Raw genomic sequence first — 536,920 nt, 5'->3', positions numbered from 1 at the left:
TCACTAGGTGAGTGCTGGTTCCTTCTCAATCAGGTCATGTCTCCACAGCACAGCTGGGTCTGGCATTGCTTGTCAGCAGAGGTTCCCTCAGTCTTCCCAGGCTCAGATGCCCAACTCCTCCAACTGTTGTGGGGGTAAAAGTTCCTGTGGCTGGGACTGAGGCTGCTTCCCAACCCAGCTAACCCCAGTGTTTGCTACTTGTTTTAGCAAACCCTAGCCTAGAGGTGTTTATGTCCTAGGATTTTTCTTCAGATCTCCTATTGTCCCAGGAGGATCCCTGTTCTGCCCCTACTCTTGTTTATTTTTGCCACTCTATGTTTATTCTGACTTGCTATTTTATCACTTTTCTGGGGGAAAATCTTGACACCTCAGAATTTTCTGACCTATTCCACCATCTTCCCAGAATCTTCTCTATTTTTAAATTTTCAGTGTGAACATTTATACCCTGGGAATCAGCAAATATTATAAATCAGGGATTGATTTATTTCTTTGTTGATTGTTTTAACTTAAGAATGTGATGGAGAAAATGTTAATAGTTGAAATTTAACTTAATAGTGTTTAGAGAATGGTACATTTCCAGTCACTTGTTAAACATTTACCAGTTCACCCCTGCATCCAGGCCCCCTTCAAATGTGACTTTCTACATGAAACCTTTCCCAGTCTTCCTTTTTCTCCTCTGAACTTTTATAACTCCTTTTTGTATTTTTTATATTATAGTGATTTATGACTTCTCCAATTAGATACTTAATAAATATTTGGTGAATAGAATTTTATTTCCTCCTCTAGACACCCATAGTTGAAAGCCTGGAGGAGAATCAATGCTGGAAAATTGACTTAATCTAAATGAAGATACCTCAGACCATAGATTTGACCCATTTTTTCATGTATTTACTTGCAGAGAATTGGTCTCTAGCTCAACTAACTCCCAGTTCAACAATATCCAGGATACAATATTTGTGGAATGGCTAAACCTAGACCAATTCAGAAGAAAGAGGACTTGAAAAGCCTATTCCCAGGTGTGCCTGAAAAAACTACTCTCCCCTCCTCCTCCATCTCCGGAACTCCATCATCATTGTCGTCATCATCATCATCATCATCATCATCATCATCATCATCATCATCATCATCATCTCTGAGTCTTTTCTCCCTCCACAACTTTCCTCAGCCCTCCCTAATTTATTATATTATTTCTCCTTCCACAGTCTCCTCCTATCTTGAATCTCCCCTGCCACCACTTCACTCAAACTGAGTCTCTCTACCCTTTTCCAACCATGTTTAACCCATACTGCATCATTCATTAGTAAAATAAATTGTCTCCATATTTCCTCTAGGTAGAGTTCTACACCTACCATTTAAAAAGATGAAAATAGCAGGATGAAGGTAGTGGCATAGATGAAATAGTAGTAAAAGTACCAAGTGTTCTAAAACTTATCGATACACTTTTTTGTATCTCATTAATGTGGGATCTGAAAGATTATACATCTAGAGCTAGAATGGACCTCAGGGATCAATTAAACCAATCCCCTCTTTTTACAGCTAAGGAAAATGAGACCCTAGAGGTTGTGATTTAGAGGTAATAGGCATCATTTTTGAAAATTCTTGTCCATGTTCTCCCATAAATCTTTCAGAGGATCTACCTCTTGATTTTATATGTCAAGTTCTCTTCATATTTATGGATACTTTGAGTCTATATGCAGCCCACTGAGCATAATAACTCAGCAAAAACTGAGGTTTATTCCTCACTTTGATCATATGACTTCTCCCTTACTTTCCAATCATATATTTCTCTAATGACATCTGTTATGCTTTTTCTCTGCATATATTTATCAGACTACTCATGCCATAATTGGCAACCCACAATTAGGACACTACAAAGTTGAATCCTAGAGATTAATGGCATCAAGCCAAAAAATTTTAATGAACTTGTCAGCCCTGAAAATAAATGACCAAAGAACCACAAAGGTAATACACCAACTGTTAACTCTGAAAAATAAAATTCCAAAGATTTAACAGCTTTATTTATTCCATTGGATGAGGGAAATTAGACACATGTGCTGGGGTCTCCTCTGTGAGAAGACCCAAGGCAATGAGGCTAAGCTTTGGTATCTAGCTGTGGCTAGATAAAGAATCAAACAGTGAGGTGTAGCAACAGTGATAAGGCATAACAGCAACAGTGAGACAAGACTGCCTAGTGACAAAAAAATCTATTCATAACAGGGCTTCATGACTGGGTGTACCATGACGGGTACTTGCTCAAGCTCAGGGACCATCAGTTCTATGATTTAGCTGCAGCAGAGTTCATTGAGAGCGTGAGCACTAAGGATTGTTGTTATGCCAAGCTCAGGGCACAGCTTGCTTGCTGGGCCTCAGCTCTGGAAAATAGTAAAAAGAGAGGAATAAAAAGAAGAATGGCCCTAGAATGAGGGTCCTGACAAATTCAAAGATATTGTGGAACTTCTGGCAATAATGTAACCAATGGGACCACTGCTCTACAAGGTTAGTTTAAGTTTACTAGTGTGAGATTCCCATCTATGAAGAGTTCTAAGGGAAGGCAGAAAGCCATGTGGGCATGGCATATTTGTTCAACTGTTAGCAATTAATTAAACCATTAGGCAATAAAAATTCATTAGAATATTCTTCTGATGCTGGAGATCATGATGGGCATGATGGCACAAAACCTGGTCTCTGGTGTGTTTGTGGTAGGAGGAATGACTGAGTTTGAAAGAGAGAGAGGAGAGTACCTATGTAGGAGAAAGTGCTGCCAGGTGTGGATCCTCAGAGACAATTCTGGGTTTAAAATGTATAATGGCAGAAGAAAATCCGAATGTGTACCTTAGAGCCAATCCTGTGTTCATCTGGTAAAGAGACATGCTCCTTTGATCCTAGTAATCAATCTCATGAATTGATTTAAGCATTTGGGAGCTATGATGACCAAGCCTTAGCAGGTAGAAATATCTAGTTGGCACAATTTTGAATCCTCAGTAGTCTTGCCATAGAAAAGAAAATATTCATAGAGAATTTAAAAGGCCCAGAGTCTAGATCTGAATATTATGACATGATAGAAAGGATATTGGTTGTGGAGTCATTTAAAAACTTTCTTCTGCTGCTTGTTACCTTCGTGACCTTGGAAAAGTCATATAGCCTCCTTGGACTTCAATTTCATTGGAGGGAATTGGACTAGATGCTTTCCATCATGCCCTAAGTCAATAAATCTGTCATCCTCTCCTTAGCATGGGATTGACTGATTTACTCAATCATGTCACCTCATCCCCACTTAAAGAAAATTATGATTCTTTGGTAACTTAACCAATCAGTTAATCATGGGCTATATTGTATAAGAGAGTATTTGCTGAAAAACCTTAGAACTCATATAATATTGCACAGGAATCATCTTAGGATAGTCTGAAAAAAGTTGGTCACATTCTAGAGGTCTACACATTATCAAAATAGTTAGACCTGAGACATCTGAAATGTTGGAATAAATATGGTTTTACAGTAAAACTGCTGAGGAGGAATGGAAAGGGAGATTGTGGTCTGACCTAATAGCTCTCTTTATCTTTCTCGTATTCCCCAATTTTGTCTTGGTGAGAACCTTGCAAACTTTGAAGGGAGCAGGGAATGTTGGATTACTAACTATATCCTAAGAGCAGTTGCCCAAGAGTGTCTGCTGTAAGAGCTAAGGATAGACTAGGGAGAAGCGAGGCTGTTCTTCCTGCTATTTTACCATCTTGGCTTCTCCAAAAAGCATCATATTTCAAGAAAAAAAGAAATGGATAGGAATTTTAAAAATGAATATAGGAGTATACACAGGATGGGAGAACTAGAATCCTGGAAACTAAGAAGTGTCTACATTAATACTCTAGTCAAAAGATAATAAGACCAGAATGGTGGCTACAGAAGAGGAAAGAACTGGTTGGAGACATTGAGAAGGAAGAATTTTCCTTCTCCTTCCCATTCCTCCAAGCTTGTTTCTAGGTGCCTCCACCTCCACCTCCATCTCCACTACTTAAGGTTTCTCCTCTGTAGGAATGACAGTATAGAACAGCATAGAGACCTGTGGATTTTGGGGTCAGACCTAGATTCTAGAGTCGATTTTGCCACAGACTAGCTGTGTGACCCCAGGGAAATCACTTACTTTCAGATGTGTTCCATATCTATAAAATAGATATCATAGATTTGGAGCTGGAGGGGAGAAAATTGGGACTAAGAGAGATTGAGATGATATCCATTAGGGTCACATGATGAGTACGTTTCTGAAGACAGATTTAAACCCATGTTTTCTTGACTTTAGGCAGCTAGTTGGCACAGTGGATAGAGCACTGGGCCTGAAGTCAGAAAGACTCATCTTCCTGAGTTCAAACCTGACCTCAGACACTTAGCAACTGTGACCCTAGGCAAGTCACTTAACCCTATTTGCCTCCGTTCCTCATGTGTAAAATAAACTGGGAAGGAAATGGCAAACCACTACAGTATTTCTGCCAAGAAAACCCCAAATGAGAGTTGGACGTGACTGAAAAATGACAACAACAACTTCTTGACTTTAGGTCCTGTGCCCTATACACCACACTGTGCTGCCTCTCAGGATGATACCTGACCTACTGATTCACTGTGAGTTCATTTTTGTGTACACTCCCTCTCAAAGAAGTTTAACTCCTGGGTATCTCAGTTGAGAGTCTCTGGAAGTTTTGTTACAAGTGAAAAGTGACTCATCTGGTGATGAGCTTTTCTTTATTTGTCTAGAGTAGTCATCAGACAATAGAAGTATACAATCCATCACTGGACCTGTATTTGAAGTCTTTCCAGCATGGTAAGACCTGCCAGAGTTTATTTTCAAGTACCATGGACTGTAATTTGAGAAACCAGGGTCATTTTCACACCAAAATGAAATATTGACCTAATATTTTAATACAGATAATGTACATCTATATTTTTCCTTATTACTTCACCTCATGTTTCACTTCCTGGGCCTAGCTTCCACTTTAATTAAATACCTAATGTTATTCTACTTGCCACCCTTCTTTCTCCCCCTCACTAATTGCAATTATTTCTCAGTAATACCAATTGTTGTCAGCTGCTTTCCTCATATTGTTGCCAATCACAAAGCACCAGGAAGCCTAATGAACCAAGTGCCTCTCCTTCCCCTAAGGGTCAAGCATACCCATGAGAGCAATCCCCCAACTCCCCCTCTGTAGTGAAAATAAGTTATATTATGTTAATAAACTATTAAGAATACCCTTGTCAGCTTAGGATAACCAACTCCATTTTGTTTTAAGCTTCTATTTTGTGATTGAGTTGTTTTGAGTAAGTTATTTTCCTAAAAGTTTTTTTTTTTCCAAAAAGGTGGTATGATCTAGATAGACAACATGCGAGTGCTCATAACTCACAAGTGTATGTGACCCTCTATGTGAATAAGCATATGGTGGACAGACTGCCAACAAAAACATTACAAAAAACTTTATCAGTTGTTTACATAATGAATTACTAATAAAATTATGTGGTAAAATAATAATTATAGATAACATTTGTCTAGTGTTCACTATGTGTCGGGTACTATGCTAAATGCTACTGTTACCACCATTTTACAGTTGAAGAAACTGAGGCAAAGAGGGAGTAAGTGATTTGCCCAGAGTAAGTATCTAAGTCTGAATTTGAACTCAGGTCTTCATAACATGAGGCCTGCTATTCTAAGTACTGCACTACCTTCTTTGCCCTGGTAATCAAATTAGGAACTTCCATACCTTAGAAAAAACCCACCAGAAGCCCTAGCCATTAGCTTGTTTCGGATTTGTTACTGGGACAGGCTTTTGTGTTCTTATGCTCTCCTCACCCCTTTCAAAGAGCCCCTATTCTCTTGAGGGCAATCTTGATTGACAGAGACTTGCCAGAAAACCACCATAGAAGGAGACACACAGCTTTCAGCTGGGCAGAGTAGGAACCTTGTTGTGAGAACTAGGTATAAATTGCTTACTGGGGCATTTAGGAAGGTCTTGGTAAGGTGATGATTTGTTCTTAGAAGGGCTGATATTTGCATTTTTACATATATACATAAAGTTTGGTTACAATGAGAAGTGTAAGTCTATATGTAATGGTAAATTGGCTATAAGCCTGCACCTTGCATTACACCTTCCATTAAGGTGTCACTGTCCTTGGGCCCCTACTATAACCAGCTACTACCATCCCTTACTACTTCAAACTGTGGCTATTTGCTATTCCCCAAAGAATGGTCTTCCCCATAAAGTACCACCCCTCCTTCATTCCGCCTTCACCACAAAGACCAGTTCTTGTGAAAGAAGAATCAGAACAAAAGGGAAAAACCACAAGAAAGAAAGAAAAAGGAGAGAAAGTAGTATGCTTCAATCCGCATTCAGACTCCATATTTCTTTCTCTGGATGTGGACAGCATTTTCTATCATGAGTCTTTTGGAGTTGTCTTAGGTCATTGTATTGATGAGAAGAGCAAAGTCTATCAAAGTTGGTCATTGCACCATGTTGGTATTACTGTGTACAATGTTCTCCAGGTTCTGCAAAAATGTTTCAACATATTTTCTTCTTCCTGTCAATTTAGGTGTACTATAACCTGGTAGCACTGACTCTGCTAAATTGTCCTCAGTATTTTTACCTTTTCTGTCTAAATTTAGCCACTTAACTATAACTGAAAAATATTTTTGTCTTAAAATATAAATAAATATTAAGTATTTCTCAAAGAAATGCTAACTTTAGTTTATAAAATTACATTTGCTTGTGTATAATGTAAAAATTGATGTTCATACTTACATATACAGTAGTGATGGTAGAGGAATATTATTAAATAACTTTTCTCTTTAATTACTGTAATTAAACACATGTTTCTGTAAAAGAAGGAGATAACAACAATTTTTGAAATCAAACATTCTAACACAATACAATCTAAAGATATATTCATTTGATAGTTACTTGCTGAGGAAGAAAGTATTTCACGTCTTTATTTTCCATAATTAAACTATTATGTTTTGTAAGAGCAGAAAACTTTGTATGTATAGTAAAAGCGCTGCGATTACAACATACAGCAGTCTTGAATCTGGGCTGAGATGTTGCTGGCAGCATTTATTGGAGTTATATGGTGTCATGGCATGCTCAGTGCGGTGTGCATGTTGTGTATTCAGAACCAAGGTTGCAGTGAATTTGCATGATGCAACACAGGCAAGTGCTACCAGAAACACCACAGATTCATTACATATTTGATTTTTGATTTTTGATTGTTGTGCATTCAGAAACTTTTTACTGTTGCCAAATTTTTTGTGATCCTCCACCTTCAGTTAGATGCCCTCATATGGGACCCATTGTTTAAGTGGCTTTGGACTGTGTTTGACCATGCCTGCCTTGTAATAAAGGGGAGTTAAGTCAACCAAGTTTTCAGCCAATGTAGAAAACTTATTTAAAACATCCCAAATTCCCCAATCAAGCCCTTAGTCTCCTTCCATGGCAGTTTTCTTGCTCCTGAAATACAAGAGAATTGCCTAGGCAGACCCAATCTAAACATTTGAATCTCAAGGCAGCTCTGGGCCCAGGTTAATCTGAAATTCCTCTAGAGTTTAATTGCTGCTTCTCTGGGACAAGGAAAAGGCCTGGATGCAGAAAGATGAACTAGCAATGTTTCCCAATTCAAATAATTCTGCAGTCCCATAAATTACCTAAAGTCCCTACTTTTGAATCAAACTGGCTCATCCGAATGGGTCAACGAACAGGGTTGGAGACAGCAAGGAGGTAGAGGTGGGAAGAGCAGACAACAAGAGTCAGATTTTCAAGTCTTACAGATATATGACAGGGTCTTGGGAATTATATTTTCTCCCAAACTAACTTTCTGTTACCCCTGGGTAGCAGAATAATACATAATAGTACATATAGTACACAGTACATATAGCCTCCACCTCCTAAAACATCAGATTTGTCTTTTAACAATCTGCTCAGCTCCTATATCAAAGTAAAACTTTTGTTTAATTAGGAAAAATATGATAATATCAAGCTGCAACAGGTACAATTTAGCATAAACTGAAGCCAAAGCAGTCCTCTCCCATGGTCACTGTGGACGCATTAGATGAAGTGGGAGAGAGGAGGGAAAGAAATAGGTAGTTCAGCTGCATTATCATAATGTCTCCCTCCTCTCACTTTCATACTAACCACAAATAACAATTTCCCTACCCTCCAGGGAGGAGAATAATCTCTTTGCTCCCTCCACTCTTCTTTAGGAGCAAAGGAAAGGAAGTGCCATGCTTTCATAAACCTTTAATCTCCCATGTCAATGGGAGAGAAAAATATTACAGCCTTTCATGACAGGATGGTAGCATAGAAACTGGGGTAAACTGCACGAAATTTCAATAATTCTCCTAAGCATAGCTAGCTAATAATAATAGCTAATATTTATATAGCACTCTAAGATTTTAAAGTACTTCATAAATATCTTTCTGATCTCCCAACAACCTGGTGAGCTAGATATAATTATTATCTACACTTTATAGACAGGAAACTGAGGCTGAGAGGAGTTAAATGACTTATACACAATCAGACACAGCTAGTATTTGAGGTCACATTTGAACTCTGCTCTTTCTGACTCCAAAGCTAGCATTCTATATCTACTACTATACAATATACAGAAGCTACATAGCTGTACAAGACATTAGAACCAGCTCTCTCTGATTCTTCCTCCATCATTCCACAAACTACACTTCTCCCTGGCATGCTTCCAGTTCACATCTTCTTACTACAAAAGAATATAGTTTCACATTACTAATAAAATGTGGAAGAAACAGAAAGAGACCCTACATGTTCTCTATCTGATACTGGGGAAGCATGATCAGCATGGGACTTGTAGCTCCATGAGTGAGTTAATTTCTCTCCCAATTCCTTTTTCTTCTCAACTCCCCAACTTCACCGGGATACTATATCATAACCTCTTTTTATCACCTCCTCTGTCCTCTCCCTGGCTAACAAATTCAAGTCGTATTGGTCCTGCAGGTAAAGCAGAAATATCTCCTGAATGTCAGTTTTTATATATATTAGCATATAATATTTAAAGGTTACTATCACAACTATATCATATAATACATTACAAACACCTAATACATACTATCCACATTAGAATTGCATAGAGCAAGCATGAGTATATAAAGAAAAATATTATAAAACAATATTACATGTAGAAAAACTGCTTAAAAATATAGCAAAACTGTTATAGTGCATACTGTAGACCACAGAGCTCTTGTAATACATAAAATATAACATTACATGGTAGAATTGTGCATAGTTACTAAATATTGAAGTCATATGCTATACATATACATAGCATCACACATCAGGGTTGTATGCATTAACCAAATACCTAAGTCATATGTAAGAATATAGTATGTATGTAATGCAGATTATGGGGTCCATTTTCCTAATTCCCATTAACATTGGCAGGTTAATTCCCCATATGACTACTGCTACTGCCTCCCTCAGGATTCTATGAGTAACCCTAAGTGGCTGACACATGTCTTTCTAATACTGTATTGCTCATAAACCCTCAGCAGTGTGAGGTTATTAGTTATCTATTGATATCAATTAGATAGCCAGACATAACTTTTTTTTTCATTTGCTACTTTATTTTTGTTCTAACAGGAGACTTTAATCTGAAGGAGGATCGAATTTGCTAGAAAGATCCTAGTTTCCTGTATATTCCTATACTGTGGCTCTGTGACTTGTGAGGGGATTAGAAAAAGCTTTATATAAAGCATTGTCCATGAGCTGAACCTTGAAGGAAGATGGGAATGTTCAAAGGTTGAAAAGAGGGAGACATTCTGGGCATGAGGAGTAGCAATTCAGGAAAAACTCAGAAGTGGAGATGGAATGTCAAATTTGGGGAACAAACATAGAATGGATAAAGCAATGACCTTCACTTGCAATCAGCTACCCACTGGCACTGACTTGGATTCTCACCCCCAGGTTTCACCCTCCCTAAGAGGGGCTTAAAATTTCCAAAGATTCTTCATTCTCTTCTTCAGTTCTTTCTCTTGTGGTCCTTCAGTTTCTGCTTTTTGTTGTTGGTGGTATATGGTCATTTTCAATCATATCCAACTCTTCATGACCCCATTTGAGGTTTTCTTGAAAAAAATACTGGTGTGGTTGGCCATTTCCTTCTTTAGCTCATTTTATAGGTGAGAAAATTGAAGCAAACAGGATTCATAAATAGCTTTTAGAAAAGGGTATTTAGAATTAGACATGCAACTAAAAAAGCTAGAAAAAGAAAAAATTAAAAATCCCCAATCAAATACCAAATTAGAAATTCTGAAAATCAAAGGAGAGATTAGTAAAATTGAAATTAAAGAAACTATTGAACTAATATATAAACTAAGAGCTGGCTTTATGAAAAAAAAATAAATTAGATAAACCTTTGGTTAATTTGATTTTAAAAAAAAGAAAGAAGACAACCAAATTACCAGTGTCAAAAATGGTGATTTCACCACCAATGAAGAGGAAATTAAAACAATAATTAGGAGATATTTTGCCCAACTGTGCGCCAATAAATCTGGCGATCTAAGTGAAATGGATGAATATTTACAAAAGTATAAATTGCCCAGATTAACAGAAGAGGACATAAATAACCCCATTTCAGAAAAAGAAATTAAACAAGTCATCAATGAATTCCCTAAGAAATAATCTCAAAGGCCAGATGGATTTACAAGTGAATTCCACCAAACATTTAAAAAACAATTAATTTCAATATTATATAAACTATTTGGAAAAATAAGTGAAAAAGGAGTCCTACCCAATTCTTTGTATGATATAAATATAGTCCTGATACCTAAAACAGGAAGAAACAAAACAGAGAAATAAAATTGTAGACTAATTTTTCTAATGAATATAGATGCAAAAATTTTCAATAAAATATTAGCAAAGAGATTAGTTCAACTTATCATGAGGATAATACACTATGACCAAGAAGGACTGATACCAGGAATGCAAGGTTGGTTCAATATTAGGAAAACTGTCAGCATAATTAACCATATCAATAACAAAATTAACAAATCATATGATTATCTCAAGACACGCAGGGAAAACTTTTGACGAACTACAGCACCCATTCCTATTAAAAACACTAGAGAGCATATACATAAAAGGAGTTTCCTCAAAATGATAAGTAGCATCCACCTAAAACTATCAACAAGTATTATATGTAATGGGGGTAAGCTAAAATCATTTCCAATAAGATCAGCTGTGAAACAAGAATATTCATTATCACCATTATTATTAAATGTTGTACTAGAAATGTTAGCTTTAGCAATAAGAGAAGAAAAAGAAATGGAAGAAATTAGAACAGGCAATGAAGAAACAAAGTTATCACTCTTTGCAGATGATATCATGGTATACTTGGAGAATCCTAGAGAATCAACTAAAAAATTATATAAAATAATTAGCAACTTTAGCAAAGTTACAGGATATAAAATAAACCAGCATAAATCATCAGCATTTCTACATATTGCTAACAAAGCCCAGCAGCAAGAGATACAAAGAGAAATTCCATTTAAAGTAACTGTAGACAATATAAAATATTTGGGACTCTACCTGCTGAGACAAATCCAGGAACTATTTGAACACAATTACAAAACACTTTTCTTACAAATAAAGTCAGATCTAAAAAATTGGAAAAATATCTGTTGCTAATGGATAGGCCAAACTTATATAATAACAATGACAATTCTAAGTTAATTTACTTATTCAGGGCCATGCCAATCAAACTATCAAAAATTATTTTATAGAGCTAGAAATAATAGTAACAAAATTCATCCAAAAGAACCAAAGTTCCAGAATATCAAAGGAATTAATGAAAAGAAATGCAAGGGAAGGTGGCCTAGCCATTCCAGATCTTAAATTGTATTATAAAGCAGCAATCATCAAAACTACTTGATACTGGCTAAGAAATAGACTGGTGGATCAGTGGAATAGGTTAAGTAGATAAGACACAGTACTCCATGACTATAGTAATCTACTGTTTGAGAAACTCAAAGATTCCAACTTCTGGGATAAAAACTTGCAATTTAACAAACTGCTGGGAAAACTGGAAAACAGTATTGCAAAAACTAGGCATAGACCAACACCTTGCATCATATACCAAGATAAGGTCAAAATGGGTACATGATTTAGACATAAAGGGTGATACAATAAGCAAATTAGAAGAGCAAGGAATGGTTTATTTGTGAGACCCACGGAGAAGGGAAAGATTTGTGACCAAACAAGAGATAGAGAACATGATGAAATGCAAAATGGATCATTTTGATTACATCAAATTTAAAAGTTTTTGCACAAACAAAGCCAATGCAACCAAGATTAGAAGGGAAACAGAAAGCTAGGAAACAATCTTTATAGCAAGTGTCTCTGTTAAAGGTCTCATTTCTAAAACATATGGGGAACTGAGTCAAATTTATAAGAATACAAGTCATTCCCCAATTAATAAATGGTCTAAGGATATGAACAGGTAGTTTTCAGATGAAGAAATTAAAGCTATTCATGGTCATATGAAAAATGGTCTAAATCACTATTGATTAGAGAAATGCAAATTAAAACAACTCTGAGGTAACACCTCACACCTGTCAGATTGGTTAATATGATAAAACAGAAAAATAATAAATGTTGGAGAAGATATGGGAAAATTGAAACAGTAATGCTTTATTGGTGGCATTGTGAACTGATCCAACCATTCTGAAGAGCAATTTGGAACTATACCCAAAGGGCTATAAAAAATGTGCATACCGTTTGATCTGGCAATACCACTATTAGATCCATATCTCAAAAAGATCATAAAACAGGGAAAAGGACCCACAGGTACAAAAATATTTATAGCAGCTCTTTTTATGGTGGCCAAGAACTGGAAACCAAGGTAATGCCCATCAATCAGAGAATGACTGAACAAGTTATGAGATATATATATGTAGATAGATAGATAGATAGATAGATAGATAGATAGATAGATAGATAGATAGATAGATAATGCAATACTATTGTTCTGTAAGAAATCATAAGCAGATCTCATAAAAATCTAGGAAGACTTACACAAAGTGGTGCTGAGTGAAGTGAACAGAACCCAGAGAACATTGTGCACAGTAATAGCAATGTTGTGCAATGACCAGCTTTGATAGACTTACCTATTCTCAGCAATACGATAATCTAAAACAATTTTAAAAAAACTGATGATGGAGAATGCTAACCACATTCAGAGAAAGAATTGTGGAGTCTGAATGCAGATGAAGTATACTATTTTTGCTCTTTTTTCTTTTTCTTATGGTTTTCCCCTTTTGTGCTGCTTCTTTCATAACATGACTAATGTGGAAATGTTTAATTTGATTGTATATGTATAGCCTATATCAGACTGCATGCTGTCTTGGGGGTGGGAAGGAGAGAGCAGTGGAAAAAAAAATTAGAACTCCAAATCTTTTAAAAGTGAATGTTGACTGTTCCCCATGGCTGCATTAGGCTCAGGCATCTGAGCATGAGCAGCCAATATTGTTCCACAGAGGTACCAGGCAGAGTGCTGATTTTGATATAAGGAATGATGCAGGATTGATAAAAGCATATAACAAAGCTGTTGCATCATTTAAGAATGCTTTTAAGAGTGGTGAAATTTCTGACACTTCAATCAAACAAAAAAGTGATGGACCAAAAAGAAAAAATATTAAGAACAGAAACAAGAAAAAGAGTAATCCAGTCTCACTGAAAACAGTGGAAAGTTAGTGAGGCTTGTTGTGCAGTTTGGTCTGAAGATGGCAACATATATCCAGCTACTATTGCATCAACTGATCTGAAGAGAGGGACATGTGCGGTAGTTTATGCTGGCTGTGGAAATAAAGAATGGAATTTGTCAGATCTTCTTCCAAACAGTGAAGGAGTTTGTGATGAGGAACCTATTCATGAAAATGAAAGTCAAAGTCAGTATTCAATAAATGAAAGTGAAAAATCCTCCACATCACCTGGAAGCAAACAGAATCATATCAAATCCAAAGCTGTTTACTGGAATTCTTATTTCCCTCCTCCACCACCACTTCCTCTCCTGGTGCCAGGACTGGGCAAGCTTGGACTGAAATTCAGTGGTCCACCACCTTTCCTCACAGGCTGGTCCCCACCATTTCCTTCAGGACCACAATTGATTCCCCCACCACCTTCCATGTCTCCCAATTCTCCTGAAGATCACTTGGAAAGGATGTTAATAGCCTGGTACATGAGTGTCTCTCATCATTTCTATCTGGAGCCTTCTGACTAATTTTCTCCTTCATGAGCTTAGGTAACTCTAACGAAGGGGATCAAGGACAGGAGTGCCTTCTGCCAGGGAGACGACTTACCTAGACTGAATTCTATTTATACCCTAAAGAGAAATCAGGTTTCCTAGTTGGATGGAGTCTTGCCCAGATGGCTTGAGTAGAGCTGGAATGCTTCTGACATTCTTTAGGAGGACAGAGGCTTCTTTCTTAGTCAGTCTTTTTACAGAGAAGGAAATATTGCAAATTATTATTAGTAATCAAATAGTAGAGCATGAAAATTAATTTATTTCATTTCCTCTTTGATTCACTGAGATAAAGTCTCCTTAATGAATCACTAACTGGCATGAAAAATACTTCATCAGGGGTTTTTAACATGACAGAAATCATGTGAAGGAAAGAGGGAAACAGGTTATCGATGCATTGATAGGAGCCATTGAGAGCAATTCCCTTTGGCAAGCATACCTTTCAAAGAACAACAGCACAGGGGAAAGAAATGAAAGGAAAGGGTAGACACTCTTTTTCTCAATAACCTACTCCCACTGTGCTGAGCTAAGTACTGTAAGATTCTAGATGAATGATTTTTGGCCCAGGCAGAAAAGTTCTAAGGAGTTAGGGAGCGTCTCCTTATGGAGAGAGTTAATGAAATAATTCTCAATTTGCATAATTCAGGGGAAAATTTAAGGTACTAGTACTAAGGTACTAGTCATAGATCACAATAACCAACACTTAGATTGTGCTGGATATATAATATGGACAGGCCAGAGGCTAAACAAGAGTTTAGATGTGAATAAGAGCTTGCTACAACCCATCATGAAGAGTGAATGTATACAGCTGCCAGATGCTTATCTCACTTTTCTTGTAGAAGACTAAAAAGTCAAAACTAAAAAGATACTTAGAGCTGTGTAATACAGTGGGTAGGGATTGAATCTTTTCCTTTTGTAATTTCTAGTTCTCAATAAAAATTAAATCTCAAACCTAATTGCTTCAAACTGTTAGTTTCTTGTATTTCTGAAGAGTTTTTTTTAAAAAAAATATTTACTAGATACTATTTTCATATTGCTAACAAATTGGTAAGCTGAGGTAATTTAAAACCATACAACTAACACATTTTCTGATCCATACATTTTCGCAACACATTGTCTTAATGCAAATAGTAAAATAAAGTTATAATTGTCCCATTTAAATGACACCAGAATTAATTCAATTCCATCTAGATCTAAATTCCTAAATAGTCATCATCACAGGGGGATTTCCTGGGGGTGGGGTAGGGAGGGAGAAACATATTCTGAATTAGATTTAGGACATATTTTGACCAAATAAAAACTGGGTTTTATAACTACTAATAGCACCATATAAAATCTCAAAAATGTCAGAGCTTTAAGCTTGAGAATTCATTATCATCACTTAACTCATTCTAAAAGTTGCATGCTAACACTACCAGTTCTCTATAAATTTTCCCTATTTACCTTTGAACTAATCAAAAGAGTCTGATCAAATTCTTGCCCACACTTTATTACTTGGAACCCTCATGTTCCCATCCCTCACTTTGGCTTGGGAACCTCCAGAAGCACATCATAAAGAATAACTACATAAAATTTAGCATATATATATATATATATATATATATATATATATATATATATATATATATATATATATATATACACACACATACCAGTAACAGATGTCAAGGCTAAATAGTTAGTTGTTTGGGCTAAAATCCTAAACCTAACAGCTTAATCTTACACTTATATCTTAATCTCAGATGTTCCTATACCAAAGTATTACTTAATAGATCTGGTATTATGCTTACAAAACTTTCGATTATAGGAATTTCCCATTAAGAGAGTAGAGACATAACTAAAGCAAGGGAACAACATTTCCCTAACTTCATGTCAATTCCAGGCAGAAGCTGTGTGTATTGTCAACCGGAAGTTAAAGGCTTAAAGGCTGCCAGGTGTCAGTGGGGGAAATTGAATCAGGAAAATCCTACCACTCAGGAGGAAAAGTTGTTCTCCTAACCTTCCCATGAGATATTGCCCTTTGCAGTTCATATCTGCACCAGGTTTCTGGCATCATGGATCAGTGACTCAGATAGCCTTTTTTGGTATCCACACTTGAAGTTAGACTTAGAACAATAGTCAGTTAATAGTCCCATAAAATCTGAAAATAGGAAGCTCCAATAATCGTCTTTGAATATGACTCTCACTTCACATCTTTAAAGTGAGTTTTAAATAGCCCGCATGCCTTTCTATACTTGTTCCAGTTCCTGACTAAATAATAACATAAAATCTAATTTACCATTAACATCACAAGTTATTGCCCTAATAGATTTGCATGTTTCCCAAGCTTCTCCATCCTCCTCTAACCATGCTCCAGATGAGCATTCAAACACTAACTTCAACTTATGTTTAGGTCATGGAATGAATTCAAATTAAAACAAAAACATTTAATTTTTCCATCAATGCAAAAGTATTCTACAGGTTACCCACCTCTAAGAAACTTTTACTAAATTTATTTCCCCAAATTAAAGACGCCTCTGATTTAGTTTCAGTAATTAATTCAGTCAATTGTATTACTACTCAATTGCTCTTACATAATTCTGAAACATATAAGGACCTTATTCCATACAGATACACCTTTATTACAGTTAACTTTAAATCCCAGCCTTAGTCTATGGGATAATGATTCAGCATTGTGTTTGTATCTTTGTTTCCTTTCCTGTATCTAATTATTCCAATATTATTCAGAAAGAATGTTCTTACTACAAGGGTTTTAGCTTTCACATGGCTATGCAAGAGTAATAATTTACCCAAGTAGGGTATAGAATAACTACCCATTCAGATTGACTGCTTTCCTTGATTATAGAAACTTGACATAAAAAGGAAAAGCAAGGACTTGAATAGATAAAGCATCACAGTTTTGCAAACATGCAGTATTGGTTCCACCTCATAGCCAGAATCAGAAATAGTCATATGGGAAGCATTCCTTTTCAAAGGAACACAATGGGGAAACTGAGCCAGAAGGATCCCAAACCAGACTGAAGCCAGGATTGTCCTTTTGGTTTTTTTTCATGAGGCAAACCTCTACCTGTAACAGTCACATTCTTCTCTGATTAGCAGAATTTGTTATTGTCCCAGAAGCAAATTTCACTAACCAAAAGTTTTACCAGGACTTACATCTCCAATTTAAACTTATCCTCATGCAAAAGTCAATCACTAGAGATCATTTCTACATATTTGAAAATTCTCTCCGAAACAAGTTCTTTGTTTAGGAACGCCATGACTCAAACAAGCTCCTTGAAGCTACTGGGGGCTGTACTTTCTTTGACTAACCCTGAAGACTGCTCTGAGTGGGCAGAATTTCTTCCTTTCCATACAACACACACAGTAATCAATGACTAGCTTTAGGTTTTAGCATTAAAACAGTAACCCCAAATAACTTAGTTAACTATCTTACAACCTGACACACATGCTGGGAGGTGGGCTATATTAAAATGAGGTCTTGAGTACTGACCCAGGTCACCTGACCCTGACCAAAGAGACATCAATTTCCATATTACTTTAACAATAGGAAGGAAACTTCATTTCCCCAGACCTGTCTGGGTAACACTGTGACTTAAGATTAGATCCTAAGAAGTCCTTCTGTAATAATGACTGGACTTTGAAAGGAAAGGGGGATGGAGAATGAGGAGACTGAGAGGACTAGCTCTTTATCTTAAAATACTACCAAGCTTAACCCCAAACTGGCATCATAAAATTCCTTGTCTCTCTTATCTTGTCCTTAATCTTTCAAACCCCATAAAACCTCTAGATAAGCATAATTCACAGTAGGTTTGAATATAAATTTTAGTATCAAGTTACTACAACAACTTCGCTTACACATAGAAATTTGGTAGGCCTTCTAAAAATCATACAAAAGATTTTACAAAACATTTCTTCTTAAGAAAAATATTTCTTTCTTAAAACACTTTACAAAATTCTCTTGAACCTAACTGACAAAAATTACAAGAAAAATTTAAAACAAGGCCTTTGCATAATTACCAAATTTCCTTTCAGAAACTTACTTTTGTAAATGCTTGATTTGTGGCCAAAACAATTTAAACTAAAACTTCTTTTTAAAAAAAGACAAAATTTGGAAGTTTATGAATTCTTAAATTACAATATTTCAAACTAGAATGCCCTAACCGCTTCTTAACCCATCAATCATATTTTTAAACAATGCCTAATATAACTACATTTAGATAAGAGAAATTGCTAAACTAATTGCTTTTTCAACAATATAGCTTACTATATATTTAAAACCTGAAACAACTCATTGTCAATTTAGGTGAATGTATTTCCAAATCACCTTGCACAGAGAATCATTCATCTCATCACCAACATGTGAACACTATACCACTGTATCCACATTTTCATGATAGCCAAAATTTCAAAATGGAAAATCTGCTACAATATTATTATTATTTATTTATAACAGTTGCAAGCTATCAAATTTTTATCACATCCTTTTACAAAAACAATCCATATGCAACAAAATTCAAGTTAAAATTGCTTTAATACCATTTCAATCTCACAGTAGTCTCTCACTTTACAATCTAAGGGAACTTTAGAAATACAGTACAATTTAGAAATACAGTCATATTACATATTAATCAACTTTCCAGAAATTATTGATCTTATTACTTTTGGCATATAAAACTCATTTCAAAGTTATCAGGTATGGAACAATTACCTTAAATTGGAGAGATAATAATAATATTGTGTCTAACATATGCCAGTTCTTGTGTCAAGCACTTTACATTCTTAAATGCCAAATAACAATATGTAAACACTTTAATTACATAAATATATTACATGCTATATAATGTATATATAAAGTCCAATTTTAATAACCTTACTTCTATTTCTTTAAAAAATTTAAAAGTTTGAAATTATGTTAGCTTAAAATGTGCTAAATTAATATTCTAACTGTTCTATTGGGCCCAGGCAAAATAGATCTAAAGAATTGGAACCAAAGCACCTCTAGAGCTTAATAATTAACTGAATAATAATAATTACACATCACAATATATTTACCACAGTCAGTACTCATTTTTAAATTCAGTAGAACTCTCCATAGTTTTGTCTATTAATTTTCCAATCAGGTTACCAATTTTCACTTTCAGGCCCTGAACAACATCCCCAGATTTTCTGAAGATGGGGGAAGGAGTGGTCAAGTGCACATGGGTCCCTATTGTCCACACCCATCTAAACCATTATTTTTTCTTTTCTACCTTGCATACGTTCACTCAAAACTTTCTTTCTTTCTTTCCTAATCTTTACTCGGACTACCTCCATTTTCTTTTACATTAGTTAAATGTCTAACAATTTACATACCAAGAGAGACACATTTCTCCTCTCACACCCTCTACAAAAAAGTCTTTTTTACCCCAATTGGTAAATGGTCAAAGGATATGAACAGGCAATTTTCAGAGGAAGAAATTAAAGATATCTATAGTTATATGAAAAAATGCTCTAAATCACTTTTGATTAGAGAGATGCAAATCAAAACAACTCTGAGGTACTACATCATACCTATCAGATTGGCAAACAAGACAGAACAGGAAGATGATAAATGTTGGAGAGATTGTGGGAGAGTTGGAACACTAATACATCATTGGTGGAGCTGTGAGCTGATCCAAACATTCTGGAGAGCAATTTGGAACTATACCCAAAGGGCTACAAAAATATGCATACCCTTTGACCTAGCAATATCAGTTCTAGGACTGTATCTCCAAGAGATCATAAAAATGGGAAAGGGACCCACATGTACAAAAATATTTATAGCAGTACTCTTTGTGGTGGCCAAAAACTGGAAATCAAGGGAATGCCCATCAATTGGGGAATGGCTGAATAAATTATGGTATATGAATGTAATGGAATACTATTGCACTATAAGAAATGATGAACAGGAAGACTTCAGAGAGCCCTGGAAAGACGTATATGATCTGATGTTGAGCGAAAGGAGCAGAACCAGGAGAACTTTGTGTACAGCAACAACCACAATGTGTGAGTTTTTTCTGGTAGACTTGGAACTTCGTAACAATGCAAGGACTTAAAAAAATTCCCCATGGTCTTCTAAGGCAAAATGCCATCCATATCCAGAGAAAGATCTATGGAATTCAATCACAGAATGTAGCAGATCATTTTTTTGTGTGTATATTGCATTTTGTTTGTTAGATGATTTCTCCCATTCATTTTAATTCTTCTACATAGCATGACTACAGTGAAAATGTATTTAATAGGAATGTATGTGTAGAACCTATATAAAACTATATGCCATCTCAGAGAGGGAGGGGGGAGAGAGGAAAAAATAATAATCTAAGTTATATGGTAGTGATTGTAGAACACTGAAAATAAATAAAATTAGTTTTTAAAAAAGTCTTTTTTAAATTCTGAAGTGATAATTTTTGACAATTTTTTAATTTTTAGTTTTCAACATTCATTTCCACAAGATTTTGAGTTCCAAATATTCTCCTCATCTCTCCCCTCCCCCCACCCCAAAACGCCATGCATTCCAATTACCTCTTCCCCCAATCTGCTCTCCCTTCTATCATACCCCTCTCTTCCCTTATCCCCATCTTCTCTCTATTCTTGTAAGACAAGATAAATTTCTATACCCCATTACCTGTATTTCTTATTTCCCGGTTGCATGCAAAAACAATTCTCAACATTCATTCCTAAAACTTTGAATTCCAACTTCTCTCCCTTCCTCCCTCTCCACCCATCCCCACTGAGAAAGCAAGCAATTCAATATAGGCTATACATGTGTAGTTATGCAAAAGACTTCCATAAAAGTCATGTTGTGAAAGATTAACTATATTTTCCTCCATCCTATCCTGCCCCCATTTATTCTATTCTCTCTTTTGACCTTGTCCCTCCTCAAAAGTGTTTACTTCTAATTCCTCCCACCTCTCATTTGCCCTCCCTTCTATCATCCCCTGCACAGCCCACCTGTCCCCTTCTCCCTTACTTTCCTGTAGTGTAATTTAGATTTTCGTACTCAATTGAGTGTGCATGTTATTCCCTCCTTAAGCCAAATGTGATGAGAGTAAACTTCACTTTTCCCCTCAAATCTCCCCCCTTTTCCCCTTCATTGAAAAAACTTTTCCTTGCCTCTTTTATGAGAGATAATTTGCCCCATTCCATTTTTCCCTTTCCCCTCCCAATATATTCCTCTCTCACGCCTTAATTTTATTTTTTTTTAGATATCAGTCCTTCCCATTCAACTCACACTGTGTCCTCTGTCTATATGGATGTAATCCCTCCAACTATCCAAATACTGAGAAAAGTTTCAAGAGTTACAAATATTGCCTTTCCATGTAGGAATGTAAACAGTTCAAGTTTAGTAAGTCCCTTATGATTTCTCTCTCCTGTTTACCTTTTCATGCTTCTCTTGATTCTTGTGTTTGAAAGTCAAATTTTCTATTCAGCTCTGGTCTTTTCAAGGTCAAGAATGCTTGAAAGTCCTCTGTGTCATTGAATAACCATTTTTTCCTCTCAAGTATTATACTCAGTTTTGTTGGATAGGTGATTCTTGGTTTTAATCCTAGTTCCTCTGACTTCTGGAATATCATCTTCCAAGCCCTTTAGATCCCTTAATGTAGAAGGTGTTGGATCTTGTGTTGTCCTAATTGTATTTTCACAATATTTGAATTGTTTCTTTCTCACTGCTTGCAATATTTTCTCCTTGACCTGGGAATTCTGTGATTTGGCTACAATATTCTTAGGAGTTTTTCTTTTTGGATCTCTTTCAGGAGGTGATTGGTGGATTCTTTCAATATTTATTTTACCCTCTGGTTCTAGAATATCAGGGCAGTTTTTCTTGATAATTTTATGAAAGATGATGTGTAAGCTCTTTTTTTGATCATGGCTTTCAGGTAGTCCCATAATTTTTAAATTATCTCTACTGGATCTATTTTCCAGGTCAGTAGTTTTTCCAATGAAATATTCCACATTGTCTTCCATTTTTTTCAATCTTTTGGTTTTGTTTTGTAATTTCTTGGTTTCTCATAAAGTCATTAGCTTCCATCTGCTCCATTTTAATTTTGAAAGAACTATTTTCTTCAGTGAGCTTTTGAACCTCCTTTTCCATTTGGCCCATTCTGCTTTTGAAAGCATTCTTCTCCTCATTGGCTTTTTGGACCTCTTTTGCCATTTGGGTTAATCTATTTTTAAAGATGTTATTTTCTTCAGCATTTTTTAGGTCTCCTTTAACAAGCTATTAACTTTTTTTATTATTATTATTTTCTTGCATCACTCTCATTTATCTTCTCAATTATTCCTCCACCTCTCTTCCCTGATTTTCAAAATCCTTTTTGAGAGCTTCCATGGCCTGAGACCATTGTATATTTTTTGGAGGTTTTGGATGCAGAAGCCTTGACTGTTATGTCTTCCTCTGATAGTATGCTTTGTTCTTCCTCTTTCAAAAGGAAAAGAAAATACCTGTTCACCAAAAAAAGTAACCTTCTTTAGTCTTATTTTTTTCCCTTTTTTGGGTATTTTCCCAGCCAGTTCCTTGACTTTTGAGCCCTTTGTCAAGTGGAAGGTATACTCTAGGGACCTGTAAGTTCTCAGTTCCTCCGAGGTGGCACAATCAAGGGAGAAGAGTTTTCTCCTCTCATGGCCTGTGCTCTGGTTTGGGAACAACCACAATTTTTCTGCCCAGGATCTGTGAGTGGAATTCCCTCTCCAGAGCTTCCACCAGCTCCACCATGTCAGTGTTCCTCCTCACCCCAGAACTGCCACTCAGAACTAAGACCCAAATCAGCTATTCGATTCTCCCAATGTCTTTAGGCCAAGGGCTCCAAAAATGGATGCTGCTGCCACCCTGGGCCCTGGGCTAGGGCTGGACTCTGCTCCCTTCTCACCTAAGTGAAAGAGCTTTCTCACTGAACTTTGAAGCTCTCTTTGGCATTTGTGGATTGAGAAATCTGGGAACCGCAGCTGCTGACTGTGATTCTGCACCCTGAAGCCTGTTCAAGTCCTGTCCATGCCACACAGCCAAGGCTGGGCTGTGTGCCACTCTGAGCCCAGTGTAATAGACCTCTCTTGTCAGCCTTCCAGGCTGTCTTGGGCTGGAAATCTCTTTCAGTCTGTTGTTTTGTGGCTTCTGCTGCTCTAGAATTTGTTTAGAGTCCATTTTTACAGGTATTTTGTGGGCTATAGAGGTAGAGCTAGAGCAGATCTGTCCTTCTACTCCACCATCTTGGCTCCAACCCTCCCCCCCGATAATTTTTTAAAGATGGAAAAACCTCTTATTTTTTTCAATTTTAGACACATTATCTGATATCAGATACATTGACTTAATTTGTACATAAATTACAGACTTTGGCTTTGAGATCTAATTAAATCTGAATTCAATACTCTCAGTCTTTCACTCTAGACTGCTTGCTTGAGATTTTTTTGCTTGCCAATTTTGCACCAACTTCTAGCAGAGTTTAATAAATTCTAAACTATCTTAACCATTAAATTAAAAGGGACACATTTCACTTTTCACATTTCTAAATACAACCAGAATGAATTCAATTACTTTTTGGTTGTGTCCCATTACACAAAACTTTTCCTTTAGGTGAGGCAAGAAATGGCTAAATGCTATTCAGTCTGCCTTTCCCTGATCTGAGGGGAAAAGATTCCTTCCTTTCTTTTTCTTTTTTCTCTTTTCATTCAAAACTTGGCCAGAGTTAGAATGAGAGGGAGAAAGAAAGATTTTTTTCTTAAAAATCTCTCACCACAAAACATTTCACAAACACCCACAGACAAGATATTTGATAAAGCATTATAGAGTGCACACCAATTTAGAAACCAATTTAGAATTCAAATTCAGACCAGTCAAAAATTCAGTTGTAATTTACTCTGACTTCTAGTCAATTTCAAAATGATCCTTCCCAGAATCTAGATTCACTTCTCCCCTCTTCCCATTCTTCTCTTCTCTCTTCCTTGAAAGGCCCTTCCTCTTAGGACAGGTCTCTCAGAAGCAGATGAGGGAGGAGTAATGAAAGAGTTTTAGCTAGTATTCATCCTTATGGGCTTTTTTGGAAGAATACTTGAAGGAATTCATCCTACCAGTACCATTTTTTTTCTTAGAGCTCCCATTTCCTATTCTAGGCCATCCTTACTTCTGAACCCAGAATTTGAGATGTGACAAAGCAGTGTTCAGATCCTGCATTTTCCTGCGGTTGCTCAGGTTACCTGACTTACTCTGCTTTTGGCTGTTCTGGCTTGATCTCTTATTATTTTACCTGAGTTCCTGCATTCACAATGATTTCAAACAGTTCTGGGGAAGTTAGAAGTCTGAAGAGGGGAAACTTACCTGCAGATGTTCAGGTTGTTGGAAACCAATGCAGTGTGCCTCCTGTTCTCTATAGTGAGTTTCCCTTCTTCTGATACTGGAAATCCCGGATGAGCCCCCAAGTTGTGAGAAACATGTTCACTTTAAACAAAGAACAATACTTGTTGTGAAATTAGGAAAGCTTTTATTGATTTTTGTGTTCATTCCCCCTGAATGAATGGGCAGTTCCTAATGGGATGCTGCATTTGTTCAGACCCATGCAAGCCTTTTTATGTTGTTCCCAATTCGAATTTCCCACCTTGTTCTCCATTGGCTAGATACAGCCTCCTGAACTTCTTGCTTCATGTTTTCTTCCCTGATAGGTTCCCCTTCAAACAGCTCATTAAGCATGCATACAAGCTTCTGACTTTTTTACCTGATCAGAAGCCTGGTTCTGCTCTGATTAGAACCAGTCAGCTCTATCACTCAAAGTGGGGAGGAGTTTTAATCCTGAGGAAATATAATTCCTTCTTTTGTTTCCCACAAGTATGCAACGCAATTTATTTGATGTGCTCATTAGCATATCTCATGGACAAATGGGTCTGGTATCACATATAGTTTAGCATTTTTGTCTAGCCTGTTATAAAAATTATTAGAATTCTCATCCTCTTCTTACATTGTCTCCTGAAACTTATTTCAGTTTGTTGAACTTGCTGCACAAATATTTATACCTTCAAGAAAAAATTATCTGGCCTACTATAATCTGCTGTAATTATCAGGTTTATTGGGGTCCCATTATAGGTCATATAAAGGCCAACTGGGAAGACCTCTAAGATCAGGGACTCTCTCTTCTACTGGTGCTAATCTATTAGCTGCCTCTATGACCACTTGTCTTTCATTCAGGGAGAGCAGTCACCATTAAATTGGTTACAGCTTTCTAAGTAGAATTGTAACCTTTAAATATAGCATTAAAATGATCTATTACTGCTCCTGGATCATCCTCAAACCTAGGACATTGCTTCTCCAGGTGGAGAGAAGAAAAGAGAAAGAGAAAGATTTTCATAATCTAATGAAAATTACATTATCTTGACTAGACAAAAGGGAAATGCTTTTAGATGATCTAATTGCTTTTTTGTTTTCTATTTTCCCTGGCTTGTTTAAGGGAATCCATTTAGCAATAATGTTTTTGCTCTTCATAGTTCCCCTTATGTGTAAAAATTCTTAAGCTGCTTCATGGTTTAAGTCTTTCAGTTTAATTTCTAACTAGGTCTTTTGAGTGATAACAAGCCCCATGTCCTGTGAGGATTTGATATTCATTGTTATGCAGCTTGAGATTGGTAGACAGACCCCTAATATATCAAACCCTGAGTTGGCCAGAAATTGTAATTTATTTCCCTAGTCTACTTCCAGAAATCTCTATCAATTAGAACACATTCCACTGATTACCCTACTGTGAGAGTAGCCAATTACTAAAAGCTGCAGCACATTGAAAACAGTCAAAACAAACATAAAACATATTATCCTTACCAGGAGATCTAACTGTTAGAAATAGAAAGAGAATCAATACAGTCAGAGTCCCCAACAGAAAGTTCCTGCTTATGGACAAAGCTCCCCACTTGGGCCAACAAAGATATGGGGAGTTTTCTGATAAAAATCTAGGGTACAGAAGTTTGGTCCCTTTGTTGGTCACCAAGCCATAGTGAATAAAAACCCAAGAGACAGAGTTTCTGGGCATTAATAATCAATTTATTAATTAAGCTAGACAAAAATCCATAAATAGTACTTTCTCTCAGTAAACAAAGATGCCAAGGGAGAGGTTGATACACCTTAAATCAGGGATGTTCCTTCTGATAGGAAATTCCCCTGACAAGTGAAACTTGACTGTAATTGATGAATATTTAATAAGGAGGTGGGCTGCAAAATCTTTAGCTTCTATTGTTGAGAACATGGCTTGATCATGAGACTTAGAAACCTCCAGCAATCTGGGCAGGGGGAAATCATTTTAATCTAGACCCTTCTGGCTAGTTTTCCCCTTCATGAAGTTAGGGTCACCCTAAACTCTAATGAAGGAGCTCCTTCCCCCAGGGAGAGGACTCACCTAGACTGGATTCTATTTATACCCTAAAGAGAAATCAGGATTCCTGGTTGGGTGGGATCCTGCCCAGATACCTTGAGCAGAGCTGGAATGTTTCTGACATTCTTTAGGAGGAGAGAGAGACTTCTCATATATGTCTTTATGTGTGTGTTCATCCTTCATTGCCAAAGAAGACCATGCCATTAGAGAAATAATGACATAACTTGCACTTGACTTTGTTTTGAGTGAGGGAGGGCTGTGCAGGTCACCAGCCTCACTTCTCCTCCAGAGCCATCTGAATCCAGTAACCAGATATTCATCAAGATGATTGGAGTTGATCCAGGATGAGGCAATTGGGGTTGTGACTTGCCCAAGGTCACACAGCTAGGGTGTCAAGTGTCTCAGGTGAGAATTGAACTCAGGTCCTCCTGACTCCTGCACTGGTGCTCTATCCACTGTACTACCACAGCAACAATGGTGCATAAGTGAAGCATTAATCAAGCTCATCAATTCCCTTTCAGAATTCTCATCTCTCCAGTCTTCAAATAGTATTACGTGGTTTAGGATTGATTTCCATTTTTTTCTCTTCATGTTTCTAGTTCTTTTGAATCATATAATCATGAATGAAAGGCTTAGTAGTCATGGTGTAGCTTTTTACAAATTTCAAATAGCAGTCACCAAATCCTAGAAAGGTGGCCATCTTTTTCATATTATCATTCCCTGCTGAGTTACTATATTGTGAAACTGAAAATTGATACCCTACTTTAATCTCATATTAATTATTTATTGAAGAGAGGATTCTGGGAAGATGGCAGAGTAGGTCAGAAAATTCTAAGCTCCCGGATTTCCTCCACAAACAATGCAAAACAGAACCTCAGGGTGAATGTAGATCAACAAAAATAAACAAGAGTTGTGGCAGAACAGAGGTTCTCCTGGAACAACTGGAGAAGATCCAAAGAAAGATTCTAGGAGGGGGGTTCAGCCTGAGTGAAGTACAAATGCCTCCAGGTTATCTCAGCTGAAATAACAAACAATAAGCCCTTGGGGGAACTGAGTTGGGAGGTAGCCTCAGTCTCAGCCACAGGAATTCTCACCTCACAGATAGTGTAGGGGGTCAGACACTTGAGCAGTGGAAGATTGAAGGAATCTCTGCTGCCAGGGATGCCAGGTTCAGTTGTGCTGCTGAGATACAATCCCAAGTGAGAAGGAATCATCACAAGACTGGTGAGTACGGAAGCAATAGGGTGGGAATACTGCTGGCTATGGGCACTTACAGGAAAGCTGAGTTCTTGGTTTTGGTTTCAGGCCAGAAGGGAGAATTGAAGGAGATATCCACTGGAGGGTCCTCAAGGAGCAAGAGCATTTCCAGTACAGTGTGCCTGGTGGCCCTAGCTGTGGCTTGGAGCAGAAAAGGAGTACAGAGGCCAAGGACAAAACTCAAAAAACAATATCCCCCTCCTAGCTTTCCAGTTTTCTTGCACTTTGCTCACTGACACATAGTCTTTAATACAGTAACACTGGCCTCTTGTTCTATGAACAAGATTCTCCATCTCTCAGCTCAAAGCATTTTCTCTAGCTATTCTCTATTCCCAGAATATGTCCATCCTCTGCTCTAAATAGTAACCTCCCTGGCTTCCTTTAAATTCCAATTAAAATCTTAACTTCTACAGAAAACCTTCTCCAGCCCCTCTTAATTTCCTCTTTGACCTGGGAGCTCTGGAATTTGGCTAAGAGTTTTCATTTGGGGATCTTTTTCAGGAGGTAATTGTAGATTCTTTCCTTTTCTATTTTATCCTCTGGTTCTAGTATATCAGGGGAGTTTTCCTTGATAATTTCTTGAAATATGATGAAATAGGCTTTTTATTTTAAATCATGATTTTCAAGTTGTCCAATAACTCTTAAGTTATCTCTCCTGGGTTGATTTTCTAGGTGAATTGTTTTTCCAACATTTTTTTCTATTTTTCATTCTTTTGACTTTATTTTATTGTTCCTTAAAGTCTTAAGCTTCTTTTACCTTCCCTAATAATGAAAAAAGTTCTTTTAATAAATAAAATTCTTAGGAGTTATATGTATCACCTTCCCATATAAAAATATAAACAGTTTAATTTGTGTCCCTTATGATTTCTTATTCATGTTTACCTTCATTAGCTTCAATTTGCCCAAATCTACTTTTTAAGAAATTATTTTCTTCAATAAGATTATATACATCTTCTTTTTCCATTTGGTCAATTCTGCTTTTTAAGTTCTTTTTTGTTCCTTTTTTACCATTAGATCAATTTTTTTAAGGTATTAATTTTCAAAGTATTTTTGATGCATCTCCTACCAAGCTGTTGATTTTCTTTCCATAATTTTCTTGCATGACTCTCATTTCTTTTCCCAATTTTTGTTATATTACTGTTATCTCCTTCTTTAACTTTCCAGGAATTCTTGCTGGTTATGGGTCCAATTAGAATTTTTCTTTGAGACTTTTTTGGTAGCCATTTTCACATTGTTGTCATCTTCTGAGTATATGGTTTGATCTTTCCTGCCACCAGAGTAGCTTTTAAGGGTCAAATTCTTTTTCTGTTGTTTGCTCATATTTCCAACCTATTTCTTGACTTCAAATTTTATGTTAGTTGGGCTCTGTTCACCTGTGGATGGGAAGGCACTATCCTAAGCTTTAGGTTTTTTCATGCAGCTTTTTTCCAAGCTAGTTTTAGGGGTCTGCAAGTTTTTGGTGCTTCCAAGGTTGTGTGATCCTGGGAGAGGAATGATCCACTGCTCTCCTGGTCTGCACTCTGTCCTTTACTCAAGAAGGGTCCTGGACTCCTGCAGCCACAAATGTTCCTCTTTGCTTTGGAACTGTGACTAGGGTCCCTCACCACCAGGGCTCCTCTCCAACCCAGAACTGTGATCCAGATTGCCTAAGGCAATAGAACTGCCGATCAATGCCAACTGTACCTAGTACCAGCACAGGGTCCCCTGCAATCTCTTTCTGGCCAGTTGTCTACTGCACATACCTTCCCCCACACCCTGTCTCCAGGATGAGACCACTTGAAGCTGCTGCTGCTGTGGCTGTCATTGCTGCAGCTGCAAGTGTGGGTTGAAGACAGACCACCAGCCCAATGTCACAGACTTCTCCTGCTGCCCTCCCAGGTTTTCTCAGGTCAGGAAAATGTCTCATCCCAACCTTTTGTTGGCTCTGTTGCTCTAAAATTTTATTTCAAAACTTATATTCAAGTTGTTTGGAGTAAAATGTTAGGAGAGTGCAGCTCAATGGCTTCCCCTAATCCTCCAGAGGTAGAGGTAGTTGTTCTACCCTCCCCTTTTTTCTTTTCTTCACATTCTATGTACATCAGTGATACTCTTATCATTCTTTCTTTTACTTGTGTTATCACTATCACTAATCTTCTTCTCCCTCTACCTATCCCCCGAATAAAGGAGTCTTCCGTGTAATAAATAATCATAGTCATTGAGAAGAAATCCATACACTGACCATGTCTAAAAATTCATGTTTCATTCTGTATCAGAAGTCTACCACTTCTCTTTCAAGAGATAGAAAACAAACTTCACCACTGGTCCTTGGAGTCATGTTGGTCATTGCAAAGACCAAAGTCTTTCAAAGTTAAGTGTCTCTACAATGTTGTTGTTATATAGATTGCTCTTCTCATACAGTTCTTTCCATGTTTATCTGGATCTCCTCCTTTTGTCATTTCTTACAGTACAGAAACTTTGCATTCATATACAATATTGAGTTTAGCCCTTCCCCAACTGATGATCCCTTAGTTCCACTTAGTTTCTATTTCTTTTGGTATTTAAGTTGTATTATTGGGCACATTTGTCAGCACATTAGATAGAGTGCTGACTCTGGAGTCCAAAAGACCTGAGTTCAAATACAGCCTCAGATACTTTCTAGCTGTGTGACCCTGGTCAAGTCACTTAACCCTGTTTGCCTCAGTTCCTCATCTGTAAAATGAACTGGAGAAGGAAATGGAAGAATAAGCCAGTATCTTTGCCAAGAAAATCCTGAATAGGATCATGAAGAGTCAGACATGAATGAAAGTGATATTATGCCAATCCTTGTTTTTTAAGAGTTTATTTAGTTTTATATTTACCTTTTGTTTTTAAAAATAAACTAGTTTCTCTAAGAAAAAGTGGTCAACCATCACATTGCCAACCTGTTGTAATTTGTACCCTTGTGCAAATGGTGGCAAAGGGAAAGGAAATAGGTGAAAAAGTATACAAGAGTACAGAGAAATTTTTTCATTGCTAAATACTCAGAGTTTAACAAATGAGACTTTATTGGCATATTTTTATAGTTTTCCCAAAGCAGTAGACAATATGGATCTTGATTAGTCCAAGACAAACAAGCTTAGTAATTTTGTTTGAGTGACAGATTGATTGGTATTTGTTGTTCTTCGACCATTCAGAAATGTTTGATTATGGTCTATGGATCATAGTATGCCAAATCCTTTTGTCCTCTACTATCTCTTGAAGTTTGTCCAAGTTCATGTTCATTGTTTCCTTGACATGATCTCTTCATCTCATTCTCTGCCGTCCCCTTTTCCTTTTGCCTCCAGCCTTTTCCAACATCAGGGTCTTTTTCAATGAGACCTGTTTTTTCATTATGTGGTCAAAGTATTTAAGCTTCAGCTTCAATATTGGACATTTCAGTCAATAGTTTGAAGTACTGTCTTTAAGTATTGACTAAATTGATTTCCTTGCCATCCAAGGGACTCTCAAAATTCTTCTCTGGCACCACAATTCAAAAACATAGGTTCTGTGGTATTCAGCTTCCATAATGGTCCAACTATCATAGCCATACATTTCTACCAACAATTTCAGATATGCAAATGATTACCACTCTGATGGTAGAAAGGGAAGAGGAATTAAGAAATTACCTCTTGATGAGGGTTAAAGAGGAGAATGGAAAAACTACCTTTAAATTTAACATTAAAAACTAAGATCTTGACAACTGGTCACATCACTTCTTGGCAAATTAAGGGAGAAGAAATGTAAGCAGTGTGCTCAAAACTTCAGCCACGAAATTAAATGATATTTGTTTCTTGCAAGGAAAGCTATAGCAAATCTGGACAGCATACTAAAAAGCAGAGTCATCACCTTGCTGACAAAGGTACATATAATCAAAGCTATGATTTTTCCAGTAGCAATGTAGTGACTGAATCAGCAGCTGCTTCTAGAAGTCTCAGTCCACAGAGAGTAAGAGGGCCAATAAACTGGTCAGAAGGAGATTACAGGGAACTTTTTGCTAGCACTGAGGCAGGGACTTTACCCATACTCAAATCCAGATTACATTCCTGGATGGCAATCCCAAGGCAAGAAGGAACACTAGCATAGCAGAGCTTGTGACCACAGTGGAGGGGGGAATCTCATAGTTCCAGAGCAGAAGAGAGTGCTAGGATCAAAGCACAGGAGAGTAATAGACACCTTTCCTGAGATCATATCACTTTGGAAGAACTGAAAATTCATAGGTCCCTAGAAGTATCTCTGAAAACAGCTGCACAAAATCTCTAAAGCTTCCACCCTGGAAGAAGAGCCCTACTTTAATGAACAGTTAAAAGTCAAGTAACAGACTGAGGAAATGATCAAACAATGGGGAAAAAACTCTGACTATAGAAAGTTAGAAGGAAGATCAAAATACACATTCAGAAGAATACAACAAATTCTAAGCTCCTACATCGAAAACCTCCAAGAAAAATGTGAATTGGTTTCAGGCCATGAAAGAGCTCAAAAAGAATTTTTAAAATTAAGTAAGAGAGGCAGAGGAAAAAATGGGTGGGGAAATGAGAGTGATGCAGGAAAATCATGAAAAACAAGTCAACAGCTTGGTAGAGGAGACACAAAAAATACTAAAGAAAATAGCCCTAAAAAAACACACTAGGCCAAATGGTAAAAGAGTTCCAAAAAAGTCAACGAAGAGAAGAATGCCTTTAGAAGCAGAATTTGCCAAATGGAGAAAGGGGTCCAAAAGATGACTGAAGAAAATAATTCCTTAAAAATTAGAATGGAGATTTGGAACTTATGGAAGCGATTGTTGAAAACTGAAAACAAATAAATTAATAAAAAAGTAAAAGTAAAGGAAAAAGTAAAAGAAAAAAATTAGATTGGAGCAAATGGAAGCTAGTGACTTTATGAGAAATTGAGAAATAATAAAACAATACTAAAATAATGAAAATTAGAAAACAAGGTGAACCATCTCATTGGAAAAAACAATTGACCTGGAAAATAGATCCAGGAGAGATAATTTTAAAAATATTGGACTTCCTAAAAGCCATGATCAAAAAAAGAGCCTAGGCACCATCTTTCAAGAAATTATCAAAGAAAAGTGCCCTGAGATTCTAGAACTTTAGAGAGTAAAGTAGAAATTGAAAGAATCCACTGATCATCTCCTGAAAGAGATCCCAAAATATTATAGGCTCCAAGGAATATTATATCCAAATTCCAGAGTTCCTAAGTCAAGGGGAAAAATATTGCAAGCAATCAGAAAGAAACAATTCATGGGAACCACAGTCAGGATAATACAAGATTAAGCACCTTCTACATTAAAAGACTGGAGGGCTTGGAATATGATATTCCAAAGGGCAAAGGAGCTAGGATTACAACCAAGAATACCCAGCAAGAATACCCAGAGTATAATTCCTTAGGGGGAAAAATTGACATTCAGTGATACAGAGGACTGTATCGCCAAGGCAATATTCACAGCACTAATGGTGACTATGAATATGCCAGCATAGTTCTGAATCACAAAGTATAATAGACTCTCCAGAGACAGAAGAAAAACATTTATTCAGACACCAGAAAGCCAAATGTATCATAGTAACCAAAAAGTGAATACACATTAGCACTGCAAGGGAAAAAGCCATTCCCAAGCCTCCCTCCACCTCCAATAGTGGGTGCCTCCCACAAACACTCACAAGACTAGCTGTGTCTGCCTGTGTCCTCTCTCTTCCTTCCCTAACCACTCTCACCAACTTCCTCTCGGTTCTGCTCTACCCTTTCTGTTCCACTCATTCAGCAAGTTTCTTCCACCACATGTGACTTACAATTCTATGTGATTTAAGCAGGTCACATGCACCTATTAATAAATGGGAAAGATCTTCCCTTTCAAATTACCATTCCATTCAGTCCCAAGATCTTTCATATTCATTACATAGGTCAGTGGGTCAACTGATATCAACAGAACTGTAACAGTGATAACAGAAAATAAACCTATAAAACAATACCTTAGGCAACTGATATCAACAGAACTTTACAACGATATAAAAGGGATCACACAAAATAAGCACCTAAAGCAATATCTTAGGGTGGGTCTTGTGCACAAGCACCCCATCATTCTCCCCTAGAACAAATGGGGCCTAAAATTTTGGGGTAAAGGGCAAAGGTCTCTTCTTCTATAGCTACTTTCTGCTGAAATTGGACATAGAGCTGTTCCTGCCCCAAGAGCTCGCACTCAAGAAATCAGTTCTTTAGATGGCATCCAGGGCTTGGTTGATGCCAGGTTCAAGAGTGACATATCACAGTTGTGGACTGGAGGTGACATCCAGTTTAAGTGATCAGACATATGCAGGTGGAGAGTACTAAGCCTGCAGGAAACAAATCTAGCAAACAAGTTTAACAGACAAAAAGCCAAAAAGAAATAAGGAAACAATAACCAGAAGCAGGGTAGATATAGGGTCTGGAGTCCATGAACCCACTATCATGTCTTCATTCATGGTAGAATGTATGAGTTAAGGGTACAATATGGTAATCATCTTCTCCTAAATAAACAATAGGTATGGTATTATCTTTCCCACGTGCTATAGTTTCTGCAGCCTTTGGAACATCGTCTGGCTTCCATTTTACTCATACTTTATCTCCCAATTTTATTCTGTCAGTAGAGCCCAATGCTAGTTATTTTGGAAGGAAGGTTAGCTTTCACAAGAGGAACTGTTTCACAGGGAATAATAATCACTTGAACTATTCTATCATTTTTACAAAACAGTATGGGTTATTTTCCTAAATTTTGGAATGTCACAGTAATTTCTCCTTGATAATTAGAATCTATCACTCCAGCCAATACATGTATTCCTTAAACTGCTAATCCTGATTTATCTGTCCAAAATAATTTTTATGTATTCTCATACATATTTCAGTAGAGATTTTTCTTATTTCTTTTCTCTCCAACAAAAAGTCCTCTAAACAATGTAAATTACATCCTGCCGAACCAAGTGCCCCTGGATACGGTGCTAGGACATCTGGTCTCACAGTCCAATACTCAATATTTGGGATTTTGTGTGCTTGTTGTTTTCTAATTTTCAGATTTGTGGTCATCTTTCTGGCTAGAGGTGTACTTCCTCCCAATGGTCTATTATTCAAATTACATAAAGCAGTGAACAAATTATCTTTCCAATGTTGATAAGAATGATTAGAACTTAACTCCCATAACTGTTCTTTCAATAATCCATTCATTCTTTCTATTAACCTAGACACTTGCAGATAATATGGAAAATAATACATCCATTCTCTATTGTTTAATATACAATATTTCTTCATTTCATTACCTTTAAAATATGACCCATTGTCACTTTGAATCTGCATTGGGGTTCCATAATATAGACTTATGATATCTAAAATTTTACAAGTGTTTTTCTGGGTTGCATTCTTATAAGGACAAGACACTAGTACCCCTGAATAGGTGTCAACAGAAGTATATAAATTTGAATCCTTTATCTTGAAGTAGGGGTCCAATATTTGCTAAATTTAGTCTGGTGCTTTTTCCCTTGCAATCTCCCTAGTTACTGCCCAAGAAACAGTTCATTCCTTTTCCAAATGACAAATGTAACATTCCTTTACTATTTGTTTTAACAATGAATGAAAGATACTAATACCTTGGTCTTGTGCCCACTGGTGTGTGGCCTGGACCCCTAAGTTACTGGCCATTTTATGAACCCATTTTGCTAGTACCTGATCATCAGTTGGTGTCAAAATAGGGACAATATGTTGAGTAGCAGTCTTTGCTAATTAATCATCATGTGCATCGTACTCACGTTCTGGTGTGGGGAGGGGCACATAAGCATATACATGAAAAACTGACAAATTACTAACCAAAGATATGTCCCATATGTCTTTCAATAATTCTTTGCACCAGACTTATTTGCTATGAAGTTCCCAACTTAGATTTTTCCACATGGGCATCCATGTAGCTAACCTATTAGCTACCGCCCATGAATCAGTGAACATATGACACTGTCTTCCTTGTTCTGTTTTGATACCTTCCTATACTGCCATAAGTACAAGTATATATCAACATATTGACTACTTCCACCTATCCCAGATAGGTCCACCTAGTACATGGGTTATAGGTCACTGCTTTCCAATGTCTTTTGTGGCAAAAATATTTTGCTATCCCATGCATGTATCTTTTGTTCTTCATTTAATCCATCATATCTCTCATTCCATTTTACCAAGGATTGTACCCACTGTTGCTTTTGCTCAGGGGGTATATCATTTCCCTCAGTATCTATGTTTGTTATAGATTCATGTAAAGTAGAAACTCCACTTTTGCCTGTTTTAGATCTATTTTGAAAATACCATTCTATTTAATTATGCTAGACTCTTAAGCATGTCCAACTCTGTGAGAAGCTGGGGTACTCATTATCCAGGTCATAATCAGGATTCCATACCTTAATATAACCTCATGGCCCAAATTCCATTGTTCAGTCTCTAACAAATCCCAATATACAGCTAACAACTGCTTTTCAAAAGGGGTATATTGAGCTCCAGATGAAGAGAGTTTCCTAGACCAAAATCCTAACGGTACATTTTGGCTTTGTTGTTTTTGCCATCAGCTCCAGTTTGAATATTCATCCTGTAGAGTCACTTGTAATTCCACTGGGCCACTCTGAGTAGTCCATAAATCTAGGGTCAATTGTATAGTAGCCTTTGCTTCTCTAAAAGCCTTATTCTGCTCAAGTCCCCAATCACGCTCACATTTTTTTCTGGTAACTTTATATAAGGATTTCAAATTTTGTCCTAGTTGTATTATGTGATGTAACCAATGTCCACATAATCCTATAAACTTTTGGGCCTTTTTCTTATTGGTGGGGATAGGGAATTTCTGAATCTTTTGTTGGGCTTGCAGAAGAATCTCTCACAGTGCCATATTCCATTGAATACCCCAAAATTTTAAGATTTGGACTGGCTGTTGAATCTTTGCAGAGTTAATTTCTCACCCTTTGCTTTTCATATGCTCCATTAAAAGCATCAAACTCTTCTCCACTTCTTTTACATTTTTCCCTGTATCATACTATCATCTATATACTAAGTAAGCTTTACACTAAGTAGCTCTAATTCATCCAAATGTTCAGCCATAATCCTATAACAAATAGTGGAGCTATGCAGATATCCTTGTGGTAAAAGTGTAAAAGTATATTGTCGCCCTGCCATGTGAAAACAAATTGGTCCCATTGTTTCAAATCTATTGGGAATGTAAATAAAGAATTGGCTAAATCAACAACTGCATACCAAGTCCCATCATATTTCTGGATCCTTTCTATTAAGGTAACAGTGTCTGGAAAAGCAGAATACAAGGGAGGAGTCACCTTATTCAATTGTCTATAAGCCACTCTCATCCTCCATGTCCCATCTGACTTTCATACTGGCCAGAGAAGATTATTCCATCAAGTAGTTAGTTGTAGGGAATAACACTCCTGCCTCAACATATTCCTTTATAGTATTAGCAATTTCATCTTGCCCACATGGCACATGATACTGTTTTAAAGTAATTACTTCAGAAGGTTCAGGTAAAGCGATTGGGTCCATTTTTATTTCATCCACTAAAACTGTATCAATTCCTATCTTCCTTACCTCAAATTGGTATCTCCCCTCAGGTAAATTTAGAGTCATACATCCATTCTAATGATGTATTCAGGCATGGGTACAATTACCATGGTATATTCTTTCTTATGTAATTGTCCAGTTTTCATCATTAGTTCAACTTGTCTAGCTGATATCTCAACCCCTCCCAATCCTGTGATGGTAATAGGAGTTCCATGTTTGAATTTCCACATATAAGGGAGACCTCTGCCCCAGTATCTATTAATACCCTAGTTACAGTATGTGATCCTTTTTCCAATATATGGTCAAATTAATATGAGATCTGTAATTCCATCTGTGTATTTCTTTAATCTGAGCTGGGGCTCAGTCAATTTCCTATTCTCCCTGAAGGTGTGACAAACTTGAATACAAGAGTTCAGGAGGATCTGTAGGGGCAGTTCTTACTTCTCTATTCCATCTAATATCAGGCTTCTTTTTTCGGTATATTCATTTAGTTCATTAGTTGGTATGCCATCTATGCTTCCAAAATCTACCCCTTCTCTCAATCCACTGACTCTTGAGGAAATTTATCTTTTTCCTAGTTCCCTAAGTCACTTAATTGTGAAATCTTGTTCAGCACCTCCAAAAGAAGGCATCCTATTTCCTCAGTTAGTAGAATCAGAACTAGTGGCTTGCAAGCAGGAGTCATCTTTACTATCATATTCCTATGAAAAACTCCCAAGGATGTGTTATGGTATGCATCTGTGTTTCTGATTATTATGGCAATCTTCATTACCTCCTCCTTTAACTGCCAGACAGTCCCTAAGGGAATACCAGGGTCTATCTCCACTACACCATGTAAAGTCATTAGGATACTGCTTGCTGCATCCTTCTGCAGCCAAAACTAACATAGTCGTATTTTTACCTCCTTGCATATTGTAATCTCTAAAAGTTTGCTGTACAAAAGGATTCTGACTAATGCCTAGGAATTTCAAGTGATCCACACCATCAAAAGATACTTCTTCAGTCCCTTCATCACTGATTCTCACCATCCAAGATATTAATGATTCTCCCATACTTTGGGTGAACCAACTCAAAATATCTGTGACCTCCTATTGAGCAAAATCCTCAGTTATCTCCCTAAACACTGTGTTGCCCCCCTGGTTCTCCTGTTTTTGTCTCAGTGTTTGGCATGCTTCTGCCTGAGAAGCCTCTCCTAACATTGTTTCATTTTATTGCTCTGACTATTATATTTTTCTTCACCTACACTCTCCTGGCAGTAGCCACTGTGGTAAGTAGGCTGGGTCTGTACAAAGGTTGTATGTACACTTCTTTTACCAGTTTTTCTCTTACTTTTCTGAGCTAAATGAACAGTTATTTTTTCTGCCACCTAAGACCTTCTAGCTTGCTCTTTTATTTGATTTTATTTATTATTATTATTATTATTTTAATTTATTTGTTTTCAGTTTTTTACAATCATTTCCATAAGTCTTATATTTTCTCCTCCTTCCTCCTCCCTCCCTCCCCAAGATGGTATGCAGTCTTACATGGGTTCTACTTATGCATTCTTCTTAAATACATTTTCACATTAGTCATGTTGTATGGAAGAATTAAAATGAATGGGAGAAACCATGAGAAAAACCCAAACAAAACAAAACATAACACAACAGAAAATATTGTGCTTCATTCTGCTTTCCAATTCAATAATTCTTTCTTTGAATGTGGATGGCATTTTGCCCCAAGAGTTCTTTGAGAATGTATTAGATCCTTGCAATGCTGTGAAGGGCTAAGTCTACCAGAAAAATTCCTCACCCACTATGGTTTTTGTTGTGTACAAAGGTCTCCCAGTTCTGCTCCTTTCACTCAGCATCAGTTCATAAAAGTCCTTGCAGTCCTTTCTGAAGTCTTCCTGTCCATCATTTCTTATAGCACAATAGTATTCAGTTACATTCATATACCACAACTTGTTCAGCCATTCCCCAATTGATGGGCATCCTCTTGATTTCCAGTTTTTGGCCACCACAAAAAGAGCGACTATAAATATTTTTGTATACGTGGGACCCTTTCACATTTTTATGATCTCTTTGGGATACAGTCCCAGAAGTGATATTGCTGGATCAAAGGGTAGGCACATTTTTACTGTAGCCCTTTGGCTACAAACTGTTTTCCATAATGGCTGAATCAACTCACAGCTCCACCAGCAATGAATGTGTTCCAACTCTCCCACATCTTCTCCAACATTTATCATCTTCCTGTTTTGTCATGTTAGCCAATCTGATAGGTGTGGTGTACTTCAGAGTTGTTTTGATTTGCATCTCTCTACTCAATAGTGATTTAGAGCATTTTTTCATATGACTATAGATCAACTTTCTCTTTTAAAGGAAATCTCAAACACTGAGAATTTCCATGCAAACTAGCTAACTCTTTCTTCATCTGAATTTCTTCCTTCAGCAACTTGACTCTGCTTTTATACATAATACAGCAACTTGTTAACAAAATCCAGCCTCTCCTACACACCCCTGCCAGTTCTTTCCCTGGTTTTATTGATATTCCTTACAAACACCTTTCCAAATCCCTAGGTTCCCGCTCCTGTAACCTTGGTTCCCAGTTTTCACAGGGCCAGTGCTTTTAGCTCATTCTCTTGCTAAGGAAGAATAATGTAAATCCTCCATCCTGAGATATCTGTTTCTTCCTCTAAAGCCTTTCTGTCTCTAAAGAGAGATTTTCTATCCTGCAATCCTGTTTGTGATGCCAGATGTATCTCCAAGGCAATATTCACAGTACCTACAGTGACTATGAATATGCTGGCATAGTTCTCAATTGTAAAGTATAGCAGACTCTCCACATAGAAGGCAGAAAAAAACATGTATTCAGGCACCAGAAAGTCAAATCCCAACACCAGAAAGAAAAATATGTCATAATAAACAAGAAGTCAATATACATTAACACTGCAGGGGACAAAACCATTCCCAAGCCTTCCCCCTGCCACCCTGGGGCCTTCCCACAAACAAACACTCACAAGACTAGCTGTGGTTGCCTGTGTCCTTTCTCCTCCACCCCAATGGCTGTCACCAAATTCCTCCCAGTTCTACTCCACCCTTCCTTTTCCACCCATTCAGCAAGCTCCTCCCACCACATGTGACTTAGGCTTCTATGTTATTTAAGCAGGTCACATGGGTGTATTAATGAATGGGAAAGACCCTCCCATTTAAATTACCATTACAAGAACTTTCAAGCATCCTTGATGAAAAAAACAGAGTTGAATAGAAAATTTGACTTTCAAATACAAGACACAAGAGAAGCATAAAAAGGTAAACATAAAAGGAGAATCATAAAGGACTTAATAAGATTCAACTGTTTACATTTCTACATAGGAAGATATTTGTAACTCATAAGACTTTTCTCATTATTAGGGTAGTTAGAAGGAGTATATATAGAGGGTACACCTGTGAGTTGAATATGAAAGGATGATATCTAAAAAATGAAATTAATGGTTGGGAGAGGAATGTACATGGAGAAAAAGAAAGGGAGAGATAGAATGGGGGAAATTATCTGACATAAAAGAGGCAAGCAAAAGTTTTTACAATGGAGGGGAAGAATAAGGAGATGAGGGGAAGTGAGTGAACCTTATTCTCATTAGAACTGGCTCAAGAACCCCCAAGCCTTCCAGAACAGTAAAAGAAAGTAAGGAGGGTTGCCTTGGTGTTATCTGTTGTCATCTTGGACCTTATTCAAAGGAAAAGTTCATCTCTGAACACCATTAATAGGAGTTGGTATCTGATATAGTTGAAAAACCCACATTGGTAGAAGACCCTCAATGGATCCATCAGAGTTCTCAAAGCACATGACACCAGAGCCCATAAAATACCTGTAGAGAGGGACTCTCAACAAATTTTGGAGCAACAGAAGTGGAGAACAACAGAGTGGAGGAGAGTTCTGGCCCAGGGTGACCTGAAAGGCCCACAGGAAATGTCTGTTGTCTGTTGCACCAGACGTGGAGTGGAGTCCAGCCTTGGCCTCATGGAGCAGCTCCTGAACAGCCCTTGGGGGCAGAATCTCTAGTTGCAGAATCCCCAGTCCCAGCAGCAGCGGGTTCTCAGATCCCTCAAACCACAGGCGCCAAAGGTCAGTAATGGGGGTTTCTTCAGCTGGCCAGGAAGGCAGAAGGGCCTTCTTATAGCGCCAGCCTTAGGCAGTGGCCACAGAGGCCACGTTGGGCAGGTGGCAGCAGTTCTTACAGCAGCCCCTACAGCAGCCCAAGACCATTGTTGGATCGTAAAAACCCCTGGGGGCACTGAGGAACTGATTCTTGCCTCGGCCCTGTGTAGAGGCCCTGAGGGAGTTGGTCTTTGTCTCCTACTGAATGGTGGCCCTGCCCCCACAGCTTGACTCAATCCCACCCCCCCAATGCTAGCCTGGTGGAACTGGAGGCTGGGTGGCTGTGGAGAGGAAACTGCTAAGATTCTAGGAACAAAAATCTCTCTCTGCACCTAGACCAGTACACACTTGATTGTGCCACCATGGAGGAACTAAGATTTTACAGATTCCCAGAGTATACCCTACTTTTGACAAAGGACCCAAAAGTCAAGTAACTGGTTGGGAAAATGTCCAAAAAAGGGGAAAAAATAAGACCATAGAAGGTTACTTTCTTGGTGAACAGATATTTCCTCCCATCCTTTCTGATGAGGAAGAACAATGCTTACCATCAGGGAAAGACATAAAAGTCAAGGCTTCTGTATCCCAAACATCCAAAATAAATATTCAATGGGCTCAGGCCATGGAAGAACTCAAAAAGGATTTTGAAAAACAAGTTAGAGAGGTGGAGGAAAAACTGGGAAGAGAAATGAGAGAGATGCAAGTAAAGCATGAAAAGCAGGTCCACACCCTGCTAACGGAGACCCAAAAAAATGCTGAAGAAAATAACACCTTGAAAAATAGGCTAACCCAACTGGCAAAAGAGGTTCAAAAAACCAATGAGGAAAAGAATGCTTTAAAAAGCAGAATTAGCCAAATGGAAAAGGAGGTTTAAAAGCTCACTGAAGAAAATAGTTCTTTCAAAATTAGAATGGAACAGATGGAGGCCAATGACTTTATGAGAAACCAAGAAATCACAAAACAAAACCAAAAGAATGAAAAAATGGAAGATAATGTGAAATATCTCATTGGAAAAACAACTGACCTGGAAAACAGATCCAGGAGAGACAATTTAAAAATTATGGGCCTACCTGAAAGCCATGATCAAAAAAAGAGCCCAGACATCATCTTTCATGAAATTATCAAGAAAAACTGCCCTGAGATTCTAGAACCAGGGGGCAAAATAAATATTGAAAGAATCCACCAATCATCCCCTGAAAGAGATCCAAAAAGAGAAACTCCTAGGAACATTGTGGCCAAATTCCAGAGTTCCCAGGTCAAGGAGAAAATATTGCAAGCAGCTAGAAAGAAACAATTCAAGTATTGTGGAAATAGAATCAGGATAATACAAGATCTAGCAGCTTCTACGTTACGGGATCGAAGGGTGTGGAATATGATATTCCAGAAGTCAAAGGAACCAGGACTAAAACCAAGAGTCACCTACCCAGCAAAACTGAGTATAATATTTCAGGGGAAAAAATGGTCTTTCAATGAAATAGAGGATTTTCAAGCATTCTTCATGAAAAGACCAGAGGTGAAAAGAAAATTTGACCTTCAAACACAAGAATCAAGAGAAGCATGAAAAGGTAAACAGCAAAGAGAAATCATAAGGGACTTACTAAAGTTGAACTATTTACATTCCTACATGGAAAGACAATATTTGTAACTCTTGAAACTTTTTTCAGTATCTGGGTAGTTGGTGGGATTACACACACACACACACACACACACACACACACACAGAGCACAGGGTAAATTGAATAGGATGAGATCATATCTTAAAAAAATAAAATTAAGGGATGAGAGAGAAATATATTGGGAGGAGAAAGGGAGAAATGGAATGGGGCAAATTATCTCTCATAAAAGAGGCAAGTAAAAGACTTTTCAGTGGAGGGAAAAAGAGGGGAGGTGAGAGAAAAAACATGAAGCTTGCTCTCATCACATTCAAGTAAAGGAAAGAATAAAATGCATACTCATTTTGGTATAAAAACCTATCTTACAATACAGGAAAGTGGGGGAGAAGGGGATAAGCAGGGTGGGGGGGATGATGGAAGGGAGGGCAGTGGGAGGAGGGAGCAATTTGAAGTCAACACTCTTGGGGAGGGACAGGATCAAAAGAGAGAATAGAAGCAATAGGGGGCAGGATAGGAGTGATCAGAGTATTATTGAATGAGATGATATGGTCAGACTTATGCTTTAGTAGGATCAGTTTGAGAGCTAGGTAAGGATGATGAATCAGAGTGGAGATACATTGAGGGAGGGAGACCAAACAGCAGGCTCTTGCAATCGTCCAAACATGAAGTCCAGAATGATAGCAGTGTCAGAGGAAAGAAGAGGGCATCTTCAAGAGATGCTAAGAAGCTAGAAAGGACAGGAGTTAACAACTCATTGAATTTAGGAGGTGAAAGTGAAGAGTTCAGGATGACACCTAGATTGTGACTTGGAATAGTTGTACCTTCACCAGTAATAGCAAAATTAGGAAGATGGGAGGGTTTGGAGAGAAAGATAATACTTTCAATTTTGGACATGATGAACTTACACTATCTATGGGATAACTAGTCTGAAATGTCTAATAGAAAGTTGGAAATACAAGACTGGAGAGCTGAAGAGCATTTAGGACTGACAGTCTTCTGCATAGGGATTGTAATTGAAAACATGGGAGCTGAAGAATTTTCCAATTGAAATTGCATGTGCCAGTAGCATTACAACATTGACAGGCATCTGACTTAGGTAAAACGGACAGGTTAATGGAGAGCCTTAGAGGAATGACTTATGGATTTGTAGGAGAGTTGAGGTTTTCTAAGGCAGATGTACCATGGCAAATTAGTTTGCAAACACCTGAGAAACATTTTGAGGGGGTGGTGAAACACCAGGCCAAACATATGCTGCATGTCTTGAATCTACATTTCAGTTTAGAGGATAAAAACCATCTGCTTTTGTAGTTCTTGTGAACTTCATCTTACAGAAATTATCAATAGGTACAATAAGACCTAAAGATGAACATGAGCAAATCAAATAGAGGGCATGGTAACTTGATGCACAAATAATAAGAATGTTTGGCACTTAAGAACAATAACAGAATCCACAACATTTTAAGTATAACATTGATAAGGAATTCTACTGGGAAGATCCACCTATAAATAGGTTAGGGACAGCCATTACTGTAAGGATTACGGAGAAAAAACCCACAAAAGCTACGCTAGAGCCAAAAACAGAAGTCTTTAGGAAATCAATGAAAAAATATACTCCATTTAGAAAAGTAATGGAAAAGGGAATGAAGACCATTACAATTTGATGCACAAATAATACAATTAAGAGATAACAAGAAAGGCAGAATTACTTTCTGTTAGGACTGCAAAGAAGATAGCCACATCAGTCAGTCATTTAATGAATGTTCATTAAATGCCTCTATATACCAGGCACTGTGCTAAGTTGATGATACAAAAGGAGACAAAAGATAGTCCCTGACCTCTAGGAATCACAATCTAATGGGAGAGACATCAAGCAAAGAAATATATCCAAGCAAGCTACATAGAAGACATATATGGAATAATTAAAAGGGGGAAAGCACTAGAATTAAGAGGATTAAAAGATGAGATTTTAGTTGGAATTTGAAGGAAGCCAGGAAAGCCACAAGACAAAATGAGGTAGGAAAGCCTTCTCAGCATTTGGGCCAGCCAGCAAAAATTTGTTTAGCTTGTGGAACAGCAAGGAGGTTGATGTTACTAGGTGCTGAAGAGCTTTGAATGCCCTTTTGTATTTGATCCTGGAAATGATAGGGAACTATTGGAGTCTATTGAGTAGGGAGGTGACATGGTCAGGCCTGTGTTTTAGGAAAATCACTTGGTGGGAAGAGACTTGTGGCAGAGAGACCAAGGAGCACATTATTGCAATAGTCCAGGTAAGAAGTGTTGAGAACCTATCATAGTGTGGTGAGGAGGAAAGAAGAGTTGCATATTCAAGAAATATTGTAGAGGTGGCCTGGGGGAGATGGTGTTGCTCTCTGTAATAATACAGAAGGGGAGGAGAGATGATTTAGAGGGAGAGCTATTAAGTTCTGTTTTGGTTATGTTGAATTTGAGATATCTAGTGGATATTCAGTTTGAAATGTCTGAAAGGCATTTGGAAATTCAAGACTAAAGATCAGCATAGAACTTAGAGTTGGATAAGTACATGAGAGAATCATTATGATAGAGAGAATAACTAAATCCATGGGAGCTGATGAGATTATCAAGTTAAGTAATATAGGTGAAAAAGAGAAGAGAACCCAGAACAGAGGCCTAGAACCACTCCCAGTGAAGGAGGCAGAGAATGAGCTGTCATACAGGTACTGAGAACCAGGATAGAGTGGTATACCAAAAACCTAGAGAGAAGAGAGCAATTAACAATGTCAGTGACTGCAGAGGGATCAACAAGAATGTTGACTGAGATAAGGCTGTTAGATTTGTCAATGAGGATCACTGCTAAGTTTGGAGAGAATAGTTTCGGTGGAATGTTGAGATCACAAGCTAGATTGTAGGGGGTTAAGAAGAGAGTGATAGGAGGGGAAGGACAGAAGAGATATATGGCACTAGTTAGCAGCGATGGAAGGATCAAATGAGGTTTTTTCAGGATGGGCATATTTGTATGCAGTAAGAAATTAGTCAGTAGACAGGGACAGATTGAAGGCAAGTGAGTGAAGTAGGAATGACAAAGCATGCAATCTGATGGAGGAGATGGGATGGAATGGGATCACTTGTGCAGGTAGAGGGGTTTGCATTGGCAAGAAGGGATATCTCTTTGAGACAAGGATGAAGTAAGAAATAGTAGCAGAAAGCATCTGAGTAATAGATGAGTGAGAGGGGAGAAGGGGGAGTTCATGGTGAATGGCTTTAATTTTTTCGCAAAATATGAAGCAAAGATCTTAGCTGAGAGGGTGAGGCGAGGGGAATCATGGGAGGTTTGAGAAAGTCTGAAAAAGTTTAGGGCAGCCACAATGGAGAGTGGGATAGTGAGTTGATAAGATGTAGAAGTTTGCCTAGAAGAAGTGAGGGCACAGTTGAGGTTAAAAAAAAAAGTGGAGCTTTAACAAAAATGAATATTTACTTCCAAAGATAATCACAAATTTACTTACAAACACACTCCTCCCAACATGTGCAAAGCATAATTCCCCTTCTCTTCTGTACCACCTCAGACCTTTAGCTTGGTTCCCATAGAGCACAATCCCAGTTCCAAATCCACAGTGACCTCAGGCTCAAGTACCAGGCCCCCTGGCTTCTTAGCATTTTATGCTGAGATTCCTGACTACTATACTAACCCATCTTCAATTCTAGTTCCATGATAGCCATGGCTTTACCTCTCAGTCTCTGACTGGGCACTTGAAAATGAGGACAAACGACAGGAAGCAGAAACAAATAGCTCAAGGCTCATTTCTTGGAGCTGGGGTAAAAGAAGAACAAGGAAGGGCAAGCTCCCCTCCCACTCTCACTGGTTTAGTTCTTGGTATTTTGGATGCAACAGCACAGTCAAAAAGAGGATGGAAAGGGCCCAAACAGCTAAGGTACACTGCTTTTTTTTTTCTTTTGAGGCAGTCAAGGATTAAGTCACTTACCCAAGGTCACACAGCTAGTAAGGGTCAGAGGCCTGATTTGAACTCAGGTCTCCTGACCCCAGGGCCGGTGCTGTATCCACTGTACCACCTACCTGTCCTCAGGTACTCTACTTTTAAAAATATATACTACTAGTTCCACATTAGGCAAACTGAGCATTCTCAAAGTCAGTTTACACATTTCTCCTTTGAAATTTGCAGTCCCTGGTAAATAGGAAGAGGTGTGTTGTCGTTTTTTCATAGCACGAGTTCTGAATTCAGAATGGTTCTCCATGGTTTCTGAGGAGGCATAAGCAATGTCCTTTCGCTTGCTTTCCCAGTGCTATATAGCAAAGTCTCAAAATATTATGACATCATACACAATCCTACACATACAGATGAAAACAAGTTCTTTAAATGCAAACTTTCAAAGATTCACAGAACAGGGAACATCTCAGTTTCCCAAATAAATCAACAAAAAAGAACCATTTTACCAAATATCTCTGCTTGCTTAGCATAATTAGCTTGATGGGGTCTTTCTCAACCCAAGGACAAAAGAAAAATCAAAGACAAAGAAAACTGGCATCTTGAATAGAAACTTGGTCTTCCTGAACTTTCTGAACCATATGTTACTCTTCCCCACAGGCATCTAGGACCAAGGGTCAACTGGGTGTTTCCTCTTTCTCAAATATAAAACTCTCCTGGGTAGAACTCTTCTAATGATTCCCTTCACACACAAGGCCATCCAACTAGAGTGTGCACAAAAAGTGTCCCTTTCTACTCAGGGCATATTCAAATTCTCGAGGGGTCCCTCTAAGCATAAGTGATATATACCCACAGAGGTTTAGGCTATTGAGGCTCTTACCTCAAAGGGCACCTGAAATTCCCCCATGAATACTTGAGACTACCAGGGCAAACCAAATGGAATTGCAAACTCATCCTTCGGAACAAGAAGACAAATAGGCTGTTAGAGAAATAGCAAAGAACAGCTACTTGTGGGTTTTAGGCACAGGCATCTCACCCTAATAAGTTGAATGGCATTTTGCTTTTCAAAAAGGCAAGCAGGATAGATCTGTTTAAATGCAAAAGAACAATATGAGCATTTCTGCTAAACAATAGTAATCTAGTGATTCTATATTTCTCACAAACTTAATACCAGTACTTATATGGGACTCAATAATATATTAGTATAGCAATTCTTAGTACAGAATTCAATAATACAAAAATATTAGTACTTAAATAGTCAAGCAATCAACAAATGGAAAGTTCACAAAATTTTCCTAATGAAACTGAATTATGAGAAACACACAACAGAAAAAAATCAACTAAAGCAAACAAACACATTTCTCTAGAATCTTTCAGTTTAAGATATTTCAAAAATCTAAAGTCCCAGCCATAGAGTCTCTCTCTAGGGATCCTCACAAAAAGCAAAATGCCCAGTTTTATCACAGAAAAGGTCTCACATGTAATATAGTGGAACTTTTACAAAAGAAATATATTTACTTTCGAAGGTATCATTACAAATATTCAAACATACTTCCAGCAACATGTAGTAGGCATAATCCCCCTTCACCCCTGTACCACCTTAGGCCCTGGGGAAGTGAAAGGGATTGGTTTCAAAGTTTAGTTTGGTTCCCATAGCACAATTCTAGTTCTAAACCAAAAATCCACCTCAGGATCAAGTCCCAGGTATTTCATCTTCTCGTGGTTTCTGTGTTGGTCTAGCCAACAATACTACCCCACCTGAAATCCTAGCTCCAAAGTTACCATGACTTGAACTCCTGTCTTGGGAATCATCTCAAACACCTGAATCTGAGGAAAAAGAGCAGAATACAGAAACAAACATCCTGGGTCCATTTCTTGGAGCAATAGAACGTCCCTTTCCCTTCTCATCTGGTCAGTTCATCTTGTCCACTCTGGGCACAGCAGCTAGGCACATAGCCAAAAACATTGTAGAAAGACCATGACCAGCTTGGTCTCATTACTTTTAAAGACACAGAGAACCATTCAAGGAGGCTACCCTTTCTTCATATGCTAGGAAATGTGGAGAGCTCCATTTGAGACAAACAGCATGCTGAAAGCTGGGTTGCACATAAATTTGTAAATCTGCAGTGGATGCAGTCAATAATTGCATGACTTCCTCTGCCTTTCTTCAGTAGCACAATGTGTAGGACCAAAGGGAAAGGAAGGTAGAAGTGATGTAACACTGAGGCTTAATAGCACGCAATCAAGGATATGATAAAGGGGCTAATGGCTCAAGAAAAGAGGATAATGTAGAGTTGAATTGGTTCACAGAGGGTCAAGATGGGGAAAAGGGACAGTAGTTAGTGAAGAGGTGGCCTGGGAGAGAACCGAGGAACCAAGAGACTGGAGATTATGGTCCAGATAAAAAGTGGAATTTGATATGAGAAGGCAGAGGTAGAAGTGGAAAGCAAATAGATTACGATCAGATAAGGGAATTTTGGTATTCATCAACAAAGAGGCGGTGTATTTGTGTGTGATAGCAAGATTATGAGTATGACCATACCCATGTGTGGCTGAGACGGGATAGAGGAGTAAATCATGGGAACTGAATAGGTGGAGGAACAAAACAGTTAGGGTGTTTGAGGCAGAGTTAATATATATATTAACATCATCTGCTATTAGGGCAGGAATTGGAAAGAAAAATTGTGAGAAAAATTTCTTTCTTGAGGAAGAAAGCACAGTGATCTAGAGGTCTGCAGAAAACAGCTACCAGGATTTTGATTGAGTGGTAGATATGGATTACATGAACCTCAAAGAAGGAAAGGTTACTGAGTGACAGAGGTATGGGGTTAACTTGAAAGTGGCAATAGGAAGCAAGAAGTATTCCAACTCCCCTTCCTCAACTAATGAGTGAAGAAATTAATGAAGGCATAGCCAGTACTTACTTGCTGCAAAGATTTTCCCCCAGTTTCTTACCTTTCATCTAATTTTAACTCTTAGTTTTGTTTGGGCAAAAAGTTTTTAATTTTATATAATCAAAATTTTGCATTTTACCTTCTATGAACTTATCTTTTATTTGACCACAAACACTTCCCCTATTCATATATCTGAAAAGTAATTTCTTCTATGTTCTATTAATTTGCTTATGATATCACCCTTTATGTCTAAATAATGTACTCATATTGAGCTTTATCTTGATAAATGGTGTGAGATATTGATCTATACCTTGTGTTTGTCCTTCATTTTCGAAGAGGATCATGACATCAGAGAAATGATGACATGACTTGCACTTGACTTTGTTTTGAGTGAGGGAGGGCTGTGCAAGGTCACCAGCCTCACTTTCTCCTCCTGAGCCATCTGGATCCAGTGACCAGATATTCATCAGGATGACTGGAGATGGCCCAGGATGCAATGGGAGACCTTAGCCTTTAAGGTTAATGCCTTCTTAGGTCTTATAATTGTTAACTAACTAACTAACTAACTATATCACTATATATAAATATATAATTGTTAACTAACATATGTGCATATGTGTGTGTGTGTGTGTATGTATGAAATGCATACTGTGTGCAAGAAGGCTTTGTGCCCAGTACTGTCCTTAAGGCTCTGACATGTCATGGGGAGGGTAAAGAATCAATATTCTATCATCTCCAGAAGATTTCTTCTTTCTTTCTCTTTTCCAGTGACCACTAACATTGCCATATGAGGTAAATTTGACCAAATATCCAGGTAAGCCAATAATAATTGTAATTATTATAATATAATTAGTAATCTTTCTTCCTCTTGTTAGTAACTGTAATGACTGTCTACTAAAGCAGATAAAGAGAACAGAACAGGTTACTGAGGCAGAGTCTTAACTGGTATTAAAGAGAGAAATCATTGAGAATGAAGTTGTGTCGAGGTAAAGATGGGAGAGTTTGGTGGGAGACAGTGCAAAGAAGGAAGGATTTGAGTGCACTGTGACCAATGTTGATTGGATTTCTCAAAACAAAGGCTCAGAAAAAAGTAATTATTTAGGCTCTAAATGCTGAGTAACTGCAGTAATAGAGCAGACAGGAGGAAATTCACTTCCAACCTTTGAAAGAGAAGTGGTGGGCTCCAGGTATGACATGGTAGCTGCCATGCTGACTGGTTGCAGTTAATATCTTTTCTTTGTAACTATCAAGGGTTGAGGGTTCATCCTTGGGGTAGAGATGGAGACAAAAATAATTTCAGTGTAAAAACAAAAAAGTACCAATTCATCTTTTAAAAAGAAGGTCATTATCGATCTGTATTTCTATAGTTCTTGGGAGAAATAATATATAAATGCTAATTATTATTATTAATTCAACTCAAGTGAATTCAACTGATCTATACCTAGCTTCTGCCAGACTACTTTCCAGTTTTCCCTATAGCTTTTGTTGAAATAGAGAGTTCTTGCTCCAGTAGTTGTGATCTTTGGGTGTATCAAAGCCTATCATTGTGCTAATTTGCTTCTATATATTGTATACTTCATGTTAATTATGTTGTCCAATCATACAGTCATGTCCTACTTTACATGTTCTTCCCCACATGTTAGGTCCTTCTGTCCTCCAGTATCTCCCAAAGTTTGTCTAAGCTCATGTTTGCTGGTTCCATGACACTATCTATCCATTTCATCCTCTGTTGTTTCCTTTTTATTTTGCCTTCAGAGTCCTTTCCAGTGAGTCCTGTCTTCTCATGTAGCCAAAGTATTTAATCTTCAGTTTCACTATTTGTCCTTCCAATGAGTAGTCAGAGTTAATTTCTTTAAGTATTGATTGATCTTCTTGCTGTCCAAGAAATTCTCAAAAGTCTTCTCCAGCATACTAGTTGAAAGCATTGATTCAGCAGTGATTAACTTTCCTTGTAGTCCAACTCTCATAGCCATTCCTTGCAACTGGAAAAACCATAGCTTTGACTGTGGAGATCCTTGTCAGTAAGTTGATGCCTCTGCTTTTTAGTGTGAAATGGCCTATTTGTGAGCAATTAATATTTCTCTAATTATTTAGATCTGTCTTTGTGTGGTTCATAATTGTGTTCATCTAGCTCCTGTGTGTATCTTGGCAGGTAGACTATCAAGTATTTTATACTGTCTGTGGTTATTTCCAATGGAATTTCTCCTTTTATCTCCTCCTGCTAGATTTTATTGATAATATGCAGAAAAGTTAATGATTTATGTGAGTTCATTTTATATTCTGCAATTTTACTAAAGTCATTAATTGTTTCAATTAGCTTTCACTAACTTTCTGGTGTTCTCTAAACTATCTTAATGTCTGCAAAAGTGATATTTTTGTTTCCTCTTGACCTCTGTTTATTCTTTAAATTTTTTAAAATAGTATTTAATTTTCCTCCAATTTATGTCGACAGTTTTTAGCATTAATTTTTACAAGATTTAGAGTTTCAAATTTTTCTCTCTCCCTCCCCTCCTTTATTCCTAAAATGGTAGGCCATTGGATATAGGCTATATATTGCAATTACATAAAACATATTTCCATATTAGTCATAGCTGTGAAAGAAGAAACAGATCAAAGTAAAAAATACACAAAAAATAAAGTAACTGAAAAAATATGCTTTGATCTGCATTCAGAGTCCATCAGTTTTTTCTCTGCATATGGATAGCATTTTCCATCATGCGTCCTTTACAAAGAACAGTTACAACTGTCTGAGATCATTGTCTTACTGAGAAGAACTAAATCATTCATAGTTGATCATCACACAGCATTGTTGATACTATGTACAATGTTTTCCTGGTTCTGATAATTTCACTTTGTATCAGTTCATACAAGACATTCAATGTTTTTCTGACATCTTCCTGCTTATTCTTATTGTACAATAGTATTCTATTACATTCACATACAACAACTTGTTCAGTCATTCCCCAGTTGATGGGTATCCCCTCAATTTCCAATATTTTGTCACTACAAAAAAGGGCTACTATACATATTTTTACACATGTAGGACCTTTTCACTTTTTTATGATATCTTTGGAATGTACATCTGGCAGTGGTATTGCTAGATCAAAGGGTATGCAGTTTTCTATCCCTTTGGTCATAGTTCCAAATTGCTATCCAGAATAGTTGGATCCATTCACAACTCCACCAACACAGTGCATTAGTGTTGCAATTTTCCCACATCCTCTCCAACATTTATCATTTTCCTTTCTTGTCACATTAATCAATCTGATGGGTGTGAGGTGGTACCTCAGAGTTGTTTTAATTTGCATTTCTCTATTCAGAAATCATTTAGAGTATTTCATATGCCTATAGATAGCTTTAATTTCATCTGAAAACTGCATGTTCATAACCTTTAACCATTTATCTGTTGAAGAATGGCTTATATTCTTATAAATTTGACTTAGCTATCTATATATTTGAGAAATAAGGCCTTTATCAGAGACACTTGCTGTAAAGATTGTTTCCCAGCTTTTTGCTTTCCTTTTAATCTTGGTTGCATTGATTTTGTTTGTGCAAAAGCTTTTTAATTTAATATAATCAAAATTATCTGTTTTACATTTTGTAATGCTGTCTTTCGTTTGGTCATGAATTCTTCCCTTCTCCAGAGATCTGAAAGATAGACTATTCTTTGCTGTTCTAATTTGCTTATGGTATCACCCATTAATTTTGAACTTAACTTGTTGTATGGTGTGAGATGTTGAGCTATACCTAGTTTATGTCCCATTGTTTTCCAGTTTATCCAGCAGTTTTTGTTAGATAATGAGTTCTTATCCCAGAAGCTGAGGTTTTGGGGTTTATTAAACACTAGGTTACTATGGTCATTTGCTACTGTGTCTTGCATACCTAATCCACTTCTCTACCAATCTATTTCTTATCCAGTACTAGATAATTTTGATGATTACTGCTTTATAATATAGTTTGACATCTACTATTTCTAAGTTGCCTTCTTTTGTGGGTTTTTTTTATTAATTCCCCTGATATTCTTGACCTTTTGTTCTTCCAGATGCATTTTGTTACTTTATTCTAGATCTATCAAGTAAATTTTTTGGTACTTTGATTGATATGGCACTGCATAAATAAATTAACTTAGACAGAATTGTCATTTTTATTATATTGGGTTGACCTACCCATGAGCAATTGATATTTTTTCCAGTTGTTCAGATCTGACTTTATTTGTATTAAAAGTGTTTTGTAATTGTGTTTATATAGTTCCTGGCTTTGTCTTGACAGGTAGACTCCCAAATATTCTATATTGTTTACCATTATTTTAAATGGAACTTCTCTTTCTATCCCTTGTTGCTGGGCTTTACTGATCATATAAAGAGATACTGATGATTTATGTGACTTTACCTTATATCCTGCAATTTTTCTCAAGTTGTTAAATATTTCAAGTAGTTTTTTAGTTGATTCTCTAGGGTTCTCTAAGTATACCTTTGCAAGTATATCATTTGCAAAGAGTGATATTTTTGTTTCCTCATTGCCTATTTGAATTCCTTCCATTTCTTTTTCTTTTATTATTGCTATAACTAACATTTCTAGTACTATATTGAGTATTAGGGTTGGTAATGGGTGTATTTGCTTCACCCCTGGTGCTAATGGGAAAGCTTTTAGCTTATTCTCATTATAGATAATGCTTGCTAATGGTTTTAGATAGACACCACTTACCATTTTAAGGATAACTCCTTTTATTTCTATACTCACTAGTGTTTTTAATAGGAATGGGTGCTGTATTTTGGCCAAAACTTTTTCAGCATTTATTGAGATAATAATATGATTTCTGTTGGTTTTGCAGTTGATATGGTCAATTATGTTGTTAGTTTTCCTAATATTGAACCAAGTCTGAATTTCTGGTATAAATCCCACCTGATCATAGTGTATGATCCTCATGATGTATTGCTGTAATCTCCTTGCTAGTATTTTATTTAAAATTTTTGCATCAATATTCATTAGAGAAATTGGTCAATAGTTTTCTTTCTCTGTTGTAGCTCTTCCTGGTTTAGGTTTCAACACCATATTTGTGTTATAAGAGGAATTTGGTAGGACTTCTTCTTTGTCTCTTTTTTCCAATATATAGTGTTGGAATTAATTGTTCTTTAAATGTTTGGTAGAATTCACTTGCAAACTTATCTGACTGGGGATTTTTTCTTAGGGAGTTCATTGATGTCTTGTTCAATTCCTTTTTTCTAGGATGGGATTATTTAGGCATTCTATTTCCTCATCAGTTAATCTGGGTAATTAATATTTTTGTAAATATTCATCAATTTCACTCAAATTGTCATATTTATTGGCATATAATAAAGCAAAATATTTTCTAATAATTGCTTTAATTTCCTCTTCATTTGTGGTTTTTTGACCTTTTCATTTTTGATACTGAATATTTGGTTTTCTTCTTTTTTAAAATCAAATTAACCAATGATTTATCTATCCTATAGGTTTTGTTTTATCATAAAACAAGCTCCTAATTTTTTAAATTAGCTCAATGGGTTTTTTTTTAAAACATTCAATTTTACTGATCTCACCTTTGGTTTTCAGGATTTCCTGTTTGGTGCTCAATTGGGGATTTTTAGTTTGTTCATTTTCTAGTTTTTTTATTTGCATGTTCACTTTATTGATCTGCTCTTTCTCTGTTTTGTTGATGTAAGAATTTTGAGATATAAATTTTTCCTTAAATACTGCTTTGGTTGCATCCTATACATTTTGGTATGTTGTATCATTGTTGTCATTCTCTTTAATAAAATTATTCATTGTTTCTATGATTTGTTCTTTGACCCATTTTTCTTTAGGATTAGATTATTTAGTTTCCAATTGGTTTTTTAAATTATTTATTTTTAGTTTTCAACATTCACTTCCATAAGATTTTGAGTTCCACATTTTCTCCCCCACCTCAAGATGGTGTGCAGTCTGATATAGGCTCTACATATACATTCATATTAAACATATTTTCACACAAGTCATATTGTAAAGTAGAATTAGAACCAATAGGAGGAACCAAGAGAAAGAAGAAAGAAAACAAACAAAAAAAAGAGAGAAAATAGTATGCTTCCATCTGTATTCAGATTTCATAGTTCTTTTTCTGGATGTGAATAGCATTTTCCATCATAAGTTTTTTGGAGTTGTCTTAGATCTTTGCATTGCTGAGAAGAGCTAAGTCTATGAAAATTAGTTATCACAAAAAGTGGCTGTTACTGTGTGCAATGTTTTCTTGGTTCTGCTCACTTTACTCAGCATCAATTTATTCAAATTTTTCCAGGTTTTTCTGAAATCTCTTACTCATCATTTCTTACAGCACAATAGTATTCCATTACACTCATATATGCCAACTTGTTCAGCCATTCCCCAACTGATGGGTGTCCCCTCGTTTTCCAATTCTTGACTATTACAAAAAGAGCTGCTATAAATATTTTTGTACATGTGGGTCCTTTTCTCATTTGTATTATCTCTTGGGAATACAGACCCGGTAGTGGTATTACTGGATCAAAGGGCATGCATAGTTTTCTAGTCCTTTGGTCATAGTTCCAAATTGCTCTTCAGAATGGTTAGATTAGTTCATAACTTCACCAACAATTTTCCCACATTTTGTGCAACATTTGTCATTTTCCTGTTCTGTCATGTTAGTCAATCTGATAGGTATAATGTGTTACCTCAAAGTTGTTTTGATTTGCATTTCTCTTGTAAATAGTAATTTAGAGGCTTTTTTCATATGACTATAGACAGCTTTGATTTCTTCATCTGAACACTGCCTGTTCATATCCTTTGATCATTTATCAACTGGGGAATCCAATTGGTTTTTAATCTTTCTTTCCACTGTCCTTTGTTAAATGTAATTTTTATTGCAAAATGATCTGAAAAGAATACATGTAATATTTATGCCCTTTTACATTTGATTTTGAAGTTTTTATGCCCTAACATATGGTCTGTTTTTGTGTAGGTGCCATGTGCTGCTGAGAAAAAGGTAAATTCCTGTATTCCCATTCAGTTTCATTCAGTTTCTCCAAACGTCTGTCATATCTAACTTTTCTAATATTCTATTCAACTCTATTCAACTTAGTTTCTTTCTTGTTTATTTTTTGGTTGGATTTATTAAGTTCTGAGAAGGGACAGCTGAGGTCCCCTGTTAGTATAGTTTTGCTGTCTATTTCTTCCTGTAACTCACTTAATTTCTGCTTTCAGGATTTGGGGGCAGCTAGGTGGTGCCAGGAGGATCTGAGTTCCAATCTGGCCTCAGAAATTTGACACTCACTAGCTGTGTGACCTTGGGCATGTCACTTACCCCTGATTGCCTTGCCTTCCCCCTCTCCCAGAAAAGAATTTGAATGCTATACCAATTGATGTATACATGTTTAGTATTGATATTACTTCATTATCTATGGTACCTTTTAGCAAGATGTAGTTTTCCTTCCTTATCTCTTTTAATTAGGTCTATCTTTACTTTTGCTTTGTCTGAGATCAGAATCACCACACTTGCCTTTTTTTTCTTTACTTTGGCTGAAGCACGCTAGATTCTGCTTCAGCCCCTTACCTTTACCTTGTGTGTATCTCTTTGCTTGAAGTGTCTTTTTTTTTAAACAAGATATTGTAGGATTCTGTTTTTTTATTCCCTCTGCTGTTAGCTTCCATTTTGTGGGAGTTCATCCCATTCCTATTCATGGTTGTGATTACTGTGAATTTCCCTCCATCTTATTTTTCCTCCTGTTTGTACTCTTTCATCTCACCCTTTCCCTTCTCACCAGTGTTTTGTTTCTGTTTATGCCTCTCCCAATCTGCCCCCACTTCTGTTGGTCCCCAACTCTCCCCCTTTTACTTGATTTCCTCCCAACTTCCCTTTCCCTGTTGGGTAAAATAGATTTCTATATTCAACTGATTATGTATATTATTCCCTCTTTGAGTCACTTCTGATGGGAGTAAGGTTTAAGTAATCCCTATCACCCATTCTCCCATCTTCCCTTCCACTGTAATAAGTCTTTCATGCCTCTTCAAGTGAATCAATTTACCATTCTACCTCTCCCTTCCTTCTGCACCCAGTATATTCTTCTTTCCCATCCCTTAGTTTTTTTTGTCATTCCCTCAAATTCACCTCATACCCATGCCCTCTATATATATTCCTTCTAGTTTTACTATTAGTGGTAGAGTTTTTTTTTTTTAACTTGTTGATTATATTATTTAAAATGCTTCAATCTGTATTCAGAACTGTATTCAATTCTTTCTCTGGGGATGGATAGAATTTTCCTCATAAGTCCTTCAGAGTTGTCTTGGATTATTGTAATGCTGAGAATAGCTAAGTCATTCACAGCGGATCATCTTACAATGTTGCTGTTACTTTGTACTTTGCATATTTCACTTAACATCAGTCCATGCAACTCTTTCCTGGTTTTTCTGAGAGCATCCTGCTCATCATTTATTACAGCACAATAGTATTCCATCATAATCATATACCACAATTTGTTCAGCCATTCCCCAATTGATGGGTAGTGACAGAATTCTTATGAATTACAAGTATCAGCTTCCAAGGTAGGGATATATAAACAGTTTAGTTCTATTGAATCCCTTATGTTTTCTTTTCCCTTTTCTAGGTTTCTCTTGGGTCTTGATATTGTAGATCACATTTTTTTGGTTCAATTTTGGTCTTCTCCTTATAAAAGTTTGAAATTCTATTTCATTGAATGACCATTTTTTCCCTTGAAATATTATTATGTTTAATTTTGCCTGTTAGGTGATTCTTGGTTGTAGTCCTGCTCCTTTGCCTGTCTTTCAGTTTTTCTTGTCTTATTGCTATAGCTAGTATTTTCAGTACAATGTCAAATAATAACAATAATGGAATTGTTGCTTCACCTCTAATCTTATTGGAAAGGCTTCTAGCTTATCTCATGAGAGGGTACATTATAAACTATTGTTATACAACTTCAACCAGGTCCTCACATTAGCAAGGAAATCCTTTTATTCCTCCCTAAATGATTCCTTCACTTTCTACACATGCTTTGTCAAGTTCTCTTATTCTCCTTAAGCTTCCCATATGTTTCCCTCCTCCTTCTTTCTTAGCTGAAGACTTTACCTCTTACTTTTCTAAGAAAATCGAGGCCTTTCAGCATTAAAACCTTCTCTTTTTCTAAAAAAACCCAAAACCTTGGTATCATCTCTTTTCCTTTTTCTCTAATCTTCAACAATAAAGTGGTCTTTCTCCTTGTTAAGGCCAATTCTTTCTATAAGACGCATCCCCTTTCATTTTCTCTAGAAGATTTTTCAGTTTCAACAGTCCTCTTTCTCTCTTTTAATCTTAAGAAACTCCCCTATCTGTTCATTTCCTATTGTTTTCAAACGTACCCAAGTCTCTTCCATCTTTAGAAACCTTCACTAGACCCTTCTATCTCCTCAAACTAATACTCTTTATCTCTCCTTCCTTTCTCACACTCTTACACTCTTTTCCTCCACTTTCTCATTTCTCAAATTGATTAATTTTTCAACTCTTTATTATTTGGCTTTTGATATAATCATTACACTGAAATTCTCTTTCCAAAGTTACCAGTGAATGCAATAATGTTCTTTTTTCAATCCATATCCCTTTTGACCTATCTACTGCATTGGATACATATTTTATAGAAAAAATTGAAGCCATTCATCATGAACTATTTCTCTCCTTTCTTTCATCTTCTATACATGCCTTCTGTCACTATATCTTCCTTCATCTGTCTTAAAAAAAGGTGTCCCTCTAATCCCATTCCATCCTGTCTTCTCCAAAAGACTGCCAGTTCTCTCATCCCTACTCTTTCATTTATCTTCAGTGTTTCCTTGTCAGTTGGTTCCTTCCCTACTGATTACAAATGTGCTCATGTCTCCATCATCTTCAAAAAGACCTCACTTGATCCTTCTATCCCTACTAGATATCATCCTGTATTTTCCTACCCTTTGTGTCTAAACTCATTGAGAAAATCATCTGCAATGGGTGCCTTCACTTTTCTCCTCTTACCTTTCTCTTAATCCCCTACAATCTGGCTTCCAATCTCATATTCACCAGAGATCTCCTCATTGCTAAATCTACTGATCTTTTCTAAATATATATTCTTTACCTCTCTGAAACCTTTGACACTATCAATCACCCTCTTTTCCTTGATTTATCTTCTCTCTAGTTTTTTGGGACACAATTTTCTCCTGGTTCTTCTCCTCCTACCTTTCTGACTGCTCCTTCTCAGCCTTCTTTGCTGAAACTCTTATCTAAATCATACCCTCTAATTGTAGGTTTCCCATAGCGAAACATCCTGGATCCTCTTTTCTCTCTTTATACTACTTCGCTTGGTGGTCTCATCAGCTCATGTGGATTTAGTTATCATCTCTATGTTGATGATTCTCTCATCAGATAGGTATCCAACTCTGACCTCTAGAATATTTGAATATTCAAATGCCTTTCAAACATCTCAAACTGAATGTCAAGCAGACATCTTAAATGCATCATATCCAAAACAGAACTCATAGCTTTCCCTCTAAACTCTTCCCTTATCCCAATACCTCTTCTCTATTATTGTTCCCTAATACTGCCCTATGACTACCATCCTCCCAGTGACTTAGGCTTGCAGCAATCTAGAAGCTATCCTCCACTCCTTACTGTCTCTCACAATCTATAACCAATCTGTTGCCAAGACCTGTCCATTGTACCTTTTATCCTCTTATCTTCTCTGAGATTGCCACCACCCAGGTACAGGCCCTCATGACCCCACATTTGGACTTTTCCAATAAACTGCTGATGGGTCTGCCTGGCAAAAGGCATTCCCATTTAGGCCCTTTCTACATTCAGAGGAAAAAGTGATTTTTCTAAAGTAAAGGTCCAACCATATCACCCTTCCCCACCACCCCCCATTCAAAAAACTCCAGTGCTTCCCTATCACCTCCAGGATCAAATATGAAATTATTTGGTGTTCAAAGTCCTTCACAACCTACCCCCTTTTTTCCCACCTTCCCAGTCTTCTTATACTTTAGACTTATACTTTACACTTACTCTTCAATTTGTGATATTGGCTTTTTTGCTTTTCCATGAACAAGACACTCCAAACAAGATACTCTATTTCTCAGCTCTAGGCATTTTCTTTAGCTGTTCTCCATGCCTGGAAATTCTCTACCTCCTCATCTCTGCCTCTGACTTTCCTAGCTTCCTTCAAGTCTCATTAAAATTCCATCTTCTACGGGAAGCCTTTCCCAATTCCTCTTAACTCTAGTGCCTTCCATTTGTTACTTATTTCCTACCTGTATATATCTTGTTTGTATACATTTGCTTGTTGTCTCTCACATTAACTTGTGAGCTCTCGGAGGGCTGTGTCTATCTTTTGGTCTTTCTTTGTATTTGCAGTGCTTACTGCAGTGCTTGACATTGGAGCTTCATAAATTCTTATCCACTAACGAGAGGTCTTTGAGAGGATCATCACCTACCAGGGGCATTTCAGAGGGGATTTCTGTTTCTGTCCCAGAGAGAATCGTACATCTAAAAAGGTCCTTTTCACCTCTAAGATCATGAGTCATAAGCTATGAATTACAAAGATATTTTCCTTCTTAAACAAATGTTCCTCCTGAATCATTCTTAGAGGAAAGGGAGAGTGGGTGGTCACTAACCTAAGCTTAAGGTGAAACCTAAACCTCCTTACTCTTTGGAATGAATTAGGCTGGCTAAAGGGATTCTATTTTTTCCTTTCTTTCTCTGACATATTAGTTGCTAATATGACAATGAATCCTGCTTTGTGCATTGGGAATGTGTTCCTCTCTTAAAGCCTTGATTAGATTCTCTCTTGGTACAGTATTATATCTGGTCTTATTCATGCTTCATTAAGCTGAGCTCTGCGAGGTCAGGGCCCTTTTTGTTTTTTTTCCATCTTTGTCTACCTCAGCCCCAGCACAGGGCCTTGCACCCAGCACACAGAATTTTGTCCAATGAATGAATGAATTTTGAGAGGCCATGCACACTTGGCCTGGTTCGGTCTATCCTTTCCTTTCTGCCTGGAAAGTAGAGCTCTCCTGCCTGCAGGAGAGACCCCAGCCACAGACTTGGCACAGGCGGGGGCACACAGGAGGCCCCAGCCTTTGGCCAGGTAGGTGGAGTTGTGGTTGCTTTCTTTGTGCCTGCCTGTTTAGGGGGGAAAAGGAAGGAGAGAAAAGAGAAGGCAGAGAGCGAGAGAGCGAGAGACCCAGAGAGACACACAGAGAGAGGTGGAGGAGAGAAGAGAAGAGAGGAAGGTAGGGGAAGGGAGGGGAGAGAGGCGGTAGAGAGAAGAGAGGCCAGGGAGGCCGGGAAGAGGGTAGGGGAGACGAGGAGGGAGGGGCAGGAAGAAGACTGAGGAGGGAGGAAGGGGACAGTTTGTGGGGAGTGGACAAGCAGAAGGGTGAGGAGCTGCCGGGAGCCGACCAGCCCACTCCCATGGGTCTCTAGGGCCTCCCCCTCCCCATTGGCCTCGGGCGGCGGCGGTGGCGGCGGCAGCGCCGGGTGGACCAAGCGCGGCCCCTTTAAAGCGTCCGCCCCCGCCCCCACCCCAGCCGATCGATCCTCCATTTTCCAGCACATTTCCCCCACCTGGAGGAGCCGCCGCGCCACCCTGCGAACCCCGAGCGTCGGGCCCGGGCCAGGCCAGGCCAGGCCAGGCCTCTGAGCCCCCCGTGTGCCGCGCTGCGCCCCCAAAGCCGGAGCCCGAGCCGGAGCCCGACATGGCCGCCAACATGTACAGGGTCGGAGGTGAGCCCCCCTCCTCGTTGCCCCTGCCGCCCCGCGGCCTCCCGCCCAGCTTCGGGCAGAGCCCGAATCGGCTCCCGACCCAGCGCGTCCTCTAGCCAGGCCAGCCCCGACCTGCCCTGGGCCTCCCCCGCGTTCCACTCGTCCCAGCCCCAGGTTTTGCTGCTCCCCGCTCCTCCCCTCCCCCCGGCCGCTCGCCCGGCCTGGATTCCATTCGCCTCCTTTCCCGTGTGGCCCCGCCGGGCCTTCACGGCCAGCGCCCAGATCCTCCTCCCCTCCGCCCTGGGCCCCAGCCATCGCTGCCCCATCCCGCCTCCTGTGCCGGGTCTGAACCTCATCCCCCATTCCAGGCCGTCCGGCTCCCATCTTAGCCACCTCTCCCTCCATCCGGAGGGCCTCTGTCCTTCCCGGGCCCCTCCATCTCCCCACCCCCCGGGGGGCGAACATTCGGACTGGCTGTTGAGAATGTTGGGCCTGGGGGAGGGAGAGTCAGTGAGTGACTCCGGGTGGTTAGAGTGAAGCTGTGGATGCCCCCTGGTCATCTGTATCTTGTTTTCGGAATGAGCTCGTCTTTCTTACAGTTTTATGAATATTATTGGGGGGGCGGGGAGCCAGAATGGGGGATATTTGATACCTGCCAAAGTTCGGAGCTAAAGGTGGGGCTAGAATTGTTGGCATATGAAAGGTAAGAAAGTGGCAGGCATGGGCTGGAGGGGGGGTGGGGAGTGGAGGTGGTGGGGGAGTGGTGCTTCTGGGTTTGTGTGTGTGTTTTGTTTTTGTTTTTAGAAATATGTGTATAGGGTGCTTTGTGATGATCTGAGTTTCACTTTGTGATGAAAGGGAGGTGTAGGGCGACCTAGGTAGCAAAAAGAATGGGATCTACTATGGGGACAGCACTACTACAGCTCTTCTTTTGGATTTTGGCCTTTGGGGAACCTTTTGGTAGGAGCAAAATGCATCGAGGGAATGGATTCTTTAGTTTTAGTGATGGGGGCAGTTGGTGTTGGAATTTTTTTGGAGGGAAAGGTGTCCTTTTTTTCAGGAATAGGTTCTATTAGAATCATTTTCTTGCAGTGAAGCTGGGAAGGGTGGTAAGGTCTATCTGGGAAGGTGTATTGAGGAACAGAGGGAGTTCTTACGTTTTTGTCTTGTTTGTGGTAGAGAGGGTGCATGACAGGATTGCCCATTAGGTTAATGGGGAACTTTAGGATTGCTTATTGCCCATTTGAGAATATTTCAACTACTCCTGAAACATTTAGCTGATATTTAGACTACCTTGGAAGCTTGGAGATTTTCCTTAAAAGTGATTTCTAAGTATACTTAGAATTTCTAAGTATACTTAGTATACTGAGCTACTTCCTAAATGAGGGTCCAACGGCACATCTTGTTGAGTTTAGATGGAGTGGATAGTGCTTGGTGGCTTTAGCTTGGGGAGGGGTAGTTTGCTGAGGAGGGATGGGGGTGATGATGTGGTAACCTTGAAAGAGCATACTTTGTGAAAGTTAAGGAATCCTCTGGCTTAGATTTCCAGTCACTGCCAAGAGTAGTGAGTTAGGGTCACCTTTAAAGACGGTGTTTAAATTGTCACCTATGATATATTTTTACTGGTCCCAAATTTTTGATGATGTACTTTTGGAGAATGATTATGCTAATATATATCTTCTCTCTCATTCAGCACTCTGCTATGTACATAGGCCTTTTCCCTACTTGTCTTCTGTAGTCTTCCTTTGGCAATAATTTTTATGAGTTGCTTCCCCTTTGATTTGCCTTTAAAAGCTCAGGTGTTGGGTCAGAATTACTGGAAATACTTTGGAGTGACAATACTATGATGCAAATAGACACTGGTGCCTTGTTTAGTGACATTAGTAGGAGCAGGACATAGCAGATCCTAAGGTCTCTTGAATGTTGGGGTGGGGAAAGTACTCATACTCCTCCAGTGCCAGTTTCCTGACTTACTTCATGCTTCCTGGGGTTTCCAAAGGAAGCCCAAAGGAGCATGGTTTAGAGGTGCTAGCCATAGAGATCCTGGTTGGGCTTCAAAGGTTGCCTGCCCTTTTAACTCTTCCATCTGCCTACATTTTGGGGAAAGGTGGAGGGTGTCTATAGCAAGGTGTACTAGCAAGTTTGTTCTTATTTTGCCCAGCTCTGTTTCTTCACCAAGTTTTGACTTGGGTAGAAATTTGAACTTCAAACTCAGAAAAGCTTTCTAAAACACTTGACATTTACACTTTGTTTCTTTTCTCCTCTTCCTCTACTCTTAATAATCAGCCTTCCAGCCTCCTCATTCAAGTTAAACAGCCGTATCTGTGACTTCTTAATTGTCCAATTTTTGATGTTTTTTCTCAGTCTTAATTCTTCTCAACCCGCCTGTTGACACTGCTTATCACCCTTTCCCCCTGGGTATTCTGTCTTTAAGCTTTTTGTGACACTCCAGTCTCTTGGTTCCCCTCTGCTTGTCTGACTGCTCTGCTCATCACATCATATCTCATAACTGGATGTTCCTAAAGGTGCTTTCTTAGGATCTCTTTTTATCTACTTCTATAGCTTCTGTTGCTAACCTCATCAGCTCTTGAGGATTTAACTATCATTTTTATGCATTTGATTCCCATTTCTATACATCCAACCCAAGTCTCTCCCCTGAGCTTCAGTCTCATATGTCACCAGTTGCCTTTTGGAAATTCAAACTGGATGGCCTGGAGACATCTTAAATTCAACATGTCTAAAACTAAACTTAGTATCTTTTTCCTAATCCTTCCCCCTCTTCTATACTTGATAGGTCTAAGGCACCACCATACTTTCAGTCTCTTAGGTTCATAATATAGGTATTATTCTTGACTCTTCACTCTTTCTCATCCCATAAGTTAGTTATCATTTCTACTTTATATTTCTTTTTTCAAATTTCCTTTTAGTTTTCATAGACTCTACATATACTTTCATATTGAACTTATTTTCACATTAATTATGTTGTGAAGAAGAATTAGAACCAATGGGAGAAACCACGAGAAAGAAGAAAAAAGAGAGCAAATAATATGTTTCAATCTGCATTCAGACTCCATTGTTCTTTTTGTGGATGTGGACAGCATTTTCCATCATGAGTCCTTTGGAGTTGTCTTGGATCCTTGCATTGCTAAGAAGAGATAAGTCTCTCAAAGTCAGTCATCATACATTGTGGCTGTTACTGTGTACAATGTTCTCCTGGTTCTGCTCACTTCACACAGCCTCAGTTTGTTCAAGTCTTTACAGGTTTTTCTGAAATCTGCCTGCTCACCATTTCTTATAGCACAATAGCATTCCATTACATTCATATATGCCAACTTGTTCAGCCATTCCTCAACTGATAGGTATCCCCTCAATTTCCAATTCTTGACCACTCCAAAAATATTTTTGTATGTGTGGGTCCTTTTTCTCATTTGTATTGCACATTTTTATAGTCATTTGGGTATTGTTCCAAATTGCTCTCCACAATGGTTGGATCAGTTCACAACTCCACCAGCAATGCATTGGTGTTCCAATTTTCCTACATCGTCTGCAACATTTATCATTTTCCTGTTTTATCATGTTAACCAATCTGATAGGTGTGATGTGTTACCTCAGAGTTGTTTTGCTTTGCATTTCTCTAATCCATAGTGATAGAAAATTTTTTCATATGATCATATAGCTTTGATTTCGTCTGAAAACTGCCTGTTCATATCCTTTGATCATTTATCAATTGTGGACTGACTTGTATTCTTATAAATTTGACTCAGTTCTCTATATAGTTTAGGAATGAGGCCTTTATCAGAGATACTGGTTGTAAAAATTCTTCCCTAGTTTTTTGATTCCCTCCTAATTTTGGTTGCATTGGCTTTGTTTGTGCAAAAACTTTTCAATTTAATGTAATCAGAATTATCCCTTTTGCATTTCATTGTGTTCTGTATCTCTTGTTTGGTCACAAATTCTTCCATTCTCCATAAATCTGATAGGTTTAGGTAAACTATTCCTTGCTTTCCCAGATTCCTTATCATATCAGCCTTTATATCTAAATTGTGTACCCGTTTTGACCTTATTTTGGTATATGGTGTAAGATATTATTTTATGCCTAGTTTCTGCCATACTATTTTTCAGTTTTCCCAGCAGTTTTTGTTAAATAGTGAGTTCTAATCCCAGCAACTGGAGTTCTTTGGGTCTACCTTATATTTCTTATGACTGACTCTTTTCTCTTTACTAACACAGTTACCACTTTGGCTTAGAAGCTCATAACCTCTTGCCTAGGTTTTTGGGACAACTTCCTGATTGTTCTCAGTACATTGTCTCTCACCCCTCTAGTCTATCCTATGACACTGCCCCCACAGTAATTTTCCTTAAGCACAGATCTGATCATGTAATGCTTATAATAAGTCACCCTTATAGATTCCTCATGTCTCTAGAATGAAATCTAAACTCCTGCTTAGTTTTTAAAGTCTATACAATGTGGCTTCAACCTATTGTTTTTCAGCTTCATTGGGCATTATTCTGTATAATCACTCAAACTGACCTTCTACACAGGACATTCCATCTTGTATCTCCATGCCTTTGTTTTGAGCCATATTCCTGGAATGCGCTTTCTTCTCACTTCAATTCTTTTGGGACTTCTTGTCCTCTAAGATGAGGCTCAAATATCATCTTTTTCATGAAGCTTTTCTTGGTTCCTCTTTCCCCAGTTGCTGGTGCCTTCCCTCACAAAGCATGTTGAATTTAATTATTGGACATTTACTTTATGTTACATGTACCTAATATTTTGTGTGTATGCATACATATATATTTTTCCATTATGATGTAAGTGCCTACAAGTCTTAGAAGGGTTCTTTGAAAATGTCCCTTTAATAATTTCTTATAATGCATAGTATTCTGTTAAATTCATATATCATAATTTGTTCAGTTATTTCCCAATTGATTAATTGATTCCCTTAATTTCCTTTTTTATTTTTTTGGCTACTACAAAAAGAGATGCTATAAATATTTTTGTGCATGTGAGTGCTCCCTGATCTTTTTGAAGTATAGGACTGCTAAAGGCATTCTATTGGGTTTTAGGGTACTTATGCACACTTGTGGGGAGTCATTCAAAATTACTTTCCAGAAGGACTGGATCAAGGTACAACTCTACAACAGGGCATGAATTTCCCTATTTCCCTGAAACCTCCTCCACTGTCAGTTATCCCAGTCTGTTTTGAAAGCCTTAACAACTCTGATCAATCAGATGACTAGCCATGGTTCCATACAACTGCTGATGAAGAGTGTTACTCACCTTCTAAGATAGAGAGGTGATGGACTCAGTAAACATGAGAAACACGTTTTTGGATATGGCCAATGTTAGAATTTGTTTTGCTTGACTCTATATTTTTGTTAATAAGGATTTTGTTTTTGTGTTTTCTTTTGTAGGGAGATAGAAAATAAATGCTTATGTAATTTTAAAAAATTAGAAAAAAAAGAATGCAAACTCTTGCAAGTAGCCTAGTATAGTGCCTGGTATATATGGAGCACTTATATTTAGGGATGAGTGTTCACATCTATTCTCAGAATTTTCTTGTGGGTACAGCATTTAGGCTAAGCAGCTGTCTGGTTACAAGGCTAATAGGTGTGTAAGTGAAACCAGAGATTGCCTCTTAGCTTCAGTAACCATTGCTACTGAGCATAGTAATAGAACTTTGTCTTTGGCAAGGGTGAAAGTGACCTGAGCATGATTCTTGGTACTTTGGAGCTACTCTGACCAGTGAGTCTAAAGTAGCATTGACAGCTTTCAAGTGGCAGGATGTTAGAACTTTGAAGTACTTCTCAGGGGGATGCAGAGACTCACTTGAGCTTTCCCCCAAACCCCTCCAAATGTCTGTAAAAAATTACTCTAAACAAATTCTAGAGCAGCAAAACCCACAAAATGACAGAGGGAAAGAAATTTCCAGCCTAAGACAACTTGGAAGGTCAACAGGAAAGGTCTGTTGCACCAGGCTGAGAGAGGAGCACAGTCCAGGGCAAAACATGCCAGCACAGACAGGGCCCCAGCAAACCTGGAGCAGGCGACAGGGGACTGAATCACTGGCAGCTGTGGCAGTTTCCAGCCTTCTCAACCTATAAATGCCAAAGACAACTTAGAAGGTCTGGGTGAGAGAGGAGCATGGTCAGGCCCTAACCCCAGGGTGGCGGTGGTGGCAGCAGCAGCAGCGGTGGAGGTGGCAGCTGCTAGCAGCTGCTGCTTCAATAGCTCTCAGCCCACAGACAGTGGGAGGATCGACTGGCATTGCAGGGATCTCTTTGCTGGTGCTGAAGCAGGATTCTCTTGCTTTGCCCATGCTTCGAACTGGGTTGCAGTACTGGGGGGCAGTCCTGTAGTGAGAAGGAGTGCTGGTGGGGCGAAGCTTGCGGCCACAGTAGAGAGGGAATCCTCACAGTTCCAAGGCAGAAAAGAGTGCTTGTGGTCACTCACAGACCAGAGCACAGGCCAGGAGAGGAGTAAATACCTCTCTTTTGATCATACTGCTTTGGAAGAACTGAAAATTTACAGGTCCCTAGAAGTATCTCTGAAAACAGCTGCATAAAACCCCTGAAGCTTGGAACACTACACACTTGATGCTGCTCCACACTAAGCAGACCCCTACCTTAACAAAAAGTCAAATAGTCAAGTAATTGACTGGGAAAATGACCAAACAGCAGGGAAAAAAAATCAGACTACAGACTCTTACTTTGGTGACAAAGAAGATCAAAACATACAACCAGAAGAAGACAACAAAGTCAAAGCTCTCGTATCCAAAGCCTCCAAGAAAAATATGAATTTTGGTCTCAAGCCATGGAAGAGCTCAAAAAGGATTTTGAAAATCAAGTAGGAGAAGTAGAGGAAAAGTTGGGAAGAGAAATGAGAGTGATGCAAGAAAATCATGAAAAACAAGTCAACTGCTTGCTAAAGGAGACCCCAAAAATGCTGAAGAAAATAGCATCTTAAAAAATAGACTAGTGGACCAAAAAGCCAAATGGGAAGAAGAATGCCTTAAAAAGCAGAACAGGCCAAGTGGAAAAGGAGGTCCAAAAGCTCACTGAAGGAAGTAATCCCTTAAAACTTAGAATGGAATAAATAAAAGCTAATGACCTTCAGAGAAATCAAGAATCATAAAACAAAGCCAAAAGAATGAAGAAATAGAAGACAATGTGAAATCTCATTGAAAAACAACTGATCTGGAAAACAGATTCAGGAGAGATAATTTTAAAATTATTGGACTGCCTGAAAGCCATGATCAAAAAAAGAGCCTGAACATCATTTTTTCAAGAAATTAGCAAGGAATACTGCCCTGATGTTCTGGAATCAGAGGATAAAATGGAAATTGAGGGAGTCCACTGGTCACTTCCTGAAAGATATCCCAAAAGGAAAACTCCTAGGAATATTGTAACCAAATTCCAGAGCTGCCAGGTGAAGGGGAAAATGTTGCAAGTAGTCAGAAAGAAACAATTCAGGTTTTGTGGAAGCACAATCAGGATAACACAAGATTTAGCAACTTCTACATTAAGGGATCTGAGGACTTGGAATATGATATTCCAGAGGTCAAAGGAGCTAGGATTAAAATCAAGAATCACCTACCCAGCAAAACTGAGTATGATCCTTAAGGGGAAAAGTTGGGCATTCAATGAAATAGAGGACTTTCAAGCATTCTTGATGAAAAGACTAGAACTGAATAGAAAATTTGACTTTCAAATACAAGGCTCAAGAGAAGCATGGAAAGGTAAACAGGAAATCATAAGGGACTTATTAAAGTTGAAGTATTTACATTCCTACAAAGTGTTTACATTTCCTACATGGAAAGATGCTATTTGTAACTCATGAGATCTTTCTCGGTATTAGGGTAGTTGGAGGGGAATATGTATGTAGACAGAGGGCACAGGGTGAGTTGAATATGAAGGGATGATATCTAAAAAAATAAAATTAAGAAGTGAGAAAAAGGGAATGTACTGGGAGAAGGAGAAAGGGAGAAGTAGACTGGGGTAAATTATCCCACTTAAAAGAGGCAAGAAAAAGCTTTTACAGTAGAGGGGAAGAAGGGGAAGGTAAGAGGGAATAAGTCAACCTTACCCTCATCTGATACAGCTTAAGGAGGGAATTACATATACACTCAATTGGGTATGGAAATCTGTCTTACCCTACAGGAAAGTAGGGTGGAAGGGGAAAAGAGAGGGGAGGGGTGACAGAAGGGAAGGCAAATGGGAGGAGGGGATAATCGGAAGCACACTCTTTTGAGGAGGGACAGGATCAAAGGAGAGAATAGAGTAAATGGGGGGGCAGGATAGGATAGAGGAAAACATAGTTAAGTCTTTTACAACGTTACTTTTATGGAAGTATTTTGCATCTCTGTACATGTATAACCTATGTTGAATTGCTTGCCTTCTCAATCAGCATGCATGGGGAGGAAGAGAAAAAGGGAAGGGGGTATATGGAACTCAAAGTTTAAAAAAAGAATATTAAAAATTGTTTTTACATGCAACTGGGAAATAAGATATACAAGCAATGGGGTTTAGAGATCTATCTTCCCCTACAGGAAAATAGAAGGGAAGGGGATAAGAGAAGGGAGTTCGGGAGGGGGTTATAGAAGGGAGGGCAGATTGGGGGAAGGGGTGGTCAAAATGCATGACACCTTGGGTGGAAGGGAGGGATGGGGATAAAATTTGGAATTCAAAATCTTGTGGAAGTGAATGTTGAAAACTAAAAATCAATAAATTTTTTAAAAAAAGAATACTTTTGAGTTTGGATTTCTTCCAGAAAGCTTTCTTCATCTGTGTGTGTACCCCTTTTGCCATCTTCAGGCTGAAATCATATTTTCAGTGCTGAGGAAAGCCAGGAAACACTTAATTTTTTAAAAGTTAAATTAAATTTTATCTTCAGTTTCAAATTTTCTCCCTTTGCCCTCCTGTCCTCCACCCACTGAGAAGGCAAGAAAAATAAATCCCATTGCAAATATGTATAATGATTCAAAACAAATTTCTGTATTAGGCATGTCCAAAGGAAAAAAGAGAGGAACATATGATTCAGTCTCCACTGAGTCCATCAGTTCTCTATCTGGAGTGCATAGTGTGGGAATTTTGGCTGATCATTGTGTTGCTCAGAATTACTATGGTCTTTTAAAATTTCTTATCTATACAATATTGCTGTTATTGTATTAATTGTTTTTCCGGTGCTGCTCACTTCATTTTGTATCATTTCTTAGAAGATTGCCCAAGTTATTCCTAAAACCATTCTCCTCTTCAGGGGTAACCTTCTGGTGTCAGATTGCCCCATCTAGCATCAGTTATTACTGGTGACATGAAGCATCTAGCTTTTTGAGGAAGTCATAGCTTCTGCTCACCTAAAAAATAAAGGAGACTTTTTAGGGCGGTGATGTCAAGCTGAAATAGTAACATGGACAACTAAATCATGTGTAGTGATTATGGGGGGAAGCATATTGACTGAGAAAACCATGTATTAACATTGTATTATTTGTATTTTTATTAATTTTTACTTCTCAATTACACTGTAATCTAGTTTGGTCAGCTTAGAAGTGTTACAGGCTACATGTTTGACACCTTTCATTTAGGGCTTTCTTTGTACAGTTAGGATGAGATGTTGTTTGACATTTTCTGCATCCTTAAACATTGTTTCTTCAAGCTGTCTACGTCTTACATGTACCTTTTAGCAAGAACAGTATCCCTCCTACTTTTACTGAGAAAATGGCCACTGTTGTAAATTTCCTTTTCTCAACTTATTCCTCAACTGTAAACCTCAGTACGTTAACCTCCATTCTCTTTTCATTTGCTCTTTTCTTCCTTCTCTCTTCATTTGCTAGCTGGCCTTTATTATTTATTATAGGTGAAATCTGCCTCCTACTTGTGCTCTTTTGTCTGATCCCATCCCCTTTTATTTCTTTCCTGTTTTCTAATATTTCTCACTTTTTTTTTTAATCTACTAGCTTCATTCTTTGCTGCCTTCAAAAATGCTTAGATCTGATCCAACCATTTTGGAGAACAATTTGGAACTATGCCCAAAGGACTATAAAAGTGTGCATACCGTTTGACCCAGCAATACCCTTCTAGGTCTGTCTCCCCAAGAGTTCATACAAATGAGAAAAAGACCCACACGTACAAAAATATTTATAGGAGCTCTTTTTGTGGTGGCAAAGAATTGAAATTGAAGGGATGCCCATCAGTTGGGGAATGCTGAGCAAGTTGTGGTATATGAATGTAATGGAATACTATTGTGCCAGAAGAAATGATGAGCAGGTGGACTTCAGAAAAATCTGGAAGGACTTAGATGAACTGATGCTAAGTGAGGAGAGCAGAACCAGGAGAATGTTGTGCACAGTTATAGCCACATTGTTCGATGACTGACTTTGATAGACTTAGCTCCCATCTCAGCAGTGCAAGATTTTGACAGTTGCAAAAGGCTCATGATGGAAAATGCTAATCACATCCAGCTAAAGAATTACAGTCTGAATGCAGATCAAAGCATACTATTTGCTTTCTCTTTTGTTTCTTCTTTCTCGTGGTTCATTCCATTGGTTATAATTCTTATTTATATGACAAATGTGAAAATATGTTTAATATGAATGCATATGTAGAGCCCATATCAAATTGTCTGCTCTCTTGGGGAGGTGGAGGGGATGGACGGGGGAGGAAATTTGAAATTCAAAAGTTTGTGGAACTGTGTATTGTAAGCTAAAAATAAATAAATTAAAAGAAAATGCTTAGATCTTTATCTTAAAATCATCATTTTACTCAGCTATCAAATTATCATTCTAATCATTTCATAGTCAAACTCCTAGGTAAAGCAGTACACACTTGTTTTTCAATTTCTTACACTAACCTTCTGACCCCAGTACACACTTGAAACTGCTCTAAGGTTTTTAATGATCTCAAATCAAGTATCCATTTCTGAGTCCTTATCCTCTCTGATCTTTTGGTGCTGTTTACTGTCATTCCTGGATATTCTCTTCATCCTTGCTTTTTGTGATATGATTCTCTTCTGTTTCTCACCTGCCTGACCATTTTTTCTCTGTGTCCTTTGCTTTATCATAAATACATCTGCTACTCTGTGTGTATGTATCTATCTATGTCTGCCTTGTTCTAGTTTTACACTTTCTCCCTCTATGATTTCCTTTTTCAGCTCTCATTGGTCCAATTGCTTTTATGCAGATTAGGCATCTAGCGCTTATTTCTTTTCAACTCCACTACTGTATTGCCAAACTGCCTGCTGGACATGTCTATTTGAATTTCCTTTAGGTATATCAAACTCAGCATACCTAAAACAGAACTTAGTAGGTAATAGTTCCCCCCCTTTCCAAACCCTTGACCTCCATGCCCCTCCAAAAAAAATTGCTTGTTCACCTCATCTCTGCCTTCTGACTTTTTTGGCTTCCTTTAAGTCTTAGTTAAAGTCCCATCTTCTTCAAGAAGCCTTTCCCAGTCTTCCTCCTTGATGCCTTCCCTCTGAGGCTTTTTTATTTTGTATGTAGTTGTTTGCATGTTGTCTGTTTTATTAGATTGTAAGCTCTTTGAGAGCAAGAAAGTTTGTTTTTTGCCTTTCTTTGATTCCTTAGCCCTTAGCACAGTGTCTGACACTTAGTAGGCATTTAATAAATTTTAGTTGACTCTCTGAGAATTCTCAGCCTGAGTCATTCTTGACTCTTCTTCATTACTTTCATGTCTAGTTAATTGCCAAATCCCAATAATGAGATCTGGAAGGTCCCCTGCAGTGTGTTGATCCAATCCCTTATGGATGATTTATAGGAGCAGTGGACAAGAGGCTCATAGGATAAGGTACAGAAGAATTGCAATATGAATAGAGAAAGTGCCATATCATTGAGATAACACATAGATTCTATCTGCTGGAGAGAGCATTAAATTTGGAGTTAGGGGACTTGCATTCCATTGCTGTCCTTTCTACTACCTGTGTAACCCTGGGTAAGTTATTTCACTTCCTCTGAGTCTCAGTTTCCTCATCTGTAAAATAGGAATGCTAATGGCACCTACCTCATAAGTTATTATGGGGATTAGATGAGATTAATGTACTTTGCAAACTAAAGCCATATATAAATGTTACATGTTTGCTTTACTCTTAAATTTTATTGTTTATTTGTTTTAGAATTCTTTTTAAATTTTGAGTCCAAAATTCTTTCCTCCCACCATCTTCTTTTCCCACTGAGAAGGCAGTGTTAGTTACACATGTGAAATCATGTATAATCCATATCAGCCAGATTTTAAAAACAAAGCAAAATAAAGAAAGAAAATTATACTTCATTTTGCCCTCAGAGTTCATTAGTTCTCTCTGTGGAGGTAGAGCTATTCATCTTCCCCATAGCTATTCAGCTTCCCCGTAGGAATAGTGTTCCTAAGTTTTGGGCCAACAGTGTTTAAAACTCTTCAGAAGCTCCATATTTTCTTTAGGATAAAATACAGACTTGTGAAGGCAAAGTGATGATACACTCTGAAAAATACCTCCTTTAAGTACTGTGCTTCACTGTCATTGTATACTTTTCACTCTTCCCCTTTTTACATTATCAAGTCCTTCCCCTCATTTTACAAATAAAGAATTGGACCCAAAGAATTGAAATCAAGTTGTCTAATTCGTGCAGACAATTGTTGGGAGAACTCATGTGTGAAACCAGGTATTCTGACCAAAAGTCCATTGTTCTTTTTTTCTGTATCATATTACTTTCTTATAGTTGTTTAAAATGCATATTCATACAAGTAAATATATGAATCTCATCTTAATTTGCACTGTCCTGAAGAGATTATGAATCATTTGAGATTGGGGATAGTAGTGGTGTAATTGAGATATAATTGAAATATCTTGTCAGCAGTTGCTAATATAGCCCTTAGGATCAGGGGGTAGGCATTGAAGGAAAAGGAAATGTGATGAAGTTGGAGCTGGGGCGTGGCAGTTTCAGCATAAACTGCTCCATCCTCAGATTTTGTTTATTAACTTTTTTGTGGCAGGTAACTGAAACTGCTCTACTCAAGATTATCTGTGATCTCTAATATGTAAATACAGTGAAAATCTGTTCTCATCAAATTTCTGCATCATTAGCCAGTGTTGATCACACTCTTTTCCCTGAAATTTCGTGATTAACTTCTTTTGTTGAATTATGACCCTTGTCCCACTCTCAGCAGTGTGTGTCCTGGAAGCTAATTGCCTTAATTAGCCTGGTGCTTTGTTGTTTATCTTGTATTCTGGGTCTTGTCTATTAGAAAAAAGTTTTCTTGTCTCTTAGACAAGAGTATTCTTGTCTATTAGAAAAAGGTTTCTTTTATAAAAGCTAATTTTACTGTGAGTTTAAGTTATAAGGCTATTCCCTGTTCTTTGGCAGCACTGTCAAGAAATTTATGGTGATGGTGAGAAAATTGTGAGTTTTACGGGACATGATCTTCTTAGTTCTCATCCTTTCCAGGTTGTCTGGCAGCATCCACAGAGTTCTGTGCCCCAGTACTCCACCTACTACTATGTTCTGTGCTATTTTCCCTCATAACTAATATCTGTCCAGAAAGTAAAAGGAAACCTACTCTTTTCTCTCCTCCCCCAAATTATTGCTGAGACTTAGTCAACAAAATTAAATAATTTAGCAATTTCTCTTTAAGTGCCGATGTGTGTCTTTTTATCATTTGAGATACAAAGATAGATGTAACAGTATTTACCTTTAAGAAGCTTATAATATGATTGAATCAGTGGTTGGGATTGGATGACTTGGATTTAAATTAGTTAGTTTTTTGGTGTTGAAAATAAGCAGACTTGCTTTCAAATTGCCCAGGTGTCTAAATTAAAAAAAATTTTTTCTTGGTATTTTTTATTTTAATTTGACCAGAATTTTTCTTAGCATCTGTCCTTCTTCCTCCCAGAGAATCATCCCATATAATAATATTTTTTTAAATAAATAAGAGGAAGAAGAAGAAGAGAAGAAGATAACTTTAACCCTTTTCCCCTTCAAAACTGAGCAATGCATTGGAAAAGTCTTAAAATCTTTGCAATGTACCATACTTGTAGGGAAGTCCTCTCATACTTCTTCTTTGCAGCTATGTCTGTTCTTTGCAGTTTTGCAGCATTCACTTTTTATGTTTTGTGACTTTTCTTTCCACGTACCTTGTAATCATTGTGTATATGGTTTTCTTGACTGTTTATTTCATTCTGTATCAGTTCTCATGTAAATCTTTCCATGTTTCTTTGTATTACTGTGATAGTCTATTATATTCATATAGTGCAATTTATTTATTCCACAGTTGATAAGTACCTCCTTGTTTCCTATTCTTTGTAAATATTTTAGTGTATGTGGGGACTTTTTTCTTACCTGTGACCTTCTTGGGATAAAAGCCTAGTCCTGGAATCTCTGGCTGAAAGGCTGTGGACATTATTTTCTTGATTCCAAGTTACTTTCCAAAATGATTGTGCAGATTTAGAACTCCACTAACAATGCATTAGTATTCCTGTGTTACTATAACACTCCAATATTGACAATTTCCATTTTTTTGGTTATATCTGTCAGTTTACAGTATGCAAAGCAAAAACCTGAGTGTTGTTTTAATATGCATTTTTCTTATTCTTATTGTTTTGGAGCATTCTTTCACATGGTTTTTAATAGTTTATGGTTCTTTTGAAAATTGTTACTATCCTACTTATCTTGGAGAATGGCTTTTGAAAAAAATGATATCTTTACCCCTTTATCTGCTTCCTTTCTTATCCTTGATGCATTAATTTTGTGTGGAAGTTCTTCCATTATATGTACTGAAAGTTATCTCTTTTTTTTGCCTCTCTCTGCTTATTCCCTAGGATTTTCTGAGTAAATCCTCATGTCATCAGTAAATGGAAATAATTTTATCTCCTCTCAACCTGTATTTACACCTTTTTTTTTTTTTGTCTTATTGCTTTGCTAATATTTCCAGAACTATATCATATATAGTGGGGGTAATGGAGCCAGTGTGGTTGAGTAATATATAAAGAACTAATAACTGTGAGCTCACCCTACCCCTAAACTCCTTCAAAAAGATCTACAAAACATATCAGACCAGATGGGGAGATCCAGAAAAAAATCACAGTGAGCCACTTTTTCTAGCCCACAGTGACATAAGGAAACTCTGAAGTCAGTAGATAGAAGCGACAGGTCCTTAGCACATAAGGTGCCTACATGGAGTACTGCAGTGCAAGGGAAAAGTTGTGCTTTAGGACAAGAAGAGGTCCCAGACCTACTTGGAATGCCATGTGGAGGATGTGGGAAAATGGACCAACTGGTAGCTTTAGTTCTCCCTATCCATTTCCAGGTATCTAGGACAGGTTAAGAAGGGGACTTGCTCCTCGAGATGGGATTCCTGGGTAGGGTGGCCTTGGACTTTGTTCTAAGAAGGCAGCAAGTTCAAAAACAAGTAGCAATAGTATATATAATTCAGATCCCAAGAGCAGAGCAGACAAGTAGTTCCAGCTTTTAGCCTAGTCTGAAGTCTACAGAGGAGTAACTGGGGAAGGGATCCCAGACCAAAAGGGGAGTCTACAGTTCTTTAACTCTGAACCTGCAGAGTTTTCTAGTTGACTGATAGGGGTTGAGTCCATCATCATTCTAGTGTTTTTCGGACCCAAACCCAGATCAAAAACTTGCGGAGATGAGGCCAGTTTGGGAACTCTGAAAGCGTGGATGTTGCCAGCATGCCCCTGAGATACTGAAGTAACAAAACATTCAATACTCCAACAACACAACAAGCCCAGACCTCCTCTCAAGAAGTGTGTAGAGCCCAGCCCTAATAGCAAGTTTAAAGTAAAAAAGTAGGCAGGAAGAAAGCTGCAATGAGCAAGCAAAATAATCCCCATAAAATAAACAGTTATTATGGTGGCAGAGATGCTCAGGACACAAACCCCAAAGAAGAGCATAGCTCTTAAACATCAATAAGCGAAGTCACAGAGAAAAACATAGCCTGAACACAAATTCAGATACAATTTCTGGAAGAGATGAAGCAAGAGTTAAAAAAGTTTTTATAAATGAATGAGAGTGCTGGAGGAAAACATTGGAAAAGAAATGAGAGCTGTGGAAGAAAGAATCAGGAAGGGAATTAAGAACTTGGCACAAGAGGTATAAAACCTCCTGTTTTATATTCCCTGAAAGTGAAAATAGACCAAATAGAAGCTAGTGATTGTATGAGACAAGAAATATAAAAATGAAAAGACAGAAAATAGAAGAAATATAAACTAAATATAGAACTGATCTGGAAAAAAACTGGTCAAGGAGAAAAATTAAAAATTATTGGGCTATTGTCCAAAGTGAAAAAAAGAGAGGCTAAACCTCATATTATAGAAATTTTAAAGAAAGCTGTCCAGATCTCTTAGAACTAGAGGGCAAAGTAGATGTAGAATTTACTGGTCCTTACGTGAAAGAAACTGCCAGATGATAACTTTTAGGAATATGACAGCCAAAATCTAGAGCTTGCAGGTCAAAGAAAAAAAATATTGCTAGCAGTCAGAAAGAAAGAATTCAAATACAAAGGCGCGACAGTCAGAATCATGTAGTTTAATAGCCACCATTATAAAGGAAGAGCAGTTAGGTGGCATAGAATACAGGATCTTAAGTCAGGAAGACTCAATTTTGTGAGCTCAAATCTGGCCTTAGACCCTGAGCAAGTCATTTAACCCTGTTTGCCTCCATTTCCTCATATGTAAAATAAGCTGGAGAAGGAAATGGCAAACCACTCCAGTATCTCTGCCAAGAAATCCCCAAATGGAGTTACAGAGAGTGGGACTTGACTGAAACATAGCTTAACAACAACTGTAAAGGAGCAGAGAATTTGAAATATGATATTCCTCAAGGCAAAAGATACAGATTTACAGCCAAGAAATAACTTAATTAGCAAAGCAGAGTATAATGCTACAGGGGAAAAATAGGCCTTTTAATGAAATGAAAAACTTCCAAGCATTCCTGATGAAAAAATCAGAACTTTGTAGAAACTTGATGTTCAAACACAGGAGATGAGAGAAACAATAAGGTAAAGGTAAATGAACTAAAAGGTCTATGTAGGACTAAACATAGATAAACTGTTTACATTTACATATGGGGAGATGATACATGTGACCCACCCTGAACACTATTATTATCAGGGATCATAGAGAGAATCTAATTAGACATGGCATGGGAATGTTAGGTAAAAAATATTTAGGCTGTAGCCATGTGCTGAGTTCCAGAGATACAAAGAACAGCTTAAAAGAACATTCTCTTGTATTTAGAAGCTCACAAATCAATGGGGTACACAAATATAAACAAGTATGTGTAAACAAATTATAAACAAGATGAATAGGAGATAATCTACAGAGGACTAGAATTAAGTACTAGAATTAAAAAAAAAATCGGGAAAGACTTCCTGTAGAAGGTGATATTTAAGCTGGAATTTGAAGTAAGGCAAGGAAACCAGAAGGTAGAGATGAGGCGGGAGGGAGAGCATTACAGGTGTAGTGCATAACTAGTGAAAATGCTCAGAGCTGGAAAATGCTATCTTGTTGTTGTGTTGTGTTTGTCCTTCATTGCCGAAGAAGATCATGTCATCAAAAAAAAAAAAAATGGTATCTTGTACAAGGAACAACAAGGAGGCTGCTGGCACTGAATTGAAGAGTATGTGGCAGAATTTTAAGAAGATTGGGAATGATGGGGGGGGGGCCTAGGTTATGAAGTATTTTAGCCAAAAATTATTTTATATTCGATCCAGGAGGAGACAGGAAGCTACTGTAGTTTATTGAATAGTAGGATGACATCATTGGGCCTGCACTGTGGGAAAATTACTTTGGCAACTGAGTTGAAGAAGGACTGCAATGGGGAGAGACTTGTGGCAGGCCATACCAACTAGCAATTTATTTGCAGTAGTTATAGGCATGAGGAAATGAGAGCTTGTATCAAGGTGATGGCAATATCAGAAGTGAGAAAGAATACATTTGAGAGATATTACAAAAGTGAAATAAACTGGCCTTAGCAATAGATTAGATATAGGAGGTGAGAGACTGAGGAGTTTAGTATGGCACCTATGTTGGAAGCCTGATGCACTGGGAGGGTGTTGGTGCCCTCAACAGTAGTAGGGAAATGTGGAAAGAGAAAAGATTTAGGGGGAAAAATGAGTGTCATTTTGAACCTGTTGAATTTAAATGGACATCCAGTTTAAGATGTCCAAAAGACTTTCACAAATTGGGGTTCAGCAGAAAGGTTTTAGGGTGGATAGGTAGATATGAAGATCATTAGCTTGGTGATGATAAATCCGTGGATGCTGATGAGATCACCAAGTTAAATGGTACAGAGGGAGAACAGGGCCCAGGATAGCCCTACAGTCCTTTGGGACTTGGTTAGAGTGTGTGACCTGGACTGGGATCCAAAAAAGGAAACTTGAGAAGCAGATAAATAGGAGAAAAACCAAGAATCCCAAAAACCCAGAGAGAAGAGTATCAAGAAGAAGAGGGTGATTGACAGTGACAGTTGCAGAGATCAAGAGGAATGAGGACTGAGAAAAAAAGCATTTGATTTGGCACTTAGGAGATCATTTGTAATTTTGAGGAGGTCAGTTTCCCTTGAATAATGAGGTGAGAGGGGAGGAATTGAATGCATGACTTTCTGAAGGAACTTAGCGACAAAAGGAAGGAGAGATACTGGATAATAGCAGGAATGAAAGGAGGACAGGGTAGACATTGGCATAATTGCAGGCAGCAGGGAAACAGTAGATAGAAAGATTTTGAAATTAGTTGAGAGAATGAGGATAAAAGGGAGCAATCTGCAGGAGAAAATAGAATGGAATTGTATCACTTGTGCAGGTTGGCCTTGGAAAGTCCTACTTCATCATGTGAGACAAAGGGCTAAAGGAGGAGATAATGGTGAAAGGTATCTAGGTGAAGGGGAGAAGAGGGAGTTCTTGGCTAATGACCTTAATTTTTTTAAATAAAATGAGAAACCTGAGAGGGTGGGGATAGGGGAAACCATGGTAGGTTTCAGGAGTAATGAAAATGCTTCAAAGAGCTGTTGTGAGTGGGAAAGTGAATATGTAAAAAAGATTGTATAACAGCAGGGAAGGCCTAGTTAATATAACCGTGTATGGATATGTGTTATGTAACACAAAATTTGTAGTGGGTCAGGACAGTTGTGTGATTTTTCTCTATCTTCTTTTAGCAGCATGTGTTTATTTATGATTGATAGCAGTAGATGGTGGGAGTGATCTAATGCTGAGGTTTGCCTGGGCACAATTGGCAGTATGATAAATGGGCAAGAGACTTGAGAGAAGGGCACAGTATAGAGTTGAATTGGTTCACCAAGGGGTCAAAATAGATAAAGGAAAAGAATATGGCCTAGTACAGGTTTGGTGGCCTGGCAGAGAACTGAGGGATCAAGGGATTAGACATCACATTGTACATTGAGAGTAGGATTTGGTATTGGAAGGAAGGGGGAGAGGTGACAATTCAAGTTTGTGATAAGATATGAAAATTTCAGAATTGATGAACATGGAGGTGGTGCATTTATGGATGATGACAAGACCAAAGTTATTACTACTTTTCTGTAAGGCTCAGATAGGGTGGAGGAAAATGGCAGTGGAAAATGAATAATTTGATGAATTGGGAAGTTAGGATGTTTGAGAGAGTATTAATATTTATGTTAAGTGTCCTAGTAGGAAGTTAGGAGTTGAGAGAAAAAAATTGTGAGACAGGTACTGAATTCATTGATGAAGGAAGTGGAATATTCCTGGAGGACTGTAGACAATATTTACCAGGATTTTGATTGAATGGTGGAAGTGGATTACGTGAACTTCAGAGGAGGAGAGGTTACAGAGTTGTGGTAGTGGGAAAGTTTGGAAGTAGAAATGGGGAGCAGGGAGTGTTCCAACTCCTCCTTTTCCACCTGTAAGTCAGAGGAATGAGTGAATGCAGCCAATGAGGCTGTGCTGTCAAGAGGGATTCAGGTCTCAGTAAGAGTCAAGATGGAAGGAGTGGGAAAGGAAGTTTTAAGATGAAAACCAGTGTGTTTACTATGTTTCCCCATTCCAGAAGACAGAGAAAGGTGTAGGTAGCTTTTGGTTGGGGGAAGTATTGTGAATTATTAAGTGAAAAATTTAAAGAGAATTTCAGAGTCTCCATTTAGAGTGTCAAGGGATTAAACATCTCAATGTAGAGGAAGAGCAGGGTTTGATACTGGAATGCTCCTTGATTCTCTCTTCTCTCCTTATGATCTTTTGCTGCGGAGTCCTTTCGACCTTTTCCAGATTTTAGAAAAACCTGGAGAAACTTGTATTAGCTGTTGTAAAAAAGTGAACAGAACAAGCAGAGCAGTTCACTGACAAAACATACAGTGACAAAAACCTGGTAAAGACAGCTTTCAAAGACTTTGGAACTCTGATCAATTTAATGGCCTACCACAATTTCTCAGGACTATTGATAACATGCTGTCTGCCTCCCTGTAGAGAGATGGAGACTTTTTTTTTGCCTAAGATTAGTGCAGAAATGTAATTTTACTTGCTATTATACATGTTTGAAACAGAAGTTTTTCTCTTCTTTTGTTCCTCAGTAGGTGAGTGGGTTAAGGTGAGAGGATAAAGAGCAGATTTTTGCTGATTGAAAAAATACACAATTTTTAAAAATACATTTACTACCCATGATATATGATCTTCTTTTATGATTTTTTAATAGTATGAGACTTAATATAATGGTCATGTATCCATGTAGAATGTATTATGTGGAACACTGTGTAAGACAGATGTGTCAAATATACATCCCATGTGGCCTACTGCATTCCTGAGTGTGGCCTGAACCAGGTTAAAAAAATCAGATTAAAATTAAATTAAAATAATTGGGAAACATTCAACAAAATGAAATACAATAAAAAAGATAATATTACATTTTAAAATTAAGTCACTATTCCTCCCTCCCCTTGCTCCCTATTCTTCCCACTTAGGTATTAGTGGCCCATTTCTTTTCAAGTTTGATATAGTTGGTGTAAGCTTCATTTCTGTCAAATTGTTTTTCACTTTTCCCAGCAGTTATTATTAAGTAGACTTCTTTCCTAAGAAATCTTTCTGATTTATTAAACCCTGGGTTTTTGTTTCATTACTACTTCTTCTCCATTGTCTAGTCTGTTCCATTGATCTCTTGTCTAATTTTTTTTTTGGAGGGATGAAGGCAATGCAGTTGGGGTGAAGTGACTTGCCCAAGGTCACATAGCTAATAAGTGTCAAGTGTCTGAGGCTGTATTTGAACCTAGGTCCTCCTGACTCCAGGGCTGGTGCTCTATTCACTGCGCCACCTATCTGTACCCTGCTTATCTAATTTTTAACCACTAATAACTGTATTAGATCGTTGATGTTATATTGAAAGGATACTACCCATTCAGCATTGTAAGTTGTTTGCTCTTTTATCTGAGTTGTACTTGAACAGAGATTTCTGCATAGCCACTCTATTTCTCTGCAGGTGCAGTTATTCTTGGAATCATTGGATTTCAAGGCCAGATGCCATGATGTCTGGCTAAACGCATTTGTTTAGTAGTCATCATCTTCCTGGCAGTTGTGGCAAGACACTATTATGCTTTGTTATGCTTTGTTTATGGATATACAATTCATGCTATGTTTGTGGAATATCCTTCAAGGGCAGATAGGGCCAGTTACAGGATCAGCTAAGTTTTGCAGTGGATTGAATGCTGGGCCTGGAATCAGGAAGGCTTATCTTCCTGAATTCAAATCTGACCTCAGACACCCATGGCAAATCACTTAACCCTGTTTGCCTCAGTTTCCTCCTCTGTAAAATGAGCTTGAAAAGGAAATGGCAAACCATTCCAATATCTTTGCCAAGAAAACCCCACATGGGGTCATGAAGAAGTTGTACATGACTGGAAAACTGCTGAACAAAAACATAGGATCATAGGTTTAGAGCAGGAAGGCACCTTAGAAACCATCTGGTTTAATCTTCTTATTTTATATTGTGAACTATTGATATTGGGTGCTGGGAAATAAAGTGGGAGAAAGATCAGGGTTGGATTTCCTCATTGGACAAATTGAGCATTTGAATTTAAAAACGTAAACTTGGACCTACTGGCTACGCACAAAAGCAGAATATATGGGATAATTGTTGAGTATTACAAACACATTTAGTTTATCTACCCTTTACAGGGGAAAACATGAATGAAATAAATGCAACGAAGAGGTTGAACAAAGGGCTGTGAGAAGTTTAAGGAGAGTGAGACCATTTTGAGTTGCTTGTGGTGATCATTGTACATCATTCCATGTGAAATCCAGCCAAATTTGGCCTTCTCTTTGTTCATCACACACTTCATCTCATGTCTCCATGTTTTGGTACTTGGCTGTCCCCATATCGGGAATGCACTTCTCCCTTATATTGACATTATAGAATCTCTTCAGCTCTGATACCACCTTCAACATGTAGCCTTTCCTGGTGCCCTCCTGCTCAAACTTACATTTAACTACTTTGTATTTATTATTTTTATTCTGGAGATACTTATGTATGTAGTTGTTTTCTCTCCTGTTAGAATAGAAATTATTTGTGGATAGAGATTGTATTTTATGCCCAATGTCTAACACAGTGCTGTTCACATAGTAGGCACTAAATAAAAATACTTGTTAATCATTTATGATATTCTTAGAGGAGACACTTTATTGGAGAAAGTCAAGCCTTAAAGGAAGGGAGAGATTTCAACAGACTAGTGGTCATGAGAGAGGAAGGTCATTCAAGACACTGGACTCAATCAGGAGATAGGAGAATGAAGTTGTAGTGTCATGGAAGCCAAGGTAGAAGATAAATTAACGGAGGTGGTGTTCTCTCAGGGGTGCCTACAGTCATTGAATATGAAGATTCAACCAAGACCATTGGAATTGGTAGTTAGAAAGTCATTGGTGAATTTTAGAGAGAATATTTTCAGAAGAATGGGAGGATGGAAATCAGATTTTAAGGAGTTGAATGATTGAGTGGATTGGGCATTGAGGGAGAGAAATTAAGGGTGTGAGTGTAACCTTAAATTCTAAACTTAGTAACCATTAGCAAAACTAAATATTCCAACAAAGTAAAAATGATTATAAATGTAATAAAAAAGTAAAGATTATTTAATTTTGTTTTTACACTATGCCTTCAACATAGTTAATAAATGTTAAATTGAATGTGAATTTTAATCTAAACAAAATAACTATCTTCTTTCCTTTTGTTTTTACTTCACCTTTATTTCTGAATGTATTCCTTCTCGCTCTCCCCTACCCATCAAATTATCTACTATCTACTGTAATGAAGAATTTTTTTTAAAAAAGGAGAAAAACTAGTTCAGCAAAATTGGTCTGTAAACCAGATTGTTGTGTTTATCCTTCGTTCTGGAAGAGGACCATGGCATCAAGGATAATCTGTCAGGCAAAGTTACAGTGACAACTGACTGATTTCCTGGTTTGAGTCAATCTCTTCTTCATTTCTTCTTTCATTGATTTTTTAAAAAATGTACCTGGTATTATGATACATACAAGTGAAGACATCAAGGTCACAACCAATGGTTGGATCACCCAATTGATGTACCAACTGAAGTTACTATCAGTAATAGTAGTAAGTTCTGACAATTTCTTTATTTTGCATGTTATCTGGTTGAAGCTCTTTAGTAACATGTCTTTGACAATTCTTGGGCTTCTGAGAAATTTTTAGTGGTACCACTTGTAGCTTGCTCCCTTAGAACTTCTCTGCTAAGAGGATCTTCCAGTATTTTGGTTGAGTTTGTAGTGCAAGATTATCCAGGTCCTCTTGCTATGGTTGTGCTTCTAGCTATCTTCCTGGGTGTAATATTTTATGTTCTTTTCAGACTACTTTGTGATATCAGCACCTGGAGAAATCTCCTCAGGGGCTACAGCAGCATTTTTAAAGGGAACTTTAGGAGTGGAAGTTAGCATAGCAGTTTGTGGAATTATGACCAAGGACATTCTTTCTCTAAATTCCCAGGTTGACCTCTCCTTTTTAGTAGAAGATACTGGGCCTTGTATAATCATGACTGGAATTCCTTGGTACTTGTACTATTTCCTTCTAGATGCTTGCAGTATTTTTTTCTTTGCTGTGGGAGCTTTGTATTTTTAAACTGTCCAGTAACTTTAGAGTATCTTATTTTGTCCCCAAAATGAAGCTAAACTTAAAGGTTGCTAGTATTAGGTCTACCTAAGGGTAGTGAAAGTGTTAATTGGGATGAGATGGGATAGTCTGGTGGATCATGTCATAGTTGAGTTGGGGGAGGAGAACTACAAAAATGATGGGTCAGGTGATCAGAAACCTTGGCACCACACGTTGATATCCATTCATTAGCAAGAACTCTTCTGTTCTGATGTGAGGAGTCTTCCATAAGGGACGAGCTCAAGCAGAGCCATTTGTTCACTAGGTTCTAGAAAAGCTGTCTTAGAGGGTAAAGCAAGTGCCAAGTCCAGCGTTCCTTGATTTGACCATCCTCTAGCACAATAAGACTGAAAATAAACTGCTCCATCATATCACATAGCTAATGACTGAAATCTCAGCTTCTAGGGTCAGTACAGTGAAAGCTGAGGAGTAGCTAATGGAACTGATAGTTGTCCAAGTAGAGAATCAAGGGATCTCTGTGATGGGGTATGGATTCACCGGCCACATTCTGGAACCCACCTATAGTCTGTGACCCAGAGGTTCCACTATATCCCTCTGATATTAGAGTCATGAAAGAGAAATATGAGAGAGGAAGTAAGGAAGAGACTTGGCAAATCCGCTAGGTAGGTTAAAAAAAAGCTCCAGGAATTTTACTGCTCTCCAGAAATGAGTGGTTCCTTCCCCTGAGGGATCAGGAGGTGGGCAAGCATTCTCTTCCAGGAAGTATAGATAGTTGCAGTAGAAGTTCAAACAAATCTGATGAGCAACTGGATCATTTGTTCTTAAGGGGTTGGTTAAATGGAGCCAATTCTGAGACACTCTCTGAAGCTGATTTTCAGAGACTAGGGGAACTTTCTGAGGAATTACTTTTTCAGAGTCATCCAGATTTATTAGCGCTTCCTGAAGAGGGACTGACCTTTTTCCATTTTTAGGTGACTCAGATAGGGTAATTTACACCTGTCTGCATAAAGATGAATTTTCATTGCAACCAGCTACCCATCAGGATCTACAGGGGAGGAGGTGAATGCCTAAAAGAAATAGGTTCGATAGATTTGATCTATGTGCCTGCTCTCCTCCCCCAATCTTATGACAGCCTGCTTTGGGGGTAGTTAGATTCTATCTTTTGGGTAGATCCCTAGCAGAATGTCTTCAATTTCAGTTATGATTTCTCCCCTGACACATAAATATGCAGGTCTGGGCTGATCTTGTAGTGAAATTTGAATAGAAGGTTGGAACAGTTATGGCCTGGGTAGCTACTACTTGTCAGTGCCAATCAGTGTCCTGGAGATATGGGGAAGAGTCACAGAGTTCACTTTCTTGTTAGTTGTGTAAAGGGCAAACATCTTTTTCCTGAGGGAGTTTTGAGTGTGGCTACTGAAACATGCGGGGCTAGATTGGATAGAGTGGTGGGGCTGGGAGTCAGGAGGACTGTTCTTCCTGAGTTCAAATTAAGCCTCAGACGCTTACTAGCTGTGTGACCCTGGGCAAATTGCTTAACATTTTTGTCTCAGTTTCCTCATCTATAAAATGAGCTGGAGAAGGAAATTGCAAACCACTCCATTATATTTGCCAAGAAAATCCCACATGTTGTTATGCAGAATTGGACATGTCTGAAAAACTAATGATGAACAGCAAGCTGAAATGTGATTCTTATTTAAAAAAAAAACAGTTGATAGCCAGCTGGGAAAGAGGGGGTGCTCTGTAGTAAAACTGTATAGGAAAATTCATCATCAGGGCACTAGATAGCCCTTAAACCCACCAAGTCTGAGGTATACTTTAAAGTCCCTGTCCCATTTGGATCTTTCAAAGGCTGCTACTGTGGGAAGATCATGGAGGGAAGGGGTAGGTATTATGGGTCCTTGGGAGTCAGTAGTCATCTATTTAACACTAAGCAATATTGGGTCCTAGAAAGATATTTTACCATGCTGTCCATGAGGAAGGTAGATAGCACCCAGGTCCTTAGACTGCAAGGGGCTGGTCAAATTGTCAGGTTCCTCGCTACAGCTCTCTCTGACCTTCTTGTTAGTGTGATTGACCAGGTTGTTCTGGCTTAGGGTGCATTGCATGAAGTTATTGATTTCACCAATTTTTTTTTATCCTCTTCTGTTGTGGCTGAGACTGATTGGGGTCCTTTGCTTTCACTGTCCATACCTAAGGCTACCTGAATTCTCCTCCCATGTTGTGGGGGGCAAAGACTTGAAATGACTTCCCTTCCAAAAGGCATTGATATATACCACTACATTGAGGACATAATATTGACTGTGCTACCACAGTGAAAGAAGGTGATTCATATGAGTGACAGGGATGGGAAATCAACCCTATGAAAATTCAGGATTTAGCCTATTAAGGAAGTCCAGAGATTTACTGGACACCTCAGGTTTTGGAGAACATACATTCCCCACCTTGATATCTTGATGACTTTGATTAACTGAATCACCCTACATATTCCCTTCTTTCAACTGGGGCCCAGAATGGGCTATAACCTGGAAAATTTAAAGAAGGCCATCCAGTAGTCTTTCTCCTTGTGCCCTTATGACCTATAAAGCTAATGTTTCTGGATGTCTCCCTTCATAAAGATCAGGCTGAGTAGAGCCTTTGGCAGACACCAGGAGGTGAACAGAAGGAATGACAGGCTTCAAGTTTTTTGAAGTGGCCACTCACTGTATCACTTTTGAAAAGCACTTTCACCTTGTACTTGGGCTTTGGTTACTGAATAAAAAAGAGTACTTTAAGAATTATACTTCTCAGAGTTCCTTCCAGTGTGTCTTTCACAATAAGTGGCAGCTCTATATACCAGAGACTGAAATTTCTAGTCCAGACCCTGGAACTCTCCCTTCTCCATTAAGGCCCAATGGACCCCCACCTCTATGGACCTGACTCTTACGGAACACTATTTTGTCTGATTGACCAGTGACTCCATCTGCGGTGATGAAAGGAAGTATTAGTAACTGAACTTCTTCAGCAGTCAATAATCCAGTTACTAGATATACCCTAGGAAGTAGCAGTTTTGACAAGTCTCTCCACTGGTCTGATCTCTGGGCTGTTGACATATGAGAAAAAAATGAGGCAGAAAATTTTTCTTAGACAGTGATTTCTAGATAGTGACCATGGTCTTGGCCAAGTGGTCTGGGGCCTGGAGAGTAAAAAACTACATAATTGAAGGTTTTCCCCTTAAGGGAGACTAATGAAGAAATTCCTTCATTAGGGGCTGGGCCCCCCCACTTCATAGAGTTTGTGATTCATGTCAGCACTACTGGTGGAGAAGGGAGAAGGAAAGGAACAAGCATTTATCAAGTTCCTACTATGTTCCAGCCAGTTTGCTAAACATTGTACATGCATTATCTTAGTTGAGCCTCACAATAATTATATGAGATAGGTGCTTTTATGTTCCTCATTTTACAAGTGAGGAATCTGAGGCAGGCAGAGGTTATTAAGTGATTTGCCCAGGATCACATAGCTAGTAAGTCTGAATCTGGATTTGAATTTGGATCTTCCCAATTCTAGGCCTAGTGCGCTATCCTCAGTGTTTAGCTGCCTTATCATATGTTACATAGCCAAGTTGGAGCAGAAGTTGGGGAGTGGCTCCATTACCAGTGTGTGGACAAGCAGCTGTTCTACCCAGCTGGGCTCTATATGCCAGTCTGTATGCATCTGCTTAATCTAAGCAACCTTCAGTCTTTCCCTAACTGGCAAAATGGTGGCTTCACCTCTGAGGGCAAAAGGTTTACCTCTGCTCAATCCATAGCTGCATCATCATACTCCTGACTGCCCACATCAGCTGCCAGAACTTCTTGAAACCATGTCTGTGATAAAACAGAGGAAAAAAAAACTCTTTAGTCCAGTGCTTTTTGGGATTCAGCCTCCTGGAAAAGTTACTGGACAAGAATGGATGTAGTTTTGACACTCCCTCGTTCTTCCTTATTGTTATTCTTTTCCTAATGCCATCACTAGGGTCTCAAGGATCTTGCCCCCACCAGGCTCTGTGTACGGGGAAGAAGTTGCTCAATTCCTCCTCAGTAGGTAGGCTTCTTTTCATCTGAGATGTTTCAGACAACACCTTCTAGAATGGGCTCAGGGGTAACCAGTGGGTGATATTATTGGCAGCTGTCTTGCTTTCTGATAGCATAGGTAGTTGAAACTGTTGTTTTTTAACTGTGATGGATGTATTTATTTGGAAGAAATGGGATCCCCTAGCTAATTTGGTAATTTTGAGTCGATGGAAGGGAGTAAGAGTCCTTATTTAGCCCTTAAGGGGAAAGGGGATAGACCCTCCATAGTGTCCTCTAAAGGGGCAAAGATTTAATATCATTCTTCCGATGTGGCTTTCAGGAAGGGGAAGAACTTTTTGGTGGTGAGGCTGAGGGTACTGAGTTGAAAGAACTTTGACCTTAAATTAGATCCCAGGACAGGTTGTATTCAATACCCTTCTGCATAATGAATAGTTTGTGATTGGGCTAGAAGTATCATTATCCATGCTGTGGCTTTAACTGATATTCCTACAGCTTTCTCCTCATTGTCACTACTGTGTTTTGTCTCTGATATTCCTGGTGCTTTTCTAGATAATCAGCTCATCTGACATCACCTTGGATTAGTAGACCCATTGTGAACTGCAAAGGTTTAGTTCCCCCTCTCACATGGACTAGATTTTTGAGATCCAAGGTCCTTCTGAAAGGGGAGAGAAAAAGTGTAAGATTTCTGATTTTTGTCTTCCTCCACATTTTTTTCATGGTGACTTTTTGGGGGTTGGGAGCTAGACTTTGTTCCTCTTTTTTTTCTATTTATTCAAGAAGGATTGAGCAGAAAAAGCTCTGAAAGCATTTAAATGGAGCATTTCTTTTATTTTTGTAGTGAATTCTCCTTTTTCATTCTAGATGTTGTTAATTTGGTGTACTTCTTTTAAAAAATTAAATGACCTAGTGGATTTTTTTATTTGACTGGATTTTTAAAAAATATCTGCCCATTTTATTTATTCAGCGTTTTTTTTCTTCAATTTTGTTTATCTCTTGATTCCCCATTCCCCCAAATTTCTATTTTGGTGTTAAATTGGGTTTTTGTTTTCTATCTATATGTTCTAGTTATATGCCCATTCATTGACTTTTTAAAAAATTCATGATTAAATATGTTTACAGATATATATGTGTGTATATGTATATGTGTGTATATTATATATATATAATATATATACACATTATATATATGTATATATATATTATATATATATATAATATATATACACATTATATATATGTATATATATTTACCTATCTAAGCACTGCTTTGGCTACATTCCAGAAATTCCGGTGTTTTTGAAATTTTCTGTTGTTTCTATGCTTGATGTAATTGTGGAGAGTAAAAATGATGCTAAGGTATAGTTTTCTCCAGGGCAAGATCATATAATTTTAATTCATATCAAATATTTCATTTTAATAATAGTGATGTTTAGACTCATAGTAAAATGGGTCATACTTGCAGGTCAGCTGTAAGCCAGGGACTTATTTTTTTAATTTTAGCTCTTTTTAAGCCACTGGCTCCTTTTTTCACTGACTATTATGTATTTTATTGCATTGTACTAAGTAAAAGATATATTTAAAAATCAACCTTCCTTCATTTGGGTATGAAATGTTTATGCTAACAAACAAGGTCAGTTTTTTAAAGGTGTCTTGCATAGCTGAGAAAAAATGTATAATCCTTTTGTTCTGAATTTTTGCTTTACTCAAGTCAGTTCCCTGGTTGTTTTGGGTTGATATTGAAAAAAAGGAGACATTTGTACGTCATTCAACAGTTAAGAAAAGGAGATGTACTTAGTTATGAGAAGGATATTCCACAAGGATAGGCATTGAGAACCCCTTGAGTAGATTTAGCTGATTAAATATTCATTATGGTCTGCCAGCCAAACATCAGAGTACCCTTCCAACTCCTCTTGGCTGCTTTGTACTCAGGTGATAAGGAAGTGAAGACAACAGTCTGAACCCTTACTTGTACCCCAGCTAAGGAAGTCTCTAGAAATATGTTTTAAGGAAAAACTAGTTTAACCTACATGGGGAAAAGGTTTTAGGATATTGCTTCTAGCACACTCCATCAGTTCATTGTTAAGATCCTTAAGGTCTTCTGATGCAGGGCTTCTTAAACTTTTCCCACTTGCGACCCCTTTTCACCCAGGAAAGTTTTACGTGACTCTGGGTATAATAGATATCTAAAATAGGTGTACAAATTAAACATTTACTGATAATAAATTATAAATTTATTTTAAAACAATTCTTTGATATATGTATAATTTTACCATTTATTGAAGACAAAAGCAAATTTTGCATGCTAATGAGATAGACGTGCTTGTTTATTTTTACATGAAGAGTTAAATCTTTGTGGAATATTTGAAACTGCAGGATAGGAAGTATTTTCAACATTTTTTCAGAGTTGATCAATATTTTGATTTTATAATTGTCAATGCTGAGAATGCCACTTCACTTAACTACATAGTACAAAAGGGCAGAAGTATGTTTAGGGCCTTTTCAGATATTATTGGAAATTCTGACCTAATCCCAAGGCAAAATTCATTTAATGATTTTGTATGTACAGTCAAAACACTGCAAGTCATAACATACAGCAGTCTCAAATCTGAGCTGTGCAGTGTTCATTGGTGTTGCATGGCATGACAACATGTGCAGTGCAAAGTGCTTATGTTGTATGTTCAGAACCAAGGCTTCAGTGAAATTATGCAATGCTACATGGGCAAGTGCTGCTAGAAACTTCTTGGATTCATTACACATTTGATTTTTAATTAATTTTTGGTTGTGGTAGGTTCAGAAACCTTTTACTATTGCTAAATTTTTCACGACCCCCATATTCAGTTATGTATGACCCACAGTTTAAGAAGCACTGTCCTACTGAATCTTCCTCTGCTTAAAAGACATTAGGGTTATTTATTTCTGGCCAACGTTCATGTTTGATATCCCAGAAGTCTGATACAGGTCTACGGGGGGAAGAGGAAAAATTAAAACAAGCATGAAAAACAAAGCATTGTAACAGTTCCCTGAAAAAGTGATTGGGAGAATCCCAAGAAGGACTGAATCCTGGGTCTAAATGATCAGACTTGTGGTGGATGATGCCAAATATTTATTGCTACATTGGGTCTAAAAGTTAATTTGGTACTTGGAGCTGCTCCAAGAACATCTGGGTTAGAGCAAAGATGTCACTTATTTACGTAACAGATCAGGGAGATTTGTCCCATGTTATTGCTTACTGTTCTCTGGTCCATCAACCAGGATCACCCCATTATGGTTTAGATTTGGCTTTGCTTCAAAGTAATCCCTCTTTGATGCTCACTTCCCTTTTATTAAATACCTGTTTCCTGACTGAGTTGAATGTATATCTACACCTAATTCTATGTGTGTGCTCTGCTCTACTTTAAGTGGTTGTTTCCTTACTCCTTCTTTCTTCTTTGTATATTCTATAGAGGCACCCCGATAAGTTTCCCTATTCCTCATTTCCCTTTCCTCCCAAATGTATTCCTTTTCCCTTCCCTTCCTTGTTTGAAGATCATTTAAAAAAAAAAAAGCCCACTCCTAGGCCCTCTCTTTTGTTTAGCTTCATCAGTGACCCCGATAATATTAAGGTTCTGGGGAGGGTGGGATACTTGTATCCTCTTCCCGTATTAGAATGTAAACACTTCATCCTTGTTTAGTCCCTTCTGATTACTTGTTCGTATTTATGTTTTTATTTTTCTCTTATCTCCAGTGTATGTATTTCAAAGTTTCTGCTCAGCTCTGGTTTCTTCATCAGGAATGCTGGGAGTCTTCTATTTCATTAAAGGTCCATTTTTTCCCCTGTAGGATTATGCTACACTTTGCTAGGTAAGTTATTCTTGGTTGCAAACGTATATATCTTTTGTCTTTCAAAATATTGTATTCCAAGTTCTCCACTACTCTTTACTGGTAGCTACTAAATCATATGTGATCCTGACTGTGACTTGGTACTGGAGTTCTGTTGGCTGCTTGTAATATTTTTTCTTTGACCCAGAAACTTTGAAATTTGGCTATTTGAGCTTTAATATTTAGTTGTGAATTTTTGCTGAATTTTCCTTGATTTCTTGAAAAATAATATCCAAGCTCTTTTTTTGGGTCATAATTTTCAGGTAGTTTGGTGATTTCTTTAGCTATCTGTCACTGAAGTTTTCCAGATTGCTTGTTTTTCATATGCGGTAACCTCTTACTTTCTCCATTTTTTTCCCAGCATTTTCTCTTTGTTTTTCCATGTCTTGTCTCATATAGTTATTTATTTCTGTTTGATCTTTTCTAATTGTCAGGGAGTCTCTTTTTTGGTTAGTATTTTTAATCTCTTTGTATTAAGCTATTTTCTTATTTTTCTCTTGAAGGTTTCATTTCTTTTCCATTTCTTTAATGTAAGACTCCCATTTAATTTAAACTCTTTAAAAATCTTTTGATTTATATTTTCTAGAAATTTGAGTTGAACTTATGTTCAAGTATGGTTTTCTTAGAAGCTTTATTTATAAATTTTTGGGAATCATCTTCTGGGTTTGTTTTTTGAACTTCCCTGTTACCACAATAGTACTTTATGGTGACAGGTTTTTTTTGTTTGTTTTATTTATTCCTGGATTGGGGCCAGTGTGTTAGGACCAGACTTTATGAATTCTGGAGGGAATACCTGGTCCTTTTTTTGTACCTGATTTGTGTTTTCTGAGGTTCTTTTGCTACTTTATTCTTGTGCTGATTGAGTGCTGTGTTGCAGTACTGGCCAGAGATCTACAGTACAAGATTTCAGGGATCCCCAAATGGTCTGCTCTAGGTTTAAGTTTGATCTTTTCAGGATGGTGGTGAGGTGCTTTTTCAGTTTTGTTGTCTTCATACTTTCCTTCAAAGGATATTTCCATATAAAAAACCGTTGTGACTTTTATTTCCTGTCACATTGGTTAGTGTAAGTGAAACCTCATGGTCCGCTCAGGCCAGGGTACCTCCAAACATTCAGTGCATTCATAGTGGTCTGATCTTGGGTGGAGTTTGATTGCTACCATCCTAGAAGTTTTTCACTCCTTTTTCGTTCTGTGTGACACAGACTCCAGTAGATTGCTGCTACTGTTTAGCTACCTGAAAGACTGCATTTCTAGAGTGTTAAAACTGAAAACCCAGACTGAGGAAAGAATCCTCAGACTTTATTTTTTTAATCCTGATTTTTCAGTAAGTCTCCAGTCTATTTTCCTTTTCCCTTTTTTTGGATACTCTTATGTCTTCCTTCTTTCTTTCCTCCCTCCCTTCCTTCCTCCCTTTCTCTGTCCCTCCCGCCATTCCTTCCTTCCCTCTCCCTCCTTTTCTGTTTCTCTTCCTTCTTTTCATTCTTCCTCTCTCCCTTCCTCCTTCCCAATCTTCTCTTTTTTTTCCCCTCTCTTTGACTTTCTCTCTTTCTGTCTTTTTGATATATATTTAAAAAAATGTTTCTTGATGTTTCATGGAATCATTGAATTCTGTTTTAATTTTTAGGGAGCCTATTTCTTGGGTAAATTTTAGTATTTTCTCTTCCAGCTACTTATTTTCCTTTCAGTTCTTTCCTCAAAAACTATTTAATTTTTTAAAAAAATTCTCTTTCCTTCTTCCTGGTATTATGTCCTTATGGAAAATTCCCCAAACCCCCAGCAATTCTATTTGCAGGTGTTGAGGAGTTAGAGTTTCCATATTTTTGATACTTAATGAGGTTTTCTTTAATTTACTCATCTTTTCAGTGCTAGTTCCTGAAATGGTGGCTTTTTTCACAATGTCAGGAGCAGCCTTTCTTCTCTCTTTTTGGGTGGAGTAGTTTCCTCTGGTTGGTCTTTGTGTTGCTTGGGTTATTGCCTTAACCTACACGAGGTGGGATGTGGGGAATAGAGGGGGTGATGCTCCCCCATCTTTGAAGTTCGGAACACTGGATATTTAGGGCCCATTCTAGCATCTCATGACAAAGTATTTGAGATTTCAGAGCCCTTGGATCCTGCTTGTCCATGTCTGAATGGTTTGTGTTTGATTGATCCTTCTTCACTGCTGTACTCATGGTCTTTCATGGTTCCTTCCACGGGATTTTCTCACCATTCTAGAGTTTTGTCAGGGGAACCCATTGCTCTTGTTTCCTCAGGATACAGAGCCTTGAAGGCCTTCTTTCCTGTGGTCTTTTGACTGACTTTTTTGTGCTAGAATGGATTATGTCATTTATTGTAGTTTCTCATCGGATTCCTTGATCAGTATTTGTTACATTTGAATTGTGGGTTGTGGATTTTGGTGAAATAGTTGTGTGGGAATTGGACAGCCTACTTCTGTTTTTACTTTGTCAAAATAGATTTTTTGTTGGGGTTTTTTTGTTTGTTTTGTATCACCTAGAAAGCCTTATAATAGATTTTAAGAAATGTTACACTTAAAAAAGATCAGGCTTTTTATTTCCTCATGTAATTTTTTCTTAAGCTATATGAATTTAGTGAGACTGGTTTTAATAGTGGGTATGGACTCTGTATTTTTTCATTTTTTAAAATTAACTTTATTTTTTTTTTGTTATGAACTTAACAAACATGAACCTTTCCATATATATGTAGAATAGAAAAAAAAAAACATTGCAGATGAAATAGTGCATTTCTAACAGTTTTTTAAAGTGCAAATTAAATTATAATGATCATGCTCATACTCCCAGGCTTTCTTGTGTTCCATTATGAACCTCTTTCTAATGAACTTTTTGATAAAAAAATCCCCAGGTATTTTTATCCACCAGGTTTTCTCTGGCTTTGGGAAAAAAAGTACACATTCAAATAAGACAGATTTGTACATTGGATGAGGGAGGAGGCTTTATGATTGGTTATTACATTGCTGAGAGTTCTTTTTAAAAATGCATGTGTTGTACTATAACAAATTTTTGTATATAATTGGAAAAAATAAAATGTTTTTTAAAAATAAAAAATTATATTTTATTTAACATTCATTTAAAAATATTTTTGAGTTCCTAATTTTTTTCCTCCTTCTAGTTCCCTCCCTTACCTATTGATTGAGAAGGCAAGCAGCATGATATCAGTTATAAATGTGAAGTCATACAAAACAATTCTATATTAGCTATGTTGCAAAAAAAAAAAAAAGCAAGAAAAAATAAGTGAAAAAAATAAACTTCAAACTTCACTCAGACTTCATCAGTTCTTTTACTGGATATAGATAGCATTTTTCTTTGTGAGTCATTTGGAATTGTCTTGGATCACTGTATTGATTAGAGTAGCTAAGTCTTACACAATTGATCATTGTCACAGTATTTCGATTGTCCAGAGTTCTTAAGGCTTTCATAGATTTCCTTTACAGTATTATAGTCATAGAAATTATCCTCCTGATTCTGTATACTGTAGTTCTTGCAAGTCTTCCTCAGTTTCTCTGTATCTATTCCTTCTATCATTTCATTTTCATGGCGAAATAATATTCCATTATATTTCATATACCATAATTTCATTATTCATTCCCCAGTTGATGGTACTATTTTGTTAATTCTTTGCTACCAATAAAAGTGGTATTATAAATATTTTTCTGTGTGTGTGAGTCCCTTCCCTCTGTCCTATATCTTTATGGGGCATATGTCTGCTGGTGGTATTACTGTGTCCAAGGGTTTGTACATGTTAGACACCTCTTGGATTTAGTTCAAAATTGATTTCCAGAGTGGCTGGACTAATTCATAGCTCTACCCACAATGTATTATCATGGTTATCCCCCTTTTGCCCTTCTAACTCTATTTCCATAGGATAATAGATGTAGAGCACCAGGGAGGGTCCTGCAAGAGATCATCTAGTATAACCTTATCATGAGGAAACTGAGACCCCAGAGAGTTAAGTGCTTTGCCCAGGCTATAATATAGCTAAAAGGTATCTGGGGTGGGGTTTGAACCCAGATCTTCTTGCCTCCAAATGTAGCACTCTATCCACTATACCACATTGCATATAAAAGCAGTGAGGCCTAGTGTGAGGCATGAAACCACAACACTTAAGATTGAGTCTCATGCTTTAAAGAGTGAACCTTATTTTTTTTGTCATCTTTGCTAATTTGAATGTAACATGGACCCTCACAGTTGCTTTACTTTGCATTTCTCATATTACTGATTTGGAAACAAAAATTTTAAATAGCTGTTGATAGCTTGCCATTTTTTTCTTTTGAGAATTGCCTGTTCATACGCTTTTTAAAAAATTGTTCTGAACTTGATAAAACAGAACACAAAATAGAATTATATGTAAAATTGTGGATCTCGTTTCCATACTTCTTGCATTTAAAAAAACATATAATAAAATATAGCTAATTTCAAAACTGTCCTGCCTTTTGAAATTCTTTTGTGTATGTTTAAAGCATGTTTCAGTGGTCTTTCTCTTCCCTCCCTTTGTGTTTTTGGTTGTTTTTTGCAATATTATTTCCTCATTCCCCCCTTCCAGTTGAAACCAGGAAAAAAAACCTTATAGCAAATGTGTATAATCAAGTAAAACAAATCCATGCTGGCTATATCCAAAAATGTGTCATCTTCTGCACCTTGAATCCATCACTTCTCTGTCAGGAATTATGTGGTCATATGCTGTCATAGGTCCTTTGGAGATATAACTGATGGTTGTGATTTATCCTCTGCATGTTGTTTTTTTTGCAGAGGATTTGTAGCGAACATTTTTTTCCTTTCTGATTGACCAGCTACTATTACAGTGTATTATATTGTTGATTCTGTCTTGCCAGTTAAGTACAGTTCAGCTCCTCCTCCTGTAAAAATAGCTTGATCATGCAACTCAGCCCTCTCCAGAAATCTGAACAAAGGAATCTGTCTCTGTCCACACCATTCTGCGTAGTTTTCACCTTCATGAGCCTAGTTAACCTAAACCCTAATTCAGGGGTGTAGTGATATGGTCTTATTTCCTAAGGGCAGTAAAATAGAAGCAAGCTCTCCTAGTTGGTTGAGGTCCTGCCTAAGATTGAGGGACCTGTTCCTGGAGCAGTCTATCAGAAATGTCCTTTGAGACTGAAGGCTGGTCCCTGAATGAGGAAATAAAGGGAAAAAACCTTAATCCCAATTTAAAAATTGGTTATTAGTATAACAGAAAAATAATTTCTCTTGGTATCATACTAGGATTGCTAGTGCTGAGCACATTTCTCATTATCCTCTTCTTTGTTATACTAGAAGACCGAAGCAAAGAGGTAGAAATGTATGATAGCAAGACGATAATAGTTGCTCATTCTATATATGATTCTAGCTTGATAACAACCATTTGAACCTCTCTTCATGATCCATCTTTCAAGGTTGGAATTTTTTTTTGCTTAGGGCTTACCCTTCCTGACTTTATTCTTCACTTTATTCTCTTCGCCATTTATTCTCCCCCTCCTTCCAGAATTTCTCCTGTTTCTCTGTTCTTTTTCCATTAAGATTAATTTTCCTCCTGTAGGATTACATTCTTATTGGCTTGGTAAGTTATTCTGGGTTATAAGAATATATTTTAATGAAATTTTTAATTTTCTAATTAACCGAAGTCACTTTTCTACTTCTGCCCTACTTTATTGGGAAGAAAAGAAAAATTCTGCATAACAAATATGCATAATCAAACAGAACATATTCCTCACTTACTGTCTTCAAAAATGCTTATTCTTAATGTTGAATCTATCACCTCTTTGTCAAGAGGTGAAATAATAGCATGCTTTAATCTTTAGTACTCTATAATCATGAATGGATATGGTGTTGATCAGAATATTAGAACGTTTTTTGCCTGGTGGTGGGGGTGGGGTGGAATGTTTGCTTTACTTGTTTAATTAATTATTTTTAGTTTTCAGCATTCACCTGCGAAAGTCTTTTGAGTTCCAGATTTTATCCCCATCCCTCCCTTCCACCCAAGGTGTCATGCATTTTGATTACCCCTTCCCCCAATCTGCCCTCCCTTCTATAACCCCCTCCCGAACTCCCTTCTCTTATCCCCTTCCCTTCTATTTTCCTGTAGGGGAAGATAGATCTCTAAACCCCATTGCTTGTATATCTTATTTCCCAGTTGCATGTAAAAACAATTTTTAATATTCTTTTTTTAAACTTTGAGTTCCATATACCCCCTTCCCTTTTTCTCTTCCTCCCCATGCATGCTGATTGAGAAGGCAAGCAATTCAACATAGGTTATACATGTACAGAGATGCAAAATACTTCCATAAAAGTAACGTTGTAAAAGACTTAACTATGTTTTCCTCCATCCTATCCTGCCCCCCCATTTACTCTATTCTCTCCTTTGATCCTGTCCCTCCTCAAAAGAGTGTGCTTCCGATTATCCCCTCCTCCCATTTGCCTTCCCTTCTGTCACCCCTCCCCTCTCTTTTCCCCTTCCACCCTACTTTCCTGTAGGGTAAGACAGATTTCCATACCCAATTGAGTGTATATGTAATTCCCTCCTTAAGCTGTATCAGATGAGGGTAAGGTTGACTTATTCCCTCTTACCTTCCCCTTCTTCCCCTCTACTGTAAAAGCTTTTTCTTGCCTCTTTTAAGTGGGATAATTTACCCCAGTCTACTTCTCCCTTTCTCCTTCTCCCAGTACATTCCCTTTTTCTCACTTCTTAATTTTATTTTTTTAGATATCATCCCTTCATATTCAACTCACCCTGTGCCCTCTGTCTACATACATATTCCCCTCCAACTACCCTAATACCGAGAAAGATCTCATGAGTTACAAATAGCATCTTTCCATGTAGGAAATGTAAACACTTTGTAGGAATGTAAATACTTCAACTTTAATAAGTCCCTTATGATTTCCTGTTTACCTTTCCATGCTTCTCTTGAGCCTTGTATTTGAAAGTCAAATTTTCTATTCAGTTCTAGTCTTTTCATCAAGAATGCTTGAAAGTCCTCTATTTCATTGAATGCCCAACTTTTCCCCTTAAGGATCATACTCAGTTTTGCTGGGTAGGTGATTCTTGATTTTAATCCTAGCTCCTTTGACCTCTGGAATATCATATTCCAAGTCCTCAGATCCCTTAATGTAGAAGTTGCTAAATCTTGTGTTATCCTGATTGTGCTTCCACAAAACCTGAATTGTTTCTTTCTGACTACTTGCAACATTTTCCCCTTCACCTGGCAGCTCTGGAATTTGGTTACAATATTCCTAGGAGTTTTCCTTTTGGGATATCTTTCAGGAAGTGACCAGTGGACTCCCTCAATTTCCATTTTATCCTCTGATTCCAGAACATCAGGGCAGTATTCCTTGCTAATTTCTTGAAAAAATGATGTTCAGGCTCTTTTTTTGATCATGGCTTTCAGGCAGTCCAATAATTTTAAAATTATCTCTCCTGAATCTGTTTTCCAGATCAGTTGTTTTTCAATGAGATTTCACATTGTCTTCTATTTCTTCATTCTTTTGGCTTTGTTTTATGATTCTTGATTTCTCTGAAGGTCATTAGCTTTTATTTATTCCATTCTAAGTTTTAAGGGATTACTTCCTTCAGTGAGCTTTTGGACCTCCTTTTCCACTTGGCCTGTTCTGCTTTTTAAGGCATTCTTCTTCCCATTTGGCTTTTTGGTCCACTAGTCTATTTTTTAAGATGCTATTTTCTTCAGCATTTTTGGGGTCTCCTTTAGCAAGCAGTTGACTTGTTTTTCATGATTTTCTTGCATCACTCTCATTTCTCTTCCCAACTTTTCCTCTACTTCTCCTACTTGATTTTCAAAATCCTTTTTGAGCTCTTCCATGGCTTGAGACCAAAATTCATATTTTTCTTGGAGGCTTTGGATACGAGAGCTTTGACTTTGTTGTCTTCTTCTGGTTGTATGTTTTGATCTTCTTTGTCACCAAAGTAAGAGTCTGTAGTCTGATTTTTTTTCCCTGCTGTTTGGTCATTTTCCCAGTCAATTACTTGACTATTTGACTTTTTGTTAAGGTAGGGGTCTGCTTAGTGTGGAGCAGCATCAAGTGTGTAGTGTTCCAAGCTTCAGGGGTTTTATGCAGCTGTTTTCAGAGATACTTCTAGGGACCTGTAAATTTTCAGTTCTTCCAAAGCAGTATGATCAAAAGAGAGGTATTTACTCCTCTCCTGGCCTGTGCTCTGGTCTGTGAGTGACCACAAGCACTCTTTTCTGCCTTGGAACTGTGAGGATTCCCTCTCTACTGTGGCCGCAAGCTTCGCCCCACCAGCACTCCTTCTCACTACAGGACTGCCCCCCAGTACTGCAACCCAGTTCGAAGCATGGGCAAAGCAAGAGAATCCTGCTTCAGCACCAGCAAAGAGATCCCTGCAATGCCAGTCGATCCTCCCACTGTCTGTGGGCTGAGAGCTATTGAAGCAGCAGCTGCTAGCAGCTGCCACCTCCACCGCTGCTGCTGCTGCCACCACCGCCACCCTGGGGTTAGGGCCTGACCATGCTCCTCTCTCACCCAGACCTTCTAAGTTGTCTTTGGCATTTATAGGTTGAGAAGGCTGGAAACTGCCACAGCTGCCAGTGATTCAGTCCCCTGTTGCCTGCTCCAGGTTTGCTGGGGCCCTGTCTGTGCTGGCATGTTTTGCCCTGGACTGTGCTCCTCTCTCAGCCTGGTGCAACAGACCTTTCCTGTTGACCTTCCAAGTTGTCTTAGGCTGGAAATTTCTTTCCCTCTGTCATTTTGTGGGTTTTGCTGCTCTAGAATTTGTTTAGAGTAATTTTTTACAGACATTTGGAGGGGTTTGGGGGAAAGCTCAAGTGAGTCTCTGCTTTTACTCTACCGTCTTGGCTCTGCATCCCCTTTCATCATTTCTTAGCATACAGTAGCATTCCATGACCAAAGAAATGATAGAAGACCACAGAAGATAAAACAATTAACATGATAATAAAAATTTTTGCACCAGCCAGTCCAATAAAACTAAAAATAAAAGGGAAATAAATGGGCAAACATGTTTTGCTGTTTGGAATACTGTATTCCAAACTGTTTTTGTTTTTGTTGTTGTTGTTGTTTTTTTTTTTTTTTTTTAGTAATAGCTGCTAATTATCATATATGGACTATGACTCCCTTGTACTTGAACTCTTCCTTTTTGCAGTTTTATTTTTATTGATTTGGAAGCTGTAGATTTTTGTTTTGGTGATCCTGGCAGTTTTCATTTTGGAATTTCTTTCAGAAAGTTCTCAATGTAGCCTTCTTATTTTCACCTTGTTCTCTTGGTTGTAACATATCTGGGAAGTGTTCTTCAATGATTTATTAAAATGTGATATCCAGACTTCTTTTGGGTTGTGATTTTCAATGATTTTTCAGTTTTTCTTAGATATTTCCCCCCATGACTCGTTTTCTAGGTCATTTATTTTTTAATGTGAGGTATATTTTCTTGTATTTTTTCTATAGTTTCACATTTTTAGATGGCTCATGATATTAATTAACTTATGATTGGCTCATTTCAATTTTCATAAAGTCTGTTACTTCATTAAAGTTCTGGCTTTCCTATACTAATGTGTTGTTGCTCCTTCCAGATTTTGTCTATTGCTGTTCTGTTTCGTCTCCAAATCTCTACAGCTATTATTGTATTTAAAATATTATTTCAAAACTCTTGCTTTATATTTTCCAGAGTATCTTATGTTATTTCTTTGAAATTTTGCTTATCAGTGTTGTAGTTTTACTCTTTTGGATTTGCATTTTAGTCAGCCCTGGCTCTATAACTCTTTACCATCAGCCTCTTTTGTTTATTTGTTTAACCATTATTTCTTACTTGAACTTACAGAAAATTTCATTTAGATAACTGTATCCCAGTGTAATTGGTTTATTTTCTATTGGTGTTTTATGTGTTTAAAAACTTTCTAAGAAGGTTTCATGAGTTTTGTCAGACTTCCTAATAAGGAGGCTATGGTACAAAAAAGATTCATGACTTCCCTGCTCTGTAAATTTCGAATGACAGCTGTGTGTTCACTCCTTTTCTTGCTCCCTGTTAGCTATAGAATCTCAGAATCTGTGATTATGTTTCTTTCCTTGGTACGTATATCTATAGTGTCCAGCCTGAGTCTGCTGGATATGGGACCTGGCTTTGGGATCAAAGGAGTACAGTTCTTGGCTTCCTCTTCCTGTTCCTTTCAAGATATATATACTCAGACCTTGTCCATGTTGCGTCTTAAACATTGCTCTTTGCCCCGTTACATAATCAACTGGTTTCCAGGTTTTCTACTGATACAAGTTACCATATTTTCTTTGTGCTGGATCCACAATTGTTCCTTTCCCTGATTCATAGCCATCAGCCCCAGCACAATACTCTTGCTGCAGCGGTTTTCTGCAGACCTTTCTTGCTGGACCGTATATATCCCTGATTACTATAGACCTCTGGCTGTCCCTTTTTGATTACCTGTGCTTGAAAAATGATCCACTCTTGTTTTCTTTGATGATTTTGTGGTGATTACAACTCTATATGGTACTCTTCCTCAGACTCTGTTTGGAGTAGCTGTAGGATAGCTAGAATGTACTGCTTCCTTTTTTGATCTTTTTTCCCAACTGTCTACTTTCTAAGGAGCAACAGCCTTGCATAAACAGAGAGGTTTTACCTGAACAGTGTATGAAAGAAAGCCAAATATAAAACTATCGCTTAGTCATTTCTTTTTTTTCACTTCCTTACTGATGGTGGTATCATGATGGGAAAGGGAAAAAGCGTGCCAAGGATCATTTTGTCCACAAGCATTTATTAAATGCTTACGTCGGGTCCTAGTACATAGATCTGACTTTCCTATGACATATCTTGGCTTTGACTTTTGGCAAGTCACTTAAGCTCCCAGCACAGTAGACATCTTGTTAAGCCTACTAGTTGTCAGGAAGGGGCCAGCTTTGTTATATTGATAGTTTGCTAACTTGCGAGTTCCCTATATTACTGATATCTCAGATTTTTACCCCCTATCTGTTTACTTGTAACTGTGATGAGCACTGGGGATGCAACGTAAAGTAAAACCAGTTTTTGCCCTTGAGCAGCTTGCATTCTAGTGAATGAAACAACATGCAATAAACTCATATATATAATATACAGAGTAACTGGAAACTAATATGGGGGGGAAGACTGTAGCTACTTGGGGAGATTGGGAGAAAGATTGAGATAATGTTTGAGCTGAGTCTTGTGAAGCAAGCCTTTCTCTATTAAATGGCTCACGTTTGTATGTCTTGTTGTACTGATTGCATTAAGTCTCCTAGATGAGATCCTTAATTACTCAGAGGTTCAGACTAACTATCCACATAAGAAAATCTAAGTTGATGAAGACTGCCCGTTTTCCAGACTGTGCTATGCAGTTGGACAAATAATCCATAGAGGTATTCAGTGAATATTTATGTATGGCACAGATGCTATGGATAGACAGAGAACTTGGCTCAGAAAAGGAGGAGGAAACTGGGCTTTATTGCATTGTAAGGGAATTATTTGACCTTAAGCTTGTCTCTGAAATAAAGGCTCTTTTTAACAAATATATTGTAGTAGATGGCTGCAAATAATGCAGTTCTGAAGTGTCTAAAGCAGGCTTGTACAACCTGTGTCCCAGCATGCCAAAGGATTTTGGATGGCTTGGGAAAAACATAGGCTGCAGATTGTGTAGGGCTCCTCTAAAGATTTAAAATTGTGGGTTATTCAAAAGAAAATGGAAAAGTAGGTGTAAAATATGACTGACCTGCAGTGTATTAGTAACAAATTGTATAGAAAAAATGATGTAAAGGATCCTATCAGAGAGAAAGAACTTAATAAAATATGTGGCTCAGTTTTTAGCAGTTTAACAAGACTGAATGACGATTGATGCTTCATGATACTTCATGGTGAGCTAAAAAAAAGGCCTCAAGATATTCATGGAAGCACCTCTGGATTATCTATAGGAAAATATGGACAAGAGCAATATCAAATTGAGGTGTAGACAAATGTGATCTGCTTGTTTGTATTTTGTGTTCATAGTGATATCCAGATCCATAAAAGTAAAGGTTTCTTATTGAATCGTTAAAAACAATTCAGTTGATTTCTTCATTAAAATAGCAATAAACAAAGTAAATACACAACAGTCATCAGCATTTCTCTTTATTTTCAGTAAAAACCATGAGTAAAGAAGAGAACAATTCATTTGAAACTTTAAAATGTATTAATTAGCTATGTGTTATCCAAGGTAGCTATTTTCCTGTTAATTTACATGTCAACGTGTAGAGGAAACAGTAAGGAAATGGAAGAATATTCAGTGTTCGTAGCTTCATGGCTTGGCACATCAACTTAATCAGAATGAGGATGATCCTTAAAATATGTTACAGATTTAGGAACATAACCAGGTAAATGAAAATAATTTATTAAAGTAGATTTTTACAATAGAAATCAAGAACATCAAACAAATGATGAAAAAATTTAGCAGAGGCTTCATGTTGTTTAGATTCCAAATTATATATCAAATTAGTGATTTATTAAAACTCTGAGGTACTGGCTAAATAATTAGAAAACGAGTTTAGTGGAACAAATTAGATAAGCAAGACCTACTAGAAATTACTACTAATTAGTTTGTGATAAAAGCCTAGAAAAGTGTTAGTCTTTATTTGACAACTTCATATATTTTAGTTGTATTCCTAGTAATCAGTCAACTTATAAGCATTTATCAAATGCCAGTTATTATACTAAGTATGAGAGATATTCAGACAAAAGTGAAGCAGTACCTATTTGTATGGATAGCATTCTAGTAACTAGCAAGTTTTGAGTTGTTCATTGATCCCTTGTCCAACTCTCTTTTGTTTTATAGGTGAACTTAAATCATTAACGTTCAAAGTAGTAATTGTTTTTTCCGTTTCTTAGTAGTTTTACCTTTAAAAAAAAAGCAGAACTGAGGCTTTAAAAAAAATTAACTGAATGTCTTTGTTCTTCTCATCACATTAGCTAGATTCTGATCTTTTTTTCTCTCATCTCAAAGAATTTGATACTTTTTTGCTTCAAGAGAAACTATTCCAGTCTATGTCAACACCCACACACACCCAGCATGATACCATTCAGATCCTTGAATTCTCCTGTTTCTAATAGAATTTTTCTTTCTTTTCATTTCCTTTCCTAGATTGTGGCTAAAGACAGTCTCTTCTTCTCAAGGAACTCACAATATGATGAGGGATATAGCATGCAAACAGCTTTATACAGATATCTACAAGATAGAAATTAAAGATAATTAACAGAGGGAAAGGACTAGAATTATGGGGGACCAGAAAACTATCATTTTGGAAAATGGGATTTTAGCTGGATCTTGAAAGATGCCAGGGAGGCCAGGAAACAGATGAGGAGAGCATTCCAGGTGGGGGAGCATAGCTGGTGAAATGCCTGGATTCTATAGATGGAGGGTCTTTCATGAGGAACAACTAACTGTGGAATACTAGAATATTTTCAAGCTGATGGAGTAGTGTAGTATTATCCTTTACAGTAAGAGGAAAGTGAGAAAAAGGGGAGTTTTAGAGTAATGAGTTGTGTTTTTCACAAGTTGAGTTTGAGATTTCTATAGAACTTCTAGTTTAAGATGTCTAAAAAGTAGTTGATGATTTGAAACTATGACTCAAGGAAGAGGTTACGACTGAATAATTAGTTGAGAATCATCTTAGTAGGGATAATTGAACTCCTGGGAACTGATGAGATCACCAAGCAAGACTGTATAGAGATGAAAAGAGGGCCTAAGTCAGAGCCTGGGACAACATTCAAGGTGAGTGGCAGATGACTGCAATGGATAGAAAACCAGATAGATAGTTTTTTTCATAAAGATTCATGAAAGTGGCAGATGACTGCAATGGGTAGGAAACCAGAAAAAAAGAGATTAGAAACAGTAATTTGACAGGTTTTGGGGAGAACCAAGAAGTAGTAGTGACAGGGAAACCTGAAGAGGAGAGAATATTTAGGAGGGGAAGAAATTTACCTGTGTCATATGCTGTAGAAAGGGCAAGGAGAATCAGGATTCAGAAAAGGCCATTAGATTTGACAATGAGATCATTATTAATTTGGGGAGAAAGCAGTTTCTCTTAAAGAGTGAGATCAGAAGCCAGACTGCAGAGGCTTTAGAAGACAGTGGAGGAGGAAAGTGGAGGTACTGATTGTAGGTGGCCTTTATAAGTTGTTCATCCATGAAAGGGAAGAGAAATCTAAGATAATAGCTAGTAAATATGTTAGATCTTTAATATAAATCTGAATTTTGCAAAAAGAAATTCATGATCTGAGCCACAGTCAGCTCCAGGTCTTGTTTTGACCGACTGTCAGTTTCTCCACCTTTGGCTGCAAAGTATGTAATCAATCTGATTTCTGTATTGACTTTCTGGTGATGTCTGTGTGTAGAGTTGCCTTTTGCGCTGTTGAAAAAGAGTGTTTGCTATGACCAACAAGTTCGTTGACAGGGCCAAGAAATGGCAGTTAGAACCGAACGTGGAATTGGTTTAAGACTGGACAAGGAGTATGACAAAGCTGTATATTGTTCCCTTATTTATTTAACTTATATGCCAAGGACATCATGCAAAATGCCAGACTGGATGAGTCAAAGCCAGGATTAAATTTGCTGAGAGAAGTATCAATAATCTTACATATAGCAGATGATACCACCCTGATGGCAGAAAGTCAAGGGGAATTAAAGAGTCTCTTGATGTGGGTGAAGTAGGAGAATGTAAAAGCTGACTTGAAATTTAACATAAAAAAAAAAACCAACTAAGGTCTTGGCAACTGTTCACATCACTTCCTGGCAAATAGAGGGAGAAGAAATGGAAGCTGTGTCAGATTTTATGTAGATGATTGCAGATAGTGACTTGTCCATTGGAAGAAAAACTATGGCAAATCTGGGCAGCATATTAAAAAGCAGAGACATCAACTCACTGACAAAAGTACATATAGTCAAAGCTGTGGTTTTTCCAGTAGCAGTGTATGACTGTGAAAATTGGACTATAAGAAAAACTGAATCCCACACAATCAATGCTTTTTGAATTGTGGTGCTAGAGAAGACTTTTGAGAGTTCTATGGACAGCAAGTAGATTAAATCAGTCAGTGGTTTTTTTTTTGTTTGTTTTTTGTTTTTTCCTGTTATTCTTTTTAAAAAATGTTTATTTATTTTTAGTTTTCAACATTCATTTCCACACAATTTTGAGTTCCAGATTTTCTCCCTATCTCTCCCCTCCCCCCACCCCAAAACACTGTGCATTCTGGTTATCCCTTCCCCCAATTTGCCCTCCTCTCTATCACACTCCTCATTTCCTTTAAACCATCTTCTCTTTTCCTGTAGAACAAGGTAGATTTCTGTACCCTAGTACCTGTATTTCTTATTTCCCAGTTGTATGCAAAAGCAATTTTCAACATTTGTTCCTACAACTTTTGAGTTCCAACTTCTCTCCCTTCCTCCCTCTGCCACCCATCCCCACTGAGAAGGCAAGCAATTCAATATAGGCTATATATGTGTAGTTTTGCAAACATCTTCCATGAGTCATGTTGTGTAAGAATAACTGTATTTCCCTCCATCCTGTCCTGCCCTGCATTTATTCTGTTCTCTCTTTTGACCTTGTCCCTTCCCAAAAATGTTTACTTCTAATTGCTCCCTCCTTCCCTTTGCCCTCCCTTCCATCATTCCCCCCCACAACCCACTTATCCCCTCCTCCTCTACTTTCCTGAAGTATAAGATAGATTTTCATGCCAAATTGAGTGTGCATGTTATTCCTTCCTTAAGCCACATGTGATGAGAGTAAGCTTCACTTTTTCCCTCTCACTTCCCTCCTTTTCTCTTCCATTGAAAAAACTTTCTTGCCTCTTTTATGAGAAATAATTTGTGCCGTTCCATTTCTCCCTTTCTCCTCCCAATATATTCCTTTCTCACCCCTTAATTTTATTTTTTTAGATATCATCCCTTTCTGTTCAACTCAGCGTGTGTGTGTGTGTGTGTGTGTGTGTGTGTGTGTGTGTGTGTGTGTGTCTGTGGTCCTTCTAGCTACCCAAATACTGAGGAAAGTTTCGAGAGTTACAAATATTATCTTTCTATTTAGGAATGTAAACAGTTCAACTTTAGTAAGTCCCTTATGATTTCTCTGTCCTGTTTACCTTTTCATACTTCTCTTGATTCTTGTGTTTGAAAGTCAGATTTTCTATTCAGCTTTGGTCTTTTCATCAAGAGTGCTTGAAAGTCCTCTATTTTGTTGAATGACCATTTTTTTTTCCCCTGAAGTATTATACTCAGTTTTGCTGGATAGGTCATTCTTGGTTTTAATTCTAGTTCCTTTGACTTCTGGAATATCATATTCCAAGCTCTTTGATCCTTTCGTGTAGAAGTTGCTAAATCCTGTGTTGCCAGGCCTAGAGGCCTGTATTGGGCTACCCGAGTCTTTCTTACCTGTCCCAGGTCTTCGGCTGGCCACGCTGGATGCACATATGAGAGAAAGGACGTTCCAGAGTCGAGCACATATGAGAGAAAGGACGTTCCAGAGTCGAACAAGGGTTGAGCTTTATTTCAGGGTCTGGGTTACAAGTGCAGGGGGGTCTTCCTTAGGAGGAAGAGGGGGAGATTTCCTAAGGAGGCTAAGCTTAAGGGATTGGAAGTAGAAGTACAAGCGGAGAGAGAGGGGGAGGGGAGAGAGAAGAGAAGAGAAACGGAGCCTACTGTCCTCTTTGGCTCCTCATGTGCTAAGAGAGCTTTCAGGCTTCCTCAATCCTACTTAACCTTCAGCCACACAGTTTGCATCTCAGTACCGTGCTGTTAGGTAACTAGGTGTGCTCCAATCCGGGACGACCTCGAGGGCAGGGAGACTCCACCCATCAGGTATCTCCGGGGGAGAGGCGGAAATACCCGAGCTAGCCGAGCTAGCTCAGTCTGACCTTCTCGAACCCCTGCTGTTCATGGAGGGCCTCGTAAGACTCTAAGATTTAGAAGTCCCACTTTTACCCACCCGAGACCGTCCACACGGAATTGAGCTTCCAATCCCAACACTGTGTTATCCTGATTGTATTTCCACAATACTTGAATTGTTTCTTTCTGACTGCTTGCATTTTTTTCTCCTTGACCTGGGAATTCTGGGATTTGGCTAAAATATTCCTAGAAGTTTTCCTTTTGGGATCTCTTTCAGGAGGTGATTGGTGGATTCTTTCCATTTCTATTTTACCCTCTGGTTCTAGAATATCAGGGCAGTTTTCCTTGATAATTTTATGAAAGATAATGTCTGAGTTCTTTTTTAAATCATGGCTTTCGGGGAATCCCATAATTTTTAAATTGTCTCTCCTGGATCTATTTTCTAGGTCAGTTGTTTTTCCATTGAGATATTTCACATTATCTTCTATTTTTTCATGCTTTTGGTTTTGTTTTGTAATTTCTTGGTTTCTCATAAAGTCATTAGCTTCCATCTGCTCCATTCTAATTTTTAAAGAACTATTTTCTTCAGTGAACTTTTGAACCTCTTTTTCCATTTGGCTAATTCTGCTTTTTAAAGCATTCTTCTCCTCATTGGCTTTTTGAACCTCTTTTGCCAATTGAGTTAGCCTATTTTTAAAGGTGTAATTTTCTTCAGCATTTTTTTGGGTCTCCTTTAGTAAGCTGTTGATTTCACTTTTCATGATTTTCTTGCACCACTCTCATTTCTCTTCCCAGTTTTTCCTCTATCTATCCAACTTGATTTTCAAAATCCTTTTTGAGCTCTTCCATGGCCTGAGACCATTGCATTGAGTTTTGGATGCAGAAGCCTTGACTTTTATGTCTTCCTCTGATGGTAAGCATTGTTCTTCCTCATCTGAAAGGATGGAAGAAAATACCTGTTCACCAAGAAAGTAACCTTCTATAGTCTTATTTTTTTTTTCCCTTTTTTGGGCATTTTCCCAGCAAGTTACTTGACTTTTGAGTCTTTTGTCAAGAGGGGGTTATACTCTGGGGACCTGTAAGTTCTCAGTTCCTCCAAGGTGGCCCTAATCAAGGGAGAGGAGTTTCCCTCCTCTCCTGACCTGCTGTCTCGTCTGGGAGCTACCAAAAGTTTTCTGCCCAGGATCTGCAAGTAGAATTCCCTTTCCAGAGCCTCCACCAGCTCCACCATGTCAGCCAGACTCTTCCTCACCCCAGGACTGCCACTCAGGGCTGAGACCCAGATCAGCAGGATCTTGAGCCTGAGGGCTCCAAAAATGGATGCTGTTGCTGCTGCTGCTGCTGTTGCCTGGTGCTGCCACTAGGAAAGGGCCCTGCTCCCTTACTACCTAGGCGAAAAAGCTTTCTCACTGACCTTTGAAGCTGTCTTTGGCATTTATAGGTTGAGGGATCTGAGGATCGCATCTGCTGGGGCAGATTCCATCCCTGAGGCCTGTTCTGGTCCTGTTCCTGTTGGTGCCTGCTCAGCCAAGGCTGGGCTGGGCTTCATGGGCTGCGCTTTGCTCTGGGCCCTGTGTGACAGACCTTTCTTCTTGGCCTTCCAGGCTACCTTGGGCTGAAAATCTCTTTCACTCTGTTGTTTTGTGGCTTCTGCTGCTCTAGAATTTGTTTGGAGTCATTTTTAACAGGTATTTTATGGGCTGTGGGGGAAGAGCTAGAGTAGGTACATCTTTCTACTCTCCTATCTTGGTTCCACCCCCAAATCAGTCAATGTTTAAGAAATTAATTCAGACTACAAATTCTGAAGCTTAAATACTTTGGCCACATAATGTGAAGATGGGATTCATTGGGAAGGACTTGAAGTTGGGTAAAGATCTTGATGCTGGGAAAGCTTGAAGGCAAAAGAAAAATAGGATGGCAGATGATGATACGGTATTATGAAATTGATGAACATGATCTTGGACAGACTTTGAGAGATGGTGTAGGATAGAAGAGGCTGGGAGCATAAAGACTTGGACATGACTTAGTGAACAGCAATGACAGCATGGTTAGATCAGGTGAAGGTTTTTTACAGATAGATTTGCTTGTAGGCAGCTGGGAGGTAGCCAGAAGGTAGAGAAGCAGGTAGAGATTGAAGATTCATTAAAGTGGGGTTGTTAGAGAGGGCAATGTGTTAAAAAAGACATACCGGAATGGAATAAGTGGGGCATATAGAGAGGTTTCCCTTGGCCCAATGAGGTGTGAGATGGGTAAAAGAGATAGTGGGAGAAGATAAATGTTCTGAGGAATGAAGAAAAGAGTGGGAAGCTCAAGGTAAATTGCCTCATTTTGTCAGGGAAGAAATATGTTAGTCTCCAGCAGAGAGGGAGAAGGGGGAGGGGTGAGGAAGGATGAAAAATAATATAATCACAGAAAGTATAAAGTGCTTGTATGTCTACTTGACAAGATACTCATAAGAATTGTATACAGAAGTCAACAAGTCAATTAACATTAAGTGCCTTCAGTATGCCAGGTATTGTGTTAAGTGCTGAAGGAAAAGAGGAGAGAGTAGCTAGTGCCTGAGAGAGAACTGAGGGGTTGGTTGAGTGATTGAAGTACATGATGTGGATAAAAAGCAAATTCTGATCAGGGACACCAGATGAAGAGAGCCAGATCTGAAACTATCTTACAAAGAGGTAATGATTAAAGTAGAAACAAATGCAACCTGTTAACATGGTATTTGATAAGTCAAAAGGCAACAGTTACTGAAAAAGTATTTGGTAAAGTATTTGACAAAAATGCTAGGAAAAATGTACAACATTCTGACAAATTATGTTTAAATTAACAACTCATAGTCTATGACCTCTGGATGAATGTATGATAGATAAAACTAACAATCACACTGTAAATCAGAGGAGCAAACAACAAGAAACCTTTCACTGTTACTTATTGGTGAAGACTTTATCACTTAAGGGATAGAGAGAATCACTAGGTAAAATGAATAGTTTTGATTGTTTAAAATTAAAAAGCTTCTCAAATTAATATAGCTGAAATTAAAAAGGAAATATTTAACTGAGAAAAATCTTGCATTTCTTATTTCTCATCATTATTACAAAGAAGTCATTCAAATATGTTACAAGTTGTTTGTTGTTCTATCATTTCAGTCATGTCTGACTCTTGAGTGACCCCATTTTAGGTCTTCTTGGTAGATATATTGGAGTGGTGAGCCATTTCCTTCTCTGGCTCATTTTACAGATGAGGAACTAAGGCAAACAGGTTTAAGTGACTTGCCCAGTGTCTCACAACGAGTAAATATCTGAGGCTGGATTTCAACTCATGAAGATGAGTCTTCCTGATATCAGGCCCAGGACTTTATCTACTGCACCACCATGAGTATACCCCAAATAGATAAATGGTCAATAGATTTGTACAGATGGTTTTCAGTAGAAGAAATCTAAGCAGACATGAAGAAATGGAAGTGGACCTGTGCTTTCTTTCATGTAGGAAACCTCTTGGGTAAGGAAATTTCCTCTACTAAATTCAAGGCAGCATTTTCTCTGAAATTTATAGGTGCCTTGAGTCCTGAGAAGGTAAGTGACTTGTCTAGAGTCCTTCAGTATTTATCATATGTGAGACTTGAACCAAAACCTTGTTGGTTATTTATCCCTTTAGTACCAGTCACCTTCTCAATTAGCTGGCACTGTGGATAGAGTACTGGGCCTCAGTATTCACCTTCCTGAATTCAAATCTGGTCTCCCACACTTAGCTATATGATCCTGGGCAAATTAGTTTAACCCTGTTTGCTTCAGTTTCTTCACCTGTAAAATGAGCTGGAGAAGAAAGTGGCAAACCAATATCTTTGCTAAGAAAACAGACAGTCAGACATGACTGAAAAGACTAAACAGCAAGAACAAATTAAAACATTCCAAGATTCTACTTCACACCGAACTGATTGACAAAAATGATAACTATACATGGTACTGTTGGACATCAGGAATAGTAATGCACTGTTGACTCAAAAATTCTTTAGGATTTATTTAGTTTCCATCTAAATTTGAATTCTTCAAATGCTTTATTGATTATAATTTGCTTTGTGTTGTGGTCAATAATGGATGTATTTTTGTTTTTCTGCATTTTTCTGTTTAAAAAAAATTACCTTTTTTCATCACTGACATTTCTCACTTCTCCCCCCCTCCAAAAAAAAAGTCTTTATTGTAATGATTAAAAAAAAAATTGAAGAGGAAAAAATTATGAAAAATTAAGCTACTTATATAAAAAATAAGTCTGCTATTAAATGCACTGTTACACATATATTTCCCCCTGTCTTATCAAAAAAGCTGAGGGAGTTCTCTCTTCACATTTCTTCTTTTTTTAAATACAGTTTTATTTTCATGTATGCATTCTTTTCCTCCCTTCCTTACTCTCCATTGAGAAAGTAAGAAAAACAAAACCCCTGTTGCAAACATATAATCAAACAAAGTAAATTCCTATGTTGACCATGTCCAAAAATAAAGGGAAGAAAAAAGAATATACCTCTGTCTCTACTTTCAGTCTGTCAGCTTTCTATCTGGAGATAGGTAACATTTTATCATGAGTTCTCTGGAATTGTGGTTGATTATGGCATAGATCATAGTTCCTTGTTCTTTCAAATTATTTACCTTTATTTTTAGTGTATAAATTTTTCTTCTGGTTGTTCATACTTCACTTTGCATCATTTCATATAGGTCTTTCCATGTTTTTCTGAAACCATCCCTTCCAAAATTTTTTACAGTATGGGTGTATTCCATCACATGCACATATGTAACTTAGCTGTTCCCTCTAATTCTTTGCCATTAGGAAAAAAGAACGATAAATATTATTTGTATAAACAATCCCTTTCCCTCTTTCTTTGATTTCTTTATGGCATAAAAATAGTTCATATAGTGTAATAACTTTTTTGAACATAGTTCCAAATTGTTTTCCAGAAAGAAAAAACCCTTTCACAGCTCCAGCAGTAGCGCATTAATGTATCTGTTTTACTACAGCTTCTCCAACATTTGTTATTTCCTTTTCTATCAACTTAGTTCTCTCGTTTGTGCAGTAGAGTGCTTGACCTGGAGTCTGGAAGATCTGAGTTCACATTTCCTAGTTGTGTGATGCTGGGCAAATCACTTAACCTCTGTTTACCTCAGTTTCCTCATCTGTAAAATAAGGATAATAATAGCAAGTAAAGTGCTTAGCATAGAACCTGGCACATAATAAATGTTAGCTATTATTATTGCTGGCCAGTATAATGGCTTTGAGGTGATACTTCAGAATGTAATTTGCATTTCTCTAATTATGAGTGATTTAAAGCATTTTTTCATATGACTGTTGATAGCTTAGATTTCTTTCTCTGAAAAGTCCCTATTCATACCTTTCATGTGAAATTGCTCCTATTCTTATGTTTGAATTAGTTCCTTATATATCTTAGAAAAGGGACCTTTGTCCGAGAAACTTGCTGCAAAGATTTTTTCCTATTTGCTTCTCTTTTGATTTTAGACACATTGATTTTGCTTATACTTTTTAATTTTACATAATCAAAATTGCCCACTTTACTACCTATGATCTTCTCTATTATTTGGTCATGAACTCTTCTCTCCATAGACTTGATAGTTAATTTCTTCCACGCTCTTCTAATTTGTTTAAGATATTATATCATCCTTTACGTCTAAGATAGGTACTCATTTGAAGCTTATATTCTTTACATTATGAGATGTTGGTCTATATCTAGTTTTGATGGGATGCTTGGGTGCATGTGTTTGGACCCCAATTCTAAAATGACATTTCTCTTTAGCCTCAAAACACTATCCTAGGCAGTTTCTCCCAGCCTAAGGACAGCCTGCCCCAGCAACGACCATTATCTACCTTCCTGATATAGTAGCCAGCTGCACCTAAAGAACTTATTAGTCTGAACCAGCTGTATACTGGCTGAATGGGCCATGTACTGGGTCATAACAACATTTACTACTTACTGACCAGTCATATGTATCCTAGACTTAGACCTATGTATACTCACTTACATTTATCTTGTCTAACAAGATATTGATGAGAGCAGCCTGATATTCCTGAGTCAGTCCTGACTGTTAGTTGACTTAGTGTTGTTTCAGGCCCTAAAACCTATGGTAGCTCCTCCATGTAGCTCTTCCTTGGGCTATTTCCCAATGAACTCTGGGTAAAATACTTGCACAGTAGATACTAAAAATGAATGTTTCTTTAAGAAGTAGCCACTCTTCTAATCCTGCCCTGAATTACCTAATTAGTTTATTTGGCACATGTTTTACTATAGAAAATATTATGTAAACTTTATTTGTATCCCATTCAAATTGCAAGTTCCCTAAGAACTCGTGCCTGCTGAAAAGTGTAATAAATCTTTATCTTGTCCTCAAGAATGCTTGTGTCCTTGAATTCATTCCAGGAGACCTGTCCTCTGTAGTCCAGTCTTGGGAGAATGTCTCTCACCGCACCCTCCCCTCCCCCCAGCCCTCCTCAGTTTCTTACAGATAGTTTTCCAGTTTTCACAGCGGCTTTTTTTCTGCTTAAGTAATGATTTTTGCCCCAGTTTTAGAATATATAGATTTATCAAAAACTAGGCAGCTGTGCTTATTTGCTTGTATATGTTGTGTGTACCTAATTTGTTTTCCTGATCAACTATTGTATTAACTAGTACCAAATTGCTTTAATGATCATAGCTTTGTAATACAGTTTTAGATCAAGTACTGTTAGATCCCTTTACTGCCCATTTTTTTCATTAATTCTTTGAGATTCTTACTCCTTTAGATTTTTATTATTTTTTTCTAGTTTTATAATGCAATCTGTTGGTAGTTTGATTGTTATGGCACTTAATTAGAAAATTAATTCAAGTATTGTCATTTTTATTGTATTGCCTCATACTATTCAGGAGCAATGAATAATTTGCCACTTATGTAGACATGTTTTTATTTGTGTAAAATATGTACTGTAATTGTATTCATAAAGTTCTGGTATGTGCTTTGGCAGGTAGACTCCCAAGTATTTTATACTGTCTCTAGTTTACTTTAAATGGAATTTCTTTTCATGTGTGATTTTCTTAGTAACATAGAGAAATGCTAATGATTTGCTGAAGTTATTTCAGTTATTTTTTTCTTCACTATTTTTTGTTGTCTTCTTTATCCAGTTGTTGACTTGCTTTTCGTGATTTTCTCGTGTCACTCTCATTTCTCTTCCCAGTTTTCTTTCTGCCTCACTTATTTGATTTTCAAAATCTTTTTTAAGCTCCTCATGACCTGAGACCAATTCATATTTTTCTTGGAGGTTTTGGATGTAGGAGGTTTCAATGTGTTGTCCTCTTCTTAGTGTGTGTTTTCATGTTTCTTGTTACTATAGTAATTTTCTATAGTCAGAGTGTTTTTTGCTCTTTTTTGTTCTTTGCTCATTTTCCCAGCCTATTGCTTGACTTTTAACTGTTTGTGAAAGTAGGACTCTGTTTCCCGGGTGGAGGGTGCACTGTTCCAAACTTCAGGGGTCTTATGCAGTTGTTTTCAGAGATACTTTTAGGTACCTGTAAGTTTTCAGTTCTTCCAAGGTGGTATGATCTAAGGAGATTTGTTTATTACTCTTCTGGTCTATGAGTGACCACAGGCCCCCTTTTCTGTTCTGAAACTATGACGAGGGTCTCACCTCCACTCTGGTCAAAACTCTGCTATGCTAGTGCTCTTTCTGGCCCTGGGACTGCCACCCAGGACTGTGACCCAGATCTGAATATGGGCGAAGCAGCAAGAGTCCTGCCTCAGTACTAGCAAAAAGATCCCTGTAATCTCCTTCTGACCAGTTGTTTGCCCCCATTACCATCTGTGGACTGAGAGCTCCAAAAGCAACTGCTGTGGCTGCTGATTCAGTTGCTTCCAAGACCTGCTCCTGGTTTGCTGTGGTGGGGGCTGTGCTGGTGCAACCAGCGCTGAACTGCACTCCTCTCTCAGCCTGGTGCAACAGGTCTTTCCTGCCAACGTTCCAAGTTGCTTTGTGCTTAAAATTTGTTTCATTCTGTCTTTTTGTGTGTTCTGCTGCTCTAGAATTTGTTTAAAGCCATTTTTAAAGGTATTTGGAGGGGTTTGGGGGAGAGCTCAGGCAAGTTCTTGCCTTTACTCTACCATCATGGCTTTGATCTCCCCTCCATTAATTTTTTAAATTGACTCTCTAGAGTTCTCTAAATAAACATAATATATGAAAAAAAGAATGATTTGTTTCCTATTTGTGTTTATTCCCTCCACTTCTTTCTGTTGTCTTAATGCTGTAGCTAGCTATAGCTAGCATTTCCAGTGATCTATTGAATAGTAATGTCAATATTCCATATCTTTGCTTTATCCCTGATCTTATTGGAAAGTTCTAGTTTATTCCTGTTACAAATAGTAGTACCTATTGATTTTAGATATATACTCCTTATTGAAGGAAACTCCCTTTTTCTTTGTGCTTTCTAGTGTTTTTAACATAAAAGAATATTATCAAAAGCAATTTCTGCATCTCTTGATATAATTATGTGATTTTTGTGGATTTTCTTTGGTTATTTAATATGCCAGTTATGTTTGTGGTTTTCTTAATATTCAGTCAGCTACACATTTCCTAGTATAAATCCACACTGGTCATAGTGTATACTCTTTTTGATACATTGTTGTAGTCTCCTTGCTAATATTATTAAAAATTTTTGCATAAATCTTTGTTAGGGATATTAGTCTATAGTTTTCTCTGTTTTTATTGTCTCCAGTTTAGGTATCAAGAGTATATTTGCATCGTAGAAGGACTTAATATTTCTTATTTGAACCCAGTTTTAATTTAGCACCAGTTTTGATAGAATGAATAAGGCGTTTGTTAGATGCCTACTGTGTATAAAGTACTGCTCTAAGCTTTAGGGATGTGAATAGAAAAGTAAAACAGCATCTCCTCTCATGGAGCTCTCATTCTAATGCAGGAGATGACACATGGAAGGTTTTAGCTGTAAGTAAGATGGAAAGGTCCCGTGATTCTTTTGGTGCAATGACAAAGCAGATGGTAATGGCACTTTTTTAACATCATTTCCACTTGTAAAATCATACGAATCTGTGATTTTTAAGCCATTTGACACTGCCAATAACTTTGGTGACAAGAACTTTTTTGACTGGATCTTCAGTAGATAAGTCTATAGTAACTGCAGAAGCAATTGCCAAGTTGTACCTCTTCCTAGGATGATAGCTATAGCAATTAGTTTGGGAACATTGGCATTCCAAAGAGTCTTTGATTCAGGGTGCTGGTTTTTCTTCACCAGGATTGGAGGGGAGATTGTAGTTAAAAGTGATGATTTGACTTGTTTGCACATGCTGCTGTTTCAGTTTCATGGTGTGTTGTGGTGGCACCATCTCAAAGAATTCAGTCAGACCACTGCTAATCCAAGTAGAAGCATTTATTGAGATTGACACCTCTCATGAAGCAGGCTAAGTAATGATGAACCTGTGACTTCAGAGAAAGCAAGATAGATTTTTATAGGGTAGAGATGCAATTACATAACAAATTATAAATGTTAAAAAGGCAGGAGGGGTTTGTTAAGGGATTAGGTAGTAGGGGAGGGGTCCCAGTCACAGTGGAACTGTGCATGGGACTGCTCACGATGCATACAGAAACACCCATTGAGGGGGGGTGTGTACGTATGATAATGATATTATAATAAGACTATGTCATAAGTTCACTCTGGGTCAGTTCTTTATTATTACTGTGCAGGTGCTTCTATTGTTTTGGGATCCACATTCTACTTGGGCATCCTGGTGGTGCTGCTTTCTGATTGGCTAAGTATTGCAGTCTTGTCTGAGACTCAGTGGATGTGGTTGTGGTTGAGTGCATGGACGCACCTGCTGTTTCTGTGGGAAATATGAGTTCATGGATACTCTTGTTGTTCTAGTGAGAATGAGGCATATATGAAGAAGTGAGGATATTGAGTGTTTGGGGTTGGGGTGAGTGGCTAGTGGGTGGCAGTGGGCAGTAGACCTGTGTTCAGTGGGGCCTATCTTTATTAGGATTCCATCACATGTAAATATTAGTAACAATACTTTTGCAAGTAGAAGCTTTCCACCCTTGAGTTCAATAGTTATACAAATAAATTTGCGTATGAGAGGCTAGCTTTACTATAGTTATAATAATCATTACATTATATCATTTTGAAACACTTAAGGACCTTATTTCATATAGGTATACATATCTAGTAATAGGCAGATGACTAGACTAAATACTCATTTACTAAACTTTTTAAGATATAGAAAAAAATATAATTTTTATTATAGCAGCTCAGATGTATCCCAGCCTTAGTCTATGGGATAATGATTAACATTGTCTCTTTACCTTCTTTTCCCCTTGTCTAATTGTCCCCATATCATTCAGAAAGAATGTTGTATTCCAGAGATTTAATCTTTCACATGACTACGTAGGGAGGCAGATGACAAACCCGAGTACTAATTTACCCACTTGTTTGGGATATGGAATGACTACACATTCTGATTTAGAACAGCAAGATTTACTGATTTTTCTTATCCCTTGCCAAGATGTCTTTTGGGGGATTCCATGCTTTATTTTTAAGAGCCCCGTATACGGTAGCTGGCTCTTGTGGCCTCCAATCACCCCCTATAGCCCTACATTAGAGGTAACCGTGGCCATCTTCCTAAGGGAGGGAAGTAGGGAGTGTCTACCCTGCCTACCCTTAGAGCTGCTGTGGGAATCAATTTTAGGTTTTAAAATTATAACAATAATCCCAAGTAATTTAGTTAACAATCTTACAGTTTTCATAAGTGAGAGCCATATTTTTTTAGCTGTAAGACAGAGTTAGCAGAGTTTAATACAATAATGTCACTGGTTTAAAACATTTTTTCCTCTATTTTAGTGTCAACAAAATTGAGATTAAAAATTGCTTTGTCTAACATCATTTCACTCAAATTTTACAATATGAGAGTTTTGCAGTACAATTTGAAGTACGATAATACTGTAGACATCTTCAGATGATGTTAATTGCATTTCCCAATCATCACAAAAAATTATTGATAGAAGGTTGGGCTTAACCAGTGGATGCAGGGGCTGGATGGCTTCTGACCTTGTACTGTCCTAGCCCATCTCCTTTTCTCCTCTCCCCACAGTTTCAAAGCTTGGGTATGGGGGTGGTTGAGTAAGAGATTTGGGAAGGAGGGAGAAAGAGGACACTGCTCCTTGTGTGGGAGGGACTAAGGGCCAGGGAGTGCTGGGAGGTTGTAGAGTCTAGTACCTGAATTAAAGGTCCAGGGATCAGTTGAGAGGGGGATTTGGTGGATAAGGTGGAGGGTCTCTGAGGAAACTGCGAGCTTCCTGGTAGGGACACTCAATTTCAGGGAACTTGGAGCTCCAGGTTCCAGTGCTGTGGGAGCAAGGACACAGGGGTTTGAGAAGAGAGGTTCATCTGCTTGCCTAGAGGCGTGAGCTTCAGGGTGCCCAGGGACCCAGTGCCAGTGGGACCCCCCACTGTAACTGCTGTGCCCCTCCTTCATTTTGCCAGGTGGGGGAGGGTAACTCAAATTTCCTTCCATTTTTTTGTACTCACTTTCCTTAATCTGATCTGGGATGAGAGGAGTTAACAGAATCTGCTAAAAAATTTTAGTTGCTCTTAACTTTTCACTGTAACCTTAGCTGGGTCAGAGCCAAGGTGACTGGGTAAAGGATCTTAACACTTCTTACTTTTCACTGTAGCCCTAGCCTGGTCAGAGCTGGTACCACAGGGAGGAGAATCTTAAGGGTGTTTTTCTTTTTGTTTGTTTTTTGGAACTTTTACTCAAATAAACTTCACTTCTGTGTCTACTCCCACTGGGAATGTGGAATCTTTGAACCTGTCAGTCAAGGTGAGTGAGACTCTGGAAAAGATCCACTGTTACCTAGTCCCCTCTTCCCTTATACTGGAGAGCTCAAAGCTTTGTCTCTGAAGTGTCTCTTTTTCAGATCCATGCATTTTCCAAATATTTCTTAGTGCCAAAGAGTATAATAAATTCTGACTTACCTTAAACACTCTGGGGTTATGATTTTAATGCTAACAGAAATGTACCCACATTATCACACTTATGAGCATATTTAATTTAATTGAAGTCTGGACTCCACAATAAAGAACCCATAGTTTATTAACTTACCCATTGCTCTCTGTGATTTTTAAAAAATGAATAGGAATCTCATAATTTATTCAAGTTTCCAGTTTTAACACACATACTGATGTAAAAGTTATTTTAAAATTAACTATTATTTAACTTTAGTTTGTAAGGCTCCCTAAGTTCTAGTGAGTTATTTCAATCAGATTCAGTTAATTTTGATTGCATCCTGACTCACACAAACCCTTTCTCTTTCTGTGACCTAGAAAAAGGTTAAGTCCTAGTTCTGTTCCAGAGTGTAGCCTTGAAACCTGCCACTTTGTAAAAGTGACCTTTTTTCTCTTTGATAGATGTGAGGGAAGAAGTTTCCCCCTTCCTCTTTTTTTTTTTTTTTCCCTCTTGTCTCTCCATCTCTACCTCCAGAACTTGGCCAGAGTCCCAGGAAGGAGAGTTGTTGTTGTTTTGTTTTGTTTTTTGCCAACAAACTTCTTTTAAGAGGCCATCAATCTTTCCAGCCCAAGTACAGTTTTTTTCTTTTCTGACTGCCTATATTTTATTTTATTTAAAAATTATTTTTAGTTTTCAACATATAGTTTCACAAGTTTTTGAATTTTAAATTTTCTCTGTCTCCCTTCCCTCCCCAAGATGGTGTGCAGTCTGACATAGGCTCTACATATACATTCATATTAAACATATTTTCACGTTAGTTATGTTGTAAAAAAAAGAATTAGAACCAGTGGGATGAAGCATGAGAAAGAAGAAACAAAACAAAAAAGAGAGCAAATAATAGCATGCTTTCATCTTCATTCAGACTGTAGTTGTGTCTAGATGTGGATAGCACTTTCAGTTATGAGCTTTTTGGAATTATCTTTGAACCTTGTATTGCTGAGAAAAGATCTAAATCTATCAAAGTTAGTCATCACACAATGTGGCTGTAACTTGTACAATGTTTTCCTGGTTCTGCTCACCTCACTCAGTATTAATTCATATAAGTTTTTTCAAGTTTTTCTGAAGTCTGTGGTTTGCTGCATTTTAAATCTTACAAGGTGGGAGAGTCAGATTTTTATACAGATACTGAGCAGAAAAGTACAAACAGAAAGCACAGATAACAATAACTTTTTGGTCCTCTAGATTATACTGAGACCAGGCTCTGTTATAGTCCCTCGGGATGGGAGTTGGGACTGAATGCCGGTAACCCTGAGGAAATCCCCACTACAGTCACATTCATCTCTTCAGTGACATTTCTTGTAACACTGTTCTATCATATTAATATACCATAGTTTGCTTAGTTATTCTCACTTGATAGGCATGTACTTTATTTTCTATTCTTTGCTACCACAAAAAATATTGCTAGAAATGTTTTCATGCTTTATGGAACCTTTCTTTTTGTCATTTATCTTCTCAGGGACCTAAAATGAATTATTGTACCTATTCCACTATAAACCTTCCATCATTTAATATTCTAATTTTTGTCATCTTTGTTAATTTGCTTCTTTCTCATCCATATTGCTGTTCCTTTCTATTTTATAAATTACTTCATCCTATTCATGTTCACAGCTAAGATTGTTTATTGTGTATTCCCTTCATTATATCCCCTTAAGCTTTTAATTTCCCTTTTCTAAGGAAGGTAGCAGAATAAGTTTATTATCAGTATTCAGTTTCTCATCTTGTCTTTGACTGACTAGTTCTTTAACTTTATTTTCAAGAACTCTACTCTTTATATATATTGATGAGTATTTAAATATTTCACAAAAAAAAATCATTAAAATATTACAATTACGGTATATGATATTCCTGTGGTTCTATTCACTTTACTTGGCCTCAGTCCACCTAACTTTCCAAGTTTATCTGAAACCATCCTGCTCATCATTTCTTATAGCACAATAACGTTCCATCACAATCATATGCCATAACTTGTTTAGTAATTGCCCAATTGATGGACATCCCTTCAGTTTCCAGTTCTTTGCCACCACAAAAAGTTGCTTCTTAATAACATTAATATTTTTAAAAATCCCCTGTATTTGTCTTTTTTGTTCCCTCACTGATCTTTTTTACACACTATTATTCTGAGGGGCATTTGTTTTTTCCCTCTTTTAGAATGTAAGCATATCATCATCATTTATCTCTTCAATGTCACCTCCTCCTGTGGTGGTGGTGGTGTATCTGTGTGGAATGCACTGGCAAGTTTTTGCCACTGCGTGTGAGTACTGTAGACTTCCTCTGTAAAGTCTTTAGTCAGAGTGCTTCTGGCACTAAGGTCAGGAGTTTTCCTTTCAGTCCTGACTACCAGAAAGTAGTGTCATGCCAGCCCCCCTCTCTGGATGCCAGAAAGCTTCTGTTTGTTAGTGGTACACATGCTCTTCTTTTTCTTTTTGTAATGATAATAATAATGATTTCTTGGTCATTATTTAATCTGGTGTCCTTTTTAGGTATTTTCTGGATAGGTAGAAGCAGTGGGCTCCTTTATTGCCTTTCATTTAGCTAAGTCTCTCTGCCCTCTGTCTTAATTCTCTTGTTTCCTTTTGAGCATTATCTCTATGCCAACTTTCTGCTTATGCTCAAACATGTCTATATTCATCTCTCTGTTGTTTCAGAGAGCAAGGTTTATGTGCAAGATACTTCCATAATTTAGAATCTTTCATGGATCATGATTATTAGATATAGTAAACATACATATGCATATGTATGCATATATATATACATATGTTTACTGTAGCTAATAATCATCCTCATATATTATCTAGTGTATGCCTTTTTCCTCTTCCCTTTATTTTTGCAAAACAAACAAAAGTTGTTATGCTTGTATGTATTTCTGTTCCCTCTATAACCTTTGAAGACAGTTGAGTTCTAAAGGGTCATTTGTCTTTTAACACCTATTAAGTATAAGCATGTCATTGTTTTTTCCCCTATAGTTGTTCTTATGTATTTATTTTCCTAGGTTTCATTTAACTACTGTATTTGTATTTCAAAATTTCTGTCAGGGTCTGGTCTTTTTATCCAGTATCCTTGAAAGTTCCTATTTTATTGTTGTGTCTCATTTTACAGATGAGGAAGCTGAGGCAAATAGGGTTAAGTAACATGCCCAAAGACACACAGCTAGTAAGTGTCTGAAGGCTGGATTTGAATTCAAGGCTTCCAGACTCTAGGCCCGGCACTTGGCACTCTATCCACTGTGCCACTTAGCTACCCCTGAACATTTCCTACTCTGGTGAAAAGTCCATTTTTGGTATGATTATATTCAGTTGTGAAGGCCAAATCTTCTTGACTGTAAGCCTTTATATTTTGCTTTCGAGTTATGGTATTTTTTTCTTTGACTTAAAAGATTTGGATTTTTTCTTATGACATTCCTAGGAGTCTATTTTCATTTTGTCCTCTGATTCTAATAGATCTGGGCAGTCTTCATTTATATTTTTGAAAATTTGTCGTCTAAGTTTTCAGGAAGTCCAGTGATTCATAAATTTTCTCTCTATTAGTTCTCCAGATCACTTTTTGTTATTAGACACCTTATATTTTCTTATAAAAATTTTCAGTTTTTTGATTTAGTTATACTATTTCTTGTTTCATGGAATCATTCATTCTTTTCCACTCAGTATTTCAAGGAGTCTATTTAATGGGTAAGGTTTTCACTTATTCTTTTACTATCTTCTTTCACACTTCATTTCAATTCTGATTTAATTTTTTTATCTCTTGCATCATTTCTTCGCAGTATTCTCCTAGTCCTTCTGGACAAACCCTTTTTTCCCTGTGCATATTTTTGCTTCTGTTTTCTTCATTTTGTGTAGTATATTCTTTCATTTTTGCTTTGGTCATTTTGTATAAATCCATGTAAGTATAGCCATATTTATATGATAACTTTAATGCAAAGTCTGTCAAAATATTATTTTCAAAAGGGTAATCAGCATCATAACAAATAGGAAATGCAAGTTAAAATAATTCTCTCTAGTGTACTTGCACATGCATCAAATGACTAAAGATGGGAAAAAAACCAAAGTAGCCTTGAAAAGATCATTATATTAATTCATGGCAGGTGGAGTGCTGAATTGGTTCAGCTGTCCTCAAAAATTACTTGGAATTTTATGTTAGATAGGTTATTCAGTTTTTCATACCCTTTGAACCAAAGATTTGGCTACCGTGTTTCCAGCCCAAGAATTTGAGTGTTAGGTACAGTGTATGTACCAAAATAATTGTTTAGTAGTTTTTTTGTTGTGTCACACTCCTTGTGACCCCATTTGAGGTTTTGTTGGCAAAAATATTGACATGTCATTTCCTTCTCCAGCTCATTTTACAGATGAGAAAACTAAGACAAACAGGGTTAAGTAACTTGCTTAGGGTCACAGAGCTAGTAAATATCTGAGGCCAGATTTGAACTCATGAAGATAAATCTTCCTGACTCCAGGCCCACATTCTAATACATTGTACCACTTGGCAGCCCTACTCTATTTCATAATGACAAAAGATTGTATTCAATGATAGGAGAATGGCAAAAAGAATTGTATTATATGGTTGGATTATTAATTTGTCACTAGAAATAATGAATATGAACAGTACAGAGATATAGAAGAATGTAGAAAAATATAGGAAGATTTAAGAAGTAGAGTTCAGGGCTCGCAATCAGGGAGACATATTCAAACACCGTTTTGACACTTAGCATCTGTGTTATGGGTGAACAAATCCATTTCTCATCACTTTGGCCTTCAGTTTCTTATACTATAAAATGAGAGGGATGAACTAATACTCATTGAGGTTTCTAGGGTCTATATCAATGAAGCATTCCCTCCTTTAAATGAGAATAATATTCAATCTGCATCTATTCTTAAAGGCATAAATAAAAGAAAGAGAATAAGTAATAAATAAGAAAAAAGACTAAGTAATGACCATTGTAGGCCTGCACAGCCTGCAGCCCACCAAAGGATTTTGGGTACCCCCCCCCCCCAAAATGTACAGGAAAACCACCTTTGTGTGGAGAGGAAATCTTTGGCCTGCTGCACGCCTATTGTGTGGCAAGATAAAGGAGAACAAAAGGAATTTAGGAGCTAAAGATTTAAGGGAAATTTAAAAAAATTAATGGCAGAAGAGCTTGATGAATTATATCCCTGTAATCTCTAAATTAGAGTTGTCATCCTTGTCTCTAAACTCCTTAGTGAGAACCAGATTAAAATGTAATTGGGAAATATTTAATGAAATAAAAATACATCATAAATAATGTTAACTTGTGGTTTGGTAAGCCCTCATAGGTTCTTTCTATTTGAGTTTGATACCACTGCTCTCAGTGATTATCTTTTGTGGAAGGGAGAAGGGACAGAGAGGATGAAGGGGGTGGGGGTGGGGGGAAAAATAAAGAATAGTGAGAAGTTAGAGACCTACTCTCGCAAAATCCATATGTGATATGAGAGAAGAGACAGCCACTGATAATATAAGAAGATTGCACTACTGTGAGTAAGGCCCAGGGTAAACCAAATCCAAAGTAGTAAGGCCAATTCCTTTTAATATTAGATAATTGCTGAAGCATTTCAATTCCTTCATTAAACCTGTAGGAGATTTACGAATTAGCCAGTGAGATGGATCAGGAATAGAATGACAGACTTTCCCTGGATCAGGAGAATAGCAGATTGAATCATATCCTATACATTTTCTACACAGTGATTCTGAACCTGTTTAGGCCATTATCCGAACCCCATCACACATTCCCATCTTCCTTATCCTCCTACCCCAGAGTTCTAATCAAACACTTACCCACACCTTCTACACCTTCTGGAATGCCTCTTTCATAGGCAACACATTTCCCTTCCTCCTAAATCTTTTCCTCTCCATCTTCTAGTTATCACTGGAACCTCACTCCTCTGCTGACACATCCTTCCTTTTCACCCTTTCCTGTACTGGCTGTACTTTCACTTACTCCACTCATCTTACTTTCTGAGGCAGGGGAGTTGGAATATTCCTTTGCTCCCCATTGCCAGTTCCAGTTTCCCTCGCTCCATTACTACCTCCCTCACTCATTAACCCCCACTTCCCTTTGAGGTTTATCTGTACCACCCTTACCAAAGTCCTGGTTACTGTTGTCCACTGACCTCTAGGTTACTCCCCCTCCTTCCTCAATAAATTTGGTAGGTGGCTTACAATTTTTTTTCCTTCCAACTCATGCTCTTATACTAAGGAGCTCTAACATACATATTGCCTCTCCCTCAAATACCTTAACCATTCAATTCTTCATTTATTTGCCTCCTGTGACCTGTTTCTCCACCCCACTGCAGATGCACATAAAGATGGTCATAGCCTTGATTGCACCATCACCCACAAATGTACTACTTACATGTACAAGAATACTGACATCTCCATATTTGACCCTGATCTATTGGCTTTTCACCCCTCTCTCTCTGCCATCTCTTACCTTTTCCACACCATGACCTCAATTCCTGGGCCGTCAAGTCTGCACTAGTTACTCTCTTCTCTTTTTCCCATCTTGAGCCCATGGTGACAAAGTTCAACTTTATATTGTCTTCTTCTCTTTAGTCCCTAGCCCCCTTCATATTGCTACTTGTTCCCTGCCAAGCGTCAGCCTTCGATCACTGCTACCATCCTTTGTTCCTACACGTATGCTGCTAAATGAAGATGGAGAAGATCATGCAATTGTTCTGACTGGGTCCTTTATAGATTTATGTTATACAATCTCAGCTGTGCCCTCACTGCTGCTAAGCAATCCTCTAATACCCATCTTAACCAATTTACTATCCTATTCTCCACAGTGGTTCATCCAAACCTTTTAATCCCTCTTCACACATCTCATGGCTCCCTCTTCTCCCACCATCTAAGCTGAAGACCTTGCCTCATGTTACAGAAAAATTGAGGCCATTCATCATTATTTCCTTCTCTCATCATCCTCAACTCATATTACTCAGATGCCTTCTGCCACTTTCTCTTCCTTCACCCTTTTCTTACATGAAGAGATGGCCTTATTCCATCTCTTTCAAGTGATTCTGTTCCATTCTGACTGCTCCAGTAGATTTCCCTCTCTGTCATCCCCATTCTGTCACTTATTTTCAGTCTCCCCCTGCCTATTGGTTCCTTCTTTACAGCCTGCAAATTTATTCACATCTCCCTCATCCATCAAAAACCCTCACTTGATCCTTCATTCCTGCTATTGTTGTGTATTTCTTCTGCCCATTGTGGTTAAATTACTTGAGAAAACTATCTATAGTAAGTGTATACAATCTTTCTTTGTAACTCTCTTCTTAACCACCACAATTTCTCTCTCCAGTGTTACCAATGATCTCTTAATTACAAAATCCAGTGGCCTTTTTTCAATCCTTTTTTCCTCAACCTTTCTGTAACCTTTGACATTGTTGAACACACTCTTGATACTTCTTCTCTAGGGCTTTAGGATATTACTCTCTCCTGGTTCTCCTCTCACCTGTCATTCCTTCTCAGTTTCCATTGATGGATCCTCGAGGTCATACCTAGTAATGGGGGGTGTCCCATAATACTCTGGCCTAGGTCCTCTTCTCCCTCTATACTACTTCACTTGGTGATCATATCAATTCCCATTGTTTAAATTACAATCTTTATGCTAATGAGTCTTTAGTCTTATTTCAATCCTGTTCTTACTTCAATGACATTCAATCTCACATCTCTTAACTACCTTTCAGATATCTCAAACTGGATGTATAGTGGACATCTTAAGTTCAACATGTTTAAAACTGAATTCCTTAGTTTTCCCTCAGACTCTCCCCACATCCTATCTTCTCTGTTCCTTGAAAGGCAGCACTATCTTAGGCTCATAATCTAGAAGTCATGTGTCTCACAGCTGCCTCCTCTCAATATACTCTGTTGCCAAGATTCTCAGTTTCACCTTTGTAGCATATCTTGAATACTTTGTCTTCTCTCCTCTGACACTGTCACCACACTAGGGTAGTCCTCTATCACTTGACCACCGGGATTATTTCAGAAGTCTATTGGTCAGTCTGCTTACCTTAAATCTCTCACTACTCCAATCCATCCTCCAAAGTGATTTAGCTAAAGTGCAGGTCTGACCATGTCTCTCACATTCCTCTCTTTCTCCACTCCAACTCAGTAAACATTGGTAACTCTCATTTGTCTCCCAGATTAAATAGAAAATTTATAACCTAGCTTCTTAACCTAGCTCCTTCTTACATTTCCTGCTCGCTGCCACATAATTCTTCAGTCCAGTGACACTGGCCTTCTTGATGCTCATAGAACAAGCATTCTATGTCTTGGCTTTCTTTGGCTGTTCCCTATGCCAGGAATGCTCTTTCTCCTCATGTCTGCTTACTGGCATCCTGCCTTCCTTTAAGTCCTAACTAAAATACCTCTACCCCATTTAATTTTAGTACCTTCCCTCTCTAAATTATCTTATTTATCCTGTGTATAGTTTGTACATTTTTGTTTGCTTTTTTTTCCACCATTAATTTATGATTAATGTGATTAATTTGGCTGTCTTTTACCTCTTTTTGTATTCCCTGTGTTTAGTACAATGCTTGATCTATTTTGTGGAGTGCTCAGGACTCCAAAATACTGACACGCCGGATCTTGCCTGAATGAATTTGACTCAAGCCTTCTTCCAGCCAGAGAAAGACAAACTTTATTAAAGATCCACCTTATTGGCCAGATTCCTAAGAAACTGTATCAAATCTTATCATATTCTTAGGGAATCTGAGTACCTTCATGGAAATGGGATGGGTCTTATATACAGAAAAATTATGGGAAGGATCTAGGTTTGGCCAAGTAGTCTGGGATGATTAGAGGAGGAGTTTAGGGAGGGTCTTGATGGGAGTGGCCAGTAGCTAGAAGTCAGACACCAGGAACCAAGAAAATGGGATTTTGATGGAATTGTGAGAAATGAACCCAACCAACAAGCCACTAACTGTGCTCACCTTAAACAAAGAACAATCCTTGTGTGAAATCAGGAAAGCTTGTATTAATTTCTACGTTCATTCCCCATGAATGAACAGGTAGCTCCCAAGTAAGGCTACAGGAAGACTTCTGTTCAGACCAGTGCTGTATACTATTCCAAATTTTGTACTTCCCACCACACCATCCAATGACCACATGACTTCATGTTCTCCTCTCTGATAGGCTTTCCCTCAAACAGCTTGGCAAGCCTGCGCACAAGTTTCTGACCTTTTACCTGACTGTGCTAGGTCACAACTCTGATCATTTAAAGCTGGAAGTTTTAACTTGTGTAAACAGAACTCCTTCCTTGTTTCCCACAGGATCAAGGGTGGGAAGTAGTCGGAGGCAACAGACAGTGGAGGGCTAGGCTAGTTTAAAGGTAATAGATTTAGGCCAGATCAAGTGGGAAGATTTTAGGAGAGTTCAAGGTGGGATTTTCCATGACCTATGGACAAATGGGACTCAAATTCTTTTAGGGTCAAGGTTTTGACTTGGGCCTGTACTGTCATTTTAGGTGCTTAATAAATGTTTATTGATTGACTAGCCAGACACCTTGAAATCCAGATCAGAAATATTATAGAACTAGATGGCATTACCAGCTTTACTGAGTACAAATAGTACATTCACCTAGAGGGCATTGGAGTTGATGATAAACTTGCCAGAATCATACATCTCTATGCATAGGGGATGTCTCCCAATAATTTGAGCTGTTATTGACTATACCACAAGGATAAATAATTGGTAAAACAAGAAGAGACTTATCCAGAATATTCCTCCATTCTAAGCAAAGTACTGGAAAATTTTCATTCTCCTGTTTACATTTCTTACTCTGGGCTCTTCTCTCTTCTTTGATGCTGCTCTTCCCTTATGTGGTAGATCTTGGTATCCATTTTGGAGATGATACAGATGTTTCAATTGGAATCCTTGGTTTCTCTCACAAGATCATGGAGAAATGTTTTGACACAGTCAGTAGCCTCTCTTTCTGTATCACTTATGCTACTGAAACTTTACCACTATTGGGAGATGGGAAGAGAAAATATCTCATTATGAAAAGCCAAGAAACACACAGCTTGGTTGTTTCTGGGTTATTGAACCCAAGTCATTTCCTGCAGAAAAGAAAAGCAACTTTTTTTTGGCCTTCTACTCTTCATTCCCTCACAATTCTTCTACCCCATGGCCTCCCTCTACATTCTCTTGCCCCATTTTCCTGGGATTGCCTAGAGGCAAAGTCCTTCTGCACCCAACTCTGTGCTACTTTCATTATTTTTTTAAAATTTATTTAGTTTTCAGTTCCCAATTCTCTCCCTTTCCCCCCTCCCCTACCCACTGAGAAGGCAAGAAAAACAAAACTCATTGCAAATATATGTAGTCATACGAGACATTCTTGGATTATGCTTGTTGAAAAAAAAATTTCAATCTGCACTCTGTTTCCAAATCAGTTTTCTGTCTGGAGGTGGATATAGCATGTTTCATTTATGAAAATTATGAATGGTCATTATGTTGTTGATTAGAGTTACTAAATCTTTCAAAGTTGATTATCTTTTCAATGTTGTTATTATATAAATTATTCTGATTCTGTTCACTTTGTATCAGTTTATGAAAGTCTCTGAAATCCTCTTCAATCATTTCTTATAGCATGGTAGTATTCCATGATGTTCATATTCATTCCCTAATTTGCCATCATGAAAAAGGTGCTATAAATGTTTTCATATGTATGTGTCCTTTTTCTTTCATCTCATTAGGTTATAGTATATAGTAATGGTACTGCTAAGTGAAAAGGTATACACAATTTAACAACTTTCTGGACAGTTCATATTGTGTTACACAATGGTTGGGCAAGTTTGCAGCTCTGTGAACAGCTTATTACTGTATCTGTTTAACTATAACCCCTCCAACATTTGTCATTTTCCTTTTTTGTCTTCTTAACCTATCTCATGGTTGTGAGTTAGTCCCTCAGAATTAGTTTTATTTGTAGTTGTCTGTTATTGAATTACTTCATATTTTCGTGTGATTCTTGATAGCTTGGATTTCTTTGTCTGAATACAGTATTCATATCCTTTTACCATTTTGAAATTAGGCAGTGGTTCTTCAATAAGAATTATTTAGTTTTATTTTTTAGAATTTGGCAAATGTGTAAATCTGTTTGTAGGTAGCAGGGAAAGAGCTAGCTACTGGGGTGGGGAACCTCTAGCCTTGAGGTCAGTGTGGCTCTCTAGGTCTTCAAGTGTGACCCTTTGAATCCAAACTTCACAGAACAAATCTCTTTAATAAAAGGATTTGTTCTGTACAATTTGGACTTAATCTGAAGACCACACATGTGGCCTTGAGGCTGCAGATTGCCCACCCTTGAGATCAGGAGAGGTCAGAGACAAAAGAATAGAGATGATAATAGAGACACTTTGCTGGAGAAGTTGAGAGGAATGTCTTAGAAAGTGCAGAAAACTTTGCCATTTCAATTAGATGGGTCAGCTCTTTATAATAGAGTAACAGCAGATAAAGGAGAAAGTAATGTTATGAGATGAGGAGGGATGGAAGGGAGAGCTCTGAATGAACACAGCTTTTCAGATGATGTATAAGGTAAGGTTCTTGGCCAAGAGGGTGTGGTTAAAAGGTGCCTGTTGAAGCTTGAGCAAGCAGGGAAAAGTTTGGAAAACCTATTATTGAGAATGGGATAGCAAATTAATTAGTGAGGAATAGAATACTTGCTTAGCTGCAAGAGCCCTTTCATTTGGGCCCTCTCAAATGAGATTTTTGTTCAGCCCTTTGTAACCCTGTGAACCATATTGTTCATGGGGTTTTCTTGGCAAAGATTTTGATTTCCTTTTTCAGTGGATTGAGGCAAACAGTGACTTGCCTAGATGAAAGCCAGTAAGTGTCTTAGACCAGAATTGAACCTGGGTCTTCCTGAGTCCAAGGCCCAGAGCTCTATCCATTGAGCCACTTAGCTACCTCCTCCAAATGAGATTTTTGTTGTTGTTCAGTCATTTTAGTCATGTCAGGCTCTTCATGACCCTATTTTAGGGTTTTCTTGACAAAGATATAGGAGTAGTTTGCCATTTCCTTCTCTAGCTCATTTTACTGATGAGGTAATTGAGGCAAACAGGGTTAAGTGACTTGTCCAGGGTCACACAGCTAGTAATTGTCTGAGGCAGGATTCAAACTTAAATTCTTCTGATTCTGGGTCCAGTGTTCTATCTCTGGGCCACCTTACTGCCTTCCAAATGAGATTCGATAACATTAATTTGTATTAGAGTCAGTGAGTTTTGTAATCACTCCAACTTGGTTCAGCAACATACAAATAGAAACAATGAAGAAAGATGGTATTTAGAGCTTGAGGACGAGTAATTGAGGATAAGTAATTGGAATCTAGTAAAGTTAGCTGAGTTGATTCACAAAGGGTTGGTAGGCAGGGGAGCCATTGCAGTGTTGATGGCCTAGCAAAGAACTACAGAGAGGAGGGAATGGAGGTCCTGATGAAAATAGTTAGGTTGCAGGGGTGGGGAATGTTTGACTTCAAGGCCACGTGTGGCTTTCTAGGTCCTTGGGTACATCCTTTTGACTGAGCCCAAGTTTTATGGAGCAAATCCTTTTGGTATGGGTATTTGCTCTGTGAAGTTTGAATTCAGTCAGAGGGCCACTTGAGGACCTAGAGGGCAGCATTGACCTCGAGGCTGTAGGTTACCTTACCCCTGCTTAGGGGAAAGATGAAATTTATAAGCAGTAATGATCAGGTAAAAGAATTTTGGAATTTATGAACACAGCATTTGAATGCTTTTGGTTGAATGAAGGTCAAGGTTGTAACTGTTTAGCTGTGGTGTTTAAAAAGGTTTGAGAGACATCATTTCTGGTGAGTTAATCATTTTAGTAATAATACCAACATTTTAATAAAAGGATGATCAATTGTCCATCTCTCTCTTAGACCAAAGACTCCTCATGGCAGTGGGCTCACAGTTTATATGCCATTGGAAGAGCAGATTTTCAGGAGGGTGTCAGTCAGCTCTGATTGATTAACAGTTAGTGAGGAAATATTACCATGAGAAGCTGGGCTATATTACAGTGAGGGTTTGGGAGTATATGAATTGGATCACCTAAATCTTGGTCAAAGAGACTTACCAGTTTCCATATCACCTGACAAAGAGATCTGTCTAAGTAAAACACAATGAGTGGGAATGCAACTATTAGCCTAAACTTAGAATTTCTTTTATTGTCTTTGATAAGATCTCAGCTATCCTGCCTGGGTAAGTCTTTTAGAAAGATTTCCCACATTGGTTGTTTTCTGGATGACGAAATAAAAAAAAGAGAAAAACCTTGGTTTCAGTACAATAATTAGTTATTAATATGAGAGAAATGATTATAGCTTAGGTATAATCAAGAGTAGGTCATGGGAGTTGAATAGATTAAGAAACTGGGAAGTTAGGGTATTACTTATATGCACCAAAGGGAGAGTCTGGAAGTGCCAGTGAGTAACAAGGAGTATTTTGATTCCCTCTCTGACAGAGGGGGTGGGGCAGGGAAGGGGAATAACAGGAGAAGGGTTTGGGAAGGGATGGGGAGATGAGAAGATATAGCAAATGGTGGAATTTGTAGCCAATATATATTTTTGGAGGAAACTAGATCTCTGTGACTACAAGTAGGAGGATGTAACACAAGAAGAAATTTCCTAGACGAAGAAAAGGTTGTTAGTTCTTGAACAAAGGTTACAATACAAAATTTTAGTTGGGTTAGAATAAGATGTCAGAGAGGTAGGTCTGAGGAAAATTAGCATGAATGGGGAAAAAAGGAGATGATGGAATGGGAGTAGCTGACTTCTAGTAGTGGGAGTTGTTAACCATAGGGATAGCAATTGATAGTAGAATGCCAGTATAGCATCTTAGCATCATTGTCTGTGGGACATTGTGGCAGTGGGGGAAATCATTCATGTGGCGGTGAGGTTGTGGGCAAGGAAGGGGTGATATCTGTTGGGCTTGCCTCCTTCGGAATGGGAGTAGGATAGTTGTTATTGACAAATCCATTTGGAAATGATCATATCATGAAATTATCATAGAGGTATACCTGGTAGTAAGTTTGCCCCCTCCTATGAAGAGGGAATATTGGGAATAAGTTAAGATAGTTCCATTCAGATAGGAAGTACTAGGCTGTTTATAGTCCTGCCTTATTTTGATTTCTTTCCCAATTTTGGTTCTCTCTGTATATATGGAATTTAGAGCAAAAGAAGCCGCAAGGAAAGAACAACACAGCCATACCTGATCATTATATTTATCACATTGTTCACCTCCATTTAGGTAAATCAGGACTAAGAACTATGTTTATCACCACTGTACCATACCTCTCAGCTTCAAATTGTTTTTCTTGCCCATGCTTCTCTGCTTCCATGCTATCCTACTATCCAGCATGGGCTTTGTTGTCACATGCTTTAGCCATATTTCTACTATTTGGTGCCTCTAAATAGTGCCATGGAAATACTGGAACCATATGCTTCTAATTATTTCATCTTATCTTTGGGACCATGAGTTTCCCCAGGAAGCTTCCCCATATGTAACAGCTGTGTTCCTATTGGCCTCCCATCTGACTTCCCAGTGTTATCATACCTTGTTCTCTTTTCCTGAAGTATTAGCTCCAGGAAAGAAATTACTGATTTAAACCAAGACTCCTACAATTCACTTATAGGATACTGGGTAAGATAGTAACTATTAGACTCAAGAGTTGGAGTGGGAGGAGATCATCCATAACTTGGGGAGACTTGAAATTTCATGAGGTCCTGAATTCTGATCTTTGATTTGGAATAGCTAAATTAAGCAAAAGCTATATTTCATTTGGTTTGAGGAAAACCTTAACATAGCTGAGGGAAGAAGAAGAGGGAGGTTTTACTGAGTGCATGGGATTCATTTGTATTTGACATTTTCTTTTGTGAACATTTTCAGATTATGTCTACTTTGAAAATTCTTCAAGTAACCCATACTTGATAAGAAGAATAGAGGAACTCAATAAGGTAATGTGATGCTAATTTATTTTGTGCCGGGATTTTAGACTTAATATGATTATTAATAGTAATTGATATTTACATAGTGCTTTAAGGTGTGTAAAATATTTAACATATATTAACTTATTTGAGCATTATGTGGTATCCTCATTTTACAAATAAGGAAATTAACTCCCGGAGGTTGAATCTCAAACCCTGGTCTGCTTGACTCTTAAGTCTAGTGTTCTGTCTACTGTGCCATGCTGCTTGTAAGTTACTTCTGAGATTCTAGAATATAGACAAATTGATGACACCAGTATATCATGACTTAGGTTGACACTCCCCATAAACCCATTTCACCAAAACTTGCATCAGCTTTACTTATAATAATTCTTAATCTGTAGTTTTTGTTTATTTAAAACAAATCCATAATCCATCTACTTTGCCTTTTTTCAGTACATCTTGTCACTTGACCTTACTGAGAACCATTTATTATCCCTTCATTTACTTACATTTCATTTTCTTTGTATAGTGCTTTTCCACCAATCCTCCCTAGTCTGACTATCATTCTCCCTTGTAGGGAATGTCCTATTACTTATTTTGTAGTCCCATATGCTTTGAGCAACTTTGTTCTTATTTGATCTTTGTATTGTTCCAAACATAGGTTTTCTTATTTCTTTCAACATTTTTTGTTAGTTTTTTGTTCTTTCTGAGTTTTAACACTCTTGACTCAGTCCCTTGACGTACAAGTGTAATCTCCCATGATATCTGATGGTAACAGAGTACTGTTATTTAAAAGAAAAATATGGCATCTGTCCAGCACCTCTTTATAGCTTCCTGTCTTGGCTAGAATGTTTTTTATTATCATCTTTACTTATATCTGTGAAACCCCAACCTTCTCTAGTTTCTCCTGCCCTACAGATGCTACTCATTGTATGTATCATCTTTGCACTGTATTTTTAGTTTAGACATTTTATAGGTATGCTTATAGATATGTGTCTTATTTGTTCAATGAAATTGCAAATCTTTGAAGATCTGAACTACCTGAGATATCTTCTAGGTACCAGCCTCAAAATCAAGCATTCTTTAAATACTAAGGGTTAGTTAATTGATAGCTTTGTAATTGTTTATTTGATTATTTAAGCAAATCCTCTTCTTTCTTCCTTACGCCCCAATGCTGATGATTCTGATGTTAATATATATGTCAATATGTTTTCAGCACCTATTGCATCTTTAACACTGAGGATAAAAAAATGTTTACAGTCATTTAGCATCATAGATAATTGGAAATATAAGACTCACATACAAGAAATAATGGAAAGAACAGTGGTCAAAGAATGAAGATTTGGGTTCCATTCTCAGATTGGATGCTTAATCATTGTAATCTTGAGCAAGTAAAGCACTTTGCCCATCTGTAAATTGAGGTCTATAAGATGAGGGGTGTTGGGATTATGTTGACTATGACTAGAATTTCTGTGAAAAAAATTCTGTGTAAACTTGAAAGCTTATTTAAATGTAAATTTTTAAATATTTATTGTTATTCTTGCTCTATTTCTATTCTAAATACTGAGGCCATATGAGACCATAAGGTAGCTAGATGGCTCAGTGGATAGAGTGCTGGGCCTGGAGTCAGAAAGATCTGATTTCAGATCCATCTTCAGATACTTCCTAGCTGTGTGATCCTAGGCAAGTCACTTCACCTCTGTTTGCCTTAATCCACTGGAGAAGGAAATTGCAAACCACTCCAGTATCTTTACCAAGAAAAAACCTTGGATAGTATGGTCCATGGAGTCACAAAGAGTGAGACATGATGGAATGACAACAACAACGAGGCCATGTCATAGATTTTATGTCATAATGCTTAAGTTCCAATAATAGTTCAGATCAGATTACAAAGTAGTTTATATGCAGTTTCATAGGGAGATTGAAGTTGACTGGAATGTTGAGGGGTGGGCAAGATCTGAAAGGAAGGAAGAGAGATAAGGAGAGGGTCTTATAGGAAGGGATAATAGAAATAGGTTTTGAGCTAAATTAGAAAATTCCTGTTCAGGAGAGATAAGATTAGAGAATTCAGGGGAGTTAGTAGAGGCCCTTCAAAGCCAGCCATAAGAGTTAAATTTGATATGAGTAATAACAAATTAGCAAAAGAGTAATACTCTCCACTAGATTGGCCCTACTTCTGTCTAGGCATAGCTGGTTCATATAGCCTTCAGAGAGGGGAACAACCCTCGTGGAGAATGAGTCTGCCATCCTTGCCACCAGTGCTTGTCCCTGTATGTATGCCTCTGATGAGGTGGGTGTAGGGATGCTAAACAAGAGCCCTGGCAGTAGCACCACCCCCTAGATCTCTGGTCCTGCTTTCATCTGAGGTCTCACAGCTGTCCTCCAGGGAAACAATATGTGAGACTGGGCAGCTGCCTCTCCAGGTGCCTAGCAAGTACAGTTACTGAATACCCAGAAAATAAAGTTCTCAACACCAAAATAGTGCCAAGTCTTTGGCACTATCATGATTCATCTGTAGAAATGAATGTGGTTTTTGTCAGTAGTAATGACAATTTTTAAAAAATTTATTTTAAACATAAATACAAAACAAGAAAAGAAAAAAACTGCTATGTATACACAGCAGAACATGGGAGGATTCAACATAAAACACTAAATTGCTATTTCAAGAAAACCTATGTAATAGACACTACACATAGTTTTCAAAGCTGTCCAGCTTTTCTTTGCTTCTTTGTATGTTTTCTTTTGTTCTTTGCTGTGCACTTTTTACTTTAGTTTTCCCTCTCCCTTCCCCCATCCTCCCCATAATCTTAAGGAAGGCCACAATTAAGCTCTGATCTATCCATCATCTATCTGTCTGTCTGTCCATTTGTCTATGTGTATCTGTCATATGCACATACACATATACATACATATATAAACATACACTTATGTAAGACCATACTATGCTTATTTTCGCTTATCATCTATTTCTCTAAAGAAACTTCCTTCAGAAGTCCAAGTCTTCCCATGTTTTTCTAAATCAACCAGCTTATCATTTACTACAACACAGCAACACTTCAACCCAATCACATCCTGCCTGAGAGATTATCTATGAATATTTTTCCTCCAGTTTTCTGCATTCCTTCTATTTTTGGCTGCATATGTTTTATTTTTACAAGAAAATTTTAATTTAAAATAATTAAAATTATCCATTTTATATGTCTACAATGCTCTCACCTTATAAAGGTCTGGTACTGGTGAGTATGTTTCCTTTACATCTTTTTTCCCTGGTGTCTTTGAAGTTCCTGACCTTTTGTTCTTCCGTATGAACTTCGTTATTTTTTTTCTAACTCAGATAAATTTTTAGTGATTTAATTTGATGGCATTGAATAAATAAGTTAAATTGTAATTTTTTCGTTATATTGGCTTTACCTACCCATGAACAATAAATATTACTTCAGTTATTTAAATCTAACTTTATTTGTATAAAAAGTATTTTATGTTTATGTTCATATAGTTCCTGTGTCTGTTTTGGCTGATATACTCTCAGGTATTTTATACTGTCTAGTTATTATAAATGGTCTAAAACAATATTGAATAATATTGCTGATACATAGTATAGTTTCTTTTCTCTTGATTAAATCTACTTTAGCTTTAACTTTGTCTGAGATCATGATACTTTTTTTACATAATGTATTTCTACTCCTGCCCTTTATTTTATCTTTGTTGAATTCAAATTTTTAATCTGCTGTCAGTTTCCATTTTCTGGGTAAATTCATCCCACTTTCACATTCTAAGCAATAATTTTTTGTGTTTTTCTTCTTCCTATTTTTCTTCACTCCCCTTCTTACCCTATTTTTATCCCTTCTCTGCTTTACTTCTATACACTCCCTTGTCCTCCTATTTCTTAATCTATCCGTCGCTCCAAGAGCCCCTCCCCTATTTTCTCCCCACTCTATTCCCTTGCCTTCTTATTTCTTTTATACCCTTTTAGATATGTATGTTGTTCTCTCTTTAACCCATTCATTCCTGATGAGAGTAAGGTTCCAGCACTACCTGCCCTTCCTCCTACTAGCTTCTTCTGTATCCATTCTTCTTTTCATGCTTCATTTGTATGTTTCTCTTTTTAGAATCACTCCATTACATTCATCTCAGCCCACCCCTTTTTTCAGAGTACCCAAATAATTATGAGTCATGAGTGTTGATAATATTTTCACATGTAAGAAGTAAACAATTTGACTTCATTGTGTCCCTTATAATTGGCTTTTAATGTTTATCATACATTTCTCCTATATGTTATATGTTGGATTTTCCCTTAAGTTCTGCTGTTTCTGTAACAAATACCTGTAAGTCTTTCAGTTCATTAAGTGTCCATTTTTTTTTAAAGTTCAGGATTATACTTAACTTTAAATTTTACCTTAAGTTACCCGTTGTCATAACCCCAGTTCTTTTGCTCTACAAAATATGGTATTCCAAGACCTAAGGTCCTTCAGTGTAGTAGTGAATAGGTCTTATGTAATTCTTATTGTAACTGTGATATTTAAATTTTTTTTCTTGTTGCTTCCAATATTTTCTGTTTAACCTGGGAGCTTTGAAACTTGGCTATGATACTGCTGTAAGTTTTCTTCCTGGGATCTCTTTCAGGTAGTGTTTGGTAGATTTTTCCTATTGCTATTTTGCCTTGTTCTAGAACTTCAGGGCAATTTTCCTTGATAATTTCTTGTAATATTGTATCAAAATTTTTTATTGTAATTTTCAGGTATGGGCCGACTATTCTTACATTATTTTTCTTCAGTTTGTTCTCCAGATTAGTTGTTTGTGTGATGAAATGTTTCACACTCTCCTCTACTTCTCTATTCTTTTGATTTTGGTTTGTTATTTCTTGGTGGCTTAGAATGTCATTAGGTTGCTTTTGCCCAATTCTAGTTTCCAAGGAATTATTTTCTTAAGTTTTTAATTCTCTATTTTGAATTGGTTGACTTTCTTTTCGTACTTTTCTTGGATTGCTCTTATTTTTCTCTAAGTTTTCCTTCATCTTTCTTATTTGATTTTTAAAGAGCTTTTTAAGTTCCTTCAAGAACTCTTTTTAGGCTTGGGATCATTTGACATTTTTCCTTGAAAAAGAAGTGGCTTTTTTTTTTTGGCTCTGTTTTCTTCCTCTGAATATAAACCCAGATCTTCTCCATCCCCATAGTAGATCTGTGGTTGAGTTTTCTCCTGTGCTTACTCATTGTTATTTATTTATTTTTATTTGTTTTTAGCAGCTATTAGTGTAATCAAATTCTAGTCCCAAGGTATGGGGAATGATGCCCCAAGTCACAGGTCCTTCTTACTGTTATTTTTCTGAGGTCTGCCCTAGGGCTTACCCTTTTGCTCTCCTCTCCACTCCTAAACCCATGGCTAGAGCCTCCAGGTACACTGCCCTGCAAATGATCTTGCTCCCTGTGGTCCTTCTGGTGGCTACAAATTACAGTCTCTTAGCTAATTGATATTTCCTGAATCTTTTTGATTCAGTTTTAACCCTTAATGCCATTGTTAGAGCTATTATGTTGCAGTTCACCCATTATAAGGGCTGTTACAAGGCTCTTTGTCCTCCAGTTTAGAATACCAAGGGAGTGATTGGCCTAGCCTGAGACTCTCTTCTCTTGTGTAGGTAGATAATATTATTCTAGATCAGATCAGTTCAGTGACTTAGGTTCAGGATTTGAATGCAGTGAAAGGATTTCGAAGATTAAAAGGAATGTTAATTCAATTGAAGAACTACTCTGCAGTCCTCTTTTTCTCTCCTTTTCCCCCTGGCAGTTAGCAACACTAAGTCAGAATGGTGTCTGTCCTGAATAATGAGAATTAAAGTAAAACCTGGATATTTTATGCTTGGGGAGGTAGGGGTGGGGAAGGAAACCAAAACAGTAAATTCATACCTCATCTTGAAGAAGACCTCTCTGTCCCCTAAAAGGGAAGCCGGACCTATCTTGATAACAACAGGTACAGTTCCAGTTTGTTATCGCCTTTACTAAAAGATGGCACCCCAAATTGAATACAGCGTTCCACTTGTTTTCTATTTGAGGCTCATTAATGTAGCAGCACATTTACAGTGTGCTTTGAAGTTTGTAAAAGCATTATATATGTTATTTCATTTGATCCTGACAACAGGGAGGAAGGTGCTGTTTTTATCCCTATTTTATAGAGCAGAAAGAGATTGAAAGTTCAGCTTACTTGCTAGTAAGTGTTGAACACTGGATTTGAGCTTGGGGGTTTCCTAACATCAAGTCCAACACTTGTGTCTACTATGCCACTTTAGAACTGAGTATACTCCTGTATAGGATCATTGCTATACCTGGGGTTTCTATCAGGGTGAAAGAGTATTCTGTTGATACCAATCAATTACACTGCCTGCTATTGTACCAGGTACTGTGCCAAATACTTTATAGGTTAAAAAAAAATAAAATTTTGGGCACACTTGGTTACTCAACACACTGTTTCTAATAGCATTTGCTTGGGAAAATGCCTTCCAACTTCCTAGGACCTGACTCTCAACCTGTTCTTTAGATCCACATGTAATCAAGATGAAATCACTAGAATCCTTCATTTATAGCCTGTTTAAAACCTCAAGACACTGACTTTGGTGTTTTGTTTTTTTTTAACTAACTTTGGCCCTTCCCAGGAGTTAACTTTTTGGTCAGTGTAGTATGAAATTGTTAATTTTTAAGTTCAGAATTTTCTGTGAACACTTGACTTAATTGCAGAAGGGCGGTCTCTGCTGTGGAGAAGCTTATAGTTATGTTCCTTTATGTTTTCCCGTAATAAAAATAAGCTATTTTTGTGTATCCCAGAAGCCCAAGTTTTTTGACATTGAGAAGTCACAGCCTTATTTTAAAGGAGGGAGCTTTCTTTCCTTTTCTAAACATAACTTCTGTTGTTTTTTTTCATGCTAGGAGTTCTGTTTCCCCTGCTAAGCCCTTGAACCCAACAATATTTGAAGTTCTGGGTTCTGTATGATGGTAGACCAAACTGTCTGAAACTCTGCTAGGGCAAAGATTTCCATTGTTCTTTGATGTCTCTGTGTAATTCCAAAAGGGAGAGAATCAGGTTCAATGGATAGAAAAATCAACAGAAGAAATAAGGATCTTCAGGATAATAGTAACAGTACTTTAATTAGAACATTTCTTGAAAATAAAGGACTAGGAAGATATACTCAGAACTGTTCTACCCAGTTTTCCAGACCCATTGATGACCCTCAGGACAGTTTAGGTGGGAAACTTTGTTACCCACTTTCCAGGTATTCTTTAGTGATGTCAATTGCATTTTTGTTCCTCTTTGTTCATTGTCCTGGTTGTCATTAAATAAAAGTTGTCTTTTCTTAGGCTCTTGCCCTTTCTTTGTATTTTAGTGTTATTAGTGGAAATCTGTAGTTAGAGTCATTCTCAATTAATAAGATTTTTGCTATTGTACTCAGTGAACTTTGTTTTCTCCATTGCCCCACAGTGTTTCTCAGGCCACTTCTCATCTATAGTTGCCTCCCGATAAGTGTTGGATTACCTTTTCTCTGAAGTGTGAATTTTCAGATCGTGTTTCCTTTTTTCCCTAGCCCATTTTCTAGCATTTTTGTTTCCTTTCATATTTCTTTCCCTAATCCTTCTCTGTCACCATACATTTTACCACTGTTGGTACTAACTTCAGACAAGATGTTTAGCACCAAAGCTTCTTTCAGCATGTCTTTCTCCCCTGACAGTTAGCGGTCCTAACTTTTGTGAAGAATATTTTTGTTTTTAAACAGTGACTAAACTTAAGAGAAATCACTTAATACTTTTTTGTCATGGAGAATAATTTTTGAGATTGAAAAATCCAAATGTTTTCCAACATACTAGGAAACACCATTAACACTCTTTAGTGTAGAGAGCCGCAGTGGACTCCTTTCAAGTTAACAATATAAGCCTTTTTTTAAAAGGGATTTGAACTCTTTATTAACAATTGAGACTCACTGCTTTTGTCAGATTTCTTCTTGTGAAAGAGTTGAATTAAAATAAGGAAAAGCTGAATTTTTTTTCCTTCATTTCTCATAGTTGTATACTGAAGTCAGTATGGTTCTATGCCATAGGTGTCAGTCTTGCCTGGACTCCATGCTACCACCAAAATTCCCAAGTACATCTGAGATTAAAATACAGTTGGGAAATGATAAAAATACAGTAAATAAAATACAGTACAATATAGATAATGTTAATTTGTGGTTTTCTAAGTCAGTTTTTGGCTCCCAGAGATCTGTTTTTATCTGAATTTGACGCCACAGAATTATTTTATGCAGTTATGATAGGAAAGACCACACAGAGTAGGCAACCATCTGTCTTTGGTCTCCCTTAAGGAGAAAGCTTGTATCATTGGGCACATTGTATATACTTTGGACTTCTAGTGGGAACAAAGGCTTGGACTGTGACAGTTATCTCAGGATTGTCTCAGGCCAATATAGCACAACTTCATGGAGAAAGTTAATCACTTAGTTGACATTTTCTGTTTTATGCTTCTCAAACCCACATGTGCCTTCACCATTACAGACAGCCAATGGGAATGTGGAAGCCAAGGTGGTGTGTTTCTACAGAAGGAGAGACATCTCAAGCACCCTGATTGCCCTGGCGGACAAACATGCAAGTGAGTGCTCCTTTGGGACTTGCACCTCCTTTTGGGTCTCTGGGACTGGGTGAGGTTAGGTAAGGGGAGGGAGCAATCACTTGTCTCATACTCTTCTCATTGGGGCTGGGAATACAGCAGGACCTGGGAGGGTGCTTGTCACTGGCTAATTGAGAGCCTAAGTACAGGCCACAGATACTGGTGTGGTGCCGGTCAATGTAATGTCTAGTAATTTTATCAGATTGGTGTTCAGAATGCATTCAGACTTTGACTCTACCCTGACTACTCCTTGATAAAGAGGAACTGTATTCTAAAAGCTAATAAAATGATACCTCTTTTTTTGAGCATTGATTATTGAGGCATTCCATTGGCACATGATGGCAAAGACCATTTTTAGCCTTCGTTTGTTTTCTTGCTTTGAAATATTATACCACTGAAACATGTCTGAGACCTGCTGAATGAATGCAGTAATGGAAAACCAACTTAAAAAAATTATCTGCCTTTCTTGAAACCCTTTAGTCATATCTTCAGTTATAGACTGTTCAGTCCTAATTTTGGTGAAAAGGTCCAGAAATTCTTTCTTTTCTTCCTTCCTTGTCCTTTGCAAAAGGTTTCCATATGTCTTTGAGTGGGAAAATTAACTCATTTGCTATACTGCTCTGCCCTTTTACATTGCATGTTTCGAGTCAGATTTTCTTCCCCTTTAACCTAAGTGCTTACTTTCATGAGCTTTATGTAATGATAGATAGAAATGTTAGAATTTATGAAAAAATTTACAAATGTTTAATAAAGTATCATTAAAGCATTTGTTTAAATCTGATATAAGTCTTTAGGAAAATTGATTTAATTTTCTTTCCTGTTTGATTGGTTGTTGTCCTTCATACTGGAAGAGGACCAAAATGACATCAGTATGTTGGGGTCATATGTGTCTGATCAGACCAGTATGAGCTCAGAAGGCTCTAGATAGGTAGGATATAAATAGTCCATATGAACCTTTGGGATGGATGGAATTTTAATATAAGTCAATGTAATAAACTTCTGTTAACATTATATTCTTCACAACTCAGCAGTATCCCTTGGTCTCATTACTAAATAGTAGAGAAACACTACACATTTTATTTCATTGAGTCTCTGTTTTCAGGTCAGTTTGTAGGTAATACCACTACACTAAGTAATGATTGATTTGTCTTAAGCTAACTTGAGGATGTATTTATGATAGAGTTATTGAGAGCTAAATGGTCTTCAGTGTGTTTTCCTTTTAGTAGGAAGAAGAGCAGAAGCTGCAATAGCTGATAATGAAATAATGCTCTAAGGTTTCAAATAAATCATTTAACTTGAGCCTCACAACAGCCCTGTGAGATATTATCCAAATTTGTAGCTGAGAAAACTAAAAAAGCTCAGTAAGTAAGAAAATAGCCATTATCAATAAAAACAAGAAACATCTGTATAATCTTACTGGAAAATGAACTTCTGTTATGATTATTTTGCAGTTTTAGATGATGTGATGGTATGTATATAAACTTTTCATACCTCATCAACATAGCATAAACTGAATTTAAATAAAGTTTTTTCTAGGACAATGTTAAAAAAAGTAAAATGCCAACGCAGTCTTCATTTTCTAGGCACAAAGTCATAAATTTCTCTAAAAGTTTCACTTTCAAATGGAAAGGAAATCTTCCTTCTGTAATTATCGAAGAATCTATTGCTTTCAGAAAATTGGTGCTACTTATTTTGGCCTCTGAATCTGGTAGTTGTGTTATTTCCTCATACTCATACAACACTTTATGGTTTTTTTGTTTGTTTGGTTTTTTTTTTTTGTACTAAATCTTGTCAATTTCTTGAATGGTCCTGAAATGCACTTTAAAGATTGCCATAAGTCTGTCTCTTACCTCTTTCCACATCTAAACCCTGATCCTTGTGTCCAGGAAATCCAGATTCTAACCTGAGAATGGGTTGTGTCCACAAATTGATTTATCTTGTAAGTAATTGATTAGACATTCAGTCAACAAACATTTATTAAATTCTTCCATTCTCCCTCCTTACTCCCATATACCCCTTCACTCCTTTCCGGTTGCCAGCCTTGGCCCTTAAGGAGCTCACATTCTAATCAGGGAGAGAGCATATATGCATACGTGTGTGTGTGTGTGTGTGTGTGTGCGTGCGTGCGTGTGTGCGATACAGACATATATACATGCATTCACCCATACAGATACACACAACTAATACAAGATAGTTTGGGGATGGAGCCCACTAATCCCTGGCAGAATCAGGAAAAGCTTCATGTAGATGGTAGCAGTTGAATAGAATCTTGAAGTAAGCCAGAGAGTCCAAGAAGTAGGAGTAAGGAGTGAGTACGGGGAAAATTAGGACAAAGACACTGAGAAAAGAAGGCATTATGTGTGTGGAATAGCAGATAGGCCTGTATGGCTGAAGTACAGATTTTGTGAAGGGTATAATGTCAGTTGGTGTGAGTGAAATTTAAAGTAAACTAAGGTAAGTTTCTTATAGCAAGATAACATTTTATTGATAGGGAATTAACCTGACAATAAGATGGGTCAGTGGCTCCCTTAGTTACTAGCCAAAGATCAAGAACTGGAGATGTAACTCGATTTTATAAGTATAGAACAAAGAACAGCCCAGAATAGGTGAGATCATACTACTAGTTATAACATTGGCAGCATTGGTTAAATTAATGAAAGTGAGCATACACAGTATGTGAAATCAGGGCAACATCTCTGTCTCTAAGGAATTTTTTTGTGAATTCATAAGTCTAAACTACGTTACTAGGCCAGTGATAGTGAACTTGTAGTAGCGGGCTCAAAGGTGCCTGGGTATGATTTAAGACTACTTTTAACTGGCGAGGAAGATACTAAAGATGGAACAAGGTCAGCTAATCTGCTTCTCAAGGTTAACACAGAATGCCATAGGCATGCAGGAGTATGCAAACTTCTCTTGGCAGGAGTGATTTGCAGGTGTTGCTGAGATAAGCATTCTCATAGAATTTTATGGGAGAATTGTACTTCTAAACTCCAGCTCAGAGTTTCTCTTTCATTAACAGTGATTGTGGGAAAGCTTAAAACTTTGGCATCTAACTCTCAGAAAAATTGAACTTTTGAACTCATGAGCTTCTTCACTTAGAGACAAAAAAGAAGCTTGGGTTTTTATATCAAACACAAAATAGAGTTACAGAATTGAGTATAAAATGCAAAATTGGTATTTGAATTTCTCATAGTATTTATTTAACACATAATAGTGGATTCAATGAAAGATAAAAACATGATTGCTACCCTCAAGGAGTTCATCTTATAATGGTTAAGGAGACTGGGAAGGTAGGAAAGAGTCTTGTGAAAGACTTCAGCTTTTAAGCAGAGTTCATATTTGATCTTAGAAGAAATAGAGAGCTTCTGAAATTTGAATAGTGGTGTAAGATTTGTTCTTCAGGAGAATCACATTGGCTGCTGTATGGTTCATGGATTATGATGGAAAGAAGCTTAAGGTAAGGAGATTAAATTAGGATCATATTAACAGTGGTTCAGGTGAGAAGTGATAAGATCCTGATCTAGCCCTGTAAATAGAATGAAAGGGATATTATGGAGATAAATAAAAGATATATGTAAGGAATATTATTAAGTAATAGATATTATGGAGATAGAAATGACAAAATGTGACAGGTGATGAGTTATATGGAGTGAACGATGAATTAAAATACCTGGGTGACTGGAAAGATGGTGATATCCTTGACAGTAACAGGGCAGTTCAGAAAAGGATTGGGTTTTTGGGGAAAGAAATTTCTATTTTGGACATGTTTCATTTGAGATCTAATTTAGAGCTGAAAAGGACCTTTGAGACCATCTGATCCAGTGGGCAGTTTTTGATGTAGAAACTAGAGCTGTGGAAAGAGATTAGGGCTAAATATATAGATCTTGAAGTTGCTTGCATAAAGATGACAGTTGAACCATAGGGAAACTGATTATATCACTAAATGAAAATTGAGAAAAAAAGAAAGGGCTCAGGAAAGTCTTGGTAAATATTCATAGTCAGGGGGCATGCAAGGATGATAAAAAATTAGCACTGGAGCCTGAGAAGGAACATTTAAGCAGATAGGAGAACCATGAAAGTGTACTAATGTGAGGAAAATCCAGAGACAAGAGGGGTTTCAGTGGTGTCATGCTATAGAGAGGTCAGGGAGGATGAGAATTGAGAAGAAGCCAATTGAAATATTAAGAATGTGTTTCCATGTAGGAATAATAATATACGTTGTTATGCCCCCTGGGTTAATCCACAAGAACCCAGTTTATCCACAATATAATATTCCTTAAGGGCAAATATTTGAATTTTTTTATCTTGGTATCCCTAGACTGGCTCAGTGTGGCTCACACATAATTACTGAATAAATTTTGTGGAATTGAATTGAATAAGATGGCTGAAATAATGGTGCAGTTTGAAAAATACATTATTCCAATGTTAGTAATTAAAATATAGAAAACTATGTGTTATGTAATTTGAAAAGCAGTTTTATTTCTCCTAAATACTGATGTTGGATGGAAGTCACATTTTAAAAATTCTGTTGCCATCTTTTGTTTTTTATCTCAGTCGTTTCTGATATACCCCATCCTGCTATCCTGAGCTTTGAGCCTTCCCTTATAAGAAAGGAAGAAAAATATCGCTAAGAAAAACCAACTAGACACATTGACTCATTTTTGCATTTTATGCAACAATTCATACCCCATAGACCCTCACCTCCAACAAAATAAATGGAGATATCTTTTCTCATTTCTTCTGAGTCCAGATTGGTAGTTATAGCAAAACCATTTTTAAAAAAAAGTTTTAGATATTTTTTGATGCCTTTTGTCCTTTCATCATGGTTATTACCTGTCCATCCATATTGGAACCTTTCCTTTTGACAAAGGAAAATAATTAAGCAAAAATAGCCAGTGTAGACTGTTTCTTACAATGAGAAAATGTTCTGGTCTAGTATACCTCATCTCTTTTTTTATTAGAAAGTACATATATTTCATCATCTTTTCTCTTGTGTGTCATTATTAGTTATGAGTATTTTTGGTGCTTGTAGCATTCAGTGGCTCGGATTCTTTTATCTTCTTTCACTCCACAGCTTTTTCTTTTCCTTAATTCGTGTCAATATCATTGATTGCCTTTATACTTTTCAGTTAGGGTTAGGGTTGTTTGTGGTGTCAGAAATAAAGATGAAAAGAAAGAGAAAGAAAGATAATTTTCCAAAGACAACTAGTTAACATTTGGAAGTAGGAGGCAATGTTAAAAAAATGTACACCACATATGTGGTGGGCTCCTCTGAGAAACAGAACAACCTAATGATCACTGAACCAGAATAAAGGAAGGCAAGGAAAGAATGATGTATGTCCATTTTTTCCAGAGTCACCAAAAATGAACTAGTTATTGGGGTGGGGACACTGCGGGCCTCGAGGCCACACACTGGAGGACCTAAACGGCCATATGTCATGCAGTCAGACAGTTCCCTATGCTTCACCACCGGGTGGCACAGTCTCCCCTCTCCCCCACTCTCAACTCCCCTCAGTAAGCTCATTGTTATTCCAGGCATGCAATTTAAATTCTCTTTTTGACTTTTAAAATCTGTCATAACCTGACCCCATTCCCTGCTTTTTCAGTCTTTTTGCACTTCACTCCTCTTCTTCTTATTCTTGCTGTTCCTTGAATAATCTCCTAATTTGGGGAATTTTCACTGGGTGTTCATCATGCCTGATGCTCACCTTCCACATCTTTGCCTTCTGACTTCCTTTACATCTCAGCTGAAGTTCCACCTTTTGCTCTCGTCTTCCTTAATTTTGACCTTTTCTTTGAGATTATGCTCAGTTTATCCTGTATATTTATTGTTTGTACATAGTTGTTTCTATGTTGTCTCTCCCACTGGACTGTGAACTTCTTAAGTTCAGTTACTAGGTTTTTTCCCCTTTTTTCTTTTTTTTCTTTTGCCTTTGTAGCACTTAGCACCTGATACCTAGTGACTCAGTGTGTTGTAGATGAAATTGTCTGTTTTACATTTCATAAGTTCCTATCTTCTATTCCATGTTTAGTTAAGAATTTTCCTCTAGGCCTAGTTGCAAATGGTTTATCTCTTTTTTTTTTTAATGTGAGCGCTTATATTTAGATCACGTCTGTTTAGAGCTTGTTGTGGTTTATGGTAAAAGAAGTTGGTCTAAACCCTGCCTCTACTAAATTGCTTTCCAATTTATTGAGCACTTCTTATCAAAAGGGAGATTTTCCTCTATTAATTTATGTTCTTGAGCTTATCAAACAGTAGGCAAGGTTTTTGATTGCTTTTGTTTCTAGCCTATCTAGTTTATCTGTTTATTTTTTCTTTTTTTCAATCAATAGCAAGTAATTTTGATGACTATTGCTATACAATATAGGTTGAGGTCTGAGGCTGTGCCCCTTTTTAATTTTTACTTTCATATTCTAGACCTTTTATTTTTCTTAGTGGACTTTTAAATTAATTTTTTTTTAGTTCTAAAAAGGTATACCTCTGTGTAATTTAGCATGGCACTAAACCTGTAAGTTAATTTAGGAAATGTTGTTATTTTTATGATATTGACATGACCCAATTGTGAAAGTTAATATCTTTGCAATTATTTATAGTCCCATGTGTTTCTACAGAATGCTTCCTAGTTTTCTATTTTGAGATATTTTATTTGTTATGTAATGATAGTGAATGGAGTTTCCCTTAGTATCATTTCTTCTCAGATTTTAAAAAATATTGTATAGAAATGTTGGCATTTTCCTGGATTGAGTTATTTTATCCTTCTCCCTTCATTATGTTACTAATATTTCAGTTTTTCTGATTCTCATCCATTTTCTAAGTACACCAACATAGTATAGTATCTGTAGACAGATAAATTTGTCTCCTATTTTGTTGATGGTTTATATGTTTAACTTTGTCCTCTAGCTCTACTCACATTTCTATACCTAAGTCAAATCATATTTAATACCATTTGTACTAGGAAAGCTTCTTGTCTTATTCCTTTGTAGACAATGCTAGCTCTTGGCTTTATTTGTTTATTTATTTTGGTTTCATTTTTATTTTTTTCCCCAGATTGATTTATTTGTTTGTTTTCAGTTTTCAGCAATCACTTCCTTAAGTTTTAAATTTTCTCTCCCTTCCTTCCCCCTCCCTCCCCAAGAGAGCATTCAGTCTTATATGGGCTCTACACATACATTCTTATTAAACACATTTTCACATTAGTCACGTTACATAGAAGAATTAAAACGAATGAGAGAAAGCATGAGTAAAACTAAGCAAACCAGACATAACAAAAGAGAAAACACTCTGCTTCATTCTGTGTTCCAACTCCATAGTTCTTTCTCTGAACGTGGATGGCATTTTGCATCATGAGTCCTTTGGGAATGTTTTAGGTCCTTTCATTGCTGTGAAGAACTTAAGTCTATCAAAAACAGTCTTGGCATACTGTGTCTGTTACTGTGTATAATGTTCTCCTGGTTCTGCTCACTTCACTCAATAACAGTTCATATAAATCTGTCCAGGTATTTCTGCAGTCTGCCTGTTCATCATTTGTTATAGTATAATAGTATTCCATTACATTCATATACAACAACTTGCCCCACCATTCACCAATTGATGTGCATTCCCTCAATTTCCAGTTCTTGACCACCACAAAAAGAGCTGCTATAAATATTTTTGTACATATGGGTCCCTTTCCCATTTTTTATGATTTCTTTGAGATACAGCCCTAGAAGTGATATTGCTGGGTCAAAGGGTATGCACATTTTTATAGTCCTTTGGGCATAGTTCCAAATTACTCTCCAGAATGGGTGGTTCTTGGTTTTAAAAGATAACTTCCATTTTTGTACTTTTTAGGATTTTTAACATAAATGAAGCCTGTATTATGTCAAAAGCTTTTTCGGTATCCGTTGAAATAATCCCTTTTGGGAATTAGCTGTCTGGCTTATGTGATTAATTATTGTAATTATTTCTCTAATGTTATACCATTTTATCATGAGTTGAGTTAATACAGCTTGGTCATAGTGAATATTTTCTGGATATATTGCTATAGTTTCTTGTTACGGATTTTATCTTAAAAATTAGCATCATTGTTCATTATTGAGATTATCCACATAGTTCTTTTTCTCTTTTGTCACTCCCAGATTTGAGTAATATCACAACATTTATCTCACGTTGGTAGAGTACTTTCTGTTACTCTTTTTAAGAATAATTTTTGGAGTATAGGTATTAAATGTTGTAACTGTTTGATAGAATTTACTTGTAAATCCATTTTATTTTCCTAGTGGAAAACCATTGTGAGGAATTAGATGTGAGTACTTAAACCAGGGTTTGAATCTGTATTAGTGAATGAAACAGGGAAAGGAGGACTATTTGGGGATTGGCTATTAAGTAGCTTTTGTTTTGTGGAAACAGAAGAAAGATATCTACTATGCAGACAGCTTTTGGAGTAGAAAATAGCTAATTTGGGACCAAGAAATATATGGGAAGCCTGAAAGAATCTACTTTATTCTATAAAATGAAGGTATTCTTTCTCTATCCATTTTTAAAGGTTCTGATTTGTTGCAAGGTGTTAATAACTGTGAAATACTTGAATTTCAACCTTAACTGCTGATCTAACAGTTTATGAATATTGGGAAATGAACGATTTAAAAACTGAGAAAAAATGGTATATATGTGGGCCATGAGCATAGACTGTAAATTTATAAGGGATAGCACAGATTGGAAAGGAAATATTTATTGAGGGTGTGGGTGTGTATGATTTATATGTTCATTGTTCTGTTTTATTACTTATTTAGGTATCCATTTTACTTTGGATTGGACTGAGGAACCGTGGTTCTGAACTGAATATGGTTCTTAGGTTAATTTCATCTAGCTAATGAGAAAATAACAGGGAAGGTTATCTGAATGGCCAAACTGGAGCCTGCTCTGTGATGATTGGTCAGATCAGAGAGTAATGACCACAAAGTGAGACCTAGGGATAGAACTGGTGGGTTGGGGCAGGTTTCAAGTAATAGGCACTACAAAGAATGTTTACTTAAGTAGACATTTGACATTAGTGCGATCTGATAGCAGTGGTCTAGTTGTGCAAACTGGTGTTTAGGAACAAGATTATAGTCTTTAGGCAGGATGGTGGAAGTGAGAGTAAAAGTCCTGTTCCAGAGGATTGGAGATACCATGCAGGGGACCAACAGAGTTAGTGGAACTGAAGTCAGTTAGTTGAATTGAAATATAAGGTTGGGCCTTGGCTACAGAGATCTAGCAACAGACCTTGTTCTAGATGAATATGAGTGGGATTTGCAGGCAACAAGGCTGTGAGTCCAAGCTAAGCTACTAAGAATGTTATAGATACAGAACCTTATATCAGTACTGTCATCAGTTTCTGTTTGACTTGGGGAATCTAAGTAAGGAGGTGGATATATCTTAAGGGGATATGCATAGGCCATAAACCAAGCCCTAGCTAAGTTGTGAAAGCATAGTCTGGCCTTAGTGATAATACCTTATAAAAACCACAAATGTAACAATAAAAAATTCTGTTGCTTGTTATTCTCTCACAAGATTTTTAAAAACTACTCAAATAAGATGGTCAGGCAAGTGGGGTAAAAGTGCTTGATTTGGAGTCAGAGGACTTTGTTTCAATTTATGCTACCTGTGTGTCTTTGGTCAACTCGCCTAACTTCTCTGAGGGTTGGTCACTCTTCTGTAAAATGAAGGAGCTGGGAAGAATGCTATCTAAGATTTCTTTCAACTCTCTTATTAGTCTACCAGCATTTATTCTGTATCTGCTGTGTGCTAAGTACTGTGCTAGGTTGTTGTTGTGTTCATCCTTTGTTGCCAAAGAAGACCATGCCATCAGAGAAATGATGATATGAATTGCTCTTGACTGTTTTGAGTGAGGGAGGGCTGTGCAAGGTCACCAGCCTCACTTCTTCTCCAGAGCCATCAGAATCCAGTGACCTGATATTCATCAGGATGACTGGAGGTGACCCAGAATGCACTGGGAGACCTTAGCCCCTTTAGGTCAAGGCCCATTCAGGTACCCACTTAGGGTGAGGTGGCGCCCATTCATTGAATAGGCCTGTTTAAGAAGTAGCCAGGGCATGGCCCCTTTAATGAGGCAAAGAAAAGAAAGACATCAGGCTGGGAGGGAAACAGCAACAGTTAGATATGTGACCTGAATGTTAACAATCATACCACAAAAAAATTAGAAGAAAAACAGATCATATACCTCTTACAGATATTAATGGCTGATGTATTGCTAGTTTAAACTAGAACTATTACAAAAATAAAAGAGATAACTTTCAGTACATATAATGGAAGAACTTCCACACAAAATTAATGCATCAAGGATAAGAAAGGAAGCAGATAATGGGGTAAAAATATCTTTTTTTTCAAAAGCCATTCTTCAAGATAAGTAGGATAGTAACAATTTTCAAAAGAACCATAAACTATTAAAAACCATGTGAAAGAATGCTCCAAAACAATAAGAATAGGAAAAATGCATATTAAAACAGCGCTCAGGTTTTAACACTCCAATATTGACAGTTTCCATTTTTTTGGTTATATTTGTCAGTTTGCAGGACTGTGCTAGGTACTGGAGATATAAATACACAAAATAAATCCTAATGGCAAAGAGCTTCCATTCTAGCAGGAGAAACAAGAAATACCTATATATAAATATATTCAGAATAACTCCAAAGAAAATACAAATAAAAAAGTAGTTAGATACAAGGTGGTTTCACACGGGAAAGACTAACAGTTGAGGGGAGGGATCAGGAAAGGCTTCATATAGAAGGTAATGCTTGTGTTGCATGTTGGAGGAGAGGGAATCTATGAGATGAGAGGATGGAGTGCATTTCCGTGAGGAGGGACAGCCAGTTGAAAGGCATGCAGACAAGAGATAATGAAATTTTATGTGAGAGGAAGACTGAGAAAGCCCCTTTGCTTGAATCTCATAGTTCAGGAGGGATGTGTGTGTTTATATGTTTTTTGTTATTACTGTCGATCCCACCCTGTTAGCCCCACTTCTCTGTGTTTGTGAAGCTCACAACAGAAAAAAAAATGGTTCTCTTCTTATTTTATAGAATATTTTACTCTTACCAAGTAAGTCTCTTACTGGAGTGTAATAGCAATGGCAGGAAAGGGTCAAAAATGCTGTAGGTTCTTCCACAAGATAATGTTACCATTAGCAGGTCTGAGCAACATTGGTAGATGACCAGATTCAGATATTAATGCTGTACTCTTGGTATTAATACTGAAAACTCTGGAAGATTGGGACTGTCCCTAAAGATAAGAAAAGAAAATATACTATCCCTTGTTTTTGAAAGAATCAAAAATAAGTTGATACAGTTATATGGAAAGGAAGAATTCTAAGCCTGATTCTAGGAAGATAGCCTTTCCTTTTTCTCCTACAGTGACTGTCCACCAGAGATAAGAGGAAAAGGCTTCAGAGTTTTCTTGTAGGACAGTCACTTAGAAATCACTGTACTATTGTAGGGGACAAGGACAAGGAAGGGGTAAATAGGGAAAGGTCTGAAAAGGATAGATAAGGGAATACTCATGAACAAAATCAACTCCTAATTCTGTCAATGTGAGAGGGATTAAAAAGAAAGCAAGAAAAACTAAAAACCTGGGATCAGAGACAAGGTAAGGAGAAGAGCTTTAGAAGATTACTTTGTTTTTAGTAGATTACACTTGTCAGACAATCTTCTGCCACATTTGTTAAGAGGGAGGTGGAAACAAAGAACAGAAAAAGCAGGACAGGATATAGAAAAATAGACAATTAACAGTCATAACTGTGAATATGAATGATTGAACTCACCCACAAAATGGAAGAGGACAGCAGAATACAAAAGCAAATTTGACAATATACGTAAGAAACATAGTTGAAACATAGAAATTCACATTTAATCAAAATGAGGAGCTGGAAATAATCTATTTTGCTCCAACTAAACTTAAAAGAAAGCATCTCTCACAATCAGTGATTTCACACAATGGAGAAGAAAATGGCAAACCACTCAAATATCTTTGCCAAGAAAACTCCAAATGGGGTCACAAAGAGAGGGATATGACTGAAATAATGGAACAAAAACTTTCATTTATTATAAGTATAGTAAATATAAGTAAGATAAAAAGAAAAGCAGACAAATTACATTATATTCAAAGGCATTGTAGGTGGCCTTAGTAAATATAAACAAGATAAAAAGAGACAGGCAAGTAAACTACATTATACTCAAAGGCACTACAGATAAAGATTCAATACCAGTACTGATAACATAATAGCAATATCTAAATAGGAGCCTTCAAAAATAACAAAATAAATAAGCAGTTAGCTAAAGTAATTTTTGTTGTTGATATTCTTATTATTTTTTTTAAAATATATTTTATTTCTTTTCAGTTCATAACATTCACTTCCACAAGAATTTGAATTCAAAATTTTCTCCCCATCTCTCCCCACCCCCAAACCTAGGACAACATGCATCCCATTCACCCCTTCCTCCAGTCTGTCCTCCCTTCTATTACCCACTCTTCTTCCATCCCCCTTCCCCTCTTTTCCTATAGGGCAAAATAGATTTCTGTACTCCATTGCCTGTATAGCTTAATTTCCAGTTGCATGCTAAAACAATTTTTAACATTTATTCTTAAAGCTTTGAGCTCCTTATTCTCTCCCTCCCTCCCTACCTGCTCTCATTGAGAAAACTAGCAATTCAATATAGGTCATACATGTATAACAGTGCAAAGCACTTCCATAATATTTATGTTGTAAAAGACTGACTACATTTCCCTTTGTCCTATCCTGCCCTTCATTTATTCCATTCTCTCCCTTGACCTGTCCTCCCATAATAGTGTTTTGCTTCTGATTATCCCTTTCCTCAATTTGCTGTCCCTTCTATCATCTTCCCTCTCCTATTCCTTTCCCCTTTGTCTTCCTGCAGATTTCCATGTCTAATTGAGTGTGTTATTCCCTCAAGCCAAATCCCATGAGAATAAGGCTCAATTATCACCTTTCATCTCCCCCTTCTTCCTCTCCTTACAAGCTCTTTCTTCCCTCTTTTATATGAGATGATTTGCTACATTCTACCTCTCCCTTTCTCTTACTCCTAGTACATTCCATTCAACAGTAAACTTCAATTTTTAGATATTCTCCCTTCATATTCAGTTCCCCCTGTGCCCTCGCCACCCCCTCTCTTTCTCTCTCCATATATATGTATATATGTACATATACACATGTATACACATACACCCATGTACATATACATACCTACATATATATATGTATAATATACACATAAATACATCCCCATACACACCTACATATATATTCTCTCCAACTAAAGGTTGGTCTGAAAAAGGTCTCATAAGTTACAAATAACATCTTTCCATGTAGGAATATAAACAGTTCAACTTTAATGAGTTCCTTAAGGCTCCTTTTTCCTGTTTACTTTTTCATGTTTCTCTTGATTCTTGTATTTGAAAATCAGATTTTCTATTCAGCTCTGGTCTTTTCATTAAGAATGCTTGGAAGTCCTCTATTTCATTGAAATTTCATTTTTTCCCCTTTAGTATTATACTCAGTTTTGCTGGGTATGTGATTCTTGGTTTTAATCCTAGTTCCTTTGACCTCTGAAATACCATATTCCAAGCCCTTTGATCCCTTAGTGTAGAAGCTGCTAAATCCTGTGTTATCCTGATTGTATTTCCACAATACTTGAATTGTTTCTTTCTGACTACTTGCAATGTTTTCTCCTTGACCTGGGAACTCTAGGATTTGGCTACAATATTGCTAGGAGTTTTCCTTTGGGATCTCTTTCAGGAGATGATCAGTGGATTCTTTCTATTTCTATTTTACCCTTGAGTTCTAGAATATCAGGGCAGTTTTCCTCGATAATTTCTTGAAAGGTGATGTCTAGGCTCTTTTTTTAATCATGGTTGTTAGGTAGACCAATAATTTTTAAATAATCTCTCCTGGATCTGTTTGCTAGGTTAGTTGTTTTTCCAGTGAGATATTTCACATTATCTTTTATTTTTTCATTCTTTTGACTTTGTTTTGTAATTTCTTGGTTTCTCATAAAGTCATTAGTTTCCTTCTGCTCCATTCTAATTTTTAAAGAACTGTTTTCTTCAGTGAACTTTTGAACCTCCTTTTCCATTTCATGTAGTCTGCTTTTTAAAGCATTCTTCTGCTCATTGGCTTTTTGGACCTCTTTTGTCATTTGAGTTTTTCTATTTTTAAAGGTGTCATTTTCTTAAGCAATTTTTTGAGTCTTCGTTAGAAAGCTGTTGACTTATTTTTCATGATTTTCTTGCATCACTCTCATTTCCCTTCCCAATCCTCCACCTCTCTTACTTGATTTTCAAAATATCTTTTGAGCTCTTCCATGGCCTGAGCTCATTGCATGTAATTTTTGGAGGTTTTGGATGTAGAAGCCTTGACTTTGATGTCTTCCTCTGATGATATGCTTTGTTCTTCCTCATCCAAAAGGATGGAAGAAAATACCTGTTCACCAAGAAACCTTATTTTTTTTCCCCTTTTTGGGGCATTTTGCCAGCCAGTTACTTGACTTTTGAGTCCTTTGTCAAGTGGAGGGTATACTCTAGGGACCTGTAAGTTTTCAGTTATTGCAAGGTGGCACAATCAAGGGAGAGGATTTTCCTCCTCTCCTGGCCTGTGCTCTGGTCTGTGAGTAACCACAAGTACTCCTTTCTACTCAGGATCTGTGAGTAGGTTTCCTTCTCCAGAGCCTCCAGTAGCTCCAGCATGCCAGTGCTCTTCCTCACCCCAGGACCGCCACTCAGAACTGTGACTCAGATCAGTCAGTCAATTCCCCGAGGGTCTTTAGCATAAGGGCTCCAAAAGTGGATAGTGCTGCTGCCCTGGGACCAGGGCTGGGGCCAGAAGCCACTCCCCTTTCACCTAGGAAAATCAAGTTGTATCGAAAATGAAAGAGAAACATTTGATAACTGAAGAAGAAATAAAGGAAATGATCAGAAACTATTTTGTTATTATAATATATATACTTTTATATTGCAATATTATATAATCATATAAGTTATTACATATATTTTCTCAAAACTGGTAACTTAGAGGAAATAAATTGATAAAAATATAGAATATTCATATTAATAAAGGAAGAAATAGACTAAATGACTGTCAGAAAAAGAAACTAAACAATTATAAAATAAGCTAAAAAAAATCTGTTAGGACTAATGGTATTCACATGTAAATTTTATCAAACATTAAAAGAGCAATTCCAGTATCACATAATTTATTTGCATTAATGACAAAAGAGGATATTCTTCCAGGCTCTTTTTATGATAGCAGTGTGGATTTAATAGCTGAACTAGGAAGAGGCAAAGCAAAGAAAGGAAACCACCAATATCACTAATTAATTTTGATGCAGAAGTTTTAAACAAGATATATGTAATGGGGAGAGTTACAAGCCTTTCAGGTAACATTAGGGCCAAAGCAAGAATATCCATTGCTATTTGACTTAATGTTAGAAATCCTGCCCATAGCAACACGACAAAAAGACATTGAGAGAATGAGCATAAATCATGAGAAAACACAATTATCTATTTTAAAAAATAAGTATTTATTGACACCTTCTGTTTCTTACATCATATCACAAGTATCTTTCTCCCTGCCAAAGATTATCTTATGGATCTTATAATTATAGATCTAATCTACATGATCATCTTCTAGGACTAATAATATTTTTTAGAGAGGGGAAAAATAATCAAGACAATTGGTCAGTATATTGAAAAAGTCTGAAAACGTGCAGTGTTTAACACCTGTGGACCTCTCTTTTCCACAAAGGAGTGAGTGAGTTGTGGGTGTCCACTCCTATCTCTTCAGTTGAGTAGTTTTTGAACGTGTAATTTTATTATATTTAATTTTGATTTTTTTGGCACATAGCTCTTTCCATTTCCATTGCTGTAATTACTGTGTATGTTGTTTCCTTGGTTCTGTTTACTTCATTATGCTGCATCAGTTCATATAGATTTTTCCATGTTTCTATGTATTCATCTCACACATAATTTCTTACACGTGACATTCATGTAATAAAATTTATTTGACTTTTCCCCAGTTGATGAACATCTACTTTGTTTCCAATTCTTATCTACCCCAAAAAGTGCTGCTATAAATAATTTTGGTATATATGGGGACTTTTCTTCATATTGATGTCTTCAGCAAAGTTAGTAAAAGTCTCTTTTTCAAAGTATATTGATGTGTTAATCACTTTTTTGCATAATTCCAAGCTGCTTTCCAAAATGTTTGTACCATTTCATAATGAATTACAGTGCCTTTCATCCTCTAACTCCTCCACCATTGACCATTGCCATTTTTTGATATTTTTGAAGTGTGAGTTGAAATCTCTTAGTTATTTTGATTTGCATTTAATAGTTTGGAATATTCGTTTCGTTGTTACTCCTTAGAACTTCTTCTTTTGAGAACTTTTTACATCTTTTGACCATTTATCTGTTGGGGATGACTTTTATTTATATTTATTTATGTGGTGGCTATGTATAATGTAATACTTATAATATAATAATATGTTGTTTATATATCTTGGATGCTAAACAATTAGCAAAAAAATTTAATACAAAGATTTTCTTCCCCAGTTCAGTCACTTTCCTTTTTATGGTAGGTTTTTGTTTGTGCGGAAACTTTTAGTTTCAAGTATTCAAAGTATTCTTCATTTTTTCTTTTGTAATTGTCCATCTTTTGTTAAGAATACATCTACTCAGGGCTGGAGAAGTATATGATGAATTTATCTCCTAAATATTTTATAGTATGATCTTTAATATTAAATTTGTTTATCCACCTAGGATGTATGGTAGAAGATGGTATAAGGTATTGGTCTAAGGCTAGTTTCTGCCAGATTGCTTTCCTAGCAGTTTTTTTTCCAATGTTCATGTTTACTCTGTGTCTACATAGATAGTAATATTACCAATATTAATTTATACTTTTAATGTTATACCAATCAAATTAACAAAGGCACACTTCAAAGAACTTGACAAAAAAAAATTATTTGGAAAAACAAAAGATCTAGAAAATCACAAGAAATGACTAAGAAAAGTAGGGAAGAGCATTTCATGACCTTAAACTATATTATGAAGTAACAGTCATTAAAACAATTTTTTATTCATTAAAAATATATAGAGAGAAGGAGCACTGGAACAGACTAAGTAAGGGAGAATCAGAAATCAAAGGAACTCAGTAATCCAGTTTTTGATAGAATGAAAAACATTACTTAGGAAAAAATTCCTTTTCTGTAAAAACTGCTGGGTATATTATGTTTTTGAAGATATTCCATTTTCATGTTTGTGTTCTCAGTTTTGTTAGTATATAACTGTATCATATATTCTGTTTTTATTTTTTCTGGTTTTGCTGTGAGTAGGGTTTTTCTCTGTTATCCAATTTGTTGCTTTTTTGTTTTATTGGGTTGTTTAATACCACAATTAAAATTATGAGAATTAGGCTTATATTTTCTTCCATCTGTATCTAATATTGAGGGGTTTTTTCCCCCAAGATTTTTTCCCTCTTCTTCAGTTATTTTAATCTTTTTTTAAGGTGACCTTGTTTCTATCGACTCTGTTCCCCTCACTGCTGATCTTCTGGTCTCACTTGTTATCCTAGCCCCTTTGGGGTTTTATTTATTAGTTCCCTTTCCCTCCAGATTTTAGCTGATTATGTAATTGTTTTCTTCCCCCTTTTTGCCCCTTATTCAAGTAGATTTCCCCTTCCTCTCTCCTTCAACTAGCTCTTGTTTTATTTTTTCTTTTATTGCACCTCTTTCCAAAAAGAATTTCTGTTACTCCTTTCATTATCCACCTCTCTTTCTGCTTTCTTCCTCATTCTCTGATCATGACCCCGACAGTTATCTGGTTTCTCTCTTTTCCTTGTCCACTCTAGTGGTTTTTTCTACTGCTCTGTAGGGCCTATCTCATGGATTCCCCTTTTCTATTGAATCTCATTCCTGGAGCAGTGACATTTATTGCAGATTTCAGAAGGAACTGTTGCTCCATGGTAGGGCCCCTCTCCCATCATGTCCCAGATTATTCTTTCCCTCCCTCCCCAAGTGATTTAATACTTTGCCTTGAATACTTTTTTTTATCCCCAATTGCTTTTCCTTGTTTTCTCCCCGGTTCCTTGCTTTCTTATTCCCAGGTACTAGGTGCCCCCCAGAGTTCCAACTCCCCCCTCTCTTGATGTAGTTTTAGTGATTATTTTTTCAAGCACCAAATCCATTGGACTATATGCAGGGCAAGGTGCTTATCCTTGTGCATGGAACATCTCTCTTCCGTAGGAGCATTCATCTATGGAACTCCCTTCTCCACCGTTGCTACAAATTCTTCTTCCACACGTATCTCCCCTTCCCCCCCAGACCTTAGTCCTTTTTTCCCTTGTCCTCACCTTTGTTCCCTGTAGGCTCTTCTCTTTCTGAGACTACAGGATCATCTTCAGTTCTGGTTTTCTTCCTAAAAATGTTTTAAATTCCTCTTTATTGAATGTTGATTTCTTTTTACGTATGTTTAAACTCACATTTGTAGGGTAGATTTCCCTGGGCTGCATCCTGAGCTCCACTGCTCTTTAGAGTGCATTCCATGCTGTCCTACTGTTTCTGATGGATGCAAAATAGTTTTGGGTTAGTTGAATTTCCTTTCCTTTCTTTTATATTTGAAAATCTTTCTCCTGATGGCTTGAAGAACTTCTTTTTTCTAAATTGAATTGTTAAATTTAACCACTGTATGTCTTGGAGTTTGAAGCCTTGAATTTTTGGGGGTTTTTTTTCCCTTTGCAGGCAATCTGTTAATTCTTTCAGTGTAATTTATATTCTATGTTCAGAAGTTCTGGCCTGTTCTCTTCTGTTGTTTCCTGCATGTTAAGATTAAGGTATTTTTTCCTCTTGTTCTTCTGAGAGACCTATGATCCTTAGGTTGTCTCTATACATCCTATCTTGGAGACAGTATGTTTTGCTTGCATACTGAGATTATTTTAAAAGATGTTATTGCTTTTTGCTTCTCTTCTAGATTTTTTTTTCTCTTCTATATATTTGAATTCCTAATTTGTTTTCTCTTTTGTTTCTTTGGTGACAATTGCCGTTGCAGATTCTAGGTTTTCTAATTTTTTCTGTGTAGGCCATAAATTCTGCTTTCATAGTTCTTATTTCTTTTTTGAACGACTCAGAAACAATGTGTTGTAGTTCCATGTTGTCCATGCATTGCACAAAATCATTTATCTTACCTTTTTTTTTTTTTTTTTTTTTTTTTAAGATGCCTAGACTTATTTACTAGATCTGGAGGGCATGTTTTCCCTGTTAATTTATCTGCTTATGTTCAAGGTCTTTGAATTTTCTTCTTGAGTTGTTTGGTTATTTCACTTTCTAACTCTGTCCCCGTAGAACCTCTTAAAGTTTCTTAAACTTTTTCCACTTGCAACCCCTTCCAGAGCTTCTTAAATTGTGGGTTGGGACGGGACACACAGTTTAAGAAGCACTGCGTATTTCCTTGGAGACTAGATCTTGAAGTAACTCAGCCTCCTTCTACATTGGGCGATTCATGGTTCCTCAGAATATGTCTCTACCTTTAGTGACGTGTGTTCAGAAGTGGTACCAGTTGTATAGCTCTTTCCCTCAGGCTTATTAGAGGGCTACTCAGCTTCTCTTCCCACTTCCCCATCATGTCCTGTTCTACTCACTCTGGGCAGTTGAATGAGTTCCTGCACTGGTGATACTGAGTTGTTTGCCTTTGTACCATGGTGCTTTGGAGTTGTTTGCCCCATTCACATGCAGAACTGCCTGGTTGGTGCCATAGGGTACTTTGTCTCTGCATGGACAGTTTAAAGCTTGGTAATACTGATGCTACAGGGCCATCTGAACCTGTGTGGCAGAAATACCTTGTTATTTGCTAAGGGGTTGTCTCCCACCACAAGTCAGTTCAGATCTTTGCTATGCTGATGCTATAGTGTGGTCCCCATTAGGTTTTTGCTCCTGAAGATATATTGCCTCCTGGGGTTATTGTCTGTTCCTGCCTTAGCAAACTTCCATAGCCTAGAACCAGTCTCCATGGGGGTATGGTGATGGGTGTCAGGGAATCTAGGGTTAAGTTTTATTCTAAGTGTTGACCTGTGCATCAGATTTGCTAGTGTAGCCTTAACGTGGGTAACCTGGGAGGCCTGTTATTTGAGCTCAGGGTCAGTGGGCATCATTTTGTGAGGGTTATTTTTTTTTTGCATCCTGTTGGAGCAGGTGTGCTAGTGGCTGCTAAATTAGTGCTCAGGATTAGTTTTTCTTTGTGAATTGTTATTTAAGTTGTTCTTCTTGGGCTTCTTGCTTTTTTGTTATTCTTCTACCTTTGATGCATAATATCTCTTTTGGGAGTCTTTTGAAAACTAGTGGAAAGTGGCTATAATGTCCAGTCTTAAACTATTAGTCAGTTTTTTTTTATGTCACCTGCTAGCCAACCATATCTTCCTTGTCCTTGATTCTTTTCAAAACAGATTTTAGGGCTTTTATCCTTGTAGACACAGCATTCTCACCTAACCCTAATCACAGAATTGCAGAGTGAGAGAAGTCAGGTGTTATAGAACACGCGTCCAACTCCTTCATTTTGCAGATAAGGAAACTGACTCACCTGAGATTACATACCTAGTAAGTGGCAGAGGCAGGATTCAAATCTTTTAATTCTTTTCATGAGCACAAGCTGTTCTGAGTCTTGATTGATTTTATCAGATAATAATTTGTGTCTTTTGTAAATCTGATAATGCCTGTCTTCCTTGCCTTCCTCAAAGTCTTGTTAAAGATATTGAACAATACTGCTGTGAGGATTGGATTGAATCTGTGCAATGTCTCTAAGAGATCTTCTAGGTTTATGATAATCATTTGTGATATTACCTAATAATACTATGATCTAGCTAGCTTTTTACATATCAAAGAGACTTCAGATATTTTGCTTTCTCTATTTTCCATGAATGTTGTGTTCTGCAATTTGGAAGTCTCTTTGTGGAAGATTGGACTAATGCAGTGGACCTGGAGTCAAGAAAATCTGAGTTCAAATCCAGCCTCAGACTCTAACCCTGGGCAAATCATTTAGCCCTGTTTGTCTCAGTTCCCTTATATGTAAAATGATTTTGAGAAGGAAATGGCAAACCACTTCAGCATCAAATGGGGTCATGGAAGAGTTGGATGTTATTGAAATGACTGAATGACAACAACAATGACAAAGACTATGTTTGGAGCAGATAAGCTTTAAACTGAGCAGAGATTTTTTTTTTTTGAAGTGTTGCTAAAACTAGCACAGCAAATCTCTATTCATTATCCTGAGAGTGCCCAAAGATAGATCTCTGTGACTGAAGCAGATAGTTTATAAAGATATTCTTCTATCTCTCTCACTAAGCAAAATTGTCTTCTCCCTGGAAATCTTGGAAGTTAACCCCACAGAGGTAGAACTGTCCATGTAATTTGTGGAGTCCCTGTTGGTTCTTACTAAGCATTAATTTTCATAAGACTTAAATCTTTTTTCATAATTTAGATTTGAAAATGTGTTGGTATGAATGGGTTGGAGAGGAGGTTATGTTGTGAAATAGAACAGCCATATAATTTTATCCTTTGAAACTATAGAACTATGAACTTTAGTTCAATAACTAAAGATGTGGTGCTGAATTTACAGTATTATTTTTATTTTTTAACATCTTGAGTTTTCCATAGTTATTATGTGTATTGCAATAAAAAGCTCTTGCAACATAATCCAGATAATAATAATAATAGGTAGTTTATATACCATTTTAAAATTTGCAAAGTGCTTTACAAGTGTAATCTCATTTAATCCTTACAGTAAGTAACCTTAGAAGCTAGCTGCCATTATGATCTCCATTTTATAGATGAGGAAATTTAGACAGAAATCTCTTAAGGCAGAGGTTTACTTACCCAGAGTTAGTCTGTCTGAGATAGCATTTGAAGTTAGTCTGTCTGAGACAGCATTTGAATTCAGGTCTTCCAGACTCTAAGTCTCACATTCTGTTGCATCATCTACCTGCCTAGGGGAAAGGTATATATTAGTGACAATATGGTAAAAAGATGGATATGAGAAGTAGAGATATTGTAGGGATAAAGTGGATAAAATTTGGCAACTGATTGGATTTAGAAGGGTTGAGAGACTTTGAAGAGTCTGATTCAAAGATTATAAATTTTTTCCAACTTTTTGTTTCTAGAGAAAGTTCTTTTCCTTTGTTCCCATCAGTGTTTTTGCACTAATTGACCCAGTCTCTACATTGACTTGCATATCATAGTCTGGATAATAGGTTTTCTTCATCATACTCTCAGTGCATATGTAGATTTTTTGCATAAAATTTTTTTTTAAAGATGGAAAGGAACTTTGTGGGTTGATAATTACTAATAGCCTTCAGTCATGTTTTTGTTGTTGGAATAAGGTTCACTAATAGCCTTCAGTCATGTTTTTGTTGTTGGAATAAGGTTGGAATAAAGTTGTTGTTGGAATAAGGTTGGAATAAGGTTTTTTCCAAATTTGGAAATTTTCGTTGACTACTTTGTTGACTACTTATCTCTTAAGTATCTTAAGAATTGATTCTTTGTTAATCTTAAAATTGCTGCCTTCTCACTGGAACCATCTGTGTATAAATTGTAGTATTATCAGAATACCTTCTGCAGGGATTTTTTTGTAAGATACCTCTATGATAAAAGCCTTTGTGATGTAAAGTCAAATCCTAATAATAGGACTCTAAAGTGGATTCTAGATATGTTCTCTAATGCTAACCATATAAGGGAGTTCTTTTTATTGTTCCCCTTTGCACATGTAGGGATTAGGTGTACACACATCTATTAGTATAGTTGACAAATAATTGTGAAGTGACAGTAGAAGCAAGAGCAGTGAAATAATATTCTGCTACTACCCTTTTTCACCTTCCCATTTTCCTTTCAGGGAGTTCAGTCCCTTGTGGATGTCCAAAACTACACATTTCCAAAATAAAACTAGTCAGTGTTCAGTAGACATCTTAAATACAATATGTCTAAAATAAACTCATTTCTTTTCTCTCTGAAAACTTCCTTCTTCCTGTTTTCCCAGTGATATAGAGGACAACATCATCTTCACGACTCCTGGCTCAAAACCTAGTACTCATCTTCAACTCTTCACTATCTCCCCCTCATCCCACCTACGTATCCCGTTTGTTTCCAAGACTTGTTAATTTTACCTTTACAGCATTTTTCTAAAAGCACATTATTCATACATTAACACCTCATACCTAGACTGATGAGTACCCCATCACCTCACACCTGGAATATTGCAGTAGATTGCTGGTGGATCTGCCTGCTTTAATTCTCTCCCTACTCTAGTAACCATTATTCAGCAACCAAAGTGATTTTCCTAAAGTACAGGTCTGACTGTGTCACTCCCCTATTCAGTATACTCTGCTGGCTCCCTATTGCCTTCCCAAGATCACATACGTAATGCTGTGTTTGACATTTGAAGCCTTTTATATAATCTAGCTCCCTTCTCCTTTTCCAATCTTCTTATAGTTTACTTCCCAGAACGTACTCCTTGCTCTGTTCCATGAACAAGATACTCCAATCCTCAGCTCTGGGCATTTTCTCTTGCTGTCCCTCATGCTTAGAATGTTCTCCCTTCTCATCTCTGCCCACTGACATTCCTGGCTTCCTTCAAACTAAACCTTCCAACTAAAATTTCATCTTTTACAAACCCTTACCAATTCCTCTTAATTCTAATATACCTTTTTTTTTTTTGGTAATTATTTCCTATTCATCCTATGTATAGTTTGTATATATTTTGTTTACATGTTGTCTTCTCCATTATATTGTAAACTCCTTGAGGGCAGAGCCTGTCTTTTTTTTATCTCCAGTGCTTAGCTTGGTGCTTGACATGCAGTACAAACTTAATAAATGATTGATCAACTGTATCTTAATCAGTTCTGCCAAGATTTATAGGTGCCTTAGGTAAAGGAAGAAAGTCTATTGAAGGCAGAGACCAAAGCTAAGGACAGGTGACTGTGGGGTGAATCTTAAATTAGGTTGAGGATATATATCCTGCGCAAGATGTGGCTGTTGATCTGTGATGGACAAGGAAAGTCTGCTGTGGTTTGATGGCCAGGAAAGGAGTGATTTGCTGTGCAAGTGGGATAAGCTTGTGCAGATTAGGAGAGATGGGAAGAAGGAAGAGAGAAGGAAGAAAGTCACAGAACATTTAGCTAATTAATTGTATGACAGAGAAACCAGAACCTCATTCCACACTACACCTGCTTAATCCTCTCCTACAAAACTCCCTCTGTTCTTAAGTTGTGCTGGAGCCAGACCTCATTCCCTAAAAACACTTTTCTCATTTCTCCTTCACATCTTTAAAAAGCCCCAGGCTCTTAGAATATTTAATGCTAGCTGATCTTATTGCTAACTTTGGTGAGCCAGAGAGACTCTAGCAGCTATAGAAAAAAAATTGATTAGTAGTAGAGAACCTGGGTAGGGGATTTTACGTGCCAGCTGTTCCACAGGGCTCTCTTTGTCGGCCCTTTCGTACCTATTAATTTTTGATGTCATGGGGGAGGTTCTTGACTGAAGTTCTTGATGTTTTTTTATTTCCTAATCTTAGCCAGCTAATTAAATATTTTTAAAATTAAGTGTTATTTTTCAGTCTGCAAATATCCACCTTTTTCTCCTCTCTCCCTTCAAATTGAGAAAGAAAAACAAAACTATTATTATAAACATATATAGTCAAGCAAAACAAATTTCCAAATTGGTCATGAGAAAAGAGAAATGTCATTCTGCATTCACCTTTGTCAGGAGTTGAATATCGTGTTTTATCATGTCACCTCTGGAATCTGGTTCAAAGTTCTTTGTCTTTATTATAGTCTTAATATAAACATTTTTCTCCTGGCTCTGTCCATTTTACTTTTCATCAGTTCATACAAATATTGGTAGGTTTTTCTGAAACTATCCTCATAATTTTTTACAGCACAGTGGTATTCCATTATATTTATATAATGTCTTCACCATTCTTCAATTGATGGGTATCCCCTTGGTTTCTAGTTCTTTGCTGCAGCAAAAACAGCTGCTATAAATATTTTTGTACAGCCTTAAAGTTTGTTTTGCTTAGGACTTATCTTCCTCTTATTCCATCCTCTCCCCCCTACCTTGTATATCATGTGTTCCTGTGGAGTGAAATGTATATCTACAATCTGTGTGTTTTTTCTTTCCTCCTTTGAATAGTTCATATGAGAAAGAGGTTTGAGTGTCAGCTGTCCCCCTATCCCCTTCCTGTTTGTGTAGACTTCTATTTGCATATCCCAATTATGTGAAATAATTTTCTTTTTTTAAAAAGAAAGGACAATTTTTATTAGATGATTATTTTAATACAAAAAAAACCACCATTAAAATTAGAAGGAAAACAAATAATTGGGAAAGGCTTCATAGAAAATTTGTCTGATAAAGGACTCATGTCCAAAATTTATTAAAAGAGATTCAAATTTATAAGAACAGTACCTGCAAGGGGGGAGGGGGGCAAGAAAAAACTGTAAATTGATATTAATGGACAATTTTCAGAGGAAGAAAACCAAATTATCAAGAAACGTATAAAATGCTACAAATTTCTAATAATTAGAGAAATTAGAATTAGCAAACTTCTGCATTTTCCTCTTACACTTGTAAGATTGTACAACATTGCAAATGATAGAAACCAGGAGACGGAGACATAGAAGAGGGAAAAATGAAGAAAGAACAAAAGCAAAAGATGTCGAGACAGCCTTTTTTTTTTTAATGGAGAAAAAAGAAGAAAGATCAAAAAGAAGGCCAGAAAAAGGACAGTTTTGAAATATGCAGGTAGATCTTAGTTGTGTTGTTATAAGAAAGTTGTATATTATAGAGGCCTGGCATTTTGTATACAGCCCTCTTTTTTTTTCTCCACTACGTTTATGCAATTTACTTGATTTTTTTTTCATTTAGAACTAAAATGAAAAATTTTAAGAATCACTTTTTTTTTGAAAATTAAGGCAAACTATATCAATCAACAAGCTTTTACTAAGGATATATTACGTGCCAGCCTCAGAGCCAAGTTCTGTGGGGTACAGTAGCATACCCTTTATCTACCAGCTTTTAACCCCATCAAAAAAAATAGTTAATCTGGCACAACCTATTCTTGAAGAAGTCTTGCTGGTTCTTTGAATCTGTTGCTTCCTTGTATAGTTGCTCACTATCCATCCCTTTAATAACATGCTGTAGAATTATTTCCAGTAATTGAAGTAGAGTACACTGTCCTATTTTTGTAGATTCCATTCTTCTAACCTTTTGAAAAATCAGCACCATACTTCTCCTTCTTAATCCTTGTACTACCTCTCTTATTTTTCATGGTCTTTTAGAAATTACAGATGGTTACTTATTAATCATATCCTCTGTGAACTTCAGTCCTTTGAGTGACCTAGAAAATAGTTTGCCTGGGCCTTGTGACTTGAATTTACTAAGGGCAGGTACATATGCTCTGCTTGAATTTTTTTATTAGTCAGTTTTGTTCTGTCCCCTACAGCACAAAGATTATTATTCCTGTCAGAAAAAACAAAAATAAAATTAGAAATAGTAAAATTATATTTGAATAATGCAGTTTTTTTTCTGTTGTCCATTATTATGATTCTGTATACCCTGTACATTAGTCTTTTTCCTGTTGTTGTGGTTGTGGTTGTGTTTGTGGTTGTTGGCATTTTTCTTTACAATTCCTATTTAGCCTCAATTCACTTAAAGCTTTAGCAATCTTGACACTACCTTTCTGGAATCCAATTATACTGCCTTCTTTATCCTATGAGATAATTTTCCCTCGTCTTCCTTTTCTTACTATGCACTATCCCATTCCTCTTCCTCTCTCTTCTTTTAAGATCATCAAGACTTAACAGAACCATTCCCACGTTTTCTGTCTAATTAGAATCCTTCTCTTTCCCCTGATGATAATGGAGTTCTAAGGAGAAACATGTCGTTTCCCTGTATTAGAATGTATACAGTTTATCCTTGTTTAGTTCATTATGATTGTTCATTCATGTTCACTTTCTGTATTTGATTTCAAAGTTTCTCTGTAGCTCTAATCTTTTCATCAAAAATGCTTGAAAGTCCTCTTTTTTAATTTTAAGTTTGTTTTTTTTCCTCTTTAGAGTTAATGCAGTTTTGTAAGACAAGTTATCCTTTGCCTTCTGGAATATTATGTTCCAAGCTCTGCACTTCTGTATATACTAAGTGGTTGCTAAATAATAATGATGACACAATCCTAATAATAACATTTATATAGTACCTTCTATATATGTCTTCTACAATTATATCATTTGATCCTCACTATCACCCTGAGAGTTAGGTGCTATTATTCTCCCCATTTAACAGATAGGGAAACTGAGTGATCCTGTGATCTTGACTTGGTATTTGAATTCTTTCTGTCTGCTTATTGTATTTTTTTCTTTGACCTAGAAAATCTGGATTTTGACTATGATGTTCCTGGGAGTTTTGGGGTTTGGAGGAGGTGACTAGTTGATTTTTAATTTGTCTTCTGGTTCCAAGAGATCTTTTAAAATATGATGTATGGGCCCTTTGTTCCTATTTTTCAGGCAGTCTAATAATTCTCTTATTTTCTGCCAAGCCTAGAGGCCTGTATTGGGCTACCCGAGTCTTTCTTACCTGTCCAGGTCTTCGGCTGGCCACGCCGGATGCACGTATGAGAGAAAGGACGTTCCAGAGTCAAACAGGGGTTGAGCTTTATTACAGGGTTTCGGTTACAAGTGCAGGGGGTCTTCTTTCTTAGGACGAAGAGGGGGAGATTTCCTAAGAAGGCTAAGCTTAAGGGAATGGAAGTAGAAGTACAAGCGGGGGAGAGAGGGGGAGGGGAGAGAGGAAAGAAAAGAAGCGGAGCCCTACTTTTCTCTTTGGCTCCACACGTGCTAAGAGCGCTTTTAGGCTTCCTCATTCCTACTTAATCTTCAGCCACACAGTTTGCATCTCAATACCATGCTGTTAGGTAACTAGGTGTGCTCCAATCCGGGACGACCTCGAGGGCAGGGAGACTCCACCCATCAGGTATCTCCGGGGGAAAGGCGGAAATACCCGAGCTAGCCGAGCTAGCTCGGTCTGACCTTCTCGAACCCCCGCTGTTCATGGAGGGCCTCGTAAGACTCTAAGATTTAGAAGTCCCACTTTTACCTGCCCGAGACTGTCCACACGGAATTGAGCTTCCAGTCCCAACAATTTTCTTATACATAATAATTGTTTCTATGATTTCTCCTTTAAACTTCTCATTTAGAATTGCATTGTTAAGTATCCATCTCAGTTTGCATGTTTTGTTTATATTCTCTGAATTGGTTACTGTTTTTATGTTTATGGTCTGTGAAGGATATATTTACTATTTGTTTGTCTTCTTGTAATACACTTAATTTTTCCTTATGAATTTATATATATACTAAGGCATTTGCAGTATATAAATTTACTATTGATATTTGTTGTCCGTGACTGCTTTCAGCATAGTGTAATTTCTTTATGCCTTTTAATACTTTGAAGTTTGTTTTGGCTTTGTCTGATGATGTTTGCAACTCCTGCTTTTTTTTTATTCACTTGATTCATGGGCCTTACACTGATGGAATTAAAACTTCTAAGGTAACTGTTTTGGGTTCATTCTTCTAAATAGTTTCTATATTATGGCCTTGTTGCTCTGCCGCACTCCATTCTCTTTTCTATTGTGCCTCACTTTTAAAAATACCATTTCCTCTAGCTGATAGAGAACATGTTCCTTCACATTAGGAATTTTCTTATGTCCTCGATTATGGAATTTTTTGTCAACCTATGTCCTCTTCACGGTAATTTTCCTCCCTCATTTTGCCTGAACTATCTAGGATGAGAGTGCTTTCTCTAAGCATTAAAATCCTTTGTATGACCCCTCTTTTCCTTTATAGAGTATTATTTCACAGATAACATATGGGAGGCACTAGATGTTTCGGACTCCAGCCTTGATCTGGTCAGATAGGCAGAACAGGAAGACGGCTTTGGAGGGGTTAATAATCTTACTTTGTTCAAGTCTAATCTTCTCTGAAAGGTTGCTGATAATAGAAGCACTAACTCCTAATTCCCTAATTAGGGAATTCCCTAATCACCGTTCTTACAGGGGCTGGCAAGAAGTGGGGGGAAACTACTCCTATGTCTTAATGGGGTCAATCAAGACAGGCACAAGCTTATGTAACTTCCCTTAAACATCAGTGGGGGCCAATTGAGGCACACACAGATTTCTCTATGGGAATCCCCATGGTTACCCCTGCTCATTGACCAGTACCCATTTGTTTTATAGGGCAGCAGATGAAGAAGGCATCTTGCCAACATTAAATTCATGGGTTAACTTTAACAGTATTGTCATTCTGCGCAAGTGTGTTAAATATTACATGATGTTACCCCTTACCTCATGATTCTAAGAATTACAGTCTCAGGATCCTTGAAAATATTCCGAGAGTTATTATTAAACAGCTGGAAACTAGACATTGCCGTGGCAGGGTTCCTGAGAAACTATACTCTAAAAAGGATAACAAAATTTTCCTTACATATACGTATCATGTCATCTCCCATGGGAGCATCAGTTGATGGTACCCACCTTCACCGGTGAATGAAGATTTCCATGTTTCTTACCCTCTTTTCAGTTCCTTCTCTGGTCTCCTTGCTCATTCTCCAGGGTTCACTTTTTCCTTAGAGATTTCAGGAGTTATTTTCCTTTCCTTTTTTAAGCAGTTGACTTGATTAGAGCATATTACATATTCTTTTCTATGTTCTTCCTCCCTGTACCCTTTTAATACTCCCTCTATTCATCAGTTTAGGTCCATAGAAGAGATTGTGTTGTGTGGTTTACTTCATGATGGTTCAGACCTTTTTCTCTCTCATTTTTGTTTGACATATATGTTTTCACTCTCATCTCTTTTTATGCTTCTACCCAGACTTCTCATTGTTTGCAGAACCCCTTGTCAACCTAGGCCTTAAAAATGATTTGTGATTTTTCTTCATGTATTTCCCAATCAGAATTCAGTCTGGTACATTTTCTGTCTATCTGTCTTTGGAGGAGATGCTTGTTATTATTCTTCCTGCTACTCTGCCCTCTTCTCCCCCACTATCATCTTGATTGCCAGTCTTGGGGACAAAAGGATATATCTTAGAGCTTTAACCTTCCCATTTCTAGAACTTTTATCCTCATATCTTGGTGACCTGACTTTAAATTATCTGGCCCACAGTTTCAGGCAGCTACCAGCCATGCTTCCCTTCACTCCCAAATCCCCATCCATATTCCCACTTTCTAATTCTGGAACCATAATCAAATCAACTCTGTCATTTTTCCTATAAGGCTGACTCAGTGTATTCCCCCATAACCCTAGTCAACGTCCTTGTAATTTTATGAACCTAAGTGTCCATATTTAGTTACCAGTCCCTTATGCTTGTTGTTTTCCGCTATAATCTATCGGATAGTCAAAGAACATTTATTAAGCTACATGCCAACTGCTCTTTGACAGGCATTATAAGTCCTAGGAATACAAATATGTATCTACCCTCAAGGAACTTATAATCAAATAGGGGAAGACAGCTCACCAAAGAAAAGCTAAAAATGGAGGGGGAATTAACTTACACAAAGCCATGTTGGGCAAGTTCAAAGAAGTCCTGGGGGAAAGACCTGGATGGAAAATGAAGAGATGGCTGGCCCCAGCAGCAATGAGGAAGACTAGTGGGGTGCAGCCAGATGGGAAATGTATGCTTGCTCTCTCTCTCTCTTTTTCTCCATATATATATTTTCAGTGCTTAGTGCTTGGTATGTACTTAGTTCTTTTCATTTGTTTTTAATTGGAAGATTGAGGTTTTTTTATGTGTAAATAAAACTACCATGGACCTGAAGCAGATGTTGTGTTGCATCTTGGTAACCCTAGATAGTTATTTAGTGCCCACATTCATGGTCTGTGCTTTAAGATTTCCTAGCCCAGAGGCTTTGTGTGTTTACTTTTGAAATTCCTTCTACCAAGAAACACTTTTGACTCCATATCCTCTCCAAACACAACATGTACCCCATATCCCATGGTGAGATTAGTAATAGCTAGTGTTTCTATCCTTATAAGAAACCTCGAAGATAGGTGCTATTATTATCTGCATTTTTCAGATGAGAAGTTAAAAGCTGACAGAGTGACTTGTCTGGTGCTATAGAAGTACTGTCTGACACAAGAATTGAGTTCAGGTCTTCCTGACACCAAATTCAGTGATCCAAATCCACTATAAATGCCATGAGGCTGGCTGATATTCCCTCTCATCCTACTTGATTGAGATAAACCTGAGGTAAGATCTTCAATCACTGCACCACTGCCTCTGGAGTTTATTCTGTCTCCCTTTTCCCTGGTTTTCAAGGGTAGGGATCAGACATCAAAAAACATCCAACAACTAGTTTGGAGTTGTCTTTCAGGAAGATCTTGCCATATGAGGTGGCCTTTTAAACCTTGATCTTTCAGAATTCTCAGGCGATGTCTCTTTTTTACATCTTAGCTGAAGGAGAAGAAAAAAGGTTACCTTTTCTCTGAATAATTAAGCAGATAAGTTCATCTAGGAGGAACAGGACCACAGGAGGTCAGCAGAACAATATTGTAGTAAAAATCTTAGTATTTGCCTTAAGTTGGCTGGAAACTGGCATATTGCTCCAAGTACATTGAAGGCCATTGAAGCCAAAAAACGTGAGTTTGAAGGGGACTAGGTAGAACTGATGGTGATAGGAGGGAAAGTGAATTGAAAGCATTTTGAGGTATATCATTGGCTTACCTGTGTTCAAAAGAATCTACTTGGCAAAAAATTTTTTTACTTAATTCTGAGGGCTGAAGTCTAAGAAGGGTAATGAAATGGAATTTTAGCTGTTTGGGGCGAAGGTAGGAGATCTCTTGTAATTATAGTTGAAGGGGGACCCCCCCAGACAACCTCTCATTCAACTCCTGCATTTTGCAGATGGAAGCTGGGGTCCAGGGAAGTTACATGACTTGCCCTAGGTCATGAAGTAGTAAATATTGTGGTTAACATGATATTTCAGAAAGAGCAGAGCCTATAACAGCTTTAAAAAGATGAAGGGGCCAGGGAATTCTTGAAACTTTTGGGTAGCAATTTGTAAAGTTTCATACATGGCTACTGTTGAGATTTTAACCTGGTTTGTATGGTTCAGAGTTACTGCATGAAAGCATATGCAAATTGAAAATTAATATTATGTTCAGACCGTATTATACATTTAAAAGTCAGAATTATAGTGTAAAATGTGAATCCAAATATATTTCCACTTAATTGGTAACTAGTTTTCCCAAGTATGGTTGTTTAAATTCCTTTTCCTAATTCCTTTTTTATGGTTATGATGAAAAGTGCAGCTTCCCAAGGCTCTGGAGAGCCTTAGTTCAAATGCCACATTTAAACTGCAACATTCTGAAATGCAACCAACATTTGTTAACATTATTTTGACATTTATTTATTAAAAATAAAAAACTTTGTGACTACTGGCAAGTCACTAATACTCTATGAGCTTTAGTTTACACATGTGTAAAAAATGGAATAATTTTATCTTTAGTTTTAATTCACAATATTGTGAGGAGAAAATGTAGTGATATATAAAAAACTCTTTGCAGAACCTAAAGCATTAACTATTTTTGAAACACTAATATTGTGATTATATGTTTGGTTGAATGGTCAGGCACCTTGGTTCTATTCCATTGACCTATTGATTTATTTTTGTGTAGTAGGATTCTTGATAATAACTATTTTGTAATATATTTAAAGTCTTGAAAAGCAGGATCAGTTTTATTGGCTTTTTTTCAGGGGTGGAAGAGGGAAGATAGGAAAGGATGATATTTTTATCTCTTTTCCCACATAAATTTCATCATGATTTTATCCTGGTCTGTGTAAAACCTCTTGGTATTCTGATTAGTTTTTCATTAAAGAAACATTAATTTAAGAAGTACCATCATTTTTACCATATTAATTTGGCCATTCATGAATGCTGAAAATCCTTCTAGTCATTTAGGTCTTATTTTATTTCAATTATAGATTTACTGTTTTTATACAGGTCACATATTTCTTTCTAGCTGGTTTGTTTCCCAAACTTTTGATAGTTTTTGTTATTACAAATTGATGTTGCTTTCATTTCTGCTTGACAGCTAGAAAATAGCACCAGGAATGGGGAAATAAAAATTGTAAGCAATTGAGGGCAAAGCCTACATTTTATTCATTTTTTGTATTTCCTGCCACAGGGTCCTGAAAACTGCTGAAATGAAGACTTAAATGTTGGATAACCAAGAGTCTACCCTATATTGAATGCCATGGTTTAACTTTTTCATTTCAGGAGAAATTAAACTATACAAGGGATAAATAGTTTCCCTCTGATCTCATCCCTACCCTTAAAAAAATTTTTTTTGGAAGTCTTTTAATTTTTTTTCCTAAATCTCTTAGTTCTTACCATCCTTTTCAAAACACAGGATTTGATTATTTAATGGTTTTAGCTTTTTCTGTACTAGTAGCTTTTGGAGGGACTTCTTAGCTTCTTTAAGGGGACCATATCCTAAATGTGTTTACAGAAATTTGTTTTTTGAACCACACCCCTAATAGTCTCTAATTGTATTACTGTCAGAGTATCACCTCACCTCTCTAGTGTCTCTCTGTCTTTTCCCTCCCTGCCCCTTTCTCCCAAAGAATGGTGGTGTTACAGAAAGTTCCTATGTGTAGTTGTTGAGCTTTCTTAATTCACATGGAAACCATAAAATGATACTTGCATTGTCTAGGGAATCATTAGAAATCAAGAATGATACCTGGTGAGAAACAGCTGAGGATTGGTTAGCATTTGGTTTGCCTGTGATGACAGGAATAAGAAGTCTAATTTGCAACTTCTTTATTTTGTTTTTCATGATTTTTACCAAAAAATAAAAAATAAAAGATAAAATTTATTTGATTTTTATTTGGTCCATTTAATAAAACTATTTCTCTTTTATGAAATGAGCAGCTTGCCCTCTCTGCTCTTTAACAAGTCCTTTGAAGACCTACTATCAAATCAGGAAGCATCTAGTAAAGTAGTTACAGCAAAACATTCATTCCTGTCCACTTACGTGCATTTGGTGCACAGGGTTCTGAGGGACACTCTCTCCCAGTTTGCAGAGGGTTTTTTTCAGCACAGTCCTTGGCTATGTGAAACTAAATTTGACTGGATTCCTACTGCTTATCCTCTTTGGACATACTCTTTAGTGATTTTAGAAAGCTCATTCTTAATCATGACTTATGTTCCCTGCATCCTCTATGTTACTGACTGAATAAACCATTTTCTCCCTTTTGGCTAAGGAAATATAGCCAAATAGCCACTATGAGATAGTGGAGTTTCTTGCCTGTGTTTCTTATTTGGGTTTCTATAATAATAACAGTAATCACAATAGCTAGCATTTATATAGAAGCTTTAAGGTTAAGGTTTGCAAAGTACTTTACAAATATCATTTCATTTGATCCTCACAACAACCGTGGGAGATAGGTGTTATTACTATCTCCATTTTATAGATAAGGCAACTAAGGGAAGTTAAGTGACTTGTCCAAGGTGTCAAAGCTAGTAAATATCTGAGGCAGAGTTTGATCCAAGTGTAACTACCACCTAGATGAATTACTAAATCTCAGAATTGGAAAGGATCTTGGAAATTGTCTAATCCTTTCTGTGATTTAAATAGGAATCCCTTACACAGTGTGCTTGACAGATGAGGTTGTCTCATCTACAAATAATAGGTGTGCCCCTTGTCATATACCTTATCCTTTCAACTACTGGTTTTTTTTCCATTTGTTATCTATTGTACCTTTGGCATACCAAAGTCACAGATATCTTCTCTTAATGTTATTTAAGGCTCAACTGAGGATGCTGATGTAGGTTTCTTTTGGTTGTATTTCGGAAAGGAAGACAGTGTTATTAGATGCACACAACCAAAATCAAATGTACATAACAACCTCTCTCTTTAACCTCTGCCATAATGGGTGGTGTTTGTCTGTTATATAGCATTGTCAGTCTACTATAAAACCGGACCAGGGGGAGAAAACGACGAGGAAGGTAAGAAAAGAGATTTTTCTCTGTGAGGAAATTTTTTTTTCTGTTTATTTTCCCTTAGCTTGGATATTATTAATATTTGTCCCTGGGAAGGGGAGGGAAAAAGGAGAAGGATGTATTAGAGTAAAATACACTATAAGAAGCAGATTTATTTCCTGGTAAGAATAAGAAATTGCTTTAAAAAAAAAATAAACAGCCTGCTTGCATGCTGCTTCCTTTTACCTTTGACTGCAGGTAGAGATAGGGAGGAAGGAATTACGTATAAAGAAAACATAGGTCCTTTCCTTAATTGCTGTCTGAAACCTAATATTTGCAGCTTTAAATGGGTAGAAGTGATAACTATGTATTTCAGTAAAGAAAATGAGCCGGCAGTTAGACCTCTGGCTGGATTTTCTTTTGAAAAATTTTCTTTATCACCAGATTGTCATTCTTGTCTGCAGAGTAGCTGGAAAACATGAGTTATGGAAAGCCTCTGGTTAGTTCTGGTTTGCTGTTCTTTAGGAACCACATGAGGCTAGCTGTCAATATTCTATTCAGGTTTAGAGCCTTACTTATATAGGTGGGATGTTTGTTTTTCAAGTTCAAGTAAGAGAAAGTGGAGTGAGGAAGATTTTTCAGCCTCTACTTGCCCAAAATTCTTCTGTTTTCCCCTTTGGTACATTTTATCCATTATAGCATTTCATGTTGTAATGGATTTGTTGGCTGCTCTCTGTGTGTTTTGGGCCCTCATCATTATGGTTCCTCTCTATGTTGCTTTCTTTCTGGTCCCCTACCCCCCAGTCCTCAGAGTTGCTACTCTGTCTTTGGGCCTCATCTGATGTGTCAGATAGTTAATCCACCTGGCTGTCAGGGTTAAACTTGTTTTGGGAAGTTTGTGATTTCTTTCAGTATCTATAGTTGATCTGATTCTAACCTCTAAGATTTTCCTGTTAGGGCTTTTTTGGTTATTTGATTTCTGTTGCCTTCATTCTCACCTTCTAGTTGTAGGGCCACAGTTCACTCTTGATATCCCTTACATGTGGGCCTGGTGATTTCTTCTGTATGAATGTTAATCTAATTAAGCAATTCAGGAGCCCCACAGACCTAGATTGTTTTTCTTTGCCACAATCTTGCCTGACTCCTGACCTCCATCTGTGTTGACAAAACCTGTCAGTGCTTTCATGTAGTATCCTTAGATCTATTATGTCAGTACATTTGTCGAGATGTGTAATTACCATGTGAGGACAAAAATTCTCTAAATATGTCTGGAAAAAAAGGCGAGAAGAACGTGAGGAAGGCACCAGAGACCTCTTTAGGTAAAAAGAATGCCAAGTTAGCATCTTCTACTTCTGACTTTTGATGAGTTCTGTTTACTGCTATGGTCATCATGGTAATTTTGTTTGCTTTTAACAATTTGCTTTTTCCTTGAGCATCATTTTCATGTGTCTCCAGCTAATATGTCATGTTTTCTGCTTGTAATTTTTAACCTTGGAATACAGAAATTTTGGGCTTTTCCTCCTGCTCAGAGAGTTATTTATGGGGCTAGGTGAGATAATAAGTGTGGGAGGTTATGATTCAGTTCAGCGATGTTTGTTTAGATAAGTCATTTGTTATGCCTTCTGATTGATCAGAAGGGACCTGACAGTAATATCCTAGTGATCTTAAATTCTTTCCTTCAGGGGAAATGGAAGAAGAAATGGAAAATCCAGAAATGGTTGATTTACCAGAAAAACTTAAGCATCAGCTAAGACACCGAGAATTGTTCCTGTCTCGGCAGCTGGAGTCTCTTCCTGCCACACATATCAGGTAATGACTCTAGAAATTCAAAATAGAGTTAGTTTTTTTCTTTATCAAAATTAGTTATATACACCATTGTTGCTGTACAGTTATATTTCTTTTCCTCAAATACTATTCTTTTCTTTTTTTTTCTAGAGGCAAATGTAGTGTCACTTTGCTCAACGAGACGGAGTCCCTGAAATCATACCTGGAGCGGGAGGTATGACTCTTTGTCCCTCTTCATAGGGCCTTCAAAAAGACTTATATTCTGTTATAGATACCTTCAAGTTCACTGAGAAATGGCCAATATGACGACTCATAACTGAGCACGAAGTGATGAAGAAGCACTGTTTTCTATTTTTGAGTGTCTCTGACTCTTGGGGAAGTCCTACAGTGTCAGCCTCAGCCCCAGGAGCAATCTAAAGACAACATTTTATGAGTTTAGCAGATGTAGAGTTGCTGTTGCTTGGGATCCCATATATACAAATGAAGTATTTGGTTGACAGGAAAGGCTTCCATTCGAGACCTTAATTTTGGTTTTTACTGAACAGATATTTTCCCAGGACTATCTCTTAACTCAGTAGCCTCACAACATGTTGATCCAAGTAAAATTATCCTAAAAAATGTGTCAGTATTCAACACTTAGAATCTTAATTTGAACAGAAATATATGTAGGTAGTTTTATTTCCTTGAAGTCCAAGGCCTGTACATGAATCTGTGAACTTCAGTTTCAGTGAATTTTTAACAGTTCTTGTTTTCCTTAACGTCTGAGGATATGAGACTTCCACTTGTTCCCAGTAGGTAACTCATTTAAGTTCTTACTCTTCCAACTTGAAATGTTTCTGGTCTTGCGTCTGTACATTAGCAAGTGGAACAGAGCCCCTCAAGTTAATTCTGTTTCACATCTCTTGATAGCTATAGTTGGTTTTTCCTTAGGAAGGAGCTGCTTATGTTCAAGCTATAAGTACGTGCTGGTAATTTGCAGAATTTGGAAAGGAATGATTTCAAACCTACTTTGGTCTGAGCCCTTGTTGATGGGAAACCTCAAAACAGATGGCTTATTACAGAGGGCCTGTAGGGCTCCTGGCAGGAACAAGAGAAAACAGTGTTTCTCTTGTTGTGTGGAGTGCTGTGTTCAAACACACCTTTTATAGAAGTTCTTGTAATCTCTGTGGGTGTTACTTCCCCTAAATTTAGAGCCAGTTCAGGACTTAAAGGAGAAATAGATTTTGGAAGTAGTGACTATTCACTGGTGTGTGTGTATGTATAACTATCTATCTATCTATCTATCTATCTATCTATCTATCTATCTATCTATGGATAAATAGATAGGTAGATAGATAGATAGATAGATAGATAGGTATAGATATAGATATGTTGTATTGTTTATTAAAATGGTCTGATAAAACTGAAAGAATGAAGAAAGAATTAGAGATGGTTTAGAAAACTCTTAAGAGAGGGATCAAAAATACATACACAGGAAGGTAAAAGTGCTTAGAAAAATCCACAGATGTACATTAGCAACGTGTCATGATCAGAGTTCATACCCAACTTCTGAGGTGGCCAGCTAGATCATCCTTTTCACCTACATCTACAACCAGTGCCTCCATCTGTGCTGACTTAGCCTCTTTTCAGGTTCTCTGATATTTAGTCAAATATTTTCTCCCTTATGCTAAACTTTGTTTCCCATCTGGGTGCTCAGTGACTCACTAAATGTCAGCATCTTAAAATAATAATTATGATGTGGAACTGGGAGTAAGTAACTCTTCTTCATTCCCGTTGCTACCTAGACAGTGACTGATTGATACTGCTATAACAGCATACTGAGAAAAACATACATCAGCTTTTGTTCCACATTTTCTTCATGGGGAAACAGGTCTGCATTGTTTTGAGTTTTATGAAGTTAGGCATCTGTAAGGTCTATGAAAGGCATTTGGTAATGAAGGATGTTTATGTAGTAAGAGAAATTTGAAGGCAGTTTTTAAAAAGGAAATTTGTGTCAAGTGTGGCACATTATTAGGCAGACATGAAGGTCCTTAATCCTTGTTGAACTGAATCACAAAATCGCAATATTTAGAATGGGAAAAGACCTTAGAGGACATTGTATATGGTCTCTCTCATGTTATGTTAAGGGTAGTTTACTTGATTCATTTCTCCCTGTAATTAAATTGCATTAAAATTGCTATTTGTTTCAGTAGCGGTAATAATAAAATAACCAAATTTTCTAGACTAGTTAGTAATAGGTTTTGGGGTTTGTTTTTCTTATTTGATGTGGATCTATGGTTTCTTCAGTGTAGGTAACTTTCTGCAGATGCAGATCAGTGAAAATTCTGCAACTTAATTTGAGAGAGTTGCTTGGAGTACTAAGAGGATAAGTAAATTGTATAGGGTCATATAGTCAGTATATGTCAGAGGCAGAACTTGGACTAAGTTCTTCCTGACCCTGCAGCTAAATCTCTGTTCACTTTGCCACAGTGTCTTTCTTTTTTTTTTTTTTTTTTTATTGATTAATCTAAAAAATAAAAACTTGATAACCTTTTTTTTGGTTTTTATATGTCTTTGTATTTTAGGATTTCTTCTTCTATTCTCTAGTTTATGATCCGCAGCAGAAGACTCTTCTGGCTGATAAAGGAGAAATTAGAGTGGGTAACAGATACCAAGCAGATATAACAGATTTGCTAAAGGAGGGTAAGCTTATGCATATTATATTGCCTTGCTGAAACATGTTGCCAGCCTAGAGTAAGTCATGGGTGTGGGAACATTAGCCAGTGAACTAAAATTGCATTAGGGAAACAGCAAGTCCTTTCCCTAAAGAGAAGATCTTCTTTTACATAGTACATTTGAACTTTATATTTATCAGATAGCATTCCTTCCCTCAACTTCATACCCCTGTACAAAGAGAAAGTTGCTAAGATGTTGTGTCTAAGAAATTGAATCCTTTGAGGTTGAAAGCTATCTTGACTATGCAAATATAGAGTGGCTGTAAGAGACTGAGCTTTTTGCTGTGTGGATATAGCTTTCAGTAGAAACGTATCTAGCATCTGTCTGCTTCTTTTCATTTCCTACCAGCTGGCTTTCCAGTATTTAGTGGGCCAATTCTCAGGTGTCTATGTGAACAAAGCAAACCTTTTTAGGAAAAAAATCCACTTTACAAAAGAGATGAATTAGAAAGGGAAGAGTTAGAATTCATCAGTCAAGTTTTTATTAAGTTCATGCTACGTCCTAGGTTCTAGACTAGGTACTGGGAATAAAAAAAAAATACAATTGTCCTTACCATCAAGGAGGATAATTCTGTCAGACAGTAAATACACATTTGAGTATAAATTAAATATATTCAAAATCTTTTTTTTCTTTTTTGCAAGGGGTATAGCACTAGCAGTAAGGGATCAGGAAAGGTCTGATAGGTAGGGGTTGGTGTTTGAGCTGAGCTTTAAAGAAATCCAGGGATTCATTGAGGCAGAGGGGGAGTGCTTTCCAGGAGGGACAGCCTGTGCAAAGGATTTCTTAAGCTTCTCTTCCATCAACAATCAACAAGAATTTTTTAAGCAGCTACTCTGTGTCAGCCATTGTGCTATATTCTGGGGATTAAAATACAAAGAATGAATGTTTTTCCTGCTCCTTACATTGTAATAAGTATGGATAGATAGACAGACAGACAGACAGACAGGAAATTTAGGGAGAAGTCATGAAAGGCTTCATGTAGAAGATGTTGTTTGAGCTGCATCTTAAAAGAAGGGAGAGATTCTGTGAGATTGATGTGAGGAGAGAGTGCATTCCATGAATCAGGGATAGCCAGTGCAAAGTACATATACTGAATGTTTGAGGATCAGAAAGAAATTCAGTTTGGCTGAATCTTAAAGTGCAAAGGGAGACTGTTGTGTAGTAAGGCTGAGAAGATAGGTTGGGATGAGGTTGCACAGGGCAACGCAGAGAAATTTGTATTTGATTCTAGAGGCCTCTGGAGTTAGATTGAGTAGGGGAATGATATGATCAAATATACATTTAAGGAATATCATTTTGTATAAAGGGAAATAATTCATTTACGTTTATATCTCTAGAACATATATGACATGAGGTTCATTTTTGTTGATAAAGTTGAGAGCAGAGGTTGGAAAATAAAACTTTCCAACTAGAAATAAAAAAAACTAAAAGTTTTCTAACCAAAAATAAAACTTTCTAATTAAAGAGTTGTTGTTCAGTTGTTTTAGAGGTGTCCCAACTCTTCATGACCCCAATTTGGGGTTTTCTTGGCAAAGATATTAGAGTAGTTTTATCCTTTTCCTTCTCCAGCTCATTTTACAGATGAGGAAACTGAGGCAAGTAGGTTTCAGGGACTTACTCAGGGTCATATGGCTAGTAAATGTCTGAGGCCAGTTTTGAACTCATGAAGATGAGTCTTCCTGATTCTAAGACTGTGCCAGTTCCTAAATTTCTCTGCTTTTTCTCAATAGTCAAGCCATTAGCAAGAACATTAACAAGAATCCTAGAGTTAGAAATGGACTTGTAGAGGAACTGAACTGAGCAGGAATTGGTATTTTTTAAAATATCCATGTCAAGTGATCATCCAGTCTTTGTTAGGGACGCCTTATGAGGTAGTCTGTTCTATCTTTGGGAAATTCTAATTGTTAAAAAGTTCTGCTGCTGCCTTGAAATTTTTTTTTTTAAGTATTTTCCTCATTGGTTCTTTCAATAAGCATCAAATTGTACTATTTGTGTAAGGCATTGGGTTAGGTTCAGAGGTACAAAGATAAAAAAATTCCTTCCCTATCCCTTCAGGAGCAGGAGTGGAAGCCTGAGAGGAATATTTTGGTTTGGAAACTTATAGGGTGGTAAATGGAGCTATGGAAGAGTTCACTGGCATACTCTCTCTAGGAGAAATGGTAGATTTAATTTGATCATGGTTCCAGAATGGTAATAGTTTTTGGTGTTGCATCAGGTAAAAATGCATCATTCCAAAATAGGAAAATAGGGGTTCCTGGGGGAGGAGTGTGGACAAGAAATACTCTTGAAGCCTTAAGGAGCATGATTATATAACCAGGGGAATAAACTGACGTGTGTGGCTAGAGCACATCTTAGACGTAGTGGATGGCCAAGGCTAACAACAATAAGTAGGCACTAAGCAAGGCTTGGTTTCATGTCTGCACAGCAAGACAGCCAGTGAGATGGCTGGGAAGTATTTAAGAGACTTGCTCACTGTCACACACAATGAGGAGAAGAGGGAGGATTTGAATGTAGGTTTTTGTGAATCCAAGTCCAGCACACTTTCCACTCTGGTATATTATTTTTCATGGTTATCTTCCTTCCCATACTTCTCAACTTATGTGACTTGACAGTTTCTAGACCAAGACCAAATCATTCTACATTCAACTTTGTGAAGTTAAGGGAAAGGAAACAGTTGTGGACTAGCAGTCCTTTTAATTCCCATAGAAAGCTGACAGCATGATGTAATGTTTAGGGCTTGACTTAGGAAACTGGTTCATTTATCTGTAAAACTAGGATAATAATTTTTACACTACCTGACTGAGGTATTACACTGAGGCAAGTGTACTGTATCAGCTCACTGCTTCTTTGGATGAAGATTTGTGTGTCTCACTTTTATTCATTTCAGGATAAGGAAGGGAGTATTCTCAGTTTAAGTCATTTGTCCTTATTTGAAAATAGGATCAATTTTTAAAAGAATATTTAACTGTTGTTCCCTGGGTAACTAGATTTCAGCCTAAGTTGTTACAGTAGTATTTTAAAAAAAATTCTTAGTTACTCCTTATTTTTTTTCCTTTATTACATTCATTTTTAAATTTTGAATTCCATAATTCTCTCCCTCCAGCCCCTCCTCCTTCCCTTTTAAGAGGGAATATGATACCCATTAAACATGTAAAATCATATTAAACATATGTCCATATTAGTTTAGGCTAATATTTCAAAAGGGATTTTCTTTCTCCTGTGTATGTAAGTGGAGGAGACAGGAGGAGGATGTTTATTTATTTTGGTCCTTTTCAGTATGAGTGACTTAAAGAATTATCTAGTCATCTTGCCTAGAAACCTGCTAACATTTTTCTATTCAAAATTTGTCCTAAAAACAGATTGCATTAGATGCATTCTCTAATAAAGATCTCAGTATAATTGACCAGAATTGTAAATAACATTAGCAGGCATTCTTAACTTTTTTTTAATGTCTTGGACCTCCTTGATGCTCTAGAGAAGCTTTCCACAATTTCACTCATCAGAATAATGTTTTTAAATGTATAATATACATGAATAAAGGAAACTGATTTTTATCATAATACAGTGATCAAAAAAACTTTTTAAAGAAATTCATAGATTCCAACTTAAGAACTTATTCTATCTGAATGTGAATCCCATTGTGATTTCCTGAGAAGTACTTTGAGGTAATAAACGGTAAATATTTACTCTGGATCTATTTTTTTCCAAAAGAATGTGTTCCCTTTTCTAGGTGAGGAAGATGGAAGAGACCAGTCAAAACTTGAAACAAAAGTTTGGGAAGCATATAATCCATTAATTGATAAACAGATTGATCAATTCCTGGTGGTGGCACGGTATGTAAAATTTTTGATTTTGCAAATGGTGAGATGGAAGTTCAGAATGGTTAAGTTCCTTGAGCAGGGTCACATAGAAGGAGGATTCAAATCCAAGTATTATGTCTGAGTATTCTTATTACTATACCACATTGAATGCTATTTGCCCTAATATTTCCAGATGACTTGGACTTCAGTACCTTTTTGTGACTGCCATGCACAAGGAAAAGGTCCTCAGTTTCTTAGCTATCCCCACTCTACTCCCCTGGCTCCATGGTGGAAATACAGTTATTACTATATAGGGTCAGCAAACTGACAGCTCAGGTTTATGTTTTTTTCCTATGTTCTTGGTTGTAATCTTGAAGTTAATTGAGGTCTAACACACCTTTTTCAGTGCTGGCTTGGGTTGGGGTCTGGCAGCCAATTCAGGTAGATAATGACATTGTTTTGGCTGAGGTTGAACAGCTACTTTGTGGGAATTATGCTCCCGATTGAGGGTAATCTACATGTGTCATCTCCTCTTTTCTCTGAATCTTTGCTATTGCTTAGGGACATCTTGGCATTTTTCTGTCACCTCCTGTTTTTAGGCTGCTTTAGGAAGGATCTGAAACTTTAATATTAAACTGTAAGACTGTGCCTTGGAGGTGGGGGTAGCTGTATCTCAAACCTTGCTTCTAGAGGTAGCAGCCTCCTTACAAGGCACTATGGAATTGTCACTAACAAGTTCTTGTCTGTATTGTAATGTCATTTTGGTCTTCTTTGAGCATGAAGGACAAACAGGTTCTTTTCTCTCTAGGTTTTTTCGTTGATGTTGCTGGTATGGCTGTAGTGGAAGACCTTAAATGTCAAACTGAAGATATTCTTTTTTGTTGTTGTTTGTTAATTGATACTTTTGTTTTATATAAATTGCTTTTTCTTTATATTTTTTCCTCTTCCTCATTGAAACACAGTTAAGCAAAGCCATTTTGAGTATAAACCATCACAGTGACTGTATCTGGCATCTATTTTATAGCATTCCTCATCTGTAGTCATTCTCAATTGAGAAGAGGGAAGCTTGTTTTATCAGCTGTGCTTTAGGGTCAAGATTGCTCGTTTTAGCTAATTAGAGTTTAGGTGCATTTCATTGTTATTTTAACATTTCATTGTTCTATGGACATTGTGTGTGTTGCTCTGCTAGAAATTTGGCCTTGGTTCATACAGGTCTTCCCCCACTTCTTTGAGCTCCTCATTCATTACTTCTTATGCCATAGTAATATTCTGTTACTTTTATGTAACAAAACCATATCATTGTATTAATAGCTGCATAAAAAACTTTCAACAAAATAAAGCACATTTATGTTAAAAACTCTAAGGTACTTCCTTAATGTAAACAAAAGTATATATTTAAAACTAAGAACTAATATTATTTGCCATGGAAACACGGAACCTTTTTCAATAAGTATAGGGTTGCCTACTTTTCCCACTATTATTTGATGTAATTCTGGAAATGTTAGCTATGTCAACAAGATGAAAGAAAAATTAGAGGCATAAACATAAGCAAAGAGGAGAAGAAAATCATCGATATTTTCTAGCATCATTATGTTTGACTTCAGAAGATCATAGATCTAGAGCTAGAAAGGACCTAAAAGGCTTTCTAGTCCATCCTTTCATATTATAGATGAGAAAGCTTAGGCTCAGGAAGCCTAAGTGATGTGGGCACAAATACATGTATTATAACAGTAAGGCAGGATATGATCTTAGGTCTCCCTTACTGCTAGTTGTTAAACCTTGCTGTGCTCAGCAGAGAAACTAATAAATGTGATTAATAGTTTCTGTGAATTATCAACCCCTTTTTTTAAAGCTTCATTCCTTACCAAGATTTGAGTATATATCTTCATTATATCAAGCTCTTCAGTGTACACCTGGGTCTCACAAATCTCTTCATCTTCCATTACTTATAACTTTAATCTTTAGCCTCCATGATGTGGAACCCTGAAATTTCCTTTTATGATCAAACTCCTCTTTCCATCTCTTCCTACTGATTCAGTGTGCTTAAGCCTATGTAAAATAACTAGGTTGACAAAAGGAGAAATAGATAGAATTAAGAAATCACATTTATTATAAGACAGAGAGGGTACTAATCTTTTCTCCACAAGACTCAAATGCCCCTTCAGTTCCTGTTATTCATCAAATGTCCTCTTGCTACTTTACTGACAAAATTAAAGCCATCATTTGAACATTCCCTATATCCCTTGATACATGCATAAAAGCCTCTGTAAAATCTCTTCCTACCCTTTTCTCCTTCTTAGTTTCAGAGAAAGAGATAGAACTTCCTCCCTTCTTTCCTCCCTCCCTTGCTTCCTTCCTTCTGTCCGTCCTTTCATCCATCCCCCTCTCCCCCTGTCTTCACCTCCAGTCCCTTCTGTCTTTTCTGAGAACTGGTCCCATATATCCTTTCCCTGCTCCAGGCTTTAATGTTAACAAATTTCCCCTGTTCTTTATTACTGCCTGTACAGTCTTTATAAAAGCTTTTCTCTTCACTCTTCCATCCTCTTAGGACCAGCTAGTATATTGATGTGATTAGACTGTATTTTATGTGGAAGGATTTAAAGTGTCAGATGACTGGAAATGTAAAAAGGAGCCAGGTTGTGAAGTAATGGGAGTTGTGGATGCAACAGAGGTTTCAAGCCTACATGATTAGAATGATGATAGTGTCTTCAAATGTCTTCAAAAATAAGAGAGGCTCAGAGAAATGAAGAGTATGGGAAGAAAATAATGAATCCTGTTGGACATGTGGAATTTAAGATGTCAGTTTGAAATGTCTGTTAGTTGGTGATGCAGGCTGTCATCACTTCACCTTTTTATTGCAACAGTCTCCTAGTGGCTAACTCTGCCGTGTCTTTTACCATGCTAGTCTGTTCTATATATTGCTAAAGTGATTTTCTTTAACTTAAACATTTTTCCCCAACTTGGCTAATTGCAAAGGAATCATGCTGCTTCTGGAATAAAATATAAACTCTTCTATTAAGCTTTTAAAGCCCTTTACAAATTTACCCCAGCCAACTTTTCAAGTTTCATTTTATATTACTTCTTTTCCTGCATGATGTGATTCAGCCAAGTTTGCTTTCTCTCTCACACAGCACTCCCATCTCCTAGGTGTTTCTACTGGCTATCCCATAAGCTCAGAATGGAGTCCTTTATCTTTGTATCATAAAATCTTTCTTCTTTGAGTTCTGGTGGCCTCCTTTTCAAACTTTCTTTTATTTAAATACTTTGTATATATTTGTGTTTGTTAACTTTATGTTTATACTGTATGTTTTTTTTAAATGTACTTCTTGTGTTCCCCATTAGGATGTAAAAAGGATTGTTTAAGTCTTTGTACTTGTATCTCCATTGATTAGCAGAGTGTAGATACGTAATAAATAGTTGGTTTAATAGTGAATAGGTTTGGAAATCATGAAGCAAAAAGAGAAGAGACCACTGGACAAAGCCTTGGAAAGCAATGGGCATGATCTGGATCCAGCAGAAAAGACCGAGGAGTGATCACATTCATAGGATCAGGACTAAAAAAGAATAGAAAGTAACCAGAAATAAAAATTGATCAGTAATGTCAAATGCTACAGAGAAGTCAAGAAGAATGAGACCAGAAAAAGTTAATAGATTTGGCTACTAAGAGATCACTGGTAACTTTAAGGAGTGTTATGAGTCCAGATGCCAGATTTCAGAGGACTTAAGTGACAGGTAAGGAAATAGTGGTAGTAATCATGGAATGCTTTTTCAAGGATTTTGATTGAGAAGGAAAGCAAATGTGAAAGATCATAGTCATTGGGCATAATAATCTCTGATGAAGATTTTTTTTTTTTAAGGATGGGGGAGACTTAGGGAAGTTTGTAGGCAGCAATGAAAAAGTCAGTTGTTAGGGAGAGATTGAAAATGAGGGTTAGGTTTGGAAAGACATGATTGGGGATAGGGGAAGGGGACAAGGGAATCAAGTGTTTCAGAGGATAGTGTAGTTGAACTGGTTTACCATGAGTTCAAAATTAGGAAGGGAAAAGTATAACTGGAGAAGGGGTGATGGCTTGGGATATTATGTTACAGTACCAAAAGTTGGAGAGATTGGAGATGACAATGAGGACAGGAGGAATGAGAGAGAGAAGGAAAGATAATAAATTATGATCAGTCAAAAAAAATTCCACTTGAATGTGGAAGTGGAACACTTTTGGGTGATGGAAAAATTAAAAACAGAGAGTACTTATTAAACTCTGTGTTCATTATTAACACTGTGCTAGGAATACAAAAACCAAGAAAATAAGCTGATCCCTACTCTCAAGGAGCTTATATCCTAATAGGATGATAAAACATAAAATGGAGCTAGAAAAAATAGAAGAGTACCAGCACAGGAATGTGACAGCTAGTGAGCAGGAAGTAAAGTGAAACTGGAAGAATATGACCATTCCTGAGTTTAGGTAAGTAGGATGCAAGAGTAAGGTTAAGGGAGTTGAATACATTGAGGAAATAAGAATTTAGGGCATTTGAAGGAGCATTTTGCATGTTGAAATCTAGAATGAGGGAGAGAATTGTGTTGAAGGTGAAGACTGTGAACCAGACACTGCGGGTTGGTAAATAACAGGACCTTAAAAGAATTGCTAATTTTAAAAATTAAAATGAAAAGAAATGCTAATTGATAGTCACAAAAACAGATTAGAAGTGGTACCACCAGTGAGGTGGGGGGATGAATGAAGGTGCAGCCATTGCTGGAAAGGATTGCCAGGGATGCTGTATTATCGAGAAGGAACCAGATGTCAATGAGTACTACAAGAAGGGAAGAAATTTAGACATTATGGTGAAAGCATTCCAAAGGGAACAGTGGAAATAAATTGATTTGGAATTGGGGGAGACTTGCACATCTGGAGTGAGATAATGTTGGAATTATAGTTGAGGGGAATAAGGAAGTTGGGACTGGCAATTAGGAAGTGGCTGGTCAGCTGCACTCTAGCTTTTATTTGAGGACTCCAAATGGTTGCCAAAGTTACATATAATCCCTTAACTAATTAATAATAATGTCTTAAATCAATCAGTATTTATTAAGCACTTTTGCTAGACACTGTCCTAGGTCCTAGAAATACAAATATAATTAATGAAATTGTCCCTCCTCTCAAGGAGCTTGCATTCTAATGGAAATTGTGTGGGTATTTGTGGGTGTGGTGTGGTGTGTATGTGGGTGTGTGTGGGGTGTGGGTGTGTGTGGGTGTGTGTGTGTGTGTGTGTGTGTGTGTGTGTGTGTGTGTAAGCCAGTTAGGTTGGATTATAGACTGGGAGGAGAAGACTTTAAAGATAGTTTGGGGAAAGATTGAGAAAAGGTTTAAAAATAAGCCAGTTAGGTTGGATTATAGCCTGGGAGGAGAAGACTTTAAAGATAGTTTGGGGAAAGATTGAGAAAAGGTTTAAAAACTCTTTGATCTTAGAGGCAATAGGGAGTCATTGGAATTTATTGAGTTGAAGAATGACTTGGTTAGATGTACACTTAAGAAAAAAATCACCTTGGTAGTTTTATGGCAAATGGACAGGAAGGGACAAGGCAAAACCAATTAGACCACCATTGCAGTACTCTGAGAAATGATGAGGGCCGAAGCTAAGGTAATTTTTCTGAAAGTAGAATGAAGGAGTCAGTTGGGAAGAGATGTTGTAGATGGAAACAATAAGATTTGGCAACAGGTTGAATGTGTTTCTAATGATCTTTAAGGCTCCTTTCAACTTTAAGTCTATGCTTCTTTTGATCTTTTCCTGGATGTCCCATTGGCATCTTAAACTCAACATGACTACAATTAAACTCATTCTCTTTTCTCCTAAATTAGCCTCCTGCCGACTTTCCTTTTTAGTATAGTAATGAGTATCCCTGCCTGTCACAAGGGAGACTGCAATTTGATTCCCCAACAGAGAGACACAGCAAAGTTTGGGGTAGCTAGATGACATAAAAGATAAAGTGTCAGGCCTGGATTCAGGAAGACTCATCTTTCTAAGTTCAAATGTGGCCTCTGTCACTTACTTGCTGTATGACCCTGGGCAAGTCACTTAACCCTGTTTGCCTTAGTTCTTCATCCATAAAATGAACTGAAGAAGGAAATGGCAAACCACTCCAATGTCTTTGCTAAGAAAGTCCCACAAAGGGTCACAAACAGTTGGACATGACTGAAATGACTGAACAACAAACTTATCTATTTCTGTTAAAGAGTATCACTATCCTTTTATTTATCCAGGTTCATTACTTTCAGTAGTCATCCATGACTCTTCCTTCTCCCCCATTCTAAGATATAATGAGTTGTCTGGTTTTATATATTGTACCTCTCATGGACTCTAACTCTAATACATGTTCTCTCTTGTCCATTAACATGACCTATGGGGTTGAGGCTCTTCACTTTTTGTAATAGCCTTCTAATTGACCCCTCTGGTTCTAGTTTCTTTTTCTGCAAAGTATATTCCATACAACCAAAAAAAAAAATAGTTTTTCCCTTATTCAGGAATCTTTGTTCCTTATTGCCTTTGAAATAAAAAACTTCATAGCCTGTAAAACTCTCCATAATCTGGCATCAGCCAGTCTTTCCAGAAGTATTTGCCATTATTCATCTTTATATATCCTATGATCCAGTCAGACTGATCTTCTTGCTCTTCCAAGTACATGACATTCTGTCTCCTACCTGAATGTCTGGAATGTATTATTTCCTCATTTCTAATTCTTAGAATTTCTACCTTCCTTCAGTACTTAATTCAGATTGATCAGTCAGCATGAGGATTTTCTGGATCCTACAGTTGTTTTCCCTCCTTTTGAAATTACATGTTTTGTTATTTTATATTCATTTTTATTTTCAGTTCCCAAATTCTCTGCCTCTTCCCTTCCCCTGCCCTACTCATTGAGAAAGCAAGAGAAACAAAACATAACAAATTTGCATGATCATGCAAAACAAATTCCTGCTTAATATTTTTCCTAAGAAAAAAAGAAAGAGAAAATATGCTTCATTTTGCACACAATCCTCTCTCTTATGTATAGATGGATAGCACGTTTCATTTTGTGAGTCCCTTGGACTTGTGATTGCTCATTGTATTGATCAAAATTGCTAAGGCTTTCAAAGTTAATTATCTTCACAATATTGCTGTTATTTTATAAATTTTTTTAGTTCTACTCATTTCTTTGATTCAGTTCATATAAGTCTTTCTAGACCTTTTTGAAATCCCCCTTCATTGTTTCTTATAGCACAACAGTATTCCATCATATTTATATAACATAGTTTGTTTGTTCATTTCCCAATTGGCAGGCAATCCCCTCAGTTTCTCTTTCTTTACCAGTCTAAAAAGAGTGAATGTTTTTGTACATGTGTGTTTTTCCTCTTTTCTTGATCTCGTTGGGGTAGAGATGAAGTAGTTGTATTTCTGGGTCATAGTTTAATACTATTTTGACATAGGTCCAAATGGCTTTCCAGAATGGTTGTACCAGTTCACAGCTCTTAATACTAGTACATTTGTGTTCCTCTTTTGCCACAGCCCATTCAGCATTTGTCATTTTCCTTTTTGTCACCTTACCCAATCTAATGGGTGTAAAATGTTACATCAGTGTTGTTTTATTTACATTTCTCCACTTAACAGTAATATAGAGCAGATTTTATATGGTGAGTGTCTTATTCCTTGATAATTTATGCCACTTTCTCTTTTAAATTTGACTCATTTCTCTGTATAGCTTAGAAATGAGTCTTTCATCAGAGAAGGTTGCTACAAAGATATTTACCAATTTCCTACTTTTCATTGTTTTAGATGCATTGGTTTTGTTTGGGCATAAGTGTTTTAATTTTATGTAACCAAAATTATACACTTTGCCTCCTGTGAACTTCCCTGTCTCTTGTTTGGTCATGAACTCTTTCCCTCTCAATAGATCTGACAGGTAATTTCTTCCATGTTCTACTGATTTGCTTATGATGTCACCTTTTATGTTCAAATCATGTACCCAATTGGAGTACCTAATCTGTTGTTTTAATGATTACATTTTTTGTAGTATAACTTGAAATCTGGTACCCTTCCTTTTTGTTTATTGACTCCTTTGATATTCTTGGCTTTTTGTTTCTCGATGAATTTTTTTATTATTTTTTTCTAGTATTGTAAAGTAATTCTTCAATAGTTTGGTTGGTATGGCTCTCAAAATGTAAGTTAATTTAGGTGTCATTGTCATTTTCATTATATTAATTTGACCTATCCATGAGCAATTAATATTTTTCTGGTTGTTTGTTTTGTAGTTGTTCATATTGTTCCTTTGTGTGCCTTGGTAAGTAGACTCTCAAATATTTTATTACTGTCCATAGTTATTTTAAGTGGAATTTCTCTTTCTGTCTTTTTCTCCTGGATTTTGTTGTTAATATGCAGAAATGAGGCTGATTTCTATGAGTTTATTTTATATCCTGCAACTTCACTGAAGGTTTTCTTTAACTTGTTATATCATCTGCAAAAAGTGATGATTTTTGTCTTCTCTGCTTTTCCTTATACCTTTAATTTCTTTTTCTTGTCTTTTTGCTATGATTTGTGTTTCTTTTACAACATTAAATAGTATTGGTGATAATGGACATCCTTGCTTTCCTGATTAACTTCTTGCTTATGCCCTTTACAGGTAATGCTTATTTTTGGTTTTAGGAAGACATTAATTATATTTCATTATTTTTTTAATAATTATTTTATTTGTTTTCAGTGTTCTACAGTCATTTCCATATATCTTAGATTTGTTCCCCCTCTCTCCCTTCTCCCTCCCTGAGACGATGTACAATCTTGTATGAGTTCTACACATACATTCCTATTAAGTACAATTTCACCTTAGTCATATTTAATAGAAGAATTAAAATGAGTGGGAGAAACCATAAAAGAAAGCAAAACATAACACAAAAGAAAATGGTCGGCTTCATTTTGCTATCTAATTCCATAGTTCTTTCTCTGGATGTAGAAGGCATTTTGCCTCGAGTCCATTGGGAATTTTTTAGATCCTTGCATTGGTATGAAGAACTAAGTCTACTAGAAAAATTCCTCACACATTGTAGTTGTTGCTGTGTACAAAGTTCTTATAGTTCTGTTCCTTTCACTCAGCATCAGTTCGTATAAGTCTTTCCAGGCCTCTCTGTAGTCTTCCTGTTCATCATTTCTTATAGCACAATAGTATTTCATTACATTCATATACCACAACTTGTTCAGCCATTCCCCAATTGATGGGTATCCCCTTGATTTCCAGTTTTTGGCCACCATAAAGAGAGCTGCTATAAATATTTTTGTACATGTGGGACCCTTTCCCATTTCTATCATTACTTTGGGATAGAGTCCCGGAAGTGATATTGCTGGGTCAAAGGGTATGCACGTTTTTGTAACCCTTTGGGCATAGTTCGAAATTGCTCTCCAGAATGGTTGTATCATCTCACAGCTCCACCAACAATGAATTAGTGTTCCAATTGTCCCACATCTTCTCCAACATTTATCTTCTTCCTGTTCTGTCATGTTAGCCAATCTGATAGGTGTGATGTGGTACCTCAGATTTAGTTTGATTTGCAGCTCTCTAATCAATAGTGATTTAGAGCATTTTTTCATATGGCTAGAGATAGCTTTAATTTCTTCCTCTGAAAACTGCCTGTTCATATCCTTTGACCATTTATCAATTGGGAAATGACTTATATTCTTGTTCATTTTACTCAGTTCTCTATGTATTTTAGAAATGTGGCCTTTATCACAGACACTAGTTGCAAAAATTTTTTTCCAGTTTTCTGCTTTCCTCCTAATCTAGGTTGCATTGTGTGTGTTTGTGCAAAGTTTACAATGTAATATAATCAAAATTATCCATTTTGTACTTCATAATGTTTTCTATCTCTTATTTAGTCAAAAATTTCTCCTTAAATCTGACATACATTATTCTGTGCTCCCCTAATTTGTTTATAGTATCAATCTTTATACCTAAATCATGTATCCATTTGGACTTTATTCTTGTATATGGTGTCAGGTATTGATCTGTGCCCAGTTTCCACCACACTGTTATCCAGTTTTCCCAGCAATTTTTGTCAAACCGTGAGTTCTTATCCCAGAAGCTGGGGTCTTTGGGTTTATCAAACAGTAGATTGCTATATTCGTTGACTATTCTGTCTTGAGTACCTAACTTTATTAAATTATACTTTAAAGAAAGGCTCCGTTGACTTTCAAGTAACATGAGCACTAAGATGGTGAATTAGACATTTTCTTTGATTCCCCACAAACTCTCAAACCTCTCCAAAACAGATCTGCACCAAAGATAAAGCAACTTCAGCTCTTTCCATGGTTTAGGACACCCAGAATCCAAAAGAAGGTTAAAAAAAAAATCCTCCAAAGCTCAGGAACTGTCACTCACTGACTGAGCTCAGCACTCCTTTCACTCCACTACCACTACCACACAACACAGACACAACACAGGTTTACATTAAAACCCAGTCCTCTGTATACCTTAGTCCTAATTCCCCTTCTTTCTTTTTACAATGGGGCTTGACAGCCAGCTTGGCCATACCCTTTCAGGAACAGAAGCTGCTGGGTGAAAGTGCCAGAGAAAACAGGCTCAGAATTGCTTGTACCAGGTCAGATAACTGAAGAACAGAGGAAGTTGGACAGTTTACTGGTAGGGGACGCTGTGTATGTGGGGAAGGTCTGTAGTGCTTCACTAAGCCTGAGGAAATAGTTCAGCATCCATGTGGGATCAGTTCTGACCACTCAAAAATCATCTGAGGCAGAGATTTAGTCTGGTGATCTGTAAATTGCTCAGCGTGGGAGGAGACTGAGACACTTCAAGATCAACCCCCAAAGAAAACACAGTTAGAGTCAGAAAATGAATAATAAAGAAAATAGGTGGAGGGGAGAGAGGAAGGTTGAAAATACTAAAGATTTCAAGGAAGAAGAAATCTCAAAGGCCTTGTGAACATAAATAGATAAATTGAGAAGAAATACAATAGCAACAGAAGGAATTATGACTCCAGAGCTGGTAAATGAGTTCAGTAATCTATGAATACTACAAAATAAAGGAAAATGATCTGTCACTTAATGAGATGGATGACCCTGTGGAATTTGAGAACATAGAAGCAAAACACATTGTCCTCGAGTGGTTTAGAAGACAAATGAGAATTATAGAAAAAATTTGAATTTGCTACAGCAAGCCTCACCAAAGAAACAAAAGAGAGAATAGTAGATAAGCACAGAAGTGAGGGGAGTCTAGAAGAGAAGCAAAGAACAATAACTTTAATAGGAAATATGCTTACTTTGCAAGCAAAACATGGATCTCAAAGACAAGATGCATAGAGACAACCTAAGGATCATAATTCTCTCAAAAGAATATTATAGAACAAAAAAATCTTAATACCATATTGAAGGAAATAATAAAAGAACTGCCTAGATCCTTCTGTACGTAGAAAATGAAATCCCAATTGAAAAAATTCACATATGACCTTCATTAAAAACAAATAATCCACCCAAGGTTGCAAATGCCGAGAGACGTTGTATTAAATTTAGCAGTTCATTTGAGAGACAAGAAGTTCTACAAGCCATCAGGAGAAATACCTAATACAAAGCAAAGAATATTTGAATAACAAAAGACTATTCCACACCTACTAGAAGAAGAAGGAATATAAAAATGTGTTCCAAAAACTCAAGCTATACCCCAGGGTGACTTGCCCTGCAAAATCTTAGCTGAATCGTAACAGGATAAAAGATGAACAAAAATGAAAAAAAAGGTGAATAATAATGAAGATTTTGAACACTTTTAGAAAGAACAGAACTGAAGAGATTATTTGGTTTTTGAGTACTCCAAACAACAGAATTGAAGGAGTGAATAAATGGTGACAACAGCAGCAACATTATAACCAAAAGACCAATATGAGACTTTTTTCTAAAGATATACACAGAGAAAGTTGTGAAAGTAGAAACTTGGTAGAGGTAACAGTGAAGAGGAGGAACAGGATTATCATTAATGGAACCTGGTGATACTTTGCCTGTAGGCGAATGCTTCTTTTGTGGGACTGCATTACAACATGGAAGGGGGTACATAAAAGTTGGGAAGGGGAGAGCTGAAATAGAAAAGAATCAGTTATATTCTTAGGTCAAATCAAGGACTAGCAATGAGAGCAAGGTGGCCTCTGTGGTCAAAGAAAGAGATGAGTCTACAAGGCAGTGGAATGAGGAGGAGAGTGAAAACTTGAAAGGGGGCATGGCAAGGATGGAGACCTTGCTTTGAAGGTGGGAGGAGGTTCCACTGATGAATGTCCCTATAGATAAACGTTGATGGCCTTGCAGTAAATAAGGCCTGAGAGATTTGTTGCCTGTAAATCTACTTGTCTTGACAGGGTGGGAGTTGGAACCCCCGGTTAAAGCTGGTATCAGGAGTGAGAATATACGAACACAAAGAAGAGATTTATAGGCAAATGTAGCGGGGGAAAGATCATCAAGAAAGGTGATGAGGGTGAAACCCCACTATGGGGCAGTGTCCTCTCCTAACACTGGCAATAATTGATATTGTTCTGAGAATGAGATACAATGGAAAAGGAGATTCCATGAGTAAGCCTTACAAGGCAGTGGCAGAAAGTGCTCATATAGGGAAGAATCTACAGTAGATACTTTGATTGTATGAAGAATACAAAGAAAAGAGGGAGACCAGATAATGTTAGGAGTCTTTAATAAGAGAAAGAGGGTTAATAATGAAGAGAAAGGAAATGGATGAGAGTTGGAGAAATCTTTTTTGGAAAGGGGGACAAAATATGAAATTTTTGAAAATTACTGAAAAGGAAGGGAGATTCTACTTGACTGAGGAAAAAAAGAGGGGGAAAGAGATATAACTAGGTAAAAAAGGAAAGAGGAACTAATAAAACTAAAGGAAAAGGTGGGTAATAAATGAGAAGAAGAGGATTAGTGGTGAGGGACAAGAGCTAGTAGGAACAGAAACGCCTTTAAAAAAGTAACTGAAGGAAAAATCTGGAAAGATTTACATGAACTGATACTGAGTGAAGTGAGCAGAACCAGGAGAACATTTATTTATTAATTTATTTTTAGTTTTCAGCATTCACTTCCACCAGACCAGAGTTCCAAATTTATCCCCATCCCTCCCTTCCTGCACCCCAAGCGGGTGTGCATTCTGATTTCTCCTAATCTGTCTTCCTTTCTGTCAACACCACTCGCGTACCACCTTTCTCTTATCCCCTTTCTTTCTTTTTTCCTGTATGGCAAGATAGATTTCTATACCCTGTTTCCTGTATATCTTATTTCTCAGGTGCATGTAACAACTATTTTTAACATTCATTTTTAAAGCTCACGTCCACATTCTCTCCCTTCCTCCTTCCCCACCCACCCTCATTGAGAAGGCAATTCAATATGGATTATACATGTGTAGTCATGCAAAACACTTCCATAATAGTCATGTGGTGAAAGACTAGCCATATTTCCCTCCATCCTATCCTGCCCCTGTCCCTCCATAAAAATGTCTGCTTCTGATTACCCTTCCCTTCTATCATTCCCCTCTCTCTTATCCCCTTCCCCTGTACTTTCCTGTCAGGTAGAATAGATTTCCATACCCAATTGAGTGTGTTATGTTATTCCCTCTGTAAGCCAAATCCAATGAGAGTAAGGTTCACTCATTCCCTCTCACCTCCCCCCTCTTCCCCTCCACTGTAAAAGCTTTTTCTTCCCTCATTTATTGTGTGATAATTTTCCCCATTCTTCTTCTCTCTTTCTCCTTTTCCCAGTACGTTCCTCTCTCTCACCTCTTAATTTTATTTTTTAGATATCATCCCTTCATATTCAACTCACCCTGTGCCCTCTGTCTATATACATATGCTCTCCAACTACCCTAATACTGAGAAAGGTCTCATGAGTTACAAATAACATCTTTCCATGTAGGAATGTAAACAGTTCAACTTTAATAAGTCGCTTTTGATTTCTCTTTCCTGTTTACCTTTTCATGCTTCTCTTGAGTCTTGTATTTAAAAGTCACATTTTCTATTCAGCTCTGGTCTTTTCATCAATGTTCATTTTTCCTCCTGAAAGATTATATTTAGTTTTACTGAGTAGGTGATTCTTATTTTTAATCCTTTGACCTCCAGAATATCATATTGCAAACCCTCCAATCCCTTAATGTAGAAGCTGCTAAGTCTTGTGTCTGTTGGATTGTATTTCCACAATACTTGAATTGTTTCTCTCTGTGCTGGTTGCAGTATTTTCTCCTTAACCTGGAAACTCTTGAATTTGGCTACAGTATTCCTAGGAGTTTTCCTTTTGAGATCTCTTTCAGGAGGTGATCGGTAGAGTCTTTTAATTTCTATTTTACCCTCTGGTTCTAAAATATCAGGGCAGTTTTCCTTGATAATTTCTTCAGAGATGATGTCCAGGCACTTTTTTTGATCATGGCTTTCAGGTAGTCTGATAATTTTTAAATTATCTCTCCTGGATCCATTTTCCTGGTCAGTTGTTTTTTCAATGAGATATTTCGCATTGTCTTCTATTTTTTCATTCTTTTGGTTTTGTTTTATAGTTTCTTCATTTCTCTTAAAGTCATTAGCTTCCATTTGTTCCATTCTAATTTTTAAGGAAAAGTTGGTTGGATCAGTTCACATTTTACCTACGGTGAACGTGTCTTAATTTTTCCATATCCCCTCTAGCACTTGTCATTTTTCCCTTCTGTCATTTTAACCAGTCTGATAGATATGAGATGGTACCTAACAGTTGTTTTAATTTTTTTTTTTATCTTTTTACTTGGTTGTGGATTTATTTTTTTTCATACGTGATGATGGTAGTTTTCTTTATTTTTTTAAAAATGAAATTTGGTTATGACTTATCTGGGCAGCTGTGTGGTGCATTGGATAGAGCACTGGGCCTGGAACTAGGTAGACTCCTCTTCCTACATTCAAATCTGGCCTCAAACACACCAACTGAACAAGTCATTTACCCTGGGCAAATTACTTACCCGCGTTTGCCTCAGTTTTCTTCATCTGCAAAATGAGCTGGAGAAGGAAATGATAAACCATTCCATCATCTTTGTCAAGAAAACTCCAAATGGGGTCAGGAAGAATCAGATATAACTGAAAAATGACTGAGCAGTGACATAGTTATGTTATTGTTTTGTTGTTAAATAATTTTTTAATGATTCAGTTATAATTCATATATTCATAATTCAGTTAAGCTCATAAAGCTCATTCAAATTTTGTTTTCAGTTTTTTTAATATTATCTTCTTTGATTTTAAGAATTTCTTATGAGTTTTTCATTGAAGTTTTTTATTTGTTGGTTTCTAATTTTTTAACTTGCATGCACTATTCTTCTATAAGATCTTTTACTAATAAAAGAGTTTTAGAGATATAAAATCATCCTTTAATACTCTTTTGACTGTGTCCCATACATTTTGCTATATTATGTCATTTTTAATGTCAATAATTTGTTCTTTGATTCACCCATTATTTAGGATTAAAGTGTTTACAATTCATTTTTAATCTTTTCTTCAAAAGCCCTTTTTAAAATGTAATTTTTGCTGAATTTTGGTCATTAAAAGAGTTCATTTAATATTTCTGCTTTTTAGTGTTTTCACACTCATTTCTATTATCATTCAGTATTATTCAGAGGGATGATATTTTTCTAAAATTCTCTTCATATCCCTAACTTCTTTTTTGTTTAGTTTTTGGTTCCATTTATCTAGGTCTGACCTCCTCCACCATTAATATTTTATTATTTTTGTTTTCCTGTAACTCATTTCATTTTTAAAATGTATTGCTATTCCACTTGTTATATATATATATATGTTTAGTATTGATTAGAACCTTTTAGGAAAATGTAATTTCTCTTTTAATTGGGACTTTTCTGGATTTTGCTTTTTGTTCAGTATATGATTGCTAACTATGCCTTTTTATTTTATTTTGATTGAAGCAGAATGTACTCTGCTTCAACCCTTTATTTTAATTCTGTGTATATCTTTCTGTTTGAAGTGTATTGTAAACACCATATTGTTGGTTTCTGGTTTCTAATACATTCTGCTCTCCTCTTCCTCTATCTTGAATTTGTGCCTAAGATTTTTTTCTGCAACTTTGTAGGTGTTTTGGCATCATTCTCTTCTTCTGTGTTTGTGTCTTGAACATCATTGTCAACATAATACCTTTTTATGGTAGGATTCTTTTTCAGTTGGTTTAGTCAACACCCTGCCCCTGACTTGGGACTTGATACTCATTCTGGTCTCTGCACACTTCTGAAAGGAAACTCAAGGCTGATCTTCTTGCTTCTTTCTTGGGATTATTGAGTGTTGTGTTATTCATAGATTGCAGAGCTAGCTCAAGCTGAGAACATGCAAGCTTCCAGTGTTCCCAAATGGTCTGATCCAGGGCAAAGTCTAATTTCTACCCCCCATCCAGTTATCTACAAGTTATCGATATTGGTTTGAGAGTTTGAGTATTAATGTACTGCTGCTTGACTGTAACTATTTTCAGCCAGCTGGAAAGATCTACTGGTTCAGAGTAATCAAACTGTAGGGTCTCTTCTGGTATCCCTGCCGTAGTTATTATTCTGCATATTTCAGACCAGGGTAGAAGGTAGAAATGAGATACCACTCTCCTTCTTGGGTCTGAGCTGCATACTATTTGCTTCTGAACTTGGATCTTCTCATAGTTTACTGCCTTAGGGCCTGCAACCTTTCCTTTCCTTGTGGAAAGGTGTTCATGTACCTTTGGTGTCCACCTGATTCACCCAACTCTCACTTGTGACTCCAAGAAACTGTAGCTTGCACAGTGACCAAACCCTGGTAAACAGTCTCAACAAACAGTCTAAGTCAGGTCGAAGGTAACTGACAGGGCTTAAACCCATTGATGAGTTAGGCAGATGATTATTCTAAGTTTATGAAAATATTCCCTAGAAGAATGGGCAGATAAGAATAATTTGTTCCAGTAGCCATGAAGGCAGTGGAAGCAATTGCTATAGAATGATTAGAACTTTGTCAAACAGACATGCTAAGGTCATCCACTGCATCCTGGGTCATTGCCAGTCATCTTGACTTCTGTCCTGCTACTGGACTTTGATGTCTTAGGAAAAGAGTTGAGGCTAATGACTTTGTGTAACTCTGCATCTCTTAAATCTAAAGTCAAGACATCAACTGTGATGTCATTAGTCTTCTTTGAAAATGGAGGATAAACGACATGTGACTGCCACCCTATGGCATAAAGTCTCCTCAGTTCACCCTGGATCTATGACTCAAAATTGGGTAACTGGCAGCAAACCTCCCAGTTTTCATCTTTTCTTGCACCCCACACAATGTTGAGGTGCCTTAGTGTATATCTTAGGCAAAAAAAATTACTCAAGTCTTTTCCTTGAATTTTCCATGAAGGATTTGGTCTGGTGGGTTTTATAGTTCTTTTTTGGAGGAGTTGGAGTGTAGAGTTGGACTGTGCTTCCTTCTCCTCCACGATGTTGGCTTTCCTTTTCTGTCCTTACTTCTTTTCCATCTTTATGTGATGGAATCAAATGCCCTGATCTGTAGGAGGTAATATGTTGCATTGGAAAAAGCTATAGTTTTAAAGTCTTGAAGACCTGGGTTTGAATCTAGATTCTGATACTATGTCTGTAAATTTGGGCAAGTCTGTTCACTTGCCTAGGCTTAAGTTTGCTCACCTGCAAAATGAGGGAGTTGGACTGAATAATCTCTTAAATATCTTGCAGCTCTAAATTGAAGATCCTTTGATTCCTTGTAAACCTACCCTGATTTGATGAGTCTCCAACATTTCTTATCATGTGTTATTGTGTGATGAAAGTCTCTTCCTTTGGAATTGTTACTTAATTCTACCTAGCAAATTAGAGTAGAACATAGTACCCCTCAGATTTTTTCATCTTTTCTTCTAAAAGGGAAATTTCACATGGATAGCATAGAACTGATTCTATCAGAACAATTCTTACACTTTTGTGTATTCAGGCAGCCATATATATATATATATATATATATATATATATATATATATACACGTATATGTATATATATAAAATTTGGATATATCTCCATGGCACTTGAAATTTGCAGAAGCAGCAATGTGTTCTCTTGACTCTAGGAACAGCATTCCTGAGCCCCAGAATCTTTTTAAAATTTAATTTAATTTCTTATTTTACCATTTGCTATTTCTGTAGGAAGTCTCTTAACAGTATATGTTACACAGATTGAGAGACACTCAATCTTCCATCCATTCTTGAGTCCCCAGAGGATGGATAATTCAGCCTACTTGTCCTCATTTGCAACTTGGTTCTTAATAAGTTCTTGGCTCATCATTATCATATGATAGTTTATATGTATAGAGCCACACATTTCACAAAGCCCTATCCCTATAACAAGGAAGTTAGCACAAAGAGAATTGTAGGAATTAGAGCTTATGGTAAAGTAGAAAAGAACTTAAAAAGTTTGTAATTTTATGCATGATGAACATGAGGCCCTGTTGAATAAAACAAGTCAAACCAGATCACAGAGCTTGTCTGTGGATGGGTTGGCAGTCAGGGATTCTATTTTCTCATCCAGTGTTTTTGTTTTGTTTTGTTTTTGTTATACCATAGGCCTTTCCTATCCAATTATTATAGATACTTTGGGGGATGTATCAGCATTTTTAGGACAAAAGCATGAAGTTTCATTGTTGGAACTATAATATAATTGTCAGGTGAGGACATTTTTGAGAATAATGCATTATTAGCTTTACCATGGGATCTCTGACAAATAATTTAGCTTCAACTCTTAATTTGTACCTGAGGAAACTGAGGCCAAGAGAACAAAGGGTACTTTTAAAAATCATGCAAAGAGTAAAGACATGAATTTAGTGTAGGTGATATTAGTAGCCATTAGAAAAGGTATCAGAGATGGGCTCAGTCTTGGTTACTAGGAATTGTGTGGCATCTTCTTGGCCTACTCTTATCATTCACAGAAAATTCATGTTTTTTTTTCTCATCTCTTTCAGATCTGTTGGTACTTTTGCCCGTGCCCTAGACTGCAGTAGTTCAGTCAGACAGCCAAGCTTACATATGAGTGCTGCAGCAGCCTCCAGAGATATTACACTGGTAAGTGAGGATGAAAGCTGGATTTTGACAGGTGGCAGTGATAGATTCAAATTGACTTTTAGCATCTAACAGCTTGCAGATGGACAGATTCCTTTTTGTTACCTCTTGCTCAGTCCTTCACTTGCCAAATGAGAATTCACTACTAAAATATTTGTATTTCTGTGTCATCCTCTCTTGCCCATTGGTAAATTCTAAGTAGGCCTGAGAGCAAGTACACGGAGAGATCCCTTCTCAAGGAATCAGCTTGTCCTGAATAAATTATTTGTTTTTTTTAGTTTTTTATGTAGCATAATACTGAGATTCTATGAACTTTGTTTTTGATAACTTGATATTTGTATTTCAGTATAATTGGTTTGTATTCCAAGGAAGTGCATAGGCTTTTCTAGACTGCCCAAGGAGGTGAAAAGGGGATCATGAACAATAACAAAAAAGTTAAGAACCCCTGGTATAGTGGATAGACAGCTATATTCAAAGTAAAGAGGGCCTGAATTCAACCCTTACCTCTGATATTTACTATGTGATTCTGGGAATTAATTTACTCTCTCAGAGTCCCAGGCCTCAGTGTAAACCAATAAATTGCAAAACAGTTATGGATTAACGTTAGTAGAAGGAGTTTCCTCACCTGAGACTTCCCTGTACCAGTAATTTCACAAGTCTAGTTCTTATCTTTATCATTGTTATAACAAAAAATGTTGCTATAAATATTTTTGCATAAATGTAGGTCCTTTTCCCTTTCTGTTTTAGGTGGATGTAAAGTAGTGCTATCGCTAGATTAAATATTCATAGTTCAGCGACTTTCTTCATATACTTTTTTTTTCAAGTTTTTCCCTTATGTTGAGGGAGCAGTGAGAAACGAGTCTAATAAAATCCAGATAAATAGTGGTGATCTTTGAGTCCCAGACTGAGAGCCACTGGTCTTTTGTTAGGTAAGAGAAAGTCACAGAAAGATTTATTTCGTTAAATGTTTCCCAATTACATTTTTTTTTTTTGGTAAATAGTGTTTTTTTCTAATAACACGTAAAGATAGTTTTTAACATTTATTTTTTGAAAAGATTTTGAGTTTAAAATTTTTTTTTCTCCTCAAAATGACGTGCAGTCTGATATAGGTTATACAAATACAGTCATGTAAACATTTCCACATTAGTCATGTTGTGAAAGAAGAAACAGAAAAACCCAACAAAAAAGTGAAAATAGTGTGCTTTGATCTGCATTCAGACTCCATAGTTCTTTCTCTGCATTTTCCATCATGTGTCCTTTAGAATTGTCTTAGATCATTGCATTGCTCAGAAAAACTAAGTCTAACAAAGTTGTTCATCGCACAATGTTGCTGTTACTGTGTATATGTCTTGTTTATGCTCACTTCACTCAGCATCAGTTCATTTAAGTCCAGGTTTTTCTGAAAGTCTCTTGCTCATCATTCCTTATAGAGCAATAGCATTCCATCACATTCGTATATCATAGCTTGTTCAGCCATTCCCCAGTTGATAGGCATCACCTCGTTTCACAATTCTTTGCCACCACCAAAAGAGCTGCTATAAATATTTTTGTACATGTGGGTCCTTTTCCCTTTTTTGTGATCGCTTTGGGATACAGACCTTTGTCCAATACATTGCTGGATTAACAGGTACGCACAGTTTGATTGCCATTTGGGTGTAGTTCTAAATTGTTCTCCAGAATAGTTGGATCATTTCACAATTCCACCAACAGTGCATTAATGTCCTAATTTTCCCACAAGTTCTCTAACATTTATCATTTTCTTTTGCTGTCATATTAGCCAATCTGATAGGGATAAAGTGGTACCTCAGAGTTATTTTAATTTATATTTGCATCTTGTAATCGAGAGTTATATAGGCTTGTCATCTTCTAGTTACTGAAGTTCACAACTTCACAGTAACCTACACAGTTATTCCTTCCACATCTCAAGAGTGGTTAGGGGCACAGTGCCCCCATGATCTGGAAAATCTGCGTAAAATTTTTTGACCTTTCGTACCAAAGAAGTCTGAATTTTTTCTTTTATGGGGTTTTTACAGTACCTTATTGTAAAATTTGGGTTAAGTACTTGGTCATAAACATAGTTTATGCATTTCTGAGTTTGTAAACTTTTTCGGTGTCATCTGCTGACCTTCATGTATCGTCTGTGGCTTCTATAAAACTTTCCCCTAATTCCCATTTACAATAATTTCTTATGCTGATCTGAGATACATCAAAACCTCTATGGGAAAAGTCTCAATGTGGAATGGGTAACTTTATAACTTCTCCCTCCCCATGATAAAACAGTTGCTAAGCTTTGCAGGTTCTTCCTCCAAAATATCTTTGGCATTCATCCTCCCTTGGGACATTTTCCTCAGTCACTATTAGACTGGACTCTAATTCCCCTGCTTTCAGTCACTCTGTTCACCAATGAATTCACCATCCACATAGCTGCCAACAAGTAACTGTTTTGCTTAGAAACCTTCAGTGGCTCCCCATTACCTTTTTTTTTTTTTTTTTTTGACATATCAGGCTGTGGTGAGGAAACTATTTACCAAAGCAGGTAGATACATAGATATCTTTTCTGCAATTATAGCTTTGGAAAAAATTCTCTTGGGCACTGAGAGGGTTTTAAACTAGCTATTGCCCAGATCATTCCTCTCTTCATTTCCCACCCAACTACAGGCCTTTGGATTTCTCTTTTGTGCCCTAGCTGGGCACAACGCTATCTTGTATGCTCGAACTAGAATCCTGCCTCACGTCTCTTATAATTCTTAGTTTCATTTAAGCCTTTGTTTTGCGTGTGTGTGTGTGTGTGTGTGTGTGTGTGTGTGTGTGTGTGTGTATACACATATATATATATATTATATGGACATCTGATAACCAAGGGTACTTAGTAAAGAAAATCTCAGACCCCAGTCAGTAATTGGAGCAGTAGCCACAGGCAGGGAAATCTACATGTGATTGTACTTCATATAGTTTCAAATTATTTTTCAGAATGGCTTTATTTATTTTTGATGTTGGATCTCCATATCTCACCTTGATTAGAAGTTTATCAGCCACTCATTCGTTCAGTTCCTGTACTCATTGGCACTCCTGTTCTTTTTTCAACTTGAGTTCTTTCAGCCCTCGTTTAGGCAACCTGGGGGCTCACCATAGTAGACATGATGCAGACATCAATCAGTTTTTACCATATTACAGCTTAAAACTTTAAGCTCAAGCAATTCACCGTCCTTAGCCTCCCTAGTTACAGGGATTACAAATATGCACCACTATGATGAGCTTGGACTCTTTCACAACTCCATCAACAGTGCTTCAGCTTCAGCTCTCACAGACCCTCCAACAGTTTTCATTTTCCCTTTCTTTTACCTTTTCCAGTCTGATGGGAATGAATTGCAATCTAAGGACTGTTTTAATCAGCATTTCTCAAATTATCCGTAATGTGAAGCATTTTTTTCCTGCAATTGTTGTTCGTTTGCCCTCCTTTTGAAAACTTGTTGTTTATATCTATTGGTAACGGTAAATGGCTCTTATCTGTTTGTATCAATTCCCTATGTATCTTAAAAGTTGGTCCTTTAACAGAGAAATTTGTCAAAAAGATTTTTTTCTTAGTTAAGAAAGTTCTCATTATACTGTTGATTTTGTTTGTGCAAAAACTTCTCCACATTAAATTAAATATTAAATTCTCCTTACTTAAAATTATATATTTATGTCGTGTCATTCTCTTTAGCCTTTATTTGATAAAGAATACTTATCTATTACTGTAAAAAAGTGTCTTTCTTTCTAAATTTTTTTGTGATGTGACTTTTTATATCTAGGTTATTTATACATTTAGACTTTATTATAGAATATGGTTTGAGATATCAGAGTAACTCTAATTTCTACCAATCTATTTTTCACTTTTCCCAGCAGTTTTTGCTGAATAATATAGGGTCTTTAACCTTGTAGTTGATGACCTTTGGTTTTTTTGAACACTGTTAGTATTTCAGTTTCTTATAGGACACAATATATTTTTTAAATAGATATTGCATTTTTTATTTTTATTTTTTAAATTAAAAAATAGCATTTTTCTCAACATATAAAGATAGGTTTTAACATTCATTTAACAAATTTTTTAACTTTCAAATTTTCTCTCTCCTTCTGAGCAATTTGGTATAGGTTATATATGTGTAGTCATGCAAACATACTTCTATATTAGTCAGGCTGAGAAAGAAAAAACAGACAAAAAAAAATCCCACGAACAAAAAAGTGAAAAATAGTATGCTTTGATCTTTATTCAGAGACTATCTGTTTTTTTCTGGATATGAATATCAGTTTCCGTTATAAATCCTTTGCAATTTTGATCATTGTATTGCTGAGAATAGCTAGTCTTTCACAGTAAATCTTTGTACACTATTGCTGTTATTTTGTGCAATCTCTTGGTTCTGCTCACTTCGCTTTTCAGAAACATAAGCCTTTCCAGGTTTTTCTGAAATTCGTCTGCTTATCATTCCACAATTCTACTAATTATTTCATTTGTAATTCCATTACAATATGTTCAGCCATTCCCCAATTGATGGGCATCCCCTCAATTTCCAATTTTGTGCCATCACAAAAAGAGCTGCTTTTAATATTTTTGTACAGATAGGTCCTTCTCCCTCTTCCCCTTCCCCTTTTTTTCTCTCCATGGGATACTTCTCTGTTAGTGGTATTGCTTGGTCAGAGGTTACGCATATTTTTGTTGATCTGATCTCATAGTTTTGTTGTTTTTGTTGCCACTGTGATTAATTAGGCTCATTGTTTTCCTAATATAGAAATTTTATGTGTCTGGTATAAATAGCACTTGGCCACAATGAATAATTTTAAAATTATTTTGGAGCTGTGATATTTTATTTAAAATGTTTTTTATATTGTTTAGTTTTTTCTACTTTATCTCTTCTTTCTCTAGGCATAAAGACCATTTTTATTTCTCAGAAACAGATTTTGATATAGTTTTCTCTGCTTTTGAATTGTTTTTAAGATTTTGCTAGAATTCGCTTTATCTATCTTTCCTTGAGTCTTTCCTTCCTAAATTTATTTAACTCTGAAAATTAAGGCAAATGGAGATTATTACTTGTTATGTTATTTAAACATTTTCTTGTTTTTTGCTTCATTGCTGAATATACTTTTCATATACTTTTACATTTTTGTCATTCCCTCAGCTTTTTGCCTTTTCTTTTACTGTTTTTCTAAACCTTTCTTTTCTACTTAGTTTTTATTACCTGCTCTTGTTTTGGTCTTTTACAAAATCGTTTTATAATCTGAATTTGTGGTAGTATCTTTATATTTCTTCCTTGTTCTTGTCATTGTTTCGATTTTCAGAATTTTCTTCTTGAGAGTTTCTCATCCCTTTTGAAATTCTTTTCCTTTTTTGAAATGGTATGGATGCTTCTTATCTTTTCTCCGAAGTCTTTGAAGCAGTAGGATGAAGTCTGAAGATTATGCTTCATGTCCTACTTTATATTTCATGAACTCTATGACAGTTTGGTTAATTCCTTTCTAGTCCATCAGCTGCACTTCAATAGCCAGTCCTACCTTATTTTTTAAATTCAAGAAGATAATATAAAGGCGATACTATAAGCAAATTAGGATAGCAAGGAATAGTTTACCTGTTAGATTTATGGAGAAAGGAAGAAGTTATGACCAAGCAAGAGACAGAGAACATTACAAAATACAAAATGGATAGTTTTGATTACATTAAATTGAAAACTTTTGCATGAACAAAGCCAATGCAACCCAGATTAGGAGGGAAGCAGAACTAGTGTCTCTGATAAAAGCCTCATTTCTAAAATATATAGAGAACTGTCAAATTTGTAAGAAAACAAGTCATTCCCCAATTGATAAATGGTCAAAGGATATGAATAGGTAGTTTTTAGAGGATGAAATCAAAAATGTCTATAGTTACATGAAAAATGCTCTAAATCACTATTGATTAGAGAAATACAAATCAAAACAGTTCCTTGGTACCATATCACACCTATCAGATTGGCTAACATGACAAAATAGGAAAATTATAAATGTTGGAGAAGATGTGGGAAAATGGGAACATTAATTTATTGTTGTGGAGTTTTGAACTGATCAAACCATTCTGGAGAGCAATTTGGAACTATGTCCTAAGGAATTGAACTGTATGCCTTTTGACCCAGCAATGCCACTTCTAGGATTTTATCCCAATGAGGTCATAAAAATTGAAAAAGACCCGCATTATAAAAATAATTAGGACTCTTTTTGTGGTGGCCAAGAACTGGAAATTGAGGGGATGCCCATCAGTTGGGGAATGACTGAACAAGTTGTGGTATATGAATGTAATGGGATACTATTATGCTGTAAGAAATGATGAGCAGGCAGACTTCAGAAAAACTTGCAAAGATTTATATGAATTGATGCTGAGTGAAGTGAACAGAACCAGGAGAACATTATACACAGTAACAACCACATTGTGCCATGACTGTCTTTGATAGACTTAGCTCTTCTCTGCAATGCAGGGATCTAAAACAACTCCAAAAGACTCATGATGGAAAATTACATCCACATCCAGACAAAGAAATATGCTATTTGCTTTTTATTTGTTTTTTTCTTTCTCATGCTTTCTCCCATTTGTTCTAATTCTTCTATACAGCATGACTAATGTGAACATATGTTTAATAAGATTGTATGTGTAGAGACTATATAAGATTGCTTGCTGTCTTGGGGAGGGAAAGGAGGCAGAGAAATTTTATAACTTATGGAAGTGAATATTGAAAACAAATAAATTCATTAAAAAGTTAATTCAGGAAGGTAACAGAGCTATTTATCTCCATCTCTCTTGCTTCTGACCCCTTTTTTCTAGTCATATAGTTGCTACCTTAGTTTGGACTGCCTTTAGAAATGCATTAGCCCACCTGAGCCAGTAAATCAAGAAGCCTTTCACGATGCTCAAACAATCTAATTCAGCCTGTCAAAATAAGACTAGCAGTAACAGGGCATTTCCCTCCAGTAGGAGTTTGAATATCAGCTAGACATCAATTTTCCCCTGTATTTTCTCCTACTCTTCCCTATCTCAGATGAGTCAATACCACTCTTGAACCTCAGGTCCAGTTCTTTGCTCCCTGCCTCCACTTACTGGTCTTGCTTGGCCCAGATAAGAATCTTATTAAAAACTCACATCATTTTATCCATGTTGGACACCTTACTTCATCAAGGACTGCAGCAGATACCTTGTACCCACCCTCCCTGACTACACCTGTACTAAAACTAGTCTTCCCTGCCTCCATAAAGCTTGTTTGCTTCGCTTTCTTTCTGTTTGCTCTAATCTCATTCAATACTCTGTCCCATAATGTTACATTTCCTCACTATTCTCTTCTTACCAGCACCACCCCATTGCCCAAGGTTTTGACTAAGGAAGCAGTAGCTGCACCCATATTCAATTTTTTTCCTTAGAGAGTAAGGACTGACTGAATCAGAAAACATGGCCTTCAGGGCACTTTTTATTATCTAATGATGTCACTTCTCTTCAACAAATTCTGGTACCTTCCTTTTGCCTGTATAATCAAACATAATTATTCCTATAACTTTTAAAGCCCTTCACAACCTACTACCCCTCTCACATTCTGCAGTTCAACCAAACTAGCCTTGTGCCTCACCACATGTAACATTTCATCTCCTATAACCTCATGCCTGGAATGTACTCTCTCCTCAACTTCATAAAATATCTCTGATTCCTTCAAGATGTAGTTCAAGAATCAGCCTTTTCCCCTCCCCTTTTAAAAATATCATTGATATTTTGTTTTTATATTACAAACAAAGTATAATCAATAATACACTGCCCTTATTTGAAAGTGGATGCAGCATATTACATCTGTACCCTCCTCCCCTTAGGGAGGGTACTGTTCATTTTTTGAATGAACAGAAATTGATTTTCTTTCCCTCCTTCCCACCACACTGGAAACAAGAAAAACAAATTTATTATAACAAATGCATAATCAAGTCAAACAAATTCCCTCCATGGTCGGGTAGAAAAATACCTATGTCTCATTCTGCACCCAGAATTCTTCACTGTTCTGTAATGGATAACGTGTCATCAGTAGTCCTCTAGAATCATGACTGATTATTGTATTTGTACGAGTTCTTATAGATTTCATCATTTTTTTCAGTTGGCAAAAATCCAGCTTCTCCCTATTCTACCCCAAGCTCAACCCTCCTACCACCCTAGTTAAGACTGAAGGAAAGCAAAATCCTTGTTAAAACCATATATAGTCAGTCAAAACAGATTTTCACATTGGCCATGTCCAAAAGACAATATTGAGACAATGTCTTGTTGACCAATCTGAGTCTTTTAAACATGTCTGTGAGGAGGTATGTAGCATGTTTTGTCATCATCCCTATGGAATCATGGAATACTGTTATGAGTTCCTAAGTCCCTTTCACAGTTGTTTCTCTTTACAAAATTTTTGTTATTGTATAAATTGTTCTCTTGGTTCAATCTGTTCCACTCTTCAGTATTTCATACAGTTCTTTGCAGAGGTCTCTAAGGTCATTCCTTTATCACTTCTTACAGCACAACTTTTTTCCATCACACTTATATACCAGACTTGTTCAGAAATTCACCAGTTGATGGATACCCCCTTAGATTCTCATTATTTGCCACATCAAAAAGAGTTGTAAATATTTTTGTACATCCTTAAAGATTGTTTTGTCTAGAACTAATCTCTCCTTTAATCTCCCTTTCCTATAATTATTCCTTCTTCCCTTTGCCTCTTATTTCTCTAATGAGTAAAATGTCTTTATGTACTTAGCTGCATATATGTGTGTTTATATGTTCAGATGAGAATGACATTTAAGTGTCAGCCTTTCTCCCCACTCCTGTATTCTTTGTTTATGTAGACATCTACTTTACCTACCTGATTAAGATTCTTTTTCTAGCCTTCCTTTTCATTTCTGTACCACCATCTCACCCCATTCCTCTTTCATCCTTCTTTCCATTTATTCTTTTAAGATCATTGTGATAGAAGAACTGCTGCCAGACTTTATCTAATTAAATTCCCTCTCTGATCTACGATGATCATAGAATTCAGAGGGGACATATATCATCTCCTCATATTAGAATATAAAAAAATTATCCTTGTTTAGTCCCTTAGGAGTTAGGATTATTTATTTGTGTTTATCTTTTTATGTTTTCCTTAAGTCCTTTGTTTGAATTTCAGTTTCTGTGTAGCTCTGATCCTTTCATCAGTAATGCTTGGAAATCCTTTATTTCATTAAAAGTCAGTTGTTTCCACTATGGGATTATACTCAGCTTTGTGAAATGTTATTCTTAGCAATAAGCCTATATCCTTTACCTTCTTAAATATCATATTCAAAGCGCTACTGCTTCTTGGTAGTGTTCACAAACCGCTATATCTCTTTAGGCTATGTTGAGTTGGGCTCCTAGATCTGTTTACTAGAGTTTTGGGAAGGACCTTATTGTACTTCTTCCTACTACTCTGCCTTCTTGGTTCCACCATCTTTTCTTACAACTTTTAAAATGATATTTTACAGAGTTGTTATTGTTTAACTTGTTCTCATGTTCTGGTGATTTCATCTTTTTTTACAGGTTTTAAAAGTTCTCATAATTCTTTGTTTTTATGATATTGGTATTATTGTATAAATTTATGTTTTATTCACTTCACTCTGCATCATTTCATAGAAGTATTTTCATGTCTTTTTTAAATTATCTGTTTCTTACAGCACACTAGTACTCCCATCACATTCATATACAGCAACTTATTCAGCCATTTTCAATTGATAGACATTCCCTTTGTTTCTGGGTTGTTTTGCTTCCACAAAAAGAAATGCTCTAAATATTCTTTTACTAAAAGTACCCTTTCTTTGATCTTTCTAAGGTTAAACCTAGGAGTGGTATAAATGTGTACACATTGATTGGGCACAGAGGTAGACTGGCTAAGGAATTGAGATGCTTTTGGCTTTCCTTGTTTAACTAATATTCTAGTGCCATCTTCTCTCTGTGTATATGCCCTTGGTGATCTCCTTAGCTCCTGTGGGGGGCAGCTAGATGGTGCAGTGGATAGAGCACCAGTACAGGAGTCAGGAGGACCTGAGTTCAAATCTCACCTCAGACACTTGACACTCACTAGCTGTGTGACCTTGGGCAAGTCACTTAGCCCCAATTGCCTCATCCTGGGCCCTCTCCAGTCATCCTGATGACTGTCTGGTCACTGGATTCAGATGGCTCTGGAGAAGAAATGAGGCTGGTGACCTGCCCAGGCCTCCCCCACTCCAAACAAAGTCAAGTGCAAGTCATGTCATCATTTCTCTGATGGCATGGTCTTCTTCAGCAACAAAGGATGAACACACAGTTTCCATGGATTTAACTGTCACAGTTCTGCAGATGATTTTATGCTCTTTATCCAGTTCCAGTTTGCTTCTTGAAATTTAATCCTTGATCACCTGCTATTTATGTGATTACTTCAATTGGCTGTTCCCTAGGTGTCTCATATTCAATATGTATAAAATAGAATCCATTCTACCCTTACCTGTAATAAGCTTTCCTTTTTCTGTTATGGGTACCACCATCCTTCGTAGTGACTTGGGTTAGTTAGTCATCTACAAGTCATCCTTGACTCTTCCTCACATTTTAAATTTCTCATATTCCTCCCAGTTCGTATTCATAACAGTTAGTATTGATTCTGTCTCCACATTGTCTTTCTGTCCATGTTCTTTACTCGCATGTCCCTACCATCTTCTTTCAAATGCTCATCACTTTTCATCTGAAAATGAAAAACAAGAATTCCACAGGATTTACCAGCAGGATAGTTCATCCACCTCTACAAGGACAGCATTTAATTCCATCAAAAGCACAGTACAAGCAAAGCTTAGAGAGATGCAGGATTCCTGGCTCAGTAAGAAGGCAGATAAAATTCAGTTTTATGCTGATAGTAACAATCCAAAGGGCTTTTACGATTCCCTGAAAGCTATTTATGGATAAAAAAAACTATGGTTCATCACAGCTACTCAGTGCTGATGGAGCCAAATTGATTAGTGATAAGGATATGATCCTAGAGAGATGGGCTGAACATTTTCATAGTGTTCTCAACAGACCATCATCAGTCAGTGCTGAGGCCATTGACTTTCTACCTCAGTTTGAAGTCAGTCCCTCTTTAGCTGAACTTCCAACTAAAGAAGAGGTTTTGAGGGCCATTAAGCCCCTTTCATGTTGCAAAGCACCTGGTGCTGATTCTATTCCAGCTGAGATTTAAAGTGTAGGGGCACCATTGCTCATACAAAGGCTGAGTGAAATTTTCCAGGTTATATGGCAAGAAGAGGTTATCCTCCAGAAGTTTAAGGATGCCTCTGTTGTCCATCTCTATAAGGGTAAAGATTGTCCTGTGACAATTATAGGAGGATCTCTCTCTTAGTCATTGCTAGCCAAGTTCTTGCTAGAGTCCTCCTTAATGGGCTGATCATTCACCTGGAAGGTGGTCATATACCTGAGAGCTTGTGTGGCGTCAGAAAGGACCGAGGAACACTCAGTATGGTGTTTGCTGCCTGATAATTCCAGGAGAAATGCCAGGAGCAGAACAGAGGTCTGTACACAACTTTTGTAGATCTGATCAAGGCCTTTGACACCATTAGTGGTGAGGGCTTATGGAAAGTTATGTCAAAATTTGGTTGCCCATGGAAGTTCATCAATATTGTACATCAATTTCATGATGGCATATTTGTCCACGTTCTGGATAATGGACAAAGCTCTTGTGCCTTCCCAGTTACTAATGGAGTGAAACAGGGCTGTGTATTTGCTCTCATGCTTTTTAGCATGATGTTTTCAGCCATGATGGCAAATGCTTTCAATGAGGATGAACACAGCATTAAGGTCAACTACCATACTGATGGCAAGTTCTTCAGTTTGAAAAGGCTACAAGCCAAGACCAAAGTGGAGGGAGTGTTCGGGCATGATTATCTGTTTGCAGATGAATGTGCACTCAATGCAGCCTCTGATGCTGAGATGCAACGAAGTGTGGATCAGTTCTCTGCTGCCTGTGCTAATTTTGGACTAATAATTATCACCAAGAAAACACAAGTGCTCCATCAGCCACCACCACATCATCCATACATGGAACCATCACTTAAAACAAATGAAGAAGTTTTTAATGCTGTGGATAAGTTCACTTACCTTGGTAGTATACTTGTTCATCATAATCTTATACCACAACTTGTTCAGCCATTCTACAATTGATAATCATCCCCTCAATTTCTAGTTCTGGAAAGACCTGGGATGTACACATTGCCAGAGCTAGCTCAGTGTTTGGGAGGCTCTGAAAAAAAGTTTGGGAAAGAGGAGGTATTAGACTGACTCCCAAACTGAAGGTCTACAGAGCCATTGTGCTGACCTCATTGTTATATGCTTGTGAAACATGGACATTCTACCAGCACCATGCTGAGAAACTGAATCACTTCCATTTGAATTGTCTTAGGAAGATTCTGAGGATCACCTGGCAGGATAAGGTACCAGACACTGAAGTCTTTGCTCCAGATTAATTGCCAAGTATTCAAACTATGCTTCAGAGAATGCAACTCTGATGGGCTGCCCACGCTGTTTGAATGCCTAATGTACGTTTGCCAAAAAGACTATTTTATGGAGAATTTATTTGGGACAGGCGATCACATGGTGGCCGGAAGAAACGATACAAGCACACTCTCAGGGTCTCTTAAGAACTTTGGATTTGACTGTGCAACATGGGTGACAGTGGCACAGGACCACTCAGCATGGTATGCCCACATAAGAAAAGGTGCTGTGTTCTTTGCACAAAGCAGAATTGAGATAGCACAAAGTAAAAGCAGGATGCACAAATTTGGGATATCCACTCCAGATATTCACATGGACTATCTGTGCACAACCTGTAGTAGAGCATTCCAAGCTCATATTGATCTGATCAGCCGTGGTTGGACACACTGAAATTTCACTTTACAATAGTGATGTCATTTTAGTCCTCTTCGAAGATGAAGGACAACAGTCAACCAACCAGCTGTTCACCTGTGCTATTATAGCAACCTCCTAGTTAATTTCCCAGTTTCTCAACTTTCCCCTCTATCTCCTACAGCTACCAAAATTTGGGTGATTTTTTTTTTAGTTTTTTTTTCGGCAATCAAGGTTATGTGATTTGCCTAAGGTCACAAAACTAGTAAGTGTCTGAAGCCAGATTTGAACTCAAGTCCTCTTCACTCTAGGGCCTGTGCTCTGTTCATTGTGTCACCTAGCTGCCCCTATTTCTCTTCTTTCTCTTTTAATATTTTATTTTTTTCCAGTTACATATAAAAACAGTTTTTATCCTTTAATTTTAAAAATTTTGAATTCCAAATTTTCTCTCTCTCTTCCCATCCCCTCCCTGAGATGGAAAACAATTTAATATAGATTATACATGTACAATGAATTGCACAAAGCATATTTCCATATTAATCATTGTGAAAGAAAACAGACGAAAGACCCCAAGAAAAACAAAGAAAGTTTTGTGGTGTTCTTTTTTTGTTTTTTAATGTATGCTTCAGTATACATTCTGACTCCATCAGACTCTGGAGGTGGATAGCGTTTTTCATTGTGGATCCTGTGAAATTGTTTTAGATTACTGTATTGCTGAGAAGAGTTGAGTTATTCATAATTGGTAATTGTACAATATTACTGTTACTGTGTATACCATTCTCCTGATTCTCATCACTTCACTTTGTATTAGTTTATGTAAGTCTTTCAAGGTTTTTGTAAAAGAATCCTACTTATTTCTTCTGGCAAAATATTATTTCATCATAATCTTAACTTGTTCAGCCATTCTACAATTGATAATCATCCCCTCAATTCCCAGTTCTTGGCCACCACAGAAAGACCTGGTATAAATATTTTTGTATATAAAAGTCCTTTTTCTTTTTTCCCCTCTCTTTGGGATACACACTTAGTAGTGGTATTACTGGGTCCAAGGGTATGCATTGTTTTATAGTCCTTTGGGCATACTTCCACATTGGTCCTGAAAATGATTGGATCAAATCACAATTCTACCAACAGTGCATTAGTGTTCCATTTTTCCCTCCCTTTCTGATACCTCAGAGTTGTTTTAATTTCCATTTCCCTGATTAATAGTGATTTAGAGCATTTTTATATGACTATAAATACCTTTAATTCATCTGAAAACTGTCTGTTCATATCCTTTGACTGTTTACCAATTGGAGAATGACTTGAATTCTTATCAATTTGACTCAGTTCTCCATATATTTTAGAAATGAGGGCTTTTTCAGAGAAACTTGATATTTTTTCCCACAATTACAATTACTGTGTATTTCCATCCTATTTGCCCTGTTTTCATCTGTCTGTGTCTCTCTCTGTCTCTCTCACTCTCATTCTCATTCTCATTCTCCCTCTTCCTTTGACCCTGTCCTTTCTGAAAAATTTTTCATTGAGAGTAAGGATCAATGTCTGCCACCCCGCTATCTTTCTCTCCTTTGTAAAAGCTCTTTGATGTGAGATAATTTACTTCATTTTACCTCTCCTGTCTCCCAATTGCATTCCTCTTTCTCCCCCCTTAATTTTAATTTTTTTAGATGTCATCCCATCATAATCAGCTGACACCACTGTCCTCTGTCTATGTGCACTCCTAACTGCCCTAATGATGAAAAACTTTTTAGGAGTTGCAAGTATCATCTTCTCATATAGGAATGTAAACACTTTGTCCCTATTGAATCCCTTATGGGTTCTCTTTCCCATTTGCCTTTTTATGCTTCTCTTGAATCTTGCATTTGAAAGTAAAAATTTCTTTTTAGCTCTGGTTTTCATTAGGAATGCTTAACAGTTCTCTGTTTCATTAAATATCCATTTTTTTCCCCCTGAAGGATTATACTCAGTTTTACTGGATAGGTGATTCTTGGCTATAATCCTAATTCCCTTGTTCTCCAGGATATCACATTCCAAGTCTTCTGATCTTTTAATGTAGAAACTGTTAAATCTTTTATATTGACTGTGACTTCATGATGTTTGAATTGTTTCTTCTAGATGCTTGCACTATTTTTTTCTTGAGTTGGGAGTTCTGGCATTTGGCCTGGGAGTTTTAATTTTGGGATCTATTTTAGGAGGTGATTCTTTTAATTTGTATTTTAGTTCTAGAATATCAGGATGGATTTCCTTGATAATTTCTTGAAAAATGATGTGTAGGCTGCTTTTTTTTTCGTCATGGCTTTCAGGAAATACAATAATTCTTAAATTATATCTCCTGGATCTGTTTTTCCAGGTCAGTCCTTTTTCCAGTGAGATATTTCACATTTTCTTCTATTTTTTTCTAATTTTGATTTTTTTTTTTCTATTGTTGCTTGATGTCTCATGGAGTCATTAACTTCCAGTTGCTCTGTTCTAATTTTTAAGGAATTATTTTCTTTAGTAAATTTTTGTACTGGATTTTTGTGCCTTTTTTTTTTTAAACCATTTGGCTTATTCTGTTTTTTAAGTTGTTTATTTGGTATTTTTTGTGCCTCCTTTACAAAGCTGTTGACTCATGCTTTTCTTTCATCCCTCTCATTTCTTTTCCAGAGTTTTCTTCTACTTCTCTCATTTAATTTTTAAAACTCCTTTGATACTCTTCAGGAATTCACTTTAGGCTTGAGATCAACTCTCATTATTTGAGGCTCTGTTACACCTTTTATGACTTTCTTCTCGGTTTGTATAGTAATCTTATCTGTCACCGTAGTAACTTTTCTTTATTGTAAGGTTCTTTTATGTTGTTATTGTGTGCTCATTTCTCCAGCCCGTTTCTTGACTTTGAACTTGAAATTAAAGTTGGGCTCTGTTCCTGGAGTGGAGTCAGGAGTACTGTCCTAAACTTCAGGTTTTTTGTGCTGCTGTGTACAGAGCTAGTTCTGGAGGATCTGTAAATTTTCAGTTCTTCCAGTTTGATAAGATCTAAAGAGGTGTCACTGCTTTCCTAACCTGTGCTGTGGTCTGTGAGTGATCTGAAGTATATTTTTCTGCCCTGGAATTCTGACCAGTGTCCCCACTCCTCTGTGACTATACACTCTAGTGTGCTGTGGCCACTCCTCACCCTGTGACTGAGGACCAAAACTGAATATGGGCAGTGCAACCAAGTCCTGCCCCCAGTGCCAACAGAGGGTTCTCTGTAATTTTCTTCTGACCAATTGTCCACCCCTTTACCATCTGTAGGCTGAAAGCCATTGTTGCTGATTCAGGTGCTTCCAAGGCCTGCTGCTGCCTTTTCTGGGCCTCATTACTGGCTTGCCCTGGAGCTTGGGGTCTCACTGTTAGTTTTCCAAGGGCCACCTGCATTAAACTGTATGCCATTCATACTGCAGTGAGACATAAACTCTTCCTGCTGACTTCCTAAGTTTTCTTGAGTTGGGAAATTGTTTCATTCCATCCTTTTGTTGGTTCTCTTGCTCCAGAATTTGTTTTGAGGCATTGTTTTAAAGGTGTTTGGAGGAGAATTTGGGAGAGCTCAGGTGAGTACCTGTTTTTTACTCTGCCATCTTGGCTCTGAGTGCCGCCCCCCCCCCCCCATTGTTATTTATGAAATATGTTTCAGTGATGCCAGTTCCTTGTTCAAGGACCCTTAGTGTCTATAAAATACACTCTTCTAACTTGGCTTTTCACAACCCAGCACTCTTCCTTTCCATTTATACATTCCTATCCTTTCTACATTTCAGCCAAATTTCCTTACTTGTTATTCTTTTTTATATGACATTTTATCTCCAGTTTGTGCCTCTTTGTCCTTGAAATCTATATAAAAATGTTTAAAAGTTGTTTTTTTTAAATTCTGAACTTTAAAGATCAAAAAACCATTTGCATATATGCAGCAGAGTACAAATAAGATTGTAATATGAAACATGAATTTCCATTTTAAACTGCTTGCTTTCAAAATAGACGCATAATTCCACGATACTTTCAGAGCTGCCTGTCTTGCTTATCTGTATGTACTATCTTCTGTTCCTTCATGTATATTTTTAAAAAGTTTAAATGGCTCTTTGTTCCTAACCTACACACACACACACACACACACACACACACACACACACACACACACACACACACACACACACACACACACACACACACACACACACACACGCCGTCCCCTTCCTCCGTACCTCCACATATTAAAATTTGAGAAAAAAGGAAAATTAACTTACTAACAAATGATGATAGTACAACAAACCAAATTCATGCAGTGGCCAAATACATAGATGTATGTCTTTAATTGTTTTCTGTCACGTCTTTTTCAAGAAAGTACATGACTTGCTTGATTGATAATAGATAGCTTGGAGATGTTTGTCCTTTACATTGATCAATATTCTTAAATCTTTCAATGTTGTATCTTTACACAATGTTGTTACCCTTTCAGAAATTGTTCTGGTTCTCTTCAGCTCACCCTGTATTAATTCATAATAGCCTAAGATTATCTGAACTTGTCTCTTTGTCCATTTTTTCCATTCGTTAATTGATGGGAATGGAAAGCAGCTCAGTGGCACAGTGGATAGAGTACTAGGCCTGGAGTTAGGGGGGGCTCTTCTTCCTGAGTTCAAATTTGGGAATAAACACTTCCTAGCTACATAACTTTGGGCAAGTCACTTTACCCTGTTTGCCTCAGTTTCTTTATAAAATAAGTTGGAGAAGGAAATGAAATGGCAAACTACTCCAATATCTTTGCCAAAAAAATTCCAAAATTGACTGCAGAGCAACAATTGATGGACACCTACTTCATTTCCAGATCTTTCTTCCTTTCCTTTCCCTCCTCTCCCCTTCAAAATCAGTGAGTTTTTTTGGTTGGAGCTCTTTTCTTCCCAGTATTCTCCTTCTTAGGCCCTCACTCCTCCATTCCTAAATTGTTTGATATGTTACTATTTTTTTAAGGTATGCTAGCAATTTTCTTATCCTCTGAGTGGTTCATGTGTCTTGATGGACAAATAGCTCTTTACATGGGTTTTGGAGGAGGTTTGCAGGGAGTACCCACAGTCCCGAAGTAGTATGGGGATATCTGAACTTAATATGCCTCACAGGATAAGTTTCTCATTGCCTTAAACTAAGGCATCTCCAACAGTATTAAATTTGACAGTTTGGGCAGTACATCAGAATTTAAGATGCTAGCTTTGATATGGTGGTATGATAAGATGTACAGATAGCTATGATAATATGAAAAGATGTATGTACAGCCTTAATGGCTGTGGCTTCCACAGTGTTTTATATGACATTCTTCTTGATAATCTTGTCCTTTGGAATTCACTAAATGCATTACTTGGACTGAATTTTTTTTTTAGCCCTTCTTGGTACACCCATCGTTTCTCCTCTCTTTGTTCATTTTACAAATGAGTTTGATATATTTTTACATCTCTCTGTGGTCATGTCTCTGTATGAATTCTACCTTGTTCTCTCTAGATTAGAGCAAGGTCTATTGATACCCTCCTCCCTTCCTCCATATTTGTATGTTCTTATCCTATTCCCACTTTTGAGAAATAGCAAATTCTACCCCTTTATTCCTTCTTTCTACACTAATCAATTCCATTTGTCATCCTTTCTTTCTCCCTTCTTAAAACATTTAGAACCACTTACCTTATAGATCCTCCATTTTCTTTATTCAACTTTTGCCAGCAACTGACGGATCAGAGGCAGTTGATTGAAAAGAAAGAGATAACAGCAGAGGGGACTAGGCGAGCCTGTACCATCTGTACATAATTGGTTTATTGATCTGAGGGTCAAGATTTGTATACTCTCTTAAGCAAGCAAGCAGGGTTATTCCCATGAGAACATTTTTAGCTTACATCTTTTACTTCCATATCTTAGTTCCTTCTGTGTAGCAACCTCAGGGTATACAATCAGGGTCAGGAAGATCTCATCCTTGCTTATCAGGAGTGGAATGGTGAGCCAACCCTGAGAACGTCAACCTTTATGCTAGTACAAGTCTCAAGTACCTCACATTCCGGACTCCATCAGTACTGGCTCTCTACAAACTTTCTCATTACTCTTTGAAGACAATTTCTGAAAGGACAATTATTTCTTCTCCCTCATTAGATTATTAACACCTTTTTTATAGTCCTTTCTAGTTACTTGAAGAATTTTACCTTTGAAGCTTTCTCTTGATTCCTGTATTTGTGTTTCAAAGTTCATAATAATTTCCTACTTATCATCTGAAGTACTTGATAACTTCCTATTCTAATAAAGATCTATTTTCCTGCCCTGTAATATTATACTAAGTTTTGCGTGGTAAGTTATTCTTGGTTGTAAGCTTCTGTATATCCTTCATCTTTTGGAATATTCGAAGATCTCTTACTTTTAGTTGAATTTTGCGTGTAAAGTTTTATGTGATCAGACTGCAGTTCCTTGGTAGTTAAATTGTTTCTTTCTGAATGCTTGCACTGTTTTTTTCTTTGATGCAAAAACTCTAGGTTTTGGTTGTAATATTTCTGGGACTTTTCCGTTTGACTAGATGAACTGTACAGATTTTGTCTTTACTTTGGCCTTTGGTTCCAATAGGTCTGGGAAATCTTGATTTATGTTTCCTGAATTATAATGTTCATGCTTTTTAACTTGTTTTAGATTGCTATGAAGCATTTATTTATTGTGTACATTCTTTTTTAATCTTTTTTTTATTTTAGACAAATACTAAAAATTAAATACATAATAAGAAAAGAAAAAGAAGCATTATAACATAAATATAAAATAAGGAAAATAAAGTCATGTGCACAGCAGAACACAGGAGAGAATTCAGAGTATATAGCAATAACTTTCTATTTCAAGAAAGATTATATATTAAATATTCTGCATTATGTTGAAAGCTGTCTATATTTGCTTTCTTGTAGATTTTCTTTATTCTCTGCTGTAGACTTTTACCTCCTTCCTCCACCTAAGATACAATTAAGCATGGATATATTTATGTATTGATATTTATGCACCTATATATGTATACACACATATGTGAATATACGCATACACATATGTGTATATATACCCACATATATGTACATATGTACGTATATATGCATGTGTGTATATACGTGTGTGTGTGTGAATATTTATAAACATATACTTTCCCTAAGAGATTCTACTCCTAATCTTTGTTTTTAGGTTTGTGCGGTTTTTTTCCTATTTCTCCTAACTCTTCTACTTCTACCCACTCTCTTGCTCTCCTATTACTTAAATTATCCCCCTTCCAACAATCCTTCACTTGTCCTCCCATTCCCATAGATCTGAACACCCTTTTGTATATTCCTTTGACTTATTTTTTCACCTTCCCCTCTAAAGATCCTTCCCTTATCCTCCCATTCCCGTTAATCTAAATACCCTTCTATATCCCCCTTTTAACGTATTCACTCACCCTTTCCTCTAAAGATCCCTCCTTTATCCTCTCCCCTCACCATCCCCTTAGAGTTTTATTTCTTTCAGAATTTCGAAGACTTTTATACTCTTCTAGAACTATATATATTTTTCCCTCTTCACCATTCTTGATGAAAGTAGGTTTCCAGAACTAACAAACTCCCTTCCCTCATCTAATTCTTCTATATTGGTTCTTCCTATCACATCTCATTTGTATAAGATTACTCTTTTAGCTGAATTACTCTTTTAGCTGTTCTTGAATAGTTTCACTTTTTGAAGTCATATCATACTCACATCTACCCTAATCTTTCTTATAAGTTACCTAATTACTAATAACAGTCTTACACATAGGTTTTACATTTTACATACATAAAAAGTAAGTCTATCCTTATTGTGCACCTTGTAATTGGTCCTTGCTACGTATCTTATATACTCTTGGCTCTTGTATGTTGAATCTTCTATTAAGTTCAAGGTTGTTGTTTTTTGTTGTTGTTTTTTTTTAACAAAAGTTCTGAAAATCTGACAATTCATTAAATGTTCTTTTTTTATTTTTTTAAATGTCTTTTGCTAGGTATGATATTTTCAGCTGGAACCCAGTTCTTTTGCTCTTTGATATATAGTATTCCAAGACCTGTGATCTTTTAGTGTTGCCACTCACTGTTAGATCTTCTATGACTTTAATTGTGGTACTGCCATATGTAAATGAATTTTTTCTTATTGCTCGTAATATTTTGCCCTTGAGCCAAAAAATTTTGAATATAATACCCCTGTGAGTTTTCCTCATAGGATCTCTCTTAGGTGATGATCAGTGGATTTTTTCTTTTTCTACTTTGCCTCTTGTTCTAATGCTTCAGGACAATTTTCTTTAATCATTTCTTGAATTATTATATCAATATTCTTTTTTTGATCATAGGTTTCAGGTTGTCCAGTTATTCTTCTGTTTTCTTGATCTGTTCTCCTGATTAGTTGTTTTTCTTATGAGATGTTTCACATTCTCTTTTATTTTTATCATTCTTTATGTTTTGTTTACTTCTTGATCTCTTATAGCTTCACTGGCTTCCCCTTGCCCAATTCTGATTTTCAAGGAGTCATTTTCTTCCTTAAGATTCTGGATCTCCTTTTCCAACTGGTTTTTCCTGGATTATTCTTATTTTCCTTTTTAGTTTTTCCTCAAGCTCTCTCACTTGATTTTTAAAGTCTTTTTTACATTCTTCAATGAATTCTCTTTGTGCAGGTGATAGTTTGACATTATTACTCTTTGGGTTAGAAGTACTGGGGTACCCTTTGCTTCAGTATCCTCCTCTGAAAACCAACCCCAGGTCTTTTCTATTCCCATAATAGTTCTCTGTGGTTGGATTCTTTCTCGTTTGTGCATTTTTTGTAATAGTTCAGTTTTTTCTCTCCCCTCCCATTTATTAATTTAATGTTAATTGTATATTAATACATATTTATAATATTATATATAATTGCATGTTAATATATTAATAATTAAAAGAGCTGTGATAAATATTTTTGTACATGTGGGTCCTTTTCCCATTTTTTGATTTCTTTGAGATACAACCCTAGAAGTGGTATTGTTGGGTCAGAGAATGTGCACATTTTTTAAAATTTAATTTTTTTTCAGTTTTCAACATTCTCTTGTTTAAGTGTTAAATTTTCTCCCCCTCTTTCTCTCCTTCATTCCCAAGATAGCATGCAATCTTATATGAGCTTTAAACTTATATTCCTATTAAACAGAGTTGTTTTGATTTGCATCTCTCTAATCAATAGTGATTTAGAGAATTTTTTCATGTGACTTTGGACAGCTTTAATTTCTTCCTCTGAGAACTGCCTATTCATATCCTTTGACCATTTATCAGTTGGGGAATGACTTGTATTCTTGTAAATTTGACTCAGTTCTCTATATATTTTAGAAATGAGGTCTTCATCACAGACGCTAGTTGTAAAAATGCTTTCCCAGTTTTCTTTTTCCCTCCTAATCTTAGTTTCATTGGTTTTGTTCATGCAAAAACTTTTCAATTTAATGTAATTAAAATTATGCATTTTGTATTTTATTATGTTCTTTATCTCTTGTTTGGTCATAAATTTCTCCATTCTCCATAAATCTGACAAATAAACTATTCCTTGTTTCCCTAGTTTGTTTATAGTATCAGCCTATACACCTTGATCATGTACCCATTTCAACTATGTTCTGATATACGGTGTCAGACGTAGGTAATAGTTCTGTTTTTATAATCGCCTCTATTCCTGGGATATGGGGGATAGTGCCTCTGGTCTCAGATCCTCTTCAGTTCTTTCCTCTGACCTTGGACTCAAACCAAGACCTCCAGCCTCCTTTAAGTGCCCACTGTCAGCAGTGTCCTACCCCACTGCTTCTGCACTCACTGGGCTTGCGCTGGTTCCTTCTTGCCCAGGGCCATGTCTCTGCAGCACAGTGGGTTTGGCATTGCTTGTCAGCAGTGGTTACCTCTATCTTCTTCATCTCAGACACCTACATCCCCTTACTGTTTGGGGTAAAAGTTTCTGTGGCTGGTGATGAGGCAGCCTCCCAACCCAGCTATCCCCAGGATTTGCCCTTGTTGTTTAAGTGATTCCTAGCATGGAGGTGTTTACGGTTCACTGGGAACAAAACCTCATCCAGGGATTTTTCTAAAGATATTCTGGTGTTGTTCCAGGAGGAGCCCTGTTCTGTCCTTACTCTTATTTATTTTCACTGCTCTGTTTGCCCTGAGGCTCTATTTTATCTTTTTTGTGAAGGAAAATCTTGAGAGCTTGAAATTTTCTGACCTACTCTGCCATTTTCAAAAAAAAAAAAAAATCATGGTTCTCAGGAGTCCAGTTTTTCTTAAATTATCTCTTTGACCTCTTTTATGGGGTACTTGTTTTTGATAGTACGTAACATACATATTTTCTATTTTTTCGTTCTTTTTCCTTTGATTTGATATTCCCTGCTGGATTATAGACTCATTTTCTGTGTAGTTTTTCTGGTTTTCAGGGAATCCATTATTTGTGTAAGGTTTATCACTTTCTCTTTTAAGCTATTTATCCTTTCAATTTTTTCTTCCAAAACTTTCATTTCATTTTAAATCACTTGATTCATTTGTTCTAGGTACTTCTGTAGTCCTTGTGGAAAGTTCGTATTTCCTTTAGGTTTCTGCTTATAGTTGTTATGGAGTCACTCCTTTTTGGGAGTATGCCTAGAATTGTAATAGTTTTGTTGATGTTTTCTTTGACTCCTCAGCTTTACCTCCTGAATTAAGACTTTCTGGCCAGGACTATACATCACCTCTTCCCCTGAGCTTCCTGCTAGACTTTTAGGTGGGGATGGTTGTCTCTGACTATTGACATCTTGAGTCCCCTTGATGCCTGTGCGGATTTCCTGGCATTAGGCTCCTAGGCTCCCTAGGATCTTTAGTTTCTTTTATTTTATCTTTAGGACCCAATATGGTGACTTAGGAGATAAGAACCTCGTAACCTCTATGTACCTGGGATGCCCTGGTCTGATCACTGCTCTATCATTCTGTTTGTTGTTGACTCGTAGGTCTTTTATACCTTACTGTGGTATTTGGGTGGAGGGTTTTATAGATCCTTGCTGACTCCATGTGTCTTTGGTTCTGTTGGAACACTGGACTTGTTTAAAAGCACTTGTTTTACTGGCTTCCCTTTTACTATTACCCACAGGTTTCTGATCAACTTTAATGCAGTTACAGGCAGGCAGAATTCACTTACCATTGTTCTTTTGGGATTTCTTGCACCTTGTTGGGTCTAGTGCAAATTTCAGGTTTTAATGGAGTAGATATGTGCAAGCTGAGCAGTCTGCCTCTCTCTATGCAACCATCCTTGCCAGAAAACCCTTTGCTTTTGCACAGGCTGTCCAGTATACCTGGAATGTGCTCCCTAGCTTTCCCTAGCTTTTGCAGGGCTCTGCTCAAGTACCCAACATTTGGTATTGTCTTTCATGTGGAAATTACTTTGAACATATTTTGTTTTTAATTTTCTTTTTACATTGTTTCCCCTTTTTCATGTAACTTCATTGAGTGCAGGCACTATTTGATTTTTGTCTTTCTGTCCCTAGCACTGCCACAATGCCTAAAGCATAGTAAATACTTCTTTGTTTAAAGTAAATTTTTGTCTATATCTTTGTTTTTATGTCACCTACATTTCCCAGTGTGTGCTTCTCTCCCTCCCTGTTGACTTCAAACTCCCAATAAACATTCTTTAGAAGAGTAAAAAAAGAGGGGAGAAAAATAGTTCAGACAAGTACATCTAAACAAAATTAGCCAGTGCATCAAAAAAGCTTGACATCCTTTGTGTTTCATACATATAGTCCCTAATTTCATGAGTGAATTGAGGGAAGTTCTCACATCTCATCTTTAGGGACTGGCTTGGTCATTATAATTCTCCAGCATTCAGTTGTAATTGGTTTGTTGCCATTCTTTTTGTTTGCATTATTGCAGTCATTGTGTATATTGTTTTGGTTGTTGCTATTCTGCTTACTTTACTTTGAACTAGTTCATTTTCTTCTCTGTATTCTTATTCATCATTTTTTATAGTAAAGTTCTATTATAGTCATGTGGCACAATTAGTTTAGCCCTTTCTTATTTGTGGTATATTTAGTTTATTTCTAGTTCTTTCATACTGCAAGAGGTATCTCCTATGAATAGTTGGATCTTTTTTTTTTTCTATCAGTGACCTAGTATGGACATTTTAATTACTACGTTTGCTTAATTCCAAGTTGCTTTCCTATATAGTTGAACCAATTTGCAGCTCCACCAACAGTGCATTAGTGTGCCTGTCTTTCATCAGTCACACCAACATTAGCTGTTCCTATCTTTGTTATCTTTGTCTGGTTACTAAGTGTGAGGTGAAACCCTCAATTTTATGTGAATGTCATTTTATTATTAGTGGTTTGGAGCATTCTTTAATACAGTTTTTAACAATTTGCAATTCTTTTGAGTGCTATTTGTTTATGTTCTCTTATTCCTTTTCATGAAGGATAACTTTTGATTTAATATTTTTGTTAGTTTTTTTATATATTTTGGATATCAAAAATATTTGATAGTTTTTTTTTCTAGTTCATCACTTTCCTTCTAATTTTCGTTGTATTTTTTTGTGTGCCAGTGCTTTTGTAGTTCCTATATCAAAAATTATCTATATGTGCGTTTGTGTGATCACCTCTAACCTTTGTTTAAGAATTTGCCTCCTAATCATAAATGTGAAAGATACTTGATTTTTCTACTTTCTAATTTTGTTTATGGTATGACTTTTAATATTCAGGCCAACATTAATTTTAAGTTTATTGTGATAGGTGATTTAAAATGTTCTAAACCTAATTTCTGCCAGACTGCTTTCTAGCTTCAAATAGGGAGTTTTTCTTAAACATTATGGGGGTTTATCATACATACTATAATTAATTCAGTTTTTAAAAAATTCTTCATCTACTCTCTTCCATAATTATACTTTGCTATTTTTTTAATCATTACCAAATGATTTTCATTATTATTATGTTATAATATTGTTGGTGTTCTGAAAATTCTGTCCATTGTTTATTCCTACTTTTTTCTTTGTTCCCTTAATATACAGATTTTTTAAAATTCACAATTCTACTGCTTAGTTCTAAAAAGTATCCCCTTGGAAGTCTGGTATAAAAATGATTGTTGAATGAATGAATGGTGCCATCACCATTTATTCTAGTACATAATGTAGAAAATCCTACAGTGCCTGGACAAGGCTCACCATATCTGAAGCTGGAACTCAATATTTATACATTGGTAGGTAAATGAAGGTAGCATTACTTCCATAAGGTAGTGCAAAATAAATGGATGCTGCCAGAGAAATGAGAGAAATTGGAGGTCCTTGAGGAAAAATATCTGAGAGAGAAAGAGAGAGAGAGAGAGAATATGAGAATGAGAATATACTTAGGGATATTAAATACTCAGGGATCTAATAGCCTAAAGTACCATATATAAAATATGAACTCAGAATTATAATACAGGACAGATTATGATTAAGTTCTACTGAAGAGGTTATCGAACATTCCTTAACTAGGATCCTGTTTATTGTGATGTCATTATGGTTGCTGAGTGATACAGTAGGTTGGTGACTGTATAGTTAGTTTTGCTATGATACTCATTTTGAAAACATGAATTTGTTCCAACCTGATTGATATATTAGGGAATGATTTGAGCATAATGCAAATTTTGTGTTTGCTTGTGCGCCATTTCTTCTGTGAGAAATAGGGAGAGAATACAGAAAATTGTACCACTTCACAATAACTCACAAGCTGCAACCCTTCTGATGCCCACTTTCACAACCAAACTTCAGGTCTCTTTCAAGATAAAGTGCCATATTTATTGTATGTTTTCTAATGTAATAGGAGCTATGGATGGAAGAGGGCTGGTCTACCCCAAATAGCTCCCCCACCTTGCACAGTAACTTGAGTTGCTTGGCCCCAGAATTGAAACCCACCTAGGCTATCCTCTTGTCTACAGCAGCATTTTCTGCCCCAAGCCCTATGGGATTCAGAATGCAAGACAAGCAGTGGCTTAAGGCCGTGGATACTAGCACATTTAACATGTGTAAAACTGATCAAATGAGATAATACTTGTAAAAGCATTTATCTAAGTTCCTGACACATTGAAGCTGTGTAAATGTTTGTTTTCTTTCTATTCCCTCCTTCCCTTCTCTAATTAAATTTTTTAGTGTTATGCCCCCAACTCCATTTTCCCTATAAGCCCTGTAGTTTTTATTACATAATTTTACATAGTACTGGTGATTTTTAGGAATGCATATGTCATATTATAACAGAATTAAGTATATGTTGTTAGGATATAAGATCAGGAGATCTCGGTATATAAGCCTATCCCAGGTGTTTACTAGTGTCTTTGGAGTTTTTGTTTCCCTCGTGTGAATTGGGGATGATGTTTGTACATCTTTGGGTTGTTGTGAGGAAAGAGATTTTAGCACTCTAAGAAAATCTTTTTCCTTACAACTCCAAGAGATAGGTAGTGCAAATATTATTCCCTGTTTACACACAAGAGAAACAAACTCTGAAAATGTGCTCTTTCAGTTGTCCACATGGGGAAATGCTAAGTGAGCCCTGGGGTCCCTCACAAGACTACAAAATCCTTGTTTTTACTTATAAGCAGAATAAAATAAGAAATGCACAAATAAATGATTAAAATTGAAGTTACAGATTACAGGATAATGGATTTAGAGCTAGCATAGAATTTAGAGTTCACTTAATATAAATTTCATTATTTTACATATGATAAAACTAGATTAAGAGGGGTTAAACCATTTTGTCAGACAGCTAAGAACTTGCAGAACTAGAATTTGGACTCAAGTCCTTTTCCTCCAAACTCAGGCCCTATTTCTGACAAGATAGATTGCTGCCAAATACCAAATTCTGTTTTCCTTCTGGAATTGTTTGGTAGAGACAAGGCAAGCAAGAGGAGAAGAAGAAGAACAGAACCTTTAGGAAGACAGTAATATAATTTATTACTTAGATGAGTTTAAAGCATCCCCATATTTTTATTTCTGCCTAGGTTCTGAATTCATAGAGGCTTAACCTATCAGTAAGAACACTTAAATTGTACTGCTACCCCAGTGCATGTGGCCTCAGAGAAGCCAATTAATTTCATTTTATGGGCTTCATTCTCAACCATAAAATGAAGGAACTGAACTAAACAATAGCTAAGGTGCTTTCCAGCACCATCATTGATATCCTAGATTCACATCCTTGTCTGTCTTCATTTAGTTGACTTTGATTTCTACTTCTGTAGCTGGTGGAAGAAAAGGTCATTGTAATGTTCATAAAAGTGTCACCTTGGTTTGAAGTTCTGTGCAGTCTTTTGGTCCTGGTTTCCCTTAAAAATATAAGTATCTTTCTGAATGTGCTTTAGGGAAATTGTGCTGGGCTTGTGTGAGTTGTACTGCTATTGGGAAGAAACAACTGGGTCCTGTTCATCATGGGAGGGATGTATTTGGGCCCCTCCTTTCCTTTCTTTTTTCACCCTTACCTTGTCCCCTCTGTTCTTACTTCACTTTTTTGAATGGGTAGCCTCACCCAGTGCTCTGTACATGGGTTGGTATCCCCACTAGCAGATAAAATTTTGTCACTTGAAATATGAAAACAATCGCCAAGGGAAAATTTCTTCTGAAGTTATTCCTAATTTCTAGCTGTTTTGGGATGATTTTCTTGAGTTTCCTGACTTGGTGACTTAAGAGGGCATCAGAGGGGAGAAACATTTTTATATCCTTTTAATTTTGAGGTTTTATTTTTTAATTCTTTGTTAGGTTTTACAAGTACCTAAACACATTTTTCTTATTATTGAGCCAAATTCACTGAACTGAGCCAGAATAGAAATGCCAGCAATGACTTTTGATGTCATGATTCATAATAGAATAAAAATTGTTATACTCAAGATAACAAATCTCAGAATCTCAAAGCTTAGACCCTCAATACATTTTGTAACTGATCAAGAATCCATAATCAGAGATTTAGAGCTAGAAATTAACTAGTCTGACTTCTCATTTTACAAATATATAGACTGAGACCCATGATGGTCAAGTGACTTTCCCAAAGGCCAAGTGTTAGAAACTCAGTACTTTTAAAGAGTGATTTGTTACGCTCTTGGTTAACTCACATTGGTAGGGATTTTTCTTTAAATCAAGCTTAAATCTTTCTCTTTATTAAATGATTGTCAGTAGATATGTCCCTTCTTTGCATGAACCTATGTACATCCCTATTCATATCATTTCAATTTAACAAACTTTTGTTAAGAATCTCCCAGCTACCAGCATCCTGTCACAGGTCTTTGGCTTATACTTACACTTCCTTCTCTTCCAGGATAACCTTTAGATGTCTTGCCATCTCTTTGCAGTACCTTGTGTAGGCTGCTTCCCATCCCTGAGTCACAGTTTTTGTAAAATGAGATTAGTTAGATTGGTTAATTAGTCTAATTGGTTAGATGCTCTCCACTGTCACTTCTAGCTCAGCATTTCTGTGTAACAACATAGTGTCTTCTGAGGGGCTGGCTCCCCAATAATAGAAATTGGAGAGTCCTTCTGCCTCCCTTTTGTATGTCAGATTTCCTTTTGAAATTTTCTTCCTACAACTAATGAATAAATTCCTTTGTTACCTCTTCCTTTAGTTTCATGCAATGGATACTTTGCACAAAAACATCTATGATATTTCCAAGGCCATTTCTGCTCTGGTGCCTCAGGGTGGTCCAGTTCTTTGCCGAGATGAAATGGAAGAGTGGTCAGCTTCAGAAGCCAATCTCTTTGAGGAAGCCCTAGAAAAATATGGAAAAGATTTCACTGACATTCAGCAAGATTTTGTAAGTACTTTTCGCAGTGATGCTAATAGTTTGTCTTTAGATTAAGTGAATGTGTGATTGAGGGATTTTTACTATTTGGCCAAAGCATAGGGAAAGTAATCTGTAGTCAGATACAGTTAAGGAAAGGGGAACCAATTGGCTGTTTTACCTCAGTCAACATCAGGATGATAATGAAAAAGGAAAAACTATTAGATTTGCAAATCACTTTGCTCAAAGCAGTACAAGTACTACACATATTTTACAGATAAAGTAACTGAGACTTGAAAGTTTTTGACTTGCCCATGATCATAAAGCTATAAATCAAGATTTGAATCTAGTTCTTGGAACTTCAAATCAAGTGCTCTGTCACATTACCTGTCAACATTTTTCCAGCCTCTCATTTTTGAAAGTTATTTTGAAGGCATACATAACTTCATTCTCATTCCCTTTTTCTGTCACTCTCATCTCTCTCTTCCACAGCCTTTCTCCCTATCCTTCCCTCTCTCATTGCTTCTCTTTCATCTCCCTCCTCCTCTCCCTTTCCATTGCCCTCCTCCCCTCCCCCCTCCCACATTCCCCAGTATTAGGTTGTTGTCTCATTATTCTCTCCTCAAATGCTATTCTTTTCTCATTACAACGTGGACTTTTCTGAGGCAGACTTTTATAACTTTCTTCCCCTTTTGAACCAGAAATAAATGTCATCATAAAAATTTTGAGGTTTATTTTCCCTTCTTTGCCTTCATGTGGAATTTGTACATTTGACCCAGACAAAAAGGTCATAAGATAGTTTAGAATTCAGATCCATAATGTTTTCAGTTTAAGAGTATGATGTTAATGGAATGATAAACTACAAGTGATATAACAAGAATGAAGCTTTCAACATGACCTATCCACATTTCCATTGCCATCTTTTTGAATAAGTGAGTATTATTTGGCTCCGTGAGGTATTTCCCCTGTCCTTGTTTGTCTTTTTGACCTTGTTACTTCCCTTACCCTAGTGTTACAGTAACTCCTCTTTTGAAAGTGGTTAGTAGCTCCAGGTGCTTGAACTTCTTTAGGAGGCAAGCTCTAGGGCATTTCTTCCTTGCCTATATGTACCATATATAGAAAGGAAACTGTTGAATCTATCTTTTCTATTCAGCAGGAACTGGGATGCAAAACAGTTGGGATAGAAATAGGGTGTAGTGGAAAGAGCACTGACTTTGTAGTCAGAAGATTTGAAGTTTGCTGCCTAGTGTCTTTGTGACCCTAGGAAAGTTACATGTACAGATGATAAAGTCTTCTCTGTAGCACACAAAGATGAGCCCCAAGACCATTTCTCTAAATGTTTTTGCCTTATGTCTCTTTCTTCAAATTCCACATACTTTATTGTATCCATAATTGTCCATCTAATGTGGGAACAGTTGTCCATTTTCGGCCTTTATCTGATACCAGAGTATTGCACACCTAAGAGTAGAAGTCAGTACATCCACAGGAGTAATGTTAATTGTGTTACTGTGGTCTCAAGTATTGTAGAGCCACCTATTTTCCTTTCAGATGGTAAAACTATTTATTAAACACTTCAGGCTTCTCCACAAAGAAATAAACAGCCTTTTCCCTCCCCTCACGTAACTATCCCCAAGGACTTGATGCAGTCTGTCTCAAGCTGCCTCTAAACTTTTGGGCATGCCTTTCATCTAAAACATCTTAACTTGTCCTTCCTGGCACATAAATTGCTTTACCCTTTAATTTCTTCCATTTACCTTTTTTTCTTATCTTGTCTTTGCCTCTTCTTGAGTCTTTCTCTTCAGATTCTTATTCTTGAATCACTCTTGATCTACACAATTCAGCTTCTCCTTCATTTCTCTCTCATAGAAGCTTCAAATAGAATACGGAACACACTTTTCACTCTCTTTGTTCATCTCAAATCTTTCTTCTCTATCTCTTTTCTCCAACTGAAACTGGAAGTAGAAGACGGAGAGTATGAAGAGGAGGGTAGCCAGTATGGCAAAAGGCATTTACTAAATATGTCATATGAAAATAGAATGAAATGGAAAATGTTTATTCTAGAGAAGGGAAAATTTAAGGTGTGTATGCTGCTTTTGAGTAGTTGAACAACTGTCAAGTGAAAGATGATTTAGACTTTTCTCTTGATTCCAGAGAGCAGAACCACAAGTAAGGGGTAGAGTTTCAGAGAAGCAAATTTTGGCTTAATTTCAGGAAAAACTTCTCAAAAAATTAAAGTTGTCCAAAAGCAGAATAATGGGCTGCTTCAGGAGATAGCAGATTCTCTCTTCTGCTGAGTCCTTTCTGGATATGTGATAATTCAGATTCCTTTTTGATTGCGTTAAACTTCATGACTGTCCTTTAATCCCCAATAAATTAATATCTCCAGGACACTAACTGGGATTTTCCTTCTTCTCTGCCTTGGTATCATGGGTTATGATGTATGTAAAGTGTGCTTCTCACTTAACTACACCAACTTGATTGATGGCAGGTGTTTTCTTTCCATGTTCCCAGCTTCCATGGAAGTCCTTAACCAGCATCATTGAATACTATTACATGTGGAAAACAACAGACAGATATGTTCAACAGGTGAGAACTCTTTGGCTTCCAGATATAACCTGTTGTGTTTTTTCACAAGAGTTTTACTCTTAATTTGAAAAGTGAGTATTACTTCCCTTGCAGACTTCTGTTGCCTCTATACCTGAGAAATTGCCTTCCCCTGAAACTCCTTAGGATACTTTTACAGTGTGTTAGGTATGTGCCTATCACTGGCTCCAGGGCTTTTTATTTCTCTGGCTTTGACACTTTTCGTTACTCAGTCTCCTTTCTGTCCCTTTCTCTTTCACGATAAGACCCTTCCCACTTACCTTTCCTGGGTGTGAAGGATATGAGTGTGTAAGGGGCTTAAAATCCACTTTGAGCTTCAGTTATATGCTCTCAAATACATATTCTCTGTCATTATTTACACGTATGCCTCCCTTTCCCATACCTTGTTTAAAGCAAAAACTTTCCTTACTAGTTATGAGAATGTTTTAGGTGTGCAGCTATTTGCATATAATGTATCCTGTTTATGCAGATGAGTTCAGATGTGTGACTGTGCTTTGTCACTTGGAATATGTCTTCAAAATGGACAAAATGTGTATGTGTTTGAGAGAGTTGTATAAAATACTTTATTTTTCCTTTTCTTTTTTTCAAATAAATTTAAAAAAATAAATCTAAAAATATATGCAATATTACTTACACTTGAAGTGTGAGAGAACTGTAATTGACTGTTTTACTTGAGGTAGCTACTCTTACCTTGCTGGGAGTTAGAGCCTTTTAGATCAACTCTCATTCTTGTGTCTTGGGAATGGTGTGTACATATCCACATTAAGGAGTCATGGTAGCTGCCCAACAAGAAGAGAAATCTGACTTCAGAAAAGGGGTGAAATTAAATTGAAACTGATATAGAGAAAGTATTAGGAACAAGCCTTTAGTCTTTATTATGAGACTCTAGGCTAAGTAACTTTTTTGCCAGTTAATACTAGTTTGCTATGTTTTTTGTCTAAAAGTTATTTGTCTTTGTTCTGGCTTTTTATCATGAACATTTATGGCATAAGAATTTGATTGTAATTTGACTTAAAAGTATAAGAATTTGGTAAGTCAGAATAGTAAAAGAGGAAATTAATTTCTGTTTAACGATATCTCAGATAAGAAATTATTGTCAGTACTACATAAAGAGGGACCTTTAACCTTTAGGAAGAACTGTCTGTTCTCCTCTGAAAGCATGTTAACAAAGGCCATGCCCAAACCTGTTTCTTTCATCAGAACAAAGAATCCCATTTTCTTTCTCCCCACTCCTTAAGTCATAGCTACACTTCCCTTTATGTAGTGATAGACAGTTTGTGTAGCACTGCCTTTCTTTTTCTTTCTTCCTGCTTCTTGAACCAGGTGTTGGTGACCCTTTTGTCTCTGTCTCTATTTGCAGAAACGGTTGAAGGCAGCTGAAGCAGAAAGCAAGTTAAAGCAAGTGTATATACCTAACTAGTAAGTGTCATTTTCATACAGTGCATTATTCTCAGAGTCCTGGGGAAAGGCACATAGAATACTATTTAGTGAACAAACAGTGTGCTTATTGACTGTACTGTGTTCCCAAAATTTTTGCTAAATGTTCTCTTCTGCTTTTCCTTTTCCCTGATCTTCCTAAGACATTAAAAGTAGTAGTGTGTTTTCTTTTCTGGAGTCAGCCTTTTACAGGTTTATATGAGTCAACAAAAAAAACTTTGGGCCAAGAGGAGCCAAATATTTTAATAATTTAATTCTGTGACCTCAATCCTTTTTAACTTACCTCTGCCTGAATGGTGAAACATTTCCAAGGGCCATCAAGCTTTTCCATTTGGCCTCCTTGATATTCATTTTGGAGCTAGAGTCCTGTTTTTTCCTTTTTGGGGAATGTTAGGACACGAAATGAATATGTTGGCATCATGCTAGGGATCCTTAGTTCCTCCCACTGCATCTCCAATCTGAGAATTCACTCATTATCTTTTCCCCAAAACCTGTCACTTACTATAATTTGTTTTGTTTTGCCAAAGGTACCATCGTTCTTGTGGACCACATTGGTTCACAATTTCATTATTATCTTCAGTTCTTCAGTCTACCTCACCCCCTCACTTCCAGTGAGTTTGTTTTCGTTGCCTTTTGATTCAGTGGATAAAAGGCTGGGCCTCAAGTCAAAAAGGTTGATTTTCCCTGGTTCAAATTCAGCTTCAAACACTTACTAGCTGTGTGACCCTTGGCAAGTCAAGTAATGCTTTTTGTCTCAGTTTCCTCATCTGTAAAATGTGTTGGAGAAGGAAATGGCAAACCTCTCTAGTATTTTTGTCAAGAAAGCCCCAAAGGGGCTCACAAAGAGTTTGACATGACAGAAAAATGACTAAATAATAATGATGATTCTGTCTCCAGAATATATCTCATGTCCATCCTCTTCTTTTTCATTCACCAGCTTGATTCAGGTAGGTCCTCAATATCCCTTACTGTTACTGTTGTAATAGCTTCCTAATTAAGTTCCCAGCTCTGTATCTCTCCCATTTCCAGTATATTCTCCACATAGGTATAGAAGAGATAATACTAAAGCGCTAATCCCTTAGTCTACTACTGTTTCATTATCTTATCATTTATCTTTTTCTAACCAAGTTCAAAGGCAAGCTTGTAAGTATAATATAAAATTACCTCAGAAATTGCTCATAGTAAAAATTTTCTCATTATATAATAAGCTCCCAGTATTATTATATAATCAGAATCCCTACCATTATAAAATTGGGGAAATTATCATCCATCACAGTCTCATCTTAACTTCTCCCCTACAGTACTCTTCTCATTTGCTTAAACATATCCCTATGAGTAGCTGTATAATATTAACAAATAATGCAAAGATGTAGATAAATATTTAAACAATGTTTTGACTGTGAAGAAGATTATAGCCAGAATTTCTTTTGTGTACTGGAAAATTAAGGGAAAGAAGTTACTTACTAGACTTCTAACCAATGACTCTCTCTGTTTTTTTCCAAAATCTTTGAAGCACAATCCAAAAATTCACTTCTCTTCAGAGTGTAGTTAACTTAATTCCTCTCAGAATGACATTTTACTTAATTCTCAAAAATGTTGGTTCATTGTTTATCTTTTCCCAGCTTAGTTCACCACAGGATGACAGTTCAGGTTTCTCGATTTCTCTCAAATTTTCTTCTCAATAATGTCTTCACAGAATATAGTAGTTAACTTGAGCTCTCATGAAGAATGAAAGACAGTTAAGTCAGTTTGCCTCCAGAAGGACAATTCAACATCACCTTTTCTCCCTCATCCTACCCAGAGAGCCATACCCTATAAGAGGAAGGGAAACCAATTTTCGCCAAACTAACATATCCAAAAAGTTATACGAACTATTTGACAGCCATGTTCCTCCACTTGTTCACAGTGGGGATAGGTATCATATCTCTTTGAGGTCATATCTGGTCATTATAATTTCACATTTTTCAGTTTGGATTTGTTGTTGCTATTCTTCCCATTTACATTGTAATCATCATGCATAATGTTTTTCTGCTTACATCTCTACATCTCTTTGCATCTGTTTAAGTCTTCCCAAGCTTTAATATCCATCATATTCATTGTTTCTTACAAAACATTGATAATAGCACATTTTGTATTTTTTAAATTAAATTTTATTTTAGTTTCATAAAGATCCTTCTCTCCCTCTCACCTTCCCCATCCTGAGCCCCATTGAGAAAGCAAGAAAAACAAAACCTGTGTTCCATAAGTTCTTTCTTTGTGCATGTCCCCCAAAATATGTCTCATTCTGTACTCTGGGTCTGTCAGCACACTATGAGGAGGTAGGTAGCATGTTTCACTAAGAGCCCTCTGGAATTATGGTTTGTCATTGTGTTGATTATAGTTCCTAAGTCCTTGAAAATAGTTTGTCTTTTCCTTTAAAAAATTATTATTTATTTTTAGTGTTCATTTTTTTTAAAAATTTGAGTTCTGAATTCTTTCCTTCCCATCCCTTCATCTATTGTGAAGACAAGAAATATGATATTAATTATATATGTGCAACCATGCAAAACATATTTATATATCAGCCACTCTGCAAACAAGGGGAAAAAAGTGAAAAAATTTTACTTATGCATTCAAATTTCATCAGTTCTTTCTCTAGAGGTAGATAGCATTTTTCCTCAAGTCCTTTGACTTATCTTGGATCATTGTATTGATCAGAATAGCTAAATTGCTCAAAATAGTTTGACTTTACAATATTATTATTGTATAAATTGTTTTCCTAGTTCTATTCACTATACTTTGCATCAGTTCATATAAATCTTCCTAGAAAAACTTACAGTTTTTCTGAAATCATCCCCTTCATAGTTTCGTATAGCACAATAGTATTCCATCCTCATTCATATACTATAACTTCTTCATCCATTCCTTGATTGATTGGCAATCTCTGTTTCCAGCTTTTTGCCAAGAATAGTTATAAATATTTTTGTACATATGGATGTCCTTTTTCCTTTTTGTCTAAGGATATATACCTAGTTAGGACTATTGCTTGGTCAAAGGGCATGTAAATTTTAGTAGCTTTTTGAGTATAGTTCCAAATTGCTTTCGAGAACGGCTGGACCAACAGTTCACATCTCTACCAACAATCCCCAGCTCTATCAACAATACATGCTTATTTTCCGTAGCCTCACCAGTATTTGTCACTGAACTTTTTTTTGTCAATTTTGCCAGTATTATGGGTGGGAGTTGGAATCTCAGTATTATTTTCATTTGCTCTTTTCTAATAGCGTTAGAAAGCATTTTTCATATGGCTATTGATAGCTTGCATTTCTTCCCTTAAAAACTACCTATTCATATTCTTTGACCATTGAGAGAAGAATGGCTCTTACTTTTTTGAATTTTAATTAGTTCCCTGTATATCTTAGAAATAAGACCATTCAACAGAAAAAATTAATGCAAAGATTTTTTTTCCCATTTACCTGCTTCTCTTCTAATTTTAGCTGAATTGGTTTTATTTTATCTTCCATAAGCCTCTCTATTTCTTGTTTGATAGTGAACCTACCTCTTCCTCTGTCTGTAGAAATGACAGGTAATTTCTTTCTTGCTCCTCTAATTTGTTTAAGATCTCACCCTTAGGTTCCCATTTGGAGCTTATCTTGGTATATGATATGAGTTGTTACTCTCTATCCAGTTTCTGCCAAACTGCTTTATAATTTTCCCCACAATTTTTTCCTCAAATGGGTTTATCAGATAATAGGCTACTAATCTGCATAATATGTGCCCGATTAGTTTTCCTACCATATCTTAACCAGTACCAATTTTTTTGATGATTACTATTCAAGATCTGGTACTCTTAGGTCTTCTTCCTTCCCACTAGTTAAAATTAATTGCCTTGATATTCTTTAGCAAATATTTATTAAGCTCCTGCTATGTATGAGGCACTATCTGGGGTTACAAGTACAAAAAATGAAATAATCCCTACTGACAGGGAACTTACATTCTGAAGGGGGTGACAAATACAGATATAAATAGGTAGTATAAAGTAAATTAATGCAAAAATAAAAAAGTAATTAAATGCAGGATAATTGGGGGGAGGAGGGAGAAGGAAAAGCACTAGCAGTTGGGATCAAGAAAGGCTTTATGCAGAAGATTGTGCCTGACCTGAATAAAGATGTAAGGGATTATAATGTGTAATGTATTCTAGACATGGAGGACAGCCAATTGAGCGTCAAGAGTTAGGAAAAGGAACCAATTTGCCTCCAACTCACAGTGTGGGAGGGCTGGTAAAGCATGGTCCTCAGTCAGTGAATATCAGCTTTTTTTCTAATTGTTTCTACCATATAAAGTGCTCCTTTCTGTAATAATTTTGTTGTTTGCGTGAGGTGTTTCTTTTTGTCCTCACCTTCCTTGGGGGCAAATGCCTTATGGTGGAATTTCTGGATCGGTGGTAGAGAACCTACAGCCTCGAGGCCACATGTGGCTATTTTGGTGCTTCAACCTTTTGACTGAGTCCACGTTTTGCAGAACAAAACCTTTTATTAAGAGGATTTGTTCTGTGAAGTTTGGATTTCGTCAAAGGGCCACACTTGAGAACCTAGTGGGCCACATGTGGCCTTGAGGCCACAAGTTCCTCACCCCTGCTACAGGTCAAAGAATATATTTGGACATTTTAGTGGCTTTCATCACATAATTCCATATTGCTCTCCTTAATGATTAGAGTAATACAAAGCTCCACTAGCAGTTCATTGATATGCATATCTTTCCAAAATCCTTCCAACATTGACTTTTGATATCTTTATCAGTTTGCTGGGTAAGAAATGAAATCTTTTGAGTTACTATGATTTACATATCTCTCAATTTTCATGATTTGGAACATTTCCAGAATATGGTTGTTACTAGTTTGCATTTCATTTGAGAATTATTTGTTCATCTCTTTTTCTTACTTCTCTATTGAGAAGTGTCTTTTGGTTTATTTCTATTTTCTATATATTTTGAATATCAGACCCTTCTCAGAGATGTTTAATATAATTTTCCTCCCTCAACCACATCCATAGTCATAGTTGATTAGAAATAGAAAAATTACTAAATTTTCTCATGCAAAAGCTTTTCAGTTTTATATGATTGAAATTACGCATTTTATCATATTCTCACTTCTTTCCCAAGTTTGTTTACACCGTAGCTGTTAAAGGTATATGATATACTTGTGTTCTATTTTTCTATATTTTCCTTAATATTAAAGTTTCATAGTCATTGAGAATTTGTTGTGGTGATAATAATAATAGCTAATGTTTACATAGAGCTTTCTTTGTGAAATGCAGTGTACATGCACTCTTTATAATTATTATCTCATTGATCCTCGCCACAACCCCAGGAGGGAGGTGCTATTATTATCCCTATTTTACAGATGAAGAAATTGAGACAAAAAGAGATTAAGTGACTTATCCAGCATCACACAGCTAAGAAGCATCAGAATCCAGATTTGAATTCGTCTTTGTGACTTCAGTTTTGGTGCTCTGTCCACTGATCACCTAGCTGCCCAATGATATAAGCTGTTGAATTCTTAAACAAGATGCAGCTAATCAAAAATAATGTCTTGTAGGAAGTGAATTTTAATTCAGGTGTGATGAGAAAGGTGATGGTTCTAGATTGGCAGACAGGAAATGATCTAGATAAAGAATAGAGGTTAGAGTTTACAAGACTCTTGTGGACGTAGGAGTTTGAAATGATTACCGCATAATTTGAAGAGTTAATTAAGGGATGGAGAGGTAGAATTTCTTGTATTGACTCTGCACAAAATTAAATAATCAGTGCCTATTTTTTCCCTGATTAGAACATAAATTTCTTGTTTTTGTTTCCTATTGCCTGTACCTGGCACATAGTTAATTATTTAAGGAATGATTTGTAAAATCCCCAGTGCCTTTAGTTTTATGGAAATGAAGGAAAAGAAACTAAATTTTAAGTCATGTGGATAACTGACATGAATTTAGGAGAAATGAGTCCATTTTTTCTTTTTGTATTGGTTTCAGTAGATTTTCCTTTAATTTTCCTACTTATGTGCTATGAAGTTATTGATTATTTTTATTTTATTTAACAATTTTGGTGAATGTGTATAGTTAGCCAATTTCTTTCATGTATTATGTTGGGGGCTTTTAACAGTTCTGTTGTCACATTCTGAAAAGTGTATGTTAGGTTTGAGGGCTGTTGTATTTGAATTTAAATTGAAAATCAAATATCATCTCTATTGACTTCCTGTTTTGTCTTTATTTTTAAAGTAACAAGCCAAATCCAAATCAGATTAATGTAAATAATGCCAAGGCTGGTGTTGTCAATGGCACCGGAGTACAGGGTCAGAGCCCAGGAGCTGGCCGGGCCTGTGAAAGCTGCTATGGTAAGTACCTCAAGGACATAATATCAGCTAATGCCACACCCTTTCTATGATAACCTAATAGTGTAGCTACCTTTTTTTTTCCCCTTTGCAGAACAGGTTTCTTAAAAGTATCTTACTTGGCTTAGTCTTTTTTTTTTTATCACAGAGAAAGATTGTTAGGACATAATGTCATATACTGAGGGAAAAGGATAGGGTAAAATTACAGGCCTAAAGAAATTGCTATTAGGCAAACCCTAGGAGGCATTAGATTCTTCTTAGGATATTGATAACTAAAAACACACTTCGGGAAGAGTCTCCTGGATGACAAGTTGCAAATGTTGGAAGTCTTACTAGGTATTAATCTAATATTAGGTGCTCACACATCAAGGAGACTGATGGGACTGGGTTTTTAACCTGTTTAGTAGTAGGAATAATGCTGGTTTCTCTATTTCTAACAGTTCATAATTTCCTTTTGTTTTTAAGTGTTTAGTTTTCCTGAGGGCAACTGAGTATTTTGTTTTATTTTGTTGTGGTGGGATGATATGGAGAATCTGTAAATGATCTTTGAAATAGTTCCAATTAAGAATATATATATTTTCAACTTTGTTATCCATAGCCACACAGTCTTACCAGTGGTATTCTTGGGGTCCCCCTAACATGCAGTGTCGTCTCTGTGCATCTTGCTGGACATACTGGAAGAAATATGGTGGCTTGAAAATGCCAACCCGATTAGATGGTGAGAGACCAGGACCAAACCGCAACAACATGGTATGTGGAGGGCAGACAGATATATGACAGCAATGACTCTGCCATTGGCAAGGATGCTGGATTGGCATGTGGCAGGGGGTCATTTCTGGCAATAACTTGCTATTCTTGAAGAGTAGAAGTTCTCAAACAGAATCATGGAACGATAGTGTGTTTTAAGTTATAAGGAACCTTAGAGAGCTTCTAGCTATAATCTTGTACATTTCTGCTCTGCACCAGGTTGGTTTGAATTCCCTGTGTCTCCATTACCAAAATGACCAAATTGTCAAAAATGTTCTTTTCTGATAAAGATATTAGCATTTATAAAGCATCTCCACAATAAAAATGAACTCCATATATTGTGATATGTCTCTGTATGTTTACATTGCTAGAGTCCTCATGGCATCCCTGTGCGGAACAGTGGGAGTCCAAAGTTTGCTATGAAGACAAGACAAGCCTTCTACCTACATACAACCAAACTGACAAGAATTGCCAGGCGCCTGTGTCGAGATATATTGCGTCCTTGGCATGCAGCAAGACACCCTTACATGCCTATCAACAGTGCTGCTATCAAAGCAGAATGTAAGATTCCCTTGGACTCAAGAATTTAGTTTAATATCTTTTAAAGTTAATTAGAAGCAATAAAGTTGGCTGACTGTGATTCTTTCTGTGACTGAAACTGTTTTTCCATTCTCTTTATTCCAATTCTGATATTATCCACTGAAGAGAAGGAACAATCTATAGTAACTCTTTGCTAAATACAAACTGTTGAATATAAATTTTATATTAAGAACAGTTAATGGGACTTTTCGCTTGACAAATAAACTACAGATAGCTTTTGAATATAGTGAAAGCATGTGGAGTAAAGAGGGAAAGAAAGAATCACATAAAATTTCAGTTTAAAGGGACTTTACTTTTCTGCCTTTTAATAGGAATGACTACTTATTTATAGAAAATTTCCAAGAAATGGTTAGCAAATCTTAGCTTAAAGCTATTGAGGGGGAACTCATTGCCACCAAAAGTAGCCTGTTCCATTTTTGGGACAGCTCTGATTGTTAAGAAAATTTTCCTTGCTTTGAGCCAGTTCTATTTCTTTACAATTTCTTCCCATTGCTCTGAATCAAATAGAACAAGATTCCTTCCCTTTTTTCCATGATAGCTTTTCAGAAACCTAAAGATACCTCTATCATGTCCTGTTAAGTTTTCTCTTTTCCATACTAAACATTCCTAATAACTTTAACTGATCCTAGTGTAGTGTGGACTCCATTACCTTGTTTCCCTTCTCTGGACTTGTTGTGTTCTTACATCATCCTGACTAGGACAGATTTGAGCCAGACTATCACTTCCATCGCTGTGCTTAAGATTCCTTTCTTAATGCAGCCCAAGGCTGCCACATCATAGTGTTCAGTCATTGAGCTTAAAATCCTCAGAGCCTTTTCATCAAAGTTAGATAATAACCTTGTTCATCTTCTGCTTGAAAAGTTGATTTTTTTAAGCCATGTTCACCTTTAATTAGTTTGTTTGAAATTTCATTTTATTAGATTCAATCCATTTTTATAGCCTATTGAGACATTCTAAATCTTGATTATGTTATAAAATGTATTGTCTATTCCTCCCATCTTCATTTATCCAGGTCATTGATAAAATCCTATATAGGACACAAGCAAAGAAGACAGATCCCTGAAGTTAGAGCTGAAGGCAAAATTCCTACCACTTGATATTTGAATCTAGTCATCCAACAGTTCCAAATTCAATTAGCTATACCATTGTCTAGCCCACTTCTTTCTCTTTTGTGTACGAAGGCAGCATGAGACTTGATGCAGTACTTTTCTAAAATCTGTGTCCATCGCTTTCCCTTGATTTACCATCCTAGTAACCTTTCCAGGAAAGAAAAACAGTTATTCTAGGGTAACATGTTCCATTTTTAAGTCATATCTTTCTAGAAGTTTTCTAAGAGTTTTACTCTTATAGGTAAGGAATACTTCCCCCCACCTTTTTTCAAAACTAAAGCAGCATTTACCATTTTCCATCACTTTGTCTATTATCTTACAAAGACTGACAAGCAACAGTCTTAGCCACTAATCTTTCAGTGTTCTTTGAGGTTGTTCTTTTGGACTTGGTGACTTGAATTTATTGAGTGTATGTAGTTGTCTTATTTTCTGACTTATGTCATTTTTTTTTTTTTTAAAGAAAATAGAAACAAAAAGATTTGAATTCTGCTTCTTAATATGTAGCAACTGTTATTTTCATTGGTTGTTAATGTTCCCTCTACTCCAAGCAGTATTATTCATGTTTTGGTCTTTCTCTTGTTTTTATTAACCTTATGTTCATGACTAAACCTCAGTTCGTTTAAGTATTTGCCATCCTGACACTATTCTTAGAAGACCATACTACTTTTTGGTATTAATCTTCCTTTACTTACCCTACCTTTCAGCGTCTGTGTGTGTGTGTGTTATTTAAGCTGTCATATTAGTCTCCTATGAAAGTTATTTTCTTTAGTTTTATTTCTCTTTCTTTGTAATTTTTTCTCTTCTATTTAGAATTGTATTCCTGAGAGTTTCCCATTCCCTCTAGGCTGCTGTACGTAAGAAATTTTGTACTATTAAATCTTATTTATCCTTTCTCTTAACCTTTTCAAGTATACTCTCTCCAAATCTAGAGTACATATCGGATTATTTCTTCTTTCATAGATTGTAAAATGGAATGTCTTCCCTGAACCTCCTGGCTGATGTTCCCACTATTTCCACTTCATTAATAATTTTTTTTCTTTTTCAGAATTAAGATCCAGAACAGCAGTTGAAGCAAACTAGAATTTATTAAGCTACTATGCTTTTAGCACAGAAAGACCTTCAGAAGATGTCAGGACAACTGTGGCAGGCTTCTGTTATTCATGAGCACTTCATCTGTTTTCCACTGTACACTCAGAGGAACTATCTCATATATATTGATCTTTACTCAAATGTTCTATAATCTCTTACTTTTTCAGTCTTACACTTTATATACTCTCTTCCCTCCACCCTCACCTCTCCCAGTGTACATTCTGATACAGTGACATTGACCTGCTGGCTGTTCTTTGAACAAGATATTCCATCTCTCAGATCCAGGCATTTTCTCTTCTTGACCCCCATGGCTGGAATGTTCTCCTTCTTTTTCTAATCCTAATGGCTTTCCTGGCTTCCTCCAAATCCCAACCAAAATTTCACCTTCTATAGGAAGCCTTTCTCCTAGTGCCTTCCCTTTGTTAATTATTTTCTTTGTATTCTTTATATAGTTGTCTGTACATATTTGTTTGCTTGATATTTCTCATTTTAGACTATGAGCTCCTTGAGGGCAAGAGACTGTCTTCTCTCTTCTGTGTATCCTCAGCCCTTTAGCTCAGTCCCTAGAATAGAGTAAGTGTTTAGTAAATTCTTATTGACTGACCAACTACCATGCTTCGCTATTCCAGTTCTTCAGTTTCCTAATGGGTATATTTTCTTAATATACGTTGGAAGTTGATCTTTATTTGGATTGTTTAATATTGTAGTTGATACTGATGAATGATAAAGTAAATATATAGGACATTAGTATATCTAACCCTCAAATATTGTCCTGACAGGTACTGCTCGATTACCAGAAGCCTCCCAGAATCCGCTGGTATTAAAACAAGTGGTACGAAAACCTTTGGAAGCTGTCCTCCGGTATTTAGGTAAAAATGTTTTTTAAGAGTCTTAGTATTTGATTAACACTTGAAACTAAAAAGAGTCAAAAGATGAGGAAAAATAACTTTCTTCTCTTCTGTCTCCCAAGACTTCATTTCTGAAGTTCTCAGAAAGAATATAGGGGTAACTGTTCCTTACCCAAAGCAAACCATAGAAACACCTAGGGTCTTTCACACTTGCTTGACTTTTTGTATTCTCCTTACCTCTTGACATACTCTTGAAAAGTTTAGGGTATGCTAACTCAGAACTTGGCAGGAGCTTTCTCTTAGTTTCATTGCCATTACTTAGATTTCATTAGTTTGTTTCACTTCCAAACAATGAGTCAGATGAAATTAGCTGATTGCCTTAGACTTGTTGAAAATGAGCTAGCTTAGTTGTGCTTTAGTATGCTGCTTCTCACATCCTCTGTTATGTCACAAAAAGGGCTCCTCATTTCCATAATAATGGAAAAATGAAGAACTAATTCCTTAAAAAAGAGGAGAGGTCCATAACATCTTGGGAAAAAATGAGTAGTGAAAGGAATAAGATTAATACTAATAGCAGGAAGAGTATGTTATGGGCTAGACACTACCTCGTGTCCTTTCCATCAGGATTAAAAACTCGTTTGTCCATATTTGATGAGATTGGATAATAAAGGTGATACTGACCAAATACTTTAGAAATACATTTCTGCCAGTATGAAATCCCTCCTGAAAGTTAACTGGTGCCACCTCATGGTGGAGATGTGACACTGGATTCTTAATGGTTATTCTAATTGAGCATAGTATCTGGTAGGTCCTAACAAACTGGCTGGTAAGGTTTCAAGAAAACTTACAGGACCACACCCACAATCCATTTAATACCTATAGATCAGTCTACCAATATTTGGAGGAGCTTATTACTATAATACTGGTTATCAGGCAATTATATTTTTTTGTTATAGGAAATGATGAAAACCTTTAACTAAAGTAGTAGAAAAGGGCTTGATTTGATGGTGTATATATAATGATGGACTTCATTTGGACTTAAAAATCACTTCTTAGAGTTTTGGAGTTTTTTTATTTTTTAAACAGAGGTGAGTGTTATTTCCTAGATTGCATATGCTCCTAGTAAAGGAGGTTCCCTTCTGTGATTTGGGGCAATTGATACATCTGAATCCTTGTTCTCATTGACCACAACTCTTTCATGCCTTTTCACTACACCTTCTATAATTCTTGTGTATGTTTTTTTCCTAATTTCACAATAAAAAATTTAAAAATTCACAGGAAAATTTGCTCTGGGTCTTTCAACATTTAGAAGTTAAAAAAGTACAGCATGTCAATTATATAAGTGTAGCTAGAATGTCAAATCTGAAGTCAAGAAGACTCAGATGTGAATCCTGTCTCATACACTAGTGGTACAAATGCTGAGCAAGTCACTTCATCATCTTTCAACCTTAGTTTCCTCATTTGTAAAATTGGGTCAATACATATTTAGCCAAAATAGCTGCCAGAAATGGAAACACACTACTCATCTTCCACATACTTCATCCAGCAAAACCTTAAACGTTCACACCAGACTAATTAATGATCAGGAAATCCAATGAGAAACTAAAAGTGACTCATTCCAGAACTACACAAGAGGTGAAAAAGTCCAAGAACAGTTGCAAAGGTGGGGCACCAGTATAAGGTGCTATAAATGTAGCATGCACAGTTTTCTGTATGAAGGTATAGGTCTAAGTAACAGTAATTCAAAATTCATTTGATAAAGTCCTGCTGCTTGCAGCAGGCAACAGACAAGAGTCTGAATAGTGCTGCAGGTCATTCCAAGATTCCTCAGATCCAAAGGTTGTGAGGTTTCTAATACTCTACTTTATGTTGCCAGAGAAGACCTTAAAGATACCCTATACCTCAAAAATCCAAGGGGGCCTAACCCTAAAAGAGTCAAGATCGTCCTTGACACCCAGGAGTTCCAGGTAAAAATTAGCAGGGCCCCCCCCCCACCCCCTACACACTCCATCCCTCACCTAAAAGCCCTACAGGGTATGGGGTTTGACACTGGCACAAAACCTCAGTTCAGAAAGTAAAACTGAATAGAGAAGTAAATCAAAGAAAACAATAACAAAATTATTAGAATTCTAGAGAAACTCCTAGAAGAAATAAAGGAAGAAATTTAAAATGAAATAAAAGCTCTGGAGGAAAGTATTGGAAAAAGAGTAGTTTAAAAGATGGAGTGGTAAATGTTGGCCAAATACTGGAACCCCTGAAAATTAGAAAGACTAAACAGAAACCAGCAGCTCCATAATCCAGCAAGAAAGAACAGAATGAAATCAAATGATTGCACAAAAGAAAGAAAAGTGTGTTATCTGATAATAAAAAAAATAACTGTCCTGGAAAACAGATCAAAAAGAGATAATTTAAACATAATTGGATTCTTGAAAACCATGATGTTGTAAAAAACCTGAACACTAAGCTCAAGAAATCATAAATCAAAATTTCCCAAACCTATTAGAACTAGAAAGCAAAAACAGAAAGACTACATAAGTCACCTCCTGAAAGGAATCCCAAAAGGAAAGTCCTTGAAATATTATAGCCAGAATCCAGAGGTCTGACATCAGAGAAAAACTAGTGCAAGTATCTAGAAAGAAGCAGGTCAACTACCAAGGAATAATAGGAGCAGACAGGACATGGCAACTTCTAAAAATGAGAGAAGGTCTTGTAATACAATATTTCAAAAAACAAAGGATATGGAGACTTACAAGTAAGAACAACTTACCATGCAAATCTCAGTATAGTACTACAGAGAGGAAATGAATTTTTAAGGGTATAGAGGAATTTAAAGCATTTCTGATTTCAAACAAAAAAAAACGCCAGATAAATAGGAATTTCTCATACAAACATGAGCCAAAAGAAACCTTAAAAAATGTCAAGTGTACTGCAACTGATATGATAAGACAGAGTTAAGGCTAACAGAGCATAGTTGCATAGACTTCTCAGCATTGTAATTCAAAGGATTATGTAAGTTCCTGTTTTCTGAAGGAACAGAAGCATGAGAACTGAGCATAACAGATTCAGTTTTGGTTACAGAGAGGGGAAAGAGTCAGTCAGTAGATATTTATTAACTGCCTAATACGTGCCAGGCATTATAAAGAGAGTAGTTACATTAGTTCATTGACAATTTGAGAAAGAACGGTCCTTGTAGGCATTTCACAATGCAGATTCAGAGACTAGAGTGTAGACATGTTGCAGGTTTGGCTTTAGTGGGTATGACCTCTGTTTATTAACTAGAGGTCAAAAAATTTATAGAAAACAATTTATTTATAGAATGGACGCATTGTTGTCATACCTCCAAGTCAGTGGAAAGGATAGCAAAGTTCAATTTTCCTTTTTTCTCTTTCTGCCCTTCTATGGATATTATGGGCTTGCTTCCTAGATTTCTCTTTGGAAGTTTCTAATAACCAATTTTTTTTTAATGTAAAATTATTTTAGCCACAAAATTAAGTAAATAAAATGGAGGCAATAATAGCACTTAGTTTATGACGTTGTTAAGAATACCAAATTAGGTAATATGTGTAAAGTGCTTTGCAAAACCAAATCCTCCTTTCCGCCCTAGAACTGCAGCTAGGACCCCTGCTCCCTTGTGGCTGTGAGCGCTATTACACCTTTTGGCCATGGGACTGTGATCTGGAACTGTGCATTGGCAAAGCAACGGGGTTGTGAATTCAGCACCAGCAAAGGGTCTGCTTTAGTCTCCTGACCATTTATCTAACACCTACCCTCCCCTTAGCCCTGTCTTTGAGCTAAGAGCTTCTAAAGTTCTTGCTACCACCAACACCTCTTCCTAGGCCTGCTGCTAGTGCTGTGGTATGACCTGAGCTGCACAGTCCCAACCATTGCCGTGGGAAGACAGAGCTTTCTTGCTGACCTCCTACATTGTCTTGGGCTAGAAAATTGTTTCATGTAACCTTTTATTGGTTCTGCCACTCCAATACTTTATTTATGGCATTATTTTGTAGTTGTTTGGAAGGGAATTTGGGAGAATTTAGCTGAATAACTTCTGTACTCTGCCATTTTGGCTCTAGATACTTTATTTCTATTAATTTTAACTGTTAAGAGTTTTTTGGAAACATGCACATCATTTCAAAATGTTTGTTTTTAAATTATAGGATACTACTGAAATGGGGAAGAAATATGAAATTTGCAATCTAATCCTTTCCATCCCTTCTTAAGCCTTCTATGCCTTCCCCTACCCTGTTCACCAACCCCCATCTCAGCTAAGAATTTTAGCTCATATTTCACCAAAAAAAAATTATGGCCTTTCAGCACAAGCACCCTTTTCTCTCATCTCAAATCATTCACATTTCCTACCACTTCACTTCTGTCTTACATTTAAAGGTGGCCCTTCTTGCCAAGGCAAACTTTATGATGTGCCCAAAATCTATATTATCTCATCTTCCCCAGCATATTGACCCTTTTATCATCCTCATTGTCTTTATCTTCAATCTTTTTCTACTGACTGCTTCCCAGATGCCTACGATGTGAATAATTATTTAAATTTTACACAAATGATGTTTGAAAGGGTGTGGAAAAGATTAAATAAAGTTTAACTTTAGAATAGCAGTGTAACTTGGTTACACTTGCACCTTAGGAACATCACTTTGACATCTGTGTGGAGGAAAATTAAGGGATAGGAATAAGGGAGTGCAGTCACTTTTGCCTGAAAACAAAGAGCTCACCTTCTGAGGAATACCTGCAGAAGCCGGGAGATAATCTGGGGAACAGAATATGCAAGTAGAATCTTCCTGATAATAGCACCTGTCCAGCTACTTTGAGCAGTGGATAATTTAGATTATAATTGCCTTTACATGTTAATTCCTGCCTCAGAAGGCAGGAGGTAGTAAGCTTCATCAGAAGTGGAAGATGATTGGAGTATAAGAATAAATGTGGTTATGTTGGAGATAATCTCCATGGTTTGCTTGGTTGGCTATTGAAGCAATGATGTGATGAGTTCCGTCTTCCCACCCTTTGGTTGATCACATATCTCTTAGTATTAACTCATGTCCTTTTTTGAGAAGTTCCTACTTTGAAGACCCCCCCCAATCTCAGATATTCTGAGATTAAATAAAAACTTTAGGCTTAAAAAAGACATTACTAGATAAAAAACCTAAGTGTCCTTTTTAAGTTGTCATCCAGCATTTGCTTGAAGACCTAGTGAGGGAGATAGCCACCACTCCTTAAGGTAATTTATTCTCCTTTGGATGTATTTGATTGTTCAGTCTACCTTTATATCTATAACTTCTCTCTTTTAGTTCTAGGTCTACTCTCTAGGGCAGGGGTGGGGAGCCTGACGCCTCAAGGCCACAAATGACCTTTTGACTGAGTCTAGGTTTTACAGAAAAATCTTTTTATTAAAGGGAATTTGTTCTGTGAAGTTTGGATTCAGTCAAAGGGCCTCACTTGAGGACCATGTGACTTTGAGGGCACAGGTTTCCCATCCCTATTCTAGGGCTTATCCTTACGTTATAAAAATTCATTTGGACTTCACAAGTGTAAAATTCTTAAAATAGGCCAAGGATAGACAGAGATGGAACTTTTCAAGTTTGATTCAAGGGATTATGTTGAACCAGTGGATGAAGTGATACCTATAAAATAACTTGAGTTTCCTCTAGGCAAGACACTTAAAGGTATGAAACACTGCTATCACTGAATACATTTAGAAAATTACTGGCATCCTGAAATCCATACTGAAAGCGAGGAACACATTTAAAGGCATACATTTATTCAGTAACTGTACATTTTTGGTCCTACAAAATGAACTATAGCAGATTTTGGAAAGAATCCTCACAAAAACCCATACTATAATAGTAATGACATAGGGTTCATCACTAAGACAGTTTTAGAAAGTCTTACATTTTCTTATGAAAAAGGAGAAAGAGAATTATTATGCTTTCTTAGAACACACAATAAGTGAGTCAGAAACCTACAAAATACTTTTGGAACAAGCAGACATACGTAACAAGAAATAATAAAGGCTTCTAAATAGGTTTTTTACCTTTGGATTTATTGAATGTAACTGAAAATAGTTTATTGCAATAAGGAAGGTAAGATCTAACTAAGAGTAGATTCAGATAAGACCCTTCTTGTGTGACATCTACATGTACTCATCCAACAATTTGTCAGTAAAGAAGTATCAAAGGAATGGCTGAATCTTGCAGTTTTCTTTGTGGAAATGGAGAAGTTATGATAGTAATTCAGGACCATTGGTGCCAGAAATTATATAATGACTCTAACAAAGGAGTCCAGGCAACTTATATGACATTATGCAAGGAAATGGAGGAAGGAAGGGAACTGTGCAACACATATGACAAGCTGTAAAAATATCTGTGAGATATCCTAATAAATAAATTGCCTTTTCTCTCTTTTTAGTATAAAATTTGTATCCCACCCAGATGGTTGGGTATGAGTTTGGAATTTATCCTCTGAGTCATTTAGTAAATTGTTTTGTGTTTTTTTTTCCCCCACAGAGACTCATCCCCGCCCTCCAAAGCCAGACCCCATAAAGAGTGTGTCTAGTTCTCTCAACAATCTTACTCCTGCCAAGTCAACCCCAGTCATTAATAATGGGTCCCCAACCATACTGGGCAAGAGGAGTTATGAACAGCACAATGGCATGGATGGTAGGTATAGCTATATGATTTTAAAGAACTGGCATGAGTCTTATGATCAGTTGGGCCTTGAGGATGTTTACGTAGGGTTTGCTTTCCTGTCTTAATTTGCCTTTACTTTGGTTAATGTCTTATCACTGGGCTGAGGAGTGAGATAAGCATCACTTCTTTCTTTTCACAGTGATTGTGAATGGAAAGAGATCTCTCCTTCCTCTTTGGGGCTTGAGAGTGTTATGCCTGTGTTAATCACATGTCGTTTGGCTTAAAACAAGGGTTTTCATCATGGGGTCAGTGAACACACATATAGTTTTTGACAGCAGTCTTTCAGATTGGTTTTCTTTATAACCATTTATAGTTTATTTTATGCATTTAAAAACATTCTTCACCAGGTGCCAAATGGGTAATACCAAAAGGTTAAAACTGCCATGGACTATTTCTCAGTTGGTCTGTAACCTTTCTTTTATGCTAGGCAAGTTAATGCACTACTATGTGAATTGACTCATTTTTCTTATCTGTCAAATAGTGATAAAAAAAAAATCTGTTCTGTCAGGGAAGGGAGGGAGGAAGGGAATAGGCATATACTGTCTACTATGTGCCAGGTACTGTGCTAAATGAAATTTACAAATGTTAACTCATTTGATCCTTACAACAACCCTGCTAGGTAGGCACTGTTATTATCTTCATTTTGCAGTTCAGGAAACTGAAGCAAGCAAAGGTTAAGTTACTTGACCAGGGACACAGGGACACACAGCTAATATCTGGCTAGTAACTGGATATGAACTCAGTCAGGTTTTCCAGACTGCAGGTCCAAGCACCCTAACTATTGTGCACAGATCACAATTTTATCTAGCCTTACAAAATTTCTGTGAACATTAAATGAGAAACTCAATATGAATGTGCTTTATAAAGTTCAAGCTGATTAACTATCTTGATTATCATTATGACTGTCACTCTCTTGTAGAGTGTCAGGAATAGATAAACAAGGCTTATCTCTTGAGGAGAAATTCTGAGGATTGACACTCAGTGGGCCACCTTTGGACCATATGGACTCCCTTTCAGTTTTTCTGGGAGTTATATATGACACACAGGCAAGAAGGCCCTTAACGTCTCTGAGCAGGTGTAAACAAGGTCTAATTACTGGAGACAGGCAGAAAAATCATTGCTTCCTTGGAATGCCTGGGGTACATTCAAAGTGATCAAATCTATGACTGTGACCAAGGCACTTTTTATGCCATCTTGGGTATATTGACTGTAAGCCAACATGACCAGAATTAGGAACCCTGGCCCTAATCTCTGCTGTCTCTGTGAATTATACTTGTTAAATTCAGTGTCATTGTTGGGATTGTTGATGTGGTATTTTTTTCTCTTTTCTGTTCACCTGTGCTTTGTCAGGCAACATGAAGAAACGCCTTTTGATGCCTAGCAGGGGTAAGACCTCACAGCTGTGCTCAGCTGATGCTAGGACAGTGTGGTCTCAGTCTCATTTGTGGCTTCTTTAGCTGGCTTGTCTGTGCTTTGTGGCTACTAATGCTATGTGTAAATCTTGTCTTGGTAGCTGAATATCCTTTGGACAATATCTGCATTGATGGTCCACGCAGATGGGACACCATGCTGTTTGCCTCCTTCCCCTGGGGGATGTTACTGGGATTATCTGACATCTTGGCAACCCCTCCTCAAATATGAGAGTCAGATAGTTTGGATTGAATTTCATTTTATTTTAGTTAAAATGACAGTCTTGATTTTAAACCTTTTAAAATTAACTTTAATGAATTTTGTAACACCCCAAGAAATAATTTAAGAAATTCTAGAGTATTGTCTAACCCAGAGTGGCACTCATTGGTCTGAAGTGTAACCTTACAAAGTGACTGAGTGTGCCTCATCCCACAGTAGTGCATTTCTTGATATTTCTTTTAGAATTGCTGTTTTTTTCTGAGTTATGGGCCTTTCCTAAAAGCAGCTCTGAGGCTACCCTGGGGTCCAGATTTCCATAAAACAAACTCAGCTGCTTCCAAGATTTCAATGAATGAAGTAGTGAAGGTCCTAGGAGAATAAACCCCAGGGAAAAGAAGAAGGTAACTACTTCTCTGCTAGGAGGCTAAATAGTCATTACCAGGGAACCTCTCACTCCCAGACTAGATTTGAGGTCAGTTTGTCTCTCTTATTCATAGTCATTCTCATTTGACTGCTAGAATGCCAAGAGGACCAAATAAGTTCTGTGCATAGGGCTGCTCTAAGGCCTATGGACCACGCTGTTGGCTTATCTGCTGTGTTGGGAGCTTCCTTTCATCCCAGCTGACACAACTCTGGCTTGCCTTTGGGGGAATCAGAGACTTATAACATCTACCATAGGTGGGCTTCAGGGTCAAAGGTCACCCTCTTCTTGGGAAGGCCAACTAAGCCTGTTGCATATATATATAAAATTTTCAAGCACACTGACCTTGGTCATACAGACATAGCCCTCTATTTTCATACTGGACCTTTTTATAGATAGATAGATAGATAGATAGATAGATAGATAGATAGATAGATAGATAGATATTGATAAGCAGGGAGTAGATAAGCCCTTTTGGGGAATAGTTTCTGTCAGGGAACTACAGAATATTTAACTTGGCCTTAGAATGAGCAAACGTTACCACAGATGAATTCTAGGCTTCAAAACAATTGAACAAACAAACATCCCTCATATGCTCATGTGGACCATTTCAAAAAGGATATTGTCTGTGTGCTATTTGCAGCGTGCTGTGCTGGAGTGGGTGCCAGTATGCATAGCTGCCTGCCCACTTACCTGCCTTTCTGTTGTGTATGTGCCCACACCACCATTGTGACATGAATGATTGGCATGTTCTTCACTCCTGCATGCCAGCTCCTAAGGTCGTCTCACACTGTGACTCTAAACACCTTTTATTTGATCCTTCTAATGTGAGATGCCAGGTGGAGTATCTTCCTTTTTTACCAACTAATATATGTGTTAAGCAAGTTAAGTTACTCAGAAAGTGATGAACCTTTTAAGAGATTGGATTTGATTTTTAGTATCACACAACTTCCTGGCAAACCCTGAGCATTTCTCAGGCTTTGTGTGGATATGGCCTTTGGAAGGAGCATCCTCCTTGCACACTTTACACCCTCTATTACAAAAACATAGCTGGCAGTTGTAGTCACAGTAGTAGGCATTAAAGCATTACAGTATAATATCCAAACTCCCATAGGACAATTCTGAGATGGATGACTACAGTGGTACAGAGTCAAGGCTTAAAATTGGCAGAATTCAGGCTCTGGTTCTTTAGGAACTTTTTAGAATTGCTTTTATAGGTTTCTGTTTGTGTTATCTGAAACTATTCATTCTCTGGCATTTTGGTCTTCCCACTACCTGAAGAATCCATCTATCTTTCTATTCTTCTCTTTCATAGTTTTTAGATTTTTTTGACTTTTACCACCTGCTTATATGCCCACTAAAACAAGGCAGTTGTGATGCAAAAGGCTTGAGGATGAAAAAAGATTACCAGGATCTTTGGGAGTGGGGTGAATGGGGGGAATTCAGGGGCTTCTTCCAAAAGTTATTTGGACTATTTCCATTTACAATGAATTCAATACAAACAGACTTTGTTGTGGGATATCACATTAAGTGAAATCTGAGGGTCTGCTCACATGGCTCATCCCTTGCCCTTTTGTAGTTAATGTAGTTTAATATACTCCATACACTTCATTCTTGAGGTTAGTGTGCAAGAACTCTTTACACCTTCTAGGAACTCAGTAGTCTTATGGGCCCAATGCAAAAACATTAAACCAAACACAAATAGCTCTTATAATTTTTGCATCCAATACAGGGAAAATGCTTCTAGAAATAGGGGTAATATCAGAGAGAATGTAGCCAGCACATAAGAAGCCTGCAGAACATGGCTGTTTAGTTTTTGAAAAGAGAAAACTTGGGGAGGACATCACTGTCTTCAGGTATTCAAAGGGCTATCTATCATGTGTATTAGACTTATTGTCTTTGGCTATGATAAGAAGAACCAGGCAGAAGTAGGAATAGGAATTTTCAGAGGCTGACTTCACCCAGATGTAAAGAATAACTGTCTAAAAAATTAAAACTCTCCAAAAGTATAATGGGCTGCTTCAAGGAGTAGTAGGTTCTCTGTCACCAGATATATTCAAATAGAGGCTCGATGACCCTTCCATCAGATGTCACTTAAGGGTCTATGAGGTCCCTTCCAGCTCAAAGATTGTGTGATTCTAAGGATGGAATTAAAAGTTTGGCTGAGATTTTAAAGTAGAAGCATCCTAGGAATGGGCATATCTGGCTAGAAATAGAAATGAATGAACCTGGACATGTATAGAAGTGATATAAGTAGATTAAAAGGACCAGGGCTTTGCCTGAGATGTAGGAAAAGTTGAGTTTATAACTTGCTTCTGCCTTGAAAAGCATTTTGCTTCAGGGCAAGTTCAGGATAGTGAGGTTGATCCATGGAGTAATGTGGAGTTGTGTTATACCTATCCTGACTGTTGTTGATTGTTTGGTCACAGTTTGTTTGAACTGAGACCATAGCACCCTGAAGGTACAGACACAGACAGAGAGAGAGAGAGACACACACATACACACACTCAACACTCTCTCTCTCTCTCTCTCTCTCTCTCTCTCTCTCTCTCTCTCTCTCTCTCTCTGGAGACCACCTCTCTAGGAGATTGATTCAGCATTTTGCATAATTCTTTCCAGAGTGAAGTAGCTACAAAAAGTTCTGTATGCTTTACCCAGAAACTCTGTGAGTAACCCTGTCCCCTCTAGCCTCAGAGCCCTCCATGGCATCAGACTGAAGTCTTTTTCTGTCCAGGAGCTGATTGTACCATACAAGTGATGTGACCTATTGAGTTACTAGATTGTGATAATTCCAGTTATTCTTAAGAAAGCAAGAATCAAGAGTCCTCAGAAAAAATTAGGAGAGATAAAGTTATTTCTTATTCCCAGGCTTAAATACCAGAGTATAGCTATATGTCAGTATACGTATTTCATAATATATACACCAAATGACATAAAGTCTAAATCAGGGGTGCAAAACCTGCAACCTTGAGGCCACATGTGGCCCTTTAGGCTCAGTCCATAATCCCTTAAGGGGAATTTGTTCTGTGAAGTTTGGATTCAAAGGGCTGCACTTGAGGACCTAAAGGGACATATGTGACCTCAAGGCTTCAGGTTCCCCATCCCTGGTCTAAGTACTTAAAGGAACAGTTAATCAAATTGGTCAGAGAAACATATTAAAATTACAATTTTTGAGGACCTTAATATGTCCCTTTCAGTCCTAGATAACTCAAATAAGAAAAATATCAAAGACAAGAATACAATTTGGAAAAATTCAAGCTCTTTGGCAGCTACCAAATGGGAATAGAAAGGACTTTACATATTCCTAAATTGCACTCAGAAGCTTTACCAGTATTGACCATGGATTATAACCACCTCACCAAAAAATTGTAGAAAATCAGAAAAATAGTCCTTAAACATTAAGCACTAACATTATGTGCCCAGGTACTTTATAAATGCCAGAAATATAAAAAAAAGATAAAAAATAAGTCCTGTATCCTTGAGCTCATAGTCTGATGCGGGAGACAACAAATACATAAGCTGTATAGAGATAAATAAGAAATAATGAAAGGAGAGGAGGCACTAGAATTAAGAGAGATTGGGAAAGACTTCCTGTGGAAGGAGAGTTTTAGCTGGACTTTGAAGTCAGCCAAGGAAACCATGAGGCAGAGATTTAGGGAGAACATAAATACAAAACATATTATTTGCTGATCATAATGCAATGAAACACTAATCAATAAATGGCCCTTAAATGAAGAATTAAAACATAATCGGATACTAAATAAAAATTATAAAGAACTAATGGGTCAAGAAACAAATTACAAAAACAATAAAAAATTTCATTAAAGAAAATCATCAACTAATAACAAAATAGAAATTCTCATAATTAAAGAAGAGATTGGAGGGAGCTAGGTGACTCAGTGGATAGAGTGCTGGGCTTCAAGTCAGGAAGACCCAGTGTTCAAATCCAGCCTCAGACACTTATTAGCTATGTAACCCTGGGTAAGTCATTTAACTTCTGTTTGCATTAATCCACCAGAGAAGGAATTGGCAAATGGCTTCAGTTTGTTTGCCAAGAAAATTCTGCTTGTATCAAAAATGAGAAAGAATTTATAACATTTAAAGAAGGAACAAGTGAAGTTATTTGAAACTTTTGCCCAAGTATATACTAACATTAACAAAAAGCAAATTAGACTATTTAAATTATCAAATATCAGAAACGAAATTTGTTATTCTTTAGTCATGTCCAACTCTTAGTGATCCCAGTTAGGGTTTTCTTAGCAAAGTTACTGAAGTACTTTTGCCATTTCGTTCCCTTCTCCAGCTCATTTTACAGGTGAAGAAACTGAGGCAGACAGGGTTAATTAACTTGTCCAAGATCATATAATTAATGAGTGTCTGAGTCTGGATTTGAACTCAGGTCTCCTTGACTCAAGGCCTAGCACTCTATCCACTGTGCCACCCAGCTGCTCTTAAAATCCACTATACAGAATCTAGTCAGCATTCTGGAGCAAAGAGCTGCTTGTGGTTCCTTTAATAGCTGAATTCTTTTAATACGTTATACTACTCAGGCCATCTTTTGTTTTTCAGGCTCAGTACTGGTGTAGATTGTCAGTCCCTGTGGCCTCAGTACCTGTCTAGCTGTAGTGCTAGACATACAGAAAGGGTGTAAATGTAGAGGTGAGGAGGTGTAATAAGGGTGAGCAGGTTTTCATTGATAATTTTCTATAGCAGACTACATTTGTATCATCACATAACAGATATTTGGGGAATATAATTCTGCTTTATGATTTCTTTATTGATTTATATACCTCAGTAGGACAAAATACTACCTTTAAGATTCCACTCACACACAGAACCAACCTACATACTCATTAAAATTGTACAAATCTCAGATAGGTGTGACAACTTTTTTTTTAAACATTTGACTAAGTATTCATGTCAAGTAAAATGTAAAGCAGGGATCCATGAACTCACCCAAGGTGTGCCCCCTTTGGGCATGGAAAATGTTCTGTGCAAAGTCCAAACAAAAGAAGTGTTCACTGTGGATGATGTGATTTTTCAAATCCTCCTATTTACAAATCATACTATACACATCACATTGTTCTAGAATATGACAAACCTGGAGAAATTCAGTTTATCCATCTGAATAAGAGAATAGATGTACTCTAGAGGATGATACAAAGCCACATAGTGATTCCACTGCTTTGGTACAGCAATACTTAAATGGGGTGCTGCAGATGACAAATGATCTTACTCTTTAAATTTTTAATAAGTAACTTTCTGGCCATTTCCATACTGTGCCACACGTGTTTTGGATATCTTCTTATCTCCATCCTACTGGAACTTAGATTCTGCCCCGGGACCTTGGACTTTGATAGTAAGAAAATAAATTAGGAAACCATAAATGAACTCTCTATGAAAATATCTTCAGGACCGGTTAGATTCACAAGTTTATCAGACTTTAATTAATTAATTAAATTAATTCCAATACTACATAAATTGTTTGCATGACTAAGAGTTGGCACCCTTCCAGTCTCTTTATAAAATACCAATATGGTCTTGATCCAGGAATAGATAAAACAAAGAAAGAAATGGTTTTATTCTTAATGAACATTAATACAAAACTCTTAAATAAAATGTTAGGAATTAAGCTACAGTAACATGTTAGAAAGATTACACACTATCACCAGGTTAGATTTATGCCAAGAATTAGAGATTGGTTTAACATAACAAATTAGATTATAATATAATAAACTATATTAATGATATAAATACTAAAAACCACGTGATCATATCCATAGAAGCTGAAAAGGCTTTTGACAAAATCTATCATTTCTCTTAAAGATTCTAGAAATCTTAGGAATAAATGAACCTCTCCTTAATATTGTCAGTAAATATGTATATGTATTTTATATTTGTATATGTGTTTATATACACATGTATACATATATGTATGTTTTTGCGTGCGTGTGTGTGTGTGTGTGAATACATTATATAATGGAGAAAAGAGAAACAGGAATACAGCAAGAGTATCCATTATCAGCCCTGCTGTTTAACATAGTGCTGGAAATTCTCGTCGTAGCAATAAGACAAGAAAATTGAAAAAATAAGAGCAGGCAAAAAGTAAACAAAATTAATTCGTTCTGTATATGATATGGTAGTGTACTTAGAACAACCCTTGAAACAATAACTTAAGCAAAATTGTAGAATATCAAATAAATCCATAGAAATAATCTCTTCATACACACACACGCATACACACACACATACATACACACACACAGAGTTCTAAAAAGATAAAATCCATTTACAGTACAAAAAATAAGATATTTTGGAGTTTAATGATGCAGTCAGGCAGAATGTGCATGTCACTATCAAACATTCTTTGTAGAAATAAAGACATACCTAAGTTATCAGAGAAACATTACTTGTGTGAATAGGTAGAGCCAATATAATGAAAATTATAATACTTCTTAAATTAATTTAGTTATTCAATGCTGTACCAAAGGAATTCCCAAAGGAGTATTTCATAGATACGGCAAAAATGATAATGAAATTCCTGTGGAAAAAGAAAAGGTCAAGAAATCATGGGTAATAATGAAAACATAAAAGAAAGGAAAACAGGGTCAGTCAGTACTAGATCTCAAACTATACTACGAATCAGTAATTGATTTTCTTAATGTAACTTATTTATTTTCAATTTTCAGCATTTACTTCCACAAGATTTTGAATTCCAAATTTTCTCCTCATTTTCCCCCTTCCCCTCACCCCAGGATGGCATGCACCCCAACCAGTCTGCCCTCCCTTCTTTTACTCCCTCCTTCTCCCCTCTATCTTCCTGCAGGACAAGATAGATATCTATACTCCCTTGCCTTTACAACTTCTTTTTGAGTTGCATGCAAAAATAATTTTTAGCATTCGTTTTTAAAGCATTGAGTTCCACATTCTCTCCCTCCCTCCCTACCCACCGTCATTGAGAAAGCAAATAGTTCTATATAGGTCATACATGTGTAGCCATGCAAAATACTTGCATAACAATCATATTGAGAAAGATTAACCACATTTCCCTCTAACCTGTCCTGCCCTCCATTTTTTCCATTCTCTCCCTTAACCTGTCCCTCCACAATAGTGTTTACTTCTGATGACCCTTTCCCCAGTCTGCATCCCTTCTGTTATGCTCCCTCTCCTTCCTATCCCCTTCTCCTCTGCCTCCTTGCAGGGTCAGATAGATTTCCATACCCAATTGAGTGTGTGTTATTCACTCCTTAAGCCATATCTGATGAAAGTAAGGCTCAATTATTTCCTCTCCCCTATCCTTTCTTCTCCTCCACTGTAAAAATTTTCTCCCTCTCCCCAGGATGACATGTAAGCTTATATGGGTTCTACACATACTTTCCTATTAAACACATTTTCACAGTAGTCATGTTACATAGAAGAATTAAAATGAATGGGAGAAACCATGAAAAAACAAAACAAAATAGAACATAACACAGGAGAAAATATTTGCTTCATTCTGCATTCCAGCTCCATAGTTCTTTCTCTGCATGTGGATGGTATTTTGCACCATGAGTCCTCTGGACATATTTTAGGTCCTTATATTGCTGTGAAGGACTATCAAAAACAGTCCTCACCTACTGTGGCTGTTACTATGTATAATATTCTCCTGGCTCTTCTCACTTCACTCAGCATCAGTTCATATAAGTGTTTCCAGGTTTTTTTTGAAGTTTGCCTATTATCATTTCTTATAGCACAGTAGTATTCCATTACATTTGTGTACCACAGCTTATTTAGCTGTTCCCTCATTTGATGGGCATCCCTTTGATTTCCAGTTCTTGATCACTACAAAAAGAGCTGCTATAAATATTTTTGTACATGTGAGTCCTTTTCTCCATTCTAATTTTTAAGGAATTACTTTCTTCAGTGAGCTTTTGGACTTCCTTTTCCATTTGGCCAATTCTGCTTTTTAAGGTATTCTTCTCCTCATTGACGTTCTGGACCTCTTTTGCCATTTTGTTAAGTCTATTTTTAAAGGTGTTATTTTCTTGAGCATTTTTTTTTGGGGTCTCCTTTAGCAAGCTCTTGATTCATTTTTCATGATTTTCTGGCATCACCTTCATTTCTCTTCCCAATTTTTCCTCTACTTCTCTTACTTAATTTTCAAAATCCTTTTTGAACTTTTCCAAGGCATGAGACCATTTCATAGTTTTTCTCAGAGGCTTTGGATATAGGAATCTTGACCTTGCTGTTTTCCTCCGGTTATATGCTTTGATCTTCCTAGTCGTGAGAAAATACCTTTTTACCAGGAAAGTATCCTTCTATAGCCTTATTTTTTCCCTGTTTTGGTCATTTTCCCAGCCAATTAACTTGATTTTTGAGCTTTTTGTTAAGTAGAGGGTGTACTGCCCAAGTTTCAGGGGTTTTATGTAGCTGTTTTCAGAGATATCTCTAGGGACCTGTAAATTCTTAGTTCTTCCAAAGTTATATAAGCAAAGGAGAAGTGCTTACTCCTGTCCTGGCCTGCACTCTGCTCTGTAAGCAACCACAAGCACTCTTTTTTGCCCTGGAATTGCGAGGCACCAGCTCTGCGATGCCAGTTCTCTTCCTCTCTCCAGGACCACCACCCAGGCCTATGACTCAGATGAGCCGCTTGATTCCCCCACCATCTGTAGGTTGAGAGTTCCAGAAGTAGCCGCTACTGAGGCACTGGCTAACACTCCCTGGGGCTGGGGCTTGGCCCTGGGCCAGGCCTAGGGCCAGGGCCAGACCATGTTCCTCTCTCACCCACGTGACAGAGCTTTCCCACTGACCTTTGAGGCTGTCATTGGTGTTTGTGGGTTGAGAAGTCTGGAAACGGCTATAGCTGCCAGTGATTCAGCACCCTGAGGCCTGCTCCAGTCCTGTCTGTGCCAGTATGGCCCACAGTGGGCTGCCTGCACTCTGCTCTGAGCCTGGTGCAATACACCCTTCCTGTTGGTCTTCCAGATTGTCTTGGGCTGGAAATCTGTTTCATTCAGTCATGTTGTGATTTCTGCTGCTGTAGAATTTGAGTCATTTTTTACAGGTATTTTGAGAGGTTAGGGTGAGAGCTCAGGCAAGTCCCTGCTTCTACTCCACCATCTTGGCTCACCTCCCCCAAAGCAGTAATTGTTAAAAATGATTTGCTATGTCACAAGAATTGGAGAGGTCACTCAGTGGAATGACATATGTATACAACACACAGGCACAGTAACTTAATATTTCATAAACCCAAAGACCATAGTTACTAGAGGAAGGACTCGCTTTTTGACAAAAATTGCTATGAAAACTAGACAGTAGTATAGAAGAAGTTAGATTTAGACACCATAAACCAGGATAAGTGCCAAGGGATTATATGGCCTGGAGGAGATCATGTAATTTGCAGAGCAAAGCAATTAACTTTCAAATACGGAAAGAGTTTGTGGCTAAACTAATGATAGAGAGGATCACTCAAGATCAAATGGACAATTTTTATTGGCACAAAATAAATCTAATGAAGAAAAAATTAAAAAACTAGGGTATGTTTCTAGAAATTCTCCAGAAATAACTAGGGAGAACAATTTTGCAACGTTTCTCTGATGAACACCTCATTTTTTCCAAGATAGATAAATAACTGATTCAAATTTATGAGAGCAAGCCATTAGACAAATTGTCAAAGAATATGAACAGACAACTTTCAAAGGAAGAAATCCAAGCTATCAGGAAACATATTTTAAAATTCTCTAAATTACTAATACATAGAGAAATGCAAATTAAAGCAGATTTGAATTTCCCCTTCACACCTGTCAAACTAATACATGTTGGAAGGACTGGGGGAAAGCATGTACTCCACTGTGGAGATGTAAATGGGTCCAGCTGTTCTAGAAAACAAATTGCAACCATCCCTGAAATATTACCAAGCTACGCATACCCTTTCAATCCCAATCATAGCAAAATTAGTCCTTTATTCCCAAAGAAATCAAAGAGGTGAAAGGAACTCTTTTTGTGCTAGCTAAAAATTGTAAACGAAGGGGGTGTTCTCATATTTGGGACAGCTGAACATGTTAAGAAGACAGTGGAATGTTGTTGTGTTATTATAAGAGATGAAATGAAGGATCTTTATGAACTGATGGAACATGAACAGAAGTAGGATTGCATATACAGTAATAATAATATGAAAAAAAACAACTCTGAAAGATGTTAGAACTCTAATAGCAAAATGGCAATCCAGAAGTTGAAAGTAATGAAGATGAGACAAAGCAGTCACTTCCTGACAGAAAACTGATGAACTTAAAATGCAGAAATTTAAAGGACACAGCTAATGTAGGAATTTGTTTTACTGGACTGTGCAGCTCTGTATTGAAACCTTTTTTTTTTTCAGGATGCATGGAAGTACAGTAGGATTAAAAATGTTGAGTTACAGGAAAAGTCATTAAGCTTCTCTGGCTATAGAGAGCATGAAAGGGAAAGGGAGGAATAATATGAAATAAATTTGAAGAAGTATATAGGGACTAGATTCCTAAGGGCTTTAAATGTCATGCTGAAAATTTTATATCTTATTTCAGATGCTATAGGGAGCCACTGGAGATTTTATTGTTAGTGACTAATATTCATAAGTTTGATGGAGGGTGAATTGAAGAGAGGAAAGATTAGAAACAGAGTAATCAGTCAGAGGCCTATCATGATAGTATATGCAACAGTCTGAACTAAGTTGCTATTTACTTGTGTCTGACTTTTCGTGACTCCATGGACTATAGCTTGAAAGGCCCTTCTGTCCTCTGCTACCTCTGTGAAGTCTGGTCAAATTTATCTTCATTGGTTCCATGACACTATCCATCATCCTCTGCTATCCCCTTTTCCTTTTGCTTTTAATCTTTTCCAACATCAGAATCTTTTTCCAGTGAGTTCCATCTTGTCATTATGTGGCCAAAATATATGAGCTTCAACTTCAGTATTTGGCCTTCCAGTGAATAGCATGAATTAGTTTAAGTATTGACTGATCTGACCTCCTTGCTGTCCAAATGACTCTCAGAAGTCTTCTTCAGCATCACAGTTAAAAACATGATTTGGTAGCATTCACACTTTCCTTCTAGACTTCAACTCTCACAGCCACACATTGCTCTTGGAAAAACCATATGACTCTATGGTTTGACTGTATAGACTTTTGTCAACAAGGCAATGTCTCTACTTTTTGGTACACTGTCCAGATTTGCTTTAGTTTTCCTTCTAAGGATCAAGTGTCTTTTAATTTCATGGCTGGAATAAAAAAATCTGATACGACTTCCATTTCTTCTTCTCTTTGCTGGGAAGTGATATGACCAGCTCCCAGATCTTAGTTTTTTTGATGTTAAAATTTCATACCAGCTTTTCCACTCTCATCTTTCATTCTCATCAAGAGACTTCTTAATTCCTTTTTACTTCCTTCCATGAGAATGGTAATCATCATCATATCTGAAATTGTTGATATTTCTCCCAGCAACCTTAATTCTGGCTTTTGATTCATCCAGCCTGTCATTTTGCGTGATGTACTCTGTATATAAGTTAAACAGGGTAACAGTATACAGCCTTGTCATACTCCTTTTCAATCTTTTTAAAAAATTTTTTATTAATTTATTTTAGTCTTCAACTTTCATTTCCACAAGATTTTGAGTTCCGAATTTTCTCCCCATCCCTTCTTTCCCCTCCCCCGCAAGATGGCATGCATTCTGATCACCCCTTCCCTCAGTTTGCCCTCTCCTCTATCACCCCCCCATACCCCTCCCCCTCACTTTCTTGTAGGGCAAGGTAGATTTCTATATCCCATTGCTTATACATCTTATTTCCCAATTGCATGTAAAAACAATTTTTAACCTTTGTATTTAAAACTTTGAGCTCCAAATTCTCTCCCTTCTTTCTTCCCCACCCACCCTCATTGAGAAGGCAAGCAGTTCAGTATAGGTTATACATGTGTGGTCATGCAAAACGCTTCTATAATAATCATGTTGTGAAAGACCAACTATATTACCCTCCATCTTATCCTGTCCCCATTTATTCTATTCCCTTCTTTGACCCTGTGCCTTTTCAAAAGTGTTAGCTTCTGACTACCTCCTCCCCCAATCTCCCCTACCCTCTATCATCACCTGCCTCTTATCCCCTTCCCCCTACTTTTCTGTAGAGTAAAATACCTAATTGAATGTGTATGTTATTCCCTCCTTAAGCCAAATCCGATGAGAATAAGGTTCACTTATTCCCTCTCATCTCTTCCCCTCCATAATAAAAGCTTTTTCTTGATTCTTTTTATGATAATTTACCCCATTCTATCTCTCCCTTTCTCCTTCTCCCCATATATTCCTCTCTCTCCCCTTAATTTTATTTTTTAAATATTAGCCCTTCATATTCAACTCAGCCTGTGCCCTCTTTCTAGATAGATAGATTCCCTCCAACTACCCTAATACTAAGCAAGGCCTCATGATTTACAAATAGCATCTTTCCATGTAGAAATACAAACAGTTCAACTTTAATAAGTTCCTTATGATTTCTCTTTACTGTGTGCCTTTTCATGCTTCTCTTGATTCTTGTATTTGAAAGTCAGATTTTTCTATTCAGCTCTGGCCTTTTCATCAAGAATGCTTGAAATTCCTCTATTTCATTGAATGTCCATTTTTTTCCCCTGAAGTATTATACTCAGTTTTGCCCAGTGGGTGATTTTTGGTTTTAATCCTAGCTCCTTTGACCTCTGGAATATCATATTTCAAGCCCTTCAATCCCTTAATGTAGAAGCTGCTAGATCTTGTGTTATCCTGATTGTGTTTCCACAATATTTAAATTGTTTCTTTCTGACTGCTTGCAATATTTTCTCCTTGACCCAGGAACTCTGGAATTTGGTTACAATATTCCTAGGAGTTTTCCTTTTGGCATCTCCTTCAGAAGGTGATTGATGGATTCTTTCCATTTCTGTTTTACCCTCTGGTTCTAGAATATCAGGGTAGTTTTCCTTGATAATTTCTTGAAAGATGATGTCTAGGCTCTTTTTTTCATCATGGCTTTCAGATAGTCCAATAATTTTTAAATTATTCCTCCTGCATCTGTTTTCTAGATCATTGGTTTTTCCAAAGATATTTCATATCATCTTCTATTTTTTTATTCTTTTGGTTCTGTTTTGTAACTTCTTGATTTCTCATAAAATCATTAGCTTCTATTTGCTACATTTTAATTTTTAAGGAATTATTTTCTTCAGTGAGCTTTTGGACCTTCTTTTCCATTTTGGCCAATTCTGTTTTTTAAAGATATTCTTCTCCTCATTGACCTTTTGGACCCCCTTTGCCATTTGGATTTGTCTATTTTTTAAGGTGTTTTTTTTTTTCAGTATTTTTTGGGTCTCCTTTAGCAAGCAGTTGACTTGTTTTTCATGATTTTCTTGCATCACTCTTATTTCTCTTCCCAGTTTTTCCTCCGCCTCTCTTACTTGATTTTCAAAATCCTTTTTGAGGTCTTCCATTTCATGAGACCATTGCATATTTTTCTTAGAAGCTTTGGCTGTAGGAGCTTTAGCTTTGTCGTCATCTTCTGGTTGAATGTTTTAATCTTCTTTGCTACCAAAGAAAGATTCCATAGTCTGACTTGTTTTTTTACGCCATTTGCTCATTTTTCCAGCCAAATACTTGACTTTCTAATTCTTTGTTAAGGTAGGATTTTACTTCCACCAAACTTGAGGTTTGTGCAACTATTTTTAGAGTTACTTCTAGGTTTTCAGTTCTTTCAAGGTGATGTGTGTTCGTCCTTCATTGCTGAAGAAGACCATGCCATCAGAGAAATGATGACATGACTTGTACTTGACTTTGTTTTGAGTGAGGGAGGGCTGTGCAGGTCACCAGCCTCACTTCTCCTCCAAAGCCATCTGAATCCAGTAACCAGATATTCATCAGCATGACTGGAGATGACCTAGGATGAGGCAATTGGGGTTAAATGACTTGCCCAAGGTCACACAGCTAGTGAGTGTCAAGTGTCTGAGGTGAGATTTGAACTCAGAAACTTCTGACTCCTGCACTGGTGCTTTATCCACTGCACCACCTAGCTGTCTCCAAGGTGGTATGATCAAAGGATAGGTGTTTACTCCTTTCCTGGCCTGTGCCCTGATCTGTGAGTGACCACAAGCACTCTTTTCTGCCATGGAACTGTGAGGAGGATTACCTCTCCACTGCAGCCACAAGCTCTGCCACATCAGCACTCCTCATCTCCCCAGGACCACCACCCAAGACTATGACCCAGATCCAACCACAGGCAAAGAAAGAGTGTCCTGCCTCAGTGTCAGCAAAGAGATCTCTGCAATCCCCCTCTGATGAGCCACTCGATCCCCATATTGTCTGTGGGCCATGAGCTCTGGAAACAGTTGCTGCTACTGCCACTGTCAATGCCACCATCTCCCCCCTGGGATTGGAGCTGGACCATGCTCCTCTCTCATCCAGGTCCAACAGAGTTTTTCAACTGACTGTCTATGCTTTGGTGTTTTGGGGCCCCAAAGTCTGGAAATTGCCACAGCTGCCAGTGATTCAGTCTCCTGAGGCCTGCTTGGACTCCATCTGTGCCAGTGGACCCAGCCTGGACTGTGTTCTACTCCCAGCCCAGTGTGATAGACCCTTCCTGTCAACCTTCCAGGCTCTCTTGAGCTGAAGATTTGTTTCACTGTCATTTTGTGGGTTCTGCAGCTCTAGAATTTGTTTAGAGTCATTTTTATTTGGAGGGCTTTGGCGGAGAACTCAAGTAAGTCCCTACTTTCACTTTACCATCTTGGCTCTGCCTTTTCCTTTTCCAATATTAAACCAATCAGTTGTTCCATGTTTGGTTCTAACTGTTGCTTCTTGGCCTGCATACAGTTCCTCAGGATACAAGTAAGATGATCTGGTACTCTCACCTCTTTAAGGACATGCCATATTTTGTTGTGATTCACACAGCTGAAGACTTTAGTACAGTCAGTAAAGCAGAAGAGGAAGTTTTGGAACTCCCTTGTTTTCTCCATAATGCAACAAATGTTGACATTTAGTCTCCAGTTCCTCTGCCTCTTCAAAAACCACCCTGCTCCTCTAGTAATTCTCGATTCACATATTGCTGTAGCCTAGCTTACAGAATATTAAACATAATCTTGGTGTCATGTGAAATGAGTGCAGTTGTTCAGTAATTTCAACATTCCTTGGCATTGCCTTTCTTTAGGATTGGGACATAAATTGATCTTTTCCAATCCAGCAGCCCCTGATGTGTTTTTCAAATTTGCTGGTATATGGAGTATAGCACTTTAACAGCATCATCTTTTAGGGCTTTAAAATCGCTTGGCTAGAATTTCATCACCTCCATTAGCTTTATGGTTATCAATGTTCCTAAGGCCCACTTCATTCTCTAGGATGTGTGTTTCTAGTTCGGTAACCATACCATTATAGTTATCAGTGATGTTAAGATATTTCTTGTATAGTTCTTTCATATATTCTTACCACCTCTTCTTATTCTCTTCTGCTTCTGTTAAGTCCTTACCATTTTTCTTTTATCATGCCTATTTTTGTGTTAAACGTTCCCTTGTTATCTCTAATTTTCTTGAAGAGATCTCTTGCCTTTTCTATTCTATTTTTTTTCTCTTCATTTAAGAAAACCTTCATGTTTTTCCTTGCTAGTCTCTGGAATTCTGCATTCAGTAGGGTATATCTTTCCCTACATTTTGCCTTCCTTCTTTCCTTAGTTATCTAAAACTTGTACATGGTGGAAAGAGAATGAGAATGAAGTAGCTTAAACAAGATTGGGAGAGTAAGGGGAAAATAAGTAAAAGATAACTTTAATGCTGCACCCTTGTGTCCCTGCATGGATGAGTGTGCCCTTCGAAATTGGAGAGGCAAGAAGTTTAGAAGGAAATTTGTTGAGATCAGTTTTAGATATATTAAATTAGAGATGCTTACATACCCTGGCACAGATTTCTCAAGTTGGCATTGTAGCATAAAGTTTAGTTGTATTTACTAGAGCCGGATAAAAATTTGTGGTCACCTGTGTAGGACAGATTTAATCTATGATGACTAATGAGACCACCAAATTGAGTGTGCATCCTCAAAAGAAAGTGTTCTTATTGGAGGTGTGTGTTCAAAAACATTTGGACACCTCTGTTGAGTAGATCATATAATTTGAGAAACTGAGAGGCCAAGATGTTTGAGGAGGAAGTTAATCTTTGCGATTTAGTAGTGGAATAAAAATATAGGCAAATTAAAGTTGGTACTACAGAATTTATTAACAGTAGGCAAAATAGCATTGTTTCAAACCAAAAGTTGCTAGGAAGTACTTGGAATCAGCTTTTCTGGTTTCTAATGTTTCAGTGATCTTTTCTGTTCTTTGCATCTCATGTGGTAATTTCAGTTAAGTCCTTGTTTAGAATTATAGTCTAGATCTGAGCAACAGCAACATAATCCAAGAGTAGTATTGTTTTAGGAGGTTAGAGGAAGCTGAAGCATTTTCCAAACACACTTTCACCTCATACACTTTGAGTCATGGTTTTGCCTAGGTAAGGATGGATATGAACATTGCCAGATTTGATTTATGGTATGAAGCATGTACTTTCTTTAGTTTTGTCTATTCTCTGCTCTGGAGTCAAGGTAGAAAAAAGCAGAGTCTGACTGGATAGGATAATTCCAACTCAAATTATACCAATATAGGAACTTCTAGAAAGGTCCAAAACAAAGACAAATGCCTGAAGCTTTAAGAATATCGTTCTCCAAGATATCCCAGGAAGCATTCTCACTACTACCAGGCGTTCTTATTCAGTCCAATCCTAACTATTTAATCTCCCTGCTTGAGATCTTTAGTTTTTGCTTCTGCCCAGAGGAACTCTCCCATGTTGGCATGTGGCGATGCAGATGAGAGATTAAAGGTGGTCACCATCCGTTGGCCTAAATATGAAGACAACTGTGGGTGTTTTTTTTCCCCTTTCACTGCTGTGTCCAGAAAAGAGTTAAGGGGTAAAAGAGCCATGCTATCACACCAAGTTTTCTGCCTAGTTTTCTGCCTCCTTTGGGAAGAAGAGAAATACCTTATCATTAGGTCAGCTCTCCTTCCAGATTTCTAGTCTCCCAGAGGAAAAGGAGAAATACCATTCCCTGCATGTTTCCTGCCTTTGGAAGAAGGGAAGAAAATGCCATTGAGCCATATCACTTTGGTACTTGCCTCCTCATGGAAGAGGAGATATACCATTCCATCTTGCACCAGACTCTTCTCCTTTCATCAACTCTCAGACACTTACTTAGCTATATGACTTTGGGCAAGGCTTTTAATCTTAGCCTCCGTTTCCCCATTTGTAAAATGGAGAAATAACAGCAACCGCTTCACAGAGATTTATATATATGTTTGTATATATGTATCTCAAGTGTTTTGCAAGCCATAAAGTGCTTTATAAATATTAGCTCTTATTATTGATGTGTAAGCAGTACTTAGCTAGAGTAGTGGATCTCTTATTTCTGTGCTTATTCAAGAACATCAGAACAAGTCTGTCTCGCAAAGGTAATACTCACAGCAGCAGCTATGAATATGCTGGCATATTTACAAGTTTGAATTGCAAGATATGACAGACTCTCTTCACTGAAGACAGAACCAAGACATTTATTCAGACACCAAAAAGCCAGATCCATCATAGTAAAGAAATCCATTATAGTAACCAGGAAGTCTATACACATTATTAGGCCTTCCCACAAACCAGCTCCCTTAAGCAAAATCACTCCCTCTCTCACTCATAGCTAGCTGCTTGCTTCCTCTCTCTTTCCCAACTCTGCCTCACTTCCTCTCAGCTCTACTCCACCCTTCCTGCTCCATGTGACTCAGGCTTCCATGTGACTTAAACAGGTCATAAAAGCCTATTAATGGAATGGGAAAGATTTTCCCATTCCATTAACAGTACAAAGTCTTAGAAATTCTTTCTTCTACTTGTAAGATCTAATGTTCATATATTCTAGCCTCCTTTCTAGGCTTCTACTTCAATCAATCACCTTGCATTTATTAAATTCTTATCATTTGCCAGTCACTGTGCTAGGTTCTGAGGATATAATGGCAAAAATAAAACAATCCTCTCCCTCAAGTAACTTAAATTTTATTGAAAGGAACTGCATGTACACATATAAGTATATGCAGATTATATCTAAAATATGTAAAAGTTTTGGAAGGGGAAGACATTAGCAATTAGGAGATTCAGGAAAGACTTCTTATAGAAGAAGGGTTTTTAACCTGGACTGACTGAACTCTTGAAAAGTATTTCGGAAATTATTTCAGTATAATTTGTTTCCTTCATAATTCTTTGTATTTTATGTGATTTTCTTAAAGCACAATTAATTTACACATTTAAAAATATTATTCTGAGAAGGGGTCCATTGGCTTCATCAGACTGCCAAAGAGGTTTATGTAGATAGATATAGAATACGGGTCTTGAGTTAAGGTTTGAATAACAGCAAAGGTACCCACTAGTGTAAAACACAGAGATAGAAAGTGGAGCATTATATGTGATGAACAGCAACAAGACCAGTTTGACCCACAGAATGTTTATTGAAAAGTAATAGAGGAAAAGACAGATTTGCATCCAAGTTCTGAGGAGTTAAAATGCCAAACAGAAGTTCATATTCTATCCAAGAGACAGTAAGAAACCATTGATGATTTTTGCATAAAGGTATGCCATGGTTAGATTTATGCTTCAGGAAAATCACATAGGCAGCTGTGTGTAGGATGGTTTGAAATAGGGAGAGAAGGCAGAGAAGCTATTTAGGAAATAATGTTGTAGACACATGTGAGAAAAGAGACTCAAAGAAAAGAGAATGATTGACAATGTCAAAAGCTGTAATGTGGTCAAGAATGATGAAGTTGTAAGATTTGGCACGTAAGAGATCATTGTTAGAATAGAATTGAAAGATTGCCTGGGCCCAATTGAGATATCATAAATATGAAGTGGACCCAGTTATAATGATTTCTCCCTCAGCATCATGAAATAGCACCTAAGTAGGAGTATAGTAGGGTTGGATGGTAGGAATAATCCACAAGCATTTGGTACGGTATAAGGAAGTACAGAATAATGGGAATGAGAGATTTGAGAATTGAAAATAGATTAAGGTTAAACTACTTAATTTATAAGATCAAAACTAGAAAGAGAAAAGTGAAGCCAACCAAAGGATCACCTGTAGGGGAGTAATAAGGAGTATACAGACTGATGGTTTTGATAAGGACAGAAAAATAGGTGTAGGAGGAATGAGGCACAGAGAAAGATGCAATGATTGGTTATAGTCAGATAAAGGGCTTTCAGAATTTCAGAATTGGGGCTGGTGCTGATAGCAAGATTGTAAACATTTCTTTATGTGGCTTAAGTATAGTGAAGGAATAGGTCATAGAAGTTGAGGAAATAGAAGGAAAGGAAGGTCTTCTCAAACTCTGCTGCATTTGGTAGTATTGACCACTCTCTCCAATTCCATGCTCTCTCTTCTCTGGGTTTTTGTGATATTGCTCCTTCTTGGTTTATCTCCTACCTGTCTGACTACTTTGTCTCCTTTGATGTCTCTTCATCCATATCATATCCCTTAGGTTCTGTCCTAGACCTCTTCTCCCTCTACTCTCTCATTGACTTCCCATGAGTTTAATTATCATGTCATGCAAATGGATGCCAGGTTTGCATATCTAGCCCAAATTTCTTGCCTGAGCCTCGTGCCTTTGGGCATTTCTGACTAAATGTCTGGGAGACATCTCAAATTGAGTATGTCTGAAACTGATCTCTTTTATCTTTCCTCTTTTATCTTCCCCCTCCTTTCAGATTTTCCTATTTCAGTTAAAGGCACCACCATCCTTCCTCTCTCCCACATTTGTAATTTCAGTACTCTCCTTCATCTACGTTCATTTGTTAAAACTTAGCATTTCTACCTTTAGTATCTTGTTGTATGTGACCCCTTCTCTCAACTGGTTATAGTTATCTATCACCTTACTTCAGGCTTTTATCTAGATTATTGCTGCAGGCTCCTAATTGTTCTTACTGACTCTAGTCTCTCACCATTCCAGTCCACCTTATGCATTGTTATCCAAGAAATTTTTATTAAGCACAATTTGACCTTATGATTCCCCTATTCAATCAAATCAAGTGACTTTCTTTTGCCACTTGCTTAACATAAACTCCTCTTAGTCTTTTAAAGCCCTACACAATCTGACCCCACCCACCCCCCCACCTGTCTTCCCAACCTCACAGGACCTCACTTTTCCTCTAGAATCCTGCAGTCCTGCAAACTGGCCTTCTCTTCTTTACAAATGACATTCCTTGCCTTTGCACTGTTTATCACCCATTTCTAGAATGCATTCGCTCCTTAAAGCTTCCTCACAGTCCCTCTCTTTGGCAACTCAAGCACCATTTTCTTCACTAAACTTCCCTAATTTACCACCACCACCACCACCACCATCCCCCTTAATGTAGTGCTCTCTCTTGTAAACTACCAAATTTTTAACTACAGCTAGGTCTTGATTAGTGTGAATAATAAATTCCATGAAATGATATTAAGATTTTCATTGCATATTTCCATTCAGCTAGAACCATATTTTACATATAATTACACATTTTACATATATTTGTACTTTTTACATATGTAAATATGTTAATGTTTTACATATAAGTACATTTTACATATAATTTCAAATGCTATGAATTTACTATACCAAAATTGCCCTTAATCCTAAAAAGAATTTCCTCAGAGAAGCAGACACAGGCTTTTCTCTTGTCTGTTTACAATTGAAACAGTGTTAACCTATGAGTTTCTAACCTGGTATCCATGAACTTATTTTCTTAATATTTTGATAACTTTCAGTATTCACTTTTCCTCAGTGATTTTTTCTCTTATGTATTAAAAACATTATTATTCTTATGCATAGGCTGGAGAAATCTATGGCACGAAAAAGGTTAAGAACTCCCTGGTTTAGATAGAAATCCTGTCCTAGTTAATAATGTATACTTGAAGTCATAGTCTTTAAGAGGTTTATAATGTACTGTAAAGAACAAAATCTAAATAATTTTCTAATTCTCTCTTTTTTCCTCCATCCCTCTTGAGTTTATTGAAGTAATCATGTTTTTCTTTTACTTCCTCAAAGACTAAGATACTTCTCTGCCTCTGTCTCTCCCTCATCTCCCTCCCTTGTCTCTCTTCTCTCTCTTCCCTCTCTCTTTTTCCTATCCCTTCTCTTCTCTCCCACCATCATTCAACAATCTTTGTACCTTCAGAGTTCACTCTCTATCAATGGTTTATCATCCAGTTCAGAATATTGTGACTGTAGTCTGCCAGTCTCCAGATCATTTTCTCTCTTTCCTTGGTGAGTTTAGTGCCTAACTGTCTGTTTTCTTCTCCTCAACTCCCCAACACCCATCCGTTGCCTCCTAATTCCTGTCTCCCATCTCATGACCTACTAGTTTACTCTGCCTTAGCCATACAGAAAGATGTTCACACCTGGCATCTCCCTATTACCCACAGGTATTTCACCTCCACCAGAAACTCTTGCCTTCTGCTGATAACTATCTCTAATCTATCATTCTGTCTCCTTCCTATGCTATTCTTTATCTTACTCATGGCTTCCATTTTCTCTGTTCCTCAGGCCATTGTCCTCTGAGACCATTATCCCTACTACGGCTTGACTTTCCTGTCTTCCCAATCTTGACCTTGTGATCAACCAGCTCAATACTATACTGTCACCTACTCTCCTTTCTTTTACTCCCTTGCCTTATCACTATTCATAACTGGCTAAGGATTTCTCCCAGCCCTGAATTACTCCTACCATCTACTCCCCTGTTTTTGCTTGTGTTCTATTGAATAGTGTTGAAGTTATGCAATGATGCAGACTGGGTTCACAAAAAATTTATATCCTCTAACCTCAACTGGGTCCTCACTGTAGCAAGGTAATCTTTTTACTCCTCCTAACCTATTAGATTTGCTATTCTTTTCCCCACAGAACCCATTCCAAATCATATCTTCTCAAGCTTCCCACTTCCCTCTTTTCTGCCTCTCTTATCTGAAGACCTCATCTTATATTTTGCAAAAAAGTAGAGACCATTCACTGTGAACCCACTCTCTTTACAGTGGTCTGTACAACTAATCCTTCTCACCAAGGCCAGTTTCATTATATATGGCATTAATTCCATGCCTTCATGTCTTTTCTGGTAGGTTTCACCCTCTAATCTTTTATCTCTGTATTTCCCTACTGCCTGCCCTAGCACCAATACAATATTCACAGCTCCTACAGTAGCTATGAATATACCAATATAATTCTGAATCTCAAAATACAACAGACTCTCCACATGGAAGACAGAACCAAAGCATTTATTTAAATACTAGAAAGCCGAATCCCAACACTAGAAAGCTAAATCCATCACAGCAACAAGGAAATCTACACAAAATAACAATGTAGGGGGCACCACCATCCCCAAGCCTTCCCCCTGCAAGGGTTTTCTCACAAATGAACACTCATAGCTCACTGCCTGCTACTTCTCTCTCCCTCAGCTCTAACTGCTGTGTCCTCTCAGCTCTGTTCCATCCATTCAGCAAGCTCCTCCCACCACAGAGGAATGTGACTCAAGCATATCACATGGGTCTATTAATGGATGAGAAAGATCTTCCTATTGTGCAAAAATACATTAACAATATATTTGGCCGCAAGATCTTTCATATCCATTACCTAGGTTAGTGGGAGTTTAAGGGTAACTGGTGCCAATAGAACTTTACAACATATAATATAACAGGGATAACACAAAATAAGCGCATAAAACACTATCTTAGAGTGGGGCTCGAGCACAAGCACACCATCATTCTCCCTTTGAACAAATAGAGCCCAAAATCTTGGGGTAAGGGGCAAAAGTCTCTTCCTCTGTATCTACTTCCTGCTGAGAATGGATGTAGAGGTATCCCTACCCCAAGAGGTCCCATTCTAGAGGTCATTTCTTTAGCTGGCATCTGGAGCTTGATTGATGCCAGGTCCAGGGATGCCACGTCACAGTCATAGACAGAGGGTGACATCCAGCTTAAGCTATCAGGCATCTGCAGGTGGTAGGTACTAAGCTTGCAGGAAACAAATCTAGCAAAAAAGTTTGACAGACAAAAAAACAAAACAAAACAAAACACTAAGCAGACAGTAACCAGAAGCAGGGTAGATATATGCTCAGCTATACTTCTGGAGTCCATGAACCCACTATCATAGCCGTATTCATTGTTGTTTACTGTTTTCTAATTTGAAAATTTGGGATCATCGTTGTGGCTAGAGATGTACTTTTTTTAATCTGGCCAATTTCCTATTCTCCCTGAAGGTGTGACAGACTTGGATACAATGTTTCAAGGGGGCAGTTTTTACCTCCCTATTCCATCTAATATTAAGCCCCTTTTCTCAGTACATTTTAGTTCATTAGTTGGAATGCCATCTATTTCTTCCAGAATTTACCCCAGCTCTCAGTAGAGCAGTAAACAATTCTTGTCAGTCTATTCTGATTGAATCTACTGGCTATTTACTCCTCTCTCTCAAGGAAATTTATCTTTTCCCCTTTCCCTTAAGTCACTTAACTGTGAAATCTTATCCAGCACCTCTGAAAGAGAGTGTCCTATTTTCCAAGTTAGTAGAGTCAGAATTAGGTGCTTGTAAGCAGGAGGAGCTGTCTTCACTGTGATATTTCTGTGAGAAACTGCTAAGGGGATCTGATGAGCCTTGGCATCTCCCATCATTATCACTGTCTTCATTACCTCCTCCTTTAACTTTTTCATTCAGTCCCTAAGCAAATACCAGGGTCTATCTCCACTAGACCACATAGAGTCAGTGGGTTACTACCTGTTGCATCCCTCCACAGCAAAAGCTAACAGATTAATCTCATTGTTACCTCCTTGCATATAGTAATCCCCAAAAGCTTGCTGTACAAAAGGATTCTAATACCTATAAATTTCAAACAATCTACGTTATTTATCAATACTCCTTCAGCCCCTTCATCACTGATTCTCACCATCCAAGACACTAACAGTTCTCCCATTCTTTGAGTGAATTGACTCAAAATATCTGTGACATCTTGATGAGTAAAATCCTCAATTAATTCCCTAAACACTGTATGGCCTCCCTGGTTCTCCTGCTTCCTTCTTAGTATTGGGTAAATGTCTGCACTTGTAAAAGCCTCCTCATCTAACTTTGTTTAACTTTCCTCCTACACATTCTCCTAGCAGTTGTTGGGGCATCTAGGCCCAGCCTGTGCAAGGGCTACATGCATATTCCTTTCGTTAGTTTTTCTCTTCTTTTTGAGAGCTAAATTAATAGCAATGTGTTCTTCTGCCACCTGAGATTCCATCCCCACCCCACCCCAGCTTGCTCTTCTAAAGGAGATCCTGAATGCTGTGGCACAGAAAGATTCCCATGCAAACCAGCCAGCTCCTTTTCCATCTAAGCTTTCTCTTCCAGCAGCTTGTCTCTGCTTTTATACAGAAGGTGATAACTTGTTAGCAAGGCCCAGCCTCTCCTCTACACTCCTACCAGTTCTTTCCACGATTCTGTTGGTATTCCTGGCAAACATCTTTCCAAATCTCTAGGTTCTCCCTTCTGTAGCATCAATTCCCAGTTTTCACAGAACCCTGTACTTATAGCCCATTCTCTTGCTAGGGAGGAATAAGGTAAATCCTCCCATCATGGGATATCCATTTCTCTCTCTACATCCCCTCTACCTCCAAATAGAGGTCTGACATTTCATAATTCCATCCCTGTCACCAAATGTAGCACCAGTGTGATATTCACAGTGCCTACGGCAGCTATGCATGTCAGCGTAATTCTGAATCTCAAAATACAACGGACTCTCCACAGGGAAGACAGAACCAAAATATTTATTTAAATACCAGAAAGTCAAATCCATCATAGCAACAAAGAAATCTATATACAATAACAATGCAGGGGGCACCACCTTCCCGAAGCCTTCCCCCTGCTAGGGCCTTCCCACAAATGAACACTCACAGCTCACCTGCTGCTTCTCTGTCCCTCAGCTCTAACTGCTATGTCCAACTTGCTCTCAGCTCCACTCTACCCTTCCTGCTCCACCCATTTGGCAAGCTTCTCCCACCACAGAATCATGTTCCTCAGGCTTCCATGTGTCTCAAGTAGGTCACATGGGCCTATTAATGGATGAGAAGGCTCTTCCTATTATGCAAAAATACATTAACAGTACACCTGAAAACATGTCTAAGTGTCCCCCATCCTTAAAAACCTTCACTAGAACTTACCATTTACTCAAATAATCATTCTTGATCTCTCCTTCTTTTCTCAACCAAAGTATTAAGCGGGGGAAGTATCTGCATTCATTGTCTTTTCTTTCAATCACTTCTCAAGCCTTCATAATCTGGCACTTTGCTTTTGTCACTCTTTAAAAAAAAACCAGAACACAACAAACCTTGATGTGTCATTGATAGGGAGTTTCCAATTTACACACAGGTAACTTATTGATTGCTTTAAAGATATCTCAAAGCCAAATGACTGGTTTGGGTTTTTTTTCAAGGAGGAAAAAAATCCCAAACAAGAGCAGGACCAGCCATGATGTCATCTTCATTGAGATGTATTCTGTCATTGTAAAATGCTTTATTATGGCCCACAAATCAAATTTATTAGACACTTCAACTTATATATGACCTTACCCCTGCTACTAGTTCTTACCTTGCCCAAACTAGGTACTCATTTTATTCCAACAACCTACCTAGAGATAAAGGTTAGGTATTTGGGTTTTTTGGTGTTGTCATATCTGACTCTTCGTGATACCATTTGGAGTTTTCTTGGCAAAGATACTGAAGTGGTTTGCCATGTCCTTCTCTAGCTCATTTTACAGAAGAGGAAATTGAGGCAAACAGGGTTAAATGACTGCCCAAGGTCACAGAGTAAGTGTCTGAGGCTAGATTTAACCTCTAAAGATATGTCTTGCTGAACTTAGGCCCAGCACTTTATCCACTGTGCCACTCAACTGCCCAGGTATTTGGATCATGTTGCTATTTTAAATAAATAAGGGAACTAAGTTCAAATAAAACAGAATATTGTCAAGTTACAGAGCTCAGAAATTGTGACCTAAGATTCCTCAGACCTACACAGTGACCCATAGAATTTCCTGGGCTAGCTAACCCCCTGCAATATCAGTCTGTTGCCACCAGAGAAGCAGTTTTTACTTTACTTGGAAAAGTCCAAATTTTCTATTCAAAGCTGGTGTCCCTTCCCCTAAGATCTTTATTTCTGGGCCATTAGTCTGCTACATTTGCAAGACTTCAGCCACATTGTTGCACTGTGAATACTTCCCCCATGAGTAAAAACTGAGTTTTTAAACCATCTAATTTTCTCTGGGAAATTGAGGGAAATAACATTTCTTCATGTAAGGCCAGAATAGATTTGGGTTAGCCAAAGAAGGGATCATTTGTAGACAGTGAATGTAATGATCTCTGTGAGGAGAATTTCAAATAGCATGTTTGGCCCACCTGATTCTTGCACTATACATGGTTTAGCAAACTGAACTAGAAGTATGAAGATTTTACTGCAGGTTCTACCTCTAACTAGCTGTGTGACATTAGATAAGTCATGTAATTATGTATTTTTGTTGGGAAAGAACCCTGAAGATGATACTGCCCAACCTCATTTTGTAGATCAGGAAACTGAGCCTCAGGGAGTTTTTTGCCCAAGTAGGTAGCAAACCTGAGATTAAAACCTTGGTCCTGTGGCTCCAGATTTGGTCTTATTTTCCTTTACGTCCCTCTGCCTGTTCAGATACCTCAGATTTGCTCATCCATAAAAGAGAGTTGAACTAGATACTGAAGTCTGATATTCTATGCTTATTCTCATGAATGATTTTGCATACACCCTCTAACAACAAGTTATATACTTACATACCGTACTTATACATAGGTTGATTCTATGCTTGAATCTGATACTGGGAGACTTTAGGGATAGGGAAAACCTACATGATTCTAACCTCACATAAACTTTAGAAGATTATTTGCAAAAAATAATGGATCTTTTATCCCAAACCTAGCCTCTCTGCTGCTGAGCCACAGGGACCTATGTCCCTTACAATGGCAGAGAGCTATGGGGTGAGTGCCTCTATTTAACTAAGGCAAATGTTTAGCCCAGTGTTTACCCCACTCTAACTTAATTTGATTCTATCCTGAATTACCTCTACAATATTTCCAATTAAATAATATTAACAATTCTGCCTTCCTAGAGATCCAAGAGACCTACTACTCAGGAATAATCATGAGACTGGTTCCCATCTTGATTGCTTGTGCCTATTTGCAGAAACATCTGAGAACAACCTATAGAAGGGCAGAAGCTACAGAGAATTTCCTGAAACTTTGGGAAGAACCATGATGGAGTTAGTCAGGTCCAACACCTGGTTTCTGGAGTAGAATTTCAGGCTTCTTAAAAGTTCCTAGGAGAATTTAGGTTTGGCAGGATACATAGCACAATAGCAACTTAGTTTACTTGTCTAAAGTTCAGGTAGCTGAATGGGGAGTAGTTAACAAGGATAGAATTCAGCCTCCTGGAGAGTCTTTCCTAGGGAGTGGTAAACAAAGGGCATCTGCATAAATTGGAATAACACAGAAGTCATCATTTGCTACATTTTTGTACTGAAGCTATGAGCAGTTGCTAAAAAAAAAACAAACTTTGGTACTCTGGGAATGCTGGACAGTGGAGACAGAGTTAACTTCTCAGAGACTGCAATGGACCTTTCTACAGAGAACAGCCATAGTGGCCAGCAAATAATAGGGGTGAAGCTGACAGTACTCCTCCTGGTCATTCCTGGGATGTCATCTTCAGTCTCTCCCTCTTAATATGACAAGAGAATACTGGAAACTTCCCTTCAGAGGAGAAGTTCTGCCCATGACCTGACTCTTCTGGCTGTCTGATCCCAGAAGAATATTCTGTAGGCATTTTTGATAAGGCAGTGTAATACTCTGCTTTCATCACTCTGGCCTGGCTCTTATAGCTCCAGATGGGGGCAGTTTGGGGCCTGGAATTAATTTTACTCCCCTTTTTAACATTTCTCCCAAAGCTTCTTGTTTATACCTCCTCTACTTTCAACAGTCTCCTAGTCATTTACCTTAGAAGAGTAGAGAGGGCTTAATTCTATAAACATAAGACTTGCTGAGAGACAGTAGATGCTCTCTCCATGAAACATTAAACAGATTGTTATGGAGACATTGTTGACCTGAAAACTTGGTTAAAGAAAAGGCAACAGGCTAATTGCATACATTTTATGATTTAATTAATCAGTCAATTCCCTATTAAAGATAACGGTAGCATAATGCATTATGGAGCCAGAAATGTTCTGGCTACCCAGTGCAGAAATCTTCTGGCTTATATACATTATGCTGTGAGAAAGGAACTTTCCTAGTTGAACAAATCATAAATTTAGTAAGACAAGACAATTAACAAAGTAATGTTGGTCAGGCCTTGCAATTCCAGCTGGGTAAACATATGTCTCAGTGACGAGAAAGGAAATCCCACCACTAGTGAGTGGCAGGCTTCCTGCCCTAAACAGATAACTGACATAGGAAAAGGCTAAACAAAGTTCAATAGAAATTACGACCTAAGATGTCTATTTTTATTTACCATTAATATGCCATAACATAGTATATGTCTATAGATAATAAGATACAAAGGAAAGCCTCATTATTCAAGATATAGTGTCTTAGGTTAAAGGTCTTCTTAAGGAGTGTAGAGTCGGCCTTGGCTGGCTTTTGCTGACATAGGAAGAGGCACTCTCTGAGTTTGCTTCAGAGAGAACAAAGAGATTATTCTAAAATTTTATATTAAACATTATCAACATAAATCCACAGTATAAGAAATTGAATTTGTCTTAAGAGGCTTTGTTAGACTGAGCCTGACCTCATTAGCAAGAGTGGTTCTTTCAATCCAGTGCAGAAAGGCACAGATAATCAATGCATCCTTCTCAGATCATAATACAGTAAAAATTACATGTAATAAAAGGCCATGGAAAGATAAACCAAAAATCAATTGGAAACTAAATAATCTAATCCTAAAGAAGGAATGGGTTAAAGAAGAAATCATAGAAACAATCAACAGTTTCATTCAAGAGAATGACAATAATGAGACAACCTACCAAATCTTATGGGATACTGCAAAAGCAGTTTTATATCTTTGAATGCCTACATAAATAAAATAGAGAAAGAGGAGATCAATGACTTGGGCATGCAGCTGAAAAAGCTAGAAAAAGAACAAATTGAAAATCCCCAAGTAAATACCAAATTAGAAATACTGAAAACCAAAGGAGAGATTAATAAAATTGAAATTAAGAAAACTATTGAATTAATAAATAAAACCAATTGTTGGTTTTATGAAAAAACTAATAAAATTGATAAACCTTTGGTCAATTTGATTAAAAAAAAGAAGAAAATCAAATTACTAATATTAAAAATGAAAGGGGTAAACTCACCTCCAATGAGGAGGAAATTAAAACAATAGTTAGAAACTATTTTGCCCAACTTTATGCCCACAAATTCGATAATCTAAACGAGGTGGATGAATATTTTAAAAAATACAAATTGCCCAGATTAACAGAAGAGGAAGTTGAATACTTAAACAACCCCATCTCAGAAGAGTGGTTCTTTCATGTTTAATCTATTGAGGTTCATTCAGACACCCTATAGGATCAAGTCCCTGAAGCAGCTGGTAGCCTATAATAACTTGTTCACAAACTTTTTTGAAGGTAATGTAAATATGTTATCTCATGATTAGTAGTAATTATTTTCTTCCCATGATGATCTCCCTGAGGTCCCATCTCTCATTTGAACTATCTTTATGAAAGATTATTAATTATTTCATTTTGCAAAGTGTTTTAACCAGTGTAATTGAACCTTATTTAAATTTTTTCATTCTGACCTCTGAACTCACTAGTTTTTATTTCCCCTAACTTGACCCTTGAGCATTGCTTACCTGGTCTTTCTCATGCCTGCTGGTCCTTTGTCTTTGGAAAGCGGAATTGTTAGAAGTTAATTTTTGGGTGGATAGAGGAATGGGCATAATGAAGAGATAAAAGAATAGAACTGAACTGTACTGTACCACATTCTGCACTCTTTACCCTGAGGTAGGCAGCAGTTTCTGGGTCCTTCCTGTCCTACCTAGCCAGTCAGGTTTGCATGGCTGACTTTGAAAATGAATATACCTAGGAACAGGAGTATATTGACTCAGTAAGAGCTATGGCCTAATAGTTCTGCTAACCTCTTATTAAAGTTAACTTTTAATCCTAGAAGAGCCAGTAGAAGATGCATGTTGTTGACTCACCTGCTTTTAAAACTAGGTTCTTCCAGCTGTGCTTCCTATACTCAGATGAGCATCATCAAACATACTGATCCTCAGAACTTCACACTGGTTAGCTAACAGCGATGAAAGAGAAGTCCCATCCTCTCTTCTCCCCTCCCCACCCCTAGTGTCCTACCATCATACTCAAATTTCCTGGATCTTTTTTTTTTTTTTTTTTAAGCACCAGAGTTGGAAAGCCTGAGGTTCCAGATTCCAAATCTTAGGCAGATAGATTCAGGAGTCTCTTGTGTATGACTGGGATCTGGCCTTTCTTAGAGCTATTGGAAGTTGGATAATGTCAAAGCTTGGTACACTTGTGTTCAGGGAAGATATTCACACTACTTTCTCTAAGGGCCATAAGCTGGAAATCTATGAATGAAATCTCTCCTCCTGCAGATATCCACTTGACTGGAGTCAGAGGTAGTTTGCTTTTCTTTTCTGAGAGTGCTAGTATTTTTCACTCCTTTAAAAGACTTAATTTGTTTGACTGACCTGCAACTCTTTGGCAATTGTTTCCTCATTGTCCAATGTCTGGTGCTTCTACTGCTTTTTGAATAGCCCCAGATAAGGCATTTTGATGGATCCTGGTTGATATATTTTATCCTGAAGTAAATCAGTAAATAAACCTATTCTTTCTCAGGTAAGCTACTAGTAGTATTGTATTCACTTACCATCCCATGGAGTAAAAGTGGCTCTCATCTGCTTCTCTGCATCTGACTCTATCTGGAGGGTGGGATCCTATTGAACATTGCTCCCTACTAGTCACAGCTCCTTTGTGTAACACTGAGCTATTTTTTTCCTTTTTCTTTGCCAATCTGCCAATTTGATAGGAACATACTTAGGTAAGTAACTTGGAATGTTACTGTGTTTGCTTTGTATTCACTCTTTTCCATTAAGTTGCCCAAGGGGCCAGTGGAAAAGTCCACACCCTTCCAAAGATCCCTTCCTAAGTATCACTAGCCTAAAGTGATTCTGATAAACATTGGACCCTAAACTTTTCCAGGAGAGGACCTATTCTTCATTTCCCAAAGTCTTGGTGTAGTTAGATACCAGATTTAGAATTCCAGGTTCAAATCCTATACTGTCACTTATTAAATGACTTTAAATAATGTGCTTTACTCTTCTGAGCTTCACTTTCCTTATTTATAAAATTAAATGTTTCTACTAAATGACCCCTTCCAACTTTAAATCATATTATCCTATAAGATTTGTGAAGGAAAGCAGAAAACAGTAAATCACTAAGGGGCATAAGATGCTTGAAGGGCTAGTAATAACCCTTTTCTTCCCACCTCAATGCCTGCAAGCCATAAAATGAGGCATGGTGTGTCTAACCCTTTTGACCATCTAGTGTAGGTTTCAAAACCTGCTAGTTCATTATAATCTGTCTTTGGGTAAGTGAGGCCCAGTGGAAAGACTGCAACATCGACGGTTTCCTATGTTCTTTTCCCAGCAGTGGGATCAATGCTGATGGGATTGTGTGTCTGGTATTCAGTGAGCGTCATGTCTTACATTGAAGTCTTCACTTTTTCTTTATTTAATTCTTCAGTGACTGCTGATTTTTTTTAGATAAAATAAGAATAGATTGTTTTTTAAAGAGAGAATAGAAAGTCCATGTTGCATAATAGAGACTTGGAGTAAAGAAAACTTGGATTCCCTGACTTCCCTTTAAGACTTTGAGTTGCAGAGCAGGTGCCGGCCTACATCAATAGAAGGTGGTTCCTCTATGAAATCATAGATCTGGGATTATTTGTTTTTTTTTAATCCCTAAACCAAGCAAAACAATGAAAAAGGATTTCTCAAAACATCATTGGTTCTAAAACCAAAACATTTCCTGTATAGGAGAATAGAGTTATTAAAAACCTCCAAAAGAGATTTGACTGTTATTTCACTTACTTATCCCCTTGCTAGTTCCCCAGAGTTCCTTATACTGTAAAGTATACTGAGTAGATACCAGCATGCAACCATGGGTAGCCTCATCAGATAATGATGAAAGACAGGTTCCAATATTGCAGTGACCTGTGATCTTTTCCTAGTGTCGTTAAAGGGAATGGCTTCCAAGAAAAGAAAGTAAGCAACCTGAAGTAATTTATTTACACTTTTCTAAAAAAGAGGGATATGTTGGATGGTACTGACCATCAGCCTCATCACCAAGGGTATTTCGTTATTTCTATTCATTTTTCCTGCTTAAAAACCCTAAATTGTTACAAATGCAACTCAAATTATTATGGGCAGGTGACTCTTTGGAAACTGTGTAGACATACAAATACTTAGAATTTTAGATTACCCCTTAGTTTAGTACACAGGAGTGTGTGTGCGTGCGTGTGTGTGTGTGTGTGTGTATGTTTTAGTCTTTCACAACTCACTAGTGGCATTTGTTTTGGGAGATTGTGCCCTAAGGTCATCCTTAGTGTGATAGTGCACAAATGGTAGAGCTGGACTGTTGAGTAAAGGTAACTAAGACTTTGTTTGGGGAAGTAGATTACTAACACTCATTGTATGGATCAGCACACATGTGAGTATTGATTGTAACTGCAGGTTGCTAAATCCTAGCAGTCTACTTATATTGGGGACAGAAGATACAGGGCCTGCAGGAGAAAAAAACCCTATGATACTATATAGGGTCTGAATTGTCAGTAGTGGGAACAACAGAGCAGAGTTTGAACTTCTTAGCCGAATGAACTAGGAAGTTCTCTATTTGTTGTCATGAGATTTAAGCTGTTGACCTACAAGTGAGGTTCTCTAAGAAGTAAGTAGAATTGAACAACCAGCCATCCAAAGATGAATGCAAAGAAAGCTCAGGGGTGAGGTAGGATAGGTGAGGATGGCTGTAGGGAAATTTTAAAGTTACAACAACTTTTGCAGAACATAGATAAATAACACATATTAACTCTTAAGATTTTGGGTGTGTGTGTGTGTTTAGCAGGAGATTGCTAGAATTTCTTCCCAAATAAGTTCAGGATTCATAAGGATTCCATGTAGTAGGGAATTCCCAATGTTTGGGTTAGTCTATCTAGGGTGGGGAACCTGCTGCCTCAAGGCCACATGTGACTTTCTAGGTCCTTGGGTGTGGCCTTTTGACTGAGTCCAAGTTTTTACAGAATAAATCCTTTTATTAAGAGGATTTGTTCTGTGATAAATAGACAGCAGTTACATATGATTGGATAATTTCTTCCTGATTCTTGGTGCCCTATTATTCTTCTATACAGACAGCCTGGAGAATATTGTCATTATTTCCTTAGGCACTTTTGCTTTCTGTCAGCAGGTGAAGCTGAAAGGGATCTGGGTATCCTCTGGAGCAAGCAAGAACCACGAATCAGGGAAACAACTGCTTTTGTTTGGTCTTGACTTCCAATGGTTATGCCTATATGTTTCTGGGAAAGAGGGGTTCTGAGCCAGAACCGTAGATAATAGCTTACCCTGGCTTCCTCTCATCTCCCTTCTTCTTTTATGGCAAAGGAAGAAAGGTTTATCATTGAGCAGGGCCTCTTGGGCAGCCCTGTGTTCACTACTGACTAGAGGGCCTGCCTCTAGTCACAAATAAAAGAGTTAGCAGTAGCCCATAGGATGTGTGGCTGATACTTGAATACTGCGGTGAACATGGCAAAAAATATTATAGTTCAGAATTCCCCAAATGTGAACTGGGACTCATATGCCTTCAAGAACTTTACATTTCAAGATGATTAGTAAAGCTTTATTAAGGGCTAGTTTGCCTGGGTAGACCAGTCCTCAAGAACTCTGTGCTTTCTCTATTTCTTTTCTTACTTATAGTTGCTTTATTACTCTGTAAACCCCTCATTGTGCTCTGTAAAGTTAAGTGCACTGTGGAAAGGAAGGAACTGACAGGACAGAAAGGCAGCTATTGATTCTAGGAAGCAAGGCAGTGTGATGGTCAGACCTTACCTTCTGTGTGAGCCAAGAGCCAGGCTCTTACCTAATGGAGGAGAGAAGTTGTGAGAGTCTGGTTTGATCAAAGTTCACCTCCAACTGGGATAGCATTGCTGCTTCTTCCTCCAGTCCATCTTGTCTCAACCATTCAGGGATTTGGCTATGGCTTGGAAATAGTTTTCTTTTTTCCTTAGGTATGTTACTCCTACATCCTCTAGACTCAGAATGTATGTCTCAGAGACAGTGATGTTTTTCCCTTGGTAAACATGGGCTCTCCAGCATATAGTAAAGTTGAATTCCTTAATTCATGGTGCCCCATGGAAGGGGTTTGCTAGTCAAAAATACTAGTTTAGAAGGAAGCACAAATTTAAAACATTGCTATCTTTTAAAATTTTGTATGATTTCTGTCATGGAAGAAATTTGGTGTCTTACAAGCTCTATTCTCTTTCCTGTTTGTTAGGACTGGCTAACCATGGACCAACCAGACAAATGGTAAGAGAGAGAAAACTCTGCCTGTGTCTAGATAGAGCTTCTCTGAAAGCCTTCTTTGTCATCCGTACCTCTTTATTGTCTCCTCTTAGAGAGGTATGGGGAACTTTACTGTTTATCTGCCTGTTTCAGGCAGATAAAGATATCACTCTCCAGAATTTATTCAAGGCATTTGACTGAAACAGTTTATGTTTCCATGGATAGCAAGAGGATGATAAGACAAGTAGCTATTAATAGTGAGCCTGTGGACAACATGAGGAAGAATTTAAAGAGCTAGGATACAAAGCAGGCTTGAGTCTAATTGATGTGTGAAGGTGTCTGCTGAGACTAGATCTTCATTGAACAAGAGGACAAAACTAAATAGCTAATGTGAGCCATTGTGAAATAGTACCAGGGATGCTGGTCTGGCCTTGGCTCTGTCTGTTAATACTGTGTTTTGGTACTTGCCTGTGTGGTCATGAGGCTGGAAATTAGTTTCTCAGACCTCCAACTACGTCATGGTCTGATTTTCCATGATCTTTGACTGACAACTTAGAATGATCTAGTTGACTACCATCTCTCCCTACCTCTTTCTATTGTGTTATCATTTCACAGTCAAACAGAGCCTCATGAGCTAGATGCCAGGCATTGATAAGGTGCTACAACTAAAAACATTGTGAAAATTGAGTGGGAATTGATGCTGTGAAGTCTTCATTACAGACCATTTTGCCACCTCTGCTTCTAGAGGAGACTGGCTACATTTCTGTATCTGTTGGCTGTTGGCTAAAAGGGAGCCACACCCTAATTCTTGGCAGAGTAAGAAAGAGCTTTCCTGCTTCTTTGGTTTGGGGAACATTCTTGAGATGCCAACCAGAATTCAGTGTAGAGCATGCCATGGAAACAGCAAACATGGGTGGATCAAGCCATACAAGACAGGGCAGGGCTGACTATCCAACCCAGACTATTGCTTAGGAATCTAGTCAGAAATCAGGGACAATAAAAGCTATCTTTGCATGATACAACTTAAAAATTTTCTCCTCAATTATCAGTATTTTAAGCCCTGTTTTCCAGTTCAATACTGTTCTCTAAGAGTCTGAAAATCTGTGGCATTGCTGGGGCTGGGGGAAGAAGTGCTTTTATTTGCTTGATTAAAGTGAACACAACTAAGTTGTGCTGCTGAGATAAAAAGCATTCTCTTTTGACCAGTTGTATAAAAAAAATCTCATTGAATCTCCTTGAAGAATCAGAATTTGACAGTTTGGTAAATATTTGCTAAGAAGAGTGTCCTGGGAAAGTATAGCTTAGAATTGCCAGCAACATCCACATAAAGCACAGTAAGATGCTGTGAGGCAGCAGATTTTAGAGTTTGTTCTTTGGGAGTACATCTGTCTCTCCTGCCTTCAGTGTATATATTCCATACCACTTCTCAAAGTATTCCAGTCCTCCCTGAAATTATAAGGATCAATATCAGATTTCTTTTGGTCAGGCCTAAGTAGGAGATCTTGAAGAATTATGAATTATGCTGAGATACTGGAAACTACACAAAATCTTTCTTTCATATGTGAGTGAAGTGGGGAAGCTTTTCTCACAAGGATGGCATGAAGAAGTGAGGCTTATGAATGCTTTATTTCTCCCTTAACTTCTGAGGTGATGCTTTCCTACTCTGACCTCAACCTCTGAAGTCAATCTTGTTTGTTTAAGGCACTTCATTTAGCCATATGGTAAAATTGTGTCAAGAATGGTCACTCCTTTTCTTCTTCCTTATATATGCCATTGGCCATATAGTTATTACCTTTTATGTATTGTTAGGGACCAAGTCGAAACTTGCTGCTCAATGGAAAATCCTATCCAACAAAAGTCAGATTAATTCGTGGTGGATCCCTGCCTCCAGTGAAAAGGAGGAGGATGAACTGGATTGATGCTCCAGATGATGTGTTTTACATGGCCACAGAGGAAACCAGGTAGGACAGGGGCTTCCTTCAGATCCATTAGTGGAGTAGGTGACCTATTAACATATCATCAATGAAAATACTTGTGGGGAAAAATGGGCCTTCCTGCATTTCTGCTGAATGAAGTCCTTAGATACAAAGATCTCTAGTTTATAGCCCAAAGAAAAACCCTGGCCCCCTCTTCCTTTTCCTCTTTCCTTCCCTCCCTCTCACCTTGGGCCTTTCCTCTGGGACCCTGAGTAGTAGAAATATGTGTGCCCTATAGATTAGAGAAGTAAATAAAAAATCTAAAAATAAAGATCTTGGCCTCCAAGACTTCAAAAAGGTTTTAAGACCAGCTTTTACTGAAAAGCTGCTATTCCATCTGAAACAGATCAGTTTGACCACCAAAGATTCTTTCTTCAGAGAGGCAGCAAAGAACAATAGTCTTAGAGTTAAAAGTAGTGTGTTCATTCACGTCCTTGCTGTCATACTTACTAGCTGTTAACCTTTTACTTTTCTGAACCCTCAGTGCCCTCATTCTCTCTCTATCACAGAATCGTTGTGAAGAAAACATCTTGTAAGTCTTGAAGCATTATACAAATGGGAGCTGCTGTTATTATTTTTTAAAGCTACTGTCCTGTTCTTCTTACTCACTAAATTCCCTCTTTCTCCTTCAGGTTCAAGTCTTTACTGTTTGAGTTGGGGCACTGAGGCAGAGAGGGTTGAACATTGTGGTAGAAAATTGAAAGGTTTTATTGGTTCAAAGTATAGTTTGAATCAGGAAGCACCAGAGTAGATTAAGGGCCCATCTTGAAAATCATCCTTTCTTTTGTGGGAGGATATATTTAATAAAAATTGTGACTATTTGTTCTGCATTTGTAGGAAAATCCGAAAATTGCTTTCATCTTCTGAAACAAAGCGAGCTGCCCGTCGCCCTTACAAGCCCATCATCCTTCGACCAAGCCAGTCCCTACAGCTCAGGCAGCAGCCCCTGCCAGTGAATGAGGAGCCCATCATCATTGAGGACTAGCAGCCCTTGAGCCCTTCAGACCAGCTTCCCACCCCGACTGACCCTCTGGAACTCTTCTGGATTTGTCCAAAAGACATTTTTTCCACTGCCTTGCTGAGGCACTTGAAGAGGGGAGAATTTGCAAAGTGCTGATTTGCATATTGTAACCCTCTTAAGGAACTTGATTACTTCTGTGACCATAAACTGCTTTTGCCTGTGCACTCTCATTCTTTATCTCTAATACCCCTTTCTCTTCTCTCCCCCCCTCTCCTATGCCGTTCTTCCTTTTACCTTTCTGCCTTCTCCCTTCTTCTTTCCCCTCTCTCATTTTCCTCTCCCTCTTTCCCTCCTTTCTCCCATTCCCCCCCTTCTTCCTTTCCCTTTAGCTTGTACACTCTTCCTTATTCTTTCTCCCTACTTCTATTTTTATTTTTGGATAGCCTCCCCTTCCTGCCTTTCCTTTCCACTGGCAGAGGACCCTGTTCCTTGTGTGGACACATTGGAGAAGAATTGAAGTTTAACTTATTCAGAGAATGCAGAACAGTCATGTTTAGCTTTTTGTTTACGTTTTGGGTGGAGTGAAGACTTGGAATCTTCTTTTGTGTCTCTCTTGGAGCTAGCACTGTTGGGCCTCTGCTTCCATGAGGCTGTGTTGTAAGATTTTGTTCTGTTCTGTTGAAGGTGCCATTTTGTTTAATTTTTATTACCTTTTTTGTAGATGAACTTGAGACCTGTAACTCTTATATTTGGAATATTAGAATCAGAAAAGCCAGCAGCAAGTTCAGCTAGTTGTCTTGGGTCTGTCCCTTGTCTTTACAATAATTTTTATATTCAAAACAGAACAAAAAATTCCTTTCTCATCTCTTTAACACCAAAACTATCCTGTCTCCTTGGCCCCCAGAACACTTGTTGCAAACCCAAGAATCTTGGCAATAGCACATGTTCTTGGCCTCTTTGGGTTCATAGTGGACAATGCTGAGAAGCAATACTCAATTGTTTACTTCTCCTTACAGAAGGGTCCGGGAGGCTAGGCCCTAGGTCTCTGACTTAGTGCCAGGAGTAACTAATATTGTCTCTTGCCTCTAATCACCACTGAGATGTCCTAGCACAAGCCAAGGACAGAGGAGCAGCAGCAAAGATCAGATTACTTAGCCCCACTTCCCTAGCTCCCTTTCAACACCACTACCACCCAAGCCCAAACTTTATAGGACTTTGGACTTGACTGGCATCAGTATTTTGAATACCATGTCCTTAGGTTAGAGGACCTTGGCTTGTTAAGCTACATTGCTGAACAGTTTCCATTTTGGAGGGAATTTAATGTTCAATTAGATTTTAATTTGAACACAGCTTGTCTCCCAAAGTCGTGTCTTTTTACCAGAACCTGTTTGTGTTTCAGGTTTTCATATCTTCCGGCCTTGTTCTGTATTTGAAGGCCTGCCTGGTTTTTCTCTTATGTCTCCTCCATGTGGGGCATTTCTGAACAAAAGAAATCTCTACTGTGTTTGAACAGATGTAAACTTTCATTTGCAACGTGTGTTGACTTGTACATGCCCTTGCCTCTGACAGACAACGCATGGAATAAAGCCCTAAATCATTCCTGCCTACTGTGTGGCCATGTGACAGGCCAGGGGACCGCTGTGTTTTGAACCCACTCCAGGTGATAAGGTTTGTTGTCCGCTGGCTACGTCAGGCACGTGGAAATCCTGCGGCAAAAGACAAGACATTTCCGTTCCCTTCCTTACAGTGCAAATAAATCCACTAATGGAGCTTTTGTGAAACAGTTGTTGTCTCTGTTTGACAGTTTTAAGGTACAGAGAGAAGGAAGAAAGGAAGTAAGTTTCTTGTCTTGTTAATGGTGTGGGGAGGTCAGGGAGTGGGGTGCCAGGATCTGACTCACTTGACATATTTGTAATCTAAATTTGGGAAAAGTTCCATGGTGTTTATCAGTATTGAGCCCATAATAGTATAGACATTGTCCAAATAACTTGACATGACAAGAGAAGGATAAGTGAGTGATCTCTAGCATGTGGGAACAAAGGAATGGTACATAGCCATTTCCACAGTGGAAATGGTGTATTGTAAATGAAGGCAGCATGAAGATTGATTCTAGAGTAAGAGAACCTGGGTTCAAGTCCCCAGTTCTGCTACTTCTGTACTGTGAGACCTTGAACAAGTAATTTAACCTCTCATGCTGGTAAATGGTTATGAGAAAAACATCTTGTAAACATTATAGTGCTATCTGAATTGTTATTAATTTGGCAAAAAAAAAAAAAAGGAAAATAATTTGGAATTCCTAACTAAAAAGAAAGAAAAAAGGAATGTGCTGACTCTCCCCTCCTCCTATCACTCCCAATCCAGGATAGGAGGTCAGGTGCTACAAGCAAGTTTGTTTGCTTAGATCATGTTATTGATAATGCTAGAGTTAAGGATTCAGGCTGTATCCCAAGTATTAGCATTTCATAAGAAAAGTTCTGTTTCTCAGCCCCATCCAGCTTACCTGTTCTCCATATGTACTACCAGACACATCTAGGAGCATACAGCACAGCCTCCAAAAGACAAGAATATATGATGAAGAAAGAGTGGGATGGGGAAGGAAGAAGAAAATTGCTCATGTAGAGAAGTTAGAAATAGGGATATCTTCCAAAATTCACATATGATGTGATAACAGTAAAAGTGTATTTGAAAAGAGAAAGGCATGAGTTATATGACTTCTAGAACCTTAGAGCTGGAAGAGATCTCATCACCTAGTCCAACTTCTTAATTCAATTCACCAAATAGTTCTTAGATTGCTATATATGAGGTTTCATTAAGGGCTTTTACCTAGTGCAGGAGTCAGTTCTCTTGGCATCCTCCCTGATAGGTTACCCTTGGAAAGCATCTAGGAACCATTCATCTTCTAGCTCCAGGGGGTAATTGGGGAGGGTCTTTGTAGAGTGGGGTATGCCTCTTGGGTGGAGAATGGATTGGAGGAAAGTAAATAAAAGCAAGAAACTTGGTGTGGTGATCCTTTGCTATTACAGTGGCAGTCTGTCCTTGGGTCTTCAGTGAGGGATGCGTACCATCTGCCCATGTAGATTAATATACAGGTCCCAGACTAAAGTTACTCCCAGTGATTCCCCAATTCTGTCCTTGCCTACCTTGTGAGATCCATAAGGAAACCAAGTAGCCTTTCTCTGAGGTGGACCCATCACTACAAATCCTTGGTACCTGTTGGCTTTTCCCCCATCCTTTGTACTCATTTTCTGTCTGCCTGCCAGGATGCCCTCAGCTATTACAGTAGACCATTGGCTTTAGACCCCTTGCCAGACTAGATGTATAGTTGATCCTTACTGGCTATTCTTGTGTTGCTGCCCTGGCATTATGTGGGTTCTATGAATATAGGTAGGCTCTAGCTACTCAGACTTGGAAAGGTTTCACAGCTTTGCCCAGAAGCCACTAGGTGGCACCAACTTCACCTTTGACAAGTTAGAGCAAGTCCAGAGGCCTAGTATCATCAGGCTATATGAGGTTATGAAGGCATAGAGAATATTCAGCCTAGAGAAGAGAAGACTTGGAGTAACATCACTGTCTTACCAATGTTGTAGGACTGTTATACAGAAGGGAATCATTTGGGGAGGGAATAGAGAATTGAGAGAGTAAAATTCTGAATGGCTATCAAAATGGAATGGGCTTCTTCATGAAGTAATAAGTTATGCATCTTTGAAGATACTCAGTTGGCAGCTTCTGTCGTGCATTAAAGGATACTGGACTTTTTGTAGGAGACCCAGAGTCTAGTTTAGGATGTAACTAAATGTGTGATTTTGGATAAATCCCTTCCCCTCTCTGAACTTGTCCATAATCTGTTGAAAGGGTGGTTGAAGTGTATCTTTAAAAGTACCTTCTGTCTCTGAGATTTTATGAGAAAGCAGCTTTGGAAACCCAGGGCAATTCAGGAAAGATGCACATCATGGAAGTTTGTGGAACACAAGTAAAAGCAGTTAAGCGAGGCTGAGGACCTGCTAGTTGACTTTTAAACATGAATATAAAGTCCAATGCTAGTGGACCCTAGTAATTTTCCCTAGGTGGGGGACTACACTGTAAGTCCCACTAGGAAAAGAAAAAAGTGACTCTGTGTTCAGAACCCAAAACTAAGCTCCTGCAGATGTCTAAGCAATGCTAAACTCAGTAAAGATAAGAGAAAGGAAAAACCAGGCCTGGTTGGATTATGAACTAAATGGCCTGGCCACACCCTAGCCCTCCTAGAGGTTTCATAGATCATAGAAGCATACAGAAATGGTACCTGAGAGGTTAAGCGATTTCTTATTCTCACTCCCTTTCTCCCCCCTCCTTCAGCTTTCTGGAAAACTCTAATCTCCCTGGGAAAAAAACAAGTCCTGGTGCTTCTTTATATCATGCACTGGGTGGGATAAACACATCATCATCCACCTATCATCAAGAAAACCCCTGTTCTAGAAAGACTGTTGTGGTCTTAGGGCCATGGGATTTTAAACCTCCAAATTTGATTAGATCTTGGCCAGAATCATGTGAAATTTGGGAGCACTTGAAGGTCTCCCTCCCTAAAACCTGTGTATGCTATTCTTTAGAACTGGTGTGGGACTGAAATATTTATTTCAAAATCAGAAAGATTCCTACTAGTGCAAGAACTTTGGTCAAGGAACACCGAGAGAAAGAGGAGGAGGAATTATGTTCCCTATCTTGTTTAGCAATTACTAATTTGCTGTGCTGGAATCCCCTGTATTTGATTTCTTTGATTCAAAAGCTGCTTCTAATTAATTTATAGATTTATACTCTTCCCTTTTTATTGGCATTCACAGCCTCCCCATCTGTAGTTCACATGTTCTTTCCCACACATGAACAACTTAAACTTTCAACCCTAAATCAGCCCACTTTGTGTCTTGGTTATTATTTTACTCCCCCAGCAGAAGTTAAGTTGCTCAGATTTCAATCACTTTGGGAAGTGCTCTTTAGCACTTCTCAAACTTATCCAGATTGAGGTCTGGGTATGAAACATCACCTACTCATCAGGTGCTTTGGAAGATGAGGGGTAGACAGGTCTAGCTATTTCCAGAGTCAAGTGGAGGAACGAGAGGCCGTCCTAGGGCAGATATATCAACTTTACTGCATCTTTCTTGGTCTGTCTTAATCTGGAAACATAACTCTTCTCATTGTTCTAATCCCTACTACCCCTCCCCCTCCATCAGCATTCCTGATAGAAATGTCTATAGACATTTCTCGGTCTATAGACAGAGGGGAAAAAAAAACAGCAAGATTTTAATATACTGTTAAGTCCGATGAGTCAACTGTAGTGTGTAATTATAAGGAGGTGGGGGGAGGGTGTTTTGTGTTGGTCATGTAGATTATTTTTGTCCACATGGGTCTGCCTAGAGTGTGGCTCACAGGGAAGTAGAAATAGGCATCTCTGGAGTCTCCTCCACTCACCCTTCTCTAAGAGAGATTCTTACCAGGAGGGGAAGCAGGAAGTTGGGGCCAAAAGCTGGTTATTCTGTTCTCAGAGAAAAGATACTGGGCTTACCCTTCCCCACTGAATATTATTAGTCTAGGAGAAAATTTTTTTGAGCTCCTTATTTCTATCCTTTAATGGAGGAATGCCTTCAACCTGTGTTATCCAAAGCTTGACAAATTCCCTACAAATGCCAGTTCTGCAATGAACACAGCAAATAAACTCATTTATCCAAACTGATGGCAAACAGAACTCAGAAGGTTTATAGATGATAATATGCAAAAAAACAAACAAACAACGTATGAGCTCTCCTACTTGGAGCAAAGTCTCAGGTTGAGATTCAGCTCAATGAAAATAGTATCATATCCCACCCAAGGGGAAATTCCCCAAAGTTTCTAGTAAGCTAGAATTAGGGACTTGATTTAGGTTCTGGCACCTCTACATATCTGCTTCTTCCCAGTCTTTCTCCCTTTAGGGACCTAAAGAGAGTCTGGAAATGTGTGTCATCTTACCATTTCATACAAATGTGGAGCACTAAATATTCTCCACCAATAAGGAGATTCCCATGCAAATAGACTCTGAACCACAGTTTAAGTAATAAAAATAACATTTACATAGGAGAAAGAACACTAGAAAACTTGGATTTGAATCCTGCCTGACACTAACTCAAACCCTGAGATAGAACTCTTTAGTCTCTCACAGCTTATTTCCTTATCTGAAAAGAGATAATACTTTCACTACCCAGATCAGCAGCAGCATCTAATCATACAAGAATCACATGAAGGATGTGGTTGGAAAATACATTGTCAGCCAGAATAACAATAACTAATATTTATGTGGTGCTTTAAGGCTTGCCAATGCTTTACGTATATACTCATTTGATCCTCGTAGAAACCCTGCAAGGTAGGGGGCCGTTGTCCTCATTTTACAAATAAGGAAATGAGGCAAGAGACAAATGACTTGCTCAGTCACACAACTGCTAAGTAGGGCAGGATTTGAATTCAGGTCTTCTTGACCCCCAAGTCCAACACTCAATATTGTGACTTAGCTACCTCCAATGTGTAACTATGTGTTCTATATAAATATGAGAAGCAGCCTGAGTCAGGAAAACCTGAATTCAAGTCCCACTTCTGGCATACTTGACCCTGGTCAAATAATTTAACCTCTCATTGTCCCCAAGTTACAGATCAAGTATCAACCTGTATTGGTTCAGGCAGTTTCCTCACCAGAAGTTCTCTACATCAGTGAAATTACACTTCCAGACAAACCTCAACATACTAAAATCATTACTACAAAAACTGGGGATCCTAGACTCTGATAGAAGCATAATACTCACGATCAGGAAACAATAGTTCCATTGTACTCTACTCTTGTTAGATCAAATCTAGATCATTGTGTGCAATTTTGAGAACCATCTTTTAGGAAGGACAATGAAGAAGCTACAGTCTGGTAGAGTTTACCAGGATAGTGAAGGGACTAGGAATGAATCATATAAGAATCACATGAAGGAACTTGAAATGTGTAGCTGGAAACCATAAGAAGAGAGTACATGAAATCTGTCTTCCACTATTTTTAGGGCTTTCACATGAACGACAGAAAGACAGAATAATCTTTGTTTTGCTTAGTCTGAGGGCAGAACTAGGAACAATGAGAAGGAAATCAAAAGAGGTAGATTTTAAATTTTATGGAAAAAAGTTTCCTTTATGGTGAGGAAAATCCAAAAATAGAAAGGGCTGCCTTAAAGAGTAATGAGTTCCTTAGCTGCCTTCAAACAGGAGATAGATGATTATTTTTTGGCACACCATTGTTGGGATTCCTACTTAGTTAAGAGTCAGACTGTATACCCTCAGCTCTTTTCCAGCTCCAGAGATGTGATTGGGGGAGGGAGAGCGGGGGGAAGCTGAGCATAGCCTATTTTTGTCTTTCTAGAACAAAACATGAAAAGCTCTCTGGCAGTAGGCCCTTTGACACTGTACAAGTTTTCAACAAAATGGTCGTCCCTGTTTGTAGTTAGGAGATACAGAGGGGCCCTTCAAGGTGGGATCTGACGCCTCTCTGAGTCTAAGCTAGCTCAACATAATACAATAATAATTCACATTTAAATAAGACTTCAATAATCCTCTAAGTAGTACAAGTATTATCATCCTTTTTGTACAGTTCTGAGAAGTTATAAAGTATCTGGCCATGCTCACACTTGTCACTTTGCTTTTCTTTCTCACCAAGCCTTGAATTTTCTGTTTGATCACAACTATCAGTGTAATGCATCCTGCATTTGGAATAGAAACAGGCCCAGAGCATTCTGCTATCTCCACCTATCATCACCTAGGAGCCTGAGGCCAGAGCTAGCACCTTTCTGAGTCATCATGCAAGTGGATTGTGTCCTTCTCTAGTCCTTCTAGGCAGAACCGTTCCTAGAAAGGGCTGAGTTGGGCACAGGGTGCACTTCAGCTGGAATGTGCTCCTCTCACATTCCCCTTTGGAGACTGGGTGGGAAGTGGGGCCATGAAAGTAATGATGGTAAAGTGTTGACTGTACCAGCTTTTGCTTTACACCCTCTGTTCTGATAATGAGTCTTGCTACACTGTCCACATAAGTTTGAATTTTTGGCTTTGAATTGGGCCATCACTGAAAAGTTCCAAGATTGTATATAAGGAACAAAACTCCAAAGGTATATTGATAATAATCTATTGACATATCTTGACAAGTGCAAGGTTGGATGCTGCTTGACAGAGTGGGGTGGCAACAGTGGCCAATTATTTTAGCACACGCTGTAGGTCTGGTAAGGCTAATGTAGATGTAGATGCTTTGTTCAGAATGCCATAGAACATTAGGGCTGTGATAAGGTTTAAAGAGCAGTTATATCAGGGTATAAGTATGACTGAGAACTTGACACTTTCACCAGAGAGCATGCTAAATGCATGAACCTTGATTGAACCAGTTTTCCTTACCACAGTAGTTTTTGGATGACTGACAGCAAGAACAGACGGTTGATGAAGGAATAAGACAAGTAACAGAAGCCAAAAACATCATAATGATCCATCACATCTTAAGTTCCTAACAGCTGAAGGCAACTTACTGTTGGAGCAATGGCAGAAGTTGAAGCTGTGCAATGGAGTGCTATATTGGACAGTGACTGATTCCACACGTGGAACCAAGAAACAGCTGATGCTACCCAGCTGTCCATTCATTCCTCTCTTGGCTGCGCTCCAGACATTCTCTGTCATGCCCTGAAAACCTCTTCATCCTAGAAGCTCACTCCAGCTGTGAAATTCACCTATCCCCTCCCCAACCCTTTTCAGATTCTTTTTATGTGTTCTCTGAAGACAGGGACTGTCTTTCTCTTTGGATTTGTATTACTAGTACATAAAACAGTGTCTAACACATAGTAAGTGTTTAATAAATGCTTATTGACTCTCTCATTGTTGACCACCCAAAGCATACTATCCAACAGATATGATGCTTCACATCATTATGTAATACAATGGACATATGCATCAAGAAAAGACCCTAGACCTGGTAAGAGAAATATTTTACTGACTGAAGATGGCTTCAGATTTTAGCAAGAAGAGTGAAACGTATGCCATATGTCTACTAAGAGAAACATTACCAACTCATGTTGCATATTTGGAGAATATAAGCAAATTTTTGGAACTTGACTATATTCATTTTCTATCTCTGGAAGGAGATATTGAAAGTGTGAGTCATATCTTCATAGTGACTCACAAGCATACTCACACCAGAAAGTATCTACTATTAAGGGAAAAGTATTTTTCCTATTTCATCTTCTCCAACAGGTTGCTGCCTCCATCATTTCCATTCATTTATTCAGTCTCTCATCATCTGTCTGGCTTCTTTCCTATTTGCCCACAAATATGCCCATATCTCCCCTCAAACTATATCAATCCATGTGGCTAAACTTCTTAAGAACTTCCTTTCCTCTAACTTTCTTCTTAAATTGCAGTTTGGTCTAACTTCATCTTTCAATCTAAACTGTTCTCACAAATGATCTCTCAACTGCCATATCTAATGACTTTTTCTCATTCATTCTCTTCTACTTCTCAGTTGCCTTTGACATTGTTAATCATTCCTCCTTGATAATTTATCTTGAGATTTTCATGACATTGCTTTCTCCTGCCTTTCTGACTACTCCTTAGTTCCTTTGCTGGATCTTCCAGATCATACTAACCTGGGGGAGAAGGAAGGGCAAAGCTCAATAAACTTCTTCCTCTATACTATTTCCCTTGGTGATCAAACAGTTCCCATGAATTCAACTAAGATCTCTATTCAAATGATTTTTAGTTCTATTTATCCAGTCCTATCCTCCCCTGATCTCCAATCTCATAATTCCAACTGCTTATTGGACAAAAATCTTCCCTTCCTAATTTCCTTCATTACAACCTAACATAACAGTGTTCTCAGTCACTGAGGTTTGAAACCTAGTCATTTTCAACTCCTAACTCACCATCCAGTCTGTTGCCAAAGTCTGTTGATTTTACCTTCATAAACATCTCTCAGATATGCCCCTCTTTTCTGACTGCCACTACCCTGATGTAGGCTCTCATCACCTCTTATCTGAACTATTGTCATAACTAGCTGGCTAGTCTCTCCTTATTCTAGCATATTCTATACTCAGCTGTCAAATGATCTTTCTAAAGCACCTGACCCTGTACTCAATAAACTTCAGTGACTTGCTGTCACCTCCAGGTTCACATATAAAATCCTGTTTGGCATTCAAAGCTCATCATAACCTTCCCCCATCCACCTTCCCAGTTGTCTTGCACCTTATACCCCACTCCCCCAATGTACTCTGGGATCCAGTGACATTGGCCTCCTTGCTGTTTCTTAAATAATACACTCCATCTCTTGACTCTGGGCATTCTCATTGTCCCCATGTCTGAAATTCTCATCCTGGCATCCCTGACTTCCATGTACATTTAGTACATCCAGTACAAAGCCCTACTTCTGCAAGGATCCTTTCCCAATCCTTCTTAATCTTAATGCTTTCTGCTTTCTCTGAGATTATCTACAATTTGTCAATATGTGTGTGTGTGTGTGTGCATGTGTGTGTATAGCACAGTGCTTGGTACATAGGAGGTGCTTAATAAAATCAAGTTGACTTAATTTAACTGTTTCAGCATTTGAATTCTCTGCCAGGATCTCCTCACATCAAGACAGAGACTTGAAGAACAATCTTCTTAGGACAATGTTGGTCTTGACAGATATTAAAAATTCTAAGAATACAGCTTTCCATCCTCAAGAAGACCCAAAGCCTGAACATTTTAACTGCACATTGTTATACGTATTGGGAACTTTGAGATCTGAAATAAATTTCGGAGTCAACATAAATCATATCTAGTATATGCATATGCACACCAGAAATTATGCCACAAGCTTTGTACCATACTTGCTCAAAACTGAATGAGAATTACTACCTATTAACTTGTGTTTTAGTGCCTCAAGTGTATGAAATGATGAAATCATTCAAAATCAGCACTTCTTTCAGCTGAAGAAGGTGAGAAAATCCCTACCAACTATCCCCAGCTCTTCCTCAGGAGAGCTATGACAAAAACAAAAGACATTATGATTCTAAAGTATAGTTTTAAGACCTTCAGTGAGGAGACACAGTTCTCTGTAGAAATCTTGGCATTTAAGAGACTTGCAAATTAACTGCCTGATGGAAAGCTAACCCATACAAAGTTACTGAAAGTGAGCAACTTGCTTATTTACAAAATAGGTCCAGCAAATGGAGGGGACCAAATATTGCCCATAGGAAGATTAGATGGACCAATGAGCAGGTGGAAAGAAAAGTGTTCATTGGAAGGCTGCAAAAAGAGACAGTCCACTATAGAGAGACTGTACAAAAACTTTTTGATCCAAATATGGACTCTGAAAGTGATATTTCTGGTGAAGGAAACATGTTTATAGAGGAAGAGAACTGAATGTAGAGATGACCCCTTTCCTGCCCAGAACTGCTAATGGGGTCATAGAATACAGACCAAACACACAGAACATGAACAACCTGTCCTTGCTGCCAGCCCAAAAGTAGATAAAAAGTCTATATTGATCCTGATGGTCAGATCATCCCAACTCCCAGCTTGGATTTAGAAGCAGAGTGATAAGTATGATAAGTATTAATGTCAGGGAATTAAATTCATCAGACCAATGCAGTCACTAGGCTAAGTTATAATATTATAAGTAAGCCTGAAGATAGTTACATATGTCTCTAAGAAGCAATACTCTACAGACTGTGTCCATATGAAATATGCCTTGTATATAATTGCATAGGTATTGCTGAATGTATTAATTGCTATGTTTGATTAAGCTTGTTTTTTATTTTATTATATTGTCTTTATTATTATATTGTATTTTATTGTTACATTTTATTGTCATATTTATTATTAATAACATTATTTTATTACATTGTGTGATTAAGCTTGTTTTTATTTTATTTTATTATATTCATTTGATTGTTATGTTCCTACTATGGCAATTTCTGCTCATTTTGCGTTTATGTGAATGCTTACAGCTAAGTTCTATTTTTAAGTAATGAGCTTTGCCTTGTAGTTAACCTTGTGTTGCTTTGTTGTTTATGACTGATTACTGTGTACTGCATGTACTGCATGTATTCAAAATATCATATCCTGCGTGTAACTTAGGCACTTTGTCATTGCAATATCCTATCAGGTGTTGCTTTCTGTAATACAGTGTGTACTGCATGTACTATTAATGTATATGTTTTATTTTAGCTATTTAGGTTGGTTACCTAGGATGCCAGAAAAATCACCCTTGTTTTAAAAGGGTTTAATGTTTAAAAGGGTTTATGTTTATGCTATATAGTTACAGATTTCAAGTTTGCCCAATTTTTGCCAAGGACTACAAAAAGTTTTAGCCAAAGGGAGAAGAAATGCAACTTGGGGCTAAAACCTAAGTATTTGTACAAGACTATCCTAATTGGTGAAGAAAAGGATTACTCAATGCTTCATGCCTGCAAGAGCTTGTGGAAGAAAACTTCTGGCCTCTAGCTTCAGTGACACATGTGATTGCAGGCTCTTCTCAGGGAAATACCCCTGGACAGAGAGACTTTGGGACACAGTGAAGTAGAAGCTGTCCACCTGGAGCAGAGGCTGTTCAGCCCCGAGAATTGAGGAGAAGATTGCTATCCCTTTTCCAGCTATGAGAGTGGGGCCACTAGCCCAATCTAGCCAGAGTCCCTGTCAGTTATCAGCTCACCCTCATTCCTCTCCCCTCTCTCCAAAGATAACTATCTGGATTCCCTTGACCCATTCTTTTATTTCTATCATAATGCACATGAGATCATGGAGGGCCAAATGTCAAACAGACCTCTAGCAGTGCCTACCTCTTAACTCCACCAGAGTTCTCCCCTATTCCAAGTTTCTCTAGAGACCCCTCTAAGCATCAAGGCCCTGGGCCCGAGCATCTTCTTTCTTTCCCTCTTCCTCTCTCTCTTCCTCCCTCCCTTCTTCCCTCCCTCCCTCCCTCCCTACTTTCCTTCCTTCCCCCCTTTATTCTGCCTCAACCAACCAGCCCAACCAGCTGAGTCTAGCCTTATCTTTCTCTGAGAAATGAAAAGGTCTTGCAAGACATAACCAAGGAAAAGAGGACTCTGTCTCCATTGTGCAACCATCAGATGGGGAAAGGTGGGGAACAGCTTGAAAAAATGACATGAACTTTAACTATTTCCCTGAGCTTTAGTGTAGGATATAAAATTACACTAAAATTCCCACTCATTTCTATAGGGCTTTGTGCAGATTCTTAAATCATTTATGTGTCCTGCCTCTCTACAACACCAAGAGCTTTTCTGAAGTTAAAGCCTGATCTCCTATTTAGACCAGGAGATTCCCCAAGATGGGTAAATAAGGGTGATCTGGGTGATGCTTCCCTATGTCTGGGTCTGGGCCTGTTCTGTCTTCCTCCAACACTGGTTTATGGGAAGGTATCTCTATCCATTTTTATCTTTCTATTGCCCAGCCCATTTTCTCCTAGCCCCATGGCCCTCTCCCCATGGTGGAATGCTGCCTGGAATAGCTTAATGTCATCCTTACATTCCCTCAGCACTGTGCCCTTCTCCTAGAACCTGCCTTCCTCACCTATTGCTTCCTACCTATTTCCTCTACACAGGCTAAACTTTCTGGAGGATGGTACTCTTTCCCAGCCAACAACCACATCACACCAAAGTGAGTTGCATTGCAGCTTTGTTGCCACTGGGTCTGGGAACTCATCACACTCTTCATTAGAGTTGTACAGGATCAGCTATAATGTCAGCTGGTATCTTGAGTCCTTCTAGCACCATAGGTGAGCTTTCCCCACCTAGTCTTCTCCCTTCCCTCATCAGGATTTTGGGGTCTCTTGCCCATAAAGCTTTGAGATCTCCAATTTCTCCTAAGGCGGCACTAACCTCTCCTCTCCCAATAGAATCCTGGTTGCCAGGTGGCTCCAAGGACCAGAATTCCCAGTTAAAGCTGTGGAAAAATCAGAATCATAGACTTATCAGAGTTGAAAGGAACCTCAGTGACCATCGAATCTAGTGAGGGGAGGAGGGAGGTAATAAGTATTTATTAAGGGCTGCTATGTTGCCACACCAGGCTAGCCACTTTAGAAGTATCTCATTTGATCCTCACAACAACCTTGAAGAGTAGGTGCTATTATTATTCCCATTTTATAGTTGAAACTTAAGTAGACGGAAGTTAAGAGACTTAGCCAGAGTCACAAAGACAGTAAGTATCCGAGACTAGATTTCAACTCAGGCCTTCCTGACTGCAGGCCCAGCACTCTGCCACCTAGTTGTCTTAGTCTAGGGGTATTTAGTCTGGAGTCCACATAGAACAAAAGGGGCATGTGGTAGATTTCAAGGGACCTATAAATTTTGATAGGAAAAAAATACATCTTTATTTCCATTAACCTGTAACTGAAATTTAGCATTTCCTTCACTTATGAATGTAAGCAACTAACCACAGTAGTGTTAGGCTTCATCAGACCACCAAATGGGGTCATAACATGAAAAAGGTTAAGAACTCCTTGACCTAGTTTAACCTAGACCTGAAAAGAATTCCCATATTTGACAAGTGGTCTTCAAGTCTCTCTTTTATAGATTTCCAAAGAGAAGGAATTTGCTGTTCCCTGAGGCAACCCATTCTACATCTGGATAGTTATAATTATTTATCAGAAGAGAAAGACAGAAGCAGAAAAATTGCAGTTAAGGCCTGAGGCTTCTCCTGGGCTGTCTCATTTCTATTAAAGCTTGGCCTCCTGCCCTCCTGTGCTCGCCCTTGTATAATAATAGCTCTTTGAGGTTTTGCCATGGCAACATTTTGTCTTTAGTTACTGGATACTTTGGTTACAGCCAGTTGGGTGATACAAAAAAACCATATGGGCAGTTTCTAATTCTCTTCCAACAGAAAGGAAAGTCTGAATTTGTGCGACAGCTGGAGATGTTGCTTCAGAAAACCAGAGAACGGTATCTATAGAGCTCATGGACCACACTAGCTTGACTCAAGTGCTCAGTACTCGACATCTGGTGACTTGACTGTGTGAGGCAGCCTCTGAAGCTGAGATGCAATATAGTATGAATCAATTCTCTGCTGCTTGTGCTAATTTCAGCCTAACAATTAACACCAAGAAAACACAAATGCTCCATTAGCCTCCACCACACCATCCATATGTGGAACCATCAGTTACAGCAAATGGAGAAATTTTGAATGCTGTGGATAAGTTCACTTACCTTGGTAGCGTACTTTTCAGGGATGTACACATTGATAATGAGGTTGATGCATATATTGCCAGAGCTAGCTCAGTGTTTGGGAGACTCCAAAGGAAAGTATGGGAGAGAAGAGGCATTAGATTGACTACCAAACTGAAGGTCTACAGAGCTGTTCTGCTGACCTCACTGTTGTATGCCTGTGAAACCTGGACGGTATACCAGTGCCATGCCAGGAAACTGAATTGCTTCCATTTGAATTGTCAGGAAGATTTTGAAAATCACCTGGAAGGATAAAGTTAACAGACACTTAATTACTCAAACTAAACTGCCAAGCATTCAAACTCTGTTTCAAAGAGCACAACTCCAATGCGCTGGCCATGTTGTTTGAATGCAAAAAGCATGCATGCCAAAAAGACTATTTTATGAAGAACTCACACAAAGCAAGTGCTCACATGGTGGTCAGAAGAAGTGATACAAGCTTACTCTCAAGGTCTCTCTTAAAAACTTTGGAACTGATTATGTGACATGGGAAACACTGGTACAGGACTGCTCAGCATGGCATTCCCACATCAGAGAAGGTGCTGTGGTCTATGAGCAAAGCAGAATTGACACAGATCAAAGGAAACACAGGATGTGCAAATGTATAGTATTCACCCCAAATATTCACATGGATTATTTGTGCCCAACCTGTGGTAGAGCATTCCAAGCATATATTGGTCTGATAGCCACAGCTGGACACATTGAAATCTGATTCTAGCATAGTGATGTCATTTTGATCCTCTTCTAGAATAAAGGACAACAACCAACTCATGATGTCTTGATATTAATGCACCTAGTGAGTACAAAGAACACTTCCTCACCCCAGCAGCTCAGATCTGCTACTCAGATGAGTTCTGAGGTAGAAGAGGAATTTATGGACAAGAGAGAGTATACTGAAGCAACAAAAAGTAGCCTCTCAGGGTTCCAAGATGGTTCTTCCCTGGAAACCAAAAGAGGACAATTCTGTTCATCAGATCACACTGAAGAATCTAAGAGACAACATGCTGGAAGATAAAATCATGCACAGACCCAATTCTCCCAGAGGAGTAAGAGGTCTAGGCAACCTGCTACAGAAGCAGCATCAAAGCATCAGAGTCTGATTGGAGGTGTGAGAATGAGGAGTTGAGGATGACACTTAAGTTCAGAGTCTGGGTCACTGTAAAGATGGTAGTCCCCAGGACAATAGAATATTAAGAAGAATGGAGGATTTGGGTGATGAGAAAATGAATTATGTTTTGAACTTGTTGAGTTTAAGATCTTTTGCATGCATCCAGTCTGAAATTTCTTTTTTTTTTTATTTAACTTTTAAGATTCATTTTCACAGAATTTTGGGCTCCAAATTTTCTCCCCCCTTGTTCCCTCCCCCCACCCCAAAACACCGAGCATTCCAGTTGCCCCCATCACCAATCTGCTCTCTCCTCCATCATTCCTCTCTGCCCTTGTCTCCATCCTCTCCTCTGTCCTGTTGGGCCAAATAACTTTCTATACCCCTTTACCTGTATTTCTTATTTCCTAGTGGCAAGAACAGTACTCGACAGTTGTTCCTAAAACTTTGAGTTCCAACTTCTTTTCCTCCCTCCCTTCCCACCCCCTCCCTTTGGAAGGCAAGCAATTCAATATAGGCCACATCTGTATAGTTTTGCAAATGACTTCCATAATAGTCGTGTTGTATAAGACTAACTATATTTCCTTCTATCCTATCCTGCCCCCAATTACTTCTATTCTCTCTTTTGATCCTGTCCCTCCCTGTGAGTGTCAACCTCAAATTGTACCCTCCTCCCCATGCCCTCCCTTCCATTGTCCCCCCCCCCACCCTGTTTATCCCCTTATCCCCCGCTTTCCTGTATTGTAAGATAGGTTTTCATACCAAAATGAGTGTGCATTTTATTCCTTTCTTTAGTGGAATGTGATGAGAGTAAACTTCATGTTTTTCTCTCACCTCCCCTCTTTTTCCCCAAACTAAAAAAGTCTTTTGCTTGCCTCTTTTATGAGAGATAATTTGCCCCATTCCATTTCTCCCTTTCTCCTCCTTATATTTCTCTCTCACTGCTTGATTTCATTTTTTTTTAAGATATGATCCCATCCTATTCAATTCACTCTGTGCACTCTGTCTCTATGTATGTGTGCATGTGCATGTGTGTGTGTGTAATCCCACCCAGTACCCAGATACTGAATAGTTTAAAGAGTTGCTAATATTGTCTTTCCATGTAGGAATGTAAACAGTTCAACTTTTATAAGTCCCTTATGATTTCTCTTTGCTGTTTACCTTTTCATGCTTCTCTTCATTCTTGTGTTTGAAAGTCAAATTTTCTTTTCAGCTCTGGTCTTTTCATCAAGAATGCTTGAAAGTCCTCTATTTCATTGAAAGACCAATTTTTCCCCTGAAGTATTATACTCAGTTTTGCTGGGTAGGTGATTCTTGGTTTTAGTCCTAGTTCCTTTGACTTCTGGAATATCCTATTCCAGGCCCTTCGATCCCTTAATGTAGAGGGTGCTAGATCTTGTGTTATGCTGATTGTATTTCCACAATACTTGAATTGTTTCTTTCTAGCTGCTTGAAATATTTTCTCCTTGACCTGGGAACTCTGGAATTTGGCCACAATATTCCTAGGAGTTTCTCTTTTTGGATCTTTTTCAGGTGGTGATTGGTGGGTTCTTTCAATATTTATTTTGCCCTCTTGTTCTAGAATCTCAGGGCAGTTTTCCTTGATAATTTCATGAAAGATGATGTCTAGGCTCTTTTTTTGATCATGGCTTTCAGGTAGGCCCATAATTTTTAAATTGTCTCTCCTGGATCTATTTTCCAGGTCAGTTGTTTTTCCAATGAGATATTTCACATTATCTTCCATTTTTTCATTCTTTTGGTTTTGTTTTGTGATTTCTTGGTTTCTCATAAAGTCATTAGCCTCCATCTGTTCCATTCTAATTTTGAAAGAACTATTTTCTTCAGTGAGCTTTTGAATCTCCTTTTCCATTTGGCTAATTCTGCTTTTGAAAGCATTGTTCTCTTCATTGGCTTCTTGAACCTCTTTTGCCAATTGAATTAGCCTGTTTTTCAGGGTGTTATTTTCTTCAGCATTTTTTTGGGTCTCCTTTAGCAAGGTGCTGATCTGCTGTTCATACTTTGCTTGCATGTCTTTGATTGCTCTTCCCAGTTTTTCCTCCAGTCCTCTAACATAATTTTCAAAACTTTCTGAGCACTTTTTGAGCTTTTCCATGGTCTGATCCCATTGAGTGGGCTGGGATGCAGAAGCCCCGACTTCTGTGTCTTTCCCTGATGGTGAGCACCACTCTTCCTCATCAGAGAGGAGGGGAGGAGAAACCTGTTCACCAAGAAAGTAACCCTCTATAGTCTTGGTTTTTTTCCCTTTTCTGGGCATTTTCCCAGCCAGTGACTTGACCTCTGAATATTCTCCTCACCCCCACCTCACCTCCGGATCCTCCCAGCCAGCGCTTGGGGTCTAAGACCCAAATGCCGCTTCCCAGCCTCAGGGCTTTGGGTGGGGGCAGGGCTGCTATTCAGTGTGAGATCAAGTTCAGCTGCCCGGGTGGGGTCAGGGCCACCTCACGGGCTCAGTTCCCTCAGGGGGTTTATGCAGAGAGCTTCAACAATGGATCCAGGCTCCTGCCTGCTTGGGGAGCCCTGGTCTGCTCCCACCTCCGTTGGTGCCTCCCGAGGGGGCCTGAGTCATGGGGGCTCCCCACTCTCCTCTTGACCCGCTGAAGAGAGCCTCTCACCGAACCTTGTCACCTGTGGGTGGAGGGACCCGCCCGGCTGCTGGAGATTCTGTCCCTGAAGCCTGCTCGGATCTGGTCCTCTCAGCGCTGGGCTCAGCTCTGTGTCTGCAGCACGAAGAACCTTTTGCGAGAGGTTTTCAGGCTCTCTGGAACAGAAATCACGTCCGCTCCGCTTCTGTGGCTTCTCCTGCTCCCCAAATTATTGGCAGCTCTTTTCTACAGATATTTCATGGGCTGTGGGTTCGGAGCTAGCGTATTTGTGTGTTTCTACTCCGCCATCTTGGCTCCGCCCCCCAGTCTGAAATTTCTAATCCGTAGATGAAGATGTGAGATTGAAGATTAAGAAAAACGTTGGAGCTTGATAAATGGATCTGAAAACTTTCTACCTAGATAGATAACTGAAACTATGGGAGCTGATGAGAACGCTAAATGAAATGAAATATTATGAAAGGAAAAGAGAAGAGGGCCAGGACAAAGTCCTGGGAAACAGCCACAGTTGGTAGTCATAAGATGAAGATCCAGCAAAGAAGACTGAAAAGGACTAGGAGTAAGTAGCATTTGATAAAACCTAGTGATCACAAGTGTCAAAGGCTGTAGAGAGGTCAAGAAGGATGAGGATTAAAGTTGGTAGAATAAAGGAGGAAATTACCTGGCTCTCCCAAATTTATCCAAAATAATTTAAAATAATGCCTCAAAGTAAACTTCAGACAGTAGAAATAATTAAAAGTTGAGTTAAAGTAGCTGTCCAGCCTAAAATAACTTGGGAGGACATTAAGAAAGACCTCACCTCCTGGAGGTGAGTCTGGTCTGACCGAATTGCAGATATTTCCATGGAATCAACAAACAACAAACACTGGGGGTACCTGTGTGGAGCCTTTAGGAACTTTCACCCCACCCACAGTGGGCACAGCTTTCCACTGTTGCTGGATACAGTCCCAGGTACACTAACCAGACACAGTCCCAGTGTGGTTGTGGACAAGGAGTAAGTACCCAATCACCTAGGGGCAGCAGCCCTGCTGGATGTGGTCACTTCCTGGAGAGCAGAGTCACTAGTTTTGCTTCCAGGGAAGAAGAGTGAGTTGAAACTTGCAGCTGAGGGAGGGACCAAAGGGAATTAGAGCATTTGGGGTGACAGTGTTGCTGGAGGCCCTGGTTATGGGTGAAGGGTAATGAGAAGTACCTGAAGTCAGACCCCCAGACAGAACTCAGAAAACAATAGCACAAAAAACCTGAAGCCTTATCTCCCACACCTCAGAATTAGAGCCCAACTGAAACATAAGGTTAACATCCAAGAAATAAGCTACTAAAAAAAAAAAAAAAAATGAGTAAACAAAAGAGAAAGAACCTGACCCTAAATAACTACTATGATGACAAAAAAGATCAGAGTTCAAACTCAGAAGAAGACAGTAAAATCACAAGAGTTACTTCTAAAGCTTCAAAGAAAAATGTAAAATGGTGACAAGCCCAAAAAAGTATTTTTGGAAGAGTTCAAAAAGGAATTTAAAAACCTAATAAGAGAGACTGAGGAAAAATGAAGAAAAAAATAAGAGTAATGCAAGAAAATCATAAAATGAAAGTTAATTAACTGAAAAAAGAGATGGAATTTTATGGAATAGCTCCTTAAAAATTAGAATTGGACAAGGAGAAGCTAATGACTTCATAAGACGCTAAGAAATAATAAATAATAAAAGGAAATCCAAAGAATGAGAAAATATAAGAGATATAAACTATCTCATTACAGAAACAACTGACCTGGAAAACAGATCAAAATGAGAGGCAATATAAGAATTGTTGGACTACCTAAAAGGTATGATAAAAAATAGTCTAGACACTGTACTTCAAGAAATTATTAAGGGAAATTGCCCAGAAGTTTTAGGACTAGAGGATAAAATAGAAATCTAAAAAAAAAAAAAAATCCACCTATCACCACCTGAAAGAGATTCCAAGAAAAAAACTCACAAGAACTATATTATTGCTAAGTTTCAAAGTTCCCACATAGAGAAAACACTACAAGAAACTAGAAAGAAACAATTTAAATATTGTGGAGCTACAGTCAGTATAACACAAGATTTAGCAGCTTCTACCTTAAAATACGAAGGGGTAAAATGATTCTGGGAAGATGGTGGAGTAGGTCAGAAAGTTCCAAGCTCTCAAAATTTTCCCTCACAAAAGAGATGAAATAGCACCTTAGGATGAATAAGAGTAGGGGCAAAACAGGGGGCGCTCCTGGGACAATAGGAGAAGATCTGAAGAAAAGTCTCAGGATTTGTTTGGTCCCTGGGAAGAGTAAACACTCCAAGTTAGGTCTTAGGTCTGCTTAAACAACAAGCAGTAAGTCTTGAGGTTAGCTCGGTTGAGAGGCTGCCTCAGCCTCAGTCACAGGAACTTTTACCTACAGGACAGTGAGGGGTGGTGGGCACATGAACCAGGGAAGATTGAGTGAACCTCCCCAGACCCAGCTGTGCTGCAGAGACTTGGTGGGAATGAGAAGGAACCAGTACATCCCCAGTGAATACAGAAGCAGTGGTGCAGGGACACTGTTGGCTGTGGTTACATACAAGAGGCTAGAGGTTTTGATTCCAGTTCCAAGGCAGAAGGGAGAACTGAAGGGGCATCTGAGGCCAGAGGCAGCATCTCCCATCCCCCAGGACTAGAGGTGACTATAAAAACTAAACTACCACAATTTTTTTTAAATGCACAGGCAAAGGAGAAACAATCCAACCATAGAAAGTTACTATGGGAATAGAGATCATGGTTCATTTTCAAAGGAGGATACTGAAGCAAAAAAACCCTTTTCTACCCCAAAAAGTAATATCAAATCATCACCTGCTCAAAAAGAATCCATCTGTTCAAAGAACTTTAAAAAGACTTTAAAAATCAAAAGAGAGAGATATTGAGGAAAAATTAAAGAAAACAAAACAATCCAAGAAAAACAAGATCATAAAAAGAAACCAATTAGAAAGGGAGATCAAAAATCTTAAGGAAGAAAATTACTCCTTGAAAATAAGAACTGGGCAAGGGAAACCAGTAAGGTTATAAGAGATCGAGAAAAAATAAAACAAAATATAAAGAATGAACAAATAGCAGAGAAGGTGAAACATCTCATAAAAAAAACAACTGATCTAGAGATCAGATAAAGAAGAGAAAACATAAGAATAATCAAACTACCCGAAAGCTATGACCAAAAAAAGAATCTTGATAGGATAATACAAAAAGTAATTAAAGAAAAAATATCCTGAAGCATTATAACAAGAGGGGAGGGTAAAAATAGAAAAAATCCAGTGATGAAAACCTGAAAGAGATCCTATGAGGAGAACCCATAGAAATATTGTGTGTGTGTGTTTGTCCTTTGTTGCCGAAGAAGACCATGCCATCAGAGAAATGATGACATGACTTGCACTTGACTTTGTTTTGAGTGAGAGAGGGCTGTGCAGATCACCAGCCTCACTTCTCCTCCAAAGCCATCTGAATCCAGTGACCAGATATTCATCAGGATGACTGGAGATGACCCAGGATGAGGCAATTGGGATTAAGTGACTTGCCCAAGGTCACACAGCTAGTGAGTGTCAAGTATCTGAGGTAAGATTTGAACTCAGGTCCTCCTGACTCCTGAACTGGTGCTCTATTCACTGCACCACCTAGCTGCCCCAGGAATATTGTAGTCAAATTCTGAAACTCCCAGCTCAAGGATAAAATATTATGAGCAACAAGAAAAAAAATTTAAATATGGTAAAGCCACAATTAGAATCACACAAGACCTAGCAGCAATGACACTAAAAAACCAAAGGTCTTGGAATACCATATATTGAAGGACAAAAGAACTGAGGTTCTGGCCAAAAATATCATACCCAGCAATGCTAAGCATAATCCTGAATGAAAAAAAATTGACATTTAATGAACTGTCAGACTTTCAGGACTTTGTTAAAAAAAATAAACCCGAACTTCATAGAAAATTTGACATATAAGAGTCAGGAGAAATATAAGGCACATACCAAAGACTAATTACAAGGGATTCAGTAAGGACAGATTGTTTACTTTTTATGTATGTAAAACCTAAAACATATGTCTAAGATTGCTATTAGTAGTTGGGTAAAGTTTATAAGAAAGATTGGGGTAGAACTGAGTATGATATAACTTTAAAAGCTAAAACAGTTTAGGAACAGTTAAAAAGAGTAATTATTTTATACAAATGAGGTACAAGCGGGAGAACCAACACAGAGGAATTAGACGGGGGAGGAGGGCTGTTAGTTCTGAAAACCTACTTCTATTGAGATGGGTTCAAGAGGGAACCACACATATATATGTATGTATATATATGTATGTATATATATGTATGTATATATATGTATGTATATATATGTATGTATATATATGTATGTATATATATGTATGTATATATATGGAGAGAGAGCGAGCATAATAGTCTTCTAAATTCAGAAAGAAATAAAATATTAAAGGGATAGAGGAGGGGAGAGGATAAGGGAGGGATCTCTAGAGGAGAGGGTGAGGAAACAGGTTAAAGGGGAGTATAGAAGAATGCTTAGATTTATGAGAATGGAAGGATAAAGGAGAGATCCTTGGAGGGAGGGTTGGTTAAATAATAAGAGGGTCAGATAGTGGGTAGAAGTAAAGTAGAGGAGTTAGGAGGGGTAGGAAATAAGAGATATGCACAAACATAAAAACAAAGATTAGAAGTAGAATTTGTTAGGGAAAGTCTGTGTCTATATATGCATTATATATGTATCTCTATATAAATATGTTTGTGCTTACTTGTAGCCTTCTGGGGGGCAGGAGATAAGGGGGAAAAAGAACAAAGTAAAAAGTGCATAGCAAAGAACAAAAGAAAACTAACAAGAAAGCAAAGACAGCTTTCAACGCAACATGTAGTATTTATTATATAGGCTTTCTTGAAATGGAAATTTATTGCTGTGTATTTTGAATCCTCTCTTATGTTCTGTTGTGCACATACCATGCTTTTTTATTTTCTTATTTTGTATTTAAGTTTCAATATTTAAGTTTATAATATGTTTCTTTTTCTTATTGTGTATTTAAATTTCAGTAATAAAAAAAGAAAAACAGACCAAAAGACATGGAGCATGATATTCCAAAGAGCAAAGGAGCTTGGTTTGCAACCCAGAATACCTTACCCAGCAAGCTGAGTGTAATATGCATTAAAAAATGAATATGTAATGAATTAGAACTAGAGAGAAAATTTTACCTGCAAGAATCAGGAGAAACACAAGAAGGTAAACACAAAAGACCGATTACAAGGGATTTAATAAGGTCAAGCTGTTTATTTCTCATATGGGAAAACATTATCTCTAACACTTAAGAATGTTATAATTACTAGGGTAGTTTGAAAGAGTGTACATTGGTAGAAGGTTTGGGGTTAAGTTGAGTGTTATGGGATGATCCTAAAAAATAAAATTGGGTAGGGAGAGGTAAAATGGAGCAATTATCTCTTAGAAATGAGGTATGAATGGAAGAACTGTTACAGTGGAGGGCAGGAGTGGATGAAGAGCTAGTAGTAATAGAACCTAATTCTCAACAGAACTGGGTTAAAGAGGGAATAACACACATATGTGTATATGTCTATATCTATTTACCAATAAATAGATATATAAGGAATAAAAGTCCTCTTAACTTACAGAATAATAGGTGAGTGAGGGGATAGGATAAGAAAGTGACTCTTAGAAGGGCATACGCATTAAGAAATAAGAGGGCAAGGGCATAAGATAAGGGAGGGACTCTTAGAGGGTGTGCTGATTAAGAAATAGGAAGGTAAAGACTCTCCTCTTAAAGGAGAGACTCTTGGGTGGGCAGATTAAGGAATAGGAAAGCAAGGGGACAGGATAAGGGAGAGATTCTTAGAAGGGGTACAGATCAGGGAGGCAGTGGTTAGAAGTAAATTAGATGTTTGAAGAGGTTTAGGGTAAAAAAGAAGGAGACAGAAGAATAAACAGTGAGGAAAAAAGGAATGGAAGGAAATACACAACTAGTAATTCAATTTTGAATATGAATGGGATGAACTCACCCATAAAACAGAAATGGAAGAATAGATTAAAAACCAGTACCTGACAATATGTTGTTTATAAGAAACACTTTTAAAAATGAGATATACACACAGAATAAAAGGGCTGGAGTAGAACATATTATGCTTTAGCTGATGCAAAAGAAAAAAGGGGGGGTAGCTATCATGATTTTAGACAAAGTTACAGCAAAATAGATTTAATTAAAAAAGATAAACAATGATACTGCATTATGTTAAAAGGTACTATAGATGATGAGGTAATATTAACTATACCTATTAGATAATGAAGTAATATAACTAAACCTATATGCATCAAATGCTATTGCATCCAAATTTTTAAAGGAAAAACCAAATTAATTGCAAGTGGAAATAGATAACAAAACTATAATAGTGAAGGACTTCAACCTTCCTTTCTCAGAACTAGATAAATCTAACAAAAATTAAATAAGAAAAAACTCAAGGAAATACAATCTTAGATAAGCTAGATATGATAGATATCGGGAGAAAATTAAATGGGAAAAGAAAAGAATATACCTTTTTTCTTAGTAGTATATGATACCTTTACAAAAAAATGACCATATATTAGAGCATAAAAACTTTACAGTTAAATATAGAGAAACAAATATTAAATGCATCTTTTTCAGATCACAATGCAATAAAAATTATATTTAATAAGGGACCATGGAAGAACAGAATAAAAATTAATTGGGGTCTAAATAATCTAATATTAAAGAATGAGTGGATTCCAGATCAAGTCATAGAAACAATAAAACATACCAAAACCTCTGGAATAAAACAAAAATAGTAATCAGAGGAAAATTTATATCTTTAAATGCTTACATTAGTAAAATAGAGAAAGCAGATGAATGAATTAGGTATACAATTTAAAAAAAAACTAGAAAAAACAAATTTTAAATCCCTAATTAAACACCAAATTGGACATTCTAAAAATTAAAGGTGAGATTAATAAAATTGAATGTAAGAAAACCTCTGAATTAATAAATAAAAGTAGGAGTTGATTTTATAAATAAAAAAACAATAAAACAGATAAACCATTGGCTAATATGATTTTTAAAAGAAAAAGGAAAATCAAATCACAATGATCAAAATGAAAAGAGTCAATACACCCCTAAGAAAGATGAGATCAGAGCAATTATTAGGAGTTATTTGACCTAATCATATGCCAATAAATTTAACAATTTAAGCAAAATTGAAAAATACTTACAAAAATATAAACCAATTAGTACAACAGAAGAGGGAATAGAATATCTAAATAAACCTATTTTAGAAAAAGAAATTAAAAAGGCTATAAATGAACTTCATGAGGAAAAACCATCAGGACCAGGTGGATTTACAAGTGAATTCTACCAAACATTTAAAGATCAATATTAATTCCAATATTAAATAATCTGGAATAGTAGGCAAAGAAAGGGTCCTACCAAACTCCTTTTATGAAACAAATATGGTGCTGATACTTAAACCAGGAAGAGCAAAAACACAGAAAGAAAATTATACACCAATTTCACTAACAAGTATGCATGCAAAAGTCCTAAATAAGACACTAGCTAGGAGACTACTACAATATTATATAACAAAGATTACACATTGTCATCAAGTGAGATTTGTACCAGGAATGCACGGATGGTTTAACTAAGGAAAACTGTGATCATAATTGTTTATACAAAAGTAATAAAAACATATGATTATATCAACAGATGCAGAAAAGACTTTCAACAAAATAAAATACTCATTCTTATTAAAGACACTTGAAAACATAGGTATAAATGAATTTTTCCTTAAAATGATAAGAAGCATCTACCTAAAATCATCAGGAAGAATTATTTGCAATGAGGATAAGCTAGAAGCCTTCCCAATAAGATCAGAAATGAAACAAGGATGCCCATTATCACCAATATTATTCAATGGTGTATAGAAATGCTAGCAATAGCAGTAAAAGAAGAAAAAGAAATTGAAGCAATCAGAAAAGACAATGAGGTAATAAAACTATCTCTTTTTGCAGATGAAGGATGATATACTTAGAAAATTTCTAGGATTCAACTAAAAAGCTAGTTGAAATAATAAATAACTTTATCAAGGAAGCAAGATATAAAATAAATCCACATAAATCATTAGTATTTCTATATGTCACCAACAAAATCCTGGAAAAAGAAGTAGTAAGAGATACCCCCACTTAAAATAACCATAGACAGCATAAAATACTTAGAAGTTTACCTTCCCAGGATAGATATGAACAAAATCATAAAACATTTTCATACAAATAAAGTCAGATTTAAATAATTGGAAGAATATTAATTGTTCAGGGGTAGGCAAAGCCAATATAATAAAAATGATAATTCTATCTACATCTGCTTATTCAATGCCATCCCAATAAAATTACCAAAAGTCAATTTATTGAGCTAGAAAAATAACTCATTTGGAAGAAAAAAGGTCAAGAATAGCAAAGGAATTAATGAAAAAAAAATGTAAAGGAAGAAGGTAGCAGTACCTGATTTTAAATTGTATTATAAGGTGGTAATAATCAAATCTAGTATGCTAAGAAATAGAAGAGTATATCAGTGGAAGAGTAGATAGACAGTATGCAGTAATAAATGATTATAGTAAACTTGTGTTTTACAAATGTAAATATTTAAGCTTTGGGGATAAGAATTCACTATTTGGTAAAAACTGTCAGAAAAACTGGAAAGCAGTCTGGCAGAAACTTGGTATAAACCAATACCTTACACAATTTACCAAAATAAGGTCAAAATGGAAATACAATCTAGATATAAAAGGAAATATCAGAAGAAAATGAGAATATGGAACATATTACCTATCAGAAGAATTTATGAATAAACAAGAGATAGAAAGTACTGTGAGGTGTAAAGTAGATAATTTTGATTAAATTAAAAAGGATTTATAAAAATAAAACCAATGTAGTCAAGATTAGAAGGAAAGGGGATAATTTTATAGTTTCTCAGATAAAGGTATCATATGTCAAATACATATAAAGAACTTTGTCTTATTTATAAGATATGAGTCATTCCCCAATTAAAAAAATGATCAAATGATATGATTAGGAAGTTTGTGGGTGAAGAAATCAAAGCTATATATAATCATATGAAAAAAATGCTCTAAATCATTATTGATTAGAGAAATGCATACTAAAACAGCTTTGAGATATCTCACACCTATCAGATTGGCTAAAATTATAGGAGAGGAAAATAACAAATGTTGGCAGGGATGTAGAAAAATTGGGATACTAATACACTGATGGAACTATGAACTGATGTACTTTGAAGAGCAATCTGGACTTATGCCCAAAGAGTTTTAAAACTGTGTGTACCCTTTGACCCAGCAATATGACCATTAGTTTTGTTTTCCAAGGTGATCAGGCAAAAAGAAAAAGAACCTATATGTTCTAACATATTTATAGTAGCTCTCTTTGTGGTAGCAAAGAACAGGAAATCAAAGGGAAGCCCATCAGTTGGGGAACAGCTAAACAAGTTGTGGTATATGATTGTGGAGTACTATTGTGCTATAAGAAATGATGAGGAGGTTGATTTTTAGAAAAATATGGAAAGACTTGCATGAAATAATGAAGAATGAAATGAACAGAACCAAGAGAATGTTGCATATAGCAGATAATATTGTTGAAAGAATAACTGTGAAGTACTAAGCTATTCTGAGTATTATAAGTAATCCAATCAACTACAAAAGATCTATGAAGCAAGATGCTATCCACCTTCAGAGAAGGAACTGATAAAGAGAAGTATGTATATATTCATAGTATGGTTTTACATACTTACATACACACACACACACAAACACAAAATCTGTGTGAAATGGTGGTCTTTTCTGTTTCAGCGGGGAGAGAGGGAAGGAGACAATTTGAAACTTACAATATAACAAAAAAAGATATTTAAAAAGATGAATATTAAGAAAAGGTCATTAGATTTGGCAATTGAAGCTATTTGTAGCTTTAGAGAGATCAGGTTCAAATGAATGAAGAGGTTGGAAACCAGGTATAAGGGAGTAGGAAGATAGAGAGAGGAACTGAAGTGGAAGCACCTATTAAAGAGAGCATTCTTAAGATGTTTAGCCACAAAAGTGAGTAGAGATTAATTCAGTGAATGTTTTTTTGAGGATGAGGAAGACATGGTGTGTTTGTAGGCAGTGCACAGTCAGTAGACTGAGATTGTAGGAAGAGGTTGAAGATCAGTGAGAGAGTGAGGATGATAGAGGGGTGCAATCTGCTGAAGATGGGATGAAATTGGATCCCATGCAAAGGCTTGCCTCAGCAAGAAACACAACCTTTTCATGTGAGATGATGGTGAGAGAGGAGACAATGGTAGAAGGCATCTGAATGATATGAAGAAGGGGAGAGAAGAGGGAGCTCCCAGTATCTGGTCTCATTTTTTTTTTCAGTGAAATATGAGTCAAGGTTTTTAGCTAAGAGGGAGGAGGGGAGAAAGAGCCATGGGATTTTTGATGAGGATGAAAAAGTTTGGAAAATCTGTAGTGGTGATATAGTGAAACAATTAGGGAGGTGGTCTGGAGGGATTGCCTTGTTGTATTGAGGGCTCAGTCGAAATTCTGTAACATAAGTTGTAGTGAACCTAATCGGTATAATTTTGTGATTTTCTCCAGCTTCATTCAAACTAGAGTAATAGGAAAGATTCTTTTCCCAAAGGATGGTAGGAGTAATCTAAGGCTGGGGCTTGGAGGGCAAGATTGATAACAAGATAAGGAAGCAAGGGACTTGGGAAAAGAGGATAGTGTAGAGTTGAATTGGTTTACCAAGTAATCAAGATGGAGAAGTAAGGAGAGCATAGTTAGTGTATGGATGATGACCTTAGATAGAACTTTGGGGTGGAAGAATTGGAGGTCCTGGTGAAAAGGAAAAACAGGGCTAGGGGTTGTCAAGCAGATTGGAATGTGGAATCATGGCAGACAGTAATCAGATAAAGGAATTTGTGAATTTATAAACATGGGAGAACACTTGTGGATGATGGTCATGTTAGAGAGTAGCTGAGATGAGGTGAAGAAGTGAGTCGTGGAGAATAAATAAATGAGGATGTGGGAAGTTAAGAATTTGAGAGAATATCAATATGTATGTTGAAGTCCCCTAGTATAAGGGTGGGAAGTGGGGAAGAGAGAGAGACTGTGATCCAGGCATTGACTAAACTCATCGAAAAGGAGAAGAAAGTGTCCTGGAGATTGAGATAACAGTTGCCAGAATATTGATGGGGCTATAAACATGGACTGAATGAACCTCAAAAGAGCAGTTCCTGAGTGATGGTGAGAGAGTATCTGGAAGTGGCAAAGGGTAACAAGGAGTATTCCTACTCCCAAGCATGACCAAAGAGAAGGCAACACACAAATGAAAATGTGACCAAAGAAAGTCTCTTAATTATGCAGCAGGCATTCCAGAAGGCAGGTCTTAAATAGCATGAGACAACCTTATCTTTTCCTGAGACTATGGATGACAGAGGGTGAAGGGGGCTCTGTGTCTATAGTCATTCATCATTCATCAAATAAATTATTTTATTTGCTTTCAGTGTTCTACTATAACTTCCATATATCTTAGATTTTTTTTCCCCTCTCTCCCCCTCCTTCCTCTCTCCCTTCCCACTCCCTCCCTGAGATGGCATACAATTTTATATAAGTTCTGCACATACATTCCTATTAAATACATTTTCACCTTAGTCATGTTTCATAGAAGAATTAAAATGAATGGGAGAAATCATAAAACAAAACATAATACAAAAGAAAATGATCTGCTTCATTCTGAGATTGAATTCCATAGTTCTTTCTCTGGATGTGGAAGGCATTTTGCCTCAAGAGTCCATTGAGAATTTTTTAGATCTTTGCATTGCAATGAAGTACTAAGTCTACCAGAAAAATTCCTTGCACACTGTGGTTGTTTGCGTGTACAAAGTTCTCCTGGTTCTGCTCCTTTCACTCAGCATCAGTTCATATAAGTCTTTCCAGGACTCTCTGAAGTCTTCCTGTTCATCATTTCTTATACCACAATAGTATTCCATTACATTCATTTACTGCAATTTATTCGGCCATTCTCCAATTGATGGGCATCCCCTCAATTTCCAGTTTTTGGCCACCACAAAGAGCTGCTATAAATATTTTTGTACATGTGAGACCCTTTCCCATTTTTATGATCTCTTTGGGATACAATCCTAGAAGCAGTATTGCTGGGTCAAAGGGTAGGCACATTTTTGTAGCCCTTTGGGCATAGGTTCCAAATTGCTCTCCAGAATGGTTGGATCATCTCACAACTCCACCAAAAATGAACTAGTGTTCCAACTCTCCCACATCTTCTCCAACATTTATCGTCTTCCTGTTCTGTCATGTTAGCCAATCTGATAGGTGTGATGTGGTATCTCAGAATTGTTTTGATTTGCATCTTTCTAATCAATAGTGATTTAAAGTATTTTTTCATATGGCTATAATTTCTTCCTCTGAAGCTTTAATTTCTTCCTTTGAAAACTCCTTGTTCATATCCTTTGACCATAAAGACACTAGTTGCAAAAATTCTTTCCCAGTTTTCTGCTTCCCTCCTAATCTTGGTAGCACTGAGTTTGTGCAAAAACTTTTCAATTTAATATAATCAAAATTATCCATTTTGTTCTTCATAATATTTTCTATCTCTTGTTTGGTAAAAAATTTCTCCATTCTCCATAAATTTGATAAATACACAATTCCTTGCTCCATTAATTTGTTTATAGTATCAATCTTTATACCTAGATCATGTACATATTTGGATTTTATTCTTGTGTACTGGTGTCAGGCATTGATCTATGCCTAGTTTCTGCCACACTGTTATCTAGTTTTCCCAGCAATTTTTGTCGAATAGTGAGTTGTTATCCCAGAAGCTGGGGTCCTTGGGTTTATCAAACAGTAGATTGCTATATTCATTGACTACTGTGTACCTGACCTATTCCACTGGTCTACCCCTATGTTTCTTAGCCAGTTATCAAATGGTTTTGATGATGGCTGCTTTATACAATTTGAGATCTGGTAGGGCTGGGTCACCTTCCCTAGCATTTCTTTTCCTTAGTTCCCTTGATATTCTGGACCTTTTGTTCTTCCAGATGAATTTTGATATTATTTTTTCTAGCTCTAGAAAATAATTATCTGATAGTTTGATTGGTATGGCACTGACTAAGTGAACTAACTTACTTATTCAGTGTAAGCAGGATTGTTGATGGGAAATGGTTCCTCTTCCCTGGGCCCTCCCAGGCCATCCTCCTCCCAAAGCCTTACAAACTTTTTCTCTCATTCCGAGAGTCTTTTCAGTCCAGACTGCCAGGAGGGGTGGGGTGGGGTAAAGGGGGGAGGAGAGGCAGGAAGAGAGAGACAGAGAGATAGACAGACAGACAGACAGACAGACAGACACACACACACACACACACACACACACACACAGACATAGAGAGTACGTAGGAGTGTTTGTGGCGCCGACGCCCAAATTCTGTCCAGGGAAGCGAGCCTCTTTTTCAGGGCTCGGTCTCCATGGAAACCTTGAGCAACAAAAGAACACGGAGCCAGGGTGTTGGGGCCTGCGTCACAGCTCAGCCAGAGCTCTGGTCTGCCCTCACCTCAAGGGAAGGACTACGACCCCTCCCTAGGAGCGCGCGCCTGTGGTCCCCGTAACCTTGTCTGTTCACCTGTTCTGCACCGAGATTCGGTGGCCTTGGACTCCACAGTCCTGCCGTTCCACTCCACGTGCCCTTGAGGCGAGGAGGGAAGGCACTTGTGGATTGCTTCGCCAGTCCACGCTACCTTATCCTCTCGATTCTCAACCCCCGACACCCCCTCCTCCGCATACTCCCTCCTTAAGCCGCCGCCGCCCCGTTTCCATCCGCCACAAGTTGGGTGGGGCTGAGCCCCTCCTCAGTCTTCCCGATTACGTCACTCTAGGTTCTTGGGGCCGGGGATGGGTTAAGGGAGGCTGGGAGTAGTACCCAACACCCTCCCCGAGGTCCCCCTCCCTCCCCCGGGCTCCCTCACTTCCACCCTACCAGCCCCGGGTCTCTCGGGATGGGGGGGGGCTGAGGAAAGGACACGCCTCTGGCTGTCCCCGGGAAAGGGCGGGTCGGCGCGCTGGGCGGAGCGAGACGAGCCTGGGGTGGGAACGTGAGGAGCCAGGGCAGCGGGCGAACGAACGGCTCCAGCCTGGACCATGGCCTCCAAGTGCCCCAAGTGCGACAAAACCGTGTACTTCGGTGAGTCCTCCTTGTCCCCCTTCCCCAAGGGCAGCCCCCGAAAGACCCCGAGAGCCCTCGCGTTCGCGTTCCTTCTCCAAGGTCCCCAAGCCCCGCGGGCGAGACCCAAGTCCTGGAGGGCGAGGAGGCGTGGGGGTGGGCGCGGTATATCCGGCCCCAAGCTTTGGGGCTGGGGTCCCTAGTGCCCAACCTGAAGAGGCGTAGGCGCCACTCCTGCTTCTCACCGGACAGTCTAGCCGGGTAGTTGCTTGCCCCTCTCCATCACACACTTGTCCAGCCCAGGTGTGGTTTCCAAAGATCAGTCTCTTGGAACAGGGCCTCCCCCTCCGGGGCAGTACATCTGGGGGCGGGGGTGGGGGGTTTAATCTCTGACCTCCACGACCCCCATCGCCCGCTGAGCGGTGAGATCTATGTAGATGTGTTCCCTGGAAATCGAGATCCGGATCAGCTGGGAGCTTGTGAGGGGCGGGCATTCCTGGGTCTCGAATCTCACACCCGCACCCCCTGCAGCGGTTGGAGCCCCTAAGGCGTGGCGGCCACCCGGGTTTTCTGTCCCGACCTGCGCAGCCTCGGGCCGGGTGGCTGCGTTTTCGGCCAAATCCCGGGACAGCTCCTTTAATTCCCAAACCTGAGTACGTGTTTTTGAGAACCTGGGGGAGGCCTTTAATCACAAACAGCCCCACCCATCGATTCACTGGATTCCTGTGGCTCCAAAACACTCCAGGATTATCCACCTCCTACTGCCTCGGGCCCAGCGTTCTCTTACTCCAGTTCCTGCCTGTCTTCCACCTTATAGTTCACTCTTAGGTCAGCGGCCGCAGCCCAGCGCTTTTGCTCTTCTTGCCCTTCCAGTTCCCCAGAATTTCACCCACTTGAGGGTGGAGACAGAAAACCCATGGATAGGTACAGGGGTCAGTCACCTTGTCCCACAGTTATCTGTGGAGTATACCTGAATCTAAAAGGGTTCATAAGAATCTTCATTGGAACTACTTTCCCCTTTCCTGGTACCTGTACTCATACACATACTTAATATATTAAAATACTGTTATTTACCTCTCTCATAAACGTGGTCAAATACCTAGACAAAGGGAGCATACCTCTTTACTCCAGTGTCGGTCTAACTCCCTTAATTCTTCCTTCCCTGGTAGCCCATTGCTGCCCTCCCCAGTGGGCGCAGGTACAGAAACTTACCCAGGGCAGGACCATGTGCTCCAGAAGAGGCATACCTGGTTAATCTGAAATAGTCTTTCTTCTCCCTCCCCTAACCAGTTGGGTCAGGTTTTCAGCCTTCTCTGTTTAAAAGCACACTTAAGTGGCAGGGTTGCTTGGGCAGGATAGGGGGTGGGACAGAGAGTTTTTGGCCTCAAGGCCACTTGTTGCCCTCTAGGTCCTCAAGTGTGGTCCTTTGACTGAATCCAAACTTCACAGAACAAATTCTCTTAATTAAAGGATTTGTTCCGTAAAACTTGGACTCAGTCAAAAGGCCACACTGAAGGACTAGGGTGGGAGAAGAGACCCTCAGAAGATGATGAAACATTGTTCTGTGTGGAGGGACTTGCGTGCTGTAGGATCTGGCCCGGAAGCAGGAGTACCTATGAATCAGAGTTAGGAGGAGCCTGTGGACCATGCCAAGGTTGGAGAGATGGAGAGGAGAAGCCCCTCCCTTTGGTGGGGGATGGTTGTATGTTGGCATGGGAGTGGGAAAAAGCCAGAAAAGAGGGCTTCACCTGAGGAAAGAGGGCAGCAACTGCCAAAATGTTCAGTTGCTTCCTCTGAATTCCTGACAATCTAAAGGTCTAACCCCTTGTGTCTGATGAGAGGGTGGAAGGGGTGTGTGTGTGGGAGGGGGCGGGGGGATGGTTAATGGGCTAATGGTGATGGTGACAACTGGCAGGAGTGGTATAGATTTATACAGATAGTTTCTACTCTCCAATCTTTGGGTTCTTTTTGTTTGGTTCCATCCAAGTCCGGCCAGGATCATCTTTGTACCATTAAGTGGCTTGTAAGCCCTGACTTCAATCTAGACTTTAGGAGTCTAGCCAAAAACAAAGTGAAGGAAAACTTATTCATGTTCTTATTTCACTGTCTTTATGCTTGCCTGAATGTGAGGAACTCATCATACTCTCAGACCCATATTAACAGACTTCCTCACTGTATAGGCATGGATCTCTCAATGTTCAGACATGGTCCAGACAAGAATAGTGTGCTTTTGTCTTCATTCCCAAACTGTTTTCCCTAGATTGAAAAGATCTTTGCCTCTGTCAAACTAGTAGGTCCAGGACACTTTCTTTTTGCAGGTTTGGCTTCCCTGGAGTTTCTTTTCCCTGTCTAGGACCAAAAGACCCTGATTCCTTCATGTAAAAAACACCCCAGCCTAGGCTTTCTTGTTACCTCCTATTCTACTAGTATATGAACTGACATTCCAGCTAATCTATTTGACTGTAGGTGAACTGACATCCTTACCCATCTATCCATGTCCTCTCACTGCTTAGCTTTCATACCAGACACTCTCTATGGAGTATGGTTTCTCTTGGCTACCCACCCAAACAGATTGAGTTATCCCTTTTCCATTCCTAGACTGAGTTCCTCATTACATTCCCTTCTCTCACCCTCACTGATTAAGGATTCTCTTACTCTGTTCTGGATTCATCTAGAATTCACTTTACTGGTTGCCATTTCCATTCTCCCTCCTGAACTTACATCTACCTCTTTCTGAGCCTCTTTCTTTCAGACCTGGCCTTGACCTTTCTAGATGAGCACAGTCACTGAGCAGACAAAACCTTTCCCTATGGAATACTTAATTGATTGCTTGGAGGTCAAAATAGTCTCTACATAATTGGCACAGTGAAAGTGAGGCTCTGGGATCACTCATCTCTAAAGGCTAATAATAGTAAGGGTTGGGATACCCATCCCAAATGCTTCTTCCTTGTTCCCTAGAAACAACGCATCAGCTAAAACTGAGCTTACCTTGGACCCTTTCTCTGCTCTGGGGTCCTTATCTCTTCTCATTTTCTATTCCAGTACAGACAGGCTGGCACATGACATTTTGCTTTGAAACTTCACTGGACAGTGGAGATTAGATTGCTGCGTCTTGCCTAAAGAGTGGAAAGAACAGAGATAAGGAGAGAGGATATTTGGGTTCTAGCCCTAGCTCTGTAGGTCTGAGCTTTCTCATTTGTCAAATACCAGCATTGCCAGCCTCAAAGGGGATATTGTCAATATTAAACAGATATGAAAATGTGATTTATTATTTTGATAACTTGAGTGTTCTTTGAATACTCACAAATGAGGATTGTGTTACATAGGCCACCACCCTTCCTTACCTTTTACCCATTCAGGGTCAGCAGTATTATACAATCCTTTTCAGGCTCCAATCGTGGAATGTTCTCCCCTTGCTTCCTATCTGAATTCCTCGCTGATCCTGCCCTCTTCCTTTTTCCTGTTCATGTACTTTCATTCTCCAACATTCATTCAGTTTGGTTGTTTCCTATCTTTAATAGGCCTCCCCTATGGAGATACACAGATATCCTTTCTCTCCCAGTTCCTACACAAAAGGACCCTTTAAGGAACTCTTTTTTTGTGGAGGAGAAATCAGAACAGCTGTTTCCTGGTGGGAGAAGGAGGGGGGAAGATAAAGAGGCAGCCAATCAGCATTTCTGGGAATTGACCCAGTGTGGCAGAAACCTTGCACTCTTTCTGGAAGTCAGACTCCCCTCTCCCTTCCATACCAGTGCTGAGTAGTCCTCTTTGTCAACAGTCGCTGACACTCTCCAATTCCCTCTCTATGAGGACCTTGGAATTTCAGGACAATGAGAGTCCTCAGTATTAGGAACCTGTGGGTATGGGGAAAGAAACTGAGCCAAGAGATGACGCTACAGGACAGTGGCTTGGAGCTCTCTGGAGGGGTGAGTCCAGAAGCTGTTCTTTTCACCCCTGGAGTTGACTAAATATCTGGGGATAAGAAATAGGTCCCAGTCTTAGTGTCTGTCCCACTCATCTGTCCCTCTGCCTTCTCTGTCATCTCTGCCAGCCCTCAAAACAAAGCCCTGATTCACTGTTACTGGTTCTGCCTGGGGGAGGTGCCTGGTCTCTGCCCCTATCCTGGATCTATTCATGGGGTGGGAGTGGGAGGAAGACGGAGCCTTAAGGGAGTCAGTTCCTGTCTACTGAGCTGGAATAGAGCTGTTGTTGTGCCTGTCTCCTGGCCTCTCTCATCACCTTGACCAAAGAATGGGAGAGGAAAGGAGCCCCTCCCTTCTTCCTTCCCTTCCTCCCTGGCTAAGAGAGCAGTGTCTATTGTCCAACAGGAAATCTGGGACTAAATATAGACTCTGGTAGGCATGGTTTCTCCTTTTTCTCTTCATTCCCAAGCCACTAAGAGGGACAGAAACAGAAATCCCCAGATCCAGCTCAGCTGGAGGGAAGTGAGGTTGGAATTCCATTACCAGCCTGTTGTTCATATGGTAAAAAGTGTGTAGGGGGAGCTTGGGGAGAGGGAATATTTATCTCTATTTCTTCCGTGTCCAAAATTTGGGGAAACTCCAAGAAAAGGGCCTTTGGCCTCTAGTCTGCTTACTTTGACTGGCTACTGGCTTAGGGGCATTAATGGCCTTATGATCTAGGTGTTTGCAGCTGCTTTGTTTAACAGCCATGTTTCGTTGTTGCCCACCACCTTCCCAAAGTTACTACTCTCATTTTCTGCCTCCTTTCCTGGATAGCTTTGTGTTTTCTTCAGTTTTAGAGATATAACAGAATCTTTAGGGAGTCAGGGGAATGGGCAGATGGGTGGAGCCAGCAGGGTTCCCTAGCCCTGGGGAGAATCCTTTGGACTTTCTTGTCTGCTTGGGGAGATTGAGCTTACTTGAGCTCTAGAAAACAACAGGACAGGGTGGGATGAACGCCAAATGGAGGGCCTTGACTATAAGTGCTAAAAGAACCAGAGGACCGTAAGAGGTCTGTGATCACTTGTAGATTGGAGTGGACAAGGAAGGAGGAGATGAAATGGGAGAGCAATGAACTCTAATATATCTCCCTTTTTCCATTGTCACCCTGCTCCGAGTACCCTTCATGTCGCAACTGGAATAATTCTTTAATGTATAGATATGGTTCCATTACTCCTCTGTTTAAAACTCTCCCTTCTCCCCGTAACCTCTTCCTTTGCCTGTCATCCCTTCACAATAGAATATTGCTCTGCCTTTCCCAATTTATCTCACGTGATTATTCAGTCCAATAAGACTTGACTACTGCTCCTGCCTTCCCAAAATATGGCTTGTAGTCAGTCCCACATAGAATCTTATAATTAAGAAGGAACTTTACCTACTCCAACCCATAACTGAATGAGAATTCCCTGTAACAATATACCCAGTCAGTGGTCATCTAGCATTTATTTAAAGTTCTCCAGTGAGAGTACCCTCTAGCATTCCCAGTACCTTCAAACAATGCCTTATGGAATAGTCTCATGTCACTAAAATACCCAGATTTTTTTCACATTAACTTTTTATTTAAAAAAAAATTCATAAAAAAATAAAATAGTTCTGTCATTTCCCAATACTAGTCCTATAATAGAATCTTTTTTTTTTTTTTACAAAGAAGTACAAGAAAACAAAGTAAACAAGAAAAAACATACATTTACCCTATCTGACAACATATGCCTCATTCTGAGGAAATTCCCTTTACCAAAACAGGGTGACATTTTTTCTGCAATTTGTAGTCTTAGATAGTTCCTTAGGAGGACAATAGGAGATGAAGTGACTTGCCCAGAATCACATGGTATGTTCCACAGGTAGGACTTAAACACAAGTCTTCCTGGCTTCAAGGCTGCTTACTTTACCATATTGCCTAAAATATCAAAGGGCCAAATTTAATGAGATGAAGATAAATGTAAAGGCCTTTACTTTGCTTTTTTTTTAAATCCAAAATTAAAGCATGTTGAAGGTGTGGCTACATAAACTTATGTGAAAAAAAGACAATGATTTTCATTGTAGAGGGATTCCTTTACAGGTATGGTGTGGAATAACTGGTGAAGCCAAGAATCTGTGATTCTGGGGATAGAATCTATGGGATTCTATGGGTAGCTGTGGGAGTGAGATCTCCCTGATCCCAATCCCCATCATTACTCTGGGTCAGTGCCTGGGAGGAGGAAAGTGGAGAAGAGAGAGGGGTGGCAGAGCATAGGACAGACCCTCACTCTCCCTATCTCTACTTCTATGTCTCAATAGCTGAAAAAGTGAGCTCCCTGGGCAAGGACTGGCATAAATTTTGTCTCAAGTGTGAGCGTTGCAGCAAGACACTGACACCTGGAGGGCATGCAGAGGTGAGCCCCATCCATTCTGAACCCATTCTCCTGGGGTCACTGAAGACTCTAGCATTCAGGGCTTCCTCCTTTTAAATACCATGACCCCCTCCCTTTAATAACTTCATATATTCCTGACAAGCACTGACTCTTTCCTTAATGACTTCAGTATTTATTTCCTAAAGACTCACCCCCATCATCTCCTTATCTCCTCTGTCTGCCCTCCTTGATATTTGGAGAATTTGGAGGAGGCCGCAACACATATTCCCTGGAAGTATGAGATTCCTTTGAAAACAAAAACATTCCCTTGGTTGGGGGAGAGCTTTGGGGAACAGGAATCTGAAGGGAAAGTGGTTGAATGAACCAGCTGGGCCCAGGTTCCCCTTGGAAGTGAAGGGGTCCTGGTGCCTCAGGATGCACTGACAGACTCCCTTCCCCCAGCACGATGGGAAGCCGTTTTGCCACAAGCCCTGCTACGCCACGTTGTTTGGGCCTAAAGGTAGGGATACCAACTTTCTATGGGCTACTCTGATCCCCACTCCCATCCTCATCCCCTAACATGCACAGCCCATCCTACTACCCCTCAACCTTCCAATTCTGTGTGAAAGAACTGTACTTCCACCCTCATTGCCAAAACTTCGACTTTTAACCCTCAAACCCATGACCCAAACTGTGACCTTCAAATCTTACAGCTCAAAACTCTGATTTCATGACCCTGACCCTCATTGCCTATCCAGGGATTCTCAACACCATAACCTAAAAAATAACCTATAACACCCAATAATCCCAAACTATGAGCTCTTATTTGTAGTGACCTTTTATGACCTAAACCATAATCCTTGACCTTAGACTACTCCATGGTCCAAACATGAATGCTTATCTCCTTAGGCTGACCTTTGACCTGTAGCTCTAGAGATGGATTTGGAAGGGGAAGAGTTTTTCCTTTCTTTTACTAATGCTTGGGTCCAAGGATAGGATCAGCTCCCTCTCATACTGGTGCTCTGCTTGGAGAGAGGAAGTTTTGGTTCATCCCATTTGGACACTGAACCACTTTGTTGGTAATATTTCAATTAGATGCAGGTTGCACAGGTGAGGGGGGTAGTGGGCAAAGCTGTGTAAGTCATCATTTCATGTCCATCCAGTTAATTAACAAGCATTTGTTAAGTACCTACTGTATGCCAGGACCTGCGCTTGATCTGTGTATTCATGTATGTATGAAGGAGAGCTTTGTCTTTGTGTATGTGACCTGTGCATCCTGCCTTCATCACTTGTTATTTGTGTGACCTTGAGCAAGTCACTTAACTTCTCTGCATCTCAGTGTCCTCATCTCTAAAATAAGAGTAGGACTAGATGGTCTTTATGTCCCCTAGTCTGACTCTAAACCTATGATTCTATGATCCAGTGTTTATTTGTGACCTGAGCTTTTGTGCAGGTGTAAACATTGGGGGTGCAGGCTCTTACATCTATGAGAAACCACAGGCAGAGGAGGCTCCTATCACTGGCCCTATTGAGCACTCAGTTCGAGCAGAGGATCGGAAAGTTAGTGGTCCCTCGAGAGGGCCCAGCAAAGGTAAGTACTTTTGGGGGAAGGACTGAGGTGTCTCAGGCAGCAGCAGCAGCTTAGCTCCATTTCCCTTCTTTTAGCTTCCAGTGTCACGACCTTCACCGGAGAGCCCAACATGTGCCCTCGATGTAATAAGAGGGTCTATTTTGGTAAGTGTTTTCCTCCCACCTGCATATTATCTGCCCTCCACCTCTCATCCCAGCTCACACCATAAATTTAGAAACGTGTGTTTCCTCTTGAAGTTGTGTGTGTGTACATGTGTATATGTGTGTGTGTGTGTGTGTGTGTGTGTGTGTGTGTGTGTTTCTCAAAATACTTATGAATATGTGTGTGAAGCTGTCTTAGAGCACTTTATGTCTCAGATCTCAGGGCACTGTGTGTTTGTGTCTCAGGATCCTGTATTTGAGTGCATGTATAAAAGCGATTGTTTCCAGGTCACATGTGTGCAAGTTGTATGTGGCTTAAGGCATTGTGTATCTGTGTACCTGCTGTACATTGTGTACACTGTGTACACTGTGCATTGTGTACCTGCCCCCATCTAGCGGAGAAGGTGACATCCCTGGGAAAGGATTGGCACCGGCCTTGCCTTCGCTGTGAGCGTTGTGGAAAGACACTGACACCTGGTGGACATGCAGAGGTGAGTGGGGCAAAGATACAGGGTAAGAAAAAAAGATCCAAGGTGGCGGAGGAATCGGTGAATGAGGGGCTGAGCACAAAAATATGTAGTGTGAAGGCAGGAAGTTTGTGAAGTCAGGCATGAGGGTATGAGGAGACAAAATGAGGCAAGTGAAGGGCAAGGGGAATTGTGCAGCCCCAGAGCTACTAGGGGTGGTGACAAGAGATCAGGATCATTTTGAAGATGGTTCCTTTCACACACTTGCTCTTCTCTTAGTATATTCTGCCCCCTGGTGGCCTGAACAGGAATTCAAACAGACAAATCAGCACACAGGCAGTTAGAAATTTTGAAGTACCTTAAATCATACTTTACATAGGTGCAAATGCTCTTCGCAGTTTACAAAGGACTTCCTTATCCATTGTCATTTGACCATCACAAAAGTCTTGATAGAGAGGCATGGCAGGGGTCATTACCTCTATTTTACAGTAAAGGAAACTGAGACCAAAGGTCAGAGAAGAGGTTAGTGGCAGAATCACCTGGAACCTACATCTCTTGGCTCTCAGCCTAGAACTGTGCTGTCCATGATTCTTCCAGTGTACTATTCCTCCCACTCACTGACACACACACCCTCACATGTATATACTGTCACACCACAAGACAGGAGAAGAACCTGGTCTCAGACTGCCCTTCTCCCCTGCAGTGCACAGCTGGTAATTGCACTGTTGTAGGGTGTAAGAGAGGTTCTTTCTGGATGGAGGGTATATAGAGTAATCTCAATGGAAGAGAAGTGACATTGTCTCTTCATCCCTCCCTAGCATGATGGACAACCATATTGCCATAAACCTTGCTATGGAATTCTCTTTGGACCAAAAGGTGAGTTCATTTGGTTGGGAAAGGGAAATGGGGAGGAGGGGGAGAGTCACTTTAAAGTGAACTTTAAATCCTTCTATCTATACTTTCCTGGGAGGTATTCCTATTGTCCTCAGAAGGTAAGGGGACCTCCCCTCCTTGACCCATATCCTGAGCTTTCCACCTCAACTATAAGTCCTCTTTGGATTCTGACCTCTGCCCTGACCTTCTCACTCCATCTTTTTTGATGTATTGGCTCAACAGGAGTGAATACTGGGGCAGTGGGGAGCTACATCTATGACAAAGACCCTGAAGTTAAGGATCAGCCCTAGGAGGTCCTGACCCTTCGATATGATGCCCAGCCTGCTGTTCTCAGTTCTTCTAGGGGAGTAAGCACTCCCCACTGTTGCCTGCATAAGAAGCTTATTTCTGAGGGGGTGTGAATAATGTGGTTCAGCTTTGTGTATGAGTTTGAGGGTACATTCTTAAAGATTCCCCAGAATTGCTGAGGTCCACCTGGGTGTCCCTCCCATTCTTATTATATCTCCTACTTTTCTCTCTCCCTTTCAGTCTTTTTGGGTTTACCTCCTCCACCTTCCTAGCCACCCTTCTCAGCCTCCCACCCACTTTCTGTTTTCATTACTTCTTTTCTCTCATTCCCTGTTTTCCTTTCTCTTTGTTGCTAAGAGGCTGTAGGTTCTACTATCTGTCTCCCCCTCTTTTTCCTCCTCACCCCAGCATCCTGTATTCCATGTTTATTTATGAAAGGATTTGGGTCCTACTTTGGCTAAAGACAAACTTTCTGTCCCTCACAGTGTTACTGAGCAGCTAAGGGCAGAGTGTTCTCTCTAGGAGCTCTTCTGCCATCATTTCCACTTAATGCACCACATACCTTCACATTTAACCAGACACTAAGGCTGCTTTGACTTTTGCTATCAATAAAGGTTTTGAGAATTTGACTGGTTTTCTGTGTCCATGTGTGGGCTGTACATGTCTCACATTCTTAAGGAGCGCGAGGATGCACTTTCTGTACAAGCTAGGTGGGCTTTCTATAGGAAGAAGACAGAAAATTCATCCATCCATCCAATAAACAATTACTAATATGTAAGGCATTTCCTTTAGCACACTACAAGCATACAAAATTGGAAAATAATGGTTTCAAACCTCAGGGACTTCCATCCAATAGGGAGGATACAACATGTGCAGAAATACAATAGAAGGGAAAATTTGATATATGAGTCAGAAATAGCAGGATGAGCTTTTTATAGCTATGGATATCATGGAGGAGGAGGCCTTGAAGGACAAAAAATATTTTAGCAGGCAGAGATGAAGGCTTTTGCAAATGAACTGGGGTAGGAAAGGGAAGGGGCAAGAATAGTGGACAGTTTAGACTATTGTCCTTAAGCCCCCTTATGCTAAAATTCTTTTTGAAAGTGACTTAATAAGTGGGGGATAATAACAGGCAGACAAGAACTGGGGGTTTTGGATGAGCAAGGTAAGAACAGTGGGAGGGCAAAGGATGTCTACTGGATAGAATTATAGCATTGAGAGTGAAGTGAAGCCACATCTAAGGTGTTGCAGTAGAAGACAAGGAAAAGATAATGGCTGGAGGTTTCTTTGGGAATGAAAAGCAGGTTTAGAAGTGAGCTAGTCAAAAAGTTGGAAAAACAGGAAATTCCTCTTTTACCACTTGGCCTAGTTTGGATTTTAAGATGTTATTTTCTTCATTTTTTTTTTTTGGTCCCCTTTACCAAGCTGTTGACTCTTTTTTCATGATTTTCTTGATTCACTCATTTCTCTTCCCAATTTTCCCTCTGTTTCTCTTAATTTTCAAAATTCTTTTTGAGCTCTTCCATGGCGTGAGACCAATTCATATTTTTCTTGGAGGCTTTGGATGTAGGAGCTTTAACTTTATTGTCTTCTTCTGATGTGTGTTTTGATCTTCTCTGTCACCAAAGTAAGTTTCTACAGTCAGAGTTTTTTTTCCTTTTGTTTACTCATTTTCCCAATCTACTACTTGACTTTTAAGTCTGTTAAAGTAGGGCTCTATTTCCAGGGTGGAGGGAGAATTATCCCAAGGTGAACTTGTTTTCAGAGATAAAGGGACCTGTAAGTTTTCAGTTCTTTCAAGGTAGTATGATGTCAAGAGAGGTGTTTACTACTTTCTTGGCCTGTGCTCTGGTTTGCAAGTGATCACAAGCACTCTTTTCTGCCCTGGAACTGTGAGGGTGCCTCCTCCACAACAGTGGTAAGCTCTGCTACCCAGGACCCAGATGCAAGTATAGGCAAAACAACAGAGGCCTGCCTCACTGCTAGCAAAAAGACCCCTGTAATCTGCTGACCAGTTGTTCGATCCCCATACTGTATCGGTGGAGAGATCCAGAAGCAGGCACTGTCACTGCAGCTGCTGATTCATTCACTCCCAAGGCTGCTCCTGGGTTGCTATGGCCCAGGTTGTGTTGATGCAGCCTTCGCTGGCTTGCAGTTCACTCTTACCCAGATGTCACAGACCTTTTCTGCTGACTTTATAAATTGTCTTGGGCATCTCTAGGCTGAAAAGCCTGGAAATGGCCACTGCTGCCACTGATTCAGTTGTGCTGAGACCTGCTCTGGCTTTGCAGGAACCAGTTTGTGAATCTGCACTATCATTGCCTTAGCTGGACTATCCTCCTCTCACCTGGTACAACAGACCTTTCCTACTGACCTTCCAAGTTGTCTGGGGCTGGAAATGTGTTTCACTCTATTTTTTTGTGGGTTCTGCTGCTCTAGAATTTTTTTAGGGTCATTTTTAAAAGGTATTTAGAGTAGTTTAGGGGAGAGTTCAGGCAAGTCCCTGCCTTTACTCCAGTGTCTTAACTCCCTCTCCAGAAATTCTTAATAGGGAGAAATATCAAGAGTTTAGGATTGTGGAGGTAAAACAAGTTTTCATAATGATGCAGGATAGGAACAACATTGCATTCCATATTTGTATCTTCAGGTACTGTCCAAGTAGCTGAGGAGACATAAGACAAACCACATAAATATTAAAACCACTATAGGTGATGGCAGAGATTAAGATGTGGAAAAAAGCCCTTGGTCATTGGGGAAGACATAGCTGAAAATGATAAGGACTGGCAATAATTCGGTGAAATGAATTTAAAATATTGTTGAGTAGCAAGGGAAAAGTCTGGAAGTGACAATGTGGAGCAAGTTTGACCTTGTTATTCCAGGGATGTGATGCAAGGAGTCACTAGGATTGAAGTGGTAAAGGAAAGCCAGGTTTCAGCTGGTGCTAGGATGTGAAGAGGGTGCAAGAAGACGAGTTGGAATGCAATGGAAGGAGCTCTTAGGCATTAAATTTGAAGAAGGGTGGTGGCATCTGAGGAATGGCAGGGAGGGGAAGCTTGAGTAGATCTTCTAGCCACATTGGTGTTGCAGGGAACAGCTATGTCAATTAGGGGAAGGTAGGGCTTTAGGAGTGGGTGGGTTAATTGGTAACTATATTTGGTGGCTTCTGGGACTGACAGCTTCTTTCTGACTTAGATCTGGGGCCTAAACTGAGTGGACTTGGCAATTGAAGTAGCCCAGTGGCTTTCTTGCTTTTCATTATTCCCTGTCACTTTTGGAACTTCCAGGGAACAGAAATACCTTTTCTGTTTCTATTGGGCATCTAGGCTTGTGTCATCCTTGTAGAGGCTTTCTGCCAGAGGCAGATTTTATACCCAACCCTATGTCTGTCAGTGAGGTAGAAAGGACCCTTCCAGAGTTTAGAGGGAGTCTAACTCATACCATATCCGAACAGAAATCACTGCTACAAAATTCCTGACAAGTAGTCATTCAGTCTCATCTTGAAGACCTCTTGTGAAAGGGAACTCAGTACCTACTAAGGCAGTAATTCTACTTTGGGCATCTGTAATTATTTAGCTTTTCCTCACCTAACAATTAGCAATCACTTCTGGACCTAGGGATGCTGGGGCACTTTGATCTTCTATATGAAGAGACCCAGCCCTCTGTACTGGATTCATGCACTTGATGATTGGTTTCAGTCCTGGAGAAGCCTGGCCTCTAATGAGAGAAGTTAGGCTCTTTTTCTCACACTCTGCCTTCTCTGTAACTCCCTCCATCTCTCTAGGGAAAAAAGTATAGGTTCAGCTCATGTCTAGGGCGTCCCTTAAAGGAGGAGTGAAAGTCACTCTGTTCAATATTAATCAGGTATGACATAGCTGTTTATTTTCTACACAGGAAAAAAAGTTGCTTTTTAAAACTTCCACAAAGGGAAGAAATGTGTAAATATGTAGACTCTCTCAAACTTGAGTTAACAAAGATTTAAAAATGAATAATAATAACTGCTGTTATTTTCTCAGGGAGACTGAGACTTAAAACCATTAAAACATGAAGCTTTTGGTAGGACTAGTCATTGGTAGAACTACTTAATAGGAATTTTACATTTCATCTGTTTTCACTGTGAAAATGATTCCCTCCAGATCCAAGTGGTCTGTCAAGCTAGACGATGGTATGTGGCCATTCTCTTATTGATGATTATCTTCTCTGGGGCAGAAACTCCCTTCTGCCACCAGTCAGTTCTAAGGGATGGATTCAGGGTTTCTGGACCTTTCAAACTCAGAAAGTTGTTTCCAAGCCTGGATGTTTCAACCTGGGACATGACCACTATTTGGTCACACATGATTGGATAAAGAAACAGCAGAAAAGGTAACCAGAGGCCCACGGTCAAGCTTGCCTAGTTGATCCCCTTACTCTAGATACTAGGGGAATTACCCCTGTGCTTCTGGCAGAGGATCAGGGAGAAGAGATGCCTTCGCCACTACCCCTTCAGGGAGAGATTGAGAGTGAGTCATTCTGTTTTTAAGATCACTGAGTCAGTGACTCTTTCTGCTTAGCAGCCAATCAGGGTATTGCTTTGTCATTCCCAAAGTTCCCGAGTTCTTCAGCACTGCCTAGAAACTTGCAGTATAGCCTGTGTTATAAGGTTAGGTCTGAGGGTCTTGAGACCGCCATGACAATCTACCCTCAAGGAAAGCTGAAAGCTTATAGAAAACATTTGTGGAAAAATACTGACAACAACCTTTCTCAAAGATTTGTTCCCGAAATAATATTTTGTCTATCAGCAGATTGTTTTCCTTTCTGAAAACAAACAAACAAAGTGATAGTTTGTCCTGATCCCTATATATGCAACTCATCCAGCTCTGGGAGGAGTTACCCAAAATCAGAACATAAGAACTGCACCCTCAGGGCACTGTGGAGCATTCTCTTCCTACTGAATAGACCCTGTGCCTCTTTGCCCCCCTCCCTGCTTCCCCTGTCCCCCAGAAGTGCCTTATATGAATTATACTGTTAGTGTGTATGCCTCAGTTGTATGTCAGGTCTTCCTTTTCCTCTCTCTCCTTCCTCTCCTTCCCCTCTTCCCCATTGCTTTCAATAAAACTTTGAATTGAACTCAATAAATTGAACTGATTCCCATTGTTTCACAGAATTGTTCTCAGCACTGAAACTCATTAAGGAGTTGTTTTCCCCAACTCTCGGGTCCACAGGCCTTTCTTTAGACCTGAACTGGATAAGAAGACAAGAACTTAATCTACTGACAATTGTACCCACACTGGGGTAGTAGGAGACCGTGAGCCCAGTTTTAGAGAGGAAGGTTCAATAGGGAAACCCTATGTCCTCCAGGAGGAACTCCTTTATGCCAGTGGACTATCTCAAAACATCCTGTTACACTAATAATGAGCTAAAATCTAGCTCTCTGCAACTTTTCATCACAGTTTAGCTCTCTGGGTTCAAGCAGAAGTCTTTGGGTGAAATATTTATGAGTTAAAAGTATATTTTGAGCGAAAACAATCATCCTGTATCCCTTGCCCCAACTTCTATCCCTACCTCGGCTTCAGGTTCTTCTCCATTTAGTTCTCTGTCTCATATCACTCAACTTGGCAAATCTGTGACAGCCCATCTAGCCCAAGTCATATAGTGAGAAAAAGAATCCTCACTAGAATATTTCTACAAGCCTGTTGTTCAGACCTCGCTAAAGAACCTTGAGGAAAGGCAACTTGCCACACCTTGAGGTAACAACCTATTCCACTTTATGAACAGGTCTAATTGTTAGGAAGCTTTTCTGTACAACAGACTTCCTTGCAACTTCCACCTGATGGAATCCTAAGAAAGCTGACCCCAGCCCCAATATTCTAACTACCTTATAGACCCCACTGAACAGCAGGCCCACTGCCCCTACCTAGCCACTCTCCCCCATCCCCCACTCTAAATCCTAACTTCCTCACGTATGCCTCACTGCTCACTAGAATGTGTGCCCATGAACTCATATTTCCCACAGAAACAGCAGGTATGTCCATGCACTCAACCACAACCACATCTATCTAGTCTTAGACAGGACCATAATACTCAGTCAATCAGAAAGCAGCACTACCAGGATGTCCAAGCAGGATATGGACCCCAAAACAATAGAAGGGACTTTCCCTAAGTAAGCACCTGCACAGTAATAGCAAAAACTGTCCTTCAGGTGAACTTGTGACATAGAGAAGCTTATTATAATATCATTATCATATATACATACTCCCCCAATGGGTTTTTCTATATGCATTGTAGGTAATTGCATGCACATTTCCACTGAGGCTGGGACCCCTCCTCTATTACTTAATCCTTTAACAAACCCCTCCTGCCTTTTTAATATTCAAAATTTCTGTTACCTAATTGCATCTTTACCCTATAAAAATCCATATTGCTTTCTCTGAAGCTGCTGCTTCCTTTTAGAACCTAGCCCACTTTTGAGGGGTAACAATTCTCAATAAATGCCTGTACTTGGATTAGAGGGACTCTGATTCTGAGTTCTTCTACCACAACACTATGAAACCACAACAGTTTTTGGCATTCCTGAGTGGACAGTCTCTGTTTCGGACTCCCTCTAATCCAAAGGTAAGCCTATTTTTTTCTCTTCTCTTAGCTGGGAGGCCCTTCTAGCACCTAGGGAAGGCTGGACTGGATGGTTTGGGCCCTAGAGCCCAAGGCCCTTGCAACCAGCAAATTCCCTCTAGATAGGACTCTCTGTTCCAGAATTTCATTGGGAGTTCTTTCTGAACTCATTTTCCCCCCTTTATCCTTCTGGTGGGACATTACTGAGGAGATGAACGTGGCTATGGGGGGGATTTCCTTAGGCTTACTGGCATTCCATCCCAAATTCCATCAGACAGGACTACTAAGCTGTAATAGAGCCTGGTCTCAGGATAAACTAGAGGACCAAGAATAGTTATCGCTATCTGTGCTTCTTTTTTTATTTGCCTGCTTTGTGTCTGTATAAAAATCTCTGCATCTGCCATCTTGGAAGATTTAAAAAGCAGTAAGACAGAAAAAAAACAAACTGTACCTGGGCTGGAGAGATTTTTGGTCTCTTAAAGAAAGGTTGTTGGCAAAAACAAAACAAAACAAAAAACAAACCAAAACCAACCCCCCCAATCTTTCTCTCTGTCTCTGTCTCTCTGTCTCTGTCTCTGTCTCTCTTCATCCCTCCCTCCTTCCTTGGACTCTGGCCAAGTTCTGGAGATGGAGGGATAGATGGAAAAAAGAGGAAGGGGGAAACTTCTCACCTCATATCATAAAAGGGTCACTTCACTGATCAAAGACAGGCAGGTTTCAAGGCTTCACTTTGGAATAGGACTAGCATTTAATCTTTTCCTGGGTCACAGAAAGAGGAAAGGTTTGTGTGATTCAGGATACAAGCAAAGGTAATTGAATCTGATTGAAAAATCTCACTACAACTTAGGGAGTCCTATAAACTGAAGTTAAGTACTGGTTAATTCTAAAATAACTTAAACTGGTATGTATATTAAAATTGAAAATGTGACCAAATTATGGAACTCCTATTAATTGTTTTTAAAGATCACAGAGAGCCATGAGTAAATTAATAAGTTACAGGTTTTTTACTGTGAAACCCAGACTTGAACTTAAATATGCTCTTATGTGTGATAATTTGGGTACATTTCTGTTAGCATTAAAATCATAACTCCAGAGTCTGTGTAATATCATTTAGAAGATAGATCCAGGTAATTGAATTTATTCTGGTTATATTTTAAGTGAAATGTTGTCTTTCCTAATTTAATGTTTAAGATAAGTCAGAATTTATTATACTATTTGGTACTAAGATAAATGCATAGATCTGAAAAAGAGATGCCTCAGAGATGAAGCTTTGAACTTTGCAGTATGGGGGAGAGGGAACTAGGTTCCACTAGATTTTTTTCACCACTGGATCTTTTCTAGAGTCCCACTCACCTTGACTGGCAGATTCAAAGCTCTCACTTCTGAAGAAGTTTTTAGGGAGTGGACAGAGAAGTGAAGTTTATTTGAGTAATAGTTCAAAAAAAAACCTCTTAAGATTCTTTACACTGTGGTCCCAGCTCTGACCATGCTGGGGCTACAATGAAAAGTTAGAACCATTAAGATCCTGGCTCTGACTGAGCTAAGACTGCGGTGAAAAGTTAGAACAGCTAAAAACATTTTAGCAGATTCTGTTAACTCCTCTCATCCCAGATCAGATTAAGGAAAGTGAGTACAAAAGAATGGAAGGAAATTTGAGTTGCCCTCCCCAACTTGGCAAAAGGAAGGAGGGGGAGGCACAGCAGCTATAGTGGGGGCCTCACTGGCAACAACCCTGGGCCCCTGGGTGTCCTGAAGACCACCCCTCTAGGCAAGCAGACGAATTTCTCCCCTAAAACCCCTGAGTCCTTGCTCCCACACCACTGGAACATAGAGCTTCTGCTCCAAGTTCCTCAAGCTGAGTAACCCTTATCAGGAAGCTTGTAGGTTCCTCAGGAACTCTCCTCCTTATCCACTAAATTCCCCTTAATTCAGGTACTGAGTTCTACAACCTTCCGGCACTCCCTAGTCCTTAGTCCCTCCCACACAAGGAGCAGTGTCCTCTTTCTCCCTCCTTCCCAAATCCCTGACTTAATCACCCCTATAACCAGGCTCTGAAATTATAGGGAGAGGAGAAAAGGGGGTGGGCTGGGGCAGTACAAGGTCAGATGCCAACTAGCCTCTGTACTTGGTAAACTCATCCTTTTATCAATAATTTTTATATGTGATAATTTGGAAATGCAATTAATATCATCTGAAATTTACTATTTGCATTATTATTGTAATTCTAAATCGTAGTAAAATTCTCTTATATAGTAAAATTTGAGTGAACGTTGTCAGCCAGAAATGGTATTAGACAAAGCAATTTTTAATCTCAATTTTGTTGAAACTAAAAGATAGTGGGGGGGGGAAGTGTTTAAAACCAGTGATGTTATTTTATTAAGCCCTGCGAACCCTGTCTTACAACTAAAACAATTTGGCTCTCACTTATGAAAATTGTAAGATTGTTAACTAAGTTATTTGGGATTATTGTTGTAATGTTAAAATCTAAAATTGACCCCATAGAAGCTCTAAGGATAGACAAGGTAGACCCTCCATCCTCCCCTCCCCTAGAAAGATGGCCAAGATTGCCTCTAATGTAGGGTTATGGTGGGTAACCTGAGGCCACATGTGCTGGCTACCATATACTGGGATCCTAAATATAAAATATAGGAACCCTGGAAGACATTCTGGCAAGGAAAAAGAAAAATCAGTCAAGACAAAACAAGTTAAATTAAGATTGAAAGTGGGTAACGTGCCACATGGAAAGTATGTGGCTTTCTTTAGTCCAGAGGAAGAATATCATACAGTGGACAGGCAGATCAACCTGTTCTTTGGAGTCCCTGTTGATTTCTCCTTATTTGCAAACTTGCCAGATCCCCAGAAACTATCTGTTGGGCAAAGTCATTAGCCCTGGAAAAAAAAAGAGCTATTTGGGTTCTGGAGTTCCTAAAAAATGAACTTGTCTTCCTGAGAAATTACAAGCTTATGTGTGTTAAATGAAATGTCCTGTATATATAAGTCATGGTAAATTTTTATTGCTTATTGCAATTCCATAAGAGTAAAATGATTGGTGAGACTTGCTATTTGAGGTAAAAGCCTATGGGACCACAACTAATTTTATTTTGAGTTTGAATTTAAATATAGTTGTCTGCATTAAATTAATATTTTGAAAGAAATGCCACAACCTCTTCAGAGGGAATGTAATCCTACTACAGCTGAAGGTTTGCTTTTGAAAAAAATAGAGAGGAGGCAACTGGGGTTAAGTGACTTGCCCAAGGTCACACAGCTAGTGAGTATCAAACATCTGAGGTGAGATTTGAACTCAGGTCCTCCTGACTCCTACACTGATACTCTATCCACTGTACCACCTAGCTGCCCCAACAACTTAGTAAATGGGTATTGGACCTAGTCATCTGCCTATTACTAGATACATGTATGTATGTATGTATGTATATATACATACACATCTATCCATCCATCTATCTATCATCTATCTATCTATCTATCTATCTATCTATCTATCTATCTGTCTATCTCTGTATGAAATAAGGTCCTTAAATGTTTTAAAATGATATAAAATGTCCTCTCAAGTCTTTTATTATAGTTGGAGTAAACTTAACCTCTTATAAACAAATTAATTTGTATAATAATTAAATCTGGGGTTGAAAAGCTTCAACTTGCAAAAGTGTTGTTACTTATATTTCCTCAATAGCATCTGATTCTCCTAAAGGAATTGGACTCAGAGCAGAAACTTGTGAGAAAGTAACAAAATCAGATAATCCTGTACGTCAAAAGTAAATAATAGCATCATGGGGCTCTGGGTTTCTTTCTTCTTATATTTGTGCTCTGCATATTGAACTTGCCTGTCAGATTTGTGCCTTTCAGCCTACATGCAATTCACCTACAGCTGGCAGCAAACAGTGGATACCAGCCCATAGTCACTCATCATATCCTGGATGTGACCTATGCTCAGTTCCAGTCATCCTCCCCCCGGGGGACCCATAGAGGCAAGGACTGTTCTACACTCCTTTTCAGTCTGAAGAAGCTACAGAAGCAGAGACCTTCATCCCTTTTCCCAAATGAATTTGGGCCTTAGCTCTTTGAGGGGGGAATGATGAAATCCTAATAAAGCTGCTCCCAAATGCCAATATTCTAATTTCCTTATGGGCCCTACTGAACAGGAGGCATGTCCTGCTTTAACCACATAATCTGGCCTTAATCACACCACAGGCCTCCAGATGCAATACAGCCATTGCCCCTAACTATCCACTGTTCCAAGATCCAGTTCACATATTTGAACAGGTATATTCTCGTACTCAACCACAATCACATCATCCATCTAGCCCAAGACAGGACCACAATACTTAACTATCCATCTTGACTGGACAGGACCACAATAGCTAGCCAATCGGAGGGCAGCATGACCAGAATGTTTGACCACCAAATCATAGAAGGGTCCCCTCTCCATTATCTAATTCCTTAACAAACCCCTCCTGTCTTTTTAATATTCATAATTTTTGTTACATTGTTGCATCTTTACCCTATAAAAATCTATCTTGCTTTCTCTGAAGTTGCTGGTTCCTCTTGGAACTTAGCCCACTTCTGAGGGGTGTCAATCCTCAAGGACTGCCTATATTTGGATTAGAGGTGGTCTGACTGAATTCTTTTGAGATGGTGCTGCCACAACACACCATGAAACCCCAACACACCTGTTACTCTTTCATCTGTCATCTGACAAGTCAGATCCCTCCTTCGTGTGACAACCCTTCAAATACTTGAAGTCAATGTACCAACAACTATGCCAAGTGCTGGGGATACAAAGACAAAAATGAAAATGTCCTTACCCATAATTATCAGGGTTCACAGCCTGCAGCTGAAAGCCTCAGGAAAGGGCTCATGGAAGAGGTGATTATGTGTTACCTTATTCATGCTTCCCCAAACCCCACATATCCAAGCTATGTCTCAGCCTAGGGCCCTCAGCCCTATCCTTAGTCCCCATTTTAGCCTTTGCCCTCAACTCTGAGGGCAAAGTGCCTTAAGCAGGTACCCTTCTTGATTGAGCATCTTGACTGACAAGACTTCCAGACTATCCAGGATGCCTCTGTAAAATGAAGGAGTAAGATTAGATCATCTTTACATATGATCTGTTTCCTCCTCTTCTCTGACACTCAAGTCTGCCTCTGATCTATCTCTAGAAGGGACCACCCAAGAAGGTTTAGACTGGGTTCCTCACTAAGGTGTGATAGTATAAGCTTTCCTGAGCCCTACCTCCCATTGTACACATACTGTATTGAAATTTAGGAAGATCCCTCCCTCCCACCTCCCCCATCTCCCTTCTGCCCCAATCTGAGTCTTCTCAAACTCTAGGAACCCTTCTTTGACAAAGACCACCTCCTCCCCTGGGGACCTGTTAGTGAAAACTGTGTATGTGTGGTGAGGGGTGGGATAGGGTGGGAGGTGGGCCCATCCTGAAAAGCTTACCTGGGAACCAGAAGGATGCTTCTGGAGTAAAGGGAAGGGGCAGCTTTAGAGGTCCCTGATGATGAGGGAGGGGGAAGAGGGATCTGGAAGAACAGTAGGAAAGAATATGGAGTGGATTGGAGGAGTCAATCAAAACATTTATTAAGTGCCTAGTATGTGCCAGGTACCGTGCTAAACACTGGGACTACAAAGAAAGGTTAAAAGACAGTCCTTGCTGTCAAGGAGCTTACATACTAAATGGAAAAGAGGATGTGCAAACAACTATGTAAAAGCTATTTACAAGATAAATTGGAGATAATCAGCACAGAAAAGGCATTTGCCTGGAGAGGCTTCTTGCAGCATAAGGAGAGCCCTAGGCTGACTGGCAGTGGACCTAAGGAGCCATGGAGGGAGCTGGAAAGGAAGGGATTGTAGAGGACTTTGGTAGGGAGCTCTAGGGGTAGGATGTGTGTGGGGTCTCGAGGGCAGGGATCAGGACCCAAAGAAGGAGGGCTTATGGTTCAGTTTATATCCCCTCTAAGTTTTCAGTATCAGAAAGAAGCTACTTTCCTTGTAGGGGAGAATCTCCTTATAGGGAGAATCTCCTTCCTTGGAGGACCCAGTTTTAGGAGGACTCTCCCCTTCCCCCACCTCCCTAAACCAGAGGAGAGACTAGCTGAGTTCTGCCCCTCCTTTCTTTCCACCCTCTTACATTTCCTGCTATGAGAAAGTGACTGGGCTCCGTTGAATGTTTGTGTCCAAGGAGTTGTCATGGAAACCAAAGAATGAGCTGCTACTGTGTGGTTTTGTTTTCTATGCCCTCAGTCCCTCTAGCCTTAGATGATTATCTCCAAATCTCCAGAGTTTCCTCTCTTCAGTCCCTCCTCACTGCCAGAAGCATCTTTTGAATGTGTAGATGTGATTCTGTCACTTCCCTTTTTAGGAACCGTTGGTGGCTCCCTTTGACCTCTAGAATACAGTCATAAAAACAAGGGGGGAGGAGCAGAACTTTTAGTGATCATCGAGGACTTCCTATTATCCCTGGGCAGACAAGAGTCACTTGCCTGAGCCTCTTTCCTCCACCACCCGACCCTACACTGTTTTCTAGCTACCTGCTGCTACCTGATGTTATCTTTGTTCTTAGGGGACCACTTCACTTGTGGATGAACCCCTAAGGACAATGATACTGACAATGAGATTAATTTGTCAATGATTAGCATCCTCCTGTTATATCTTTACCCTTCTCATCACAGTGATTCTGACTCTTTGGCTGTCATTCAAACTCTCTTATCTCCATCCCTCCTGGCCCATTTCCTTATTCCATTCCCCTCAAACCAATCCCTCCAAAGTCCCACTCTAAAGATCTCTGGGATACTTGTTCCACAAGTAACAAACTAGCTTTCATCTTAAGTATTTTCCTTTTTCCTGTTCTTCCATCTTGCGCTCATTGAGACCTGGGTTCCTCCTGCTGGCACAACTTCCCTAGCTATTCTTTTCAGCACTGGTTGCACCTTCACTCATATGCTGACTGGTGGTCGTGCTAGGAGAAATGAAATCTTTGCTCCCCATCTGCATCAAGTTATTAAGTGTAGACAATCAATAAAACATAAATCAAGTCCTGATAAATAGCATTTGTGGATTTCTGAAGTGTGAATGCAGACAGTGAAAATTTAACAATCAGTTCTTGTTGGTTCCAGTATACCTCTGGCAGTATGCAAATGGAAGTCGAGGTGAAAGTGTGGGAGTACTAGGTAGGATGATAATAGTAATTTCTATTCTGAACTAAGCAAGAATACACTCAGAAGCTGGCAGAGGTAGGTGGAAGGGGATCACCATCAGGAAAACCAGTGTGAGCATAGGTAAGCATGGAAGATAATAAGGATGAGGAGAGGGATAGCAAAATGTAAGCTAATAGAAACTCAGGTAAACCAAATGAAAGCTGGGAGAGCTGGGGGTAGGATCTATACCAGGGAAACCAGAAAGAATACAAGTAAATGGACTGAAAATTAGTGGTGCAGAAGAGAGAAGCCATGCCAGAGAAGCCAATGTGAGCTTCCACAAACAGACCTGAAGACAGTTAGTCAGTCATTTGAAAAGGGAGAGTCTCAAGCTATCATGAGATCTAGTAATCAGAGCCTCAAAACCTGACCCTGAGCCTAGCCTCTCTAGCAACAGAACTGACGTAGATCACTATGCAGGCAAACAAGAACTAGCCATGCATTTCTTAGACTTCTGCAAATCACAGTAGGAAAGGGCCACTTCATCAGCCTCAGATCGGCACTGCAGACATACTGGGACCAGTGTGATGTCCAGTGTCCCACTGGGGGGTCTGTCAAGTGATGGAACACAGCAAGGCATGGAACTAACTTTCAGTTAGGGATTTTGCAAAGAGAAGAGAAAGAGAAACACAGTGGACCATTAATACACTGGGATCGAAGCCTGAGACTGAGGATAATCTGATATGGATTAGTAGTGGCAGGTACATTCAGAAAACAGAAGTGTCTGCCCAATCCATAATTTGAAAAACAGTTTGCAGTAGTAAAACTAGCATGCTATAATTTTATAATTTTATCCCAATGAATTATTGGTCATTAATTGCTTTCTTATCAACCCCATATTTTCAGGAGCAACAGACAAAGCTCCCTCCAGGAGAGGGTCTCATTGCCCTCTGCCCACCTATCAGGGAGGTGGCCTCTCAAATTACTTTCTATGAGGCTAGGTGCAAATAACACCGCATATCAGTTACATGTCTGATAAATCTTGATCTGATAAATTAGGTGACTGTAACAATAAGTTCTCAGAGTTCCCCAAGCCAAAAATTCCCCAAACTGAGATGCAGAGTGAATCTCAGCATTGACTTTGTTAAACTATAACCTCACTTGCCATTGCTCCAGGGATTTATCAGATTTTCCACACTTCCACTTTCATCCTTGAGTCTCAGTGTCTTTGATCTTAGCAGGATGCAGCAAAACCTCTGGGTTGGAGAAAATATGGTGAGTTCCTGTCAATGGCCTGTCATTCCCTTCCTGTATCAGGAGAGATCCCTTCACTTGCTCAATTACAAACTTCATCAGTTTTCATTGAGCAGTCTCTAAAAGTCTGAGCTTTTTCTCTGTAATGTCTTAATATGTTAACTCAGTTCACTTTCATTTTATGTTGGCAGACCAACTTTTTCAGGATGGTCAATAACAAATAGGAAATGCTGACTTAGAATTTTCTTTATTCTTCTGGAGAGAATGAAGTGAAGATCTCTCCCCTGTCAGAGAGGTGACGGTTGCCCATAAATTCTTATGCTCTATCATTTTTATCAATGACTTGGATAAATGCATAGATGCTCATCAAATTTATAGATGTTACAAAATTGAGAGGGATAGCAAATTAAAAAATTAAATCTAATTTACAAGAATAAGAGGGGAAAGGCAGAGAAATAGCAGTTATTTTGAAAAAGATCTGGAAATTTTAGTGGATTGTGTATTGACTCAGTATGAGTAAGCACTGTTGCAGCAGCCACAAAAGCTATTGCAATTTGCAGAATTTGGAAGGTGATAGTGCTACTGTACTATGCCCTTGTCATATATCATCTGGAGTACTATGTTCAGTTCTGGGTACCAACTGGTCAATCAAGCTATCAAATAAATATTTGTTATATACTTACTATGTATCAGGCATTATACTAAGTGCTGAGAATACAAAAAGAGGCAAAAGACAGTTCTTGCCCTCAAGGAGTTTATAATCTAATGGGAGAGACAACATACAAAATATGTACAAAGCAAACTATTGATGATTATGTTACTTTTAATTGATAGATTTATACTATATAGATTTATAGGTCATTATTTAGGCCTGTATTAATCTATATCAGGGATAGAGACAGATATTTTTTGTACTACCTCCCCTCACCTACCCCATTCTTATGAATGTGTTCTGAAGAGCTATCTTCCAGAAAACCACAGTTTCCCCTTCTAGTTTTGTTTGGGGTTTTTTTGCACCTAATATCTGTAACATGCTTGTAGAAAATCCCAGAGTATAGGCAACAGTCTAATCACTGTTTAAATACTCAGAATTGATGACGTACAGGAAGCCTGATGATTAAATTCTGATTGATGGGCATTTCCATTGACCAATCATGGGGATTTTCCCTGTTTGTTATTGATCAACTGAAGATTTGTACTGCCTCATTCTAATTTTATTACTCTCTCATTCCCTATAAATATCTGCAACCCTTGGGTGGAAGGGATCCTTGACTACAGAAAGTCTTGGATCCAATTGATTAGGGACTACTGATATCCCTAATAAATTGATTGTTCATGCTTGGAGATTTGCCTCAGTTTGCTTTTGTTGTGGATTGGAATTTTGGGGTCCCATTGGAATGGGGAGAGGCTTAAAGCAGGTACACCTTCCAGCAGACTATTGCAGTAGTCCAGGTGTGAGGTAATAAGGGCTTGCCCTTGAGCGATGGCTATTGCCAGAGGAGACAATGGGGCATGTTTGAGAGATGTTGAAGAGATGAAATCGACAATTGAGAATAATTCCTAGGATATGAGTCTAAGGGACTGAGAGAGTGGTGTTGCCCTCTACAGTAACGGAAAGTGGGGAGAGATCAGGGGGAAAGACAATAAGTTCCATTTTGGATATGTTTAGTTTAAGATATCTACTGGATATCAAGTTGGAGATGCCAAATGGGAGATCAGCAAAGAAACTGAGGCAGGATAGGTAGTCTTGAGAATCAACACAGAGATGGTAATTAAGTCCATTGCTAGCTAATGAGATCACCAAGTGAAATAGTATAGAGGGAGAAGAGGATCTACAGAACTCTTAGGGATACCTATAGAGAGGGTACTTTGGTTAAAGATCCAGCAAAGGAGACTGAGAAAGTGAACTACAGTTTAAGTAGGACATTGATAAGCTACAGAATATCCAGAGGAGGGCAATCAGGATGATTAAGGGTCTAAGTTCGTGTCATATAGGATCATCTGAAGGAACATTAAACATTTAACTGGGAAAAGGGAAGACTCAGAGCTCATGACAATTGGCTTCAAGAATTTAAAGATTGTTATGTGGATGACATATTTAATTTGTTGTCTCCAATTTATCTTATATATACCTTATTTGCACCTAGTTGTTTGTATACTGTTTTCCCCATTAGACTGAGATTTCCTTGAGATCAGGGACAATTTTTTCTGTTTGATTTTTTTCCCCCCAACTTTCAGAACAATGCCTAACACATAATAGGTACTTAATAAATACCTGTTGATTTAATTTCTGTTTGACACTAGAGGGCAGTACCAGGAGCAATGGACGAAAGTTGCAAAAAGTCAATTGAGGCTTGAGGTTAGAAAAACTTCTACAATTAGAGTTATCTAAAAGTGGAAGAGGGAGACTAGAGAGATTCTTTCTCTAGTTTCCTTCCTTGGTAGTCTAGCAGATGCTGAACTGCTTGCTGACTGAAGTAGGAATTCATTTCTTAGTCAATCAGTTGCTAAATCCAAGAAAGCTGATAGTATTTTCATAATATACTTAGGGGAAAATGTGTATCTCTAATTGCTTACACCAATAAAAGAGAGAAAAAGCAGATCAATGATTGAGCATGCAACTAATAAACTTGAAAAAGAACAAACTAAAAATTCCCAATTAAATATCAAATTGGGAATCCTGAAAATCAAAGGAGAGAATAATAAAACTGAAAGTAAGAAAGCCATTGAACTAATAAATAAAACTGGAAACTGGGTTTATGAAACAACTAATAAAACAGAGAAACCACTGGTTGTTTAGATTTTAAGAAAGGAAAGAAGAAAATCAAATTACTAGTGTCAAAAATGAAAGGAGTGAATTCACCACCCAGGAAGAGTAAACCAAAACAATTGTTAGATGCTATTTTGCCCAATTATACACCAAAAAAATTTGATAGTCTAAATGAAATGGATGAATATCTACAAAATATAAATTCTTCAGACAAACAAAAGAAGAAATACAATACTTAACCTAATCTTAGAAAAAGAAATTGAACAAGCAATCAATGAACTTCCTAGGAAAATATCCTCAGGACCAGATTGGTTCACAAGTGAATTCTACCAAACATTAAAAAAACCCAATTAATCCCAATAATATATAAAGTGGAAAAATAGGTGAAAAAGTAGTCCTAACAAATTCCTTTTATGAAAAATGGTGCTGATATCTCAAACAGGAAGAGCCCAAACAGTGAAAGAAAGTGATAGACCAATTTCCCTAATGAATATTGATGCAAAAATTTTAAATACAATACTAGCAAAGAGATTATAGCAATATATCACAAGTATATGACCAGGTGGGATTTATACCAGGAATACAGGGATGGTTCAATATTAGGAAAACTATCAGCATAATTGATCATATCAATAACAAACCCAACAGAAATCATATGATTATCTCAACAGATGCAGAAAATACCTTTGACAAAATACAGTATCTATTCCTATTAAAAACACTAGAGAGCATAAGGATAAATGGAGCTTATGTTAAAATGGTAGATAATATTTATCTAAAACCATCAGCAAGTATTATCTGTAATGGGGATAAGCTAGAAGCTTTCCCAACACAATCAGGGGTGAAGCAAGAATGCCCATTATCACCTCTATTATTTAATATTGTTCTAGAAATGTTAACTTTAGCAAGAAGAGAAGAAAAAGAAATTAAAGAAATTAGGATAGATAATGAAGAAACAAAACTGCAGATGATATGATGTTATGCTTAGAAAATCCTAGAGAATCAACTAAAAATTATCGAAACAATATGGTACTAAGAAATGGAGTGGTGGATCAGTGGAATTGATGAAGTACAAATTACATTACAATAAATTACTATAGTAATCTAGCATATGATAAACCCAAAGATCCAGACTTATGGACCAAAAACTCATTTGACAAAAACTACTGGGAAAACTGGAAAACAATTGGGTAGAAATCAGGTAAAGACCAACATCTCACACCATATACAAGGTCAAAATGGGTACATGATTTACATGTTAAGAGAGCATGGAATAGTTTATCTGTCAGATTTATGGGTAAGGGAAGAATTTAGAACCAAAGGAGATACAGAGAGCATTGCAAATTATAAAATGAATAATTTAGATTATATTAAATTTAAAAAGTTTTGCACAAACAAAACCAATGTAACCAAAATTGTAAGGAAATCAGAAAACTAGGGGAAAATTTTACAACTATCTTTGATAAAGGACCCATTTATCAGATATATAGAGAATTATTTCAAATTGATGGTCAAAGATTATGAACAATTTTCAGACAAAGAAATAAAAGCTATCCATAGTCATATGAAAAAGTACTCTAAATCACTACTGATCAAAGGAATGCAAATTAAAACAACTCTCAGACACCACCTCACACTTATCAGAATGACTAACATGACAAAAAAAGGAAATGCTGGATGTTGGAGGGAATCTGGGAAAACTGGGACACTAACCACTTTTTAACTTTTTAAAATTAAATATCCCCTTTGACTCAGAGATACGTTACTAGATCTATATTCCAAAGAGATCAAAAAAGAGATAAAGGACCCATATGACCAAAAATATTTATGACAGTTTTTCTCATGGTGACCCCAAATCGGAAACTGAGAGACAGGGTACCCAACACTTTGAGAATAGTTGAATAAGTTATGGTATATGTATGTGATAGAATTACTATTGTGTTGTAAGAAATCATAAAGAGGATGGTTTCAGAGAAACCACACAAGTCAAAAATCAACACTTGTATGATTTGATGCAGAATACAGTGAGCAGAACTAGGAGAACATTTTCTACATTAATAACACTGTATAGAAAAACAACTTTGAAAGGTATAGGAACCCTGATAAACACAATGATCAACCACAATTCCAGAAGACTCCTGATGAAAGAGTTATTCCCATCTAGATAGAGGGGTAGTAATAGCTAGTATTTATATATAATATTTACTATGTGCCAGGCACTGTGTTGTGTTTTATAAATATTATCTCATTTGCTCCTAACAACCACTCTGAGGTGCTATTATTACCCCCATTTTACTGTTGAGAAAACTGAGGCAAATAGAGACCTACTTACAGTGAGTAAGTATCTGAGGCAGTATTTGAACTCAGGTCTTCCTGACTCTAGGTCCAATACTATATATACCTTACTACCTAACTGTCTTTGAGTCCAGAGGTGATGATGGAGTCAGAGCTCAAATTGAACTATATGTAATTTTTTTTGAAATGGCTAACACAGGAATTTGTTTTCCTTGAAATTCAATGTATGTATTAATAAAGAATTTTGGGGTATTTTATTTTTGGCTGTTTCAGTGGGATTTGGGGGGGGTAGAAGAGAATTCAGAACTGAAAATAAAATGAAATTGAACTTTAAAATTGATTAGATTTTACAAACACTGTATTTACTTTAAAGTATAGCAAGAACAAATATACTTTCTCCCCTCCCCCCTAACATCTGCAGGAGACATACTTTCTCCTCTATCACCTCAATCTCTGGGGGAGTAGGTTCAAAATTTATTTCAGTTTGTACATAACATTGGTTCCACCAAGTTTACATCCAAAGGCAGCACTGATGCCAGATAAGTCCTTGTCTCAGCCTTCGCTGGCATACATCTAGCTCCTTAGGGCATCTGTGCATGACTGGCTGAAAAATCCAGTGTAAAATATCAGAGCCCTGAGGTACCCTCCAGATACTTCAAACTCATAAGGTTGCAGAGACTCCATTCCATCTACCTAAAATGGAAAAGATTAAACCCAGAGGCTAAGTAAGGACTTGGGAGACATAAGGAGAATCCTCTCCCTTTTCAGTATGATATCTCACTGAATTCTGTGCAAATGAAACCAATAAGAACCAGCGAACTCAGATATTTTTGAAAATCCCAACAATTCCAGATGTGTAGCCAATTGAGAAAGGCTCCTTCTAACCAATTGGCTAGATAGAACCAATCACAATATCTACAAGTGCTCTACTCTCTCCAAGTCAATTCATGATTCACTCAGAAGTAAGCTCCCCAGAGTCCAACCCTGGACACTGCAACAGCTGCATCAGCTAAGCAAGCTGATGGGGAGGTCCTGGTTATTTGTCCCTCCCCTGTCCTTTTCCACCACTCCTACCCCTAGGGCTCCCAGATACACACCCTAGGACTTATTTGTAACTGATGCAACCCAAATGCCCAATATGGAACTCTGCCACAGCTCTGCAAGTCTCTCACCTCACCCTGGCCATGTTGTATATAACAATTTTATTCTCAGATGCTCCCACTTCTGGACCTATTACTTTTGTTTCTTCTTCCTCCCCCCTCTAACTTCTCAAGATCATGAGACTGGTGGAAAAAAAAAGCCACTCCCTTCCCATACCATCACTGGATAGCTGGGTCTGGAAAAGAACATGAGGTGGAGTGTTAACAGGCAGGGAAAATACAGCATTCCTCCCAGCTTACTTCACTGGGAAGAGGAAATTTTGCAGTGTTTGCTACACTAATAATAATACTGGGAAATCTAGAAAAATATGTAGAAAATAGCAAAAAAAAAAGTTCAGGGGGATATGGAGGCAAGCTTCGTTAAAGTTAACACACACATTTTAAAAAAGCAAATTGTAAATTTGTGGTTTTGTGTATTAATTTTATTAACTTTGTTTATAAATTTGAATATTTGTGCTTTTTTGATGGCTGTTTATGTAAATGGATTTTGAGAGAGACTCCTGTGGTTAGGGAGTTCTGTGGGCAATGAGCATGGCTGTATGGGTTTCTGGGAGAGGCAGTCTAATCTTATTCCTTTTCTTGTCCCAAATGAGACTCTTATTAGCTCCGACGTAGGCTATAGGAGTGTAAGTGGCGAGACAATCCACACTGGGATTTTTTTTTAAACCAAATACTGAAACAACAGAAGGAATAGCTCTCTTGACGGCAGAGTTAGTGGTGGTATTCATATTTTTTTGTGAACAAAGAAATGGAATGGACCCTGGAGCAGGAGATTTGGACTAGATTTTGGACTAGGAAATGGGTGTTGCCTCATCCCTAGACTCTACAGCTATCTTTACTTTCAATAGTTAAGGGCAGGGGTGCAGATTTTCTATTGGAAGAATAGGCACCAGGCTGTGAAGTTATCATCGTCACTTTTTCTTCCTTTCTGCTGGAGTAGGGCAAGTGGATCACAAAACTTATTTTTTTTTTTTTCTGCAGAGTTACTTTTCTAATTTCTGTTTCAGCAGCTTGAATTTCTTTTGTCAGCTAATTAAATCCAATCAAACTAACTGCTGTCGGTCTGTGTATTGCCTTATTTGTAAACAAAGAGCATCAGAAAGGAGGAACAGTGTTTGGGTTAGTATCCAGAGAATGGTGTGTGAGACCCAGTGTGTGAGCTCTGGTCCAAAAATTCCAGGCTTTCTCCTGGTTAAGGGCATGTGGTGGGGAATGAAACAAAGAATCTAATGGCTTTGACTTCTTAATAATTTTTTAAAAATTTGCCAAAAGGTAGAACTAAACTGAATCCAAGGTTTCCCTTTCTCTTGGGTAAAAATGAAGTTAGAGTGACATTTTTGCTACTAATCAAAAGTACTTAGGCTCCCCTGTCACATGTGGCTCCCATCTCCTAAAATGCTTCTGTCTGGTCTCCTGGCTGGGAAAACCAACACTTCGACTAAGTCATTCAGTTGTTAGGATTTTATGCTAATGAGGACATGAGGAAGGAAAAATAAAGGTACTATCAGTACAAAAAATACTTGTAGTTGCTTTTTAAAATAATAGTAAACATTGGAAATAAGCTATATGTCCAGTGACTGGAGAGTAGCTGATCTAATTGCTGTATATTAATGCAAATGAAACCTTAAAGCACAATATGGGTAGGAGATGAGAATCTGTGGTATTATTGATATAAGAGATTCTCAGAAGAGAAAACTTTATCAATCAATGCAGATTTGCACCTTGTCTTAGGGAGCTGTTTGTAGTAGTACTGAAAAGTCAAGTAATTTGTGCAAGGTCACATGACCAGTACATGTAAGAGCTAGAGCTTAAATCCAGATCTTCCTGGCTTATGTTCCCTAAGGAAAGGCTGTATAGGGCCATCTGCCCCAAAGCAACCACTTCTATCTGTCCCAGTACCTGGCATATTCTACCTCTTACTTACTGCTCAATCTTCCAACTGGGATGTGGAGAACCTTCCTTGCAAAAAAGTGACCCTCTCTTTGACTTCAGGCCTACTGTACTTATCCTTTGAGGGTAGTTCTTTACTTAATGGTGCCCTCTATTTAATAATGCATATTGTCATACCCTTCACATCCCATCTGAACTCCTGTTGATCATCATCCAATCCTTAATCTATATCCCTTAATATACCCCTCCTTCTTCCTACCCCTAAATTTCATCCCAACTCCACTCAGTCCTTCCATTCAGCCCTCTGGAATTCCATAGGTGACAAACTTCCCTTCATCCTACTTCTTTTCCTTTCTCACTCCTTACATCTACTACCTCTTATTGAAATCTGGCTTCTCCCTGATGACATCACCTCTTTTGGCTACCTTTTCCAGCACTGGCTATACTCATTCTCTTAGATTCACTAGTTAAGATGGGGGAAAGGCAATATTCCTTGCCTCTATCACTACTTCCAACTTCTCCCCCTTCCTTCATCTCTTAGTAACTTCTCTTCCCTTGAGATTCATGCTATTCATATCTATTACCCAATTAAAATCCTAGTTGTTGTTGTCTACAGACCACCAGGTCACTTTTCTTCTTTCCTCAATGAATTTGATACCTAGCTTACAATTTTTCTTTCTTCTACAACTCCTGCCTTCATACTAGGGGACTTTAGCACATATATTGATTCTCCCTCAGATTCCCTCAGCATACCCGAGCTGAGCAACTTAGCTACACACAAAGATGGTCACATCTTGATCTTGCCATCAACCACACTCATGCACCATCTCCATGTTCAAGAATTCTGAAATCCCCTTATCTAGTCATAATCTATTAACATTTAACTTCTCCCTCTGCCTTCCCTTATAAAACTCTACTCTTCATTTATACTCTGATCTCCAGTCCTTTTGCTCCTCAATTCTCTCCCAGGTCATCTCCCTGGCATTAGTCACTATCTTCTCTTTTCTTCATCTTGATTGGTGAACTAATTCAACTCTACACTGTCCTCCTCTCTTGATTCTGTAGAACACATATAATATCACTGATTATGCTCAGCCAAGAGTCAGCCTTGGATCACTCCCATCATTCATCACCTTTGCTCCTACATACATTTAACTAAATAAAGGTGGAGAAAATCATGTAATCAATTCTGACTGCGTCCACTACACATTTATGTCACACAACCTCAAACTGTGCCCTCAATGCTGCTAGACAATCCTTCCAAGCCTACATTATCAACTCTCTACAAAACTCTCTTCAAAATCTTTTCATCCCTCCTCAAACCTCTCATGATTCCATCTCCCCTACTTTCTCAGCTGAGAACTTTGCCCCATATTTTACAGAAAACATTGAGACCATTTGCCATGAACTTTCTGTTCTTCCCTGTTCCTCCTCATGTTTCCCTCAGGTGCCTTCTGTCACTTTCTCCTCCTTCACCCATTTCTTACATGATGAAGTAGTCTTACTCTTTACCAAGTCTAACCCTCTACTTGTTCAAGAGATTCCATTCTTCACTATTGTACTATAGGAAATGATGAACAGGTGGATTTCATGAAAAGATTTACATGAACTGATATTGAGTGAAGTGAACTGAACCAGGAGAACATTGTACACAGAAACAGCAACATTGTGCCATGAGCAACTATGACTGACTTAGCTCTTCTCAGAAATACAATGATCCAAGACAATCCCAAAAGACTCATGACAGAAAATATTACTCACATCCAGAGAAAGAGCTATGGAGTCTGAATGCAGATTGAAGCATACTATTTCCACTTTTTTTTTTTGTTTTTTGTTTTTCATGGCTTTTCCATTTTGTTCTGTTTCTTCTTTTACAACATGACTATTGTGGAAATGTTTACATGACTGTACATATATAACCTATATCAGACTGCTTGCTGCCTTGGGAAGGGGAATGGGCAGGAAGGAGAAAATACTTGAAACTCAAAATCTTATTTTAAAAAGTTAAGGTTGAGGGGCAGAATCAAAATGGTGGAGTAGAAGCAGGGACTTCTAGAGCTCTCCCCCTAAGCCTAGCCAAATACCTGTAAAAGATTATTCTAAACAAATTGTGCAACTGCAGAACCCACAGAACGATGGAGTGAAGCAAATCTCCAGCTTAAGACAGCCTGGAAGGTTGAGGGGAAGTGTCTATTATGCCATGCTGGGAGCAAAACACAGTCCAGTGTGGGACATGCCTGAGCAGGCCTCAGGGGGACTGAATCTCTGGCACCTGTGGTGGTTTCTAGACTTACAACTCCAAAACACTGAGGACAAATTGGAAGGTCAGTGGAAAAAACCTGTTGGACCTGTGTAGGAGAGTTCAGTGGTCTGGCCTCAGCCCCAGGGTGGGGGAGGGGTTGGAGGAGTCTGAAGCAGCTACAACAGCAGCAGGGCCGGAGGCAGTGACTATTTCAGGAGCTCTAGGCCCACAGATTGTGGAAGAATCAAGTGGCTGACAGTAGAATCCCCACTCCCCACTCCCACTGGAAACTTAGAACTACCTTGACAAAGAGCTCAAAAGTCAAGTAAATGGCTGGGGAAATGAGCAAAAATCAGAAAAAGAATCAGATTTTAGAATCTTACTTTTGTGACAAGGAAGACCAAAATATATGAACAGAAGACAACAAACTCAAAGCTCCTACATTCAAAACCTCCAAAAGAAGTTATGAATTTGTATCAGGCCATGGGAGAGCTCAAAAAGGATTTTGAAAATCAAGTAAGAGAAGTACAACAAAAATTGGGAAGAGAAATGAGAGTGATATAATAAAATCATAAAAATGAGTCCCTGGTTGCTAAAGGCGACCCAAAAAATGTTGAAGGAAATAGCATCTTAAAAAATAGACTAACCAATAAAAGGCAAAAGCGATCCCAAAAAACCAATGAAGAGAAGAATGCCTTAAAATACTGAGAAAAAAATAGAAGAAAATTAAAAATCTCTCATAGCAAAAACAAATGACCTGGAAAATTTCTTGAAGAGAAAAAATTTGAGAATCATTGGACTATCTGAAAGTCATGACTAAAAATCAGTCTAGATATACTGTAGGTAGTCTTAAAAGGAAACTGCCTTGATCTCTTAGAACTAGAAAGTAAAGTGAAAATAGAAAGAATTTATTGGTTACTTCCTGAAAGAAACTCCAAAATGAAAACTTCTTGGAACATGATAGCTGGAACCCAGAATTCCCAGATCAAAGAAAAATAATGCTGTAAATATAAAGATGGAAGAAGTCAAGTAATAAGGAGCCATGGATTTACTAGCAACTACTATAAAGGAAAGGAGAACTTGGAATGTGATATTCAAGAAGGCAAAGGACTTACTTAGAGTAACTTAAGAATAACTTAACCTAAAGTAAGCAAGAGTAATTTATCCAGAATTAGTGAGTAAATCTTACAGGTGGTAAAAAGGAACATGTAATGAAATAGTGAACTTATGAACATTACTGACCAGAGTTGTATTCCAGATTTGAATTTTAGACATGATTTAGAGAAGCACAAAAAAGATAAACATGAACAAACAATGATAAAAGAGGACTTAAGCGAGGATAAACTGCTTTTGTTGTAATATGAGAAAATGACATGCATATCCTCTGAAATGAAAGATAATAATTTTTTTTAAAAAGGCTAGTTCAAGTAAGGTCAGGTAGGTGGTGCAGAGAACTGAGCACCAGTCCAGGAATCAGGAAGACCTGAGTGAAATATCTCTTTAGAAAAACAACTGACCTGGAAATAGACCAAGGAGATACAATTTGAAAATTATTGGAATACTTGAAAGTCATGTTCAAAAAAAGAGCCTAACATTATATTTCATGAAATTATCAAGAAATACTGCCCTGATATTCTAGAACCAGAGGGTAAAATAGATATTGAAGGTATCCACTGATTGTCTACTGAAAGAGATCCCCAAAGGAAAACTCCTAGGAATATTGTAGCTGAGTTCCAGAGCTCCTAGGTCAAGAAAAGAATATTGCAAGCAGCCAAAAAGAAACAATTTGAGTAGTATGGAAACACAATCAGTATACAACAAGATCTAGCAGCTTCTGCATAAAGGGACTGGAGGGCTTGAAATATAATAATCCAGAGGTCAAAGGAACTAGGATTAAAACTAAGAATCACCTACCCAGCAAAATTGAGTATAATACTTTAGGGGAAAATATGGTAATTCAATGAAATAGAGAACTTTCAAGCATTCTTGATGAAAAGACCAGAGCTGAATAGAAAATCTGACTTTCAAACACAAGAATCAAGAGAAGCATGAAAAGGTAAGCAGGAAAGAGAAAAATTCTAAGGAACTTGCTAACGTTGAAGTGTTTACATTCCTACATGAAAAGATAATATATTTGTAACTCTTGAGACTTTCCTCAGTATTAGGGTAGTTGGAGGGATTATATTCATATAGACAGGGGGCACAGGGTAAGTTGGATATGAAGGATACAGAATCAGTGGCAGCAGTGGTTGTTTCTAGACCTCTCAGCTCACAGACACCAAAGACAACTGTGACCAAAGTCAATACAGTCAGACTTACATGAACTGATGCTGAGTGAAATGAGCAGAACCAGGAGAACATTATATACCATAACAGCCACAGTGTGTGAAGACTGTTTCTGATAGACTAAGCCCTTCACAGCAATGCAAAGACCTAAAACATTCCCAAAGGACTCTTGAGGCAAATTAATTTAATAAAATTAAGGGATGAGAGAGGAACATATTGGGAGAAGGAGAAAGGGAGAAATAGAATGTGTTAAATTATCTCTCACATGAAAGAGTCAAGAAAAAGCTTTTTCAATGGAGGGGTAAAGAGGGAAGGTGAGAGGGAAAAGTGAAGCTTACTTTCATCACTTTTGGCTTAAGGAGGGAATAACATGCACTCTCAATTTGGTATGAAAATCTGTCTTACACTACAGTAAATTGGGGGGAAGGGGATAAATGGGTAGTGGGGGAAAGATAGAAAGGAGGGCAAATAGGAGGAGGGGGTAATTAGAAACACTTTTGAGGAGGGACAAAGGCAAAAGAGAGAATAGAATAAATGGGGGCCAGGATAGGATGGAAGGAAATATAGTTAATCTTTCACAACATGGCTGTTATGGAACTGTTTTGCATGACTACACATGTATAACCTATATGGGATTGTTTGCCTTCTCAGTGGGGATGGGTGGAGAGGGAGGAAGGGAGAGAAGTTGGAACTCAAAGTTTTAAAACAAATGTTAAAAATTGTTTTTACACAGAAAGATTATTAATGTTGGAGAAGATGTGGGAGAGTTGGAACACTAATTCATTGCTGGTGGAGCTGTGAGCTGATCCAATCATTCTGGAGAGCAATTTAGAACTATGCCCAAAGGGCTATAAAAATGTGCATACCCAGAAACATCACTTCTAGGGCTGTATTTCAAAGAGATCATAAAAATGGGAAAAGGTCCCACATGTATAAAATATTTATAGCAGCTCTTTTTGTGGTGACCAAGAACTGAAAATCGAGGGAATGCCCATCAATTGGGGAATGGCTGAACAAGTTGTGGTAAATGAATGTAATGGAATACTATAGTGCCAAAAAAAACAACGAACAGTCAGACTTCAGAAAAATCTGAAAAGACTTATATGAACTGATGTTGAGTGAAATAAGCAGAACCAGAACATTATACACCGTAACAGCCAAGTGTGTGAAGACTGTTTCTGATAGACTAAGCCCTTCATAGCAATGCAAAGACCTAAAACATTCCCAAAGGACTCTTGAGGCAAAATACCATCCACATGCAGAGAAAGAACTATGGAACTAGAATACAGACTGAAGCAAACTATTTTCTGTTTTGTTATGTTTTGTTTTGTTTTGGTTTTTCTCATGGTTTCTACCATTTATTTTAATTCTTCTATGCAACCTGACTGTTGTGATAATGTGTTTAATGAGCATGCATGTGTAAAACCCATGTAAGATTGCAAACCATCTTAAGGAGAGAGGAGAAAGGGAGGGGGAGAAAATTTAAGACTTATGGAATAGATTGTTGAAAACTGAAAACAAACTAATTAAATTAAAAAAAATTTTAAAAATTGTTTTTACCTGCACCTGGAAATAAGTCATACCAGCAATGAGGTATAGAAATCTATCTTGCCTTGAAAGAAAATAGAAGGGCAGGGAATGAGAGAAGGGAAGGCTGTGATAGAAGGGAAGGCAGATTGGGGAAAGGGGTAATTGAAATGCATGATTTGTTAAGGTGGACAGAGGAGAGAGAAGGGGAGAAAATTTGGAACTCAAAATCTTGTGAAAGTGAATGTTGAAAACCAAAAATAAATAAATTAATAAAAAATTAATGCGAGGTGGAGCCAAGACGGCAGAATAAAGGCAGAGACTCTCCTGAACTCTCCACCAAATCCAACCAAATATCTTTAAATAATGACTCTAAACAAATCTGAGAGCATCAGAGCCCACAAAAAGACATAATGAAACAATTTTCCGATCTAAGACAACTTAGAAAGGCAGCAGGAAAGGTCTGTTGCACCAGGGTAAGGGAGGAGCACAGTCTAGTATCAGCCATGCCAATGCAGAACGGAGCCCCAACAATCCAGGAGGAAGTCCCTGGGTGACTGAATCAGTGGCAGCAGTGGTTGTTTCTAGACCTCTCAGCTCACAGACACCAAAGACAACTTAGAAAGTCAATACAAAACATCTGTTTCAATGACTAAGAGTAGAGGGCAGTCTAGCACAGGGCATGCCAGCACAACCCTGATCCCAGCAAACCAGGACCAGGCCTTGGGAGGCACTGAATCAGTAGTGGCACTAATTGCTTCCAGAGCTCTCAGCCCACAGACCCCACAGACAGGGGGTCAAACAAATAATCAGAAGATCATAAGGATTTCTTTGCTAACACTGAGGCAGGACTCTGTTGCTTTGTCCGTACTTGGATATGGGTTACAGTCCTGGAGGCAGTCCCAGGGCAAGGAGGAGCACTAATACATCAGAGCTTGTGGCCACAATGCGGGATAAACCCTCCTCACAATTTCAGGGCAGAAAATAGTGCTTGTGGTCACTCCCATACCAGAACACAGGCCAGGAGAGTAGCAATCACCTCTCCTTAGAGTGCATGACTTTGGAAGAAGTGAAAATTTCCAAGTCCCTAGAAGTATTTCTGAAAGCAGTTGCATAAAACCCCTCAAGTTTGGGATAGTGTGCCCTCTACACTGGAAGCAGAGACCTACTTTAACAAAGATTTGAAAATCAAGTCATAGACTGGGAAAATGAGCAAACCAAAAAAATTCTGACCATAGAAAGTTACTGTGGTGATATGGAAGATCAAAACACACACTCAGAAGAAGATAACAAAGCTCCAAGAAAAATATGAATTGGTCTCAGAACACTGAAGAGCTCAAGATTTTGAAAATGAAGTGTGAGAGGTAGAGGGAAAATTGGGAAGAGAAATGAGAGTGATGCAAGAAAATCATGAAAAAAAGATTCAACAGCTTGGTAAAGGAGACACAAAAAATACTGAAGAAAATACACCTTAAAAATAGACTAGGCCAAATTGTAAAAGAAATACAAAAAACCAACAAGAAGAAGAGTACTTTAAAAAGCAGAAATAGTCAAATGGAAAAAGAGTTACAAAAGTTCACTGGAGAAAATAATTCCTTAAAAATTAGAATAGAGCAAAGGGCTAATGGCTTCCTAATGAAAATCAAGAAACAATAAAACAAAATTTAAAAAATGAAAAAATAGAAGACAATGTGAAATATCTCATTGTAAAACAACTGACTTGGAAAGTAGATCCAGGAGAGATAATTTAAATATTATTGGACTACCTGACCCTAATTATCATCTTTCAAGAAATTATCAAGGAAATCTGCCCTGATATTCTAAAATCAGAGGGTAAAATAGGAATTGAAAGAATCCACTGATCACCTCCTGAACAAGAGATCTGAAGAATATTATAATCAAGTTTCAGAGTTCTCAGATCAAGGAAAAATATTGTAAGCAGTCAGAAAGAGATAATTCAAGTATCATGAAGCCACAGTCAGGATAACACAAGATTTAGCAGCTTCTACATTAAAGGATTGGAGGGCTTGGATTATGATATTTCAGAGGACAAATGATCACAACCAAGAATCACCTACCCAGCAAAACTGAGTATAATCCTTCAGGGGTAACAATGGACATTCAGTGAAATAGAGGACTTCCAGGTATTCTTGTTGAAAAGACCAGAGCTGAATAGAAAATTTGACTTTCAAATACAAGATTTAAGAGAAGTATAAAAAGGTAAACAGGGAAAGGAAAATTATAAGGGATTTAATAAGGTTAAACTGTTTACATTCCTACATGAGAAGATACTTGTAACTCATAAGAACTTTCTCATTATTAGGATAGTTAGAAGGAGTATATATATAGAGAGGGCACAGGAATGATATCTAAAAAAATAGAATTAAGGGGTGTGAGAGAGAAATGTACTAAGAGAAAGGGAAAGGGAGAGATAGACTGGGGTAAATTGTCTCACATAAAAAAAACAAGCAAAAGCTTTTACAGTGGAGGGAAAGAGTGGAGAGGTGAGAGGGAATGAATGAACCTCTCATTAGAATTATCTCAAAGAGGTAATAGCATATACACTCAACTGGATATAGAAATCTATCTTCCCCTACAGGAAAGTAGGAGGGGAAGGGGATAAAAGAAAGAGGGTGGTGTTATTTAGAAGAGAGGGCATATTGGGGGAGGAGGCAGTCAGAAGCAAAACACTTTTGCTCTCTGGGCATTTTCTCTGCCTGTCCTCCATGTCTTGCATACACTCCCTCCTCTTGTCTGACTACTGAAATCCTTGGCTTTAAGTCCCAACTAAAATTCCTTCCCCAATCCTTCTTCTAGAGCCTCTGTTAACTATTTCCAGTTTATCTTGCATATAGCTTGTTTTGTACATATTTTTTTGCATGTTGTCTTCCTCATTAGAATGTAAACTCCTTAAGAGTAGAGACCATCCAAATAGGACTAAAACCAAGAATCACCTACCCAGCAAAACTGAGTATAATATTTCAGCGGAAAAAATGGTCTTTCAATGAAATAGAGGACTTTCAAGTATTCCTGATGAAAAGACCAGAGCTGAAAATAAAATTTGACTTTCAAACACAAGAATGAAGAGAAGCATGAAAAGGTAAACAGCAAAGAGAAATCATAAGGGACTTACTAAAGTTGAATTGTTTACATTCCTACATGGAAAGAAAGTATTTGTAACTCTTGAAACTTTTTTCAGTATCTAGGTAGTTGGTGGGATTACACACACACACATATACACACACACACATGCATACACACACATAGAGACAGAGAGCACAGAGTGAATTGAATAGGTTGGGATCATATCTTAAAAAAATGAAATTAAGCGGTGAGAGAGAAAAATATTGGGAGGAGAAAGGGTGAAATGGAATGGGGTAAATTATCTCTATAAAAGAAGCAAGTAAAAGACTTTTCAGTGGAGGGAAAAAGAGGGGAGGTGAGAGAAAAAACATGAAGCTTGCTCTCATTACATTCGACTAAAGGAAGGAATAAAATACATATTCATTTTGGTATGAAAACCTATCTTACAATACAGGAAAGTGGGGGAGAAGGGGATAAGCAGGGTAGGGGGGATGATAGAAGGGAGGGCAGTGGGAGCAGGGAGCAATTTGAAGTCAACACTCTTGGGGAGGGACACAATCAAAAGAGAGAACTGAAGAAATAGGGGGCAGGATAGGATGGAGGGAAATATAGTTAGTCTTACACAACACGACTATTATGGAAGTCATTTGCAAAACTACACAGATATGGCCTATATTTAATTGCTTGCCTTCCCAAAGAGGATGGGTGGGGAGGGAGGGATGGGGAGAAGTTGGAACTCAAAGTTTTAGGAACAACTGTTGAGTATTGTTCTTGCATACAACTAGGAAATAAGAAATACAGGTAATGGGGTATAGAAAGTTATCTTGCCCTACAGGACAAAAGAGAAGATGGGGATAAGGGAAGGGAGGGATGTTAGAAGGGAGGGTAGATTGGTGATAGGGGTAATTAGAATGCTTGGCGTTTTGGGGTGGGGAGAGGGGAGAAATGGGGAGAAAGTTTGGAACCCAAAATTTTGTGGAAATGAATGTTGAAAACTTAAATAAATAAATTTAAATACAAAAAAAAGGGTATAGATCAGCCTTTGCCTCTTTTTGTATCCCCAGGCACCATATTTGGCACATAGTAGGTGCTTAGTAAATGTTTATTAATTGATTGATATGGGAAGATATAAGGAAGAGATCCACGGTGAACTAGAACAGTAAACACTTTAATTATAATTACTTAGTAAGAACATTTGTACATATAAAAATGGAGCTTCAGACCAATTAAAGTTTTATAATTTTTTTGACCTAATCATGTTAAAATGTATAACAAACTGAAGAATGATAATTAGGTTTTTTTCTTCACTATCCAAAATATAGCACTAAAGCTAAGAAGTCTACCTACTTGTAGAAATAGGTGGTAAAAGAAGGAATGTGGGTCAGTTGGTTAGAGAACAACTGTGCCTCTAACACCAGACATTGGAGATTAGAGGAAAAGACTTAATCTTATACCAGTGATATTCTGCCTGATTTTTAAAAGATGTTGTAGCTGATAGATTGTATGACTAGAAAGACAACTTCCAGTCTGGCCTTATCATAGAGAGCCTTTCTAGTTACCATTACCTAATGGACTGGAACTGATATGGCTGGCATATGCCTGTAAAGAGATGAAAGCCAAAAGCTGATAGCTAGGTAAAAACATGAAACTTGGGTAATGATGTATATAGCAGAGGGCAGAGAAGCCCATGAGAGAAAGAAACAGAGACAGGTAGCAGTAGAGGTGCAATACCTAGGAAGAAACAGCTGAGACATATGATGTGTCACCAAAAACATGGGCTGACATACATTAAGGAGTGAGTTGTCCTTCCACGAATGTATTCTTCCTAAAGTATGTTTCCTATATTTGACCCCTATGTGTAACTTACTTTGAATTAATTGTATAATACTGCTAACTAGTAAGAGTACTTTTTAATCCTTCTCTGTGGTACCCGTCTTGAGGGAGAAATGTCCTAGGTGCTTAATAAGGATAGGGATAGGACCTGGATCTGTGATTTTATTAATATAGAGAATTTTCAGGTGAGAAAAGTACATACACCAATAGCCAGTATGTATGAGAGATGGAACTTGAACCGAGGATTTATTGCCGTCAAGGTCAATCCTCTATCCATTACATAATGTGGTTTTGCCCCACCTTTCTCTCATACCAATTGGTTTTACTTCAAAACTGGGGATTTTGTTTGGAGATTTATACCACATTTGGTTGAATTATTTGCTGATTATAACATAAATCAGCTACTACTGTGAAGTCAGTTGTGGTAATAAGAATACAGTTCATTTTAGTAGGATTGAGGGGATGGTAGATGCTGACGAGTATAGATGAGATTTTGGGTACATATATATGTGTATGTGTGTGTATACACATGTGTGATGTATGCTGCAATGGTAATTTTAATGGAAGATCTTTCCCATTCAATAATAGGCTCATGTGACCTACTTAAATCACATGGAAATCGAAGTCACATGTGGTGGGAGAAGCTTGCTGAGCAGGTGGAACAGGAAGGGTGGAGCAGAACTGGGAGGAATTTAGTGAGAGCAGTTGGAGCAGAGGAGAGAAGATACAGGCAGGAAGGCAGGCACAGCTAGGCTCATGAGTGTTTGCTTGTGGGAAGGCCCCACAAGCAAGGGGGAAGGCTTGAGAATGGCTTTGTCCCCTGCAGTGCTAATGTGTATTGACTTCTTGGTTACTATGATAGATTTGGCTTTCTGTGTCTGAAGAGATATTTTTCTTTTGCCTTCTACATGGAGAGTCTGTTATACTTTGTGATTCAGAACTATGATGGTATATTCATAGTTACCCTCAGTCTGTGAATATTGCCTGGGCATTACATTTGATGGCACAAACAGGATCTCAGTACATAAAATCTCTATTTGGAGGCAGAAAGGCTTTAGAGGGAGAAATGGATATCCCATGTGGGAGGATTTACCTTATTCCTTCCTAGCAAGGGAATGGGCTAAAAGCACCAGACCCTGTGAAAACTGGGAACCGAGGTTACAGAAGGGGAAACCTAGAGATTTGGAAAGATGTTTGCAAGGAATTCCAATGAAACTAAGGAAAGAATGGGCAGGAGTATGTAGGAGAGGCTTAATTTTATTAACAAGCTACTGTATTATGTGTAAAACCAGATATGAGCTGCTGAAGGAAAAAATTCAGATGGAAATGAGTTAGCTAGTTTGTGTGGGAATTCTAGGAATTTGGGCTGTCCTTTAAAAGAGCAAGCTGTGAGGGGCAGGGAGGCGTCTCAGATAGAAAAAAAAAGGTGGTCATTTAGCTCAGAAGAAGCAGAAGGCTGACAAAAGAGGTGTGCCGTACAACTTTTGTACAGACCCAGCTTAGTTGCCATGGTAACAACTGCCAGGGCAGTGCTTGGGATGAAAATGAAACAATGTTACAGGGGGAGACTTCTCAAGCAGAAGAACACCCCACACTAAAACTAAAACAAGAAAAACAAGTGGGGAAAACAGTGTTTAGGGAGATAATTGAGGATTTTACTTAGCAGGAAGTCACAGATATTTTGAGTCAGTTCACCCAAAGATTGAGAGAATTGTTAATATCTTGGATGGTGAGAATTGGTGATGGTGATACTGGAGGAGTATCAATAGATGGCATGGATTGTTTGAAATTTCTAGACATGTCAGAATCCTTTTGTACAGCATGCTTTCAGAAATTACAGTATGCAAGGAGGCAACAATACAACTAATCTGTTAGCTTTGGCTGCAGAAGGATGCAGTAAGTAGTATCCTACTGACTCAACATGGCCTAGTGCAGATAGACCCTGGTATTCACTTAGGGACTGTATAAGGAAGTTAAAGGAGGAGGTAATGAAGACTACCACAATGACTGGGGATGCAGATGCATACTATGATACACCCTTAGCAGTTTCCCATAGATATATAATAGTGAAGACAGTTCTCCTTGCTTACAAGCACCCAGTTTTGACTTTAATAATTGGAGAAGTAGGGTGCCCTCTTTTGGAGGTTCTGGACAAGATTTCACAGTTAAATGACTCAGGGGACTGGAGAAAACATAAATTTCCTTGAGAGAGAAGAGTAAATAGGCAGTAGATTCAAAGTCAGAATAGACTGACAAGAAGAATTATTTACTGTTCTATTGAGAGCAGGGGTAGATTTTGGAAACATAGATGATATTCCAACAGAATAAACTGAGAAAAGGAGTTTAGTACTAAATGGAATAGGGAAGAAAGAACTGCCCCTACAGATCCTTCTGAAACCTTGTATCCAAGTTTGTTACACCTTCAGAGAGAATAGGAAATTGGCCAAGCCCTAGCTCAGATTAAAGAAATATATGGACAGGATTACGAATCCCATATCAATTTGATTATGTATTGGAAAAACGGATCAAGTTTTATTACTGGGGCAGAGGCCTCCCTTATATATGAAACCCTGATAAGTTTAAACATGGAACTCCTATTACCATCACAACACTGGGAGGGGCTGAAATGTCAGTGAGACAAGTCAAACTAAGGATGAAAATTGGACAATTATCTAAGAAAGAATATACTGTGGTAATTGTACCCATTCCTGAATACATCAGTGGAATAGATATATTGAGAGGTATGACTGTAAATGTACCTGAGGGGAGATACCAATCTGCAGTAAGGAAAGAGGGATTAACGCAGTTATAGTGGGTAAAATAAAAATTAACTCAATCACTTTACCTGAACCTTCTGAAGTAATTACTTTAAAGTTGTGTCATGTGCCAAGTGGTCAAGATGAAATTACCAATACTATGAAGGAATATGTTGAGGTAGGAGTGTTACTCTCTATAACCACTTGATGGAATAATCCTGTCTGGCTAGCATGAAAGTCAGATGGGACATGGAGGATGAGAGTGGATTATAGACAACTGAATATGGTGACTCCTCCCTTGTATTCTACTTTTCCAGATACTGTTACCTTAATAGAAAGGATCCAGAAATATGACAGAACTTGGAATGCAGTTATTGATTTAGCCAATGTTTTCTTTACTATCCCAACAGGTTCTAAATAATGGGACCAATTTACTTTCACTTAGCAGGGTCGACAATATACTTTTACATGCTTGCCACAAGGATATCTGCATAGCCCCACTATTTGTCATAAGATTGTGACTGAACATTTAGATGAATTAGAGTTACCTGGTGTACAGCTTACTCATTACACGGATGATGTTATATTACAGGGAAAAAATGTAAAAGTAGTGAAGAGTTTGATGCTTTTAATTGAGCATATGAAAAGCAAAGGGTGGGAAATTAACCCTGCAAAGATCCAAGGGTCAGTTCAAACCATAAATTTTTTGGGTATACAATGAAATAAGGGGATGTGAGAGATTCTTCCACAAGCCCAACAGATTTAGGATTTTCCTATCCCCATCAATAAGAAAGAGGTCCAAAAGTTTATACTATTATTTGTATATTGGCAACATTACTTACCGAATCTAGGACAAATTTTGAAACCTATATATAAGATTACTAGGAAAAAATATGAATTTTATTGGGGATTTGAGCACAGTAAAGCTTTTGAAGAAGGAAAGATCACTATACAATTAGCCCTAGATTTATAGCCTATGCAAAATGGCCTGGTGGAATTAGAAATGACTGTACAGGATGAATATGCAAACTGGAGTTGATTGCAAAAACAACAAAGCCAAAATGTACCCTTAGGATTTTGGTCTAGGAAACTCCTTGAATCTGGAGTTTAATATACCCCTTTTGAAAAACAGTTGTTAATGGCATATTGGGCTTTGGTAGAGACTGAATAATTGACTTTGGGCCACGAAGTAATATTAAAGCCTGGAATCCCAATTATGACTTGGGCAATGAGTACCCTAGCTTCTCACAGAATTGGACATGCTCAAGAGGCTATTATAATTAAATGGAAATGGTATATTCAAAATAGATCTAAAACAGGCAAAAGTGGAAATTTTGCTTTACATGAATTGATAGCAAACAGATACTACAGGAAATGATACACCCCCAAACCAAAGCAACAGTTGGTACAGACCTTGATAAAATGGAATGATGGATATGATGGATTAACTGAAGAACAAAAGAGACATTCATGGTTTACTGATGGGATAGCAAAATATCTGGACCACAAAAGACATTGGAAAGCTGTAACCTATAACTCATATACTAGGTGGACTCTGGAAAGTACTAGAATAAGTGCAAGTGTTCAATATACTGAACTTATGGCAGTACATCAGGCTGTCAAAACAGAACAAGGAGGACAATGTCATATATTCACTGATTCATGGGCAGTAGTTAATGGGTTAGCTACATGGATGCCCATGTGGAAAAATCAAAACTGGGAAATTCATGGCAAACAAGTCTGGGGCAATGAATTATGAGAAGATATATGGGACATATCTTACCAATTTGCTCAAGTGGCCCTCACCATGCCAGAATGTGAGTACAATTCACGTGCTGATCAACTAGTAAAGATTGTTACTCAACATACTGTCCCTACTCTGACACCAACTGATGATCCAGTACTGGCAAAATGGGTTCATCAAATGACCAGTTATTTAGGAGTCCAGGCCACCCACCAGTGGGCACAAGACTGAAATATTAGTATCTCTCATTCATTGTTAAAACAAGTAGCAGAGGAATATTATATATGTCAATTGAAAAAGGAATGAACTAATCCTCAGGTAGTAACTGAAGATTTAGTAAGGGGAAAAGTACCAGCCCAAATTAGCAAATAGATTATATTGGACCCTTATCTCAAGAAAAAGGATGCAAATTTATATATCCTTGTGTTGACACCTATTCAGGTGTACTAGTGGCTTGTCCTTATAAGAATGTGACCCAGAAGAATACCTACAAAACTCTAAATATCACATGTCTATATAATGGAACCCCAATGCAGATTCAAAGTGACAATGGGTCACATTTTAAAGGTGATGAAATGAAGAGATATTGTGTATTAAACAAGAGAGAATGATTATGTCATATTCCATGTCATCCACAAGTATCTGAGTTCATTGAAAGAATGAATAGATTGTTGAAAGAACAGTTAAGGAAGTTAAGTTCTAATAATTCTTATCAACATTGGCAAGATAATTTGTTCACTGTTTTACCTAATTTGAATAATAGACCATTGGGAAGAAGTACACCTCTAGCCAGAATGATGACTCCAAATCTGCAAATTAGAAAACAACAAACACATAAGATCCCAAATATTGAGTATTGATTTCTGGTTCTGGGAGCCAAGATGGTGGAGTGATTGCTGATTGCTATCTCCCTCCCTTTGTTGACCTTGACAAGCCCAGAGAATATCTCCCCAGGAAAAACCCTAGAACAGAGGGAGCAGCAGAAGGGGTAAACAGACTCTTAGCAAGTGAGGCTAGAAAGATCACTAAGGAGGGTCCCTCTTGCTGTGGCTGAAGGGACCAGCGCAGAATCAGAACTGTCCCAGACAGCCCCACCTCAGCAAACTGGGAGAAGATCCAGAACTCCAGGGGGGTGAAGCTAGGTGTGCCTCAGGACTCCAGGGGAATCAGGAAGACACTAGGGCAGACAGGATCACCAACCACTGAGACTGCCTATGCTCTAGCTCAGCAGAGGAAACCTCCTGTGGCCAGACCACCCCTCCCCCACACTTAATAAACTAGCTCCAGGGTAACTTGTGGGGAAACCCAAAAAGATCTCACCTGACCTCTGCTGTCCAACACCAGCCAGCTCAGCACCAGGTAAGCTGCAGCATTTTAGCTTCTAGCTGAAAGAACCAGAGGCCACAACACACAAAGCCTGAAGTTAGTTCTAGGCATAAGAACTGTGGGATAGAGCCCCTGTGCCCCAGATGCAGTGATCTACTTTAAAAGCCAGGAAAAGGGTGATTATCAAGAGTAAGAAGCAAAGCAGAAAAGAAAAGACTATAGAAGCTTTCTGTGGGAACAAGGACCAAAATATAAATATCAAAGAGGTCAACATTGAGACTGTACTCTCATTCTGAAATTTTAGAAGGGAATATGAACTGGTCTGAAGCACAAAAAGCCTTCTTGGAAGAGCTCAAGAAGGATTTTAAAAGTCAAATTAGAGGCATAGAAGAAAAACTCACCAGTGACTTTAAAAATATGAAAAAAGAAAGAAGAATTTAAAAGGAAAATTGGACAAATGGAAAAGAAAGTACAAAGCCTAACTGAAGAAAATAACTCCTCAAAAAGAATAATTGGATAGATGGAAAAGGAGATACAAAAGTTAACTGAAGAAAACAATTTGATAAAAATTAGAATCAGGCAAGTAGAAGCTAATGAATCTATGAGACATCAAGAATCAGTCAGACAGAATCTGAAGAATGAAAAGAGAGAAGAAAATGTAAAATATCTAATTGGAAAAACAACTGACTTGGAAAATAGATCCAGGAGAGAAAATCTAAGGATTATTGGTCTACTAGAAAGCCATGATGAAAAAAAAAGCCTGGACAATATCAACCAAGAAATCATCAAGGAAAGTGACCCAGAAGTCCGAGATCCAGAGGGCAAATAATCATTGAAAGAATCCATCATTCCCCTCCTGAAAGGGACCCCAAACTAAAAACACCAAAGAATATCATTACCAAATTCCAGAATATCAAGTGAAGGGGAAAATACTGCAGGCAGCCAGAAAGAAACAATTCAAATAGCAAGGAGCTACAGACAGGATCACACAAGTCCTTGCAACTTCTACATTAAAAGATCAAAAGAACTGGAATACGATATTCCATAAGGCAAAGGAGCTGGGACTACAACCAAGTATTAATTACCCAGCAAAGTTGAGCATAATATTTCAGGCAAGGAGATGGACACTCATTGAAATAAAGGATTTCTAGACCTTCCTGATGAAAAGGCCAGAAGTCAGTAGAAAATTCGATCTTCAAGCGCAGGTCTCAAGAGAAGAATAAAAAGGTAAACAGGGGAAAAAAAACCCTGTTTCTCAATATGAGCAAACTGTTTATATCCCTATAAGGGAAGATGATACTTGTTAATCTAGAGAATTGTATATTTATTATAAAATATAAAAGGGATATACATAGAGGGAGTGGGTATAAATTAAATGATGTGATGATAACAAATGTGATTTAAGGGTGTGAAAGGATTGTAATGGGAGATGTGAAAAGGAGGATGCAGAAAAAAATAAATTTCATCACAGGAAGAGGCACAAAAATATATTACAGCAGAGGGAGAGAGGGGAGGGAGAGGAACATTGTTTGAGAGGTACTGTCATCTGATTGGATTCAAGGAGGATAAAACAAACTCAGATAAGTATAGAAATCCAACTAGTTCTATAGGCAGCAGAAGGGGAAGGGGCAAGAAAAGGGAGGGTAGGTTAAAAGGGAGGGAAGAAGTAGTAAGGGAAAAGGAGATTAAAAGGGAGGGAGGCTGAAAGAAGGAAGGAAGACTGGGGGAGGAAGTGGTCAAAAATTAAAACTCTATTGTCGAGGTGAAGGGGTAAGGGAGAACTAAATGCATAAACAAGGCAAAAGGAGATGGAGGGAAAGACACAGACAGTTATCATATCTGTGAATGTGAATGGGATAAGCTCTCTCCTAAAACGGAGATGGATAGCAGAATGGATTAAAAACCACAACCCAACAATATGTTGTTTACAAGAAACACATTTGAACTGGGGGGTATACACACAGGGTAAAGGTGAAAGTTTGGATCAGAATATTTTGTGCTTCAGCTGATGTAAAAAAAACCAGTGGTAGCAATCCTAATCTCAGACAAAGCAAAAGCAGAAATAGATCTAATCAAAAGAGGTAAGGAAGGAAACTATATCCTGCTAAAAGGCACCATAGGCAATGAAGCAATTTCATTATTACACATATATGCTCCAAGTCGTATAGCATCCAAATTCTTAGAGGAGAAATTAAGGGAGTTACAGGAAGAAATAGACAGCAAAACTATACCAGTGGGGGACCTCAACCTCCCCCTCTCTGAACCTGATAAATCTAACCTCAAACTAAGCAAGAAAGAAGTTAAGGAGATGAATAAAACTCTAGATAAGGCAGATACGATAGCTCTCTGGAGAAAATTGAATAGGGGTAGAAAGGAACATACCTTTTTCTCAGTGGTTCATGGCACATATACAAAAACTGACCATTTGCTAGGCGATAAAAACCTTACAATCCAATGCAGAAAGGCAGAGATACTGAATGCATCCTTCTCGATCATAATGCAACAAAAATTATATGTAATCAAAAGCCATGGGAATATAAACCAAAAGTTAATTGGAAACTAAACAATCTAATCCTAAAGAAGGAGTGGGTTAACCAACAATTTATAGAAACAATCAACAACTTCTTTCAAGAGAACGACAATAATGAGACAACCTACCAAATCTCGTGGGATACTACAAAAGCAGTTCTTAAGGGAAGGTTTATGTCTTTGAATGCCTACATGAATAAAATAGAGAAAGAGGAGATCAATGAATTGGGCATGCAGTTGAAAAAGCTAGAAAAAGAACAAATTGAAAATCCCCAAGTAAATACCAAATTAGAAATACTGAAAACCAAAGGAGAGATTAATAAAATTGGAATTAATAAAACTATTGAACTAATAAATAAAACTAAGAGTTGGTTTTATGAAAAAACCAATAAAATTGTTAAACTTTTGGGCAATTTGATTAAAAAAAGAAAAAAGAAAACCAAATTACCAATATCAAAAATGAAATGGGTGAACTAACCTCCAATGAGGAGGAAATTAAAACAATAATTAGAAATTACTTTGCTCATATGTATGCCCCATAAATTCAACAATCTAAACAAGATGGATGATTATTTTAAAAAGCGTAAATTACCCAGATTAGTAGAAGAGGAAGTTGTGTACTTAAATAACCCCATCTCAGAAAAGGAAATTGAACAAACCATCAGTGAACTCCCTAGGAAAAATGTCCAAGACCAGATGGATTTACAAGTGAATTCTATCAAACATTTAAAGAACAGTTAATTCCAATACTATATAGACTATTTGGGAAAATTACTGAAGGAGTCCTACCAAATTCTTCTTATGATGCAAATATGGTTCTGATACCTAAACCAGGAACAGCCAAAACAGAGAAAGAAAATTATAGACCAATTTCTCTAATGAATATAGATCCAAATATTTAGTACTGGACTGTGAGACCACATATTCCAGCACCATATCCAGGAACATCTGATTCAGCAGGATATGATTTACATTGTTTAGAGCACTTTACACTGGATAGAAAAGAAATAAGAAAATATCTATTGGAATATGTATGAGAATCACCAAAAATCATTTTGGACAGATATTACCTAAATCAGAATTAGTAGCTTGAGGAATACATATATTGACTGGAATGTTAGATTCTAATTATCAAGGAAAAATTATTGTGACATTCCAAAATTTAGGTGAAGAACCCACACAGTTTTGTAAAAATTATAGAACAGAGATTATTATTCCTTGTGAAACAATACCACTTGTGGAAACTGACCCTCCTTCCAAAATAACTAGGAGAGAATCTGAAGGGTTGGATTCTACTGACAGAATAAAATTGACAGCTAAAGTATGAGTAAAACAGAAGCCAGATGATGTTTCAAAGGCTGTGGAAATTATAGTGTACAGGAAAGATAATACTGTAATTGTTGTTTATTCAGGAGAACATGATTACCAAATTGTACTCCTAATTTCTATATTCAACCGTGAATGAGGCTATGATAGTGGGTTCAGGGACTCCAGCTGACCCTACGTATCCTGCTTCTGGTTATTGTCTCCTTGTTTCTTTTTGTCTGTTAAACTTGTTTGCTAGGTTTGTTTGCTTCAGGATTACTACCTTCCACCAGCAAATGCCTGATTGCTTAAGCCAGATGTCACCCCCTGTCCATGACTGTGATGTGTTACTCCTGGACATCGACCAAGCTCTGGATACAAGCTAAAGAACTGACCTCTTGAATGGGACCTCTTGGGGCAGGGTCTGCTCTAAATCTAATTTCAGCAGGAAGTAGCTATAGAAGAAAAGACCTTCATCCCTTATCCCAAGATTTTATGCCCCATCTGTTTGAGGGAGTGCTTGTGCTCAAGCCCCACCCTAAGATATTGTTTTATGTGCTTATTTTGTGTGATCTCTGTTATATTGTTTAAAGTTCTATTGACACCAGTTGCCTAAAATATTGCTTTATATGCTTATTTTCTGTTATCCCTGTTACAATTCTGTTGCTACCAGTTGCCTCACTGACCTATGTAATGAATATGAATGATCTTGGGGATGAATGTAATGGTAATTTAAATGGGAAGATCTTTTCCATTCATTAATAGGCCCATGTGACTTGCTTAAATTACATGGAAGCTTAAATCACATGTGGTGGGAGGAGCTTGCTGAATGTGTGGAACAGGAAGGGTGAAGCAGAACTGGGAGGAAGTTGGTGGGAGCAGTTGGGGTGGAGGAGAGAGAATGGCAGGCAGGCAGGCACAGCTAGGCTCATGAGTGTTTGCTTGTGGGAAAGCCCCACAAGCAAGGGGGAAGGCTTGAGAATGGCTTTGTCCCATGCAGTGCTAATGAGTGTCAACTTCTTGGTTACTATGATGAATCTGACTTTCTGGTGTTAGAATTTGGCTTTCTGATGTCTGAATAGATATTTTTCTTCTGCTTTCTATATGGAGAGTCTGTTATACTTTGCGATTCAGAACTATGATGATATATTCTTAGTCACTTTCAGTGCTGTCAATATTGCCTGGGTGATATATACTCATGCATGCGTGTGTGCACGTACACACACACATATAATTCTGGAGGAGGTGATAGGGTTGGGGAGATGGCAATAGTTCTTTGATAGTAAATGGAACAGGGAGAAAATATAGGCCTGAGTGGGACTGGATGTGGCTGAGGGGGATAGGGTGTATAGGCTACGATAGGGTATGATCGTAGGTATGTTGGAGCATGAAGGGGTCTAGGTATGTAGAAGGGATGTAGAAAGGAATGAAAGAGTTCTATGTAGACGTTCTCAACCTTGTTTTAAGATCCATAAACTTGAATTTTTTGTTAATATTTTAATAACTATTTCAACTTAAATGTTCTCCTACTAAGAAAATTACATCTCATATCAAATCAAGCATGTATTAAGCACCTGCTCTGTGCAATGTTCTCTTCTCAAACTGCCTTTTTTTCTGCATATGTATATACACAGAAAATGTGTGCCTACTAATTTACATGTTGTACTTCCAAGCAAAATATAAGTTCTTTGAGGGTAGGAGCTATTTTGGCCTTTCTTTGTATTCCAAGTACTTAGTATGGTACCTGTCACAAGATAATTGTTTAATAAATCTTTGTAAGCTGACTGACATACAGAAAGTCTGGGAGGTGGTGGTAGTGAAAAAGGAATTCACTGGAACTGAGGGTTGCTTTTCTATTACCATTAGTTGAAGGTAGTGCAAGCTATTATATGATGCAATTAGTCAAGAGTGGTAGATTTGACTTCTGGGGGTGGAGTCAAGATGGTGTAATGTTACAGGAATTTGAAGATCTTTTGCCCCTTAATAGTCCCCTGTGACCTGCTTTGAGCTTTGGCTAGCCCACAGCTTGAGTCACATGGAACTCATAGTGGGAGGAGCTTGCTGAATGGGTAGAAGAGAGTGAGGCAGAGCTGGGAGGGAGTGAGGCACAGCTGAGGCAGAGCAGCTAGCATGAGTGAGAGAGGGAGGAATTTTGCCTAGAGGAGCTTATTTGTGGGGAGGCCTAAGGGAGGGAAGGCTTGGAGATGGTCATGCTCCCTGGATTGGTGATGTGTATGACCTTCTTTGTTACTATGGTGGAATTGGCTTTCTGGTATCTGAGTAAATATTTTGGTTTTGTCTTTGAGGAAGAGAGTTATTTATATTTTGTGAATTTACCCTGGAAATACACATACATATTCATAGTGGCTGTTATGGGCTTTGCATTGGCATTACAGATGGCAAAATAAAGGGAGGGATTCACATGAGCTCTCTCCCAAATCCCTCCAAATACCTTTTAAAATGACTCTAAACAAATTTTAGAGAAGCAGATCCCACAAAAATAAGGAGTGAAACAAATTCCCAATCCAAGAAAACTTGAAAAGTTAGCAGGAAAGTCTGTTGCACCAGGACAAGAGAGGAGCATAGTCCAGCACAGGCTGTGCCATTGTAGACCAGACCCTAGAAAATCCAGAGCAGGCCTTGGGCCATTGAATTAGTGGCAGCAGTGGTGGCTTCCAGATTTCTAAGCTCCCAGATGCCAAAGACAACTTAGAAGATCAGCAGGAAAGGTTTGTTGTGCATGAGTAAGAGTAGAGTACAGCCAAGTGCAGGCCATGCCAGCATAGCCCAGGCCACAGCAAACCAGGAGCAGGTGTTTGGAGTGACTAAATCAGCGGCAACTGTGACAGCAACTGCTTCTGGAGCTCCCAGCCCTCAGATGGTAAGGAAGTCAAACAGCTGATCAGAAGGAACTTACAGGGTTCTTTTTTGCTAGCATGAAGGCAGGACTCTGTTGCTTTGCCCAAGCTTGGATCTGGGTTGCAGTCCTGGATGGCAGTCCCAGGATGAGAAGAAGCACTAGCATAGCAGAACATGTGGCCACCGTGGAGGGGAGACCCTCCTCACAGTTCCAGAGCACAAAAGAGTGCTTGTGGTTACTCTCAGACCAGAGCATAGGCCAGGAGAGTGGTAAACACCTCTCCTTAGATCACAACACCTTGGAAGAATTGAAAATTTGCAGGTCCCTAGATGTATTTCTGACAACAGCTGTACTTTTTGGGAAGATGTGCCCTCAATCCTGCAAGCAGAGCCCTACTTTAATAAAGAGTTGAAAGTCAAGTAAGAGGCTGGGAATATGAGCAAGAAACAGAAAAAATTCTGACCACCCAAAGTTACTATGGTGGCCAGGAAGATCAAAACACACACTCAGAAGAAGACAACAAAGTCAAAGCTCCTACATCCAAAGCCTCCAAGAAAAATATGAATTAGTCTCAGGATATTGGAGAGCTCAAAAAGGATTTTGAAAATCAAGTAAGAGAGGTAGAGAAAGAACTGGTAAACCCTGAATTCAGATCAAAGCACACTCTTTCTACTTCCTTCTAATTTTTTTTGTATTTTTGTATTTGTATTTTGTATTTTTCTTTGTTCTGTTTCTTCTTTCACAACATGATGAATATGGAAATATGTTTTACATGATTGCACATATATAGCCTATATAAAATTTCTTACTGTCTTAGGGAGTGAGTAATGGAAGAAAAAATTTGGAACTGAAAATTTTATTTTAAAAAATGTTGAGAGTATTCTGGGAAGACAGAGTAAAAGGTCAGAAAATTTTTGGCTCTCCAAATTTCTTCCACAAAAAAAGGTGGACCATTGTCTTAGAGGGAATATAGAGCAGTGGAAATAAAAAAAAAAGTTGAGGTAAAGCTGTTATTCTCTCAAGACAAACTAAAAAGTTTGCCAGGAAAGACTTGACCTCCAGGGGTGGAGGTTCAGCCTGAGTGAAATGCAAACACTTCTTGACTGATGGCAGAATCTACAAACAACAAGCCCTGGTCACCTGTGCTGTGAAGCAGCCTCAGACTCAGGAGCTTTCACCTCAAGGACAATGTGGGAGTCAGAAGGCTTAGTAGGAGAAGATTAAAGAATCTTCCACTGTCAAGAGTAACCAAGCAAAGCTTTACTGACCAGACCTGTCCAGGGTTGAGACTGTGGGGAGAAGTAGTTAGGACACACAAGTTATAAGTGCAATAGCAGAGGGACAGGGACCTTGTTGGCTGTGTGTACCTGAGGAGAGCAGAGACACTGGTTCCAGTTCTAGAGCAGAGAGGACAGTTGTAGTTTGCAACTACCAGAGGGACCACAGGGAGTAAGAGCATTTAGGACATCGTGGCTGGGGTCCTAGCTGTGGCTTCTGAATAAAAAGGAAAGCCTCTGACAGACCTCAGAAAATAACAGTAAGAAATACCTGAGACTTGGGACATCACTCTTCACACCTTGGGACTATAAATTGATTATACTAATAGCTCCTAAAAAAATTAAACAAAATAGAAATTAAGATGAGCAAGCAAAAGAGAAAGAACTCAAACACAGATAGCTACTATGGGAAATAGGAAAGATTAGGGTTCATATTCAGAGGAAGAAAAAGTTGCTAAACAAACTATTTCTTTTTCAGTGAGAAACATCAAAGGGTCCTAAATACAAAAAAAAGTTCTTAAAAGAACTTGAAAGGACTTTAAAAATCAAATAAGAGAGAGGGAGGAAAAATTAGAAAAAAAACAAGAGCAATCCAAGAAAATCAAGAAAATTATGAAAACAAAGTCAACTAACTTGAAAAAGAGAATCAAAAACTTAAAGAAGAAAATAATTCCTTGAAAACTAGAATTGGGCAAAGGGAAGTTAATGACATTATAAGGCACTAAAAAATAATAAAACAAAATAAAAAGAATGAAAAACAGAGAATATGAAATATCTCATCGGAAAAACAACTTATCTGGAGAACAGATTGAGGAGAAATAATATAAGAATAGTTGGACTACCTGAAGATTACAATAAAAAAAGAATCTTGATACAATATTGTGAGAAATTATTAAAGAAATTTGCCCTGAAGTTTTAGAACAAGAAGACAAATCAAGAATAGAAAAAAAACCTACCATCTGAAAGAGATCCCAGGAGGAAAACTTATAGGAATATCACAACCAAGTTTAAAAGCTCCCAGGTTAAGGACAAAATATTGCAAGCAACAAGAAAAAGACCCAATCTAAATATCATAGACCTACAATATGGATTACACAAGACCTAACAGTTACTATATTGAAGGTCTTATAGGTCTTGGATATTATATTTCATAGAGCGAAAGAGTTGGGGTTATGACTAAGGATAATATACCCATTAAGTATGATTCTGAATGAAAAATAAATGGACATTTAATGAACTGAAAGACTTTCAGGTACAAAAACAGCAGAACTTAATGAAAAATTCGACATACAAGATTTCAGGAGAAATATAAGGTAAACATTAAAGACCAATTATGAAACTCAATAAGGTCAAATTGTTTACTTCTTATATGTGAAAATGTTATAAGTACTCTTATGACTGTTACCATTATTTGGATAGTTTGAAAGAAAGACTTGAACTGAGCTGGAATATGATGGGGTGATGCTAAAACTAAAACTCTGTAGGGAGAGATAAAAAGGAGTACTTATCTCATACAAATGAGGCATAAAAGGAAAAACATAAAGGAGAAGCTTGCAGAGAGAAGGGCAGGTAATATTGGGAACCTTACTCTTATCAGGAATGGGTGAAAGAGGTAACAACATAGAAAGGTATAAAAGTCTTCTAAATTTAGAAAGAAATAAGAGGGTGAGGAGACAAGGGAAGGACTTTTAGAGGGGTGGATACATTAAGGAACAGGAGGGCAAGGTAGTAGAAGTAAATCAGAGGAGTGAGGAGGAATGTGGTTGATAGTGCAAGAAGGACAGTGAAGAAAAATAGGCAGGAGGAAAATATACAACAAGTTATAGATTAGAATGTGAATGAATATTTACTCATAAAATGGAAATAGCAGATTAAAAATTTGAATTCAACAATATATGGCTTTCAGGAAGCACAATAAAAATGAAAGATAAACACAAAAATAAAATAAAGGGCAGGAGTAGGATTTATTATGTTGAGAAAAAAAGCAGGAGGTAGTAGTCATGATCTCAGACAAAGCTGAAGTTAAAATAGACTTAATCAAAAGAGAAAAATAAGGAAACACTGTGTCAGCAATATTATTCAATATTGCTTTAGACCATTTAAAATAGCAGATAGTATAAAATACCTGAGAGTATACCTGCCAAAACAGATACAGAAACTATATGAACACAAACATAAAACATCTTTTATACAAATAAGTCAGATCTAAATAACTGGAGCAATATTTATTGTTCAAGAGTAGACAAAGCCAGTATAATAAAAAATGACAATTTTACTTAACTAATATATTTATTCAGTGCATCCCAATTAAATCATTAAAAAATTATCTTACTGAGTTAGAAAAAAAATAATAGCAAAGATCATTTGGAAGAACAGATCAAGAGTTTCAAAGAAACCAAGGAAAAAAAGATGTAAAAGATAGAGATTTGGCAATATCAGACATTACACTAAGTTGAGAACATTGTTGAAATGTAAAGTGGATAGTTTTGATTATTCTAAATTAAAATTTTCTTGTATAAATAAAACCAATGTAGCCAAGAATAGAAGGAATGCAGAAAATTTGGGGAAAAAACTTCCATAGACAATCTCTTAGATAAGATGTGATTGTGTTGAAATGTTTTTGTGGTGCAGGAAATGATGCACTGATTGATTTTGGAAAACAGGGAAAGATTTGGACCTATGAAGGAAGATGCTATCCACTTTCAGGGAAAGAGATCACAAGTGGAAATATGCATAGTAGGGTCCTACGTATATGTGTATAAGTGCATATGCATATATGTGTATGTTTATAGGTATTTATGTATTATATACTATATATATATATATATATATCTGTGTTTAATTGTACCTTCTTTAGGGTGGGTGCAAGGTGGGGGAAATAAAGTAAAAAGTTCAGAGGAAAGAACAAAAGAAAACCTACAAGGAAGCTAGGCAGCTCGGGAAACAGTAAATAGCATCCATCATATAGGTTTTCTTGAAATGGAAATTCATTGTTTTATAATGAATTCGCTCTTACATTCTGCTGTGTATATGGCAGTGTTCTTTTTTTTCCTTTTCTCATCTTAAAGTGCATTAAAAACTTACCAAAAAAATGTCAAAATTATCTCTACATATAATTGGAAAAAAACATTATTTAGAAGTTTTAAAAAAAAGCTACCTAAGAGATGTGTTTCAGCCAAAGCAATTCACAAATCCAACCTGTACCAGGGGATGGAGTACCCACATATAAGAAAGAAATAACCTTTCAAATTAGCAAACTAGGAATATTTGGATGCAAAAAAGATTCTGGTATGGAGAACTCTCTAAAATAATCCCCTCCCCCCCAAAAAACCAAACCAAACCAAAGGAGAGACTAAGACTTCGTGGTCTTGTGAAGCAGTTTATGAGATTTAGAAGATAATGTGGAGGCACTGAGTGTAATCACCTTTCTTAAGGTGTTTAGGTGTGAAGGGAGAAACAGATATAGGACAATGGCTAAGCACAATGGTAAAATCGAGTGAGTTTGTTTTTTTGTAAGGAAGATTTTGTTATCCTCTTAGAAGTTAGTTTCTCAGGATCCATGGCATGGGAATGTCTAGTTTCCAGGTGTTAGAAATAATTCCCAGAATAGCCCCAAGGATTCTTGATGGTAGTTCTTAGAATCATAGTGACAGATAGTCCTACTGAGGCTGTGCCATGAGATAAGGGGTGACATAATTGATATTTACCACGTTTGTGCAGGATGATGATATTGCTGAAGTAAACTTGGAAGCTTAATGTTGGCCAGATGCTTTCTTTGTCTGTTGTCTATAGCAGGTGGATACTGGTCAGTGAGTTGGGGAAACCACAGGGAACTGTCGGGGAATCTGTGTGTGTCTCAACCAGCCCCCATTGAGGCTTGAGAGAACTTAGGGAAGTGCACAAGCTGTGCCTGTCTTGATTGACCCCATTAAGATATAGGGGTAGTTGCCTTCCTTTCTGGCCTGCCTCTTCGAGAAGGGTGATTAGGGAATACTGTAGGAGTTAGTGCTTCCATTATCAGTAACCCCTCTGAGAATACTGGATTAGAATAAAGCTGATTATTAACCCCTCAGAAGCTGTCTGTCTGTCTGACCAGATCAAGAGTAACCCGTTAGAGGCTGGAGTTCAAAGACCTCCAGGGACTTCCGAGTGTTGTCTGTGAAACAGCAGATCAGAAATTTCTGGTTTAGAATGCTGAGGGAAGCTAAGCCTATCTTCCCGCCTTAGACTTGACTTGATCTAGCCCTGCCCTGAATTTTCTCCCCCCCCTCCCCCCATCTAAGTCTCTGACATTTGAGTGCTTTAGATGAAACTTGAACCCTGCATTAAACAGAAGAAGGGAGGTGTACAACCTCAAGTAATTTCTCACTTCCTGGAGACAGAGACAAACAAACATATAAGAAGGAGTCAGTGGCTTTTAATGCTCCTCATTCCTCTAATACTGTTTGCCAGGACCTTTCTCCTGTAGCAAAGTATAAAGATCAATGACCCACTAACAGGATAAAGGTTCAGATTCTTCCTCTGTGTTTACTTATGTGATCTGGGGTAAAACAAGTGGTAGGCCTCTGATTTCTTATCTATAAATCTTGGACTAGACGGACTGAAGTTCAATAGTGTGCTCCTAAGTGTTTAAAAACCAATTGGGGGGGGGGGGGGTGAATGTAAATACAATATACTTTTAAGTTTAATCTGCATAACCAACATTTTCTCTAAAAATAAATAAATAAAGCCCTGATTTGTAACATTTCCTGATTTTTGAAGTGAAATGAATGAAATTTATTTTGAAATTTGGTAACTGTTCACAGTGAAAATTTAATAATTGGCTGAGAACTAGTAGGAGCCAATTCCAGCATACCCCTGTAACTACTTTCTTAATCTTAATTATACCCATCTTTGAGAAGGGGTTTTCTTATATGTAGTGTTCAGGTCTCATTTTTTCATTCAGCAATTATTGATTAAGTACCTACTCTGTGCCAGGCATTGTACTAGATGGTAGGATTACAAAGACAAAAATGGAACAGTCTGTGCCTTAAATGGGCTTGTATAGTGTGTGTGTGTGTGTGTGTGTGTGTGTTGTAAGATGTCCATAAATAATTAAGCAGGATAAATATATTTATCTACATTTATCTACCATTAAGCAACCTGAGCTCTAGATTAGATTGATGAGGGTTGACTCCTGGGGATGCCTGGTCCCAAAGAAAGACCTTGGGATTTGTTTTTCTTGTGTCTTGTTCTTTATGTTCCTTGTCCCTCTTCTTCCCATTTCCCATGTCCTAGGGAACATTAAGGTTTAATTATGGCTCATGTCTACAATCTCTCCAAAGAGATTACTAGGTTCCCTTTCAGTGTACAAAGGAGATCAGGAAGAAGACACATGTTTACTTCCTATGAAAGAAAGGCTTAAAACACAAAAGACTCATAGGAGTACTGTTCTGGGCTGGCTCTGACTCAGGCCAGCCCCTGTGTAGTTAGGGCTTCATATTGGAATAAAATGAGACACTCTGTAAGTGATTAAACAGTTAAAAAGAGGAAATTTACTTAGTCATAGCAGGAGGACATAAAACAAGGTTTTGAGTTGATTCACTTGAGCAAAGATTGATTACTAGCAACTCCCATCTTGATCCATCAGTCAAGCATCTGAGAACCGTCCACCCCTAGGTCTTCGTGGCCCCTTTTTACTCAGGAATGAGGAAATAACTTTAACAGTCTGAGCCCTTAGTCCCCTGGGCAAACCAAGACTTGAGAAAGTCTCAATACTTTTAAAGAAAAAAATATTCTGCTCTGCATGAGAGGGAGAGTGGTTAAGATATTGTTCCTGCAACAGATATATTGTCAAAGACTTACAAGATGAAGCTGTAATCAATAAGCCTTAAGACTAATGAGTGAGTAAATAGGTGAAGGAATAAAAAAAATAAAAAAAATTTATTATGTGCCAGGTACTGTGCTAAATGCTGGAGATATAAGTACAAGTAAATAAGACAATCCCTGTCCCTCAAAGAGCCTGTGATTCTCCTCTGTGAAGACAACACATACATATTCTGTTTGAATGTAACCTGAGTCTCAAAGGTATGGGACTCTCTATTAATGGAGATCAATGCCCCTATCTGCATGAAGGGTGGGCAGAGCTGAACAGAGCAAGACAGAGAACTTCAACCTCTTCACTCTCTGTAGGTTCTTTACTCTTTTTGTGGCTTTGCAATTGCCTTGTGTACTTTTGTTTTTCAGCTAGGAAAGAAAAGATGGACAGTGCCAACTCCACTTCAGGTTTCTAGAGAGAGAATAAGACTCTGGGAAAAAGCTGATAGAAGAGGGACTGGCAGTTTCCATCATGTCCCTATGCCCAGCTTGCTATAGTAGAGACTACTTCAGGAAATTTTCCCTAGGGTCAGATCTGGGATTCTCTCTCTCTCTTTTTTTGAGTTGAGTCGCATCATTTCCAAGGGGAAAGCTATTGCACTCTGTACTGTCTAGTATATAGTCTATATATACTTCCTCTGATTTCTGTTTTGCTATTGACTTGGATAAGTGCATTTCTTTACTAATCATTGTGTGTGCTCATTTTGTAACAGGTATTTAGTGAGAAGGGTAGGTTAAGCCTTGGATATAAAACTTGGGGTTTTCTTTTCCTCATTGATGAATTGAGTTTAGAAGTTTAGCTTGAACCTGAAAATCATATCCCCTAGAGTCTAGGGCTTCTTAAACTTTTTCTACTCGGGACTCCTTCAAGTGCTTTTAAATTGTGGGTCACAGTGCCATATGGGGTCAGTGAGACTAATAATACTATTTAAATACTATTCTAGTCTGCCACCCCCTCTATCTGAGGAGAGCAGAGGAGACAAGCGTCTGATCCCAACCTCCTGCTTTCCCTCCTGGCAAGAATTCCCTTGGACAGGGATTGTGGGGGGAGAAGAAGTTAGAGATGTCTATGTTCACAATGACACCCATCCTTATGCTACATTTAGGGGATAACCTTGCTACATATATATGTGTGTGTATGTGCATGAAGTATTGATATCATTTTCATGTCTGTGGTGCCTTTAAGCATAATAAAGTTTTTTTTATTTCTTTTAAACATAGCTATGTAGTATAGATAAGTAGGTAGGATGGCCTGTCTTATATACATATATCCATGCCTGTGTGTGGCATGGATAGCTATATAGAAGAAAAAAATTAATACTAAAACTGTACTCTGTTTTTAGGCTCAAGCCTATAAGGAATAATTTTATTCGATTTGTCAGTATTCTATAGCCAAGTCATTTCTAGCTTGGAGAAATGTAGATGTCTGAGCTAGCATCATTTCCCAGAATGATTCTCTGCCCCAAGGAGATTTCAGGTAACATTTATAGTAATCTTGAATAAGGAAAAGATCACAACATGTAAAAGTACAGTTTGGGTTAATATTCCAGAATTGTTGAGTAACCAAGTTTGGCAGTTATCTCTATGCAGATGATTTTCATATCTACTTATCTAGCCCTAACCTCTCTCTTGAACTCCTGCCTTGAAATCTCCCACTATTTATTAGAGATTATGAACTGGATATCTGATAGACATCTTGAGTTCAACTTTTCCCAAATTGTACTAATTACCAACCCCTTCCCCTGCCTCTGACACCCACATAATCCTCTATGCTGGGAGAATTGGTGACAGAGGATAGAGAGCTGGGCCTGGAAGACATCCAAATCTTGACTCTGACAAACACTAATTGTTTGACCCTGGGCAAGTCACCTAACTTCTGATTGCCTCAGTTTCCTCAAGTATAAAATGAGGATAATAATACCACTTACCTTGGAGGACTGTTGCAAGGATCAAATGAGATAATATTTGTAAAGTGCTTAGCACAGTGTGCCTGGCATCTAGAAGATACTGTATAAATTCTTATTCCCTTCCCTTCCCTTTCCTTCTCTTCCTAAATTCCCTACTACTATGAAGAGTACTACTGTCCTCTCAGTCACCCAGGCTCACAACTTAGTTATCAAAAAGTCATCTTTGACTCCTTACTTTATGTCGAGTTTCCTATCCAATCTATTGCCAATTACTTCTGCCTTTGTAACCTCTATTGCTTCTAATTGCTTCTCTACTCTGACACTGCCACCACCCTGGTGTAGGCCCTTAACAGCTCATACCTGGGATATTGTAGTTGACCTGCCTCAAATCTCTCCCCCATCTAGTCAGTTCTCCACTTGGCTTCCAAAGTGATTTTTTTTAAGTGAAGTTTTGACCATATTAACCCTCTATTGGACTCCAGTGGCTCCCCATTACCTCCAGGATCAAATAAATACTCTCCCACAGATATATATCTGATCTTATATCTGACCCATCTCATTTCTAAGAGAGGATGGTCAATGGGAAATGATCTAATACTTTTGTTCAGAGTACTTCTCAACATCATTTAACCAGTTGACCTCTGTAATATAAATTAACATCAATTAGTTTTTATGAGAAGGTGTAGTAATAACCAAAATATAACATCCTCCCAAAAATGTAGAGGTTAACGCAAGACAAAATGGTCTCAACCACATATAACAAAGGAGTAACTCATAGTACAAAGGAATAACTCCTAGTACTCCCTTTCTGGAGTCCTCATGTTGTTCCTTTGAAGTGTAGTTGTTTATTGAGTTTCAACAGTCAGGTCCCTTGTAAAGTGCTGATGCAGCCTTTCTTCTATGTGTCCTATGTTCCAGTGATATTCTTATCACTAGACCTTCCTATCTTTAGTAGTTCAAAAGGACTTTCTCTGTGGGTGGGGTGGGGCAGAAGAACAGAGACTTCTTCCTTTCCTCTTACCTAATCAATTCAAGGACTCTCAAGGACTTGGCTGGAGTTGCTCCCTCACTAAATTGGCCTGTTGTTAGAATATTGGATTCTAGACTGGCTTTCTGTTTTACTTAAGTCACACAGAGCAGAATAACTCTTTTTAGCCAATTCCAATATATTTCTGGTATAGCACCATCTCATTTATTTAAATGACTAGAAGCCTTTCACTTCTTCTAAATTGGGAAATTTTTCAACACCTAGCTTATGCCTTTGAATAATTGATTCAGTACAGGTGTCTAGTAATTGTGCCCATTTTATACCTTTGATTGATTGATTCAATAACAAAGAGGCATGCTTACCTGTTAATGGTATCAGGGCATCAAGTGTCTTGTTAAGTTGAATTAGTTGGGATTGGGGGTATGAAGCACTGTTCTTATATTTGAGTTCTGTTTGCTTCATTCTGGGGAGTTTAGTACTTGGGGTTTGCCACCTTCTGTTTTAAGTTACTTATTCTTCTTTCAGTATTTTCCTGTTAAACTCTCATGTCATTTATAATTTTGTTTTTAATCTTTTCTTCATTTTTTCCAGTCATTCTTATGGTCCTTGTGGTCAAGCCCTTTTTTCTCTTTGAGACTCTGCTTGTACTTGTGGTTTTACTTCTTTGGCTTTTCTTAAACCATATTTTTTCATTTTGCGCAATATTTTTTTCTCTTTATTCATCTATTCAACTTCAGTTCTTGGTTTGAGATTTCACATTCAAGCTAATATTTTCTGGCACTCTTGAATGGGTTACAGAGGATTTTTTTGGTCCTATCCTCTCTGTAGTCTGGATGCCACTGCCACTGCTGATCCAGATGAAGTGACTTCACCTTCTTCCTCCATTCACAGCTTCTATCTCAGTCTCCTGGTGGTCCACTTTAGCTTTTGGCCTTGACCCAGACTTTGTCTTCTTCTCTTTGCAATTTTACCAATAGAAATTTGGTTCTATCCCATACCGTGGCTCTGACAAGCTCCTGTAGACTTGTCACACTAGTCTCAGATTTTCTGCACACGTCCCCTGTCACTGGTGCTCAGGCTCTGATTTGGCCTTGTCTCCTGCTGTGTGTGACTCCAGTGCTCTGAAGAGTGTCTGGTCCTTTCTTCACGTTTTCTCTGAGAGATGAGAAGGGTTGGGATCTGTCTTCCTGTCTTATTGGAGCTCCTGCTGGTTTGATACCCCTATGTTTAGAGATTCTGCCTGGCTTCAGGTCCATCTATGTGAGCTTACACTAGCTTCTTTGACTTAGCTCATCTACATAGCTGGGCTTCTGGATCATTTAATACATGAGTTCATACTATCTTCCAAGATGCAGTTCCTTTCCCTGTGTCTAGCAATTCTAGATTCATTTACCAGATTGGCTTTTCTAATACCATCTGCCTCTCCCCCCTGGCCCCCTGTGGCTCCCTCAGATCCATCAGCTTCTGGCCATCTTTTTGGATGGAACAGCTTATTTCCATTTATTTTTAGTTTTCTTTAATATTGGTCCTTCTGGTATTCTTTTCAGATATTTTCTGCGGTTCATGCAGGAAAACTGGTCTTCTCCATAACCATCATTGTCAGAAGTGTGCAACCTCTTCTTTTGAGCCTGAAATAAAGGAAGAGAGAGTGCTGGATGATTCAGAAATGATTTGGTATAGGAGAAGTGATATGGTGGAGTGATCTAGAGTTGGGACTTGGAAAGGGATGAATGGCAATAGGTTAAAGGGCAAAGGACTCAAGGATAGAGGATGGGGAAAGTTGAACTAGTTAACTCTAAGGTTGAGATTTTGAGGGGACGAAAGTAAGATCAAAGCAGGGATGATGGTCTGTGAAAGCAGCACAGATGGAGTGACTAGAGATTGTAATGAGGATAGAGAAAAGATTTGGGAGGAGGGAAGCAGAGAAAGAGGTAGAATGATAGCTAGAGAAATTTCAGAATTATGAGTTGCAGGGATAAAAATATGTGTGAGGAATGATGAGATCAAGGGAATTCTATTTCTGTATGCAGCCATGATGGTGTCAAAGTTCAGATGATGATGAATTGGGAAGCAAGGTAATTTGACATATAAGTTGATAAGGACAGGGATTGGGGAGAAGGCTACAAGACAAGTATGCTCTCAGACCCTAGCCTCCCAAAGGTAAAGTTATATCTCCTTTAGACTAAATTCTCTGAGAGCAGGGTCACATCTTTCCCTTACAGACACATGGATATCGGAGCCTACCAAGGCTTAGGGCTGAGAATTCCTTACCAAGTTGACTGAAAAGGTTTTTTAAAAAATACATACACACAGCTGTACCATAATAGAATGGTCTGTCATGAAGTAGTGATCTGCTCGGAAATATCCAAACAGGGACAGGGAGGCTGTGAAAGAGATTCCTCTGCTGGAGGGAGGGAAGACTGAAGACCTTGGAGTTTTCTAGATCTGAGAATCTTGTGTTCTGTGATCATGTTGGTAGGAAACCACGCCTGGTTTCTCTTCCCACTCTCTTGATTCAGGCAGGCCTCCCTTAGGGGGTGGTTAAGTCAAGGAACCCAGACTGGTAGGGATGGGGGTGGGGAGGCACAGAGAGGGGACCCTGGGGATGGAGAAGCAGAAAATAGGCCCTGGGAACTGCTTAATAAGACTCAGAAATGCCCCTGGGGAAAGGGGAAAAATGAAAAGTATGAAGGGGGAAACTGAAAGGAGGGGCAAAGTGGGGAGGGGGAAGTGGGGAAAAACAGATCCAACTGTCTTTATAGGGAGATTCCTATCAGCTTCCCTTTCCAGACCAGTTCCTTCTCTGCAGACCTGGTTAAAAGTTTTGTTTTGGTGAACTCCTTGTGCTGGTGTCAGACAGTCTCAAATCAGAGAGCTCCCAGCCTATCCAGGGCCATGGTCTAGGCCTGCAGTCCTCTCCCCTTTTCCCATTAGTCTTTCCAAAGAAGTGTTGGGAGAGATTCAGGGATAACTACAGGGGACAGGAGAGAGAGGGGAGGTATGCAGATGGTATGTATAGGTTGATATGTAAGGACTTGGAAATGATATGTTCAGGGAAACATATATTACATATGTATAGAAGTGATTGGCCTCTTCCAGGCTCTTACTGGGGCTTCCTTTTGCAGCTTCTGGTTTTTTGAGCCAGTCATGCATGGAGGAGACTAACAAAATATGTGGTGAAAAAAACATCCCTCACATTGATGAAACAATTATGGTCACAGATTGAGGGAGGGGTGAGAATGCACTTTAGAAAGCTTGAGGAGCCTATAATGGTGACACTAATAAAACTATATAATATACACAGACCCAAAAATCTGAGGGTTTTTTTTTTTAAACTTTCCCTTTAGATCTACCACATGATTTCTTTATTTTGTCTATCACCTTTGGATCTTAGGACTCAGGAGATGCTAGGCAAAGTTGGAACTTTGTCTTGAAATATATCTTTTTGTGTCAGGGTCAGTACCAGTATGTGGAAGGAACTGGGTAGTCAGTAACTATGGCTACAGAAACAACACTGACAAACACTGATGGAAGGGAGGCGTAGCAGCAGCTCTGAATTGTGCAGAGTCACTCCCTACTCTTTTCTCCCAGCTGCAGGCTGGGGAGGACGAAGTCCAAGTCCAAACTGAGGGTGGAACAGTTGGATCAGGCTTATGGGTATCATCTATATCTCAGTTGTTCTTTCTAGCAGCCCCAGGATCATAGGATCCTACATTCCATAGTTGGAAGGAACTTTGGAAATCATCAGTCTAATTACTTCAGTTTTATTTTATTTTGGTCTGGTCCTGTTGCAAAACAACTAGCATAGAGTAGGCACTTAAATAACTATGTGTGGAAAGATGAATAACTATCACACAGCTAGTGTCTCCTAACTCCAAATCTGGCACTTTTTCACATTGCCTGTAGGGACAAGAAGCACAAGCTTTGATTACTAGTAAATAAGGCCCAGTACTAGAACCCACTTTAACACTTCTTGGTCAAAAGCTCTATTTCCTACCTCATCTTCAAGAGGCTGGAATCTCATGCTGCTTTCAGTTCTCGCTTTCCTAGGTTGACTTGAACTTCAGCTCTATTCCTTTGTTCTTTCCCTACTCCCAGCCATCTTCCTCACCATGACCCCAGGAAAAACTCTTGGTCAAGTTTCAATATTCCTTTTACTGTCCCTTGACTCCTGTCTGGATTCTTAGTTTCCCCTCAACTCTAATATTCATTGGAACCTAGAGCCAAATACTCTTCTGCTTCAGGAGAGACTCCTGGTTCCTCTTGGCTTCCTCGGCACTGAATTTACTGATCTTTGTGATGTGAAAAATGATTATTAATAACCATTATCTTGGGGGAGATTCAGAGCCCCTCACTTTTTCTTAAATTCCTCAAAAAATTCCCTTTTCTTGAACGACATTACTGATAATGGGATTGTATTAACTCTCCAGATCTTGGTGAGATCCCACTCAACTTTGCACGGAGTTTGGTCTAGGGTGAGGAAGTCCATCGTGTTCTGTTCAGGCTTGGGTTGAGTATACATTCTTAGCCTGTAGTTATGAGTGGTCTGATCTCTCTATATCTATATCTAAGAGATACTCAGTCCTTCATTTTAACACAGACCACTTCAAGTCACCTGGTTGCTGTTGGATGTTCTAAGACAAAGCTTCTTAAACTGTGGATCTTGAAAAATTTGGCAGCAGTAAAAGGTTTTTGAACTTGCAACGATCAAAAATCAATTCAAAATCAAATAATGAATTCCAGGGATTTTTTGGCAGCATGACTTCATTGCAGCCTTGGTTCTGAACACACAACATGCATACTTTTCACCACACATGTGGTCATGCCATGCAATGCCAACAAATGCTGCCAGAACACCTTGGCTCAGATTTGGGACTAGTGTATGTTATGAATTGCAGTGTTTTTTTGTTTTTTTGTTTTTCACTGTACATACAAAGTTTTCTGCTTTTACAGAAACATAATAGTTTAATTACAGAAAATAAAGATGTTTAATATTTTCCTACCATCATTCCTCAGCATGTAAATGTCAAATGAGTGTATCTTTGGATTGGATTGTGTTAGAATGTTTGATTTTTTAAATTGCTGTTATCGCCTTCTTTTACAGAGACATAAGTGTTTAATTGCTGTAAGTAAAGACAAAAGCCCTTTAATAATATTTCTCTACCAACACTGGCTACCTCCCTCTAAGTGAGTACCTGAAAAGACCAGCCTAAAAAGGTCAAGGTCTTCCATTGCATCCTGGGCCATCTCAAGTCATCTTGATGAATTTCTGGTCACTGGATCCAAATGGCTCAGGAGGAGAAAGTGAGGTTGGTGACCCAGCCCTCCCTTACTCAAAACAAAATCAAGTACAAGTCATGTCATCATTTCTCTGATGTCATGGTCTTCTTCTAAAACAAAGGAGGAACACAACAACAACAACCACCACCACTGTTTTATGTGTATGTAAGTGTGAACATCAGTGTTTTAAATTAAGCACAAAGAAATGTAATTTCACAAACCAAAACTAGTATTTATTTGAGATTTATATTTTAGGACAAAAATATTTTTTGGTTATGGAAAAGTGATTAAATTTAGACAGAAGAGGTAAAAATACCAATGACTATGTGGCAGAATCTTCACTACTTGGTTGTAGTACACCTAAATTGACAAGGAAAAGAAAATATGTCAAGTCATTTTTGCAACATGGATTTACTTCTAATGATGATGATGGTGTGGAAAAACCTCTTTCCTTACTTTGTAACGAAGTTTTGACTATGCACAGTATGAAATCAGCCAAAATAAAATGACATCTTAATACCAAGCATGCAGTATACTGCAATAAATCAAATGAATTCTTTGAACAACTTTTAAAATCTTCAAATAAAGAAAAAACAGTGCTTTGAGAAATTTGTTATTGTCAAGGAAAACTATTTATTTGCAGCTTATGAAACTTCTTATTTATTTGCAAAAACTAAAAAGTCCTTTGTGATAGAAGATCTTGTGTTATCTGTGCTATTAAAATGTCAGAAATAGTTCATAGGAAAAATTATGGGGATGAAATTCTTAAAATTCGTTTATCAAATGATACTGTTTCTAAAAGAATTCCTGAAATTAGTAATGACCAAATCCAGCAGCTTGTTACCAGGCTTAAGGGCAGCTCAAAGTTTGTGATTCAGTTAGATGAAACAACTGATATTTCTAACATGATACAGCTATTACTTTATGTAAGACATGTTTATGAAGGAAGATATCTGAGGAATTATTGTTTTGTCATCCTTTGGAAGGGCACACAAGAGAGGAAGATACATATCTTAAAGTCAATGAAGTTGTCACAGATGAAAGTTTACAGTGTTGTGTTGGAGTCTGGAGAGATGGTGCTGGAGCAACGATGGGGGAGAATGTTGTATTTGTAGCAAAAGTTAAAGCTGATGGCAATGAACATACACTTTTACTCACTGCATGATCCATTGAGAAGAACTCAGCCAAAAGAATATCACCAGAGTTAGATGTGCTTCCTGATACTATCAAAAGCATTAACTTCATTAGAAGCTGTGCCTTTAACAGTCATTTGTTTTCAATGCTTTGGAAAGATGTGGACTTCAATTTTAAAAGCTTATTATTACATGCAGAGGTAAGGTGACCCTCAAGAGATTGAAATTTAAACAGATCATTGAAACTAAAAGATGAAGTTGTTATATTTTGATTGAGCAGAAATGTAATTTTGTTCATTTTTTTTCATAATGACTTCTGGCTTTCAAAACTGTGTTATTCGTTGGATATTTTTAAAAAACTCAATGATGTAAGCATGCTACTTCAAAGAAAATATTTTAATATATTAATGTTAAAAGATAAAATTGAAAGTTTTATTTAAAAACTTAACAAATGGAAGAATAAGGTGGAAAATAGTTCTTATAGAAATGTTTACAAATGCAAATGACTTTATAATTAAAAATAGCTTCACCAAAGATTTAATTGTGAGAGTTAAAATTGATCATCAGAAGCCTGGAGACACAGTTTTAGAAATACTTCCCCTTCAAATTTTGATTCTAAAAAACTAAGTTGGGTTCATAAACCATACTCAATTGAAATAAAAAATGTCGGTCATCTGCCATTAAAAGTTCAAGAAGAATTTGCTGAGTTATCAAGCGACATAAGTTTAAAACTTGAGTTTCCTAAAATGTCCTTATGTGAACTTTAGCTTGGGATTAGGGCAGAATTTCCAATAATCTCTGATATGGCCTGAAACATACTTCTGTTGTATTTTTTTTTGTACTACATATTTATTCCAAGTGGTGTTAACAGCATTGATAATTATAAAATCAAAATATTGATCAATCCTGAAAAGTTGAAGATGCTCTATGTCCTACGGTATCAAATATTCCACCAACATTTAATTCTTTATGTAAAAATAAACAAGCAATCCATCTTTATTAGTATGCAAATTTACTTTTGTCTTTAATAAATAGTAACATTTTGTGTGTACCAAAGAATTATTTTAAAATACATTTCTTTATGATTTATTATCAGTAAAGTTTTGATTTTATATATGCTGGTGCAGTAAAAATTCCTTCTGCAAAAAGCATTCCCCCAGTAGAAAAAGTTTAAGAGGCCCTGATCCTAGAGTAAACCATGTAAATTCTCTTGGCTTCTCTTTCCTCACTGGTAAAATGAAAGAAGAGTTCAACTGGTTGGATCTTGAAGGTAATTTCTAATTTTAAATCTATGCTCCTACGAACAGAAATGGACTAGGGATCCGGTAATTTGTATTTGTGTTCATCCTATTCTAAGAGGACCATGACATCAGTGAAATGATGACATGACTTGCACTTGACTTTGATTTGTGTGAGGGAGGGCTGTGCAGGTCACCAGCCTCACTTTCTCCTCCTGAGCCATCTGGATCCAGTGACCAGATATTCATCAGGATGACTGGAGATAGCCTAGGATGCAATGCAATGCAATTGGCCCTTTTAGGTTAAAGTGTTTTCAGGTTCTCACTTTGGGTGAGGTAACTCCCATTTGGTGAATAGGCTTCTTTAAGAAATGAGTCCAGGGATGAAATGGCAAGACTGGGGGAAGGGAAGTTTAGAAAGGGAAATGCTGCTGTAGGGTTGGGTGGGGCGCGGTCAGCATTGCCTGGCTGGGGGAAGGGTGGAGGCGGGGAAGTTAGCGCTGGAGGGTGTGGGGACGTGGGGCTAGTGAAAAGAAAGGACCTGGCAGGAGCTGGGCTCAGTTTCACCGAGGTTCCTAACTGAGCTTTTCGTTTCCCGCCTTGTCAACATGCCCAAGTGTCCCAAGTGCCAGAAGGAAGTTTATTTTGGTGAGTAAATCCGAACCCCACATTTACCCAACCCTAAGTCCTGACCTTCCTCTCCTTTTCCTCAATTCCTCGTACTTTAGCAGCATCCTAGAAGCTACGGACCCGGCACTAAGAATGGACCCTGACCCTAGATACTGCTTCCCGCCACCCCACCCGAAGTCCCTTTCCCCAGTCTCCAGGAGGCACCCTCCCCACCCATCCCGGGCACCATCTCTCCCCCGGAGATCCCAGCCCTAGCCTTTCTCGGACACCGGACATTCTTATTGGGCTTCTGAGAGTTCAGAACCATCCCCAGGGACCAGATTCGGACCTGGACACTGCCCGCAACACCCTCCTCGGCCGGGGAGCCTGCCGGTAGCAGTCCTTCTCTGGAGTCCGACCTTTGCCCCGCACACTCTCCTGGCCAGCGCCAAGAAAGCGCTGCCAGGTTTCCTTCTCCTTTTCACCTGCCCCGTCTCGAGCTGGCAAGTGTTCTTGTTCGAGGTTTCTCACGAGCGTGTCAGGCTTTCCATCCCGCTCCGGCGTGCACCCCAGGCTATGGCGAGGCTTTACCCGCTCGCTTCTGAGAACCTCCACTCCCTGCTTCTTCTCCCCATCTTTCTACCTCCCATCCTTCCCCCTTCCAACCTCCAGATCTTCCCTCCAAACCAGAATACTGAGCAGATGTGGGGACTGGGACCAACTGGGAACCTGGTGTGACACCTAGAGGCGGAAATATCTTTAACAATTCTCGGGGAGGCGTCTAAGACATCTGGGTGCGGCCGTTGGGCGTTAATTAGCCTGAGTGAGCTGCACGATGCTTGTTTGGAAGTGTGTGCACGTGCATGTGTGTGCCTTTATCCGCATATATCATGTAATCATAGATCTCTACAGCTGGAAGGTACCTTATAGCCTTTGTGTTACTATGAGTGAGCAAGTGTCTGTGAATGCAAATATCTGCTGATGTATTACTGAGATAGTCAGCCTCACTGCAACTTATGTATTCTACTTGTTCCCATACTGGAACTTCCTTAGTTGTTTGGAGACTGCTAATAAGGTTCCTCTAACAGATATGGGAGGATCTCCTCTCTGTGCCACATCTATCCCTGCTCTCTGGATCTGGGATCCCCTTTTCTACCACACTGAAGCCTTCGGAGGTTTCTGCAATATAATAAATCCTTCTCCCCACCTTTATCTCTTGTCCTCACCACCCACCAATCTCAGTGGCCAGGTGGATGGATGAAATTGGGTGTTGAGGACCAAGGCAGAAGGATGGAAACCAATCAGGCTAGTCAGAAGAACAATTTCTCCCCCACTCGAGTCCCATCTAGGAGGAGATGTGGTTGGTTGGGGAGGAGATAAAGACATGATGAACCAGAGGCCCTATTTTTTGCTTCAGGAGAGGATACTTCCTGTCTTGGCTTCTACTTCTGTCTGTGCAGCTTCTGTCTGTGCATCTCCTGCCATCTTTGTCATTTCCTGTGTCTCCAGGTTCCATCTGTTTCTTTGACTCATTCATTGTGTTTCTTTCTTTGCCTGTGTCAGTTTATATCAGTCTCTATGTTATTCTGACTTTGTTTCTCACACTCTCTGGCATTATTTTCTCCTTTCATAGTGTATTCAACTATCCTGCAAACTCTTTGGGTTCTGACTAGAATCCCTAGTTAGAGAGACTGGAGACAGTTTTGAAAACAAAATGGAAATATTAGTAAATGAGAGCAATCCCCAGACTCTTTGCCAAAGAAGAGACAAGCCAGAATTGGAATCTGTGCCCTTCCCACTATGTACTAAGTAGAAACAGACAGACAGGAAACAGGGAATTTGGTTCTCAGTCAATGTGATGGTTGCTTCTACTTCTTTCTCTCCATTTTCATTTTGTCCATTTTGTGTCCCTCCACCCTGTCTCCATGGACTTTTTTCCCTTTCCTAACACAGTTAGCTTTTCCTCTTAGATCTAGGATTGATTCTTTTGGTTCACTCACAATCCAGTTGATATATAGGACTGTAAACCATCCTTTCCCCTTCTCTCCCATTCACAGTTTACAGGAGGGAGGCAACTTCTTTCAGGATCCTAAAGCCTGAGAGCCCAGGGGATCTCTGGACTCTGCCAGAGGAGAACAGGGCAAGGAGGTCAGAGCAGGAAAGTTATCTGGGGGGACATGAATTAGGAAGAATCCTTGGGCAGAATACATAGGGCAGACTGAAGGCTTGGAATCAATTATTCACTAATATAATAGTGAGACAAAGATACTAGAGGTTATGAGTTATGGTGAGTGGGTGGGATGACAGTGGGTGGGAAGTTGTGAGGGGCAGGTTTTAGGGGTAAATTGATTTGGAACATAATGAACTTGAGCTAGTGGAATATCCAGTTGGTGATGATTTGGATCATTTGTCTCTTTTGCCATCATGTGCAGACATCCTCATTCTCCCATCAAAGGAAATAAAGAGAGAGGGATGTGCAGGTTTTAGGGTAAGAAGAGGAAACATCTCTAATAGGCTTTGAGAACTGTGGAGAAGATCGGACTGAATGAGAAGCCTTTACATATATGTGTCTGCAACCTGGTGAGGGCATCTTGGGAGAGACCTGGGGTCATTCTTTCTGTATCTTCCCAGCTGAACGAGTGACATCCTTGGGAAAGGACTGGCATCGCCCCTGCCTGAAATGTGAAAAATGTGGAAAGACATTGACATCAGGAGGCCATGCAGAGGTGAGGAAACTCCAGAGTATAGAAAGAATGTGAGAGGACTTAGAGGTCAGGAGGTCATAGGTAGGTGAAAATGCCATGACCAGGGAGAAGGATTGCCCTTAGTCTCAAAGTTGCACTCCCTGAGGCCATCCTTAAAATCGATTTTCCCTTTTCTTGTTTGTCTGCAGCATGAAGGGAAGCCCTATTGTAACCATCCTTGCTATGCAGCCATGTTTGGGCCCAAAGGTGAGATACTCTATTTTGCCTTCTAACTATTCTCCCCACAATGTCCCCATCTTCTATATGGTCCTATTCACCTTCTTCCTGCTTCCTTCCTCTCATCTTTTCCTCCCTAAACCATCCTCCAAACCCTCATTTCTGATTTTTTTTCCCTCAGGCTTTGGAAGAGGAGGAGCTGAAAGTCATACCTTCAAATAAACTCAGGTAAGAACTCACCCATAACAAGTTTGCCCAAGTAAATGGACAATACGCAAATAAGATACAAATTAATTAATTCTGGGTCTTTTCAGCATGCCCTTTATCATTGTTTCTGACACTAGTCCTTAGAGGGCATGGTTTAGAGGACAAGTTGGGGACTTGAAAGCTATTTGGGCTGAACCAAGGATATGTACCTGTTTAGATGCTGGGTTTAGCAGGTAAGTTTGGGCAAGGCAGACTTGGTACTCCAGGTTTAGGGATTTCAGGTTTCAGGGCAGGCCTCAATGCTGTCTCTGTCTCTTTGTTTACAGGTACTGGGAAGCCTTCTCTTCATCTATGCTGCTTCCCTTGAATCTATAAGCAAATGTCAGCTGGACTTGACCCCTTGTAATCTGTCATGTCCCCAATAAACCCTAAACACACTGACTTATTTATGGTATTGTCTTCCTGGGTGGGGTTGGACAGGGGAGAGAAACTCCCTTTTTATGACCCTGGAAAGCCAAAGAAACTCAGGACCCTTGTGAGGGATGCATCTCTACGACTTAGGTGTATCTGATTTCAATCTGCTTGTTAGGGTACCAAGTTTTCTGATACTAGATAAGTCATGGCACCTTTGTCCTAGGTCCCAAGGGTTCATTTTCCAGTACCTCCTGAAGCTTTCCTGGTCCCTGAATGTTTGAATTCATGACCTCAATTTCCAGAGAAGAAATGAGAGATTGCCTTCATTTGTAACCTTTTCACCATTCTTCTGTCACTTCCTTTTCCCTAATGTCTGCCTACTGAAAATCATGAATATTCTTGCTTTAAGATTTATTTACAAGGGGGACAAGGAGTAATACACAAGAGTAAGCTCATTAGAAGTAATTAATAATCAATAAGCATTTATTAAGTGCCTACTTGTTCATCAGGCACTGACACATAAGTACCACTAGGCACTGGGACACAAAGGCAAAATGAATTCTCTAAGCTGGAGAACATCAACTATGATAAAGTACCTTGAATCCATGCCATATGGGCATCAGTTGAAGGGGATGATGGGATGGTAAACTTACAGAAAAAAAGATGGAATGGGGAGGGGGAGGAAAGGCCATGATTACTGTCTTTAGGTATGTAAAGAGCTGAAATATGAAATAAAGACTGGACTTGTTCTTGGCCACAGAGGTCTGGACTGGGAGCAACAGATAAAAGTTGCAAATAGAAAAATATAACCTTGCTGTCAAGAAAGCTTTATCATATAGAACATGCCACCTTCAGAGGGAATCAACTTCCATTTATTGACAGTCTATAAGCAAAAGCTAGGTGCAGTGCATAGAATGCCAGGTCTGGAGTCAGGAAGACTTATTATCTTCCTGAGTTTAAATCTGGCCTCAGACACTAGCTGTGTGACCCTGGATAAGTCACTTAACCCTGTTTGCTTTTAGTTTCCTCATCTGTAAAATAAGTTGGAGAAGAAAATAGCAAAACACTTCAGTATCTTTGCCAAAAAAACTCCAAAATGGGATCATGAAGAGCTGGATGTGACTAAAAATGACTGAAAAAGAAATAAGCTAGATATCATGGTTCTTTTTCAGGTGTGGGTTGAATGAAATGGCCACTGAAATTTCTTCCAAGTCTCCAATAAAATTTTTTACTTTTATGATCTTGAGACTCTGGCAGTTGTTGTGTGACCATTTATCTTGGGCTTTCCCTTTCACTTAAAAATAAATTTCCTCACCTGTAAAACGGAGATCATAATAGCACCTACCTTGCCTAGTTGTTGTGAGATAATCTTTGTAAAAGTGCTTAGCATAATGCCTAGCATATAATAGGAACTACATAAATGTTTATTTTCTTCCCTTGCCTTTCCCCTCTTCCCCTTTTAAAAGCCAAGTCCAAGTCCAAGGTCCAGTTCAATATTAATTTGATCATTCCTGAAGTGACAGATTGATGATCTCCACTGTTTTGAATAGAAGCCAAACTTGAGTAAAGGCCAGAACAAAAGCCCTGGTAATGAAGAAATGAAGACCTAGGATACTGATACATGAATTACACTTTGACTGACTAAAACCAATTAATCCAGAATGATTAAGGGAATAGATTTTAAGCTGGAATATGTGCTCTTCAAAGTTCAGCTAGTAGCAATTGTACGTTATCTGAGGCAAAGAAAAAAAGATGGCTGTTCCTTAAACAAAAAATGAAGTTTGTTTGTTAAGGAGAATGTATATCATTAGCTACAGGAAATAAATAAGGAAAGTGTCCTTTTTAGTATAGCTAGTTTCACTAAATCAGAAGGGACTACCTGCCAGGCTAGATACAGGAGATTTAAATCTTCCCTTTTTAGCAATTAAATCTGTGAGTTAGGGGAGCAAATAAAGACACTGAAGAAAACCACAGTTGCTCCTACAGTTTATGCAGGTGTCATATACAGGAGAATAGTGAATATATAATAAAATGGAGTCAGTTATGTTCTCCCAAATACTCAATTTCAACAAAAGCTAAGCCAGAAATCCTGTTACAACAATCCCTCTTTGGTCAGAGATCACATGATGTATGCATCTTGACCACATTCTTGTGTATTCTATCAATCTCCTCTGGATAATTTAAGTTTTCTGTAAGGCATTTCACGGTCAGATACAAGTATTGGGAAGCATTTCATGCAAAAGCAGAGCAAACTAATACAATAATAATCATTAGTATTATAAAACACAGAATTTCCAAAACTAACTTGGTGATCCAGCTTGTTCTTGGAAACAAACTCCAAATAACATAGATATTCCTTCGAGTTTAGTCTACTTCAAACCCTTCCTTAAACCTACAATGCAATTCAGGTGCTGGCTAATTAGGGTTTGGGCAAACGTATGTGCAGCATTCAGTTAATGTATGTTGAAACAGCAGATTTCTAATTCTGGCATCTTGGATTTAGTGTCTACTTCATGAAGATGTTTGCTTCTGGGAAATATTTTCCCTTTGAAATTCCATGTTAAAAGGTCTGTCCTTGACAAATTATCCAGTTTTGTTCACTCAAACTCAGATACATGTATTTCTGAATCAATATCTCTAGGCCTTTAATTAATTGTTAACAGTATCTGAAATGAACTTTGTTTATAGGGTAGATTTACAGAATGGTTCCTTCCATTAGATCAGCTTTCCAGTTTGCAAGCCAATCGTGGAGATTTCCTAGATAATGATGTTCAAACTTGCTAGAAATAAGTTTATGCAATTCAGTAATACTTTACAAATCCTAATCACATTGACCTTCCAGTAATTAGTTCATATGGTGAATGCTTGATCACACCTTATGGATTTAACATTGTAAACATGAGAGATATAGGAAGGACATCAAATTAAGCTATTTGTAATTCATCTGAAAGTTTAGAGAATTTCGGTCTTTATACTCCACTTGTTTTTTCAACATTTACCTGAACTCTGTCCCTTTGCAGGCATAATGCCATCTGTAAATTAGAGGGAAAAAAAATCTCCTTTTTCAGAATCCTTGAGGAACTGTTTTTGTAAAATAAGTCTTTCCATTTTGATGTCATTGGAGAAATCGCAAAGAGAAATACTTTGACAGTGAGTTAAAATCTCGATCCAACTTGAGATTTTGCAATTACTAAAACATATCCAAAGAAAGATGCTGAAATATATTCAAAGCCTGTGTATTTAGGCATTTGTATGGATAGGCATCTACAAATATGCGAATGGACCTGAAAGAAGTCCAACAATTCCTTATTATTTCCAGGATAAAATTTAATATATATCACTTAGGTCCATCAGCTTTATATGGTGTTTTCTATTGTTTTTCACTGTCACAGTAACTGAAGTTCTAAGGCTACAAGCACAGTTACAGTAATCATGAGACCTTTAAGTACATTCTTTTATCCAGTGGAAAACATTTGAAAGCTAGTCACATATATCTTATTTCTCAAGTTGAAATAATCTAATCTCATTGCTTCCCCAAAGTGAAAGCTTATTAACCTATTAAAACGAAATCTTTTACATTTTTATCTCATTGCATCTTTATCCTATCCTCTCTTTGAGAATATAAATTATCCTTATATAATTCAGAAAAGACATAATCCTGCTCAGACCTAACCTTGAAGGACCTATATGAAGATACCGCTATATGAAGATACAACTATTAAATGAATGAGCAAAGAGATGACAGTCTAAGAAATGATTTTCTTAGTTGCCTAGAATAGGAAGATGAGACAAGAAATGGCCATGCATCTGGAACACCAAAATCAAAACAATAGGATCTTATGTATTTGTATTCCATTATAGCAGTTTAGAGATAACTGATGATTGTAGCAAAAAAGATTCGTCGTAAAACTCTTGCTGTTCTCTTGCCATGGTCAGAGAAAGGAGGTAGGTTGTAACAAAATCAAAATTGTTCCCTTAGGCCAGAGTCAAAATTCACAAACCAACCTATAATAGGTATACCAGAAGAAAACTCTTCTAGCTCTCTTTGATTTCAGGTAGAAATCAAAAATACTTCTTAAAATAGGTAATCATGCAACAGAGTTCCATATTGTTTACAGGGTGAAGTCTAGCTAAGCTGAGAATCAACCAGGCAGGACATATTCTTGTTCAAAAAGGAAATAGCTTCTGAATCTACAGGCAAATTGCCACAAACCATAATGACTAGAATTTAACCAGACCAAAATTACTGCTATATGTATGTTGATATATACAGGACATATTCTTGTTCAAAAAGGAAATAGCTTCTGAATCTACAGGCAAATTGCCACAAATCATAATGACTAGAATTTAACCAGACCAAAATTACTGCTATATATATGTTGATATATACAGGGACTTTCTTTTTATTGATAGTTCCCAATAAGCCCAGTGTCTATCTAGCTCAAAGGCTATAGACATTTTAATCACTATTAGTCTAATTCCAAATCACTTTCCAAAATGGTTGTGTCATTTCACATTTCTGCCAAAAATGTATTAGTGTGCCTATCTTTATACAAAACCCCTCCATCATTGACTGTTACCATTTTTTGGTGATTTTTGCCAATTTTCAGGGTATAGAATGAAACCTTAGGGTTGTTTGATTTGCATTTATCTTATAATTAATGTTTTGTATTGTCTTTTCATGTGGTTTTGAGTACTTTGTAGTTGTTTTGAGAATTATTTAGTCATATCTTTCAACCATTTATCTAATGGGTAATGGTTATTAGTCGAGTGTGTGTACACATATATGTATATGTATATGTATACATATACACACAACACATACATATATGTATATATACATACACATATGTACACACATATGTGTATGTATGTATGGTTTATGTATCTTAAAAACCAGACCCTTAGTAGAGAAATGTGATACAAGCACCTTTTTTCCCCATTCAACCCATTCCCCTTATCCAAGATGCATTAACTTTGTCTAAACAGAAGCTTTCCAGTTTCAAGTAATCAAAACAATCTGTTTTATCTTTTGTAATTGCCTGTATCTTTTGTTTGGTTAAGAATATATCTCTTATCCATAGCTGTGAAAATCTGTGACATGTTTCGCTTTGAATTTTTAATAGTATGATCTTTAATATTAAAATCATATATCCTGTTAAAATGTATTGTAGAATGTGGTTTAAGGTGTTGATCTAAGCCTAATTTCTAGTTTTCCTAGCATTTAAAAAAATTAAATAGGGAACGTTTCCCTAGATAATTTATGTTTTCCATTTTAACAAACACTGAGTTATTGAGTTCTATTTTGTCTAAATCTCTCTTGTCTAGTCTATTCTATTAATCTATCTCTTTATTCTTTAACCAGTACCAAATGGTTCTGATGATTGCTGCTTTATAATATAGTTTGAGGTCTGAAAGGTCTTCCTCATTTCTTTTTATTTTTTCCCTTGATATTTTAGGTCTTTTGTTTTTCCAAGTGAATTTAATTATTTTACCAAGCTCCATAAAGTATTCCCTTAGTAATTTGATTGGTGTAGCACTAAAAGTATGAATTAATTTTGGTAGCATTGTCATTTCATTGTATTTTACACAACTTAACTATGATAACTAAACATTCCTCTAGCTATTTAGATTGCTCTTTATTTCTTCAAGGAGTACTTTGTAATTGAATCTTTATAAGTTTTTTTGTAAGCTTTGGGAAGTCGATCTTTAGATATTTTGTTTTATAGCTATTTGGAAGGGAATTTCTATTATTGCTTCTTGTGTTTTGTTATTGTTATACAGAAATGTTTATTTTTGAGGATTTATTTTGTACAGTACAACTTTACTGAAGCTATTAATTATCTCAGTATTTTGTTGATTTGGGGGGGTTTTCCAAGTAAATCATTACTATCATCAGCAAAAAAGGATAGTTTTACCTTCCTCATTGCTATTGTTCACATTTCCAGAATCATATTAAATAATAGTAGAGAGAGTGGGAAGCCTTGCTTATTGCATGTAATTATTAGAAAAGGTTGTGGTGTATTCCCATTGCGTATGATGCTTGCTTTTGATTTTAGTTAGATATTCTAAATTACATTTAAAAAGTCTTTCTAAGACTATAATTTGTAGGAATATAATCAACAAAATCATATTAAAAACCAGAACATCCAAAACTACATGCTCATTTCAATAGATGCAGAAAAAAGCTTTTGACAAAATATAACTCTCATGCTAAAAACCCTACTCTGGTCCTCACTGTCTGAAGGCCAGATAGGTTACATTTCACTCTTTCCCTAGGGCTTTTCATACCATTAAGGGGGCTTGGAGGGGCATAACCTTTCTGCTGCTGACTCTGGACACCATTGATGGTGTTCCCCTAATTGTTGGAGGTTCTCTGCACTCCAGTTCCACTTACCCACTTAACAATCAGATTAGCTTTTACAAAGGAATATTTGCTTCATGGGTATATAGGTATTAGAATAAATACACAATCAGCTCTACTATAACACTTCTTTTAATATGAATTTGTTCCAATATAATTGATGTATTAGGGGACATTTTGAACATAATGTGAATTTGGAGTTCGATTTCAACTGTAAGGAACACTGAGAAAACACAGAAAGTCACTCTGCTTCACAATAACTCACAAACCCATGAGACCCTCTTCCACAAGCAAATTTCAGATATTTTTCAAGGTAAAGTACCATGTTATTTTCTCTTCTGGCTCTGTGGGGTAAGAAGGTCTAGTCTATTTCTACCCTTTCCCCCACTTTTGACCATGACCAAGACTCCTTTCCCCAAGTTGTGGGTAGTCTACTGAGACTCTACCCTCCAGGCTGGAATCAGACTGCAGGCTAAGCAGAAGCCTAAGACTAAGAACGTAGCTACTGTATTTATGTATTTCTTTTTTTACAAAACCATACATCCTTTTTATGTTATGTCATAAAGAGGTATCAATAGGAGAGTTAATGTAACTACTAGGAGAACTGAAGGAAGTGGGAAAGGGACTAGGTGCAGGGTAGAATTAATGAACATGGGAAGGTTAAAGTTGGTTACAGCAATGAATATGTGCTGGAAGACACTAAGGGAGAGGATCCGGTGAAAAGTTTGATCAAAGACAAGCTCCTAGGTAAAGAAACAATGGGACGAGAGTTCTAAAACCCCAACATGTGCTTAAAGAGTCGTCCTTGCCATTGGCCCTGTCTCTGTCATCCTCTCCTTCAGCTTCTTTTTCATCATCCTTGATCAACTCCAGCTGCTCATCCCCCATCTTCATTATCATCATCATCCACTAGGTCCTCCTCCTCAGCAGAGTCATCTGCAGCCCCCTCAGACTCCATCTTCACATTAGTCTCATCTTTCTTCGGGAATCTGCTGTTCTGCTCCTCTTCTAACTTATCATTCTTCATCTCTACTGTTTGCTTTGTTCTTTCTCATTTTTTTTTCCAGGCTCTCCAATAAAGAATCCATTTGTTGTTTTATCTGGGTCAACTCCTTCTTGATTGTCTGAAGATCATCACCTTTCAGTTTGCCAGATTTAGATCAAGAGCCCCGCTGCCCACTCTTGGAATTAAAGTCACTTTTGCCTCTGTGGGAAGTATTTCTTGATACATGTTGGCATTTGGAAGGCACCACTGCACGAGCAATGGGAGGAGGGGGTGGTACACGTGCAGGGTAACTGTACATCCTGTCATAATAATCTCGTAGAAAATCATAATCCAGGTCAAAAGGAGAGACGTACATCTCTGCTGCAGAACGCTTCACACAAGCTTTTCCTCAGTTCACTTTTGGCTCTGCAGTCAGATTAATATCTAGTACTTGACCAGCAATCATTCTGCCATCCTCTCCTGCCAGAGCAGCACGGGCATTTCGCTCATTAACATACTGAACAAAGGCAAAACCCTTATGAACAGAGCAGTCCACGTTCTTGGCATACTTGGAGAAGATGGCCTTAATTTCAGTCTTCTTAACAACCAGAATGCTGAGATTCCCAATGAAGACACGAGGGTTCATGGAACGGAGGTCAGTCTTGTTGGTGACATTGCTGGCCATGGTGTTTGATGGCAAGGGTCAAACAACCAGAAGTGTAGCTGAAGATCAAAAAAATCTCACCAGTGGGGAGAGGGAGAAAAGGTTGGATTCTGAATCTTTGCCTCCCCGATCCGACAGCGGTAAAGAAACAGACTACTGCTCCAGGAGCCTCTTCAATCGTTACTACTACTTCTTCGTCCCCTTCTCCGTCTCCTCACAAAATGTACTTATGTATTTCTTAACCACTTAATATGCATAAAACCGTATTATTTTATTAGATTCTTTCCTTTTTTAAAAAATTTATTTATTTTTCGTTTTCAACATTCATTTTCACAAGGTTTTGAGTTCCGGATTTTCTCCCCATATCTCCCCTCCTCCCCACCCCAATATAGCATGTATTCTGATTATCTCTTCCCCCAGTTTGCACTCCCTTTTATCACCACCCCCCCTTTATCCCCTTCCCCCTTACTTTCTTGTAGGGCAAGATAGATTTCTATATCCCCTTGCCTATTTATCTTATTTCCCAGTTGCATGTGAAAACAATTTTTAACATTTGGTTTTGAAACTTTGAGTTCCAAATTCTCTTCTTCCCTCCCTACCCACCCTCATCGAGAAGGCAAGCAATTCAATGTAAGTTATACATGTACAGTCATGCAAAACACTTCCATAATAGTCATGTTGTGAAAGAAAAACTATATTTCCTTCCATCCTATTCTGCCCCCATTTTATTCTATTTTCAACCTTGACCCTGTCCCTTTTCAAAAATATTATGACTTCTAACTACCCCCTTTCCAATCTGCCCTCTCTTCTATCATTCTCCCCTACCTTCAGCCCCTTCCCCTTTACTTTCCTATTGGGTAAGATATGCAATTGAGTGTATATGCTATTCCCTCTTTAAGCCAAATCCGATGAGAGTAAGGTTCACTCATTCCCTCTCACCTCCCCCCCTTTCCCTCCACTGTGAAACCTTTTTCTTACCTCTTTTATGTGAGACAATTTACCTCATTCTATCTTTCCTTTTCTCCTTCTCCTAATATATTTCTCTCACCCCTTAATTTTATTTTTTAGATATCATCCCTTCATATTCAACTCACTCTGTGCTATCTATCTATCTATCTATCTATCTATCTATCTATCTATCTATCTATCTATCTATCTATCTATCTATCTATCCATCCATCCATCTATTTCCTCCAACTACCCTAATGCTAAGCAAGGTCTCATGTGTTACAAATATCATCTTTCCATGTAGGAATGTAAACAATTAGACTTTAATAAGTCCCTCCTGATTTCTCTTTCCTGTTTACCTTTTCATGCTTCTCTTGATTCTTGTATCTGAAAGACAAATTTTCTGTTCAGCTCTGGTCTTTTCAGCAAGAATGCTTTAAAGTCCTCCATATCACTGAAATTTCATTTTTCCCCTGAAGTATTATACTCAATTTTGTTGGGTTGGTCATTCTTCGTTTTAATCCTAGATCCTCTGACTTCTGGAATATCATATTCCAAGCCCTAGAAGCTGCTAGATCTTATGTCGTCCTGATTGTATTTCCACAATATTTGAATTGGTTCTTTCTGGCTGCTTACAATATTTTCTCCTTGACCTGGGAGCTCTGAAATTTGGCTGCAATATTCCTAGGAGATTTCCTTTTGTGATCTCTTTCAAGAGGTGATTGGTGGATTCTTTCAATTTCTATTTTCAATTTCTATTCTGGCAGTTTTCCTTGATAATCTCCTGAAAGATGTTGTCTAGGCTCTTTTTTAATCATGGTTTTCAGGTAGTACAATAATTTTTAATTGCTTAATTTGTCTTTTTTGGATCTATTTTCCAGGTCAGTTGTTGTTCCAATGAGATATTTCATATTGTCTTCCATTTTTTTCATTCTTTCGGTTCTGTCTTATAATTTCTTAATTTCTCATAGTCATTAGCTTCCATTTGCTCCATTCTAATTTTTAAGGAGTTATTTTTTTCAGTGAGCTTTTGGACCTTCTTTTCCATTTAATCAACCCTGTTTTTTAAGAGATTCTTCTTCTCATTGGCTTTTTGGACCTTTTACCATTTGGGTTAGTCTATTTTTTAAAGTGTTATTTTCTTCAGTTTTTTTTGTGTCTCCATTTTAACAAGCTTTTGACTTGTTTTTCATGATTTTCTTGCATAACTATCATTTCTCTTCCTCTACTTTTTCCTCTACTTCTTTTACTTGATTTTCAAAATCCTTTTTGAGCTCTTCCATGTCCTAAAATCAATTCATATTTTCTTGGAGGCTTTTGATATAGGAGCTTTGACTTCGTTTTCTTCTGTTGTATGTTTTGATCTTCTTCGTCAACAAAATAAGATTCTATAGTCTGAATTTTTTAATACTGTTTCCTCATGATCCCAACCAAATACTTGACTGTCTAAATCTTTGTCCAGGTAGGACTCTACTTCCAGTAGAGGTGGAGGTGGAGGTGGGTATATTGTCCCAGGCTTCAGGTATCAGCCACACAATCCCTCACAGTCTGTAGGCTCAGAGCTCCAGAAGCAGTTGCTCTAGGTGCTGCTGGCACCAGCACCCCTCCTTCCTCTTCCCTGGAACTGGACCCCAGCCAGATCAGGTCCCACAGAATTCTCCTACGGACCTTCTATGATGTCTTAGGCATTTGTGGGTTGAGAAGTCTGGAAACTGCCACATCTGCCAGCAGTTCAGTCCCTTGAGGCCCGCTCTGACCCTGTCTATGCCAGCATGGCCCACACTGGACTGTACTCCTCTCCACTTTGCTTCTAGCCCAGTGTGATACACACCTCCTGTCAATCCTCCTCATTGTCTAGGGCTGGAGATTTGTTTCACTCTGGCATCTTGTGGGTTCTGCAGTTCTACAATTTGTTTAGAGTCATTTTTTACAGGTATTTGGAGGGTTTTGGGGGGAGAAAGAAAGTCCCTGCTTTACTCTTCCATCTTGGCTCCACTCCCCTATCCTTTTTTTTAATGTGTCATTGATGATGTTTTTTTAAGGTGGTGCCTTTAAAACTATTTTTCCAAAAAGGTTGTGGTTTATATTATGCAATTTTGCATAGTATGCTGCTTTTGGGGAAAGCATATATTACATTATAGCAGAACTGACTATATCAACATTACGCCTATACCTATTTGCACCACCTGGGGGCATAATTTTCACTCTCACCCTTCATCACCTATACACACCTCATAATCTTGAGAAGAGGAGAGGATTAGGTTCACAGTTTAGCTGAGTTCCACTAAACTCTAAATCCAAAGCCCTTCTTGGCCTTGAGACCCAGGCATTCTGCTTTCCTAAGGCTTTCCCCCTGCGACTGGCAGCAATATCTAGCCTAGTGTCCTGCCTCTAAAGTTACTATGGCTTGAGCTTCCAGATTCATTGGAGATTCTACTGACTGTATTTATAAATGAAAAAGGACAAACCAAACAGAACAAAACAACATCCCAATTTCATTTCTTGGAGCCATGGAATAAAAGGGAAAATAAGAAGAAGGTAGCCTTTCTCCCCTCATCAAATCAGTTTATGGCACCCATGACAAAACTGAATCTTTACTTTCTCTGAATGCTGAAGGAAAAGGAGTTTGAGCTTTAAAGATAGTCTTTTCTGGCTACACAGACAATGAAAAGAGGCTACTCCTACCTATGTGATAGAGGAAATACAGAATGTTTTCTCCCAGAAGCAGAGGGCCTCTATTTTAGATGATATAGAGATGTTCAAAGCTAAGCCCTGCCAAATCCCATTACAAATGCATTGAAAAGTGTTTCTGTCTACTAGTTAGCATGAGTGAAGGTAAATCAGCTATTTGCTTGCACCAAAGATGACATGACTGTCTTTTAGGAGAAGAAGGGAAGTTAGTTAAAGATCAGTTATGATTTCATTCAATGCTGGAAGGGAGAGGCAGTTTGGAAGCCTTTATTGGTAATGATAAGTGAACTGAGGGAACTGAGAACCTCCAAATATACTCTGAGACAGATTCAAATGCTAAATTAATGCTCTGATCATAAAAGAAACATCTGGTATGCCTTCTCCATGAATTTTGAAGGAGAGTATCTTTTGTGGGGGGAAAAACTCTTTATCCCCAGATCATGTGTTTCAAAAGCATTTTCCTATTCTTTGACTATTTGTTTATTCTTGATTACCTTTTTTTACTTTAAAAATGTATACATACTCCTTTTCTGGTCTGCTAACTGTGAGCAAATTGAGTTTAGTGACCTTTGATTTTTTTCCAGTTAAACTGGAGAAACAGATAGGAACACGGTGATATACAATTTACAGAGCATGGATTTCCTAACAAGGACTGGCTGCCAAGATCTAGAAGTTCTTCTAGAAAGCTGACAACCTTGGACTCTTCCTCTTCTTTTTTTCCAGCCCTAAAAATGATGGTCTGGATCAGAGCAGGTGTTAAGTGTGACTCAGGTTATTGTTCTCTATTCAGCTGTGCCAATAGGGAGGAATTTGGTGCAAGAGAAGGGGAAAAACACAGGGAGTAGAAGCTTCAGGGGAAAAAAGGCAAAGGAAGCAGGAAGAAGAAAGCTGCTGAGGCACAATCACTAGGCTAGATACTATTAAGAATAGATACAATATAGGAAGAAAATGGCAGTAGAGAAACCCAGAAACTCAAGAGAGGCAAAATTCAAGAAGGAACACTGATAAACTGGAGGGTATCTAGAGGAGAGGAACCAAAGATGAAAGGATTTAAATCTATGACATTGTCTTAAGCACAGTTGTGAAGTACCCTAGGGTATGTGGTAGAGATAGTAAGAAAAAAGTAAAAAATTTTTAGTCTTTAAGAAGCTTACATTCTAATAAAGGATACAAAATGTGTATGCTTGCACACACATATACACACACAAACACACACAGATATTATATATGAAACAATCTTCCTTGAGACACTTAGTATAACAAATACATACCTATTAATAATCTGTGCCAATCAAGGATCGGTTGAAAGAACTGGAGATGGTTAGCCTAAAAGGCTCAGGAAAATTGTTATAGTTGTCTTCAGTTTTTGACAGGATATCATGTTGAGCTGAAGAGAGATTAGATTTCTTCTGTTTGGTCCCAGAGAGCAGAGATAGGTGTAATGAGTAAAACTTATAAAGAAGTAAATTTAGTTTTGATGTAAGGAAAGACCACTAACAATTAGAGGTATCCCAAAATGGAATATAAAGCTGTTTTATGAAGTCTGTATGTCTTTAAGCAAAGGCAGGATGAGTACTTGTTAGGCATGTCAAAGTGTAGATTCTTTCTAAAGACTGATATGGAGCCCTAGGTCCCTTCTAATTCTAAAATTCCATGATTCTGTGATTCTTTGAAAGGTTTGGGAATTACAAGTATCATTTTCTATGTAAGAATGTAAAGTTTAACTTTATTGAATCTTTTATGATTTCTCTTTCCTGTTTACCTTTTTAGGCTTCTCTTGAATCTTGTATTTGAAAGTCAGATTTTCTATTTAGCTTTCATTTTATTTTATTCTTTTCATCAGGAATGCTTGAAAGTCCTCTATTTCATTGAATATTCATTTTCCCCCCTGAAGGATTATACTCAGTTTCGCTGATTAGGTGATTCTTGGTTGTAGTCCTAGATCTTCCTCCCTCTGGAATATCATATTTCAAACCCTTTAATCCTTTAAAGTAGAAACTGCTAAATCTTATGTTATCCTGACTGTTATCCACAATATTTGAAATATTTTTTTGGGGGGATGGTTTGCAATATCTTCTCCTTGACCTTGGGAGCTCTGGAATTTGGCTATAGTATACCCGTGAGTTTTTATTTTGGGATCTCTTTAGGGGAGGTGATGGATGGATTCTTTCAAATTCTCTTTTTATCCTCTTGATCTAGAATATCAGGGCAGTTTTCCTTCATAATTTATTGAAAGATGATATCTAGGCTCTTTTTTTATCATAGCTTTCATGTAGTCCAATAGTTCTTTTTAAAATTTATTTTAAACTTAAATCCAAAATTAGAAAAAAAAAAACATTGTCATGTACATAGTAGAACATAAGATTTAATACAAAGCAATAAATTTCCATTTCAAGAAAACCTATATAATAAGTACTATATATTGTTTTCAAAATTGCCCAGCTTTTCTTTGCTTCCTTGTAGATTTTCTTTTGTTCTCTTTGTGTACTTTTTAACTATATTTCCCTCCCTCTCTTTTCCACCCCATTTCTACCACTGTGAACTGGCTTGAGTATTCCACCACCCCCAGAGCCTCCTGTGGGCAAAGACATTGATACACATAGCCCATGCTGTGGGCTAGGAAATCACCCACTGAAAGATGCAATATTCTTTCATTTCCCTTTTGCCATTTTCTGTTTTTTTGTTTTTTTAAAGGAATCAGTATTTTAGTATGCTGAGCTGTATGTCCAATGCTATTGAAATGGGAAATATTCAGTGATAACATATCTATAGCATTTTCGTGAGGTGTGGCTACAAAAGTCTGCCTTCCTCATGCCTCTTCTTCCCAAGAGCAGCTTTCCAGGTGTGGGAGTAGTTCCCACAATAGCTGCCTTACCCTTGCCACTTTTGGTGAGTGCAGCCACTGCCCTATGTCACTGGGTGATTGATTAGTTGGTTCTCCCCTGCCCCTGTCCAGAGCAAAGCATCTGCCTCTGGAAGCTGCAGAAACAGTCTCGTTCAAAGATGAATTTGCCTCCTCGCACAGTGTTTCATTTCTTCTGGACTCCCTTTGTCCCAAGGAAACTGGGGCTTCTCTCCTCTTCCCTCCCTCCTTCCATCTGCCAAACTCCCATTTTTTCTGCCAAGAAACAAATTATTAATAGTGCTCATCTCCTCTGCTGCATGGACTACAAATTGCATTAATTGAAATGCAATGAATAAATCTCCTTTTAAGAGAAAAAAACACAAATAATACTAATCTCCCTCCCTTCTTTTCCTCTACTGTAACAGGTTTTTTGTCTTTTCTTGTGATATAATTTCCCCTTGTCATTCCTTCTTTCCTTTTCTTCCATTACAATCCCTTTTCACCACTTAATTAAATATTTCTTTATGATCACATCAAAGTCAGCTTATACTCATGCTCTCTTGTAATGCCAATGTGCTACCCATAGCAGCTTCTATGAATATACATGTGTATTTTTAGGGTAAATTCGCAACATGTAATAAATTTTCTTCTTCAAAGGCAAAACCAAAATATTTATTTGGGACATCACTAGAATACCAGGAGGTAAGATTTAACAGGGTATTTATCACTAATCCAGGGAGTGACAGCATCTTAAACCTTCTTTCTGTCAGGCCTCCCCAAAATGAAACTCCCTGAGACAAATTCTTCCCTCTGCCCACTCACAACTTGCTTCTCTCTCTCTGCTCTGCCTGCTCTCTGTCTCTGCTTGTGTTCTTTCTCTCTCTTTCTTGGGCAAGTTCCCCCCAGTCTGGGCTCCCTGTGACCCAAGTTCCATGTTATCACAGGCACCATGTATTAGGCCTATTAATGAGAGGGGAACATCTTCCTATTCTATTAACATTACACCTCTGTCTAATACATATAATGTAATAATATAATTAATAATAATAATTAAATGTTGCAATAATATGTGTCATCTTTCCTTGTAGTGATGTAAAGTGTGTCCTTATTAATAACGTTGTTTTTTCTTTCCTTTTTACTTTTTTATGCCTCTCTTGAGTCTTGTATTTGAACCTGTGCTAGCAGCCCTCCGGTGTGCTAATGTTATGTGTCTTACACCAGGTCAAAGAGAAAATACTACAAGCAACCAGAGAGAAACAGTTTAAATATCATGAACCACAGTTGGGAATATGCAGAACTTTGCAGTTTCTACATTAAAAGATTGGAGGGTGTAGAATACAATATTCCATAAGGCAAAGGAGCTTAAATTACAGAGAAGCATAATCTTTCAGAGGAGGAGATGAACATTCAATGAGATAGGGGACTTCCAAATCTTTCTGATGAAAAGACCAGAGCTCAACAGAAAATTTGATCTAGCCCTGGGGAACACCTGCTCACCTGAGCTTCTTTAAAGCACTAAAATGTTTAGTTGCTGGAGGATGTCTGCCAACTTGTAGTTCTGCTTCCTGGAGTTGTGCTGAAACACTGGGGAGTTGGCTACTGGAGGACGCCAGCACACATGGTGGTTTTCTGAGCTGATGTCTACTGATTCCCTAGCCTATGCTGAGGCACTTGGGAAGGGGAGGGAGTCCTGGTGTTGGTGCTTGCTTGCTCCACCACCTTGGAAATCAGGATCTTCCTGGTTTACTAAGGCTTACTGTTGGCTTGCTGGGATGCTTCCTGTCCTGTACTACTCCCCCTTGCTCAGAGCAAGAGGGGCCTTTCTTGTTTTGTTTTTTTTTGTAAATAATATTTTATTTTCTCCAATTACATGTAAAGATAGTTTTCAACATTCATTTAACAAATATTTTGAGTTTCCATTTTTTTCTCCCTCCCTCCCTCTCACTCCTGTGAGGGAGCTGCAGGACAGGATGACTGTCCCTCCCGGCATTCTCTTTACATTGGGAGTTCTGAAACTGCATTCACTTTCTTTCATCAGAGTGCTATATCTGCATATTTGAGATGGATGGTATTTCTCCTAACAACCTTAATTCTGACTTTTGATTCATTCTAGCCTGGCAGTTTGCATCATGAACTCTGCATATAAGTTAAAGAAAAAAGGTGACAATATACAGCTTTGTTATACCCCTTTTCCAATCTTAAACCAATCAGTCATTCCATGTTCAGTTTTAACTGTTGCTTCCTGGCCTAGATGCAGGGTCCTCAGGAGAAAAGCAAAATGATTTGGTCCTCCTGTCTCTTTGGGAATTATCACATTTTGTTGTGATCCACACAGTCAAAGGCTTTAATATAGTCAGTGAAACAGAAGTCGATGTTTTACTGGTACTCACTTGCTTTCTCCATAATCCATCAAATATTGGCAATTTGATCTCTAGTTCCTCTGCCTCTTTGAAAACTAGCCTGCTCTTCTGATAATTCTCAGTTCACATTTTTCTGAAGTCTGGCTTGAGAAATCTTAAACATGACCTTGGTGGTGTGTGAAATGAGCACAATTATTTGAAACATTTCTTGGCATTGCCCCAAATTAGTTGATTTTTTCCAATCATTGACCAGTGTTGTGTTTTCTAAATTTGCTGGTATAATGAGTGCAGCACTTCTAACTAAATCATCTTTTAGGGTTTTAAATGGCCAAGCTGGAATTCCATCACCTCCACTAGCTTTATTGTTAGCAGTGAGTGCTTTGACTTCTCATTTGACTTAAGTCTCATTAAGTCTCATTTAACTTCATTCTCCAGAATGTCAGGCTCTAGATAAGTCACCATGATTATTAGTGATGTTAAATCTTTCTTATACAGTTTTCTGTATATCCTTATCATCTCTTCTTAATCTTATCTGTTTCTGTTAAATCCCTGTCTTTTTTGTCCTTTTTCATACTCAGTTTTTTTCTTTTAAAAAAATATATAATTTATTTATTTTTCAGTTCTTAACATTGACTTCTACAAGAATTTGAATTCAAAATTTTCTACCCATCTCTCCCCACCTTCCACCCCAGGACAGCATGCATCCCATCCATCCCTTCCTCCAGTCTGTCCTCCCTTCTATTACCCACCCTTCTTCCATCCCCCTTCCCCTCTATTTTCGTGTAGGGCAAAATAGATTTCTAAACTCCATTGCCTATATAGCTTAATGTCCAGTTGCATGCTAAAATAATTTTTAACATTCATTCTTAAAGCTTTGAATTCCATATTTTCTCCTTCCCTTCCCACCCACCCTCAATGAGAAAGCAAGCAATTCAATTTAGGTTATACACGTGTAACAATGCAAAGCACTTCCATAATAGTTATGTTGTGAAAGACTAGTCACATTTCCCTCTGTCCTATCCTGCCCTTCATTTATTCCATTTTGTTCCTTGACCTGTCCTCCCACAATGGTGTTTGCTTCTTATTATCCCTGTTCCCAATTTGCTGCCCCTTCTATTATCTTCCCTTTCCTATCTCCTTCCCTCTTGCCTTCCTGCAGGATAAAATAGATTTCCTTATTCAATTGAGTGCATGTTAGTCCCTCCTTAAGCCAAATCCCAGGACAGTAAGGCTCAATTATTTCTTTTCATATCCCCCCTCTTCCCTTCCATTGTAAAAACTCTTTCTTCCCTCTTTTGTGTGAGATGATTTGCTACATTCTACCTCTCCCTTTCTCTTAGTCCTAGTACATTACATTCAACAGTACATTTTTTGGGGGGGTATTCTCCCTTCACATTCAGCTCACCCTGTGCCCTTTGTCTATGTATACACACACACACACACATACATACGTACATACACATACACACACACACACACACACATTCCTCTTAACTAGCCTAATACTAAAAAAGGCCTCATGAGTTACAAATAACATTTTTCCATGTAGGAATGTAAACAGTTCAACTTTAATGAGTTCCTTAAGGCTTCTCTTTCCTGTTTACTTTTGCATGTTTCTCTTGATTTTTGTATTTGAAAATCAAATTTTCTATTCAACTCTGGTCTTTTCAATAAGAATGCTCGGAAGTCCTCTATTTCATTGAAATTCCATTTTTTCCCCTCAGTTTTTCTGGGTAGGTGATTCTTGATTTCAATCCTATTGCCTTTGAACTTTGGAATATCATATTCCAAGCTTTCGATTTCTTAGTGTAAAAGCTAAATCCTGTGTTTTCTTGATTGTATTTCCACAACACTTGAAATGTTTCTTTCTGGCTGCTTGTAATATTTTCTCCTTTACCTGGGAACTCTGGAATTTGGCTACAATATTACTAGGAGTTTTCCTTTTGAGATCTTTTTCAGGAGGTGATCAGTGAATTCTTTCCATTTCTATTTTACCCGCTGGTTCTAGAATATCAGGGCAGTTTTCCTTGATAATTTCTTAGAAGATGATGTTGAGGCTCTTTTTTTGATCATGGTTTTCAGGTAATCCAATAATTTTAAAAATTATCTCTGCTGGATCTATTTTCCAGGTCAGTTGTTTTTCCAATGAGATATTTCACATTGTCTTCTATTTTTTCATGTTTTTGGTTTCATTTTCATAATTTCTTGGTTTCTCATAAAGTCATTAGCTTCCATCTGCTCTATTCTAATTTTTAAAGAACTATTTTCCTCAGTGAACTTTTGAACTTCTTCTTCCATTTGGGCAACTCTGCTTTTTAAAGCATTCTTCTCTTCATTGGCTTTTTGGACCTCTTTTGCCATTTGGGTTAGTCTATTTTTAAAGGTGTTATTTTCTTCAGCATTTCTTTGGGTCTCCTTTAGCAAGTTGTTGACTCGTTTTTCATGATTTTTTTGCATTGTTCTCCTTTCTCTTCTTATCTTTCCTCCACCTCCCTTACTTGATTTTCAAAATCCTTTTTGAGCTCTTCCATGGCCTGACACAATTGCATATATTTTTTGGAGGGTTTGGGTATAGAAGCCGTGACTTTGATGTTTTCCTCTGATGGTATACTTTGTTCTTCCTCATCTGAAAGGATGGAAGAAAATACCTTTTCACCAAGAAAGTAACCTTCTATAGTCTTATTCTTTTTCCCTTTTTTGGACATTTTTCCAGCCAGTTACTTGACTTTTGAGTCCTTTGTCAAGTGGAGGGTATAGTCTAGGTACTTGTATCTCTTTCACTCTGTCATTTTGTCGCTTCTGATGCTCTAGAATTTATTTAGAGACGTTTTTTACAGGTATTTTATGGGCTGTGGGGGGGAGTGCTACAGCAGTTCTATCCTTCTACTCCACCATCTTGGTTCCACCCTAGCCTTTCTTGTTAATCCCCCATGCTTCCTGGACTTCAAGACTGCTGCATCCCATCTTTCTGCTGGCTCAGTTGTTCTAGGATTTTTCCTGAGGTAATATTTTCTGGACTTTCAGAGGTGAATAAGGGACAGTAAGAGCAGCTTACTTTTTATTTCACTAACTTGGCTTCCGGAAGCAGAAGTGATCATTTGCCTATTTCTGAGGTACAAATGCTCACACTGGAAATTTAACAATCAGCTCAACTGAGCCACTTTGAACTGACTCCAGCACACCTTTGCAGCCAAGTCAGTAAGAAATAAGATGTCTTCAAAATAATCCAGTCGCTTCCTGTCAAAAAGTAGCTTCTAACATAAGGGCTATAATTGGGGAACTCATCAGGATTTAATATTTTTTACCCTAGATTTTCTACAATATAAGTGGCTGTTACAATAGCAACCTTATAAGCATCAAGACAGGTATGAGCCAAGGGACCTCTGAACAATTGAAGATTATTATATGTTTGGAAAAAGTGACTATCATGACTGCCTAGTTCTGGAATAGAGATGGATATGTGCTCTCATAAAAGACTGTTATCTTTGGGAGTGCCTATGAAAGAATAAGGTCACCTTTGAAAAAGCACTGTGGCCTGCTATGGATTCTCTGGGAACTATAACAGATTTTTTTTTGACACTGGATAGCCAAGGACACATTTAACATTTATATTAAATCCTTAAGCAGCAGTAATCAATGGGGGTTGGAGATGGTTAGAGAAAAAATAGTTACTCCCTCTCAGCTGGTGGGTACTACAGCCTCAGCTGGCCTCCACCTTCATCTTGCTGAGCCACACTTCCCCAACTCTTCATTTTAGTGAAGGAGAGGGATGGCTCTGTCTTAGACAATACCTTCACTATATGCTCCTGACTCAGGCTCAGGCTCTGTAAGTAGACTTGGCTGAAGTGCCTAAATCTGAGGGAAATATCTTCTGTATTTACTAATCCAGCCCCCTTCTACCGCTTAAATCTGCTTACTCATGACTCAGAATTTTGCCAGGGGAAAATCTTAAATTCATCTTTTGCTCTGGTTTGGAAAAGTTATAAAATACACATTCCTTAAGATTCTCCTTTATAGCATAGGTACCCCCAATCAGGATAGAATCACAAAGGTTTGAACTTTGATTTCTCTCATATTTTTCAGTCACTATTCTCTCTTTTTTATACCTTTCCATTCACAAATAAAGGGCAGTTATAATCAATAACTTTATACTGCTGGTAAATTCAAAACCATTTGAAGAGAAATGATCAGTGTAACTCTGAAGAACAGGAAAATTTTGATTTTTTTTTCAACATATGATTTTTCTGGTGGAAGAAAGTAAGAAAAAAAGGAAAAAGTCAGAATATTATCAACCCAATGAGTTCCCTCAAAAAAATTGGAAAGTTTAGTATCATCAGAACTACCTTTTGCCTTAGCCCCAGACATGACCCACTTGGCCTTGATTAGTGAAGTTGAATTCCACCTTGGTCATCTCTGTGCCCTGCTTATGCAATGTCCTGGCTCACCATCATCTTCACTTGCCCCCAAATTGTTAAAACTTAAAGTCAAAACTGACTTGAGTTCACTTTAAAATCTCACAGCATATGTTGAGCCTAGATGGTATAGAGGAAATACTATAGCCAATCTCTCTCAACATTCCCCCCAAACAACTTTAAAATAACATCTCAAATTGAATTCTGGGGAGACGTAGTCAAACAAATTGCAGAGGTAAGACATTTTTTTCCAGCCTAAGACAACTTGAGAGATTTCAGGAGAGGTCTGTGACATTGGAGTGGAATATATTGGACATAAAATATACAGAAGTAAATGATTACAGTAACCTAATGTTTGATAAACACAAAGATTCAAATTTTTATTTTTTGGGAGGTGGCAAGAACTTACTATTTGATAAAAACTTCCAAGACAACTGGAAAGCAGTCTGACAGAAATTAGGCATAGACCAACATCCCACATTGAATACTAAGATAATGTCAAAATGGTTACTGTCTACCTGAAAGTTTGGTTAAAGAGGCAAACAGGCTAGGTGATATGTAAATCCATATCATTTATTCCCTTAAAGCTAGCCGAAGCTAGTGAACTTGTACATATGAGGAGTCAAAATGTAAGTTCTGATACAAGAGTGACCAAGTTTAAATATGTTTTAGAACAAATCCCAGTTCAGGGTCTCTATGTCACTGAAATTTATGATTTCCATACATATTTAGCCACTTTATGAGAAAGGAATTTTCTTAATTGACTAGGAGGTAAATACAATAAGATAAGAGAGTTGACAATGTGTCAATTGAAATTATGACCCAGAATATCTGTTTCCTTTACTATTAAAATAACATGTCATAACATAGTATATATCCACAAAATATTAAGATATAGAAAAAGTCTTATTATTCAAGATAGTGTCTTGGTTAAGTGTCTCATCCTTAAACAAAAGGAAAGAATGCACTTAAGTCAGCCCCATCTGACTTCATTGACATTGGAAGAAGAAATTCTCTGAGTTTACTCAGTGAACAAAGAATCTGAAAGCAGATAACTGGGGAAAAATTGACAATCAGTTTCTCTTATAAATGTCTCATTTCTGAAATACAAGTCACTTTTTTTTTGCCAACTTTCAAATGACAAATATTCAAAGGATATAAACAGGCAGTTTTCAGAAGAAGAAATCGAACTATCAATAGTTATATAAAAATTTTCTAAATCACCATTAATTAGAAAAATGCAAATTAAAACAACTCTGAGGTACCACCTCACCCCTATCACATTGGCTAACATTATAGAAGAGGAGGGCAAAAAGGACAAATGCTGGACAGGATGTGGAGAAATAAATTCACTAGTGTACTTTTGGTGGAATTATGAACTGATCCAATCATGCTGGAAAACAATTTGGAACTATGCCCAAAGGGCTATAAAACTGTGCACACTCTTTGATCCAACGATTTCATTACAAAGTATTTATTATGAAGAAATCAGAGAAAAAAGAAATACATAACACAAAAATATTCATAGCAGCTCTTTATATGGTGGCAATGAATTGGAAATTGAGGGGATGCCCATCAATTGGAGATGGCCTAACAAACTGTGGTATATGATTTTGATGGAATAAGAAATGTGTGTTATAAGAAATAATGAAAGGCATGGTTTCCCCCCAAAAAACCTGGAAAGACTTATATGAACTGATGCAAAGTGAAATGAGCAGAACCAGGAGAACATTATACATGATAAACAGCAATATATTTGCTTTTGTAACAGTAATATTTTATTGATGATCAACTGTGAAAGATTTAGCTACTCTGGTCAATACAATGTTCTGTGACAATTCCCAAGGTCTCATAATACAAAGTGTTCTCTACCTTTAGAAAGAGAATTGATGAACTTTGAGCATAGGTTGAAGCATACTTTTACCATGTTATATTTGTTTCTTTACATTTTTTTTTGCAACATGACTAATATGGAAATATATTTTGCCTGACTTCACATGTATAATGATTATTATATTACTTGCCTCTCAATGGGTGAAGGAGAGTCTGGAGGGAGGAAGAGAATTTGGAACTGAAAAAAAGAATGTTAAAAATGAATTAATATTAATAATTAAAAAAATTCTCTTGTGGAGAAACAAAACAAAAATTTCTCAAGGGATTTTGCCTGGATCTCTGGGAACTATCTCATATGTACATGTTTTCTTCCAACTGACCTCCACTAGTAGATTATAAGTTCCTTGAGGAGAAAGTATTTTTTTCCCCAAGGAGTGATGGACAAGTGTATATCAAATTGAATTGGCTTGAATAAATCAATCATTCAATCAATAAGTGTTACACACCAATTATGTGCTAGCAACTAGTTATTGTTTTTGTAGTTGTGTTTTCCTTTGTTATCGAAGAGGATCATGACATCAGGAAATGATGACATGACTTGCAGTTGACTTGGATTTGAGTGAGAGAGGGCTGTGCAAGGTCACCAGCCTCATTTTCTCCTCCAGAGCCATATGGATCCAGTGGTCGGATAGTCAGTAGGACCACTGAAGATTGCCCAGGATGCAATGGGAGACCCCTGGCCCTTTTAGGTTAAGGTCTTTTCAGGTTATCACTTTGAGTAAGGTAAGGTCCATTCAGTGAATAGGCCTCTTTAAGAAGTGAGTCAAGGGACAGAGATGGCCCTTTGAATCAAAAAACAAAAACAAAAACCATCAAACTGGAAGGGGAAGATCCCCAGGGCTGATGGCCAAAAGAGAAACAGTTACTATTTACTTTCACTCTGTGCTGGGAGGGCAAGGACCTATTAGTTTAAATTGGGTTTAAGGCTTGGTCTTTGAGAAAGAAATCTATCCAATAAACCCCAAATTAATGAAGCAGCTTTCAGCCAACAAAATGTATCTTCTTTTGGGCAGAGCACCCTCAGGTGAAGAGAGGGAGAGAGAAAGGGAGATGAAGAAGGAGAGGGTGAGAGAGAGGAGACTATTTACAGGTTGTGTTTATCCTTTGTTCTTGAAGAGGACCATGACATCAGGGAATGATGACATGACTTGCAATTGACTTGGATTTGAGTGAGGGAGAACTGTGCAAGGTCATCAGCCTCACTTTCTCCTCCACAACCATCTGAGTCCAGTGGCCTGACATTCATTAGGACGACTTAGAGTCGGCCAGGAAACAAGTGCAAAGAATGATACAGTATCTACGGTGAAGCGACTTACATTCTAATATGGGAGACAGCAAGGGTTAAACAGGTATTTTACATATATATGTATATGTGTACATAATGTATAATATATTTTATAAATTTATGTGATATATAATATATTTTATTAATTATTCAACCGTCTTAACAATATTGCATAAATCTATATCTACATCTCACATTTATTTAGCACTTATAGTGCCAGGCACTGTGCTAAGTGCTTTACAGTTACTATCTCATTTAACTTCGACAGCACTATTGCGAGGTAGGTGCTATTATTATCATCTCTATTAGGCAGTTTAAGTGATTTTTCCTAGGGTCATACATGTTATTGTGTCTGAGGTCCTGACACTTTGTCCACTGCGCCATCTAGTGCCACCAGTAGTGAAATACAATGAAATTGGTTTGAGCAGAACTCTAAAAACTTGGGAAGACTGCATGGTGTTTGACCACAGTGCTGAGCCAGGGCAGCTCATGGTCGGTCCAGCCTAACAGACACCCAGAGACCTTTGCTGCAGCTTCCTTGCAAGACCTTTCTCCAAAACGTTTCCAAACCAACTCCTAAGGTAGTTGTCAGCACCTCCCATCGGAGAATCTGTGGCTATGATTGGTTCGCAGAGTCAGGGGCGGGGACAAAGTTTTCTCCTAGGGCTGCTGATTGGGGGAAAGAAAGAGGGACGCTCTGATTGGGTGCGGTGATTGCGGAAGAAACGGCGGGCAACTTGGTGAGTCTGGATGGGGCGGCTGGGCCGGCGCCCGCGGGCAGACTTGGGCCCCGGAGCCCTACCTAAAGCTATCTCGGCGTTGAGCCGAGCGTTGCGGGGAGGACCCAGTCCCGAGATCTTCCGCAAGGCTAAATTCGACCTCCCCGAGGCGGTGAGAGGAGGCGGGGCTGAGAGGGCTTAGGGTCCGCCCGCGCTAAGGGGATGGGCAGGGCGGGGGGCAGTACCCCCAGGCGTCCCTCTGACGGAGTCTCTTCTTCCAGGTCTCGGAGCTTTGGTCTCTGCTTTTCTCCCTCCTCTGGCTCATTCATCAGGAGGGTATTGTGGCCCCTAGGGATCCTCCTGATGCCCTCGGTAAGTAACGACCCCATCACCTTTTTCTCTTGCTGCTTCCCCTAATCCATTCTTGAACTTCCAGTTTGTGGACCTAGAGAAGCAAGTCACCACCCTCTCCTACCTGTCTCCCTTTCTTAGTCCTCATTAAACCTGGAGGGACTGAGCAGATCTAAGCCATTCACCTCTCCCTGGGAACCCTCTTCCTCTTCTACTTCAGAGAACTCACAGTTTATGGAAGATAAACAAGGGAGAATGTTTAATAAAAAAGTCGTACGTTTCAATTTAAAAAAAAAAAATCAGTTTCAGTAGTACATGATGGGTATGCATATGAAACTTACAATGCAAATCCGGCATTGTATTAATTATTCAACAGTCCATCAGCAAGCATTTACCATGCACCTCCTCATGTACCAGGCACTGTGCTAAGTGTTGAATGATACAAATACTCTCAAGAGTTTACATTTTATAAAGAGAGATAACATAAGTAAGAATATACAGAATAAATACAAAATAAATATAAGGTTGTTAAGTGCAAAGTAGTAGGAAAGGATGGCACTATCATTTAAAGGAGGATCAGGAAAGACTTCCTTACTATTGAACAGGATACTTGAAGTGTATCTTGGAAGAAGAGATTCTCTGAAATCAGCCAGAAAGTTTACTTTTAATTGCAAAGAAAATAGGAAGCCACTAGACTTAATGGAGTAGGAAGAATCACAGGTTCAGGACTTTGGAAATTATGTAGAGTAGAGCTGGATGGCACAGTGGATAGAATTCTGGACCTGGAGTCTGGAAGACCTGAGTTCAAGTATGTACCCAGACATTAGCTTTGTGATCCTGGGCAAGTCATTTAACCTTGCTTTGCCTTACTTTTCTTCTCTGAAAAGTAAGTATAATAATAGCACCCATTTCTTGGGCTTATTGTGAGGATCAAATGAGATAATAATTGTAAAGCACTTAGCACAGTGCCTAGCACAGAGTGTTATGTTAATATCAGCTCTTATTATAATTCATTAATCCAGAAAAGGTGACCAAGAAGGATCAGTTAAGTAGGACACTGAGAAGGATCAGTCAGGCAGATAGGAAAACTAGGAAAGAGCAGTATCATGAAAACCTGGATGGAGTAGTGTTATGAAAATTTAGAGACAATATCCAGGAAGAGATAGTGGTCAACAATGTTGAATGTATCCAGAAGTTCAAGAATGATAAAGTCTGAGAAAAACCCCCATCAAATTTGGCAGTTCAGAGATTGTAACTGGTAACTTTGGAGATCATCATCATCATCATCTTCCTTATCGAGCATTTATTATCATTTATACTGTGTGTGCTAATTGCTAGACATACATAGAACAGTTTCAGTTGAGTGATGAGATCAAAAGCCAGATAGAAAGTTTGGAGGATTAAATGATATGAAGTGAAAACAATGAGTGCATGTAGCTTTTTCTAGAAGCTAGAGTGAGAAAGGGAAGGTATATAGGGTGATAGCTTAAGGGGCCTATGGACTAGTAAAGGATGTGGAGACTAGGGCATACTTGAAGGCACTTGAGAAGGAGCCAGAAAAAGTTGAAGATGAGAGAAGGGGGAATGAGGGATCAATCTGCTGGAGAAGATGGGAATTGATGGGATAGTCACATGTAGAAGAGTTGACCTTGACAAGAAGGTATACCACCATTATCTGATTGGAATAGAAGAGAGGATAGGAGATATAAAGGGGGTTGAGATAAAAAGAAGAGCTCAAATGGCCTTAGTTTACTCAGTAAAGCAAGACTTTCAGCTGAGAAGGTGGAGAAATGGAAAGGAGTGGGACATCTGAGGAGAAAAGAGGTTAGGGATAGTTTCTGTGGTAAGAGAGATAGGGAATTGAGGAATAAAAGAATTGATTTGCTACAGGGAAAGAGTCCAGTTGAAGTTAGCTTGGATATGTCACAAATTTGTAATTCTCAGTTAACTTTATTTTGTAACTTCTTTCAATTCCATTCAGCATCAGGTGAATAGGGAGGGAGGAAGTGGATGGTGAGAATAATCCAGTGTCAGAACTTGGCAAGGAATAAATGGTAATTCAAAAGTAGAGGAAAGTCAGGAGGTGAACTTGGTTAATTATAGGGACAAGATTAGGAAGTGGAAAAGTGAAATCAGAATAGGAATAATGGCCTAAGGTAATGTTGAGGAGTGGAGGCATTGGCAGCTATGATGTGGACAAAAATAGGTTTAGGAGGGTAAGGTATAGGGAAAGATGGAAAGATAGGTGCTTAAGGTGCTCAATGGCATCATTTTTGATTATTGGAACTCTCTTAGATAATGATGAAATTTAGGTTGTGATCATGGAAGAAAAGTTGTGGGATTTGAGAGGATTGAGGGACAGAGAAGAGAGGGTGTTTGAGAGAGGATCTAGATGAAAGTTAAAGGTTAGGAGTTGGGGAGTTGAGGAAGACAGGGAGTTAGTATTTAACTTTTTTAGAAAGGAGGGAGAATGACTTGGGGGCTGGTAGACTATAACCACTATGATTTGTATTGGGTAGAAAGGAAGAGGAGTAACTGATTGACAGTGACAAAAGGAGAAAATAGAAGATAAAGTGGGAGAACACGAAGTATTCTGGTTTCTCCTTCTGACAACTATGACAAGGTTTTGGGAAAAGATAAAATTTGTTCCGGCGAGGGTGGTCAGGGATACTGTATTTATCTGGGGGATAAGGGAGTGAGGAGGGGAGCCTTGTCTCCGTAAGTACAAGTAGGTGGAAGGAGTTTAAGAGAAATGAGATCCAGAATGAAAATGGCAATTCCAAAGGATATAGTGGGTGTGCAGAGGTGGAGTCAACAAATGGTGGTGGCCAAAAATTAGTAATGGAGCTGAGTCTATATTAAAGTGTCCAGTATAGTGTTCAGTACTAGGGAGGTGATAACTTTGTTCTGCCTTGGTCTGATCATACCTAAAATGTTAAGTTCAATATGAGGAAAGTAATGGGTAAACTAGAGAGGAGGCTTACTAGAGTAGTGAAAGGCCTTGAAATCATGTTACATGAGGACTAGTTGAAGGAACTGGGATGTTTTTCAGTGGTTGAAGGTGTAAAGAAGAAAATTTGGGGTTGGTTAACTTTTCCAACAATTTGAGATCTCTCAATGTAGAATGGGCTTTTTGGGTGAGTAATGGGTTCTTCTTTACTGAATGTCTTCAGACAAAGACTGGATAACATTTATTAGAGGAAATCTTATTCAGTTCCAGGTTGGAAGGAAGGAAATAAGTATTAAGTGCTTTTATGTGTCAGGCACTGTGCTAAGTACTTTACAAATCTTTTTTTTTTTTTTCAAAAACTGCTAGATTTTTATTTTAGTCCATTTGTAAAATAAAGACAAGCCTATTGAAGTTACATAAAGCAGAGAACTGAGCATTTATTCAGTGAAATTGGGTAGTGTAGATAACTAATTCAAAGATTTTGGAACTCAGTGTTTAATTAGCACTTTGACAGCAATACTTAAATGAAAAAAAATAAACCTTGCATTAAAAAATTAACATTCTTACATTTCTTTCTGTTCTTACTAATAACTCATCTTTAATACTTTATAGTTATAAAATGCTTTACAAATATTATCTCCTTCAGTCCTCATAACTACCTTGCTTTTTGTAAAAAAAAATTTATCTTTATTCTGAACTTAACATACACCAAATTAAATGAGTATTACCATATTCATGGTAGAATAGAAAAAGAAGCTTGTATGTGAAACATCAGGTCTCTATTATGCACAGTTTGCTTTTTTTTAGAGTACTTTGCAAATCTTATTTAATCCTCATAGCAACCCTGAGAGGTAAGTGCTATTATGATCTCTATTTTATTGTTGAGGAAACTGAGAAAAATAGAGGTTAAGTGACTTGCCTAGGGTCATGCAGCTAATAAATGTCTGAGGCCAGTTTTGAACTCTTTCTGCTGTGCCATAGCTGCCCCATCTCTTTTGTATTAATAAGATGAAGAATTCTACAAGGCTGAATTTGATAGCTACAAAATTCCAGATGAGGATTTAAGATTCTAAAGACTGTAGGATTTCAAAGAAGGAGATGATCACTTTAAGTCTGATAGGCCAGAGAGGACTCTGTAAAAGAGATGGGCTTGATTTAGAAAAGAGGAGGTAGGACTAAGTGGAAAGACTGAAGAATGTATGTATGCTGTGTGGTGAGATGGTGAGGAGACTGTTCTCTGAGGGGCTTAGGGTAGTAGTAAAGGAAGAAACAGAGAATATGTTGGAGAGTATCCTGATTGGTCTAACTTGGGTTTATATTCTCATTTATTCCTTTCAGAGGACCAGATCCGTTTTGTAAAGTGGGTACTGTGCTGCCATGGCTATGGGAGACGACGTTTTTACCAGCTTCCTGAAGTTGACTCTCATGGCAGTTGTGAGCTGTTGCTGGCTTTCTCTTGGCTACTTGTACACTTCAGCCTGCCAGAGAGGTTTCTGTGCCTAAGCTGTGTACACCAGGGTGATGATGTCAGGATCTGTTCGGTGAGTCTACATTCTTGGGGACTCTTTGGGCACAGGAGATACTGGTTAGCATTGGCTGGCTCTAGTTAATTTTTCTCCTTTGATCCCCAGGGAATGGCCTGCCTACTTTTGCCTCTTGTCAAAACCCAATATTTCCAACCTGGGGTTTTATTTTCCTAGGTCTGCTGCTTAGTTCAAATGTGCCCCAGATACTTACCAACTATGTGACCCTGGGAAAATCACTTAATCCTGTGTGCTTCAGTTCTTCATCTGGAGAAGGAAATGGCAAACTGTTCTACTGTATTCAACAAGAAAACCATAAATGGGGTCATGAAGAGGTGGACATGACTGAACACCACACTTCGGCTGAAACATTTTAGATTCTGCTTCAGCCCTTGTATTCTAAGGCAATAGTCACAGCATTGGTGGTGACTATGAATATGCCGGCACAATTCTGAATCGCAAAGTATAACAGACTCTCCATATAGAAGGCAGAAAAAAACATTTATTGAGATACCAGAAAGCCATATTATCATAGTAACCAGGAAGTCAATATACATTATCACTGTAGGACACGAAACCATTCCGAAGTCTTCCCCTCCTGCTGGGGCCTTCTCAGAAGCAAGACCAGCTATGTCTGCCTGTGTCCTCTCCTCTGGCCTAACTGCTCTTACCAACTTCCTCCCAGTTCTGCTCCACCCCTTCCACTCCTTCTACCACAGGTGACTTAGGCTTCCATGTGATTTAAGCAGCTCACATGGGCCTATTAATGGCTGGGAAAGATTTTCAAATTAAGCAAAAAATACATTAACAATACAGCCCTTTATTTAACTCTGTGTCTATTTCAGTTGTGTCTCTTGTAAAAAACATATTGTTGAAGTTTGATTTCTAATCTATTCTTCTATCTACTTCCAATTTATGGATGAGCCAGTCCTATTCACATGTATAATTATGATTACTGTGTATTTCCCTCCATCCCATTTTCTTTTTCTCCTGTACCTCCTCAAAAGTTTATTTGCTTCTAACCGTTGCCTCCCTTAATCTACTCTCCTTTTTATCTTCCTTCTCTTTTTTCATCCCCCTTCTTCTCCTCTTTCCCTATATATATATATACAACCAAATGTGTGTGTGTATGTGTATATATACATACACATATTCTTTAACATGGAAGCTGCTAAATCTTGTGTGATTCTGATTGTGGCTCCATGATATTTGAATTGTTTCTTTCTGAGTGCTTTAAGTATTTTTCTTTGACCTGGGAACTCTGAAATTTGACTGTAATATTCCTGGGAGTTTTCATTTTTGGATCACTTTCAGGAGGTAGTTGAATTCTTTCATTTTCTCTTTGACTCTCTGGATCAAAGATATCAAGGCAGTTTTCTTTTATAATTTCTTGAAAGATGATGTCTAGGCTTTTCTTTTTTTTTTTTTTTTTTTGGTCATGTCTTTCAGGTAGTCCAGTACTTCTTAAATAATCTTTCCTTGATCTGTTTCCCAGGTCAGTTGTTTTTCTGATGAGATATTTCACATTTTCTTCTGTTTTTTTCATGTTTGACTTTGTTTTATTGTTTCTTGATGTCATAGAGTCATTAGCTTCTATTTCCCCAATTCTAATTTTTAAGGAATCATTTTCTTCAGTGAGCTTTTGTACCTCTTTTTCCATGTAGCCAATTATGCTTTTAAGGAGTTCTTCTTTTCAATGAGTTTTTGTGCTTCTTTTACCATTTCGCCAGTTCTATTTTTTAGGGTTTTATTTTCTTCAGTATTTTTGTGCTTATCTTGCCAAGCTGTTATTCTTTTTTCATAATTTGCTTGTATCACCTTCATTTATTTTCCCAATTCTTCCTCTACCACTCCTCTTTCTTTAACTTTTCCAGGAATTCTTGTTAGATTTCAGTTCAGTTAGCGTTTCTTTTTTTTTTTGAAGGTGTCATGATGAGTTTATTTGTAAGATGAGTAGGACAAGGAGGAAGGATGATAATGTGTAGTAAGCTTTTTATTAGCCTGTAAGAACTCATTCAAAAACCTGTTGAAGTTTGTGGTGGATTTTTTTGACCATTTGCTTCCTTGGCTACACCTTCTATTCTTCTCATATAGAATTTGCTTCAGAAGTAAATATCCTGGTTACTAAGAGACATAGACATTTACGGAAATGCTCCATACGTTAGCACATCTGAGGTGATTAACTATGTAGAATGGAGAATTCTCAACAATGGACCAGTGCCCTACAATATCACCCCACCTCACAGGGGCTGGACTGGCCCTGCAGAAACAGAGTAGAGATCTGGAGAAACAAGCAAAAATCCTCATGCTGAGTTTTCTGGGTGAGGATGGAAGCAACCCAAACAAAATCCTCCAGCCCTCTGCCCTCCCCAGCCGGCCATCTGTTTGCTCACCTTTCAAGGGGCGCCAGTAGATTTTTGTATCTGTTCCTTTAAAATCAGGATACTCTGTCGTTGCTCAGGAGGCAGCATAGCAATTTGGTCTGCGGTCAGTTGGAGCACTTGCATAATCAAAGCAGCCTTTTCATGATCCTGTGGAGTAACTTGGTTCTGTCCAGGACTAAATCCCCCAGGCTGACCCCCACTTTGCAGACCAGATCCCTGCATACCTGGGACTTGCCTGGGACCCTGTGGGCCACCTGCTCCCATGTTGATTGGCCCAGGTCCCTGGAGTCCCCCAGGAATTGGGCCTCTGGGGCCAGGGCCTCTTGTTTCCATTGCTCTTGTATCCATGCCCCTAGCCTCCATGGCCCTTGATTCTAAACTTCGGGCCTCCATCCCCCTGGCTTCCATTGCTCTGGCATCCATGCCTCGGGCCTCCATGGCTCTGGCTTCCATTCCTCTTGGATCTCTTCCACCTCTACCATCCATGGGTGGACCTCTCTGATCCAACATAGGTCCTCTAGGCTCTCCCATTAGAGGCCGAGGCTCTCCCAGTGGCCCTCCCCTCATCTCATGGGGAGGGCCACGACTGTCATGGCTTGGGACATGGTGCATAGGAGGACCTTGATGGGGTGGCCCCAGGTAACCTCTGGGTTCTACTTCTCCAGTGACTGAGAGCAAAGTCCCTCCACGTGGGTCATTTGGAGCATCTCCTAAAAGACCTCTGGGAGGTGGACCACCAGCAGGCATAGGTCCACGTTGCATAGGGGCTCTGGGGTCTGGCATTGGCATGTGGGTACCTTGAACTCGCTCAATTGGTGCAGGCCCGGTGGGTCCCACAGGCGAGTGCTGTAGGGTCCTTTGCCCCCGTTCTAGGGATACTGGTCCACCACCTGGCATTCCAACCTTGGACTGCATTCCACCTCCAGGAGCCAAGGGGCCAGGGCCAGGTCCTGCAGTGGGCATTGCTCCTGCAGTGGGAACGCCACCTGGCAAAGGTGGTTGCATCAGAGGAGGAGCTCCATTCACATGCATCCCACCCAAGGGCTGCGGTTGAGAGGTTGGAGTATTTGGCTGGTTCATTGGCGCACCAGGTCCTTGGCCAGGCTGGGGGTTACCTTGAATCAGAGATGGAATATTTGCTTGCCGATGCAAAATTTTCAGTGCAATCTCTGGATCTACAATGCGCATCACTACTTGGGCCTGTAGCAAAGCATAGGCTAGCTGGGGGTTCTGGAGCAGCATGTTCCTTGCTTCTTGGGGACTATTCTGGACACAAAGTTTCATCTGTTTCATCAGCTCAAACATCTGTTCTGGTGGCAGACTGGCAACTGCTCTGTTAATGGATTCTGGAGCATCTTCAGGGCTGATGGGGTCTCCATAGGGAGATTCAATGATGGGGGCACCAGTGCCAAGGCTCTTTAATTCCTCTTTGTTCTTCTCACTAGCAGCATTGTCCACTCGCAGTGCTCTCCCACTGAACTCACGGCCATTCAGGTTCCGCATAGCGCTGAGGGCTGTTTCTTGGTCTTGATATTCACAGAAGCCATAACCCTTTGGTTTGCCTGTCTCACGGTCATAGACCAGCCTGAAACTGACAACTGGTCCAACTTCGGAGAAGATATCCTTTAGCTGTTCTTCTGTGGCTTCATAGGGAATATTTCCTACGAACACGGAGCGCAAGGACCGATCTACCGCAGGGTCCCGGACCGCCAGACCCGCCATCGTCCTCACTGCCTGCTTCCGGTGTGAGCGCTTCCGGTGTGAGCGATTCCGGTGTGAGCGCTTCCGGTATGAGCGCTTCCGGTATGAGCGCTTCCGGTATGAGCGCTTCCGGTGTGCGCGCAAGTGCTTCTGGGGCCTATCCACACTTCCGCGATGGGTGAAGGGTAGCCCCTTAACAGCAGGAGGGCAACAGCGTGGAGGGGTTGGGAGAGACTTCATGCTGCACTGTCAGTTGGCCCAAGTACCCTCAACAAAGAAGCCCCTTGGTTTCTAGGAGACCTGCCCTCTGTGCCTGCCTGCTCCGGATTAGAACCCCAGAGCACTCATGTTCTCTCCAGGCCCCGCCTTCCTCCTGCCCTCCCGCCCTCCCTCCAGGAAGTCCTTCCTCCATTCAGGCCTCCTTCCTCTCCTCATGGAGCTCCACCTCCTCCCTGGGCACCGCCCCCACCCCTTCTCTGTCTCAATTAGCATTTTTATTTGAGGCTGTTTTTGTAACTGCTTTCACATTGTTGTCATCGTTGTTTGTCTTTTTCTTCCCTGCCACCATAGTAGCTTTTTATGGTGAAATTACCTTTTTTTGTTGTTTGCTTATTTTCCAGCTTATTTCTTAAACTTTAAACTTTTATGTTAAAGTTGGGCTATGCTTAAGTAGGAGTGGGGAGGCAACTGTCCTAAGTTTAAGGCTTTATTTGTGCTGCTGTTTTCAGGTCTGTAAGTTTTTGGTGCTTCCAGGATGGTGTGATCCTGTGAGAGGTCTGGTCATTGCTCTCTTGGTCTGTGCTCTGATCTTTGTTCAGGAAGAGCTTGGTCTTTGCAGCCACAAGTGCTAGCACTCTTTGGAACTGTGACCAAGGCTCCTGCTCCCTGTGACAGACTACCAGTGCTCCTCTCCACCCTGGAACTGCAATGCAGAACTGCATAAGGGCAATAGAATTGCCATGCAACTCCACCTATACTCAGTGACAGCAGAAGGTCCTCAGTAACCTTTTTTTCTGATCAGTTGTCTGGCTTCCTTACTATCACTGGGCTGAGAACTCTTTTTTTTCTTTTTATATATAATTTATTTTCAGTTTTCAACATTCACTTCCACAAGATTTTGAATTCCAGATTTTTTCCCCATCTCTCCCAGTCCCCCACCAGAGGACAGGACCCCATCTACCCCTTCCACCAATCTGTCCTCCCTTCTATCAGTCCCACCCCCATCCAATCCTCCTCGTCTCCATTTTCCTGTAGGGCAAGATATATTTCTGTACCCCATTGCCTCTACATCTTATTTCCCAGTTGCATGCTAAAACAATTTTTAACATTAATTTTTAAAGCTTTGAGTTTCATATACTCTCCCTTCTTCCCTTCTCACCTCCCCTCATTGAGAAAGCAAGCAATTTGATATAGATCAAACGTGTAGCTGTACAACACACTTCCATAACAGTCATGTTGAGAAAGATTGACCATGTTTCCCTCTATCCTGTCCTACCCTCCATTTATTCCATTCTCTTCCTTGACCTGTTCCCCCGCCACAATAGTGTTTGCTTCTGATTACCTTTTTCCCCAATCTGTCATCCCTTCTATTATCCTTTCTTTCCTATCCCCTTCCCCCCTGCCTTCCTGCATAGTAAGATAGATTTCCATACCCAATTGAGTGTATGTTATTCCCTCCTTAAGTCAAATCCCATGAGAGAAAGGCTCATTTATTCCCTCTCACCTCCCCCCTCTTCCCCTCCATTGTAAAAGCTCTTTCTTGCCTCTTTTATGTGAAATGTTTTACTACATTCTACCCCTCCCTTTCTGTTTCTTGCAATATTCTTCTCAACATTTAATTTTTTAGGTATCCTCCCTTCATATTCAGCTCACCCTGTATGCCCTCTCTATGTATACACACACACACACACATGTATATACACACACACATATATAGAAATGTAAACAATTCAACTTTAATGAGGCCCTTATGGCTTCTCTTTCCGGTTTACTTTTTCATGTTTCTCTTGATTCTTGCATTTGAAAGTCAGATTTTCTATTCAGCTCTCATCTTTTCACCAAGAATGCTTGGAAGTCCTCTATTTCACTGAAACTCCATTTTTTCCCCTAAAGTATTATACTCAGTTTTGCTGGGTAGGTGATTCTTGGTTTTAATCCCACCTCCGTTGAACACTGAAATATCATATTCAAAGCCCTTAGAACCCTTAGCATAGAAACTGCTAAGTCCTGTGTTATTCTGATTGTATTTCCATAATACTTGAATTGTTTCTTTCTGGCTGCTTGAAATATTTTCTCCTTGACCTGGGAACTCTGAAATTTGACTACAATATTCCTAGGAGTTTTCCTTTTGGGGTCTCTTTCAGGAGGTGTTCGGTGGATTCTTTCCATTTCTATTTTACCCTCTGGTTCTAGAGTATTAGGGCAGTTTTCCTTGATAATTTCTTGCAAGATGATGTCTAGGCTCTACCAAAAATTTTTAAATTATCTCTCTTGGATCTATTTTCGAGATCAATTGTTTTTCTGGTGAGATAATTTGCATTGTCTTCTATTTTTCATTCTTTTGTTTTATGATTTCTTAATTTCTCATAAAATCATTAACTTCCATTTGCTCCATTCTAATATTTAAGGTATTATTTTCTTCAGTGAGCTTTTAGGCCTTCTTTCCCATTTGGCCAATTCTGCTTTTTAAGGCATTCTTTTCCTCATTGGCTTTTTGAGTTAGTCTATTTTTAAAGGTGTTATTTTCTTCAGCATTTTTTTAGGGTCATTTTTCATGATTTTTTTTGCATCGCTCTCATTTCCCTTCCCAATTTTCCTCTCCTTCTTTTACTTTATTTTCAAAATCCTTTTTGAGCTCTTCCATGGCCTTAGACCATTTCAGAGCATTTCAGCTTCTGCTGCTCTAGAATTTGTTTAGAGTCATCTTTTACAGATATTTTGAGGAGTTTGGAGGGAGAGCTCAGGCTCTCTTGCTTCTACTCCACCATCTTGGCTCTGGCCCCCTGAGCTGAGAACTCTTGAAGTTACTATTGTTGCAGCTCTTGTTGCCACCACTTCACATTGGCTCTGTACAGACCTCCACCCTGATGTCACAGATTTCTGCCACCCCTTAAGTTTTCTTAGGCCAGAAAAAAGTCTTTCCCTGACCTTTTGTTGGCTATCTTGCTCTAACCTTTGATTTGAGGTGTTATTTTAAAGTTGTTTAGAGAACAGTGTTGGTAGAGTTCAGCTGGGTGGTTGCCCTTGATCTGCCATCTTGGCTAGATGGTAAATTTTAGGGAGCATAACGAACTGAAATGAGATTTATCTGTTAGACAGCAGCATCTAGACTTTGTGTTCTTTCAATGTCTTCCCTCCTTGTAAAGGATTTTACACTATTTCAGAAAGGCTTCTAGCTCCCAGGGTTCTTAGAAATACTTTGATCTCATCTAGACTTTCACATGTTGAACTGTCCCCCTGTGGTGCCAGGAGATGCTCTTTATTCAGGATTTTGGGCAGAACTTATCTTTGCAAATTTCACTCTACGATTTGTGTCTACCACCTTTTTCATCGTGTGATGATACCATTTCTCAGCTTTCTGAATGTACTCTTTCAAGGACACATCTGTTTTACTGGGATATAAGTGAAACTTTCTTGGGGCACACATATGCTATATACAGGTGAGGTAAGTTGAATGGTCTCGAATTCCTCTTTTGCTTTAATTCAGGTGTTTACTCATGTTTCTTTGTTGGCTTGGCATAGGTCAGAAGCATTTCCCTTTTTTTAATTATTTATTTTATTTGTTTTCAGTGTTCTACAATCACTCCCATATAACTTAGATTTTTTTCCCTTCCCTCCCCCTCGCTACCCCCTACCCCCACCTCCTTGAGACGGCATACAATTTTGTATAGGTTCTACACATACATTCCTATTAGATGCATTTTCACCTTAGTCATGTTGCACAGAAGAATTAAAATGAATGGGAGAAATCATAAAACAAACCAAAACGTAATACAAAAGAAAACGATCTGCTATATTCTGTGATCGAATTCCATAGTTCTTTCTCTGGATGTGGAAGGCATTTTGCCCTAAGAGACCATTGGGAATTTTTTAAGTCCTTGCGTTGCAATGAAGTTCTAAGTCTACTAGAAAAAATACTTGCACACTCTGGTTGTTGCTGTGTACAAAGTTCTCCTAGTTCTGCTCCTTTCACTCAGCGTCATTTCATATAAGTCTTTCCAGGTCTCTCTGAAGTCTTCCTGTTCATCATTTCTTATAGCACAATAGTATTCCATTACATTCATATACCACAACTTATTTAGCCATTCCACAATTGATGAGCATTCCCTTGATTTCCAATTTTTGGCCACCACAAAGAGTGCTGCTATAAATATTTTTGTACATGTGGGACCCTTTCCCATTTTTATGATCTCTTAGGGATACAGTCCTAGAAGTGTTATTGCTGGGTCAAAGGGCGTTCACATTTTTGTAGCCCTTTGGGCATAGTTCCAAATTGCCTTCCAGAATGGTTGGGTCAGCTCACAGCTCCACCAACAGTGAATTAGTGTTCCAACTCTCTCACATCTTCTCCAACATTTATCATCTTCCTGCTTTTCATGTTAGCTAATCTGAGCATTTCCCTTTTAACCTTGCTCTCTCATCTTCTTCTTGGGACTCACAGAAGCATAGAGTCTCAAAGCTGGAAGGGACCTCAGAGGTTAGATGGTCCAACCTTAAAGCATGAATCCCATTTTTAGTAGGCTAGAATTGACCTGGCAATTATGGTGACTCATGTCTGAGACTGGAACAAAATGAGATATTTTTGGTCCATCTAAATAGTTAACAATAGTTTATTTAGACAAAGCAGGGGAAAGACATTTAGAGCAGGGAAAGGATATTCACTGAAGATGCATCTTTAATGTTGCTAAGCATAACTGTCTCTTGCTGTTGGTCTGAAGCCAGAAAACTTAGGGAAGTGTCCTAGCCCCTTGTATCCTCTTGGCTTTTGAACTTGAGATGATGAAGCCATCCCAGTGGTCCAAGACAGTTAAATCTTAAGGATAGTTTAATACCTTTTAAGAAAAAAAACTCCATGGGGTAGGGCCTTAGGTTGTTGTTCCACCACACCAACTATTAGCATCCTTTACAAATATTTGTTCAATTTCCACACAAGTATTTCCAACTATGTGGAACTCCTCATTTCATGTGGTATTTCGTGAACATTTTGGGGGTTTGTGGGGTGTTCAGGGAGAACTAGCAACATTACTTAGAGGGCTTGTGGAGCCTTTTCAGGATTGTTCATCTTTGGGGTCTCACTTCACCCAACTCTGACCTGTGGCTCCAAGACACTGTAGCATGCCTGGCAGTCTTACTCCAATAAAGCCATCTTAGTAGAAGGGTTAAACCAATTTGAGGGTAATCAACAGGCCTCAGAACTGTTGGTGAGTTAGGTTGTTATCTACTCCAAGCATGTGAAGACTTTTACCTGGCAAAATGAATGAATGAGAACAATTTGTTTCATCAAACATGAAGGTGACTGAAGCAAGCACTACGGAGCACTTAGAGCTTGGTCAGACATCGAAGACACCAACATCTTACACTGCATTGTGAGCCATTGTCAGTGTTTCTGACTTTTGTCTTGCCACTGACCCTGGAAGACAAAGTGAGACTGATAACTTTGTGCAACTCTGCCTCCCTTAATCCAATTCATAGTCATCCAAGTCAAGGCATTACCTTGTGATGTCATTAGTTCTCTTTAAAATAAAGGAAAATAACAACAACATGAACATTTATGTACTTTTGCCTTCTCTTTTTCCTCCTCTGTGTGTGTGTGTGTGTGTGTGTATGTATGTACATGTATACATGTGCATGTATTGATATATCCTGGAAGAGCATTGGTAATGTGACATTTTCTTGAGAAACCAATCTAATGTGTTTTCAGTGTAAGGACCTGGCCAGTTATCCAGTTCCATTGACCATTGGCCCTAAGGAAAGGGTAGACATTCATTATATTCAATGGCTGCTTGGGAAACTGCGTTTCCAGTGGCGGAGTTTGTATGCCAGCCAGCAAGAACAGTGCACCCTCCTGAATAAGGTAAGGATTAGCCTCTGTATGACTCACCTTCTGTTAACTTCTTTCTCTGTTTTCCATTTTTCTTAAATAATTTTTTATTTTTGTTTTTCTGGACTTGACCAATCATGACTTCCTTTTAGATACAATCATCTCTAGGTTTTTGATGTTGTTGTCTCCTTATTCTCTTGTTTGTCTCACTGCTCCTTTTCAGTTTCATTTACTGGCATTTCTATTACAAACCTTAATTGTCAATATCCCCCAAGATTATGTCCTAGACTCTTTTCCTCTCCCTCTATATTACCTCACTTGGTGATCTCGTCAACTCCCAAGGGTTTATCATCATTATCATATTTCTCCAGGTCTGTCTATCCATTCCTAGTAATTTCTCTGCTGAGCTATAGTTATACATCTCCAACTGCATCTTGAACCTCTTCAACTGGATGTTCCACAGGCATCTCAAGCTCAACATGTTCCATATGGACGTCTTTATCTACTCCCTTCTCAAACGCTTTCTCTTTTGAACTTACCACCTCTCCTGTATATGTCGTTTTCTCCACTCATGTAACTGCAGCCCTAGTTCAATCCCTTACCATTTCTCATCTAGACTACTGTCATCTAACTGGTCTTTCTGCCTCAAGTCTTTCCCTACTCTAACATATCCTTACTATCTAATCTAATAACTGCCAATTTTTCTAAAATATAGATTTAACCATGTCACCTCCTGACTTACTAAGCTTCAGTGGTTCCCTGTCATGTTTAGCATCAAATACAAACTCATCTTTGCCATTTAAATTTCTTCCTAACCTGGCCCCTTCTAACTTTTCCAGTCTTCTTATTCTTTACTTTCAGTCATGAACTCTGTGATTAAGCTACACTGGCTTTATTTGCAGTTCCTTGCACACAACTCTCCTTTTTCCATCTTTGCCTGTACTGACTTTCTCCCTAAGTGCCTGGATATTCTCCTTTCTGTCAGACTCTGAAAATAAGTGACCAAAGAGCCACAGGAATTGTAGCAGCTGTCAATTCTGTAAATACCAAAGAGCTCACAGAGGTTCTACAACAACTGTTCAGCTCTGAAAAAGAAACCAAAATAAAATAAAACCAAAGAGTTCACAGAAGTTATAGGCAAAAAGCCTTCTTTATTCTACTGGAGGAGGGAAACTTGTTATGTGTGATGGGACCTGCTATAAGACTGAGGAGATCCAAAGTAGTGAGGGTGAGCCTTGATACATATAGTAGTGGCCAGACAAAGTAATAGGCAGTGATCTGTAACCATGGTAATGAGGGGATAATAGCAACAACAAGACAAGTTTGATTTATAGCAGGGCTTTATGAACAGAACATGGTCCCTGCAGGTGATTGTCCAAACTCAGGGACAGCCTGGCACTGGTGTGAACCAATTTTATCATTGAGATGCAGCAAGGTTCATCCAGAGGGTGAGAACAAAAGATTGTTGCTTGCTTGCTTATTGAGCCTTAGCTCTTGAAAAAAGGATGTCCTAATAGTAAAAAGAGAGAAGTGAGAGGAGTGGTCTTGTCTTGGGGTTGCTGACACCCCTCACCTGTACCCCTTAGTTTTTCTTGGCTTTAAGGCTCAATTCAAAATCTTATAGATCAGGATCAGGAAAAGGGATCAGGGAAGGTCCTAGCAGCTAATGCTTTCCTTTTTCAGATGATCTCATTTACACTGTCTTCTATGTACCTATTTATTTTTATGTTGTTTTTCCTGATAGAATGTATGACATTTGACAGTAAGGACTTTTTTTTTTTTTAACTTTTCTTTGTATTAACAGCACTTAGCACAGTACCTGGCACATGATATTTGATACCTGCATATTGACTGACTTGATACCAACAAGCATGAGCATTGTTATATACAAAAAAACAAAAAAAGGATTGCAAATGAAAATATGAGGCAATATTATATATTACTTTTAAGAAACATATACATGCACACACACGCACACATAAAATTCAGCGTTTTAGATTTAAAGCCCTCCTGATTGTTTCTCCTGTTTATGTTCTTCTGTGAAAACCCTGTTTTCTTTATTTTCTTTTTTTTGGGAAGAGTTATCAGTATTGCTAGTCAATCAAATCTACCTCCCAAATATCTCCACCCTCCCTCTATAAATGTATAACCCTATATAAATACCCTTCCAACCCCCTTGTAACAAATCAGCATATTGAAACAAAACATATCTGTACATTGGCAATATTTGAAAAAGTATATGTCAGAACTTACTATTTGACAGAAACTGCTAGGAAAATAGTATGGCAGAAACCAGCCATAGAACAACATCTCACACTATAAACCAAGGTAAGGTCAAAATGGATACAGATTTAGCAAATTAGGAGAACCAGGAATAGTTGGCTCTATGGACAAGGGAAGAATTTATGACCAAACAAGAAAGGAATTTGCATTGCAGCATGCAAAATAGATAATTTTGATTGTATTTAGCTAAAAAGCTTTTGCACAAACAAAAGCAATACAGGTAACATTAGAAGGAAAGCAGAAAGTTGGGAAACAATTTTTACAGCAAGTGTCTCTGATAAAGGCCTCTTTTCTCAAATATATAGAGACTTGGGTCAAATTTATAAGAATACAAGTTTTTCCCCAGTTGATAAATGGTTAAAGGATAGGAACAGGCAGTTTTCAAAGGAAGAAATCAAAGCTATCTATAGTCATATAAAAATGCTCTAAATCACTATTGATTAGAGAAAGGCAAATTAAAACAACTCTAAGATATCATCTCACATCTTATCAGATTAGTTAACATGACAGAAAAGGAAAATTTTAAATATTGGAGAAGATGTGGGAAAATTGAGACCCTAATGCATTGTTGTGAACTGATTCAGCCTTTCTGGAGAGCAATTTGGAACTATGCCCAAAGGTTAATCAAACTGCGCATACCTTTTTGATCCAGCAATACCAGTACTAGGTCTGTGCCCTAAAGAGATCATGAAGAAGGGAAGAGGACTTGCAAAAATGTACCAAAAATATGTAAAGCAGCTCTTTTTGTAGTGGCAAAGAGTTGGAAATTGAGGGGATGACAAACAGTTGAGGAATGGCTGAACAAGTTGAGGTAAATAACTGGGATGGAAACCTATTGTGTTATAAGAAATGATGAGTAGGCAGATTTCAGAAAAACCTGGAAAGACTTACGTGAATTAACGCACAGTCAAGTCAGCAGAACCAGGATAACATTGTACTTAGGAACAGCAATGTTGTGCGATGATCAACTATGATTGACTTAGTTCTTTTCAGCAATATATGATCCAAGAAAATTCCAAAAGACTTATGACAGAAAATGCTATCCACATCCAGAGAAAGAGTCACTTTCCAGAGAAAGATCTGAATGCAAATAAAAACATTACTTTCACTTTTTTTTGCTTTTGGTATTTTTTTCTTTTTGTTCTGTTTCTCCTTTCACAACATGATTAGTGTGGAAATATGTTTTACACACACGTATAACCTATATCAGATTACTTGCTGTCTTGGGGAGGTAAAAGGGGAGAAAAGGAGGGAGGAAAATTTGGAAGTCAGAAGTCTTTAAAAAAATGTTGAAAATTGTCTTTACATGTAATGGAGAAAATAAAATACTATTAAGAATATTGTTTTAAAAAGTATATGTGTCATTTTATACCATGAGCCAGTCTTTTCAGGGGTTGGTAGTATTCTTCCTTATTAATTTTGATTGAGCAGGGCAGTCTTTTTATATATCCATAGTCAATTTATTTTTCTAAATGTTTAAAATTAAAATTTTTCTAGTAAATGGTATTTTATTTCTTATAATTACATGTTTTAAAAGAAGAAACAGAATAAAAGGGAAAAGCCTAGAAAAGCAAAAGTGAAAATAGCATGCTTTGATCTGCATTCAGACTACATAGTTCTTTCTCTGGAAGTGGATAGCATTTTTTGTCATAAGTTATTTGGCCTTGTCTTGGATCTTTGTATTGCTGAGAAGAGCTAAGTTAGTCATAGGTGATCACTGCACAATGTTGCTGTTACTGTGTGTAATGTTCTCCTGGTTCTACTCACTTCACTCAACATCAGTTCATATGAGTCTTTCCAGGTTTTTCTGAAATCTGCCTGTTAATCATTTCTTATACACAATAGGATTCCATCACATTCATATGCCAAAACTTGTCCAGCCATTCCCCAATTGATGGGCATCACCTCAATTTCCAATTCTTTGCCACCATAAAAAGCACTGTTGTAAAGATTTTTGTACATGTACATCCTTTTCTCTTTTTTATGATCTCTTGGGTATACAGAGATGGGAGTGATATTGCTGGATCAAAAAGGTATGCACAGTTTGATTGCTCTTTGGGCATAGTTATAGTTTCAAGTTGCTCTCCAGAAAGGTTGAATCAGTTCACAACTCTACAGCAAAGCATTCAGGCCCCAATTTTCTCACATCTTCTCCAACATTTATAATTTTCCTTTTCTGTCATGTTAACTAATTTGATAAGATGTGAAATGATATCTTAGAGTTGTTTTAATTTGCCTTTCTCTAATCAATAGTGATTTAGAGCATTTTTGTATGACTATAGATAACTTTGATTTCTTCATCTGAAAACTGCCTGTTCCTTACCTTATCCATAGATGTGAAAGGAATATCAGTTTTTGCCTCTAGAGGGACACTAATGTGCTAGACACTATGCTAATCACTGTCTCTCTAATTTGTTTAAGATGAGACCTTTTATATCTAGGTTATTTATCCATGTCAGTTAAACATTTATTAACTGCCTAGTAGGTCACACCCCTAATAAACACCAGTTTACTGCACTAATGCTCTGGGCATTATCACTGTAGATACAAAATGCTTATTTCTCCGGACACAAAGAGATAATATACAGTCCTTGCCCTCAAGGAATTTACAGTATAATAGGGGAGAAAACAAACTAACTGATATATACAAAACAAGCTATATACAGGATAAATAGGAAATAATTGACAGAAGAAAGGTATTAGAATTTAGAAGGGTTGGGGAAGGCTTCCAGTAGAAGGTTGAATTTTAGTTGGGACTTAAAGGAAATAAAGGAGGTCAGTAGTCATAGTGGAGAAGGGAGAGAGTTGCATGCATGGGGGACAGCCAGAGAGAATGGAGTGTCTTTTTGGTGGAATAGCTAGGAGGCCAGGGTCACTGGATTGCAGAGAACATGTCAGGGAGTAAGATTTAAGAATACTAGACAGGTAGGACAGAACTAGGTTATGAAGGGCTTTGAGTGACAAACAAAGCATTTTGTATTTGAATCTGGAGGCAATAGAAAGCTACTGGAGTTCATTGAGTAGGGGTGTGACATGATCAGACCCAACATTTTTGGAAAATCACTTTATTGGCTGAATGGAGGAGTGGGCAGAAACTTTAGACAGGCAGACCAATCAGCAGGCTATTGTAGTTACCAAGGCACAAAGTGACAAGGGCCTGCAATAGAGAGGTGACAGTGTCACGGGAGAGAAGGGGGCATTTTGGAGTAGTGCTATAAAGGTGAAATCCATAGGCTTTGGCAACAGTTTGAATGTAGTGGGGTGAGAGATATTGAAGAATTCAGGATGACTCCTGGGTTGCAAGCCTGAGGGACTGGGAGTATAGTATTGCCCTCTCCAGTAATAGGGAAGGTAGGAAGTGGAAAAATTTTAGGGGCAAAGATAATGAATTCTGTTTTGGACATAGTGAGTTTAAGAGATCTACAGTTTGAGATGTTTAAAAGGCAATTGGAGATGTAAGATTGGAGGTTAGCAGAGATTGGGGCAAGGTAGATATATTCGGTGGATCATCAGTATAGGGATGATAATTAAATTCATGGGAGCTTATGAGTCCACCAAATGAAGTGGTATAAAGGGAGAAGAGAAGAGAGCCAATCTCTAATTTGTTTAGGATGAGACCTTTTTTATTTCTAAGGCTTCTCTATATATTCTGAAATATTGGTCTAAACCTAATTTCTGCCATACCATTTTTCATTTTTCCTAGGAGTTTTTGTCAAATAGTGAGTCCCAGTAGTTGAAATGCTTGGGTTTCTTGAACACTGTACTATGCTGTTTATTTATTTATGGGTCTTGTGTACCTAATCTGTTCCACTGATTAACTTTTCATTTCTTTTTAAAGTAGTAGCAAATCATTTTCATGATTTCTGCTTGGTAGTATGGTGTGATATTTGATAGAGCTAGGCCTTTTTACAGAGGGAGCATTTTTTATGTTTCCTGAGATTTTTGAGTTTTTTGTTACCCTAGGTGAATTTTGTTATTTTTTCTAGTGTTATAAACTAACTCTAGCATTTTGGTATTATACTGAATCTCCAAATTAATTTAGGTATTACTTGTAATTTTTATTAGATTGTCGCAGTCCAACAATGAGCAATTAATGTTTCTGAAATCATTCAGGTTTGTCTTTATTTCTCTAACAATGTTTTGTAGTTATATGCATACTAAATCCTCTATGTGTTATATTAGTGGACTTATACATTCTTTAATTATTTGGAGTGGAATTTCTTTTTTTCTGTCTTTTCTTCCTGAGTTTTATGGGTAATATATTGAATGTCTGATTGTTTTTGTGAATTTATTTTATATTTTGCCACTTTGCTGAGAGTAGGGATTTTTTTTCTTGTTTGTATCCCTAGTGTCTAGCACAGTACCTGCATAGTTCATTAGGCTCAGATTTACAAGGCTAATTAGGTTGGGCTGTATCTTGAGCTTCTTTGCTCTTTAGAACACATTATTTAATTTCTTCCTCCATTTTCTGGTAGATACAGAATACTTTTGTATTATTTGAATGAACATCTGTTTATATTTGAAGGTTTCTCTTTGTAAAATTTGTTATTTTTCAGTGAAATTATTTAATTTAACCATTCTGTATCTTGGTGTTTATTCCCTTGCAGCATAGATTTTTTTTTTTTTGAAGGCAGTCAGTGGATTCTTTTGATTAGAACTTTGTTTTCTATGTTCAGAAGTTCTGAAATGTTTTCTCATATTATTTCTTATTTGACAGTGTTCAGGTTTTTTTGGAGTTTTTGTGTTCTTCTGGGAACCCAATAATCCTTAAGTTTTCTCTACATATTTAGTCTTTTAGGTCAATATATTTTACTTCTGTGAAGAACTTATTTTCTTTTTTATGTTTTTGCTTTTTGCTTCTCTTCTTCCAGATTGATTTCACATCTGCGTTTTTGCATTGTCAATCACTTATTCTGTCTTTTGTTGTTACTGTAGATTCAAATTTTTCTATTTTCCAATTATTTCTGTTGTGTGGGCCTTAAATTCTGAGTCCCAGTTCTTATTTCCCTTTTAAGCCATTTTTAGAACATCCTGTGGTGGTTTCATGCCCTCAGGGTCTTTCATTGCATTTTCTTCCTCTTGAGATCTTGTCAACTCTGTGTCTCCCCCTACCTCCTTATTGTCCCTTATCACTTTTTGACTCCTTTTTTAGTATGGTTTCCCTGGGGAATCAGACCTCAAAGCCTTCTCAGCTTCTTCCCACATTGGGCAGCAATTCATGGTTCTCCACTAATTTTCCTCTAAAATTTCTTTGTGGACAGAACTAGCTCCAAGTGGGTGCTTGGTTTTCCCCCTCAGATTTTCATCAAAGTACCACATGTCTCTATGAGTATCATGGCCCAGGCTCCTTAGTTCCTCAGCTGTTTACTGTGCTATAAGGAATGATTAATATAGAGAAGTTTGAAAAGACTTATATGACCTGATTCAAATAGAGGAAGCAGGACTCAGGAAAACAGTATATTGTACACAGTCACTACAATGTAAATGTAAAAAACAACAACAAAACAATAAAAATTGAATGTTCTGCCTGAACTCCGTTGAAACTGACTGCTACTCTGCTGATGCTGGGGGGTAGTGGGGGAAAGGGAGTAGAGAATTTAGTTTTCTTGAGTGCTTGTGGGTCTCCTTATGTGGCCTTGCTACTGGAGTATGGTAGAGAGTGCTGAGAGAGGATGCAATGTGAACATACTAGGGACTAATTATTAAACTTCTGTGCTGTCAGTTCTTTGAATAATTACCTTGTTTGGGTTCTTAGTGTCGTAAACTGTGGAAAGAACCGAAATTGCTTTATCTCTTGCATGTAGTTATTATTTTGGATATGTTTGAGAGATTGTGAGGTTCATAAAAATTTAGTTTTCCATCAATTCTTGGTCACATGATCTGGCAGTCCTACTCCTTTGAATCTTAATTTTTCTTGCTGAACTTTGTCTTCTACTACTGTCATCTTAAAAGTGTTGAAATCTTTTTTTAAAAATTGAATTGTCATTGGTCTTTTTTCCTGTTTTCTACTGATTTGCCTTCCAGAATTTTATTTTCTCATTGATTCTTTGCCTTTAATATTTTCTACCTCTTTTTTCATGCTGTTGATTTTTATCACTTTGTCTTAATCCATTTTTACTCATAGATAGATCTGTCACCAGAAACATCAGATCTTTCTTTACTGACTAAGATCTTCTTTTATTTCCTTGGCATTTGCTAGGTTTCATTTCCTGGGTTGTTGTTGAAATTAATTTGCAACTTTTCCCTTCTTATGCTCTCTCTTTGGTGTGTTTTAATAATATATATTTGTTTATAGTGTTAGAGATTTTTTCTTCTTTTTTCTTTCCCTTCCTTTTTTTGGTGAGATCACTCTTTTTGAGTATTTTATTGTGTTCACTTTCTCTCTCTCTCCTCTCTTTCCTTCCCTCTCAGGGTGTGTCAGTTTTTATTTATTTGAGGAGCATTAGGCAGCTGAGCTCTTTCATGACCTTTCTCTTTACCATCTTGGTGGAAATTACCAATGTTAATATTTGCTTATTTGTTTTAAATTAATTTTTATGTGTTTCAGATTCATATGTACACAAGAGGCTGTCATCCTGATCTGAGCATTGGCCATCTCTCTGTCTCTGAAACAGAAATCCTCAGGTTCCCAGAAAGTAACAAGCAAGTAAGACTGTTGATGTCATTTTCAGGGCTTTCTTGGACCCAAGAAAATAGTTATTAAAAAAAAAATTATTGATGTATTTTATGTTACATTTCCCAAGGTAGTTCTCCCTTCTGCGAGAACCAATTCCCATATGACAAATAATAAAAAAGTAGAGGGAAAAGCTGTTCAATAAAGCTAACCAACGTATTGAAAATGTCTAACATCATATATGTTGTTCCACATCTGTAATCCTCCACCTATCCTAAGAAATTGGAGGAGGGGCCTTCTTATATTTCTTCTTTGAGTCCAAGCTTGGTTATTATAATTTCAGAGCATTCAATACTGATTGTTTTGTTGTTGTTTTTTTACATTTACATCCTAATCATTGTGTAATACTGTTTTCCTGGGTTCTGCTTACTTTAGTTTGAATCAGGTCATATAAATCTTTTTAAGATTCTCTATATTAATTCTTATCGCACAGTAACATTCCTTTACTCTTCATTTACCACAATTTCCAAAGGCTCATTATCTCCAGGATCAAATATAAAGTCCTTTTTGGCATTCAAAGGCTTTCACAATTTGGCCTCCTTTGTACTTTTCCAGTTTTCCTATTGTCTATTCTCTTCCATAGTACTCTATAATCCTTGTCGTTCCTTACTGAAGATTTGCTGTCTCTAGATTTGGAGAATTTTTTCTGGCTATTTCTCAGGGGAATATTCTTCTTCCTAATCTTTGCTTCCTGCCTTCCCTAGATTCCTTTAATTCCTAGCTAAAATTCTACCTTTTATAAGAAATCTGTCCTCATCCCTTCAATGCTAATATCTTTCCTTTATTGAACCTCTCTAATTTATTCTGTGTATATCTTGTTTGTGTGTAGTTGTTTTCATCGTCTGCCTAATTAGAATGTGAACTCTGTCAAAGCAGGTACTGACTTGTGTCTTTCTTTGTATCCCTAGTCCTTAGTGAAGTGCCTGGCACATAGTAGGTACTTAATAAATGTTTATTGACTGTCAGTTTGCTTAGCCATATCCTTATCAATGGGCATTTACTTTATTTCCTGTTCTTTGCTATTATAAAAAAGTATTGCTATAAATATTTCAGTACACATGGGACCTTTTTTCATTCTTCTCTTTGGGTAGAGAGATTTCTGAGATGAAATCATATAGATGCATTTAGTCACTTTCATAATTCCAAAGTTTCTGGGAAATGTAGTGCAAATTCATATTTCTATTAGCGGTATTAGAGCACCTCGATTTCCACATTTCTTCCAACATTGACTGGTTCTCTTTATTTTCATTTTTGCCACTATGCTGGGTGTGAAGGGAAATCTGAAGGATTTTTTGATTTACATTTCCCTTATAGTTTAAGCATTCTTTTATATCATAGCTAATAATTTTCAATTTTTCTTTTGGGGACTATTTCTTCCTGTCCTTTGATGATATGTCTATTGGGAAATGGCTTTTGGTTTTATATATTTATGTTAGTTACATATAAATCTTGGTATTAGAGAGACATTTAATAAAAAGATTTTTCTTTCACCTTACTGTTTAACTCTTTCTAGTCGCATTAATTTTGTTCATGTAAAGGATTTCAATTTCATGTAGCAGAATTTGTTTTCAATCCTTTTTCGTCACTTTTGCCTTTTTCGTTAAGAACTTCTTAGCTGTAGCTGGGAAAGGTACCTAATCTAGTGATTTTCTAAAGATTTTATTAGGTGATTCAGGTCATAGATATATTTTGACTTATTTTGGTATAGGGTGAGATAATGGTTTAAGCATAATTTCTTCCAGACTGCTTTCCAGTTTCCCTAGCAATTCTTATCACGTAGGGAGTTCTTTCCTAGTTAATGTATGTTTTCAGATTAATTAAACACCAGGATATTTAGTTTTTTTTTTTAATTGAGAATAACTACTTTTTAACATAATTTGAGATCTAGAAAGAAGTACTATTTCCCTTTTATTTCTACTAATTTTCATTGTCTTTTTTGATGTTCTGTACCTTTTGTTTCTTCAAGTGAATTTTGTTATTTTTTAAAATTTCTGAATTTACCTTGCTAGGTTGGCATAGTACTAGATGTGTAAATTAATCTTATAGTATTTGCATTTTTATTTTTGTTATGGTCCAGCTGTGCATTTAATAAATCCCTAGTTATTTAAGTTGTTCTTTATTTCTTTAGGAGTATTTTGCATTTGTAGCTGTGTTCTTGGACTCCCATATTTTATGAATTTTATCATTTTATTAAATTTATTTTCTTATTTTGACTGGACTTTTTTTTTATTATTTCCTCTCATATTTTGTTATTGCTATACAGAAATGCTATTGATTTTTGTGGGTTTGTTTTGTTAGTTAGCTGTTAATTTCCTGAATGTATTATTTGAATTTCTTTCCTTTGCTGATTCCTGAGGATTTTCTAAGTAAATACGTTCAAATATATAATTTTTTCTTTCCTCTTTGCCCATCTTAGTGACTTTAAATTTCTTCTCTTGTTTTATTGCTGTAATGGGTAATGACACTGTTATTAGAGTGTTTATGGATTTGTCCTACATAATAGGTTATACAGAACATACACAATATGATCATTCTGGTTATATTAAAATCTGAGAAGACCTGGTGAGCCTACTTTTGGACATGTGTAATGGAAGGCCTTTTTTGCCACCTCAAAGCATGTGCAGCTATTCTCTGATTATTCATCAGTCTGTCATCATTTCTTAAGTAACTACCATGTGCCACACACTGTGCTAAGTGCAGTAGATACAAAAAGAAAAAAGCAAAAGATAGTCCCTGCCCTCAAGGAACTTACAGTCTAATGGGAGAAACATCAACAAATATATGCAAAACAAGCTATGTACAGTATAATAGGAAACAATTAATAAGAGGGAAGGCACTAGAATTAAGAACAGTTGGGGAAGCCTTCCAGGAAAAATGGAATTTTAGGGATTTAAAGGAAGACAAAGGAGATCAGTAGTTGGAATGAATGAGGGAGAGCATTCCAGGCACATGGGGACAGCCAGAAAAAAATACCCAGAGCTAAGAGATGTAGTATTTTGTTTGTGGAACAGCCAAAAGACTAGTTTCCTTGGGTCAACACTGGATCCCCTAGTGTAAGAAGACTGGAAAAGTAGAAGGGAGTTAGGTTATGAAGGTATCCAAATGTCAAATAGATCATATTATATTTGATCCTACAGGCAATAGAGAGCCTCTGGAATTTATTGAGTAGAGGAGGTGACGTGATCAGACCTGCACTTTAGAAAAGTCCCTTTGGTGACTGATTAGAGGATGACTTGGAGTGGGGAATGACTTGAGGCAGGTAGATCCACCAGCAGACAATTCCACTAGTTCAGACATGAGGTGATGGACCTGTACCTGAGTGGTGGCAGTGTCAGAGGAGAGAAGGAGGCATATTTGAGAAATGTTGAAAAGATGAAATGGATAGGCTTTGGTAACAGATTGGATATGGAGAGTGAGAGATAGTAAGGAGTTCAGGTTGTGAGTCTAAAGAACCTTGAGGGTGCTGTTACCTTCTATATCCTACAGTCATAGGGAAGGTAGGAAGTAGGGGAGTCTTTCAAGGGAAATATAGTGAGTTCTGTTTTGGATGTATTGAGTTTTTAAGATGTCTGTTGGATATCCATTTGAGATGTCTGAAAGTGATGTAAGTTTGGAGGATCAGCAGAGAGTCTGGGGCAGGATAGGCACATTTGATAGTTGTCAACATAGATATGGTAATTAAATCCATGGGAGCTGGTGAGATCACCAAGTGTAAAGGGAGAAGGGAAGAAGGTCCAGGACAGAACTCTGAGGGACATGTACAGTTAGAGGGTATGATCTGGAAGAGCATGCAGTGAAAGAGGCAGAGGAGTTTTTAATTTGGTAAGATAAGAACCAGGAGAGAGGGAAGTCTTCACAAACCTAGAGAGAATACCAAGGAGGAGAGTTATAAACAGTGTCAAAGGCTGCAGAGAGTTCAAGGAGAATGAGGATTGAGAAAAGGCCAGTAGATTTGGCAGCTGAGAGAACATTAGTAACTTTGAAGAGATTAGTTTTAGTGGAATGATAGGAGAGTAGGAGGAGAGAAAGTGGAGGTCCCTATTGTAAATGGCCTTTTCAAGGCATTTAGCCACAGAGGGCAGAAGAGATATAGGACAATAGTTAGTAGGAAAAGAAAAATTATATGTGGGTATTTTTCGGGATGAGAGAGACATGGATATGTTTGTAGGCATTATGAAAGGAGCCAGTACAGAGGGAGAGATTGAAAAATAAATGAAAGAGTGAAGATGAATCAGGGGGCAGTTTGCTGAGGGAGATGAGATGGAATGGGATCATTTGAACAAATAGAAGGGTTAACTTTGATAACCCTTGATAAAGAAGTGGTAAGACCATTTTTTGGTATGAGACAGGGGTGAAGGAGGAATTAGTGGCAGAAGGCATCTGAGTTATAGGAGATGAGGAAGTGACAAGAGGGAACTCATGGCAAATGGCCTCAATTTTTTTTTCTGTAAAATATGAGGCAAGATTTCCAGCTGAGAGAGTTGGGGAGGGGGACCCATGGGAGGTCTGAGGAGAGGTTTGGAGGAGCTGAGAAAAGGTTTGGAAGAGCTACTGTGGAGAGTTGGATAGTGAGTTGATAAGGGAGGTATAATAGGATTGCCAAGCATCAGGGAGGACCCATTTGAGGTTATGTAACGTAAATCTGTAGTGGACCCACTTAGAATAGTTGTGATTTTCTCCACCTTTGTTGAACTACATGTGTAGAGAAGCAAAGGTGGTGAATGGTGGGAGTGATCCAAGGCTGAGACTTGGCTGGGTGTAATCTGCCAATTACAGCAGATATGAGGGGGCTGGGGATTCAAGAGAAAAAGACAGTGTAGAATTGAATTGATTCACAAAGGCTTCAAAATGTGAAAAGGAGGAGAGTGGTTAGGATAGGGGAGATGGCCTGAAAAAGAATTGAGGAGATGGCCTGAAAGAGAATTGAGGGGTCAAAAGATTGTAGGTCACAGTGGGGATGAAGAGTAGGGCTTTGTAAGGAAGGCAGAGGAAGCATTGAAAAGTCAATAGATCATGGTTGGATAAAGGGAATTTGGAACTCTTGAACATATAGGTTGTACATTTGTGGGTGGTAGCGTAGCATGATTAAGGGTATGTAAATCTTTGTGTGGCTGAGTTAGGGTGGAAAATGAATAGATTGAGTAACTGAGTGATTAAGATGTTTGAGGGAGAATAATTTTGTATATTGAAGTCCACTAGTGTTTATCTCTATCTACCTATCTAACATATATAGTATATATACACACGTATATGTATATATACATACATATATGTATATATACATACATATATATGTGTGTGTGTGTGTGTAAAGAAAAATTGTGAGCCAGGTACTGAACTCTTGGTAAAGAAGGAGAGTGACCTGGGGGTCTGTACACACCAGCTTTTAGGATTTTGATTGGGTGATTAATATGAATGGCATGAATCTCAAAGGAAGACAGGTTACTGAGTGGCAGAGGTAGGGAGAGAACCTGGAAGTGGCATTGGGGAGCAAGAAGTATTGAAAGTTCCCCATCTTGACCAGTGAACTAAGAAGAGTGAGTGAAGGTACAGCCAGCACTGGAAAGCGTGGTCAGAGGGGCTGTGTCATCTGAGGGGAACCAAGTTTCCATAAGAGGTATGGAAGTAGCTGGAAGGAATGGGAGAGGAAAAAATTTAGGATGAAGGGAAGTTTGTTGCCTGTGGAATAGAATTCCTTATGGCACAATGGAAGAGCTGAGTGTTATTTGTTTGAAACTTTGGGCTATGAAGATTGAGAGGGATAGGAACGAGCAGTTGGGTAGATGGGTGTGGGAAGTGGGGTTTGGATGATCATGATCTACAGGAGTTCAGAGTCAGTGTGATATAAAGGCTATGGCCAGTTGTGAGAATTTTTAGCATTGTTATGTAAAGTCTATGACCAGTTGTGAGAATTTTTAGCATGGAATGAAGAGCACAACTCCTCTTCTCAACAGAGGTTGGAGAGCATACTGGAAGCAAATGCAATATTAAATGGGAGGCCTGTAATCAGTTCACAACTCTCCTTCCTTATAAAGGATGGAGATCAGACAGGAAAAAGGGCTAGCTGGAGATGGCAGTTAGATCTGCACTGCAGGAGAAAGAAGTCCTGTTCCCCACCAACTTTCCTCTTTTCTCAAAGGACAGGAACAGTAGTAATTAGAAGGCCTGAAGTGAAAGGGTAGGATGCTTCTCTTTGCACCAGAGATTCTCCACATCCTAATTGGGAGATTGAGCTTGCAGCAAGAGATTGCCTTGTGCTTCCATAGACAGAAATCATTCCTTTGGAACAGATGGAAGATGTTCAGCTCTGCCCCTTGCAGTCTTCCCTCAGGGGACATGCTGGGCCTAGCAGGAGATGGAAAGCACAGAGTACTTAGTGTGTGAGTTCTTCTCACCTGAGGAGACTGGCAATGAGGTGGCAGCTGGAAGTATTATTCTTCCTGTACAGAGGGAAGTCCTTTGGGGCAGATGGAAGATGTTAGGCCCAGCCCCTCATAGCCTTCTTTCAGGGAATGTGGTGGGCCCAGAAAGAGATGGAAGGCACAAGGAGCTTGCGCAATGGTGACAAATGGTGTTTACTGAACTGGAGCTGAAAGTACATGCAAAAGGTCCTTCCCTGGCAGCTTCCCAATAAGAACTTCTGTAATCTACTAGCTCCTGTCTTGCCGCAAACTCATGGCACTTCCTTTCCCATTATGTTTCTAATTTTTTGATCTTAGGTAAAAGAACTTTCTGAGATTGAAGTGTTTAGGCAATTGGTGACAAAAAGAGAACCATGCCATCTGAGGTCCCATTGACAATCAGATTCTTAGAGCCTGTAGAAGTAACAGTCAAGTTTGATGAGAGGCCATTGAAGCAGCTAAGCAACTTGCTTAGCGCAACAATGAGTAGATTGACTCACCAACTCAGATACCTTGCCCTGGAATCCGATATTCCTAGTTTTCTTTTTGGGATCTCTTTCAAGAGGTGATTGGTAGATTCTTTTCATTTCTATTTTCTCCTCTGGTTCTAGAATAGCAGGGCAGTTTTCCTTGATAATTTCTTGTAAGATAATGTCCAGGCTCTTTTTTTGAACTTGACTTTCAGGTAGTCCAATAATTTTTGTTTAATTTGTCTCTCCTGAATCTATTTTCTAGGTCATTTGTTTTTCCAGTAAGATATTTCACATTGTCTTCCATCTTTTCATTCTTTTGGTTCTGTTTTATAATTTCTTGATTTCTCATAAAGCCTATTTACTCCATTCTAATTTGGAAGGAATTATTTTCTTCAGTGAGCTTTTGAACCTCCTTTTCCATTTGGCCAATCCTACTTTTTAAGGCATTCTTCTTTTCATTGGACCTCTTTTTGGACCCCTTTTGCCATTTAGGTTATTCAATTTTTTAAAGTATTATTTTCTTCAGTATTGACTTGTTTTTCATGATTTTCTTGCATTGCTCTCATTTCTCTTCCCAATTTTTCCTCCACTTCTCTTGATTTTCAAAATTCTTTTTGAGCTCTTCCATGGCCTATGACCAATTTATATTTTTCTTGGAGGCTTTTGATGTAGGAGCTTTGAATTTGTTTTGTTCTGGTTATATATTTTGATCTTCTTTGTCACCAAAATAATATTATGTAGTCTGAGTTTTTTTTTTACCCTCTTTGCTCATGATCCCAACCCAAGTTAGAACTTGACTTTCTAACTCTTTGTCAGGGTAGGACTCTGTTTCCATTGGGTGTGGGTGTATTGTCCCAGTCTTCAGGAATTTTGTATCAGCTGCTAGATCTCCCATCCTCTGTGGGCCCAGATCTCTGGAAGCAGCCTCTGCTTCTACTGCCACCATTGTGGCAACACCCCCTTCCTCTTCCGCTCCAGGGCTGGGACTGGATTCCCAGCCAAACCAGTTGTCAGAGTTTTCCCACTGACCTTCTATGCTGTCTTTGGCATTTGTAGGTTGAGAAATCTGGAAACTGCCATAGCTGCCTGTGATTTTGTCCTCTGACCCTGTCTGCGCTGGTGTGGTATGGTCCGTTCTTGCAGGTTGCAATAGATGCTTTTTGTTGACCTTCATGGCTGTCTTGGACTGGAGATTTGTTTCACTTCATCATTTTGTGGGTTCTGCTCCTTTAGAATTTGTTTAGTCATTTTTATAGGTATTTGGAGGGATTTAAGAGGCGACCTCAAGAAAATCCCTGCTTTTACTTTGCCATCCTGGCTCTGCCCTTTTCCAATCTCATTTTTCAAGGAGTTATTTTCTTTTTTTTCTTTTTTTATTTTTTTGATTATTTTTTAATGCTTAACAATCACTGCCATACAATTGAGATTTTATCCCCCCCACACCTACCCCCCACTACCCCCCTCCCTCCCCATGACTGCATACAATTCTGTATAGGTTCTACATATACTTTCCTATTGAGTATATAATCACTATAGTCATGCTATGTAGTCGGACTAAAATAAATGAAAGAAATCATATAACAAATCAAAACATGATACACAAACACATACACATACACAAACATGATCTGCTACATTTTGCGAATGACTTCCATATTTCTTTCTCTGAGTGTGGAAGGCATTTTGCCTTGAGAACCACCATTGGGATTTTTTTTTTTATAAGAAGTTCTTGCATTATTACAAAATTCCAAGTCAAGGAGTTATTTTCTTTGGTGAATTTTTGTATATCTTTTTTCCATGCTGTTGAGTTTCTTTTCATGATTCTTTTGAATTACTCTCATTTCTTTTCCCAAGTTTTCTTCTCCTTCTCTAATTTTCTTTTTAAAATACTTTTTAAGCTCTTGCAGGAGTTGTATATGGAGTTGAGACCAAACTACATTTTTCTCTCTTTTTTAAATGTTTATTTATTTATTTTTAGTTTTCAACATTCACTTCCACAAAATCTTGTGTTCCAAATTTTCTCCCCAACTTTCCCCTCTCTCCACCTCAAAACTCCATGCATTCTGATTACCCCTTCCACCAATCTGTCCTCCCTTCTATCACATCCCTCCCTTACCTTTTCCCCATGTTCTCTCTTTTCTTGTAGGGCAAGATAGATTTCTATACCCCTTTACCTGTATTTCTTATTTCCCAGTTGCACGCAAAAAAAATTCTATTCTCAACATTCATTCTTAAAACTTTGAATTCCAACTTCTCTGCCTCCCTCCCTCCCCACCCATCCCCACTGAGAAGGCAAGCAATTCAATATCAGCTATATATGTGTAGTTTTGCAAAAGACTTCCTTTAAAGGCATGTTGTATAAGACTAACTATATTTCCCTCCATCCTATCCTGCCCCCCATTTATTCTGTTCTCTCTTTTGACCTTGTCCTTCCCCAAAAGTGTTTACTTCTAATTACTCCCTCATCCCATTTGTCCTCCCTTCTAACATTCCCCCTACTCCACTTATCCCATTCTCCCCTACTTTCCCGTAGTGTAAAATAGATTTCCATATCAAATTGAGTGTCCATGTTATTCCCTCCTTAAGCCAAAAGTCATGAGAGTAAGCTTCACTTTTTCCCTCTCACCTTCCCCCTTTTTGAAAAAGCTTTTTCTTGCCTCTTTTATGAGAGATAATTTGCCCCATTCCCTTTCTCCCTTTCTCCTAGTATATTCCTCTCTCACCTCTTAATTTTATTTTTTTAGATATGATCTCTTCCTATTCCACTCACCCTGTGCTTTGTGTGTGTGTGTGTGTGTGTATAATCCCTTTAACTACCCAAATACTGAGAAACATTTCAAGAGTTCCAAATATTATCTTTCCATGTAGGAATGTAATACACAGTTCAACTTTAGTAAGTCCCTTATGATTTCTCTTTCCTGTTAACCTTTTCATCCTTCTCTTGATTTTGGTGTTTGAAAGTCAGATTTTCTTTTCAGCTCTGATCTTTTCATCAAGAATTCTTGAAAGTCCTCTATTTCACTGAATGATCATTTTTCCCACCGAATTATTATACTCAGTTTTGCTGGGTAGGTGATTCTTGGTTTTAGTCCTAGTTCCTTTGACTTCTGGAATATCATATTCCAAGCCCTTCTATCCCTTAATGTAGAAGATGCTAGGTCTTGTGTTATCCTGATTGTATTTCCACAATACTTCAGTTGTTTCTTTCTGGCTGCTTGCAATATTTTCTTCTTGACTTGGGAACTCTGGAATTTGGCTACATTATTCCTGGGAGTTTTTCTTTTTGGATCTCTTTCAGGAGGTGATTGGTGGATTCTTTCAATATTTATTTTGCCCTCTGGTTCTAGAATGTCAGGGGAGTTTTCCTTGATAATTTCATGAAAGATGATGTCTATGCTCCTTTTTTGATTATGGCTTTGAGGTAGTCCCATAATTTTTAAATTGTCTCTCCTAGATTTACTTTCCAGGTCAGTTGTTTTTCCAGTGAGATATGTTACATTATCTTCTATATTTTTCCTTCTTTTGGGTTTGTTTTGTAATTTCTTGGTTTCTCATAAAGTCATTAACTTCCATCTGCTCCATTCTAATTTTTAAAGAAGTATTTCCTTTAGTGAGCTTTTGAACCTCCTTTTCCATTTGGCAAATTCTGCTTTTTAAAGCATTCTTCTTCTCTTTGGCTTTTTAGACCTTTTTTGTCAATTGAGTTAGCCTATTTTTAAAGGTGTTATTTTCTTCAGCATATTTTTGGGTCTCCTTTAGCAAACTGTTGACTCACTTTTCATGATTTTCTTGCATCTCTCTCATTTTTCTTCCCAATTTTTCCTCCACCTCTCTTCCTTGATTTTCAAAATCCTTTTTGAGCTCTTCCGTGGCCTGAGAGCATTGCATATTTATTTTGGAGGCCTCTGATGGTAAGCATTGTTTTTCCTCATCCAACAGGATGAAAAGAGATACCTGTTCACTGAGAAAGTAACCTTCTATAGTCTTATTTTTTTTTTCCCTTTTTGGGCATTTTCCCAGCCAGTTATATGACTTTTGAGTTCTTTGTCAAGACAAGGGTATACTCTGGGGACTTCTAAGTTCTCAGTTCCTTCAAGGTGGCACAATCAAGGGAGAGGAGTTTACTCCTCTCTTGGCCTGCGCACTGGTCTGGGAGCAACCAAAAACTTTTCCGCCCAGAATCTGTGAGTAGTAGAATTCCCTCTCCACAACCTCCTCCAGCTCTGCCATGCCAGGGTTCCTCCTCAGTCCAGGGCTGAGCTCAGGGCTGAGACCCAGATCAGTGGCTCAATTCCCCCAGGGGCTTCAGGCAGAGAGCTACACAAATGGATGCTGTGGCTGCCATTGCAGTGGCTGCTGCTGGTGGTCCGGACCTCTCCTGGGTGAAGGAGCCCTCCATCTGACCTGTGAAGCTGTCTGTGGTGTTTGTGGGTTGAGACATCTGAGAACTGCCACTGCTGCTGTAGATTCCATCCCTGAGACTTGTTCTGGTCCTGTTCCTCCCTGAGCCGCATGGTCAAGCCTGAGCTGCGCTCTGCTCCGTGTCCTGTGTGATAGACCTTTCCTGTTGGCTTTCCAGGTTACTTTGGGCTGGAAATCTCTTTCACTCTGTTGTTATGTGTCTTCTGCTGCTCTAGAATTTGTTGAGAGTCATTTTTTTCCAGGTATTTTATGGGCTGTGGGGGAAGAGCTAGTGTATGTGCGTCTTTCTACTACGCCATCTTGACTCTGCCCCCTAAAAATTTTCTTGATGGTCAAATCAAGTAAGTATTTTTAAAGTACCTAGTACATATGTGACACAGTGCTAGGGATTCAAAGAAAGTAAAAATAAACAGCCTCTGCTCTCAGGCTAATGTGAGAGATAACATGCAGACACCTGTGTGCAAGGAAGACACATATAGGATACATTGGTGTGTGTGTGTGTGTGTGTGTGTGTGTGTGTGTGTGTGTGTATGTGTGCGAAGAAGATTAAGAAAAACTTGGCAGGACTTCCTGCAGAAGGTGGGACTTTAGTTGAGACATGAAGGAAGCCAGGAGACTAAGAGGTGGAGACAAGGAAGAAGAAAATTCTAGGCCTGGGGAAAGCCAGGAAAAATGTCTGGAATTGGAGGATGGAAAGTCTTGTGAGGGAATCAAGCATGAAGACCAATGTCACTGTATGACTGACTCAATATTGAGTCAGGTATACAAAGACTAGAAAGATGGGAGAGTACCAGGTCATGAAGTGCTTTGAACACTAACCTGTGGATTTTATTTATGATCCTGGTGGCAATAGAGAGCCAGTGGAGTTTATTAAATAGGGAGATGGTATGATCAGACATGAGTTTTAGGAAGACCACATTGGCAGCTGAGTGGGAGGATGTACTGGAATGGGGAGAGACTTGAGGCATGGAGACCATTCATCTGACTATAGTAGTAGTCCAGTTGTGAGGTGTTGAGGGCCTGTACTAGGGTACCAGTGTCAGGAGAGATAACAGCATTTATTAGAGATGCTGCAAATGTAAAAACAAGATTTGGCAACTGCTAGGCTACTGGTGGTGGGATGGGAATCTGGGTGACTCAGAGAATGATGGTCTGCACAGATGCCCCCTGAGTTCTCCCTTTTCTTATTTGAGGTTTGCCTTTCTGTTTCAGTTGTTGCAGCAGTTGGAATCAGAAAACTCTTGCCTGGAAGCTTTTCTGGAGTGGAAGCATATGGAGCTGGTATACTGGCAGTGGATGGTAAATTATAGTAGGGGAACCTGATGCTAACTTTTGTCTTCTCCCTTTTTTTTCCCTTGACACTCCTATCCCTATTTAGTGCTATTAGCTGAGAAGTCATCAGCATCCCTTCTCAACCATTATTCTTCCTTAGGGATTATGTCAAGTCCTGGTTAACAAATGACTAATCAGTTCTCTCTCTCTTATCAAAGAAAGTGTCTTTACTCTAACACTTGAATGTATTTTATTTTTTAAATCTGGAAGTCCAGGTTTGTTAATGGCCTCTGGGCTTCATTTCTAACTTCTCGATTAATCCATTTTCTAATAAGTAAAATTTTAAACAACTTCATTTTTCCTCCTTAATAGATATCATGCTCAAATTGCACGTTATTTCTTTAACTGTGTTGAATGATGGTAAGAATTTGATTTTTTGCTTTTCAGGCTTCAAGAATAGTAGGTAAGTAGACTATCATTCTTAGAAGTACCAGAAACATCATCAATAGCATCACTTTTAATTGTTTTCAGATACTAAATTACCTCTTAACTAGATGAAATAATAATTGTTCATTAAAAGACACTGCTGGAATTTGGGGTAATCATCATCAGAACCAAACTAAAAAATAGATTAGATCAGTAGCCCAGAACCAGATTCAGTCACTTAAAAAATACATTCCCAGAAACAAAAAATTCTTTTTTAAAAATTTATTTTTATTTTATATTTAACGTTTTATTTTTCCCCAGTTACATATAAAAACAATTTTTAGCATTTCTTTTTAAAACCTTGAGATCTAAATTCACTCCCTTCATTCCTCTCCCCCTCTCCACCATTGAGAAGGAAAGCAATTTGATACAGGTTATACATATACAGTCATGCAAAATATATGCATAATAGTTATACTGTGAAAGAAAATGTAGAAAAATATTCAAGAACAATAAAGCACAAAAAAGTATGTTTCGGTCTATATTCAGGCACCATCAATTCTTTCTCTGGGGATGGATAACATTTTTTATTATAAGTCCTTCAGAGTTGTCTTGGATTGTGGTATTGCTGAGAGTAGCTAAGTCGTTCACAGCTGATCATCTTACAATATTGCTGTTATGTACACAGTACATTTCACTTTGCATCAGCCCACGAAAGTCTTCCAGGTTTTTCTGAGAGCATCCTGCTCATTATTTCTTATAGTGTAATAGTATTCCATCATAATCATGTACCACAACTTGTTCAGTCATTCCCCAATTGATGGGCGTCCCCTCAATTTCTAATTCTTTGCCCCCAGTAAAGAGCTGCTATAAGTATTTATAAATAAGTATATATATGTTTTTACTTTTTAACAGACCTAGTAGTGGTATTGCTAGATCAAAGGATATGTGTGGTTTTATAGCCCTTTGGGCATAGTTCCAAATTGCTCTACAGAATGGTTGAATCATTTCACAACTCTACCAACAATGTATTAATGTCTCGTTTTTCCCACATCCCTTCTGACATTTGTCACTTACCTTTTCTCTCCTGTTAGCCAATCTAATAGGCATGAAGTAATACCTCAGAATTGTTTTAAATTGCATTTCTCCAACCAATAATGAGGTAAAGCATCCTCTCACATGGCCATAGATAGGATTGCCCCATCTGAAAACTGATCATATCTCCAGTCATTCATCAGCTGGGGAATGGCTCTCATCTTTACAAATTTTCTCCACATGCTTTAAAATTTTTTTCACATTTACAATTGCTAACTGTATTTCCCTATATCCTATTCCCCTACCCATTTATTCTATTCTCCCTCTCTTTTCACCCTGTCCCTCCTCAAAAGTGTTTTGCTTCTGACTACCCCCTCCCCCAATCTACCCTCCCTTCTATCACTTCCCCTTCTCTTATCCTCTTCCCCTCCTACTTTTTTGTAGGGTAAGATAGATTTCTGTAGCCAGTTAAGTGGGTATGTTATTCATTCTTTGAACCAGTTCTGATGAAAGTAAGATTCAGTTACTTCCCACCTTTTCCCCTCCACTGTAAAAGCTTTTTCCTGCCTCCTTTATGTGAGATAATTTGCCTCATTCTACCTCTCCCTTTCTCTTTTTCCCAGTACATTCCTCTCTCACCCCAATTAATTTGTTTTTTAGATATCATCCCTTCACATTCCGCCCAACCTATGCTATATTCCTTCTAACTACCCTAATAATGAGAAAGGTCTTTTGAGTTATAAATACCATCTTTCCATGGAGGAATGTAAACAGTTTAACGTTCGTAAGTCCCTTATTATTATTTGTCTTTCCTGCTTAACTTTTTATGCTTCTCTTGAGTCTTGTATTTGAAAGTCAAATTTTCTATTCAACTGTGGTCTTTTCATCAAGAATGCTTTAAAGTCTTCTATCTCAAACTGAATGTCCATTTATTTTCCCTGAAACACTGTACTCAGTTTTGCTGGTTAAGTAATTCTTGGTTGTAGTCCTAGCTCCTTTGCCCTCTGATCCTTTAATGTAGAAGCTGCTAAATCTTGTATTGTCCTCACTTTTGTTCCATGATAGTCGAATTGTTTTTTTTTGGCTGCTTACAGTACTTTCTCCTTGACTTGGGAAGTCTGGAAATGGGCTATAATATTCCTGGGAGTTTTCATTTTGGGATCTCTTTCAGGAGATGATCAGTGGATTCTTTCAATTTCTATATCACCCTCTGGTTTTAGAATATCAAGGCAGTTTTCCTTGATAATTTCTTGCAAGATAATGTCTAGGCTCTTTTTTTGATCATGGCTTTCAGGTAGTCCAACAATTTTAAAATTATCTCTCCTGGATCTATTTTCCAGGTCAGTTGTTTTTCCAGAGAGATATTTCACATTGTCTTCTATTTTCTCATTCTTGTGGTTTTGTTTTATTATTTCTTGATTTCTTATAAAGTCATTAGCTTCCATTTGCTCCATTCTCATTTTTAAGGAATTATTTTCTTCAGTAAACTTTTGTGCCTCTTTTTCCATTTGGGCATTCTGCTTTTTAAGGCACTCTTCTCCTCATTGGCTTTTTGTACATCTTTTGCCATTTGGCCTCATCTGTTTTTTAAGGTGTTTATTTTCTTCAGTATTTTTTGTGTCTCCTTTCCCAAGCTGTTGACTCATTTTTCATGATTTTCTTGCATCACTCTTATTTCTCTTCCCAGTTTTTCCTCTACCTCTCTTACTCGTTTTTTTAAAATCCTTTTTGAGCTCTTCCATGTCCTGGGACCAATTCATATTTTTATTGGAGGCTTTGCATATAGGAGTTTTGACTTTTTGTCTTCTTCTGAGTGTGTTTTGATCTTCCTTACTACCATAGTAATTTTCAATAGAGTTTTTTTTCTGTTATTTGCTCATTTTCCCAGCCTATGACTTGACTTTTAACTCTTTGTTAAAGTAGGGCTCTGCTTCCATCCTGGAGGGTGAACTGTCCCAAACTTCATGGATTTTGTACAGCTTTTTTCAGAGATATTTCTAGGGACCTATAAGTTTTCAGTTTTTCCAAGGTAGTAAGGTGGTATGATCAAAGGAGAAGTGTTTACTTCTCTCCTAGCTTGTGCTCTGGTCTGAGTGACAACATGCATTCTTTTCTGCTTTGGAACTTTGAGGAGGGTTCCCCCTTCACTGTGACCAGAAGTTCTACTATGTTAGGGCTCCTCTTCACCCTGGGACTGCCATCCAGGAATGGGACCTGGATTTGAATTTGGGCAAAGAAACAGAGTCCTGCTTTAGTGCTAGCAAGAAGACCTCTTTAATCTCCTTCTTATCAGTTGTTCTACTCCCTTACTGTCTGTGTGCGAGAGCTCCAGAAGCAGCCACTGTAACTGCATCTCCTGTTTCAGTCATTCCCAAGGTCTGCTACTGGTTTGCTGGGACCAGGTCTGTGCTCTTATAGCCAGTGCTGGACTATGCTCTACACTCACTCAGCTGTGATAGACCTTTCCTCCTGACCTTCTAAGTTGTCTTTGGTGTCTGTGGGCTGAGAGGTCTGGAAACTGCCACTGATTCCACTCATTCAGTTGCTCTGAGACTAGCTTTGCATTTGCTGGGACTGGGTATGCACTGGCGTAACTGGACTGAGCCCCTCTCTTACTCTGGTGCTACAGACCTTTCCTGTTGACTTTCTAAGTTGTGCTGGCAATTTGTTTCAGTTCATATTTTTGTGGGTTTTCCTGCTCTCAAATTTGTTTAGAGTCATTTTCAAAAGGTATTTGGAGGGATTTGGGGGAGAGTTCAAGTGAGTTTACTCTTCCATCTTGACTGCGACAACCAAAATACTCTTTTACCTCCCAAATTGGTCCTGGGAGCTGCAATATTAGCATGTATTAAGTATGTCTGATGCTCAGCGTCCTAAGAGATACATGGACAGAGAGAGTAGCTTTTGCTTTGGCAAGACAAGGATGAAAGAAAACTCAGTGTGTCTGGGCTTCAGCAGTACTAATTAGGTTTAACTGGCTAGGTAAAAAAAATAAAGATAACTGGGCTAGCTCCTGTTCTGTATAGGTTGATCAGAAATCATCCTTTTGTCCTTTCAAGTTAGAAATGCAGATTTTTTTTCCTGAACTGGGATGTGTTTTATCTTCTTTTCTGGGAAAGAAAAAAAACATATACATGGATATTTTGAGTCAGGGATTCTGAGAGCATGTGGGTAGGTTGTCATGAGAGACATCAAAAGTCTGCTACCTGTAGACTTCTTTTCAGATGGTTCTTTGTTCATAAGAACATTTAATTTCAGAAGTGGTTGGAATGACACTTATGAGTTCTCTTCACTAATGCTGTGCTTACAGCATTCCTCTGACTTAATAACCTTTCCAACTATCTCTTTCCAACTTTTCTCCTCAGTCTCTGTGCTGTCTTTTCTTCTGTGAACTTTCAAGCTGCTAGCTAGCATAGTTGATGGCTCTCAAAATGGAAGGACCTGAAATTGGCCTTTGCTATTATCATTTGCTTGGATAAAGGCATAGATGGAATCTATATGAAATTTGTAGATGACACAAAACTAGAAACAATAGCTAATATGACAGTCAAGAATGATGGACCAAATCTAGTAAGTGTAAAGACATGCATATGGGTTTAAAAAAACCCACAATGTTGAAGTATAGGTTGATAGAGGTGTAGCTGGACAACAGATCTGGAAGTTTTAGTCAATGCAAACCTAATGAGTTTTGGAATCTCAAAAGCTTTTAGCAAAATATTCAGAACAATGGAAGTGGAAGTCCTTCTGTATTCTTCTGTAGTCAGACTGTATATCAAGAGTACTGTATCCAAGTCTGGGTGTTATATTTTGGAAGAACATTGTAATTCTTGAATATCTTTAAGAGGCTCTTGGGAATGGTGAAGGAATTGGAGACCATGGAGGATCACTTGAAGAACTGTGATTGTTTAGCCTGGAGAAGAGGTAAATGGGAGATTTTAATGTGATAGCTATTATATGGGAGAAAAATCAGACATATTCTGCTTAAGCTTCAGAAGAAAGTATTGGAACTATTGGTAGAAATTACAGAGAATTGGATTGGAAAATGTAAACAATTAGAGCTATCAAAAAGTGGAAGGAGATGCTTTGAAAGGTTCTTCCTCACTTGACCGTGTTTAAAAGATGATTGTATAACTACTCTTCAGGGATATTATAAAAGGGATTTTGGTCAGGTATGCATAGAAAGAGTGAAGAAAACCTGAGTTTATAACCTCCCTCTGATATATACTAGCCTTTTGACCCTGGAAAATTCCCCCAACTTCTTACTTCTCCAAGCAACTCTCTAGGTTGTGAAATAGTTGCAGATCTGCATTGGTAGAGGGAATTTCCCACTAATTGTTCCTTACCAATGAAATCAAATTTAAAAAAATAGATTGAATAAATGAGGTCTCTTAAATTCATCAGATACTAAGTGCCTATTATATGCAAGGTGCTGTGCTGGGGATACAAAGACTAGAATGAAACAATTCTTACCATTAAAGAGCTTATGTTGGTATTAATACTTTGTAAGCTATGCCAAGATAATACCAATGCCAAGGCATAGATGGAATCTATGTGGAATGGAACATGTACACAAATAAGGAAATATATTGCATATACAAAATAATACAAAGTAATTTCTTTATAGCTTTTAAGATTTTACTTTTTAAAAATTCATTAAAATTTTTTTCTGTTCTCAATTATTTCCCTTTTCCCCTTTCTCCATCCATTGAGAAGGCAAGAAAAGCAAAACCTATTACAAATATGTATAGTCATGCAAAATAAAATCCCACATTAATAATGTCTAAAAAAAGAAAGAGAGAAGAAAATATCCTATCTTCATTCTGAGCTCTTTGTGGACTGTGAAACTGAAGAGTTTCATCATGAGTCCTTTGGAGTTGTGGTTGGTCATTATGTTTATCAGAATTACTAAATCTTTCAAAGTTGATCCTCTTTATAGTTTTGCCGTTATTATTGAAATTGCTGTCCTGTTTTTGCTCACTTCACTTTTTATCAGTTAATACAAGTCTTCCACATTTCTTACAACGTAAGTAATTTTCCATCACATTCATATATCCCAACTTGTTCAGTCATTTTCCAGTTGATGGGTGTCCCATAAGTTTCCAATTCTTTACCACCACAAAAAAAGCTGCTATAAATATTTTTGTACCTATGGGTCTTGTTCCTTCTTTCTTGTTGGATTGTAGGGTATATACAGTTTAAGAGATTTGGGGGTATAATTCCAAATTTCTTTCCAGAATGGTTGGATAGAATGTAAGGTAATTTCATCAGGGCTAGAACTTTAATAACTAGAGGAAATCTAGAAAGGCTTTGTAGTGGCATCTGAGCAATATCTTAAAGGAATCTAGGGATTCCAAGAAGTGGAAGTATGGAGAGAATACATTCCAAATATAAGTTGCCAACTGTGCAGAGGGGTAGAAGCAGTATTGAAGAAGTATATAAAAATTAGCCAGTCATTTAGATTAGAATAAAGAATATGTGAAAAAGAGTAATATGAAATAATACTGAAAAACAGATGGGAACCAGGTTGTAGGTTGCCTAAATGCTAGACTAAGGATTTTGTATTTGATTCTTGAGGTAATAGAGAGCTACTGAGAAATTTAGAAGTTTTTGGGGAAGGCATTTTAGTAATATAATTTTGGCAGCTATGTGAGGGATATACTAGTGATGGAAGAGACAACTAGAGCAAGGAGTTCTAGGAGTTGATGTAGGCTGAAAGTAGGGTAGAGGCTATATGAGTAGAGAAAAAGAGATGGAATCAAGAGATAAGGAGAAAAAACCAATTAGGCCTGGCTAAATTGATTGTTAGAAGAGTAGAGTCCAGGGCAACTCCAAGGTTTCCAACTGATAATTCAAAGGATGGTGGCAACCACAAATGTGGAAGTTTAGAGGAAGGTTTTGGAGGAAGTTTGAGGTGCTGACAGAATATCTGGGTGGAGATATTCTGCAAACAGTTGGTAATTAACTCCTAAAATTCAGGAGAGAGGTGATAATTGAACTAATTTGAACTGATGAAATCACTAAGGAAGAAAAGGTATATATAGAGAGAAGTTGTTCCAGGAAAGCACCTTAGAAAAGGAGGAGGATCCAGCAAAGGAGACTGGGAAGGAACTGAAAGGCTTCCTAGAAGAGAATTAGCCCATAGTAAGTGCTTAATAAATTTTTATTGAATTGTGACAAGGAAGGAAGGAATGAAGATGGAGGAACTAGGGGTGATTGATAGTGTCAGATATCAAAGAGTGAGTTATTAGAATAAAGAATGACAAGAAAGGGATTTAGCAGTTAAGAGAAAACCTTAGAGAAGCAAGATAAGAGAGTAGTTTCAGTCATTATATGATTGGATGCCATATTACAAATATTCAGAAGTGTGAGGAAGGTCAGGAAATCCCTTCTATATTTGAGACTGTAAGATTCTGAGAGGACCTGAGATTGGAACTATGCTAATAGCTTCTGGGATAGGAGGCCCTGAGACCCAGGATCTAGGAATTAGAAGTTACCGCAGAGGCTGTCTAGTTGGCCATACCTGACCAAGAAGAGCTTCCCACCCCTGTTCTGCCTGTATTTCCTCATTTCCCTCCCTTTCTCCCCTCCTGGATGGGAAAGAATTTTTAAAAAGAAAAGAAGAGGAAGAGAAAAAATTTGGCAAAATCAATAAATATTAATCCCTCCACACTTGTGGACCCCCTCCCTCCCAGTAAACACATATGCCTCTGCAAAGGAGTAGGGGGGAAGCATTTTCTCATGTCTCTTCTTTAGGTCCAGGTCCCTTCTTCATTTTTTTTTGTTATTTCCATTTACATTGTGTATATTGCTTTCCAGGTGCTATTTTTTTCACATTGCATCAGTTTCATGTAATGTAGATCTTTCTGTGTCAGAAATCTTTTCTATGACAACTCTAATGAATGGTCATTCAGCTTGTCCTTGGAAGACTTTAAATGAGGGGGAGACTATTATTTCTCAAGGCAACTTATTCTACTTCTGTATAGTTTTATTTTTAGAAAGTTTTTCATAACTTTAATCCTAAATCTGCCTCTCTTACTTCCTCCCATTGCTCCTTGTTTTGCTCTCTGGGGCAAGCAGAACCAAATGAATCCTTCTTTCTCATGACAGCTCATTGAATATTTGAAGACAAATATTATGCTCCCATTAAATCTTTTCTTCTCCAGGTTAAACATCCTTAAAGACTAGTATCATAGCTTTAAATCCAGAAGGGAATTTAGAGGATGAGTCTACCTTAAATTACTTGCTCAGGATCGCACAAATATATTAAGACCATGATGCATAATTCAAACCTAAGTTTTCCTCACTCCATTTCAGTACTTTACCACAAGATTACACTGCCTTAAATAATAAAGAACATTCTGATGATGCTGATAAAGGATATTCTCCAGTTTTCTCTCCATCCTGGTTGCCCTTTTCTGGGTATATTCTAGCCTATGTTTTTTCAAAGAAGTGATAGATAGAATTAAAGACAGTATTCCATCTGTAGCCTGATTAGGATATAATATAATGGAAATATTCTCTCTTTTTTCTGGATACCATAACATAGCATATGCTTTTTTGGTTTCCATGCCATATTATTGACACACTTAGCTCACAATTCATTAAAACCTATAGACATTTTCGACATGCTCCTTGATCTTGTGTGTTTGAAGTTGATTTTTGAACCTGACTACAGACCTTTACATTTTTCTCTGTTACATTTTATCTTATTAAGTTTGGCCTATTATTCTAGATTGAGATGTTTTTGGACCTGGGATTTCATCCAATGTGTTAAAACGAAACTGAGAGGGATAGCTGTCTATAAATTTGTCAAGCAAGGCTTTAATTAAAATGCTGAATGGCATGAGGGACAGATACTTGGGGCACTCCAGTAGAGGCTTCCCTTTGAGTCAATGACAGTCCATTTAATAGCTGTATTATTATCTAATTTACATCTTGCCATCTTATATCTTATATCTCTGGTTCTAGGACCTCAGGGCAGTTTTCTTTGATGATTTCTTGAAAGATGCTGTCCAGATTCTTTTTTTGATCATGGCTTTCAGGTAAACCAATAATTCTTAAATTATGTGTCCTGGATTTATTTTCCTGGTCAGTTGTTTTTCCATTGAGTTTTTTACATTTTATTCTATTTTTTCATTCTTTTGATTTTGTTTGACTGATACTTGATGACTTGTTTGACTTAATACTTGATGTCTCGTAGAGTCATTAGCTTCCACTTGCCCCATTCTAATTTTTAACAAATTGTTTTCTCTAGTTAGCTTATGTACCTCCTTTTCCATTTGACCAGTTCTACTTTTTTTTTTAGAATTTTAATAAATCAGGCAATTCATTGGATTTAATTTGGTAAAAAGTGAAAATTTGGAATACTAAACATTAATCCACCAAGAAAGAAATAGTCTGGACAACTCAGAAGGGAAATGATGTAAACAGTCAATGACTCAATTTTGCAAAGCAGACTTGGAAATCACAGGAACATATATATCAAGAAGCAAGAGAGTCCTTTAAAGGAAGTTGGAAACAAAAAATCATAGCTCCTGAATTCTAACCACAGGTACAGATAAATCCCAAGATAAAGTCATTTGGCAAATCTATGCCTGATATGCAGAGGCCTTAGGCACAATGGACCATGGTACTGAATATTATAACTAAACCCAGATGGTTTACAGGCAAAAGCCTTTTTAGTACTGAACTGAAACCCTCTGACAACATGTCCTGGCACCTGGGCCTGATGCGCTATAGGTCCTTCCCAGGTTCTTAACTGTTTCAGAACCACATGTACAAAGGATTATAGCTCTGATTGTTTCCAAATGACTTTCAAAAACATAGGTTAAGATTAAAAATGCTTCTTTTTAAGGAGTTGATTTCTTCAGTATACTTTTCTCTATTTTGTCAATTGTATTTTAAAAGAATTGTTCAATTTTTCTTCTGCCTCTCTTGTTTGACTTTTAAAATCCTTCTTGAGCTCTTCCAAGTAACTGGGCTTGAGACCAGTTCATATTCCCCTTTGAGATTTCGGATGAATATATTGACAGTATTGTACTCTGCTAAATTTGTGCTTTGATCTTCCATGTCACCATAATAATTCTCTATGGTCATTGCTTTACTTTGTTGCTTTTTGCTCATGGTGTTTTTCTTTTTTCTGACTTTTAAAGTTGATCTCTGCTTCTGGGGTACAGGGGGCCACTGTCCCATGCTTCTTGTGCTGGGGACTAGGGACATAGTTACTGGCTTTGTGTGCTGGGGTCTCAGGTGCTGGCAGCTGGAGGCTTTAGGGTTCTGGCAGCTTACCTGGTGCTGAGGTGGAGCTGGTGGTGGTGGTTGGTATGTGCCGAGGCCTGGTGGGTTTTTCTGGGTTTCCCAGGGGTTACACTGAAGTTCATGGAATGGGAATGATCTGACTGTTGGAGGTCGCCTCCTAATCAGGGCTTGTACTAGAGCATGGGTAGGTTCAGCTACTGATGGATGCCTGTCTGCTGGTGCACATAATAATTCTCTGTGCTGGCATCTGCTGGTTCCCCTGGCTGTGCCAAGGCATATGAGGGGGGGTGGTGGAGGTGGGTGAGAGGTAGAGGTCCTGCTGTTGGCACTTGCCTGCTCCACCATTCTGGGGCTCAAGATCTTCCACTAGTTTGCTGAGGTGGGGTTTTCTGCTGGCTTACCATGATGCCTCAAGTCTTGTACTGGTCCCCTTCAGCCATAGCAAGAGGGAGCTTTCCTGTTAATCCCCCTATCTTCCTGAGCTAAAAGACTTCTACACCTCATCTTTCTGCTGGTTCCACTGTTACAGCACGTTTCTTGGGGTGATATTTTCTGGGTTTTTCAAGGTCAGTAAGCGAGGGTGAGAGAAACTTATTGTTTACTTCATCATCTTGGCTCCTGGAAGTCAAAATAGGTCTTATATCTCAATACTTTGAGAGATTTAGCAAATACTTTCTTGAAATCTGTCTTTATCATGTCTATAGTATTTCCTTGATGTCTACCAGCCTAGTTATCTTGCCAGAAAGGGAAATTATGTTAATTTGTAATGCCTTGTTTTTGATGAAACCACTTTGACTTTTAATGGTCAAAACTTCCTATTGTAAGTGATCTTCCAAAATTCTGATTAGAGTTAGACTGATTGGCCCTAGAATAAAAAGGCCTGGAATTAGAATTCAAGGCTGATGGTTCCTGCAATAGAAGGAGACACATACTGACATATCTATAACTGACCATCTCACCATTTTGCAATTAGAACATTACTAGAGAGAGGCAGAGTAGCAGAAAGCAGTGCAATTACTCTAAACAAATCTAGAAAGTGCACTAGATTAAATCATGTATTCAGATCCCATAGGTCTTTTTCTGGATGTGAAAAGCATTTTCCATCATGAGTCTTTTGGAGTTGTATTAGGTTCTTGCATTGCTGAGAAGAGCTAAATCTGTCACAGTTAGTCAGTGCACAATTTTGCTGTTTCTTTGTATGATGTTCTCCTCGTTCTGCTTCACTTTGCATCAGATCATGTAAGTCTTTCCAGGTTTTTCTGAAGTCACTTTGTATCAGTTCATGTAAGTCTTTCCACGTTTTTCTGAAGTCAGCCTCCTCATCATTTCTTATGGAACAACAGTATTCCATTATGTTCACATACCACAACTTGTTCAGCCATTCCCCAACTGAAGGTCATGCCCTCAATTTGCAACCCTCAACATTATTCTGAGGAGGGGTCCATGGGCTTGACCAGACTGCTAAAGGGGCCCTATGACACACAAAAAAATTTAGAACCTCTAGAATAGAGGGAATTCTTCAAGGGTTTGGGCTAGAGGTCCTCAGTTCCATTTAGCCCTAAGATTATAGTATTCTACTGGAGATTTGAGATGAAGATGATGATGATGACAACTACTACTCCTACCACCACCACCACCATGCTAGCATTTATATAGCACTTTAAGGTTTGCAAAGCACTTTACAAAATATCTTATTTTATCCTCACCATTGTCCTGCTAGGTAGGTACTATTATCTCCATTTTACAGATGAGGGAACTCAAGCAGACAAAGATTAAATGACTTTTCTAAATCACATAGCTAGCGTATGAGTCTAGATTTGAATGTAGCGCTTCCTGACTCTAGACTCTTCAGCACTCAGTTGTGCCACCTACCTGTTTGCTAAATTGGAGTTTGGAGAATGGTTCAGAGGTTGTGGATGAGAGGGTGGGAGCTACTTGTAAAATCAGTATTTGTTGGAGTCTACAGATTGGACAGCCCTGAGCTTGCCTTTGCTCACTGCTTGTGCAAAAGGTATTTAGTGTTTCATCTTCCTGCAGAATTCATATTTTTAAAAATTGCTTTCTAGTTTGTGGCTAGGATATAGCAATGGATGACTGAATGACTGATACAGAAAGAGTGGGATTAGGCAAAGACAGGAAGGGGTGATCAAGCACTTTTCTTTAGGAGGAAGATCAACTTACCAATGTTTGTATGGAACGTGTTACAAGAACCCTCAAGTTCTAAAGGAAAATGTATGTTTAGTTTGAATATTGTTTGTAATTCTAATTGTTACTTCATTGTTTCCATTCAGCTATTTCCAGTACTGACATATGTACCCCACTAAGCTTCTCTGCAGCTGGGCTTTTTTACAGGGTCATTGCAAGACTAAGACAGTTATAGTAGTGCACTGTTCTATTTGGCCAAATGCCTTTTGTTTCCTTAAGTTCAGGGATGGGCTTGAGGGGACCTGAGTGATTGATTCATTTGCTTGGGAGAAGATTGAGTTGGATTTGGGGAGGTGTTTGGGTGAAAAGGTTCTGAAGCAGGACTGAAACCCAGGTACCTGATAGAGACTTCTCACTTTTTGTAGGATACGGTACTGGATGTCAATCCTATAGGTATTCCTAATACTGGTAAACAGGATGTATTTTTGCCAGACATCATGGAATATTGCAGCCCCAAGCACATAACTGGGGAGATGGACAAAGTACAGAAGAACCTAGAGGCACTGAGACAAAGACTTAAGGAGGCTGTGAATCAGCAGAGAGCAGCATGGCATACCAAGGTAAGGATTTGACCCATATTGGCAGGGACCTAACTTGGGCCTGGGAATTTGGCAGGCACTTGGTTTAGTAACTTACAAAGTTCTTTGAGACCTGCTCCATTCCTAGCCTAACCCTTGTCCTCACTGAATTTGGCTGAATTACTTGGTCCCTTTTGTACATGCCTGAGATCTGACTCAGGCTCTGGGTGGTCTCCTCAATATTCAGGGTAAGGATGGGAAATTTAGAGAGAGATTCCAGACCCTAAACATCCAGCCAGTTTCAGGTGAAGCTTCTTTTAATATCTTCATTGAGCCCTTAGTTGTTCTGCTTCTGTTCTGCCTCTGTCTTGTCCCTGAAGGTAATTTCAGTTCTGGTCCTCTGACTCACTCCTTTCTGCTTCCTGGTGGTGGGAGGTAGGAGGAAATGATGCAGTATGATAGGTATGAGGAACTTTATAGTATAAGATTCCTTATTATCAGGTAAGAGACCACAATTTTTCCCCCTGACCTTTAGACTCAATGTAAAGGAAAGTTTTTTAACACAGAGCTATCTCAAAGTGGAATGGGAAACCTCTGGTGGCAGTAAGTTGCCATCACTGGAACTGTGACTATACAGTGACTGCATGGCCATTTGACAGTCATGTTGTAGAAGGGATTCTTGTTCAATCAACAATCGATTAATAAACTTTTATTAAACACAGCCTCCTAGGGTGAGAAAAGGAGCTAACCTTTCCTCCAACTAGGGAGTGCCTGTGCCTTCTATCTGCTGGGCATAGCATCTCCCTAGAAGGAGGGTGGCAAGGGACTGGGCAAGACATCTTCAACAAAGGACTTTCTCATGTACATGTACTGCTTCCTGCTAGTGCTTCCACTTCAACCCCCTCAGGTGAAGAGGAGCCAAATATTCCTGTATTGCACTCCTTGCCTTCTATCTCTTGTTGGCTGCGCCAAGTGCCTGAGGGAAGGAGGCCAAAGCGAGTTCCCTCTGCTCTAAAGTAACAACTTCCATCCAAAGCTGCACAAGGCAACTTTCCTCTCCTGCTGCCAGCCCATTCAAACAACCAGGATTTGGAGAACCTCTGGTGCAGAGTAACAAGCATCCCTTTGACCTCATCTTCCATCTTCTACTGTACCAGTTTTCTTGAGGGAAGGGAAGTAAGAGGAAAGTTGGTGGAAAAGGGGCACTTTTCTCCTGTTTTCAGACTTGACTTTCATCTCCTGCTGTACCATTTTCTTGCTTAATCTTCACTCTTGGGAGGAGTACTAAAGCAGACCTTCCTATATAGCCACTTGCCTCCCCTCTCATACTGCTCTTGCCTCCAACCTAATCTCTAAACTTCTTTGGGAAGAGAAGTGGTTCCCCCCATTCAGTGAACATTCTCATACTTGGTATGTCTCTGTGATTCTGAACCCTCTGGAATGCCTGTTTCATAGGCAAAAAGCTTCCCTTCATCTTAAATCTTTTTTTCTCCCACTCCTTCCATCTACTATCTGATGCTGAAATTTGGCTCCCTAGATGACACAGACTTCTTGGCACCCTTTCCAGTACTGGCTGTACCTTTACTCAAACTTCTTGGCTCCCAACTCTCCGTTGCTACTTCCAGGTTCTCTCTCTGTACCTCTATCACTCAGTAAGCTCTCCTCCTTTGAGTTTCATTCTATTTATATACCCAATAAAATCCTAGTATTTTTTGTCTATAGACACTCCCTCCCCACCTTTCTTCCTCAATGAGTTCTGTACCTGGCTCACAATTTTTCTCTCCTTCCCAACTCCTACCTTCATACTACAGATCTTCAGGACCTAACTATTCATTTCCTCAGCTTACTCAGTTCCTATGAGCTTCTTTTCCACCTCACCTCAGTCACACAAATATGGTCCTACCCTTGTTCTTGTCATCATCCACAGATGTGCAATCTCTATGTTAAAAAATCTGAAATCCTCTTACCCAATCTTTTCATCTCTCCATCTGCTTTTCCTTATAACCCTAATTTTTATCCATGCTTTGACCTCCAATCTAGAGCTTATTGTCTTTCCTCCTAAAACCTCCTGCCCAGCATTTAGCACTATGCTTGGCATATAATAGGCACTTAATAAGTGTTTCTTGATTAATTGAAATATGCGATTTAACAGTTATGAGCAAAAGAATTACTGACTATTAGAATTCATATGTAAGAATGCTCTAAATCACTAATAAGAGAAATCCAAATCAAAACAACTTTAAAGTTTCATTTCACACCAAGAAAATGATAATGATGACAAAAGATTGGAATAGTCAATGTTGGATGAGATTATGGGACAATAGGAATACTAGTGCATTGTTAGTGGAACTGTGAATCAATACAACCACTCTGGAAAGCAATTTGGAATTATAAAAGTAAAATGAATCCTATGTCTGTTTACACCCTTAAACCCAGAGATACAATTACTAGGTATGTACCTCAAAGAGATCATTAATACGAAGTCACCATATAAACTAGAATAGCAGCACAAGTTGTATTTTTTGTGGTAGCAAGGAACTAGAAATGAAATAGGATGGCTAAATAAATTATACTACATGACTATGATGAATATTATTGCTATAACAAACAATACTGTGAGTACAGACAAACATGGAAAGATTTATATACTCTGATGCAGAGTAAAACAGAGATAAAAAACCTCCGCAACGATTATAACAATGCAAACGGAAAGAAAAACCACAAAATAATAAAAAATTAATGTTGCAAAATTACCAAGAACAAATATGATTCCTAAGAAGAGATATAAGGAAATATTCCTATTTCACTCCTTTTCAGAGCTGGGAGATCCATGGGAATGGTATACTGCATATATTTGTAGACTTTTTCAATATATTGACTAGTTTTATCAATTTTTTTCTTTTCCTTTTTCTTTTTTTCTTTAAAAATTATTTTTATATAGGATAGTTCTCTGGGTAGCAAAGGAGGAGGGAAAAATTCTAGTGAGGATAAAAAGATAATGATAAAAATTTATTTTTAAAAAAGAAAAAAGTTAATTAGAAATTCTAGGTTTAAACACACTCAAGAGGAGAAAAGTTGGACAAAGAAAAAATTTGAGATGCAGCATGTGTCATATTCTTCCTGCCAAGATGGTTTCATGACTGAGAGGCAGGCAATCTAGTTTCTGCATAGCTGTATCAGTAAAACTGAAGTTTGCATCAGAAAAATGATCAAGAAATTGAATTTGTTGTTCAGTCATTTTTCAGTCATGTCTGACTCTTTATAACTTTATTTGGGATTTTCTTTGTAAAGATACTGGAGTGGTTTGTTATTTTTTTCTCCAGCTTATTTTACAGATGAAGAAATGGAGGCAAACAGGTTAAATAATTTGTCCAGAGTCACACAGCTAGGATGTGTCTCAGGTCATATTTGAACTCAGGAAAATTAGTTTTCCTGACTTGGCCCTGCACTTCATCACTTAGCTACTCCCAAGAAGTTGATCAGAAACCAACAGCAAATAGCAATAGGGGTCCAGCAAAGCCAGGGCCAGGATCCACAAGACCAGAAATGGGATGCTTATAGCTTGAAAGGCTATAAGTCCAAAAGGAGCAAAAGTGGAGAGTTCACCTTAGAAAGGCTCAGGATGGGAAGTAACTAGGGCAGGAATCTTAGACAAAAGGGAAACCTGCTATTCTAATACTGAACCAATAGAACTTTCCAAATGATTGATAATGACTGAGTCCATCAACAGTCGACTGGAACTCCAAAAAGGGTTAAGCCTACAAGTATGCTGTTCTGATCCAAATCCAGGCCAGGAACTTGCAAAGGTCAGACCAGTATTATAAAGATGAGTCTTTGAAAAACTTAGGAACTCTGATCAGTGGAATAACCAACCATGATTCCTGAGGACTTAAGATGAAACATGCTGCCTACCTCCTGATGAAGAGGTGATGAATTCAGAAATATAGATTGTCTTTTTTTTTTGAACATGATCAGTGTGGCATTTTACTTGATTATACATGTTAATAAGAGTGATTTTTTATCTTTCTCAGAGGGAAAAGTAAATTTTCATTAATTCAAAAAAATTTATTAAAAAAAGGCAAAACAAAAAAAAAAAGAAATTATTTCAGAATTACTGGACTCCCTGAAAAACATTTTTTTTTAAAAAGCACCATGCTAAGAACTTGGCATACAAAAAGAAATAGAAGAAAGTTCCTACCTTTAAGAAGATCCTAATATAATAGGGGAGACAATGTTCAAAAAAGTATACACAAACAGGCTACACACAGGATAAATAGGAAATAACTAAGAGAGGAAAGGCACTAGAATTAAGAAAGGTTGAGGAAGGCTTCCTGTAGAAGGTGGGATTTTATTTGAGACTTAAAGGAAGGCAGGGTAGCTAGGTGGTATAGTAGAAAGAGTGCCTAGCCTGAAGACAGGAAGACCTTCAGCTTCCTGAGTTCAAATCTGGCCCTTGATACTTGCTGTGTGACCTTGGGCAAATCATTTAACCCTATTTTCCTCATTGGTAAAATAAGTTGGAGAAGGAAATGGCAAACACTCTGATATCTTTGCCAAGAAAACCTCAAATGGGTTTGAAGAGTTGGATATGACTGAAAAACAACTGAACAAAATACTAAAGGAAGACAGGGAGGTCAGTTGACAGAGTAGGTAATCGAGAGTATTCTGGGCATTGGGCACAGCTGGAGAGAATACCTGGACGAGAGGGAGATAGAGTGTCTTGTTGGAGGAAGCCAGTGTCATTGGATCAAAAGGTGGGTGTTAGAAAGCAAGGTGTAAGAAAACAGGAAAGGTAGGACAGGGCTACATTATGAAGGGCTTTGAATGCCAAACAGAGCATGTTTTATTTGCTTTTGAAGGCAGTAGGAAGCCACTGGAGTTTATTGAGTAGAAGGGGCGACCTGATCAGATCTCCACTTTAGGAAAGCCACTTTAGTTGCTAAATGGGGGATGGATTGGAGTGGGGAGAGTCCCAAGGCAGGCAGAACCACCATCAGGCTATTACAATAACTCAGTTCCAAGGTGATAAGGTTTTTAGTAGAGTGGTGGAAGCTTCAAAAGTGGGAAGAGAGTGTATTTGAGAGATGTTGCAAAGGTGAAATTGGGAGGTCTTGGCGATAGATTGTATATGGGGAGTGAGAGAATGAGGAGTCCAGGTTGACTTCCAAGATTTTGAGCTTGAGGGACTGGGAGGATGATGTTGTACTGTACAAAAATAGGGATGGTAGGAGGAAGGAAGTTTTAGGGGAAAAGACAGAGAATTCAGTTTTGGATATATTAAGTTTAAGATGTCTCCTGGATATCCAACTTGAGATTTCTGAAAGATAGTTGGAGATAACAAGATCAGTAGAGAGATTGTGACATGATAGGTAGATCTGAGAATCATCAGCATAAAGATGGTAATTAAATCCATAGGAACTGATGCGTTCATAAAGTAAAGTAGTATAGAAGGAGAAGAGAAAGGGACCCAGGACAGAACTCTGAGGGACACCAAGGATGAGAGGGCATGATCTGGAGAAAGGTCCAGCAAAGCAGAAAGGGAAGGAGTGATCAGATAGGCAGGAGGAAAACCAGGACAGTAGTGTCCCAAAAACCTCAATAGAGAAAAGTATTAAAGAGGAGAGAGTTATCAGCAGTGTCAAAGACTGTAGAGAATGAGACTATTACTCTCTCTTTCTCTTTGTAGATTTAAGAGTTGTCCTACATATTTTCAATACCAAAACTTTATCTGAGAAATTTGATATAAAGATTTCTTCATATTAGATTAAGTTCCTTCTTATCCTAGGTCCATTCATGGAAAATCTTTTCAGTTTTATGCAATCAAAATTATCTCTTATAACTTTTGTAATTGCCTTTATCCTTCATTTGATTAAGAATGTCTACCCATAGCTGTGAAATATGTATTTTTTTATTCTAGTTTGTTTATGGCACGATCTTTAACATTAAAGTCACATATATACTTTTAATTTGTTGTGTAATACAGCATAAGGTGTTGGTCTTAAAAAAGCTTAATTTTTACCCTACAACTTCCAGTTTTTTTTTTTTAACTTTTATCAAGCAGAAAGTTCTTAAGTAGTAATATATTTTTGGATTTATTTATTTAGCACTGGATTGTTGAATTTGATTGTTTCTGATTCTTCCTTCTATAATTTTTTCCACTATAAATATTTTGGAGTATATAGGACTTTTTTGCTTCCTTGTCCTTGTCCTGAGACTCCTAAAAGAGTTTTGGGCTCAAAGGATATGGACATTTTCATCAATTTATTTACATAATTCCAAATTGCTATATAAAATGGTTGTACCACTTCACAGCTCCACCAACATATTAATATGCCTATCTTCCCACAACCCCTCCAATGTTTACTATTGCCATTTTTGAATTTTTTGCCAGTTCTCAAGATGTAAGGTAAAAATCTCAAAGTTGTTTTGATTTGCATTTTTCTTATTATTAGTGATTTGGAACATTTTTCATGCAGTTGTGAATACTTTGTATTTCCTTTGAGAACTGTTTTTTAATATTCTTTGACCATTTCTCTATTGGGGAATGGTAATTAATCTTATACATATTTATAAGTTGTTTATATATTTTAGATGCCAGACCTCTATCAGAGAAATTTGAAAGAGATTTTTTTCCCATTCAGCCACCTCCTTTTTAATCCTATATGCATTAACGTGCAGAAGCTTTTCAGTTTCAGGTAATCAAAGCTATCTATTTTTGTCTTATATAATTGCCTTTATCTCTTGTTTAGTTAAGAAAACATCTCTTATCCATACCTGTTAAGGAGGTGATATACTAGTGTCTAATCTTTTTATAGTATGATCTTTAATATTAAGGTACAGATCCATTTATAATGTATTGTGTAATGTGCTGTGCAGTGTTGGTAATTTCTTCCAACCTGCTTTCCAATTTTTCCAGCAGTTTTTATCAAATAGGGAATTTTTCTGTAGGGAATTTTTATTTAGGTAATTTCTACCAGATAGAGATAGATAAGAAGAATATATCCTCATGAGAGATTGTGAGAAGATGGTGGCATGTTAGGATCTAGAAAAGCCCCATAACTTTTCAGTAAAGGTCTAAAATGATTTTAAAAGATTTAACAGGGAGAAAAAGACAAATAAGGGGAAAGTCATAAGCACAATAAATTCCAGTAAAGGAGACAGGAAAAGGGAATTAAAAGAAATATAAAAAGGTAAAAACCCTGGGATCAGAGGTGGGACGAAGGGAATGGAAGAGAGGCAAAAGATTGGAAACATTGCATTTATCGATCAAAAGTGTTAGAAAAACTCCATTTCTTTTACTGGCTTCTTATTTGTAAAAAGAGAGTGGAAGCCAAGAAAGAACAAAGTTCATGAGATAGAGGGAAACATGCAATTAACAATTATGAATGTAAACTAGAGGGACTCATGAAATGGAAGAAGATGGGCTGGATTAGAAAAGAGAATTCAATAATGTGTTATTTTGAGAAACACATTTTAAACATTAAATAAAAAAATAAATAAATTTAAATATTTAAAATGAGGGTCTGGGGCAAAATATATTTGTTTCAGCTGAACTAAAACATGGTGGTAGCAATCATGATTTCAGATAGGGCTACAGTAAATATAGACATTTTAAAAAAGATAAGGGAAACTACATTAGGCTTAAAGGCATCATAGATAATGAATCATTATCAGTACTAAAAATACACACACACACATAACACACCCCAAAGGTAAGTAAATACTTAAAGAAAAATTAATTTAATTGTAAGGGAAAACATACAGTAAAACTATAATAGTGGGGGACCTCAATGTACTCCTTTCAAACCTGGACAAATATAACCAGTTGTTAAACAAGAAATAAATTAAGGAGCTGAGTAGAACTTTAGAAAATTTAGAGAAAGATTACTAGAGATTTGAGTGAGAATGGAAAAGAGTTTATGAATATTTTAGCCATGTGTGGCGCTCTTACAAAAATTGATCATTTGTTGGGGGGATAAAGAACTTACCAAAAGAACTAGAAAATGAAAAATATTTGGCATACTTTATTGATCACACTGTAGTATAATTATATTCATTAAAGGGTTTTTTTAATTAAAGGTTTTTTGAAGAAAATAGTCACTGGAGACAGCTTAATTCTTAAAAATTTTTCCATCACAGAACAGATTATAGAAAAAATAAAAAATTTCTTCACAGAAAACAATAGTAAGAGAGCACAAGCTGATTATTAGAGAAAATAAATGCATTAAAAAATATAAAACACTCACACTGACCAAAGAAGAAATAAATTATTTAAGTAACCAAATATCAGAAAAGGTAGTTTTACAAGCCATAAATAAACTCTGAAAGAAAAAAAAAATCAACTAAAGAACTAGGTAAAATAAGCCATTTGCAAAAATAGGAAAAAAGGGATTCCAATCCCTTTCTATGATGTAAACATTATCTTGATTCCTAAACAAGAGAGAAATAAAGCAGAGAAGGAAAACTTTAGACTCGTATGCCTAATGAACATTGACACTAATTTATAAGTAAAATTTTAACAAATAGGCTACAACAACATAGTATAAAGATTATACACTATGACCAGGTTGAATTTACATAAGGAATGCTGGGTATACTGAAGACAATAAACATTAAGCCACATCAATAACATAAGTAACAAACACAGTATCAGTAGATTTTAAAATGGCCTTTGGCCAAATCTAACATCCATTTCCATTAAAAACAAAAACAAGCCCCAAATTAGAAAGCACAATTGTGAACTTTTCCTTAATATCATTAATAACACCTATGTAAAACTAAGAATAAACATTATATGTAATGGAGAAAAATTAAAATCTATTCCAATAAGATTAATGATAAAGCAAAAATGTCTATTCTTGCCACTATTATTTAAAATAATGAAATATAAATAGCTAGAAATGCTAGTTATAGCAATAAGATAAGGAAGAGACATTGAAGTAATAAGCATAGACAAAAAGGGAGCAAAATTTCTTAGAGAATCTTAGTTAACTAAAAATTAGTTGAAACAAAAAATTTAACAGAGTTTTAGGATATAAAATAAGTCCACATAAATTATCAGCATTGCTGAATATTATGAGTAAAACCAAGCAGGAAGAGAACTACAAAACAGCTACAAAATGTGTAAACTATTTGGGAGTATATCTACCAAGACAAAATGAGGAACTGTGAAGATCTCACTACAGAATACTTTAAGGACAGACTCAAATAATTGGAGAAATATTAATTGCTCATGAGTAGATTAAGCCAGTATAATAAAAATGACAACACTACCTAAGTTAACTTTCTGGTCTATACAAAAGTACAAAAAAAATTATGGAGTTACAAAAATATAATTTATGTGGAGAATAATAAGTAAAGAATCTCAAGGGAAGTAATGGGAGAAAAAACAGGAAAAGAGGGGAACTTAACAATGTCAGATCTCAAACTATGCTACAAACAGTAATTATCAAAATGATTTGGCACTGCTTTAAAAAAGAGATTAGTCAGTGGAATAATGCATATTCAACATATAGAAACAAGCGAACATAGTCACTGTTCAGTAAACGCAAAGGCTCCGGTTATTGGGATAGATATTATATTAATCTACAAAATCTACAAAAACTAGAAAGCAATTTAGTAGAAACTAGATTTAGGCCAACACCATTTTTCTCTTTTGTCATTTTTGTTAGCCTGATAGGAGTGAGGTGGAATGTCAGAGTTATTTTAATGTGTATTTTTATGATTATTAGTGATTGGCAATTTTATTGATTGGTGATTTATTGAAGGTAATATGAATATATAGGTAATCTCCAAATGGATAAGTAAACTTAGACATAAAAGACAACATCATAGGCATATTAGAGGAGCAAGGAAGTAATTACCTCAAGGGGTAGAGTTTGTGACCAGAAAAGGAATAGAATCTCAAAAGATAAAATAGGCAATTTTGGTTATATAACATTAAAAATTTGCAATAACAAAAACAATGTAGTTAAAATTAGAAGAGAAACAGGTAATGGGGGAAAAAATCTTTGTATCCAGGCTCATATGCAAGATATAGAAAGAACTAATTCAAATTTATAAGAAGTGCCATTCAGTAATAAACAAATGGTCAAAGAATATGAATAAGGAAGTTTTCAGTGAAAGAAAATCAGGCTATCGACAACCATATGAAATAATCTGAGAAATGTAACTCTAAAGATATCAAAGGAAGAGGAAAAGGATCCATATGCACATTTGGTGATGACAAAAGCAATACTAAAGAAATTCCCTTCAGTTGGGGGATGACTGAATAAATTATGGTATATGCTATAAAAAATAAGAAAATGGACAGTTTAAGAGGAAACTACAAAGACCTCTGTGAACTAATGTAGAATGTAGTGAGCAGAACTAGAAGTTGATATAAAGACAATGTTATAACAAAAAACAACTTTGAAAGATTTTAGAACTCTGATCAAGGCAATGAAAAATCATAATTTCAGAGTTCCAAAGATAAAGCCTGCTACCCATCTCCTACCAGAGAGATGATTGTATCTTCAGAGTTAGTGTAGTTAATAATACTTTCTCCTTTTCCCTAATTTAATTTAATTTTTTGAATTAATAAGAATTTATTTTCAATGCCTCTTATTTCCCTTCTTCCCATGAGGGGAGAAACAGCTTAAAAAATTTTAAAACAAATATGTATAGTTAAACAAAACAAAATCTCACATTGGCCATGTTCAAAAAATTCATATTTCATTCCATATTTTAAGTCAAATACCTTTCTTCTTCAGGCATAAGCCTTTGTTTATGGTTGTAGCATCTTTGGCCAAATAGAACAAGTTATTTTAAGTTAGCTATCATGTCCCTCCCCAAGTCTCTTTTTTTCCCCCAGGTTAAACAGAATCAGCTGGAAAAATTATATACTGTAAATTAGTGAACACTATATATATTTTAAGATCTCTCCAAGCAAAACTGAACATATTGATATCATTTTTTTAACATCACCACTGTTTCCCAATTTCCTTTCCACCTGTACATCCAGCTCTTCCTTGTAGCAAAAGAAAAATAATTAAGCAAAACTGAACAGAACTACCATGTCTGCATCAGAAACCTTTGCCATTTGTAAATGTTTCAAGTCCATTTACTACATAGAAAAAGAAGATGTGTTTCATCTTCACTTCCTAGTCATCTCCACACTTTGCCAACTACATTCCAACCATCATATTTATCTTCCTCCCAATAGGTCCTCCAACCTCACCATGTCATGTTAAATTTTGATCTAAAACCTTTCCTACAATCTCCGTAATATCTGTTGTCTGTCCTCATTACAATATAAGTTCCTTGGGCTTGCTTGCTTGAGTCTTGCTTGGTTGTGTTTGTACTCTCAAAGCTTAGCATAGTTAATAAATGCTTTACCATTTTTCCTAATTTAATTTTATTAATTTCTTTAACAGGAATTTATTTTCTGAAGAAGATAAAGAAAAATTTTTTATTAATTAGAGCAGTACAAAAGTAGGATGCGTTTACAGGTTTTCCCCCTCATTAAAGATTATCTAGCAAAAGCAGATAACCATTTATTGGAAATGTTGCAAAACCCTTTTAGTACAAGTTGATCTAAATGACTTCTTGAGGTCGCACCTCTCTCGGAGAGTTTATGATTTGTGGATGGACACCGAACACACATACATAACTATTACACTTAGCCTGACACATATATGGCCCACAAAGAAGGATCACAGCTATGTAAGAACTGCTAGACACCAACTACTGACCATAATTGGAACTAAAAACAGAAGAATACTGTCTATGACCAGACATTTATCACATTCAGATAGAAGCAGATAAAGGTATTGCGGCTGCCTTTGGCATCATGGAACAAATATAGTATCTTTCTCTTTTTCCCCTCCCTACTCAAAATATGTACTTATGGCCTTTATTGCATTACATTATGTGCCTGAATCATTGATTTTTTTAAAAACATAAGCTTTAATTGATGTCTTTTGTTTTTATGTCATCATAAGTTTTCCCCAGTATCTCTTTCCACTTCCCAGGGAACCATCCCAGTTATCTGTTGAAGAATGAATATTAATTTTATTAGTTGTTTATATACCAAACCCTTATTAGAGAAATTTGATACAGAAATTTTTTCCCATTTTGAACACTTGTCGGTCAATCAATAAATATTCATTAGTTATCTACTTTGTGCCAGGCACTATGTTAAGCACCTCTCTTCTTCTCCTAGGTGCATTATTTTGTCAGTGCAGAAGCTTTTTAGTTTCATGTAGTCAAAGATTTCTATTTTACCTTTTGTAATTGCCTCTATCCCTTGTTTGGTTAAGAATATATCAATTACCCATAGTTGTGATAGGTATGTGATCTGCTTTTCTTCTAAATTTTTATAGCATGATCTTTAATATTAAAGTCATATATCCATTTAGATTGTATTGTGGAATAGTGTGTAAAGTGTTGGTCTAAGATAAATTTTTACCATATTCCTTTTCATTTTCTCAGGAGTTTTTGTCAAATAATTTTTTTTTCCGTAGGTAATTTATGTTTTCAATTTTATAAAACACTAGAGTATTGAGTTCTAGTATTGGCATGGCCCAGCCATGAGCACTGAATGTTCCTCCAACTGTTTAAGTTCTTTATAGTTTTTTAAGGGGCACTTTGAAATTGAATCTATACAAGTATTGATAGATTGATCCCTTTATACTTTATGCATTTTGTAATGGGATTTCCCTTTCTATGATTTCTTCTTGGGCATTATTATTGTTATATAGAATTGCTGTTGATTTCTGAGGGTTTATTTTGTAGTCTGTAGTTTGGCTGAAGCTATTGTATCATTTAGTGTCTCATTTTCCAAATATACCATCATATCATGAGCAAATAAGGGTTGTTCTATTTTCTCTTTATCTATCTTTGTGCCTTTAATTTTTTTTGTCTTAATGCTGTTGCTAGCATTTCCAGAATTATATCAAATAATAGTGGGGATATGAGGGTCCTTTACTCTCATATTTATTTGAAAAATTCTAATGTTATCTCTATTGCATATGATGCTTCCTTTTGGTTTTAGATACAGACCTTTTATTTCAAAAGGTAGCTATGCTATATGTGTGACAAAGGTAAAGGTAGCTATATGTGTGACAAATGAAAAATCCAGAAAGAGAGTTTCTGGGTAATTAATAATCAATTTTATTTGTTAATTAGGTTATCTAATAATCAATAAATTGATGATCAGTGGGTTCTCTTGATAACCAAAGACACCTAATGGATACACTGAATGGTTTAAATATTTTTTTTGAAAGGAAATGCCCTTGATAGAAGAAATCAACCCTGATTAGTGGAGGTGGAAGAGATGGGCTAAAAAGGCTTCTGCTCCTCCTGCTGAGACTGTGGCTTGATCATGAAATTCAACTGCTTCCAGTAATCTGGGCAGGGGAATCCATTTCTACCCAGACCACTCTGGTGTTCTAAGGATTAGGGTAATCTCCTTTGTCAGCCCTCTCCTTCAGAGATTGACTGATCCCTGAATGAGGAAATAGAAAGATTGGATCCAAATTAATAATGACTTATTAACATGATAGAAAATAATCATTTTTCTCATTTCACCCATTGATTCTTTTGAGAGATGCAATCTCAGTGAATCACTAATTGATATCACAAATACTTTATCAGGGGTTTTTAACTATGTAGGTCATGATGGGAAACAATGCGAGGGAAGAGGGGGAGAAACTGACCAACTTGTTGACAGGAGTCATTGGGGGAGGTCCCTTTTGGCAAGCAGACCTTAGAGAAAAGAAGTGCATAGGCAAGAAATAAATAGTAAAAATGTAAAATTGTCCATTTCATTGGTCCATCATATCTTAAATCTCAGATGTCTCAGTGGTTTGTGAAAACCTCTCCTGATGAAGTCCTCTGGTCCTCTAGAGAGCGCTCTTTTTAGGCACACTGGGATGGACTGAGAGCAGCTTCTGGTGGATTTACTTCTGTGTTAAAATCTCTTATAAAAATAGATCTTAATACAATTTTAAGTTTACTTTGCCAATAACCAGGTCAGGTACTTGAGATCTAGTTTAAACCTTATGTCTCAACCGTTAGAAAATGCAATCCAAGTTTTATCTTTGGTGTATATAATTATCTAATCTTATTATTATTTTTAAACAAAAATTTCACCAAAAAACAACTTTTCAGTCTAGCTATTTAATTATTCACTCAAGTTTTTTTTGTTTTTTTTTTTCTGTTCATTCCCCTGTTAGGAGGATGAGATTCTGCTAAGGATAAGAAGATTACCTCTAATATGAATGAATTCATTTAAAAGTTGCCAGGATAACTACAATTATAGCAAAAGGTTCTGGGATGGAATGTATAAATGCATTGAATAATCATTTTCAAAACAGTGCATATCAAATAGGTTGTTTATAGTTTACATACATTGTTTCAGTTAGTAGCCATGTTCAAATGAATAACCTTGAGTAAAAGTGGATATCTCTTTAAGGCAACATAAGATAAACCACAAGTTGCTCTTCTTTTAAGATAACTAATTTTCCTGAAATTATTTTCATTAGCACAGAACGGAAAACATTTATGATATTAACTTCACTAAATAACAGATTTATATACTGGTTTCACAAATCTTTACATCATTGCCTAATTATGCCTATGCCACTGTACACATTAAAGGACCTTATCTTAGTCACTATTGTACTAGAAATGTGAGTTATAGCAATAAGAGAAGAAAAAGAAATTGAAGGAATCAGAATAGACAATGAGGAAACAAAACTATTACTGTTTGATATGATGCTATACTTAGAGAATCCTAAAAAATCAACTAAAACACTAGTTGAAATAATTAACAATTTTAGCAAAGCTTCAGGATACAAAGTGAACACACACATGCACACACAATTATAAATCCAACAAAGTACAGGAGCAAGAGATAGAAAGGAAAAATCCCTTTAAAATAACTGTAGACAATATAAAATATTTGGGATCCTACCAGACAAGACAGACCTAGAAATGATATGAACACGATTACAAAACACTTTTCACACAAATAAAATCAGATCTAAACAACTGGAAAAATATTAATTGCTTATGGGCAGGCCAAGCCAATATAATAAAAATGACAGTTGTACCTAAGTTAATCTATACAGTGCCATGCTAATCAAACTACCAAAAATTGTTTTATAGAGTTAGAAAAATAATAACAAAATTAATTCAGAAAACCAAAAAGTTGAGAATATCAAGGGAACCAGTGAAAAAAATTGAAAGAAAGTAGTGTAGTTGTACCACATATCAAACTGTATTGTAAAGTGGTAATTATCAAAACAGTCTGGTACTGGCTAAGAAACAGAGTGATCTATCAATGAAACAGACTAGGTATAAAATACACACTAGTAAGTGAGCATAGAAATCTAGTTTGCCATAAACCCAAAGATCTAAGCTTTTGGGACAAAAACTCATATAAACTGTTGGAAAAGCTAAAAACTTTATGGTAGTAGCTAGGTATAGACCTATAGGCATCTCACAGGATATTCCACAATAAGATCAAAATGGGTGCATGATTTACACATAAAGAGTGATTACCATAAGCAAATTAAAAGAGCATGGAATAGTTTACCTGTCAGATCTATGAATAAGGAAAGAATTTATGACTAATCAAGAAAGAAAAAGCCTAACAAGATATTAAATAGGTAGTTTTGATTATAGAAGATTAAAAGGGTTTTCCACAAACAAAATCAGTGCAATTAAAATTAGAAGGAAAACAGAAAACGACAGAAAAAAGGTTGTGGCAAGTATCTCTGATAAAGGCCTCATTTCTCAAATATATGTAGAACTGAGTCAAATTTATAAAAGCACAAGTCTTTCTCCAGTTGATAAATGGTCAAAAGATATTAGCAGGTAGTTTTTAGATGAGGAAATCCAAGTTATGTATAGTCATATGAAAAAATGCTCTAAATTATTATTGATTGACCATATGAGGTTGCGATGCAGTTTAAGAAACACTGAAGGGGTCACAAGTGGACAAAGTTTAAGAAGCCCTGGGTTAGAGAAATGCAAATTAAAACAACTCTGAGGCACCCCTTCACATCTATTAGACTGGCTAATATGACAAGAAAAGAAAGTTATTAAATGTTAGAGAGGACGTGGGAAAATGTGCACTGTTGGTGGAGTTGTGAACTGGTCCAATCTATTCTGGAGAACAATTGGGAACTCTACCCAAAAGGCAATCAAACTGTGAACATCCTTTGATGCAGCAATATCACTGCTATGTCTATATCCAAAGAGATATTTTTAAAAATAATTATTTTTATTAAATTAAATTAAAAAAAAATTTTTTTTTTAAAAAAGGGAAAATGGCCTACTTGTGCAAAAATATTTATTCCAGTTTTTTTTTTGTGGTGGCTAAGAATTGGAAATTGAAGGGATGCTCATCAGTTGGGGAAAGCCTGAACAAGTTGTAGTATATGATTGGGAAATATTATTGTTCTATAAGAAATGACAAGTAGGATAATTTCAAAAAAAAGCTAGAAAAAACTAGAAAGAAATTAACTGATTTTTGCAAAGTGGAGTGAGCAGAACCTTTCAGCAAAACTGTACCATAAAGAATCATGAATGACTTAGCTATTCTCAGCAACACAATGATCTAAAACAATCCCTAAAGACTCATAAAGACTCATACTATCTGCCTCCACAGAAAGAACTGATATTGCCTGAATATAGACTGAAGCATACTATTTTATACTTTCTTTCTTTCTTTTCTGTTGTTGTTCAAGTCTTCTACAAAAGCCCAATATGGAAATGTTTTACATGATTGCACATTGCTTACCATCTTCTCAGAGAGGTGGAAGGAAAGGAAGGAAGAACGGACAGAATTTGGCACTCAAAAGTTCTTTTAAAAATGTTTAAAGTTGTTTTATTGTGTAATTGGAGAAAAATATTATTAAAAAATAAAGCAAAATACTTGCTTCTGTGGTAGATTGACAACTAAGCAGGGTATCAATATTTTAAGACTCCCAAGATCTAGCCCCATGCTGAGATTAAAACATAATGATTTGATTTTAGTTAAGAACTACAAATCACAAAGGAAAAGATTTTTATTCCTACCAGAACTTTTTTTTGGTCTCTAACAATGGTATCACCCTGTCCTATGAGTGATAGTTTTTTGGCTTTGACTTTATTCCCTGTGAGTAACGTTAGATAAGCATCTAGTTTTTTATGTTTATCTACCTTTCAGGACTGTCTATAGGAAGCCTATATTATAAATCTAACACTATATAAATTTTGGTCATGATAAAAAAGGTTATTGTGATCTACAGTTATTATACAGGACCATAAATATTTTCTTTTAGTGTCCAAATTGAGAATTATTTTATTATTTTTGTTTATTTATTATTTTAATAACTCCTGTGAAAACTCCTGAAGGTTTTTTTTTTTTATTTAATTTATTTAACTTTTAACATTCATTTTCACAAAATTTTGGGTTACAAATTTTCTCCCCTTTTATCCCCTCCCCCCCCAAACACCAAGCATTCTAATTGCCCCTATGACCAATCTGCTCTCTCTTCTATCATCCCTCTCTGCCCTTGTCTCCATCTTCTCTTTTGTCCTGTAGGGGCAGATAGCTTTCTATACCCCTTTACCTGTTTTTCTTATTTCCTAGTGGCAAGAACATTACTCGACAGTTGATCCTAAAACTTTGAGTTCCAACTTCTCTTCCTCCCTCCCTCCCCACCCCTTCCCTTTGGAAGGCAAGCAATTCAATATAGGCCATATCTGTGTAGTTTTGCAAATGACTTCCATAATAGTTGTGTTGTATAGGACTAACTATATTTCCCTCCATCCTATCCTGTCCCCCATTACTTCTATTCTCTTTTGATCCTATCCCTCCCCATGAGTGTCGACCTCGAATTGCACTCTCCTCCTCATGCCCTCCCTTCTATCATCCCCCCCACCCTGCTTGTCCCCTTATCCCCCACTTTCCTGTATTGTGAGATAGGTTTTCCTACCAAAATGAGTGTGCACTTTATTCTTTTCTTTAGTGGAATGTGATGAGAGTAGACTTCATGTTTTTCTCTCACCTCCCCTCTTTATCCCTCCACTAATGAGTCTTTTGATTGCCTCTTTTATGAGAGATAATTTGCCCCATTCAATTTCTCCCTTTCTCTTCCCAATATATTTCTCTCTCACTGCTTGATTTCATTTTGTTTTAAAGATATGATCCCATCCTATTCAATTCACTCTGTGCACTCTGTCTCTATGTATGTGAGCGTGTGTGCATGTGTAATCCCACCCAGTACCCAGATACTGAAATGTTTCAAGAGTTACAAATATTGTCTTTCCATGTAGGAATGTAAACAGTTCAGCTTTAGTAAGTCCCTTATGACTTCACTTTGCTGTTCACCTTTTCATGGTTCTCTTCATTCTTGTGTTTGAAAGTCAAATTTTCTTTTCAGCTCTGGTCTTTTCATCAAGAATACTTGAAAATCCTCTATTTCATTGAAAGACCATTTTTTCCCCTGAAGTATTATAGTCAGTTTTGCTGGGTAGGTGATTCTTGGTTTTAGTCCTAGTTCCTTTGACTTCTGGAATATACTGTTCCATGCCCTTCGATCCCTTAATGTAGAGGCTGCTAGATCTTGTGTTATCCTGATTGTATTTCCACAGTACTTGAATTGTTTCTTTCTAGCTGCCTGCAGTATTTTCTCCTTGACCTGGGAACTCTGGAATTTGGCCACAATGTTCCTAGGAGTTTCTCTTTTTGGATCTCTTTCAGGCGGTGTTCTGTGGATTCCTTGAATATTTATTTTGCCCTCTGGTTCTAGAATCTCAGGGCAGTTTTCCTTGATAATTTCATGAAAGATGATGTCTAGGCTCTTCTTTTGATCATGGCTTTCAGGTAGTCCCATAATTTTTAAATTGTCTCTCCTGGATCTATTTTCCAGGTCTGTTGTTTTTCCAATGAGATATTTCACATTATCTTCCATTTTTCCATTCTTCTCTCTTTGTTCTGTGATTTCTTGGTTTTGCATAAAGTCATTAGCCTCCATCTGTGCCATTCTAATTTTGAAAGAACTATTTTCTTCAGTGAGCTTTTGAATCTCCTTTTCCATTTGGCTAATTCTGCTTTTGAAAGCATTCTTCTCCTCATTGGCTTTTTGAACCTCTTTTGCCAATTGAGTTAGGCTAGTTTTCAAGGTGTTAATTTCTTCAACATTTTTTTGGGTCTCCCTTAGCAGGGAGCTGATCTGCTGTTCATGCTTTGACTTCATGTCTCTCATTTCTCTTCCCAGCTTTTCCTCCACCTCTCTAACTTGATTTTCAAAATTCTTTTTGAGCTCTTCCATGGCCTGAGCCCATTGGGTGGGCTGGGACACAGAAGCCTTGATTTCTGTGTCTTTGCCTGATGGTAAGCATTGTTCTTCCTCATCAGAAAGGAAGGGAGGAAATGCCTGTTCGCCAAGAAAGTAACCTTCTATAGTCTTATTTCTTTTCCCTTTTCTGGGCATTTTCCCAGCCAGTGACTTGACCTCTGAATATTTTCCTCACACCCACCTCGCCTCCTGATCTTCCCAGCCCGTGTTTGTGGTCTGAGATTCAAATGCTGCTTCCAGCCTTAGGGCTTTTGGCGGGGGCAGGGCTGCTATTCAGTATGAGATTATGTTCTGGTGCTGAGGTCCGGGGCAGGGCCACCTCTCAGGCTCAGTTCCCTCAGGGGGTTTATGCACAGACCTTCCACAATGGATTCAGGCTCCCGCCCGCTTGGGGAGCCCCTGTCTGCAGCCACCTCTCAGCTTCTACCTCCCGGGGGGGGGCCTGAATTATGGGGGCACCCCACTCCCCTCTCGACCCGCCAAAGAGACTCTCTCACCCACCCCTGTCACCTGTGGGTGGAGGGACTTGTGTGGCCGCTGGAGATCCCGTCCCTGAAGCCTGCTCGGATCTGTTTCTCTCAGTGCCGCAGCCGTGGCCGCAGCAGGTCTGGGCTGGGCTTTGTGTCTGCAGCGCGACGGACCTTTTGCGAGAGGTTTGCAGATCCCTCTGTGGGTGGAGGGACCCGCGTGGCCGCTGGAGATCCTGTCTGTGAAGCCTGCTCGGATCTTTCCTCTCGGTGCCGCGGCCGCGGCAGGGCTGCACTCAGCTCCCAGTCCCGGCGCCCAGTCCGCAGCGCGAAGGACCCCCCCGCGAGAGGTTTGCAGGTCTCTCTGGAACAGAAATCTCCCTCGCTCCAATGTTCCGTGGCCTCTGGGTGCGGAATTCGCCGTGAGTTACTTCCCTGTAGCCATTCTATGGGTTGTGGGTTCAGAGCTATGTGTATGTGCGTCTTTCTACTCCGCCATCTTGGCTCCGCCCCTCCTGAAGGTTTTTGCTGTGGGAAATTAGACCATGCCCTGTCAGCTTCAGATCAAACTACTTAGGTCTTTTTTACCCTGGGCCAAAAACCAGTCCTTCCACCAGAGTCTTATAATATTTTAGTCCTGTATACTTTGTTACTTGAAGAACTGGTAAAGCTTGAAGTGTTTTTTAATATTGTCAATGTAAAATTAAGTATGTCTGTGTTGTGAAACTTGTTAATACCTACATAGTTAGAAAAATAGACTATTGTTTATTGTTATTATATTGTTTATATTGTGCAGCTATGTTAAATATTAGGATCAAAACTTCTTTCTAATCTTGATGTTGCTACATTATGAGCTGGACTGCTAAAGGGAAAGAAAATCTTTGCAAATTGTTAATATTCTGAAGTATTTGCTTATAGAAAAGAAGAGGCTTCATCTAAAATTATTCGGCTATCACTTATGAAAATTGTAAGATTATTGGCTAATTTATTAGCAGTTATTAAGATAAAGCCAATTTAATTGGGTATATTTTTGGCATTGCTTCACTTAGAAAACTGAATTCCTTCCCCTATTGCAAACAGTTTTTTGACTAGAGTGGAGTGGTAATTCAGGATTTATTTGTGGTAATTAGGAATTTATAGTATAAGACTATTGTGAATTACAAAGTTATATATGGAATGTTTTATACTGAAGTTACGTTTTAACCAACTTAGTTTTGAACTGCAATCTTAGAAATTTATTTTGGCTTTAAGGGTTGAATAAGAGATAGATGTCAGTCTGGAGGTTTATAGTTATCATATTCACTATCTATATGAACTTACAGCTATCATATGTTGCTTCATTAGGTTCTAGTAACTGCCTATTTACATCAGGATAAATTTTAAGCTGTGCTTGAGAAAGACAAATACTAGTAGAAAGGAATGGTAAGTAAAAATCTTTTGTGTGATATTTTTTAGAAGACTTGATAAAATTTTATTGTTTGCTAATTTACTGCAACAACTTGAGAGAATTGACAATAATTGTATCCAACCCTAAGGTGATTAGTGGTACTTTGGGGCTTGAGGTGAAACCTTTGGGACCCTGAATATTCTTTCTGAATTTCATTCTTAGGTTTGTTGTGTCCTTGAAACCCTAAATGAGGGCTTGGGAGTGGGTGACATCTGAGTGTCACCCACTCGATGTGACTGTTGGGAGTGACATCAGAAATCTAAGGCCTGCGTGTATCTATCCCTGGGAATAAGTTGGAAGCTCGACCTTATGAGGACTAAGGTTGAACTCTCCTAACTCAGTTTCTCATACAAGAAATCTCACTCAATTCTATGTACTTGAATGCTTATAGTCATTCTGAGCCTAGGGTGTAGGTTTTAGGAACAGTATTAATGTGTTATATTTATGTCCCTGCTTCTAGTAAATATCTCTCTAAACAGAGCAAGATAAGTTGTGATTTTTTTTATGATGAATCTCTTACTGTTTTCAGTCTTGGACTATGGTCGATACTTATTATAAAGGATATGTGGCCATTAATAACTGAAACCATGTTATCAAATACCTTCAATGAGGATGAACACAGCGTCAAGGTCAGCTCCCACTTTGATGGTAAATTCTTCTACCTGAAAAGGCTACAAGCATAATTTTCTGTTTGCAGATGATTGTGCACTCATTGCAGCTTCTGAAGCTGAGATGCAGCAAATTATAGATCGATTCTCTGCTGCTTGTGCTAATTCTGGCGTAACAATTAACACCAAGAAAATAAAGGTACTCCATCAACCAGCATCACACCAGCCATATATGGAATCATTGGTTACAACAAATGGAGAAGTTCTGAATGCTGTGAATAAGTTCACTTACCTTGGCTGTATACTTTCCAGGAAGGTACACATTGATAATGAGGTTGATGCACACACTGTCAGAGCTAGCTCAATGTTTGAGAGGCTCCAAAGGAAAGGGTGGGAAAAAGAGACTGACTACCATACTGAAGGTCTACAGAGCCATTGTGCCTACCTCATTGTTGTATGCCTGTGGAATCTGGACAGTATACCAGTGCCATGCCAGGAAAGTGAATCCCTTCCATTTGAATTGTTTTAAGAAGATTCTGAAGATCAACTGTCAGGATAAGATACCAGACACTGAGGTCCTTTATCGAACTAAACTGCCAACTGTTCAAACTCTGCTGCAGAAAGCACAGCTCCAATGGGCAGGACATGTTGTTTGAATGCCAAATGTACACTTACCAAAAAAATATTTTATGGAGAACTCACATGGGGCAAGTACTCACACAGTGGTCAGGAAAAGGGATATAAAGACACTCTCAAGATCTCTTAAGAATTTTAGAATTGTGGGGGCAGAGCCAGGATGACAGAGGAAATCATAAACAACTAAGTAAATGGGTATTTGACCTTGTCATCTGCCTATTACTAGTTATATATTTCTATATGATAAAATAAACTATTGAAGTATTCCATTTCCTCTTTTGTTAATCTGAATAATTTATATTTTTATTTATCCATTTCATTTAGATTGTCAAATTTATTGGCATATAATTGGGCAAAAGAGCTCCTAGCAACTGTTTTAATTTCCTCTTCATTGGTGGTGAATTATTTTTGATGCTATTGGTTTGGTTTTCTTCTTTACTTTTTTCCTCCAAATTTATTAATTTGTTTGTTTTCAGTTTTCAACAGTCACTTCCATGAATTTTAAATTTTCTCCCCCTCCTTCCCCAAGATGGCACGCAATCTTATATGGGCTCTACACATACGTTCTTATTAAACACATTTTCACCTTAGTCATGTTGCATGTTGCATAGAATTAAAATAAATGGGAGAAACGATGAGAAAAACAAAACCAAACCAAACATGACAAAAGAGAAAATAGTCTGCTTCATTCTGCATTCTGACTCCATTGTTCTTTGGATATGGATGACATTTTGCATCATGAGTCCTTTGGAAATGTTTTAGGTCCTTGCATTGCTGTGGAGGACTAAGTCTATCAAAACCAGCCCTCGCACACTGTAGCTGTTACTGTGTATGATGTTCTGGTTCTGCTCACTTCAATCAGTATCAGTTCATATGTCTTTCCAGGTTTTCCTGAAGTCTGTCTGTTTGTCATTTCTTACAGTGCAATAATATTGCATTACATTCATATACCACAACTTGTTCAGCCATTCCCCAGTTGATAGGCATTCCCTTGACTTCCAGTTCTTGGCCACCAGAAAAAGAGCTACTATAAATATTTTTGTGCATGTGAGTCTTTTTCCCATTTTTATGATCTCTTTGGGATACAGCCCTAGAAGTGATATTGCTGGGTCAAAGGATATGTGCATTTTTATAGCCCTATGAGCATAGTTCTAAATTGCTCTCCAGAGTGGTTGGGTCAACTCACAGCTCTGTTAACAATGAATTAGTGTTCCAAGTCTCCTGCATCTTCTCCAACATTTATCATTTTCCTGTTTTGTCATGTTAGCCAATCTGATAGGTGTGATGTGGTACCTCAGAGTTGTTTTGATTTGCATCTCTCCAATCAATAGTGGATTAGAGCACTTTTTCATATGATTATTTATAGTTCTTCCTCTGAAAAATGCCTGTTCATATCCTTTGACCATTTATCAATTGGGGAATGGCTTGTATTATTGTAAATTTGACACAGTTCTCTATATATTTTAGAAATGAGGCCTTTATCATCAAGTAACTAGTATCAAGATACTAGTTATAAAAATTCTTTCCCAGTTTTCTGCTTCCCTCCTAATCTTGGTTGCATTGGGTTTGTTTGTGCAAAACCTTTTCAATTTAATGTAATCTAAATTATCCATTTTGTATTTCATAATGTTCTCTATCTCTTGTTTGGTCATCAATGCCTCCCTTCTCCATAAATCTGACAAATAAATTATTCCTTGCTCCCCTCATTTGTTTATAGTATCAGCCTTTATACCTAGATCATGTACCCATTTGAACTTTATTCTGGTATACAGTATCAAGTGTTGGTCTGTGCTCAGTTTCCACTGCACTATTTTCCAGTTTTCCCAGCAGTTTTTGTCAAACAGTGAGTTCTTATCCCAGAAGCTGGAGTCCTTGGGTTTATTAAACAGTAGACTGCTATAATCATTGACTACTGTGTTATGTGTACTTAACCTATTCTACTCATCTAACCCTATATTTCTTAGCCAGTACCAAGTGATTTTGATGATTGCTACTTTATAATACAATTTAAGATGTGATATGGCTAGGATACCTTCCCTAACATTTCTTTTCTTTAATTCCTTTGATTCTAGACCTTTTGTTCTTCCAGATGAATTTTGATATTATTTTTTCTAACCCTAGAAAATAATTTTTTGGTAGTTTGATTGGTATGGCACTGAATAAGTATATTAATTTAGGTAGAATTGTCATTTTTATTATATTAGCTTGGCCTACCCATGTTTTTCCAATTATTTAGATCTGACTTTATTTGTGTGAAAAGTGTTTTGTAATTGTGTTCATATATTCCGTGGATTTGTTTTGGTGGGTAGACTCCCAAATATTTTGTAGTGTCTACAGTAACTTTAAGTGGGATTTCTCTTTTTATCTCTTGCTGTTGGGCTTTGTTAGTAATATGTAGAAAAGCATATGATTTATGTGTGGATTTATTTTGTATCCTGCAGCTTTGCTAAAGTTGTTTATTATTTGAAGTAGTTTTTTACTTGGTTCTCTAAATATATCATCATATTGGCTGCAAAGAGTGATAACTTAAGTTTCTTCTTTGCCCATTCTAATTCCTTCAATTTCTTTTTATTCTCTTTTTGCTAAAGGTAACATTCTTGAACCATATTGAATAAAAGTGGTGACACTGGACATCTTTGTTTCACTCTTGTTCTTATTGGAAATGCATCTAGCTTATTCATCCCCATCATATATAATGCTTGCTGATGGTTTTAGGTAAATGCTACTTATTATTTTAAGAAGGGCTTCATTTATTCATATGCTGTCTGGTGTTTTCAGTAGGAATGGGTATTGTATTTTGTCAAAAGCTTTTTCTGCATCTGTTAAGATAATCATCTGGTTTCTGTTAGTTTTGTTGTTGATATGATCAATTATGCTGATAGTTTCCCTAATATTGAATCAGCCCTGCATTCCTGATATAAATCCCACTCTATCAAAGCATATTATCCTCATGATAAGTTGCTGAAATCTTTTTACTAATATCTTATTTAAAATTTTTGTGTCTATATTCATTAGAGAAATTGGTCTATAATTTTCTTTTCTCTATTTTGGCTCTTCCTGGTTTAGGTATCAGTGCCATATTTGCATTATAAAAAGAAATTGGTAGGACTCCTCCAATTTTCCCAAGTATTCTGTATAGTATTAGAATTAATTGTTCTTGTAATGTTTGATAGAACTCATTTTTAACTTCATCTGGTCCTGGAAATTTTTTCCTAGGGAGTTCATTGATGGCTTATTCAATTTCTTTTTCTGAGATGCGAATGTGCCATGTGCTGCTGCAAAAAAGGTATATTCCTTTCTATCTCCATTCAGTTTTCTCCAGAGGTCTATTGTATCTACCTTTTCCAGAATTCTATTCACCTCCTTAACTTCTTTCTTATTTTGAGGTTAGATTTATCAAGTTCAGAGAGGGGGAGTTTGAGGTCCCCTACTAGCATAGTTTTGCTGTCTATTTCTTTCTGTAACTCCCTTAACTTTAAGAATTTGGATGCTATACCCCTTGGTGCATATATGTTTAGTAATGATTTTGCTTTGAATTTGGTGCCTTGTAGCAGGATATAGTTTCCCTTCTTATCTCTCTTGATTAGATCTATTTTTGCTTTTGCTTTGTCTGAGATTAGGATTGCTTCCCCTGCTTTTTTTTTTTTTTACTTTGGCTGAAGCATAATATATTCTACTCCAGCCTTTTACCTTTACCCTGTGTGTATCCCTCTGTTTCAAAAGTGTTTCTTGTAAACAACATACTGTAGGATTATGATTTTTAATCTCTTCTATCTGCCTATGTTTTTTGGGAGAGTTCATCACATTGCATCCCATTCACATTCACAGTTGTGATTACTGTCTTTGTTTTTCTCTCCATCCTGTTTTCCCCTTCCATTTATGTTTTTTTTCTCCCTTCTCCTTTCCCCTCCTCAAAAGTTTTACTTTTGACCACTGCCTCCCAAAATCTTCCCTCTCTTCTATCAACCCCCCCTCCCTTTTCTTTCCCTTTTCCTTTCCTACTGCCTGCAGGGCAAGTTAGATTTCTTTACATAACTGAACATATTATTCCCTCCTTGAACCAAATCCAATGAGAGTTACATTACTCTAGTAATGCTTATCTCCCTCCCTTCTTTGCCTCTACTATAATGATTTTGTGCGTCTTCATCTGATGCAATTTACCCTTTTCTGCCTCCTCCTTTCCTTTTCTCCCTTTGCACCCCTTAGTTGGTTTTTTTATCATCACATCAGTTAATTTATACCCACACCCTCTATCTATGTATATCCCTTTTAAACGTCATAGTAAATATACAATTCTCAAAGTGAACAAATTTCATCCTCTCATCTAGGGATGTAACAGTTTGCCCATGTAGTTTTTTTTTCTTTTTTTCCCTCCTGTTTACCTTTTTATGCTTCTCTTGAGTCTTGCATTTGAAGATCAGATTTCCTATTGAACTCTGGCCTTTTTATCAGGAAGGTGTGGAAATCCCTTATTCGTCTCCTTGCTTGAAAGGTTATGCTCAGTTTTGCTCACAATTGATCCTTCGTTGTAGTCCATGCTCTATCATATTCCAATCCTTCTGATCTTTTAATGTAGAAGCTGCAAGATCCCCTGTGATCCTGACTTGATATTTGAATTGTTACTAGTTACTTGATATTTGAATTGTTTCTCTCTGACTGCTTGCAGTATTTTCTCCTTGACCTGATAATTCTGGAATTTGACAACAATATTCCTTAGCGTTTTCAATTTGGGTTCTCTTTCAGGAGGTGATTGGTGAATTCTTTTTGATGACCATTTTGCCTTCTGAATCTAGGATCTCAGGGCAATTTTCCTAGGTGATTTCTTGGATGATACTGTCCAGGCTCTTTTTTTCATCATGGCTTTCCAGTAGACTAATAGTTTTTAGATTTTTCTCTCCTGGATCTGTTTTCCAGGTCAGTTGTTTTTTCAATGAGCCATTTTACATTTTCTTCTGTTTTTTCATTCTTTAGATTTTGTTTGACTGATTCTTGATGCCTTATAGAGTCATTAGCTTCGGCTTGCCCAATTCTAATTTGTATCTCCTTTTCCATTTGTCCAATTTTACCTTTGAAGGAGTTATTTTCTCCAGTTAGGTTTTGTATCTCCTTATCCCTTTTGCCAATTTTACTTTTTTAAAATTAGTTAATTTTATTTATTTTCAGTGTCCTGCAATCACTACCATGTAACTTAGATTATTATTTTTCCCTCCTTCCCCTCTACCTGCCTCTGTCTCTGAGATGGCATACAATTTTATATAGGTTCTACATAAACATTCTTATTAAATACATTTTCACTATACTCATACTGTGTAGAAGAATTAAATTGAATGGGAAAAATCCTATAACAAACCGAAACATAATACACACACACACAAAATGATCTGCTACATTCTGCAATTGAATTCCATAGTTCTTTCTCTGGATGTGAAAGACATTTTGCCTTAGAAGAACACTGGGAATTTTTTTTAAGTCCTTGCATTTCTACAAAGTTCCAAGTCTACCAGAAAAAACTCTCGCACACTATGGTCATTGTTGTGCACAAAGTTCTTCTGGTTCTGCTCCTTTCACTCAGCATCAGATCATATAAGTCTTTCCAGGCCTCTCTGAAGTCTTCCTTTTCATCATTTCTTATAGTGCAATAGTATTCCATTACATTCATATACCATAATTTATTCAGCCATTCCCCAATTGATGGGCATCCCCTTGATTTCCTGTTTTTGGCCACCACAAAGAGTACTGCTATAAATATTTTTGTACATGTGTGATGCTTTCCCATTTTCATGATCTCTTGGGGATATAATCCTAGAAGCATATTGCTGGGTCAGAGGGTATGCATATTTTTGTAGCCCTTTGGCCATAGTTCCAAATTGCTCTCCAGAGTGGTTGAATCAGCTCACAGCTCCACCAATTATTAGTGTTCCAACTCTCCCACATCCTCTCCAACATTTATCATCTTCCTGTTTTGTCATGTTTACCAATCCGATAGGTGTGATGTGGTACCTCAGAGTTGTTTTGATTTGCATCTCTCTAATCAAAAGTGATTTAGAGCATTTTTTCATATGACTATAGATATCTTTAATTTCTTCCTCTGAAAATTGCCTGTTCATATCCTTTGACCATTTATCAATTGGGGAATGACTTGTGTTTTTGTACATTTGACTCAGTTCTCTATATGTTCTAGAAATGAGGCCTTTATCACCGACATTAGGTGTAAAAATTCTTTCCCAGTTTTCTACATCCCTAGGAATTTTGGTCACATTGGGTTTGTTTGTGCAAAAACTTTTCAGTTTAATGTAGTCAAAGTTATCCATCTTGCAGTTCATAATGCTTTTTATCTCTTCTTTAGTCAAAAATTCTTCCCTTCTCCATAAATCTGATAAATACACTATTCCTTGCTCCACCAATTTGTCCACAGTATCAATTTTTATACCTAGATCGTGTACTCATTTGGATTTTATTCTTGTGTACAGTGTCAGGCATTGGTCTGTGACTAGTTTCTGCCACACTTTTATCCAGTTTTCCCAGCAATTTTTGTCGAACAACGAGTTCTTATCCCAGAAGCTGGGGTCCTTGGGTTTATCAAACAGTAGATTGCTGTATTCATTGTCTACTGTGTCTTGAGTACCTTGACTATTCCACTTGTCTACCTTTCTGTTTCTTAGCCAGTACCAAGTGGTTTTGATAATAGCTGCTTTATAATACAATCTGAGATCTGGTAGTGCTAGGCCACCTTCCCTAGCATTTCTTTTCATTAGTCCTCTTGATATTCTGGACCTTTTATTCTTCCAGATGAATTTTGAACTATTTTTTCTGGCTCTAGAAAATAATTACCGATAGTTTAATTGATATGACACTAAATAAGTAAGTTAATTTAGGTAAAATTGTCATTTTTATTATATTGGCTCAGGCCAATTTTACTTTTTAAGGAGCTGATTGTATTTTTAAAATCATTGGTTAGTTTTTCTTCTACCTCTCTAATTTGGCTTTTAAAATCCTTCTTGAGCTCTTCCAAGAATGCTTTTTTGGACTTGAGACCAGATCATATTCCCTTTTGAGTTTTCAGATGTGGGTATAGTGTCAATGCTGTCCTCTTCTGAGTTGGTATTTTGTTCTTCCCTGTTCCCATAATAAGATTCTATAGTCTTTGCTTTACTAATTTGCTTCTTGCTCATAAGGATTGCCCTTTTCCTGGCTTTTAAAGTGGATCTCTGCTTCTCTGGCACAGAGGGCTCTGTCCCTTGTTTCTTTTGCAGGGAACTGGGGGCCTGTTTACTGACTTTGTGTGCTGTGTCCTCTGTTTCTTTCAACTAGAAGCTAGATAATGCTGCAGCTTATGTGGTGCTGAGTTGACTGGTCTGTGCCAAGGCTGGGACCAGGTAAAGTCTTTCTGATTGTCCCTGGGGTTACATTGAAGCTCACGGAGTGAGGTCTGGGAGAGGTGGTCTGGCTGCTGGAAGTCTCCTCCTCCTCTCGTGCTGCGCTAGAGCAAGACTGGTGAACTCCATCTGCACTGGTGTATACCCAATTCTCCTGCCTGTGCTAAGGCATGCTTGGGGTCCTACTCTTGTTGCTTATCAGCTCTACCCTCTTGGGGCTCAGAATCTCCTTCTGGTCCAACTGAGGTGGGGCTTGCTGAGATGGTTCTGGTCCTGCACTGGTCCCTTTAACCACAGTAAGAGGGACCTTTCTTGTGGATCTCCCTAGTCTCCTGAATTAAAAGTTTGCTGTTCCCCTTCTGCTTGCTCCACTATTCTAGGATTTTTCCTGGGGCAATATTCTCTGGCTTTTTCAAGGTCAACAAAGGGAGGGTAAGAATACTTACATTTTACTCCACCATCTTGGCTCCTGGAAGTTCAGGTATGTGACTTTCTGAAACATTTTGTCTGTGGGCTTATCACTCCAGGAGTGCCTGCTGCTGCCATGGACCCCGTGCTTCTCTGTCACCCAGCTCTGCCAGACTCCCATCTTATGGTGAGAGGTTGGAAATTGGCACTGCAGCTGGTGATTTAGTCCACCTGTGCCTTTTCCACTCTGCTATATGCCAAGTCTGAGCTGGTGCCACCCAAACACTCTGTGTTCCCCAGTCCTGTGCAACAGATCCTTCCTGTTAACTTTTTGGGCTATCTTGGGCTGGAAATCTTCCATGCTCTGTCTCTTGGTGGATTCCACCACTCTAAAATTTGCCCACATTCACTTTTCAGATGTATCTGCAGGAATTTGTGGAAAAGCTCATGTGAGTCTCTGCTTTCACTCTACAATCTTGTCTCTGCCGTCATCTTTACTTTTAAAAATCAAATTAACCAATGGTTTATCTATTGGTTTTTTCATAAAATCAACTTCTAATTTCATTTATTAGTTCAATGGTTTTCTTATTTTCAATTTTATTAATTTCCCCTTTGATTTTCAGGATTTACAATGTGGTGTTTAATTGGATAATTTTAATTTGTTGTTTTTTTAGTTGCTTTCCCAATTCATTGATCTGTTCTTTCTCTGTTTTTATTCATGTAAGCATTTGGAGATATAAAGTTTCACTTAAGTACCACTTTGGCTGCATCCCATAAATTTTGGTATGTGTTTTTGTTGTTGCCATTCTCTTGAGTGAATTTGTTGATTGTTTCTGTGATTTGTTCTTTGATTCACTTTTTAGGAATAGATTATTTAGTTTTCAATTAATTTTTAATCTTTCCTTCCATTGCCCATTATTGAATGTACTTTTTATTTATTATGATCTGAAATGAATGCATTTAATAATTCTTTTTTATGAATTTGATCATGAAGAATTTATACATGTTCAGTTTTTGTGTAGGTGCCATGCTGAGAAGAAAGTATGTTTCTTTCTTTAGTATTCCAGTAAACTATAAGGGGAAGTCTAGTATGATGTTGCATTTTTAATGGTCCAAATCCATTACTCACACTATGCAATTTTCCTTTACTTGCTCAACCATATCCGAGACTTCACATATTATTGTTAAACTGATGTCTTACTACAACCCTACTTTCCTGAGCCATAGCATGATGTAGAAGTAGTGAACAATAGCAATAAGTAAATACAGATGAAAAGTTTTAAAAGGAATCTAGAAATTGAAATTGTCATTTCTTATTCATCATAGACATCTAGTGCTAGAAGTGACCCTCGTGATCATCAAATCTAATCATCTCAGTTTACAGAATTATCAAACTGAACCTCTAGAGTGACTTTCCCAAGGTCACACAGTACGTTAGTTGCTAGAGCCAGACTGAAAAAGGCCTAGGTCTCCCATTGCACCCTGGGCCATCTCCAGTCATCCTGATGAATATCTGGTCACTGGACCCAGATGGCTTAGGAGGAGAAAGTGAGGTTGGTGACCTTGCACAGCCCTTTCTCACTCAAAACAATGTCAAGTGCAAATCATGTCATCATTTCTCTGATGTCATGGTCTTCTTTGAAAATGAAGGATGAGCGCAAACTTTCCCAAGATTTAGAGTTAATTTCATCCCAGGGAATTCTCTTGATCAATTGGCCTATCACAATTATAATCTATTGTTCGACTGGCTTTAATTCAGTATTCACTAGGAGATCAAAAGAGCTCTATTGTACTACCTATTCCTAGTCTCACAAGAAGTTTGTGGAACAAATCCTTTTAAAAGAGAAAACCATTAAGATGTTTTTAATGTTTGCAAAAACTTTTAGGAACCATGCAGTGGCTTATGTTCATGATGAAACATGAATGGGATTCTGTCTACTCCTAGTTCTGTTAACAGATTAGAAATAAGCTTGGCTTCCCAATAACAATAAATATCTATTATGTTAGCTACAGAAGTCAACTCAAAGCAGTTTTCTAAATTAAAAATATTCTTTTACTTCTTTCTGCTTACTTACTCTTCACTTTTCAGAATCTGGAGAGAGTTAATATTTAATAATTCATAAATCAGTTGAGTTGCATTTTTCATTTCTTAACCAAAATTTCATATACGGACAGCTTTCACAGTAGTAATATACATTTTAAACAGAAATTGCTGAAATTCTAACGTGGTTGCATTTGAGGTCACTAGAGACACTTTGATGAAAACATACCTTTAATGAAAAAAAACTTATATTTTCTGTTTTAAACACGTTGGTCTGGTTGGGGTGGGTAATTTGTAGGGAACAGAATGCCATTAGAGAGCAGCCTAAAAATCTGGCGAGGAGATCTTGTCCGTAATATTTCACAAATGAATTTTGGAAATAAGAAGGAAGCAGGAAGTAAATTTACCTACTAACTGGTGGTTCTCTGAGTTACAGCAAAATTCATTTCCACACTCAGCTTCAGTTAGTCTTGTTAGCACTTGTTAAATTTCTACTAGATAACTTATCAATAGAAAGATTAGCTATTCACTTTATAAAATCGGTGAAGGGAACAAGGGGTAAAGGGAACCCCTAGAGAAGGGTTGGGATCTTGGGGTCTGGAAAAAAGAAAATCTGTCTTTGAGATCCATATCCCTTACCCCTCCCTCTTCCTGCATTATTCTTCCTTAAGGAGCTCTTAAAGTCATTCCCCTTTTGATTTCTAAGATCCTTTTTTCTCTTAAAACAGACTTGACTAATGTGACCTTTCCTTCCACTGTAGAGACACTTTTGAAATGCCCAAGGTTGTTTAGATAATTCTCAACATAACCTGTACAACAGCCTCTCTAATGACATATGTAGTAACTCCTGAAAGAATGATTCATAGACATAGAGAACAATTCCCTTAATCTTCTCTATGATCATTCCATACCAACCTGGGCATCTCTTGTGGAAATGTTTTAATATCTTCCACAGGGATTGATTAACAGGATGGGTGCAGGTGATCTAAGCATCTCTCAGAATAGAGGGGTGTAGTATGCCATATAATTTAGCACTTTTGCATAGGCTATTATAAATAGGCTATAAACATCAGAGTTATTGGGATCCCATTGTGGAGTTTGTAAAGGCCAGTTGGGGATTCGTCCTTCTATTGGGGGCTAATCTGTTAGCTGCCTCTCTGATTGCTTAGTTCTTATAATTTATAAGAATTCTTAAACTGATTTAAGAATTTCCCTTGCAGAATAAGGCTAGATATTTTAAGTTAGATTCTGTGTCCTGTGATCTTATCTCAGTAACGAGAGCTGAAGACAAGTGTCTATTGTTACTAACCAACCCCTCCCCCCCAAAAAAAGAGACTTTTTTTTTTACCTTATGGAAGGAATTCTACTTTCAGATTTGCAAACTTTTATGAATTGGGGAAAGGTCCTCTTCTCTGTCTGTCTCTTAATTTTGTTCACATTGAAAGCCAAAGATGTTTTTAAAATAGTTTTCTCTTTATTTTTGCCCTTTAACCTTTAATAGATAACACAGCAAAAAATCCCTTTAGGCAAAGTCTTACTGATCTGGTTGGTTAAGACTTCACCCTGCTTCTCAGCTCTCTGCCTAGCACTTTTAAAGCAAATACTGGCTAATCTTGAAAATCACACAGCGACAAAAACCCCCCACAAAATATACATACACACAAACACACACACACACAACATAGAATCTTAGTGACTAGAAATGAATAATTTAGATAGAAATTACTTTTCTCTGCTTAGCTTACCTAGTTTCTTACTCTGAAAATACTTAATTACTTCCTCTACTTCAGGGAATCACTTTACACACATAGCTTAATCTGATAGAGTTGTTCTATCTGACATATCTCCCCAAAGACCTAACAGCAAGAATTGTAACTTTTAGATAGTCTGTACACTTACAGCTATGCCTCCATTTCCTTTTTCAAACCATAGTGCTGCAAGAAATTTTTGGGTTACACTGTTTGGTGTAATAGATTAAAGTACGTGGGCAGATTTTCCCCAAATATCCAATTTCCCAGGAAGCCTCCCAGGTAACTTTGTGCACACAAATTAATATCTCATTTATCTTCTAGCCCACTTGAGAAGATCTCTTTAAATTTTCTATTGATGTTTAAATCCTCTACTGTTGAGAGTAAAAATTAGAAGACCTCAGCACAAACACTTAAAACAGACATGTATCATATAAACTTATCCAGAGAAGGTCTAAGTGCTGGTAATAGGGAGAGAGTCAAGTCATAGCCAGAGTCCTAACAATTGTGGACAAATTTCCACACTCAGCTTCAGTTAGTTAGTATTTGTTAAATTTCTACTGGATATCAATAGAAAGATTATTCAGTTTATAAAATTGGTGAATGGAACCCCTAGAGAAAGGCTGGGATCTTGGGTTCTGGAAAAAGAAAATCTATCTTTGAGATCCACAGCCCTTACCCCTCCCTCTTTCTGTATTATTATTTCTTAGGGAACCCTTAAAGCCATTCTCCATGTGGACAAATTTTCCACTTGGGCCCAAAAAGATTCATTTTCAGATTTTTCTGGTAAGAATCTAAGGTGCAGAGCTCTAGTCCCTTCTGTGGTTGCCAAACCCTGACCAGTGAAAAATCCTAATAGACAGTTTCTGGATTGTTAATAATTAATTTATTAATTAGGCTAGCTAATAATCAATAAATTGATGATCAATGGTTTCTCTTGATAACCAAAAACACCTAATGGAGACACTGAATACCTTAAAATTTTTTTTTTGAAGGGAATGCCCTTGACAGGAGAAATCAACCCTAATTGATGGACATTTAAGTGAGGAGGTGGGCTAAAAGTCTTTAGCTCCTCCTGCTGAGATCGTGGCTCTGTCTTGAGACTCAGTTGCTTCCAGAAAGCTGGACAAAAGAATCCAAACTCCATTTGGTTTTCTTTTTCATGAACTGGGTCACCCTAAATTCCAGTGGAGGAGTGAAAGACATGGACATGCCCTCAGGGCAAGAATTTACATAGATTAGATTCTGTTTACCCTTCAAACAGAAGTAAGGTCTCTTAGTTGGGGGAGTCCTGCCCAAGATGGAGGAGCATGTACCCTGAGAATTAGGGCAATCTCCTCTATTAGCCATGCTAATAGAGACTGGCTATTCAGAGACTGGCTGACTGACCTACAGGGTCCCTGAATGAGGAAATGGAAAGCTTGGATCCAAATCAAAAATAAGTTCTTAATATAATAGAAAATAATAATTTCTCTCGACATTACAGAGTTTTTAACATACGTGGATGTTGTACTTTGTCAGAGACTTTTTCTGTTGATCAGGTGGTTCGGGAATATTTTTTATTTTAATGTAATAATGTTCATTGTTTTTTTAGGGTTAAACTATCCTTGTATCCTTGTTATGAATCCAACTTGGTCATAAGGAATGATCTCTTAAATACATTGTTGTAGTCTTTTTGAAAGAGTTTTGTTTAAAAATTTTAAATTAATATTCATTGCATTTTGTTGTAAGCCAATTGGTCACATGACTTTCATATACAAGTATCACATTTCGAGGAAGCTAGGTGATGGAATGATTAGAACACTGGACCCAGAGTCAAGAAGACTTGAGTTTAAATGTGGTCTCAGATTCTTACTTGCTCTTTGCCTTAGTTTCCTTTTCTGAGGAATGGGGATATTAATAGCATCTACTTGCAGGGTTGTTGTAGGGATCAAATGATATAATGATTGTAAATTACTTCATATAGAGCCTGGCATATAGTAAGCACTATATAAATGTTAGCTATTATTATTCCTGTTGGTTAGAGAGTGACTCCTCTCCTTCCCTCGTGGGTAAGATGCCTTGGTAAACTAGACCTTCACTGCCTTAACCTGAAGTCATAACTCTAGTGAAATCTTGATTTTAGAGCTAAATTCTAGCCATTGAGAATGTGCCTAAATAGCTGACCTTCTGTATCCATTTCTGGTGTTGGGTTCCTCTGCTAGTTGAGATGGTTCTGGAATCTGCCTAATGATGCATGCTGCCAATGGACTTGACTCTGATGGCTTCATTGTTTTTGCAGGTCAACAGGTGTTCCCAGAAGCTCACAAAGCTGCCAGAACTGAGCACCGCTATGATGAAAGAAATCCAGGAGGCTGTGGGGTGTGAGCTAGCAGCTCTGGAGCAGGACTGTGGGGTCAAGAGCTCATCCCATGGGTTGCAGAGACTTGTGTTTAGAGAGGGTGGAGAGCCTACTAGTAGTGGGACCTACCATGTAACAAAAGTAATCCAGGTATTGAGAAGGGAGGAAGCTAGCCTGGAGAAAACATTCAGAAGGTTACAGGAGGAGTGTCAACAAGAACTGGCCATTCTGGCACATGGACTGGAGGGAGTGATCTGGATCCTTCCACCATACCTCAGGCGGTGAAAGGAAGGCCTCGTGCTTGAAATTTTACTCTCTTCCAGATGTTGTGCCACTTCATGATCATGACTGTAGAGGAAAGAATTCAACCAGAAATGTGGGCTAAAATTCAGATTAGACCAGTGCTATCTCTACTGCAACTATCCCCTACTACTTCTTTTGTAGCTACCTCTGTCTCCTTGTGTTTCCCTCCCAGACTACCTCTTTGTCTACAACTTCCCAAATAAGTGGTAATCTCTATCACCTCCTACCTCTCCATCATCTCCTACCTTGTTTTATATCTCTATCCTATCTTTCTATCTGTCTCTTCCTCCCCACCTGCTTGTAGACTGTAAGCTCCTTGAGAGCAGGGATTGTAATTTTTAGATTTGCATTCTCAGTTCCTTGAATGTTTTTGGTACTTAATAAATGTTTGCTGAATTGAGTTTATTTCACTTTAATAATTGGTAGACATATTGAATAGAACAGGATAAAGCATAGAGGCCTGGGAAATTCTAACTATAATTTGATGTTAATTACCACTTGTTGGGTCCAGTTATTCAACCATTTCCTAAGCCACTTAACTATACTGTCCAGAAAGATTAGGAGACAACCCAGAAGGGACCTACTGAGTGCCAGAAATTAGCTTCAGTATATAGACCAAAGAGTTATGGGTAGGGCATAGTTCAAGTTGAATCCAAGAAAACTAGGTCAAGGTTAAAGTTAAGCTTCACAAAAGCAAATAATCCACAGGGAATCATGAACTAATTCTGAGGGCAGAAAGTCCAGGGTTAGTGGGGAGGTCCACATGGAATATGATCAGGAAAACCTCAGAGGCTGGGAACATGAAGTGGGAACAACTGACCATCTTTCATACCAAGGAATCAGTCAGACAGTATTGCTTATGTGGTTATGGTCCTGGGCTTCAGTATCTATCAAAGTTCCTGGCACACAGTAGGCAATAAATACTTGTGATTCATTGATCAATGCTTCATACAAGGTGTCATGAGAGATTTTTTTGTCAGATATATTGCTAAAACCTTAATATAACATTTCTTCTATTCACCTAATCTAGCCATCTCTAATTTTGTCAATGAAATGAAGTTACATTGACATGAATTTTTCCTTGATAAGCCCATGATTTGTAGTGATCACTGCTTCCCTAAGTGCTAACAATCCATCCTTTTAGTAATTTGTTTCAGAATTTTGCTAGAAATAATAATAGCCATGAGATTGGTAGCATTATTAACACTTTTTTATAGTCTGAGCTTCAAAGAATTTAAATTACTTTCTCCTGGTCACAGAGCTAGAAGGTATTAGAACCTAGATTCAAATTTAGTTCTCATTTCAGGCTCAGTGCTAATTCACTGAACTATGTTACTTTATAAGGAACCAAAGTCAAATTCACTGACAGTTTGAAGAATTCAGTTCCTTTTTTTCTGAAAATAGGAGCTTCTTTGCCCATCTTTAGTTCTTTAAACCTTCTGTTTTCTACAGCTTTTTAAAAGATCATTAAAAATCACCTAATGATGATAATGTTAACTAGCAAATGACAAGAAACATGGTATATAGTGAACAGAGAGCCAGTCCAGTGGTAATTTGCTCTTTGTTTCCCAGTTCTTTTTGTGCCTTGAAAAAAAGAGCTTGTTTGGTTCTGATTATTGAACTCGTTGAGGTCAGCTAGGCACTCAATCTAACTTGAAATTCATAGGATTCTAGACCTGGAAAGAAACTTACAGGTCATCTAGTACAGACCATCATTTTATAGACAAGAAAACTGAGGTCCAAAGAGTAAGTCAATACTACATTTCTTAAGCAACTGATATGTGCCAGGTCCTGTTAAGTGTTGGGAATATGTAGGGAGGAGAGCCAAGTCAAATAGGACATAAGTAGCAGAGCAGTAATGTAGAGTTCATGGGTAAAGTGGGAGAAACATGGTCCCATAACTCTCCTCCCTGACCGTACAGAGACAAGGGACTCACTAGAGAGTCTACTTATTTTATGAAGGAAATGGAAAAAGAGCTGAAGGTTCCCAAAGAATTCAGGGGAAGAACTCAGGGCGTTAGTGGGGAGGATGCCCAAGATAGACAGATGAAATTTTGTTTCCTAGCTCATTTCAGCCAAGACAAAAAGGGCATCTGTTTTCTAGGGATGTACCTAGATGTAGCCTTTCCACCTGCTTGATGTACTGGTGAGTCACCGTTTTGCCTTGTTTTCTGTCACACAGCAACTCCAGGAAAAAATTACCCTTCATTCAGATTAGGGACTCCTTGTGTGGAGGAGAGTTTCTCCTCTTAGGCTAGGGATGTGGGGCTGTATTTTCTCTTAGTGCACCCTGAGTGTGACCATTTTCTTCACTCAGACTGAAGACACTGAGAAGAGGACAATGCCCTTTCTCCTGCCTAGTAAGAGAAATAATTACTAGTAATTACTAATATGGGGAGATTCATGTTTTTCCCTCTATTTCCTCATTTAGTTATTAGGTCAAGGCAGCCTCTGAAGGAGACGGCTGACAACAAGATTGGGTTCAATCTTAGGTAGGACCCTGCAACTGAGAAAGCTTAGGTGTGATTAAAGGATAAAGACCATTTTATCTAGGTAGAATTCTTACTAACCCCATCATTGTTCTATAGAAATGTAAGGCTGGATGGAGAATAGATCCTTTTGTCTAGATTACCTGAGGGGGTTTGGGGGAGTGATCTGGGTAGAGATGAGTCTCTTAGTCTAAGAGTAACCCAGCTCCTCATTAGAATAAGCCCACCTCTTATTATAATATTCATCCTCATTAATTGTTAACCAATCAGAGTTGATTTTCATCTAACAGGAATACTCAGTCTTCTAAGGATATATACATGGTAGGGTATATACATGTTCAGTAGCCCCCATGGTTAGTCTTTGGTTTATGAGAGAAATCCACTGACCTCAGTCTATTAATTATTTACTAGTTATAATTAATAATATCTACCCAGAAACTATGTGTCTTGCACTTTTCATTTGTCATATCAGCACCTTATCCCATTTTTGGAATTTGCCACGAATTGTGCTAGGAACTCCCAACTCACATGCTACCTTGCTGACTAGAGCCTCTCAGCCTGTGACATTAGAAGTAGAAATCAACCAGGTGAACCTGGGACTCCACTTATAAAATCCCTGATCCTCTTTTGTTTTGCTGTAGCTTCAAGAGATGGACTGTCCTAATACATGGAATAGTACATCTTTGTGGGTTGAGGAGGACAATGGGAGAGCTGGCATGTTACCCTGGTAAATGAGACCCTAGGCATCTCTTATACCAGTTAAGAAGAGGGACTGGTTAACTAAAGCTGGGAACACCAAGGAACCTCAGGAACATAAAATGAATGCTCTCCTCCTCTAAGGATACCAGTGTATATATGCATTAATATGCGGTGACCATTCTAGTTACATCCTTTCCTTTCTGGCCCTACCATCTTCTCTCTGTTTCTTTCTTAGGTGACTCCTTAAACCCCTTGTGAGGTGTGTTTACCCCTTGTGAGGTTAAAATATGCATGTAATGAAGATCTTTTGCTTTGCATTACTAGTCCATCTGGATCTTTGAAATTCCCTCTAAGTCCCAGGGTTGCAGTGAACTGAAATATAAAGCAATTCTCTTTCTACTACATTCACTCTACCCCACCCTCAGGAGAATCACCCAGTCTCCTAGCACTTATAAGTTTATACTCTCAAAAATAGCCACATGGCAGTATAAATGTTTCTACTAATATGTAGGTAAGGATCAACATTTAATTACCACAGTTAGATTCTTCTTGGTCTTCATAGTTAGAGTGGTAGGTTGGGAAGCTATGAAAGCTAAACTAGTCTTGGTCTTTGCTTCTGCTATGAGAGATTCTATTTCTGATTTGTACAAAAAGCTATGAGATAAAGGTCCAAAGGGAAAGACACTGTGCAGACAATGGCTCTTGTTTGTAGCTACTTCAAATCAAAAGTATGAGACTTCTATTTCCACTGTCCTAGTGGATTTTTGGCAAGACAAAGCCTGCAAGATAGGGGGTCAATTCACTGTCCCCTGGACCTTCCATCTCATGTCATCTTTGTACAGAGGGAGCTGTTTACTACAGGATAAGAGAGTGGGAATTTTACCCTTATGATAGCCTTAGGGCTGCAGCAATCCCAAGTGATTTTCCCCTCCTCCTTTAATTTTCTCTCCTCTTTGCCTGTGGGTACATTTTTTGCTTTTTGGCAGTGTAGACCAGATTCTCCTCTCCAGGTGCCTTCTCTGACAAAGTCTATATTTCCCTAAAGTCCTCAAATGTTGCCTTGCCATGGAATCATCTGCCTGACTAGATCAGGTTCTGGTTCAGGCATGTGACTTCATCTGTAGTTATCTCTGTGGTCCTGGTAAATAGGTGATACAACATTTGTGATGACTGTCTTTAAGAATCAAGATCTCCTAAACCCTACCTCTCTCACTTCCCCCAAAAGAGATGTGAGACTTCTCAATTCTACTGGCTTCACATTAGAAAAGTCTTTGGAGAAGGACATAGGGAACTTGTGTCCTTAGCTTGCTTTCCTTGCTGATCAGCTATTCCTCCGAAGAATTTTTTTGTTATTCTACTCTCATGGATTTAGTTTCCAATCTAGATTAGTCTAGAACTCATCTCTTCATTTGAGGTTGGAGGCTATCTGGTGAGCTACTCACTATCCCATCCTTCCAGAATGTTTGGTGATATACAAAACCCACTCTTTTTCTTAGTAAGTTAGCAAAAACTCCAACAAACCCCTTGACAACTCCCTCCCTCTCTCCCCCCCGGCCAGCTCCACTGTGTAATCCTTTTTTATGTCTTATCAGCTCTATTTCCTTGAATCTTTCTGTCTAGGTCTTCCTTAGTCCCTTCGCTCTTTCAATGTGTTTCTGAAATTGGAAGGTGCAACAGTGGTTGCTTGTGGCTCCTCTTTCCCCCCCTTTCCCCTTCCATTTAATAGTATTTTATTTTTTCCAATTTCATGTAAATATAATTTTCAACATTCAATTTTACAGATTTTGAGTTTCAAATTTTTTCTCCTTCCCTCCCTTCATCCCCAAGACGGCAAGCAATCTGTTATAAGTTATACATATGAAATCATGGTAAACATATTTTCACGTTAGTCATATTGTGAAAGGAGAATCAGAACAAAAGGGAAAAGACATGAGAAAGAAAAAATGAAAAAGTGAAAATAGTATGCTTCCATCTGCATTCAAACTCCACTGTTCTTTCTCTGAATGTGGATAGCATTTTTCATCACAAGTCTTTTGGAATTGAATTAGATCTTTTTGCTGGGGTGTAGGGTGTGTTCAAGGAGGACCAGTACCTTTGGTGTGATGACTGCTGAGCCCTTTTCAGGACTCTTTCTACCTTTGGTGTCCACCTGTTCCACCTAACTCTCACCTGTGGCTCCAAGAAACTGCAGCATACGCAGCAGCCATGCACTGGTAAACTGTTTCAACAGACAGGCTAAACCAGGTTGAGGGTAACTAAGCATTCTCAAATCCATTGGTGAGTTAGGGGGGTGTCTACCCCAAGCATGTTAAGACTTCCTCTGGTGGAATGGGCAGGTGAGAATAATTTGTTCCAACGGCCATGAAGGCAGGTGAAGCAGGTGATGTGGAGCATTTAGAGCATGGTTAGACACCGAAGACGCCAAGGTCATCCAGTGCATCCTGAGCCATTGCCAGCCATCTCGACTCTGTACTGCCACTGGACTATGATGACTCTGGAGGAGAGAGTGAGGCTGACAACTTCGTGCAACTCTGCCTCACTTAAATCCAATTTACACATGAATCAAAAGACATCACCCATACCATTTCACTATTATGCCTCAAAGTCCTGTGGTGACAGGCAAGTGATAAGCAGCAGGGGCGGATACACTGGGAGCTGTAGTCACAACCCTGCACACAGGCAGTCTAGGCCATGGGGTTGTTTCTCTCTGGAAGCAGCAGTGAGACTCGGACGTCCCTTGGGTGTCTGAGCAGCCTTTAAGGATCTCACTGCTCATCTCCTGGTGTGAGGAAGGGGGCTAGAAAAGGTGCCCTAAACATTGTCTGCTTACCCAATCCTGGTCTGATTACCGTGGCAGGCAGGGAATCCCACTATGCGATCAAAACACAAAAAAAATGTACAAAATGTATGAAAACATCTGCAAAGATAATTCCACTCACCATTGGCACATGGAATGTGCACACACTAATAGACAATACAAAATCTAGTAGACCTGAAAGAATTGCTCTTGTTGTAAGAGAACTCAACAGGAATTGCATCAAAATAGCAGCCGTGAGTGAAGCAAGGTTGTCAGATGAAGGCCAGCTTATTGAAGTTGGAGCTGGATACATCTTTTTCTGGAGTGGGTGCAGTGAAGGCGAGCACCATGAAGCTGGTGTGGGTTTTGCAGTCTAACCTAATCAGCAAGCTGGCATGCCTGCCAAAAAGAGTGAATGACAGGCTCATGACAATGCGATTGCCACTCGGAGGAAAATGCCATGCCACTATCATCAGTGCCTATGCTCCCACCATGACAAACCCTGATGAAGTCAAAGAAAAATTTTATGAAGACCTAGAGACCATTATCATCAATGTGCCGAAAGAGGACAAGCTTATAATTCTGGGCTATTTTAATGCTAGAGTAGACTCAGACTACCAGACTTGTCAGGGAGTCCTAGTTAGGGAGTTGTAAACAGTAACAGCAATGGTCACTTACTGCTGAAGACTTTTTTATCACATGGCCTTCTCATCAGCAACACTGTCTTCCTAAACGCAATAAAACTTCATGGATGCACCATTGCAGCAAACATTAGCATCTAATAGACTACATGATTGTAAGAAGAGACAGACAAGATGTGAGAGTGACAAAGGCAGTGTGTGGTGCAGTGCTAGACTGATCATAGACTTATTCTTTTCAAGCTAAATATTCACATTCATCAAAAGCGCCAGCCCCAAGGCAAAATGACCATCAGAAGAATTAATTTCAACAAATGAGAGCTTTTCTCTGAGTGTGAACAGTTTGTTGCTGACTTGGAGGGAAAGTTGAGCCAATACACAGTTGGCAATAGTGGAGCAGAAGAGGAGTGGGAAGTTTTCAGAGATCTGGTGTACAGCACTGCATTTGCTCATCTGGGTCAGAACACTCACAAACACTAAAACTGGTTTGACGAAAATGATGGGGAAATTCAGAAGCTGCTAAATGAAAAATGAGAACTCCATAGGATTTACCAGCAGGATAGTTCATCCACCTCTAAGAAAGCAACGTTGAATTCCATCAAAAGCAAAGTACAAGCAAAGCCTAGAGAGATGCAGGATTCCTGACTCAGTGAGAAGGCAGATGAAATTCAGTTTTATGCTGGTAGTAACAATCCAAAGCACTTTTATGATTCTTTGAAAGATATTTATGGACAAAAAACCTACGATGCATAACAACTACTCAGTGCTGATGGAGCCACATTGATTAGTAATAAGGACATGATCCTAGAGAGATGGGTTGAACACTTCCATAGTGTTCTCAACAGACCATCATCAACCAATTCTGAGGCCACTGACCGTTTACCTCAGGTTGAAGTCAATCCCTCCTTAGCTGAACTTCCAACTGAAGAAGAGGTTTTGAGGGCCATTAGGCTCCTTTCATGTGTCAAAGCACCTGCTGCCAATTCTATTCCAGCTGAGATATACAAGGTAGGGAGACCATTGCTCATGCAAAAGCTGACTGAAATTTTCCAGGTTACATGGCAAGAGGAGGTTATTCCCCAGGAGTTTAAGGATGCCTCCATTGTCCATCTCTATAAGGGTAAAGGGAATAGACTGTCCTACGACAATCACAGGGGGATATCTCTCTTAGTCATTGCTGGCAAAGTTCTTGCTAGAGTCCTCCTTAATAGGCCGATCCTTCATCTGGAAGATGGTCATATACCTGAGGGCCAGTGTGACTTCAGAAAGGGCCGAGGAACAGTTGATATGGTGTTTACTGCCTGATAACTCCAGGAGAAATTCCAGGAGCAGAACAGGTCTGTATACAACATTTGTAGATCTGATCAAGGCTTTTGACATTGTTAATCATGAGGGCTTATGGAAAATTATGTCAAAATTTAGTTGCCTGGAGGAGTTCATCAATGTTGTACATCAATTTCATGATGGCATGTTTGCCTCGGTTCTGTATAATGGACAATGCTCTTGTGCCATTCACCAATGGAGTGAAACAGGGCTGTGTGCTTGCTCTCATGCTTTTTAGCATGATGTTTTCGGCCATGTTGACAAATGCTTTTAATGAAGATGAACATGCCATCAAGGTCAAATACAGTACTGATGGCAAGTTCTTCAGTTTGGAAAGGCTACAAGCCAGACCAAAGTACAGGGAGTATTGGTGCATGATTTTCTGTTTGCAGATGATTGTGTACTCAATGAAGCCTCTGAAGCTGAGATGCAATAAAGTATGGATCAGTTCTCTGCTGCCTGTGCTAATTTTGACCTAATAATTAACACCAAGAAAACAGATGCTCCATCAGCCACCACCACACCATCCATTCATGGAACCATCGGTTACAACAAATGGAGAAGTTCTGAATGCTGTGTATAAGTTCACTTACCTTGGTAGTGTACTTTCCAGGGATGTGCACATTGACGATGAGGTTGATGCACACATTGCCAGAGTTAGCTCAGTGTTTGGGAGGCTCTGAAGAAAAGTTTGGGAGAGAAGAGGTATTAGACTGACTACAGAACTGAAGATCTGCAGAGCCATTGTGTTGACCTCATTGTTAAATGCTTGTGAAACATGGACAGTCTACCAGCACTATGCCAAGAAACTGAATTGCTTCCATATGAACTATCTTAGGAAGATTCTGAGGATCACCTGGCAGAATAAGGTACCAGACACTGAAGTCCTTGCTAGAGCTGAACTGCCAAGTATTCAAACTATGCTTCAGAGAGTGCAATTCTGATGGGCTGCCCACGTTGTTTGAATGTAAAACGTATGTTTGCCAAAAAGACTATGTTATGGAGAACTCACTTGGGGTACATGATCAAATGGTGGCCAGAAGAAACAATAGAAGGACACTCTCAAGGTCTCTCTCAAGAACTTTGGATTTGACTGTGCAACATGGGAGACACTGGTATAGGACTGCTCAGCATGGTGTGCCCACATCAGAAAGGGAGCTTTGCTCTTTGAGCAAAGCAGAATTGAGACAGCACAAAATAAATGCAGGATGCACAAATTTGGGATATTCACCCCAAACATTCACATGGACTATCTGTGTCCAACCTGTGGTAGAGCATTCCAAGCTCATATTGCTCTGATCAGTCACAGTTGGACACACTGAAATTTCACTTTATCATGGTGATGTCATTTTGGTCCTCCTTGAAGATGAAGGACAACAACTAACCAGATCTTTTATGAGAACTAAGTCTATCATAGTTGATCATTGCACAATGTTGCTGTTAGTGTGTACAATGTTCTCCTGGTTCTCCTCACTTCATTCAGCTTCAGTTCATGTAAGTCTTTTAAGGTTTTTCTAAAGTCTGCCTGCTTATCATTTCTTATAGCACAATAGTATTCTATCACATTCATATGCCACAACTTGTTCAGCCATTCCCCAATTGATGGGTATCCTCTCAATTTCCAATTCTTTGCCACCACAAAAAGAGCTGCTATAAATATTTTTGTGCATGTGAGTCCTTTTCCCTTCTTTTATGATCTCTTTGGGATACAGACCTAATAGTAGTATTTCTGGATCAAAGGGTATGCATAGTTTTATAGACCTTTGGGCATAGTTCCAAATTACTCTCCAAAATAGTTGAATAGTTCACAATTCCACCAGCAATGTGTCCCAATTTTCTCACATCTTCTCCAATATTTATCGTTTTTCTTTTCTGTCATATTAGCCAATCTGATAGGTGTGAAGTGGTATCTCAGAGTTGTTTAATTTGTCTTTTTCTAATCAATAATGATTTGGAGCATTTTTTCATGTGACTATAGATAGCTTTAGTTTCTTCATCTGAAAATTGCCTGTTCATATTCTTTCTATATTTGAGAAATGAGGCCTTTATCAGAAACTCTTGTGATAAAAACTGTTTGCCAGCTTTCTGCTTTCCTTCAATCTTGGTTGCATTGGTTTTGTTTGTGCAAAAGCTTTTTAGTGTAATATAATAAAAAATTATCCATTTTGCATTTTGTAATATAAATTCTCTATCTCTTGTTTCATCATACATTCCTCCTTTCTCCATAGGTCTGTCAGGTAAACTATTACTTGTTCTACTAATTTGCTTGTGATATTACCCTTTATATCTGAATCATGTACTCTTTTTGACCTTATCTTGGCATATGGTGTGAGATGTTGGTCTGTGGCCCCTTCTTGGCCTGAGAAGTTATTCCTACCAGCAGAAATTTTTTTCAGTCATTCCAAACATATCCAGCATGACTTGGGGATTTCTTGGCGGAGATACTGGAGTAGTTTGCCATTTCCTTTTCCTCCAGAGGAGGAAACAGAGCAAACAGAGGTAAGCAACTTGCCCAGTGTCACACAGCTAATAAGTATGTGAGGTCAGTTTTGATCTCATCCATTGTTGGCCAGTGGTTAAGTCTTCCCTCAGCACCAGGGAAAATGACTCAATATTGTTTGTAAAGTCGTCTGTCTAGCACCATGGATCACAGTTCTGTTATCTGAGCATTGCTTCTTTCAGCTGTTCTGCCTCATGGCCCTTACTGGTACCCAGTATAAAAGGCAAGATGATAGAGCATTGAAAGAGCACTGGATTTGGAGTTAGAGGACCTAGGTGGCAAGTGCATCTGCTGATAGCTCTCTGAGAACATACTCATTCACTGAGTCCCAGCTTAATGTAGCTATCACTGAAAGGGAAGATTCAATCAATCAATAAACACTTACTAAGTTCCTACTATGTGTCAGGTATGAGCTAGGGTTATAAAAAGAAGCTGTAGGATATAAAAAGACAGTCTCTGCCCTCAAGGTGCTTACAATCTAATTGAAGAGTTAACCTGCAAACAAAAATATTCAAAGCAAGCTATATATATGATAAATGGGAAATAATTAGCAGAAAGAAAGCACTATAATTAAGAAAGGTTGAGGAAGGCTTCCAGTAAAAGATTTTAATTGAGACTTGAATGTAATCAGGGAGGTTAGTAGTTGGATCACATAAAGGAGAGGCATTCCAGGTGTGGTAGTCAGCCAAAGAAAATGCTTGGAATGAAGAGATGGAGTGTCTTGTTCTTGGAATAGCCAGGAGAGCAATGTCATTGGATTGAGTAGTAAGTTTAGGAGTAAGGTATAAGAAGACTGAAAAAGTAGGAGGGAGCCAGGTTATGTTAGGTTTTGAATTCCAAACAAAACATTTAGTATTTGTCCCTGAAGGCAATAGGAACCACTAAAATTTATTGAGTGTGTGTGTGTGGAGTGATGTGATAAGGACCTGCACCTTAGGAACATCAGATTATTGGATGAATGAGGATGGGTTCTAGAGCGGAAGAGACTTGAGGCAGGCAGACACCATCGGGGTATTCTAATAGACCAGGGGTGAGGTGATGAAGATCTGCACTAGAGTTGTGTCATTGTCACAGAAGAGAAGCGGATGTATTTGAGAGAATGGTCCCAGGCAGAACATTTGCATGATTTTCTTCATCTTTTTCAGTTACAAGCATGTAGGATCAAAGGCTGTGAATGATGGGAGCTATCCAAAGCTGAGGGTTGGCTGGGAATAATCTAATTATGACAGATATGGTTAGGGTGCTAGGGATTCAAGAGAGTCAGATAGTGTAGAGTTGAATTGGTTCACCAGAGGGTCAAAATGAGAAGAGGAGAGCATGGCTAGTACAAAGAAGATGGTCTAAGAGAGAATTGAGGGTTCAAGTGATTGGAAGTCACAGTATGGATGAAAAGTAAGATTTTATAACGAAAGGTAGAGGGAGAGGTGAAAAATTAATTGATTATGGTCAAGTAAGGTGGTTTTGGATACAGGTAGAGCATTTATGGGTGATGTCAAGAACAAGAGTGTGACCATCTTTGTGTGTGGCTGAGGTAAGATGGAAGAGTAGTTCGTGGAACATGAGGAAGTTGAGGAATGGAAGATTAGGTGTTTGAGGGAGAATCAATATGTATTTGAAGTCCCCTAGTATGAAGGTGGGAGTTGGGAGGAGAGAAAAATTATGTCATGTACAGAACTCATTGAAGAAGGAAGGAGAGTGACCTGGGGGTCTGTGGAAAACTATTGTGATTGGGTATGATTATGAATGGGTGGTAGGTATGAATTGCCTAAACTTCAAAGGAAAAAAAGATTACTGAGTGATGGAGGGAGAGAACCTAGAGTAGGGAGCAAGGAATAGTTCAATTCTCCCACTTTCACCAGTTTGTCTTACAGTTTCACTGCCACCTTGTTTTCTTGGTCCCTACACATACTTCATGGATATCTATTGTGGTTCTCTCTGAGAACTCTCCATACAAACTGCTTGTGGTCAGCTCCTTTAAGTCAGTGTGGCTGGCTTTCCTTCCATTGCATTGTCCACTATCCTAATTCACACAAAAAGGTAAGAGATCCACTATAAATGAACCAGAACAGGGCAAGGATTAACTGGAGTTCAGTGAAAAAGGAGAAACAAGGTAGGTGATTAGATAGTCTTTTGATGATAATTGTATTACTGCTTGTTCTTCCAGTGTCTGAAGCAACTTCTTGTTAATCAAAAGCAGTTGAGTAGAATACATCCTTCAGGCATTCTTCTATACCTTCAAAGAACTTTTCAGAATCTCCTATGCAGCTTGAAGAATAGAAGTGCATTTTCCAGCCCTTTCGGCTTTAGCCTAGAAACTATCTTGCACTTGTTGTATATAACTGTTACTTGATACTGCCAAAAATACAGTATCTGAGGTTTCCTGCAAACTTCTTTCCCTCTATGTATACTAGAAGTGATATCTTTATTCCTACATCTTATTGATAACTCTTGAATAATCCTCATAATTTGCTTACAACTCTTTTTGCTGTCACCGGGGGCTCTTGAGTAAGGTTTAATTTATGGCGAGCTTATGAAGGGGAGAAGACACAGAAAACAGTTTTGACCTGTCTCAAGAGTTTGTATGTGGGGAGTTGTGTGTAAGAATGTGGCAGAAAGAAGGAAGAAGGAAGCCATCAAATAGGGAACTATGTTCATATAACCTATGTAATGATGTTCTTCTTCTTTTTTTTTTTTTAGAAGGGGATGCTGGACCATTCCAAAAGTAGGCACTGTCTTCTGATTCAAGAAATGATATGAATCTGTAGAAATCTTTCTCTGACTTATGATTTTTAAATGCTTTTCATTTAAATTGTTTATTATAAACTTGAGAAGTATCAACAAACACGAATGTTTCACTATTCAAAGAACATAATAAGAAATTGTATAGGAAACTATAAACTTCTATTATGTATAACTTGTTTCTAAAACACATAAATATGTAGCAAATTCACTACATTAGTTCCAAAGCTATTTTGCTTGTCTATCTCCACCTGAACCTCTTTCTGTTCTCTTCTGCACTTTCAAAATCTTTCATCAGTGTTCACATCTG

At 37.9% G+C, this 536,920-nt stretch overlaps 4 protein-coding genes, 3 long non-coding RNA genes and 3 pseudogenes across 21 annotated transcripts; 5 read left to right on the top strand and 5 right to left on the bottom strand.

The window, feature by feature from the left end:
- The first annotated feature begins 13,468 nt into the window (after positions 1 to 13,468).
- LOC140525555 (survival of motor neuron protein pseudogene) lies at positions 13,469 to 14,336 on the top strand (annotated as a pseudogene).
- Positions 14,337 to 62,192: 47,856 nt separating this feature from the next.
- MTA1 (metastasis associated 1) lies at positions 62,193 to 302,099 on the top strand. 10 transcript variants are annotated; one of them, XM_072629652.1, is made up of 22 exons: positions 62,193 to 62,270; positions 62,591 to 62,763; positions 138,491 to 138,558; positions 147,060 to 147,153; positions 182,189 to 182,239; positions 183,895 to 184,021; positions 184,148 to 184,211; positions 186,562 to 186,679; positions 190,443 to 190,545; positions 209,479 to 209,578; positions 239,048 to 239,236; positions 241,715 to 241,789; positions 243,168 to 243,226; positions 249,493 to 249,608; positions 250,204 to 250,355; positions 250,724 to 250,913; positions 253,930 to 254,019; positions 260,514 to 260,666; positions 262,047 to 262,082; positions 297,374 to 297,405; positions 299,191 to 299,342; positions 300,195 to 302,099. In XM_072629652.1, the coding sequence occupies exons 2-22, from the start codon at positions 62,736 to 62,738 to the stop codon at positions 300,340 to 300,342; spliced, it is 2,145 nt and encodes a 714-aa protein (XP_072485753.1). In that variant the 5' UTR covers positions 62,193 to 62,270; positions 62,591 to 62,735; the 3' UTR covers positions 300,343 to 302,099. The 10 variants fall into 10 exon arrangements, with proteins under 10 accessions (XP_072485753.1, XP_072485762.1, XP_072485756.1 ...); XM_072629658.1 differs by lacking the exon at positions 62,193 to 62,270 and adding an exon at positions 94,583 to 94,698 and having other exon boundaries at positions 62,385 to 62,763; XM_072629653.1 differs by lacking the exons at positions 62,193 to 62,270; positions 62,591 to 62,763 and adding an exon at positions 62,941 to 63,445.
- Positions 159,223 to 175,432, bottom strand: LOC140517985 (uncharacterized). Of its 2 annotated transcripts, none has more exons than XR_011971806.1 (3): positions 174,817 to 175,432; positions 169,075 to 169,180; positions 159,223 to 162,059 (listed from the first exon to the last, which is right to left on the bottom strand). It is a non-coding gene; the product is annotated as an uncharacterized lncRNA (long non-coding RNA). The 2 variants fall into 2 exon arrangements; XR_011971805.1 differs by having other exon boundaries at positions 169,075 to 169,184; positions 174,817 to 175,431.
- On the bottom strand, positions 235,559 to 249,495 carry LOC140517984 (uncharacterized). Of its 2 annotated transcripts, none has more exons than XR_011971803.1 (5): positions 243,528 to 249,495; positions 242,498 to 242,586; positions 240,958 to 241,155; positions 239,036 to 239,191; positions 235,559 to 235,762 (listed from the first exon to the last, which is right to left on the bottom strand). It is a non-coding gene; the product is annotated as an uncharacterized lncRNA (long non-coding RNA). The 2 variants fall into 2 exon arrangements; XR_011971804.1 differs by having other exon boundaries at positions 244,709 to 249,495.
- A 30,835-nt stretch (positions 302,100 to 332,934) lies between the features above and the next one.
- On the top strand, positions 332,935 to 343,831 carry LOC140517980 (cysteine-rich protein 2). 2 transcript variants are annotated; one of them, XM_072629650.1, is made up of 9 exons: positions 333,459 to 333,551; positions 337,309 to 337,456; positions 339,770 to 339,864; positions 340,285 to 340,342; positions 341,276 to 341,413; positions 341,488 to 341,556; positions 341,950 to 342,044; positions 342,839 to 342,896; positions 343,137 to 343,831. In XM_072629650.1, exons 2-9 carry the CDS (start codon positions 337,393 to 337,395, stop codon positions 343,202 to 343,204), a joined length of 645 nt encoding a protein of 214 aa, XP_072485751.1. In that variant the 5' UTR covers positions 333,459 to 333,551; positions 337,309 to 337,392; the 3' UTR covers positions 343,205 to 343,831. The 2 variants fall into 2 exon arrangements, with proteins under 2 accessions (XP_072485752.1, XP_072485751.1); XM_072629651.1 differs by lacking the exon at positions 337,309 to 337,456 and having other exon boundaries at positions 332,935 to 333,551.
- LOC140517982 (uncharacterized) lies at positions 336,560 to 337,107 on the bottom strand. Its single transcript, XR_011971802.1, has 2 exons — positions 336,875 to 337,107; positions 336,560 to 336,646 (listed from the first exon to the last, which is right to left on the bottom strand). It is a non-coding gene; the product is annotated as an uncharacterized lncRNA (long non-coding RNA).
- Positions 343,832 to 407,828: 63,997 nt separating the features above from the next.
- CRIP1 (cysteine rich protein 1) lies at positions 407,829 to 411,662 on the top strand. Its single transcript, XM_072629649.1, has 5 exons — positions 407,829 to 408,132; positions 410,725 to 410,819; positions 410,987 to 411,044; positions 411,196 to 411,242; positions 411,548 to 411,662. Exons 1-4 carry the CDS (start codon positions 408,093 to 408,095, stop codon positions 411,234 to 411,236), a joined length of 234 nt encoding a protein of 77 aa, XP_072485750.1. The 5' UTR covers positions 407,829 to 408,092; the 3' UTR covers positions 411,237 to 411,242; positions 411,548 to 411,662.
- A 6,990-nt stretch (positions 411,663 to 418,652) lies between these two features.
- On the bottom strand, positions 418,653 to 419,753 carry LOC140517978 (heterogeneous nuclear ribonucleoprotein C pseudogene; annotated as a pseudogene).
- A 17,023-nt stretch (positions 419,754 to 436,776) lies between these two features.
- TEDC1 (tubulin epsilon and delta complex 1) lies at positions 436,777 to 523,825 on the top strand. 3 transcript variants are annotated; one of them, XM_072629646.1, is made up of 8 exons: positions 436,777 to 436,973; positions 437,083 to 437,173; positions 441,441 to 441,643; positions 451,631 to 451,783; positions 460,581 to 460,679; positions 473,215 to 473,301; positions 486,564 to 486,758; positions 523,063 to 523,825. In XM_072629646.1, exons 1-8 carry the CDS (start codon positions 436,833 to 436,835, stop codon positions 523,405 to 523,407), a joined length of 1,314 nt encoding a protein of 437 aa, XP_072485747.1. In that variant the 5' UTR covers positions 436,777 to 436,832; the 3' UTR covers positions 523,408 to 523,825. The 3 variants fall into 3 exon arrangements, with proteins under 3 accessions (XP_072485747.1, XP_072485749.1, XP_072485748.1); XM_072629648.1 differs by lacking the exon at positions 486,564 to 486,758 and having other exon boundaries at positions 436,783 to 436,973; XM_072629647.1 differs by lacking the exon at positions 451,631 to 451,783 and having other exon boundaries at positions 436,786 to 436,973.
- On the bottom strand, positions 442,108 to 445,782 carry LOC140517976 (cleavage stimulation factor subunit 2 pseudogene; annotated as a pseudogene).
- Positions 523,826 to 536,920: the final 13,095 nt, after the last annotated feature.

The sequence above is a fragment of the Notamacropus eugenii genome, chromosome 1 (genome assembly GCF_028372415.1).
Source record: "Notamacropus eugenii isolate mMacEug1 chromosome 1, mMacEug1.pri_v2, whole genome shotgun sequence".
NCBI lineage: Eukaryota > Metazoa > Chordata > Mammalia > Diprotodontia > Macropodidae > Notamacropus > Notamacropus eugenii.
Note: the sequence above shows the minus strand (reverse complement) of the source record. Positions and strands in the feature narration are given on the sequence as shown.

Excerpts from the sequence above, each read along its gene's own strand:
- MTA1 (XM_072629652.1), top strand. The coding sequence starts at position 62,736 with ATGGCCGCCAACATGTACAGGGTCGGAG. Across the intron at positions 62,764-138,490 it reads CAACATGTACAGGGTCGGAG|ATTATGTCTACTTTGAAAAT; the intron begins GTGAGCCCCCCT and ends GAACATTTTCAG. Across the intron at positions 184,212-186,561 it reads AATCATACCTGGAGCGGGAG|GATTTCTTCTTCTATTCTCT; the intron begins GTATGACTCTTT and ends TTTGTATTTTAG.
- LOC140517980 (XM_072629650.1), top strand. The coding sequence starts at position 337,393 with ATGGGGAAAGAAACTGAGCCAAGAGATGACGCTACAGGACAGTGGCTT. Across the intron at positions 342,045-342,838 it reads CACCTGGTGGACATGCAGAG|CATGATGGACAACCATATTG; the intron begins GTGAGTGGGGCA and ends ATCCCTCCCTAG. Across the intron at positions 342,897-343,136 it reads AATTCTCTTTGGACCAAAAG|GAGTGAATACTGGGGCAGTG; the intron begins GTGAGTTCATTT and ends TTGGCTCAACAG.
- CRIP1 (XM_072629649.1), top strand. The coding sequence starts at position 408,093 with ATGCCCAAGTGTCCCAAGTGCCAGAAGGAAGTTTATTTTG. Across the intron at positions 410,820-410,986 it reads CATCAGGAGGCCATGCAGAG|CATGAAGGGAAGCCCTATTG; the intron begins GTGAGGAAACTC and ends GTTTGTCTGCAG. Across the intron at positions 411,045-411,195 it reads AGCCATGTTTGGGCCCAAAG|GCTTTGGAAGAGGAGGAGCT; the intron begins GTGAGATACTCT and ends TTTTTCCCTCAG.
- TEDC1 (XM_072629646.1), top strand. The coding sequence starts at position 436,833 with ATGGGGCGGCTGGGCCGGCGCCCGCGGGCAGACTTGGGCCCCGGAGCC. Across the intron at positions 437,174-441,440 it reads GGATCCTCCTGATGCCCTCG|AGGACCAGATCCGTTTTGTA; the intron begins GTAAGTAACGAC and ends TATTCCTTTCAG. Across the intron at positions 473,302-486,563 it reads TGGTATACTGGCAGTGGATG|GATACGGTACTGGATGTCAA; the intron begins GTAAATTATAGT and ends CACTTTTTGTAG.